General features: G+C 45.3%; 14 protein-coding genes, 4 long non-coding RNA genes and 3 other non-coding genes across 46 annotated transcripts; 10 read left to right on the forward strand and 11 right to left on the reverse strand.

The window, feature by feature from the left end:
* Positions 1 to 437: 437 nt before the first annotated feature.
* Positions 438 to 44,208, forward strand: TEX2 (testis expressed 2). Of its 2 annotated transcripts, none has more exons than XM_027749654.2 (12): positions 438 to 511; positions 17,564 to 19,218; positions 25,256 to 25,456; positions 26,403 to 26,739; positions 27,862 to 28,109; positions 29,456 to 29,605; positions 30,976 to 31,075; positions 34,877 to 35,009; positions 38,647 to 38,769; positions 40,853 to 41,062; positions 41,269 to 41,389; positions 42,187 to 44,208. In XM_027749654.2, the coding sequence occupies exons 2-12, from the start codon at positions 17,590 to 17,592 to the stop codon at positions 42,304 to 42,306; spliced, it is 3,372 nt and encodes a 1,123-aa protein (XP_027605455.1). In that variant the 5' UTR covers positions 438 to 511; positions 17,564 to 17,589; the 3' UTR covers positions 42,307 to 44,208. The 2 variants fall into 2 exon arrangements, with proteins under 2 accessions (XP_027605455.1, XP_027605458.1); XM_027749657.2 differs by lacking the exon at positions 438 to 511 and adding an exon at positions 872 to 969 and having other exon boundaries at positions 42,187 to 42,359.
* Positions 44,209 to 45,115: 907 nt separating this feature from the next.
* LOC114003191 lies at positions 45,116 to 45,244 on the reverse strand. The gene has a single exon (XR_003546146.1). It is a non-coding gene; the product is annotated as a small nucleolar RNA SNORA76 (small nucleolar RNA).
* A 162-nt stretch (positions 45,245 to 45,406) lies between these two features.
* LOC114003190 lies at positions 45,407 to 45,469 on the reverse strand. Its single transcript, XR_003546145.1, has one exon. It is a non-coding gene; the product is annotated as a small nucleolar RNA SNORD104 (small nucleolar RNA).
* A 626-nt stretch (positions 45,470 to 46,095) lies between these two features.
* Positions 46,096 to 77,338, forward strand: ERN1 (endoplasmic reticulum to nucleus signaling 1). 3 transcript variants are annotated; one of them, XM_027749659.2, is made up of 22 exons: positions 47,355 to 47,465; positions 55,514 to 55,625; positions 62,343 to 62,376; positions 63,356 to 63,428; positions 64,548 to 64,620; positions 65,704 to 65,826; positions 66,256 to 66,357; positions 66,812 to 67,073; positions 67,695 to 67,773; positions 68,436 to 68,598; positions 69,371 to 69,489; positions 69,867 to 70,058; positions 70,635 to 70,890; positions 71,635 to 71,725; positions 71,999 to 72,188; positions 72,660 to 72,759; positions 73,200 to 73,399; positions 73,602 to 73,749; positions 74,224 to 74,351; positions 74,924 to 75,047; positions 75,324 to 75,391; positions 75,583 to 77,338. In XM_027749659.2, the coding sequence occupies exons 1-22, from the start codon at positions 47,388 to 47,390 to the stop codon at positions 75,787 to 75,789; spliced, it is 2,922 nt and encodes a 973-aa protein (XP_027605460.2). In that variant the 5' UTR covers positions 47,355 to 47,387; the 3' UTR covers positions 75,790 to 77,338. The 3 variants fall into 3 exon arrangements, with proteins under 3 accessions (XP_039246283.1, XP_027605460.2, XP_039246284.1); XM_039390349.1 differs by lacking the exons at positions 47,355 to 47,465; positions 62,343 to 62,376 and adding an exon at positions 46,096 to 46,214; XM_039390350.1 differs by lacking the exons at positions 47,355 to 47,465; positions 55,514 to 55,625; positions 62,343 to 62,376; positions 63,356 to 63,428; positions 64,548 to 64,620 and having other exon boundaries at positions 65,748 to 65,826; positions 66,237 to 66,357.
* Positions 77,339 to 77,432: 94 nt separating this feature from the next.
* On the forward strand, positions 77,433 to 85,971 carry LOC114003071 (sterile alpha motif domain-containing protein 9-like). 2 transcript variants are annotated; one of them, XM_039390348.1, is made up of 4 exons: positions 77,433 to 78,085; positions 79,169 to 79,304; positions 79,746 to 79,790; positions 80,309 to 85,971. In XM_039390348.1, exons 3-4 carry the CDS (start codon positions 79,787 to 79,789, stop codon positions 84,970 to 84,972), a joined length of 4,668 nt encoding a protein of 1,555 aa, XP_039246282.1. In that variant the 5' UTR covers positions 77,433 to 78,085; positions 79,169 to 79,304; positions 79,746 to 79,786; the 3' UTR covers positions 84,973 to 85,971. The 2 variants fall into 2 exon arrangements, with proteins under 2 accessions (XP_039246282.1, XP_027605454.1); XM_027749653.2 differs by lacking the exon at positions 77,433 to 78,085 and having other exon boundaries at positions 78,941 to 79,304.
* A 1,579-nt stretch (positions 85,972 to 87,550) lies between these two features.
* On the reverse strand, positions 87,551 to 109,216 carry ZNF207 (zinc finger protein 207). Of its 6 annotated transcripts, XR_003546102.2 has the most exons (13): positions 109,056 to 109,216; positions 107,493 to 107,619; positions 106,915 to 107,053; positions 106,536 to 106,703; positions 105,804 to 105,879; positions 103,384 to 103,484; positions 102,232 to 102,392; positions 101,335 to 101,427; positions 99,894 to 100,136; positions 99,065 to 99,227; positions 98,699 to 98,882; positions 98,399 to 98,478; positions 87,551 to 94,313 (listed from the first exon to the last, which is right to left on the reverse strand). XR_003546102.2 is itself a non-coding variant. In XM_027749671.2 (12 exons), exons 1-11 carry the CDS (start codon positions 109,094 to 109,096, stop codon positions 98,722 to 98,724), a joined length of 1,473 nt encoding a protein of 490 aa, XP_027605472.1. In that variant the 5' UTR covers positions 109,097 to 109,216; the 3' UTR covers positions 98,134 to 98,478; positions 98,699 to 98,721. The 6 variants fall into 6 exon arrangements, 5 of the variants coding, with proteins under 5 accessions (XP_027605472.1, XP_027605471.1, XP_027605473.1 ...); XM_027749671.2 differs by lacking the exon at positions 87,551 to 94,313 and having other exon boundaries at positions 98,134 to 98,478; XM_027749670.2 differs by lacking the exon at positions 87,551 to 94,313 and having other exon boundaries at positions 98,134 to 98,882.
* Positions 109,217 to 110,181: 965 nt separating this feature from the next.
* On the forward strand, positions 110,182 to 116,160 carry CUNH17orf75 (chromosome unknown C17orf75 homolog). Its single transcript, XM_027749676.2, has 10 exons — positions 110,182 to 110,822; positions 111,057 to 111,125; positions 111,701 to 111,826; positions 112,245 to 112,385; positions 112,585 to 112,642; positions 113,316 to 113,435; positions 114,055 to 114,119; positions 114,240 to 114,376; positions 114,883 to 114,986; positions 115,563 to 116,160. Exons 1-10 carry the CDS (start codon positions 110,695 to 110,697, stop codon positions 115,770 to 115,772), a joined length of 1,158 nt encoding a protein of 385 aa, XP_027605477.1. The 5' UTR covers positions 110,182 to 110,694; the 3' UTR covers positions 115,773 to 116,160.
* Positions 116,161 to 117,870: 1,710 nt separating this feature from the next.
* On the reverse strand, positions 117,871 to 181,033 carry RHBDL3 (rhomboid like 3). Of its 6 annotated transcripts, XM_027749613.2 has the most exons (10): positions 177,191 to 177,315; positions 173,729 to 173,752; positions 156,125 to 156,208; positions 142,434 to 142,592; positions 134,285 to 134,509; positions 133,459 to 133,607; positions 129,091 to 129,203; positions 126,604 to 126,704; positions 123,961 to 124,021; positions 117,871 to 123,263 (listed from the first exon to the last, which is right to left on the reverse strand). In XM_027749613.2, the coding sequence occupies exons 1-10, from the start codon at positions 177,308 to 177,310 to the stop codon at positions 122,992 to 122,994; spliced, it is 1,308 nt and encodes a 435-aa protein (XP_027605414.1). In that variant the 5' UTR covers positions 177,311 to 177,315; the 3' UTR covers positions 117,871 to 122,991. The 6 variants fall into 6 exon arrangements, with proteins under 6 accessions (XP_027605414.1, XP_027605416.1, XP_027605419.1 ...); XM_027749615.2 differs by lacking the exon at positions 156,125 to 156,208 and having other exon boundaries at positions 177,191 to 177,604; XM_027749618.2 differs by lacking the exons at positions 156,125 to 156,208; positions 173,729 to 173,752; positions 177,191 to 177,315 and adding an exon at positions 180,961 to 181,033.
* Positions 181,034 to 181,754: 721 nt separating this feature from the next.
* On the reverse strand, positions 181,755 to 207,009 carry RHOT1 (ras homolog family member T1). Of its 5 annotated transcripts, XM_027749612.2 has the most exons (21): positions 206,876 to 207,009; positions 203,222 to 203,280; positions 201,203 to 201,284; positions 200,293 to 200,336; positions 199,590 to 199,643; positions 199,171 to 199,223; positions 198,548 to 198,656; positions 197,949 to 198,050; positions 196,441 to 196,539; positions 195,923 to 196,031; positions 195,271 to 195,391; positions 194,522 to 194,606; positions 194,005 to 194,150; positions 193,308 to 193,408; positions 192,953 to 193,083; positions 192,528 to 192,611; positions 191,957 to 192,076; positions 191,459 to 191,661; positions 189,983 to 190,105; positions 184,318 to 184,461; positions 181,755 to 182,910 (listed from the first exon to the last, which is right to left on the reverse strand). In XM_027749612.2, the coding sequence occupies exons 1-21, from the start codon at positions 206,910 to 206,912 to the stop codon at positions 182,793 to 182,795; spliced, it is 2,124 nt and encodes a 707-aa protein (XP_027605413.1). In that variant the 5' UTR covers positions 206,913 to 207,009; the 3' UTR covers positions 181,755 to 182,792. The 5 variants fall into 5 exon arrangements, with proteins under 5 accessions (XP_027605413.1, XP_027605409.1, XP_027605411.1 ...); XM_027749608.2 differs by lacking the exon at positions 184,318 to 184,461; XM_027749607.2 differs by lacking the exon at positions 184,318 to 184,461 and having other exon boundaries at positions 182,730 to 182,910; positions 191,459 to 191,658.
* A 1,631-nt stretch (positions 207,010 to 208,640) lies between these two features.
* On the reverse strand, positions 208,641 to 215,577 carry RNF135 (ring finger protein 135). Its single transcript, XM_027749742.2, has 6 exons — positions 213,918 to 215,577; positions 212,884 to 212,970; positions 212,173 to 212,343; positions 211,232 to 211,379; positions 210,683 to 210,784; positions 208,641 to 209,870 (listed from the first exon to the last, which is right to left on the reverse strand). The coding sequence occupies exons 1-6, from the start codon at positions 214,257 to 214,259 to the stop codon at positions 209,335 to 209,337; spliced, it is 1,386 nt and encodes a 461-aa protein (XP_027605543.1). The 5' UTR covers positions 214,260 to 215,577; the 3' UTR covers positions 208,641 to 209,334.
* An 87-nt stretch (positions 215,578 to 215,664) lies between these two features.
* ADAP2 (ArfGAP with dual PH domains 2) lies at positions 215,665 to 222,571 on the reverse strand. 2 transcript variants are annotated; one of them, XM_027749743.2, is made up of 10 exons: positions 222,378 to 222,571; positions 221,300 to 221,430; positions 220,541 to 220,632; positions 220,324 to 220,409; positions 219,883 to 219,992; positions 219,095 to 219,241; positions 218,285 to 218,368; positions 217,812 to 217,874; positions 216,552 to 216,629; positions 215,665 to 216,016 (listed from the first exon to the last, which is right to left on the reverse strand). In XM_027749743.2, exons 1-10 carry the CDS (start codon positions 222,466 to 222,468, stop codon positions 215,807 to 215,809), a joined length of 1,092 nt encoding a protein of 363 aa, XP_027605544.1. In that variant the 5' UTR covers positions 222,469 to 222,571; the 3' UTR covers positions 215,665 to 215,806. The 2 variants fall into 2 exon arrangements, with proteins under 2 accessions (XP_027605544.1, XP_027605546.1); XM_027749745.2 differs by lacking the exon at positions 217,812 to 217,874 and having other exon boundaries at positions 222,378 to 222,559.
* Positions 222,572 to 222,590: 19 nt separating this feature from the next.
* On the forward strand, positions 222,591 to 223,387 carry LOC114003111. Its single transcript, XR_003546119.2, has 2 exons — positions 222,591 to 222,852; positions 223,135 to 223,387. It is a non-coding gene; the product is annotated as an uncharacterized LOC114003111 (long non-coding RNA).
* A 1,273-nt stretch (positions 223,388 to 224,660) lies between these two features.
* On the reverse strand, positions 224,661 to 239,160 carry ATAD5 (ATPase family AAA domain containing 5). Of its 2 annotated transcripts, none has more exons than XM_039390335.1 (23): positions 238,984 to 239,160; positions 236,319 to 238,084; positions 235,903 to 235,990; positions 235,081 to 235,245; positions 234,752 to 234,890; positions 234,217 to 234,301; positions 233,568 to 233,749; positions 233,001 to 233,158; positions 232,555 to 232,708; positions 232,041 to 232,322; positions 231,776 to 231,872; positions 231,258 to 231,340; positions 231,017 to 231,162; positions 230,748 to 230,898; positions 230,113 to 230,283; positions 229,813 to 229,928; positions 229,628 to 229,721; positions 229,351 to 229,415; positions 228,261 to 228,441; positions 227,607 to 227,719; positions 226,497 to 227,329; positions 225,729 to 225,893; positions 224,661 to 225,532 (listed from the first exon to the last, which is right to left on the reverse strand). In XM_039390335.1, exons 1-23 carry the CDS (start codon positions 239,059 to 239,061, stop codon positions 225,454 to 225,456), a joined length of 5,391 nt encoding a protein of 1,796 aa, XP_039246269.1. In that variant the 5' UTR covers positions 239,062 to 239,160; the 3' UTR covers positions 224,661 to 225,453. The 2 variants fall into 2 exon arrangements, with proteins under 2 accessions (XP_039246269.1, XP_027605542.2); XM_027749741.2 differs by having other exon boundaries at positions 227,607 to 227,794.
* A 289-nt stretch (positions 239,161 to 239,449) lies between these two features.
* Positions 239,450 to 253,780, forward strand: CRLF3 (cytokine receptor like factor 3). The gene is made up of 8 exons (XM_027749739.2): positions 239,450 to 239,781; positions 242,049 to 242,256; positions 244,033 to 244,120; positions 244,584 to 244,761; positions 246,115 to 246,337; positions 246,990 to 247,122; positions 250,414 to 250,526; positions 250,783 to 253,780. Exons 1-8 carry the CDS (start codon positions 239,539 to 239,541, stop codon positions 251,034 to 251,036), a joined length of 1,440 nt encoding a protein of 479 aa, XP_027605540.2. The 5' UTR covers positions 239,450 to 239,538; the 3' UTR covers positions 251,037 to 253,780.
* A 3,809-nt stretch (positions 253,781 to 257,589) lies between these two features.
* SUZ12 (SUZ12 polycomb repressive complex 2 subunit) lies at positions 257,590 to 275,747 on the reverse strand. The gene is made up of 16 exons (XM_027749740.2): positions 275,294 to 275,747; positions 272,540 to 272,586; positions 272,379 to 272,443; positions 267,583 to 267,651; positions 266,609 to 266,658; positions 265,227 to 265,312; positions 263,929 to 264,160; positions 263,083 to 263,185; positions 262,162 to 262,267; positions 261,271 to 261,448; positions 260,887 to 260,978; positions 260,313 to 260,456; positions 259,533 to 259,690; positions 258,963 to 259,161; positions 258,373 to 258,452; positions 257,590 to 258,076 (listed from the first exon to the last, which is right to left on the reverse strand). Exons 1-16 carry the CDS (start codon positions 275,604 to 275,606, stop codon positions 257,731 to 257,733), a joined length of 2,268 nt encoding a protein of 755 aa, XP_027605541.2. The 5' UTR covers positions 275,607 to 275,747; the 3' UTR covers positions 257,590 to 257,730.
* Positions 275,748 to 276,052: 305 nt separating this feature from the next.
* Positions 276,053 to 279,887, forward strand: LOC120325035. Its single transcript, XR_005566813.1, has 2 exons — positions 276,053 to 278,362; positions 279,684 to 279,887. It is a non-coding gene; the product is annotated as an uncharacterized LOC120325035 (long non-coding RNA).
* Positions 279,888 to 285,233: 5,346 nt separating this feature from the next.
* Positions 285,234 to 287,050, reverse strand: LOC120325036. Its single transcript, XR_005566814.1, has 2 exons — positions 286,715 to 287,050; positions 285,234 to 285,618 (listed from the first exon to the last, which is right to left on the reverse strand). It is a non-coding gene; the product is annotated as an uncharacterized LOC120325036 (long non-coding RNA).
* Positions 287,051 to 287,234: 184 nt separating this feature from the next.
* On the forward strand, positions 287,235 to 296,522 carry UTP6 (UTP6 small subunit processome component). The gene is made up of 19 exons (XM_027749728.2): positions 287,235 to 287,386; positions 287,478 to 287,562; positions 288,363 to 288,404; positions 288,492 to 288,584; positions 288,723 to 288,770; positions 288,992 to 289,055; positions 289,503 to 289,621; positions 290,095 to 290,172; positions 290,606 to 290,687; positions 291,081 to 291,162; positions 291,756 to 291,937; positions 292,468 to 292,547; positions 293,271 to 293,348; positions 293,514 to 293,693; positions 294,380 to 294,460; positions 295,161 to 295,270; positions 295,354 to 295,420; positions 295,708 to 295,780; positions 296,239 to 296,522. Exons 1-19 carry the CDS (start codon positions 287,295 to 287,297, stop codon positions 296,394 to 296,396), a joined length of 1,794 nt encoding a protein of 597 aa, XP_027605529.1. The 5' UTR covers positions 287,235 to 287,294; the 3' UTR covers positions 296,397 to 296,522.
* Positions 296,523 to 298,003: 1,481 nt separating this feature from the next.
* Positions 298,004 to 444,967, forward strand: COPRS (coordinator of PRMT5 and differentiation stimulator). Of its 6 annotated transcripts, none has more exons than XM_039390168.1 (5): positions 298,431 to 298,520; positions 298,756 to 298,843; positions 299,379 to 299,627; positions 301,683 to 301,873; positions 309,943 to 310,122. In XM_039390168.1, exons 1-4 carry the CDS (start codon positions 298,458 to 298,460, stop codon positions 301,853 to 301,855), a joined length of 573 nt encoding a protein of 190 aa, XP_039246102.1. In that variant the 5' UTR covers positions 298,431 to 298,457; the 3' UTR covers positions 301,856 to 301,873; positions 309,943 to 310,122. The 6 variants fall into 6 exon arrangements, with proteins under 6 accessions (XP_039246099.1, XP_039246100.1, XP_039246098.1 ...); XM_039390167.1 differs by lacking the exon at positions 309,943 to 310,122 and adding an exon at positions 302,172 to 302,374; XM_039390165.1 differs by lacking the exons at positions 298,431 to 298,520; positions 301,683 to 301,873; positions 309,943 to 310,122 and adding exons at positions 298,004 to 298,045; positions 443,030 to 444,967.
* Positions 444,968 to 464,062: 19,095 nt separating this feature from the next.
* Positions 464,063 to 465,380, forward strand: LOC120325061. The gene is made up of 2 exons (XR_005566872.1): positions 464,063 to 464,145; positions 464,716 to 465,380. It is a non-coding gene; the product is annotated as an uncharacterized LOC120325061 (long non-coding RNA).
* Positions 465,381 to 472,573: 7,193 nt separating this feature from the next.
* On the reverse strand, positions 472,574 to 472,645 carry TRNAT-CGU. The gene has a single exon. It is a non-coding gene; the product is annotated as a tRNA-Thr (tRNA).
* Between the last annotated feature and the right edge of the window lie 4,469 nt (positions 472,646 to 477,114).

Raw genomic sequence — 477,114 nt, forward strand, 5'->3', positions numbered from 1 at the left:
CCTGGGTTCGCTGGGTGACAGACGACTTTGGCGAAGCTTTCCCGGCCGCGCACACACATTTCCTGCAGCGGCCGCTCCCTCAGCAGCGAAACCCCGCAAGGCGCTGGGAGCACAAAACCGAAACCCTCGTCCTGGAGCGGGCGGGTTTATCGGGGCGGCCCGGCAGGCTCGGCACCGGGGGCGGGGGCAGCGGGAGCGGCCGTGACCCCGCGCGGGCCGCGGGAGCCGTTCCGCCCGTCACCGCCACCGGCCGCCGGACCCCGATCGCCTGAGGGGCGAACCCGCCACCCGCGGGTCCCCCCATCCCCAAGCCCGTCCCCGTCCCCGTGCCCGCCCCGCTCCGCCCCGTCCCGCCCCCCCGGCCGGCGCTGCGGCGGCTCGGCCAGGCCCGTCCCCCCGCGGGGCCCGGATCGGCGGCGCCGCCGCCTCCCCGCCGCTGCCGCCGCCCGGCGCGGGCTGGAGCCGGGCCGGGGCCGCGCCGGGCAGTGCCATGAGCCGCGGCTGAGCCGAGGTGAGGGCAGGGCAGGGCGGGGCGGGCCCGCGCCGGGGGATGCGGGCAGGGGGGAGCGGAGGGGCCGGGGGGGGGCGGTCGGGCCGCGCCGCGGGCGGGTCCCGGGGCCGGGCAGGGCGATGGCGGCCGGGGGGACCCGCGGAGCTGAGGGAGCTGAGCCGGGACCCGGCGGCTGCTGTGGCGCTGAGCTGAGCTGGTGGGCTGAGCTGGGTTGGGCTGAGCTGAGCTGAGCTGGGCTGGGCTGGGCTGAGCTGAGCTGAGCTGAGCTGGGCTGGGCTGGGCTGGGCTGGGCTGGGCTGGAGCGCTGCCCCTCGGTGTGCCAGAGCCGGGCTCAGCAGTTGTGCAGCAGCTGCCGGAGTACGAGCGACACCTCCAAAACAAGCGGCGGAGGAAGCGGCGGCCGCGGCCGCTCCTGCTGGAGCAGGGGGAGCATTTCCAGTTGGCTTTTAGTACCAAAGGTTTTCTGTCTCCTGAAATTGTTTTCTCTCCGTGGTCGGCTCCCTGGCTTCTGCTTCTCTTTCCATTCCCGGCGTCGTTTGTGTGTTACCTCTGTTGCAGTTCAGTGGCTGAACCCGTGTGCTGTGTCTCTTCAGCGTGTGCTAAAGTTCCTTTTTAATGTTTGTGCTCAACTCCTTGGTGATTTGTATCTCTCAGCATATGTCTTGAGGAACTGCTGTCCGTAATTTTGGGAAATTAAGTGTACAGCCGAGATTAATTTGAAGTTTTGTATGCGACCTAAGTATTATAACTCGAAGATAAATTAGCGTAAGACTTCAGTGCTGTAAGATTATCTTCTGTTAAGATGCTTTGTCATACTCCTCTTTCAAGATGATATTGCTTGTGTTACTCGGGAAAACAAGGCAGGCTCACAATTTTAGGGGTGTGCACTTTTACAAGAAGCCTTTTTTTTACTGTTACAATAACTTCATATTCCTAAACTGAATAAAATTCAGGCGGTGTGAGTACCCTATTTCAGTTTTCTCTGGATTGAAAATGGACTAAATTAGAGATAAAAGCACTTTAATTTAAGCAAAAGAAAGTAATGTTTTTGATGTTAGAATTGACTTTTAAAGACTGACATCGTGTTGGTTTATGATATATGGGAGGTTACTGTTCTGTTTGACTTCAAAGCTGATCCAACAAGCTGCTCTGTTGTGGGTGGCATATTAATTTTACTCCAAATAGGTGCTGAGGCTTGAGGTAGTGTTTCTGAGGCAGGACAGGGTAAGGTGTGTTCTCTCTGGAGTAAAAGACAAAAAAGTTAATTCTGTGCTCAAAGATACCTTGTACTGGGCTCTGCTGGGGTATGGTATCCCCTGGGAATTGTAGTGGTAAGGTGAACGTCATCTTTTGGTCCAGGCAAAGAACTTAGTGAGATGACCCATATTGCCTTTATTTTAGAAACAAAAATCAATGAATAAAATTCAAAGTTAAAACTCGAAGGACACAGCCCAGTAAAGTACATATATTAATTGCATCTTTCTTTTTGCATGAAAACAACTCTTGAGGAGTTTCAGATGTTAATAGCAGATATTTAGTTGTTTCTAACTAAAGAACTTCTAAACCAACTATTTTTCAAAGTGAAGAATGTGGAGCGGGAAGCCTTGACAGAACATGTAATGTTAATAATTTCTCTGTCGTGGCAGGGGTGTAAACAAAGTAATGGGAGATATAGAAACTTACCTGGTAAATAAAATATTAATATAATTGAAATAAATAGAAAATCAGGTATCTAGAGGACTGAAGATGCACTGTTGCATTCCAGTAGGTTTTTAGTTGATTTGTGACTGTGCTGCTCTAACCTCACCTTTCCGTGCAATTCAACCACATCCCTTAGATGAAGTCAGGAGGTTTCTCTTGTAGCACGTCTGAGAGGCCACCAGAGTGACATTGTGTGGGTGTGCAGGTGACAAGTCACAAGCATGGCACAGGACACACAGGACATGTTTCCTGTGCTGCTGTTCCCTGTGCTGCTCTCAAAGAGCTTTTAACCAGTTTTGGCCCACGAGATGAGTAAATTGTGGTGCTGAATGTGCAGAGTGTAACTGCTGCCTGCCCAGGAGCTGAAATAAAATGAAGGCTGTTTATTAGGATAAATGGTAATGAAGGGGAGGGTAAGTAAATTCTGGTCTTAAACACAGTTTTTGGAGCTTGGAAAAGTCCCTCAAAATTAGATTTTTATTCTTTTTTCTTGGTAAGCTAGAAATTGTGGTATCAGATGTCCATAGTAGTAAAGCTAATTCAGTGTGCTCTAAAGCACTTATCTGTGAATAAAGGCCTTCGTGTTCTAGAAACCCTCAATGCCCTAAATGAAACAATCAGATGACAATGTATGTTGGAAAATAAGAGTGTGATGTAGGCTTAGATATTAGAGAAATAAAGATAAGAGTTAATACTGTGAGCTGTCATGAGTGTGTGCTTGGTATTAGGAGAGATGTATTCAGAGTAGAAATAACACTGGAAATCCATAAGGGTGCCACATGTGCCCAATAAAAGAGATGGACATTGACTTTCTAAGTAATGTAAAGTGGACATTAGAGAGGATGTGTTGTGCTTTCAAGGGGGAGGATGGTAGAACAGTGAAATACTGAGAACAATATTGTGTCAGAACTGTTGATTTAAAAAAAAAGTGTACCACTCATTGTAGTGGAGGATTGTGCTAAATGGTTCAGATCCACCAAGTAAAGGGTTTGGTGGTTTTTTTGTACTGTAAGTGGTTGAATTAATGTGCTTTTCTGGATGTGTAGGACAAAGATCCCAGTTATTGTGTCCTAAAAATACATGATCAGCTGTTCTTGACAGAATTGTGAATTATCTCTTCTTGGACAGTTTAACTTCTTTAAAGCTTCTGCTAACATGGCAAGCTCAGAAGTTGGAAGGTAGAAAGTTACTAATTGGTCGAGGTCCCATTTCCAGCCTGAGGCAACAAGATCTGAAGATTGTACATTGGCTGGGAATGTTTATCCTCACCCAACAGCCTCAGCCTGTGGGGAGCGTTGGGAGGGCTGGGCTTTGACCACCTGCAAAGAGAAGGTGCTGAGTTCTTTACCATCACCTTTATTCCCTGGGTACTCAGATCTGTTGTCTCTGAAGCCCATTGTTAGTGCCTTTGGAGAGACATGAGAATATAATGGTAAAAAAGGGTTCATGATCCCATCCTGCCTGTCTTGCCTTCCTGTTCCTCAAAACTCCCACTTTGTTCATATTTTTTCTCTCTGTTTATTTTAACTCTCCCCTCTCCAGACAGCAAGGTGTGTTACTCTGCTGTGCAGAGTCCAAAGCAGTTGTTAAGTTGGTGTTCTAGAAGAGAAGGTGACTGATGGACAAAGGATAACAGAAGATCAATAAACACAGTCAACAGTGGTGTTTTCCCATAAAGGTCAGGAGGGCAGAGGAAATTAATTGTGTGTGAACCAGGCTTTAATATTCATTACCCAGTGTCTCAGTGGGTTATAAAGTGTTGTGCTCCCTGACCCCACTGGTGAGGGATGACAGGGACGTTGCAGGAGGATGTCCTGTAGTGCTGTGAACATATTGCATGGCCTGTCAATGCAGGATTGTTATCCTGAAGCTGTGAGAAGATGGGATGGTCAAACTTAGAATAGGATCTCTTAAAAGGGTATGAAAATGGATATTCAGGAGTTGGGCTGCTCTTCTAGAGGATCTGTTTGAGCCTGTAAAAACTGCTATATTGGGGTTTAGTAGCTTAAATAAAGACGGAGAGCTGTAAGACTCTGGAGCCTACTCTGGATTTCATGTGTTTTGTTTAAATTATATGTCAGTTGTAAAATAGGACTACAAAAATACAGGCACAAACCAAGCTACTGGAATTTCAAAGCAGGTGGCAAAGGCTGCAGTGAAGTTCTGATCAGAAATTACATAGCTGTAAAAATGGCTTTGTTTCACTGGAAGTCAAGATTAAGACTGAGGAAAGAAAAATGTCCAGACAGGCTCAAAGAATGAGTGTTGTGTGAGGGAAGGGAGATGGTCGTGCTCCCACGGGTGTGTTTGGGAGCGGGGTTAGGGAATGTCACTGGGCATGTGACACCAAGAGCAGACAGGGAAAGTTGTCCGAGTTTGGCACTTCGAGCTGCAGAATGTTCTGTTTCCTTCACTTCTGAAACTTGGGAGTATCCAGAACCTGCCTGATGTGGGCTCTGCCAGGATCCAAGAGTTCCTCTGGCTGAGGCCAGGAATGATAACAGCAGAACATTGCAGAGCATTCCCATACCCCTTCCCGACCATCACCTCCCACTTCTTGTTCCCGTCTCCCTTCCCCAGAGTGCCCATGGAAGGTGATTTCTGCTCTGGATGCCTTCCAAGCCAGGCATTTCCATTCTTGCTTAATACGTATCCGTCGTGCCTGGAGGGGCTCCACTTTCTTTCCTAATACTCTTGTGTAAGGCTTGGGGTTGGTCACATTAATAAATGTACTTTGGTGCTAAATTAAAGTGATCCCTACGATTCTTGCCCTGTTTGTAGCTGCTGTGAGGTTTGATAAGGCTTATCTTTGCAAGACCTTCTCAGTAGCAGTTCTTTTTGTCTAATCGCTTTCACACTTCTTCCTTTTCAACTTGACTTGAAGTGTTAAACAAAGGAATTGGGAGAAGGGGAAAGAGCTAAGGGCGAGATAATCCTAAATGTCTGTCAGCTCAAAAATGTGCTGGTTAATAATAAAGGCTTTGCCAGGGCTTTAATAAACCTGAGCAAATGCGTGACAACTTTACAGAAGTATTTTTATAAAAGAGAAAGAAAAAAATTTCTCCTCTTTATATGTTATTTTTAGTGAATAACAAGAGATGTGGATGGAGAAAGGAACAGCTGTGCATACAAACTATCTCCTGTTTTGTAATTCCCTTTATTCCCTGTTATCATTCCCTTTATGACAACAGGCTGAGTTTTCCCAGAAGCCTTAACACTGCTGAGAGGTTGCAGGCAAGCTGAAGAGCAGTGCCTACCAGTTCCAGAAAACTCTGAGTGTCTGAAAAGGTGCATTTAGAGGTGTGTTGTGTTTAAGATTATAAACATTTGGCTGTGTGGATCTCCATTTCTTTTGTCATGCAGCTTTGAGATGTGGATTGGCAATTGGTTTTGAGTATTGAACAGATTGTATGAACCCTTGCTTTTCTGATGAGTTGGGACAACTTTCCAGTCTCATTTTTACTGATCAGCTTTAAAAAAATTCTAGCTAGATATTTATTATTCTTCCTATCAAGTCAAGCTAAAACTTCACAATTAAAATGATAAAAATGAGTCAATCATGGTGCTGCCCCATGAGTTGTTCTAGTGCTTGACTTTCTCTGGATGTAGTTTTTTAAACCTGCTTCTTCCATTCAGCTGCCCTAAGCAGTGCATTTACCAATGAAACCTGCTGTGGGTTGACTGTCTTGTTGAAATTTTTCTGCTCACAGAATGGGTGAGGTGCAAACAGTGGCTTTTCGAGCCTCCTCCAATACCCCAGGCCAAATCAGTGCTGATTTGCGTGGTCTGTGCAGATCTCAGGCTGTTGAAGGAGGCATTGTCTGTGAGGATCACACTTCTCACTCCTTCCTGGAGAACTTCTGAGAGCTGTGGAGCTGTTCCTCAGTGCAACAGAGAGGAGTTTGGCTCGGGGTGTGGTGACAAGTGTGAGGTGGAAAGATTTCCTTCCATGTCTGGATTTCCACTTGCACTCTTTATTTCAGTTTCCCCCAGAGAGTTGCCAGTGTTTCTCTAAAGCCTTCATTGTACATAGCAGGGCAGAGGCAGCTCCTTAGGGATGGGAGCAGCTTCCTCACCCTTCCATCATCGCTGGTTTGTCACCCTATCCTGGAAGACACCCGGAGCTGCCTCCTCTGCCCTGACCTCAGCAATTAAAAGCCTCGTTGAAACACCCACACCCTGAAATGAGCAGGTGAGTATGAGGTACTCACAAACCTGCTCACAGTATTTGCAATTCAGAGCTTGACTCCCTTTGATAAACAAATACCTCGTGGATTAATGAAGCATGTATATAGGAGCACTGCCCTGTGCCTGAAATGAGCCTTGCCTGCATCATGCTCTAATTGAAGGAGGCAGGATATGGCTCAAAGACACTTATTTCCCTTTGCTCTTTTGAATCCATCTGGTGGCTTTTGCTGTTCTTTTATCTCCCAGCAAACCAAGACCTTAAAATTGATGACCTAAAATTCATTTCCTCGAAGCTGCTTTAGTGACACTTCTCTTTCTGTGCGTGTGTGTGCACAAAAAGTAACCATTTTTACATTCGCTCTTACCTATTTTATCGAGTGCTTGAGACTGTAGACATTATTTCTGAGTGCAATAGTAGAAACTTTTATGGTGCTGAAGGCGGTTGCTGGACAAACATTACACTGATAATACCTGGTTACTGAATAGCAGGTACAGGATGAGAAAGGGAAGACTTTAGCCATTTTTTTACAGGGAAATAACTTTAAAGACAGCCAGTATAGAACTTGCAATAATACTGCTTGAATGGAAAGTAGAACTGGGATTCTTAAAAATTGATTAAATTTTTTTAAGCTCTTTTTTTCATATTGCACTATGAATTCAGCTGGCAACTGGTGAGTTTTGGTGTGTGTTCCCACAAGACACCCACCTTTTGACCTTTTATTTTTCAGCCTGTGGGATTGTCAGATGAAATTTCTGGAGGCAACTGAGTTGATTTAATGTTTGCAGAAGTGAGATCCGTGTGTGTGTTTTACAGCTCCATATGTAGCTGTAAAGGTACAGAATTTAGTATGTACTTCTGAAATAGAGACCTGGAGGAATTATTTCGTTTGCAGATGTCCATTTTACTGCTCTACCTGAGGTCTGCTTTCCATGAGGTTAAAGACCCATGTCTGCATGCTATGAGTGAATTATAGAGGAACAAATAATTGTTTTCTGAGTTGAGAGAAAATGAGCAGTGGGTGAGGACACTGTTCAAGGAATGCTGAAAAGTTCAGAAAATTCTTAATGAATTTAAACCTTTTAAGGACAATTTGTTTCCCCCTTAATTTCACATTGGTGGCCTGATCACACAGTGAAAGACCATGTTGGGGTAGGTCCATGCTGCTGAGAAAAGAGGAGAGCTCTATTTGTGTTCTTCCCAATCTTATTTTGTTTACTTTTTTTTGAGTATTCACATGACAAATTATCTTTCTAGGCATGTTATCACTACCCACATTTGGAGAGAGAAAAACAGAGTAGGAAGGATCCTCTCATATTCTTGTTGCTTAAGTGTGTGAAATAAAGTGCTTTAAGGTGCACAAGGACCTCGCTTTGCCATCGCACTGTAGTGGTTTTATTCTTCTTTATGAGCAATATGATGTCTTTATATCTCCATTTATGTGAAATGATCATTTCAATTAAGAGTGCCAGCAAAGCTGTTTTTCTTTCATGTATCTACCTCCCATGGTTTCTTAGCGATTAGGAATAAAAAGATCTGTTGTGGGAGGTGCTCATCATTTCTGACTCAGTTGGTTTCAATGGAGTCAGGCCTGTAAAGCAGCTGTTCAGGTCAGGGAATCTGTCACTGACCCATCAGATGTTGCAATTAAAATGGATCACAGCTGTTAGAAATAGGAGTTCCCTCCGTTGCTCCTAAAAAAAACAATGCACAGCCCAAAACCCAACCATCAGAAAGCTTTAATGTATTAAACTGATTCATTAACTACTGCTCTCTTCATGTCTGATGCAAGAAACAGGGGATGCAGATCAAGCTGGTGGCTTTGATGTCAGGACTGTTTGTGGCAGGGACCTCTTTCATGTTCTGGATAACAAAGTCCAGGGAATATTCTTGCCAACGTCTGTCAGTTAATAAGTTTACATCCTGAAGTGTTTGAAGCTATAAATACTGTGTGAAAAATAAGAAAATATATTTAAATGAGAACACGTGTGGATGTTTTTGCCACATACTTCTTTTTTTGCCTTAACACTTTCATGGATTTTGTAAATATTTGAATGTACTGTAATAGAATAAATAGGAATTTTATGGTTGCTTCAACCCTGTGCACTTGAGTGGGTGTTTTTGTGTCTGCCTGTCTCACAGTCCAGTATTTCTGGACTATGCTTAAATCACTTTCTAATTCAAAATTAATCTTTTAAGAGACAATACTGAAATGCATATAACAGTTGCAAAGCTCTAGAAGCTTTTGACAAGCTGAAAAACCCCCTTTATGTCATGACAGTCAGTTGGGAAGCTGGGAAAGTCTGGGTTGTCTGTCCTAATGTTTTTATTTGAGCCTCACTTCATATCTCTGCTCACTGAGGGTTGTCAGTGTTTCTGTGTTGTGCGTTTGGTTTTTTCTTTTAATAAACAAAACCTTCTGTCCTTAGAGTGGTAAAAATTCAGGTTGTTTGGGGCCATCTGAGTTCCATTTGGGTATTTTGGATGTTCTCCTGCCCTCATCACTGCACTTTGTCCTCCTACAGAGCTGCTGAACTTCTGCATTTTAGTTTCTAGGTCTTGGAGGTGAACATAAATCTGAATGAGGTGAGTGCTGCCTCAGGCAGAGAGAGGTGTCTGGTACTTGCCAGTTCTTGGTTTGACATTTTATTTTCCTGCTATTCTTAGGACAAGGATTCTTCAGAGTTTGCTTTACATTTTGTTAACTTTCTATGGATCCTTCTATGAATTGAAAGTTAAAAGCATTTTAAGCATAGAAGCTGCCATTAGTAGTTTATGATCTCTGCACAGTTCTTGCTAGAATAGGATGTGTGATTCTTGAGCTGCTTTAATGTGGTTCTCAGTCCTTGCTGTTGCAGTTTTAAGAAGTCAGTGGCTTTGTGTGATCTTGTCCCAAGTGCTGTGTGAACATTGCTCTTCAGTGGGAAAAGTTAAAGCAAAATTTTCCTCGCCCTCCTAACAATCCTGAAACTCAAAATAACTTGATTACCTGCTCAGGGCTTTCAGAGAACTCTGGAATTCCAGTCCATTTCCTTCCAAAATTAGATCACAGAGAGCTTTTTTTTTTGTTCGTGTGGTGCCAGTTTATGTTTCTTGCCTTTGCAGTTGCCAGGTAGCATGAAATGCTGGTAATACCTTTCTGCATTAATTTTTCATGGAATCCAGTGGCAGGCAAGGCCACTCAGTGCCTGGCATGGAGCATGGGCAGGATTGCCTCCCTCAAGTGCTGGGAGCAATATTTTTGAGGGAACTTTGCAGAACAGTCTGACTTTTGGCTTCAGTTGCTTTTGTCCCACCACTTCTCAAACTTCATAGCAACTCTGAAAAGACTTGCATGTTATGAAGTCCTGTTTATTGACCTTTTCCTAAGATTTTCTATCCTCTGGACCCTCTGGGGATTGTGCTTGCAGAAGCTTCTGAGAACTCCTGGTCTTTCTAAATGCAATTTCTGCATTTATCAGACATTTTTCCTTAGGTAGATGAGGTGCAAGGAAGTAAATAAATATAATAAGGTGCCCTCTAACAGAAGTTTTCTTTGTTAATAGTTGCAGTTTGCTGTGTATCTTCAGGTGCCTTAGGATAATTAGCTTTTGTGTGTTAAGTATAACTGCCTCTATAGTTAGGTAGGAATACTTTGCTATTTGGATTGAATGTAGCTCTCCTCCTTCCCCTGGACAATTTAAGCTTTCTGAAAATAGCCTTGCTTTGATTAGTTGTTCTTATCTTGTTTTGTGCCAACTGCTTTGGGAGCCAAAAGTAGAAATTTTTCTAATTTATTTTATTTGAAGAGATATTACCTTGCTGCTTAGGGCTGTGTGCTTGGGCCAAGTATTAAATGCTTTAGTCCTGTTTAGTAATAGCAGAGAATATCCTCTTCTCTAATTTTGAAAACATCTCTTGAGACCTAAAGAACCCTTGATTGTGTCCCATGTTTTGTCCTGGCGGGTTAAAAAGCCGTAAAGCACCTTGCCTGCTAATCCTCTGCAGAACATGAAATTAAAATGAAGGTTGTGCATCAGAAATGAGAGATTTGATCAATCATTAAAAATCCTCTGGGAAAAAAAACCCCCTCTTTAGATACCTGTGGGGTGTTTTGTAAATCTGTAGATTCTGTTCCTTTTTAAATGATCTTTCATAACTACATTTTACATGAGGACCCAAAATTTGAGGTACTAAATGGTGCTCTGTGTATCTCATGTGGACAAGCCTTTTAATACCTTTTCTGCTGTTTTCATGTGATGGTTGTTTTAACTTTATTAACTTTGCAGGTGCTGTGAATATTGACTGAATTTTTTTGTTGATGAAATGAGCTTTAAATGTCAAAAGAAGTCCTTGAATGCTCTTTGTTACCTGTGGGCACTTTTACCTATTGATGTGCATTTGCATTGCTGGGAAAAATGAGCCTGCAAGGGAACTCTACTGAGCCCTTTTTAATTTGGGATTCAGGGCAGCTTATTTGGCTTCACTTTGGGAACATACTTTTCTGTAAGTCACTCGGTCAGAATTTCCCCTGAAGATTTTATAGTGACCTTTCATTTGATCGGAGATGTGGGCAACGTTCTCAGCTGTGGACTAATCCAGGGAGGTTTTAGATAAGCTTTTATCAAATTAATGGGGAGTTGATTTTTTTTTTCCCCACTCAGATAAGAGGGAGTTACAATTCTGCACAGTTTTATGTTCTACCTCACCATTTACCCTTTCCACAAGATGTAACTTTTTATGTGTAGGCTTTTCATGGTTTATTATTACAGAAATAAAACATCTTCTGTTGAGATGCACAACTTCTGCAGCACCAGAAGATTCTGATTTAGTCTTTTCTCCCTTTTAGAAGAGAACAAACCCACCAGTTGCATATTTATTGCTCAGAATTTTAAGAGCATTGGGTTTTTTAATTTTTGGTTGTTTTTTTTTACTCACCTTTGGCATGCAAGGGTGATTCTGAAGCAAGTGCTTCGGCCAGGCAGTACAGAAGTTTTGGAAATGAAAAGTGGGAAAAGCTGGCTTTAGGCTGGGACAGAAGTTTGCCTCTGATTGCTCTGGTTTTAATGTGTCTGTTCCTGACTCCCTTGCTGCAGGAATTTCACATCTAGGTCTGTAAATCTTTCTTTTTCTGGGGCATTTCTCTTCTCACTCATGGCCAAATTAGGGTTTTTTTGGGGTAATTTTGATGGCAACAAGTAGTTATCTGGGAAAATATGTGTTTGAGTGTACATTTTAAAGACAGCAATATATGATAAAGGAAATGACTAAATCTCCAAAATCTGTGATGAAGGGGGAGAGGAGGGTTTTGGTGGTGGCTTTGTTACTTTTTTGGTTTCTTCTGGGAATTAGTAAAAGGTCCCTTTGAACTGTTCAGTGTTAAATGTTTTGGAAGGAAAAGATTCTGCTTGTTGCTTGCAATGACAAATGATAAAGAAACAATGGAGTTCATAGGAGGAGAACACGTGAATGGAGAAAGTATCATGTACCAGAATTTTTATTTGTTCTCATTGTACCAACTGGGAGTAAATGTTCTTTAATATAATTACACTCTGGTGCTGTTTGAATCTCCTCCAAAGAGCAGAGCTTTGCTTAAAAACTTCTTTTATTTCTTCTCTTAGGGGACGTGTTCGATTCCTTACAAACACTGCTGCACTTCAGCCTGCAGAAAGTCATGAAATAAGAAGAAATTAGATTTTTCTGAGTTTCTAGTCAACTTTTAACTGCTCAGCTTTTTGTGTTTGTCAAAATTAGACCGTAGTGCTGCTTTTAAAGTTTTTGGTGCGAGTGTCATGAAGGAGAATAGGAAAGCATAATAATTATTCTTTTATCAGTAAAGGCAGAGAAACTAATGTGGTGGCTGACCTTTCTCAGGTCTTTGGGGAAAATGTTAACGTAGAATAGACTCGCTTAGCTGACATTAAACAGTTTTTATTTGTTTATTTTTGAAGTGTTGTAAATACAAGCTTGTATTTGGGACCTTATTTTGAAGACTCCTTATTTGCCACTGCAATTTTCCTTGACCTTTCTGTGCTGGACTTAAACTGACACTTATTTGTCCCTTTGATAGGTTTATAGTTCTCATTAAAAGTATCATCTCCTTGAGAAGACTCTAAAATCTTGCTTCAGATCCTTCTTTTAAGTATCACTTGAATGCTGGCTATTTAACTGAAATTGTTCTGAACTTAAAAGCATTTACAAAAAAATGTATTATTTTTAATGAAGCTCAGAGAATTCCTGCTGGAGATGTTTTAGGTCTTAACCATCTTAGTTGTGATAACCTGGCTTACCTCTCTTAAGAGATGTGTGCTGTGTGTGCATAATGTAATCCTTTCTTTTAATACTTTTTGATATTGATACCAACTTTTTCATTTGCCCTTGGATTTAAAACAGGCTTTATTGGGGTTTTGTTCCTCTTTCCCCCCGCCCTCTGTATCTCAAATCCAGTTGCATGAACTTGAAAGGTGAAAGCAAAACTTCCTTCTTCCTGATGGAAAGTGAGGTTTAAAGTCTGGGCTTGCTCCAGGCTGGGTAACTGGATCCCTGACACGAGGGATCCCAGGGCTACTGTGTGATTGTAATTACCAACTCTGGCTCTGTAGTTCATCTAAAAGTAATGACTAATGGATGTGAAAGGAACAATGGATGTTAACCATGGAATACATTAACTCATGGAGACGCCGAGGGAATTTAATGGGTTGTAATTAAAAATTTGAATGGAGGTAGGAAAGAATGTTGAATTTGGGGGTTTGTATCCTTTTTTTTTGTCTTTTATGGTATAGATCTGCTGGAGGAGATGAAATTCATGTGGCAGGTAATGTCCCAGCAGCTGTGATCTCTGCTTCAGGAAGGGTTTCTGGGCTAGATGGGAATTGGCTTTCTAGACTGTTTCTGTGGCAAAGGAGTGCTTTCCACTAGTGCTGTGCTTGGTTTTGAAGGACCTGAAATGAAGCCTTCTAGCTCTTTCAAGAGAAGGGTTTTTGTCTGCTACTGAGAGCTCTGTTACTTATTTTAAATAGGTATAAAGAATTGCAACGGTTCTCCCACATATCTCGGTGTTGGAAGGAAGATACTGGTTGAGTCTCTAGTAAATCAGGTGGAATCTAGAATTTCTGGGAGCAAATATGGATTTCAGAACATGTTGGCCTGTGCAGGTGTTTCCAATCCAGGAAAGATTTAGCATGACGTCACATTGTGGCATTATCAATAATCAAATTAGTGGTTTCCTGAACAGCATTTAGGGCTTGTTCTTCTGGCACAACTGGCAGATACAGGGGAAAGTATTACAGAGCAGTTTAAGAACCTGTAAGGCTTTTCCTTTACTTAGGAGGAAAGGAATTTCTGTTTTGTGGAAAACACATTTTTTTGGTCTGTGTTTAGTAGCAACCAGCGGGGAAAATGCAAATGTTGAACCCTGCTGGCCATTTTTGTGAAAGCATTTTGGTAATGCAGTGTGCCCTGTACCCTTTCCCCCTCATGTAGATGTTGCAATAAGTAATAGCAATGTGATTAGAATAGTTGGCTGCTGCAGTGCTTGTGAATTTAGTTACCCAATCTGGGCTGTTTCTCCAACTGAATGATTATGAAAGGCATTGAATTGCTCTGCTGAATATACCTTAATTAGTAAATGTGGCCACATTGAGCTGTGGGTAAAACAAGCCTGGTGGATGCAACTCTGACCTTTGAAGTTAGTTCCAAGTTTGCTGCTCTGTTTGGCTGAATCACTTTCTAAATTGTTAATGTGAAAATAATTGCTGTGCTCCATCTATAAAGTCGAATGTATAATTGTCTGAAAGAGGCCCTTCAGTGCACTGGGTGGTTTCTGGGGCTCGGCTGAAGGGTGGGGTGTGTGTTTGTCCACTGCAGGGTTTGCCAGTTCAGGAGAAGTTGGGCCGAAGGACAGACTGCTGAGTGCTCAGCTCTTCCTGTAAACACTCCCAATTAGTCATTGCTGCTGTAGGTGAGAGCACATGTTACTGGAGTGACACTCAGAGAAGGTGCCTGACCCACACCAGCCTCTCCCTGGGTGTCCCTGTTGGTCTCCAGGTGCTTCCCAGAGTGTTGGAGACGTGTTGTCACCTGGGTAAAAACACATCCTCAGGAAAGGGCTGGGCAGGGAATATTTTCTGTTCCCAGGCAGCTGTGTGCCCTGTTTGCCTGGTTCACTGTTTCCTGCTGTAGCTTTGAAAGCGCTGCCTGTAGGTGAGGATTCTGAACTGCTGTGCTGTGGGTGATGGGGATGCAGTGCCTCGAGGTCACAAGTGGAAATGGCAGCTCTCTCATTCCACCCTGCAAAAGCATCCACTTTGGGGGAAAGGAGTTATTTTCTGAGCAGCCTTCTTCCCTTCCAGGCAAAAGTTCATGTTTTGAGTCATTTGAAGCCTGAGGATCTGAGATTATTATTATTATTCAGATCTGCCTGCCACATAAATAAAACTGATACCTTGCATCTTCAGAATGAACAACAGGAAAACCCTGAAGAGGCAGCCAGAGGAGGTGGGGACAGCGTGGCCTTCAAAAGAAGGACCAAAGCAAACCTGTTTCTGCAAGTACTGATGTGGTTTGGAGTTGTGTAACTTCAGATGGGGAGGGAATGTCAGGTCTTCAAACAGGTGGGGGAGGAGCTGAGGAGTAGGAGAAAGGGGAAACAGTGAATGAGGATAATGTAGCCAGAAATCAGTAAGAAGTGAATCTGTTAAAATGATTTAAGGAGTAAAAATGTGCAGTTAGAGAACCTAATGAAATGTCTTTGTTATCAAAACCAAACAAAAGTGAAAGAGCTGTGCTGGAAAAGCTTTTCAGCATCTACTTGGCCAAAAAAAAAATTAAAAATCCAGCAAACAAACAAAACCCCAAATCCTCCACAGCAGAACAGAAGCTGTGCTCAGGAAGGGTTGGAAATATGCTTTTATAAGACATAATTCATGGTATAGTAACATGCTTAGGGTAGGCAAATAGTGGCTAATCGAGAATTTCCTTCCTCTCTGTGTTAGCTAGTTAATCATGATGTTAAAGTCTTGCTTGTTCAGTAAGGAGTGCAATCTCTTTTCAGTGCATTTGGTGTGTGCAAGTAAAGTTCATCTGTTTCAGGTCTTTAGCACTGCATTAGCACAGCGTGTTTAAACACGAGGTAATTAACTGCACAGTGCAAACACAGTGTGCTAAAGAGCCATCCAAACCCACCAAGTTCTAGCTGATACAAAATACCGCACTGGAAATGCTGTTGGGAGGGGGGAGTTAATGTTTTTCACCTGTTTTGCTAAATTTTTGATACATGATTAGTGCCAAATGGCAGAAGAGAAGGGGTCAGGCTGGTGCCAACAGCATCCTATTGGAGTTTTTTTTGGAGGGAGGTGTGTTTGTTTTTTTTTTCTTCCTGAATGTATAGTGTTGCAGTGGCTCAATGACATGGAAGATGAGTAGGGTTTTTTTGTATTTGCAAATTTTGGTTTATTTATTTATTGCAATTTCACAACTGGCACAAAATATTAAAGATGTGTGATAGCTGATGGTCCAGCACGAGGGAAATGGAAACAGAGTTGGACAGTAGTAGCCTTTTCACTGTCCAAAATAAATTTGGGTGCATTTGTCTAAAAAATGGGGTGATTTGCAGTTTGAACAATGTGAAATGGAACTGTGTCCAAAGGCAGTGTGGATCTTGGATGCTCGTGGTTCCCAGGTTGCTAATCCAACAGGGAAATGAAAGACCAAATTTCTCACTAACTTCAGCACTCCCCAAGTTATATGTGCATATGACTGATAATATACAACCTGACTGGGAAGCACACAAATGCTCAAAGAAGCAAGGAATAAACTAGTCAACAGTTTAGGAGCCATAAAATGGGCAACCGTAGTGAGTAGGAAGTTGTGGGGAGATATTCCCTCCTGTTCCAACATTACTGGATAAGCTGTGTAGCAGAGCTCTGCTGTTTTAAAATGTTTAACCCAGCTTATTTTACTGACAGGCTAAAAGACATTTACATGAGTAGCTCTGTTGGGAAGTATAAAGGGCTGCAACCTTTAGTGGGGTGATGATGCCGAACAGGTGGCACAGCATTGCTGGATAATACAATCTGATACCACAACTGTTTGTGAAGTGCACATTTCTTCACCACCACATAATCCTTCTCCTGAACTGCTCTTTAAACGTCTGCAAAGGCCTCTCATTAATTCAGCCTGACAGTTTGATTACAGCATTTTAACAGCTTCTGAAAAATAATTCCGTTACTGAAGTGGTAAACTCGCTGTCTTGGCAGTGGAGATAAAGTGCTGCCTCCCAGCCGGAGAGGCAGAGCTAATCCTGGAATTCCTGATCCATCTCTGTGCATGCTCACCAGTAGTTTAAATGTGTGGCATTTCCTCTCCATGTAAATATGTGCAAAGTCCACTTTCTTGGTCAGTAAAATTCCTGAAATAATGTGCTTCCCACACGTGAAGATTTTGACATGTTTCAGACCTTCCTCTGAGTTTCAAATCTGCTTTAGTTGAAAGAAATAGCAAGTATTAATTATTGCCTGTAGAAGGAGCTGAGAGTCAGGAGTGAAGAATTTCAGTGTGGTGGGGTGGGATGGGGCTTCTGGAACTCAGAAGTGCATTTAATGGGGAAAATATGGAAGTGGTGCTTCAGAGATGAACTGTAATTTCAGAACACTTGGAGATAATTTTAACAGCATGGCACTTGTTAATATTGCCATTTTGTGCTATGTGGAAATATGTAGCAAAGAGTAACCTAGATCTGTAAGTCTGAGCAAAAGTGTCTTCTGCTTGGGTTTTCTTGATTTTTTTTCCTACCTAAAATTGTGTCATTCTTCCTTCAAGATCACCTTAAGAGGGTCTAAATGGTCTCCATGCCTATCCATGACTGCCAATTGTCCTAAGCTTGTTTTTCCCCCGTCTTTCTTTGAATCTGCTCTTGCATTCAATGGTAATAAAAATGAGATATTTAAGCAGATGCAGAGGAAGTGTTAACTAAAATATAGATACGTTTTATGCAGTAAAATAAATGTACAGTAAATTTCTTGAGTGTCAGTCCATAATTTGACCAGACAGCTGTAAATCCAGTGAGATGGGAGTGTCCAGAGCATTTTAATTTTCAACTGACTGACCTGTTTGGCTCAACACTTGAAAATAAGGTATTTGAAGGGTGAAAAAAATGCATTTAACATAGTACTACATTTTCTCCACAGACTCTGACACATCTGTGGAACCTGCAATGACAAGTCGGAACAGTAGCCATGCAGAGAAAACTGGTGAAATGTCCTCAAAGCAGTCAACACCAAAAGTGCAGGTCCAACGATCTGTCTCCCAAGAAACCATCACTATTCATTTCTCTGCATTTGGGAAGGAGGAAGAAGAGGAGGAAGAGGAGTTTAAGGAGTTTCTTGATGAGGAACTAGATGACCAAAGCATTGTAACAGCACTTGAAGCCAAGGAAGACCTCTGCTTTGAGCATCCCGGCCATGACCTTTCTGGTCCAGCTACCTCGCTTAACGTGGCCAACTCTGCATCACTGCTGTCCTCATCACCTGCAGTTCTGCCAACTGCAGAGACTGTGACGCTCTTGGATTCTCCTTCTGCATCCCGAGTGTTCAGCGCAGTGCCACTAGTCCTGTCTCCATCGTCACACTCATGTCACACAGTTGACGTATCAGGTGCATCTGTGGCGTACCAGGTGGGATCTGTGGAACAGAAATCCAGCCTGTCGTCTTCCCCATCCTCATCCCCTTCCAGATCTACTGGGTCATCCACAATTTCTAGTTCCAAGCCTTTTAAGGGGTTAGTCAAGTCCCTTTCAACAGATGTGGAACCCAAAGAACCCACCCCACCGATGCGACATAGACAGTTAATGAAAACCTTGGTGAAATCTCTGTCTACAGACACTTCTAAACAAGAGTCTGAAGCTGTGTCTTACAGGCCACCTGACTCGAAACTGAACTTGCATCTGTTCAAACAGTTCACTCAACCTCGAGCTACAGGTGGTGATTCTAAAACTGCCCCCTCCTCTCCATTAACATCCCCCTCTGACACTCGTTCCTTTTTTAAAGTACCTGAAATGGAGGCAAAAATTGAAGATACTAAAAGACGCCTTTCTGAGGTAATGTATGAGCCTCTTCAGCTGCTCAGTAAAATAATGGGTGATGAAAGTAGTAGCCACAGGCCCAAAGCCTTATCTTCAAGTGCTTCAGAACTCTCAAACCTTTCCAGTTTGAATGGCCATTTGGAAAGCAATAACAACTACAGCATTAAGGAGGAGGAGTGTGACTCGGAAGGGGACATCTCTGGAGGTGACTCTGTGAGTAAAAGTGATCAGTCAAAGGCTGCTGAGGAACATGGAAAAGACACAGAGACCCCAAGCTCTCAGTCTTCAAGCACAAAGGACGTGAGTTCGAAACCTTCACTCGTACTTGAAAAATGTTCATTGTCTGCACTAGTGAGCAGGGAGGATGAGGAGTTTTGTGAACTGTATTCTGAGGACTTTCTCTTGCTAGAGGATGAAAGCAAAACTGATAAACCTGCTGAAACTGTGGTGGATCCCGAGATGACTGAGGAAACTGTCACTATGCTCAGTAGTGAGGATGAAAACAATCTGGAAGTGCAACAGCCTAAACCACCGTTGAAAACTTTGTATGTCTTAACACTGTTAGTCTATGCTTATTTAATTATCCCTCTCCCTGGCTACTTAAGTGGACTCTTACTTGGAATGGCCCTTGGATTTATGGTAGCTGTCTGTGTGATTTGGCTTGTTACTCCACGTACTCATGAATATCTCAAATTTCATAAAAGTATGAAAAAGCGATGGAATGCAGGAGCTCTAGACATCAAAGAACCTGACATACTGAAGGTGAGGTCCTGGCATTTTGTGTGTGTTTGTGTGCGTTATTTTGGGTAGAAGGAATAAACTGCATTTATTCTGAGGGTGCAAATGAGCTGAATTATCCCCATTTGTAAATACAGTTTCGTTTTAGGGTTAGGTGGCTTTGGCAGGGGCACAAATCATTTGGTATCTGAGAATATATAAGATTTCAATGTCTTTAAGGATTAGTAGAAAATGGAATTTCTTCAAAAGTAAAAGGGCAAGTGGTTTTGCTGAGAGATTTGAAATTATTATCCATCTGAATTACTGAGAGCAAGCAGTGTCAGAGTTTAGTGTGCAAAAGAACATTTGTTCTCAAAGCTGCATTTTGGGAGATGTATTTTGTTTCTGGGATATTTTACTGTCTAGGCAGTAATTTGTCTTGTCTGTTCAGTCTAAGCAGAGTCAGAAGCGTTGTGTTCAAGTGCAGCATAGAGAGTTGGAGAGCATATGGAATTCTCAAACATGAGCTAATTAGGATGGGAGGAGGAATTACAGCTCAGCAAAACATGTGCCTGAGAGCTGGGTTTTAAATGAAGCTCTTAGAAAATTTGTTCTCCCTCCTCTTTGCCCTTCCCCATCTCCACTTCTTGTTCAGATCATGCAAGTTCATATGTCTGGCTGTCTGTCCAGCTGTGATCCACCACTCAGTTCCTTCAGTGGCTTTGTGCTTGTTGTCCCTGCCCTGCCTCTCCCAACCTCCATCTGTGATGAATTAATATTTTCCCAGTTGCAGAATTCTGAGCAGTAAAGCACCTGTGCTCCAGAAGCATTTCAGAGTGATAGTGGTACAACCTTCACTTCATATCACTTGCTTAGCAGAGTATTTGTGTAAATATTAAATTGAGCTTTCTGAAGATGCATCTCCAGCTGTGTAACGGCACAAAGGTTGCAGGAATTTAAATTCAGCCAGTATTGGGTATATGCTGTAGAATCTATAGTGTATTGATAGCTAATCTCATGTATCTTTAGGTAAACTGAAAAGTTAGGGAAATGAAATACAAAATGCAACTTTTGCTGAATAGAGGCACCAATTCCATGTCCAGCCCTCGTGCTCCCTTAGTATTCCCTTTTTTCCTTGAATGATAGGAGTTGTGGTCTTTATTTGCTGTTGTGAATGCAGACTGGGCACTCCTGGCTGCTCAGTTGATTTACCTGCTGCTCACGTGGACAAATCTTGACAAGCTTTCGGTTCTGTCATGGTTAGTTGGGTGCTGAGACCCTGCATATAAATTTGCCTCAATCCTTGGAAGCCGGTGAAGATCCTGATATTCATTATTGGCTGGTGTTCAGCTGTCTCTGAGATGTTGCTGTTAGTCAGGAACCTTTAAACTGTATATTTTAATGCTTTTATCCAGGAGATACATTTTGTGAGAACGGCCGTAGGCAAGGAATGAACAGTGTGGAGAAGTCTGTATGAATGGAGATTAATATTTTTTATGACCTGACAAGTATATCTTGTGCTCATTAACACTCAGAGTAACTGTCTTCAGTATGTAAATGTTTCAGGATTTTAAAACCCAGCTCAGTGCCCATATTGTAGTGGAACATAATGTAATGTGATTTAGCAGATTGCAAGTTATTATTCCCACTTCATACAAGTATTTTCTATTTGCATCTGTCAAAATGAGTTCTGGACAGTTTAGATCCTCCGGGAAAAGGAGGTAAAGACTTAATCTGTAGCAAAACTCAGGCAAATATGGGAAAATGAAACTTGATGCTCTTGCATAAAGATGTTTTCTTCAGAACTTGTTGGTCTTGTATTCTGGCCTGGCCTGCTGTCATGCAGTTATGATAAATGCTCTGAGTTAAGATCCCTTTATGGGGCTCAAGGAGTTGGGATTCTGCCAAACTGCTGTCAAGCTATTTTTGTCCCAAGTATGTGTGCATTCTCCCCCATGTAAATAATGTTGGAGAAGTTTGCATTTCCCAAGTTTCAAAAACTAGTGGAAAATTCCCCTCAGCAATTGCTGAAATACTTGAACGTTGTTATTATCTCCCACAAAATTCTTCCTTGGCAATGAGGAAAAAAAAAATGACTGTGGTGCTGGTTAGTGTGTGTTTCTGTAGAGTTCTCTACTTCCTTCATGGCTTTGGGTTTGGGGGAGAACATCCCCCCAGCCAGAAAAGGCACAAACCCCCTGCATCTTCGCTCCATGTTTTCTTAGTCTTCAGTTCTCTGGTTTCCTTTTCCCTTTTTTTTTTTTTTTTTCTCCGCCCACATATTTTTTTCTCCTTTAATCCATTAGTCTTTCCTAACATCCTTCTTGGCCTTTCAAGTGTGCATTCCCTTGTGTTGCGCCGGCTGATACGAAAGGTTTTAAGTAACAGCTAAAAGGGGAATGATAGATTTACCCCTTCCATTAGAAAGAACTTTTAGGAGAACACAGTGGCAGTGCCTGCTGGAGAAATGGAGCTTTTTGAGCCACAGCTCTGCAGAAAGAGGAGGTTTTATATCAGCAGCTGTTCCTGAGCACCATCCAAGGGATCTCATGTTCGACAGTGGCCTCTGACAGATAAATGTGTTTTCCAGTAAAGGTGATGGTTGCTTCTCCCACCTCAGATCTTGCCTTTAGATTCCCTGTCAGTGAAGCTCAAAAAGTGCATTACCTTTTTCTTCATTTATCAAGCAAAACACTATTGCAGCATTGTAAAATAGTGGTAACGTGAGGGATACGAATAGAATTAGTGTGATTTGAGTGATGATTGTATCATTTAATAAGAATGAACTTTAATCTGTTAAAATCACTAAGAAGCTTTGGGGACAGTTTTCATTCAGATTTGGAATTGTGTTGTGGAAGTGGCTTTTGCTGATTCTTTTATTTATGTCTTTGAGAATATCATAAGTAATGATTTTAAGTTATTTTTCCTTGCAGACTTGGTCTGTGCCCCAAACCCTCTGGGTCCTTCCTAAGGATCTTTTGCAGTTCCCCCCATCAGCAAGTGCTGACCTTTATAAACGGAGATCACAGGATCAGTGTAAATGCCCAGCAGCTGCAGAGCAGCACATGACTATGGTCATTGTCCTCCCTGAATTACTGAATTTCTTATTTTAACAACTTCGCCAGCACAAAAAAGACCCATCATACAGTCACTCCTCTCCTACACAAGGAAATCCTTTGTTGTTTCAGTAGTTTGGGGGAAATTTATCTGTTGTTAGCCCGTTATGGTAACATAACTTCTCTGTTTGGGTGCATTGCAAAATGATTTCCGTGGGCTGGGAATCTTTTGTTGCAGTTTGTTTTTGCAAAAAGAGGGGCGGAGGTGTTTCTGCTAAAGTTGTTCTTGAAATGCTGGAACTTTGTAATGACTTTTAGGGTTTCTTGGATAACCTTCTCAGTGTTTTTTAAGCTAAATGAAAGAATTTACAAAACTGAAGATCACTGACGTGAGAGGGCAGGTGGTGTCATTACCCCCTGTAACACTGTTAGATAAAATTTCTGCAGCTGCCACACATTTTCAGATTCAGTAATAGAGTGAAGAATCTGCACTTGGTGAAGTATTAACATTTCGCTCTCAGCAGTGCAGTGTTTCTCTGTAACAAAATAACTTGAATGTCCAGTACAAAAAAGAAATTTCCTTAGAAATTAGGAAACTAAAATTTTACGTACAAGGAGGGTTTGTAGTAATGCAATTTCTCTTTCATCCTGACTGTTGTCTGAAAATAAAACATTAAATATTTGAATCTAAACTTCTGTATCTCTTGGGTTTTGGGCTATGCCTCAAATCCATGAAGCAGCCAGTCTCCTCCTTGTGCAGAAATCACTGTGTAGGTTGCTGGTTTAAGCAGTAAATGTATTTATCTTGTGTTGGTTCTAGGTTTTGTTCAGTACCCTTGACAGCCAGAAATCATTGTCGAAAATCTTGGTGAGGTTCTCCAGTTGCTGATAACGTGGTGGTTGTGCTGTGAGAAGCATTTGCACCTCTCTTGGGTGGCTGTGAACAGCGAGCAGGGGAGGTGGCACCACAGGCTGTGAGGATTGTGAGTTTGGCACATTGTACAGCTAATCCACTTGTTTGAAGAGGAAAGCCCGGGCACATGGTAGGGATCAGAAAAGCAGGAGGGATTATTACTCCTTACTATGGCACATGGCAGTTGAGAGAATGATGTGTTGGAAAACTCCAGCCAGTTCCATGTCAAGCAGGACATTAAAGGAACATCAGGTTTTGGGTTCCACACGTACCCCAGAGTTTCCAACCCTCCTCCTGAATAATATCACAGCTTATTGGAGTTAGAAAAAGGGCTCGTGGCTAAGCCTCCTACAGAGATCCACTTTCCAAGGAGCCCTTTCTCCCTGTGCCAGCTGCTGTGGTGTTTGGCTGAACTGCCTTGCAGAAGGAGGCAATAAACTTCTGAGGCAGCAAACGTCCATCTGTCCATTTGCCCATCTGCAGGCTCCAGACCGCGGTGTCTGAGCTAGAAATAGCTCGGAGTTCTGATCCGGGGGCAGGTGGGAGTTGCTCCAGAGATCTGGGGGCCATATGGATATTCCAGCTCCACACAGAGTGAACGGCTCGTGATGGCTTTGGGCAACTCATGTGATGTCCTTGTGCTTCAGGAAGTCCAGCTGGAGTTCCTGGCTGAAAATTAATTGCTGTCTGCTCAAAGATGTCTTGGCTTAATAATTTCTAGGAAGGAGACGGGATGTGCTCAAAAATGCATTGTCCCTGCTGTGCAGAGCTTGATGACTTATAGAAACCTCTGCCTTGTGCATTCTGCTTTCTGTATGGTAGTGGTATAGAACCCAGTGTAAGCAAAAAACCCAAACATAAAGCTGCTTCAAAGAGTATGCCCTGATTCCTGTTAATAAAAGAGGTAATCTGCTTTGGAGCTGAGCAAAGATGAATGACTTAATCTTTCCTGAACATAAAAGAAATGCTAATTTATCTAGGTTTTTCAGGGTTTGTAGTGAAACTGGAGCTAGATGGTGGAGTAAGCAGAACACAGATAGCACTGTTACTATGGCACCTAAGAAAGTGTGTGCTGTCTGCTGTAAGGAATTATGGCACTGAAGAAAATGAGCATTCAAATAAATTTTACATTTCTGTGGGTGGGTGGAAACTTTAATAATTTGAAATGTGGCAGTAATCTCTGGGTTGTTTTGCATAAGATAGTTACAACTTATTGTTTTGAGGAACACTGGGGTGCTCATTCAGCTCTCCCCCCTTTCCCCACTGTGCTCAACCAGGGGTTGGTAAAGGTGCCATTTTACTTGCTGTTGACACTGATGAATGTTGAGTGTGCTGAATTTAAGGTTCTGATGTGCAGGTGGAAGCAATTATCAAAGCATGTTGTGTGGCAGGTTAGGAGAAGGGAAACTTCTCTCCCTTGAATGACTATTGTCTTCTGCCCCATTTATCATCTTGCATTTCTGTAATCAGATGTCAGAGACAGGAGTAACATCGTGGTCAGAGCCAGCACTTACAGGCCCGTTCCAGCAGGGCTGGCTGGTTTGTTTGCTCTTTCTTTCATTGTGCAGGAATTAATTGAATTTAATCCACATGTAAGACTCCTGTGTTGTAGCAGGGCCGTTACACAACACGTTAAACGATCTCCAACGGTGATGGTGCATGAAAGCAAACTCCATTGTGGTCTTCCACTGAGCCCTTAATTGTGGGTGATTGAAATGTCAGAGCTGCCTGTAAGCAGACTGTTTGCTCTGCCTTGGCTGTTGGTGATTAGGATGCCTGTGCTTGCTGGGAGCTGCACAGCTGCACAGCCCTCCTGTGCCTGCCTGGTGGCTCTTCCCAGCATCCTGCACATCCCACTGTGGTTCATGGGGATGAGGTGAGAGCACCCTGTGCTACATATACAAAACAATTGTGTGCTTGACACACCGTCCTCATCTCATGCTCTGTCAGGTCGGTGCCACCTCATTTGGGGCATTTACTGCCTCGTTCTGTTCCTGCAGTAAGTGAAATAACTTCGGCAAAAGCTTGGATAAGAATTTCAAACTTTTATGTACATGCTGTCCTTGGTTTTCCAACAGCTTAAAAGCCTGTTAACAAGTGTTTTCTTCTCTAGGGATGGATGAATGAAATTTATAATTATGACCCAGAAACATACCATGCCACATTGACTCACTCTGTGTACGTGAGGCTCGAAGGAAGCACCTTGCGACTCTCCAAACCCAATAAAAACATTTCTAGAAGAGCTCTGTACAATGAGCCAAAGCCTGACGTCACCTATGTCAGCCAGAAGATTTATGAACTGACAGAGAGCAGGGTGAGTGTGCCTTATTTATACCTGATTTTAGCAAAGAACACTTTGCAACCTCTTTTTAACCTTGAAATTTTTTTTCTGCCCCTCTATTTTCATGTTCTGTCGTTATGTAAACAAAACTGTTGTCGTGACTAACTTGCAAAAGGTTGTGCTGGGGAGGAAGATGGAGCAGGATTTAGAAAAAAGCCCATATTTATACAATAAGGGAAAAACATGGTTTTTCTCTGTCAGTTCAGAGCAGAAGGTAACTCATGGGAGCTCAGAGACTCGTTCCCCACACACGAGATTACTGCAGGACTGTTCTGAGGGTTACACCAAAATTCATCATCTTTGGTGGTTGTCTCTATCCCAAGGCAGCTCAGACAACATTTGCTTTTCATTCAGTGGGGGAACATACATTGTATGGGAATGTGAAAGGGGAGAGCAAGAGGTGGCTGGAAAGCCATGACTTGCTGTAGGTACCCACTGTCCAGGGAAGGAGATGGGGATTTTTGCAGTTGGAACATTAACAGTAATGCTGGGGCAGTTTCACTATGTGTTGTTTGCCTCCCTCAAGTCTGTGAAGAGTTGCCACATGAAGTTGGTTCCGTTGGCATTGTATTAAGTAATACATCAATAGCTCATTATTAACAGAATGGATTTTCTTAATGTGCTGCAGCAATCGAGGGCCTTGGCAGTGCAGATGTGGGAGGAAACCAGGCTTCAGTTGAGTGTGGAAGGGAAAGGGACAGAGGGACCGTGGTGACAGTGAGGGAAACCTCCCTCCATTCCCTTGAGTCCATATGGGAAAGGACTCCTAATGCTCAATTTCATGAGATGAGCCTGAAAAGCTGAGTTTAAAACATGGTTTAGACTCTCATTATCTACCCCGTGCTCACAGAAACAAGGTTCTTGGTTTTTCTGTTTTTTCTCTGTATCTATGAGAATAACCCTTTCATTTATCCTTCAGATTTCCCTGGTTCCCAAGAGTCTGGCACGGAAACGAATTTGGAATAAGAAATACCCAATTTGCATTGAACTCGCTAAACAGGAGGATTTCATGGCTAAGGCCCAGGCTGAGAAGGAGAACGCAGAGGAAAAGTCTTCTGCTGAAAAAGTGGACTCAAACAGTGAAGAATCCAAGAAACCTCAGGATGGAGCAAAGTGCAGTAGCCAAAAGGATCAAGTGCTTTATCTCTTTGGGAGGACAGGGAGGGAGAAGGAGGAGTGGTTCCGCAGGTTCCTCCTCGCCTCGAGGCTGAGGTCTGAAGCGAAGAAGCCACCGAGTCTGTGTGCGAGCAAGTCAGGTACTCACACTTTGTGTTCTGGTATAAGAGTCTGGTAAAAGAAACAACCCAAAGTTATGTTTTGGTGAACCACAGTGATCTTTACAGGCAAGTAATACCCAGGACACTCCTCTGCTCCTTATCTTGGCCTCTCATTCCCACCTTCCCACCCTGCCTTTTCCTCTCTTGGCTGTATACTTGGCTATACACCTTCAGCTGTTACTATTTTTAAACTATTTTATATGAATGCACTATTTTTCAGTGACTAATAACTCCTGTGGTATTTGTAAGGATGAATTGTTCAAACTACTTGTTTCTCATCAACATTTGCACTATTAGACTCATCTCTTACTACCCATCTTTCCTCCTCCATCCTTCCTTCCACTCTAATCTCCTGTAAATGATAAAGAGCTTTCTCATGGATTAGTGTCACAAGAAAACACATTTTTTGTTTATGAAGTCCTGCACTAATATATCTATCTATCTGAATATATATATATATCTAAACCACCAAATGTGTTAGTCTATAGTATTGATCAAATGTTTGAAAAATTAATTTTAAACCTGAATGACTCATACTTTTCTGTCTTTCTTCTCTGAGAAGCTTTTAAAAAATTAGTTAACATCATTATTTCTGGCATATAACTTCTTGAAATGCAAATGCAAAATTAAGGGCTAATTAAAATTCTAATAGTTACATGCTTTTGATAGTACTTTTAATTGTAACAGCCTATAATTAGATTAGGAAAAAAAAGTTTAGTCATAGGTACATTTTAATCACCTGACTTTTTATTTTAGGCATTCCCAGCAGAGCTGTTGGGAATTCTGCCATGTGTTGTACATATGTGAGTGTCCATATTTAAATATGCTATTGATCAGCTGACTCCTCCAGTCCCACATCCTGCTGAGTGCTGAATCATCCCAAGGATTGGCTCGTTTGGGTTTAGGACCACCTGAGCACACAGGAGTGGGATTTACTTTGAGCCTTCAAAATGAGAAAGCACTACTCTGAATGTTGGGGTTTTTTTCAGAATAAATTATATCTGCAAAACAACTTAATTCCTTTAGTGTTTGATCCTACACTCTGCTATATGGCTGTCAGATTTATTCTCTGTTAAATGGGTATTATTCCTTTTAATTTAGGGATCCTGGCAGCACACAGCAGAGCTGACAGTCAGCCTGGAGCTCTCACGCACAGCCGGAGCAGCAGCAAGGGGAATGCAGAGGAAATCACAGCCCAGCCCAAGCACAAGGACCTGGCTGGCAACGTGAGGCAGAAAATGCTCCTGGACTACAACATTTATATGGCAAAGTGTGTTCCACAGGAAAAGAAAAGCCCTTCAGGTAGCCCAGTGCTCAGTGCAGACAGCAGCCCTACAGCTGTGAAAAAGGTAATGCTTGTCCTCCAGAGGATACACCAGTAACAATGTCTGCAGCTCCTACTAATCCCTTGGCCTCCTGGAGTGCAGTTGAATCACTCTCAGTACACAGAACCTTAATATTCAGTACAACACTCTTAATAAATGGGTCCTTAATGTTAAGTCCGATAACCATTCATTTAAAAATGTAATTCCTCTCATGCATCTTGGTTTCCAGACTTTCATACAATGTCCAGAAAGGAGCAGGAGGCTGTGGCATAGCATACAAATAAACACAACTTGTGGTCCCCCAGGAAAGCAGATATTCTAGCCCCCAACAGCCCCTGAAGCAGTGAGGAATTCTCTGCTGGATGTGGCACGTGTCAGAAATCCTTCTATAAATAGATGAGCAGAGCTGGCAGGAAAACCTGCGTCACAGCAGAACCTCCTCACCCAGCAGTTCTGGCAGCAGGAGGCTGCAGCCTTGGGGAGCAGGCACTGCCAAGAAATGATGTTCAGAACTGTAGCATCTACCTGCCTGTCTTAGAAAGCACTGCTTTTCTGCTGGTTTTGGGAGCTCTGCCTGGAATAATGAAAGGTGGTGAATTCCTCTGTCGCTGCAGGCACTTGAGAGACATTCAATGTGTTGTGTTTTCTTTCATGGAAACCTCCTGGTTTTAATGCAATACATGGTAGTGTGTGTACACACCCAAAGTTATTCAGTTATTTCAGCTGCCTTTGCTTCTGCAGTGATGCAGCATCTGAATGTGTAATATTATGATATTTCCAGGTGTTTCGAGATGGTTCTCAAGTAAACCAAGACATAATCCTCTTGGATTGTAAACAAAACCTTTAATGCAGCAGAGGGAACAATGGTTTCCTGAATCCTGTTTACAAACATTGAAAGGCAAGAGTGTGTTTCCCTGCACTGTGTTTGTTTATCATCTGTTTGTGATGTTTCTGAACTGGATTTAAGGATGTAAGATGGGGTCTTGCTTTGCAATTTTTTGATAAATCAAAGGAAGAGTAGAGATCTGACTGGGAAGAGAGAGTATCTCTGCTGCAGACACATTTATAAGTCTGCCTGCTCTGGGTTTATCTGCTTTTTCTGCCAGGGGTTAAATTACATACAGCTTTCTCATTTCATTGCCAGAGGTCAATCTATATCTGTGTGGTCTCGTTCCCTCTGCTGCATGTCAGGATGATGACAGGCCCGTGGCAGCACAGCTGATGTGTTTGTAAAGCTCCTCTCTCTGCTGAGCATTTTGTGTTCTGAGCTGACCTGGGCTCCAACACTGAACTTCCAGTGTAAAACAGGCCTTTTCTGTCCTTAGTTTATAGAATTTATAGGGCTCAATAACTTGCTCTGTGTTTTCCAGTTGCCAGATGCCCATGAGGAAGCTGAAGAGGAAGAACAGGAGGCCTGGGTGAATGCTCTGCTTGGAAGAATATTTTGGGATTTTTTAGGAGAAAAGTATTGGTCTGATCTAGTGTCAAAGAAGATCCAAATGAAATTAAGCAAAATAAAGGTACCTAATCTGGAGATTTGCCCTACACACTCCTTGTGAGAGAAATGAAACAAACAGTCTTTGAGTTTTAAAACAGTACAAGAAAGACTCACTTCACACTTACATGTGAAAGACAAGTCAATAAATGTGATGCAGAATTCCAGTTCAGTCTCACATGGATCTCAGCATGTTAACTTGGCTGCTTCACTTTGAAATGAGCTACAGCTGGATGAACTATTTGTGTCTGTTGGGTTTTTATGTGAAAAGTAGAAGTATTATTGTATGTACTTCAGGGATAAATAGAACTGCTTATAAATGATGAAACCTGCTTTGGGAAATAGGAGATTGCTTTTAAGGTGGAGGAGATAAGGGAACCACAGTTCCAGGTGTTCCTGTGTACCTCAGACATGCCCTGCTTGCAGGACAGGTCAGTGGCAGTAACAGTCCTGGGAAGAGCTGTGTGTGGAGTGCCAGGATGCAGCTTCCATGAGCTGCACGAGCTCAGAAGGTGCTTTTGAGTGACTCCTGTGCCTTCCCCTTGCATTCTGTAACCCTTCTGAGCAGCAGAAGGTAATCACAGGCCTGTTCAGCTCCTGGTATTTGGGGAGGAGGTTGCCTGTTCCTAAAGGCAAAGGAAGATGTTTTTCTTGCTGACAAAAGCTCTGGAATGTAGCTGCCAGCACCAGCTGTGAGATAGTGTTGCTTGTGCTTTAGGAACTGAGCAGTAACCCAATTCTGCCCTGTTCCTACTGTTGTGACAGCAGGAGACCCAAACACCTCACTGGAAACATTTTCAGTGGAAAGACTGGAAATGGATATATTTTAATGGGTTAAATCACTGTCTGTTTACAGAAGATAGATTTCCCATGAATTAGAAATTTAAGTAAATAACTGCTCAAACCATCACGATTCTGTGCCTCTGTTATTCCAAGACTATGATACAGATTTACAAGTCAATGTGCTGGGAAAGAATTTGTCAAAAATAAAAAGTGGCCGAGATGTTGATACAACTGCAACAATTAAATACGTGCCTGAATTTAAAATTCAAAGAAGTCTTTGTTTTTTATTCACAGTGAAATAGGATTTACACTTCGTTCCTGAGCTTTTTACATGCTTTGACTAAAAAGCATGCTGGAGTTTTAAGGTCAGCATTCGAACTTCAGTATAGTTTTAAAAACATTCCAAGTTCAGATGCCGAATCTCTCCCTAAATTATTTTGAAACTGATAACTGTGAAATTCTAGAATTGGAAGAAATATGTGCAATTATGTGTGTTCTTTCACTGGTGGCACTTCAGCTCAGTCCATTCCTTTAAGTTTTCCTTTCCTCTCTCAGGAAATGAATGTTTGGTTCCATAACATGTATTTGATTTTTGATCTCCTGTCCTTTCAGCTGCCCTACTTCATGAATGAGCTGACTCTTACTGAGCTGGACATGGGGATAGCAGTGCCCAAGATCCTTCAGGCCTTCAAACCTTCTATTGATCACAGAGGTAAAATACAAGCTTCCTTTTCTGGTTTTGCCAGGTTTCTGCCTTTTTACCTGTGGAGAACAGGATTTTGCTCTGGTTATCTTGTGGATGTTTTAATCAGAGGAAAATACATTTAATAAGAGCTGGGGAGATACTGAGGGGTCTCTATGTGAGGCTTGGTCTAAAGTAATTCTGTAGCTGTGGAAGTGTGATCATGTCTTTCCATAGGCAATAACTACTGAACTAAACTAAAATTTTCATGCAACAGAGATGCTGACACATATCTGATCCTCTGCCATGGACTGCAGAGAGCATTGCACATCTCCTTGAGACAGATCTGATTCTGTACCATAGCACAAAACAGGTTTAGCTCCCCAAGAGAAGTTCCCCTGTTCTGAAAACAGGGATTCAGAAAATATAATAACTTGGAAAACAAGAATACAGTGTTGCTTTGAAAATAGACTTCAAAATACAGCATCATTTTATGTCCTTACTATTAAATATGGATTTTTTTTTAAAGCTGAATCACTTTCATATTGCTGCTTTATGAATCATAACTGTTTGTTTTCTGTTCTTTCTGGCTTGCATATGGTCACAGGAGTATATTTGAGGATCCTCATGTCACTTAAGTAGTCTCACAAGACAGAAAAACTTGGGATAATGCTTTTTAGCTTTAAAAGTATTTATTCCACATACTGAGGAGAGCTAGATGCTGTCTTTAAGACATAATCAGAGCAGTTTTTAATTTTAAATTGTGTCTGAGTTTCTCCACTCAAGGTGCAGAAATTTCTAATTGGCATAAAGGGAAATACTTCCTCGGAGTACCTGTTGTGGTGCAGCTGTGGATTGCATGGCAAGCAGCTTATTTTTGTTTTAAACTGCTCTTTCAGCTCTTAGGTGAAGTTACCAAGATAATTTCTAAATGGGACTAAAACCAATAAATTGGTAGTGAGGTGGTAAGGGTTTAATGAAGATACTTGGTACAAGTGTTAAAACCCTCTGGAGAGGCTCTAAATTACAGACCAGCAATGAGCCAAACTTCAAGTCTCAGTAGCATATTTGGAACAATAACAACCATGGACAGAGCAAAGTTTGAGTAGATAATGAGCTCTGTGCCACTCAGATCACTGACTGAAAGCACGAGGTGAGTGAGCACTAACCTTTCCCTCATAAAACTGAGAACAAAACAGACTTTGGGGAATTACTAAAATCCTCTTGGCCATACATAACATTAGTTATGTACCCAAATGCTATTGTTTGCCCTTATCTCCTTGAGACGTGCAGGTCTTTGGGGAAAAGCTTTATCTATAAAACACGGGGGACTTTGTTCTCAACTCCTGGAAAGTGTGTTTGCCACTGAGCTTTATAAACAAAGCATGTTTGAAAAGAGCAAAGTGTTTTTTGCTGTCACGAGGAAGAAAATGTGTCTTTTTAAGAGAAATGAAAACTGAATAGATGGAATAAGCTGGAGTGCAATCAGTATTTAGGGAACTAACACATATTGCTGCTGCTTGTCATATGCTCCCTGCGTGGGACAGCAGGTTCTCCAAGTACTGATGAAATCCTCCTGTGTTCCCAGCAGCAAAGTGACTTCACTGTTGGTACAAATTTTATTTTGTGTTACAGAACAAAAAACGTTTTAAACTTGTTACATTTGTGATGCTTGCCAAGTGGTTTCATGGTTTCTTTTTAAACAAGCCTTCGTTTCAGGCTTCTTGTCAGAGTGTTTCCCCTTTGCCCGGATTTAAACATTTCTTGAATTCCTTTCTCTGTTCTCATAACTGCAGTTGTAACCAAAGGCTGGAATTCTAAGTCATGAGATGGGATTTAGGAGACTTGGCTTCCATTAATTGCTGAAACAGCAATGAGATCAATTAACTCCTTCAGTTTGTTGTTCACTTAAATTGTGACAAGGAAGCATTTATGGGAGAATTGCTAATTCTTGTAACTTCTTCCACCCTGTTGGATGACATGTGAACTCTTAGTTTCTAAGAGCTTGCAGTGAATAATTACTGAAATAACTTGTTGTGTAATTATACTTAAAAGGACTTAAATAAGGGTATGATAATTGGAAATGCTTGTTCTCATAAGGATAAATGCATTTGTTGGTAAGTTGACCTATGATAAACCACTTGGTTTATTGGGGAATATGGGGGGGAAAAAGCCCTAAAATTTCAGGGCAGTATCCAGAATGAACATTTCTGAGGTTTTTGGGTTTTTTAAGTGTTTGAGACATTCAGTGTTTGAGGTATTTTTGAGCCATTTGAGCCTTTTGTGAGGCTTTAAAATGCAGTTACTAATTGTGAAGTGCTTTGTTGCATCCAGAGGGTTTTTTTTAACCCGTGCTTGATTACAAGGAAAGTATTTTTTGTTATATGGCTTCTCTAAGTAACTCCATTTGTTAGCAGGCAATGTTAGAAAAAAAATCTTGTTTGTGTTAATACAGTCCTATTTGGGTGACAGCATATGCTGTAGCATTACTGTAATTCTCTCAAGGCTAGGGAACCAGAAAATTCTGAATAAATTGTACCATCTGCCCAACTCTTCCCTCCCTCTCCCTCCTCTCCCTCCCCTTTTCCCTCTGGAAAATGCCTATGAACGTTTTCTGACCAGAAGGAATTTTCCCTCTCAGTAATGGCATCCTTTGCTTAATTTGATCTACTGTTAAAACAACATTGATGACTGAATTGTGCCAACTCATTGATTATCCAAAAGGTCTGTTTAGCTGGTTTTCCTTGTTTCTCATGATCTTACTGCTGCTTTGTCATTGTAAAGAGAAAAAATATATATATAAGCTTGTCTTTGAGTTGTTGTGTTTGGTTTTAGAACAGTGTTAGAAACACTGTGTGAGGGAAAAGAGTGATTTGGGTTAGTAAAGCACCAGCTTGCCTTCATCCTGCTTCCAGCATGGAACCTCACAGGGGGTCAGTGACCTGGCCTTTGGGAGCTGCCTGTGTTTCTGTAAACAGAAATGGTGGGATTAGGGACAGTGCTGTTTTTCTGACATGTTTTTGCAGAAAACAGTAGTTCTTTAACTAAAAAAATGTCACTTTTGCAGATGAATCAAACCCAAAGAGTAATTATCATTAATTGCTTCTGAATAAGTAAATGAAAGTAGAAGGTGTCAGTGGTTGATGTGCCAGGTACTGGTTTTGTGCAGCTGCAATGTCTGGAAAAGGAAGATGCATAATCTGTGTTTATTGGCATCTGATTTCTAGTATCTGAATCACAAATACCTCCAGCTTTGTTTAGTCCATGGGGCTGCAGGGGGTCACTCCAGAGGCAGGACCTAATCTTGCAGCTATTCCCAAGACAATTCTTTTGGTGAATATTCTGCACAACAATAGGATTTAATGTAATACTGCACATCTAGAGTTGTCAAAGTAATGACCCTGTTTGCTGTGAGTAATGAAAGAATGCCTGTAGCTCAGTTACTGAGGGAACCTTGTCATACTCCTTCAATCCACCACTGGCAAAACAAGAGGCAGCAGGTTGTGATGTGACACAAGCAATATTGCTCTGGGATTTCAAGTTGTGCTTTGTTTGGACAGCGTCAGTAGAGGAGTGTCCCCATTACTGTATGGCTTGGAGCAATGCTGTAAATAGTTTTGAAGTGAATCCCTGATTGTATTCTGTGTTCTTTATCTCATTTCAGATCTCTTAAGCAGTTTAGGTGTGTGTAAATCACACTCCTTCTCTTTAGATTGCTGTTTTTCAGCGTGGCTTTGATTTACATCTGACTTTGTTCCATGAGCTTAATATGAAGAGAAAGCTTGCTTTGTGATTGTTCTTAAAGTGACATCTTTGTGTTGTTTATTTTAGGACTGTGGGTTGATTTGGAAATGTCCTACAATGGATCTTTTCTAATGACCCTGGAGACCAAGATGAACTTGACCAAACTTGGTAAAGAGCCTCTTGGTGAAGCCCTTAAAGTTGGTGAGATCGGCAGAGAAGGGTAAGGGATGGCAGTGATGGAACCAAGCTGGAGCTTTCATTGTGAAAAAGTGGGATTTTCCTTGTGTCTGAGCAGCTCTGGCTCTGCAATAGATTGAAAGGAGCTGGGGGGGTTTCATACACATGAGTGTAGAACGTGGCCTTTCTGTGCAGCTTTAATGTTTGATTGCACCATTGATAATCATCTTAATAAAAGGCTTTTGTGATACAACTATTTTTTTATATATTTTAGTAAGATTTTAAATGTGCAGCAACTAAAATTTAGGTTTGTCTTAGGCTTGATTTGGGGTTTTAGACAGTAAAGCTTGAATACTGGAGATACACACATGCAGAAATGGAGGTAGACACGTGTAAAGGCTACTACAGCATGGCACAGCTACAGCTGTAAACCGTGGAGTAAACAATGGGGAAGGTAAATGGGCTGTAATTGTTAAGTAGAGACTTTTTCAATAGCTTTATTGCACCGTGGGAGTAATCACACCACTGCTTTAGTCTCTATTTTTCCTCATAGCCCACTTCTGTTTCCCTGCTATGTCTAAGTGAAATGCCTTATGTAGATAAACTAATTAAAAACCACTATACAGTAACTTACCTCTCTTGTATTTGTGCCTTCCCTCTCATTTTTGTGATGTTGTTGGAATTTTTGAGTGTCATCAATCTGTCCATTTGTATTAACCTGGTGAGTGACACCTGTCAGATATCCCTCCCATCAGGAGTGCTCATTCTTTTTGTGCTGTGTTCTCTTTGTACTTAAGAAATCTGCACTCCCTGGACAGTAGGTGGTCTCTGATTTAGTGTGCACAAATCGAGAAAATAGTCCCTAAATCTGGCCATTTGTTTAGCTATGAATAAAATGTGGTCTTTCACAATGAAGATACTGGATGCTTTGTATGCTCATGTCATAGCTCTGACCATTTATTCTGAGATATCTTGAGGTAATACTTACAGCAACCCTATATTTCAGTGCAGTCATGACAAGAAAATAAATGTGAAAAAAAACTAATGGCTGAATGATCTCATACACTGGTGGTAGAAATTCAGAGGGTTTAAAATCGACCCAGATTCCCATTGTCACTGCTTGAAATAAATATTTCTGAATTTACATCAGTATAACTGGTAGGTGCAAATTTTTCAAAATCCCTTTAATCCTGCCCCCCCCCAAAAAAAACCGGGATGGGTAAGGAAATGTCTATACAAATCAAATTCTTACTTTCCTTCCCCCATCCCTTCAGGATTTTCTTTGTGCATTTTCATATCTGCTCAGTGCAGAAATGGCCTCAGAAATAATTAGTGAACGCATTGATTTCATATTTAAAAACCAGTTTGCTGCTGGCTGAGCAATGGGCCCCCAGCAAGGCAGGTGGAAGTGCCTGTAGCCAAGCAACCGATTGCTTGGAGGTATCAGCATTAACTGCTCTGCTCCCTGCTCGGGGCTGGGATGTTTCAAACCTCAGGGCCAGGTACCAGCTTTACATAAAGAGCAGCCTAATGTATTCTAGTTTAAATGAGGGGTTTTTGATTGGTTTTTTTCCCTTCAATACAGTGGATATTATAAAAAAATAAGCAAAGACTGAGAAGTACAGAACAGTTTGATTCTCATCCGTGCTTTCCATTGTGTTAGCTAATTTTAATTTTACTGCCTTTTTTAATTATCAGTTGGCAGTTGCTGTGACAAACTGTTCTGCATGTGTTTGCATCCATGATCATGTTGTAAGTGAGGAATGTTGGTTGCTGACACTCATTTGTGTCCCTCAAGAGCCCAGAACAAACCATCTCTTGAGAGGCAGTAACCACAAACTGGTGTAAGAGAGGCACCCAAGAGGGAGGGGGGAAACAGCTCTGGGCTTTAACTGTCCATGGACGTTGTCAGTGTAAAGGGAGACAAACGGGTCTGTGTTGCACTTACTGTTTGAAACAGAAGTGAGACGTCCTGAGATAAGTTTGATAATGCCCTCTCAAGAAAATAGAGCTCTCAAAGAGGGTGGGAAACTATTTAATTGCCAATTTCCTAAAATAAATACAGCACAAGGTTCTGCCATACAGGAGATGAGGCAAACTCAGGCAGGTTAACCCAAATTTACCACAGCCTCTCACCCCATCAGTCCTTTTGGCTGTGTTGGACCACATAAAAACAAGCTGACAAATGGCAATTCATAAAATATTGTGCAATCTGCACGGGAACAATACTGTAGCTCCAAAGTGGGTTTATTCTGCCAATGTTTGTGTCGTATAAATGGTCCATTGTATGCAGAGAGCCCCTGAAATCTCACTCAAGCTTATTTATTGTTGCTTTGTTTAATTCGAGGAAATCCTGAGGTCTGAGCTTGTGAGGCACCTTTAACTAGGAAATAAAACACCTTGTTTAAGGTGACACCTTTGAGAGCCCTGAGAATGCTCTGGGCATACTTTGAGCTGGGTGGTACAGCCTGCACAGGAAAGTGAAGCGAGGTCACACCCTGGTAGAAAACGTGTAGTTTGAGTCTGACCTAAAAACGTGATTTTCTCCCTGAGAACCAGCTCCAGGGTTGCTATTTGGGCCAGTGACAGGAACCATCCACCACCCCCCAGTCCCTGGGGAGGTGGCTCAGTTTGATGTGTGCCTTCACTCTCTGCAGGTACAAAATGCAGCTCTGGGTAAGAAGAGGTTTGCAGTTCTGATTCCATACCCTGGGTAGGAAATTCTGCAATGTAGAGAGGTCCTGGGGTTACTCTCCAGTTGGATAGGAGTCCTGTGCACTGGGAGCTGCACTTGAGCTGTCCTTTTTCATTAGGACTTCATGCAGCAACCACCAGTTTGTTCTGTGTACAGAATATCAGGCAGTAGCCTCAGTCCATGCCCTGTGTGAGGTTATTAAATGCTTCACATACACTTCCAAGAACACATACACGCACACAAAGAAAGAAGACACAGCTATAAACTGTATTCTGAACATGCTGTAGAGAATTACAGTGCTGGGTATAGTCCTCAGGGCTAAAGCCATATGCTTTTGAAGCTTGTGTTGTGTAACTGTTTTAGGCTCTTGCTTTCAGTAGAGATCTGTTCATACTGAAGTGTATCCACTGTATCCTTCCCTCATTTTAATCCGTTTAAAAGATTTGAAATTTTTCCTGTGATTGTACCTAAATTCTTCCACAGGTTTAAGTCTAGGAATTAGTTACTACCAGGTGGTATTTTGTACCCTAAGAGCTGCCCTTGTTTGATTTTATTACTTTGCTTTTCCCCCATGACATTCAAAGGTTGTTTTACCTGTCCAGCCTCCGTTCTGCTCAACCCATGGAAAGCCACGAGCAGCAGCAGAGATGCTTTCAATTCCAAATTGAAATTTTTTTTCCAAATTATTTTTTTCGAACAATAATTATTTTGAATAATCTCCACATTTGATTTGAATATGTAAAACAGCCACCACCCTGCCAACCTCTTTCATGCAGGATTATCTTCCACTGGGGAAAACAGATTTTCTGGTTTGAATGTAGTTCTGCCAGCCTGGCTTCAGAGTGGTTTTGGTTTTGTTCTTTCAGATAGTGCTTACAAAACAGAGGAGGGGATAGTTCAGAGTCGTGTAATGTCAGCCAAAGCTGTACAGGATGAAAAGCTATTTCAGGATATTACATTTGACCTGGGAATTGCATTGTTTCAGTTTCAGGCCAAGGGCATATTGTCTTGCAGACAGTGATGAGGAATCCTCCAGCGCCGGCTCTTCAGAGGAAGATGATGCTCCTGAGCCGGCAGGAGAGAAGCAGATGACTCCAGGAGCAGAAGGGTGAGCTCTTTAATCCTTCCCTCCCCCATAGACCCAATACCTTGCTCAATCCTGGAGTGCTCTGTGCCCCACAGAGTGTGAGGATATCCCAGCAGGGAAGCAAACAAACACAACTGCAGAGCAAAGAGCAGCAGTGGAGCCACGTGCTGCCAACAAAGGGAGCTGCTGTGCTGGGTGCTCTGCTGTGCTGGGAGCACTGCTCACTGCCCAGGGACCTGTCCTGGGAGCACTGCTCACTGCCCAGGGACCTGTCCTGGGAGCACTGCTCACTGCCCAGGGACCTGTCCTGGGAGCACTGCTCACTGCCCAGGGACCTGTCCTGGGAGCACTGCTCACTGCCCAGGGACCTGTCCTGGGAGCACTGCTCACTGCCCAGGGACCTGTCCTGGGCTCCACCAGCCACCTCCCAGGCTCTTCACCATGAGAGCCAAGTCATGGAGCCAGAGCACCTCTGGGGACCTTCCCCAGCATGTCCTGCCTGGTAGCAGAGCCAGGAACAGGATTTTGTGTGTGAACTCGAAACACTATAATGCAGTGTTACACCCATTTCCAGTGTGTTCTTTTCTTAAAGGAAACAACTGTTCCTCAAGCCTTGCTTTCTTCTCAGTTTTGTGTTGCTGGCTTTTTTTCTTGCATTTTTTGTTTTTTTTTTGTTTTTTTTTCCTGGAGTGTCTGGGCTGTGCAATACTGCCCTCTGATGCTGTGCACGAGTTTCAAAGGATGTTTCCCAACATCAGCGTTGCCACGTCATTCCTTGTTTTGGCTGCTGTTCTGATTTTTGGCTTTCTGCATCTGATTGCAATTGTGCTATGCAGTGAGAAAGCTGTAGTCAGCCAGAAATGTCTCAGACAATCACAATGTTTCCTATGACTGAACACAACCCTGATTTTTAGAGTGAATGTACCAGAAGACTCATGACTTATTCAAAATGTTCCAGGGAGTTTCCTCAGTTTTATTCCTGTACACTTTTGAAAACTTATGTGAAGAGTTGTAGAAATTATTGCATTTGATGCATATCATATCTTCTAAAAATTCATAGATCATATAAAGAGCTCTTTATCAAGAGGACAAAGAGAGAGAATGAAGAACTTTTATGTAGAATACTGAAAGAAAGAATCTGCATTACTACCACTATAGAATCTGATGACCTGATGAGAGAGTAACTACTTTCTCTGGGTAAAAATACAGCTAGTATAAAATCCAAAAGTTGAAATTAATTCACCCTTTTTATATCAGCTGAGGAGTTTCTTGCCTTGTGTTGTGCTAAGGAGAAAACTCTGTGAAAGTCTGTGTAAGAATGTGGGGGCTTTTGGTTCCCCCCCACCCCAGCAGGAAACTGTCATTTCCTTAGCAAGGTTATCTCTGGTACATAAAACATCAGGAGCCATAATTAGCTATGATATAGTGTGTGGAAAATACCAAATATGCTATTCTTGGAGTGTATATTTCCAACACGAGATAGGGGTGAGAAAAGACAGATTCAGCCCTTAAAGAATCTGTTTTAGAAGCCAGGAATGCCTGACATGTTTGCCAGGAAAAGCCCTCCTCTTGCAGGCATAGTTAACCATTTTGGAATATCATTCCACCCACTGCTAAAACTGTTTTCCTCTTCTTTGTCAACACCTTTATACTCGTAAAGGATACAGTACCTTAAAATGAAAACCTTTCTGTTCAGCACACACTGTTAAATAATTAGACATGGTAGCTGGGCCTTCTAAGCTGATGATTTGTGCCTGTCTTGGTGCATCAGTGTCTCAACAGTTTTGTTGGAATGGTAGTAGACAAGGTGTCATTTCCCATGCCAGCTTGCTGGCATAAGTGATGGAAGTGTATTTGCAGTTTTAAAAACCGTTGTGTTTCCAATGCCATGTGGGAAGGAGTGTTCAGCCTGAACAGAATTTCTGCCAGGCACTTGTAGCTGGCAGAACACAGCTATTGGGTGCAGGCTCTGTAGGTGCTGTTTGGTCATGCATCTGTTTAGAATTTTTACATCAAAGTGTAATGGTTTAATAGAAAATCCATGACTGTTTTAGTAGTTTAAGAAAATTACCTTACAGTCTTTTTTTCTATTCTCTGTCTAAAGGTATGTTGGAGGATCTCGGACAAGTAAGCTCATGAGAATTGTGGATAAAATTACCAAGTCAAAATACTTTCAGAAAGCAACAGAGACTGAGTTTATTAAGAAGAAAATTGAAGAGGTCTCCAATACTCCATTGCTGCTAACAGTTGAAGTCCAGGAGTGCAGAGGAACACTAGTGATTAACATTCCACCTCCACCCACTGACAGAATATGGTAAGAGGAACTTAGTTGCAGGTTGTGCTATTGAAGGGATTGCAGATGAGAAAGAAGGTAAAGTCTGGCTGAAGTGGGTTCTGGAAGAGAACATACTAGTTGTAAATGAGGTAGGAATTGCTATTAGGAGGAAATTGAGCTACACATTTAAATATTTGCTTTGTTGGAGTGTCTGTACTAAAACCTGCTCTGTGCTCTCTCCCAAGGTACGGCTTCCGAAGGCCTCCCTACCTGGAGTTAAAAGCACGGCCAAAACTTGGAGAGAGAGAAGTGACTCTGGTTCACGTGACAGACTGGATAGCAAGGAAACTGGAGCAGGAGTTCCAGGTGTGTTTCCTTTACATCCTCATTTCACTGATGATAGTTTTGAACTATTTGATTTGAAGTTAGTTGGTGTCCTCTGCTGCTCCCCATTCGTGGGACAGATGAAGGTGAAACTGCCTTTGATGGTCTCAAGACTGTGTGTAGGCCTGGGTGGAAATCTATTTTAGCACTGGTCAGAATAATTTTAGAGATAATAAGCCATTTGTTTGAAATAGGTACCATGATAGAATTTGTAGTACTCAAATAAAACCGTGATCCTAGGTGTTCTTAGATGATAAGAGCACCCACCTGTTTTCAAAAATGAAGAACAGATACTAAGAGAGGTACTAAAGTGTCCTGTCCCTACTTCATTGAAAACAATTTTTAATAATTACACTGACTGTAGTGTAAAATAGGAAAAAACCTCCAAATACATGTAGGATGGGAAGACTGACCAGATGGATTCTGGACCCCAACCGTACAATCGACCAGAAGTCAAAACCACTTATTTCACTAACAGTGCAGTGTGAAAGTACATAGGTAAGAGCTGAGACAGCAACAGAGTGGGGAAAGGTGGTGATTTTTTTCTGTAGTACCTTTTTAATTTAATGGAATTTGCAAAGATACTGATATTTCTGAGCTTCATTTACAAGTGTAACACAACCAAATGGCCTGAATGGGCACTGCACTGACTGGGACAATGCTGAACTCGAGAATCTTTCGTCTGGAAGTTTGTTGCATTTTTTAACTAAACAAATTGGAAAACCTAAGGTTTCAAGTGACATATGAAGTTTATTGATTTAATTGTGTCTTTTTCACAGAAAATCTTTGTCATGCCAAACATGGATGATGTTTATATTCCTTTAATGCACTCAGCCATGGATCCCCGCTCGTCCACGTGCCCTCAAGATCTGAGCACGGAGGCCTCTGATCAACCATGACATGTGAAGACTCTTGCAGTTTACAGTATTATAAAAGTTATTCTCATGGGTTTATAAACTGTGCTGTAGTTCTCATCCTTAACTTGTGCCACTTCCCCCCCTCCCCAGGACTGTGCCCATACCTTTGTGCTCACTTGCCTGGTTATTGTTCCCGTGTACTTCAGCTCCACGAAGTTCCATTCCATTAAGCTGTTGATTTATTTTTGTACTGGCTGCCATCAGGATTTTAACTGGGAGGCTGAAATGACCTGTTCTTTGGGGGAGGGAGGAGGAACTGAAATGTAATAGATCAAGGAGCTCGTTGACGCACCTTTTGTTCAGCTTCTGTTTTCGTGCTCTGTTAATGTGCATTAAAGCATTGAAAAGTTGTTTGGCAGCAAAGGAACTGCGTGCCAAATGGGGAAAAAATCCTAAATAAGGAATGAATTTATAAAACTGGAAGAATATTTTTTCTTTCTCAGGCAGTTGGAGGTGTAGAATGAACTGTTTTATGTTCTTTCACTTCTGCAGTCAATAGCTTGTGTCAAGCAATCGAAATATGAAACGCTTTCAGGATAAAAGAATGTAAATTGGATGTATAGGTAATATTGTGATTCAATGGGGTATATACATATTACTTTTTTTCATACAGAACCTGTGTTTTTTTTGGGAAGCAAGTAGCCATAAAACACAACTATCAGTGAAGGTGGGACTGTCAGATCTTTGTAAAACGAGGAGGAAAAAAGTTGGTAAAGCCATGAGACCAAACCACAGCAAGCCGCCTTATAGTGAGGTACAATCACCTTGGTTCCTGATTAATTCTGAATGTTTCTCAAGACATGAGCACACACACAAAATGCCAACACTGCACATTACCAGGAGTAGTTACCTTACTGTGCTTAGAGCCTCTTGCTACGATGAAACACCGAGTTCTTTCTGAGGAGTTTGTTGCTGTGAGTCTTTTCCATTGCACTGTGTTTACACCCAAAGCATGGGCCCAAATCCTCCTGTTACAGCCCCAGACATCAGATCCCTTGGTGTTTGTGGGAACAGCTGTGGCTGACAGATTTTGACCCCCATGCATTGGTTTTTAGGAATTCAAGCGTTGCAGTTGTTCGAGCTGATCATGAGTAAAGACTCTTTCTGCTAATTAATGGCCAAAACTAAGGGGGAAGGGGAAACTGCCTTTTATTTCAGTCAGGTGTAATGATTCAAGGCTAAATGTATGCAGTAAATGCAAAATTTGAACACTACATATCCACTCTTTAACACATGTAATATTTTTCTGATGCTCAGTGTTGCCAACTGTTCATGGATGTCAGAAAACGTTTTAGTTTACAAAGAAGGTGAGTTTTGGCTCTCCTTTTATAACATGATTTGCTTTTTTTTTTTTTTTTAGAATTTTTTAAGAACTTTTTTGTACGTTGTGTTGTCACATTTGATGTAAATCAAAATTTCCATGTATAACTTGATGATTTACCATCTCTAAATGAAGCTATTATATTGAAGGTTTTTTAAACAGCACCTTGCCTGAAACATAAAAAAAAAAGAAAATTAGCATTTAATATATTTAAAATTAATTCTATATTTGAACACCTATTTTGGTTACCTTTAATTGAAATATTAGTAGGTTATATTTGTTACCTGAACTCCTCCTTGACCATTCCAGGCTGTGTATATTCTGGGGTTTGCTGATTCTGTAGGCATTATTTGCCTTTCATGAAGTCTGCATGTCTTGTTACACAGGTCTTTTCTATGAGTTAATTTCTATGTGCAATAACTTAAGTCAAAGGACTAGATGCACTAATGTGTAAACAGATTTAGACTTATTACACGAGATTGTCATATTGCACTTCATAAACTGTGGGTAACTACAATCTGCTTGCTTTGTTTTATTAAATAAATTTATCCCATGTCCAACAATTCAGTTAAATTTTATTTCTACAGCACTTAGCCATGATCCTGTGCAAGTTGTTCCGAAAACTTCATTAGAAAGGCAGTTTGCTGAGTGTGCCATGTGCTTGCAGACTTTTTTATATATACATGTACTTGGTGATTATCATGATTCCAGGGGTAACCAGTGCTGAGACTGTTATAGCTTTAAAAGCCTAAATTTAATTTTACTGTCCTTAAACTAAATTTAATCACAGTAGTTAGTTACCATATGAGGCACGTGCTTTAAAATCATGTATTTCATAGTTGTAAAAGCCTTGAAAGGATTACCAGCAATTAAGGAGGGGGTCTGCAGTTCTGTTAACTTCAAGAGCCTCTGCGAGCTTGATCATCTTTTACAGTCTGCCTGGACTCTGCTGCTACTATTTTGTGTCCAATCGTGACATCAGAGTGGTTATATATTATATTTACAGAAAACACTGTACATCTCCACTGTCTGCAGGATACCCTTAGCACCAGTATTAACAGATGGAAAAAACACAGGCCCTTTAAATAGCTGCAGGAGTCAAATTCCTATTTTATTTCAAGTTGGGTTTTTTTCTGTGTGCATGAAGGACCCCCAGCCCTGGATGTGTGTCTCCTGCATATTCAGCCAGCTGCTTTACTCCTGCAACAGCTTGGCAGGCATCCCAGGACTCGGGTTAGTTTTTCCAAGTCCCTTTTACACCTAAAACCTGAACTACCACAGGAAAAAATTCCTGCCCCGGGCTATTTTGAGTGAAGTCGCCTTGAACCGTGACAGTGACCCGGATCTGCTTTCGCTGGCACCGCCCTCTCCAGCAGGGAACGGGCTCCATCCAGACGGACAGCAGGGTTTGTACACCCCTCCCCGAGCCGTGTGTCCCCGCAGGGGTGCCACAGGGCGGCTCTGGCACGCAAATGTCACTTGTTTTTAAAAGCGCCGCCCGGGAGGTGCCGAGCGGCCCCAGTTATGAACAAGCCTTCGCTGTAGCACCGCTGCTTGGCCGGCGGCGCCGAGCGGGCACCGCCGGGTCAAAGGCAGTGCGGGACCGCGCGGGAAGAACCAGCCGGACACGATTTGGGGCACACAGCTTTATTTACCGCCGATCCCGATCTCCGCACGGGCCCTGCAAGACACGGAAGGTAAAGGGGAGGTTACACACGCGCCTCACCCCGGCCGCCCCGTGGGGGTGGGCGCAGCCGGGGCGCTCAGTAGTAGGTTTGCTTCACGTATATCAGCAGTCTAACACGTGTCAAGAGACATCATTGCGGCCCAGCCCGGCCTGACCCGCCCGTCCCCAAACCCACTGCTGCGCTCACCTCCTCCGCCGCAGGAGGAAAAGAGGCCGAGCACCCCCCGCGCTCCCCTTTATAGAGCGGCCGGCCCCGCCCTCCTCGTGTTCTCCAATAGGATTGGAATCTGTGGTCACGTGCTGATCCGGGTGCTGCTGTGCGCGAGGGTGGGCGGGGCCGCGTGAGGGCAGTGGGCGGGAGCGCTGAGGGGCGTTGGGCGTGCGAGCTGGTGCCGTGAGGGGGTTTGGTGGTCTGGCGCCGCCCCCCGGCGTGTGCGGCAGCTTTTTTCGCCTTTTCCGAAGCAGTAGTACTTTTCTCTTTCGTAGTTTGCCCTAGCGCTCTGTTGCTGTGAGGAAATTAAAAACATCAACGCTCAGGCCCCCGGTCAGAGCTCCCCCCGCACTGAGGGGGTGCTGAGGTGGGTTCCTGAGGGAGGTGCCGGGAGCAGAGGGCGCTCCGGAACGCTCGGCTCTCTGCCCCTCCTCAGCACCTCTTTTGGTCATTTTTCCTGTTTCCAGTGGGGAGACACTCATATGTTAAATAACTCCAATTTGGAACTAGCACATGCAACGTTTGTACAGTAACTGAAAAACACCTCCCGTGATGTAGCAGGATGCCAGGGCACACACAGTGTGTTCAGTGGTCTGCTTGTTCTCAGCCTGAATGCTTGAAAGTCAAGGCCTCCCTAAAGAAACCCATTGGAGAACTGGAATTACAGTGCGGTTTGTAGCTCTAGCATCTTTTTATGTATTCAGGCTTGCAGGTCAGGTCATCATTAGGACAAGGCTCTGAGGTACATGGTGGGATTGTTGGGGTGTCTTGTGCAGGGCCAGGAATCGGACTCGATCCTTGTCAGTCCCTTCCATCTCTGGGTATTCTGTGATTCTGGGTGATAATTACATCTGCCCGCGATCAAAGAGAGCTGGTGTGTGCACGTGGCATGGCCAGGACCCCGTGTGTTCTGCAGCTCCATTAGTTATATCAGTTTAAAAAGCAAACAATATGTACAAGGAAAAAGTGGCTTTGTTGTATAAATCGGTGGCTGAATGCTGGGCCATTGCCAGGCACTCTAAATTTACTTTTTACGGCTTCTTTCATTTGATTCAGTACTTTGTGTTTATTTTTATCGGTTCAGAGGAACCCGGACTGGGTTTTTGGTTCAAAGGGGCACAATGTTTTTTTTTCGCATTTATTTAAGGTATTGCGCAGCACAGGGTCAACAGTGAGTTTGTCAAGACAAAGGCTATGCCAAATAACTTTGGCCTGATCTGCTCTGAAAGTAAGAAACGAGTAGGGAAATTAGAATCATAGGATTATGAAGGTTGGATTATGAAGGTTCGAAGAGGCCTTTAAGATCATCAAGTCCAACTGTCAACCCAGCAGCTGTAACCCCTAAAGCACTAAAATGATATCGCCCAGTGCCAGGTCCAGACGCCTCATGAACACCTCCGGGGATGGTGACTCCACCACCTCCCTGGGCAGCCTATTCCAGTGCTTGACCACCCGATTGTCCCGGGCACGGTGGTGCAAATTCGTGCCGCCTGAATTTCGGTATTTCTTGATAAGAACAAAGCAGCAGCAGCAGTCAGCTGCCATCGCAGCCCTCGGTTTGCCACGGGGCAGCCGCCCGAGCCCCCGGGCAGGCGGCGGGTCGGTCGGGGCTCGCTCGAACGGGGCGGCTCCGGCAGCAGCGTCGCTGGCCGCTCCCGGGCCCCCGGGAAGCGCAGCCCCCGGGCCGGGCGGTCCCCGAGCGCGGTCCCTGTGCCCGTCCGCCCGCGGGTGACGTGGTGCCCCGGCCGGGCGGTCCCCGCGCCCGCCCCGCCCGCCGCGGGGAGCGCCGGACGCGCCGGTCCGGAGGCAGCGCCGAGCGGGCGGAGCGGCCCCGCGGTGCAGCCATGGAGCGGCTCCGCCGCCTCCTCCTCCTCCTCCTCAGCCCGGCCGTGCTGTTGTTGGTGCTGCCGCCGAGGCCCGCGGTGAGTCCGGGCCCGCCAGGCCGGGGGAGGGCAGGGGCGGCCGGGGCACGGGGAGGGCCGGGGGAGCGGGGCCGGGGGATCCTGCCGGGATTAACGAAGGATGGCCGTGGGTGCTGAGCCAGCAGACCGCCCGGGTCACTGCCGGTAGTGCCGAGTGCTCCTGTGTGCGGGGTGAGGGGCTACAGCCCCGCAGCCTCATCCTGCCCCACAGCTTGATCAGCCCCAGAGCCTGACCCAGCCCCACAGCTGTGTACCCGCAGCTGTGTCCTACCTTGCCACCCGCTGTGTCGTTATGGTACAAGTGTCCTAGTCTGAACATATATCTCATAGTCCTCGAAATATAAAAATACAAGTAATTTCCCACAAAGTAGTTGGAAAAAGTAGTACAGAGAAACTTTTGAAACAGTAGTACAAAGAAACTTTTAAAAACTGAACCTATGTAGATTGGTATAGGAACCAGAGAGATGCTGGAAGGTCTTTGCTCTGCCTCTTTGTAATTAATGGGGCTTGTTTTCTTTCTGAAAAAAAACCCAACATTGCATATATACTGATAACCAAATGCAAATGATGGGTTACAGGCCCAGTCATGGCATTTTGGTTGCTCTGTTTCCAGAGCAAACGCAACAATGTGCATTAAATTTACATGTGGTTGGTTGGGATCCAAACCAGGCCACAGTTTTGAATTCAAAGGTGAAAGACAAAGTGCACGAGTCACTGCCCTACGAAACCCCTTAAGAAATAACCAGGTTGGTTGTAAGGTATTGCAATAGGTGGAGCAATAAAAGTGCATGAAATAGGGAAACTGGTGCAAAGCAGATGGAATGCTGAGCAGATTATTTTTACAGAGGTAATAATTTTAAACAGTGTACTTTACAGTGGGTGCTGTCTGTTGTGTGTGTACTGAGATGGAAAGCTAAGTTCAAAAATTCACTTCTGAAAGGTGCTCTTGTTTGCAAGTGCTCCAGATCAGGAGACAATGAAAAAGCCACCTGGCATTTACTGTTTTCATTGTACTCGAGTTTAGCAGAGGAAAGTTTGAGGTTCTGTTCTTTGATGGATTGTTCATTGTTACCTGAAAATACTGGAGTAAGATAGATATGGGGTTGTAGTTCGGGTTAAGCAAAGCTGAAGGCTTTGTTTTTCACCTGGGATATAATAGCTCCACTCCCCTTCTTTAAAAGTAAAGTAAACACATTAGCAGTGAAGCTGTGTAACATACCTACTGTTGTTACCTTGTTAGGAAACTGAAAAAAATTAAATGCAGGCTGTCAACAAAAATTACTTTAGAATCTTTATTGTACAGTGCTAATGTGTTTGTCTTAGTCTGGACTGTGAGGTTGAACTGAGGTCTCTCCAGACTTGGGCTTCAGATTTTGCAAGGAAAACAATGATTTTTAACTCTTGAATTTTTAAAAACAGTACTCAGTAAAAACAGTAATAAGTATTTTTAAATACTAAAAATACTTTTCAAATCAACAGATATTAATAAATTTTGTATATTTTTACTTGCACAGTCACAAAAAAATAGACTCATACCCTGGTAGAATTCAGCCCTTTTTCCTCTTGATTTCTCTCTCCCCTTGGTCTCCCTGCCCTGCCACCTCAACTCAATATCTGATCTCAGGTTCTCCATTTCTATTTCTTTTCTTGGCTCTCTCCCTGCTCTTTTTGCTCTGCCAGCTGTAGATCTTCACTGTGACTTCAAAGTTGAAATCTATTGCCCAACTCCAGTCCCTTTTCAGAACTAGTTTTAATTTCTGTGAACTCAGTCCCAGTCATCTCACCTGTGATTAACCCGTTTAACAGTGAAGGCTTATTTAAAACTATTCTTGTCACTTGAGTAATAAATTCCCATGGAAAAGACTGGCATACAGTCCTTGGTGTTGAGGTAATGTAAAAACACGAGACTAGCTAAAGACTTTGCAGGTTGTTTTCTTTAGATTTCTTCTAAGAGTAGTGGTGGTGATCTGCTGCTCTGTATTTTCCTTGTCTGATAACTATACTGTTGGTTACCTGCCATCCACATTATGAAAGGTGAAATCTCAGATACAGCAGTGAGAAATGCAGTAGAGCTGTCAGTAAATAACAGCCACCATCGATATAATACACTAATCATTTACAGCTCCCTTTACATTGAAAAGAACCTTGTTGTTGTGAGCCCTGGACGTTCCAAACTGCGCCTGTTTCTGTTTTAGCATGGAGTCAGTGCAACTGGAAAATAACAACCTCTCTGGGATTAAAGTGGCATTTGGAACACGAGCCTGTCCCTCCTGCAGCCGGTGGGACAGGTTTCAGTGCTGGGTTTGTGTGCAGGCAGCACCTGACACGGGAAAATCCCAACCTCAGCCAGGTGTGTTTCCTTCTGGAACGTTCTTTATCTCAGCACGAGGTGTTTGCCCAGGGAACTGATAGGTGTGAAACCCCGTGAAGGTTTACAGAGGACATGTTCAAGCACTGTGTTAACTAACACTGATGTGTTTTATTTGAGTTGCAGGTCTCCTTGGCTGCTCAAAAAATAGTCTAATAGGGTCTGGGGGTTTTTGAGGGTGGGGGATGTAAATTTGTCTTGCACATTTAAAATTAGCGTGGACAGCTCTGGCCTGGAGTGTAAATGATGTGCTACGTGTTTATAACTCTGCCCTTGGATTGCTGGTGTTCTTGTGGCTATTGAAATAAGTTTGGGTTTTACAGAGAGAATCAAGGGTGAAAGCTCATCTGGGAGGAGAGGACAGTTGGGGTGACCTCTTGTAGCCTTCAGTTTTTCCTATTGCAGTAGGAGTGGGTGTATGAATGAGAACCCCCTGAACTGGGTTACAGCCTGATGAGAAATAGCTAATTGGAATGTAGTCTAAGATTAAAAGATCTGTGGAATCGATTTAGCTTTCCAAAGAAGACAAAGTGTATTTTTGTCAGCTCTCTTCCATATATTAACTTCATTATTAGTTATGCTGGAAAACTCCCCCCAGTAGTTTTCTGAATTTCACAAAGACTTTCTTCATGGCCTGGTTTTATTATGCACAGGGAGTTTTAGGCTTTAGCCTGGCAGTGTAATGAGATAGCTGTCAAAACCAGGGTAATGAATCAGAGGCGATCTGGGATGAATATGCCAAGTGCTCGCAGTGTGTGCTAATGTCTAAAAATATTTTGCTTTGTGTCCTTATTGGTTTTAGTTGTGGCTCCAGTAGCATAAATTATGGTGTAGGCCTTTTGGTATTGGGAGGAAAGTGTCTGGAGCTGTTAATGCTGAAGCTGGTTTAATGGTTTTTAGTGAAGTGCAAGTGTACAGCCTGATGAATATTAAGCTAATTATGGAGTGAGGAATATAGGGTTTTTTTCCTTGAGTGATTGTATATCTTGTCAATATTTTGGTTTGGCAAGCCAGGCATTGCCAAAGAAATCCTGAAGCTGTAAGTTACAGTTAGCAAACCATCAGCCCAGCACATTAAGTTTAGTGCATATGTGTTGCTACTTCAGACTTATAAAAGAGAAAATGATTTACCTGGTAACACATGGCACTGATTTATTCACTGGTGGGCACTCAGTTACTTCTTTGAAGTCAGTACCAGTTCTTGCAGTCAGCACACACCATCACAGTGTCACTGTGAAGCCTTTTCCTGTTCCTTGTTCATACTTGAGGAACCTCTTGTGGTATCACCCCCACAGCAAAACACATTTCTGGGTTGCAGAGCTGTGACCTCAAGGAACGGAGTGCCCTGGTTTTGTGTCTGCTCTTCCCACTGACTGCAGCGGGGCTCGTGCCTGCGTGGTGACCTGCATTTCTGAGTGCTGGCTTTAACCAGATGAATTAATGGGGGAAGTTATTGCTGGGGGGATCTGTTTGCTTCTAAGACAATAAAACAAACTGGGGCATGGCTTTGCCAGCCCTTAGAAAAGTTCGTGCTGTGGGGGTGAGGGAAGATGTTATCACCTGGACACTGAACTGCACCACACACACACCAGAACTTGTTCTACGGCTTTCACTGACCTGCCTTTGACTCCACGGGTCCTTCAGAATTGTTTTGAGTAATTTTGTTACTTGGCTTTCTAAAATGTTTTATCTAAAGATATGGTAGGTCTCGACTGAGAGGGAGGTTCTTATGCAAGGGTTGACGAGTATTTATAAAGTGCATTTCTATTAGACAATATTTTTCAATTCTAGCTTAAAAATTTTATTTTCTGTTTAGTCCCAAATTTTAGGTTGGTATGGATTATTAGCAGTCAGCACTTTGGAGCTTTTAGAGCTTTTGTCAAATTTAAATCCAATGGGAGCTTGAAAATTTGTCTTTTGAATAAAATTATTACAAATTAATTCTAAAGCAGTCCCAAGTAATTTCAAAATATTGTAAACCCTTCGCTTCACACGGCTGTTGATGTGGAAGATTGTTATGAGTACAGGCTGCCAAGGCAGTAGAAGCTCTCCCTGAATTCCAAAGAAGGCAGTTGTTAAAATAGACCTTATTGCAGTTTCAGATGAAATGAAAGAACCAAACCAGGTTTTCATTCCGTCTCATTTTCTTTGTTCACTAAATTATTTTTGCTTAGTTGTTTCATGTCTTGACATATTTTTCTTGTATTCAGTTGTTGCGTCTTCTCAGAAAGAAAATTGTAATATGAAATAAAAATCTCTTTCAGGAACTTGCATTGCAACACAAGAGTTGAGACCCCACCCCTGCAGGGCGGGAGGACAGGATCTCTGATACCACTTTGTGTAAAGAGTCTGTCTCAGGCCTGAGACTATGATTTTTGTGGTGGACAATGTTCTTACACACACAGAAATGAAAACAAGTTTGGCTTGTACATACAGGGTTTTATACTTTCCATAGCTTTTCGTAACAGTGCTAATCCTAGGCTTTAATTAATCAATTAACCAATTAATTATAAAGCTTTGTGTTCAAAATAAAATCTGTTGGGTATTTGCAACCTTGATACCACAGTCTCCAGCCACTGATAAAAGTCACAAATAAAATCAGGAGAAAGTGCTTTTTATTTCTGAGTCTGGGTGAAACACATGTAATTATTTAAATAATCTGTTCATTTTTATGGCCATTGTTTGATACAATTCGAAAGAATAAAACCTTTTTTCCATACTAATTCCCTAGCCTTCTCCAAGTGACTGCTGCAGACATTGGTCAAAATAAATGAGTAATATTGCATTGCAAAGTCTACAGTCATTGGGGTTTTTTAAATTTAGGTCATAAGCTTCAGCAGTGTCAGTGTGTTACTGAGCTGGGTGATCTCACTGCATGGCATCATGTGCTTTGAACAGTAGGAGTGAAAGGAAGGTTTTTAATGCATAATATTTTATGTATTTCACTTGGGTTTACATACAGCTTTAGAAGTAAGGAAGACCTAATGAAATTTGCCCTGTGTTCAGTCTTTCACCCAAAGGAGATGATATCTGTGACACTCAGGGTTGCAGTGACCACATCAATGTGACTTTGATGGTTGAATAGAAGAAAGCCCTTGAGAAGCAGTAAAACTTAAACACAGAGCTCTGGGGGAGGTGAGGGAAAGCACTGGAAATTCGATGTATTTTAAAGAGAAACGATGCACACGTGTGGCAGAGCCTTTCTGTGCCTCCTGCTGGTTTCACTCCCAGTGAGACTCCTCGGGCAGGGAGCAGAGCTGAGCCCAGGGCAGGTGGTTTCCCTGGCTTGGTGGACCTCCTGGCTCTTCAGGGACCATTCCCTTCAGTCCTGCTGCCCCAGGAAAGGTTCACATCTCCCTGTTGTGCATGGAGCGATGTCAGGCACCATGGGGTGGGAGGTGGGAGTGGTGCTTTTCCCCCACACCAAGGATCTTACTTAAAACAAAGCTTAAAAAAGCTGTTGTGATTTCATGATCTCGGTCATATCTGAGAACTCTCTGGGTCGTTCTGCCCGTGGCAACACTCAGGTGTTCATCTGGTTTTCAACAGGAACTTGCATGATTGGCTTCATCCCTCATGGTTTTCTTTCTTTGTAGTTCAGTTTGTAAGTGACTGAGGGAAGCACAGAAGTTTTCCTACTCAGAATGCAGAGGAACCCTTGACATGTTCTTACTTTCTGTTCGGTCCCAAATCCTACCAACCTTTTCAAATGTCACTAATCTGGAGCACAATACTGGCTACTGATGTTTTGATGAAAGTTTCAGAGCCCACATATAATTCCATTATTTCTGTAGCCTTAATGCCACAATAAATAGATATTCAAATGTTAAATCTACACATCTGCAGCAAGTAGTGTTCCGTGTGCTACATGTTCCTGATATGTGATAACCAACCACAATCGTGGTGGTTATTTTAGAGATTATTTTTTGTGGAGATGACACACTTTTATTTCTCACTAAGAAGACAGGAAGAGAACATGTTTTGTGGAGAATATGCTGATTCTGTAAGATAAGAAGATAAAAGATAACACTTGTGCAGAGAATAAGGAGTAGCCTAGAAAAACAATCTTAGTCTCTATAAAGAGAAAATGGGGTGAATTTGCTCTGTGTGGTATTTTATTTGCAACTGAACTTCAATACTAGTCATTACATTCTGGGTCAAATTCCCACCTGCAATTTAAAGGAACTTCAATAATTTAAATTTCTTGTCTTTAACAGCTGTATTTTCTTTTTGCCCTTGTTCTTACATCCAGTCAGGTCATTAAGCTTGAGAGATACTCTGAGTTCAGTTCTGCTTTGTAACATCTTGAGCTGCATATTTTGTTGGGTAGCATGAGAGGAACTGGTACTCACTGTCACTGTTTGAACAAAGTTTAATCCCAGTGCAGCTGTAAATATTTTATCTAAGTGCAGATGCCTGGTCAGCCTGCATAATTTAGCAATGTCAGGTAATGAAAATTATATTTATGTGTTAAGACACTTCTCCCATTTTTTCTGCAGTTATTCCTGATCTGTGGTTTGTGTACTGTTGATTTATACTTTCATTTTTTCTGCACTGTGTATTTTACAATTGTCTGTTCCAGCTGATTATGACTGGAAAGAAGCATGTGCAATATTTATAGGTGCAGCCTGAACACTGGGTAGTTATTACTGTGTTATATTATCCTTCTGGCTTTGTGCTTTACCTGAAAGTCTAATGCTTTACTTTGTATAGTTTTTCAAAGAAAGTTACTCTTATGTCCATGCATTTTCATTTAGCAATTAAGTATTTTGCTTTGCAGTAATTCTAACATGACCAATAATTGTTTTTTTACCATTTGAGTCATCAAAGATGTTGTTAATGATGTAAAATGAATACACTTTCGTTTCATGTGGTGGGTTAAGAATTATATTTAACTGTGAAACTTCTGAACTGTGGCAGGTGGCACGTTTGCAGATGAGCAATACAGATACAGCCCAAAAATGACAAGTTACTTGAGTGAAAACTTGAGACTTGGGAAGTGGAAACTGGTAATTCTTAGAGTGTATGGGATCATCTTTAGTTAGGAAGAGAAGATAGGCATTAAATTAACATGTTTGTTCTGCTTTGTGTGATGAGACACCTTGCACTTGGCCTTGCTGTTCCCACAAGAACTGCACAGTTCTGAGTCCTCAGTGTTTGTGTGATGCCCTTTTAATAAAATTCCATGCTCTGCAGTATCCAGGCTCAAAAGCTGTTTGGGCTGGAGAAGGACAGGCAGCACCAAACTGTTCCATATCCCATAAATCCAGAGTGACATGTCCCAGGGGCAGAAGGGTTAGAATGTCAAGTTGAGGTTTGAACCCTCAGCCTGCTGCTCTCTCAGTGGATGTGGATGTGTTCACACACATGGACTTCCCTAAACAGTGTTATTTACTCTCTTCTGCAGAAATACAGTGTTGGGAGACACAAGGTGCAAAACTGCAAATGGAGGTGGAGTTAAAGCACGTCCCACTTTGTTTCTAGGGGAACTGAACTCAGTAAGATCCACAGTGCTGACAGCAAACTAAACCAAACCAAACCAAAAATCACCGAATTCAAAAAAAGTTGTTCAGTCTGGGCACTTAAAAGAAGGGAAGTTGTAGCCCATGTGCTGTTTGACAGTTATGAGTAAACTCTGTAGTAAATAATTACATTCAGCATCTGGGTTTTTGTTTTGCAGAACACCAGCTCAGTGACTGTGCCAGAAACACTGCTGTTTGTCTCAACCCTGGATGGCAGTTTGCATGCTGTGAGCAAGAGGACAGGAGCCATCAAGTGGACTTTAAAAGAAGGTGAGCAGGAGGTGTCCTGATGCCCTCAATAGCAGTATAATAGCAGTAATAACAGACAAATTAATTGGCAATTCCAACTGTTGGAAATTGGAATTGGTAAATACTTTCTTTTCTTTCTTAATTTTGCTCTTGTTCCAGAATTAAGCTAAGTGTTTCTGGAGTCATGTTCACCTTCATAATTTCACTTGCAGATATTTTCCAGGTTTGTGTGTGGTTTTTTTAGGTTTGTGGGGTTTTTTGTTTGTTTGTTTTTCCCCCCAGAATGTTTAAGCTGTAGTGGTATAATTGGTAGGTACACATGTTTTATGGGAATGAGCACAATAGATGTGTCAGCTTGTGGAGCTGATGGCAAAGGGATTGCATGATCCTGCCTTTGGAATACCCTGCATTCACTGCTACAGTGCATATCTGTAAACCTTGGGGATTTTTCCTATAATAGATGTTTAGGAACAGCACAGATTTTTAAATAAAAGAATTGCACTTGTGTAAAGAAATTTAACATTGCTCAGTGACTGGAATGGATTTTGTAATTTTTATTACTGAGCAGAGCTGTCTTCATGAAAAATGTGGTAGTTAATACATATTTGGTTTAGTGGGACTCATGACATATGGCAGAGACGATAGCAGCACTTTCTCTTCACTTCTGGAAAGAAATTAGATAGAAGGTCAAATGCAAGGAGTCAGTGATTGCATCATTCTGTCCTCTATTTTTAAACCTGCTCTCGGTTCAGCAGGTGAGCTGAAATGGTGGGAAATGGACTGTGCATATCTGTCTGCAGTACAAACCAGCTGCTGTTCTTTGTGAAGCCACTCATATTGGAAAGCAAATCCAGCAGACAAAAAGTTAACTTCTTAAATGAGCAAAGAAGGCTTTTGTAGCTCCTCTTGGAGTAAAAAGGGGGTGAGCAAGTATTTTCTTGAAGGATTCTAGTTAATAGGTGTGATGACATTTTCTGCCCTGTCTCCTGTTTAAATGTAGACCCCTCCTTTCCCTGACCAGCCTTGCTAAGGCAAGTTATCCATCTCCTGCTTTGTTGTTGCTAGAGGCTACTGCAGTGCTAAGAAAAGCTCATTCCACTGACACAAACATACCCTGCTTAGTCCTGGCCTAGAAAGGTGCCACAACTGGCATTAGTTTGCAGCCAGACTTACTGAGTGGCAAGAGGTGTTTTGAGGAAGAAATGATCCCACTTTGGTAACGACAAGGATCAACGAGGATCCTTGTCAGTGTGTTGCTCAAGGAACTTCCCTTGTTTAAAAAAAAAAGAAAAGGTTGCAAAACTCTAGTTGGTACAGTAGAACTGCCAGACTGGATTATCCACTTTTATAGCACTCCTTGTGTTCTCTCTGTTGCTAACTATGAATTATTCTGTAACTTATGTACGTGAAGGATGTTCGCTTGATTTTTGGAAAGCACTTATTGCCCGTTACTTTATTTCTGTGCAACAGAGCAACACACAAGGGTCAATGAAAAAAAAATTAGTGGTAGCTGTCAGTGCCTCCTGAGTTAACTTAGCTAAGTGGACATGGAACAAGGGCCTGTACATATAAATTGGTAAATTAATTTTTAATGGGAGGGGTTTTATTTATTTTTGCAAAACTTGCTATGATTCTGCGTGTGTGGTCGCTCTGTGGGTGGGAAACCCAACAGCTGGAAACAAATAATTCATGAAAGTCCTCACCAACTTTCTGTGCTAAATCCCTGGAGAGATTTAATAGTGCAGGATTCAGTATTAATATTAGTGTGTGATACAGTTGCTGGGTGCACCCTCTCTGTCACCAATATCTGGCAGTGTTGCAGAGAATTACCAGTAGGAAGCTGCCTGCACTGCAGTGTTCTTGCAGCTGCCATTTTACCCTGATTACCAGAAAAATGAACCATGTGTTGTAGCTCACGTTTGAGGAGGTCACCTGAAGTGCTGCACTGGCATCCACCAGGAAGGGAACATTTTATTACTGCACTTAAGCAGCAAGGTATTTAACAAAGGGCAATTCAGGTACATTTTATTTTCATTGGGGGAAGAAACCAAGGCACTGTTCATTATCAGGCAATGCTTAAACAAACATGAAAATCTTACCCTGTGTGGCTTGTTTTAATTTAGTGCTGAAGCTTATCTTAGATATGCAGAGTAAATGAGCCAGTGCTTATCACCACAATAACGGGTTTGGGTTTCCTGCCTTCACTTAGTGCTGGCAAGAAAGGCACTTGGAATACTTGTGCTCCCCATGAAGCAAAAAATGGGTCACTTGGGAATAGGACTTTCGACTGAAATAAGGTGTGTCCCTTGTTGAGGGTGCTCAGTACTTTCATTTCCTCTATTGGCTTCGATGGGTCCTGCTCTCTGACAGCTCTCAGGATTTTTCAGTGACCAGGTAACCGTTTCTGCTCATTCCCTGGGCCTTGGAAAGCTGGAATATGGTTGGAAAGATTATAGAAAGAACTCACACCTTGTGTTGAAGGCACTCGTTGGAAAGGGCATTGAAAAGCTGTGGCACATTTTGGGTCTGAGACTAAAAAGGCTTTTGGTGCCACCTCTGACCCACACAAGGAGCTGTCAGTGCAGGTGACAGTGGGACAGGCTCCTGCAGGCTCCCTTGTTTTCTGCACTTGCCTCTAGCAAGATCCTTAGTGAACATCCTCAGTAAGGTTCCTAAGGAGGAAATATAACTGCAAATTAGTAAGGATTGTCAAAGCAAAACAACTGTAGGACAGGATGGTTTTCGGGAATTTCCAGAGCATAGTTTGTACCTCTAACCTCATTTGCTGTGATTGCAACAGCAGGGAAGGCTGACATGGTTTTAAGTTGGCCCGTTAGCCCAAACCTTATGGTGTGGCCTCAGGCCAGGAAACCGTTTTTTCCAGCTCATTCCAACTCACTGTTTCAGAATCTCCCACTTCTCCTTTTGAGTCACTGGGCACGTTATAGTGATGAAAACAGGCAACTTTGTCTTGTACGTTAAAGAACACTCAGATTTTGGTCAAAGGACGAATTTTATCTCATCATGTCTTTGTGAAATATGGAGAAAAGTCAAATGCATTATATTTAGCAGTATGGGTATAGTTTCAGAAATTGTATATTTGGCTTTTTTCCATATATGTATGCAAAGTGTGGGTTAGAACAACCTGAAACGTGCTCTGCCCACTCACAAATATATTCTGGCCATGATGCAACCAAAACTTGACTGGGACATCTGCTGCTGCCAGGTGAAAACCTTCATTCTGGGGAAGTGTAACAATAATAATTTACCAAATATCTGGACAGTCATTATGTTACCAGGTTCCTAAGAACTGCTTGTAAATAAACTTTTGGAGTTCTAAAATAAATCTTTATAATCTAGGATCAATGTTGTTTTGGCATCTTTGTTTTCTTAGTCGAGAAGGTGGAAAGGTTTTCAGACAGGATTTCATACCAAAATCCATCTGTAGGACATTGCAAGAAGTTGGCTTTTCTGCTGCTACAGGGAACGGAAGCTTGAGGGAGAGAGAAATGCATTTTTATCAGTTTTATCATATTTTCTTTGGAAAGCTTTGTTCTGATGCCAAATAGTTAGTGCTTTGTTCAGGGGTTATCACCCTGCTGGTGGCGTTGGAACAGATGGGGCTGTTGCAGTGACTGTACCTAGTTACAGGGAACTGCAGTTCATGGAAATTTTGAAAGCAGGATGACGTGGTTGCAGTCCCAGCATGTCAACACTTGAGTGGGCAGCAGCTGGAGAGGAGACCAGGCCTCACTCTCTGACTTTTGCAAGAACTCTGGGTTTGACCCGTTGTGGAGCAGAGGGTGACTTCAGTTCCAGCTCATCCTTTTACTGCTCTGTATTCAGGCATATGAAAACTATTGCAAAACCTGGCAGCAATTAATTAAACTCAAGATTCTCTTTTTATCTCAGAGCGAGTTCTTATTTCAAAACAAACTTTGACATAGGGTTGGAACAGAGCCCAACCCACATGAAAGTGAACGTGAAGGGCTCATTGTCTGTCTTCAAAGGATCTTTGCAGAGCTACGACCTGAGTTCAGGATCATAAAAGTGTTAAGAAAATGAGAAAATTTGCTTCACCCCAGTAACAAAAAATGTAGAGAAATGGCTCTCCAAGGCCTGTCTTTCCAGGTGGAAGGTGCTAGTGAGAGAATTCCTTTCACTTCAGCAAATGAACCCTCCCTGGGTTTGTGTTCACTCCTCGTGAACAGCCCCATGTGATGGAAACGAATCAGGTACCAATAAATGCTTTCTGACAGTTCTTACACGACAGCCAGTGCTGCAGGAAGCCATCACAATAATCAGTGTTTTGGTTCCTGTACTAAAAAAATTCCTGCTGCTTTGTAATAATTTCTTAATCTGTTCCATCTCCCTCTTTATCATTGCTCGTAAATCAAATTTCAGTTACTAAGAAAACAAGGAAAAGCAGGATTTTTTTCACTTCTAGTGAAGCACATGATGGTACTAAAGAGAAGTTCAAGGACTTTCTCATGAGAAAGATGCTTCTGTACACGCTGAACAGCTTGGGATTTGCCACAAGGCTTTCCTTCATGTCGTCTGATATCCAACAGTGCTCCAGAAAAACACACTGGAGGAGTTGAAGAGACATTCATGAGATTTCTGGCATCTTTTATTGAGGAGACATTGGTTGATGAAATTGGAAATTGTTATAAGTGACATTTTTCCAATATGTTTCAGAAAGATAAGCTTGGGGGTAAAAGATTAATGCAAGTAAATACTGCACATGTTTGTGTGTGTGTGTTCTTTCACTTTTGTGGTACTATGTGCTCGATAAAACTATGCCAAAATTCTCAGATCTCTGAGATAACTGGAGCAGAGTGGAGCACTTTTTTTGGTAGATAAAAATAGATTGCTCAGTTTTAGAAAATTAAGTGAAAACAAATTATTAGTCCCAAAATGCTTTAGTGTGTTATTATTTTTCAGTGTATTTTTGAGGCAGAGAGGGAGCTGTAGGAAAGTATTATGAACCAGGCTGTCCTGCAAATGTCATGGACAAACCAGGATCAGTTCCTAGAAAACATAATCTGCCTTTTGAAATTTCCTGTAATTGTTCAGGTTTTCCTGAGCATTCTTTGGAAAACCCCCTGAAATACTGATGAGCTTGAGGAACCCACACTCCTCCTGCTGAGGAATGAGTTGTGTCAGGGCAGTAACAGAGCAGTGAGGGAGTTTGGGGCTGGATTCACATGGTAGTAGTTTTATACTGTAATTCCATATAACAACTTCACACCACCATTTCATTCCGAGAATAAGCAGTCCTTTTATTAAAATGAAAAGTTTCTGAAGTTAGTTCCAACAAGAAACTATTTTCTTGTGTTTTGCTGACAAGAAGGTGTTCGAGTGCTCGAGTTCATCCACTTTGTATGATGGTCAGCAAATGCTTCTTTCTTACCTGCTTTTCTTTAGTAACAGAGACATGGATATCATAAAGCTTGTGGAATACTTGGAGCAAACACTGAGAAATAATTGGCATTAAGTTTGGAGTGTGGGGCGTCTCTCCCAGCACATCCTGAAACCACTTTCTTCACACAAGGGATAGAAATGAATTGCTTGATGTAGTTAATGGAGTAAAGGTCTGACTAAGCAGCGTGGTCTGTAGAGACACAGAGAGAGCACTGAGTCACTGCTTTGTTTGAATGTTAATTATTCTTAGGGCCTTTGATGTGTGCTTGGGTTCTCAATGAATTCAATGGAGTTTATTTTGACACCTTGGAGAATGTACCTGGAGTGTTTTATAGGCTTAAAGAGAAAAAAATTACATCCATGTAGTTATGTTTTGAACAAAGCTGCTTTGAAAGAGTTTGCTGTTGTAAACAGAAATCAATGGAGTAAGAATAATTGTACTGTTATCCCTCATAACTTGCTTTCTGTCTGTGATATTCTGTGTATATCTTTGGGTGAGTGCTATTTTCAGCTGTGCTGCAGCCAGGGATCTGGCTGGCTGGGGGGTTCTTACGTGTTTTTAATCTGTTCTGTAAAACCAGGACGTTGTTCTAGGCATTACCATCAAACCCAGCAGCTGCTGTGGGGCAGAGTGGGACAGACTTTGTAAGTCCCATGTCATGGACCCTGAATTTCTTGTTCTTGTCTTTCTTAGGTCTGCAAATATCCCAGTGCTCTCTGGCTGCCCAGAATCTGTGCCAGTTTCCCAATCAAAGGCTCTCAAAACATAGCTGTTTTTGTTCTTATTTCCCTCCTGTTGCATCATGATGTTTGCATGGAGACAGAAGGGGTGAAAAAACAGTGTTTGCCTGGTCATCTTTCATCCTCTTACTCAGGCTTATTCCAGTGTAAGGGTTTGATTTTCCCTGTGGAAGTGCAGATACTTTGAGGATTGCTTCCTGTGGCCTTCTGAGGTACTGCCAGTAGGCCCATTTCTCTTGGGAATTGCAGAGTATGTCTTATAAATCAGGGTATTTCTGTGGTGTTAGCATCATGACTCAGGATTTGTTAAGGTCTCAGATATTTTGAGGTATATATTGTGGGTAAAGCTGAGCAATGAATTTCAGGAGGCTTAAAATTCCTCAGGTGCTTCGTAGTTTCCCGTTTTCTGAACCGAGTTCCAGGAGCACAGAAGCTGCTGAGGTGGCACTTCCAAAGTGGGCATCAGCCTTTCAAAGAGGAGCAAGGTGTGCCAGGCTTGCCTTAACCCTGTACCTGGTGAGTTCAAGGATTGAATGGCCACTGTTATGACCTTTTCTTTTTCTGTGTGTGCAGATCCTGTGCTCCAGGTGCCGATACATGTGGAGGAGTAAGTGTTCCCTTTATCTCGTTTGCTGCTTGTTTGATTTTCACTGAGGTCTTAAAGTTTGGTTTAATTTGAACCCAAACAATCTGTGTTCTAGAGAAGTTGCCAACCTTGCAGGAGTCAATTTGAGGTGGTTTTGGGAGCAGATACAGAAAGGATAGAATTAGCTACCTGTAATAGCTAAGAGGAAACATGGTGTCTGCAGCCTGTTGTCTGGAGCCCTTGCTCAGTTTGGGGATCAGGGTGGTGACTGTGCCACAACTGAGAGCTGTGAAATGACAGAGGCAGCTCAGGAGGGACTCTGGGTTTGTACTTACTCCCCTCAAATAAAGACTAAAAATAGTGAAGCACAGGAAACCAACCACCACCATGACCAGAATCTGCAAATAGCACCCTCAAGCTGTAAATTCAGTGGTGCCTCCAGCAATCTCACATTTAGCTTCTAGCTAAAATCCAGGTTTGGGGCTTTAACTTTATGCCTGTGAAGTCAGTGGTGACATCCTTTCTTTTGTGTGGTTTGGTTTTGATCATAGAACCTTAGACATCAGGGTTTGGGTTTATTTGTGTAGTTTGGGAGGGGTTTGCCTTTATCTCTCAAATTTACTTAGTTCTGGCAACTCTTTTCTTGTTTCTTGCCTTCCTTATGCTTTCTGGGATTTTTTTTTGGTTTGGTTTTAATTCTGTGGCATTTTAAGAGCATATAAATCTTGTTTGAAAGCTTTCACTCAAGTCATTGCCTGCCGTGTTTGGGTCTTTGAATTTTCAAATGCATTAGTAATCTTAGGTTATATCAGTTCTGCAGCTTCTTTATATTTTTAAATTTTCACATTCATAAATGAAACTCCAAAAACTGCATAATAAAAAGTAAAAAATTTAACGTTGGATGAACTTGTCTGTAAAGCCAGTACTGACCACAGTTGCTTTCCTGTTCTCTGAGAAGCACAGTACTTTTTATCATTTATAATTGCTGCTTAAATCCCAGGCCAGCGTTCCTCCCAGACCCCAATGATGGCAGTTTGTACACACTCGGGGGCAAGAACAGTGAAGGCCTGACTGTGAGTATTTCAGTTCTCTGCTGGGAAGTGCCCCAGTCAACCCCTCACCTCTGCAGAATGAAAACACACTGATTTTATTAGAGCAGAATGGGATGGTCAGGAAATGATTTCTGCTTGAAAATACCAACACCACGTCTTGTCCACTAGTACAACTTTCCTGTAACTTGCTAAAATAAAATCGACGTGGTATTATCCAAAGGTTGAATAATCTCTGTGTGATTTGATGGGAAAGGTGTACCCAAAATAATACCAGATGTGTCACTCTCACCCAAATGCTTCATTTTCTAAAGCCATTTACCAGAGGCAGGATTAATGTCTGTGCTGTGCTGACTCCTTTAGAAGGTGCCTTTGAAGATCCAGTAAGCAGACAAAAGTGCTGAACCTTTCGGAGTAGTCCCCAGTCCCTGTAACCCACAGCTACTAGCAAATGTTTGACTTTTGTTTTTAAACTTTGTGGTGACACTCAGATAAAATGTTTGGCTTCCCACAGTTTTTTTTCTCTGGCAGCTGGATGATTTCCCTTCAGAACTTCAGTGTTGTTAAACATTTTAGTAAATATTTATTTACTCCCCATTTCCCCCACCTCCCAGAACAGCCAGATCAGAACTTGAAAAATGATTCCTGGTACCTTTCCTGGGTGAATCCAGGGAGCAGCAATCTCTTTGAATCTATTCCATTATTCTGATAATCTCTCTTTTTGAATTACAGTAATTTCTGCTTAAAATCCCTATTATAAAATAGTTGGAGATTCCTCTTCCCTGTCCCAACAGTTCCCTTTAGTTCCTGCTGAGTCCAAGGGGGAAGCATTTTATGCTCATTGTTGGTGAGGATTTAAACCACCCAGACAGTGTCGGTGCTGATGGGAGACCTTGGACCCCCAGTCTTGGCTCCAGGCAGCTCCTCCCTTCTCCCTGCATTTCTCCTGGTGTGAATTCCCCAGGACAGAATTCCCTCTGCTCTGGGTTTGCAGAGTAGGGCTTTGACCTGACACTTTGAGTTCTCTGGTACTGCAATAATACAACCAACCAATAAAAACCTGTCGCCCTTTTCTGTGAACAAGTGTGAGGACTGTCACATCAATGTGAAGAAGCTTTTCTTGTTTGTTTGTTTTTCCTCTAGAAACTTCCATTTACTATCCCAGAGCTGGTGCAGGCATCTCCCTGTCGCAGTTCTGATGGGATCCTGTACATGGGTGAGCTCACATTTTATCTCCTTTAGACTGTAAGATGTTCAGTGACATCTTAATGTCACTGATGTGGAGAATCCCAGACAGGGAAATAGGGAAATAGGAAAATAGGCTTTATTTTGGGTAGTAATTAGGATTTTTCATAAACCTTTCTGATGACAAAAAGTCTGATTAATACAGAATTCAATTACTCTTTGAAGATTAAAACCCAAATGCTTTTCCTGAAGGAGAAAACAGCTTTTCTAAGCAGTGAATAGCCTGTATGGGGTTTTTTGTTTGTTTTTGATGTGACTTCTGCTTAAAGTCTTCTTACAATAATAAATGACATTGACTGCCAGACAGAATTAAATAGAAATCCCATTGCCACACAGTCAGACATCCTCCTTTATCTGAGGCACAGTCACTTCATTTGTGCTACAAATGATAACATTTTGGCTGTCTGCCCTGACTCATTCTAATTGCAGATGGATTTGGGAGGAGAAGAGGAGAAAGAAGGAGAGTTATTACTTATCACAACAGTAAAATATGTGAAGATCAGGATGAATTTAGCATTGTTTTTGTGAAATCTCCTGAAGGCCCAGTATTGCTTCTGCTTCTCCACTTTGGTGCCTTTCCAGTAAAGGAGTGAAAAATGTGTATTTGAAGTTTCTAAACATGTGTTGGTGTCAAAGACATTCTTAAGCTTGTGGGTGATGGATTCTTGCGTGGGATCTTTGGTTACAATCCTTAATCAATCTGAAAGGTGACCCTCACTTTTTTTTTTTCTACCTACTGTCCTTCAATATGAGCCCTTCAGTCTCCTCTGTGAGCTCGTGGGATCTACACTCAGAGCTCTCTTAGATTTTATCAGTGTGAAAAATCATTCAACCAAGTACTTCCTGTTCTAAATGTTGTATTTGGGGTTTTTTTCATCAATATTTGGGATTGGCCAGTGATGAAGCTAAGCCTGACTATGAGAAACTGTTTTATTAAAAACACTTTATTTGTGCTAAGTTCCTGAGGCTGCTAAAGAAAAAAGAAGACTGAAAAGCTGGATGGAAGTGCAGTTTTTCCAGCTGAATGGTAACGTGGCTTAAATTATGATTTCAGGTAAAAAGCAGGATATTTGGTACGTGGTTGACCTCATGACTGGGGAGAAACAGCAGACCTTGACTTCCTCCTTCACAGAAAGTCTCTGCCCATCAACATCCCTCCTGTATCTGGGCAGAACAGGTCATATGCTTTTTTTTCCTGTAGCTTATAAGAAAATTGTGTTTGTTAAAGTTTAGGCTTATAACAAATGACCTGATGTTCAGGTTCAAGTTTATTTCTTAGGAAAGCTTCTGTAAATTATGATTTTAGACTGTACACAGAAGAATTGGTAATAGAGGGAGCATATCCACTGACATTGCAAGTGTGTGAAGTAACTGTTGGAGTTACACCAACACCATGGAGGTGCTGACTGGGAAAAAGGAATAAGTGTTGCAGAGTTGTTCTTTAACCCCTCTATCGGTGTGTTCCTTGAGTGGGATAGTGCTGGGAAAATGCAATGAGAGAGCAGTGGGGGTGTGTGTGGTGACTGAGGAGTGGCTCAGATTTGAGGTGATTGATTCTGTTCTCTCATAGGTTTTTTTGCTTCACAGACTGTATATTTTTTAACAGAGTACACCATCACCATGTACGACACCAAGAAGAAGGAGCTGCGATGGAATGCCACCTATTTTGACTATGCAGCTACTCTGCCTGATGAAGACATAAAATACAGTAAGAATTTGATTGCTGTCTCCCCCTGCACTGGGGTTTTGTGTATAGGCAGAAATATTCTGATTTTTTCTGTAGTTAACTGGTGAGACTATCTGTCTGATTTCTGTGCAGTTCATCTTCTGCCAGTTTTTATCCTTCACATACTGCAATATCTCACCCCTGTTAGGTAGCTCCAGGTTAAGTGAATCTAAGAAGGTGCAACTCTTGAAGGGGTTTCCTTAAAATGTAGTGAGGAATGGCAGGAGAGGCAGCAGAGCTGAGCTGTGCTGCACCTGACTGCCGGGAGCACCGGAGCGCAGTGCTCTGGGACGGCAGCTGAGCTGCTATCGGCCCCCTCTGACAAGTGCTCTGCTGATGAGCTGCTCTGCCAGGGAAGGTTCCTGTTAACCTGAGGCATAACTGTTCTGTTGTTGAAGCTGCAGCAGTCCAGGTGCCCTGTGTGTGTGTGTTGCAGAGATGTCCCACTTCGTGTCCAACGGGGACGGGCTGGTGGTGACGGTGGACAGCGAGTCCGGGGACGTGCTGTGGATCCAGAACTACGCCTCCCCCGTGGTGGCCTTTTACATCTGGCAGAGGGAGGGGCTGAGGAAGGTCCTGCACACCAACGTGGGCATCGAGACCCTGCGCTACCTGACCTTCATGTCCGGGGAGGTGGGACACATCACCAAGTGGAAATACCCCTTCCCAAAGGAAACGGAGACCAAGAGCAAACTGACGTGAGTGTGAAATTCCTGTTGTTCTCACTGGCCATGTGTCACTAAAACCTTGTCTACACACAAGTCAAGGGTTGTGCTCCAAGTTGCAACATGGCAAAAAGAATACATAAAATCAGCTCTAGTTCTCCAGCTGCTATGTCATATAATACTTGATGTGTTACTGTATAAAGTCTGAGACCAAACCAAAAAACTTATCAGAAACTTAGGTTATACACACATGAGTGTATATTCTTAAGTTTTATCAGATGTTCTCTGTTGAATAGTTTCTCATAATGTGGAATTAAATTGTTTTTCCTAACGTGAAGCCTTTGACATTATAAAAATGGTGCACAACGTTTTGGGAAATGCCAGTTATTGAAAAATACAGAACTAGGACATGAGTTAGATCAAATGAGTAAGTGCTGGGAGTGATGAACTAACAATGCTTTCATAATCAGAAAGAATGCCTTCATAGTTCAGCAGTACCTCAAACAGTTTTACAGATCCTGGCTTTTCAGGACAACAAATCCTGATGATTTGGGAAAGTCATGCACTTGTTCTGCAGGATTGTGCTGCCCAGGTTTTCGCTAAGATGGTAAAACATCCGTTTGCCTGTTGCTAACCCTGCCTGTCTCTCCCCAGCCCAACCCTGTACGTGGGGAAATACTCCACCAGCCTGTACGCGTCGCCCTCCATGGTGCACGAGGGGGTCACTGTCGTGGTGAGTTGGGTGGGCTTGGAAAAAGGGTTGAAATGGAAACACACATAAAAACATATTAAACTAAAAAGGGAAATAAAACACTGAAGACTGTACATCTACAGAAATGTGGGGTTATTGCAGATTGCTATCGAGAAAGGCATAGCAAATTCAGTGTGTCCTGAAACAGTTGTCAGTGAGCCCGAGGACACGTGGCCATGCTTCAGGAATCATTTCAATGCTGCAGAGCGGGAACTGCAGCTCCTCAGGAGCTGTGCCAGGCAGGCTCAGCAGGAGAGGACCTGAGGTTACTGCTTTTGGTGGTGCTTTGTGGTTCGTGTTAAAATTGCTGATTTGTTCATCAAAGTGACTCCCCACAGAGAGGAAACTGCATCATAGTTTTGTTTTTCTCACTGTGTCTGAAGAGGTAGGAAATACAGATCCTGTTTAGGAAAAAAAATAGGGGGAGTAATCTCATCTCCCAGGCAACATATCCCTGAGGAGGTCCAATGTCCAAGGCTGTGGAAGCAGCTGCTGAGGGCAGAGTGGCCGTGTTTGCTCACGGTGACGGTGCTGCCAGTAATCTCTGCCTGCCCCCCCATTTGACCTCCATTTTTTTATTTTGCTGCCTATTTAAATAGTCCAAGGTCACAGGAGCAATAACTGTAACCATAATTTCTCCCCAGCCCCGAGGCAGTGCCATACCCCTGCTGGAGGGGCCAAAAACAGAGGGAGTCACCATCGAGGACAAGGGCGAGTGTGTCATCACCCCCAGCACGGATGTGAAGTTCTCAGGGAGGCTGAAGGACAAGCACAAGCTCAACTACTGGAACGACTGGCTGTTGATAGGTGTGGGAGGCCCTGCCTGGCCTTAATTACCCAGTTCTAGCCGTAGTTTCTAATTCATCCTCATTTGCATATGAATTAATGTGTTTAAGTATCCACTGGTCACTGTTTTTCCCAAGGCTCCTGTGACTCAGTGACAGGGTGAAGAGGGCTTAGCTCTGTGTATGGAAAGTTTGTTGTTTGTTTGCCCCCTCCCTCAGAGAGGGGCACAGGTTATTTATTATTTACTGTAAATACTGTATTCTTAATTTCATTCTCACCATATGGATCAGATGGTCGTGTGTTCCCCATTTTATAAGTGGATTAAAACACAGAAGCTGAATAATATTAACACTCAGCCTGTCTTGTGAGTCCCAAATCTCCAAATTTTGGAATTGACTTTTCATGGTATTTGTAGTTTTGCTTCCAAAATGAGGAACTGTCTGAAGTTCAGTTTTTAGTGATGCCTACATGATGTAGGAGCTCTGCTTAGTGTGCAGCTTTCAGGTTCTTTAAGTGCCACCTTTCTCTTCCCATGATCCCTTTCCTTGTTAATACTCTCACTCCTGCAGTACAACAGGCACTTCCTTAGTTTGTATTCCTGTGCAGCCCTCTGTGCTGAGGGACCTCTGCCCTCCATTTTCCCTTTTCCTCTCCTGCATCTTATTTTGTGGTGTTCTGAAGCCTTTTGTAAATCAGCTTTATATCTGCTCTTCAGCAAAGATGTTGAAATCAAGGATATCTTTCCTAAAAAAAAGGACAACTTTCTATTTCAACAAATGTATTTTATTTAAAGGGCACCATGAAACACCATTATCTGCCCCTACAAAGATCCTGGAGAAATTCCCAAGCAACTTACCTAAGAGGCCTGAAAACGTGATTCCAGCTGACTCTGAGAAAGCCACTATTGAAGAGGTTTGTAATTAATAATTATATGAGAATAATATATTATATATATGTGACAATAAGATAATATATAATAATTATATGAGAATAATTATCTTACTGGGTGGTAAAAGAATATAAAGGAGTAGAAGTTGGGGAAGGACATGGAAGGGAAGCTGTATGGAATTATTTCACATTTTTTGTGTCAGATTTCCATGTCCTCAGCACACAGAATCACTGGTGTATGCTGTGTCATTCCTTATTTCACAGTTAAGGCTTTCAGCTGCTTTTTTTCCCCACACATGCAGGGGTGACTTCACTTTGACTTTGGCAGGTTTAGAAATGACTAAAAATGATGTGGCAGAAAGGCCGGATGTACTGAGCTAACAGAGCTTTCTCGGCCTCAGGTCATTGGCATCGTGGAAGGTTCCTCCACGGAAGGGCCTCCTGCTGCCCCCCAGGACATCGAGGAGGCTCCTGCCCGGCCCCTCCCGCGGCCGGAGGCTCCGGTGGACTCCATGCTGAAGGACATGGCCACCATCATCCTCAGCACCTTCCTGCTCGTGGGCTGGATGGCTTTTATCATCACCTACCCCATGGTAATGCTGACCTGGCTTCCTGTGCTTTTGGCTGGGGGGAGAGTCGGTAACACTGGACAGCCAAGAAATGATACAGGAGTTAGTTACCCACTGCAGGGATTTTCCCTCCTCACAGATGTGCACTGGGGAGCAAAGGCTACAAATCTGACTTAACAGTGATTTCTTTGAGCCAACTCTGGAGAGCTTTCTTCTTTCATCTACCAGTTGTGGTTCTTGTAGGTGTTACTCTTTTTAGATAAGATCTTAACACCATTTGCTTTACTCCTTCTCTTCCTCACCTGAACCAGTCAGGTTTTCCAGGTTTTGGATCCAAGCCTTTATCCTTACGTTGTTTAAAGACACCTGGCCAACCTAGTAGCAGCTTTTGCCATAATAACCAACCCCTGGGATTTCTCAGCTTGGCAGTGGAAGTTCAGAATGAGATTGAAACCCTGTGTGAATGTTCCCCAGCCTGCAGGGCTGGCAGGGACATGGCAGGAGAGTTTTGCTCCCACCTTTCAGATGCAGCTCCCCAGTAGCTGTAGGGCTCCCCTGTGTGACCTGACTGTGCAGTCTTCACTGAGGTCTCTCTCACAGAGTGTCCATCAGCAGCAGCAGAGGCAGCATCAGCTGGAGGAGAAGATCCAGCTCTTGCAGCAGCAGAAGCTGCCCTTCGGTGCCCCCAGTGACCTCCCCCCCGAGGCGGATTTCCTGGACACGTCGTACGGGCGCACGGAGAGCTCAGCTGGCAGCACCCCAAACCTGTCCCCACGGGCCTCCAACCACTCTGCCTATTCCAGCATCTCCACATCCGACGGCGGGAGCTGCCTCTCCACTGAGCAAGAGGAGGGAGGTAAGGCTGACCCAGCGGGGTTTATTGTGTCTCTGTTTCCCCAGTCTGTGCTGATACACTGAAGTAGTTACTGGTGATATTTTGTAGCTCAGCAAATGAAAAGACCCATCCTCCTCACCCAGCCTGACTCTCTGCACTCCCCAGGGCACTGACCCTGTGCAGGATTATTTGCATTACACAAATAGCTGAGAGGTTGTGCTGCCCATGGCAGTGTGTTCCTGTAACCTGTAGCCATTCCAAGGAGAGGGGCATTTAAATAAAAACACGTATTATGATGATTGACTGGAATCAAGGACTAAGGATTACACACACTGCCTGCCTTCCTGCCTGGTCTGCCTGTGTACTCACTTGTCCTCTCAAAGGCTGTTCAGGGGAACTGCTACTAAACCCACTTCCATAACTGTCAGTCAGCATTTCCTAAATTCAACATCTATAAACTTTTACAAAGAGCTTGGCTGCTGAGAACCACTCATCTCTCACTGCCCTGAGCCATCATCTTTGCAGACCCTCTGTCAGGTGTTGTGTGTGTGTTTTGACTCTCAGTGTTGGATCAGTTGGTCAACAGAGTATTTCCCTCCTCAGGGTGAGTGCCAGTGTGGAGATGCTCATTTGCTTTCATTATCTATGTGTTAAATTTAACCATGAGCAAAGAGACTTTTCCAGACTGGCCCCAAAGGCTGTGCAGTTGTGAAAGGCTACCTTGCCCCATCCTAAACCAGTCCTTGTTCCTCTTTTCTTGTTCAGATGAAGATGCAAACCGAGTGATGGTTGGCAAGATTTCCTTTAACCCCAAAGATGTACTGGGACACGGAGCTGAAGGGACAATTGTTTACAGGTAGAAGAGAATGTGTGCATTGAACAGACCAATGAATGTTGTGTTTGCATTAGGCCCTTTTAATTTATTTTTTATAAATGCCCTCACATACCTAATGTGAACAGAAGTGAAACTTTCTGCATGTGTCTGGAGTATTTTCATGCATTTTCTTCATCAGCAAAAACTTTTACTGTACTTCCCTAAGAAGTGTTTAGTGCCCAGACGTCCCTGATTCCTCTGGCCACGCCTTGTGCACAGTGTGAAGGTTGGTGTGGTTTCCCTCGCTGCCTGCAGGGGCACCTTTGACAACCGGGATGTGGCAGTGAAGAGGATCCTCCCCGAGTGCTTCAGCTTCGCAGACCGGGAGGTGCAGCTGCTGCGGGAGTCGGACGAGCACCCGAACGTGATCCGGTACTTCTGCACGGAGCGGGACCGGCAGTTCCAGTACATCGCCATCGAGCTCTGCGCGGCCACGCTGCAGGAGGTGACACGGGGAACTGCTCCCTGCAAGGCCCTCACTGCCCTCCAGCTTCAGCTGCTGAATGCCTGACACAGGGATGTTCCAGTTACTGCCACCGTCACCTCTGTGACAATTCCACATTCCTGGGACGGGGGTGTTTTCAGACCATCAGGAAGACACCCCTAACCCTGGACTGATTTAAGGACAGACACTGTTGTCTTTTGATTTTTTTTCTAGTCATTCTCCCCCTCCTACCACCCAGACTTTTGAAAGCTCTCTGCCCTTGTTGGTGGAGCACAGTGCTCTACAGAATTCTAGCCCTGAAATGACACTTAGAGATCAGCACCTTCAGCCAAAACAAAGCTCTTTTCCCTGTGTTACCAGCTGGCACAACGTACCCAGTTGAACCTTTCTGGGGGGGTGAAGTGCATGGATTTACCATTTATGCAGCTGCTGAGCAGTGTTGGGGCTGACTCTGCTTGTTCTCTGTTGCAGTATGTTGAGCAAAAGGCCTTCAGCCACCATGGCTTACAGCCCATCACTGTCCTGCAGCAGACAACGTCTGGGCTGGCGTACCTGCACTCCCTGAGCATCGGTGAGAGCCTCTCCTGGCAGGGCTGCATGAGGGGGACGTTCTCTGCACTGGAAAAAGAAGAGAAACTGCTCTGGTTCTGGTCTACCCACCTGGCCTAGTGGAAGGTGGCCCTGCCCGTGGCAGGGGGGTGGGAATGAGATGGTCGTTAAAGGTCCCTTGAAACCCAAACCATTCTGTGATTTGACGCCAGCCTTGTCCCTGTAACATTCTGCTGCCCTGGAGTACTGAAGCTAGTCCTTACTGTTAGTGCAGGGTGCTGCATTTCTTGGATAGAAGTCATATAGAATATGAGGACTAGTGGTGATGGAATAAAAAAGTGATGACAATCCTTTGAAGTCAGCACTTCGGTTTAACAAGCCAAAGTTCAGCCCTGGGAAAGGTTCACTGAAAGAGATGCAAATATTGGGAGTGCCTGAGTGGTAAATGGGTGTTTGTAACAGTCCACAGGGACCTGAAGCCCCACAACATCCTGATCTCGATGCCCAATGCCCACGGGAAGGTCAAGGCCATGATTTCAGACTTCGGGCTGTGCAAGAAGCTGGCGGTGGGTCGGCACAGCTTCAGCCGCCGCTCGGGCGTGCCGGGCACCGAGGGCTGGATCGCTCCAGAGATGCTGAGTGAGGACTGCAAAGAGAACCCTGTAAGTCCTCACCCTTCCCCAGGAGCAGCCCAGACCCTGCAATGCACAGGACTTGGTGCCTGGGCCTTCAGGCTCCCTTGCAGCTCATTGTGCCATTCTGGAAATTTCCTTCTGCTCCGAGATGCAAAATAACCACCCTGTGATGATCAGAGTCTTCAGGGGGAAAAATATGTCCTTGCTCTTAAAGGTTGTTTCTTTGCAGACCTACACCGTGGACATCTTCTCAGCTGGCTGTGTCTTCTATTACGTGGTGTCAGAAGGTGGCCACCCCTTTGGCAAGTCCCTGCAGCGACAAGCCAACATCCTGCTGGGAGCATACAGCCTGGAGGCCCTGGATGCAGGGAGACATGGTAAGGACATACCACAGAGATCAGGGAGCGTCCCACAGTGTTAAGTGCCAACAGAAATGACAGAAATATGGCTCACAGGATTCCCAGCCTGGCAGCAGTGACAGTTCTACTCCTCAGGTACTCCTGAAGTAAAGGGCCTAAAGTTCTCATTTACAGTACCCCACAGCATCTCTGGGATACACATTTGGAATCCTGTGAAGTTATTTCCTGTAGTTAAAGGGTAGGAGAGAGCTGCACTGTGATATTCTTAGTCTCTGAGTCAACCCTTCTGCCTTCCTGCTGTTGCCCAGTGTGTCTCTGAGGGCACACCTGAGCTAGCAGGGCAGGAGGAAGTAGAGACCATGATGAATTTGTGAAGTTCAAAATACTGTAAAAGTACAAAATGCTACATTTCCCCACAGCCTAAGAGCGTAGGAAAAAATGAAATAAAACCAAAGAAGTACCATAAATTTCCCTGCACCCTTTTCCTTGCAGAAGACATAGTTGCTCGTGATTTAATCGAGCAGATGATAAACATGGACCCTCAGAAACGGCCGTCTGCCAGCTGTGTGCTGAAACACCCCTTCTTCTGGAGTTTAGAGAAACAGCTCCAGTTCTTTCAGGTTTGTGGTGACCTTTTCTCTCCTTGAGTTCTCAGGACTCCTGCAGACTTTGTTCAAGTCTTGAATTCAGAAGCCACAGCCTTTCTGTGAGGAGTGAAGAGCCAAGTTGTAATACCTGGGAGTAGCTCCTAAGGAATTGGCTTAGTCACAGAGTCAAGTAGGTTGGAAAAGACCTTTGAGATCGAGTCCAACCTTTGACCCAGTACCACCTTGTCTAGGAGGCCAAAACACGCTGTTATCAACTTCCCTTGGTGTGAGGAAGGTCTCCAGCAGTACAGGACTGAGAATGTGGCCAGGGGGGTTTCAGGAACAACAGTGAATATGTCCTGATGTGGGATGGGAACTGGCTGAGGACCTGAGGCTTTATCTCCTCTGTGCTAAAAAGGCTTTGGCAGATGGTGAAACAAATCGTCTCAGAAACTTCTGCATCCTATTCCCAAGCACTGTCAAGGAGTGAAGTGTAATTCTAACTTCATTACCAGGATAGGCTGTAATTGGCCAGAAGCAACAATTTGAAATTGTTGGGAAAAACTCAGAAATAAAACTAGAAATAACCTGACTGTCTCCTCCAGGATGTCAGTGACCGGATAGAGAAAGAATCTTTAGATGGTCCAATAGTCAAGCAATTAGAAAGAGGTGGAAGAGAAGTGGTGAAAATGGACTGGAGAGAGCACATCACTGTTCCTCTTCAGACAGGTAATGGGCAGTGTTTTAACGAGGGGAAGGGCGCTAGATGCTGTTCCCAGTTTGCTGGGACGGGAAAGTAAGGATAACTTACTTTCTTACAGAGACAGCTCTTGCACTGTCTCTGTTTTGGCACATGACCTTTACTTGTCAGTGAAGTATTTCTTCAAACTCAAGTCCATGTTTATGTACTGAAACACCCCTACAAGGATCTGTGGTGTGGGGACACACCCCAGCAGCTAAAACTGCATCACAACACAAGAAGAAATCGTGTCATTTCTCTTGCAGATCTTCGAAAATTCAGATCCTATAAGGGAGGCTCAGTACGGGACCTTCTGAGGGCCATGAGAAATAAGGTAAAGGACTCCTTTCCCTCAGCACCACACCCCCCCTGCTTGGTGCCAGCCTGTGCCATCCCTTGGTTTAGGCACTGAGCTCCTTCACGACAGAATAGGAGGTTTCCTTGTCCAGGAAGACCAACAGCTCTATTTACCAGAGGCTCCTTGTACATAAACTGAGCTTTCCCATCTTCTCTTTTCCTCCCCAGAAGCACCATTACAGGGAACTGCCTCCCGACGTGCAGGAGACCCTGGGCTCCATCCCAGAGGACTTTGTGTGTTACTTCACAGCTCGGTTCCCTCGCCTGCTCCTGCACACCTACCATGCCATGCACATCTGCTGCCAGGAGAGACTGTTCCAGCATTACTACCCCGAGGACTCTGCAGAGCTCAGCCTTGCAGGAGACACTGTTTGAGGACAGGGATGGAGCTTTCTTCTCTGGGACCAACATTCCAAGCACAGGCCTACCTTTAGCAGGGAAAAGTGGGATCAAAGAGCTGAATTCTCTCTCTTTGAAGAAACCAAGCTTCCAAAAAGTGCCTTGTCCCTCTGCCTGCGCTGGATCAGGAGGTGGTGGGAGCCCAAGGAGCGAGAGGTAAAGCGGGGAACCCTGGGGATGGAGTCGTACTCCAGGGCAGTGTTCCAGACTGTGGAAGTGGAGAGCAAAAGCTGGATAAAACCATCACCCAACATCCCTGTACTGTGTGTGATTTTGTAACTGATGTGTTTTTCTACAAAAAGAAAAAAAATCAAAATACAGTGATTGAAATCATCATTACTGAGGACTAGGAACTGCAAAAGGAGCCCTTTGGTTGTAGCAAATCATCCGAACCTGCCATTGCACTGCTGCCCCGTGAGGTATTGGGCACACCAGTGATTGCAAAGGGAATCATCGCTCATTATCCAAAACCAGTAGGAAAGAACCACTGCTGGTTAATCTGTACTGCCCCGGAAAATTAGCCCCTCGTACTTGAGCAGATACAACAAACTTCTACAAAATACTGACTTGAAAAATCAGTTCAAGGTTTACCTTCTTTGAAAACAAGCCTCACTGTTTAATATCAACCAGTATTCACAGAAGAGCTTGACCAGCCCTCGACTTAAATCACAGGGTCAGAACAGCTCTGCACAAGCTCGTGCAGGAAGCACAGCCCTGGCAGCCCAGAGCTGCTCGTGGTTCATCAGCTGTCCCTCAGCAGCAGGAAAACGCTGCCGAAACAGAGCCAGAGGTGAGAGAGTCCTGGGGAAAAGGAGCTAAAGAGGAAACAAGGAGAGCTGTCAGGAGCAGAGAAACCAGGGCGGTGTTCAAGGGGTGCCATGGAGCTCTTTGTGTGGGCTGGTGATTCCATGCCTGGCAGCCTGGGTGTGTAAGGATGCAGTATTTCTTTTCACTGGCCCTGAAGTTGTGACAAAGCATCATGTGTGCAAAGGATGAAGAAATGCTGAGTTCTGTAATGTAACTGGGGTGTTCTTTTACTATGTATTTATTTAAGGTATTCATATTTATTTAATTTTTACTACAAAGTGGTATCAAATCCAAGTGGCACAGGTATGAAACATGCCAAATCAGTCTTAATCGGGTTTGTGTTTGTATTTAATCACCTCGTAGCAACTGGAAGAGGAAAGTGATACTGCATCTTTCAATGAACTAATTAAAGGAGAAATTACAGAGTGGGAATTTGTATGACTGTGCCATTGTGTCTTAAACTAATAAATTATTGCCAGTAATGTGTATGATTGGGTGCATACAGCTACTTTAAAGGAAGCTTTTTTCCTAGTTTTATAATGTATGAGAGCAATTTACCTAAGATGCCAAACTGTGCAGGTTACATGTTTCTAAAGCTTGAAAAAAAAATGGTAATTTTACCTAAGAAGATTCAAAGCCTATTTCATATTTTTGTACTTCTCATGTAAAGTTCTTTTATAAGTCTACTAAATAAAGACTTGTACTCAGATTAAAACCCCACAGCTCTTAGTGACAACGTGTGTCTGGGGTCTGCTGCCAGAACTGGGCTGGGGGCAGCAAGCAAGGAAGAGGCTCCTGCCTGAGCAGCCTGTCCTGCCTCCCTGGAAAAGAGGCACATGCCTGATTTTTGAGCCTGCTCGAACCACTGCCTACCTGCTAATCCCAGATGGGGCTCCAGTGCAGGAACCACACCGAGCTGCTGGGGTGGGTGAGTACTGAGCCTCCTGGACCTCCTGGGCACCTCACTGTGTTACTGTGACAGGCCCCAGGCACCATCACCTCCTGGAGGCTGAGGCAGGTGAGCAGGTAAGATAAAATGGCTGCAAGAATTTGCGCTGCTGTGCAGTCCAGAGATAGCCATAAATTAATTTTTTTGGTGCAACTGAGCTGGTAACTGATCACGTGCTTTCCAGGAAGAAGAAAGCTGGCAAGAAAACGTTGTCTGCCACACACCCCCTGACACGTACATGGCAGTGGGGCTCAGGTTGCTTTGCAAAGGTAGTACCACCCAGTAGCACCACCCTACTCAGAACGGGGTGGAGACTTAGTGGTTCATCAGGACTCTCTCAAAAGTAGTTCCTTTTTTTATTCCTGGCAATCAAACCCACAAGAGCACTGCAGAACACACACAGTGCTGGAACTGCTGTCTGTGCAGCTGAGACAGGCCCCCCGAGCCTGACACTGCAGCTTGGAGCACCTTCCCTCCCTCCTGTGGAGACATCCCGTTACCCGCGGGCTCTGCCAGGTAAGCCTCCAGCCCTTCCTGTGCCCAGGGGTCCTGCGGGGGATGGGGGTTATTCCCAGCTTGGCAGGTTACCTTCCCGGGAGCAGGCTTTAGGAAAAGCAAGGCTGTCCCTCCAGTGCCCCCAGCCCAGCTCTGCCCCCGACATCCCGCAGCGGTAAGAGCTGCTCGGCAGCACCAAGCCCCGCTGGAGCACACATGGGCTGCAGGGACCACGAACCCACCGCCGCCCCCGGCTGCTCTTAAACCCGGGGGGGGCTTAGGGGCCCGCGGGCCCCTCCGGCCGCTCTCCCGCAGCCTTGCCCCCCTCCACTCCAGTTTCGATTCCCCCACAAGTTTCGTTTTCGCTCCCTGACGTCGCTGTCACAGTGTCGCCGTGGCACAGAGACAGGCAGGGGAAGGGGGGGAGGATTCACCACAAGCCCCGCCCCGGGAGGTGACCAGAGGAACTAAAAGACCCGTATTTCAGGGACACTTTTTGCCCTTTCTCGGGGAAGGCTGCACCAAGTATCAATGGAAATGTCTCCCACCATTTTCCCAACCAGCCTGTTCACGCTGACTGCAAAGGATCCCCTCACACCCACAGCACACCAAGGCAGTCCAGTAACAGCCTCCCCTCAGAGCCACCTGCCCACACCAGAGCCTCTGCAGGGCTGACCAGGTGCTGACAAGCTAAGTGTGACTCTTTTCTAGCATCCCCTATTCTACCAGACCCAAACCAGCACCTTCTGCCGCACTCACCTCGTGCCAGGCCGCGGTCCCAGGTTCCCTCAGTTACACCTCTGCAGACGAGTGTTGCTTGCACAGCACCGTGCACTGCCTTTGTGCTGCTCCTGCTGCACCTCCAGAGCTGTGAGTGGCACTGCTCTGTGAGTACCATGAGCTGTGAGTACCATGAGCTGCAGGCAGGGAGCTGGCACAGCTCCTGCACCCGCTGAGCCAGATGTTTCACACTGTGAGAGAAGGAACACCACCACCACCACCCCCCCTTCGCTGTGACCTGTGCTCGCTGGGTGGCTGTGGCTGAACTGTGAATGTCCCGTGCTGGGATGCTGAGCAGGTGTATTTATCCCGTTCCTCCGGCAGTACAGAGCCAGCTGTCCCTGCTGTCCCTCTCTGAACCCCTGGCAATGGATGTGAAGTCTCGGGCGAGGACACCGCGCTGAACAGAAACCCTTCTGCTGGGTCAGGCACTGAGCTGAACTGCTTCATGGAAGTTTTGGTGAGCACCAGAACATGTGGAAAAAAGAGGAAGAGGGGGAGACTGTACCCAGAAAAAAGAGAGTATGAGGGAACAAAAGGTAGGGAAAGGGAGAGTGAGAAAAAGTGCTAGAAAGCAAGGGATGGAACCTGGGGGATGCAGGGCCTCCTCTTTTCCAGTATCCAACAGAAGGAGCTGTCAGAAGGGCTCAGCTGGCAGCACAAGTTTCTCCAGCAGTTCCCATTTCTTTCACACCCACGTGTGTCAGGAGCACCAACAGCTGCCTTCCCACAGAACAGCTGTATAGAGGCAGCACAGCTGGCAAGGCCAGGCTTCCAGAGATACAAAAATTACCTGGAACCAAAAAGGAGGGGAGAAGACTGGGAGAACATCAAAGTCAGCTTGAACTAACACAGGAATGTTAACTGTAAATCTGAAGACAGTTATCTTTTCCCTCTCTAGGGTTTTGTGCATTAACAGCAGGATTTCCCTCACCCAAGACAATGGGTAAGTATTGCTTTCAGAAAAATTTGTACTTTATATGTAGCTATTTGTTTTTTAATATCTGCATTTTAAGGATTCATCTCTAGTGGGGAACTAATCAGTACTCTTAACATCATGCTACCTTCCTTTAAGAGAAAATAATCAGCCTCAAGTGGGTAAATGATCTGCCCAAACCTCTCCAGTTAGACAATCCAGCCCTGTCAGTTCCCATAACCTTATCATTCCTTCCCTGCAAAACATTTGGGTTATTTCCATGACTCCCCATCAGGATCACTTCCAAACCTCTTTCATAGTTTCCTGCTTTGCTGATTTATTAGTCTTGTACCATTGCCTAGGACTGCTTCTGATGAAGGTTAAGGATACTTTGTCATCAGAGTTGACAATCTTGAGAAGTTGAGATGTGCTCTCTCACTGACTGGTAGAAAGAAAACAATCTAGCGTTCAGTGTGGCCAGTTCTGCCTCGTCAAGCACGTTGACATGTTTTTAGTTTATATTTCTAATACATAATTTCAACTTCTAGATTACCAAACATTACCTGTGAATGACTGGGATGAGAACCATGTCAAATGCTGGCTGGAATCTACTGGAATCAAGAAAGAGTATGTAGAAAAACTATACACAGAGGAAGTGACAGGTCCAGCACTAATGGAACTGGATGAGTCTTTCCTCAAAGACATGGGTATGAAGGGAGGCCAAATCCAGATCTTAATCCGCAAGAGAAACGAACTTAGGCAGCTCCAGGGCAATGCCCAGCAAGCCAAGAATTCCAGCAGCAAAGTGCCGGACAGAGGGGAGGCACAAAGAGCCCCGGTGACTCCCAGCACTGCCCCTGCTCAGAGCACGGCTGGGGGAGGCAGCTCTGGGGCCACGGGAACAACCAGCACTGCCAACACAGCTCCTGCCTCTGGCAAGAGGCAAAGGAGGCGTGACAAGGCCCAGCTTCAAAGCCCTGAAGAGGTCTTGGAGCTCAGAAACTGCCGACCCTTTAGAAGTCAGGATGCTGACTTCAAGTACGTGAAAGACACAGTTCTTGCTCCAGAATCAGGAGTGACTGATTTAATCATTCCTTGCCATGAATACAAATCTTTGGCCACTGCTGCAGTACTGAACAAAGAGCAACTGCAGTCAAAGTTTGCCTCTGAAGTGATCAGATTTGCTTCAGCCTGCATGAACATTCGAACAAACGGCACCATCCATTTTGGTGTCATGGACAGTGTTGAGGACAAGGGTTGGAAACACGGACAGATCGTTGGCATAAAGGTCAAAAAGCGAGAAGACTATGTTGATGCACTGGATTTATATATAGAAAAATGCTTTTGTGATAATTTACAGGAAACTGCAAGGAAATGCATTCACCCACCTGTTTTTGTTGAAGTGATTTCAAAAGACCCTCAGGAACAAAGGTTTGTGGTGGAGGTTGACATTGAACCAACATACACCTTAGTAAAGAAGAGCTGTTTTGAAGTGTGTTTGCCAAAATACAACGAAAGCAGCCACAAGGTGATCCTGACCAAAGAGCCAGCTCTCTACCAGAGAGTAGGAGCCAAGTCTGAACCTGTGCAGCGCAACAAACTCACTGCCTTTATTCAGGCTGTGCCAGACAGGGATGCTCAGAGAGAAAAAGCTGAGCTCTCCAGCACACAAGTGCACACAGAAATACCTCAAGATTTAGGAAGAAAGTTATCAATCCTGTTAAATGATGGCAAAAGCTATATGGATGATTCCCTGCGGTACATCCTTGTCACAAACAGATGTGAGCAGGAAAATCTGAACTATATCAACTTTCTAATGCACCTGAACATTTTCTGTGTCTTTGACTTTGATGAACATTCCAATGTGTCAGGGCTGTGCAGCAAGTACAAAGAGCACCATGAAGCAAGTTCTTATTTTTTACAGGATTTTTTCAATGAAATTAAGACTGATACCCCTCCCTCTCAGAAACTGTTTGATCAGACCAGCTGGATATTCTGCAATGGGCGCAGTGACTTCCTCGGGGATGAAAAACCTTGTGATGAAAACACATGGATTAGAACAAAAAAAAAATACCTTAAAAAAGTAATTACTTGTATCTGTGAGGAAATCCTGCCTCAGAGGTCTTTCATTGTGCTTTTCCTATTGCTATCACCAGTGCAAAAACCACTTGTGGACACTTTTCAGGAATTCTATACAGAGATGAATGGCATGGAGTACATCATTTGCATTGCAGAGTCCAGAGAAAATTATGGAAGGTGGGCTAATCTGGCTCAGGCATCCTGCAGCATTGAGACACTGGAACAACGCAGTGTTGTGGGCATGAAACTCAGTCACATCGATGCCACTGTCCAGGCAATGCTGCCTTCCACTGCTCAGCCCAGACACCTGCCTGTGTCCACTGGAGGGGTGTGTATACTCCCCTCGAGGGAAGAAGAGAAACTCTACTCCCTTGAAATCCTTTGTGCTGACCAATGTGATGATATCAAACCAAACCATTGGACTGAAAAACAAATACAAGAAATAGAACAAAATTTTTACCGAGGGAGAAAAATCATCTGGGAAAACTTGTGGCTTGCTGATAAAAGGCTCTGTGGGGACATCATTGAACGGGAAGCGTGCAAGGCCGCCAGCAAACTCCTGGATGGTATTTTACGAGGCAGTGTCCTGAACTACCCTGTGGCCAAACTAAAGATATTTCACCACCCTGGAAGCGGTGGAAGCACAATAGCACGGCAAGTTCTGTGGAAAAGCAGAAAGCACTTCAGATGTGCTGTTATCAAGACCTTATATCCACCTTCAACTGTTTGTAACCATGTGCTTGCACTTAAAGATTATGAAGAAAGAGAAATCACTCACTGTTTTCCTGTGCTCCTCCTGATCGAAGATTACGATGATGAGTACTTTGAAGAACTACAGACTGTGTTATTGGAGGCTGCAGCAACCAGGAAAATGAACACCCCCAGACCTTACTTCATCCTCATATGCTGCAGACGATGCAATGACCCTGAAAGTCTCTGCAAGGCTTCTCCACTGGACACAGTCGCTGTCACTCACAAGCTGACAGAGTCAGAGAAAAGTCTGTTCAACACCAAACTTGAGAAACTGAAGCAGAAAGATGTCAAGCCAGAATTCATACTTACATTTGTCCTGATGTGCGAGGAGTTCAACGCCACGTACGTGTCAGACTTGGTAGCACACACACTGCACGGCATAGACCTTCACTCCCGGGACACCTGCCTGATGCGTTACGTGGCTTTGCTCAATTGTTACGTACCCAATTCCTATGTTTCCCTGTCACACTGTGAAGCCTTTCTGGGACTGGGGGCATATACAGAGAGTACATCAAGAGTATATGATTTCAAACATCGCTTGAGCGAACAAGCGAGAATGATTTTTATCGAGCTAAGGGAAAGTACCAGTTACATTTCATCTGTTCGGATAATACACTGCCTGGTTGCAAAAGAAATTCTCCATCAGCTTTCAGGAAATGAATCTCAAAGTCAACTTGCAATGAATCTTATTCAGGAAAAGACACTGTTTGAAAACAGATTTGGACGAGAAGAATTCATAAAATTTATCAAACATCTCTTTATTCGACGAGATAAAAGAAGCAGGGGTGACAACACCGACACGCTCTTCTCCCCATTCATTGAACACGTCTGCGAAGCTGAAGACTGTGAAAAAGCTATTGCTGTTTTAAAAGCTGCATATGAACTCCTTGGAAAAGATCCTTTTTTTGCCCAGCAGGTTGCCAGGCTAAATTACATCAATGAAAAATTCGAAGACGCAAAACATTGGGCAGAGGTTGCAAAAGGTCATTTGCCAGATGATTCTTTTATTTTAGATACAGAAGGTCAAGTCTACAGGAAATGGTTTAGTTTCACTGTGGATAAAATGACAGAGGAGGACACCCCTGAAATGGTCATCGAGAAGATAGAGATTGCTCTTAAAGCTATGAAATGCTTCAGGGCTGCACAACAGGCTGCGAAAGCAGAACGTGAAATTATGAACAACGCTGGCTTTCACGGAGAAGTAGAAGTAGGTTGCCGACTCCTCCGGTTCCTGTCCACAGTCCCTGTATTCCGCAGAAGTCCAGAGGGGGAATACACTGAGCTTGTGAAATACCTCACCACAGATTACATTCCTGAAGAGATAAAAAGAACATGGGGGAGGCTTCACTCCCGCCTGAAGGGCTTGCGCCAGAACCTGTACAATGCTCTGGAATGGATCTCAGAAGAACTAAGTTATTTCCAGACAGATAAAAACCAAGACAAGGATGATGAAAGTGATGAAAAGGAAGAACAAATTTATAATCCTAGAAAATGGCTGAAAAGACAGTCTGAGGTATATGCTAAATACTTCATTTCAGCATCACTTATTGAGGAGAGCAACAATGGCCCTGAAACCGAGCTGATCAGACGCATGAGCATTTACAAGAATGGTGGAGGAAATGTCACCAACATCCTGTCGTTCTTAACAGATAAGAAAGAGAACAGGTCAGCTGAAAAGCTAGAAAGGATCCTCAGTTTGTATCCAGACAACCCACTGAGGGACAGGCTGGAGGACAATGACCTGATCAATTATATTTTGTGCCACATCACCTTAGCCTGCTTAGCACCAGGATCAGCCAAACTTCTTCCACTGCAAACTCTTCGTGAGCTCAGTACAAGATTCTTCAAAGCAAAAAGACCATTTCCAGCAAGTGCCTATTTTTTGCTCACCTTGCTGTACTGGCCAGATGAGGCACTGGACAAAGACCGTAATCCAGATAAAGATGAAATTCTAACTTCAGCCCTTCAAACCCTGAAACGTTTATGTGACATCAAGATGAAAGATGTCCCTACCAGGAAGAGAAGAATCTACACCCATTTTTTTCTGGGAAAGGGTTATGGCCTAAGTAAGATTGTGCAGAAAGTTAAAATTGATAAATTAATTACGGGGCCCTTAGATGAGAGGAGAATGAAGTGGCTACATGGAACTGTGTGGAATATTCCCAGGATTCGTGACAGTCTCAAAAGAGTTTCTGGCTGGACAGAGGACAGGAATTTGTTTATATATGGTCACAAAAAGAAGCTCCCCATCCTGGCACTCCATCGTGAATCAGTGCCCCTTGGAAATGAAAATGTGACCTTTTATTTAGGCTTTTCATTTAATGGGCTTGTTGCTTTCAATATTGAGGTTGAAAACGATGCAGCCTGCAGCAGAACCTAAGGGGTGTAGCACTGTAACAACAGGCACTGTGCTCTGAGAACATACAGCACTGCAAGTGTCTGCTGACACATCTGAAACAAAAACGGGACTGCCCTGGCTGAGCACCAGGGAGCAAGAAAACCACAATTAACTCCTTGAAACCTACTAGGAAAGTGTACCTTGAGACAAGCCTTTGATAGTTCTGGAGTCACAGAAAGCAAGATTTCAACCTTAAGACAGCAAGAATTGCTGCCAAAGACTCACTATTTCTCTTCCCCCAATATCTGGAGAACTGAGCTCTGGAATAAAACAGGTCTAGTGGGATCCTTTTTCTCAGCTCACATATTAGGATTTTAAGTTAATTTCTGGGTGGTCTTGATCAGTAACAGAATTTGTCCAGTGTAACATTTTTCTTCCTGAATCAGCAGCAGAGAAGTGAACTCACACCACGCCCAGGGCTCTGGCTGTAACACACTCCGCTCACTGACACTGCCGTGGATGAAATGAGCCACCCATCAACTGCAAAGCCAACACCCAGCAGAGAAGCAGTTTTAAAGCAGACTTTGCAAACATCAGGTCTGATAAAAAACAGGCCTCAAATTTTATCTAACTTCACTGCTTCTCTGGGTAAATATTACCTTATTAGATATATCTGTACCTGGGGCGGGGTGCAGACGCACGAGCAGTTAAGACGTGGATGACATAAAAGATTATTTGTAAGCACTGTTATGAGTCCATAGTCCACACAATTCCTGCACTTGGTGAAATGTTTTTGCATTATCATCCAAGAAATGTATACAGAGTACAAGTCTTAAATTTATACCCATTCTTTGAGAAATGCAAGGGAGTTTGTTTTTTAGCACTGTTTACAATGATCATGTCACATTCAGTTTCTAATAATAAAGCTGTCTGATATGGCTGGAGTTTGGTATTGTTTGACAGAAGATATTGTGACTGAAATTGCCAGAAAATCTGTCATATAACTTTTTTTATCTAATAAACATCCTTTATGAAGAATTACCATATCTACATGAGCTTTATTACCCTACCTGAAGATGTAGTTCTAACAGTAGCAAGGTATGATTTGCTTTTCCAACTTCAGACAAGATCTGGGCTCAGTCAGAAACTGTAAAAGGAATTGCAAGCCACTGTGAATTCAGAAGAAACAGGATGAAACCAAAGATTATTATCTAGTCCAAGCCTTCACCTTCTGGCCTCAGGGAGCAGAAACAATTGGCAGGAGCAAGAGAGCTGGAAGGCCAGAGAAAGCCCCCTCTGCCCCCCAGCCCTGATGCAGGAGACAGGGGTATGTTTGAAAATTTAGTTAGGCCAAGGAAACTTTCCTAGTCTAGAATAGGGCATAAGGATGGCTTCAACCCAGAGCAGAAACAGGACATGCAAACTTACTGAAAAGCTGCTTAACAGATACACAACCTGCTCAAATGCTGTACAAGCAGCACAGGTTTTATTTACAAAAAGAAACTGTTACTATGATGAAAAATTAACACCAGCTTGGCCCAGAGGGTCTGTCTTGTACCTTGTTTCCTGCCTGTACACCCAACTCTACCCTGCAGGTACCAAAGCTTTGCTCTGTAGCCCCACCACTGAGATGCTCGAGTCTCTCCTTTGAGGAAGAAAAGACTTACAGAAGTCTTTTCAAATATACCCATTTCTACCTCGAAGAAACTGAAAGCTTGGATGCAAACTCTTTACCTCACCCCCCACAGCCCGCAGAAAAAACAAGATGTGAAGTCTAAACTTACAGATGAACTCTTGGGGTCCCACGTTGCACACACCAGCTGCAGAGGCTCCCAGGGCAGCAGGTACAGACCCCTCCTTCCCAGTCACATTCACACTGGGAGGGCTTTCACCAGCCACACACCACCCCCCTTGCTCCAGCCAGCTTTTAGGACAAAGCAGTTCCCATCTTCCAAATGCCCCCTCAGATTTCCCTGGAGCCAAAAGGGTCAGAGGACAAAAAGAGCTTGTGCAGAGCAGCATCTTCCCTGAAGGCTCCTCTACTCAGTGCTCGTCACACATCCCCCATTCAAAATGCCATCAATTGTTCCAGGCAGCATTAAAATATGGATTGATCTTCCTTTTAACACTCTCTTAGAAATTAATCTGTGAGTAGAGTGGTAGCTAAATGAGCCCAAACCAGCCCAGCACAGCAATCCACTCTCATCCCGTACACGAGGTACAAGGACACACACATTCCAAGCTACCTCATCTCTCCAGGGTTTTGCTAGGAAAGGGTTTAGAACAGAGCATCTCACAGCACACCTGCTCCACCAGCTGTCATGAAAAAAACGCTGTTGCAAACTTTTCCTCCACATTCTCCCAACTCTTCCAACTTCAGTAGTCAAATTCCTTGTAAAGTCTGCTCAGCAAGACAGCAAATCAACAGCAAAAGGAAGTTACAGTTAAGAAGTCAGGATTCTCTTGCTTATCTCCATTTTGTTTTAAGATAACACTCACATAAGTGAGTCTTTGCAGCTTACACACATTTAAAAAGCTGGTACCAGGTTATTCACATGATAACATTTTTTGCAATAATAACTTACATAGGTTTACAAGAGAAAAAATACCACACAGAAACAGTGGTTCACTTCTTTTAATCAGACACTGTTACAAAGTGGTTACACATTACAGATATGTGCAATGATCCATTGCTGAAGCACACAGTTCATAAAAGGTTCCCAGTGGATGCAAATGTTTGCTCCATGTTTTCTTTGAATCTTCTTTGTAAACTGAATGCTATAAAATTAAGCTAGTTATGTTACTATTTGCATGCATTAAAGTGATGCACATACTTACCAGTCTCTCACTTTGTCCAATTAAATTCAACATCAGTATTTTGCCACCACCTGTCTTTTGAAAAAGATCAGTAATCCCAGCCCTTTCATACCACTTACACGAAAGCAGTATCAAGTGACAGAAAAAACCTTCACAACACATTCATTTCTGTGGCTGTACTGCTACTGAGAGGGGACAACTCACTCACGTGCTCTATGAAGGTACTAAAACCAGCTTGGAGTTTGCTCAGTTTGGGTTCACTGCACAGTGTCCAGAAACCCTGAAGGAGCAATTGGGAGTCAGCAAGAAGTCTAAGGAAATAGTGGGAAATGCCAACCTCTTCCATATATACTGTACCAGAACTGGGGAAGAAGAGTGCTGAACCACTTGAGACTGGACATCCCAGAGATGATGTTCCACCAGAGGCCTAGCAGGACCTACCCTGGACAGATGCACTTGGTTTTGGTTAAGACAGTCTGGAACACACTGTACCCGTTAGTTATCCCCACGGACTGCCAGGCTGGGGTACCAGCAGTGCAGGTGGCACCCAGCCACTGTGAAAACCAGGACTTCATGAGGTACCTGAGCAGCCAAGAGCCATCAGTTCCTCACCCCAGCTCAGTACTCAGTGTTGCAGTATGAACTGGGGTCACCCACAGAGGTTACAAGAAACGTGGATACACCCTGTTACCAGAACAGCCTCACAGCAAGGGATCCCTACTGCTCACACACACCTGCCACCAAGGTGAAGCAAATACAGGTAAAGCTAAGTTAGAAATTTCACTATATAGGACTGCCCTTTTTTTTCCTGCTAGGGAGAAGCATCTGTGCAACATTAGTTTTGCAGACAAAGCAGTTTAGTGTGAAGTACTGAGAACTGGTGTAAAGAAGATGCCAGAGATGGGCTGCAAGTGTAACTCCTGTGAGCCTGGGAAGACACAATCCCCTTGAAAGTGTGTGTGGTGGTCTGAATTCTGCAGCACTGTGTAAGATTCCAGAATTCTAAAATAAACAGTACCACTGCAAGTGGCAAGACACTCATAAACTCACTCCAGCCCCTCCAGATAAGCTGCACAACTGAAGTGTCTGTTCAGCTCCCACTTTACTCTGACCCTTCAAGTACCTACTGTCTATGGAATTATCCATCTACAATGTCAAAAGTCCCTCAGAGTGTGATAACATGGCCTCAAAAAGTGAATTAAAGCACAGATCTACAGCCCATCCAGCTGTGGATCTATGCTTGGTGCTACAGCACAGAAAAAGTTTTTATCTCCTGTGCTGATATGTAGAAATGAGATACATAAAGTCTAAATAAAAATAGATGGATGCAGCCATTCTGGAGAAAGGTGCATCTTCTATCCCATCACAAAGAACCTCTCCTGTTTTCTTTTAAGGTGTAAAATATTCTATAAAATAAAAATAAAATGTCAGAATATCTGAGAATATGGGATAGGGCAGAAGTAAAATAGAGGCACAGCAGTAACTCTGGAGTAAGATAAAACAGCTGGACAAAACCACATTTGTAGGTAGCCTCTGAAGTGCTGCAATGGACTAACAAAAATAATGATTAAAAAAAGCAGAGAAGAACAAGCTCCTGGCTCACAGGCCTAGCAAAGTAAAAATCTGTTGGTAGGAAATGGTAATTAGTAATAGCTAAAGAAAATCCAAGGATTACATTACTGCTATGGAGTTTACAAACAGAAATGCTTAATCCCCAACACAACAAACACAGGATCCTGTTGGTTTGCTGATAAAAAACAGCCTCATCGATAAAGGCATGTTACTGAAGTGATTTCAAAACTTTCCAGTAACATCAAAGGGTATTTGTTAAGGTTCTGTATTAAATTTTCCTTAAAGGTGCTTGCAGGTATTTATTACCTGCCCACAAGCACAGTTAAATCCATTACAGATCTTCCAAAAAAAAAAAATCTAGATGTTCACTCACTACTGAAATCAGTAGTAGATAACAATCACAGTTCAGAGACCAAAATTCCCCTCATGTATTTAAGTGGTATCATTTGAACAAATTAATTCAAATAGGAACATCAGGTACTTACAGATTAAACTAACCTGTACTGGCAGTGCTGTGGAATTTTTCTTCTCTACCAGTAAGTAGCAAATGCTGAAATTCTGCTGCTAGTTAACAGAAACACAAATTGTATTAAACCAAGGTGTTTAACCCATAATTTAGTTTTTTATTAAAAAAAAAAAAAAAAAGAAAAAGCTGCCAAACTTCAATTATTGCAATTTGTTGCTTAAGAAAAGCATATGAAGTAAAGGCGACTATAAAATTATTTTCAATTTGCCCTTACTCTTCTGATATTTTTTCATACATAACCCATAAATTTAACAAGGTCATCCTATTGCCTACCACAAACATAAAGGAAATTACAATACTTACATTGCCAGGTTCCTTCATTTAAGTCTCATAAAGTGTGTTTTCTTATTCTGGACTTTACAAATGAAAAAGTAAAATGTATTTTCTTCCACTTAGATTTATGAGAAAGAAGCTAAAGAATTCAGTGCAAGTAACTCAATGAAAAAAGAGAAAGAAAAAAAGCTCTGCATGATACCCTGAACTCAAAGCTTTATGTAATTTTTTAAGTTGGGAGACAGTGAAATAGCTTCCCCTGGTTGTATTGCACTAATTTCTGGTAATTCAAAATTACTGTCACCAAAAAACAGCTACTCATATTGGCTACTACAGGCAGCAGCAGCTGAAATTCTACACAGCACCCCCACCCCCTTCTGAATAGCACCTGGGAACATGGTAAAGATTTAGACAAAATTCAAGGAAAAAAATTTGAGATATCAGAAGCTTGAATCTCTTCTAAGGCAGTTAGACCTTGTTTCGCTGCCAACAAGAGAATTTTTAAGGAAGCTTTCAAGCTCTCAAAGTTTGTGCTTTTTCACTTTCAGTTAAGATGATACTGGCATTAAAATTCTGTTTTCTTAAAAAACTTTAAGTTCAAGACTGTATTTCTGGAGAAGTTAAATTCCCTGCCACTAAAACAGCCGTGCTGCTGACTGTCCCCACTGCAAGCAAGCCCCTAAGAATGTCAGAGGTTCCTGAAAGCTTGTTCAGAAGGTGCCAGTGCCTCACTACTCACAGCAGGGACCAGGTATATAAATACCAACCCTCCAGCTATTCACACCAGGGTCAGCCAGAACTGCCTCCCCAGGATGCCCAGAACAAATCCCAAGGATAACCCCCTGGATCCTGCAGTCAGGACAGGACATGGCTGAGGCTCCAGTGCCCAGCTCCCTCAGACACACGGGCACAAGACTAAAGTAAAGATGCATTTCCTCCAGCCCAGCCTTCCTGGGAATCTGGGCTCTGCCAACCAAGGCTGCCCAGAGCTGCTGCTCACAGTGTGCAAGGAAACCCCACGTGTTCCTCAGGACCTCCAAAAAAATGTTATCACATTACACTGTAGAATCACCTGAATTCATCCTGATCCCTTCAACAGCTGCCCCAAAACCTCCCTTACTCTGAACAACCTCCCCAGCCCAGCTACTGCACACAATGTGGGAGTCACCAGCACTGCATTCCTACAGAACCCAGGCACTGTTTCACTGCTCTGAGTATTTTGATGGCAAGCACAGATTTTTTTGGAGTCCCTCATGTGTGGTGTGTACTTTATTTACCACATCTCCCATTCACTTCTCTTGTTTAACACGGGTGCAAATTTACCCAATTTAGCAGAGTATCAGTAACTCCTGCCCCTTGAGTAAAAGTCATGTACTTCTACTTAAGCTTAAAAAACCCCTGAACTCCGAGACCTACCTCTGTTAATATCTATAAAAGTCACTAAAATATTGCCATAATTAGAATAGTCACAAACAGCAAGATGTACAACTTCGTGATACACAAGCTGCTGCAATACTGGAATGCAAGGAGGAACACACTTCATCCCTCAAAGTAAAGACTACAAATTATTTTAACTATCCCCCTTAGATCCACACGAGGAGGCAGGGAGGAAAATATCACTAAGGAAACGTCACAAAAAGAGCAAGACATGAACCATTTACACCAGATGAGACTTTTACGAGTCATTTCAAAGAGATGAGAGGCCAGCTGGTCTAACAGCTGAGGAGATACTCCCAGCAAAAAGCACTTTATGTCATCCTGGGGACTACAAGGACAGCAGCACTTGCACATGTCGCTTAAGGACAAAACACAAAGCAAAGGAAAGTCATTGTTGCTGCCAATTTAAGGACAAACATCAGTCTGTGGTAACATCAGAATAACTCCAATGCCATCTGCCAATGCTACCAACTCCCAAAGAGGGAAGAAACAGGACCTGTCCCATCCAGTCCTTCAGTGACTTACAGAAAGGACAGGAATGCCCAGGGGAAGTGAAGGGGGTGAACTACCCACCAGAAACCACAAGCAGTGTTTGCAGTGGAGCAGGAAAATCCAGCCAGAAAACCTTTAATTCATACAGTAACGCCCCACAGAACTGTCTTAACGTCAAATGCATCATTCAAAAGCAGGTAGTGTGAAATTAAACTTCCTGGAATTGCTTAAAAGCACCTTTAAGGAAAAAAAATCCCACAGCAATGTGGTGCTGAAAAAATGTTATATTTTGCTCACAAAACATGCCAAAACATAAAGAAATGGTTCATTTGCTCTGAAGGATTAGTATACAGAGGTTAAACAATGACACAGTGAAAACAGGAACTGCATTTTGGAGAACTGATTTGACATGTTCATGGGAAAAAAATAACTTCAACAAAACCAGATAAAAGCAATCTCCCTGAACTGGGAAACTTTCAGCTCTCACCAGGGTATCAGTTTATAAGGCATAACCCCAGTGTGGATCTAAGTGGGTACTTCACTGGACACAAGACAGCACATGTATCTGAATTTGAGCTTTGTGGGCTTGATGACAGGCTGAACATGAGGAGCTGGATAGAGTCCACCTACTGCTGCATCAGTCTTAAATGGAAACGGGGAAAAAAGTTCAGGATCAGGCATTTGAAATTTGCCTATTTTTCACTTTGAGTCTCCACAAGATTCAGATACCTAAAGTAAGAAGTACAACCCACACTATTATTTTGGGTTAAACAGTTTCCTTGGACATTGTAGGGAAATAAGAATAAACCAAATGCTCCTGTAAACTAAGAAAGTGAAACAAATCCTAGTTGAAGAGTTGTTCTCATCTTCACTGTTATTGGGAGAGCACCACAATGAGAATTAGAAAAGCAAGGCCATGCTCAGTAACTATTTTGGAACAGTCAGAGGACAATTTTCCAGCCAGACTGGGTGACTTGGAGGGGTCTTCTCCAGGAAAAATGCAAAGGGCAGAGTACAAGCAAAGAAGGGCACAACAGGAATGTGCAATCACTCTTCTAAGTTAAGAATTACAACTCTGTCCTTGAATTCAAATTACTGAAAATCCCATTGGGGGCCATTATTTAGCAAAATCTTGAAGAAATAAGACAGAGTGTATGCTCATCAAAAACTACCATAAATTTTGAAAACCTGAAAAAAAATTGTAAAATCAGACTCCTACATTTATTTTCTATTTCACTGCTGATAGGCTGCAAGACCTCCTTGGACAAAACCTGCTCTTCTGAAGCTGAAGTTGTCTTTAAGCAACCTCAAGCTTCAATGTATTTGCACCAGAGCGAGCAGCTTTTCCTTCACAAAGGGTACAATTTTTTGCTAGTCACTGTGTGAGAGAAGGAACTTCAAATAAACATAACTAAGCAAATTTTGAATATGCAACAGAATTCCACAAAGTTTAAAAAAAACTGCTGTGACTTTCACTATTGTTGCAACAGTCCAAATACTGTTGAGTTTGGTGTATTGGAGAGGTTGAGGAAAAGGTTCTTCCAGAAACTCCAGAAGAAAAATCTGCAGTTTCCATTTCTCACTCTTCTATTCTGTGTTACCAACTTGGATCAAACCTCAGGTTCCTCCCAGGGCTCTACATTAATATTTGCTGAGGTGCAGCTCACGTATGCAGCAGGATTAACATCTCAACCTTCTGCAAAGAAACTGTTCTGGAATTTGGGCTACACAATTTGGTGCCTATAAATGTCACCTGCTGGGTAAAACCTATTTTAAGCACTTCAACAGATCCATCTCCCCAGAAGAGGAAACATTAGTACTTGGTATTTACATGCCACTAATTCAGAGACTACACAAAGTCAACACTACCAAACCCCAAAACAAATACAGCACAAATGCAATGCAGGGAAAGGTGGGGAGGGGCAGTGTGGCTGAAGGACCCCCTGAGCAGCCTCAAAGGAAATGCATTCCAAGAGAAAAGGTACCCAAACATCTTAAAACAGCCTCCCTCCCCCTAAGACTCTTAAAATCACAACGATAATAAAAAGATAAATATTAATATAGAGCCCATCTACCAAAAGAGAATAAAAAACCTAAATTAAAATAAATTTAGGGGCCTTCACCAAACTTGCTGCAAGTTTGGGGACATAAATATCCAACAGCCATAAAGCTGTGAAAGCCCCCAGAATGAATAAAATAAATCCCACTTGCCTCAGACTGAACAGGGCAACACTGAGACTCTGCCTCAGCCTGTCCTATGGCAGGGCTATAGGAAGAAGAAAAATTTAAATTTTAGAAAAAACATGACCCAATTAAGTGAAAGACATGCATTCAAAAGTTAACAAAATTCCAGTGATCAAGCAAACAAAAGAAAATTACTGCAATAGCACCTCTTTGGTTAGGACCAAACAGTATTTTTTGAACTTGGTAGCTATTTCTGAATTGGACAGTTTGTTTTGCTTTGTATCTTGATCAATGGAACGTCAGTCAGTTCTCTTGGGGCATTTTTCCCATAACTGATAGTACTTACTGTACTAGTTCATGAAAAGTAAAGATTCCATCAGCCACTGGAAATGTTCACCCTTGTCTTTGTGTTTATGTAGAAACTAGACCAGTACAATTATTAAGACATTTACTATTAAGTGCCATCAGTTCCCATTTTAAATTGCAGCCCCAGCTCATGGACTGGTGTATCAGTCTCAATTTAACTGAAGGTCATAATGCCCTTCTTGCTGTTCCTACAACTAATGTAATCTTGGTATTTTATTTTTTTATCTTGTATGCAGAATTCTTTGATTCCTATAAAATAACTGTGGGTTATAGATCCCCTTCAATTTTATCCAGGTTTTAATAAGTTACACAGTTCTGTGTAAGTGCTGTTCAAGAGCTCCACACATCAAACCAATGGCAGAAACCACAGCAGGCAGATGCAGCTGAATGTGTTTCTAGAAGCTTATTTATATTCTCCTTTGCATGCACAGAGTGAGGAATTGTTATCCACTGTTATTACATATTCAGCCCAGCCTCAAATTTATTATCACCACCTAAAATCTCATCTGTGGAAAAAAAAATAATCCAGAAGTTTCAGAAGAAATTTTTAGTCCACATAAGCCAGCTAAATGGTCAGTATTTTACTGGTTTGCCAAAGGCAGGAAGCCATTCTAAAGGCAGCATGAAAGAGTCACATCAAGTCTTCTGAAAAACTAGCCCAGGCTTTTTCAAGGTTCTTTCATGCCAGTCTCATCCCTTTTGCCCTAAAGGTCAGCTGCTCATAACAATATTATGAGACCATGCATAAAATAATTTAGAACCTTTCAAACAAGTCCTAAATGCCATAAATTCTGGCACGTTTTTTGCTAAACATTTTCCCGCCTCTGTCTGAGATTTTCTTGTAGTGTTATTTTTTTGTATTCAACATTTGCATTACACTGCAGTTCCAAGACTGGTCAAAATGCTCTTGCAAGTGTTAACTTTACTGTAAGATCTGCCGTGGCGTATTTAGGCAACGACTGAAAAACAAAGCTTCTGCCTATGTAATTACAGCAGCAGAGTCCTGCAGCAGCACAAGAGATGCTTTTCTGTGATCATAAAGGCTTCTGTCATCTCTTTCCAGGGAGAGATGAACTCCAGCAGAAGCCTGTTCCCATGGCTGTGTTACACGTGGGATTTTGCTGGCACAGTGCTGTTGGTTACACTTGGTACTGTAAACCAAGCCTTAGTCTTGACACAAGCCACTACTAACATTCCAAGTAGTTTTCGGAACTCTTTTTGGGTAAATGCACCATAAATCCAACTCTCTGAACATTAAGAAGCAGTATCCAAAGAAATGAGGGCAGGGACCAGCAGACAACACAGGCACTGAAATACCTGCCTGTTTACAGAGGAGTCACACGAGAGACAAGAGTAACTAAAGGCAGCCACATCACAGCTCTTATAGCACAGGAATGACAGGAGCAGGAAAGGGAGTATCCACGTGAAAATCATGGAAAAAATTGTTCACCTGCTTCTATGTGAGTACCAATGAAAAATATGTGGCAGTACTTACTTGAGGGATTATCACAACATTACAACTAAGGAAAGCTCAATCTCAAAATGCATCCAAGCTTTAAGTCTATGCAGTATTAGCTACCAAATGGTACCATTACAAGAACAATGAGACATTCGCTGTTTTAAAAGAGGGAAATTCTTAATTAATACAACTTGCAGAATATGCTGAGTTAACAGTACATGCAGTAAGGTTTGATCCCAGAAGGAGGGGTCTGAAAACAACATACAGAAAGTTATGGAAAGACACCGAACGAAGAAGGGATTTACTTGACTGGGGTAGGAGGGCAAAGCATCCTTACAGCAGCAATATGATCTCCAGAAAAAGCAAGAAGTTCTACACTTTTACAAGCAGTAGTTAAGATCACTTCATAAAGTACGAATTTTATGTGTAGTATTACAAAATGGATAAATATAAGACATTGTAATAATCTCTCCATTGTTGTGTAATTATCCTTATTAGGTAAACAGAAGAAAACCAGAGTATAAAAGCATTGCCTCAGCAAAACAGTTTTATCTGTTAGACTTATGTGTAAAGCAAGATGAAGAGCTAACAAAAGATCTGACATCAAGGCCCACTCAGCACATTTGCAAGCCAAATACTGCACATCTGACAGGTGATCAGCAGATACCAGTGATCAGAGAGGACTGCTTCTCAACAGAGGCTTGGAGTTATGGTCTTACAACTGCTAAACACTTCAGAGAAAGTGCCTGGTAATTCTTAATGGTTAAAATAAGGCCATTCAGCTGTAATTAGACTGCACTGGATGCTCTTGTGCTTTTAGGAGACATTCTGTGACCCCAGGTCAGAAGCTGAGACCATGTAGTGCTTTAGCTGTACTGTATTTTTGCACTTTTAAGAGACAGTACAAAGCCACAGGAAGTACTTACGTGCAGCTAAAAACCCCCAAGACTTTCAAGAAACAGAGCCATAATGCTCAGTAATAGCATTTAAAAAAACTCCATCTACAAAAACATCTGTGGAACAGCGACACAAAAATGCTGACAATCCTTCTAACCTATCCTAAAAGAAGAGCTATCCCCATCAATTAAATTGCACAGATAAGGCTTGAGGCTGGAACATGTATTTAAAGTTGACCTGCAAATGAAAAAATTCACCGCTCATTTTGTTTCCTCCTGTGATAAAGAGGTCAGAGAAGCTCTCACTGCCCTCCCCTCCAAAAAGTCTCTCTCTACATTCTCACTTTCAGCAGGAATATAGCACAGCAACACAGTGATGTCAGATACTCAGAGAACTACAATCTTGACAGGAATTTATGACTCTGCTCTTATAAACAGATAAATGACTAATTCATAGGGAAAAGCCTCTCTGATAAAAAGGTCTCTTACTCCAGACACTTTCACTGAATGGCTCAAGAAAGAAGCTCAGTCAACATCTCATCACACAACAGATGGTTACAGATAGTTCATGAAATTCTGAACACTTAAAAATACAGCGTATAACACATTACTCTTGCCTGCTCTGCCTCTTTCACACACTAAGAAGGTCAAGCTACTATTTCTCTTTTGCAGGTCAACTTCAATACATCAACTGGGAGTCACTCACCCATGTGACATGCACCTGAGCTTCTAGAAAGATGAACCTGAAAGACTCCTGCAATTCCTATGCACTTGCACATTGAGAGGGGTCAGCTGAAGAGTGAACTAACAGGACACACCTGGCACGAGGATGTGTCTTAGAGCACTTTCACATCCTACAAGTAAGTGCCAGGACTAGAAATCAGTTAAAATTTATTGAGGACAAGAAAGCACAAATAAAGAAACATATGCATTAAGAGAAGTTACAACTAGAGTTAGGATGTGCCTCCTGCAGCCTCAGTTTTGAGGAGTCTGTTAATAAGTGTACAGGTCTTTGTCTACTCAGATGTACAGCTAGAGGAGTGACTTTTTAGAACAAGGAATTCAGATTTTATCAAAACAGCACCTATAACCGTGTTCATTACACCAATGGCTACCACAGCATGCATCTGTACAAACCTTTCAGGCAGTTGTCCACAGCTGGTCACGAATAAAAAGGCATATAAATTTTTCTCCTCTTTTATTACAATGAAGTTTATAACAGTACAGAAAAGTCACATGACCTCAGCGGGTCAGTTTACTTAAACCCTGAAACAGGAGGAACTCTAAATACATTAAATATTGTTACAAGTTCAGACTTTAATGTACAAGTAGTTGGGAGTAGTTACAGCCCTCACCAAACTATGTTGGGGACATGAAGTCCAACAGCACTTGAAGTGCTGTGAAGGCATCATTTCACAAAGAGCAACGTAACATCACAGAACTTGCCTTTAAGGTGGTATGTTCATGTAATTCCAGCGCCTTCACAATTTAACGAACCATATTTACTACACTTCACTTCTAAAAACCTAGATGAAACATGAAAAAGAAGCCATACAGTATAAATTGCAACATCAGGAAAAGTTCCTGTTATTATTCCAAATAATTTTTCCCATGTAAAATAAGAATGTCCAATAGCTCCTTGCATGTGGGAAGGTACTTATATTTTTAAAGTCACAATGAAGCCTTAATTGACGGAAGCTCTGCTATATTAACAGCACAAGATGAGAAAAGGTTTAATCTCCAAACCTATTAGAGCGTGAGGAGGAGCGTCAGTAGCGGCCACCTTGCGACATTACGGGGGGTCTCATTCCCATGGGAGGTCGAGGAGGTCCACTTTGGTACGGGGGCACCATCGGAGGTCCCTGACCGTATGGAGGCATGGCCCCAGGAAGATATCCTGGCATGCCCTGGTGATGAGCACCATACTGACCTATAAACAGAACATTTAAGATGCAAAGAATAATTTTTTTTATTTTTTTTAAATAACGAGAAGTTGCTTTTTGTGAAAAGCTTCACCCCTCCCTGCCAGAATAGGCCACTTCAAAGTTTTAAAAAGGTTTATAGCAAAGACAAAGCTTTTCAGGAAAAGAAAGCTGGGAAACTTGTGATTACCATGAGGTGGCATGGGAGGTCTCATTCCTTGTTGCTGTGGAGGAATTCCTGGCTGTGGTGGCATCATACCTCCAATTGGTCCAACTGGTGGATTACCCAGGGCAGCCTGTCCTGGCCGAGGAAGATTGCGCTGGTACTTGGGCAACTGAGCCCTTCTCTCTTCCTAAAACCAGAACACACAACCACAACAGAGTGTGTTAAAACTCTCCAAAAGCAAAGTAAAGAGAGTACAGGTATTAAACTATTTTTAACCACCTTACAAATTCAGAGACTACCAGTAACATTACACAGGAGCACCTGGATTTTCCCCTTTCCTGCAGTTACTGCATTAATATCAGCCAACGGAGCGTTTTGCACACAACACAAATTCTGCCCCTCCCCAGCTCAACAAAGCCTTTTTCTCTTAAGCTGAGACAAAAATGCTGAACACAAATCTAAAGATACCTGACCTGAAATTAAGGTTCATTTGTTTTATCCATAAATTCCATTTTCTGACTGCTGTAACAGCACCAAAACCACTTCAAACTGTTCAGTCTCTTGTTCTACACTACCTGTATGTATTAAACTTCAAGCTTAAGTCACACTGCAGGAAAAGTCCAAATTACATTTTGGGTTGAGTGATTTCCCATCACCAACAAAGCTAAGGCACAGAACTGCAGCAAGAGCACTGCCATATGCCAGTCATCTCAGTTACATTAATTCTGCACAGTTTGCACTCTCACCATGATTAAAATACACATAATACAGAGCGCAGAAGAAATTCCATTTAATCAGCCATACCAGCACAAATTGCATTTTTCAGTGAGAGAATGAAAACATTTTAACTTACCAGTGATATATCCTCATCTGGATGGATCAACTTACTGGTTGCACTGGTTGTGGTGAGGGTAGCAGGCTTACTTGTTATAGATGTGGCTGGTTTAGCTGCAGTACTGTTGGTGGTGCTAGTGGTTGAGGCTGTGGACTGTGTGTAAGCAGGGAATGTAGGTTTTGGGGGCTCTGTTGTCGTTGCAGGTGTAGAATTCAAAGGTTTGAAATCAGTACCAACTGGCCCTGGCACAGCTGCTGCAGCCTGTGGAACACAGGGACAGGTCAATATTTGTGTCTCAAAGCATAAGTAAACTTAAATAATGATGTCTCTTAGAGCTCTGAAACCTTCCAGTGAGATACATAATTATAACAAGCTTGACAAAAGTAAAGTTCAGCCTTATTGCATACTAGAGCAACTGAAAACAAAACAAAATAAAACCCAGGATATACACATATACACACACACACCGGAAAGTCTAAAATTTGCAGGTCAAAAGCCACAACTAGACAGAAGGAACAAACAAAAAAACCCCAAAACCCCACTATCAAAACCTTTATCTGAAATACTGAATTTGGTAGATGTCTGAATCTTTCCTGAACCACTGTTTTGTAAAGAGCTCTAAGTATAAATTCATTGTTCTCTCACTAATTAACATACTTTAGCAACCATTAGTTCAGAGTACAGCTCAAACTGATAGTTTTCATTAAAATTTAGTAGTTAAGTAATATTTTAATCCAATATTTAAGAAAGCTCTATTGTGTCAGGGCTTTGAAGTGTTCTCTGCATAAAAACACTGAAGCATTGTCACAAAGTACTATGTCTATCTACAGAACTTTAATCTCATTTGAGAATGAAGAATCAGCAGAAGCAGATACGAGGTTCACTACAGATTCCAGCAATCCACCTTTCCTACTTTTTTCTTTAAAAAACCCTGCAAATGTCTGCTTTACAAAGCTGTCTCAGAAGACATAGCAATCTCCAAAGCAAGCCTTAGTTATGAGAGAATGCTTTTGTTTCTAGTCACTGTGTATTTACAATTATCTGAACTTCCCAATCGAAACAAACAAAAAAATCTAACATTTTGCACATAATGCAAACGAAAAATTCCCTACACATTGTGATGTACCATATTAAACAACATAAACTAAAAAGCCTTAACCATGCATCAAGCTATCCACTGCCCACTAAAATGCATTTAACTGCTTTCATGCTTTTTTAACCCTTTAGAACCAGGATGTAACATTCTTTCACACTAAAAAAAAAAAATCGGGCACTTTGACAAGTTTATTTCTAGTAAGACACAACTCCCAATCAAGGACTCTGCGGTTTTACCAGCTAAACATAATCAGGAAGGTAACAGAAGGGATCTGAAGATGTTTAGTCAATTTTAGATTTCACAGAACGGTCCAAAGGGTTAAGTTGCAAAGCAATTTGTTTTGAACTGTGACTTCCTGCGTACTTGTGCTGTGCTAGGAAACAGAGCGTTAGAAGACGCTGACAGACTTTCTGAATTGGAGGAAGCTGCACTTGAGCTTGTGACAGGTGTCCCCATCTGTAGCATAAAAGAAAGGAAACAGTGAAAAGTCTCCAAACAAATGGGTGGAAAGTATCCACATGAAAGGATTTCTTATGCTAAACCCTTTCTTATTAAAGGACTGGGCTTTTGTAAACAAGTATCTTCCCTGCAGAAGTCCAAAATGCAAATAATACACTAAGAAGGTTTCTAAAACATACTTGAAAGCAAGTAAAGACTTCAGGACTTACACACAAGTGCATTCAAAGGGAAGAGGTCACAAGCCACAATCAATCCCCACTTCCCTCCCCAACACATTCAAATGAATTTTTTACTACCCTAACTTACTCCTAAACTTTCTGAAGTAAAGGACCTCCTAACTCAGGCAATGTTTAAGCAGTTAAACAAGATGACAGAATAAATCAGTCTATCAATTGGCAGAGAGCCCATTATGAGAATAGCTGAGAACAAGTCATGCCAAGACTCATAATTTGTAAATCTCAGGTAGAGTTCTGTGCAATCAGACTCCTGTGGCTGACTAACACACCCCTTCACCCACCCAAAGCACCTTTATAAACAACAGACTAAAGGCATTAAACAAATAAGTGTTTTGCCTACTCCTCTCTTGCCCACATGCTTACAGAATTATTTGGTTTCACGGCTGTTGCAAGACAAAGAATCTCTTACAATTCACTCAAGCACTACACTGAATTAAACTTCAAAATCAACCCAAGCAAGAAACCAGTCATTTCTGGGGCCTCCTCAGTAATAAACAGCCACTGCTGACACTGTGGCAATTTGATGGATATAACAGCAGCTATTCCAGGCTCTGGGATCCCTTACCTGCCCCGCACTTGGGAAGAGTGGTTTAGTGACTGGAGGCTGTGGGGTGGGTGCTGTTGCAGCAGGAGCTGGAGGCCGGTTAAGGATGCCTGGAGCTGTGACAGGCTGTGCTTGTGTCATTGGGGGCATGCCAGGCCGCGGCCCCACGGGGGGAGGCATACCTGCAACCACAAAGCATTGCCAACGGATCAGGCTCCAGGGGGAAAGAGTATTCCTTTAGAGAATTCTGTTCACAGCGTTCCTCAGAACCATCTCCCACAAGGAAGATGTATTTCTAAGGCAACAGTAAAACAAAACATGACACAGGGTAACATCAGCAATCACCAAGCAGTAACACAGGCAGTAACCTCCAACCCTTCAGAGCAGTACTGAAATAAGTCACTTTTTTACTAAAGCTTCCATAATGAAGTTTATGCTCTCATTAAACCAATGCAATTAATGCAGTAACTGTTTCCAACACACTGTGCCTACCCTGCCACGAGTGTGGATGAGACTGGTACAAAATCAAAGAGCCTCAGCCCTTATGAACAGCACCAGGACTGTGACAAACACTGTCAGTGCTGGGGGGCTTCAGCACGGTGACTTTTTGTAGTCTGTCATCCCAAAACCGGCACTTGGCGTGCACGGGGCTCTAGGAGAGGGTCAGGTGGGAAGTTAACAGCTCCCAGGGGTTCCATCAAGCAAACCAGCAAATCTCAGCTCATTACCACACAGCTGCTGCTCAGGTGGAACACCCTGAGAACTTAAGGCTGCTCGAGAGCTGCACAAGCTCAAGAGACATCTCTTCCAGCTATGGTAAGAGACCAAAATTGCAGTTAAGTTTCTTCAAACAGAAGGCTCATTAGTTGGGTAAATCACCAGCATTATTTCTCACATTCCACATTTTCAATCATTACTATTTTCCAGCTGCAGCCACAGACATTAAAAAAAAGGGATGAGGCAACACAACAGCCAGAGGATATGCAATAAGAAAACTATATTCTATTTTTCACTTTAACAACAGAGTAAAACTCAAATAATTATTTATAATAAAAAGCCATAAATTAACCACCTCTGCACAAGAGTGACTTCTGTGGCAATCAAACCACATCAAGGTGGTGGCACTTATATAAATCCTATATCTTAGTGAAAATAAATAAATATAACTCTCACCATAGTACGAGTTCGACAACCCTGACCTACCTGGTGGCATACCAGGCATAAGAGGTGGGATTCCTGGCCCAGGAGGCATCATTCCACCCATTGGCATCATCCTATTAAACAGAAAATGAACACTGGTATGAACACTCGCGATAAACTGTTAAGACAATTGGCACATACCTGTATTAGACAAAAAAATCATGATAAATAATTCCAAGAAGCTCCCAACAGAGGCAATTCAAAACCAGCTGACTCCACAAGAAAAAAAACCCCAAGAAACCCAACACCCAAAACCCCAAGAAAATTTGAACTTTAATTTCTTAAGATTTCACTTCCACTATTATGAAATTTCCAGAACTGGTGTCCCTCTTGAAATCTATTTCAGGCTACCAGTTGCAGCAAAGTGTTCCAAGAACACTCAGGAAGTCTGAATGTAGGAAAACAGCCAGTTCAAATCACCCTTCAACCACTGTACATCTGCTGCTACTCCTCTGACACCACAAGTGAATGGCAGAGAACCCAAATGTGTGCAACTATCCACAAAATATTGATAAAAGCAGAGGGTAAGAAAGCTGCTGGAGTTTCAATTACAGTAAATAATCCACATACTAATGATAAAGTGGATTTTTTTTTAATATGAGAAGTTCTCATTATAATATATTTTTCTCCATATTAAAAAGGGCTTTTCCTTAGATGAATATGTGTGACTGTTTTACAGGGAACAAACCAAGTGTAGCTTTAATTTGCTTAATTTTTTGCAGATGCTCGAAGACAGATAAGGGAAACAAACTAAGGGAACACTCATTACTTTAGTGAGCAAGACAAACGGATGTGCAGCAACACCCCAAAACCCCACTAAGAAGCAGTTTGTTTGTATGACAGAGTCAAGACACCTTCACCACTGGTGTTTCAGGATCAAAATAAATCACCATGAGGAGGTGAGCACTCATTCTGCAAAGCCTGAGTTCTATTCCCAAGTCCTCTGCCACTGCTAAAGGGAACACCCAGTGCAGGAGCAGGAGTGGCTGCAGACATAGCACCATTACCCCTTTTTGGGGTGATGGTCAGAGGAAGCAAAGTCAGTCCTGACACACACATTAGACACAAAAAAGTGCTGGATGCTCCCTGCCTGCTGCCCCCGGAAAGGGAACTTCCCGAGGAACTGCAGAGACAGTGCTAGAAATATTGTCAAACTAAAAACAAAGTTGCTTTCTGTGTCCTAATTCCTCTTTCCTCATTTTTAGACACAAGACAATCACGTTAAGTAAGTAAAACTTTAGATTAAAATGGGTAAAAAGATAGTGCAACCTCTGCTCCCTAATGGAAATGCAGGGAAGGTTTGGCAAATCCAGCTGTGTTTTTACTGGGTGATGTAACAGTCACCTGACATTAACAAGGAGTTTAGTCAGGACTAAGCACCAGAAAACCTGATTAAATTCTGTTTAGTTTCCACTCAGAAAAGCTAAAGTTATGATGAGCATCCACACCACATTCGACTATGACATGATTTTTAAATTCAAAGATTGTTAAATCAATATTTATGTCCCAAAAGACAACAACCTTCCACCTCAGTGAACTTTAAAACTTAAAAACTGAGTTCCTGCAGTATGTTCTGCAGTGTAAAGGACTGAGCACATGGAGCTCTACTCTGGTTCAAGAGACCCCTAAGGGTCTATTTTGTTAATATTATGTAGAGCACATGTCACACATAGTTTTGTAAATATTTAGATAAAGCATAAAAACATATTATACAACAACAAAACCTAACTAGACATTTCCCCCAAATTCTCAGGCAATATTCAGAGGTTTTCAGTAAGACAATTTCAAGCTTATCAAAAACATGACATAAAATGGCATAATGAATGTACCTAGAATTACATTAATGAGATGCTTACATGTTTCCACCACAAAATGACTGCATGTATTTTCTCTGTTGATGTAATCTGTGAAAATTTATGACAAAATCAAAAATCTAACTGTGAATTTTCAAAACACATTGTGATAGGGTACGGTGTCAACCCCAAACAAGCATAAAAAACCAACACCTTTTGCCCAAAATACAAGAAAAATATTAATTATCCAGTATCTTTTTCCTGTAAGGTTGATGACTGATAAGCAGATGCACAACATATGTGCAGTGCACAAGGGAAGTGGCTCACAGAAGGCTCTAAACCAACACAGCAAAACTTTAAATTAATATACTACTATTTAATGAAGTTAAAAGAAAGGCAACATACTTTACACATAAACTCACAGCTTGGCCATATTTTACATGTTGGTTTACAGCCATCCAGTTCTCTAGTTAGTCTTAATATTTAGGTCACAGAGTTTACAATTTCCTAAACACATTTTTTTAATTAGCTTTACTTCTTCTGTGACACTTTGAAATGCACAGTATTTATATGTAATATCAAGTCTTCCTTGCTACTCACCCAGGTGGCATTCCAGGCATCACTGGAGGCATTCCAGGCATCATAGGTGGAACACCTGCCATTAATGGTGGAATACCTTAAAAGAAAAATACATTTTCAGCAACTCTGACAATATACAGTTGCTAGCAAATGGCACCTAATAAATGTGGACTGGATAACTGCTTTACAGGGAGCTCTAAAAGGTTGCTTTTGAAATAACGTTGCTTACAAACAACACAATATAAAACACCTGCAAATCTGACTTGGATTTGTTGCTCTCAGTCCTGCAAGACTCTAAATTTTCTTAGTGGTCTCCAAAGAACACACCTTACTGCAAGGAGAAGAGACCATTTTTCACTCACTGAGCAAAATTCTTTCCTCCCCATATTTGTGGCCTGTGTATAAACTGCCTGTTCTGTGTGAGCAGTCTCTACATACACAACAGCCTTTCTGCCCTGTTTCCAAAACCCCACAAACAAACATCTCTGGCAGACATCTCTTTGAAGCACTAAGCTGCCTTACCACCACATGCCTTCAATCTACATACCAGCTGTAGGTATCTTAATCTACTCCATGAAGGAAGACGTGCAGGGGAAGGACACAGAATGGGGGAACAAAATGAAGAAACTGCTTATCTGCACCTCACAGAACTATTTCATGACCTCCCAGACCCAGTGTTAAAAGGGCAGATTATTACTCAGCACACCAGCAGCAATTTGTGTAATTTCTACCCAGCTTTTCACACCCTCTCACCTGGAGGCATCCCTGGAGCACCTGGCACAGGAGGCAAACCCGGCTGTGCCATTGGGGGAATGTACCCCTGCTGTGGCTGAACCTGCTGGGGTTGAAATGAAGTCGAAGCCGCAGATTCGTCATCTTCATACTCATCAGAATCATCCTGTTGTTTCTTTTTCTGGCTCTCTGCAGACAGGACAGTGGATGGTCAGACAGAATGCAAATCACATTCTATGAAATTAACTTTATCTGGGGTGTTCTGGTTGGAACAAAACCAGTAAAATTCCAATCTGGAGCTGCCATTAGAGAAGGCGTTAAAGCCAACCCTCACTGTGTCCACGGCTGAGCAAGGACCAGACCAGGGAAATAACACTTAACCAGCCACATTACACCTTACCCTGAGTTTTTTGTTCAAGTAACCTCCTCCGTTCCTCCATATCTTTTTCTGGAATGCCCTCCATCCCATAGATTTCCAGTTCAATGTCTGTTCTTCCGGGAATAGCATTTGGAACAGCATCTATTGTTTCCTTATGTACCTAAAGAAAAAGAAAACCAAACAAATGCTGCTGACCACAATTCAGGTTCAATTCTCTGTGTTCTTCAGCCAGTTTCAAGATAAAAAAGGAACATTCTTAATGGGAATAATCTCTCTGGCCAAGCATATCCTTGATTGTGCTTCCTAATCTCTGGTAACTACTATTAGCTCTAAAACCACTTTACAGACTTGTCTTAGAACAACAAGACAACACAATTCCTTCACTCCTCCTCCAGAACTGAGGGCAGAGATCTCTGCTGCACAGTGTCCATCTGACTGCTGACACAGCAGGACTCCTGTGCTGGAAACAGGACACTGCTGCCTTTTTTGTATCAGTCTTTAAGACCCTGGAAGCCCCAAACACCACCTTTTTAAGGTCACTATTCATTCAAATTTTAGATACTCTTAGAAAAAGCCCATGTAAATCTAACACTCCTTACCTGCATGCAATGTATAGCTAAACCAGGTCCTGTATACAGTTTCTTATGACATATATGGCATTTAAAGTGCTTTGCTTTCTGATGCTGTATAAGGATTTTTTCATCGTCAAAATCCCTATTACAATACCTGTAGAAGACTGTTAAGGAAACATTTAACCCTGAAAGTGACCTCCTAGACAAAATCAAGGTAATTAGCACCAGGGTGATTTTTGCTGAAGCAAAAGACACAGGAAGCATCTCTGAGCATTCAAAGAGTAACAGCTATTTCATGTATGTCTGAAATCACCACCCTCATGTGATCCAGTATTTCCCTCATCAGACAGGTATAAAACTGTGTGCAATAAGAATAATTTGATTCCATGTCCTTTGTCACGTGGTTTTCAAGTCCTACTTCTTTTTAAGTGGACTCGCTCTTTCTCTTCAAGGGTGTGGATTAAAATAAAGTTGCAAAAGCACTAAAGGAGAAACAGACTGAAAATCAGAAAAACGGAAGCCATGATAAAGACTCAAAGTGTCTCTTTAGTAACAAGTACCGGTAACTAACAAACATAAAAGAACAAAGGTCTTAGTTAAAAATTCCTTTCCTACCCAGCTATCAATTCTTCTGACACTGCATAATTTGCTGCAGTCATTAAAGAATTCTCTGCTTTTAAACAAAAGTATTTTAAACAAGGAACTTTCTGGATATCTACATAACCGAAGAGGCAAAACTGCATTTCCTTCCTGCAGGTCAGCACTGGGATTTCAGCAAACACTCCACACACATCTTCCTCGGCAAGACAAATACACGTTTGCAATTCGTTATTAACACAATGTTAACACTGTTAACACAAAGTGTCTCTTGCTTCCGCCAAAACGTGAAATACATTAACATCTAAAACAGAAGCCTTCCAACATAAAATGGCAAAATATCTCAGAGGAGCTTATAAATTCCTTTATTAAACAATCCTAGATTGGGCAGAAACATCTGAGAGAGAGAAAAGGTAAATTTGTAACCACTCCCCAATAGACAGCAGATTCTGAAGGAGGGACCGAAGAAAAATCCACCGGTATTTCAGGACACTGAGAAATTCCACCTGACGGTGATGCAGCAATTACAAATTTGAAAGCCTTCCCGGCCACAAAAAAAAAAGAAAAAAAAAGGCAAAAAAAGAAAGAAGTTTCCAAAAACTCTCTTTTAATCACATTCCCCTCCTTGAATAGCTGTGTATATTAGGAGCAGGATTTTCTCGCTTGTAACATCCTTTCCCCGGGGGCTAAAGATCGTTTTCTTTTTTCCCCACGACGCCGGCAACCCCGCGGGCCCGGTCCGGCTTCAGGGAGCGAGTGTGAGGCCGCGGCCTCGGCAGGAGCGGCCCTGAGAAGAAAAAGGGCACGGACCGGGGCCCATCCCGAGCAGCACTGGGATGGAACAGCGCCGAGCACCGAGACAAACCGTAACGGGGGTGAGGAGAGGGGGGAGCCCTGTCCCGGGGCAGGCCGAGGCCGAACGGCGACCGCGCCAGGCCGCTCCCCTCCCCCACCCAGATCCCCGCACCCGCCGCGTCTCACACACAAGGATACCAGCACCAAGGCTTCAGCTGCTTCTTCTTCTTACGTCCCATGGCTGTGGTAGCGACCCCGAGCTACAGAGCAGGAGAGCCGAGCGCTCCCTCAGAACCGCAGCGCCCGCGCGACCGCCCCGGACCGAGCGAAGAGGTACAAAATGGCGGCCGAGCTCCCTCAGGCGCCACCGCCTCCGCGCTCCCAGCGTGCACCGCGCCGGGAGGGAGGGGAGGGGGGAGCGCCCACGTGACGCGCGCGCGGCCCCCTCGGGCTGTCCCGTGTACCCTCACGGCGCCGCCGCCATTTTGTCCGGTGGGGGCTGTGGGTGCGCGGCCTGAGGCACTGACATGTGTCATAGAGTTATAGAGTCACGGGATGGTTTGGGTTGGGAGGGACCTTAAAGAGCATCTCGTTCCACCCCCTTGCCGTGAGCAGGGACACATTCTATTAGACCAGGTTGCTCAGAGCTCCATCCAGCTCACCACCCTCACAGCAAAGAACTTCCTCCTAAGATCTAATCTAAACTGTTTCTCATCTTCGTATTTAGTGGCGCAGAGAAACTGTGTTTTCCCTACGAAATCTGACAGGGCAAGAAGACGGTGTTGCTTAGACTGTGCTGTGCACCGCTGTGGTGCCAGCTGTGTCCATGTTACGTACGGGCTGCTGACAGTGAGGCCGTGGGGTGTGGGGAGCCTGGCCCTCCGAGAACACAATAAAACCAACTGAAACGTGTTGAGTTGTCACCCTCCTCAGCTTCCTGTGCCTGGCCGGGCTGGTCCCTCTGTTACACTGGCAACCCATTGTGGGGTGTGTCTGTGTTATCCCCACAGCTCTCCAGCTCCGGGCCGGTCCACTGGCTGCTTAGAACGTAATCATGGAATCACTGAGCTTGGAAAACACTTGTAAGATCATCAGGTCCAACCATCAGCCTCGTCCAAGGCTTTGCGGTGGCCCTGCTGCAGTTGGGGGTCAGAGCTGCTCCCCACGAGGCTTATCTGCAACACAAGGGAGGCTGTGGAGTCTCTGCCTCAGGAGACATTCCAAACCCACCTGGACGCGTTCCTGTTTCACCTGCTGCAGGTGACCCTGCCTGGGCAGGGGGTTGGACTGGATGATCTCCAGAGGTCCCATCCAACCTGAATGATTCTGTGATTCTGTAACTGCCGGGAGCTAAAAAATGTGCTGCTGTAACACAGAAAGAGGTATTTCGGAGGCAGAGCTTTTTAAAACAGACAGCACGGCTAATCCTGTCAAATGCCCCATAGCAAGGTGTTGGAACAAGATCATCTTTAAGGTCCCTTTCAACCCAAACCATTCTGTGATTCTGTGATTCTGTGAAACTTGATTTGAGCGGGTCCTGCCGTTAGGTCAGTGAAGGATCGCCTGTACTGACACGGGCCCGCGGGGTCTGTACTGCATTGTCCTGCGCGCTGCGCCAACAGGAGCCGCGGCAGCCGGAGCCGTTCCGGCCTTGGTGAAACGCTGGGTCTCGGCGGGGTGAGGACTCGGCCCGTGGCCCCTCCAGCGGCCCCGAACGCTCCTCCCAGCGCCGGGCCCGGGGCGGGCTCAGCGGGGCGGGTTCACCGCGCACCCACCGCGCCTCGGCGGCTCCGGGGCGGCTCCGCGGGGACAGGCGGGGCTCGGGGCTCGGGCCGCGATGCTGCCGGCGCTGCCGGACGGCGATGAGCGGGAGCTGGAGAGCAGCGAGGAGGGCGGCGGCGCGGGCGAGGAGCGGCGGCCGGAGCGGCACGGCAGCACCTACCACGGCCTCTACGGCTACCGCAGGTGAGGCGCCGGGTCCCCGCGGGGAGGCCGCCCCAGGCCTCGGCTGTTCCCAGCTCCCTGAATCCCCTGTATTTTTTCCCTCTTCTCTCTCCCGGATGAGATTCTTTCCCTCCCATAATGCACCGATTCCGTGCTGCTGCTTTGACTCGCCCTCGGGCCGTACCTTTCCCTATCGCGGTCCCTGTTCCGTGTCACGGGTGTAAAAATCAATCCTGGGAATCCCTTGGCTTTCAGGTCCGCGCAGGGAGCGGCCGGCGGGGATGGCGGGGCCGGGGCACACACCCCCTCCACCGAGGACTTCAGGTAAAGCCGACCTGCAGAATCACCTGCAACACGCTTTGAAGTCTCTGCCGAATTGCTGTCAGGTCATTGTTAGGTCCATTGCAGTGCCTTCAAAGCACAAACCCCTGTGAAAGCAGACTGGAGTCCCCTGGGTGCTTCTTCTGGAATACCTGAGGAATGGACACAACTGCATAGCTCAAATAATGTATTAAACATAAGTTACCATCTCTGAGTTTGAACTCTCTTTTCTTTGCTACTTCATATTTCTGTATTGACTTAGGTCTTCGTATAGGTAACAGATAACAAAAATTTATTAATTTTCAGTGGACATGTTTCCATAAGCTCTGTATCACAACTAGGGAAACATGGGAAGAAAGAGCTGCTGGGAAGGTCAGCATGAGCTGACACCATAACTCCAGAGTGCTGGGGAGGGGACAAATCACTGACTGCTCCTGATGGGCCACAAGTCAGAGACCTGTCAGCTGCCACCAGAGACAGATCACAGGGGTCCCCCTGCTAGAGGCAGGTTCTGTACTTGGTGAAACAAAACGGTAAAACATTTGATTTTTGCTAACAATTTCTTCTTGTTTGTAAAGCCTCACCTTGCTGGACACGAACTTACCAGCTGAAGCGGAGACAGAATTGCGCGGTTTTATCGCCAAGCGCCTCACTAAGGGAGCCCTGTTTGAAGGGATGGGCAGCGTAGCCTCGGTGGGGCTCAGGTAAAATATTTAAGATTATTTGTGGATGAGAAGCTGTAGGGAACATTGGCAGCACTGCACATCTTGCCTGTCTGCTGCTGCTCTTTGGTCTAATCCTGGTTCCATGTTCTCAGTTTACTGCTGCTGTTAATAACAGCCTTACACAAAGGCACTTTCCTTTTTTACGTAGCTTCGAGAAATATATTGCAGTAAATAATTTAAAACAGTCCGTGTGTTTATGATTATTTCCTTTTAAACTACTCTAATCACACCACAGAGGAAAAAAGAAGGTTTAAGAGCTTTATATATGACCATAGGAGCCACCAGTGCTAGTGGGTGAAAATTCTCTCAGAAATCACGTATGTCTGCTTTTTGCACTTATTTATTGTGATGTATCTGGAACAAAATAATTTTTTTTTTTTTTTTTTTTTTTTCACAGCATACCAGAAAGCAAAGTTGGTTGTTACTACTGTCGTTTCCAACAAGAAAATCTTCTAGAAATGGGGACACTGGAATCGGACGCCAATGCTCCAGAATATGTGGTCTGTTTCTTAGGTGGCTCAGAGAAAGGTCTGGAACTATATCCTTACCTCTGACTTCCTTTACTTGTGTGAAGAGGGAGATGATGTAAAAATTATCCTGTCATTTTGTCTGTTTCTACCTGAAATCAGCTCGTTTGTGCACACCTTCCAGTAACTGAAAATGTCAGTGACAGCCATACACTGAAAGGGAAAAATGCAGGTCTTAACTGATGCACCTTATTTTCCTTAAGAAGATACTTTCAGACTTGAGCTGGACAAATACATTCAAAGTCTGAAGATAAACCTTGATTTGGAGGTAAGGCCTAACTCTTTTGTGGTGAAAATGAGTATTTACCCAAATTAATTGCTAAGACAATCTGGAAGATTTAGTCTATAGAGTCAAAATAGGTGTTTTAAGTAGCAGTAAAACACTGTGAGAGATACTTGATTCACTGTAGTGACAATGAATGTCTAAAGTGCTCTCAACCACATAAGTCAAAAGGAAAAAAAAAGAGAAGGGAGAGATATTTTTTGTGCTAGTCATGAATCTCTTAAAGGTTACTTACAGTTAGATTTGGAGAGAAGAATGACTAATAAAAGATAATGGTCTACAAGGAAATCATTGATGTCCACCTCGATTCTTACCCCTTCTGAATGTTAAAGAAGGATTTTTTGTGGGTTTCTTGTCACATTTTTCTAGTGGAAACTCTTCCTCTTAAGTCTCTTTGTCATCCAGTCTGCTGTTGCATGGTCTTTGCTCAGTATATACCATAATATTTCAGTTCTGGCTGTTCCTTAAAATGCAAAGCCTTTCATTGCTGATAAAGTGCGGCTTTAAATGTCAAACTCATTATTTTAGTTCTCTGTGGTTTAGGATTAAGAAGGCTCTGACATCCAAATATCTTAGGTTGAGCAGATTATTAATAGGCTTCTATTTGTGTAGAAATCTAATTTGTAGTTTAAAGCTTTAACGTTTCAACCTGTCACAGCAAAAGAACTTGGAGAGCTGTGTGAGCCCCTACTTGAGGAGCTGGTTTGAGGATGCCATCTGCCCGATCCAGAGGGTAGTGCAGCTCTTCCAGGACAAACTGGCCTCTCTGTTACATGCTGTAAGTGTATTTAAAACTGGGTAACTAAAAAACCTTCAGAAGGCACCTCAGTGACTCCAACGTAGTTAAAATGTTTCCTGCATTTGCTTTCCCAGCAGGAGGAAATGAAGAGCAGCTTTTTTCTTCTTTTTTTTTTTTTTCCCCCTTTTAATTCAGCACAAGTACCTTTTCCCTCCTTTATTGCTAAGGAAACACGTAACAATTTCTTCCATTAATTATTATAGTTAACTCATATAAAATTACCTAACAGTGCCCATGTTGAAATTAGAATAAGAAAATTAGACATAGCCTGAGCAGGCTGTCCCTGGTATAATTCCCCTGAACAAAAAGGGGTGTTATATTGTGTATGTGCCTCCTGTAATTCACTGGAAACAGAAAAGAAACTAATCCTAGCTCTAATCCCTGAGATTGAGGAGGCTTTGGATGGAATAGCTAACAGAGTGTAACTGCTGAATTTCTTCTGAGTGCAAAACCTGCTGCAATAACTAGAACATGGAGTACTGCCTTGAAAAGAACAATTTTTAAAGTACCACATTATGTATTTATTGCTCATAACTGCAATATAGCAACAGCAGTGATAGCAAGGTTGCATCCAGCTTTTTTCTTTGTTTGTGTTCAGGCTTTGAGTTATACTCCTGTAGAAGTAAAAAATGCAGATGAAAGAACAGAAAAGGACATCAGCAGGTAAAGATACTTTGGGACCAAGGAACCTGTGAGTAACTTGGCTTCTGTGTGTGACAGCCTCCTCCCTGCTGTCCAGGAGCTGTAAAGAATCAAGCAGTTCACAAGAGCTCTCTGTGCCAGGTTCCTGGCAGCTGCCAGCCTGCAAGGACTGGTCCAGGAAGGCACAATGACCTCCCTGTGCATTGCCATGACCGAGGAGCAGCACAAGTCCCTGGTTATAGACTGCAGTGCAGCTCAGCCCCAGTTACACAATGCAGGTGAGATCACAGCTGGGAATGCTTCGTGTGCCTCCCTGGGATCCTGCAGCTGCTCACAGCTGGGCATGGCAGAGGCTGTTGAGGATATTCAGAAACTTGTAGGCTCCTGCCCAGAAAGTTGGGATTCTGGCTGGAAACTACAATACCTGTCCTAGGAAGTACCAGGTTGGTTTGTTACCCCAGACACTGGAACTCTGGGTTGAAAATGCTTGATAATAACACCCATCATTCATCCCTATGAAAATACTTGTACAATTCAGGGAATCTGCAAAACTTATTATTCCTGTTGTGATTTTAACAAATGCTGTGAAAAGGGATTCAACAATCAGAGTGTCATGTAATCACTGTAGCTGTGTTAGCTTTTCTCTTCCTTAAAACTTATTTCCTGGCCCAGGTATATGACTATCAGTTGTTACATGAGAGGGATTAAACCAGGTGAATGCAGCTGTATATTTATGTGGAGCTCATTCACTCTTCTCTTCTCCATGTTCCTGAACATGTAACAGGGAGCAACAGATTCTGTGAGGACTGGATGCAGGCTTTTGTGAACGGTGCTGAAGGTGGCAATCCATTTCTCTTCCGGCAGATTTTGGAAAACTTCAAACTGAAGGTACATGCTCATGTATGTTAAAGACTTGAAGAAGACATGGGGGTTGCTGAGGGAGCAAATACTCTTCTTGCAGCAAAAAAAAGTTGCAGGTTATTTACAGTGTCTGTATGTCATTAACTGAGTAACCCTGAGGTTTAATTTGAGGCCTGGCTTACTGCAGTTGACCCCTATAAAGCAGTATGGAAGTTTCCTCAGTGAATGTTCCAAAGGTGTTTTCTCATTTAAAATAAAACCCACCTTTTCTTATTTTTCCTTTCTTTAAATCCTGTTAATCTGAGCTGTGCACACACAATATGGTGTAACTGGTGACACGGGTTCAATAGTTAACACTTCTTAGGTGAGCTGCCATAATAGGGGAATTCTTGCTGCAAGTTTGGGCACACCAAGTTGTGTCCACAGTAACAGTGGTTATATACATCAGGGACAGTACTCCATGCTTACATTACTCTTGAGTAGTAACACAAAATTGCTATTGGAAATGCTTTTGCTTCTCCTGTATTCATCCTTCATTTCCCACATGGTCACGTGTTTTCTTCCACACAGAAGGATAAGAATATGCTCTGCTTACTCTTTTAGGCCATCCAGGACATTAACAACCTGAAGAGGTTTATCCGCCAGGCTGAGATGAACCACTATGCCCTGTTCAAGTGCTACCTGTTCCTGAAGAACTGTGGCAGTGGAGACATCCTCCTGAAGATTGTCAAAGTGGAGCATGCAGAGATGCCAGAAGCCAGGAATGTAGTGACCGTCCTCGAGGAATTCATGAGAGAAACAGCAGTGGCTTAAAATTACCTTACGTATAAATCATTCATTTCTTCTGTGAAGCTATTGCAGAATTTTTAATTTATATTTAAAAGTATTACCCAAGTCAAACTTAAGTTGCAGCTTCACCTGCCTTTTGTCTTTTTCAGATGAAGCTTTTTAATGTGTAAATATCAGATCATACAAACTCTGGCATAGTTTTTAGTGCTTACCAGATTGTCCAACTGACTTGCTCCTCTTCTGAGGAAATCATGATGTTTGTTTTTTACAGTCACTACATGAAAGAAAACCCAAACCCAAATCCCTTACCTGGCAAGCATTTCAGTGTTTTTAATATTTTAAATGTCTTCAAAATTATCGTGTGTAATCATTAGGATCTGGCTACTTTGTTTTAATAAAGGAGCACAAACATCTGGATAGATTATAGTAAATGAATTAATCAGATTATATAAGAGAACATAGGTAACAAGTCTGTAGCTACTTTGTGCATTCTGCTTCCAAACTGACTGCTCTGTCACTGGATAAACAAGTCATTAAATGGTATGAGACAGAGCTGCCTAAAGACTGAACAGTTTCAGTGACACAGGACAGGCATCTGAAGCTATTTGATGAATCCCTTCTTTCTTAGTTTGTGGTGTGATCAGCACCTTTGTATGTTCTTAGTATCCACTTTGCTAACTGTAAATCATCATATTTTTTTTAATTAGGAAGAATTAAATCTGAAAATTTATAGATTAAATATTAACTTTAAATTAGATGAAACTTCTTCAGAATTGAAGTAAATTAAGTCCCCAGGTTCAGACTTTAAAATATTTTGTTGTATTTCAGCAATGAATTCTTTCCCACATCATAGGACAGGTGGGCAGCAGAATACCTGAAGGAAATCTTTGGCTACAGCTGGAATCCAAACTCACAAGGTCTCTGAGAGACCTCCTAAATGAGAATGATTTCTGCAAACCTGATAACAGCAAAACTCCTGTGGTTTCCCTTTGCAGCAGAAGGTGTTGGGAGAATTCTCCCTGAAGCAGTGACTGTGATGAACATGGTTCAGTGTGACTGTTGTGCCTCTGCTCTGTACTGTGATGACAGAAGTTTGGTGCTTTCCTGTGACACCACTGTGTGAAATAAAGTTTACAATAAACTCAAATCCTTAGTAGTGTGCCTGTAAATTGCAAATGAGTGTTGTCCTTGATGTCTTCTGTGTCAAACCCGTTATCACACAATGCAGAGGAGCTGCAAGTGTCGTATTCACAGCTCAGTGCTCAAAAAGATAAGTGGGATGTGAAGAACAGGTAGCAAGAAAAATGACAGGTGCTCGTAGGCAGTGAGACTTCTTGTGTTACCTGAAAAACACCGACAAAACCCACCTCACCTTCTTGCTGGAAGTCCTCAGGTAATGAACAGAGAGATTTAAGTGTCTCCAGAGAGCTGCCAGGAAGAGCTGAGTCCCACACATAGCAGCAGTGATCTCCTCCCTTAGGAATAACACATCTAACAGGAGCTGCTGCTGGTCACATCTTCATCCCTGGAAGTTACACTTTAACCCACAAAATCCCAACGACAACATAAAATATTTTTCAAAATAAGCCTCCCACTTTCACATTGGAACTTTCTGGATATGTTGTTTCCACTGTCGGTTCAAGAGACCAGAATGTGTTGGCTCTCAGATTTAAAGACACTCAGTAGAGACTCGTTAAAAGGGCACAACCCTCCTCCCCAATAACAACATTTAAACAGTTTAATGTTCATGGTTGTCACCCTCCCTGCAGTGCTGAGGTCACTGCTGCACTGCAGTGGCAGCTGCCAAAACGTGGACAAGACCTGAATTTCCATGCAAGTCCCAAGCTGGTTCCGCATCCTCATTATGTCCCAAAAGAAGTGAAGCTGCACTTTACTCTCCCCTTTATCTCCTAGACAGACATAAAAACAAGTTACCAATGTCATCATTAGAAGATTCCATTGCAGAGCTCCAAACCAATTGCTCTCTTGTTAAATAATGTGTTAACTGCAGACAAACTGACAAAACCGTCCTTGAAAGTTTTTTCTTGGTTGTTTTTTGGCACGTGATACAGAACAACTTAATTTTATTAAAAAAGAAAAGAAAAACGAAACAGAAAACAAATAAACAAAAAAAAAACCACCAAAAAAAATTTAATGGATTCTGCGCTCAAATAATATTGTTACAACAAAAATATACAGAATGTACACAATACAAAAATATTTGGAGACGTACCATAGCATCTTACCTTGCAAGTATCACTTTGTTTTACTAGCCCTTCACGGGAAAGTATCATTTGTTCAGTATTTTAAGGCAGAAAATCACTTAGTTTAGTGCTTTGTGTTTAACACTCGGATGTGTTGTTAACATTAGCAGTGTAAGCAAAAGAAAAGCTGCATAAATCTGGCTTTATTTGCAAACTAAACAGACACTGTGGGGGAGTCAGGAGAGAGTCAGTGACAACGTGTCTATCAAGCTCACTGAAAATAAGGTACTTTTGCTACTTAAGTCAGGCCTAGGGAATATTTTGTGCTCCTGTTGTAAAGTACCCTGAAACATAAATTTTCTGTACTCCTACTGGCATTTCAGAAATACCTCATTAGAAAGCTTTTTCCAATTAAAAGTCAATGATTAATGGTGACATTAAAAATACATTTACCCTTAAACAAGCTTGTTTCCTGTCTTAAGTATGATTCTTTTTTTATAGAGCTGCAGGATGCACTGTTTTCCTTCATAACCAGCTCTTGGCATCAGTGATTGCAGGAGGAACCTCTGAGTTCTGTCCCAGAGCACTGCAGAGCAGCCACCTCTGTAAGGAAACAGGAGAGCAGCAGCATTCAGAGGTGCTGGCCTGGCTGCTCCAGGGCCCAGCTTGTCCCCAGAGGTGGCTGGTGCTGAAGTGCACCCACATTCTCCAGTTCCACTTTGGGTAAAGCCAGAGGATGGGGTTTCCAAAGTAATTGAGCTGAGCTGGAATCTGTGTAAACAGACTTTGAGCTCTTTACTCACTGAAGAATGTGTGAAAGTCCTGCCCACGGGAGATGCTGTGAGATGAAATATTGGCACAGAGCAGCAGCTGCCTCGAGGTCAGCACAGAGTCAGGTTAGTGCCAGCTGTAAAGTGTCAGGTTCATCCTTCCTAGCCCAGCTCAAACTGAAATGGTCTGATCTGAAACACATAGGCAGTGTAATCCATCAGAAGGAGCAAGGTCTTGGGATGCAGAATCCCCAAGCTTTATTTCTAGTAACAATTTCTCCAGCCTCCCCCTTCCCTGTTGATTACATACTTCCCACTGCCAAAGGAGCAAGTAGTGAAAAATCACAATATGCCATGTAAGTGCTAAGATTCCTCCTCGACTGATGGGGGAACAGTGACACAAGATGTTGTCTTAAGAACTCAGCAAACGTAAATTCATCAGCATATGTACAACTGCTACACCTCACTCAGGGACTGTTTCTGGTAACCTCCCTCCTCTCCCATCACTGCACTACAACTCTCTCCCTCCTCCTTCCTGTGTTATCACCCTGCCTAAAATTAATCTTTACCTGTCTCCAAGCATGAGGGAATAAAAGCTGCCATTTGGACTTTGATCTACCTGGTTCTCCTCCTCCCTCCTCCTGCTGCCTGAGCCCCTTCTCCCGCCTGTCCCGGGGAAGGCAGGAGCCGGGTCCCGTCCTGGGGAAGAGGCAGGAGCCGGATCCCGTCCTAGGGAAGGCAGGAGCCGGCTCCTGTCCTGCCTCCGCGCTGCCGGCAGGTGTCCCTGGAAGCTCCACATCCCGCATCCAAGGCTCCCGCACTGCTCCTGCCCCATCCCCGCTGGACCTGCAATGTGCTCTCTGCAAGGGAATCCCTGCACAGAAACGGCTGATTGTTTTTAGGTGTTGTGTCCTCACTCAGGGACACAGCACAAAATAACTCCCTCTCAGGTGCCCTGTTCAAACCTGTCCGTGGGTGACACTCCTGCTCTGGCACTGCACAGCCGGGAGGGTCAGTAAAGTCACATTTTATGTGACTGATGTAAAATCCTGGCAGCAGCTGAAATAAAACCATAGGAATCACCAAAAACAGTCCCTCGGAGGACACTCCTTCAGGAACACGTTGCTGACTGGGAGAAGTTGGAACCACAAATGAGCAGGATGGGGAATATTCCGGCTCTGACACGAGCCAGCAGCTCCAAGGACATCTGGAGGTAACAGGAAAGCCTGGCTGCTCTCAGCTCTGTGGTGCTGCAGCACTGTGGCACTCCTGGGTGTGTTAGAAAACAACATAACCAGAACTCACAGTACTCTGTAAAACATTACAAGTTTTCACACTGTAATTTTAGTGATTAAAAGAAATAATTACAAAAGCTTAAGCACTTGGTGCTGCTCCTGACTCCGTGGGCTGATCGATTCCTAGCAGACAACCTGCTCCACGTATGGGGGGAGATTTCAGCTCTGATGAGCAGGAATGTGAGAGGGTTTCATTGCTTCACTCCCAATAAATCTAGTACTGCTTTAAAGTCTGGCCTTTCTGGTCCCCAGGGCTGTTTGTAGAGTTGCTCAGGCAGGGTATGGGGAGACAGAATGGAAGTCAGGAAGATGAACAACAGCTTAAAAGAACAAGTCATAAGCTCAATCTCAGAGCTGTTTTCAACCAGTTCATGTAAACTACATCAATCTGTGGATAAAGGACCAGAGAGGGGGGGTCTGCATTACTCTGTTCAGCTCCTTCCCACTCCTGAGCAGACCAAAGGTATGTTGGCCATGGTCAGGCTGATGAAGAAACCGGTGGCTCTTGAATCTGAATCTTGCTCCTTCACTCCAGAGCACACACTGGCAGGCACAGAAACCCTCGCTGGGGAGAATCTGATGGGCATTAAGTAGCTTTCAGCTGAGAAACCAAAAATAAAAGCCAATTGGTGCATACTGTACTCTGGTAAATTACAGGCAAAATAGCTTGGAGCGGCTTTTTTTGCAATTGGAATTTTCTACCAACATTTTAAAAGTTTCCCTAAAACTTCAGGGGAACTCCCAGTCCTGGTCACCTCTGTTTAAAGGCATCTTTGATGAGAAAGGCTTAGCAATAGGTGAGGGAAAGAATGTCCTCCTTACTTGTTAACCATGTCTCTGCCAGCACTCTCCCTGCTCTCCTGCTCCCCTGCAGCTCCACAAGGAGATGATCTCCACTGCTACAGCACTCCCTGGGCCAGCACCTGGAACAATCCATGGGAACTCTCGTGACTGCTTCCATCTGGATCTGAACTGCAGAGGGAACAGGGCACGGGGAACCTGAACAGAGCTCTGACCCTTCTCTCTTCCTCTTGCTCCTGGGTCTGAGGGCCCACAAGCATTGCACTGGCCATGCAGAACAACAAAGGTGCTGTCACCCTCAGAAATCCCATTTCTGTGCACAAGGGTGCCAAAATTGTTTCTTTTCAGGTAAGACTTTTTTCACTTATTTTCTCCTCCCTCCCTTTCCCCGAGGCAACAGAAGTTTTTTTCCAGTGCATTCTGTGGGAGCAGAACTTCACCCCTCAAACCAGTTATTTTTCCCACAGGAGGCAAAGAAGGGGGCAGCTGAGAAGCACTTGTGAATATCCCCTCTAGAAGGATAGACTCCTACCAGCTTGTGGTATCATATGGCAGCACAGATAACACAACTGAGAGAATAAAGCCCACGACACAGAGACATTTTGCTACACAACTACCACAGTGCCTGTGAGATGTGCTGTGGAAGGCTCAGGGGGCTGTGCCTGGGCACGAGCAGGGAAAGGGAAAAAAGGAAAAGAGGAGCTTGTCTGGAGAGACTCTTCTGGCTGCTTTATCCAGACCACCCAATAGGTGGGTAAAGGGGAGAGAAAAGGAGGGCACCCACATTCCCGGGCTGTGGTTTGGCAGCTCTCTAAAGTGACAAGCAAGTTAAGCACCTTACAGACAGGAGTACCTGTAGGCACTGCTCGTGCCACAGATGTTCCCCTGTGGTCCCCAGGTCCCTGCAGGCAACTGTGTGGACTGTGCCACAGCCCAGTCACACTGCCTGGACCTGGCCTTGGCCAACGTTAAAGAAAAAGGCATCATTGCAACTAACTCTTGTTTGGAGCTCCTGAACATCCATTGCCTCAGGAAGAGGCACCCTCAAAATGCAGCAGCCACCTTAAAAACAGTTTTATCTGTTTGACAATGATCACTGTAGCACCATAACACCATTTTCACTTCTGTGGGAAACCAGTGCTGCACACAACCTGATTTAACTCCACTGCCTTCAGTGGACCTGGCCCCAAATGGACTGTATGGCTGCAAAGGCTGGACAGTTCCCACCCTGGGCTGCTGTAGGTGATCCTGGTCCCACTTTTCTAGGAAGAACCTGCTGGAAGAGTTGAGATCCTTGCTAGGAGCTCACTGCGAGGCCAGGTGTTAGGTCAGCGTGGCCAGAAATACAGTGAGAAAAAACAGCACCTGATTGTCCTCTGATAAAACCACAAATGAACATTTGCCCTCCTTCATCCCTCAAAAAAGAAACCCCAGCCACACCCTCTTGCCACAGTAGGCTGGGGAGGGGGGGACTAATTAATTAAAATCAAGTGAAACATGCACAGTAGAAGTCACCTCTGCCTGGGTGTCCACAACACTCTAAAGATTCCCAGTGTTTATAGTGCAATTTCATTTGACCTGTGGTTGAAGCCCAGTCTCCATCACTTTGTGTGAGCAAGTTCTGCTGATTCCTTTGAAAGTTGTGCAAGACAAGTTTCACCACAGGCTAAAATACCTTCAGAACCATTCAAGTAATTAGACAGTGGCACTGGTATGGCTGAACAGTCAGATGTGTCCATAGAGACCAGACTCAAGCCGCCCTGTGAGTACCATGTGAGTCTCTAATTAGTAAATGTCTGCTCTTTTTCCCTTTTAGTGTCCAGTAACAGTGAGGAGATTCACTCTGCAATTGGCCCTAATTCCAGCACTGACCTGGAAAATACAGATATCTCCTACAGAACGTTGATGTGTGCCAACAGTCCAGGCAGTGAGTGCCCAGGGGCAGGGCACAAACCGCAGGGCACAGCCAGCCAGGGCTGCAGAACCTGCTGGGTTTGTGGACAAACTGATCAGCCCGTTCTTTCATGAGATCCTTAAGCATCTCCTCCAGCACACGCTTGTGTTGAGAAGAATCATCCTCCCCTAAGTTAAACACAAAAATAGATCCTCCATCTCCATTCATGCCATACAGCTGACAGATGATTTCCGCTCTCCAGTTCTCTGTCCCGTGGTTTCAGGGAGGGGGAGGTAGCTTTAGATCCAGCAGGCTGTAGGCAAAAATGTTCCAGAAGATGGCAAACAAGACAAAAATGACATAAATAGAAAGGAAGATCCACCATAAAGTCTGATCTTGGAGTCTCTGCTCATAGTTCCTCAGGATGACGACTCCCAGGGTGATTCCCACCATGACCCCTCCCAGGTGGGCCATGAAGCTGGGGTGGGGGCACGGCGGGTACGCCGAGGGGTGGAACCGCAGCCACACGGCTCTGCCGAATTCAAAGCTCACTGGAACAAAGAAGGAAAGATAAATTAATTGTCTGTCCTTTCTTGAGTCCATCTGGCAGGCAGTACTGCGTCCCCAGAGAGACAGAGAGGGAGAAATTGCCCGGCATGGTGAGCTCAGGGAAGCTGGGAAGCCTGAGCTGTGTCAGGGCTGTGGTGCACAGAAACAAGGTGTCCCCAGTGCTTGGTAAGTGGAAGTGTAGACAGGTGGGGGAATATTCACCTCCCAAAATTTATACCAAAACCATAAAAAAAAAATGAGTTGGAATTTGAAGACAGCTGCCTGTGATGAACACATGGCTTAGTTTCCCTTGTTGTGCCACCCTGGGGATATGGCCAGAAGATAATTCATTAGTGTGTGGATAATGCTGCTGCCACCCCAGATAGGAAGTGCCCCAGGAAACCCAAGTATTCTCATTACAAAAGCATTGCTTGTTTTAAGAATCCCAGGAGAAAGTGTTTAAGTCCCACATCTCCACAAACACCACAAGCTGGCTGATGACAAACCCTCGTTCACAAACCATGGTGTTGAAAGCCAAAATCTGCAGTTGAGAGCGGTGTGGTTTGTGCTGCCAGAGGGTCCAGCTGCAAGTTCCTACCAAAACTGCTGCAAAGTCAAACTCCCTGAATCAGCATGAGCTGTTATGACAAGGACTAACAAAGCAGGAGTCCTGCAGGCCAAGGCCTGTGTGATACTCACTACAGATCAAGGCGACAGCCATGCGCAGCAGCTTGAACTGGCACTTCATCCCGGACCAGTTCTGGAAGAGAGACAAGGAAAACAAAGTGGTGCTGCATCCAAACCTGGCTATTACACTCGGATCTATTCTCTCCACCCACCACTCCACACACAGATCTGTCAGTCCCAGAGGCCATGGCCATACAGGATATATGAAATTCTGCAGCTCAGACCTTTAGCTGAGCATACAGAAATAATAAAGACCTCAGTAAAAGTATAACAAGGAAACAGTGCCATAAGAAAGCCTGGATTCAGCCACCTCTCTCTTCAGACTTGGTCATTAATCAATATAGTGGAAGAAGAATCTCTGAATGATAATCAGAAATCACAGGAGAAATATTTAAATTCCTCCTTTCTCATTTGCACAACATTTTCAAGCAGAAAAAGAGATCAAATTTTGAGGAACTCAGAAGTATGACTGCACAATTATTATTATTCAGTGACTAAATGAAATTTTTCCCATTGAAAGCAGTCTGAGATCCCAAGATAGTCAGGTCTCTTGTGAAAACCTCCCTGTTCATCACGCTGAAGAAATAATAATTTAAAAAAATGCTTGTAAACTCTTCAGCCTAACTTTAATGGCACCCAGTGACTTTTCTGCCTGCTGAAGAAATATTTTGCAATATGTATTACATATATTCAAGGTTGATGTGGGATCTGTCTGTAAATCACTTCTGGGGCTGCAAAAATGCAATCTCTACAAAATAAGTAACTCGTTTTCTCTCTCTCCACAGAGAAATCTAACCCAGTCAGAAAGCTCTGAGCTCATGCTGATTAATACTGTGCTGCTTCCTTCAGCTTTCATTTCCATGTAGCTGCTTTGAATTCCTCCCCTCACTCTTTTCCTTGGGGTGACATGCTTTATTGCCTCCCCCTGTTGGTTATTTTGTGTATTTAATTCCAGTAATATTTCTTTTCACAAGCAGGAATGTTCCTATTTCCTTTCACTGTCAGGAGGCTCAGGGGAACAGTGGCTTCAAGAGACCCTCTCTGGACCAGCTCCTCCTCTCCCAGCACCCAAAGCACTTGTGCCAGGCTGTGCTTTGCCAGCAAACAGCCACAGTGTCCTTCAGCATCACATCTAGACAAGAAGTGAGCAAAGACAGAGCAGAGGGGGAAAGAAAAGCAAAAAAAAAACCCTCCACCAGAACTGGAAAGGCAACAAAAGCAATTTCAGATGATAAGAGAGGCAGTGGATAATGGGGAAATATAGATGCTAAGGTTGCAATTGCTAAATAAATTTGGAGGAGGCCAATGAGCAGTGAAATCACAGACCACTTTGTGATGTTTGAAGAAGTCTGGGAAGGTAACTGCTGAAGACTTTCCACACACCTCTGGCAGAGCCTCTTCCTCTAAAGCAACCTTTGTTCCTATGAATTGTAGTGTTAAAACCCCTGTGTCTGCATTCCCACCCTGGGAGGCAGAGGAAGCTCCCTCCTGCTTCTGTTGGCACCGTGGCAGGGAGCACAAATCATACTAAAAATAGCTGTATCTAAGGAGGCAATTCCCCAGTAGAAACCCTGTGGTACAGAGTAGCCCCTCTCCTCCACTCCCTGCCTCTGCCAGGCCTCAAGTGTCCCAATTTGGAAACCAGCCCCAGCTCATTCATGCTCTGAAAAGCTTGATAATGGCAAAGGAGACCAATTCTGCTCAGGAAATCACTCATTTCCCTGCTTCCAGCTGCTCCAAAGCCTGTCTGGAGCAGCACCATTGTGGGGCACAGCTGGAGCCTGCTGACTGCACTGCACACAAGCTTTAAGTACAAGGTTTTCTTTTAGGCTCGACTCCAGGACCACCACACACTCACATGTTTGCCAGCACCCATCCAACAGACCTTCTTTCTCTGCTGCAGCCAAACCATGTTATCTTCCCACTCAGAGCCAGGGGAGAAGGATTATCATCATTTTTATGGTTATTCTGCTCTGGCACTGCTGGCACAGGACAGATATGCACCCCTGTGGCACCACACACAGTTCTCTCTCAGCGAAGCCCTTTTTGCCAGTGTCAGCTGAGGAGACCCCCAGGCAGATGTGCTGGGCTCTGCCACCACCCAGGGAGGGCTGGGGTGAAGCTCCTGCTTCCAGTTTTAGAGGAATGATGCTGCTGCTGTTTACTGACCTTTGTGAAGTATTTCATTAGGTGAAACAGCCAAAAGAGGCATCACTAGATCACCCAGGGTTCAGCTCCAGTCTGGGTTTTACAAATGGAGATAAGGGACATTCTGCACACGAGTCCACTGAGCACTAAATTTCATTAGATACCCAGTAAAATTACACAGCCCATGCAGACAGAAACACGTCTGCACCTTCTGCAGAGCCAGGCAGCTCCTTCTCCTCAAACACTTGGCAGCCCTTGCAAGGATAGCTGATAGCCTGGAGAACACTGATAAGTCTTGGATTACCAGCACCTTTGGCTTCTCCTGGTGAGCTGCCAATCATCAGGGGACCGAGCCACCAGCCCCAGTGTCACATTCCCAATGCAGGAGCACACCACTGAGACAAGACTTAACTCTGAATGACCAACAGCTGAGCCAGGCCTTATTTCCAAGCCCTTTGGGCCACCTGGCTCACTTTGGAGAGGTCAGACAGTCCTTCTGGTACTCACCATCACTATATTGGCCAAGTGAGCGGAGACAAGAGCATACACACCTCCAGAGGAGCCCACCACCGGCGCCCTCATGTCAGCCACTGACACTGCCAGGGACCCTGCAGAAAGAACAAGGGTTTGGGACAACTGCCAGCCAAAAAAACACACCCTCTCCTCCCCCACATCCCTGCTACTGCCTGGTTGTGCTAATTGCTGCAGGTCAGTAATACAGAAAGAGAAAGAGGGGGGAATCGATTGGCTTGTGGAGCCAACCCAGTCCTGTAGAACTGCCAAGACAGTGAGTGATTGATTCCTCTGCACCTACTTTAAAAGCAGCCAAGCAAGGCAGCAAAGTATCTTTAGACCTGTGCTACAAAAAGGCATTTATACCCTGATTGAAATAACAAGGAAGCAGGAGGCAGACAAATGTCTGTGTCCTGTTTCTCACCTGAAGATAAAATAGAAGGAGCTCCCATGTTGGCAAGACAAATATTTGCATGGGGAGAAGGAACTCTGGACTTGTAACTTAGCATAGGCGTCTGATCAAAGCACAGCTTGTTACTTGTAAAACTTCAGAGTAAAACCAGCTAAAAATATCCTGGATGGGGGCAGGAGACACATGACAGCAAAGTGACAGGTCAATCACATAAAGGCACCACTGGTAACAGTGCACCCAAACACAGACGCTGCTTCTCCTTATCCCAGCTGGAGGCTTGGATCTGCTCAAAGCTCCTTTCATTGCCAAATTTGAGAGTAATTTCAGAGAGACAAAGGCAGATTTGGTGTCACAAGACAGGGATAATGAAGATCTTTTTGATGAGCAGGAACAGGAAAAAGACACTCTGGTAAATCTTGAGAGAGTCCTCAGTAGTACATAATCTAACGAACTTCTGTGCTGATTGCTCAGCTGATTCTGGGTCAAGAAAGTGCTGAGGTTCCACCAGGCAACTGTGCTGACAGCTCCCTCCTTCACCATATGGCCCTGAGACTCCTCAGCTCCTCAACACTGCCATTAAGGAAAATGTTAATGAGGAATAAAGGAAGGAGTAATGAGAACTTGCAGTTAAGTCCTCAGACGCTGCACTGAGACTCAATTTCAGCTTCAACGTGTCTTCTTAGTCATGTCAGGCAGATGAGAAAAAGCCATAAAATTGTGGCCCATGTCTACATTTTACTGTTTATTCCTGACTGTTTAGGAGCTGACTTATCCTTATATTGTCACATCCTCATCATGAGTATATCTACTTCTCTCTCTCCTGGCACATATCAAAGAATTAAGCACATTTCACAACTGGCTAACAACTCCAATGGGTATCAAGGGATGCTTTTCTGCCTGGCACTGTCTGGTCTCATTTGTAGTTCCATTCTGCAGCAAGAAAGGAAGTTTTCCCTTTCCATTTGGCACTTTCTTCTAGAATTTATAGGTCATAAGGTGGGAAAGGCAAGCCCATGGCCTCAGGAAGGTGAGAGGCAGCTGGAAACTCCCAGTGCTCCTCCGGGCTCAACTGCAGCAGGTTCAGTGTTCCCCTGCCTCCCTCACCTGGCACAGGTGAGTGTATTTACACACACCAGTGAATCTCCAGGCTTTGGTGGATGTATCTATGCAGAAAAGCTGGGAAGTTGCAAATTGGGAACCACTTCAGTGATTGCTTTTTAAAATCACAGTCCAGGGACAGTGGAGCTGGTCTGCTAATTCCTTTCTCTGCATTAAATAGTGTGGTGTTTGTACTGGGCCTCGTCCTGTGTCCTAGTCCAATTACTCTTTCCACAGTCTCTCTCCTGGAATGTAGGATTTATTAGTACCCAACACAGTCCATTTTACAAAGGCTTTATCTGCTCATTATGGAAAAAAAATAATTACGTAGCTGGGAAAATACACCCAACCAAACACCATAAATCTGGAACTGAGGCAGTCAGTCATTGTCTGAGTTCCACTGTGAAGCTTCTGGTTGTTCTCACACCCTCCTCCTGTTTTAATTAGATGTTGATCTATTGTCAGCTAACTTCCATCACCTCCAAACTGCTGGAAATTCCAAACATAAATAAAAGCAATACAGCACAAGCTGAAAATCAATCAAACCCTGTGGCTTCACGATCAGATGAATTTTCCAGACTGCTGTGCACTGCTCACAACCTACAACCAAATACTTCCTGCTTACTCAGGCTGTAGAAAGCTGATAGGACAAATGGAGGCAGATCTGGCACAGGACCAGCATCACCTCCACATTCAGCAAGACCATCTAAAATAAGGCTATTTTAAAGTAGCAGGTTGTTGGTGCTTTTTTAGGAGGTCTCCTAAACGCAGAGCCTGTGGCTGGACAGAAATAGATGTCCAGCTGTACCATACTTCCCACTTCCAGCCCCCAGAAGGATTTCGATGCACAGAAGATCAGTGACTGCTCTTCTCCTGATCCCAAACGTCACAAAACATTTCTCCTACACCAAAGTCAGCACAGGCCATTTTCAGCTGCTTCTCCACCCGGGGCATCCAGAGGTGTCACCTACCTGCCACAACTCCTGCGACGTACACAAAGCTGATCCTCGCCGCTCCGTGCACCATCTCCAGGGGAACCCCGACCAGGAGCTGAAGGACAACATTGAGTCCAAGGTGTTCTATCCTGCAGCAAGGAAAAACAACAGTTTCTTCCAACTCTTTGTCTACCCTTGAGGTAGAGATATCTTGGAAAGAACAATCAAACAGCACCTGCTTCATGTAAGTAGATTGTAATGCTGGGAAAAACAATGGTTCCTGAAAAACTCAGGCCCAGAGCTGGGATGTTTCTTCCCTCCTTGCTGCTTTTATCTTTTTCACATCCACCCAGATCCTTTCAGCCAAAGACCTCATAGAATGTTTGGTTCTTAGTCAGAACTTTTTTTCTTTTTTCCTTTGTTTGAAGGAGTTAAATGACTTGTCAAAAAAAAGCAGCAAGATGGCAGCAGAGCCTGGAACAGAAGGGAGAAATTTGACCTGCTCTTCTCCTCTCCCCTCCTAATGACAGAGCCTTTCCCTGCACATCACAGTGCCATGATGGGGAGGGGGTGTTAAGTCAAGAACAAGGTGAGTCTGGAAGTTCCAAGGCAGTTGAACCATAATGCTGCTTAACAGTGTGTGCTGTTTGACTCTTTTCCTTGCCTAATTCCATGTGATCCTGGTCAGAATGGGAAGCACAGGGTGTTCTGATCTCTGGTTGGGGCCAGGTGTATTCACTGAAGCTCTCTCTTCACCTACCCTTGTTCCCAGTACTGTCCATAGCAAAACTCCTGCTGAACACTAGGGGAAGAGCTGAGAGAACTCTTGGAGAAACCCCCCTGTCCCACTGTGCAGAGCCACCCACAGCCTGGGGGCAGAGTGGGACAGCTCAGATGTGCACGTTGGGTAAAGGCTCCAGTGCAGCAGCTTTGGCCTGAGCTGAATCAATAGTTTCAAAGCAAGTTCTTTGGTGCTCTAATCAATACAACTTAACAAAACTGTCCTGCCACTTTTCAAAGCTCTAAAAAAATATTTTCCATCTGCAGGATCTTCCAGTGAGGTAAAAACAGCAGCAGACCCCTGAACAGGGTCCTCAACACCGAGGTAGTGCCTGAGATTTTGCCTGGGTTCACAGGGCTGTGACATCCCACTGGAGCCAGAGTATCCTGCTTTTTCTGTGGAGAGTACCTGAGTCTGCTCACAAAGCAGGTGGATCTAAATGACACAGTGGTACCTTAACACAGAAGGCCAACGTCTTTTGGGGGAAAAGAAAGCAAGGTAGCTAATGCTTTGATAACCTACATCCCATTTTGCACAAGAAAAGGGTGGCTCACAGGCAGCCACCAGCAGTCTTTGGTTTAAGTTGTATGCATTTCCACTGTTTTGGTCTTTTTTTCATGTTACCATAGCAATTTCCCATATACATCAGGGAAAAACACTGCTGGTGAGATGCAGTAATGACAGAACAGCCTCACAAATGAGAATTTAAAGTTGGACCGGAAAAAAACTGCTAGAAATGATACTGCAGGAAACAGTCCTTTCCTGACATCTTAATATTTTTGTTTGCATTGAATTTCTCTCCAAAGATAAATTTCTCTCCTGCACGAGACACTCAGCACTGCAATTTGTCATCATGGGAAGCTGCTGCATGGAGCTGAGTTCTTTCATTCCCTTCCTCAAGGCTTTGGAAGCCACTGGACATGGTCATACTCTGGCACTTGTTCTGGTCCTGCATGTTCACAGAACTCAGGAATTGGATTAGGAACAACCAGCAAAGGTCAGACTGAGATCACAGAGAAGAGTCAAAGCATCCCAGTGCCCTTTCCCAGAGGGGAGGGCAGAAGCCTTGGCTGGCACACAACATCATGAGGTGCCACCTGACATTCTCACACAAAGCCCTGGGCCTGATTTTTCAAAGGAAGCTTTTGTAAGAGCTCAGCAAAGTTTATCCTGGACTCTAAAGGGACTGCTCTGATTCACAGCTGTTCTTAAAAGACTTCCCAGGAGCAATCCCATTCACTTCTCTTCCCCATCATGATAAGAGCTTTGAAGGCTACACAGTCAATAAGAACCCATAAAATATAATTACCCTTTGCCAGTGCTGAATGTGTCATTCTTGAAATGACAATTTCATTGATTTATTAAAGACTTTCTCCTTCCCTGGGACCAAACAAATGGGACTGAGCATCAATGCAAGTCATTAGTTATGGCAGTGATACAAATGTGTGGGCTTCAGATAATCAACGTCTGCTTTTCATGAAAGCAGAAGGGCAGAATTTACAACTTTGCCTTTTCAGCCTTGGACAAAGCTGCCTCCACCAGGACCAACACACAGCCTGTACATTTTTGGAATCTTTCTAGAGGCACAGCCAGCCAAGCCTTAGCAACTGCTGCCTTCCCCAACACCTTCTGGCTGCCACTGGCTCTTCAAAAAAAGACCCAGTGCACTAAATTAAGGAGCAGTCCACATTTCCATTTAAAAGTCTCAGCTGGAAGCAGGATAACAATGGACCCATGGCATTGTGTTATCCTCCCGTTTGAAAACGAGAGGAGAATGATGGGCATCCACTAAAAACATTATTACCTTTCCAAGATTTATTGTTTTTCCTCCCGAGAAAGGAGCTTCACACACAGAAGTCAGCAATAAAGGAACATTTAGCTTAACTCCACACACTGCAGATAAATCACAGGGTTTATTGCTCCAGGGGGACTCTCCATTGTTTTTCAGGCTGTGTAGCTAAAGGATTTGGAATCCATCAGAAAAGGAGTCCTCTGCTCAACACCTTCCCCACTGCTCCACTCTAGGCCAGCCACAGGGGTGACATAAACCTGGGAGTGTGTGACATAAACCTGGGAGTGTGAGCAATGCCAGAGTCCTGCCTGCTCCAGGGAAGGGTCACCTGGCACAGCTTAGGGAAGCAGGACACAAAACCTGTCCCTGTGCAGGTGCTTCTCTGCAAACAGATCCCAAAGCAACCTGTGGTCATGTGAGTGATGCAGTGAAACACCACCAGCAGCAGCAGAAAGCCCAAATACAAATCAACATTAGCTAAAATCAAGTGTTCCTTCCTTTTCCAAGCCCAGTTTTCCCCCTATCCTCAGCAATGGAAATTCCCACTTCTCACGTTACAAAACCAGCCCCGTGTCTAAGCCCAGCAGCCTCCTCTTGCACATTGAAACCTGTGTCCAGTGGATTCCTTGGAGGGACTCAACACACAGAGTACAGATTTTGCCACGTTCAGAAGCTTCTTCTAAAAACTTTTTCCTACTCTGGAGTGGAGTCTGTTATGTCCTGTGATTTTTATCCAGAGATCTGGGGCACATTTTGTGCTTCAGGGCAATTACACCCCAAGGCAGTTATTCCATGGCAGAGAAGAGACATCGGCATATCTTCCATCAGAAACATGGAAAAAGAAAAAGATCAGCTTGATCTTTCATAGAAGAACATTGACTGATGGGAAAGGCTTTCTATTTAAGAACAAAGGGTCCTTATGCAGTTTCAAACTCTAAACTACTGCTGAAAGGCTTGTTGCTGTAATTTTTTCAATGACAGAATTAAAGAAAATTGCAATTATCTGCCAGGAATGTGTGAAGATAATGATCTGAGAAACTGCTCTGAGGGGGTAGAGTGTTTTGTACAGGGATGAACTTTCCTGTGGCACTCACTCATCACCATGGCATCAGAAACATCACACAGCTAAGTCTGTTGGAATTTTGGGAGGGCTAGAAGAGAGTTAGGATCCCATGCCTTGTATTCTTTTCCCAAGTCTGCTGCATATGAATGTAGGAGGATTCATTCTACTGTGCACCTTTTGCATTTTGCATGAGATGGACCTTTCTCTGTCCATGTGGTCAGTGGATTGGCAGCTCTTTGGGAACACTGGTGTTTGTACAGTGTGGACCAACTGGGAGCTCAGTCTTGGCTTCCAGGCATTACCTCAGTCCCTGCAGGAGGGACATTCCTGAGTGATGACATATCACAGGCACATCTAAGTGACTTTTCCAACCCCAGCTAGGCAGTCTAGCAAGAACATATCCTTGGAGTCTTTAAATACCAGTCCAGCATCCTTGCAGACTTGTCCTACCACCTGCACAGCTCCTTTAGGGGGACACTGGGCTTGGACCTGGTGAGTTTTGGGAAGCGTACAGCAAGATGGTGCCAGCACTGCTGGGGAGAAGAGCGACATCTCTGAAGTTCCTCGTGTTGCCTTCTCCCTTCAGAGAGCTGCAAAGGGTTGCCCCCCATGGCTCAACACTCCACAACAGCTCCAGATTTTTACACACAATTTAGAATTGATTTTTAAAAATTTATTTCTGAGCTGAATCTGTCACTTCCTCCTCCTCCTCCTCCCTCTCTCTGGGGAACCTGGCCTGTGGGGAATCTCCAGTTTGTCAGTACTCACCCTGCATGCATGAATATGTAGGTTAGGTACCTCCAAGCCTGAGCACGGAGCTGGGGATGGTACAGCAGTGCATTCTTCAGGTACAAGGGGTGGCTGACTTGCAGCACAAATCTGTCTAATACCACTCCATTGTAAAGAAAAAAGGCAACCTAGAAGAGCAGAGAGATTCCTTGGTGAGCAAATGCCTTTTCTCACTGAAAAGCACTTTGTAGCTCAAAATCATTGAGAAATAAGTTGCATATGCAATAATTTTTCTCTCATTTGACAGCACCATATAGCACAAAAGTTCCTCGTTTTGAGGAACCTGCAACACATTGAGGTAACTCTATATATGGCCTTCTGTAACACACCAGCCACTGAGTCAGGAACTCAGCACCCTGCTGATCAGGCCCACGTTATATCCTCCTCTCTCCAGCACATTACTCAGCAGCTGTGCTGAGATCTCATCTGGGCAACGGATGAACAGGTCAGAATATTTAACCCAGTTTCTCTCCCCTCCTCTTTCTCTCCGTTCACAGAGCAGAGGCAGCCATACAAAAATTTGTCTTCCAATTCCATTATTGAAATACCAGTTTCCTTAGAACTGTCCAGTTTTCACTCCTCAGAAAGTTTTGCTGTAGTTTCCCAAGTTCTGTCATACACAAATTGTTTCAGTGACAGGATCACAGTTCTCCTTACACACACCCCGACAGGGAACCGAAGTGGCCACGAGCTTCATGTTTGTCCTTGCCTGGATCTAAACGAGTCCCACTCTGACCCTTGTTTGTGCCCCAGCAGAGCCTTTGGCAGCGTGGGGAGGGTTCCCAGAGGTTTTTGGGGTACTTGCCTCCACAATAGTGATGGTGATCATGAACCAGGGCGGGGGGCAGCAGGTGTAGCTGTCGTAGTACCACTTGCGGTCGATCTCCCGCGGCAGAGTCTCGTAGGCCACGTGCCGGATCAGCCTCTGCGAGAGGCTCAGCCCCGTCTCCTCCAGCAGGGCCTTGCTGCACAGCCTCCTGTTCCCCTGCAGGATGGCCTGGCGGAAGCTGTTCGACCTCTTGTTGCTCATCTGGGTCAAAAAGAAAAGGAAGAAGCCATGAGGGCAAAGCAAGGCCTGGCACAACCATCCTGGGAGAACAGCGCCGGTTTGGCAGCAGAGAGACCCCACCAGGGTCTTTAGGAACTGAGCCTCAGGATGATCCTGGGTGATCAGTGGGCTGCAAGGAAAACCAGTACCAGGGGCTGCCATGATGATGCCAATAAATGAGGTCAGGGCACAACAGAGGCTGTTGATGCACCTAGCTGAGCTCCCTGGCCTGTTCTCCAGCCTTCACCATCAGTTATCACAATCCACATTCCTGTGTCTTCCATCCCTGCTCAATCTCACTTCCCTGCACTTGTCATCTCTTGGGGCAGAAAGTTTCTCTAGTGTAGCAGCAGGTACATTCACAGCACCTCTAACTCTTGTGGCAGAAGTTGGCTCTGGGCAAAGGAAATCATCTCTTTGTGTAGAACAAAACTGCACAAGCAACAGCAACAAAACAACAAATTAATCCTGTGTACAGGCTGTCTTAGCTCCTCTAAGCCTGGAAGTCTTTACAAGGCTTCTCTTAAAAGTCATCCTCAGAGGGGGCAGGTTCTGAGATGGAGCAGGCTCACAGCTAATTGGTATATACATTATCATCTTACATGCATAGATTTAGCTGCCTATCTTTTTGAGCACACACTTTCCCAATTTGGATGCATAATTAAAGCAACTGCATTTGCAAATTAGGCAGATGGAATTTTATGCCGAGCCTGCTGGGGGCGGGGGAACAAACCAGGTCTGAAAGAGCTTGCTCCAAGATTTGGATAATTGCTAATTAGCCCTGATGTCAAACAAACCTCCTGCATTAGAGTCACTGTCTGTACTGGTTGAATCTTTGGCAGGAAGTTCCAAAGCCTCACTGTGCACACAGACCTCTGCAGAGGGACCTTTTACAGTAAACAGGCAGCAAAGCAAACATGACAGCCTGGTCCTTCTTCTGAGAGAACTGCTAAATGCTCTCAGCAGCATCTCCAGCCTCCCAGAACTGAAGAAGAGATGACACTCACACCACTGCCTCCCAGTTGTCTTGGATCACGCTGGTTCCAGCTGATATCCCAAAGCCAGCAAAGCCCAGTGCCCAGTCAGATGGGGAATTGCTCCAAGCTGGACCAAGCTGCTTAAAACACAGTAATCACTGCAGGGAACCACCTCCTGTTAATCACTGAAGAAAGGCCAGGGGCCATCTGAGGTGATGGCACTGCACCCACTCTCCCAGCAGCTTCCCATCCCTCCTCAGCTTCAGTTTGCAGCCTGTCCCTCCCATAGGAACACTGACAGGGAACTGATGTTCTTAATTTTTAAAAAACTTGGGAAAAATTTGTTGTTGTTGCTGTTCTCTTTGAGTTCTTTCAGTGAGAAGATGGTTTACCCTAATGACTCTCTCCTTTTTGGTATGTCTCCTTTTCTCTCTCTTTCCTTTGCTCATTGAGAAAACAGTTATAAAACAACATTTCTGGCAAAAGAAGCAGAAGAGGTAAAGAAGGAAAAAAAAAATGTCCACAAAGATCTTTCTTCCAGTCTTCTCAAGTCTATCACCCAAAAGCTTTTACTTAAAACTGGGGAAGACAACAGCCAAGGCACTGCAAATTCATCAGCATGGTGTTTCTGAAGGTGTTCCTCAACATACTAAAAACAAATCAGGAGGGAAAGGTCTTCTTAGCTTTAAGAGCAAAATATTGCAGGATCGCTGTGGAAGTCACACCTTAGGTGAACAAAGCCTCTGGCTCCCCTGGGGAGGTGGGGAATCTGGACCTCCCAACACTCAGTGATTTGCCCAAGGCTGTAAACTGGAGTTAGAATCCAAGTTGCACAATTTATCTGATCACTAGGCTGTACTGCTTTCAAGCCCTTCTGTTCAGCACAAAGCTCTGCCTTCCTCCTTCCAGAGAGGAAAACAAACCACAGGACCTTCCACACCCCACATAGAAGCTGACATGAGAGCTGACTGCCAGGGCCAGGGCTCAAGGAAGCACCACAGTCCTGGCCCTACTCACAGAACCCCATCCCTTGGTACCAAATGAGGAGGAGATGGGCATGAGGAGAGACAAGAGGATTAAGTCACTACTGCTGCTCTCACCAGCTCTTAATCAGAAGCCTGTTTTGTTCCTCAGACTGACTTTGGAAGACTCAAGTCTTCCTAAACGGAGTCTCGCATATGGTCACAATTTGCTGACTTGATTTTGGAATTACATAATATTGGTATTTATGAGCCAAGTACTTAATCATCAGCTGAAAGAACACTGGGCCCATTGTTGGCCTGCACATTACTGCAGCTCCAGAAGCCCATGGCAGCCCACCCCACTTCTCTTCATGCAACTGGTCTGTGACTTCTGTAGTGAGTGTGATGATAAAGCTGCAAGCAGATGGGCACAGCAAATTGTGTGTGGAGAGCGAAGGTAGAAGTGAGGAAACAACACATTCCCTCAGTCCTTCAGGCCTGCAAAATGTTATCATGCAGAGAGAAAGAAACTTCCCTTGCAGAACAGCCAAGCCAACCTGACTGGTACCCATATCCAAACAAAGCCAGGCTTAGTGCTCCAGCTCCACTCAAAGGCTGGGTGTGGTACCTCTGTCCAAAAGGAAAATATTTTCCTACATAGACCCAAATCTGTCTTCAACACTGAAAACATCAAAACTTAGGATGAGTCCTCACTGTCTAATGTGGGACAGTGCCAAACTTTGGGAAGGTGCAAAGCCTGGAACGGGGCTGGGCTAATCTGCAGCCTGCAATGGGAGCTGTCCACTCCCTCTGGCAGCCCAGCTCCTCTGTGTTCCTCGGCCACCTGTACTGCTGTGGCTCCCTCAGATAATCATGCAGCATTTCCCCCATCTCCAGTTTCACAGCTTGTGTGGGGCACAGGACCCTTTTATGGCTTTCTTCAGCCTCCCTCAGGAGGTTTTGAAAAACCTGGATTTCTGCCCGTTACGTATTGCACCTCTGAGGCTGGTCTGGAGCTATTTTTAAACACACCCAGCTCTGTGACAGGCCTTGCATTCAGCTCTGATCCTCCAAGACACAGAACACTAAATCAGAAGTTAGCACAAGCTTTTTAAAAGCCTCTGCCAGCTCCAGTTTTATAATCCACTTTACTTACAAATTCAACCTCTCCAATCAATTTTGCTTTCAAGATTCACATTTATTTCCTTCCCTCACTCCTCACTTCTACAAAATGCTAATGTGGGCAGAGCTGGCTTTTCCCAAAGCTCGTAGCTCAGCATCAAGTTCATCTGTCACAGATGTTCACATCCTCTGAGTCAACCTGGTGGCACTTTCCCAAACAGTATCAACTGGGAAAAAAGCAAATACCAACATCCTGATTTGGTCTGACCAAGCAGTGGTTACTCAAAAAAAAAGAGGCAGAAGAGACCAAATAAATTATCCTGGTCATTGCAGGGGTCTTCCCTGCTCAAGGTTTTGCCTGTTAAATGTGCCAGGCTTAGACCTCCCAGCACTCCCAACAGAAAAGGCAAACCACTTTCAGATTCCAAAGTTATTTGCTTGCAGGACAAGACCAACATTGGGCTTCAAATACGTTGTGTCAGAACACAGCAAGTTTGAAACTTCAAATCCCCAATGCCTGTTCCACTTTCCATGGGTGCTGGGAAAAATTCCACAACTGAAATTAATCCAGATGAATTTTCTGAAGCAATTTTTTAAAAAAACCCATATCTTTATAACATTTCCCACTCATGTGTGTATTTTAGACATGCACACAATTAAAACTACCATTTAAGCTGACATTGCACTTCTCTGGTTTCAAATGTATGTGACTGAAAACAGGTATGGAAATTTCTATGCTAAGTTTCACTTTAATTGCCAATAAGTTTGCCAAGTTTGTCAGACTAGTTTACTTGGAAGAAAGTCCTCTCTTCTGCTGCTGCTTTTAGCCAGTATCTAATGGACTTAAGTTTAATTGTCCTTGAATGGAGAGCATTTTAAAATATCTTTCTGTGCTGCATTACAGAGTCTTACAAGTCCATGGAAGGGTTAAAACTACAGTGGGAATTCATTATTCTGCTGTTTTTTTCCTTTAGGATGAGACACGATAAATTCCTATAGACTGATGAAGCTGTAAAGGGCCAGTCAAAGCCTCCAGCTTGTTTCCCACTTACAACATTCCAGGATCCACTTTGGACTCATCGCTTTTGTTTGTGGACTGCAACACAATCCCAAAGTATTTTATCCCCTCAGCCAGTCCTGCTCTTCTCTTCAAACACCTTCACAGATCCCCAGGACAAGAGAGTTGGCATTTAAACCTTCACCTTTGTATTTCTACTGCATCCACGAGCACAGACCATGAGACTCTGGGAAGCCACTTCATCTCCTTCACCCCCAGATTTTATCTTGTTTTTAAGATTCCAGCAATATTTTGACACAGAAATGCCCATTTGAATGTCCTGCTCAGCAGCCTGTAGCACAAGACACCCTTCCACTAACACCTAATCATGTTCCAGCCTCTTCCATGAAGTAAGAAACTCCTGCAAAGATCCTCCTCTCACCTTCTCTGGTGGCCAACAGACCTGCCCATCTGTCACTCATGAGGGGGAAGAGCAGAGGCTGCAGATTCCTTGCTGCCCTCTCCAGTTTTATTTCTTCACTTGAAGAGGCAGGATTTGCAGCCTGGCAGCACACTGAGCAAGTCAGAGGGAGTCACAAAAACTAAGAGAAATCTTTCTCTGAAGGGTAGAGTGTGCTGCCACCAGAACAGTTTGGATTAGGGTGACCTGAGTATTGTTACACAGTGCAACAAAAATGAGTGCTGATCACCGAAAATGAGGTAGAATCAGCCTGTCCCTAGGACCCAGCAAGGCCAGGGAAAGCAAAGTGGGTGGTAACACTTGATCTGGAAAACAAAGGCTGTACATTTAATTAGCTAATACATTTTGTGCATTACTGAGGTGCTACATCAGCTTCAAGTTACTACAAAGCTACAGCTCCACATTTCTGTTGGAAGCAGCGGTGTTTTCTTTTTCCCAAGTCACATGAACTCTGTCTCAGAGCTTACTGCTGACTTCTTTAGCTCCATTCCAGTTCACAGGGTGTTCCGTGGAGTAGTCCAGGAGTGCCAACAGCAACTGCTGTTCAGCAAGGATCCAGCAAATAACATCTCAGCTGTAATTCCCTCCTGGCTTGTCTCCTCTCTAGAAGCAGCAAAGTTGGTTAAACACCTTGGTCCATTGTCTCCTCCTGTGGCCTGTGATGCTCACAGCCAGAATGTTCTCTGTGCATTTTTAGTGCCTCTCCCCATGTAGAAAAGCCACCAGACAGCAGAGAGGCACGAGATGCCCCCACTTGGACAGGAAACACTTTGTTATTCTGCACTGTCTCAGACACAGGATAAGAAGCCCCATCTGAAGCTGCTTTGTGCTGTTCTTGCAAGTCCCAGTGCAGAAACAGAAATGGGTATGATTGCAGCATTGTGTTTTACAACTACATGAGATGAATTTCATACATACAGAGGAGCAGGAATTTCCAATGAGTTATCTGATTTTTTTCAGGCTTTTCTGTTTGCAGATCACACCAGGAGCCTTCAGCTTCCCTGAATTTATTCATTACTCAATTTATTTCCAGAGTGATTTCCAGGGTCTATTCTCATACTGCAAAACACTCCATTTCCGAGATTTAAGGTGTTTGTCTGAGCTGAGAGCAGGCACACGTGTGGACGTCCTTATTAAGGTCAGGAGTCCTATAATAACATTTTTGGTGCATCTAGAAGTTCACAAAGCATTTTGACATCAGAGGAAAACAGAGCTTTGCTCAATAACAGTCCTTTAGCTGGGGATCACAGTGTTTGAGGGAGCAGACAGAGTTCTTGGTGTTCATGACGATGCTGCAGAAAAGGAGAACCACATACACAGCTGTGCTTGTAAAACCTCTGCATTTAGTAAAATCAGCAGCCTTTCCTCACAGCCAGCACCATCAATCTGGGGAGCAGGTCAATTCTTGCTAAGCTACTGATATAGACAAATTAACTTGAGCAAAAAGCAGAGGTGGCTGATGATCATCAAGCACAAACATGCACCTAAACACCACCATACAGAGTTTCCAGGACTGACAGCTGTGAAGTGAAGGAAATCCCTAATTACACAGGGATTCTGGGTCAACTGTGCTGTTGCTTTCCATCAAGAAGTTCGAAAGGCAGGGAAAAGAGAAGGAGCCCTAAAAAAGTTTGGATGTTGGGAATCAATAGAAAGTAGAGGAGAAGTGAGGTGTCATTTGTAAGTAGTTTAATGTTCTGGCATTTGCATTGCTTATTGATTGGAAAGTGCAAAAAAATGCAGACAAGGATGGAGGGGCTGATGACAGGAAAATCAATGGCTTCTTTACAGGAGTCATTCAATAGCAGTGAAGGAAATTTGCCATTTTGCAGAAATCCATCAGGTGGGTGTGAGCTGGCAGGATCCCCTATTCCCAAAGGAGCAGGATGTATAAGCATTTCACTCCCACCTGCCTCGTGCTGCTCCCGAGCCCAGCGGAGCAAGGAGAGAGGAAAAGGCCCAGTTCTGCTCCTGAGCCAGGTGCCAGTGTGTTGGCTGGCCCTGGGCCACCATTTCTGCAAAATAAATGAGATGATACCTCATCCTGCTACCCAAGTGCAGTGCAGCCCAAGTAGTGAACGCCTGCATGGGACTTTGAATATCCCAAACTGTAGAACAAGCAGCTATTGCTCTAAATACACTGCTGAGCGCCCTGGACCACACTGTTTGTTATGCTGGAGTTGAGGAAAACCTCACACCACTGTGATCTCTTTAATAGCTGCTGCATTTCTTCTACTGTGTCCCCAGGCAAGGGGCTACCAAGACAGCCCGGTTAGATACAGCAGGTCTGGGATTGCATCACTGTCACCTTGACAATGCCCATGGCCTGACAGAGGCTGTGACCTGGATCCTTCAATGCTGGGCCATGTAATCATACTTTTCTGATTGATGTGAAGTCAGGACATACGGAAGACACTTTCTTTCTAAACCCAAAGCACATGATGAGTGACCACGACAAAGGAAGGGACCAAATCCCCACGCTGAGTGCAGCAACACACAGAGCAAATGACTATACACTCTGCATCCAGAACACATCCAGCTTTCCAGTGAGAACTTAGGGACATTAGCTTCCATTGCTCAGTGACTTTGTCTCACCCAGGTTTGTCTCACTGCTGCACTAAAGCTGCTGGGACTCAGGTGTGCAAAGGCAAAGCCCCTGACTGGCCACTGCTCAAGACATCTTGCAAACAACATTTCTAGGCCATTCTGGACATCTGACAACACATGTCTACATTTGTGTTGACTCAACAAACTGCCTTGACAAGAAAGGGAGCCATCCCTTCACTAATTGACTCATTAGTAGAGATAGAGAAGCATCCAGATCATGACTCATGCAGTCTGAGGCATCTCACCTGGGCTAAAATGAACGTGACCTAGAAACAATTCCTCCCTGCTGCTGTTGATGCCTAGAGCAGTGCAATGTGATTCCACCCAGCACGTCAACACAACGTTATCTATACATTTTTGTCTGGAAGTGGTGAAATCTCTAGATAAAACAGGAGACATCCAGACTGACAGACGTCTGCTCGCAAACAAATGGCTCCTTGTTGCACTTAACAAGTGATATTGAGAGCAAAAGCTTCTACACCAGCAGCAGACATCACTTCATGATCTTCTTACAATAGCTCCCACAGTCCCTTCCCATGCAAATTTGTTTCCCTGGAAAAATCAGCAGCAACTCAGCTCTTAGTTTAAGAGTTCAGTCACCACTGAATGTTTCAGCAAGTCCAAGCAGAATGTGGTGCAGGCACACAGCAAACACTGGTGTTGATAGAGGGAGGGAAAGAGAGAGAGAGAGTCTGTCCCTGCACAGCCCCTGTTTGCAGCAGAGGCAGGGGCTGACAGGCCCTGCCAGCCACACACTCACCAGGTTGACGAAGTCCTGGTAGCAGATCCTGCCCTCAGAGTTGCTGTCAGCCAGGGCCAGCAGCACCTCCAGCTTGTGGGGGTCCAGCTCCGAGCCGTGTCTCTGGAGGAGGGAGCGGAACTTCTCAGTGCTGATGTAGCCAGTGTTGTCAGGATCGAACTGGGATGGGAGGGGAAAGGGCCACAGTTAACCACTCCATGTTACACACACCTCCTGTGCATCCATCACCTGCTGCAGACCCCCAGGGGCTGCTCCAGGCTTTGGTGACACTGCCCTGCAGAGAGGGGTGAGCACAGGCACCATCGTCCACACCACCATCCCATCCCATCTCCACCCAAGCTTCAGCTACGTCCACTCCCTTCACCTTCCTTCCCTCTGCATCATCATTTCTCCTGTCTGTTTTTTACATCCCTCTCTATCTGGACCACCAAGCAAAGCAGAGATGCAGTCTGTGAGATAAAACATACTGAAAATGGTTTTACTCCTCTATTTCCTAACACAATTGCACCACATGAATATGCCACCCCTCCTCAAGCCCTTTTTGTGCTCAGTGTTTTCGACAGTCACCTTTGCAGATCACCTCTACAGAAGCCATCACAATGGCAAGTGCTTTCACTGCTGAAGAGCTATTTTAAGATGTTTTGGAGGGAAAGTCTTTGGACAGGGAGCAAAGCAGGTGAGCATTATGTCAAACTAAAAATGACAAGGCAGCCACATGCCATTTTGAGAATGTAAACCAGAGTCATTAGAAGGAAAGTCCCAGGTGAGGTCTGGAGGGACTCCCACTCTGACCAAAAACATCACTGTTTTCCCTTAGACTAAGTGGTTAATCTCCTAAAAATGCCACTGACTGAAGGGAGACACCTTTACAAGGCTGTCCAAACTGAGGGCTGTTCCAGCAGCCTCTGGCCATGCTGAGCTCCCCAGGGCCCCCTGTGAGAGGCTGCCGGCTCGCAGGGCACAGCCATGGCAAAGCCAGTGCTGGCACCACACCGAGCACGTTTCTTTGGTGCTTGGAAAACTGCTGCAAGCTGCCAGGCCAGCCCTCACTAGCCCTGTGCAGTCTGATCTCCACCAGCTCCCTGTTGCTGGGAGATTTGCCTTTGATTTCCCAAACTTGGCTGTGAGGACCCTGGTGCTCAGTGGCCTCCTTTTGTAGATAATGATATCAAGCTTGTTGGCTGGACTGAATGGCTGTCAGGGGGCAGGGTGGTCAGGAGGGAGTCTTTTCATGGAAACATTTGGGACATAATAGGGCCTTGGCAGAGCCAAAAAGGTCCCGACAATCCTGGCTCTTTCCTAATGGAGAACAAAAGCTGAGCAGGCGCCGGGCCCTCGATCAGACGCTGCCTTGGCACGGGAGGAGGTGGGCAGGAGGAGGTGGCAGAGGGTGCAGCCTGCCAGCAGCAGGGCTGGCACCGGGAGCAGAACAGCTCTAAAACAGACCAGCCTCAGCCATGGGCAGTTGTTTAGAGGATGCAGTGCCCGTGTGTGAGGATCTGGCTCCATCTCCTCCTGGCCCCAGCACCTTTGTGCTGCTGCTCCCGGGCACTCTGCTGGGCTGAGGAGGAGGTGTCTGACCTGAGGAGGGGAGATCACAGCTCCTGCTGGAGTAGGGCTGTCTGCCTTTTGGCAAAGCAGCAGCCCCTCTGTGAGGAACCTGGGGATTACACAAAGCGAGATAAACCAAGTGACCTGTGGACAGTCAGAGCTGGGCACTCTCCCCTGCTCTCTGCCAAAGGTTGTCCTGCCCTTGTGAAGTGTCCTGGATGTACCTCCCTGACAGCTGGTACCCAGAGCCAAAGGTGGATTTCATCAGCTGTTTACTGTTAAACAAGGGCTTAATAATAATCCCTGGAGAAGTTTAGCTCCCCTACTCTGGCCTACTCTGATGCTTTGAGTTAACAGATCAAACTCTAAAACTAAGCCCAGAAGTCAGGGCCTCTGCACTCAGGCTCAGCTCTGTTGCTTTTTGGCTCCTGCTGGGACTCCCAAGCCAGCCTAAATTTGCAGTGCCCAATCCCAGAGACACATCCCCAGGAAATACAGGATCATTAGCATAATACCTGAGGTGACCTTTCTCAGGGGGAATTTGCAGAAGCTGGGAGATGAGTCATTCAGTGAATGGATCTAAGACCTGCAATCCCATAAATACTGCTTCTTTGTTTCCTGAAAACATCTGACCTAACCAACATCTTACTTAACTGCACCACTTTAACTATACCTTAACATTTAAGGTGTCAGAACTTCTCTTGTCTAGGACAAAACCATTTGCTCCTCGAGGGTTTAAATCCCTCTCTACTTTGAGGGTCAGGGTCAGTGACTGAAGTGTGGGACTGTCTCCATGCCCTGTGCTCACTGCTGGACTTTGCAGGAAAGACCAAACCACAGCCACAGGGAACGTGGCTGTTCCTTCAAAGGGCAGAGGAGACACTGAGCTGGAGCACACAGGTCCCCAGAGCACAAAAGAGCTGCTCAGATCACAAACCACTTTTCCTAGACTTTGTTCTGCTTTAAAGCCTTCCAAAAAGAAAAATTTTGTAACCAAGAACAAGAATTACACAACTGCTTCAGAGCTTCAAACCAGCCCACAAAGACACACTAATGACTCCAGACTCGCTAGTGCTACAGCAGACAGATCCTGTCACTCAGGATGTCACTGTCACTGGCTGCTGGCTTTCCAAAGGCACAGTGAAGCCTGTTTGCTGGCTACAGATGAGCCTCTGCTCCAAGGATGCTTCTTTCTCATACCAGCAGGCACCAGCATTCCTCCTCCAGCTCAGGTCTTGCTGCTTGTCCCACCCAAACCAAAGCAGTGGCAGAAGGCAGCTGGTGTTTTCAGTAGTGCAAACAGCCTAGGGAGCCTGCTCTTCTCTTCCACATTATTATGTATAATTATTTGTTGGCATTATGTTAATGATACTAATTATAAACAGGTTTGAAGTAAAACAGTGGATCTGAACAGCATGAAAGAGTAAGAGGGGAACAATAAACAACTGACATCCGAAATAAAAGGCCTCAGAGCAGGGCCAGAGCATGGCTTCCACAACCTGGAGCAGAACATTCTACTCTAAGACCCACCTGCAAAGGAGTTCTCTTATCTATGTTTAAACAATTTTTTAACCATATAACAATTCTTTTAGGACATAAAAATCTCATCTCTCACCACAGAGCTCAAAATCCACAACACTTTAAACTGCCTCAAACCCTGTTTCTGATATCAGCTGGCCACAAAAATCAAGGGGTTGAGCTACTCCTGTGGATCCTGTGTCCACACACACAGCAAATCACCAATGTGCTGAGTTGGAAGGGACCCACAAGGATCATTGGGTCCAGCTCCTGGCTCTGCACAGGACCATCCCCAACAGCCACACCACATGTCTGAGAGCATTGTGCAAATGCTTTTTGAACTCAGACAGGCCTGGTGCTGTGCCCACTGCCCTGGGCAGCCTGTTCACTGCCCAACCACCCTCTGGGTGAAAAATGTTTTCCTCAAAGCCAACCTGAACCTCCCCTGACTCAGCTTCATGCCGTTTTCTTTGAGAATGAAGAGTGGAGGTACCTGCTCCTCCACTGCCCCTTGGGAGGATGCTGAAGAGTGCAATGAGGTCCTCCTTCAGTCTTCTCTTCTCCAAGCTGAACACACCAAGTGCCCCGAGCTGCTCCTCCTAAGGCTTCCCCTCCAGACCCTTCACCGTCCTCGTTGCCCCCTTTGGACACTCTCTAATGCCTTTTTTTCTATTGTGGTGCCCAAAACTGCTCCCAGTGAGCAGTGGGCACTCAAGGTGAGGCTGCACCAGTGCAAAACACCAGACACCAGACTCAAAGCCCTCGGGTCCATCAGTTATAAAAGAGGCCACTGACCTTCACAAGCCGTTTCATGTGTCTGTCCATGAGGTCTCGTTAAGGGCCCGCTGCCCCGGGCCCAGCCCGGCACCTCTGTCTGCCCCTGGGACAGACAGACAGACAGACAGTGCCTGGGGCAGGAGCGGGGCTGTGCTGAGCGGGTCCGGCCCCACCGGGAGCGCTCCCCGGGCACGGCTCCCACAGCACAGGCACACGGAGCTTTCCTTCAGCGCGGTCCCTCCTGCCTGTGCCCATCCACCGGGGCACACGAGTGCATCCCAACGTGCCGGGCTGAGGAAGGCCCTTTGCCCCCCCTCGTCCCCCCAGACAATAGGACGCTAACGGCAATTTCATGCAAGGTTTCCTCCGCATTTCAATGACAATCACCCTTAACTCCCCTGATCCTCAACCAGGCTCTTAAGCAAAAATGTAAATATGTTAATGACCGTAGCAGCCATCTGACCCAGGATCTTAATTCCCTCGCCCCAAACAAGCTGTTTTTCTCCTGTTTCTTCCTTATATTAGAGCAACACATCACAAACTAAAGGCTCTATAGCAAAACCTCAAGATGAAAATAAGGGGAGGGGGCATCACAAAATCTGATGAAAATAGGAAATTTGGTTGAGAAAAGAAAATGAAATCTCAAATTGTTCCTCCTCTTTAATTAAAGATACATCAGACACGGCTGAGTGAGCAAGTAGGGTGGAGGCTGGTGCTGCAGACAGACAATGGGTATCTTGGGAAAACTCAGACATCAGAGCACAGCCAGCTGCTCCTCTCCCCATGGCAAACAGCCCCCGGGGGCATCCGAGCAGCTGGAGAGTCAACAGCTGAACTGGGCACAACAGGAGCATTCTTGGATGTGCACAGGGATCACACCAATGCACGGATTTTCTCCCTGCAGCAGCAAGCAGCATCTCTGAATTCTTCCTGGGTCACTTGACTTCCACTTGCGTGCTTCCACCGGGCACACACCTTCCTTTTTTTTGCCTTATTTCCCAGAGAAGATCCCTGCTCAGCCAAGCCGCCTTCTGCCTCGCCTGCCTGACTCCTGACACTGGGGAATTGCTGCTCCTGTGCCATTAGGAGGTGATGTTTGAAAAGGGACCAGCACTGATGGACCCCAGCACCCCCAAAAACATTTCTCCAGGGAATCTTACTCACTAATTCCCTGAGCTGCCTGAAGGATCCAGTCTGGGTTTTCCCCCATTCCAAGTCTCAGTCAGCCCGGGTTTTCCCAGGACTCAGAAGCAGAGACTGTTTGTTTAAAAAAACCAAACCAAACCAAACCAAACCAAATTGTGGCAAGAGTATATGTAGCATTTGCTGCTTTGATAAGATTAAAGGAATGACAAGGCAGGGGATGAAATTCTTATAATCCACATGAGAGGGCAAAAAGCAGGGGTTGTTTTAGCAGGAGCTGCATCACTGCCTGGTGGTGATTATCTTCCAGCAGCTCAATGATCCTGCTCTCTACCAACAGTGGGAGGTGCAGGTGGGAGGATAAAACCCTTATCCAGCAGAGAGGAAGGCCAGTCAAAGGTAAGTGCCTTTCAATCCACACTGAAATGCAGCTCCTCACCTCCTCTGAGCTGCCTGAACACGTGTGGTAGAACATTAGTGCCCCAGTGACGCAGACTCCACTCCCCTGTAAATAATGAATTTACTCACCACTGCCCAGACAATATAAAGTGATTAAGGGCTGCCCAGCAGTACTTTTAGGGCATGTTAGATTGCTCTGACCTGAGGTGAACCCAGGGGCTGGAAACATCACCCAGCTCTCCAAAGCCAGATTGCACTTAAGCATAGGGGATGTTCCCTGACCAAGCAGGGCTCCCAGGCAGACCTGCTCCCTGGAAAGCTGCAGTGGGAGAGCAGGGAGCTCCCCAGCTCAGCACTTGTTCCAGAGCAGATGGGCTGTCACCCGGATTTGGGCGAGTGTCTCATGCAGCACATGGCAAAGTGGAGATGGAGGGAGCTGGTATAAGATTCCCTTTTCCTTGAAGAGCAGAGTAGCCTGAAGCCCAGGTTCATGGTTAGCTGGCCAATCTGTAAAGACATTTCTGCTCTGATTTATTTCTCCTACCATCTTAGGCATAAAGACAGGGAAGGGACCTACATTACTACCATCTGTTGTTACCTTCTGCAAAAGCACTTCATCTAAACAGACACTGAAAGCACAGATTCAACAAGAACGGGAGAATCAAAAGATTCAGGAGTGTACCAGTGCTCAGTTCTTAGGCAGACAGGAAAGAGGGCTTGGGATCAGATTTGATTCTTGGTATTGCCAAGGTGTAGCACCTTGACCTTCCCATCTCACAGGCACGAGCAGCACCCCTGTGTTTGTGTGAGCCAGCCCAGTGCAGCACGCACAGAGCGTGGCTGGGTGATGGCTGCAGTGGCAAAGGGCCACCAGGCCACCAGCACAGGAGACTGTGACCAGAGCTGGCCTCCTGATGAGGTTTCAGACACAGAAACCTATCATAATTTTCAGAGCCAATGACAGCTGGATGCCACACAGAACTCCTTGAGTCTGCAGAGGTTCAGACCCCTCGTCCATAACCACCACAGGCCAAGAAAATCCTGCATTTGGAGACCCTGGGAATTTCTGACCCACGGCTTGATGGGGAAGCCTACGATGCTCAGCCAGGTATCCAAACTCATATCTCTGTCTCCATGCTCATTTTTAATGCACTTCTCTTCCCTATCCTTCCTCTGCCTGTAGGTTTCCTGCTGCAAGTCCTGCTAAGACACTAAGAGAGGGCAGAGCACTCACAGGACCAGCTGAGTGAGCCTTCAGTCCTCGGGCACCTCGATGTCCACCACTCTGGGTGATTCCAGTGCCTCTCTCCAGACCAGCCCTCCTGGTAGAACACTCCCAGAAATCAGCCTCCAGTCTCAACTGGGGAATGACACGCATTGTTCAAGCCACCCAGAACTAAATTATTCAAAATATGCCACTGTGCTGCCTTTGAAACCAAAATCGCCCCGCAGAAAGAAGGCAGGGTAAATAGGAGCTCCACGATCAGCAGCATCACCACGGAAGGAGATGCAGCACTGCAAGTGAGGGAGATAATGACGTGATTAACGAGGCAGCACGGGTGGCAGGAGATGCCCTCCATTATGCCACAAGGCTTAATGCAAGGAGACATGTTTATAGACTGAGCCTTCTCCAGCTCTGCTTCTTCCTACTCTATTATTTATGTCAGTGCATTAAGACTAATGGAATAAAGCTGAGGCACTCTAAAAAGTGGTAGGGGATTTTTTTAGGCGCAAATACAATTTTTAATCTTGACCCAGCACCTTGCACACTTCACTGTTTGTTGTCCTGAGCTGCAGCAACAGGCTGGGCAGGCCATGGGCCAGACTGGAGAGTCACTGCCTGACATCCCCAGCCCAGCTCTGGTGCTGCCTGTCCCTCATTTCTGAGGCTGGGGGCAAGAGACCACCTAGAGATCACCATGACCAAACTCACATGGGCAGTTAGAAAGTTTTCTTAAGTCCTGAGACGAGAGGTTTGATGCTTTCCAGAACTGCTCAGCGCTGGCCCCGACACCGTTAATATGCAAATGCCCAACCTCTTGCTCTCCCTTTTGAATTCCTCTAGTTTTCAGAGCTCCACAGTCTCCTGAGGCAATGAGTTTTGCAGCCTAAACACTTTTCATCTGGATGGTGTAAGGCATTAAATATCCATAGTACCGGGACACATGATACTCTCATTTACCACCACAGAATTATTGTTTATGTGGTTTTAGACACGTCTTATTGGAGAATCTCAAAATCTTGTATTAATATTAATTACATTTCAGGGCTTCTACATTATGAGGAGACATAATGTGCAAGTCTCTTCATTCAGAACTGAATGCAATACACTCTGGGTGGGATTGCTGTGTTTATTGCTGTCTTCAAGAGAAGACAAAAACATGCACAGTCAGTCTCACAGCCAGGAGCCAGACAGGCTCTAATCACTATTGCTACAAGGAAAATATTAATAAAAACAAAGCAAACCAAAACCCAACACACAACAGGGAGCAGAGCTGTTCAGCTGGGGCTGTATTTCAGGCCAAGTTCCTGCAGTCAGATCCCTGCTTGCTCCCAGGTCAACTAATTGTACACAAAGTTTCTGACCAATTCTCTGCTGTGGACAACGTCTCCTGTCACAGCAGCATCTCTGCTGGTACAGATGAGGCAGATGAGTTCTCATTCAAAACAGGGGTTGGGTCTGATACTACCTGGAAAAAGTTGCATAGGTGATACCAGCATGAAAGAGTCAGGGGAGTTGAAATGTTTCTGCTCTGTATGTGGACAAAAGCCCGAGGAATTATCTCCATCATAGGATGATGATGCACTTTCTGTCCCAGCAGTAACTCTGGAGAATGTTACACAGCAGCTGCTAAACTTAGATAGTCTTGAATCAGCAGGTCAAGGTAACTTTCATCCAAAAGATTTTGAAAAGTCATTACAAAAACTGATTTTCTGCAAGTCTGGGAACGCTGGAAGAACATCAAGATCTGCTTTTTACCTTTCTTCCAGTTTTGAATCAGCAATGCAGCCCTTCCAACCACAGCTCCAAAAGCCCTGTCCAAACACGGTGACACCCACCTGCTCCCAAAGCTGCCGGGCAGGAATGTAATGGGACACGGTAGGGCTGTTGGTCTGACAGCAACCCACAGCAAAGGAAGAGATGACTGACAGTGAGTAACACATACCTGAAGGAGGACTGGTCTAATATCAGTCAGGGATGGCAACAAAAATCAGGTTGCGTCCAGCTGGTATTACGTGGATGAGAACACGGCCTTGGTCAGGTCACAAGACAAGGTCAGGGGTGTAACTGCTTTCTGCAGGGTGTCTGACTGCACCACACAGCCCTGGCTCTGAGGACTTACTGTGACACAAACTCAGCCTGTCACACGTGCTGAAGTCTGGCCATTTGACAGGTCTCAAAAATAAAACTAAGGCAGAGAGAGTTCCCATCACATGGCAATGCCACTAATGGGGTCCCATGAGAATTCCTTCTCTCTCCTACCGGATTCTCATTTGTGACTTAGCAGCAGTCTGCATCATACTCACAGATGAGTTAAAGCAGCAAGTTACTAAGCATGAGCTGGGTCTTTTGGTAAATCTGGGTGCTTGCAAACAATACATATTACAATAAAAACAAAGAGACAGCCACCTGGCCCAGAGCCAAGAATGCCAGCCAGCTCACAGGACAGGGAATGCCGTCTTCAGCAGCAGCCACTGGGGGGAAAACAGCCTTGGTTGTTACAGTGACAGCACTCAAGGTAACGATGCCTGCAGAAAAGGAACCGTGCAGGGTTGTAAATGAGGTGCCATCACCTCTTTGGCACTTTGTGACTGGTACAGTCTGACTGGCTGCACTGACGGGCTCAATTCATTATCTTGTGAAAGGGAAGGTAAAGCAATGACTTGATCACTGTCCAGAGTAACAGAAAATTGGCAGTACAGGAATCTCCTCTGAGACAAAGGTCAAAGAGGTCAGAACTGGGCAGCTTTAGATTAGAGTAAATTGATTGGTTTTTACTATTAACAAGTGAAATGTCTCACTAAAAGTTTAACAATTGAATTGCAAGTTTTCCTGGGAGATGAGGAATGGTCGAGGTCAAGCAGAAGATCGCTCAGAAAATCCAGCCTTCATTAAGAGAGAGTGGACAATCCAAACAGTTCCCTTCTCACCTGACTGCAGCTACTGGGGCTCAGAAAAACTTGAGCCAAACGGATGCTTTAAAGCCCCAACTAACAAGTGCCATAGCACAGGTACACCCAGAATGACCCACCTCTGCTGGAAATCAAACCATGCTTCTGGTTAGAGCAACAGCCACAGAGCAAAATTCTTATTAAACAGACTGGGAAACATATTTAACTCATGCTGGTCTCACAGCTGGCTTTACTCAGTCAAGGGGACTAAGGAGCTGCCCAAGAAACTCCTCTGTTTTCCAAGCTGAACTGGAGCAGAAGGCAATGTCAGCCCTGTGAAGAGGAGGCAGAGGTACCACATAATTCCCTTGAAGGCACCTGGTGTTACAGTGCAAGGACACAACCATCCCAAAGGTATCACAGGCAGGCTGCTTCCAAACTGAGCTGGCAGCATTAATTATTCTCTAACTTCTACCATTTAAATGCCTGAGAGCAAGAAATCCTGGCTTGCATCTTTCCAGGGTGATCACAGGGGTTCCAGCTGCAGAAAGGAGCCAGACTGCTGGAAGCTGTGGTGCTTTGCATTGCTCCTTAGGAGATCTATCCAAATCAGGGCTGGGTGCCACCCTGGATGACACCCAGACTGCAGGTTCCCTGCATGCAGGGCTGCATTGGTAATTTCTGCAGTGTTTGCACTTTCCCAGAGTCTGCTGTGTCAAATATACTTTGGTTTAAGGGTAGAAGAGATTTGTCCAAGTGCCAAAATTGCACAGCCACAAATCATAAAAATCAAGCTGCATTTTGGATTTTTATATGCTCTTAGTGGATACAAGAGACAAATGCAAGGCAAGGCACAATGTTTATGGAGTTCTGTCTGCCACAAGTTTTCAAATAGGCAGAAAATGTATCTGAAGTTTTAAAGCAAACTCCACAACAGGAATGCAACTCCCTTCTTAGGGAGAAGTGCTGTCCATGCAGGGTTCCCAGCCCAAGCCTTGTTGGAGCACAGCAGTTCTCCCTGCAGGTGACCAAATGCAGGGCTGGCCTGGGGCTGGCTGTGCCCTGCAAGGTGCAATGTCTCTGTGGGGCACAAACACAATGAACAGGGAATCCCTTTTAACAAACCCTGACAAAAAACCAGAGCAGGGTTTGAAATCCCTCTTTGAGACAGTCAGCAGGAAAAAGGGCCCTTCTTCCAGGACTGACAGGTCCTCACAGAGCCTGGCCCTGCCTGGGCTGTATCAGGAGCTCCTCTTAGGCTCAGCAGACAGCAGCAGATAGTCCCTTCACAGCCTCCCACACAGCAGAGCTCACGCTGTCAGTCAGACCTGCACTCATTCGCACAGCCTGTGCCTCTTTCCACCTCATTCCTGCCTCCCTCCCTGTTCTGATCACATTTCCCACGTGTGCAGGGCTCACACAGGCTTTCAGAGCACCTGCTTCCTCCCACAGGCCTGGCCATCCACTCTTCCCAAGCTCTAATATTGCCCTTTTGCTTGAACAGACTGGTTTGAATGCAGTTTAACCCCCAAGAGCTGAAGCCCCCCATGGGCACCTGGGGACCAGCAGCCCTCCCACCCCGTTTCCTGCCACACTGCTCCTCCCATGGCCCGGGGTGGTGTGTGCACACTGCCAGCACAGGGGAGCTGCAGGGGCACAGCAGCCCAGGGCAGCTTTGGCAGAGGCCTGTGGTCCTTATTTCCTGTGTCTGCATCACAAGCACAGGCTTGTGGCTGCACTGAGAAACAACGAGCCCTGGCTACTCCAATTCACAAGCTCTATTTCCTGGGTAACACTTAAAACACACATCCAAGTGCAGAGATGGTTTTCCAAAACTGATACAGCCTCAATGTGGATTATTTAAAAGAAGGAAGCAGAGAAGACACAGGCAACAACCATAATTACAGAGCCAGCATAATTAAGAGTATTCATGTTCCTCAGAAATGAGGAAATTAAAACAACCTCTGCAGAGTCACCTGAGAGCTGCAACTGCTGCAAACAAAGGGGAAACAAGGCAGGAGGGAGAGACAGAAACAGATGGAACAGGAAGGTTGGGGAATCACAAACCTCCTCCTATTCCTGTGCATCAAGCTGCATCTCTGGGAAGTGTGAAGAGAGTGGGGAAAAAAAGTCTTCTCACCTGCAAGGTAACCAGAGAGACAAATCCACCCCAAACAGTCCCACCAGGCTTCCACTGGGGATTAATCAGCCCATCAAGTGGGGCCAACTTCTAGCAGAGCATCCTCCCAGAGCACACTGCAGACTGCTGAGTGTGGCTGGTCACGGAGAAGGGAGTGCAGGGGCACAAAGGGAGGAGTGGGGAAGGGGCAGGAGGAGAGGGCAGCCCAGACTGGCTGGGAGGAAGCCCAGATGAATGGAGAAAGGCAAGCAGGGAGGTGAATGAGCAAGAGGTGATGAATGGTGGGGAGGGCATGGCAGTTTTACACAGGGCAGAGAGCAAAGACAGACCTGAATGGGGAAGACTGAAAGATGGAAAGGTGCCGCTTGAATGGAAGGGGAAAGAGGGGGAGAAATGGGGCAGGGAGAGAGCTGAGCAGCACAAAGTGAAACAGTGCAGACAGAACAGCTTCCCACATGGACTTGACAAGGCCTTAGACAGAGAGACAAGTAACACAGCGTGAACTTTAATCCAGGAGCAGAAAAGCTGCCTCGAGCAGACAGTGCGACCATCGTCTGTCCCGCAATAATCCCCCACCATCGGGCACCTTCTTTGCTCCCAGACAGCAAATTCTCATGAACCCAGAGCAAATCCAAAGGCAGCCCCCAAAGGTCAGGCTGCCCCCATCAAAGGGAACTGTAGCAAAACTGAGCCAATGACATGGAAACAGCCGACGGGATAAAGCACCAAGATAATCACCAGCAGCAGCCCAAGGGACGCAACTGTAGCATTGTTCTAAAGACAGGACAAGGTGCAGTTTCTGTGTGTGGTTTTGGTTATCAGCAGTGTTATTTGCAGGGCTTGGCTCTCATTCATAAAGCCAAGAGAAACTTTTTCAAAACAAAACTTTTCCAAGCAAAGAGATCTCCTGAGATTTCACTCGTGCCAAGACTTTCCCGAGAATTTGCCTTAGCTTTGAACACTGATTGTTTGTAAGATGTTCCTTCAGATCCTACAAGGCTAAAATAGGGGCTGATCTGTGCCTCAACTTGAGACTCTGTTCTGCCTCTTCTTTTTTGGTGTTCCTTGCACCAAACAAAGGTAACAATACCAGTGTGGGTGATTTCAGGCAAAATATGTGAATGCCCTGGACTCAGAGCACAAGCAGCATCTGATCTGAGAAAAACATAAGGATTTTTCCCCCTCCAACCCCCCAAAGAAAGAGTAAAGGAATACCTGAGAAATCTGGACTGGATTATCAATCCCTCTTAGAGAGGTCCAAAAGCATAAGGACAGAGACTTGGGATCTGGCCATTAGCAGTCAGGTCTCCAGCACACAGTGCACTGTGAAATGGTAATTTGTGCTCTTTATGATTCACAGTGGTACCACCTCCTAAGGAGTTCCACTTTTGAACTGGGAGACAAAGTAATTCACCCAATTACTGAGTTATGAATTACCAACCCAATTCACACAAAGTAACTCATTCAAGGATGCAAGAAGCTTAAAATACTACTGTAGCTGAGATGAGCTGCCTGTGCTCCAGCCCCCTGCATGACACACTCCTATATTGTCACCTAGTAACTAAATAATAACAATTCCAAACTGCCAAATACTAGTGGGGAGCTTTGAAGGAGGGGGGAAGATAAAGGTCAAAGGAAGCAGCTAAACTTGGTGATATCCACAGGCAACAAGGAAAGATGCCCAAGTGTGGGAGTGTCTCCTGGAAGCAGCAGGGAGATGAAGAGGTGGGTGTGGGTCTGTGCAGGCACACACAGCAGTGCCAGAGGGGCACAAAGGGTCTTCCCAAGGGCTGCTCTGCCAAAGCCTGAACATTGCAGCTTCACAGGCCAGCTGAGCCCATGAGAAACCACTGCTGCAAACAGAAGAGAGCCTTGGGTTTCCATCTGCCAGCCTGGGCACAGGGAGATTGTGTTACATGTGGCAGTGGGGAGAAGGGAGAGAGAATATGAGTAATTCTCAATTCAGTAAAAGGAGTGTGAGCTGTGCAGCTGCTGCAGTGCAAACAAGTCCTACCAGCACTAGCTATTGCTTTGGGTCAGGAGATCATACCATTGCAGCCTGCTTCCTGACTTCTGCTTCATCCCAGCTGCTCTCCTCTTGCTTTAGTGCCTGCCTGCAGGAACAGCTAGCTCTCTGGAAAAAATCCAAACACAGGGAGGAGAGGTTACGTGTGCCTGAGGGAAGTGACAACACCAGGCAGGTCACTGCTTAATCTAAAAGCATTCAAGGAGGGTCAACACCTACTAAAAATAAACACATAAATACACACACACACACACACACTGTGCAGGAGAAGGATTTACTCAGATGGGACAGCCAGGCGTGCTCGAGGTTCCTGGAATTTGCATCTCTGGAAAACTGGCAGCTATTCCATTTTAATCAGACAGACTTGTGCTGCCAATGGCTGGGAGCTGACAAGTTATCCTCCTTCCAGGAAGGGCTGCTGTAGTAGGGACCAAAACTGCCCTCTCTTCTCCATGCCACAGCCAGCCTGGGGACTCCAGTTCTTTCCTGCTCCCCAAATCTAAATGTCCCCTATCAGACAGTCAAGGCAATGCCACTGCCACAGGCTGGTCGGTCTTCTTATGTAAATGAACCCGGGGTAATTGGGACAGTTACAATCAGTCCCTGACAATGTTTGCTTTTGTGCACACCAGTGGTAAATACAGACTGAGCTGCTTTCTAAGAACAGAGTGAGGGGAGAGCTGCAGGGAGGGACACAGCTCAGCTTCTCACAGGGCTGATGAGGAAATAAGAGCTGTTTAAACACAGCAATGCTCTCAAAAGTGTGGAGCCGACGGGCAAGGCAGGAGGCAGATGCTGCAAATAAAAGTAATTGGCTGGAAGTCTCAGAAATATTCTGGGAAGCACAGCCACTGTGGCAGGTCTGTGGAGCTGTGCCCCTGCATTACAACCTTCATTCCACAGACAGAAAACTTCCAGAGCATTTATCCCCCTCAGGATCCCAGCCACAAGATCCAGAGCTCCCAGCAGAGCCAAGGCTGGACAGGACACAAACAGCTCAGCCAGAGGAATTGCTGGGAGTCTCCAGGCTGCAGGAGCACAGGGGCTGGGCAGGATCAGTCACTCCTTTGCCGCAGCCCCATGAATTCCCAGATATGCTCTACTTTTGTTGTGCCCTTCAGGGCCCACTCAGCAGCCGTGGAAGAAACCTAAACAAAAAGCAACGGCCCCCTGAAATCCTGTCATGCAAACAAGACTCTTCCCACCCATTGCCACAAGGCCTGAATGGAGAGGGACTGAGCCCCCCCTGCCCAGCCCTGCCTGGTGGTCTTTTTGTCTCGTGACCTTCCCCACACAAACACAACCCCACAACAATCAGACAGGCAACAGAAAGCGCCAGTCTCGCCTTTCCCAGCCCTTCAAGGCAAGCTGGGCAGGGAAGGGGGGAGAGCTGGGGGGGGCTGAAAGGATCTGGGGATGAAGAACTGATAGAATGGGCAAGGAAACACCAAGCAATGTTTTAATTTCTACTTGGACAGTCCCACGAGCCAGGATAAAAATGGTTTTAATGAAAGAAACAAAAGAAATGTCATCTCGAATGGCTAAAAGGGACATGGGAATACCAGCCAGAGGGATTTCCATACCCAAATAAATAAATAAATAAACAATGCTTCTAAACCCTGCGAACATCTTTTAATGTTCCCTCCAAGAGGCCCACAAAATCAAGCCCCTTGATGCAAACTCTGCTGGCTTTACTTGGCTAGCTTTGAGATTTAAAGTCTGAGATGGATTAGATATAAAGGTTTCCCTTTAGGCTGGGGGAAGACTATTTTGCAATTGCTGTAGCTGTAGAAAGCACCAACACACATGGAAATCCTTCCTGGTGTGACACCTTCAAAGCACAGCTTGTCCTGAACAGGGAAAAAGAGAGTCCTCAGCTGTGGTACTGACAGCCAGGAGGAAATGTGCCCCCAGGCCCCAGAGTGCCCTTGTGAGGTAACAGACACCTTTTGGCTGCTGCAGGATATGTATCACCTTTGGGAATGAGCAACAAGGGTTGCCAAGGACTTCTTAGGAGCAGATCAGGAGACCAACCTGGTAAGAGGAAACTCCTCACCCTCTGAAATGCCGAGGGATTCTCCCATGCTCCCCGGGCAGACGCTGGAAGAAATACAGACTCCACGGGCAAGCAAAACCAGTAAAATAAAATGAAACACAATCTCTCAGAGCCTGGATTCAGGGAGCTTAGCAGAGCCTTTGGCTACGCTTCAGGGCACTGAAATACATCCCAAGTACCTTTACAAGGAAAGGAGGCCGTGCTTTTGCCAAAAGCCGAGATCTGTGTCCCATGAAATCCTGGCAGCTGAGGCAGTAACAGAAAGCAAAGCCATGGGGAAGCACTGGTGTGATTTACAGACACATTCAGCCACGTGGGGAGAGTGACACAGTGAGAAGTGACATCTCAACTCCCCCTGCCAGCCCCCCGAGCGCTGGTATCGTTACCACAGCCTGAACCAAACCACTGCAACCACACAGCGAAACCGAGCAGGTGTGAACTCACCTCCCTGGGAAGGTGCAGGTGGTGTGAACACACAGAAGGTGCTGACAAAGGCCACGTGCAGCAGTTGGGTGCAGGAGGCCTCCCCCAAAGCCAGCACACAGTGCACAGGCCACATCTGGCCTGCTGTGCTCGGTGACAGGGCACGGAGCTGCAGCTGAGTCTTGCCCATGGCCTGACATGAACTGGAGTCAGTGGCAGAGCAGCAGCACTGAGCTTGCACATGACTGGCAAACTTCCCACAGCAAGGATACTGCCTCCTGTCAATCCACTCCAGCCCTAATCCTCCATGGAAAGATCCCCTCAACACTGTGCTAAGAGGCAATCTCTCAGGCCAGACGTTAACAATTAATGATAGTGGAGATGACAGAGGAAGGGACAGATGGAGAACAGATATAACCAGGCTCTGCTCATCACAGTGAGTGACTTGGAGGAGCTGGACAGGAGATATAAAGACAAGATGTTTAGTTTTGGTTAGCCCTCAGTGAAGTACCACACATCAGCATGCTTGGGACAGCAGAAAGCAAGCCAGGTCAACTCCCATGGCCATCATCCTCTTCTCTCACCATTTCTATGCCAGCAAATCTCACTGCATAGATAAATATTTGTTGTAGTAAGTAGGGAAGCACAACATACTGGTTGCTTAGCTGAGGTTAATTCCTGTCCCATCCCACCCTATTTTATTGCATTAAAAAATTAATTATAATGTACCTTAGTCTTTATTATGTCAATGAAAATTATATGGACATTTTCATTGACCAGTGTTGCTTCCTCCAATTCTCACTCTACAGAGTTTGGAGGTACCTAAAGTAAAAATTATTTCAGAAACTGCCAGTTGGTGTCACCAGAAGAAGCAGGTCCTGGTGAACAGCTCCATTCACTCCTCCCTTCCAAGGCTTTGTGGTCCTGCTCTCAGACAAACCGAAGTGAGAATCCCTCCCACACCAAGGAAATGGGGCAGTCTAGATAAGTTGGATCTGTGGTGGGGGCTGAGGGGAAGGAGGGGCATGTCAGATGGAAACACTGCTCAGCCTGACCCTGGCACACATCCCTGTGAGAACACATCAGGCAGAGGTGGGTGCAGCACCCACAGAGCTGCACATTGTTACAGCAACAACAGACTTTCCACAGCCAAACTCTACTGCACTGAAATCCCCAGCATCTGGTGGCCAAGGAAGACACTGGCAAAGACTTTTTGCCTGACATGAAAGATGTTGGCTGTTAGCAAGGCTTGGATCCAGCACTTCACCTTCGAAAATATTAAAATAAACCACAGAAGCCTCAGGGGAGAAGGTGATTTCAGCCTGGATGTTCCTTTCGCCTTGGCACAACTTTATGGTGCGTAGCACAATATTCTCCCGGCGTATCTGCTGCCTCCCCTTCAGCCCAGGCTGCCAGGAGTGAGGAAGAGCTGAAGGACTTGTCTCTCAGTGCTAAAGGGAAAAGCAAGAAGCACCAGTGTTTTCCCTCACAACCTCCCGTGCTTGAAAAATTAAATTTATCACACGAATGCTCTCCCATGGAAGGGATGCACGTTGTGTGAGCTTCCTTTAATGAAACCCTCGGCGAAAGAAATTGAATATTTCTATGTCTGCATGCTAAAAGAAACACTGTAAAATTAAAATCAGTAGAAGTCCTTTCCCTTCTGAAACCAGTAATGAAATTAGAGTGGGGCCTGAAGGAGGCAAACGAGGCCCCTTCAAAGGGACCAGGATTTCAGCTTGTGTTTAAAACCCCACAGTGGTAGATCTGTACTTATTTTAATGACCCACCAAATCCTTTTAGTCCTCTATATCCCTCAGTGAAAGCCTAATAATGAAAAATTATCTACTAGAACTTGGCTTTTCCTGAAAAACAGTATCTGAGCAGATCTCCAAAGACAGCTATTTCTGTGGATACCACAAATTGGGACTGCAATACTCTGTTTTCGGATATCATTGCGTTTCACATTTTCACAGCTTCCTTGGAATAACATTTGATACAGAAAAAGCTGAAATGATACTCACAGACAAGAGAACAGCCAAGCCTCTGAAACCACAGGGCCTCTCCATTTGTATTGCTTTTGTAACAAATATAGCCTGAGTCACAAAATTCCAAGTAAGAGATCCTCAGGAGACCAAAGCAAACCAATGCCTTGCAACATTAAATGCATTCATTTTTATGAGCATCAAATTCTGCCTGCTAATGGCTCAGTCATCCTCTGCAGCTCCCAATTTCCATTCCCAGCCTGCAAGCTGCCCAGGAGCCAGGGGACACGAAATACAGGAATACATTAAATCTGAGAAAGGAACCTCATGTCCATCGTAATTCAGCTTAATGGCCATGTTTTCTTTGGGAGCAGCAGCTGAGCCCTCCCTGACCACCACACATCCCAGATGCAAAGGAGCCCTGAACCCTCTGCTGTAACTGTGCTTCACACAAATGAATCCCATTCAAGCCCTGCACAAAGAGGGGATTCCTTGGAGTTACCTTTTTACCAAGTCACTAAAGCCCTTGCTATTTTACATGGACTAAATTCAAAGGCCTGAGCCTCACTGTGGAAGACAGTTTATCTGGACATACATTAAAATCCTGGAACACTTTGTCAGTCCTTACAGCCAGGCAGTATTACCAGCTGTAATGTAACAGCAGTTTTGATCTTGTACAGCAATTATTCCTCCTGGAACAGAACCATGGCCTGATATCACACCTACAATTCAGTCTTTTTTACAGGGGAGAGAGAGAGCTTCTCAGCAGCATGTGCCCCTTCATCACCCTCTCCAGTGCCCAATCCAGGATCCATTACAGCTCTGGCAAGGAAAAAGGCTTCTATTTTAAGCTTATTGAAGAGGCAACTGGGTGCTGCAGGATGGACACGGGGAAAAGACTCCTGTAAACTGGTTCTTCTTTTTCTCCACTGGGCACCACACAGGCAGACAACACCATGAGGAATGAGAGGCAATCTCATGATGAAATGGATTCAATTCCTTCTTTTTAGGTCTGTAGCAGCCTGTCCCCCATTGTAACAGGATATGGCCACTGATCTTCCTATTCCATGTTCCCACCTGTGAAACTAAATGAGCTGGTACTGGAGCACAAGCTTTGAAGTCCTGGAAGAGGAAGGGCTATTGCAGTGCTGAGTAAGGCCAATTCCCTACAACCCACAGCCATGGTGGTGGGACAAGCAAAAACCCTGAGGGGCAGAAGAACGTGAAGGAAACTAAAAAGCTCAGAGAAAAGATGAAAGAAACTGAACGTGGGAAGTTAATACTGCTTTGAACAGTTACTGAGCAGAAATCCTTCCCCAAAGTGACAGAACTGCAATTAGCAATCAGGGACTCTGGGTCTGGCATCCAGGCTCTCAGGCAAGGCCCACACCTCCCAGGAGATCCAACTGCAGGGCTTACTCAGAGCCATCTCACAGGCATCAGCAATATTTCAGAAAGGAAGGGCAGGAGCTGTTAGCTGAGCAGTGGGGAGGAAGCAAACACCGCTTGTTTATTCACAGGTCTTGCTACTTGAACCTTTTGCTTCCATCAGATGTCACAGTGATAAGTACCTGTTTAAGAAAAAAAAATCAGGAACAAGAGCAAACCCACCCCCTGCAGCTAATCCAATTAAGACACGGGATAAAGTTGTAGAGGTTAATCAGATCTGAGCCTTTGGGTCTCTCTCTGCTGCTGCTTAGTGACATATCTGGTGAGCAACACCAGCGAGAGGAAGGCCAGCCAGGAACACCAAGGACCTGGCCAGCCCCAGGAGACAAGTGCTGCTGCTCCCCCCTTTTCTGCTCCATGGGGCAGCAGGCAGAGGAGCACAGGGCAGGGCAGGGCAGCCCCGTGGGAGGGCTGCTGGCTCAGAGTTTGGCTGTGCCCTTGAGCCTCCTCAGGGGCCAGGACGCTGTGACCGATGGGCTGCATTAGACACCCCCTGCAGCAGAGCAAGGTGTGTCTGCAGGGCTGTGCCAGGCTGGAACCAGGATGGAAATGTACTCAGCAAGGAAAGTTCTGCCTGTACAGCTGCAGGGAGCTCCTGTGACCTTGTGCTTCATTAGCTGGAACTCTGTGTGTGCCCAGCCTGCAGCAGGGCAGGGGAGGGCTGTCCCTGCTCGAGGGGCACCAGCACAGACACCATGTGGGCTGTCACGAGCAGCCAAAGGAAAGCTGAGCTGGGCTTTGCACTGAAGCAGCTCCACCAGTGCTGGAGGGACAGGGTTCAGTGCTGATATGGGAATGCTGCTCCTGGCACACTCCTGTAACATCCTGCCTGCTGTCTGGCCTGAAGCCTGGCCTAAAGCTACCTTGCAAAACTGCTTTCCCCAGCTCATGCCTTCCTGTACAGTCAGATCTGCTCTGCCCCTCTCCCTCCTCCTCCCTTTAGGGCAAAAGAAGCCTCAGCCCTTCTTGCTTAAAGCAGCACCTGCACCTTGGGGGCAACAACTTGCTGTCCCCACCACCACAGCCCTGGGTGCAGGACAGTCAGCAGGGAAGGATGGACCTGCTCTGGAAGGTGCCCTACCCCTTGGCCCACCAGCCTGGGCTCAGCACAGAAGGGCACACACAGTGGGGAGAAGAAGAAACTTCTTCCATATCCATTTCTTCTGGGCAGGAAGCACACCTGGAGCAGAAATTCCCCTTCTCTCCTGGACAATACCTGCCAGCCTGTCAGGAGGACAGATAGAGCAGGGACTCCCGTGGGATGGCAGAACTGGAGTGACAGCAAGATGATGAAAGGTGTGTAAGCACCATTCTGACAGTGATGCCAATCTCCCTGGCTGCCAGAAATATTGTCTCAGGCAAGTGATTCCTAATCCATGACCACCATCTTCCCCCCAGAAGGGAATTGATACCACTCTACCACACTAGACTTTGCCAGCCCCCTTTGTTAAATTGTTCCTTCTTCTTGGTAAATTCCTTAATCCAAGGACAGTGATTGCCACTGTTTTTCAGTTTCTCAAGGGAACTAAGATCTGTTGCCCCCAAAATCAGAACTTTTGCCCTTCCTGAAGGAAGTTTTATCCTTCCTTTATAGACAAAAAGTTTTATAGCACTCAGCTATGAGGAGAAAAACTACATTTTCATTCTCTGGACTTGAAACACAGAACATTTTAGATTAAAAATAGCTCCCTTTTTCATTGTCTGCCAGATCTGGGAGGGAGGTGAAAATCCACAGGGACTTGATTTGATGCGTGAAAAGCAGAATTCTATAGCAGTGAGTATGCACACTCTTATTTTAGGTTAATAATAGCTCTGCAATAATACTTTGCTTTGTGGAGAAAACCAAAGCTTGGGATAGAAACACGCTGGCTGGGGCTCTGGTACTGAGTACCATGACAACCCAAGCACATCCCTCAGAAAGGGGGGGGAAACACTTTAAAATAAATAAATAAATGAATAATTGACTCTAATAACAATAATTGACTCTAACAACACAGAGTTAAACATCCAGTACGAGAAACTACTGAGTAATGCAGGAGGGATGGGAGAGAAGGAGGGTTACCTCAGTAATTTGATTAAGGGGGAAGAACAGCCAGTCATTCCCTTTCCCTGAGTCAGTGTAGGATGACAGAGGCTGGATCATCTATCCAACGTTTATAAGTGCCTGGCCACTGGCAAGGAACACAACACCAGAGCACCCAGAAACATCCCTGCTCTGGTGTCAACATCCCAGCTGGCACAGGCTGAGCAGCCTCAGCACAGGGGCAGGTCCTGAGCAGGGCTGACTGTTTGCCTGCTAACAGCACAAAACCACCTTGGGGCTCCCACTGGGAAAGAGCTCATTTAGCTGCACCTCCCAGGGAGCAGAGAATGACCTCAGACAGGCTCCAGCACTGGCACTGCAGAGAGCACCTTTCCTTGAATGAACTGTGTGCGTAACTCAGGGAGGTTGGCCTACGAGAAACCACCCGATGCAGCTTTGTGTAAAACCTCCACCCACACAGCAGCTACATAATTGATAAGGATGAAGAAGAACAGTATCCCAGGCTGGTGTTCAGGTCCTCAGGGATCAGCAGAGCTTGTTATATTCTGTTCAGCCTGAGAAGCCAGCAAAAGGGACACACTTCACACATGGCACTACATGCTTGGTCATTAAACACAGGCTTGGAACCCATAAAGTCACTGCTGCTTGCAAGTGTGGAGTAATTTTTTACATAAACTTGTTTGTTTTGCAGTAAGCACAAAAGTTAATTAGTTTTCATAGTTTTATTACTCCACATGGTCAAATAACAGCCTGGAGCTTCCAGTCAGCTGGAACTGCAGAAGGTCCAGAGAATTCTTACTGTGCTTTTCAGGACTGTTCGCTGGGCTCATAAATCAGCAGCTGGCACATGGCTCCTCTGCCCCAGCTTTTCTTGGCCACCAGTACCAACACTAAAGGACCCCATAAATCAGTGCAGCAATGGCAGCTCTCAGCTCATGGGCCACAGAGGGAATAAAGGTGGAAGAAGCTGTTTCAGACACGAGACAATTCTTTGGGAGGCATTTTGGCTATCACCACCCTGGGGGAAGTCATCCAGTGCACCTGTTTTGTTGAAGGGGACTCTGGTTCATAGAGCCCTAGAGGAGACAACACCAGAATATTTAACATGTGGAAGGCACAAGAGCAATCCTGCACACACACACATCTACCAAGGACCTGCCCAAACAGTTCCCAAGGCTGGCAAGTCCGAGAGTGATAAAGCAAACTTGCAGCTTAATAAAGATTCTTCAGACACTTTATTTAGGTTGGAAGGAAGTTATTCCTCCAGCCCTGGTCTCCAGGCACAGCTCAGAGACCAAAGACAGCAGCAGCAGCAGGACAATCTCCCCTGCTCTCAGAGCAGTCTCCTCCCAAAGGGGCTCCTTAATGTACAAATCAATGCAAAATAAATCTTTCTCCGAGACCCAAATATTATTGTCTGAGGACACACGAAGGAAAAATGTTTGTGCCTTCCCTGCTGACGGGGAGGAGAACCCAGAGACATAAATCCAGGACTGTGTGCAAAAGCAACTCCTCCATCAGCAACCAGGGAGCTGAGGGAAGAGGCAGCAGCTCAAACAGAAGAAAGAACCACAACAAACACTTTGATTTTCCTCCCCAGTGCAAACGACCAGGCTGAAAACCAACATCCTTCCATGGAGGCCACTGCCTGCAGTGGGAAAAGATGCTCAAGGCCCACTTCCCATTATTTCTCAGTGTGAGGGTAAGTAAATATGTGAGAGGAGTGGCAGGAAGACATGCATTTGGCTCTGGTTCAGAGCCAAGGGGCAGAACTAAAAACCTACTTTGCTTTCTAAATCCCTTAGGGCACGTCCCCATTCTGGTACCAGCCCCAGCAAAACATACAATCCATGTCAGACACATAAAGCATCCAGGACAACAGGCACACTTGTTTTCAAGTGCTTTGCTAGACCAGGTCAGAGCACACAGGATCAGCTCCTCCAGTAGTTTTTGTGAAACTTTTTTCTGTTTTCCACCTTCTATAATATTGATCCTCTCTCTGCCAAGGGTAACCATGGCCACATCTCACTGGCTTTAGGCTGCCACCGCCAAACACTTCCATGCAACTGTACATGACACACAAGTGCTACACAAACCACGGTCTCCATTATCACCTGTACCTATCGGTGAAGGACCACAGGGGCAGGGAGGTCCTTCCTCAGGGGACACTGCCCTGAAGAAGTGCATGAAACCAGAGGTTTGATGATCAATAGTCACAAACAGCTTTGCCTCCAGCAGCCTCATTTATCTTTTCCTCGTGCAACTCAGGATACTCCAGAGTATTCGCTCCTCACAGAGTACATTCAGTATCAAAGCACACAAAGAACGGTTCTGGGGGTAAGATTGATCCTGCTTGTTTAACATCAGCTCCACACATCCTTACTCTTCTCACCAGCAACACAGGGTCACTGCAGACAGCTGTTCCTAAGCAACAGGACCATACACTTCGAACACATTCTCTGTGTCTTGCTAGTGCTGGGTTTTACTTCTGGAGCTGAAGGAATTAAAGGTCCAGGTGAGACTCGGTGTCATCACAAACATTTGGGACTTTCACTACACATTTCACCAAGACATGTTGACTCTGGTCAACAGAATATCCCTGGGGTCACCATGAGCAGCTGAATCAGGGTTGATGGCACCGCTCAGGAGTCTGGGAGAGAGAAAGGAGTGACTGTCCCGGGTGCTACAGCCAGAACAGGCAAACACTGCAGGGTTTGAGTCACATCAAAATCCAGAGCATCCAGAGATCAGCTTTCCTCAGCAGCCTGTATGTACAACGGTGCAGGAAAACAGCCCATCAGCTCTGTCTCACGGTACCAAAGTGATTTCAGACCAGCTCGTAGTACAGAGCCTAGTGAGGAGGAGAGAAGGATCACAGCTTCCTTGGCTGCTGTCAAACTCAAACCCACTGCTGCATTTCATTTGCAAACTTGCCCCAGTACATTTGCACTGACTCCAAATACCAGGAAGCAATGGGAACATCGTACTTCCTACTGCAGAGGAGAAATATTTGCCTTCTAGATTTGGTAGAGAGTAACTTTAAAAGCCCCACAAATGTTACAGGCATAACTGATGGCGTAGAAAAGCACCTCCACGCTGTTTCCCCTCGCAGAGCAGCTGGCTTGTTCCTCTGGAGACGGGATGATCTCTTCCCCTTCTCTGCCATGACAGCACACAACCATGGAGCACAATGCACCAGCTGATTTGCAAAACAGCATCAATCCACTCTGTGTTTACGGCTTTCTCTCCCCTTTCTTTTTTAACACGCAGGCTTAAATGTTTTTATTGCTTCACTGATTTTCTATGCGCAAGACAGGATTTGAGAACAATGCATCAGCAAGGATCTGTGTGCCTAAAGCTCATCCCGCACATTCAGCTGAAACGGCAGAGCGTGCGCTTCCCAAGCCTCCCGCTGGAGCCGGGATCAGGAAGCGGCGGAGACACCGCGTCCCTCTCGGACACTGCAGGTTTCCAGGCAGCTCACACGTGGAAGGTACACAAATGTGTAATGAGTAGGAAGCCTCCCGAGGCTTTTTACAAACCTAGAGACATCAAGCTGCCAGTAACTCATGAGCTGTGTAGGACTGACTCAGCCTCCATGTGCGTTTTGGTGTGTTTGTTGTGACTCCTTGAAACACTTTGGGAAATGCCTACTTTTACTGGCACAAACTTAATAGTGCTGTGTTTGCTACACTGCCAATATCTGGTTGGTATTGATGGCTCCTACTCCCAAATTTTCGTGCTAGGCAAAGCCAACAGTCTGTGTACAGGCTGATGGGACTGGAGAGAGGAACAATCAAGGAGCCAGGGAAAGGAGAAATGGGATAGCTGATCACAAATCTTTCATGCTGCAGGGAAGGTATAAATACAGACAACCCAGAGACCCACATCCAGCTTAAGGGCTGGTTGGTGTTCAGTGCACAGAGGCATTAGAAGACTAAGGAGGAACTTGGGGCATTTTTGCTGTTCATCCTGCAAGAGGTGGGAAGATCACTAATGACCTCTGTGTAGTTTTTCCATGCTGAGCCATCAGCCCAGGGCATCGTGGCTAAAAGCCAAATCTGGGTATAAGCCTTGAAGTGCTGGGAGATTGCCATCCCCTGTAACAACACTGGGGATGGACACAGGCTAATCCAGGCACAGTAAAAGGCATCAGCCTGCAGAGGGAATAGTCTCTCAGACATCTATTCGCAGCTAAATGCCTCAGTTTCCCTCCCTGACTGAGGGAAGGATAAATTCCCCTCCCCTCTTTCCTCGGTGCTGCTGTATTCAAAAAAGCCTCTGGCAGAAGGCAGTGAGGAGCTGATAATCCAAAGAGCATCAGCAAACCAATCTCCTTCAGCAAAACCAGATCCTCTCCCGCCAGCCCATTCTTCCCTTCAAGGCTGTCCACAGGGCAATGAATTTGAAGGGACTCTCTTTTTTTCCCCAACCCCATAACCCAAAGTGGAGGAGTCAAAGGGTTAATGCTGCATGACAAAGGTCAGCCCAGTTTGGGGAGGGAGGAGAAAGGGAAGCATTGTGGCCACAGACAGCAGCTCCCTGCACACAACGCCACTTGAGAAATGTAAAGTGATGGTGCTGCTCAGGGAAAAGGCCTGAGAGCCCGGCCTAAATCCCAGGGCTTTATGGCTCACAAAAGCCCAGCCCCCTGAGTCATTAATCGTGTGCTCCATGGCCGGGTGCCTCAAAGAGCAGATGACACAAGCCCAGCTGCTGCCGCCGCCCCTCCTCAAGGTAGCGGGGCAGGGGCAGGTGCACTCCCCGCGCCCTCTGCTCGGGACTAATCTATTCTCCCGCCTTGTCCTCTGCCTTTCATCTCCCCCAGCAGCCCACGCTGACAACTGTAAATGAGATTAGACTCCAAGGCGTGGGGCAGATGCAGAGCCCCCTCTGAGCATTGCCAAGAGACCCTTGTAGCTTTTAAAATGTCTGTCCCCTTTACAAAGCACAGCTTGGCGGAGGGGGAGAAGGGGGCACATTTCTTGTCACACTCTCAGAAGCATCTGATGTAGCAGACAAGGCAGACCCTGCTTTGGGGACTGGATGCTCTTGTCACCATGGACAGTCTCCCACCAGCACCCCTGATTCTCCAGTTCACCTTAGGAGATGAAGTAACAACTCTATTATTATTTCCTAATTCCCATGATCTCTTTGCAGTACCACCCCACTTAAATATGGACATATCAGCACCACTCTGAAAAGGCAGTGATAGTCCAAAGTTCAGGCAAGGACTTGCACACAACCCTGTGCTCAACCCCCCTGCCTGTACTTGCTGCTCTCACTGCCATCATTTCCTATTCTTCATATTGCAGCCTGTGCTCCCGCTGCTCCCAGTGACCCACACAACCCAGCAGTGAGACACAAGGTATTTGTCAGAGAAAGAAGTAAAATCTCGAGTCACAAAGCACTGCCTACAGCTCAGCAAGACCTGCCTGCAGAGGTCCTGCAGCCACAGCTGGCAGGGGTTTGCCAGCACCAATAGGCAGGGAAGCTTTTCCAAGGGAAGGGTGATGTTTAGCTCAACAGTGCCCCGGTAAACAAAATGGAATTTCTTTTACAGCGTGAGAAGTAGTTTGTCCTGCCTGTGCTAAAGGCTGTCCAGAGAAAAGGAACACAGTTAACATAAAAGCTCATTGAGTTCAAAATAACTCCCTTTCTTGGTTACAACCAACCATGATAATAGCTGGCCTGATTTTATGGATTGCTTTGCAATTTCAGTCGTGCAGGAACCAGCCCTGGACTTAGGGCGGCTGCAAAGTCAGCATATTTTAAAACATATTTTAATGTTTATGAGACCATGGCAGAGCAGGTTCAGCTGCACCCACTGCTGGTAGTGTCAGCAACTGAACTCTTCCTGGCAAGTGCATATCTCTCCAGCCTTGTTTCTGAGCTCAAGTTTTCCATTAGCTGCCCACACAGACTGGGTAACTTGGCATCTCTCTGCATTCCCCATAAATTCTGTTCATCTGTTGCCATCACGCCCACGTACAAGTCTCAGGAAGGAATCTAAGATTTCTAAAGCAGCTGCAACAAAACACAGGCTGGATTGACAAGCAACAGGATCAAGGTGGTGAGCCAGTGAGGAGGGTCTTTTTGGAGAGTTTTGTGTGTATCTATTTAAAACAAGTTTGTTGTCATGACTACAAACCGGGGTATGGGTGAGAAGTGAGAACTCCAAGATGAGGGCTGATAATGTTAATTCACCCTCGAAATCTCAGCAGCCATGGGGAAACAGAGAAGATGATACAAGCACTTGGCATTTAACAGGGCTGAAAGCCACTTTCAGAAGCCAGGTCTGTCCTAAGAACAAAGATCACCCTCCTGGACAGCCCCTTTCCCCCGGCACAGCCAAGGGCTGGATAATTCCGATTAGCTGCAGCCATGGCTAAAGCAGGGACACTGGAGACACGGAGGCAAGGAAGGGCACTGAGGCCCTGGAAAGGACACAGCAAAGCTGGAACTGCCCCTCAGGAGACTCATCTGCAGACTCTCTCTAACCATGAACTTGGCTTCAGCAAGGACAGGGAGATGTTCCCATGTCTGTGCAAGGCAATTAACAGGGATCTTAATAGCACAGAGAAGTGTGAAACTATCAGGACCTGCTCCTGGGACTGTCACATTTGTAACTCTACCAGAAGATTAACAAAAAAATGGGGTTTTGGCCAGCAAAGGACAAATGAAGAAACCCCCCAAGTGATTGCAGAGGGATGGAGAGGCAATGCCTTGCTCTGCTCAGAGCTCAGATTCCAAAGGAGCCAGCGAGGAGTGCGCAGGGATGGCGCAGGCTCTGCAGAAGGCAGCAGATGTGTGTGTGTGGGTGGAGGGTGTTTATGAGCACAATAAATAAATGTATGAATCCCTATAAAAGTTCCCATATAAAAGTGAGTTAGAGCTGCCCGAGGGCCGCGGCCTCGTAATAAAAATCACATCTTGCAAGCCCAGTATGAAGCAGCAGCTGAGCTGGAAGTGTCTGGCTGCAGCACCGCAAAGCTGCGAGGCTGCTGCTCCCGAACTCTCGGGTGAAGTGCTGACCCCACTAAATGAAGAAGGAATTTTGGTACTTGCTTCAGTGTAGTCAGGATTTTGCCCTGGGAGGGGCTTCATTGAACCTCAAAGAATAGGAAGTAGTTCTGGGCCTGACTTTTTGTCAAATTTAATCCTTTTTACTTCTTAAAGAGAATCAATCTGCAAGTGGCTGAAGATCTTGGCTTGAGCCACTGACAGTTCCCAGTGTGACAGATTAGAACTGAATCAAAACAAATAAAAAATTCCTCCAGAAAGCATGGTCAGTCTCTCCTCTCCCCCAAAATAACCAAGCAAAAAGTACTTCTTTATGGCTGAGCAGCAATTTCCATCAAAAAGTTTTGAATTTTTAATTAAGATGTTGGGAGGGGGGTGACATTAAAAAACCAAACCCTTTAATTTTGTATGTCTAAATAGAAACATGCTGCTTTCTTTTGGTCATGAAACTTAAATAAAAGTTTTTAAATTATCTCCCCACAGGAAAAAAAAAAGGAAGAAAGAAATCATTAATAATTTTTTCCCCACTCAAAGGCTGGGGAGGGTGTGCTGACCTCTCCTTGACACTGTTTTCTGGGGTGATGGACTATGACAGCAACAAGGCACTTGCAGAGTCCCAGCCTGTGAATTCCCAACTGCTCCAACACTTTCTCCAGAGCCTCCTCTTGCTCTGCTGCTCTCCTGGGAGGTGATGAACACAGCCCCACGTGTTCCAGCTGAGGGGGGGGCTCTCAAGCCTCAGTCCCAGCCCATGAGTCACAAACACATGTGCACCTTCCACCACACATTCCCACTCCAAGTTCACACACAGCCAGGTCCCAGCTCCCAGGGAGGGCTGCAACTGTTCCCAGTTTGAACACACAGGCTTTCTCCAGTTATTAAGGCTGTCCTCATGTTTCACATGGATGCCAATCAGAGCTAAACAAAATGTTCCTACAGCACACTGCTGCTGGGAATAGCAACCTTGTTCCCTGACAAACGGCATCTTGCACTGCCCTGCAGGACTAATTGCACTGCTCTGATGATGGAATGCTCAAGGAAGACGTCAGCTTTGCCCGGGGGCAACAAGGGGCAACAAGGACATCATTGATTTATTCAGGACTTACGACTGGTTGTCACAGGTTGCATTCTCTTTGATAATAAAGCCTTACAGACAAGGTTTAAAATTCAGCTGCAGCCCTAATTGAAACATAGCTAATTACTGGAGGTCTGCCTTTACAGCCAGTTCCATTGTCACTGGGTTAATGTTCTGTAAATCCAACAGTCAAACTCTCCCTTCCCTTAAAAAGAGGAAAAAAAAGAAGGAAAAGCCCCCATCTACTATTCAAGCAAGTCCAATGGGAAATTACAGATTCCTCTCTTTGAGCCTGAGGTAGCTGCCAGCCAACAGCCCCATCCCACAAGGGCTCAATGACTTCAAAGGATGCCTGTAGAATCAGCCTCCAGATTAAGGCCAGTGTTGGAGACAGGAGAATTCAAAGTGGCTGGAACAAACCTCCAGCCCAGACCACAAGCAATTCATTGTGCATCCACCTTTTCAGTGGCAGCAAACCCTCAGAGCCCCAGGAAATTCCAACACACCATCACCCAGCTCCCACCCACCAGCTGGCTGTGCTGCAGTGCAGGCACGTGGAGCAGCACTTGGTCACACTGACAGGGTGTGAACCAGCACTCACCACAACAGGCAGCCCAGTTAATGGCTGGATGAGAACGGGACCCCCAGGGTACCAAGGACATCCCTTCACACACTGCACCACAGCTTTGGCTTTGCACTTCAGCCAGACACAGAGGCAAGATCAGCGCCTCATAAAGCAGGGATGAAATCCCATCCCAACTTTATTGCCAGTCAGAGCAAGCTCCCTTACAGAAGGTGACATTTACACGCACACACAACTGCACAGAAGTTTATGACATCAAGAGATGGCCGCAGTTTAAAAGCCAGTCAACCCTAGAAAAATCCTCCAGTTTATAGCTGCTTCACATTCCAACCTGGCACGTGGAGAGAATGCCACAAAGCAAACACGTCAGTTAAAGCAGCTAAAAGCATCATTTACAAACTAGAGCCCACCACCCAAAATCTCTGCAGCTCCAGCTCAGAGCTCTGCAGAGCTGTGCTGATTTCAGCCAGCTACAGGTCTGACCCAAGGCATTTAACACGACCCAACTACAGTCTTGGGTACAGGAGCAGATACTTTGCTAATCCTTTGCTAATAGTTTCAAGGAGCAGGTGCTCCCTGGAGGATGTAACCCCACACAAGTCAGTTTAGCAGCTGGGGAGCCATTTCAAAGAGCACAGTGCTGGTTTTACAGGTCCTGGTCTGCCAGCCTGAAAGACTAGAACATCCTTTAATCCACAGGCAAGGACAGCACAACTGGCAGCACACAGAGCAGCACCTTGGCTCAGCCCCCGTGCCAGCAGGGATGGGCTCACTCCTGTCCCTGGCTACTCTGAAGAGGGGCTGAGAGAAAGGCCCAAAGCAGTCGTGATAATTCTGATTTGCACATCAGCATCCTGGGAACTGGGAGCAGGGAACACATTCCTCCTAGGCTGTGTTTGAAACGCAGGGAAAAGCTAGCACAGAGGGAATTCACTGGAGGTTAGGCTCTTTGCTCACGAGACAGAGACAATACATCAGATGTTCACATACCTGATCAAACAGGGCTTTCCAGTGCTGAGAGGCAATGCATGAGGGAGGAAAAAGAAGAAAAAGAAGGTATAAGAGCAACGACATTAACATGCAGTAAACTGTAGAAGTACATTCTAACAGAGGAATAGCCAAATGATTTAATGCCATTTCCAGCATCCTTCTTCATCCCAGAATCACCTACCCTTCCGGGGGAGGAGGCAGGGGGAATCTACCAAACACAGGGAGGACAGTTTTCATTTACAAATCCAAATTAGGATGAACTCAGAACATTCATGTGTTAATTCTGTTTTCTCCCTCTTTGTCTACTTGCAGGCAAGCAAGGAATAAAAGGCTTTTTTACTCCCAGGGATCAAGAAAGCTTGGTGTATATTGAGGGGAGGGGGGAATTAGCAATGGTTTTTCAGATCACTCTCTCAGATCCTGTGGCCCAACCCTGACCCCTCGATTGCCTTGCTGGGTTGTCAGAGCTCTGTCTGCTGCCTGCCCCTGACTCTGGCAGGGATTTGCTGCAGGGTCTTTAACAGCCCACCAGTTTTCTGAACCTCACATGTCCACATTTGGAAAACAGGTAATTCCTCCCGTGCAAGGTGGGAGGGTGGAAGGCTGGAGAGAGCCCATTATATTACTCCATACCTTTTGTTCTAGCAGAACTGCCTTAAAAATGCTGTACAGAAGGAAGCTCTACTTCAACACACACAGCCATGTGAACACTCCACAAGTCCTTGTCATTTGGGAACAGATAAAACCAGCTGGAGACTGGCTCTGATTTATGTTTTGTAGAAAGACTGATGTCAAGTCACCTCTCTAACCCAGACTTGCTGTCTCAGTGTCCCATGGAACAGAGGACATTCTTAATATAAGGCTCTCTCATCTCTCCTGGATTTAGGGACCAGTTCAGAAGACAGCAACTTCCATGGGGCAACATTGGGGTAACCACTGGCTTGGGATCTCCAGAAAACACCTTGCACATTTCCAGCTCTGCTGTCTGAAGTGCAGTTCAGCAAAACATTTTGTTTCTGCCTCATTCACTGCCCCATAAAAGCAAATAACAAATGTCAGACTCAAAGAAGCAAATCTCACTGTGCTGTAGGCAAAGCAGAACTCTGGGGAGAGTCTTATCTGGTCCTGGAAGAATATTTGCTTTCACATGGTAGGCAGATCTAAAGCAGAATTGACTGGAGTGACACTGGGATATCAGGCCACCAAATTCCTTTCCATTAGTTAAGTTGTTGGCTCCCCTCCTCCCCATCTCTCCCTCCATTTATAAACTCCCATTTATCATCATAAATCAGCCCAGCACTTTAAACAGAGCATATTGGGACTGCCTGGATCCTGGCTTTGTGGAATGCTGCTCTGAGAGCTGCAATGACATCACAGCTGAGCTTTTACACCCTGCCAATGCTGTGGCAGCCAAACCTCCACTACGTAATATTTTTGTGGTTAATAACACATAAAGAACCGACCCTGTGTCAGTTCTTGTTGGCCAAGCCGAGAGCTCCCATCAAGCTTTCAGATGTAATACCAACAGAAAATCAGCCCCCAGTGAGGTCCCAGGGGGACACAGAGCAGTTGGAATTCTCAGAGATGATGCTCTGTAGCCTGCTTGTTTCAGCAGGAAATCTTGGCCGAGGAGAAGGAGGGCATTTACACCACTTCCTGCTCTTCTGACTTGCAGATGATACACGATACCTCAGGCTTCTGTCACATCATCCACTGCCAGGTCTCAGCAGCTTCCTGTAACCAATGCAACTGCAGCTCTGGGGCTGCTTTGTTGATGATCGAAAACAAGGTACCAGGGTCAGATAACAATGCAGATCCCACACCAGTAACAACACACTGCGAGCTGGGGCTGACCCAGGCTGTCCTACCTCAAGGTCAAGCAGCAAATCACCAGCAGAACTGGGATGAGAATCTAGACTTCACCAGGGAAAGCTCCTGTCCAAGGAGCCCAATCCTGCCTGCACTCAGCACTTCAGCATCTCCTGGTTCCCTGGCAGGATGGAATTGCTAATGGCTCCGTTCATGTAGAGGCTGGAGGAACTCCAAGGGGCCCATGTGTGTCACAACAGGAAATCTTCCTTGGAGGACCATCCAGACAAGCACAAAATTTGTCAGAGAAGAAAAGGTCACAGGCTGACGCAAGCAAGCACTGGGACTTGGAAACCTGGACTGTGAAAGCTCCTGGAAAGCCACCCTTTCCAAGTCAAAGCTACACATACCCCTGGATCAGGCATCTCCTCCTAGGACTGCCTGGCAGTGTTGTAGCAGAGGTCAAACTGCATCACATGTTCCCTCCTGACTGCACAGCGCTCAGGGATACAGCCCGGGGAATGCAGCTCTACCAAGCAACTGCATTTCCTCCGCTACCCTCTGGGGGGAAAATCCAACAGCAACCGAATTCTAGGTGACTCAGAAGGAAGGGCTGGGGCATGAGGAGCGGGCTCTGTCCCTAAACATCCCCGGGCAGGTTCCTCCAGCAGCGTCGAAAGTAGAGAGCAAAGGGGGTGCGCCGTTGCTGAAGGCTCAGCTCCCAAGTGTCCCTCTCGTAGCCGTGCAAGAGCCGAGCCAGAGCCCGCTTCAGAAAGACGTTTAGTATCTCTGTTCATGTCTCATTGGCAGGAGCAGACCCTGCGCTTACCGCTGCAGACTGGGCAGACTCTTTGCAGTCCTCATCCCAGCCGAGTTTGCTGGGAAGGAGAGCTGTGAACAGTCCTGGGATGCACCAGGAATGCAGGATCTCTCACGTTTGCTCCCTCCCAGACAGGTGCACAGCGAGCTCCTGCCTCCGGGACCGGCAGGCACAGAACAATCGCCTCAGCTCTGCAGTCTCTGCCGCTCAGCCTGGCAGGAGCAGACTCGGTGTCCTTCTGGGCTGCGTGAGCAGAGGCAGAACTCCGGCGCCAAGTTATCCCACTCTCAGGTGCAATCAGAGCTCGGAGGGTGGAGAGGAGCCATCAGCCCCGCCGAGTCGGGGAAAAAACTTCCTCGGCTGTTTGTTGCTCGGGGGCTGGAAGAGGGAGCAGCTCCCGAGAGCGGGAGCGTTTCGCATCTGTCACCCTCCGGGTGGCCGGGACTCTGGAGAAGCTCTCGGTCCCCCGGAAGCCCCTGGAGCCGAGGCGTCAGCCCCTCTCCGGGCTCCAGGGTCGCCTCGGTGCGCAGCCCGCTGCCCGTGCCCGGCAGCCGCAGCATCTCCGCGACGGTCGCGGGCACCGGGCGGACCGGCCGCCTGCCCGGGCCCCCGGGGCAGGGAGCGGCGGGAGCGGCGGCCCCGGGGCCGGAGCCGGCCCGGCGGCTGCCGGAGCCCGCGGACAGCGGCGGCGGGAGGGCGGCGGGGACGGCGGCTTTCCCAAGCCCCGCAGGGTCACCGGCCCCGCTCCTGCCCCCATCCCGGGATGCAGCTATGAATAGCCTGAGCCGATTAACCTGTCAGAGGGGGGAAGACACCGGGCGAAGCAAACTTACATCCTCCGCGGCCATAGGTAGGACATCCTCGGAGTCCAGCACCTCGATTTCTTCCGCCTCCGCGCTGGCAGCCACAGCAGGGGAAGAGCTGGCGTGAGGCTCCGGCAGCTTGTCTCCCATGCTTGGAAACGGTCCCCTTTCAGCCCCCGCCCCCCCTTCTCCCCAGATCCTTAAAGAAATTAAACCTAGCTGCCGCTTGGCAAACTTTCAAGCGCAGCCGAGCCTGCCTTCATGACTCCCGCAGCCGGCAGGGGAGGAAATCCTCCATCCAGGGAACATCCAATTAGCGCGGGCAGCGCCGGCGGGCGGCATCATCCCGGCGGCCGAGCTCCGGCCGGGGCACTGACCCCTCCCCGCCCGCCGCCGCCCGCCCCCGCGGCCGGGCGGTGCCCCCGGCCCGGGCACGGCGGGCGCCTCCCCCGAGCCATCGCCCGGGGACGGGGGTCCGCCCTTCCCGGCGCGGGAGAGCCCCCGGGGGCTCTGGGAGACAGAGCCCGGAGCTGCGGCACGTCCGAGGATGCGGCTGGGCGGCGGCGGGGGAGCAGCGCCGGGGGAGCAGCGCCGGGGGTTCCTTCACCGCCTCCCCCGGGGCGACCCGCCGAGGATCGGCCGTGCCCAGCGCCGGGCAGCCCCTGGGCCGGTCCCAGCCCGGTCCTGCCCGCGGGCAGGTGACCAGGTAACTTCTCCCTCCCGGAGAGTCCCACCGTGAGGGGCTGGTGTGGGGTTTTACATCTTTTACCGTAACGACTCGTTCCTGTATGCCAGGATGGGTAACTTAACCATCTGGAGCCCGGATTAGGAACTTGAGGAATGCCCTGACTGCAGGCAGAAATCCAGCAGTTTTAGCTTCTTCCAATGAAGCACAGAAATAGCAGGTCGGCAAGGGGGAAGGGCGAGCAGAGCCGGGCTGAGCCACATGGTGCCAGTGCCTCTGCTTGCTGCTGCACCGACAGCCACAGCCAGACAGAGCCAGAACAGAGAGAGGGTCCAGCACCACAGGCCACGTTTTCTGGGTGCAAAGGTCCAAAACCAGCTCAGCCACAGCTCAGCCATAAGGACAGAACCAAGCTACAAGTCCATCTTTTCTATACAAATTTGTTTAAAAAACAGACGACGACAACAACAATTAAAACCAAATGCAGCTGGAATACCTCTGGAAAAGGAATAGGATTTTCCATCCCGCAGAAGCGAAGCAAAGAAGTAAAACCACGACCTTTGGACCCGAAGAGCACAACTTTTCTACCTCAGGATTCAGGCGGGAAAATGACAACAAAATAAAAGCTCTTCTGGGGTCTCCAGCGCAACTGATGAACAGGAGAGGTTCTGCCCCTTAAGGACCATCACCTTGAGCACGGCATCCACTTCTGCCTCGTCTGTCCAGCCTGCTCTCCCAAAGCATAAGAACAGGAGACCAAATCCAGCACTTCTGAGAAACACTAACCCACTTCACTCATACAACACCACCCCTGCCAAAATATTCCAGGCACTAAGCAGCTATTATAAAAACAATCTCTTTTTGACTCAAAAACTGAACCTCATCAAAACTTCAAAACAGATGGATAAGCAAAAATATGCTATGCCAACAGAGAGAAACAGCAATCATTTAAAGATGTCTGTAGGGAGGAGGGAAGCGAGTTTTTAAAGCAAAGAGAGAATAAATGAGCTGAATTTCAGGGGTAACAGGTTCCACACAGTTGGGGACTGTATTGTCTCTGATTCCAGATGCTGGTGGGAAAATGCCAACCATGAAGTGTAACATGAGTGCAATCAACAACAGGGAGAACCCCCAAAACCTTACCTTAACACCAAACTCCCACTAAACTGGAAAACTGCTGCAGAATTACAAGTTCATTTTTCTCCTCTGAGGAATGTTTTTCACTAGTGGTAATGATAATTTGGGTTTTTTTTCAGGGAAATGTCTCTGCACATTGCACATATGAGCTAGTGCTGTGCTATAATCATCACAGAAAGGAAATTAACAGTATTCTAATGAGGAGTTTTGTTACAGACAAATTATCATCTTGCAAGTCTGTGAGAGCCTCTTAATTTAGAACGTCATTTCTCCCCACTGCATACCCTGGTGACTCTACCTTGGAAAACAGTAATTGCTAGAGAAACTGGGGAGCTGGGGGCACCCCAGAGCAGATGCAGACAGAACATGGAAGGGCTTCAGAACAAACTGAGACAGAAAGAACTTGAGATTATAAAACCTACTCCATTTTCACATTCAGTAACGTAGGCAACCTTTTATATTCGAAATACTACAAAGAAAATGTAGATATATATCCTTCCTGCATTGGAAGTGGCTAAAAAGGTCAGCTCATGAATATGCAATAAAAACCCCTCAAAGTAGGGACTCAGCCAACATCTGCTAGCTAAGCCTCCTGGAACAAACCTGAACAGTTTGTTCACAGGTCCTTTTTCCACTCAAAGTAGCCCCAAGGGGCTTTCACAAAACTGCCCAGCTCTCACAACTGGAGCTACATGGAGCAACCTACCCAGCTTGATTTCCGTATCAGAGTTCAGCCCAGCCAGCCCTGGGAGGAAGGAAAATGAGGTATTTGGGATCAGAAACCCAAAATGCTGCACCCAAACACCACCCCAGGAAGAAATAAGGCAGCACATACACAGCTGGGACCGGATCAGACCTGTCAGATTAACCCCTTCAGGCTCATGAAAACGGCTAAAAATCTTTAAAAATCACGGATGGTTTGAGATTGGGGTTTAAACTGAGTCCAAAAGGTAACAGTGGCAAAGGCCTCTTTGAGCATCAGTGCTGGGACAACACAGGTTTAGAATCAATACGAATTAGACTCTATGTGCTGCCTTTTGGCTTCTCTATGACTCATGGATACTTTCCCTCCTGAAGAGAAGGAATAGTGGGAAAAAATAACATCCAACCTCTTGTCTGATTTCTAACTTGTGTTGAAAGCCTGTCCTCCTGACCCTGCCTATTCCCCATGTTCTACTTAAAGCTTTTTCAAGTCTAGCACTGAAAAGCAGGCTCTAGCCTTTCCACCTGCAGCTCTCTTCTGCCCCAGTAGCTGTTATTGGTTGCAGCTGGTTCTAATTGTCTTTTTGGTTATAGCTGGGGAAATAATTAAATCTGCTATTAGTCCTTTTTTGGGGTAGTTGTCTTAAAAGGGAGCCCTCCTTTTAAATACCCTTTAGGGGTATTTAAATAATACATTTATTTAAATAATACCCTAATACCTTTAGGGTATTTAAAATGTATCTCTGCCCCTTTTTAATGTTACCTGATGGGATCACAGCACAGGTTCATTCTGAATCAAAAGAACTATTTGAAATGGAGACCAATTAGTAATTCAAGGTTAATTTCCAACATAAAATCAAATCTTGCTTACTATAATTCCTGAACTGACAAGCTTTCAGACCGGAGGTCAAAGCCAAGGGGTGAAAGATGTGTCTCCAAGGAAAAATAATCAAGGTCTTTGTCCTCTGAGTGACTTTACATCATGACAAGGCAACTCATGCATCAGACTGAACTGAGATGGAGTCTGGTTGTGGAAAATACAATGAAAGAAGTTGTTAGGAAACCCTACAGGACCAGAGGAAAGAAAACAAATCTGCTAAGAGTGAAGGGACTGGGCTGCTGCTCCTTCTCCCCAGCACTTAAGAGCAACAGCTCGACTTTTTGGACTTTCTTCTTTATGCGCTCCATGAGTAGAACAGTTTCCCTTACGGTGACTAGAACCCTCACAGGATCCGGGAGGGCTTGGCCAGCGGCACAGGGACATCGTGGCTCTTACCTGGGGCTGCCTCAGAGAACACCGCCCGCCCGAGCGGGGCCGCAGCAGAGCTGGACACCAAAACCTGCGTCTCTTCCCTAGGCAAATTCCTCACCCCAAACGCACGGAGAAGGGCTGTTTTATCACCGCCGGCGGTGCTGCGCTCCGTCCCTCACCTGCGCGGGCGGGGCGCGGGGCCGTGAGGGCGGGCGGCCCCTCAGGGCGGGGGCGGTTCCCGCGCCTCCCTCAGGGCCTCGTGGGGCGGCCGGGCAGCCGCCGACCGGCAGAACCCGCTCCCCGCCGGGCTCCGAGCGCCGGTCCCGGGCTGATGGGGGTGTTCCGCAGAGCAGATCCCGATCCCGATCCCGCCGGTGTTCGGGAGGACGGGAGCGTTTCCCGCTCCCGCCGGGCCCGTCCGCTCGGCGGCAGCGCCCCCTGGCGGCCGCTCCCGGCTCCTCCCTGAGTCCCTGGGATCCCTCGGGAAGGTCCCTCCGGAGAGTCCCGGGAATCCTCCCAGCTCCCCGGGAACGCGGCACTGCCGGCGCTTGTTGAATTGCAAATAACAAAGTTCACGGTCGACTGTCGGTATTTCAGCCGTCGAGTATCACAGAAGTCACTTTGGTCTGGTATAAATTAGAAATAAACCTCTAGTGGAGGCAGCACAGTCATGAGAAGGATGAGAGAAACCACAGAGCCGAGACGTGTCACCTCCAGGCACTGAGGGCACCCAGAGCCTCTCACATAAAGGACAAAGTTTTGTTAAACTCCTCTTTTTAAGGGCAGAGGAAGGGAAAGAAAAAGAAGATACACACAAACACAGTACACAGTTATTTTATTGAAATACTTGAAAAGGCCAGCAATGGAAAAATAGGTTTGTCATGAGGAATTAATGTTTGTTTTACTTGATCGTTAAAAAAGCTGTGTCTATATGTAATTCTAGCCCGGTACAGAATGCACTGTGATCCATGCAACTAATACCCTACAGTAGAATAGGCACTGTGTACTAGTGTGTTCTTTATACACAGCTTTCAAGGGCTATGACTGACAGATGCGAGAAATTAAACTGCAACACTTTCCGAATTAGAAACATTTAGAACATACAAATTTGCTCGTCTGATTCATAGGGGCTATAAAACACAACAGAGTGGAGAATGAAAAACAGATCACACACAGCAGATGAAGTTGATCTGGCAGTTTTTGAAGTTCATGTTTTTCCTTTTAAAAGAAAAACCAGACTCTAAACATGTCGCTGGTCACGTAAAATACAAAATCATAGGCCAGGACAGCAAAGGTGAGTTTTTCTTGAAATACATAATTAGAGGGGAAAATTTGTTCATCAGTTAAAAATATGAATGAAAATCACAAATTCTGCCTGGTATAGCTTATAGTCCAAAAAGATGAAGTCACCTCAGATGGATGTGAAATAAATAAGCAATCCTTGAGGAAGTCTGATCCTTGAGTTGACTCTACTCTACTGAAAATTAATTTCACCTATACACTAGAATGTCACCATGGTGGACATCTAAGAACAGTAGTTTGAATCGGTTTTTGGGAAGCAATGTCTTACTTGCTTTAATATATACAGGTTATTTACAACAAATTCCCTTTTGGCCTCACAAGTTAAGCCATTTGACCTGGCTGTTAAGATGCAATTCCTTTTTTTTTTCCACACATTATGCAATACTGTAGTTAGAGCTATAATTTAAAATAATCTTATGCAGGAATTACAAATATTAATAAAGTAACTCTGCATATATAAATATTTCTAGCAGAATTTAAAGCATTCAGAATGTACATAAAAGTGGTTTTTTTAATTTATTTATTTGGTAGGGCCAGATGTGCTTCTTCTCAGATCATCGCTGCTTTAGTAGTGCTTTGTACATGGCAAAACCCAGAACTGCAAAGACAGTAGCACCAAAACTTGCTCGGAGCCAGAACGTGGAGCTCTTGAGGTCCGCTTGTGTCACGTGCCTAAAATTCAACACACACACACAAAGCCAGGTTAATTCCGCGACAGCACCACCACACAACTCGTGCTAAACTACTCTGCTTTTGGAAATTCATCACTACACTTGTCACAGGCAGCCAGCTCACAGCTCAGCCTCACGAGCACTGCACAGGCGTCTGACCTGTGGGAAAGCTCCGGCTCTGATCTGCCCTGAGCACATTTCACAGGCACAGCACCCACACGGCTGAGGAGAAATGCAGGGGCAGATCACCAGTCATGGACGTGGGGAGGGCATGTGTCTCCTTTGGGAGGACCAGCAAGCATTCAGGAAAGGAAACCCAAAATAGCTACAAATAATTAGTAACCCACAGTGAGAACAACTCTGTCCAGGAAAACCCTTTTTTTTTAAACTTTGAATATTGCTGCTTTTCTGTGAAAAACTTCCCAGTCCTGTTGAATGTCTACTTATTATTCTTCTCCCAAAAAAGTTTACTGACAAGTAGCAAGTAATATTTTTCCAAAAGCTAGAATTAAAGGACCATTTGTAAATCCCTTTCTTTCCAGTAGTCACAAGACCAGCAACAGAAACAGTCATCCAACACCAAGCTGAAAGCTGAGAGAGTGTGAGTGAAACAAGCAGTGACCATGGCATGATCAGAAAAGGACAGTATGGAGTGACTGTATGACAGAAAAAGCCACATCTTGCATGACAGTAGAGACAGGCAATGACCCAACTCTCCCAAATGCTGAAGAGGTCTGTGAACATGCTCAGTTAAACACTGGCCACCCTCACAGCAGTCTCAAGTATGACAGCTTACCAGAGAGCAGGGGCTACTGTTTAAAACAAGTTATCATAAATGCCATCATTCAAAGCCCAGGAAGTTCCTAAACAACAGTAAAGTTGATTTTTTTGTTTGCTTTTAAGATAGAACAGAACTTCACTAGCCTACGTGTTTTAGCCTGTGTTAATCACCATAAGTTACTCAGTGAAGCTGCAGGAGGGTTTAGGGCAAGGAGCACAGAGATCCTGAGCACACACAGGAGTTCATGGAGTGAGAACTGCAGAGCTCACAAGCTGTTTAATAGAACAGGAATTGTTACTTGCTACCAAACTACACAAAACCAGTTTGGGATATTATTCAGTAGACACTGGCAGGAGCAGTATCGGCCATTTCGTTAATCAGGGTTCTGTCATACACATGCTGAAGAACAGGCTCTTTGCTGCACACACAGCACAACAGCTGCTCTCTAAAAAATCCTAATCTGATTTAAGAACGTCTTGCTGGGTTATGGAACAGACCAAATCCAAGAATTCCTGCAAGCATTAGTTTTTCTACAGCTAGTTTGGACAAACTAGATGTCAAGTGGTTTGCTGGGGGGAAGAAAGGGAGAAGGCAATGGCAAGGTCACCTCGGACTGGGTGTTGTTACCTGTCTTCAAGCAAGCGTGGCCCAAGGGATGACTCCATGAAGATGGAATCTTCTAGAGAGCTGACGGCGTGCACCTGCTGCATAACACTGCTCTCCTGGTCTGCTACCAGCACGGCCCCCAGCTCAGCCAGGCAGGCTCCTAACCTTGTCACACACATGCACAGGGCACTTCACTGCAGGGCTCCACAACAGCAACTGGCTCAAATATCCTCAAATCACAAAGCCCAGAGAATTTAGGATTTTTAGCCACCTAGCCCCTGGTTCTCGTGCAGTTGTTTAAAACTTAGGGCTCGGGGGAAGAACAGAAACGAATGGAGTTTGTTCCTTCGATGAGCTGAGTAAAATGTATGATTTCCTGCAGCTACATGCCATTGCTTTAAGGACAAAGGAAACTGCCTAAGAAACTGAATCTCTCTCCCCACTCCACCTCCACAGCCTCAACTTTCTGGTGTCCACAGGACACTGCAACATTCCTGCACCATATGCAGGAGCACCTGTGCTAAAAACACTGGAATGACTCCAACACATCAGCCCCAAATCCGACAAGATCCCATACTGGGATAAAATGCTGTGCACGTATTTTATCACTATATGTGCTGGTCTGAGTTTCTTTTTTAGTAAAAGGCTGTACAATCCTCGTCTTCAGATCTGTAAGTTATAAAGCTTATCTGTGTATGTAAAATAAATCACTTGTATGTAACGTGATTTTAAGAGATTATGTGACAAGCTCTGCTGGATGAGTATTTGTATAACCAACAAGTCTCCAGTTTAATTTGGTTAATTCAAATGCCCAGCTATTTGCATAATTTAAAAAAAACTTCAATTTAAATGTGCAAATCAATGTTTAAATTGCAAATGAATGCTTTTGCATTGCCTCACAAAGCACTATCTCTCACAGGTAGATTTTCAGATTCCTATCTATAATTTGCCTTGTTCTGACTTCTGCACATGTCCATATTTAATGGCATGCAAGAAACTTGCTGAGCATGCTTTATCCTTCCAAAAGCAATTAATATATTCTCAGTCATGATAAAATGCTCTTGTAACGTCTAAAGAGAGAGCAAATTGGCTTTGATCCCTTTTCTAAGCCTGACAACAACAGACTCTTCCATTTAAATAAGGGACTAAATGGAGACAGGGACTTTCTTACAACCTCCAAGAAATCTACTGACTTCAGTAAGGAATGACTGGGGACCTCTGAACATCTCAGTCCAAAAATCCAAGTTCAGAACTGCTCACTGAAATTCAGAACACTCTGGATGTCTAACTGCTTCACAGCTTTGAAAAAATTCCAATTTTTCTTCTTTCAGTGTTCCTTCTGCTGTCATAAAATCCATTTTTACAGTTTTGATCCCTAACATTGTTTAGCTGCCATTAAAGGAACACAACAAACCTGAGATAACAAAAAAAAAGGATCAATATTTGTTTCCAGCACAGGTTCTTTGACATGAAGGTGGTTACAATGCAGAAAAACTTTTTTCAATACACACTGAAAAATGCTACCTCTTCAAAAAATCATGTTCAAACTTTATTTCAGTCTAGTTGTGCTTAGGAAATTATTTTTCACTGCTGGTAGAAACTGTTACTGCCTTGTTAGTGAGTAACTCTGAATTAGAAAAATTATTGTCTCTAAGAGTAAATCATATATATAGATGTGCAATTGTAGACACACAGAGTAGTCAGAACTCTGTAAGTGAAGCTGTATTTGAAACTATTGCTTATTAGTAATAATAATGGGCTTCCCAGACAGATTGCTCTGTGTACTTAATCAAACAATGAGTTCCACAAATATAAGAAAGTCTACAATTTTTGCCTGTGGTGTAAAATTCAGATTTTAATGCACATTTTTTTGAGGGTGGGAAAAAAAAAGACATTTTAATTCAACCTACCCTTAACAGTGAGTCAAGTATCTTGTCACTTGTTGAATAAGATCTTTGAAATCTGAACAGTCTTTCACTCAAGAGACTTCACCAACTCCCAGTTAGTTTGCCACATGCACTGATTAAGAGGTTAATTAGCTGAGCATGGCTGCCATGGGCACACAGAGGACTGCTGAGTTAGGGGTCAGCACTGACACTTCTCCCTGAGTCAGCAGCAGAAGAATCCCAGGTCTGGGAAGGTTTATCCTTAACTACAGAAGTTCAGAACCATTCCTGTAGTAACTTCCAAAGCATTTCAGAAGCACAGAGGTGAGGCCAGCAGGCTGCTCACACCAAAACTAAAAGCCAGTTCATGCAGCAGCAGCAGCTCTGACAGACAAAGGGTCACAATAAAATATGAGCAACTGAATTCCAAAAGGCACCACGTAACATGCACAGGCTGCTGCAGCTGCCCTCCAGGCACACATTTTCCTAGGATGCAAAGCAGCTCCAGCAGCCAGAATTCCCCCCATGCATTAATCATCTAAAATATGAAAGGCTCCAAATGCATCTTATTATCTACAAAACCCCAAAAAGGATGTCAAATCCAATTCAATGAGGTCTATTCAGAAAGAAATTAGAGGATGCAGCTCTGCAAGTTCCTACACAGGCTGGGGCATTGAACAGTTTGGAGCAGGAGGAAAACAGGTAAGAAAACATCATTATACTGTCCTAATTTGAGGGGCACCTCAGTGTAGGGAGAGATTTCTGCTATTAGATTTAATGGCAATATACACGGTTTTGAAAAATAATCTGCCTACACTGCACACAGTGAAAAATAAACCCCAGTTTATGCTCTGAGAACTTTCCCATTATTACAGGAAAATGAAAGGATTGTCTCAACTTTGATTTCACAGGAGGAAGGTTTTCATAGAAAGCAAAACCTCACTAATAATTCCCGAAACAACCAGGTTTTATATGCAAGAAGAATTTCACTTCAATTCCACAGTATTTTAAAAACTTTAGAAGAAAAGCATGCTCTGAGAAGTCTCCTCACTGAACAAAGCAACTCTCATGCATGAGGATTATTTTATTTTGAAATGAACTTAGCTGACAGAAAAATGCCACTACTGTACAAGCAAAAGGCAACATGAATGATTGAAAACCAAGGGAAAAAAAGGAAGACAAAAATCCAAGCTCATCATTAAAGAAAGGGTTAGAATGATAAAAGCAGAAACCTTGCTTTTAAAAAGAGGTAAAACAATGTAGTAAAAAGAGATTAAGTGCCAGCCAGACAAATACAAATGAACACCTAAAGGAAGGAACAAATGAAAGATATGAAAGTACTACAGGATAGTCCCAAGGCTCAGACATGCACGTGGAGTGCTCTGAATGCAGGGCCTTCCTGAGCCTCCAAGGACCAGCCAAGAGTGATCCTGGGCAGTTCAACCCAACAATCCCAGTCCTGCACAATGAACATCTCCAAGCTGAGCTGCCCTTCCTGAGCCTCCAAACCCTGGGAGAGCCTCTGTTTGTCCAGAGAGGAGGAACTGAGGGTGGGCAGGAACAGCTTGCTCAGATGCACAGAGACAATGTTCTTTCTTCAACTACTAAGGTGGGGCTATTCAAATATGATATCATATTTTGCCTTAATAGTGTTTAAGGGTTACTTAGCAACAAATAACTCAGGAAGGAGTCCAATGTGAAAAAATTCAGTTTACCTGAAAAGCTTCCACTGCTTCAAGCTTCAAAATAGGAAGGGACCAGAAGAATAAAGTACTCTTGAGAAACCTCCTTCACCCATCAGTTATCTAACATTTGTCCAACTACCTGACCTAATGTAAGCACTTGTGAAAGCAAAATAAGAGAAGTTACAGAAAGTAACTGCATCAGAAAGTCCTTCTTGATCCAAATGCTTTCTCTAATCTAATCACACATCATTAGATTAAAAAAAATCTATCATTTTTAAACAAGAAATCCACCTCTACCCTCCTAAGTCTACAAGTGGGAGCTATTCCCTCTTTTTTACAGTTATTTCAGCTCTACTATAAATGCAGCTGTGCAGCAGTTCATGTGCTGAATGGTGAATAACCTGCAGCAAGGTGTTGGTAAGAGCTGGTGAGATGAAGTGAGCGTGCTGGAAACCTGCACCAAGCCCCAAGTGCCTGACTGAATGACTAGAGACAAAGGGAAGTGGCTGTGAGGAATTCTCTTTACTTTGAATTACAGACTTTTTAGGCAGTAGATTCCTGCATTTATTCCACACTCCCTAGTGATAAGGTGTGGAATGACAGCATCCCAAAGCTTCCCATTAAAAAGTTTCAGTACCTCCAGTCCCTGACAGGATTTCAGAGGAACAAAGTTCAGTGTTTAATGCAGGACTCAAAAACCCCACGGGCCCATAAAGAGAGAAACAAGCCATGACAGCCAATGGAGCAGCCCATAACCATTCCAAAAAATGGAGATGTGTTACAGAGGTGATCTCAGCCTCAGTAATGAAGAGCTGGCATTTCCTAGCAGTGACTGCCCAATGAAGTTTCAATATGCAAGGAGATGCTGTTCCAGGGGATTTCTGCCCACGGGATGACTGCTGGAGAAGAGGTGCAGCACCAACAGCCTCACTCAGTCAGTCTTCTCCCAAGCTAGGAAGTTTTTCACCCTTCTTTGAATTCTCACTCTGTGGTTAACACTTTTATCTTGGATTAAAGCTGTATTTCACATACTCAATCCTATAGGTGGGTGTATCAGCAGCCCTCCCACGTGTGTGTAACTTGAATTTAAAGGAGACAGACACTCTTATTTGGAGCAGCTACATCTGAAACCCATAAGAAGTAGTAACACACAGGGACCAGCAGCATGTCAGGATATTCTAACCACGGCCTTCAATACACACATTTACCATCTAAGCCTCCAAGAAGGTCATGGATAATGGAACCACTGCCCTGCAACAATTGTTGGGTTTGAACTCCCATTTGCTGGGGTGTGATGGCAAGTGCTGAGTGTTAGTAAATCATGTGTCCAAAACTGCCTGCAGTACACACAGGACAAGCTATAGCACTGTTTTCAATGCTGAAAACCAGTTATCTCTCTTTACCCATTGTTTTTCCCAACTGCCTGGAAATGCAAATGTTTCAGCATTTACCACTTCTCACATGTTGCATTCCATTCAGAGAGGATTTGGATGTTAAAAGATCTGGATTATTTAACACAAAATATTCACTCTTTGTGTAAACCAAGCATAACACACACACACACAGAAATCCTATGAATTCCCAAATATCAAACTAGCAATTATAAACATGTAATTAAAGTTACACGATGCTGCTGTAAGTCAAGCTGTGCCTTTATGAAAATATCTGTGTAATTGGTATCTAAAAGGCACTACCTCTAATCAATACTGAACAAACCTGTAATGTTTGTTTATTCTCAAGTGAGAATTCTCAAGTGAGAAACATTACACAGATTTGTAGACACTACTTAATGTCCATTAGCAGTTCCCTAAAGACACAGTCCTAATTCCTCCACAGTATTTTTGCAATCACTAAGAACCTGAATCAACTACCAAATTGGTAATGTTAAAAAAAAAATAAATCAAAAAAATCACTGGACTAAGCTCAAAAGTACCTTCAAGTTAAAGTCTGACAATTCTATGACCATTATTAAAGTATCTGCCTCTTCAGTGGATATGGAGTGGAAAACCTGCAGTATATAAGGTTCCCATCTGCTTTTTCGGAAAAAAAAACCAACCAACAAACCCTTTATTTTTTTCAAAGCACACCTGGTACCTAGTAAATAAAGTTAAGGACCTGTTAAGAACTGCAGTGAAGAGTTTGTTCTTTACAGATTGCAGCAAGTCTGAGTTGAGGAAGTTCTGACAGATGCAAAATGTACACCTGTTGCAGGCGCACATACAGCGTAACCGGGCATGGCTGCGGAGACACACAGAAGGACAGCAGGTGAAATCTTGCTCATCGAATCAGCTGCACATTAGGGCTGTGCCACAACCAAGAGAGAGTCAGGAATAAAAGGTACATTTGAATGAGGAAGGAGAGGAGGAGGGGGAAAAAAAAAATACACCGGGGAGCAAAAGGGTACAACTACAGCTGTGCAGAGCTCGCGGGCAGAGGTTCCACGCCTCGGAGGATTTGGCGTCACCACCGTGCTCAGATCTCAGTCAGAGCACAAACAGGGGGAGAATGTTGATGAATTTATCCCAAGTTTGTAAGGAGAGCATTTAAAGGCTTCTGAGTATGTCTGCACAGCAATAGGTAACACCCCTTTTTCAAAGGAAAGGAAGCCACATTTTCTACCCCTTTGCACACTTTACAAGGTGACAGTTGCCCCTATTTTTCCCACCCTAACAAACACAACATGCTTGAAAACTAAGGGAGAAGCAGGAATATTGATATGACAGACATTTGGGCAGTGCTATACTTAAGTGGTTTCCCAGTATTCCAGTGCTACAAAACAAATACAAGAGAAAAAAAGCCCAAACTAAAGCTTTACAAGTCTAACTCAATAAATCCAGTTTCAAACAATTAAGAACACCATATTATTTTAGGTGAAAGAGACATTACTTCTATTTAATTTAAAGCAAATGTCAGCTGTCATACTAGACTCCATCTGCTGTAATATTTATGTAGTTCATCACCATATTAAAAGCTCCACCCACCAAAAAAAAGAGATGCAAAGTGAGCTTAGCAACAGTGAGATGTGAAGGAGAATCTGCACTCAAGTATCTTGCATCTGAAGTCCAAAGGTGTTTATACAGAAATTCTATTAAAACTATAATATTTATTAGATTAATGAACTGAAGCACATAGCAATAAACACCCTGAAAATAAAAAATACTTCGAGCAGGGCAGTGGGGGAACTGTTGGGCACTAAGGTGACATTAGTTGTAATCAACCGTCAAGTTGGTCTATTAACAAGGATTACAGTACAACTCATTCATTAATATCTCAAATATACCAAGACAGGAAAATGATATCCTGAGTTTTGTATGCACATTAAGGACCAAAAAGAATCCTACATTGGAATTTGCAACGTGAGCTGGATGAACCAGTGTATTCCTCAAAAAACACCTTGGCAACCATAGCTGGGAGTGATTCGTGTGTTGGATACGTGCCAGCTTTCGCAATTTGAGGTAATTTGAAGATTCTACTCAAGTCACTCTGTTGCTAAACCTGAGTGAGGCAGTTCCCTGCTGTGGCTCACGATGACATGCAGTGGTTCTGAGCGTGGCCCATGCACAGGGACAGCAGCACAGCCCCAGGACTTACGGATACATTGCCATCGTCGTCAGCTTCACAAAGATATCCTTACTGGGCACATCAGCAGTGTTACACGTGAAGGCTTGAGGTGGAGGCATTTTGTGTTTTTTGCAGAATTCAGCAGGAGAAATACTATATTCCTGTCTAACTTCATGCAAGTCGGACTTGGCAGCTACCACTAAACATGGTATTCTGCTGTCCATGAAGTGCTGCTGCAAATGGAAAGGAAAACCAGTGAGAGACACTGTGTGACACATTCAGCCTGGAACAGGCTGCACTGAACTGGCTGCAGCAGCATGAAGATATATTACTTTTACTGAAATGAAGCAGTTCTAGAAGCAGAACAGTAGATTTAGCTTTGTATGAATAACTGAACTGCACCATTAATGCACAAACCAGCACTTGTAAATAAAATGTCTTTTAAGCACTAAAACCAGTGTACAGGACCAGTAACTGACACTGAATATTTAGTCAGTGAGAAGATACAGAAATGTAAACTCTACAAACCTTAAAAATCCTGGCACAGTACTCAAAGGATTTGGGGTTACTGACATCATACACCAGGCAGACAGCGTCGCAGACGGTCTCAGCATCAGTTAAAAAGTCTGAGTCACTGACATCATGTAGCTGGAAGAACAGGGTTGCAGAGGGAGAAAAGCTTGTCATTATGCAGCTAAAGGAATTTTGTAACTTTTCTTCCTCATAGTTTTTATAGCTCATTTTTATGTATCCTTAGAACTAATGGACTGACAGTAGGAAGAGCCAGTGAAAAAGAGTAGTAGGAATTTGCCATGCAGGCAGCACATGAGAGCTGTTAACATCACATCTGCAGGCAATCCCAGCCTCAGCATGAAAAGTGAGATTTACTTTAACACAAAGTCTTAGACACCCATAGAAAAGGGCATTTATCCTACAGAGGAAAACCGTAGAGGACTAGATCTTGGAAAACAAAGAGAGAGATCATATTATCATAAAGGAAAACTCGAGTGGAACAAGCTTTAAAGAATTTATTTCTCCCACTGAATATTAACATTAGCCATCCTAATCACAGCACAAGAACAAGGCAAGTATTACTTACCAGCAAGTATTTTTCCTGTCCATATACATAGACTGTATTAATGGCATAGTAAGATTTGTGTTCTGCACGGATTTGCCTCTGTCTCTGAAAAGCCAGAATTTTGTGTTAGACCACAGCAACTTTTCCCTTTAAGTTAGACTTGAACAGCTGTTTTACTCCATTTATTAATGAGTGAAAACTACAGTATCTTTGGTTTATTTTGCATAGCTATAATCCATGATGTACAAGTCATTATTGCATCGAACAGCCTCTGCCAAAAAAGAACAAAACCAAAAAAAATCCCAAATAACCCCCTCCCTAGTAATTCTATATTCCCTCAAAGAACTCTCCAAACTCAGTAATAACCAATAAAGCTTTAAGACCAATTGCTGTCTAGTCTCAGCTCCAGAACATATATAGGTGAGTATAAGCAACAGGGTTCTTACCATTAGATTTCTTCCAAGCAGAGCCTGGAGAACTCCACCCTTCCCACAGCCCTTCATCCCAACAACGTTGCAGCGGAAGACGTTTCGCTGAGTCTGTTTTTTCTGCAGGTCTATCTTTTTGTCTCTTGTCACTTTTGAAAAAACACAAACGTTTTTCACAAGATGTACGTGCATGTGCATGTGAAAATGTGAAAGAATAAAATGCACACAAAACGATCCCTCAAAAAATCAAATCAAGGGTTTCATTTGAACAGAAAGAGAAGGAGAATAAGTGAAACCAGATGAACCATTACATGATTTACTCTTTAGCATATTTCTAAATTTAAATGTCTAAGTTGTATCAAAGTTTTGTTACCTGTAATTGCTGATGCTTGAGATTCTTGTTCTGCAAGTATGGAGTACCCTAAATAACCCAGGTACTCCAGGCAACGCTGCACATCCAGGTACGTGGTTAGTCTGGCAGAGGGGACAGAAAGAGCCTTCAACTGCCAGCATCTGTGGTACCAATTCCTTCCTGAAGCTAAATTTCCCTCCTGTCTCCAGACTGACATAACACATTCCTGGCACCATGCAGAACTGAAGGGCAAAAGCCTCTGAAGGTAAATGGTGACAACTTTACCAGCAGTACTGGTCACCAAACACCACAAGGACAGTACTGGCTGAGGCCTATCAACCAACACTGTATTTTTTTTCCTCCCCAAACAATGTTTTCCTCATTTTCCCTGTTTTGGAGAAAAACCCTCATTACTGAACACCATTATTCAAACCACCTCAAAGGAGTAAACAACAGAAATAACACTTCAACAAGTGTCAGGGAGATTTCCACATCTTGGAGAGACACTTCTTCATTGTTAACACTAAATACTGGCCAAATCCTCAACAGGTTATAACAATTATCTGAAGATCAGACCACTGGATGGCTATAAAAACTTGACTGCTTGTCAAAACTATTAAACTTACACTCTTTCTACTAGTTTTTTGAAGAGGAATCTACAAACCAAAATAATCATCTCTAAGTTTCTCAAGTACAAAATGTCGTGTGTCACACTCACGTCCACTGAGAGAGAAACCCTTGGTATGTGATCCATCCCCTCTCATTTGTACAAACTGTGTTGTTCACATCAGGGCCCCATGGCATGTAAGGGAAGACTTTGAACAAATCTTTCAGTTCATCAGGAGACAAAGCACAATCTCTGTCCTGAAACAAACCCACCATATCAGACATAATTCACTTAATTCATTAAACTGGGATTTTCTTGCCCTATACTTCCAAGAGTCAAGAAACTGGTTGTAAGGAACCGAGCTGCTTTCTTTTTAATCATTGTTCTTTCTTGTTTTTAAACAAAACTAGGCATCAGCTAGTTAAAAACCATTTGGTTGTACAGCTGTAACTGCCAACTAACATTCCCTGTAGACAATCATAAGCAGCAGGCTGGTTCTGCATAGCTCAAGCTAAAGCCAGTTTCTGAATAAAAGTACATAATGACAAATTTTTTGATAGCAAAACTGCTGGTAAAGTAAGGCTCTTAAGCACAAGGGCACACGCACAGAGTAAAATTAAAAGCTTACCAAATCATGTTTATCAAAAATACTTTGAAGGAACAAGTATGCATGATGATTTAGTTCTGTTGTGCAGTCCGGGGGAATTTTTAGGCTGTTTTTGAAAACAGAAACAAATACAAGAAGTGTTAAATTTTTGTGTTTATGAAATATAGAATATTAAAACTCAAAATTCATACTTTTTGAATTATAACACTTGGCCTCTGAGCTTTGCATTTAACTTTAATAATTAGTCTTAAAAGAGACCAAAGTACAATGACGAATGAGTGCCTTTATATTACATGATATACAGATCTATAGTAATCACATTTTGGCTTGGTTTGCTTGTTTGTTGTATTTTGGGGTTTGGTTTTCTTTAGCAGAAAATGATGCAGTTACATTTTTGAGCAGAAGCCACAGAATTGGTCCATCTCAACTTTTTAATTTGGGCATTTTCAAAGGATCTCAAGCGCTGTGAAAATCCTGTCAAGTCCAATAAGCAGCTGCTCAGATTTATGTTCCAGTTTTGTACTAAGAACTTCTCCTGCCACCTTTCTTACGAAGAGACAGAGCAGTTCATGATGTGGCACCAGAGACACATCAGTCATTGTAATGTTCAGTCACGTGGAGATTTTGGCTGGTGGGTCATGAACTAAGGGAGATACTCAACGTAACAACGTGTTAAATAAACCCACTACAACCCTTTCCCCCTGCCAAGGCAGGAGCAGCTTAGATTAAATGCAAGTAAGTAAAAGAGAGCTGAAATAAGTGATACCTACGGAGGAAACAAATATTCTGGGGTCAGCTCTAAGTCATCGTCGTATCCAAAGCGACGCAGGACAGTCCACGTTGTTTCGTGCCTTCCTCGCTGGATGAAAAGGGTGTGTAGAAAAAGAAAACCTACAAATCAAATGAGGAAATCTTAAGGCCCCAAAGTGCTTTATCTGCTAAAGGTGTTTTTAATAGAAACGGTAGCAGGCTTGAAAACAAAAAGAGCTTGAAAGGCAGAGTGAGATCTTAAACCTCCTGGGTGACATTCCAGCATTACAGACACACACTGAGGGCTCAGGAATGAGATCTGTAAAAGTGTTCTCCAAGGAACTGCTTCCTCCAAACAACCCAACTGGCTTTCTGTCATTGTTTGCTTTTTTCAGCAGCAGCATTTTAGAAGAACTCAGCTGCATGGAAATAAACCCAGTTCAAACTAGAGAGCTTTAGCAAGAGCACGGAGAGGGGAAGGCTGATCCAAAGAACTGGAGAGCATTTTTGTTTGGTACATCCCAGGGCTTAAAGAACATTGAGATTCCACTGCTTAGGAAGCTCAGCTCTTGCAGATTGAAAGAATCATGTTCCAAAAGACCAGCTTTTTTGCATAAGAATGATTATCAAATGTATAAAGACACATTTTTTTAAGAATTAACTAAGACTTACCTTTTAATGTCAACCCATTATCTGCAACTCCATCACTTAGGTTTTTCCTGACTACATTCTTTACATCTTCCAAAGCTTGAGGTGCCAGTGGTGTATTAAAACAAATTCTCTAACAAAAAAACAAATAGGGCACATTAGAACCACTGGCTACTGAGCTGACAAACAGCATGTCCTGTCTGAAATACAGCCTTAAACCTTCTGATAAGCCAGTTAAGGACAATCCCATTTCTTAGTGGAAATAAAGGTGTACAAATTGTATTTTATTTTTAAAATAAAATAATTAATAGATTCTTTTATTTTGCTCTTGAACTAAAACTTGAACAATGGTTAGAAATAAAAATAATACCATTTCTGTTTTTACAAATCTGCTCTTCTATGCTGCACTTGAGACTTAATGCTTAGGCCTGATTCCCTTACAGGTCACCTTACTATTATTTCTTTAAGAAAAAAAACAGGTTTTTAATGGAATTTTATACTTAAACTATAAAGTATCATGAAAAAATAAGCAGAAGAGGTACCTGGAAGAAGTTGAGCTCTGCATCATTGAGAGTGCCATCGTTATCCTGATCAGAAATTCTAAAAATGCGAGTGAGGGCTTTGATACAGGCAGGTTTCATCTAAGGAATAAAAGAAAGTTCAGTATCTTTCCAGGCTTGAATGTAAAAAGATCACACTGAATGATACCAGGCAGCCCAATCGCATGGAAACTTTTGTCTCCATTTACAGTTTTAGAACGGAGACATTCATACACATGTACACAAAAATTCTTAATATAAAAATCTGACACAGCAAATTTATATCCATAAATTTAAAGCAATTACTCCACATTAAATATCTTTCTATTCAATTATTAGAAGAGTCTCAAGCTCTTCACAAGATGAAGGTGGTACTACTTAGTCATTAAAAAAAATTAAAAATCAGTTCTCTAAATTCAGTCTTACTGCTACAGCAAACTTTAAGAAACAACTAAATGAATTTTTTCCCCAAAAACATTTTTTGGTGGACGGGGGGAAAAAAAAGGCCTTGAAATCCCAGTGCTTTGCAAAACTAAATAAGCCTAAAACTACAGTGAACTCTTTCTAAACAAGCAGACTATCTCTATCCACCACCTCAGCAATGGCTTCAGAAGGCTTCAAACATCAAATACTGATAATTTTCACAGGCCTCATTCATCTACCAGGCAAAGCATTGAGCATATGGACTATCTCTAGGACAAAGGAACTGCTAGGATACCTTCCAGTGAAGGAAAACAGACACTGGCAATTCTCTCCCAACAACTACTGTGATGATGGACTCTTCTCTTCACAGAGGTCACACAGAGATTGGGTTTGGGAAACCAAAAAGATTTCAGCACAACAATTTTATCACAACATTACTAACTCATAAAGGTGATTCTGATGGAAGAAATCAAAAGAGGGTTATTCTCTGGTTCTCTGCTTAACAAAGTATTTAGGGTTGAAGTAACTTTCCTACTGCCCAACACTACAGGGGGGATACATTTAGAGATTCTATTTGTATTTGCCCCAGAAACTGTTTCTTTTAAAATAATACTCTCAGCCAACCACCTTGATACCTCAAAACCAGCCACATCACTTGTTTCTTATCCCTTTTTACCCAAGTTTCACAAGATTCTCAGAGAAAAATTTTCCCTTAAGTCAGGCCAAGTCTGGAGTATTTTCCCTGCAATAAAGGGAGTTTCTGTGAAATGTATATCTAAAGGAGAACTGAATTGAAGGCATGATTTGGTTCACATTACATCTGGCTTAAAGCCATTAGCAAAGCTTCTCCTTTCACTCAGCAGTTCACAGGGGCAACAAAAAACTGTCCTCACTGCTTTGAACCAAGAGGAAAGACAGGTCAGATTAACACAAAACAATCACCAGGGTTCTGGGATAGAATGCCTGACTTTTGGGGGTGGGGTGGTGGTAACAGCACACCAAGAAATGCAAAATCCACTGAAAAGAAAAACCAGGAAAGTGATTAACTCCCCCCCAATTAACTGCTCTGAGAATCTCTGTATAAATACCTCTTTCTCCTCTGGGCAGTACAGAGGACCTGTAGGATGCAGAACAGCTTTCTGTGCATAATAAAATAGCTCAGATATATTCTTCAAGTTTTTGGCTGAACACTGGAAGAGAAATCCTCACATTGATTAGTTCAGTTTCTTGACTACTGGGTGATTTCTTCTGAAATTTCAGTAAGCATCCATTTTTTAAAGACTGAGCCCCCTCTTGTGGGTACAGGGTTGGTTTAGAAAACAAACATCCAACCCCTGTACCTGTTCAGGAATTAATAAATGAAGTTCCATTACAATTTGCTGTCACACAATCAATTTTTAATTTGCAGACATCTGTCTGGCTTAATATTAAATTTAAAACCCTTGCTAAACGCAAGGATGTGAACAGGCTCTAAATATTAGAATCTGAGAGTAGCATTTGATTATACAATAGTGTAATCTTCCCTAAAGAAAAAAATAACATATAAACTCACTGTTATAATTACTTCTATTTGAAATATTTTATTTGGAAAAAAAATAAATCCCTTTTTCTGTTACAAAGTTGCCCTACATGCTTGGCAAGAATGCATTTTTTGTTACTTGTTCTAACTTGAGAAAGTCTTGCATACCTCTACACACGTTTCTATCTCTGTATATTGATTCATTATGGGAAGGATAGTTTCCATACTGCTATACTCCACTAGATCAGACTTGTTTCCAACTAATATAAGAGGCAACCTAAAACCAAAAACATATGAAGAGCTTTAAAGACAGATGTATAAAAAGATCTATCTTGATTTAGCATTCTATCTCCCACCAGAAGCCATTATATTGTTTTCATGATGTCATTAAATAGCACTGGAGGCAAGAGGCAAAACTGAATGCCAGCAGTTTTAAGGGAAGTGGCTTGATATACACTTGGAATTGTACTTCTTGTTGATAGAAACCCCACCGAGTTAAATACAACCCATCACATTGTTAGTACACGAACCAGCATCAGCAGAAAAGCTGTGTAGCCAAAACTAGTTATACCATACCAAATATAAACACAGCTGGTAAAAGCTGCCCATGAAAATCAAAACAAATAACATTGCTGCCGCATGTAACAGACCCACATACTTTAAATCTCTTGCTGCTTGGCCTTCTTATATAAACTTTAAGTTTAGAATTTGATTTTCTTAAACAATTAACACTGTGCATGCCACCCATCGATGTGCAGCCTAATTGACACTTCTCATCTTTACTTAAGCACCTGCTATCTTTGTCTGTCCTTTCGTTGATGAGGGGGATCCAGCGACTTGTTACCTACAGGGGGATCAAAAACAAACATGAAAAATACGTTTTCAAATGGAATGTGACTGAACTGTGCACAAGTTCCACTACAGCTGCTACTGCTTCTTTCCCAAGAAGGCACATATTTAGAAACAAAGGAGGAAACAAATAAAAATTGGAGTTAATTAATGAGCAACTTTCTCAGGTGAGTGAAATGGCTGAAAACTCAGATGTTGAAACGGACCAGAAGCAATAACACATCTGTACATTCTCTTTACAACTTGATCTCAAACTCCATCCCAGGTATTTTGAATGTCTAATATGGATTTCAGCTTGGCATCAATTAACAGTGCACAAGTTACATCTAAAGCAATAATGGGATAAAATGTGCTACTGTACCTTATCAATAGAATTCTTGTTGTTAACAGCATATACTATACAAATCACATTTGCCTAAAATGAAAAAAAAAAGGAAAGGCATGGAATTCCACTGCTCAGAGTCTCTGGAGCAACAGACACAATAAAGATCCACACATAACATCAGAGTAAGAACAGCCCACCATTAGTCAAACACTCTGTCCCTGACGTGTTTAAGTTCTTTGTAGCCCGAACAATAACTTAAACCAAATAATTTCTATGTGCCAAAAAGCCTGTCCTGCAGTGTGACATTCCCAGCTTGTGCCTGCAGAGACCCATCCTACCAGGAAACCCAAAGTGAAGAGCTACAACGTGCAGCCTCCACTGAAGCACCCAAGTGAGTGCCAGAACTGGAACCCAGCACCACGACAGCCTGTACAGAACATGTGCAAAGGTGCTCAGAGAGAACTGAAAACAAGCAACAGAAGGAATGATAAAATTACCAAGACTCCTGTGCTATTCATAAATGCAACAGCCCAGCATGACAGGAAGAAGCAAAATGGATCTTTCCAGGGTAAAATTATTTCTTTACAAAACTGGCCTGCCGATTAAAAGACATTTAGGTTCTGTCATTTCCCTTGGAAGGACAAAGCTCAAGCTCAAGTCACCAACGCTGTGCCAGTACCTACTTTTCTTAAATAAAGGAAGCTTTGCTACAGCACAGGGCACAAAACAAAACACTTACCTGTGATATTTCGTGGTAAAGCTGCTCATCACTTTGTTCTGCTTCTGCATTCAAGAGAACAAGTCACTCATTAATACCAACCATTTTTGCAAACAAAAATAAAACAACTTCTGAAGCTGAACCAGGGCATTTCATAAGCTCATAAGGCAGCCTGGTCAAAGCCTTGCTTCTTTTTATAAAATACTCTAATGAGTGCTTCTGCCAAAACAATAATGAAATTGGTCCATTAACTTACAAGACAGAAACAGTCTGCTGCACACAAGTTTGTAGCTGCTATTTTGAATTACATTTGTAGAGAGGTTCTGTCTGGAATGAGTCACAGTTTGCATTCTCCTACATTTATCAACAGTCCCTTCCTTCTACAACGTAAACTTTTACATCAGAATATGGCACATTCAATTTTATTAGTGATGATGATTTTTTTCAGTGATACCAAGTTTCTGTGAACTGAATCTATGAAAAACTTCATCCAACAGGAAGAAGAACTCACTCCACATAAATTTAAGCTCAAGTCCAACAAGAAAGATGTGCATTATTTCTTTTTCCAAGTAGGTCAGCCCACCAAAGACGTTTCCTCAGCAGTGGTGGGAGGGAGAGGACAGGAAGGTCCCTGTTCACACGGCCTAACTTCCACAGTAAATGGCACAAGGGTTTTTCCAGCTGTGCAGCAGCTGCATGGATTTATGATAACACATGAACCTTGACTGTGAACCTATTGATCTATTCACTAAAGATTAAAATATACGAAAAAATGCAACATAGGAAGCAATGGGGTGATCAAACTTAGTCTCTACTTTACTCTGGGCTTCTCCTCCCTGGAGCTCTGTTCCCATCCCTGCCTGACTGTCCCAGGGGCTGAGTCAGACAAACAATTCCCACCAAATCAGTGCTGGTGCTGTGCAGTCCCTACCTGAGTAATCCACTATGTGGGTTGGCACTCGTTCAGGGGTGACATCAGCTGGAATGGTGATTTCCTCAGCTCGTGGGGGAACCTTGGGTTGTAAAGAAACAGCAAGAAAGAGCCTTTAAAGATAATCCAGGCAGTGAAAAAAAGTCATATACTACAATATACCTGCCAATTAGTCAGCTTTAAATAAACCAACATATTGAGTTATTCAAGTACTTTTGATTTTTGTTTGTTTTGAGTTCTTTTAATGTACTGAAAGTCACTGTTACCTTCTCATTATTTATTAGTCAACTTACTAAGGAACTTCCTGCAGAAAGGTAGTGCTGTTAAGGGATACATACAGTGACTGCTTCTATAAAACTCAAATTCACTCTACCCAACACCTAAACAAACATGACAGACAAAATATAAGGCTCAATTTTAACACAATCATAACCTGACAACTTCCTTGCTTCTCACAGTGCTAAATATTAGGTTCAGAAAACTTCTGCAAAGCAAAACATGATACTAATAAAAAGCATGTTCTGCAAAATGTTGTAAACCAGCTCTGATTGTCATTTTTTTCCAGAGAACACTGATCCACATTCAGGAACAATCAACTTGAACCTAATTTTAATGAAAATCTCCTGCACAGCTACTTATTGCCTTTCACCTGTTGACACTGAACTTTCATGATACTTATTTTTTAGTAAACAAAGAAAAGCCAATTACCACAAGAATGGCTCTTTGTAAAGCTTCAGGCTCTGCTCACATTGCCCTCAAGAATGATTACTGATAGCACCCTGTATATATATATAATATACTGTATATTGAACACTATTTCCAAGCCTGGAGCTCCTGTCACACACCCAATGACTGCTCTGCAGGAATTGTGCAGGTCCCTTCCAATAGTTTTCATGGGATGCAGTATTTCTAAAAAAGTTGCTTCTGTAATTTCAGGCAGATTTTGTGCTATGTATTAATGATGTTTTATCTCTCCATGTGAATTTAGACAAATATTCCAGGTTCTACTGCAGGAAGAAGCTGAGAAGTGGACAGAGAACAATAATTCATTAAATACACCCACAAATGACCTGCCAAAGGAACAGGCCCCTGAGCAGTTTAAGAACAGGAACTGGACCTCTTTTTTACCTGCAAGGCTGGGAACTAAATTCAATTATGTTAACAAAATTCACTTATGCTAACACAACTCAGTTATGTTAACAAAATTCAGCTATGTTAACAATCTGATCTTCACTCCTGCGCCGTGGTAACCTCCTGATTTGCATTAAACAGCACAGAGCAGATTCAAAGAGCAGCACATGATGTCTATTTTAAGACCTGTGATCAGAAGAAATAAACATGTTTATATGTAAAAAGCTTGACTATTTGCAGCAGCTGCTGTTCTTTTTGTGGCATACAGAGAGCTATGTGCTGCTTTTTTAAAGGAATAATATGTAGTATTAGCTATACTTTTGTTTTGGAAGAAAGCTGGAAGAGTTGTTGGCATTTGTTACTTCAAGAGAGTCAGTAAAACATTCTTCAAAGGCAGAAGTGAAGGCAATGTCTTCCTTAGTTACAGAAAAATGGCTAAAGAGAAGTTAAACAATGTGACATTTTAATTCCTCCTTCTCAATAATTTTTCAATCTTCTCGCTCTTTAAAGACAACACCCCCAAAAAACTGAGGGTCTTGCCTCTTTCAGCACCTTCCCTTCCTTCAGCACTTCATTTATGAGTCTCTCATGTTGAAATGTTTCAGCTGCTGAAAAAACCTAACATTCATCACATATGAAACAATCAGTTGAATTAACCATATGAAAAACGAGAACTTAGATAAAATTTAAATTTCTAATATTCTGTATTTAAACTGCATCTTTTATATTAAAACCTACATCACTCTTTCTGAAGTCATCATTGCAGTTGAAAACTTTATTTTTTTCTAAGCCTTACTTTAAAGCAGAGCCTATTAACCTACTCTTTGAAAAAAAATATTATACAACAGGGTAGAAACAAAACTTAGAAAACAAATAAGAATGCTCTACCTCTTCTGGAAATTCTTCACTGACAAGAGACATAATTAGTGATGTCTTCCCCACTCTGGCTGCAAAAGCATTAAACACACAGATTAGATAATTGGTTTTGTTACACTCAGTAGTTGTATCCCATCTTGAAATGGGAAGATTTTAAAACCATTTTCCAACTGACCACATTAAAGGCTTTTTCTCTGTTGTTTCATCACACTAAACATGGGTGACAGCAATGCTCTCATAATTCTTTTACTGTAAAACCTTGGGATCCATCTCACACTTCTGCATTTCATCCAGAAGGGAACCAAATTCTGCTCTTACACAAAAGAATTATCAGGTTTTAACCTTAACACAGAAGATGTAACCAAACAAACAAATAAACAAAACAAACTAGAAATGCTTCAGTGCAACTTCAGAAATAGAAACAAAGGTGGCACACAGAAAATAATTTAGAAATTAACTATTTTTATAGCATTCTTGATATGATGACTGTGCTCCAGTCCTAAACTACCAAGGATGAGAACTGGACAAAAAGACACAGCTCTGCTGTCAATGGACAAAGTCTCCAAGAGTTTGACTATTTGGAAGTGCAAGAGCATAATCGCCTTGACACAAATGAGCTGCCCCCCCAAAAAAGTGAAAAGAAACCCCCAAACCACCAGCACTTCTAAAGTCATAGCTTGCTTATTCCCAGATGACCATCTCTGCTTCAATATCCAGCTCTATTCCATCAAATAAATGACTTTGTTACCTGCAAGGTTCAGACTTCTGATATCACAGTTGAGCTGCTCGGGTTTGAGAAGCTTTAATGTGACCATTGAAAATGAAGAGTTGGTAACTTTTCTCAGGGTTCTCCTCTCTGAAAAATCCTCCAGCTGTGAACTCCCTATTCCTCTGGAAGCCTTGAAACACTATTACTGCTTTATTTGGTTTTGAGACATTAAAAAATAATATGCTCAGATTCAAATGTTAGCTGGGATTGGATATTTCCAACAGCTCTCAGTTCAGGGAAAAACCTGTTTGATCCTGGCTGTAACAGCCTCTCTGCCAGCACCTGCGTGTTACCAAGGCAGGCACTGCTCAGTATCAGTCAGAGCCTGTGTCACTGTTCCCACCAAAAGCAACAGAAATGTCACCAAGACACACAGGTTGTTTGGCTGCTCTCACTGCATTTACACTGCTCTGTGTAATTGTACATAATTCTGAATATGAAAGAAGAGATGGAATTGTACAACTGGTTGATTTTGTGCAGGAAATGGCATTACTGAACTGATGATCTAATCAGACTCCACCCAACTTATCCAAATCTATTTTTGGTACAGTAACAAAGGGCCTTCTGACCTCCAGAAATAAAACCTTCTCTTCACCGTGGTAAGTTAAAGAGTAGTTGTTACAAAACTATGAAAAGCAAAGTTACTCTGGGGAGGAAGATTTCTGTTTTCCTTAGGGAGAACTGCCATAAGCTTTTCCCTAGTGGTACTACCTGGAGAGCAGCAAGTTGCAGGTTTCCTACCAGCAACGTGGGGGTGTTTGCATCAAAGATACTCCTATGAGCTAAAATTCTAACTTACACTGCCAGGTGGCCTCCTGCATCAGCTGCATCTTAAATTTCATCCTGATAGAATCAAAAGAGCTTTGGAAGCTCTCCTGTTTGCATAGGAAAAAAGGTAAGTAAAGTTATCAGACAATCAGTGAAAACAGTGCTGTGCATTTTGCACCTGACCAAGCCAGTTCTAACCTAAAACACATTGGCCTTGCAGATAGAGAAACTCACTCCACAGGACTGAAAATAGAAGATTATGTGTTGCTGGTTAGTAAATGCTCAGTGTTTATAAGCTCCTGATACACTTCCCAGTGTCCCAGAGTTTTATGAAAATCCATAGGTTGAAGTGCAGAGATTTGGTTTATTTTCTTTGAATCTAGGTCAGCCCTCTGCCTTTCCCAGTCTGTTTACAGTCTCAGAAATAACAGCCCAAACAGTACCAGCTGACTGGGATGAAGGAAATACAGCACCTCAGGGTAACTAAATCGTCTTTTTCCTCATATATAAGTTTATTAGATCATGCTGCATAAAACAACATGCTGAACATATTCTGAAAATTACTGGCTATTAAAAATTGATGTTTTCACCCTGGATACAAGGACTAAAACAACCTTAGACCTAAACTGTAGAAGACAAGGCATGAAAAGGCTGTTTTGGAACAGGCTTACAATAACAGTTCTTCACACATCCTGAACCTGATGGTCTGCTGTTACCACCTAACAAGTTTTAGATGGTCTGGACTAACTTGTGGTTTCAGACTAACAAATATACATGAGACAAGGATACAAAGCAGCACTGACACTATAACTGACAAGTTCTACTGATTTGTGAAACAAATCTCTCCCTTCTGTTTGCTGCAAGTCCACCAAAAACACAATACAGAGATGCTTACAATCTCTGATGTGTGCCATTGCTATATTTAAATTTACATTTTAAATTCCCACTTGGATACGTTGCTGTCAAAACAAAGCACCTGTTACACCTGTGCTGAAACCACTGCACGGAACTAGTTCAGCACCCAGGTAAATGAGGTAAATTAGGCACATATTCTAAAGAGGAATTAAACTGTGTATTCAAATGCACAAATACGTTCCTAAAAGAGTCATGTAAAACTAACCAAGTGCAATCTCAGTGAGTGAGCTCCTTCTGCACAGTGGCAGCTCCCTGAAGATTCCTCTCTGGAGAAGCCACAGAGAATCTTTCCAGGCAGCACAGACAAAGCCACCCTGAACTATAAAACTGCAAAAACTGCACTATAAATATATATATATGGGGCATTCAGTACTTAGGAAAGCCTTGTCAGCAGCACCACATTCTCAGCATAATTAGCCAGTTTTACTAATAACACTTGGTAATTACTCTCTATTCTTTCCCCGTGAGGAACTTAAGCTCACTCTGCAAACTACCGGAGCAGAACCTCCTCGCTGCCGTGAGCACCGGTGAGCAGCCGTGTCTCCGCAAGCCTTGCCGGTGATTTGGGCACCTCAGTGAGAACTTAAGGACGTGATTTTTGGGAGCACAGGAGAAAACCCGGCCCCGCGGTACCTCCGGCACGCACACGTTCGTGCTGTTTATCCAAGGTCATACAGTGCGGGAAAGGCAGGAAAAGGGGATGTGGGGTCCCTGGGCACAAATCCACAACGTATATATATACATATACATAACCGGCTGGAGAATGTCAGGCCACTGATTTCCAAAGGCAGTAAAACAGGAAAGATGCGAGTTGGGTTTTCATCAGGGGAAAAAAAAAAAAAAAAGAAAAGGAGAAAAAAAGGGGGGCGGGGAAGGAAAAAAGAGAGAAGAAAAGAGAAAAATAAAGGGGAAAAGCGGGGAAAAAAAAAAAAAAGAAAATAACTTTGAACAGGCCAAATTCTTGCCAAACGCCGGTCAGGAACCTCTTCCCCCCGGTGTCATCTCCAGGGGCGTCCAAGCCGCACAGCTCCGCGAACTGCCCGGCTCGGGGAGCCGAGGGACAGCTCGGAGCGGTCCCGGAGCCCCGACCCCCGCCCGCCCCTCAGGGCCGGCGCTGCTCTGCCCCGCAGCGCCCGGGCCGGGCTGAGCCCCGCGGCACTGATGTGACAGCCCAGCCGGCGGCCCCCGCCCCGCCCGGGCCCTGCCTCACTCACGTTCTCCCACCAGCAGGATCCGCACGTCCTTCTTCATGTCCGCGCTCGTTGCCCGGCCCGGGCCGCTCACCTCGGGCGGGGCGGCGGCGCCGCTGGGCCTCGGCTGCCCGGGCTCCCCTCACGGAGCTACGGCGGCTCGCGAGGGACCCGCGGCGGCGGCTGCGCGGCGGCTGCGCGGGGCGGGGGCGGCCGCCCCTCAGGGCCCCGCGGGGACCGCGGGAGGCGGCTCCGGCCGGGGCTGCGCTCACCCGGCGGGGGCTGTGCGGGTTCTGTGTGCTGGTTCCTCCCGGGGCGGCGCTCCCTGGCTCGGTCTGTGGGGGCTCCGTGTGCTGGTTCCTCCCGGGGCAGCGCTGCCCCGGCTCGGTCTGTGCCCTCAGGGAGGTGCATGGTCCGTGTGCTGGTTCCCCCCGGTCTGTGCCCTCAGAGAGGGGAAGATGCCTTGTGTTGGTGCAGGAATCTGCTGTGAGGCGGAAGAAACTCCAACCACTTCTCCCTGTCACTCTGCAGTCGGATTTCCTGTTGTCTTTGTGAACTTAGAGGTTCACAAGGTGACAAGTGTCTCGTAAAATGCTCTTGGTGCAGCTGGCAGTGTTTGTTCAGTAAAACAGCCCAGCAAATAGCCGTGCTCACTTTTAATTTTCTAAAGAGATTTCCTGCAGATGACAGGTTGTTCTCTGAACTGTGACACTTCAGACAGGGTAAAAACATATCCTTTAAAAAAAAAACAACCAACAACCAAACCCCAGAGGCCGTGGGCCTTCATACCACAGAATACAGTGATAAAGAAGTCTGATAAAGCAGCGCTGCCCTGGCTCGGTGCCCTCAGAGAGATGAGGGTCCGGGGTGCTGTGAGGGACAGCCCAGCGCTCGGAGCACATCAGGAATCACAGAACTGTAGCATCAGTTCAGTTGGAAAAGCCCTCTGGGATCATTGGGTCCAACCCTGTCAACCAGACCTTGGCACTTGGAGTCATGTCCAGTCTCTGTCCTTGAGCACCTCCAGGGATGGTGACTGCACCACCTCCCTGGGCAGCCCCTTCCAATGTCTCATCACCCTTTCGGTGAAAAAATCCTTCCTGATGTCCCGGGAGTGACACAAAGTGCTCCCATCCAAGCTGTGTGTTGTTATGTGTGTTATTACATGTGTTGTTGGGATCCAAACCGTAACAAATTGCTGCCCCCGGGCAATGCAGTGCAACTTGTATGTGGGAAATTAGAGATGCCCGTGAGTTCACGCTGTCACTGTTGCTTTTCCAGGTGGACCAGGAGAGGACATCTCAACCCTAACGAGGCAGTGGCATTAGCTACACTGGGAGAGCTGCCCCAGCCTTGGAAAAGCTGATACACATGCCTTTGGGATCTTACCAATGTGCATTCTGCCCAAAGTGCTCTCAGAGTGTTCAGTGACAGCACAGAGTAACCCTCAAGATGTCCAGCAGTTCTGTCAATGGCTTTAAAAGCCATGGAGCTCCCCATTCCACTAAATGAGATAGTTGAATCCCACATGCTTTATTTCACATTAAACTACTCATTTTGTTCATTCTGGAATGCTCCTGTCTCCCTAAAAGAGCTTTTGCTTCTTGAGAATGCTGTTTTCAGCTTGCCTGCATGAAGCAGTGGATCTCTCAGAAATCCAGCTGTCAGTAGGTTTTCCAGGACCCCACAGGGACAACTGAGAACCTCTTGCCTTGTCTCAGGCTCCCTGGCAAGAAAAGATGGTCCTTTCCATGACACAGTCATGTTTGCTGGCCCCTTAAAAGAGCAATAAAGTGACTGCATGATTTATTAGCTGGTATAAACACATCTGAGCATCTGCTTCCACAACCATTCCTGTCGTCACACCACCACCAGGACTGAAAAAAACCCTTTGGTGGGGGCAAGACTAAAATACAGTGCCAGTGAGATGATCTTCTGGGACCCAAAGTGGCAGGTCCTCAAATACAAAGCCTATTTCCTGTTTAGTTTCTAAACAGTTTAGTATCTAAAGAGAAAGATTTTCATGCCTGAGACCAGTAACATTCTTGCCCTCTGAGCATTCCTTACTCACTCAGATCTTTCCAAAGAAAGCTCACTTGACAGAAAGTAATGGCATCATCTGTTCTGTATTTTTTTAGATCAATGTAGGAAAAATAAGGTCCATGAGCAAGGCTTATCCCCAGCCTTAGAGCTTCCTTGGTGCATTCCTTCCCAGGAATATCCTGGGGCTACTTAAAGCTGCTTAAGAAATCCACCTGATCTCCACAGGGATGGTTCCTGCCTTCAGCAGACACTGGAATTGCTCTACTGAGGTATGGCTGGACCAGAGCACAGCATGGAGAGAAGCAGAGCAGGCAAAAGTTGCTGATTCCCAGGAAATCCTGGGTAGCTATGCATTCCTTTGTAGATTCCTGTGCTAAACACTGAAGCTTGGATAGAAACTCTGCAGTCATTGGCAAAATGGTCCCTTTTCTGAATAGGCTTTATCTCCTGTTTGGGTGGCTTAGAGTTAAAGATCCATTTCTTTCCAGGCTGTACAGCCAGAAGGCAGGATAGAGAGGATGGGAGGTGCTGAGTTCAAAGGTGTGCAAGAGCATTTCCCTGTCAGTGATGGAGTAAAAGGACACTGTCTGCTTTTGCAGCTCCAGGAAAACCCCAACCCTCAGCGGTTTATCCTTGTGTAACAATGTTTCTTGATCCTTGTGCCAGGCTGACAGCTGCTTTTTGGAACCCAGCCATTCCACGCACCAGGAATGCTCTGTTCTTCCCAATTTGTCCCTCTTCCCAATCATTTCATGAGCGACTCCAACAGCCCATCCATCACTGTCCTTGGTAATCACCTCCCAGTAGTGGCACCCCGTGGAGAAGCTCTGGGAACACATCACTTGGCTGATGCAGAATCTCCTGGGAGCTGGTTCATACCAGGTGGGGTGGCTGGAAACCACCACTCGGCTGTTCTGGGCTGTGAGGGCCAAGCGCTCGTTTGCTCTCGTGTGGTCAAAAGTCACGTCCTCTGCCCCTGGAAGGGAGAAAGGAAAATATTCTCACCTGCAGGCAACAAGGTGGAACAGAAAGGAAACCCAACGATCACACAGTAAACCTGAATCAAAGCTCAGTCCTGCAGGTCAGCAAGAATCCTCAACCCAACACTCTCAGCTGCATCCTGGGCTCACCGAAACATTTAACAGGCACAACTGTGGAAATATCCACAGCAGACTCAGGCACTCCAGTGGGAAGGCACCTTGCATCCTACGGGATGGGTCCTCTTCCTAAGCACAATCTTTTTAAAAAAATACCTTTTTGTCAGTAATAAGTGGGATGCTTACCTTAATAAAACTTAGAGTCATCTGTTCACTGGAACACGTTCCTGCATATTTTATCAGCAAAACATTTGTTTTCTGTTTTAAGCTCCAGCTGTAGTACTGTGTGTTGGCTGTAAAAATATTTCTGTCAAAATGGTGCAGAATTGAGATAATAACTGGAGTCATTACAGCTTAAGTAAGGACCAGTGAGGTGCAGGACCTGCCTGTACAAAACTCAGACTGTGCAGCCAGCACCAGCCACCACCCAGTTCACACACCTCCAAAAAACAGCTCACACACCTCCAAAAAACAACTTTCTTATCTTTTTTTTTATCTTGTATACACAGCCAGGTACAGTGTTGCTTTGTGCTCAGTAACTGATTCCTTCATGGCAACTTCACTGCCTTGCTGTGCTTCAGGGACACAGCCACATCTCCTGCCCATGGCTCTGAGAACAGTTTTTCTTCAGCAAATCCACAGCCTCACAGTCACCTGAGTGTTGTCAGTAAGAGTCCTGCTGGATACTTACACTGAGAAAACTGGCTTGGAATCACCGGGTCTGGAATCTCAGCTGCAGACTCTGGGGGTGATGAGCAGACACTTGTCTCCTGATACGAGTTTGGAGGTTGCACTTAATAAAAAAAAAAAGAAGTGTTAAGGCATTTCTTCAAAATGTAAATAGGAAGTGTTTATGCTTCTAAAGGAAAACACACCTTAAATAAACCCAGCTACTGGTTAAAGTACAAAACAAAGAGTTGATTTTTTAGGTTGTATAAATTATCAAAGGATGTGTAGGCAAACATTTTTACCCAAAACAAACAAAACACTGTACGCTGCTGCCCTGAGTGTCAGAATGGAGCAGCCAGAAGAGTGAGATGGGTAAAGCAGTTGGCTCTTTCTATGCAGATGCACCATTTTCTGTCACAGAAGTCTTTAAAGTGTTCTTAATTTTTTTTCTGAGTATCACATGTTTCTTGTGTTACTTGCACGTGCATTTCATGAACACAGAGTAATTTTTTACTTGATTTGCTACATCCACTCCCTCCAAGAAAGACATTTCAAAATAAGGGAAACTCACCTGGTGGGAATTGCTGAGGGTATTTCTCCAAAAGTAACATTTCCAACTTTCTCTTAAGATCTTCTACAGCACTTTTGACAACACTAAGCTTCTCATCAAGTGTAATTTTATTCATTATTGAAAGTGAGCCTTCATAAAGTAAGTTACTCTAATAATGACAAAAGGATCGAGAGAAAGATGTAAACAACAGCAGTTATTTCATCTATCAGACCAGATTATATTCTAAAGGCAGAGTGGCAAAACAGCAGTGATCTCTTCAAAAATCTTATCCTTTGTATCAAGAGTTTCCTTTATAGGATAGTTACCTGAGAGAACTAACCTGAAATCTTACAGAAAATAGGGAAGGATAGTTTATTCTTATTAAAAAACAAAAAGACTCTGTTTTCCCTCAGAAAACTGAGTGAGCCCCACTCCAAATTCCTGCTGGCTGACCTGCATCACTGGCACTGTTGTTTTCAACATCAAAGCAGGCTCTGCAGAACCTCGAGTGCTTTAACTGCCTCTTTTGAGGGCCCTTGATGTGTTTTCCCCAAGAAAGTTGTTACAAAACACTTAAAACTCCGTGAGTTCTTTAACTTGCACACTTGGGTGTATATACGAATTCTGGAAAATAAAAAGGTTGTGCAGGATCTTAACTTTAGATTTGACTGAGGACTGGATTTAAGCAATGTAGTCCCCACTTCACTCCAGCTCACCAAGGCCCTTGGAACAAATCTGGTTTGGAATTGCATCCCCAGCCTGTGCCCTTTTTTAGTACTATTCTCCCTCTGAATTCCTCACTCCAAACTCTCCCTGTAACAGCAATGTCCATGGATTGGCATCACTGTCTCCAGTGAGAACAGCACAGGGGGGACCTCAAAGTGCCCTGTTCATACTCAGCTATCCGAGAGATTGAGTTTGAGAGTTTCCACTCATACCCTGCCACTCATTTCATCACTTACAGTTTGGGCTTTGCTGTCTGCGAGCTGGTGAATAGTCTCTTCAATCTTCTGTTGAGCAGCTTTTTGCTCTTGTTCAATGAACATCAATGTGTTTCTCTCTTGTCTTTCAACATATTCCTTCATGCAACAGAAATCTCGAGTAATCTGGCTTTTGATCTGAGATGTGTATTCCTGAAAGGCAGAAAACATGGAGTTCATTGTGTGGTTGGGAAAGATGTGTGGAATATGAGAATCTACTGCCCCGTTTAATGTGCTCTTTGACTGACCGACCCCTGCAGACCAGAAAACTTTATTCAAAGGAATAAAACACATTTGACACTGTTCCTGCATTACCTGCAATGAGATTTTGGGCATGTTAAGGATCTTGACTATTTTATGGCCAGTGGATTTTGTTTGACGAGTCAGAAAGATCAATATTCTCTCTTTGTGATTTGTATTTTGCATCTAAGAGTACCAGAAACACTCAGGGATAAGCAGAAAAAGTTAACAATGCACAACCCCAGAGGCCTTTGTGCCAGCCAGGACAGGAGTTAGTGCAGCTGGTGCCACAGTTCATTCTCATCCATAAAAGCAGAACTGTGACAGAAAAGAAGGAAACAAAAAGGCAGATTCCTGCTCTGGGCTGGAAAGCTGCCCTGGAGTCAGTCACATCTCCAGCCCAGAGCAGTGGAAGCAGAAGGTAACTGCAGATAATGAATGTACAACATGTACCTTGGTTTTACTGAGATCTCTCCTCAACAGGGGGATGGTCTCCGCAGATATTTCTGGTTGCTTGGAGCTTTCCCATATCTCTTCCTCCTTTAAAGTGACACAATGGACCATTTATCCACATAACCCTCAAAGAAAGCATGACTAGGTTAAGCAGTAGAATAAACATTCCCAGATCACTGACATTAGTTAAATACTGGACTGCTTGAGGAGGGGCCTGGAGGACACAACTCTGAGCAGGAATAATCACAATGAATTTAACATGCAACAGTTACCAATTGCATGTTCAAATATAACTGTGAGCTTCAGATCTTTGCTTGACTGAAGAATGGGTTTTTTTAGATACATATGTGCTAAAATATTCTTCCCCATCGCCTCCAAGTCTGGTTGTTAAGTGGAGAACTAGATACTAAACCGGTCCTATTCTGTGCCACGAAGCTGGGTGGAGCTGTAGCACCGCGTAACAATGTTATGTGGCCTTTCAGGAGTCTCCAGTGCAATGCTAATGCAGTCAGTAATGCCCAAACCCAAGAATGCTTATTACCACCGTACCTCCGTACCTCAGCTGAATACATACAGATATTGGTTCTTCTACTTCAGCTGTGCAGCCCTCAGTGTGTCAGACACACCAAAGAACCCCAAACACTGTTTTAGTTAAACCCATCTGCTCAACGTACGGTGCTTGTTGCGTTACTGTGCCGGGGATGGAGCGGGACGGAGCCTCGGGCTGTACGGGGGCTGCAGTGGGATGGAGCCCCGGGCTATTCCGGGTTGTTGCGGGATAGAGCCCGTGGCTGTCCCGGGACGGAGCCCCGGACTGTGGAGGGACGTAGCGGGATGGAGCCCCGGGCTGTGGAGGGATGGAGCTCCGGGCTGTGCCGGGATGGAGCCCCGGGCTGTGCCGGGATGGAGCCCCGGGCTGTGCCGGGATGGAGCCCCGGGCTGTGCCGGGATGGAGCCCCGGGCTGTGCCAGGATGGAGCCCCGGGCTGTGCCGAGCTGTCCCGGGACGGAGCCCTGCGCTGCCTCGGGCCGTACCTTCTCCCCAGGTCGCCGCCCCGCCGAGCTCCGGTCGCCGAAGACAACAGCTCCAGAGAGTTCATCCTCGGGTTCCAGCTTCTCCTCGCTCAGCTCTGGCGGGATGAGGCTGAGCAGCGCGGCCAGCTCGCGGTTGGGCCGCAGGTCGCGGAGCTCGAAGCCCTCCCTGCAGAGCGGGCAGCCGGGCCCGGGCCGGCCCGCGCGGTACCGGCTGATGCAGCGCCGGCAGAAGCTGTGGCTGCAGCCCGCGATCCGCACCGGCTCCGAGAAGAACTGCAGGCACAAGGAGCACCTCAGCTCCACGGCGGCCAGGAGCCGCTCCAGCTCGATGGCAGCGGCCATGGCCCGGCCGGGGCGGAGCACAGAGGCCGCACGGTTTCGGTTTCCCCGGGAGCCTCCTCCGGGGACGGGAGCGCCGGGGCGGAGCGGGCTGGGCTGGGCTGGGCTCTGCCCTGTCTCCTCCTCTCCTCCGGTGTCAGCTCCGTCAGAGCTCCCGGGGCTCAGCCCAGCGCCAGTCAGCGCTTCCTCTGCTGCGACTCGTTCCCAGGATTCGGGTTGACTGTGGGAATGGGCTGTGATGCAGAGCTGTCCTGGGCCTGGCCTTGACTCATAATGACTGTCCAAAAAAGTCCTTGTTATTGGCAGGGTTTCATTTTCAACGTGAATTTCCCGATTTTGTAGCAGTGAGCCGCTGACATGGGCAGCCTGCCGACCCTGCCGGGACAGCAAGGGCACAGCCCAGCCCAGCCCGGCAGAGCCCCGCCCGTGGGAAGTTCAGGCCACTGGATGCACTGAACCCTTCTGAGGTCATCCTGGGCTACTCAGGTCATCTCAAAATAACAATTAACACATGTCAAACCAAACGAAGACTGCCATTGTTCCTTGTACAAGTCAGAGGGTGCTTTCTATTGATTTCGGGAGCTGCAGGATTAGGCCGTTTAACAGATGTGCTGAACCAGCATGGGAACCAGACTGAATCAGGCTGCGTGGGGAGAGCAGGAGCATATCAGCAGGCAAAACTGCTGCAGATTGCTCAGAGCTGGCTGATGAGCTGGCTGAGACAGGCAGAGTGATGATCCAATTCAATTCTTTTGCACTATTGGGGAGGGGGGAAGAGAAGAATTAATCTCACTCATTCCTGCAAGTATTGGCACTTCCTCATTTCTGCAGAAGAGGAGAACTATTCTGAATGTCTCAGATGGGCTGGCAATAGTCAGCAAAAGGTGGAAGCCTCACCAGAAACTTGGTCTGCAAGACTTCCTCTTGATTTGCAAACTAAGGCTATCTGGAAAGAATTAAATATCTGAATGACGTGCTGCTTGGTAGAACCAGACCTCAGACTTGGTCTTGAGGAAACAGTATCAGTCAGGGCAAGTGTCCATCAGCTCCTGCACAGAGTGGGCACAAGGAGTACTCACCCCCAACACTGAGAACTGGTCCCCATTCAGCGAGTGTACTCAAGCAAGCCACTGAAGACAACTCTTTTAAAACTAGTTCCTGCCTTTCAATGCTCAGACTAATCAAGCTCATTAAGCTTCATTTGGTTTTAGGCGAGACAGATCAGCACATGTTCATCCTGTACCCACAATGTGTTTGCTGGGGCACCGTGGGGGGTTGTGCTTTGGAAAAATTTCGTCTTCACGAGTTGGATTTGCCACTCATAAAAAAGCAAAACAGCGTAAAATGCTGAAAGCAAGAAGCTGGGAGTATCTGTGTGATTCCATTAGAGTGGTTCCATCCTCCACAATTCAAACTTGACTTGTATTTTTTTATTGTGCCAGGGTAAGAGACATTCAACCCACTCTGCCAAAAACAACCCTGTCCCTGTGTGGACAGGAGCTGCAGCCAGATGGGATGTAGCTGCCTGACTCTGCTCCTCCCTGTGGACATCAGTGCTGGGAGATGATTCCGTCCAAGGCCTCAATCCACTCCTTCTGCTTCTCGTCATTATCACATAAAAACACAAACTCTCTCCCTGGTGTGACCAGAATGATACTTGGTTTCCTCTTCTTCAGACGGATTCCCTTGGGCAGCTCAGGTCGTACTTCATACCCCTCATCCCTCCTTCCAATAAAAATCTGGCCCCGTGCAAACTCATCCTGAAAAGAAGGAAGCAGAAGACAGCCATTAACCAGTGGACAGCACAGCTCCAGCAGACACTGCTCTGTCCTTTGACATGGAATGGGATCTGGGGATGCAGGAGGGGACACTGATTTGGTGACACCAGCAGGAAACACAACAGAGGTTGTTGGTAGGGACCCACCCTTACAGAGCTGGTTGGTGGGCATTCAGAAGGAGCAGGGAAGGATATTCCCATGGCCAGAGCAGTGCCAGAAGGCAGGATGTTGGGCTGTTATTGGAATATTGCTCATCTTGCCTAGGGCTGGGAGAGAGTGGGCATTAATGCTACAGGCAGTAGCAGCTACTTTTAAAAGACTTGGATCTTTCTCACAGCCACCAGATGGGCCAGAGCTCCAAACAGCTCAGAGGCATCCACTGACAAGGGAGATGGGCTCTTGAGGCTGAGCCTGCTCCAGTCTTGCACAGGCTCTGGAAGAACTGGATGAGAACAGACCCTTCCTCCCCACCCACTTCCTGAAGGGGATGTGGAACAGTGAAGAACACTCCTCTTACCAGCGGGTTTTTAAAGTACATCAGGTTCCTTTCTTGAGAATCCAGGCTGAACCAGCGTCCCTTAAAGGCCTCCTTGTGCTGCAAGGACATGGTAGAAGTTCTTTGAAGACCAAGTCCCAGAGAGGAGTTTGGTCTGTTCGGATCCCTGGACTGCTTAAATGACTTGGAGCTTGAGTTCAGTTTCCTTCACCCCCAAGACTGGTTCAGGTGAGTCACTGCTGTGCCCTCAGCCCTCTTCTCCCTGGGCTCAAACTACACATTTGCATTCAATGACAATCCCTTGGGCAGGCAGGGAAGTTTGGTTCTACCAGTGATCAAATTGACAGGATTAAGTTGCAGGAAATGCATTGAAAGCTCTGCAGAGAACAATCAACTTCAACAGTTTGGTCAGGGGGTTGCCCCTAGAATTTCAGGGTGCACAATACTGGGGTTTGTCTATAAGTATTAATACCATTCACTACACTCATCTGACCATTCCTGAGCTATTCACTGCTCTGTGCTGAACTGAAGAGGCCTCTTCTAGGGCTCACTTCAGTTTGGGCAGAATTGAGGCCTCAGGAGAAAAACACACAACCTTTCATGCTCTGTGCAAGAACCTGCAGAAGAGGTACTGGGGCACAGGCACGAGCTGGGCCAAACCCCAGCATATTCAGTATCAGCACTGCACCCCTGAGCTTTATAATGGGACTTTGGCTCATGGCTCACTCCGAGCAGAGCAAGGCAAGAAGTGGCCGTGTTCAAACAAGACCTCAGACCTTCATCTCCTCCTTCAGCAGTGCCCCAAACCCTGCTCTCCTCTTCCAAGGAGTACTGGCCCAAATACTTTCCCACAATAAACCAAACCAAACCATTGGCTTCAGTGTGGAGAAATTTTCTCAGTGGCACTTTGCTGCCCTAAGCAGATGTGACTGTAAGTGAAACAGAGAAGTAGGGGGGGGTCAGCATGTGATGTTCTGTTCTAGCAGGAGCTGCACTTGGCAGACATAGCAATCTATAGAGTGTTGTGCAACAGCACTTTGCATGTCCCACTGCCAGCTAATCCATCTTGCTTACTCTTCAAGGATTCTTCTTCCCGATCTCATTTTCCACACAAAATAAAACATGATCCCAAAGAACATGGCAGGCTTGAATATAATGTCTTCTATGGACCCAGGAAGCAGGTAGTCACTGAGCAAGCCCTGTACTAGGCAACATCATAGAATTACCAAATATTCTCTACCTGGAATGATCTTGTTTGTATACTGCCAAGTGTGCACTTACTTTTGGTCCTGTTTTCTCCATATATCCTTCTTTGACAAAATTTCTTGTGATCCTGGGTATGAGCTAGGAGAACACAAACACAAAAAAGTCTGTGTCTGTCCCAGCCAAAACCAGGACAGTATGTCTCATTCTAGACTGCTTTTCTGCTCTGTTTCTGCCAAACTTAATCACCATCAATTGTGGCTTTTGGGGTCTGGGTTCTTTTTGGCTGCTCAGTAAAGGGAAGTCTGAAGTAAGAAGGAACATAACACTTTTGAAAGATTGCACTTCATAAGGATCACATGGAGACTTTTAGGCCTTAAATGTTGACTAAGCTTTGGCATGTTATCCACTGTGGCCCTTCCTTCTACCTCTTCAGTCCATTCCCAAGACCCAAGTGCTGCTCTTTGAGCACCTGACTGGCAGAAGAAGTGAGAGCATGTTTTCCCATGCTGTGTTTGCCCAGCCTGCTTTGAGCCCTGCTCAGTTCTCACCTCGTGCTCGGGGACATTTGGGAAGGCTGTTCTGAGGTAATGGTAACGCGCTGCCCGAATAGCGTTGAACCAGTCAACAATCTCCTGGGGAAAACAGCAAACACGAACATAAAGGCAAGAATAACAAGGAGAGGAAGAGCGGTGCCTCTCCAGAATGCCTCTCTCCTTCCTTGTGACCTCTTTGCAAAGATGTGCTTTCTCCCCAAGGGGCAGAGAGACTCAGTGACTTGTCCCAGACACCTGAAAACCATTGACCCTTCAAAATAACTTAAAAATGCCCCTCTTGGGAGGCCCTAAACTTTCTCGGTGTGAACAGTCACCCATGCCTGTGCACACAGGCTTTTCAGTTGACTCAGTTATGGGTTGTTTAAAAACCTCTGCACCTGGAAAGACACGAGAACTCTGCCAAGGGAAGAAACAGAAATCTAACAAAACCTGTAGACACACTTCTTAAAATCATCATTGGTAGCTTAGAAATAAAGCAGAACAATATTTCCTATAAGTGTCAAGAAGGCTTCCAAGAATATAACCACAGAATTGTTTAAAACCATGAGGCAGTTACCTTCAGAGATTTACATCAGTGCACCACTGAAGCCTTAAGACTATCCAGGGTGTGACGTTGAATATATACCCCAAGAGAAGAGGAGTAAAGTGGTGCAGTTATTATTGTCAAATTCTGCCATTTTCTATCTTCTACAAATCTTAGTGACTTCAAATAAAACCAGATCCTGCAGAAACAGGGTACCTCTTCCAAAACCCAGATCCAACATCTAAGCATCTTGCTTATTCCAAAATTGCCAGGATATTCACCTTTCCACTTTCGTGATAGACAAACAGGTTCCTTGTTTGCCCATCTGTGCTGTAGGTGATCTGCAGCCCGTGGGAATGTCCTATTTTCCATTCCTGGAACATTGCATTCAGAGTCTCCACGCTGATAACAGCTTTGGGAACTGTGCTCTGCAGAATGAAAAAGCATCACTGTAATAAAGTGCTTTCAGGGAAGGCAATGCAGGACAGATCAGCTGTATGAGGACCAGATCCCTGCTGAAGGGAAAGCAGACATCCTGAAATATCTGAATATTGGATACACCTGAAACATAAAGCCTTAATTACACGCAACATAAAATGGCTTACAAGGAGTGATTCCCTTTCCTTGATAAGGGCTGGGTCACTATTCAAGGGGTGTGTCTGCATTGCAAGGGGTGGGTCTGTCTCCAGCCTTGTACTGGAGAACAGTTTGCTACTGTCTCCTACAGAAGGGACACATGTTGAGGATGATGCTGCAGGAGTTGGTGAGAGAATATTTTGGTACTGTGAGAGGTAACAGCTGCTAACAGACCTTGTCTTTGTCTTGCTATTCAACTGCCAGTATCCATTTCCTTTGTTCCCCAAGCAAAAGGAGGCTGTGGGGTTGAGATAAGGGATGAGGAAAGGGGCTGAATCCAAAAGATACCACATATGGTAATGGGGAAACATTTGGACTCCTACAAGCACAGCTGTCCTGGCTGCAAAACCAAGTTATTTGTGCTGGTTTTTTGCCTGCAAAGAGCAGGGTCTGAGGATGGATGTTGACCTGCTACTCTGGCTGAGGAACTCACTTCTTTGCCGTAGTACTTCATCACCCCTTCCCTTGCTGACAGGAGAAATTTCCTCTTGTGGAATTGTCTGCGTCCCTGCCCAAGCTTCCAGAGGAATCCTTCACGGTTCCCTGCAGAGCAGACCAAGAGAAGTGTCAGAGAGCACAAGAGCAAGACTGTTTAGCTAAAGGTGATGTGGACCAGTTTCAAGTCTCTTCTCCACCTGAGAATTTTGACCTCATATGAAAAAATCAGTGGAGAACTAGAGAACTGTAAGATCTGAATACACCTTGCACTTGTCTAAGTGCCTTTTCTTAGGAGCCTTTTCTCAAAGTTAGACCTAGAGCAATGACTGCACATCCAGCAGTTCAAATGTGACAAGCCAACCTTGGAGATACTCAAAAGTTGTGAAGAGAACACTGTGCTGTAGGGCTGACACCTTCTCCCTGACAATCCTTTTACCTGCAGAACAAGGATCTTGGCAGACTCGGGTGGCAACAAATTCCTCACGCTCATATTTAGCTCTAATCCATTGCTCTCTTAAAACCCTGAAAGAGGAAAACATGGATAAAGCTGATCTGCCTCTACCCTATTTTCACCAGCCAGCCAGAGAGACCTGCAGAGGGAAGAGTAGTTCAGCAGCTGTGAAAGTCTGAGCAGTGAATAACCATCAACTTACACACAGTCATCAGAGTGGGGGATGTAATAGTAGGGAGGGACTTTGGCCTCGTATTTAGCTTTGGCACAGAGGTTCCCATGACTCTTCATAAACTGAAATACCAAAAGAAGTTACAGTCAGGTGTGCAGCTACAAATCAATATCATGTCAAGAACTTGTATCAAAGAGAGCACTGTGCTTTTTGCTGAGTAACTCTCAGTGTGTCCCTACATACGTTTATAAATTCCCTTTAGCACTGGAGTTTGAAAATTTTAGGTGGCTGAGCCTCTTTCAGTATTTACAGTACTGGACCAAATGGGAAGGAACACAAGACTGTGGTTGTCGATTAAAAGAACAAAAGAAAATTAGGAGAAAATTTACTTCTGATCTCCCTGTTCCTTCACCTTGTCCTAGACACTAATTGTGATTATATTATTAACACAATTCAACTGAATGATGAGAGGCTGAACCAATATTTAAGAAGGGTATGTTGCTTTCTGAATAGAAAACACTACCTGGAAATATCTGTGGGCTTCTGAACCACAGTGAGAAGTAATTGTGCATATAAAAATACACACCAGACTGTTAGAAACACAGTCACCTATCAGTGCAATTGATTGAGCAGGTCATAAAAACACCCCTAAAGTTACCCATGGAGTTAACTTGGTTCTGTGTGGCTTTGTTCCTTTGTCCATGGTGTATGGCACAGGCATTAGGAGGTAGAGGAGGTTATGATGAAATGTGGAGAAAAGTAAGTGAATTACTGCTTTTTCCTCTGTACCTCTATCAGATCGTTCTCCCAGAAGTCCAGCACAAGGGATTTGACTCTGGTGATGCCAGGAAGATTGCGATGGATTCCAGAGCAATTCACACAAACGAGTATTCCAAGTTTGTAAGAAGCCCACTCTGGACCTAGATACAAACACAAAGAGTGAATTAATACGTAGGAAAAGGCACAGCCACTGGCAAGGGTGAAAAAGCACATCTGATGCACAGCCCAGGCTTCACGTGTAATAAATACATCACATCCCACCCCACTGTTTATGGCTGTCACTTCACTGTGTTCAGGGGAACAGCACCTGCTTTCCACAGTGAACAATGTGCATTTGTAGGTTCTTTTACTGACTGTTTGCTTTAAAAATTAATGTGACTCTGCAGGTGGGTGAGTGGCAATGGAAAAGCTCAGCGAATTGTCAGTCCTGCACGAAAAGCTGCTGTTGCTGAAGTAACAATGGAAGGATGTTGTGAGCAGTCAGTACTACCAAGAGTACAACCCAGCACGACCACCCGCAGTGAGGGCTCGTGTCCAGTGCCCACGAGGGCTCCTGCTCTTGCCTGCTGCTGCATCCCCGGAGTGGCCTCGACAGGTGCAGCCCAACAGGCATCGATGCTCTGGCAAGACCATTTCCTCGGTGCACCACCCTCCACTTCTCCCTTATCACACCCAACAGAAGCTACTTGTCGCCTTCTTCCAGCTACAGTTGGCTCCCAGTGACCCGCCCGCCCGGGCTCTCCGGGGCTCCTCGGCGCCTTTCTCTGCCCCAGCCCCCGAGCAGTGACACCCCCGGGCTGGAAACCCACCCCGCGCACCCTCCTCCTCCTCCCGCGCCCCGTCCACGAGTGACCCGGGGAGGCGGCCGGTGCTGAGGCCATTTCCTGACCCCGCTGCCCTCCCCTCGCTCCGCGTCCCGAGGCAGTGTCCCCGCGAACAGCCCCGCGCGACCCTCCCGCTGCCTCCCCGCGGGACGCGGAGCGCGGGCGGAGCGGACGGAGCCGCGGGCCGGGCCGGGCAGCGCTGAGGGGGCGGCGGGACCCTCCCGAGCGCCGCCCTGCCCTCAGCGCCGGGCGCGGCCCCGTACCTGGCCGCCCGCAGTCGGCGCAGCGGTCGTTGCCGGTGCCGCTCGCCCTCTGCAGCTCCCGCAGCAGCGCCTTGCTGCGCTCGTGGTCCATCGCCGCCCGGGGCCGGCGCGGAGCGCTGGGGGAAATGAGGAACCGGCGCGGCCCCGGCCCGTCCTGCCCCACAGCCCCGGCCCGGCGGGCGCGGCGGGGCCGCCCCCTGCAGGGGGACCCGGGGGGCGACGCCTCCGGACCGGCCCCAGCCCCGGCCCCGGCCCCGGCCTGGCCCCGTCCCGCCGCCCCAAACGGCTCAGGAGTTCTCACGCGGCTCAACACCGGGACAACGGAGCATCTCAGGACTACTGAAAATCCCATTTCCTACTGAAATTCCTACTGGATTCCTACGAGTTCCTCTTCCACGTTACAGCCAACGCCAAAAAGGCTGTGACTTAGTACTCACTTTAACCAAGAGAAAACCCTGAGGGAAAGATTTTCAAGGTTAATTAATTTCAGACATAGGTGAAAGGGTATTCAAATATTTTTCATTTTACTAGTTTCAGGCTAAACTTAATTTGCGTTGCTCATTTGCATTGCTAGAGTACACTGCAATACGTGATGCCTCTTTAGGAAAGTTTGTGTACAACCTTGTAAAAACGCTGTAATTTTGTAGATGACTAAATACTGCACATGTTAGCAGTTGAAAGTGCTGACACATTATACACTAAATACTACAGGTGTTATCAGTTGAAAGTTCTGACATGTGTTTTTTCCATCTTTTAGGTGCTAAGTAGCATTGCACCTTTTATTAGTTTGTAACTATTGTGAAGCTGAGAAACAAACAGCAGCAGAACATCTGAAAAGTTGAGTTGTTCAACCACGTGCACGGAATCTCTTTTCAGCACTTACCCTGTAGGAATTGGTGGGTACTGGAATAAAAACACAGATTTCATTTTTCCCATGTTCTTGCAAGCCACGCACCAATTTTTGTGGTGTCCTTACAATTCCTATGGAATAAAAGAAAGAATCTGTATGATTTGCAAAGTGGTCATTTATATTTTCTTTTACAAAGACTGAGGTACTCTGCTTTTTTTCTCTGTTACTCATAGGATGGTAGAATAACGTCACCCTCATTTACATTCTGGAAAGCAATATTGGAATGACAGTAAAGGGAAAGAAAAGCTTGGAATTTGACTGAGATTTCAACAAGAACAATGGGGTTGTTGGTTTTCTGGCTTTTTCAATTGCTGAACACCTACTAATAACTGCTGCTTAAAGGGGGGAGTCATTGTGAAACTCAGGGTTGTTTTACTTCTGGTTTCACTGAATTCCACCCAAGACACACAAGGGAGCTCGAGGGGCAGTAGATAAAGGACTAAGCAGGGCCCAAACTGTTGCAGGAAACTATTTTGAATCAAAGGCAGGTGAATTCCACAGTACAAGGACGGAGCTTCCAAGCAGAGTTAATCAAAACCAGCCCCAGGGCCCTTTTCCTGGAGCCCATCCCTCCTGGAAACTTGTTTTACTCCAGCATACAAAAGATGCTCATACCTGATGCATAAAAATCCAAAGCTGGTAATTTATCAGAACTCAAATAAATCATTACATGCAGATTATCTTCATTCAGAGTAGCTCGAGGTGATTTGATGTGGTGAGAATCTGATCAAGAAGTGAAATACTTGGAATTCCACCTCACCTTTTGGACACCACAGGAGATTCTGTAAACAACTTCTTAAGGCAGTTATTAAAACCTCAGAGTTGACTTCAAAAGGAGGTAAATTGTCTCCCACTGCTTTCTAATTAAAAAAGCAGTGAACAGATTTGCTTTGTTATTAAAAAAAAAAAGTGTATTTATTTATTTTTACAAAAATGTACAGGAGGAGCATAGACCATCGATGCAACAAATCATCAACCCACTAAGATTTTAACAGCACCCACTTTGATTTTTTGGATAATTCTGAACTGTGGAAAGAGTAAACTCTAAAGATTATCTACAGTGTGAAAGCTTAAAATAATTTACCGTTTTCATAAATATTTCTTATTCCTGAATATCTTTAAGGCATGAAAAATATGGGAAGAGAATGTACTAGGAAATGCCTTCCTTATTATTAGAGACATTGAGGTAAGTGGAGCAGCACTGCATGGCAGGATCTGACTCAGTTTGAGGAACAGGAACAGTCCAACTGCAATATAAAGGCAGAAAAGTACATGGCTGAACTAATTCCAGTTTTAAAACCCTCTAAAAATCATCTTTATGGCCTGAAAACGTTTTATAAATCTTACTTTTCATACAGCAGAAACATCCAAAGTTGTAGCAAAGTCTCACAATTTATTGTCGTACAAAACCAGAATCAATCCAAATAATCAGGCTGAAGTCTTGTCCAATACAAAAAGAAGCATAAAAATAGAACACAATATATAAGGCTAGAAGTAGTTAAATATTCCTGAACCCACAGTAACACTGGAATAATTGTTATTTACAAAATCTTGCCTAAATCTCTGAGACCATCTTGAGCTACAGCGATACCTTCTCTACCTTTTTAGATCAACACGCAGATCTGACAGCTGGAAATGATGAAAGGAATATACAAATATATGTGCTTCGAGGCACTGAGTGCTTTGCAAGGACTTTGTTCCCTGTGGTTGTTGTGAGGAGTTGGGTTGAGTCATTCACACTTCAGAAGACTTGTTGCATCCTCTCCTGCCCCCTCCCACCCCGAGTTATTGAGCACTTCACTCACATTCAGAAACAAACTGCTTTGAACAAAATGGTCTCCTTTGCTGTGGAAGTTGGGACACTTGGTTGCTACAAAAGGACTTCTTGCTGTCTGACACCCAAATTGAAGGATTCCCCATGGAATAGTCTGTGCATTTAATATTATAAATGCACTTATTGGACCAGCACCAAACAAACCCACATTTCAGCTGTGGAGAGCAATAGCACGACAATAGATATGTACATTATTTTAAATACTTATAAAAATTTAATATACAAATGGCTCTGAATATACAATAATGTGGTAAAAAAGATTTTAAAAAAAATAATCAAACTATGGTGAGAATACCACCATTAGGCACAAAGTATTTCTGGTGTTAGCAATTCTAAGGGAAGTCCAAAGACAGACCATTTATCATTTGTCTGGGTATTTCGAGATGAATCCCTTCAAGATAATGCAAGAACCTATAAAAAAAAAAAGAAAAGCAAAAGTGATTGTAAGGGAACAAGGTTAATTGCTGAACGAGGCAACACTTCTGTTATTTTGAGAGACAAATGCCCACCTTTCTTGTCTGGAATTATTCTGACAAAATATTTTATTAAAATCCGTAACTACCTTGAATATTGAAATGTAGGAAGGCTTAGGAAAACCAAAACTTACCTTCTTTTAGTCTTCCCTTGCTCTTTCAGCTTCTCAGACCTACAGATCCCGCGGAGCGTGGGGAGGTATTCCAGGATGCTGGCCTGCTTGTTCCCCAGGTTTAAAGGGCTTCTGGAAAACACAGTTCTGATGACAGCCAGCCTCTTCTGTGCCTTTTTGTGAATGCTGAAACAGAGAACGAAGCTTTATTGGGTCTTGTTCAAGAATGTCCTGATTTTGTTTCTTTAGGATCAAATGTACTGGTTTAAAACTCTGTTAAACACATCGATGTCCAAAACTGCATCCCAAAGGATGAGATGTCTGCAACTCCTGGGTGCTGCTTGGAACTTTGGTCTGCACCAAGCAACACCCACCAACACATTTAACACAGGTTCAACAGGAGCAGGTGCTGGATGACAGATCTACATGTCCAGCACTTGCAGAATCCATTTTAGTCCATCTGTCTCTCTTGCAAAAGCCATTCCTTTAGGAGTTTGTTGTTCTTTTAGGGGTGGGGGTGGTGTTTGTCCATTTTTAAATTAATTAGACTGTGGCTACCATTTCTGAGCAACATTATAGTCAGGCTATTCAAACAAAAACAGTCACTTTTTGCAGATTAAGCAGTTAATTTAAGCTTATAAAACATATTCCAGTGTTTTGAGATATACTGACAACAGCCATAGTGGTATAAATGTGTACACATTAAATCCGAGACAGTCCTACTCCCTGTGAAATGCTTTTCTTGACAAAGAACTGCATTATATTCCAGGAATATTAGCAAAGCCTTACCTTGAGTCAGCTGACTCACTGAAGGACACACCATTCCTTGTGTTTGAGACATGCAAAGTAAGTCCCTCCAGCTGATCACTTGGAGGCGTTTTCCTGGTACTCCAAAAGGATTCCAAGTTTTGTGAAATATTAACAGAACACTTGTGAAAACTGAGTGCTTCCATAGCTGCCTTTACTTCACTGGAGCTCTGGGAACTCCACCAATCAGTATTTTCTATACTGAATTCATCACAAAGACCATTTCTGATTTTGGCATTTGTCCAATGAAATTCTTCCTCTCTGGAAAACTCCAGTGGTTCCTTGGTGTTGGTGCTTACACAGCAATCCAGGAAAGACATGTTTTCCACAAACTCAGTCAGTGAATTCAGACACTGAAAAACAAGAGCAGACCTTTCTTCATTTGCTGATGTTTTAGTTTTAACTCCTTTTTCTTCTCTATTCACCAACAATTTTGATTCCTTTTTATTCATTTCAGCACATGGCGCAGGACTATCCAATGGCAAAGTTACGAATTCAGATGAATAGTTCAGTTCAGTATCAAATAAGTCACTGTCATCCAATATATCAAGCCTTTTCTGAGTCTTGGTCTTCTTAGACCTTTTTCCAGGGCTACTCTTCCCAGAGCAACTACTGTTGGTAGACCTGTTTTTTGAAGAAACTGTGGTAGTCCTTTCAAGTGTAGACTTAGAGGCTTCAGACTGGTTTGAAAGAACTTGCACTGGTAAGGGAAGGATAAGTTCAAGATTACTATATATAAAATCCACTTGCTTCATCTGGAATTCTGTGAGAAGCTGTATTAATTTATTCCATTCCTCCATGGTTGTGCTTTTGTGCTGTAAAATAAGAATCATGAGAGATTTATTAATAAAATTAATAAAAATATTATTACAGAAAATCTCTCACTTCTGGCTTTGTATTTATGAGGTGAGGGACTGTTCTGTTGGCAGGAGACTGCCCCCATCCAGATTTTGCTTAATAACCACAGAACCCCCTAATTTCTACAACAAACCTTTGCAGAGATTTGCTTCTAAGAGGTCACTGTTCCTAGTGCTGGTTACACTCAATTATCTGGCATCATCCAAAGTATTAACTAAGCAACTCCAAAAATACCTTAAGAAATGTAAACAAGTCTTCTGAAGGCAACAGGATGTTCCGAAGGCCAAGCAACGTCTCTACACAGCCTGTGTCACATTTTGGAAGCTCCTGCAGACGTGCATCATCACCTGGAGAAGAATCCACCTTGGAATCATCACGTTCACAATGAATTACATCGCCTGCTTCACTTGTCTCCTCTCCTCCTGCACAAAGATAACAGGTTTGACTTGAACAGAAACAACTGCACCATGAAATCGATTTTTCACCTCTTTGCCTCAATTCCTTTTGTGAAGGAAACTGTAACTGTCGGCTCTTGCTGTGGTTCTGAATGAATGCAGTGACTGAAATGAGTCACTGCCACCCCAATTCCTTGCAGGCAGTGACACCAACCTGCCTGACCTCCCTGCTTTGCAAGTGACCTTTGAAGGGGGTTGTGCCTCATGGGTCTCACCCTGTTGGTCACTCACACCCCCAAACCTGTCGAGGATTCTCTTCCTGGATCCTTTGGGATCAAGTTCTTACCCATAAAACACCCAAACAGCCCTACCCAAATACTTAGGAGCCCTTCAAGAAGTTACCATTTATTTGTATGTGTCTGAGGATGGTTTGATTTAATCAAATTCCTGTTTAGATGGAGGTTTTTTTAAAGATGAAATCAAATCAACCTACCATGATGTGCCAGGCGTTTCTCCTTCAAGCATCCCCCTCCACTTCTAACCCAAAACTGTAAGTAGAGAACACATTTTCGGATGTCACAGTTATTTGTGGTCAGCAGAGCAGCCAAGTCTTTCCCATCTGTCCGTAGGTTCTCAGCCAGGCACAGGGTCTGGAGGTAACTGGTGGCATTTACCTGGACAAGGGTCAGACACAGAGCACTGAAACAACTGCCAGTCACACTGCAGTGAGTCACACAGCAGCAAATCATTCTCCTTGTGTTTGCAATAAACTCTGCCTTTTAATACAGAGGATTAGTTTATTAAATTAGATTGAAGTTACATTAAAACCTTCTACAGAAAAGCAGAATGCCAAATCTATGCAGTCCATGCCAGAGAATTAAGTTCAATTTAGAAGTTCAGCTCATTAAAAACAAACACACAAACACATTCTGCTCGTGGTCCTGAAACCACATACATCTTGTTTCTTATCACCACTGAGCAGCTGTTACTGAGCTATATTCATTTTAAAGGGTTTTTTTCATTCTTTCTTTTAACTCTGAACTGTCTGGAAATCCAACAGGTTTTTAGTAAGTGATTTCCCCTTCTGAAAAGTCAGTTCCTTCTGATTTTCATTTACTTACGGTTTTCAAATAATACATAGCTAAAAATACAACTATTTGCTATATAGAACACTGGTGTTTACATTCAAGGAATAACCCATAATATTTCTAAAATAGCTCCTATAATTTTAACCAATGAACATATAATATTGGCATAGTCAACCTTCAGATCAAAGCTATTAGATATATTATCTGTGAACTTATATACCTACATCCTAAAAACTACATTAAAAGTGATTAAGTGATGTGCTTATCATAATTCTCAGAACTACTAAATTGTTTAGAAAAATATATATTCAATGCTAACAAAATAGCTTCTACATGTAGAGATAAATACATCCCACACATCCTTGTATAAACGCCATGAACAGTCTCCTGATGAAACAGGTACATGAGAAGTATATAAACCTACACCAATATTTAAATTTCAAACTGAAATCAGCTACTTGCTTAGGCTGTACCTGCATTTCCAAACACACTTACCAGGGAAGGGGTTCTGAAGTTGATCTCTTCAAAGGAGCCATCAAACATTAAGCTGAAAGTTGGATCTGTATAAAGAGATACCAGTGAACTGTCAGGACATTATGTTCCAAACTAGTTATTTCCTTTATCCATTACAGCAGACAGCATCTTTATTCAAACATTAAAATCCTTTAATTTTGCATTTAGGAGCTGTATCCAACCACCACCTCTTAAACCAACTTATTAAAAGAGGCTCTTCTGCCTGTAAAGGCCAATTACTGTCACAAACACTACTCACCATTGGTGGTCAGAATTACAGGTCTCTTTGCAGTTGCCATGAATGTCTTTATTGCACTTAGGAACCCTGCATCTTCATCAAATATTATATCCACCTACAGAAAACAAGTGCAAAATATCAACAATTTTTTTAACAACAGCTACAAGCTGTGAAGGCAGTCAGAGTGTATTCCACGTGAATTTTACCTCTTCAAATAGAATGAGGGACGTTGCACTTTTCCTGTTGTGTTCTCCTCCCTCTTCCTTGCTTATTGACTTAGTTTGAGCATCTTTCTTTTCTTCAAGTGAATTCTGAGTATTTCCTGCAGATGGATGAAGAATTGAGCAGGAAGGAGGACTGAAACCATTTAAAATGCATTCCAGGTTCAAAAACCCCCCAAGTATAAACTGCCTAAGAAAATCTACTCTTTTCTCCACACAGCCCCACACACACAGTGTAGCATTTCCATCTCCAAAGGTAACTAAATATTAAACAGGGATACCCACCTCTATTTTTTTCCTCAGCTGTTACTTCTCCATCACTTCCTTTATGTTTGGAAGAGATTTTGAAGTAGTTGGCAAGAGTTTTAGGGGCCAAGTTTCGTTTTAAACCAGCTCCTTTTGGTGACAGGGGTGGTTTTCTTGGTGAAATAACTTTCTTTGGAGAATACATTTTTTCTGCAAGATACGTTTTATATTAAACTTCAGTTACAAATATAGTGTCGAACTGACATTTCTCAGGCAAACTTAAAGCAAGCCTCATTTTTTTAATCTAGTACAGGACAGGTTTACTGTGCTGATTTCTGCTCATTTTCCTTTTCTCTTGTTAAAAGGAATGCTTTCTGTTCAACTTTCTGTTAAAGTGCCACAGCCTTTACTCCACCACTACAGAAATAAGACAATCAAGAGTCAGTATTTTGATAAAGTCATTATTTAATTTGGTGTGCAGCTGTGTTAGCCAACAGAGCATTTCTTACTATTATGGCCAGATGAGCTGAAATTTGTTATCTTTTTTAAAACACCTGATGTCTAAAATTTGTTTGGGGAATTCAGTTGCTAACACCCTCCTCCCCCTACAAAAACCTCCGTTCCAAAACTCCAACCAAACAAAAACCCCCAAATACAACCCCTTAAAAACTTACTTGGTGACTTGGCAGTGCTACAGCTGTTGAAAAAGCAAGGCTTGTGTGCATTGACACCTTTTTTGTCCACTTGATGAGACTGAGTAGCTTCTCTCAGCTGGGACAGGATCTGCCTGCCACTGCGCTGGCAGGAGGCATTCACCTCAAAGATCTGCAGTGGGGTTGGATGGAAGACATAAAAAACCCCTGGTAGGCATCCTGTATCACAAATGCTTTCGTATCACTAGTTATTAACAAGAAAAAAGCACTGAGGAAAGGTCTCCACCCACCTTAAAGCCAAGCTCCTGAGCACAGGCATACACTGCAGCAGTTTTCCCCACTCCTGGAGGGCCAGTTATCAGCACTGTGTTGCAAAGGCTTGTCTCTTCCTCAATATCAGATTTATTATCTTTGAAGTCAAGGCTGCTCAGGGAATCTGTAGAATTATTTAAAAGAGAAGAAAGGATTATGTTATTTTTTTGCCAACTTTTAACAAAAGAGGAGCTATATTATTTTTAATTCTATCAGCACCTTCATGCTCTTTGTCCTCTTTTTCCCCTTTCTGGTTTCTTTTTTCTTCCAAATCAGCTCTTTTTTTCCATTCTTTTAACCAACTACAAAAGGAAGAAACAGAACAAAAAATAAGAATTACTGCTGAATAAAATGAACGAAATTAAGATGGAATAGAACACAAAACATCAGCTACTTGTCATCCCTCACAAACTTATCAAGTCCTTTCAGATTTCAAAAAAACATTGTTCAGGATTTTGTACAAAAGGATTCTTTTGTACAAAAGGATTCCTTCTTCATTCTGCAGTCTATAGGCTGGCTGGTGTAAAAACAAGTCACCTGGTGAATTACTTAGTCAGATGGATCTTTGAATTCTGCAGAAGTTTTTGGAGGCAAACCAAACCCAAGGCCACAAACACACCCCCTGTGTGGGTCATTCAAGCCTAGTGTTAAATAACTGACTCTGCATTTTTGAGCACAATCAAGTAACAGCAACTTTGGAGTTCTTTTAAGACTGGATCCACGTTCCCACTTCTGACCTGTGCAGCTTTTCAATTTCTTTCTTGTTCCCTACGAGTTCACTGGAATCCTGAGGCTGATATTTTTCTGTCCAGAGTGTGTCTTCCTTTTCAACACCTAAAGAAAATACATTATCCACTTTTCTATATGCAAAAGAGTTGATCAAGCCCAGAATATTAAGACTAGACAAGATTTTTGCATCACAGTGGAAAGCTGACATAATCATACACACACCACACTCCCTCAATGCAGAGAGAATTAAAATGAGGCAGGAAATGCAGTTACCTGACAGTGCACTTGGCTCTGATAAACATCCAGTGTCTTCTGCTTTCTGGGTCTTGCTTCTCCCCAGGTGTGTGGTTTGTCCTGTCTCTGCCTGTTTTTCTCCAGATACAGGAGAAATAAGGTTCCTGGAAACTCTTGATTTTATTTCACTCTCTGTACCTTCAATTTGTTTTCTTCTCTTTGATTTGCGCTCTTCTGTTTCTTTCCTTTTCCTCTTCGTTTCCTTGCTGTTGTCAGGACGTTTCTGATCTACCTCAGAATTTGCAGTCCCATCTCTGCTTTCTAAGGAAAAAAAAGTTACATCCTTCTAAAATCTCAGGTTCTGCCCATTACCACTGTACAGTTGTTTAAACTGTATTTGTAGAATTTGGTCAAAATGGCCTAAAATGTGAGGACCAATTGACTTCCCACAACAGTATTTTCCTTCAGTGAGGTATTTCTGGCAATCCCAAGCTGGTTTTTTTTATGCCAGACAGAGTGAGAGTGTTTTTCTCCCCCTACACAGATCACCAACCTTGCAGACTGTTTTCCAAAGCCAAGCGCTCCGTTTGCTTTTTCAGGAACTTGCGGAAGTGTTTTTTCACAGGAAACTGAGAATTAGAAGACAGGATCTCATCCAGTAAATCCTTCCTGAATGTATCAGGGAAAACTGGTCTGTGGCCTGAAAGCTGTAACACACATATACACACACACACACAAAAAATTACCCACAAACATTACACAGAATGGCTGCTTTGCATAATTTAAACTGGCAGCTGTCTTGTTAAAGTCAGAGATTAACAAAAACTGAAGTTAAGAACTGTTGGGAACTGCCTAATGTTAAGATGCAAAATGAATAACTCACACACAGGGACATAAAAGAAAAATTAAAATATTCCAGGACTGGAACAGATTCAAACTACAGGATTTTTTTAAAAAACAGAAGTCCAAACAACTACCAAAACAATTTAAAGTACTAACCACAGGTGCAGAACAATTTCCAGGTCGTTTTGAATTCACAGTGGAAAATTCACCAAGTGAGAGAGTGATTTTTGTGACCTTGGTGACTTCAGCATTCAGTTCCCTCAGCTTAGTTAACAGAGGACAGGATGGTGACTGCAATTTCCACATTGGACAACCTACAAAAGAACCCCCACCAAAACCAAAACAGTTAACTTCTATTTTAGGGGAAAGAAACGGGCTGTTCTTCTCTCTTTTGTGAATTATTCTGCCTTTGTCAGGAGGAAATGGTTTCTGCCCCAATCAGTCCAACACAATCTTTATTCTCCAAACTGGAACTTGACAGACCAACCTTTTTGATTAAATATTCAGAATTTTGCACCCTCACCCATATATGTTTAGACTACTTTATCATCAATTTAATCTGTACATTTTGAATTCAAAACCATCTCACTGGAAGCTTCTACGTTTTGTTTTCTTACTGGGACACAAAACAAGAGGAAACTCCCAGTCATAAGCTGTTCAACTTTTCTCTTTTCTGCACCAATTTACTAGAAATTTAAACCAAAAAGCTTAACAAGAGCTTACAGTCATCCTTCTGCTGCACATGGACAACAGTCTTAAAGCAGGAACTTGCAAGAGAATAAGCTTCCATTGCTGCTGCTTTCTTTGCAATCTGTCTTTTCAGGGACTCTGGCAACCCACTCATCAGGAATTCCCGTTTTGCTCTGAACTGATCATCATCCTGAGAGTTTTCAGATGCATCTCGGCTTTAATGGAAACAGAAATGAAAAGAAAATAGAATCATTAGAACTACCAGCTATGCAAGGCTGAATTTAGTCACATTCTCTTCTACACGAGTTAGAAACAGTCTGGGAGAACTGCTAAAATTAATTTCCATGGAGTAAGTTTATATTTCTTTTTAAATATTGTGTTAGAGATTTCAATTAAAAAAAAATCTGTTTGGTTTTGTATTTTTATATGCAACTTGGGATTTCTTTTTAATCACTCATCAATTACATTTTCAGCCATCTAAAAATGGAACAACAATGGTTGAGGAACTCTCTCAAAAACCTCCTAAAATTTTGGAAGCAGATTAACATATTAATCAGTATAAAACCCATGAACATTTACATCACATTTCAATAAGTGTATTTAAATTTGTAAAATGAGAGAATGTTAAAGTAACTTTGAAACATGTTTTGGTTCTTAAGCAACTGGAATCTTGTGAACTGACCTGCTTTCATCAAAGATCACAATTGGTCCACCTGCAGAGTTCTGAGCATTCCTGCCCAGGCAGGAAGGTGGATATCCCAGTCTCCCTGTCAAAAGGAGAAGACATGATTAGATTAACACTGATAGAGGATTCTGACCTTGCTTCTCTCTTCACTACCTGCATGTTCCATTCAACAACAATCTCCTTTTCTTAAGGGAAAGCTGAGTATTTTAACAAAATTCATTATAGTTTTATTACTAATTATTTTATCACTATAGATTTTATTTTCTGTAACATTAGAGAAAGAAATCATAAATTAGAAGACAACAGAACACGGTAAACTACTGACAGTTTTCCAAACAGTTTTCCCTCAAAGAAGAAAAATCAAAGCAACACATGTAAATAACTTACACAAAAAGGAAATGTGTATACTGGAATACTGTAACAAAAGAATCAGAATAAAATATGAATGCACTGCAAAGGCAGCTTTATAAAACAAAGTTACAATAGTCAATAACTGTAACAAAACCAAACACATTCAGTAAAACCCAACTACCTTTTGAGTTCTTCACAACCTTCAAGTTTTTAGACTTCTTCCCCAAAACATCATTTAAGCTCCGAAGTTTCTTTGGCTTCACACTCTGCTCTGTAGTAGTGACACTACTCACACTGGAATCTAAAATTATTACAGATTCCTAGAGGGAAAACAAACAAAATAAGAAAGGAAACACAACTTTTCCTCCTCAATTAACAACACATTGCACGGACATCTACCTTACTTGATTCTTTACAAGAAACGCTTACAAGCCAAGAATCATTTTTGTTGCTTAAATGAGTCCCAAACACATCAGAATAATTCTTGCCCTAGGAAATATAAAGCCTTACATCACTGTCCTGGGATTTTCTCCTCTCAGCAAGAGCTCGCTGGCGAGACGAGCGTCTCACAGGAGCTGGGGAGTCCTCGTGCCCCTTTGATCTATTCTGCTGGATAGCCTTGGCTTTCTCAACCAGCTGCTTGGCTTTGGATCTGTTTTTAGAAGCAGAGTTTATCTGTTAACAAAGAACAGGAAAACCAAAAGAGCAATTAATATCTTCGCTAAGTATTTAGCAAACGAATATAATTGTTCACGTTCACTACAGTGTAATTTTAACAAAACGTCATTGGTATCAAAAAGAAGAGGAAAATATTGAAAGGAGAAGCAAACCAAGATGGTATCAAGTTTTCAAAAGGCAGTGAGAGCCCTACAAGGGCCCTTTGTCCACAGAACACATGAAATATGGGCAGTGACATTCTTTCTGCTGTGCCCAAACAGTGTCACAGGTTGGACAAGACCTCCAGGATCATCAAAGTCCAACCACTGACCGACCTCCAACCACCCCGGCAACCAAACCACAGCACTGAGTGCCAGGGCCAGTCACTCCTATGTCCCATCCCGAGATCCTGCAGCCCAGCAACATGCCATTCATTGGGTTTTTCTGTAATGAAAAGCAGATCTGTACTAATACAACATGTTTTAAAATCTAAGGGAGAAGAAGCTACCTGGAATGCTATCATAAATCAGATCTATCATAATGCTCCCTTTCCCCAGGGCAGCTGAGAACTGTCGTGTTGCACTACATTCAACTGTCACACAATATGAGAAGAACACAGTTATACACACAGAGGAAATGATAAAATACTGAAACACAAACTGTTACATAAATCACCTTTGTATTTTTGGAGTGAAACTCTTCGTTTTTCGTTGCTCCAGCTCTGTTTGATTTTTTAGCCGCACTGATACGTGTGAACCTCATCCTAATTAGGGGAAAAGTATTATGACATTATTACTGTTTAAGAAAGGGAAATGTTACTGTCCATCTCATGTTCCAAAGCCTTTAAAAATACTGTGCTGTAAACAGAAGCAACCCCCCAATTGGTTTTTTGTTGTTGTTGTTGTTCGGTTGTTTGGGTTTCTTAAATGTCTTTAGTGCAAACACATTCATAATCAGTTTTGGCTCTTCTCTGTTATTTTCCACCATGATCAACAGTGCAAGTTTATATAACTTTATGATTATGTCTTACTTTCAAAATGCTTGCATAAAATTAAAGAGCAAAAAGGTGGAATATACTCTACAAAGTTTACCTTATTGGGCTGTTTGCATCACAGGGCACAGTGATCACCTCAGCTCTGTACATGCTGCTTTTCTTGGAGGATTGCCTGCTTGCCTTTGGGGTAGAAGCCTGTAGTGGACTCAATTCATCTGCAGAAAGGGTAGTTCTAATCCTGGCTTTTTTAGATGTAATATTTGTGGATGTTTGGATTTTCTGCTGCCTTAAACTCCTCCTTAACTTATTCACTTTTGGACTTGATAAAATTATTACATCTGGGGTGTTTTCCACAGTAAGAAAGTCAGCACTCGAATCCACTTCTCCCATACAGTTGCTGGTGCTGGAAACAGGAGTTTCCTTAGTTTCTGAGGCCTTTCTTCTCCTGCTTCCTTTTTTCTGAACCTTTCTAGATCTTTTGGGTTTAGTTCTATTGCTTTTAGGGCTAGAATGTGTGTATCTGTCCACATGATCTTCTGGTATTCCACCCTCTAATCGTTTATTTGAAGGAATGGCCTCTTCAGGTCCTTCTTTTTCTTTGGAAAGCTTTGCAGAGGCTTGCTTTTGTTTTCCAGGTGCCTTTTTAACTCCACTTTTCGTTACATCTGATGTTGGTTGTCTAAAGGCCTTCATGAACTGATGCTTTTCTTCCAGGCTGCATTTTGGCTTCAAAGAATCCATCCCTGCAGTCTCTAGGACAGCCAACTCCAACTCCTCTTCCTCAATAACCACGTTAGATTTCCTTTTCTGAGTCACCTGTTCAGTTTGCTCACAGTCCAAGAGGGGTGGGCTGCTTTCTTTCTCCCCTCCACGTCCTTTCTGCTTCAAAAAAATGGAAGCTATTTTCCTGGAGCCTTTCTGCTCTTTGTGTAAGGGAGGTAACTTGGGGGGAATGGAGTGAACTTGTGCCAGGACAGTGACTGTTCTGAGTGGCGGCTGCTGAGACTCCTCACACTTTTCTGGCTCACGAACACCATCACTTTTGTCCACTCCATTTGCTGTAGCACCAGTGCCCACTGTTGGCTTTGTGTCTTCTTCAGCATTGTTTTCTCCCTGACTCTTCAAGAAGTCCTCAAATGACACTGTTATTATACAATTATTTACCTGTGATGTCCCATCATCCGTAGGAACCTCAAAACTGGAATCACCAGGAGCAGCATCACTCTCTGCTACTGTATTTTTCTCCTCCTCAGCTTCCTTTTTACAAGTTTCATTCATCTGGTTTTCAGATGAAAAGCTTTCAGACAAATCCATATTTGCTTTGTGCTTCCTTTTCCTTGATTTTCTTATCCTATTTTTTGACCCATTTGTTTCAGAACCAGTGTTTTTAGCATTTTTCCTGGAGAGGACAGCATTTGAGAAGTTCTCCCTTTCCACATCATCTTCTGCTAATTCTCTTGCACATTTTTGGTCAACTAGAGTACAAGTAGCAATAAAGTCACTGCTGTCTTGTTGCAGTCTTGTTGCCACTCTGCTGTCATCACTACTAATTCCTATTTCATGGTCATTCTCAGGTTCTTTGAGTTTATGATTTAAATTAACTTTCTTCCCTTTTCTCTTTCGCTTCAAAGATGGTTTAAAAGCTGACTTACAGTCTTTGTCATCAGCATCCAGCACTGGTTTATCTTCTCCATCCCCAACTGGCAAGGTGGCTTTCTCAGTTACGGATGTCTTCTTAAAATAATCCAGGATATTGTTGGGTTTTGGTGATGACAAAGCTTTATCCACTGGTTTTGCTAATGGTGAAAAATACCTTGTGATGGTTTTGACAGAAGCATCTTCCTCTCGTCGTTTCTTGCATGGCTGTAAAAAGCACAACATGAATCTTGGTTTTAAAAAACTTCAGATGACTTAGTGTGGCAATATAAAGCTGTACAGTGATACAGATGAATGACACCGGTACTTTTTCAGAAGACAAAAACTTGTTAGTGTGCTAAGACTGTGCATGCATCAACTTTATCTCCATGTTTTCAAAAGCCATCTAAGCTTGAAATAAAGATTTTGCCATTTCAAATAAATAAAAATCCCATCCTGAAACCTTGAGATGGTCAAAACTGAGAGGGACCCCAAGGTCTTCAGAACAGCTCTGCAGAGATTCCACAGTGCTGGACCTCTGAAAGTCTCGGTCACTTCAGCTGCTCGACCCATTGGTAACCTCGGGATGTTCCCCAGAGCTTTATGGGGTTTAGAAGGGAATTCCAATGTCTCTTAAAAATGTCTGATCCTACCCTGAACATCTGACTCATTTTAAGACGACCTTTCAAGTACTTAAAGAAAATGAATGAAAGAGAATTCTTATCTCGCATCACAATTCAAACCCTCATGATCTCTTTAGGCAGAATTCCCTGTATTTTGATCTCTGATCAAAGAGCATTTACTTGTACGGCTCCAAGGGAGACTTTGGCTCACAAAGCCTTTTACAACCCTTCGTTTATTACAAACCGAAATCTCGAAATCCCACCCTGTGAGGGGGAAAACGCCCTTCCCGGAGCCCCCGGGAGGCGATTCATGACAGCCCGGCCCGGGGAGGTTCTAACCCTGACTCGGGGGCGCGGGCCGGGCACGGGCGGCCCCTCACACGCCGCGGGCACAGCGGGCGCGTCCTGTCAGGGGCCAGCAGCCAAGGGGCGAACGCCCAAAGGGGTGCCCCCGCCAGCCCGCCCTCACAGCGCGCCCCCCCAGGCCCGCTCCCCCGTCCCCACCTGAGCGCCGTCGTCGTCGCCGGCGAGGAGCAGCGGCGGGGACGCGGCCGCGGCGGCCACGGCGACCCTGCCCACCATGTCCCCTCAGGGCCGGGGGGCGCGCGCGGCCGCCATGGACCCCCCCTGCCCCAGGGGTGGCGCCGCCTCGCGGGCGCGCGCTCCGGGCAGGGAGGGAAAAAAGCGCGCGCGCGGGACCGCGTTCGGAGCGTCCGCGCGGAAACGGCGGGGGCGGGGCCTGCCCGCGCGCCCGGCACCACGTGACCCGCCCGCCCCGCGCGCGCGGCCCAACGGCCGCGGGCCCCGCCCCCGTCGGGACCACGTGACGCGTGGAAGGGTAGGCGCACGCTGGCCACGCCCCTTCTCCGCCGAGGCCGCGCCCCTTCTTCCAGAGAACACGCCCATTCTCGCCGAAGCCACGCCCCTTCTCCCTTCCCGCTGTCAGCCGGGTTTTCCCGCCGCGGCCGTGACGTCACGCGGTACTGCACGCCGCCGACGTCACACCCTCTGACGTCACACAGTTGACTTCACTCTCCCCGCCACGTCACACCCTCTGTGATGTCACGCCCCGCTGACGTCACCCCGCCGGTCCGCGCCCCGCTCCCGTTTCCCGCCCCGCCCTTCCGGGGCCGATCCCCGCCCGTCCCGCCTGCCGGTGCCGCCGTGCCCATGGAGGCCGCCGGCGAGGCCGAGGCGCGGCTGCTGCTGCTGCAGGAGGCCCGGGAGAGCATCGAGGCGGCGCGGAGCTACCGCCGGGAGCTGCAGCAGCGCCTGCGGGGGCTGCACCAGGCGCGGCAGCAGGTGGGGAGCGGGACGGGCTGTGCGGGGCTGCCCTGCCCGCGGCTGTGCCCGCACGGTGTCCCCGGGGGGGAGGTGGCGGCACCGGGGACTCCCCGTGTGTTTTTCCATGACCCCGGAGCCACCGGTGGGAGCCGGGGCTGGGGGAGCCCCGCGGGACCCGCGTGTGGATGCTGGAGCTGGGAGATGCGGGAATGGGAGATGTGGGAAGTGCCTGGAGGAAAGGGATGTGAGCTGGTCTCTGTTACTGCGCTGAGCCTCGTTATCTGGGATTATAGGGAGGTTTCCCAGGCAAGGATAACGATGTTTGAAGGAGTACTTTTTCTGAAGTAGCTGGGATGCTGAGTCTGATTTAATAGCAGTGTCACACCCGTCGCCATCCCGTCACATCAGGTCCCTGCCGGGCAAGCTGCCCTCTGGCCGGGATGCCCCCCGAGCTCTGCTGTCCCCATGCCCCGCTCTCCGTGGGTCACGTACTCCGTGGGTCAGGCACGAGCGCTGCCAACATTCCAGGTTGGCTGGTTCGTCTGCGGCTCTGCGCTGGAGCCGGGGCAGGGTTTTCCTTGGGACTGTACCAGCGGGAGATGCAGGATGAGATAGGCAGGTGTGGGCAGGGAGAGTCACACGGCAGGACTGGCTCCTCTGCCGAGGCACCCCTGAGCACTCTGGGGGTTGTAGACTAGGAGCAGTGCCTCACTATCTTTGAGTCAGCTCTGCAAGGAGTAAATTAAAAAAACCCAAACAAAACCAAGGTCAGAGAATGTTTCTGTGGCGCCCTGGTAGTTTTTCTGGAGCAGATTCCGTTAGTGTAGGAAGCTGCTGTGAGTCTGCTGGGGGAGTGCCCTGCCCCGGGTGCGTGTGGGTGCTCACTGTGCATTAAATTAGTCACTGTTGAAACCACAGGCTGCTTAAGAAAATGAATTGTGCATGGCTGTCTTTAATCCAAACCTTGTCCTCTCAAAGTGCTGCCTGATGGCTCAGAGGGAGCTGAGAGGGAGCCCTTTGTGCAGTGGCCGTGAGTGTGCAGTTACCTCACCTTTCCCTTTCCTCTCAGGGGGAATTCCTTTGCCGTGTGCACCCTTCTGTTTTCTCTCTTTCCACCTTCAGGACCACGGGCTGTTTTGTCCACAAAGGATCACACATCCAGGAGTTCCCTGGGGTTCAGACAGTGGGAGCTTTATCATCTGGGGGCCGATGTGAATGGATCGCTTCCGTTGCATCCTTTTCCTCTGGACCAATGGGACGTGATTTTTCCACAGCTCTGTGTGTCCAGGGACTTGCATTTCCTCTTTTGCAGGGCGAGGAGTATCTAATTTTGAGGCTGAGCTGCCTGTAATGGGCTTAGAGAAGTGGCTGTTCTGCCTTCCTTCACCCCACCCCTTCACAAAGCTAAATACTTCCTTTTTTACCCCCAAGCATTGAAATAACACGAGAAGGGAAACTGAGCTGTGTGGCAGCTGCAGAGCTTCATGAATATTACTTGAAGAGGAAATTTATTTTACCTAACCAGAGAGCTTCCTGAGTTGGTTGTCTGTGCTTCTAAATTATGTGTAGTGAGATCTGAGCACGTTGCAGAATTTCCTTGTGTGTGGGACTTAGAAAAATCGTTCGTAGGGAGGTGTTTACCCCTGACTTTTGCATCTTTGGCTCAGGGACGTTCCAAGTGTGTTTTCTTCCCTAAAAGTCAGATTCAGCAAGTTTGCAACCATTTTAATAAGCACTTGTAGAACTTTCTGTGGTCTGGTTCTTCCGGAGTCAAACCAGGCTTGGTGTTCACCCAAAGGCAGATATTTGAACAAAATTGAAAAGAAGGCAGTTTTAGGAGGATTTTAAAAATTATAGGGCCTGGAAAAGTGCTCCTGGATAGTCTTCTAAAGGCCTGATACCGTTTTCTTGCCACGGAGTATGTGATGGCAGAGTGTAGGATTACAGCAGTGGGTTTTTTTGAGGGGCAGCAGGGAGAAGACCTACAGGGCATTTGGATTTTTTTGACAAGAAAAACTCCTTTGTTGAAGTTCCTGTGACCCAGTTTGTATTTTGCTTAGTTAATATGCTCTTCCCCTCCTCCAGGCTGGTTTCTTTGCCTCCCTCCCTGCTGTGTGTGTACTAAAAATGACTGCACTAATTTGTTAACTGCTAGTGGTCGTTTTTTTGAGCTGACTTCACTCAACAGCTTTTCTCCAGCAGATGTAGATGAGGTAGTTCAGGAGAAGATGTGTGTGGCCTTTGCCTTTTATCCTGAACCCTTCTCTCCCGTTATCTGAATTCAGATCAAAGAGAGCGCAACACTGACCAGGGACGTGCTGGAGCAACATTTTAACGATTTGAAAGGGACGCTGAAGAAGCTGCTGGATGAGAGGCTGCTGTCCCTGCTGCAGGAGGTGGATGTCATAGAGCAGGAGAGCATCAAGCCCTTGGACGAGTGCCAGAAGCTGATCGAGCACGGGGTGAGCACGGCCGATGATCTGCTCAGGGAAGGTAAGGCAGCACCTGGGGCTGGGCCTGAGCTCTGCCTCCCAGTGTGTGTCTGTCAAAGGCTGGAATGTTCCCGTTGTTATCAGTGTATTTGGCTCATTTTGGATTTCTCTCAAACCAAATGTTGGGGAAAGGTTTAAGCTGGGTAGATGTGGTGAAGAGCTGATCAACGTTGTCTCCTACAAACCCGTATTTTAACGTTTCACTCCAGTCCTGGGGTGTACATGTGTCAGTGTAGCCTCTCCTGAAGGGCAGGAAGTTCTGGGGAAATGTCTCACTGCAGAGGTGTTCAGTGCCTCTCCAGGACAGACAGAGGATTCTGTCAGGCTACTTTGAAATAAAATACATCTTGGGTACCATTACAGTAAAGTGTCTCTGTTGGTGGATAAGTTGTTTCTGTCTTACTGAAACAAGCAGATTATCCTGCTGGGCGTGACTGCATTCACTGTGGATGGGGAACATCAGGAATGAAACGGCCACGGTAAATTCTTCCAAAAAGTCTGTGGATGAGGCAGACACAAATGGACATGTGGAATATTGCTGTCAGGGCCAGCCTGTGCCCTGCTGGTGCTGAATACCTCTGCAGAAAGGAATGTCACTGTTGCCTGTTTTCCCCACACTGCAGAACTTACTGGGAGCGTGTCTGAGCCATGAGTGTGTTGGCAGTTTCCTTGCATTGTTCTCGTGTCTCAACTTTAACTTTCTTTCAACATGAGCTCAGTCCTGGAGCTGAGGCACATTGAGCTGTGTCCCAGGGGTGGGAAAGCTCCCAGCTCCCCTCAGCCTCCAACTTTGTGTGTGCTGGCTTGGGAGCTCTGTGCCTGCTCACAGGTGTAGGGACAGCATTTATGGATTAATTTTTTGGAGTTTTGTCCATCACCACAGCTCTGGGACAGCTGGGAGTCACCTCAGTTTTATTTTAAGTCTCAGGTTACTGAATCAGGGTGGTGGCAAAGATTGCTGGTGTTCTATGTGAGTTCTGTGAGGTCTCATGAGAACCTGACTGACTCTGCACTTCCATGCCCTGGTCCCCTGCACAGCACATCCCTGACCCTGTGGGCAGGACGAGCTCACGCTGCAGCTGAGTCAGAAAGGAGTTAAACCTCCGTGGTTATTAAACCTCCTGCTGCCAACTGTGACGTGTGCTTTCCTTCAGAGCTTTGTAACGTGTGTAATCCTCCATCAGGAGAAGGACTGAGCTTGCTGATGTTGTGAATTACTGTAAACTCATCAGACTGGAGACTGGAGCACATGTCTCTGTAAGCTGAGTGTGGGATGCTACTTTATATGGAAAGCTCAGGAAAATATTTCTGTTTATCCCCACGCTTTAATGCATGGATTACTCCCTTCACCATGACAATAGTTACCATTTTAATTCTAGCAAACAATGGTTGAAACTATTCCTTGCTTTTTAAGCACCTCTTTTTTATTTTCTGATCAGTGAAGGTGCTTTGCTTTTTTCTTCCTTTAAAGCAGGTGAAGGGATTAATAACCCTGATTTTTGGCATCTGACCCCAGTTCTGCTACCGTCTGAGACCTGAGGCAAATTATTACATCTGTTATGGGGTGTGTCTACAGGGAGCTTTGAGAGCTTCAAAAGTTGCTAGATAGGCTTTCTGTTGTTAACTATAATTGTATTTTCTAGCTAAGACTAGCAAAAGTGCTGAGGATGCTTCATGTTTAATTGGCTGCTCATGTCAGAACTGGTTATTCTTTGAAGCAAGGAATGCCTTTTGTGGCCCTTGTCTCATGAGGAATATTTTTGCTGTTTGGTTGCAGGGGAGAGTGCAGTCGATGGAGATGTGGGACAAGAGAATGAGAAACTTTGCAACTTCACAAAAAAAGCTTTACACATCCAGCTAGATAGGTAAGACACGACACCCTGAGGTGATCTGAGGCAGCAGCACGTGTGCCCTTCTTGTGCAGGGCATCTTTTCTCCTCTGCAACAAAAGCTTTCTGCTCCACTGCCTTCAAAGATTCACTGGAAGTGTTGCTGTCCTGTTTGTTTTACAGACTTTCAGTGGGGCTGGCACTCACAGAATGGAGTGGTTTTCACCCTCCATATGCTCTGTAGAAATAGAGGCTGTTTATTTGGGAGCGGTGAAGCCACTCCTTGTGGAACAGCCTGTGTTGCAGAGTATTTACTGAGAAACAGACAGTCTGGTTGGGGCTCAAACACAGTGTTTGCTGAGTCTTTTAAGTTTGGACTGCACGAGCCAATTTCTGCAGCTGTTCTCTCTTTGCAAATCTGCCCAGATTCGAGTGCATGGATGAAATATGGATTTGCAGGAGCTGGCCCCTCTCATTACAGCAAACTTTCCTTTCTCAGCTTACCAGAAGTGCCCTCCTTGGTTGATGTGCCTTGTCTGTCTGCCCAGCTGGATGACTGCCTCCTTACCATACTGAAAAATCAGATATTCAGACATGGAACTGTGGCATCTCGCCCACCTGTGCAGCTGGAGGAGTTTGTGGAAAAGCCTGGGGGTATTTTAGTCCGCTGGTGTAAGGTAGGTAAAATATCCTGTGTGACAATCCTTTAGATTGACTCTTATTGAAAGAACTGAACAGTCCACTTTCTTTCTGAATTCTCTACTGCCTTCCAAGGACTGGTCCACTCCAGTGTGTAGTTAGAAACTTCAAAAGAGTTTTTTATGGCAATGGTGTCGTTTAAAGGCAAGGTGATGTAGTGCTGGTGTGGTTGGTGCTGGGGTTTGTGTCTGCCTGGCAGTGACACTTGTGGGTTGGACTCTTGCTCTTGGACTCCTCCTGTTCCCACCTGCAGGTAGAAAGGGCCAATGTGCTCCTCTGCCTCAGTGGCCTCCCTGTGAGTGGGAAGGTTGGGAGGGGCAGCTGAGATCCTGCTACCTCTGCTTTGTGTGCTTGAGCAAGGGCCAGGTGCTGGACAAGCAGGAAACAACTCCTTCCTATGCTCTTCCCGCTAAACAAATAAATATTAGAGTGTAATCTGTGTGATGCTGTTGTACAAACAAGAGCCAGAACTGCTGGGGGGTGTTTCTGACAGGTGATTTCCACATTCCTGTTGTGCTGTGGGAGTGGTTGGTTTGTGTGGCAGGAACAGCCAAGCACAGTGGGGCTGAACTCCACTGCTGAAGTGATGCTTTTGTTCCCTCTGAAGATGCTTTAGCACACCCAGGATGAGGCTGAACCTGTTCTGTTGTGCTTTTACACCTAAATGTGTTTGTGTTTTGTGGGAGGTGTAGTGGGTAGAAAGAGAAATAATATTGTGGTTAGTTAGTCCAGTAGCCTTTCTTTTCAACAGGCAGACCATTTTTGAGTAAACCACTGCTGTGGTCTGATGTGGTTTGGTTGTTGTTGGACAGCTCTGTGCTCCTTGGCAGCATCAAACAAACTCTTGTTGTTCTAGCAACAGCCAGCCCTTGGTTGGCCACCCTTCATGTGTGAAGGATGTGGGCTCGGGTTATAAACCCACAGGCAGTGGGCACTGCTGTCACATGGGGGGTGATTTTCTGTGCTGCAGAGGAGTTCCCTGAGTTTCTAGCCAGATGGATCTATATTTGAATGGTATCTGCATAATCTAGCCAGATGGATCTATATTTGAATGGTATCTGCATAATCTAGCCGGATATATAATAATATATCTTGCTAGATTGAAAAGTCTTCTTTTAAATGTTTCTTCTCCTGTAGATACTTTTAAACTGTAATTGAGTAATTGTGGTACTTCTTTTGGTATCAGTTGGTTCGGACACTGATGTTGTTTCCCATGAGGCACTGAAATACCTCGTGGGTTGGTCCCCTGCAGCTCCACCCTCCAATGTGCCCCTCCAGGGGCCAAGGGCAGAGCCGAGGGGCCCTTTCTGAGGGCAGTGGCTGTTCTGCAGGTGGACGAGGACTTCACCCCCCAGGATTACCGGCTGCAGTCCCGCAAGGGCACCGCCAGCCCCTTCGAGGACGTGTACGTGGGCTCGGAGACGGAGTTCATGGTGCTGCACCTCGACCCCCACGTGGATTACCAGTTCCGGGTGTGCGCCCGCGGGGACGGGCGGCAGGAGTGGAGCCCCTGGAGTGTCCCCCAGCTCGGCCGCACCACGCTGGTGCCACACGGTACTGCCCTGGGTGCTGCTCATCCCAAACCCTTGGAGAGCCAACTGCTGCAGGTCCTCAGCTGGACAGAGCTGCTTTTGGTGTGCTGAGGGGTGTCCTTGGCTGGGGGGGGTGTGTGTAACACAATGGACTGACCCTCTGTCCTGCAGTTCATTCTCTGCTTCCCACCGTGAGGGACACTCAGCGAGCCTTTCATTCACTGCTTAGCCTTTGAAAGCATCAGTGAGCCAGAAGTAAAGCATTATTTTTCCTTCTCCCCCACCCCAACCTAAGCATTTTTGATGACCTACAGCTCCCAACAAGCTCTTCTCTTGGAGAGGGAAAAACCTAAATATTCTCTTCACTCGCAAGTTTTTAAGGGCAGTGGGTGACGAAGATTTTCCTTTGCCTGCAGTATCACCTGGCAGGGATTGCAGCAAACTGAACTTCTGGCGAACTCTGAGCTGGGAAATACTTTTTGTAGCTGCAGTTTATTTGAAAAACAAATCTCTCTCCATCAGGAAAAGGCAAACCCAGCCCCTGTTTTTAGTGCAGCTTAAGCTGCATCCGAGGTGGGCTGAGTGGACGTCGTGATTGACTTGAGTTTGCACAGACAGGAGAGAACTGAGTTGGGATTCACACTTTTCATGGGTTTTGTTTGTTTTCTTTGAAGAGTGGACAGCTGGTTTGGAGGGTTACAGCCTGAGCAGTCGGAGGAACATCGCGCTTCGGAATGATTCCCAGTCGTGTGGGGTCCTCTACTCCAAAGCTCCCACCTATTTCTGTGGGCAAACCTTGACCTTCAGGCAAGTACTTCTTGGGTGGCTGTTGTCTGGTGCACCCCTGAGCTGTCACACCTGAGCTGTGTGTAGCCCTGGGGCGTGTTTGAGTTGTGCATCAGCTCAGCCCCGTCACGGTGGAGTGTCTGTGTGAAGGCTCAATTCCTTCTCCTGCCTGGCTTTGTAGGAAAACACCTGATGTTTGTGTAGGACTTGCACTTGTGTAAAACAGAGAGGAGTGAACTCCTGAGGGATGGTTAAATACAGCCCGTGCTGAGCGAATGTCTGGAATGTTGAACTTCCTGGAGTTCGTAGCAGCTGTTCCTGGCTGAAGGCAGTGGAGCTTTGCTGTTTAACCTTGGGCCAGGCAGTGCTCTCCTGCCCAGACTGTCCACAGGCTTTGAAGGCTTTGGACATGAAAACCTTGGATGTGCTGTTGGGATGACAGTCTGGCACCGATGTCTTTAACCTCTGAGATAGTTAGTGCTGGTCAGGGCACTGCTTGAAACTGGCATTAGAAAATCCAGAGTGGGGAAGGGATCTTGTGAAATTTAGGCTTTCCATTTGACACAGAACATGATTAAAACCCTTGGCAGCTTTGCTGCCTGTCCTCCTGTCCCTGAGATGATGCTGTTTAACGGGGTATGAGGAATGTCCTTGTGGATATGTCAGTTGTAATTAGAGACCTCAGAGACTCTGAAGCTTTATTTCACCTTTCCCTGGTTAAATAAAACTACTTGCTGTACAGCAGGCAACCCCCAAAGGCAATTAGAAGGGGCTGTTCATGATATTTTTGTAACTTATTCTGTGGTGTTTCATTTTGCCCTTCCTGATAATGGATTATCTGAACTTCAGGTGGTTGTAGTGTGAGGATGTGTTTGGTTGCCCTGTCTGAGATGAGATAAAAAGATCTAAAGCTTTCATTTGAAATCTGTTGCTAGATTTAACTTCTCTTGGCTCAGAAATGCCTGTGAAATTAAAGGCAGAACCCTGAGGTTTCCCTTGGTTCCCTCTCAGACCAGTGCCTTTTATCTTTTTTTATTGGTAGCACATGAAAATCTTTTGCTTCACATTTTGGTAACGTGGCCTTCCCTCCAAGGGGAGATTGTTTCAGGATGGCAGAGCACAAACAAGCAACTGTCCACAAGAACTGCTGTGACAGGAATCTTAAGATTGGAAATGGGTTGTGTTCCTCTTCCAAGGTCCAAGAGGAGCTCCTTGTGTGGAAGAGAGAGAGATTTTGCTGAGCAGGGAGATGCAGCACTCGGTGCTTGGCTTTCTCCATCTGCTGGGACACAAGGGAGTTACTCTGCAGGGATGAGGGGCTTGCAGAGCAGACCAGGAGAGCGAGGTTCTGCTCAGATGTTTGTGGAGCAGCTGCATGTTCTCTGTGTTCAGGACCCAGGCACAGGGTGGAAAGTCAGTGGAAAGAGAAGCTGTGACAAACACAGTGCTTTGGATCTGCTTTTTAAAGCCAGACTGTGACAGTTGTCCCGAGGTGAAGCTCTTGGAGGAGCAGTGGGAAAACATCCCTGCTTGAGGTCAAGTCTCATCCTGTTCCTTTGCAGCCTTCAGGGAGCTGCCCTTGGGAAGGGGGATGTTTCTCCACAGTGATGTGCTCTGCATCTCTCTAAGGCTTTGTTTGCAGTGGCAGCCACAGTCCCTCTGTCCAGGCTGGTGGTTTGGGATCTCCCAGCAGATGCCCTGTGATGATCCCACTGACTTTGTCAGGAGCCCCCCACAACCCTGCTGAGAGCTGACACAGAGGGAGCCCCTGGGACCCCCCCAGGCTGACTTCTCTGTGCTCTGAGGCAAAGGCCAGCTGGGGGTGGGTGACTGGGTCAGTGCCTGTGCTGCAGTGACAGAGCCAGGCCTTCTTTTGCAGCATTTGGGGTGGGAGAAGGGATTGAACCTTATCCCACTGAGCAGAATTCCCACAGCGTATTCTGGGGACTCTTAAAAATTTTAACTGCCAGGGATCACAATCATAGTGGGTTTATGGTTATGCATTTTTGGTGATTCTTGTGACTGTGCAAACACTTACGTCCAACCCAAAACTCAGGAAATGCTCCTTTAACTAAGGGATGGAATGAATCAGTGTTACCTTATGCACAAAGTTTACAGATAAATGGCTGTTTATGAAGCTTCACCAGTAACTCAAGTTTAAAATCTAAAGCAGAGCAACAAAATGAATTTGAAATCTCATTTAAAGTTGCTCTGTGAAAACACTGTGGATCCCTTCCAAAGCAAAAGCTTCTTTGAGATTTCTTTTTCTTTTCTCTGCTTTTTTTTTTTTCTCTCTTAGTGACATTCCCAGGGGACTGAAAAACCTAATGGAGTGCAAAAGTAAAACATGGTTCCAATTTTATCGTCCCTGTTTGTCTCGAAGGAGTTAACCCCTTGTGTGCCAGTCCACTGCCCACTTTGTTCTTGAAAGCTTTGCTGGTTCTTGAAAGCTTTGCTGAAGTTTTCCTGTTGTTTGGCTACAACCACGTATCAGTGCCAGTCTCTCAAACTGCAGTGAAAATAACCACTGGTTTACTTTCTAGAAAAGACCACCTGAGTTTCCTGAGTCACTCAGGCTCTCTCCAAAGTAGGATTTAGCACCTTTGAGAGGTGGCAGTACAAGACAAAGGATTCAAATGCAGAAGAGCCCTTGGGTGTACAAACTGTGCAGCCCCTGGGGCCCAGAGGGAACTGAGTCCCTGCTCATTTGCACAACTTGTTTGCATTTTCTTCAGAGAGTCTTGCCCAGCATGCAATCCTAAATGCAGCTGAGCAGAAGCCAGACTTGTAAATGCTCTTCTAGGCATTGCTTTTAGCACATGTCTACATCGAGCTGATTTATTAAAAAAGCTCAACCCAACACCCTCATCCTATTATAGCAGAACATGGCAGGGCTCAAAAAACCTGTTTAAGTTGTGCCTAGTAAATCCTTGCTGAAACTCCAGCTGTCTGGCCATAATGTGTGATGCTGCCCAGAAACCTGGTGTAGCTGATTGCAGATTTGTGTGTATTGGTTCCTTCAGACAACTGGAAATCATTTCTGAAGATAATTTCTAAGCTGTGACAGTGGAAAAAATTATTAAGTAGCACTGAAAGTCTGCAGGAAGCATGTTTATGCTTTGTACAGATTAATATTGTTGCTCTGGAGCTGCTGGTAAAACTGGTAGGAATTTTGGTCATTTTGGCCAGTCTCCCTAAAAGTTTGGATGAATTTGTTGAGCACACAGAACAGGGGTTTGGTGTGACAGTCTGCATGTCGGGGGATGTTTTGATTTAAAGCTTCAGGGTTTGACTTACCCTTTTGCTCGGCAGGATTGAAACTGTGGGTCAGCCAGACCGGCGGGACAGCCTGGGGGTGTGTGTGGAGCAGCAGAACGGCTTCGACTCCCTGCAGCGGGACAAAGCCGTGTGCATCAGCACCAATGGTGAGTCTGGAGCGGGGGATCCCTGCCCAAAACACACAGCCCCGGGTTCTTTACATCCCTGGGGAACGGATGAGCAACTCCTAAGTAGATGCTGCTGGTGCAGTTAAAAATCTCGGGTGAGATCACAGATCTCCTGCTCGCAGTTCTGGCAGCCTGCTCGATGTGTAGCACCAAATGCAGCGGGGTTACTTCCCCGTTTGCCTGCAGAAAACAGGGAGAAAGTGAGGAATGCTGTTAGACGTGCTGACTGTTTCAGGGGCAGTGTTTGTGAACGGGAAGGAGATGACAAACCAGCTGCCTGCTGTCACCTCGGGCTCCACCGTGACGTTCGACATGGAAGTTGTGCAGTTGGGGCCCTGCAGCAACGAGGGAGGAAACTTCAAGCTCCGAGTGACCATCAGCTCCAACAACAGAGAAGTGGTCTTTGACTGGGTACTTGATCAGTGCTGTGGCTCTTTGTATTTTGGGTGTTCATTTTCATACCCAGGCTGGAAGGTTTTGGTGTTTTAGCAGCGACTAAAGGAGATTTTTTGTTCTTGCTGTCAAGTGTAAGGTTAAAACCTGGGTTTCCAGCTGTTTGACAACAATCTGGTAACAAAAACCTGTCATTATAGTACTTGAACTCCACTATATTGTACTTCCTACTGGATTCATTTAAACAATAATTGTGAAACATTGGATTTGTTACTCTGGAAAAAGCTAGAAGCAGGCATTTGCTTAGGCAAATTAATTTAAGCAGTCCATCAGACCTTTCCCTTTCTTCCTCCAGACTTGATTTGTGTCAGTATTTCATTGTACTCTCGTCTCAGGGTACGTGTGTTGTGTAGAGTTAACTTTGTGAGATGAGCATTTGGGGGTGGTAGTGGACCAAAGTTGTATTTATACCACCCAGAGAGAGCACAGTATTGAGAGCAGAGTCCTGCTATGCTTCCTGTTACACGCTGCTGCCTTAGGAGGGAATGGACAGTGGGCTCTGCCTGCAGCCCTTTCCCCGCACGGTACCGCTCGTCCCTCGGGAGCAGGGACACTGAGCCAGCCTGTCCAGACATGGAGCCAGCCTGTTACTGAATCACTCAAGTGCCTTATTCTGGTATTTCTTGAACTGTTGTCTGTGTTGTCACTTGGAATATGTTTTCTAGAGTAGCTGCATGGTGATGCTCACGTTGCCTCAGCCAGACCGATTCCCGGAGCAGGATGTGATCCTGATCTGCTCTGAAAGTCTTCCCTAATTACAATTCCTGTGCAGCCTCTGCCCCAGCAAGTGTCAGGGATTTGGTACCTGGGCTTGATGTGTGGATTGGCAGCTGTGATTCCTCAGAGCCCTCCTGACACTCAGCACAACCTTCTCTCTACTGTCCAGCTACAGAGACGCTGGCAGTGCCCGTTCTGAGGGGTGGGATTCCTGGCAATCCCAAATTGCTGCCTGGGAATGCCCTGCAGTCACAGGAGTGCAGGTGTGTGGTCCAAGCTGGGACTGCTGCTGGAGATCCACCTGAGATAAGGGGCAGGGGCTTCAGGCAGCCCCCACCTGCAGAGAGAACTGAACAGAGGGTGGTAATTCAGCTGTCCCCTCCGTGGAGTAGGGTGGGATAAGGAATTAGTATGAAATAAATGACTTTGAGTTCAGAAGTTATGTAAAGTTACACCTGTTTCCTCCAAGGAGCAACTAAGATTGAGAATGAGCTTATCAAAGAGAGCCTATTCCTGGTCAAAAGACTGAATGTTACTGGATTTAAAGATTATATTAAAGTAACGCTCACTGAGGGGCTTCTTACCTCAAGTTCAATTAAAATTAAATATATTTTATGTTAGAATAGCAATATTTTTATAAAGCCTAGACAATCATACTGCCCTTTTTCCTTCAGTGGCACTATGTTACACCCTCTGTGTTACACCATAATAAGCTTAAAGCATAAAAAGCTTATTTTACATTGAATTAACATCCCCCATCCTCACACTGTCAGTACAAAAAGATCAGCCACCTTGCCTGCATTTTTCTCCAAGCATCTGTAGCAGGGTACAAGAATTTCAGACAAAAATGGCTGTTGGTGTTTACACCATTTACAAGAAAATGTGAATAGATTCAGATGGGTGCAAAGAACCTGCACATAGCAGTTAGGTTGGAATTTGCTTTAAGACATGAAGTGAGGAAGACTGGACTCCCTTCAGGTCAGATTATCCAGTGTTAGCAAAAAAAGCCTGCAGTACTCCTAGTTTTTCAAGCTCAGCTATTTCAGTGTTAGGGATTGAGAGGATAGTGGCTTATCCTGTGCTTTCAGTGTTCCTTTAATTCTCCTGTGAAGAGTATTTTCCATACTTTATTACTATTATAAGGTTTAGTAGATGAAACAGTGCCAGCCCTGCTCAGAGAGGGTTGGGCTGGCACTCCAGGTAGCAGCAGACTTAGATCTTGCTCCATGTAGTAGTGCTGGCAGTTTTACTTAACACACTTCAGGTATCAGGTACTAGTTGGAACTTAGTACTTTTACCACGTGGAAACTAAAATTGTGAATATCCACATTTGCGAGGTACCGCCGGGTCAGGTACCTTTGCATCTGCTTTTGGAGGGGCTGTAGATTCTGCAGGATATTTACTTACATATTAGAAAATAAAGCTTAATCCTTGAATTCAGGTACTTCCAGAGGTGGCAAGGCCGTGTCAGTTTGTTCAGAACACACATAAAAGCAGCTGAAATGACTGTGAAGGGCCATGAGAGGCCCCAGCTGCTGCCCTGGAGAGCTGAGGGCGGCTCAGAAGAGTTTTCTGCCTTCAGGCTTTAGCTGGATGTTGAACAAGGGCAGTTTGCCAGTGGTGGGTTCTTCTGTTGTTGTTCTTGTGGTGGTTTTGTTTTTTATTTTAACTCAGCACAAGCCTCGCTGTCCAAATTGCAAATGAGGTACTTGGAGCCACCTCTTGCAGCCGCACCTTGTGAACGGGGCAGGAGCCAAGAGTCTCAGGGCAAGAGACCCAGCACTGAAGGAACAAAGTACTCAAGAAGTGGAAGAGGCTTGAACTAAAGGGTGCAAATCCCCTTCTTCCACAGCAGAGTTCAGCTGGATGGAAAACTTGACACTTGCTGTACAATTTGCACCTCTAGCTCTTGGAGCCCTGCAAGCAACAGAGTGTTAACGGCTTAGAAACCCGACCCTGAACGTTGTTTTCCTAAGCTAGTACAGTCACTTACCTCAACTAAGACTTATGTGTCAAGTGAAATTTGAATTTTTTTTTAAATAAAGTTTTATCCCTTAACCGTGTCTGGTCTAGGAAGTTATTTATTGGGGCATAAAGCTGAGCATCACGGTGTTCTAACAATAGAAGAACATGTTTTCTAGAGCACCGCACCCATCTTTAAGAGCTTCTCTCCATTCATTTTTTTTTTCCATTTTTTTCATCTTCTGTCCCTCAGGAGTCCTGAACACTTTCTTTCCACATTTCTCACCTGCGCACTTCCCTTTATTTCCAGCCAAAGTTCAGATTCTGACTGACATTTCTTACAAAAATAATTTTCCCCTTCTTTTTATAAAATTTGTTACAGCATCTATAAAGTCCTTCCCTGAATATTCCATCAAAGCTGATCTGTCCCTTCTCCATTTTACTGTTTCCATCCCTTCCTGGTGCATTCACTGGTGCAGCTCTTACCCAGCAGCAGTTTTTGGCCAGAGTTACTGAGGGAGCAGCAGAGATACTTAATCACCTTCAAATAAAGTCCACGTTGGACTAACACACAGATTTACTTCATTCCCTTAGTTCTGCTTTACCTGGAGCCTGTTCCAGTTATTTGGTCCCTTTTAAAGGAAAAGTAACTTGTGAAAGCAGTAAGGAAAGTTGCTGACTTGGCAGCTCTCCCTCACAAACACATCGCTCACATGAATTTTCCCCATGACGAGGGGCCGGGTGTTTCTCCTCAGGAGTTGCAGCTTCACTCTCAAATCAAGCAGCCTAAAGCAGGAAAGAGTCAGGGAAGGGCTTACCTACTCCAAAGCCTGTGTTTTCCTCGATGTGAAAGCAGTGTCAGATCTGTAACGGGGTCTGGTCCCACGGGAACACCTCCACCCAAGCACTGCTCCATGATGGCACCAAATTTCTGTGAATTAAGAAATACTTAACTTGGAACAGCATTGTCAAAATTGCCCTCGCAGAATGGCTGCTGTATTGCCAAAGGTGAAATCAGACTGCTGGTTTGGGGGTTTGGTTTTGTTGGTTAGGTAAATAATCAGAACACCTCAAATTGTTGGCAACTGCTTCATTCCAAGCAGGGAATCCTTACCCCACCCCCAAAACTCAAGGACTACGTTCAAGACACACTCCAAGCACTGTACACTGAAGGTGAACAACTCCAATCCATCTAACACCTCTGAATACAGTTTTTAATGCACTGAATTAAATATTCAAATCAGGTTAGGTTCCAGCTCAGGGTTCACAGAGCCTTTGTGATCAGCAAATACAAAACATCAGTAAAACCTGCCATGGACACACCAAAGGCCAGATGAGAACCTTGACAACGTGAGAGATGGGAGTGTACCAGCCTACAGCAGCCTCATCCTGCACTGAATTATTCCCAACATAGGAGAAGGTTTCCAGGTCTGCCATTCCACAGTCACCACTTGGCCAAGCAATGCAATTCCCACCTTGTTTTGTCCCACAGTACCTGGAGAATCCGTCCTCTGCCGTCCCACAGAGGGGAGATTTTAAGCCAACACCAATTCAAACTTCGCTCCATATAAACTATTTTATAAAATGTTTGAAACATTAACCACTTGCACGTAAAAATTACCCAAGTCTTGGTTCTGTAACTGCCATCCCAAGGGATGTGTTTCACTTGCAGTTCTATAAATCACAGTTCTAAACAGTAAAGCACAACTTAAAGATCCACCTCGGGTATTCAGCTCTATCCCAAGAAAGGAGAATGAAAGTTGTTATAATCTGGCTAAAAACCTGGAAATTTATGGAGGTACCTTAAATATAGCTGGAACAATCTGGCAAAGAACATGTATCCAAATCTTAGAAGTCATGCAGAACAAAGTTTGTGCAGGTGCTGCTCGAGGCCTCTGCACAGAATGACTGGACACCCATCATGGCAGGTTTCATATTACTGAACTTTATGTACAAAAGCTGATTTCAAATAAAACATTTAATGAAAAACAATGGTTCATTTAAACAACTGAACTTGTTTTGGTTGTTTTTTTTGTTTGTTTGTTTGGGGTTTGGTTTTGTTTTTACATCTACTGTACCGTTCAAATTCTTTTTAACCAGCTTAACATGGCATCTGCAAAGGTACATATAGAAAAGGCATCTTTATAAATAGAAAACAAGGGGATTTTTTCAGCTTTTATTATAAATTGACATGACATACAAAGTTTACTGAACAGAAGTAATTTCATTACTATTTTTGGGGGGATCACCAACTTTTTGTGCAAACAATGCTAGCCTTCTTTTAAGCATTAAGAGCATAACTGCTTAAGAAATGACATAAGCAATAATTCTAGAACTACATCTCCCCTAAAATAATCTATTTTTTTACATATGTGCACAGCTTTAGCAAATTAAAGCCAGAGAGAAATGCATGATGTACTATCCAGAGGCGTAATTAGAGTTTGCTAAAACTCAGAGAGCTGGCAAATTCAAGAAGTTTGTAATGAAAGCTGCAGTTTCCCTCTTTCCTATTTTGTACACAAAATCAGTGACTAAGAACTTAATACTGGATGACAAATCACATCCACACCATTAGTTAAATAGTCTCACAGTTAAACACATCTTAAGGACCATCAAAATCAGTATTTACATTTTATAAATTTCTGAAGACACCATTAGAAAGCTTATATACCCCTTCAACAAATAGGGAACTGCATCTCATGGTGATGGAATGAAATAAAAAAACAAAAAAAAAAACCAAACAAACCTGTATTTACAGCAGCATTGTTTCCTTTATAAATAAAGAATATGAAAAATGAAATATTTTAAGGATAATAAAAAATTGAGGTGATGTCACTCAACCACAGTGCTTGCTGGAATAAACCCTTCGGTGCTGATACTGTACCAGTAGTGAAACCACTTTCCATTGGAAAAAATCTGTAAACGTATGCATAAAATGTGTTAACAGCAGTGCAAAACTGCTCAAATATAGTCTAGTCAGCATCTTAGTATCTGTATTGAATACAATACATCACAGAATACTTACATAAGAAGTGCAACACATTTTCTGGTCCAATTTTACAGTGCATTTTTCCCTCAAGAGTGGCATCTCGAAAGCCAAAGCTAAACCCACGGCCCGGCCTTGCAGTCTGTCCTCAGGCAAGAACTTCCCGGGAAGTTGGCGACGGAATGCCTGCAGAGGGACAGGAGCCTCCGGCCTTAGCATGGCACACCAGGATGTGCAACCCCCAGGCAAGAGGGGTTCCATCAGATCCTTGCTGTAGCTGTGTAAATGTGTAATTAAAAACTAGAAAGGAGCTAATGTTCAAGTTTAAAAATGGTACACTGGGCGATCGATACATCGGAATTATCCACGAAACCCAAACTGCTGGGAACCTCAAAAAAGCCAAGGTGGGACTTCACTGTGTCTGCAACGTGAAAAGCCAAGATCTTTCCAAACAGGCACAAGACAAAGGAAGTGCTAAGTTCGCCGACTTGGAGAATTTTTAGTGTAAAAAACAAAAAAAATTAATTGGTAATTTATGGTCGATTGATAAATGATTTCAAATACAAGGATCAAGGTTAAACTGTAAATAGTAAGATGTTATTTTCACAAAAAGCTAACTGGAGAATTTCTAAATCAGAAAAGCAGAAACTGTATCCCAATCCCCTTTCCCTAATGTTTCACAACTTCATGGTAGGAAAAACAGCCAGATACAGATGCAAAAATCTTAATATAAAAACGGTTTTACATATACTTAAATTATGTAAATTCCATAAAGTTCTTAAGACACTAATTACTAAAATTACAAAAAGATTTTCATATTGCTCTTCATGCTCAAACTCTTAGAATATTGTCATTACATCACCAAAACCAATATACACGTAGTACTTGCATAAGTAACTGAATAAAAACCCTGTTTAAACAATATCCTTGTTGAAATCATTTATTTCCATCCAGCAGTGCCTGTTTGGAACCTCTGTACTTCTGTGTGTAATTCTTTATGGAGCTCATGCACCCTTAGAATGTCACTTCAATGCTTTGTCCGTTGAATGACAGATTTTTTTGACTTCAGAGCTTCTGTTTCTTGCTCTGTTTCGTGACACCTGAGATGCTTTCCACTTCTGAAATCCTCTCGCGCGCGGTATTTTCACTGTATCCATTTGCTGTCCCACTCTGTTCCTCAGAAGATTCCTCGTCCGTCGGGGAGGCCGATTCTCCCTTCTCCAGCTTCTGCTGCATCTCTCGGAGCCTGGCCACAGCTTTGTCTATGGACATGATGCTGATGAGGTTAAAGTCATGCATGCTGACCAGGTGGAGCATAAAGTTTCGACACAAGTTCTTCTTGATGATTTTCTGTCCATAGTTTTCCACAAACAGCATACAGGCATGATTCATTTGATTGTCAGCAATAAACCTGCCAAATGAAAAAGCTGTCACTATGCAGGTAGGACATTTTCAAAGACAAGAAGATTCTCTATGTGATTTATTACACAACATCTCCAGTGTTTTTTTCTCTTCAAAGCTCAAGGGTTACTAGGCACAAGAACTTTAAAAGCTTAAACTCTCAAAAGCTTGTTACCAAATTATCCTCTAACGATCCTTTCCTAAACACCTGGGCTAACTGCATTTTAAGTATTTAGTGAACTGCAATGCAAAATGATCAACCCCATCTGTAATTTATTTGCATCAAAACTAAGCACAGTAACATACCCGTGCTTCATAACATGAAGATTCCATAATTTCATCACTTCTTTCTCTCCTTCGTTAACGTCAGAAAATTCTTCGATTTGCTGGAGGGAGAAAGGATTGGGAGGAAGGACAGGAAAAGAAACAAACACACCCATCAGAACTGCGTGTCTGCTGCCAGGCAGTGAGAGCATACCCAAAATTCAACTTATGCACAGAAATATATAGAAAACTCAGGCTCTGCAGTTAAAAAAGTTAGAAAAATGTAATCTCATGTAGAGACTTGGGATGATAAATTATATCCTTATCACATACACCCTGCACTGGGTACTCCTGATTCCAGCTTCTCCTCTCTGAAGGAGAAAACCAGCCCCAATGAAAACTTGTTTGAACACATGGGGACTGAACTGGCTTTACAACTGAAGGCATTCTTGAAAAAAAAAACCCCACCTTTGATTCCATGAATTTCCCTCTGCAGTTGCTCAGCAAAATATTCTGCTCTTAAAATGCATCATTTTCAAAACATATGCCTGACTGCCCCCTGAAACAACTGCAGCTCATCTTTCAAAAACCACAATCCACTTCGAACAATTCTGTGTAAGTGGGATAATTACAGTGATGGTTTTCTCCCGCAGCCACTCCGGGTCCTTTTCATCCTCACTGTCCACTTCCATCTCCTGGGGGCGGAGGGGCAGACACGTGTCACTGTGGAAGTACAGCCGGTTGTGCCCGCTGCTGTAGGTCCTCTGCTGCTCCACCTCCCCATCCTCAGACTCCAGGAATTCTGACATACTTGCTTTCGTACGCTTTGGCCTGGCAGGAGGGAAGGAAAAGATGCAAACACTGAGCAGTTGGTTCATACAAATTATTTTAAGCTCTAGCCTGCAAAAATGTTGGCGGGGGGGAAATCTCCAGCAGTGAAATAAACCCCATTAGAAAACCAACTTCTCCTTTTGGGGAAGAAAAGGTTTAGGATAAGGCAGTTAAGAAGAGTTACATCATTATGATTAGACATCTCAACTGAAAAGATGTAGGAAAATCACAGGTGAAGTTACCACGTCCTTCAGTCACAATAGTGACGAATTGCACTGTTTATTTGCACCTACACATTTACAGCTCTCCAGGTGTCACAAATCTGCTCTCTAGGCCATAGTGCATAAACAGACCTTGTCTCCCAGCCCTACCTGCAAACCAGGATGTGTGTGATGGGGGTTCTCTTGACCGGCCCGTTGCGGCTGAAGGCGAAGCCCGGCTGGCGATGGATGTCCTGGGGGTTCCCCGCGTAGGAGCCGTCGTAGCACTCGTTGATGGACACGTCTATCCGAGCACCTTTGGGATGATACTGGGACAGAAGTGCAAATATTCTCAGCAGACAGCAATGACAGCACATCAAGTAACCTTTTAAATTCGGAACACCCTAAATATCACCTATCAATAACCTGAAAGGGCTCCAGTTTCCTTTTACAGCACCCGAATGATTTTTAACCTCCAGAAACAAATTATACTAAAGCTCCCTTGCTCTGTACTATTTAACTGTTTTATATAAAACCACTCAGAACTAACTATAAAATGAAGGAAAATATCAGCTAACGAGAACCCTAGAAATTAGAACATTTCTAAATTTCCCAAAGCTTCAAGGGACTTCCAACCAAATGTAGATTTCGTTGTTTTCTACATCACAGAAAAGAGCACACTGATGCAAAAGCAGCAGCTGCAGTCAGAGTTCTTCCTCTAGTGATTAGAATTATTTTATATATATAAATAAAAAAAAAGAAAAAGAAAATCAACCCCACTTTTTTTCCCTCTGTAACACACATTAGTTCGTGTAACACCCAAAGGAAGTGGCTTCTAACCTGCAGGTACAGCACTACCATGTCACAGGTTAGCAGCAGAATCCCTGCCCATGGGATCTGTGACAGCCTGTACAGTGCTTCCCAGTGCTGAGCTACTACAAAATTACTTACAACATAATTAAAGATAAATCTGCTGTGGCAGAGTTTCAGGTGTTTGAGTAAACTATAGAGCTTCCGACAGTTCAAGGTGCACCAGGGGCAGTGCAAGTCGTCTCTGGCCTCAGTCTGCTGCCTCGTGTTGTTGTTATACAGGAACTGAGGGAACAAAGGAACAGGCAGGGCAGGATTAGTTTCATCCATTCCCTTCCCAAACCAAGTGGGAAATCGTTTCAGGAGACCTCGACAGCAAGAGGAACGTTTGGGAACACTCCACCCACTCGGTGTACTCAAACAGTGGTATTTGAGGAATTTTTTTCCCCACAGGAAGACCACCTGTCCCCTCCAGATGTCTAACAAGAGATGCCCTTTGTCTTTCAGAACATCAGATGTGCCCCCAGGAAGGTTAGTTTGCTAAAATGCTTCCTGTAAAAAGTAGTATGTGGAATGGCTTTTAGTCTATGAATTTGAGACCCTTAAGGCATCCACTAAAGAGGCAAATGGGAATTTCCACCCAGCTTGAAAAGGAACATTTTAATTCCACACAATACTTAAGATTCTAGTTTTTCCCTCTAATTATTTTCAATACCTGGTAAAATATTCGCAACTTCTGTCGAGGTTCATTTAAAACATCTCTCTCTTTTCTTGTTTGAAGGTCTGTGGGCAAGGATTCTTTCACAGCTGAGAAAAAAGCACATGTAAATACAGATTTCTCTGGTGCAGAGGAACAGCCAGACATTGTTTCTTCCCCGAGTATGGAAGTTCTGAGAAGGGCACTGCTGCTGAAGGAAATGTGCTACTTGAGGGTACTCAACAGGTACTGCAACACAACTGCACAGAAAGTGTTGGATGCTTATTTTTGCTTTTCCCTGTGGAGAATTCCCTGAAGCAGTTGCACCAGTGAGGCAGGAACCCCTCAGCACAGAGGGGCCAAGCAGATGATTATTCAGCAGCAAACCCAAAGTTTGCTTACCTATAGTCTGAGTAGGTTTAACAGAGTTAGGCTTGTTTTCTTGAGGGAGGCTCTCAGAATTTCGTGTTGCAAGAGGCTTGGCTATAGGAGCTGTAGACTTGTCGTTTGTGTCTCCTGTCCAACGAAGAGTAAACTGAAGTGTAGGTCCCTGAGAAAATGTTTCAAATGGAGGCAACCTCTGGGGGTGGAAATCAAAAACAAAACAGCAGAATTAGTGTCTTTCCACATACAAAATCAATCAGGAGAAGATATTCACAGAATGGAAGCAGATCTATTTTTTTAAATCCACATAAAGGCTAACAGGATAATAGAGCTTATAACTATATTTTTACTATATAATTTGGTTCATCTCTGCTTTTTTCATAATTATAATAATCATGTTGAAACACAAATACTTTGCAACCTGGAATCTTCATGTTCTTCTCTTCAGTCACAACTGATACTCTCCCAGGACACGGGAGCATTTCACATGTGTACAGTCACCTGCATTCACTGTATCAGTGAGTTTTGATTCACCTCAGCCAACTATTTCTCTCTGCTCAACACTGTCTCCTACACTGATACACCTCCTTTGCATCACTAAATTTTATGAGCATTCTCCTCAGGTATGTAAGATCACACCTATGAAAGCTCTGGGTTCCTCTTTCTTTCCCTAAAATATTCTGCCTCTGCAGTTTGTTCTGTTTTGATTTGTCCTCCTTGTTACCATAACAAACATTTAAACTGTTTGCTTTAATAAGACAGAAATTCACAAGTCATTGAAAGAGAATTATTTCCTGTTCAGTTCAATCCATTTTCAGAGGAACAGCCACTGACTGCACTTCCAGCTGAGCTCCACCTTAATGCAGATCATCTGAAGACAGTTCTCTCAGCCACTCAAACAATCCATACCTTCCCATCAAGTATTGTTTCCCACGTTGCTCTTTTCTTGCTAATGGGACACTCTTCCATTTCCTGCATGGCCACTTCATATTCCCCATCCAGAAGTTGCAAACGTCTGTCAGGACAAAGTATGTGTAAACCAGCTCATTTTTATTGTTTGCCTCTTCAAATGTACTATGTAACAGTAACTAAGTCTCCATGAACCTAAAGGCAGATTTTCAGGCAAATTTATTTGACAACTAGGTGTGAATCTTGACAAACGTCACCCACAACAAAGAAAAATGTTAATGATTATAAAAAAAAAAAGAAAGTAAGTTTTCATGCATGATTTGGTTCTGCTGCAGATCAGACATTCTCATTTATACAGTGCATGGCTGAGAATGTCCTTGCTTATGTCTCATCACCACAAAACCACCTCACGGTTCATATCATGTTCAGCATATTAAAGTTCTCCAGTGGAATTAGGTAAGAGAAAAGGACAAAACATTGTCAAGACTTCTAAGATTACACAGATTAAAGAAAGAAATTTCTTAAAAAAAAACTCTTCTCAAAATATACAACTTCCAAAACCATATTTGAATAAATACCCAATTTTTCAAATCCCTTTTAAGCAGCTTTTTCTTAAAGCTCTATTTTTATTGATAAAGAAATCATGTACCTATCTCTACCTGGGACCTGCATTTGCCATGGATAGAACTCTTATTTTCATATACTGTACACAGTCACTGAACAGGTCTCAGTGTAAAATGTGCATTATGAAACCTGTAATTTTTTTTTTTTAAAAACACAACAAGCCTAAGCTCTTATTGTAAATACCAACTAAAATGCAGCCAAAGACATCCTACACTGTAATTAAAAAACATATTAAGTTTATTATTAAACAAATTTCCAACGATTAACAGAAACAATATTTATTTTGAATAACATTACCTGTTTTTATCAAACACAGTCATTTGTGCTACAAATGTCTTTTCCCCATCTTCACGGTTTGAAGAGTTCCTTTTTCTTCTGGCTGGGAGCTCCTCATTGACATCTGCACACAAGAAATATGGGATTCAACCATTGTATAAGCACAGATTTAAAAGATCAAACAGTCTCTATGCAACTGCAAACTATAACTGGCTGTTCATTGGGTCAGGTGTGTCATACAACAGAAAAGGACAATGCAATGGAAAGGGCACTTAGCTTAAAAGTAATCATATTTTAGGTATGTTCTCATGTATTTATAGTTTCATCACATTATTCTGTCAGCATAAAGAATTTGGGATTTCATCTTCCTCCTCTTGTGGCTATAAAATAGTGAGAAATAAAGTTTTTCATTCTACATGCACTCTCTCCAAGGCTGTAACATTTGTGATGTAACATGTCTTAAGAAGATTAAGAAAACAGCTTTTAAAAATTTGTTACTTAGATATTTTATCGACTGGCTTTTTTTTTTGCTGAGAGACACTGACAGAAGCTACAGCTGGGTCAGCAGTGACCAGGGCTGGTGGAGGATTAATGATCCTCCCAGTGACCACAGGGCCCTCTTGCAACATTCAGCTTCACCATCACATTAATAACGAGTGGCGTTAAATCTACGCAAAAACAGAAGCACAATTTCCAGTTCCCAGCTGAATTCCAACCCCATCCCAAAAGAGACTGCAAACAAAGGGAAGCCCAATCAGTCACTGAGCTACTGCTGGCCCTTGTCAGTGTGCCCTCCACTGCACATGGAGCCAGCTCTGCCTGTGCTGCAGACAGCCCCTGTGAAGCAGATCTGAAGGCTGAAGTTACCAATGTTCTCGTTCGTCTCCCCGTTGATGAGCCCGTTGAACTCCCTCCTGCCCGGGCGAGTGACTCGGAATAACAGCGAGTAGGACTTCACCATGTGGCTGTTGCTGGGCTCAAACTCATTGCTGGAAACTGCCAGTGAGGGGAAGTTGCCTGGTTTGATTTGGCTGAGGTCTGGGTTTAAAGGCACCTGCTTTTTACCTGTAGGAACCTGTCTTATGGGACAACTGACATCCTGCAGCAAAACAAGAAACAGAGCAATTGGGTCTTTAGACTGTAAAGACATCAAGTGTTAAAATTTGTATCATTTGTGAATTGTACTTGTTCTGCCAACTTTTTGAAAATAAGCCTTGTAACAGATACAAATCAAAAAAATCTGGCACGATCCCAGGTTGTAAATGCAAAACCAGATATTGGTTAAGTGTAAATAAAACTGGCATTCTACAAGCCCTTCTGGCAGCAGCCATCTTTCTCTAAGTGATTAAATTAACACTAACACGAGGCACTTAGAAAGATTGTAGAACAGCCATTAATACTAATTTAATTCTGTTTACTTAAAGAAATTAAATGTTTTGGTTATATATATACATTTCAAGGGCTTCCTGTCTACTCCTTGCAATATTACAAAGTGCACTTTGTGCTATCTGTGAGATAAAGAACCACTTACCTAGGATTTATTATATTCAGTACCTCTCAAACAGATCACTGAACATTGTGTAGTATTGGGAAAACAAGGCAAGATGGCCTAAATATGAAACTTGCAGCAAAACATTTGGGAAAACCATCAGCACCTCCTGATTTCACCATATTTATCCACACTGTAGCAATTAACAAAATTGGCTAGAAACAATATTAACTCTTAAAAACATGTCAAAACAGCTTAAGAGTCTTGGGGAAAATACACATAGTTCTGTCTGCAAATCTTTCCTTTCTGGTTAAAAATCACAGCATTCATTACTGAGCCTCCCATATTCCCAGAGCTGTGAAGATGATTTGCCAACTGGTGTGAAACAAACACAGATAAAACTGCAAGCAAATTCAAAGATGCTTTAAAAACAAAATAGAAAATTGTTTATGATTCACAGCAGATAAAATCTGCAATAATCAAAGTGATCAGAGTAAAAAGCACAGGTACAGAAAAGGCAAAAATCCAACAGAAAACAACTTGAATAGATCAGTTATTGAATTTAAAGACTAATTTCAACAGAGGCATCACTGTATGGTGATGTTAATCAGATAGTCCAGAAGCAGGTAAACATTTTGCTTTAACACATATTAATAGTTTGTCAAATGATATTTACCTTTCGTTTCTTGTGGCAAACTTTCACCAGCAGAACTTCCAGGGTCACAGAATTTTGTTCATTCTCTGAGTTTTGTGATGGCTTATCTGAACAGAAAAACATCTTAAGTTCTGAGCAAGTGAAGGTCCATTCAGTGCCATAAATCCATCTGTGATTACTTTTTAACCACCAGCACCTCCAGACACAAAGACCACCAGCCAAATTCTAAGTTTCAATTCTCCCCAAACCTACTGCAAATTCCCACTTGAGAACATCTCCTACCTCTTCTCATCCTAGAGATTAAAAACCATAATTTATCTCTAATGTTTAAAAGAACAAGTTCACTACCTTGTTATGACAGAGGAAAAGGTTATGGGTGGATTAAGGACAGTCAGAACACACTAATTACACGAGCCAAGTTATTTTCTCCATTTTTTTTTCTTTACACCTTGCACACCTAGAATTGGGTTTGCATCAAAACTTAAGACCCAGAAGCTATCAGATAAGAAAACAAAACAAAATTGAAAAAAGACAACCTTAAGCATTATGCAAGTTTAAATATATGCACAATATGCTAAAGGACTCTGGAAAGAACCTGAAAAAAGTCTTGGAAAATAAGACTTGGCTTCAGATAAATCTCCTAGAGCCTGGAATCTCCAAGGCAGCTGCTGCCAGCAGTGTGATCAGCAATGCCAAACCAAAAGTTAAAAATAACATTTTATTTTAATGGACAAACAGATCATTTTTTTTCTCAGGAGAGTAAAAAGGCAGTGAATTTATCCAAGGCTACCCAGCCCAGAGCACATCACTTGTGCTTTCCTCAGAGGAACACAACTCTGGGTCCTGGTCTGTGTAGACCAATACTCCAATTTCGAGAGATAAATCCTTTTGTGCTCAAAAGACACCATGGAAAAACTGAAAGTCACTAAAATATGATTTCCATGGCTTGTCTAATGGCTGACACAGCCTTTGCCTCATTTCTAGACCCAACGTGATAAAATTTATTCTTACGCTTCTGTTTGAAATTAGAAACCACTGAATCTTCAAATTATTTGAAGGCTGTGGGTTTTTTTAAAGCTACTTCAAACATCAAAGACACACTCCCAGAAAATCACTTTCTTCAGGAACTCCTCGAGGTCTATTTGGGTTTGAATGGATGATGACTTGAAGTATTTCTCAAAATCACTGTTTTGACTAAAACCCGAGGCTGCTTAACATCACAAATACACCACAACATTTTTACAGCACTACTGATTTGTAACTAACGGGACAGGCTGAGCTTAAATAAGTTAAAATCCAAACAGCAGAGATTAAAAACACTCAAATATTCCCCTCACAGTTCTCTGCTGACTTCAGAGGTGTTATACAAATTAACAGTGTAATGAAAGAATTGGCAAACATACCATTTTTATGGAAGAACCCAGTAAATGTAAGTTGCAAATGAGCAGACAAGCTAAACAGAAAAAAAAAAAAAAGAAAGGAAATGTTAGAAGAACAAATGTTTTCTTCTCCCAGCAGCCACTTCACTCCATGCTCTGATGGTCAGGACAGGCCTGCACAGCAGGAGTCAGTCCATCCTTCTAACTTGGAACTGCCTGGGCACAGCAGCTGCAGCTGGTGCAGAGTGGTACCAGTCTCTCTTTTCAGACTGATTCTCTCTGTGCACCCCATGACTTGATACATTAAAAAGAAAAGTTTAAACACCACAGCAGAAGGACATTGCCTGGAGACAGGAGATCTTGCCTTCTCAGGCAGGCAAACCCATTTGCCAGACATTCATCAGCGACAGAGATCAGTTTTGGTGGAAATTTTCCAGAACTTCACCCTGAACCATGGACTTGGTGTAGATTTTTTTTTTAAACCAAGTATTTTAAGTTTGGTAATGAGAATCTTTACAGGGGGAACATATAGCCTTAGAAGGAAACACTGCCAGTCACATCAAGTCCTTATCATCCATAATATATGTGATTAAAATAATAATACAACAACATAAACCCTAAAGTCTAAAACTTCATGGTATTTCCCCAAATCTGCCTCCTTTCTTACCTTTAATTCCAACACACACAGATTAGTTACTGACACAACTGGCAGTGTTGGAAGCAAAGTTAAGGTAAATACCTATTTGAGGTTTCTATAAACATTTTAAGAGATGCCACAACAAATGCGGAAAGTTTATCCCGACACTGCTTTTCTCCAAGTTAAGTGACCAGGATACATACACACATTTTAGGATCCTGGAAGCAACATTTCAAGCAGTAAGTACTTTGCTTCTAACAGTGACTCTCACTTTCACCTTATTAATCAAAAATATTTTTGATTTAGCACACACATGTGCTCATTTGTACCCCCCCCCACCAAATATAAGGCAGGACTGTACCTGTGAGATTCTTGTTCTCCCTTCATTTTCTCTACTTTTGATAACATGTCATCTACTTTGAATGTTTTCCTGTGAAGAAAGAGCAGAAAGAATGGTTTTACACAGCCACTATACCCCTAACATATAACAACAAAATTTATTCAGCCTGAACTTTGACTTGTTTTTCATCTAAAACTGTCTATATACATAATTTTAGCCTGCTCTTCAGAAAGCACCCTTTATATCTTATATCACACCCATGTTGTAGGGACACAACTGCTTCTCAAGCAGCAGCAAAAGAATGCAAAGAATTAAAACCAGACCTTTCAGCAATAATCCCACTGCTCATAAGAAGTTTCATTTAACAGCACCATACTGAAACCCTGCAATGAACACGCAGGGTTCATTTCACCTTTCATTTTCATTTCAGCTTTGTCAAAGAAAGTTCCTGCTTTAGTGACACTTGTACCTACTAGGAATGGATGTGTCAACTCTTCAACCATTTATATTTTAGTCATGATCACAATAATGAAAAACACTTAAAAGCTTATAGGACATAAGAGTTAAAAACCTAAATAAAAAACCAAACCCTTATTTCTCCACACATTTCTATTACATGGAAAAGAGCAATGAATTCTGAGGCTACTTTTAGAGCACTCACAGGAAATGTGGGACAATGACAACAGTGTCACAGATAATAATCCCTTCAAATCATTCCTCTCTGGAATTCTGACATCAGGCTGTTCATGCTCATATGTTCAGCCTGTCCTGCCATACATATAATTTAATGGTCATTGCTAAATGGAGCTCACTCATGAACAGAAGTTATTCAACACTCTACAGAACAGTCTTTCCATTTTTCTTTAAAGGAAAGTTAAACTTGGACAGAGATGCCCACAAAACTGGCCTAGAGAGAAGTGACAACTCAAGTGTGAGGGCACCTTATACCTTAGCAAAATGGAATAAGAACATCAGCTGTGGCCAAACACTGGATTACTTGTGGAGGGAAGAACAAGGAGGAGCTCTGGGGAGCGGGAAGCATTTGTCCCCAGAAATATCCTGCCCGGATGACCCCTGATGTCACTCAGTGCCCACAGTCAGCGCGGAACGCTCGGGAGTGACTGAGTTACAAATCACGGGGTGACTCAACAGTGACACTGGACAACAAACCCTGCACAAGCACAGGGCTGCAAAGAAATTATTATTGTATAGCAAACAATCACTGATTCAAAGGTCTACTCAGCACAAGACTCACACATATGACAGACTCAAGAACTGACTCACCTACACTAAAATGTGGGATTATTGCAAGGAACGTTGCAATGCTCAGCTTTAAAGCAAGGGATGTTAAGAACAGAGCAGGTTGTTAAAAATTTCAGATTCTAAGGTCAAAAAGCCTCTGTGTGCACTTTGCTCCAGCTCATGAAAATCAGCCAGAACAGAAGCAGGGCACTGATCTTCAGAGGGCTTCCTTCAGACTGAAGAACTGCTTAAAACAGCTTCAGAGCAAAGTTATGTCATGATTGGAGTATGAGCCAGAAGCCAGCTAAGAGACAAACATGATTCAGGGATGGGGAAAAGTTAATAATCTTTCATAAAACATACTAATATCTGACACAACTGGCATCTAATATGTGAGCATATTATGATCCAAAAAAAACCCCAGTGGTGCGACCTTTGCTAAATCCAGGCTCAGATTAGTCAAAACAACAGAGTCCTCCAAAAAAAAAATCTTTCAGAGAAACTAAAAATAGCAAACAAGAAACTCATTAAATCAAAATTGTTGCCTTTGAAGTTAACTTGTAAGAGTAGAAATTCCTCTAAACTGGATTACTATTTTTGTTACCACATTCCCATGCAAAACAGACAAAATTAAGTGTTTGTAATACCCATCCCTAACACCTGGGATTTTCAGGACAGCGTTTCCTGGTGTAACAAGTACATGCATCTTGTGCATTCCTTTCTCCACCCACTCCTATTCCAGTCAAGAAAAGTAATAATTAGCAAAGCATTAGAAGTCACATCAGAGCATGCCATTACTCTGATAATAAATAAAAGAATTATTCCTTTATCCAAATACTGTATGGGAAGCAATTTTATTTAGTAACTTCTTTCCAACACCATCATTTGGTCTGATAATACAATAACACCTAAAGACAGACTCGGGCAAAAAGCCCATTTTCAGTTTCCATCAAGTGCCCCCTGACCAAAGCCCATCACCTCTCTGATAATAGCCAGCAACTTCAATACCTTTTTATCCCAAGTTGACACATTAACTATTCCCTATCACCATTCTTCTGTACTCTAAGCATTCTAGTCTTTATAAAAACTTTCTCAGTAGTAAACATATGGACCAATACCAAGAGATAATTTCATGGTAAAAATGCAGTTTTACTTCCTTAAGTGTTATATTTGCCTGGCATTTTTCTCAGACTACCACACAGCTGGAGGTAAAAAATATGGAGCTATAATTACTATTGTTTTATAAAGTTTGGATATTAGTTCTCTGTATTTTACTTATGATACTGTTTACTGAAATGGCAACCAAAACAATTAACAGCAACTTAAAAACTGCAAAATTCAGGAGGAATAAAATTCTAGGGGAATAAATAAATAAACATACATGTATAGTCCACACAAGCAGGTAACAATCATGCAGTTCCAAGAGACTTCTTCACAAACAGAACTCCACTAACACTCCTATTGTACTGAAGCCAGGACCACAGATTTTTCTCAATAGAAGCCTCAGGATGATCTTTCTTCTACTTTAGCTCAGATATTTTTCCTCTTTTAAAGCCCCCTTTTCACCAAACCAACAAGATCATGTACCTTAACTATTTCTGCTGACTGAAGCACAGTGATTAAGGCCTTGCAGGTATCTGAAGTGTTTACCAGCACAGACCAGCAAACAAGGACCCTGCCAATCCCCCCTGGGGAAGTTCAGGTGAGACTCTTGTGCCCCCAGAGCAGAACAGCCCAACCCACCTTTCAGCTACAACTGCTGTGGTTTGAACTGGGCTGAAGGAGAAGGAGCAGGGACTGAGCATGGAAAGGTCAGAGGGGGAACCCAAGGGAGAACAACACACTTCCCAATTATTTTCTGGTTTTCCCCCCTGAACTCTGCTAGTTCACTTCTGTTGCATTACTGTGGTTTTATAAAGAAAACACACCGAAATGTTTCACTTAACATTTCCTAATAGGCAGGATTTCAGTAAATCAGCAGAACTATTGAGTGAAACAGCTACTGATGTGTTTGTTACCAGAACACCACCCAACCAAAATCAGTTCTAAATCAAAGTGTTACAGGATCTAGTAAAAATCAGTACTTTTCAAAGAGAAACTAAGCACTGCTTGTGCAGCTCAATCTGAACTAGAATTTGGAACAGTGGATAACACAATATAAGCAAAGCACTATTTCTTGTTTCCCAGCAAGTAAAAACATCCAACAGAACAGTTTCAGGTAAAAACATACACATTTCAGTCAACTATAAGTTAATTTAAGTTATAAGCAAGAACCTCCTGTTGCACAATTCTAGTTAAAAAACCAAACAACAAAACCCCAAAACAACCTGAAAATAATTTCTTAAAATTTGACTCTGACTTACTTTAAAATAAGCAAAAAACTCATTTTGGTAACTTTTGTAAGACAAAGTAAACAGTAACTTCAAATTTTAAAAAAATAAATAAATCTGATCATTACCTGTCCTAAGCACCTGAAGTTGTAGGTTATGGATTCAGTTTTAAGAAAAAGTTATATTGTAGCATTAAAACTCACGGCAAGAACATGAAACAATGTCCAAGAAAGCCAAGAATGCCATATATAGCTTCTTTATTTAATAAAAATATGCAAATTCTGTTGATCAACAGATCACACAAGTATTACCTTCCTTGGATAGAAAAACCAAGTTTAAATTAGAATTGTCTGCACAATAATCACATTCTGTTGCATATTTGTTGTATTTCAGTCCCACAGCAACTGTTTCCAAGCGATAAGAACTTTAGTGCTAAAATATTTCAAAGTAAGTGTTCAGGTTACCCAAAAACTCCCAAGTGTAACAAAGGATTTTCAGTGAAGGGGAAGTAACGGAGATTCTGCTAATAAATAATGTCCACTGCACTTGTCCCTCTGCAGTGTTTCCATGTTTCCAAGTCCACTGGCAGGCAGCTGTAACCCCTCACGTGACAGGAGTGACTGTTCTGCAATAGCAAAACCAAAGCCCATCTCTCAGGTGTATCCAGCTCAAAGCTCAAACCTTCTCAGAGCGTTCGCTGGAGTTTTTGTAAAATGCCATAAAGAGACCTCTTTATTTTGTCAGCTTTTAAAATAACTACAGAAATAACTACTGCATTCTTTCAGGACTAATTAAGAAAGCAAATAGTTTTGTATTTGGGATTTGTTCTTTTAAAACAAGTGGTCAGGGTACAGTTTAAAAGAAAATGTTTCACACTATTATGACTAAGCACCACTGATTACAAGAGCTCAGATGTTACACAGCTTTGTTTGGTTTCTAAAGAAGTTCTCCCCCAAACCAGAAAACAAATATGGGAGAATTAGTCAAGATTCTGCAGATAGTTCTCCACATCTGAGTACTCCCAGTATCAACACAAGTCACAAGCATAAAGCTACACACACCCTTCACATGGCAGAAAATCTCTCAGGTCTCAGAAATCAACTGTACACTGATGTAGCATTTCTTAAGTTCTTCAAAGGGAAAAGTTTTACACACCACGTGAAAAGAGCAGGTCACACACTACTATTTTTTGGACCTCTGCTACTCGGTGAACATTTTAGGATTACTTTTCAAAAACAGTTTTACCTTTTGATATTTGTTCGGGAGTTTCTGTGGGACATGTAAGTGAGAGTTCTGTGCAAAAATATTGGCTGCAGGGGGGAAAAAAAAGAAAAAGAAAAAGGTTAGGTTTTAATTGAAATTTCCTACAAACCCAAAGTAAAGGAGTGACAAAACCGATTACTCACTGCTATGAGATTCCGGGTACGGAGAAATCTGTATATCTGTGTTGGTTCTAAGAAAGAGGAACAGGTGTTATCCAACATAAAAATATCCTTGTAATGATAAAAAGTATCTAACTTAGCATGGTGATTATTTGGAAACAATTACCACAAAAAGTCATCCCAGAGTCCAAATAACTACAAGTTAACACGTCAAAGGTTACTTCACCTGCTCCACAACACCAAGCACTTCTCCTTTAAGCTGCCATAAATCAGGGTCACAACTCAACCCTGACTGTTCCTGCTCCCACAAAATGTGTTTCTTACAGGCTTTATATCCCGAGAGGGCAGGAAAAATACCTCTACATGCCACAGCCTATTGTCAAATAAATAGGTAAGTTTTCTTCATGAGGTTTAATGAACACATCTGATCCGACACCAAAGCAGCACAATAAATTGACACGGTCGGACAATGGGGGATCTGTTTTATCCTTCTGGGAAGTCCCAAGGTCACTTGCAGCAGGTACTGAGACAAGAACAGGGACTGACAGTTGACTGTGATCCAGTAGGGATCATTCTAAGCCGGGAAAGTCATGTTGATTCTGGTAAAGCAACTCGAAGTGCAAACAGAGGGAGGATAATAGAGCTGTACCCAACACCGACATGAAAGCACAGCAGCACCTCAAAGAGGTGTAAGAACCAAAGCTCAAAGGATCAAGACTTGCCTACAGGCAAGGGAACCCTCAGATTAGTTGCAACCGATTCAGTTAAATCAAGACAAAAAAGGTTTTGTCTGGATCAGGTTGTATCTAACAAGAATTCCAAACTAAACTGAAATACATTCTATTTATGCTGAAATAAAAGCCAGCCTCATTAAGGAACCTCAGCAAGAAACTTAGAAATGACTTGATAAAACACATCACGTGGAGAGAGAAGAGAGAATGAAGAACGTCTTGATGCCCACGCTGAGACTGCTAACACTGCCTCCATTTCCCACAGAAAGAAAACAAACTGTTTCTTTTTTAAGAAATATAAAATTTTATTTTCATATGACTGCAAAAAAATGTTTATTTCTTATAGCTGGAAACTCTACTGCACGGAATTCTGCAATTAGAAGTGGAAAAGGATAGCTTTTTATATCCTTCACCTCTTTTTAAAGATATGATTCCACCTGATTTCTCCAGTTATGAATATAAGACCCCACAGAATCCGTTATTAGAGAGATGTACTATTGCTAGACAAGAAAATCTTAAAACTATCACATGTCCTTTTAGAAGCCTGATGAAAAGCAGTAAAATTCTGCTTAATTCAAGTTATCATAATAAATCCGTGTTTTTCAAATCAAGATAAAAGACAGAAAGGAAAGAAATTAAGAAACATGCACTTTGCTACCAAGTGAAAACACAGAGTAGTCACAACTTCTAAAGAAACATCCCAGGATTTTAGTCTCAAAAAGCCCATGACATAACTATAATTTAGAAAGGTATGAAAACAATAAATTATATTGACAAGGATGCAATTTTATTTAAAGGCAATGCACTGCTGCTTCAACTTTAGCTTTCCCGAGCAGAAAAATTCTGAAACACACTTTTCAACCTGCAGAGAGACATATGTTTCACAAGTCCACATTACCCAGCAAAAGCTTAAAATAAACCTTTATCTTTTTCTAGCATATGACCTTGAAAAGGGACAAAATCAGCCAGGAGGAATGCGATTCAATACTCCACGTGTTGGGATTTTTTTTAATCCGGTGTTTACTTATTGCAGTTTTCCCATGATAGTCCCACTGCAGGGTTAACATTTTGTGGTACATCCCCACTTTCCTCCTGGTCCCACCTGCCCCGCTCTGAGCTTCCCCTGTCTGACGCACCGAGCCACGGGCAGGAGGATTTGTTTCCACCACGGGCATTGACACCGAGCAAACCCCTCGCAACTCGTTTGCCACTTGACCCATTTGCAGCACAGTATTAACTGAACACAGAGCGCTGTTAACACGACTGAGGCTCAGACAACCCTACATTATTCGAGACAACACCAAAAACTCCAGCTTTCTCCAACACTGTCACCGCCTCCAGCGAGAGAGAGCAGTGACAGCACCAATCCCAAACCAGGACCAAGTTTCTTAAGTAGGGCATTAAAAACTCCCTTCAAATCCTGAAAATCTCTCAGTACAAGGTAAGTTCGCTGTTCCACCGCGCTTTTAAACCAGATTTTCATCAACAACTTTCTGGTGCATTCAGGGGGGTTTTCCTCCTCTCCGGAGCTGCCACAGGGGGATGCCTGGGTCGCAAAGGTCAATTTCCACTACGAAACCTCAACTAAGGGACAATTATTGCCAGACAAAGAAAAACCCAAGTACAGTGAAGTCTGAACCGCATCCTGCCCCTCAAAGGGGCTCGAACGGCAGAGGCCAGAGAGGAACGAGCCCCTTCGCCCCTCAGTGCCCGGGGGCTGCCGGCGGAGGGAAGGGAACCCGAGCGCCTGATGGGAAGTGCTGCCGAGCACCAAGTTCATCGCTGGGCGCGGGCACACACCCCCCACCCCCGCCCTCCGCCCCGCGGGCCCTCCCGCACCCCGGCCCCGCTCCCCGCGCTTCCGCCCGGCCCCCGCCTCCCCCGGCCCCGCTCCGCGGGCCCCGCTCCCTCCCGCGGGCCGTGTTTACCCCCGGAAGCCCCCGCTGCCCGCAGCCCTCCCCTCCTCCTCCTCCCGCCCTTTCCGCGGCGGCCCGGGCCGGTCCCGCCGGCTCGGCCGCCGCTCCCCTGGCCGGCCCCCGGTGCTCACTCTCGAAGGCCTGAAGAAAGAGGTCGTGGTCGGCCTGGATCTGCTCCATCTTCGGCTTCTTCACGGGGGGCAGCGCCGCCGCCGCCGCCGCTGCCGCCGAGGAGGCCGAGGAGCCGCCCGAGTACCCACCGCCCCCGCCGCCGCCGCCGCCCGCGGCACCGCCGGATTTGCCGCCGGGAGCCGCCGCCGCGGCGGAGCCCCCGAACCCGCCGCCGCCGCCGCCGCCGCCTCCTCCTCCTCCTCCTCCTCCGGCGGCGCCGCCAGCGGAGCCCGAGCTGGGCCCCGCACCTCCACCGTGCTTCTGGGGAGCCATGGGGGTGGCCCCGGGCGGGCCCCGGCGGGACAGGGAGCGCGCGGGGCGGGCAGAGCCGGCCGGGGCGGGTGCGTGAGGCGGGGGGCGAGGGGGGGCCGCGCCGCGCTCCAACTCCGCCAAGTCTCCTCCGCCCCGCTCCCTCAGCGCCGCGGCCGCCGAGCCCGCACCGCGCCGCGCGCCCGCCCCCCGCGCGCGCCCCTTGGCCCCGGGGATGGCGCCGCGCGCTGCCATTGGCCGCCTCCGGCCCCGCCCCCCGGGTGACGCGCGGATGGTTCTGGAAGCGTTTGGTTGGTCCGCGCGCTCGGCGCGCGCCCCCTCCCCGGCCCCCCCCCCTCCGCGTCCACCCCCCGCCTTTGAACTGAATTCGCGGGAAAGCGCCGCTCGCGCTCCGCCGCGCGGGGCATGATGGGAACGGGGGGGCGCCGGAGGGCTGAGGGGGCGCTCGTCCGCCCCCCGCCCTCACACCCCGTCACAACCTCCTCACAGCGCCCTCATAGTCCCCCCCTCACCGCCGCTCCGCCCCAATGCCCCCGGGCTGCCACAACCACCGGGTCTCCGTGCCCCTGCTGCCGAGCTGTTCCGACTCTGGGCTCTCCATGTCCCCGGCTCTCCGTCTCTCGGACTCTCCGTGCCCCCTGTGCCTTACAGACCCCCCGCCCCCCGGCTCTCCGTGCCCCAAACTCCCTGGGCTCTCTGGCCCCCTTGTCACCGCCCAGTGGCCCCGCGGCCAGAAGGGTGCTGGTGCCCGTGCCCGCCTCGCCTCAGGGACCACTCAGCTGCCCCCAGGAGCTCCAGAGCTACATTTGTCAAAAAAGCTAAATTTTTTGAAATAGAAGTTCGGGTATAAACCGGTATCGGTACTGTGGTAGAAATGGTTATACTGGGTGGGCCATGAGGTCCTGCTGCTATCCCGCAGCTTTAACCTTATTTAACCGTGAGGTTCCCTCAGGGGAAGGCACGAGGAGCTGCCCACAGGTGCTGCGAGACTTGAAGTCTGAGGTAAAGCATTTCTGGGTTTATTCCCACCTTTCTCTGCTTGCTGAGGATGCACTGAATCCTCAGGGAAACCCAGGCTCAGCCCAGGGTCGGCCCTCGGGGCAGGATCTGGTGTGTGCGAAAACACCAGGGAGTCCAACTGTGCCACGGGGAAACTCAACCTCGGCTCTGTGTAATCAAGTCCTTAACAGAGACGTGGCAACTCGCACATAAAAGGCTTCGGCGGCCGTTCCGTTCTATTTGTGAAACTTCTCCAGAGCAGTTTTACAAGGCTGGGTAAGAATGGTCCATGTGTGAAATACAGCCTTGAATTCCGATACCAGACACAGCTGTGGTGCTGGCACTCCACCATCCCCACTGATCTTCTAATTTCTAGTGATAAGAAAAATGAACTCGATAAATATTCAGAAGAAAACCATATATCAAAGTCAGCCGTGCTGTAAATGTGCCTTACATTATCAACACGGGGATTCCAATGTGATGCCTCAATTGTCTGGTATTAACCTTATTATGTTTAAAGAAAATATATCTATATACATTTACCCCACAAGCATTCAGATAAACAAGTCTTTATTCACTATTCCCCTCTTTTTGCTTTTTCTGCTGCACCATTTATCTTTCATGTTTGTTCTGGAACAATATTTTCTTCCCTTATCTTTTTTCTTCCTTCCTTTCTCAGACATTGATGTTTTACCTGCAGGCTTTTCAGTATTTTGTTTCAACCTTAATTTTGTTACATGTTAGAAATTCATTGCTGTCACAACTTTACCTACATTGTATTTTTCTTCCCCCTAAACAAAAAGTGATATTTCTAAAATATTGTTACACATTTTATCCTGCTTGTCATGATTGTCTCTGCTTAGTATTCCAGTCTTTTTGTGTTCTATTCCTTATTCAATTTCTCTACAGTCACCTGTTGCTGAATATGTCTTTCATTACTGGAAGCAGCAATGTTTGAGGCACTGGCTGTTTCTGAGGACCTTACATGTAATTTCTTTGCTCATAATACCTGGGAATTTATGGTGACGCTTCTGATTCCATCCAGGCTGTTGGATTCAGGGGCCAGAGAGCAGCTGTACCCCAAATTATGGGCATCTTTAGTCATCAGAGGTTGAGCTTGAGCTCAGTGATACCCTGTTACAAGTGACAAAAGGTATCAATATTACATTATGTGTGAGAAAGGCTCCTGAATGCTATACAGCTGAAATTTTGTCCTTGGAAGTTGTTTGCTACCTAATTTATTCCTGTTTCCTCACAACTGTTTCCAAGTCTCTGCTGCTGCTGGTGGCTCATCCTTCTAAATTTTAAAACTGGGAGGAAGAGCCAGAGGGCAGCCTTCCAAGCAGGAGTAGGAGAAATAATTAAGCAATTAATGTCTGGCATTGGAGTTGGATCTGCCTGGGAACAGAGGAACCACGGCTGCGACTCCTGCCCGGAGCGGGACAGGACAGTGGCAGGACCTGAGCCCTCTGCAAGGGCAGGACTGGCTGACAAATAGTAGAGCTTTGTAGCTTGAGCCTGTTCCCCTTAGTTGTCCTTTCATGTCCCTTCCGACCCAAACCATTCTGTAATTCCATAATTCATCCTATATTTGGGGCTTCATAGAATGGATTGGTAGAAATAGCAAGTAACTTCTATTTATTTTGCACAGTTACAAACAAGAAAACAAAGGCTCCTTTTAAGAAAGATGGAGGTCATTATGGTTTCTTCAGAAGAAAAATGAGCTGTAGCACGAGACCGTTGTGTCCTTGACCTTCCTGGTAATATAGACCCCTATAGATTTTACAGATGCATTTATTAAAAAAATAAATAATTTAAACATTTGTCTTGTATACATATACATATATCAGGTAACAGAAAACTGGTCATATTTAGCCAATGACAAGGTACCTACAAAGCCAGTGAAAATGTGTTTTCAAATAAAGTGGTTTATAAAAGAAGCAGTGAGGCATAGTGTACCTTACTGAAATCGATAAAACTAAAGAGAATCTAAAAAAACCTAAAAAAGTTTAAGATTATGGTAGTGTATCTTTTCCCTATAAAGATAAATAATATCCTAACATAATGCAAAAAAAAATAATAAAAAAAAAAAAGAGCAGTTTAATAAGTTTAAGATGATAAATGGAAGAAACAATCAATTCCAAATCAGGAGCGCTGTTTGGAATAAACCCCTGAAATGAAAGCACAGGTAGGTGGTAGAGGTGCTTCTATATGTCAGATTTTATGTCTTGAGATGGCCAATCCATTCTTGTTTTCACATCCTGTTAGTGGGATTTGCATTTGATATCCAGAAGATCAGATTTGTTTCCTGCAGATTGGAAGCACATGCCACTTGTAAATCTCCTTTTCCTGTGGCTTTTCGCAGCCTGTGCGTGCCCAGCATTCCTGTCATCCTGAACAGCTGAACTGCAGCAATTTTTGCCTCTTCACACATATATGTAAAAGTACAGGTATATTTTAGAGCTTTGTGGATTTGGTTTTTTCATTTCATAGTTACCTGATTTTGTTGGTTGGCTGTAGTGCCCCTATAGCCACACTAAACTTTCCAGCTTGAGTCCTCCAAATTACTGTGTCTTGGAATATTTACAAAGTAAATCCTTATTTAAAGGGGAAATAAATACCTGTAAACTCAGAGCTCAGCCTAAATGAAGGTTTTGTCAATAGAACTATACTGTTTTCCTCCCATCTTTAAACATGGGTCTGTCCATAGTCTATAGAGATTGTTAGTAACTAACTAAACACTCCTACAGACCAGCTTATCTCCTGAGAATTTAATTTTACGTGTAACTTTGGAAGGAAAGAGTAATTCTCATTAGCTGAATGTAAACTTTTGGTCAGTCTTTTTAAAGCTTGGTTACAGATTGGGGCCATCATGAAAGCCAGAGTCAGGATTTATTAGGGAGCACTGTTATACCCCTTGGTAAGGCACTGGAGTTGGGGGTTCAGGAGCTGCTGAGAGTAACAAACCTCAGGGACTGTCCTGGGTCCCTGCATTTCTTTACCTTGACCTTGAGCTCACAAGCACGTTCCATTTGTGTGGTTACATCCACACTTTGCTTCTTGCTGTTTTCATGCTTCCAGGTTCTCCTCCTCACAATCTGTCCGGCCCCCAAAACCAGGTTTTCCATGAGAGAAGTGAGGAAGCAAAAATGCTCCAGAACTGAGAGAAACAAAAGCACTTCCTGCGTGGATGGGAAGGTCCCACAGCTGTGTCACTGTGCTCCAACCCCAGATCCAGTTCAGTGGCCCCCTCACACAAATAAACTTCACTGCACGCTGAGTTAACCTCGTCTGCAGTAGATACTAATTCATTCTTCAGTTCATATTCTATATTTTCAGTCTGATTTGATGTTAATCAACAATAATTGGCCATGGAAATTATTAGATAAGCTACTCTTCCCTACCTATTTGGAAAACAAAAGTCAACTCCCACTTATTGTTTTCCCAGCCTCTTGTAAAGAGAGGCTACACAATATTGCAGCTGGAGAAAGGGAGCAGCTCCAGATCTGTGGATATGAAAATTTCCAGATTTGTGGATAACAGCACAGCAGGAGGCAGGGGGAATGCTGGGTGTATTTGGGATGGCAGGATCATGTTGCTGTTGGGGTGGAAGCTCTCAGTTTCAGTTTGGTTTTCTGCATGTTAACGTACAGAGCTGCCCTGTTTTCATAAGCAGGGAACTGAGAAAAGAGAAAATAAACTTTGCTGTAAGGGAAGCCCTGTGCTGGAGCCCGGGGAAGGGAAGAGCACAGATCCTACACAGCAATCCAAGTGTTCCCAAGTATTCCCATGAATGCTGGGGGGGGGAGATTGACAGAGCAGCCACTTGTGATTCTCATTCATGTGTTTGCCAGGCACTGCTTTTGTACAGAGCTGTTCAAATGTATTCCAGGAGCACAGCACTCCAGGACCGTGGCCCTCAGGGAATCTTAATGCCCCCACAATGCACAGCTTTCAGCCACAGGTTCCTTACATGTCTTGAGTTATTGCAGAGAGTGGAGAGGGAATGCACAGGATGTTTTGCACCACGGAATCACCTGTCTCCTGCATTCCCACGGGGAACAATCAGTGATTAAAGTTATTAGTCAGCATTGCTGAGTAGAAATGTATGCTCAGGACTTGTCTCTTGGAGTTCTCTTGGTGATGTTTTAACATACTCTTCATGATTCTTCTACAGTGAAATTTATTTCCTGCCTTTCATTTAATTTCTTTCTGTTTAGTGGCTTTTTAGCAGTATCTTTGTCTTTAGAGTCTAGGTAGTGGACTAAAAATACCAGAATTGTTTCAAAAGCATTGTGAAGAGCCTGGGCCCAGTAATTTGCTCTAGAAAGGTAGGACATCTCCTAAGATGATTAAACTGTAAGGCTAGAAATGGACTAAATACACAGAAAAAAACCCCAAGTCAAATCTTGAAGTTTAAATATTTAATACATTGAAATGGAACAGGAATCCTGCTGGTTCATGCTGCAGTTTCAGAGATGCAGCATGTATGGTACTTCCTGCAAAACTATCAGAAAACTATCAAAAATTCAAAAAATCATTCTAAGTGAACTTCAGGAGTTTGTGCTCTTGCAAGTGAATCCCGGAAACTGTGGAAGATACGGCAACTGAAAAACTTCTGATGCAAACTTAATGATTAAACTCAGAAATGCAGAGATCAAAGAGGAACTGCTGGGGAGATGTGAGAATTCAGTCAGTTACAGATGTAAATAGAAGTTTCTCAACAAAAGGTCTGTTGACAGTGCAAGAATGAAATCTTCAATCACTCAAAACGAGAAATATGGGAGGATCAAAGAGCATGTCAATAGATAGTAAAACAAAACCTCAAGTGAATTAGTTAACTAATTAATTTCAGCTTTAAGTAAAGGATAAGTTTTAACAGGGACCCATTCTTTCTTTTGTGGCTTAACTAAGTATAGATTAATAAAGTGAGAATTGGGAATTTTATCATCAGCACTTACTTAAAGGATAAGATCAGGGCAGAAACTGCTTTTCCAGTGTTTCCCAGTTAGCACAGACATATACAATTCACACAGCAGAGCTTATCTAAGTGTTTCATATGAAAGTTAACACGTTATCTGGGGTTTCGTATGCCAGAGGTTGCTTCAGAAGGCTTTTACAAGAGTTTATCTTGTGTTTGGAATGCTGCTTGGGAGGATGTGATTCTGCACACTGTGACCTGAATTATCCATACTCCAGAAGTAGTTTTACTGGTTGTTGCCATGACTGAGGTCGCTTATCCCACACTAAACACATCTCCACAGAAGGAGGTGAGAAACAGCAGGAGGCAAACTGTGACCAATCCTAATCCCGGTTTTTGGAAGGAAAAATAAATCCATATGTGGCTTACTTTATGCTCTTTGTCATGGCAGTGTAATTGATGCTGGTGCCAACATCTCTGTGTTTAAAAAATACAAAGCTTTGCTCTGAGGAAGTTCTGTCTTTACCTGCCTTGTTCCTTATGACATAGTTGGGTCACCCAAGGCCACGCCACCATTTCACCTCCCCTTCAAACCCAGACAGCTTAGTGAGGTAAATTAAGATTACTATGACTCTGCTCTCCAGACCTCTGGCAACAATCCTAAGCACAAGTGTACAGGCAAGAAATAACATTAAATTAAAGATAATTAAGCAATACATTTCATGGTGCTGACAATTTGGGAGTATGTAGGGCAGATGACTGATACAGTTTTAAATTGTTGAAATGTGACTGGCATTCCTCTGGGTTATGAATTGGCCACTAGGATACGATGAGTGACTGGTTGTAACTGCCCTGCTGCACTTACACAGCCTGTCAAGTGCTCACCAACCAGCCAAATGACAAAATCAAATTAAAAGGCTCATAGCCACTACTGTACAAGCCCCTGGAGACCCTGAATAAACAGATGGATCTTGTGCTGAGGACCAGATGTGAACTGGCAAGGAAACAATTCCAGAGGCATCATTCCCCTTCGCTGCAAATTCCCCGTGTAGAGATGTTCAGATCTTGGGGCGACGGAGAAGAAACAGGATGCTCAAAATGAGTAGGAGGAAAAGTCTGAATCAGAAAAATTCAAGCTCAGAGCCAATGCAGAAGTAAAGGTCTTGCCTTTGTAAAGAGATGATATGTAAGATTAAATGATCAGATAATAGTTCTGATAAGGCATTAAATGGAAATGTTTATGTTTGTTGTGGGTTTTTTTTAACCACTAATAGTTGAAAAAGAGGTGAGTGAATGAAATTCCAGGAGGCATTCAGATCTAATGCTGCAGGGTAAGTGCCTGCAAGCTGCAAGAGTAAAGCAATGCATTGACAAAGACAAGCATTTTCTATCAGAATGGAAAAAAAATAACATGTCCAGGACGTGGACCAGGGTTAATGATGGTATGGAACAGTCCAACTGACCGACTGCATGGTCTTAAATCTGAATTTTTGGAGGATCAAGTGGAATTGCAGTGATGAAACCACTATTTATGCAGATTGACTGCTGGTTTTGGCAGAGGTGAAACCAAATCATCACAGAAATTGTTATAATTACAAAACTAGGGAGGTTAATGTAGTCCAAGGTTTGGGTTAGTATATTTTTGGGAGTAAATTCCAAACTGCTTTATTAACAGATGTGCTCATATATTTTCAAACCAAAGTCCCACGTGCCCAGTAAATGCTTCGAGGGCTTTGTTAAAAACGTGTCCTGAAGGGATGAACCACTGGCTCAGCTGAAGTCAGTGGAAGCTTCCCAATTATTTTCATGAGGTCAGAACATCACTCTCATTGTTTAAAAGGCATCTTCATAAAGTGCATTATGACAATTATATACAAGTTAATTGTAAAATACTGTACATCTGGAGGAGTCTTCTAAAAAGCTGTAATTGTTTATGCACTCAGGTAGTAAAATGGCAGAAATAAATAAGATACATCTCAATTTGTAATTTAAATATTTGCCTTATGCACGTTGACCATCGTGCATTTAAACACAGACAAGACTTAAATCAAAACCACTGTGATTAATTCCTAATTCACAACGTACCCACTGCTTGCAGACATAATCTATAAATATTAAGCTGTGACAGCTTGCCAGAACTTCTCCTGCAAGGACCTGCTGATGGAGTTTTTCTAAAGAGCCTTCATAAAAGCAGCAAACTGCGTGACCCTACAGGTGCCAGCTGCAGCAGTTGTTTCCCCAGCTCTCCCAATAAGATTTGTTGAAACTCTCTGTATCACAACGTCTTTATCGGTAATGGATCCCTCCCTTAATTTGCACTGATGCATTTGGAATGTCAGCTTCCAAAACAAGGCACATGGGAGGCATTTAAAGTAGATTTTATGAAAGGGAAATGAACAAAGAGCATGTCAGGTTCCATTTTGATTTGCATGACAAACCCAGCACGCAGTGTTCTGGTGGGTCGGGCTGGGCTCGCCTGCCACTCACGGCGTTTGTCACTTTGCTATGAGCACTTCTGACAGTCCGTTATGTTAATTGTTCTAAGGATTGTTTTCCTGGGGGAAGAAAGGGAAAGGCATTTTCAGTTTTGTTCTCCTTCCATCTACAGGAAAGGAGGGATATCTGAAGGAACGGAAAATGTTTTCAAGCGGGTTTTGATCTATTTTTTTTGGTAAATAATCCTGCGAGGTCATCAACAAAGTTCAGTATTTTAAATCTTATTGTTACTCGCTCTGTGTGTTTTTGAGTGGGAAGTACTAGGCCCCTAAACTAGAAACTTGGGGAGTCTATTGTTTTGGTGCACACCACTCTTTGATCCTTTGAGTCCCACAGTGCTGGGTCCTGCAGAGTGGTTTGTGCTGTGCCTATGTGCTGCTGTGGGATGATATTGTGGTGCTTTGACAAGCGCTAGCAAGAAATTTAATGCCCTCTGAGGGCTTGTGGGACACCCATTGTTCTTGGTATGTGGGGAACTCCCATGTGTCAGACCTGTTGGGGGATCTGTGCCTGGGCTGAATTCGGGAGGCACAATTCAAGGTAGAGGTTGCTGTGGCCCCTGAGGGTGCACACACTTCTCTACCACCTAAAACAGTCAGGGATTGTTTGGTGGTGGGTTTTGAGTTTCAGAGTTCCTGACTGACTGCAGGTTGATCACAGAAGAAGATTTTCAGACTGGCAGAATGAGCAGCCATAAAGTTTCAGAAGGCTGTTGTTTATGTTGGTGTCTCTCTTCCGCAGTTACTGCTGATTTGCAGCCCAAGCAGAGCTTAGTGGCTGAAGAGTGAGGAGAGCAAGAAGATAGAAATAGAATTTTCCAGAGGTTTACAGGTAATGACTGACATTTACCTTTTAAGTTCTGAACTCCTACACTGCATGTGGTGTTCTCATTTACGTGTTGTGATCTAAGTGCACCATGACAGATTAGCTCTAAATACAGAATGCTTTTATAGTATAAAATCATGCCATCAGATGCAGAGATACTCAAATGAAGTTAATCCAGTGTAGTAATTCCAATCACATTCTTGCTCAGTGATTCAGTGTGCTAATGCTGCTTTTCCTCCCCAGTGTTGTCCTCCTTAAGGGGTGTTTTATTGAACTCTTTGGATCTGTACAAGAATCAGTTTGAGCTGGTACATCTCAAAATGTCAACCCCAGTATAATTAATAACTTACTGTTGATTATGAATAACATTCTTTCACCAACACTTTGAGCAGGATTGTTGTGCTGATTTACTGAAAGCTGAACTCCATGGGAGGTGAACTCACTGAAATGTAGGTCCCAAGAGCCTGAAGGCTTTGGCTCACTGGTGGGGGTGGCTGTGCTGGGACAGCTGTGCTGACCCTGCTCTGACCCAGAGCCTTTGGCAGCTGAGTAGGACAAGGGAGTCTCCAGGGGGGACATTCTCCATCAGGAACTTGTTCCTGTGGGGTAAGGGGTCCCTTGGCACGAGACAGCTGCAGTGCAGAGCTGCCTCAGCCACCAAGCCCCGAATGCAGCACCAGTCTGTAGTTCTTGGTCTCGTGACTGGATGGTGCTTCTCCATTTCCTGGTAGCTTTTCTGTTTGGTCACTTCTTGGAAAATCATGTCACTATTTCCTGTCAGAAAGAAAAGTTGCTGAACCTCTCCCACTAAGGATTCATTTGTTTTTTGTTTTTTTTTTTAATTGGTGCCCAATATTGAGAAAAACCACCACAAGTCCAAGTCACAGCAGGTGAAAAAACTACCACTGTTCTTGACAGTTCTCGCAAAGTGCTTTGTCTTATGTGTGTTTTTAACAAAGTCACTTGCTCAAGTTCTTGCTCTGTACTTGGCAACACCTGTTAAACATTTTGACTGTAATAAAAAGGAAAAATTACCCCCAGGTTTTTTTAGCTATTATATATGAAAAATGCTGTGCCAGAAGCCCTCTTGCCCTTAGTCCTTGTATGTGGTTTTTCAGAGACAAGCTCCTGCCTTTCCTCCGGGAGGGAGCGATGGCTGAGACAGGGCAGAGGTTTGGAGGTGGGGCTGGTTCCATCTCTGACCAGCTCAGTGCCAGCAGTGACAACTCAATGCACAAGCAGCAGGTGCTGTGGATAATATGCATTTAAAGCAACCCTCAATAAATTGTCTCCCATCTCACTTTTTTTCATTTCCTGGGGTGTTCCTCATTTAAGAAACTGAAATTTCCTGTTGCCTGGGGTTTTTTTTTTAATTTTCTCAGAATCATAGACTCATAGAATGGCTTGGTTTGGAAGGGACCTTAAAGTTCATCTCATTCCAACCCCTGCCATGGGCAGAGGCACGTTCCACTATCCCAGGTTGCTCCAAGCCCCATCCAACCTGGCCTGGAACAATTCCAGGGATGGGGCAGCCACAGCTTCTCTGGGCAATCTGTGCCAGTGCCTCACCACCCTCCCAATCAAGAATTTTTTCCTAAAAGTTTGGAAGGTGGAAAGAAGGAAGGTGCCATGTGGGAAGGGAAGAGCCATTTGTCCTGGAGGAATCCCAGCACAGTCTCTTTTCACAGGAGAGAAGCTCCAGACCCCTCATCATCTTTATGACCTCTGATGGACCCTCTCCAGTAGCTCCTCAGCTTTCTTGTACCGAGGAGCCCAGAACTGGACCCAGCACTCCAGATGTGGCCTCATCAGGGCCGAGCAGAGGGGGAGCATCACCTCCCTCAACCTGCTGGCCACACTCCTCCCTCACCGGATTCCAGCTTGAGCCCTCACCGGGGCGCTTGTGCTTTGTCTCTGCACGTCCCAGGCTTGGCTGTGCCATTTCTCCTCCTGTGGGAGCTGGGCTTGTTTAGTCTGGAGAAGAGAAGACTGAGAGGGGATCTCATCAATGCATATAAATATATCCAAGTCAGGTGTCAGAGGATGGTGCCAGACTCTTTTCCGTGATACCCAGCAACAAGACGAGGAACAATGACCATAAAGAAGTCTCACCTCAGCGTGAAGACAAACTTCTTCCCATGGAGGGTGGCAGAGCCCTGGAACAGCTGCCTAGGGCGGGTGTGGACTCTCCCTCTGTGGAGACATTCCAAACTCACCTGCTCCAGGCGACCCTGCCCCGGCAGGGGGGCGGGACTGGGTGATCTGCAGGAGTCGCTCCCAACCCGAAGGATTCTCTGTGACTCCGGTGCTGCGCGGCCCCTCCAGCCGGGCAGGGGGCGGCAGAGCGGCCGCGGGGCGGGGCGGGCGGAAGCGGCGGCGCCTCGGGCCGGGCCGGGTCTGTGCCGGGTCTGTGTGGGGTCTGTGTGGGTACTCTCCGGAGCGCCGCGGCCATGGCGGAGCGCATCGAGCAGCGGCTGGAGGACCGAGTGCCGGAGCTGGAGCAGCTGGAGCGGGTCGGGCTGTTCACTCGCGCGGAGATCCGGTGAGCGGGGCCGGGGCCGGGCGGGCGCACGTGGCGAGTGGCGCTCCCATCGCTCCCATCGCTCCCATCGCTCACGTCCCGATCCCCGCAGGGCCGTCCTGAGGAAAGCCTCGGCTCTGGAGTACAAAATACAGCGGAGAGCGCTGCGGAAGGAGGATTTCATTAATTACATCCAGGTAGGCTTTACCGAGCAGCAGAGCGGGCCGTCCCTCGCTGCAGATCCAGCTCAGAACTGAGTAGTTCTGTCGTGCCCTAAGTGCCCTCACCTCGCCTGGTCCCTGGTGTCCACTGAGGGCGGCTCGTTGGCAGCAGAGCAGGAAGCATAGCCAGGAGTTGGTGCCTGAGGTTGGGATGAGGCGTCTCTCCCTTGTGACCTTCTCCTGTGGTTTCTTGTCTCTCCAGGGATGTGGAGCCCCCAGTTCCCTGATACACTGTGCAAATTGTAGTTAAGTGGAATTAATAAGTTGGAGATTAGGAAAAAGCTTCTAAAAGGGTGGTTGGGCACTGAACAGGCTGCCCAGGGCAGTGGTGACGGCCCCAAGGCTGCCAGAGCTCCAGGAGGGTTTGGACGATGCTCTCAGGGACAGGGTGGGATTGTTGGGGTGTCCTGGGCAGGGCCAGGAGTTGGACTTCGATGATTCTTGTGGGTCTCTTCCAACTCTGGATATTTTACGGTGCTAATTTTTTTGTGGCTAAACAAACTTCTAATTACAAGTTTGGCTTGTGCATCACAATTCTAGGAATATGGGTTGCCAACAGCTCAAGTCTGAAATGTCACATGCAGTAGAAATCTTTAATATTAATTTCATCCAGTCTTAGAAATACCCAGTCAAAAAATTATTGCTTAGGTTTTCCTGTTTGTAATTTTTATTGTCCACCTGTCCATCAGCTCTAACAAACTTTATCTGGATTTTTTTTCCTTGTTGTTGGATGTCTCTTCATTTGGTTTTAAATGTTATTTTTCTTTCCATTCTAGTATGAAATTAATCTGCTGGAACTGATCAAGAAAAGACGAGCAGTAAGTCTGTCAGTTATTAGGAGTGCAAAATACTTTATGCAAAATACATTTTCTATTGCAATAAAATTAATATTTTTTTCCTCCCAGCGCATTGGATACTCGTTTAAGAAGGAGGAAATCGAGCACTCTATTCTGCACCGAGTGCACAGCCTGTTCAACAGAGCTACAGGAAAATGGAAAGTAAGTTTATTTGAGTTTTTGTTGTTTTTTTTTCTGCATGCCAGGTTGCTGTACCAAGGGTTTGTTGTTTGCTTGTCAATGTACAAGTGATTTTGTACCTTGTGAAGTTGATTCTCTTCCTTTTTTCATTTCCAACAGGATGATGTCCAGCTCTGGCTTTCACATGTTGCATTTTGCAAGCAGTGGGTGAGTTTTCAAACACTTGATCTTACCTGAGCTGAGATAGTGGACTGGTGTTTATTCAGGCATCTGGAACTTGAATTCAAGATAGGGGTACAAACTTTACTGCCACATGCTGTAATACTGAAATAATTTTGATAATATTGTTGGATCTGCCTGGGATTTTCACTGATGTGTGTGTTCCATTCAGTACCAGAGTGGGTAAAACAAAACTGCTTCTTTTACAGAATGCAAAACATCAGCTCAGTAAGGTGTTTTCTACCATGTTGGCCATTCATTCCAATAAACCAGGTAAGTAAAACAGTGGTGAGTGTTGCATAAATACCTCAGTGTCGACTGTGTGGTGTTGGTTAAAGTTCTTGTAGATCTCAGTTCAAGCTATTGGGGTGAAGGTCCCCACTGTCTTGTCTTTGCCTTGCTGCTGCTTCAGAGAGATGGGCTCTGACAGGGCTCTGCTGAGTAAGCTGATGGGAAGTAGGTCTGAATGACCATTTCCCAGTCAGACTGGGGACTAAGTAGCTATATCAGAGGTGGGAGATGCTGAATGCTCAAAGACCTGCTTTCTGGCTTTGGAAGACATCATTAGCTCTGTAGCTAAACCAGATTAAACTCCCTGGATCTGCCTAGCTGCTTAGATCTGTCCTTCAGCTTGGTTTTACATGGGAGATAATCAGTTTTGTTCCAATGCTGAGCTCATTCTGGGAGATTAAATTAATGAATTTGTATCACCTTTTGCAGCACTGTGGATTATGGCAGCAAAGTGGGAAATGGAGACACGACTCTCATCAGAAAGTGCCAGGCACTTGTTCCTTCGTGCTTTGCGCTTCCATCCAGAGTGCCCAAAACTTTATCAAGAGGTGAGATCCTGGTTTTCTTCTACAACCAGTTATTTGATCCATCAGAGCAAATCAGTTCAGCATATGTCTCAGGAAAAGAACTTGCTTCCCCCTCAGCAGGAAAATGTCAAAAATATTAAAAAAAACATCCCAAAATTCCATTCTAAGGTGCTGTTAAACCCTGCTTGGACATATTTCTCAGGGTTAGTCTGGCATCCCCAGCCTTTGTTGGAGAAGTTTGTTTTCTTTGAGGGCAAGTTAAGGTTTAAATAATGACTAAGAAATGATCATTGCTACATGTGGGAAATGTCTGGATAAATACTAGGGCATATAGTTATGTGCACAAGCTTTTAAAAACCAAGGCTCTTGGACGTGGGTGGGATGTGGGAAAGCCCTGATTTGTAGCTCCTCAGAGCTTGTTTTACCTCATTTGTAGACTTAGACTTTTATGACTTAACCCCCACAGCCATTTCATTGTGTTGTCACTCTTGCAGTATTTCAGGATGGAGCTGATGCACGCTGAGAAACAGAGGAAGGAGAAGAAAGAATTTGAAAAAGCAAAGATGGACTTGGTAGGTCAGCTGAACTTACTTAGGAGAGATTGTCTGCTTGTGTATTACCCATCTGAGTGCACAGTTTCATGGGGTCTGGATTAATGGTTTGTTTGACAACTGCTTAGAGAAAGTTTTTGTTCATGTGCTGTGCCTGTGGGAGCTCTTCAAGTGTTTGCTGATGCTCAGCTCAAATACTTCATACACTGATTTTTGTTTGCAATTGTAAAATCTTTTTATTACATTCCCCAGTCTGAAAATTAATAGTGATTTCTGAAAAGGAGTAGTTAAACTTACTATCTTTCATTTCTTTATAGTTGACTTGTGCAAATGACATAAAAATAGACTTAGATGAAGGAAAACATTGATATTTTCTGATTTTTTTTTCCCTGTTGGCAAAAATGATAGCTGAGAAAGGAAAATAATGTTTTCAACGATATGCTTGATATTGCAGGGGGAATTCAGTTACTCTGAAGAGATTCTCAATGGGGAAATGGCTCGAATAGTCTACAGGGATGCAACTCAGAAAATTAAAGGTGATTTAATATTTCTTGTACTTATGCAATAAGAAAATTGTCACCTTTAACCCAGCTCTGCAGTAGGTAATACTGACAAACTTAGCTCCAATGCACACAACTAAGATACCTTTTCAAATACACCATTTCTTCAGTAGAACCTGCATAATGCCAGAGAAAAAAACTAATAGTGCTCGTAGTTCTGATTTCATGTCTTCCCTGCAGGCTGACACCTCTTCCAGCACAGCAGCTTTTGGGCTGAAGTGACAGTGCTGGGCTTCCAGTCCCAAAACTTGATTGTTTAAAAAAAAAAAGCAACAAACCAAAAATGCAAAGTGTGCACCTGATGTGATATATCGAGGAATTCTTTAACAAATACTCCGTTTGATAGGGTTTTTGTCTCTTGAAATGTAGGTGTTGAGTTCCAGCTGGCTGTGCTCTCCATTGCAAAGCTCTTTGACTTCACCCAAGATTTGCAAAAAGAAATCCTTGAAAAGTGAGTTGTGGCTTTGTGTTGGGTTTTTATTTTGTTCTAGTTTAGGTTTTAAGAACCATGTTCTCATAACTTCTCTAATTAACATTAAGGAATTAGTGTTCGGATGAGGCAAGCGTGTTCTTTAGAAAAGGATGCTCGTATCTAACTTCAGAAAGGGCTTTAAAAAGCTGCTCAGAAAAATTTAGGTATAAAATCGTTGTCACTGAATAATTACTGCACTTAGTTTCTGTAAATTCAGTGCAGGAACTGTGGGTTTTCCTTGTGTATTTTTGTGGCATTTTTTGCATCTTTTATTTCTTTAGCTGTTCCTCTTGAAAGAAAGATTTCTCTTGACAGTTTCCTGCCTAGTTCATGTTATTTCTGGAGAATATCCATATTAAATATTGAAAAAAAAAAGCTAATATTTTGTCTTTCTCCTGTAGAAAGTAAAATATTTTTTTCTCTGGCATTTGGTTACTTAGCAAGTAAGTGTATATATATACTTACATAATATAACAACCAAACAAATACCACAGCTTATATAACAACCCTTCTAAACATACCTGGGGCTGCAGGATGGTGGCTGTGGGCTGTTACAGACATGCTGTGTTCAGTTTGCAGGCCAATTATGCTGATGATCCCCTGACCTGGGACTACATGGCCCGTCGTGAGCTGGATTTGGGGTCCCTGAAGGCCCCAGGACACCCCACAAAGCAGAGCAAAGTGGCAGAAATGGCCCGGAGGGAGGAACGGTGCTGTGCAGTCTTCGATGAGGCTGTGGGAGCTCTGCCAACAGGTGAACTGCCCTGCCTGCCTTTAACAGCTGTTCCTGGTACTTGAGAGTCTTGAAGGTGATGGCAGGCTCTGCCATACCTGGGAGAAGGAGAGCAGTTTTTACAAGGTGCCTTTTGGGCATCTATTTTATGTGTTATTTGGGTTATTTTCCAAAGCATTTATGCTCTCGAAGGAGCTGCTTAACTGGAAATGTGAGTATACTGCTGCTTAGCTGTGAGTCAGCAATGGTTTTGAGTAGCCAGAGTGGATATCCAACTCCCAACATCTGGCACTGTCCTTACTTTGAACATTCCTTGTGAAGCCTCAGCTGAACCAAGAGCTGGATGCTCTTTACAAAGATTTATTGTCTGCAGCTTGCACTGGGAAGCCATTTTAAAATGTTAATGTTATAAATCTAGGCCCTTTTTTATAATACAACATTTAAAAACAAAGTTGGCATTAACACTTTGCTTGGATTCTTTGTATTTCTTAAATATTTGTGCTTACTCTTGTGATTCTGTAAAGTGTGATACTATGCCTTGGCTTCTACAGAGAGCATGTGGAAGTGCTACATCACTTTTTGCTTAGAGAGATACAACAGGAAAACCAACAGTGAAGAATTAAAGCAAAAGGTAAAAGCTTATTAGGAAATCATACAAACAAGTCATCCCTGTTGTTATTGACTTCTGTAATCCAGAAGCAAGACAAGAAGCAAATATATTTTGACATTTTATCAGAAATATCTACCTGTGGCCATCACTAAGAATCATTTAGTCTCCATCTGGGGGGATCACTTTTACTGTCAGGCTCTCAGATGGCCTGGCTGAACATGAATAACCTGGGCATAAACCAGCCTTGTCAGTTCAGTGATCTCTTTGGATGAGAGCTAAGACTGCAAACTTGTTAATCATAGAATGGTTTGGGTTGGAGGGGACCTTAAATGTTCACTGACAGTCCTTCAAACCTGTGCTTATTCAAAAAAAAGGATGAATTAAAATTACTCTTGCAAATAAGTCTGAGCAAAGTTTGGTGCTGGCACGTGGGCAGTTCAGTTGTGCATCTGTGCTTGGGTATGACTCTGAATTAACTAATTAGCTTGTGCAGTTTGGTTCCCTTGTAGTAGAGCACAAGAACACTGCAGTGTTGTTCTTTGCTCCTCAAGGAAGAGAAATAATTCAAATGCTCAGATTTCCCCTTTATCTTGGAATGTCTGCAGGTACCTAAAGCATTAGATATGTAATGTATAATTAGATATTCAGTGATATGTTGGTAGACAATCCACTGGGCTTCTAGAAATGATGGAATCTGGTATATACAGGAATAATGCTTGGGTTTTTTCTCTCTGTTGGTTCTAGAGGCTGGAGAGGACACTGAGTGTGTTCAACAAAGCCCATGAGTCTAATTTGCTGTCAGAAGCTCTCTATAAGCAGTGGGTAAGAGCTGACACACAGAATAGACTGGGGGGCTTTCCTGCCTTGGTCGTGTGCCTGTCTTTGCATTCTGAGTAGACACTGATGGGCAATTCGGTTCAAAGCCTTGCTTTTTAACAAGGTGTTCCAAGTCCCTTGTGCTGATGAGCTGTATCTGCTGGCTTTCAGCTTCAGCTGTTGCTGGAGTCCAACCTCTCTGAGAAGGCTGTGGAGGTGGCAGAAGCTGCGACCAGGCGCTTCAGCCTGTCCGTGGGCACGTGGCAGATGAGGCTGCAGGTGCTGATCCAGCTGAAGAGGGAAGATGTGACACAGTGTTTTGAAGAAGCCCTTAAACACGTGAAATCCCAGGTCTGTGCTGGTTTATGGACTTACATGACACGGGCCAGAAACCTCTGATGCTTGGTTGCTTGGGTTTTTTTACCTTTACAAGGCATTCAAAGTCCCTAACAATTTTTAAGGTCAGATATATGAACTCAAAATTTGACATGCACATCACATTGCCAAGTATTAGGGAACTGTAAATTCACTTCAAAGTCACAGGTTTAAAGTCTGAATGCTCACAGGTGACATTTTGCATGCTCTCCTAGCAGTGAGCTGGTATTCTTTGTGTCTTAGTTGAAAAATGTGCTTCCTTTTATTTGCTGTCCTGACACATTGTGTGTGTGGTATTTCAAGCCTTGAGTTAGATGTGTGTTCTCTTACTGTTCCATTTCAAACCCTGGGCACAAGGAGTGAGGAGATGAAACAGGAAGGTGACTATTTCTTTACTTCTTGTTCTTGGAAGTTACCTTTGCACAGCAGTGCTCAGTGGTGCAGAACAACTTGTCTCATCCCTGGCAGTGCAGCTGTCCAGCTAAGAAGTATTGGGAAGGAAATGAGAAGTGATTTCAGGGTGCAGCCCAAAGTTGTCTTTCCAAGAGCTGTGCCTAAAGGACGTTTTTACAGCAGCTAATACAGAACCTGGAGGATGTGTTGCTGTGTCTGTAAATCAGTCACTGTATTTTAGGCATTTGATGTATCTGCTCACCCTGTAGGGCACTTTGGCATTGTGGACCCTCTGGGTGGAGTGGAGCGAAGGAGCAAACAGCAAGGAAGACACAGAAGCTCTCTACCAGGTACTGGGCTAATCAAAATCTACTTTTATGTCTGTGTAAATAAATGGGAACAATGTCTGTGAATGGAGCATGTAACAAATGCTTTATACAGCAGTTCTGTCATGGATGTGTTGATATCAAAGAATTTCAAGCAAAACTGTGTGTGTTATCAAAAATCAGTTGGACACAGGCTTATAGGCACAAATGTCATTTCCATTCTTCTGAAACAGATGTTTGTAAGCACAACCACTGATGTACTCTTACTTTGTGGTCTAGAATTTTTGCTCTGTTTCAGACACCTATCTGAACACGGAAGAGGGAATTTTACAATCTGTGTGAAAACATCAGTCTTGTTATAGAAAACTCAAGATCAGAACTGGGACTTTAATCTCACTATAAATTTCCTCAATATCTTGGGGCAAAACATTTCCTCTTTGCCTGGCATGTTGGGTAGTGGGTTTTTTCCCCCTTTTACAATATAAAACACATATTTCAGATGAAAGCTTGAATTCAGCTGTTTGTAGAGCATTGGGAAACCCTCTGCATGAAGGGTGTTAAGGAAATGCCAGTTGCCAGCTGTGTGGATTACTGGAGGAGAAATGTACTTTAGACTTAGGAGATCTGCTTTATTTCAGATGCCTGATGAGGGCATGCCTTTTAATTGTAGGTATGTGGTGGTTTTATTTTTTGTTTTGTGTTTTTCTTCCCTTTAAACTTGCAGAGATCCTTACGTGCCACAACTCCTGCTGAATCTGTGACTATGAAAGAAATGTATCTCGACTGGACTTACAGAAGTGGTGGTTATAAGAAAGTTAAAAAAGTCTTTACCAGGTAACAAGTAAAACCTTCAAACCAGATTGTTCTAGGGTGTATATTAAAAGACTTGAAGTCTAAAGTTACTTGTTTTTTTTCAGCCTGTGTGAAAATCGTCCCTTTTCACTTGACTTCTTCAGGAAGATGATCCAAATAGAAAAGGAGCAAGTAAGTTGTTGAATATCCAATTAGTGCCTTGTATTTGTAAAATACACTTCTAACTTTGGATCTAAATAGGAAACAGAATGGTGTTGTCAGTCTGTGATCAGTTCATGTTTGTCTTCACGAGTTGATTCCCAGGATGTGATACAAACCCAGTTCCATGGTAACTAATCTTGGGCAGTGTGTGTGTGTGCATGTAATTGCCATGACTCTCTTCCTTTGTAAGAATCTAATCAAGCTGCAGATTCACTTCTGTACAAAATAAATGGCCTTTTAATACCTTCCTTTGTTAGGAATCCTGCAAAATGCTTCATCTGAGAGAATACTATGAACGTGCCTTGAGGGAGTTTGGTTCAACAGATACTGGTAAGGGGATTCTATTATTTATTTATTCATTCATTTATTCATTCATTCATTCAGTGCTGCCTCTTATTTCCATCCATTTCAAAAGGTAGCTGCTTGTTTTGCCCTTGTGCTTGCTGTCATGCAGGGCAGAGCTTATTTCTTCTGTGCTTTTAAGTGTAGGACACTGCAGTGACCCTCTGCTGTCAGCCCAGGGTCATGGGCACTGCCATGGCTTCAGCACCACTGGGAGCAAATCAGGTTTTGACACTGGCATTGTTGCATTATTTCTTAAGACATCAGTGGTCCAGCTGGGAATAGAACCCAGGGTTTTGCTCCTCAAGGTGCAGGACACTGTAGTTTCATGAAATAAGCCTTATTGCATTAACATCAAAGACACTTAAAAAGAGTTTCTAGTTAGGTTTGTTTGTTAAGTAATATCCAGTTAAAATATAACCAGAACTTCCATTTTTCTTTCAAAGATCTCTGGCTGGATTATGTCAAGGAGGAGCTCAGTCATCCCCAAGGCAAACCAGAAAACTGTGGGAGCATTCACTGGCGAGCTATGAAGATGCTGCAGGGAGAGCTGGTGGAAGATTTCGTTTCCAAATACACTTTATTGCAAACTGGACATTTATGAAAAACTATAATATTACACATTACTGTTGTAATGTGACAGTGCATTTTTTTAACTTCTTTGTACAGAGGTAAATATGTTCCTGGATCTTATTAAAGTTTATCTTCTTTACATTCTGTGTGACAAAAAAAAGAATCATCTGTTCCATTTCAGTTGTTTCTAGTGTTGCTTTTGCCAGGGGCAGGTTCAAGTGCACAGTTAGAGAAAGCAAAAGCAGCTCTGAGGGTGTTCTCATTGAGACTTCTGAGAGCAAATTCTTCATCCTGCCTAAACATTCAGACAGTTATAATGCATCAGCTTTTACACTCTGGAAAGCGAATATTACAGCATCTAAATGCAAAAAACCCCAAACCAAACCCCACAGAAACTACTATACCTGTGGGTGATCTCTGTATTTTACCAAGTTAAATAATTAAAAGTGGAACACTTTTCATTAGGTAATCAGAAATCAGTACAAATACAGTATTTATTGTATCCTAGCCTCAAAGTCATCTGTAATCCTCACAGCAAAAACAGAAGCAGCTTCTGCAGTCCCCTTGCATTGGTGTTTGCATCCTGAGAGTGACTGAAAGGTAGAGGGGAGCTGAGATCTGTTAGCACTGTCCCTGAGGTGAGAGCAGAAGGTTCTGATCTACACTTCAACTTTCTGTCCACAGTGCCTGAAAAACAGCAGAAATTCTATCCTTGGATCAGTAGGGAAACATAAGGAAAGTAGAGGAACATACAGCAATAGTTCCTTCATGTAATTTCCCAGTGACTGAAGGGTGGCATAATGACAATACAGGGAAATACTTCTTCAAGATTTTTCACTCAAATAGAAGCTGCAGCTTTCTCAAGCAACGAATTCCACTAACTTTTGACTAGCTGGAAAAGTTTGGAGCAGCAGCTTGTTAAGATTGCTCCTTCTGTGGCCAGATCTGAAGAACATCCTGCTTTGTCTTTCTCAGGATTTTAGCCAGGCCATCCCCTATGTCCCCACTAGTTCCCTGCCATCTCACGTCTGACCTTGAGATTTCCTTACTGATAATCACTTACACCCTCTCTGCCCCTTACTCTGTTACTCCTGAATTCACTTCTTGCTTCTTCAGTTGCACAACTAAAAGCTTTTAAGTGCAAAAGGTTTTAAGCTTTTTTGTTTTAAGTCCAGCAAAGCCGGTACCTCCACCATTTCAGCAAGTGGGCCCCTTTTCTTCACCTGTTCTGGTTCCTCACAGAATTTTGCCACTCACGGCAGTTCCTGCAGCACCTCCCAGGGATACACATTCCCTGAAAGCTCATTTGCCTGACACCTGCCACAGCTGCTCAGCCCAGGTGCTTCCCATCTCTTCATGCTTTATCTGAGCATGCTGCCAGCGCCAGCGGGAATCAGTTTGTTGCAGAGCTTGGGGAGGTATTGAGACTTCATTTCCAACTTCATGAGCACAAAGGTATTTCCTCCCAGCTCTTAGGTCTGTTATTTCTGGACGCAGTCTCCGCTCCGTGGTGGTGTGGGGTCATGGACTGGACTGGACGCCCTCAGGGGCTGGAGCGGGAGCAGCGCCCCCCTCAGTTCCAGCCTCGCGCCCGGAGCCGCACCCGGTTCCTCGGGCACAGCCGCGGGGCCCGCCGGGCCGGCGGTGCCCTGAGGGCCGGGCGGGGCCGGGCAGTTGGAGGTACCCTGAGGGCCGGGCAGTGACGGGCGGCCCGAGGTGCCCTCAGGCGGCCCAAGGTGCCCTCAGACACGGGCGGCTCGGCCGGTGCGGGGGTCCCGAGGAGCTGGGCGGGCAGCGGGGCCGCCGTGAGGGCTCGGCCGGAGCCCGCGCTCTGCCCTGACCGCCGGCCGGCTGCAGGCCCGGCTGCCCGCACCCACCGCCGCCGCCTCCCTGTGGGGTGGGAGTGCGAGCAGAACTCGCCGTTCCCCGCTCCGTGGGCACCATCAGCGCGGCCGAGGGTTTCCTGCTGCTCTCCCGCCCCTCAGCGCTGCTGGAGCGTCCGGTCTGCTCCTGCCCCTCGGCCTGTGGTGGATTCACTCTTTGGTGTTTATATTTGTTGCACTCCTCGTACCTTCATTACCACCGTTCTCAAATGGGTGCATTTTGCGTCAGTTTTGGGGCCCCTTCCCCGAGAGGTGGCAGCAGGATTGCGGGGGTGAGGGAGGAGATGGGCTGTGCTGTGTTGCTGATGCCAGGGGGGACTGATGGCAGCAGCAGGATTGAGCCATCCCTCGGCAGATTTGCCTTCTCAAGTGAAAGCCTGTTTGGTTTGAAACCTCTTATTCATCAAGGGAACAAATGGATGGGCTCTAAGGCGCAGAAACACTCACTGAGCCGTGTTGAAGCAGTCAGTGAAAGCTGCTATGGAATTCTTTAAAATTCTCTTGTAGGTGATGGCCGGTGCTGTTGATGCCACAAAGTGTGAGGAGAAACAGCTTCCTAATAAGAGAGAAACTATGATCTGGAAGCCCAGAAAAGGTAGGACAAAACAAAGCAGATGGTGAGTAACGAAACTTAAGCTCTGCTTGAGAAATTTACTTAAAATCTTTAGGTGAAGGGTGGGAAATGCTCTTCAGTTACTGCACTAAATTACTTCCAGGTAGATATTTGTGTATGCCTAGGTGCAAGAGTAATTAATCAATATGACTGTTTTTAAACCAGAACCGTGGTTTTTCAGCATACTTATTTTTTCAAAAAATACCTACAGGTGAATGTGGTGAAACAAGAACTGCTGGGTCCTTTGCCCTAGTTAGAGATATTTTCCAACAAGAGTGTGTGGAAAATCCTGAGTTGGGCTAGTGCTGTGATGCAAGGCTGTGTTCACTGTTCCCAGGCATCTGTAATGTGAAGCAGCTCTGCAGTGATACTACATATGTAGGAAACTGCATATATTATAATTAGATTAGCAGTCACAAAGTGTGTTTGTGTACCTATCTGAATTATTGTGTGCTGAGCATTTAATATTCCTGTTTAATTTCTGAGTGCATCTCTTGACGCTTTCTGTTGGGTTTAGAATGTTTGCTGGACAACATTCCAAACGTGCCTGATAGCAAGTCTGAGGAAAGCGAAGCCTCTGATGCCTCTCACAGTGAAGGGGATGACAGTGTCTCTCCTGATGACTGGTACAACGTGCATTTTTACCTGGATGAGGGGGATGATGAAGTCTCCAGTATACCTGACTCTCCAAAGCTGCAAAGTGCTTCTGAGCATGAGGTGGAGGACTGGGATAAAGAACTGGAGGAGTCTGCATATGGTCCTTATGGTGAGTACACGTTTACTTGTGCTTCATTTGAATTTTGGATAGTAGGTGGTTGGAGGTTGGTGCTTTGCAGGAGAATGTGTTTCAGTAACTCCATGTTCTCTTTTGGGAAGCAATTTCTTGTTTTGTTGACCTCGTGGATATGTAACAATTCTGCACAATTTTGTTGTCAAGCACAGGATTTAAAGGTGGTGTTGTGAAGTTCATATGAAACTCTTGCTTGAGCAGTCAAATTCTTAGGGAGTGGCATGGGAAGGAGGGGAATTCTATGTGTGTATTGACTTTGTGGGGAGAAGCAAGTTCTTAGTGGTGTATCTTTGTTATTCTGAAGCAGAAGATAAGGGTAAATGGCATGCAGGAATGTAGCTTTTTTGGTGTAAAAGTTCTTCCTTTCCTCCATGAAAATTCAAGATTGTACTCTATAATGTCCCTCTAGAGCATGGAGTTCTTTGGAAGTGCTCAGTCTCTGAGTAGGGTTTGTTGCTTTGGCTGTAGGGTTGGCTTGGTTTTGTTTGCTTTTTTGATTGTTGTTTTTTGGTGGAAGTGTTTGTTTGTTTGTTTGACTTTCTTGTTTGGTTTTTTGAAGCTTGATCCTCTGAAGTGGTTGTGCATGTGATCAGTCCCATGGGCGAAGGTGGCAGAGCACAGAAGTGGGTTTATCCACATCTTTAGAGTTGAATTAATCCTCCAGTTTGTGACTTGTTTTTATGTTGAACCAAGAGTCTGAACCTTGCACTGGCCAGGCTGGCTGTTAGTGTAGAACAGGTGGATGGAGTTTAGCCAGCAGTGGCTGATGACCTGCTGTGTCTTTGATGAAAATAGTATATTTGCATTTTCTTCTCATTAATGTGTATCTTTTTGTAATTAATACACTTTTCTTTGCTTAGGAAATGTGAATTATCTGTTTATTTTGATTCCATAAATGGCTGTTGTATTCAAGTACCAAGTTTGATTACAGAAGAAAGCGGGAAAGTTTTTGTAGCCTTTCCATAAAACCGTTCTGATTTTAAAATGGAAAACACAATATTGGTTTTTCACAGTGGGTAATTTGAGGAAAAAGACTGTTTCCTTTTTGGATGTTTTCCCTCTCTTCCATTTTGGGCTTTCCTTTAATCCCCCGTCTGCTCAAATTTATGGTATGTTTTGAATTTTTAACTGGAACTGTCACAAGTTCTTTTTTTTTTTTTTTTTTAACTTATTTAACTCACTCATTCCACCTGTAACTTATGCTTTTTAAATCCTCCCAAACTGAGCCAGCTGTGATTATGGGATTCAGGTAGTGAGTACAAGTGTCTCAGTTGTTAACTGCTACCAAATAAAAGAAGGTGCTTGGTTGGTCATTTTATGGCTTTTTAAAATGTTTCTTTAAGCACTTGCTGTGGTGGGTTGTTTAGCAGTGCTGCTGGAAGGCTGACAAGTGGAATACTGTGTTGGGTCCTCTGCTCCCCATACTCTGGGCTTTTCCTTTGCTCAGTCCTCTCAGTATCTGCTGCCTAGAAATCTTTCCCTTCTGTTAAAACACCTTTTGCCCAATTTTTGTGCCAACTTAGTTAAAAACAGGCCTACTAGGTTTAATTCTGGCCTAGTGGAAATGTTGTTCAGGGAGAGCTTTTACAGGACCCCACCCTCCCTTTCTGTCCAGTGACCCAGTTCTTAAAGGCTTTGGAGGGCTCCTCATCGGGGTGGGGATATGGAGACAGCAGGAAGGGGGAGGGCAAAGAAAAGTAATAGTTTCATGAGCCTTTTATTCCCAGGGAAAATGTGAAAGAACTGCCTGCATTGTATGAGCTGGTGTCAGGTGGGCTGAATCCAGGTGTATCATTGAGCTTTTCGGAAAACTCTCTTGTCTGTGTGGCAGGAACCTTCCTTCAAATGAAGACACTGCCAGATTCAGCCTCTGTTTGCCTCTTTATTTAGGTCTAATTAATCAGTGCTGGCAGATGAAGTTGAAATAGAGAATCCAAAGATGCTGTAGGCCTGCATAAGAACCTGCTAGACTATACTACTACTTTCCTGAGTATCTCCCATGGTTTATACCTTCTCTTTTATCTTCTGTAGATGCTGATGATCTGTCCTGTGGAAGCTTTCAGGAAAATAATGTTTTGGCCTCATACGTGTGGAAGGAGGACTGGTTTTACTACCCAGGCTGTCACCACACAGCTTGCTTTGTTTCTCCACCACGAGTCAGTGCAAAGGTTGAGAGTGGCCAGTTTGATGATGCAGATGAGTGAGGCTGACCCTGGGCAGAAGTAAGTTTGGCTTCTGAGTTGGAATGTGTTCTTCACTGACTGAGCTGTGTCAAGTCCTTTAGTTTGCTTGCAGAGTTCTGCCCAAGGCCAGGAATGCGACACCACCTCCCAGGTTTTGCTCAGGTGCTGCTGAGCTGTTCTAAACTGCCCACACTGGGCTCTGGAGACAAGAGTGCAGGTGCTGGCTGTGACAGTGCGTTTCTGGAGGCTTTGTTTGTGTTCTGTAGATCTATGTTGTTACTAATTAATTGCTTGAGAAGAAGTGTTCAGTTTCTAAACTCAGATTGTTTATTTGCAGGGCTTTGTGAGTTTTGACATGCTGGTCCCTGTGTGTGTAACTCTTTAGTTTCCTCTCCTTTTCACCTGATGCTGTCAGATGGGTTTGGAGAGCTTTAAAAACTCCCTCCTTCAAGCTTCTCTGTTGTATTTCCATGTGGTTCTAATTCCCATTTGTGATTCTGATACTGCTTTTCAACAAAATGAGCTGTGGCAAATACGGAATGAGTCGTTTTGTGTTTATTTTTATGTATTCCAGTATAAAGGAATTACAAATACCTGATACACATTTTGCAAACACACATGATGATACACAGTAGGGCCTGCTCCATCCAGTAGGAATGCTGGGTGTCTAAGGCTGCCTCCCAACAAAGCTTTCTCCACATCAGACCTTCTTGTTCTATGGGCATATAACTCTGCAGTCCCAGTGTTGTCTTTATTACACTCTCATGCAGCATCAGATGTGTAATGACAAAGACATTTATATACATATTGTAGTACATAATCTGTGTGTCCTGCACAGTCGTGGATTAAGGTTCCTGATACTGTTTGTTTTGGCAAATGAGATGAGAACACAAAATACCTCCCTCAGAGAATAGCTGGAACTAGAACCATCTCCTCCTTGCTTTGCTCTGGAATGAAAGGAAACATTCTCAGATGAAATGTGTAAGTGGACTGAATGGCTGGTCACCAGCATAACAATAACCTTCACCTAATGCTCATGTTTCATTAATCACTTCTCTCTCAACAACTTTTCGTGGCTTTTTTTTTTTTTTCCCCATGTTTTGACACTGAACTGGAGCACAGTACAACGTTGGGGTTTGTTTTCTCATCTGATGTATGAGACCAAAATAGTTCACACACTGGTTTGGGAGGAGGAAGTGGATGACACAGTGATATTTCCTTAATTTTTTCCTAGAGAACACAGGACAAGAGCTTTCCTTTGGGTACCTTTCGATTCCTGGTTATGTGTTAGCACTTAGCAGTTGAAGTATAGAGTGGAAACCTGGTGTTGAGGTTGCAAGAAAGAGGGGCTGTTCTTTAATTCCTATATGGTGGAGTGACCTAGGAATTAATATTTCCCTCAAAACTCAGTTATGCCAATAACTGACTCATCAGCCAGAGTAAAAGGGTTGATTTGCATTTAGAAATGCAATATTCATAAAGTGAGTGCAGACACACTAGTAAACTGTAAAAATTCCTGTAAAAAATCGCGGCTCGTTTTGTGAGCTCGTGTATCCCTTGCCCGGACCCGGCTGTTGTCAACGCCCAACGCTTCCCTGCAGAGGGCAGCAGAAAATTGTCTGCCCTGCTCGGCGTGTGTTCGTCAGGCGGTGTGAGCTCCCCGGGCTGGATTTCTAACGCTGGGAGCAATTCAGATCTGTGTTCTGCAGAGCCCTGGTGTTCCCCGGCGAGGCTGATTCATGGCCCCGATTAGTTTCTCTTTTTTTTTTTTTTTTAAATTCACTCCCAAGTTGGACTGAAAAATCTCTCCCATGGCTGAGAGAAGAACATCACTTGACTTCAGGCTTAATATATTGTTTTTTACTGTGCTTGGGGGAGATATCCCACCGTATTCAATAAAGAGGAAACTAACAGAATTCTGTGGAAGCAAACCCATCTTTTGTAGAATTGTTTTAAAAGAATAATCAAAAAGTCTTTATAACACTGATTAGAGTGATTTTTTTTTTCTTGCAGTTCCAAAATTCCATCAGTACTGAATCTTAAAGCCATTTTCCATGCAGTCTATAAATCAAGGTGTTTTATCACCCTGTACCTTTAATTGCAGTCAGTCTGGTCTGTCTCCAAGGTCTTATTCTTTGAGGAGAAATTGTGTTGAATGGCTGCTTTGCTAAGCTGTTTGCATTTTAAATGACTGTCAACTTTAAAGATTTGTTTTCAGTTTCCATTTAAGGTTAAAACTGCCACCACCCCCACCAGGTTTGGGAAAAATAGCACGAGGGTTTTGCAGCAGAGATGCATCCTGCTCTCTCCAGGGATATGTTGGCAAATATAACTTCGTTCATCTTAGCCCTGCTTGTTAGGGCAGGGGCTTAATGTAAAGCTTAATCTGAATACTCTCAAACTTCAGGGGGATTAGAAAACCAGATGCAGCCTCCTCAGAAAGCATCTGCCTGGGAGGATTTGAAACTGAGCTTGTGGATTCCAATGTTTCTGCTCTACAGAGTGTTTCAAATTCCATTGTGAATCTTGCACTGAGTCTGTTTTGTGTTGACACAAGTGTGTCATTCTAGGCAGGAATACATTGCATTTAAAACCAACAGAAGGCAACATGTGAGCCAACAATTCACACCGAGAGTCAGCCCTTCAGCCTGCTCAAATTATTGGAGGGAAGAGAGTCCCATCACGGGACCGAGATCATAAATCTTGTATGCATACAAGAAACACACTGGCAGCACATAAATCAGCTGAAAACTTTTCAGAAGTGTCAAAGATTTCTCAGTGAAATGCACATATATCCCTAAGACAACTTCCCCCTTCTACACCCCCATTATAAATGTCATTCAAAGGACAGAGACCCTGCTGCAGGTTAATATGTTTGCTGGGTTTATGTTGTGGGGAAGGCTTAGGAGTGGAGCATAATATGGTGGCTTAGTAGAGCAGGGTACAACACTGATGCTGTCCTTGCTTTTCTTCTCATTTCCCCACTTTGTAGGTAAAGCTAAAGATTCCAGCCAGTAAAGTGCTTCAAATTCACTGAGCAAGAAATTTTGTCTAAATAGTCAGGTTTTAAAAAACCAAACGGTTTTGCATTTTCTTTGAACAGGCCAGCAAAGAAATGAAAACTTGTTTTGGGTGCATCTGTTGTTTCCTTTGAGACCTACAGGCAATGATTTGCAAGAGGAAATAATTGAAGGAAATGTGTTCATATTTCCTGTTGATAAGGTACAGCACTTAATTCATACATCAGATTGAGTTAAGGTTTCTTGGTCTTATATAACCACAAAATCCAGCCTGTTTTAGTGTCTTTTAAAGACACTACTGCTTCACTTGTTGTTTGTCCCATCTTACAACTGGTGTGCTTTCACTCTTAAACTGAGAAAATGCCTCCACTGCTGAGGGGGGACTATGTGAGTAATTCCACAGACTAAAGGAAAAATGCTGATGGCAGCAGCTCATCCTGACCATCTGTTGCTTGCAAGGACACCAGTGTAAATCCCTTGGTAACAAAGGTCATTTTGTGGAGCTGGGTAAGTGTAGGCACAGGGAAGGAACGTGGGATACCCTCTGTGGGCCTGTATTGCAAACAGAGACATCGGAAGCTCGAGTATTAGAGGATAAATTTGTGGTGGAGTTGTTAGTCCTGGGAGTACCAGCTGCTCATAGCATGGTTTCCCAGCTTGGCAGGAGAAACTGGAACCTACTAAAAAAAAGCTGCAAAGGACACAAACCCAGTAATTGGGTTTAGTGATGGAAACAGCTTCCTTTAAGCACTGGGAACACAAATCCTCAGCTAGTACAAACTTTGGCGGCTCCTTACCCAGGCAGAACCTCTGTCCCTGTACATCCCCTGAGCAATGCTGGTGTCATCTCTGAGCTAAAGCTCATGTTTAGAGTTTCACTGTTGCTGTGGGTTTTAGTCCTTAATATAATGGGCTTTCCTTCCATTCCTTGTAGCTCTATTGACCTTCACAGAGCAAAACCCATGAACGTGGCTCAATGTCTACATTTCTATCGTGGCAGGTTGTATTGGGTGGGATTTTTCCCACTTTGATGGTAGTTTCAGGGCACGTAGCAGAAATGAGCCCAGGAAAGGTAACTTCTATGATTCAGCAAGTCTCGAATGTCTGGCCTCAGTTATTTTAATCAAACCTTTTCTGATCTGCCTGCAACTTCTGTATTTAGACCTGGAAACTCCTTTCGTTGTATGATGCAGGATTTGAAGACTTGAGTTGTATATGTAAGTTGTATCTATTTGTCTATGAACCTGAGGTCTCAATTTATTGTTTTATTTCCCTCAAAGGGAAATACTGCTCAGTCCTTTTTGAGCTGTTGGTCCTTAGTATGACTTACCTTGAGCAACATGTTTTCTGTGAGATCTGGAGTACCAGAGGTTCTCATTGTGCTGCTTTGTAGTTTTAATCCCTGTAGCTATTGTGGGCTTATGTTCCAACAACAAACAAGTTGTTTAGTATTTCTGCCCCTACCTCAGGAACTACTCCAAAACATTCACATTTTCACTGAGGAGTTCCTTTGGTTACTTAGCAGGTAGTAGAAAATACTAAAATTATTTGACCTCAGATAAAAGACTATCATTTCATCTGTAATCTTCATGCAGACACTGGAGTAAATATGCCACATTGTAATACAGTTCTGTCTGGCTACAGTTGGTTGGGAATTGTGTAACTCCATCTCCCATGTTACATGCTCAGCTGTTTCTGGGGAAGTAAATAGGTGTGACAGTGAGATTAAACAGGACCTGTATCCCACAGCAGAGAGCACAGCCTCCTTCTAGGTAACTGGAGATTCAGAGAGCAAGGAAAACTCTTCTAGCTGAGCAGGCCTTCACAGTGTTGGTGACAGTAGGGTGGTAGAATTGGAATAGCAAGGTCAGAGGAACAACTGATAGTTCCATCAGAAGCATGGGCAACAAATCAGAATAATTTGGTACAGGAATCTGAGTTGCTGCATTCTCCTTAGTACAGGAGAAGAACACGTAAGGGGACTTTGAAAGTTCTGTTTCAGCTGTGGTTAACTCCTTATACCAAAGCTGAACTGGGACAGGTAATCTGAAATGGAAGCACAAAGTGGAGCCTGCAAACAGCCACATGCTGATTGAGCCATAATCGTTTTCTTGTCTGCTGTCACCACTGGGCCTACTGGAATACCAGACCCCCCTTGTTCTCAGTTAATCAGTACTTTCAGTTCCATGTTCTTCAAACAGACCATTATCTTCCTGGTCTGAAACACCTTTTACCTTCTGTTTTATTTAGTTCTAGCTTATCTGCATCATTCATACTTGATCTGTTTGATTGGGCCTCCAGTTCTGCAGTTTGTAGTTTGACTGAAGTCTGCTCTTTCCAGTGGGATTGGTCAGACATTATAAAGCCAGGCTGAGACTGCCTGTCTGCTAGATAAGAACTACATTTAGTTCTGTTATCTGCACTTGTGTTGGTGGGTGGATTAGGTTTAATTTGGTCCTTTGGAGAGAAGTGGGCAAACTATCCCTCAAACAGCTCTGGGATTTGGTTTAAGGACAGGCTTTCTTATGTGGTCTGTGAAGTGCCTCGTAGCCCTGTAGGAATACTTTGTGTCTGGTTCCTGCCTGCAATTTGGAATGCTGACTTTAATGATCGTGCTTCTAATTATGTACAGAGGTAAAAATTCTCGGATGAAAGAACGGGGAAGTTCATCATCTGCCCCATTAAGGGCAGCAGGGTTTCTGTTGTGCAGAGCAGTGACTGCCCAAAACTGGCACCTCATACCTGCAGTGAGGGGAAGCCCTTCTCAGATACCCTGGCTGCCAGGGCACCTTCATCCCTCCTCAGAGTGCAGCTCTGACCAAAGGGTGTACTGAGTTCGTGAATGAGCCCCATCATTGTCCCAGGTCCCGTCGCTGTGATGTCCTGTACCCCCTGACGGGGGGAGCTGTGGACGTTTGTGCAGCAGAGCGGCTGCTCCGTGTGAGGGGGCTGGGAAGTTGGTAACACCCAGCCTTTGTGATCCTGACCCGCCTCCAAACAAAAGGGCGAAGTTCAGTGTCCTGCTAATGGACTTAACTGCTCTGTAATTGAGACTCCAGGGACTTGGGAAACAGCCTCTTTTGCTGCATATCCCTTTAAGTTTGGCTTAGTTATTCCTGTTCAGCTAACCTTGGTATTGGATATTGCTAAGGCTTTAATGCTGCCTTCCACTACAACTCAGTCAAGCCTTGGCAGTAGGATTTCTCTGATTTCAGAAGTTATCACTCTGGTTTGTGTTTCATTTTCTTCTTGAATTTTCTATTTTGGAAGCATTCTTTTTTTTGTGATTTTTGTACCTAGTATCTGCTTCTGTCTGGGGTTAAATTTACCTTTAGTTTCTACCTGCAGTACTAAGACCCAGCAATTGGTGCCAGCTAAAGGAAAGAAATATATTCTGTATTATGGCAGAATCCACCTTGTGTAACAGCTCAAGGACTGTATCAACAGAAGTGTGGGAGGAGGCTGAAATGAGGTAAATGTGGGAGAACACAGAGGGTGCAGTAACTGCTGATTTGTATAGTGGGAGTGGGCTTCACTTGATTACTTCCTCTTTAATTGAAGCCTCACCTAATTGAGCTGAGAGCTTTCCCTACTCTAGTTCAGGGTGCCAGGTACCCTTTTTTCCTCTATTTGCTGTTTTACCTCAGAGATGACACTGGTGTGAGAGGGGTATTTATTTATAGCACTTCTTCCCATGGTTAATCCACACAGGTTCTGTTTGAGTGTTCATTTTACTGATGCAGGCAACAGCTGTTTTCTCCATGTCTTATCAAATATCCTCCATGCTCTAATAATAACAAAGAAGTTTCTTTATTCTTGGCTATTCCGAATTTTCACCCAAGGGATCTCATTGCATCTCTTCTTGGAGACTGCAATCTAGGAATAGGTACTTGTGGCTGGCTGGATAGATTCTGCTTTAAACCAGTAAGTGTGATAGAGGATTTAACATCCATTCTATCTGGATTCTGTTGTTACATCCAGGATGACATTTTTAATGTCATAATATTTTAAACAGCTCAGTAGTTTTAACTGTTGTCTTGTTGCTTTGGTGAAGTGATGAGTACACCAATGTGCTTTGCCATCAGATGTTATGGGGTGATTTAATTAGACTAATTTCTGTTTTCATTAACACTTCTATTAACTGTTTTTTAATGCTACTGTTTACAGATTCTTATTTTGTGATTTTTTTTTTTCTGCATATTTTCCCTCATCCTTTTTGTTACCAGTTTACCATCACAAAATGGATGCTGTAGTGATTGTCTGATTTTACAGAAGGCCTCTGTCTCTGAATGATGTTGCTGACAAAACGTGGTATCTGCAGCAGTGGCAGTGGTGTCCTCTCACCTCCATGGACCCACCCAAAGCAGGGCAGTGTGAACCAGTACCCTCCTGGAAAAGTAGGGCAAAATCCTGTGAATCATGGCAGTGTTGGCACACCTTGAGACACCAAGAACTGTGTTAGTGTGGCATCTCAATTCCTCCTGACTTTGTTTTCACTGCTGATTTTTAAATCATGACACACTTTAAATCTGACAGAGATGTGTTTTCAGTGGTGAGTCTGTCATGTTTAAGAGTTGTCATAATTATCCTAAGAAAAATCTGGATTTGGGAAATAGTTGCTTGCTTTCCAGCTTTTTGCAGTCTGCAGAGTACAAGAGAGGAATGCAGTTTATTCTTAGGCCTGGAGACTTACTCTGCTCCTGAAGTGCTTCATCAAATTCACTAGTAATAAGTAGCATGTTTTTCTTGCTTAGCAGTCCTATCTTCAGTGAATTTCAGAAAGCCTTCTGCTGGTGGATTGCATTCTGAGATAACATTCCAGCTCAGTGCCAGCTTTATTCATTAACTTTCCATCCATGCAACTGCATGCTTTTAAAATAGCTTGGATATTGAACAGGATTTGGGAGACAAAGTACTTCAGCTACTCTTAACAACTTTTGAGTTAGTCACCACAGAACATTGCCTGTTCTGTCTTCCAAAAAAATGAACATTTGCAAACACTTCATTTGGTTTATAAAAAATGAAGTTGCCAAGGACAGTAACAGCAGAAGTGGAAACCACTTAACAATTTTTTTTTTTTTTGTCAAGGTTGATACGAAAATTACATTTGGAAGAGAACTCTGTTGTAAAGCACCTCAGAGGCCACTGCTAGTGAACATGAACAGCTCCATGTATTGAAAAGCAGGGGGCTGCTGGAAAAAAATGGCTTGAATGCCAGCCTATGATTTGACAAATTAAATATCTATTAAAATTTGTATTGAGAAATTACAACGTTGCTATGGTTACCAAAGCTTCCTCAGTGCCAGGACTGCAGTGCATTTCACTTCAAAGAAAAATCCCGTTTTTCCCCATTTTTACAGTGTAATCAAATAGAACTTTCAGAAATGCTTTTAATTTGCATGTATGAGTTGATGGAACTTGTTGCTACGAAGAATGCAAAAGCCAGAAATAGAGCTGTTCCCCAAACATGTGCTGCTCTTTCACAGTATCTTTGAATTAAATCTCATAAAATCACGTTCTGTGGTTCTGAGCTGCGGGGCAGCAGTGACTGCCCTGGGATGGGAGGGCAGTGGGACACACTGAGCGTGGGGGAAGCTCTGACAGACCCCACCGGGGGTCTCCTGGGCGTGTTAAAAGAAACAGTGATGTTTGTAGGAGGGGCTCATGACCAGTTCTTGAAACTGGTCTTGCACTTGGGGACATTCCTGCTGTGAAGTACCCCCGAGCAGACAAATGCAAAGGTGAAGGAGGAATGGTTTTTATGGTCAGGATCCACCAGTGCCGTTGCATTGGGGCTCATTTCCTCCGAAGCTGCAGGTGCTGCCAGCGGGTCAGCGTGGCCAGTTTGGGGGTCTGCTGGAAAGTACAACCTGCTGTTTGTGATGTGAGGGGATGGACACAAACCCCGTGGTGAGATCCTGTCAGACAGTTCCTGGTCCTTCCCTCACAGAACTCAGTCCATGATAGTATCAGCAAGGTTGTACAAACAGTGCAGAGTGAAGGAGAGGAAATAAGGCCAAAAGCTTTTGCTCTGTGGTCCAGGCATGTGCCCCACAACCACCGGCACATCTGCCCAGCAGAGACCAGAGCTCAGGTGCTGCTGGCACTGCCCACTGCTGTCAGGGACTGTTCCTGTGTGTGGAGCACAGCAGAGCCACTGTTGAGACGTTTCCCATCGTGCCCTCTGTGGTTATTATGCAAAGTTGACTCTCTTGTTGTGGCCATACATTTTCTGCATATTATCAGACCTTTTTTTATCCAATGTGGAACTTCTGCTTATGGCTTAAAACTACTTTTAATGTGTACATTTGTGTCTGTGTAAATAACTGATGGAGCGAGACTCTGCTGAATGAAGTCTGTTTGCTTTAGAGCTGCAAAGCTTTGTCCCTCAGGAAAACAATCTGTCAGGGTACACAAAGGCCTTCAGTTGCTGGTTGTGAGTGTGCACATCTGGCCAGGCCACAGCATTCCTGGAGACACAATTCCCCATTCCCTTCCTTGCTGTGCTCTCTGATGTGGGCTGGGCTGATCCAGCTGGAGCTGCAGGGATGCCTTTCATCCTGCTGCATCCACAGGGCAGGAGTGTGGGTATGCAGTGGAGCATCACTGACTTGTACAGGCTCCAGGAGTGCCTGAAATGAAGGTGAAAACCAAGGGATGAAGTGCTACCAACTAGATGTATAAAATCTCCCAGCCCTTATATGATACTACTTGTTTATTTCAGATTAAATATCTACTGTACCAATCTTCCTGAGGTTTGTGAGTTGACTGGAAGATATTTCTTTTAAGCCTTTGCTGTCCTTGGGTCCATCTGCTCTATAAGAGCCTGTATTCATTTTGTGTGCTCCTGAGTTGGGGTAAGAAAAACCCGTATAATTTTCAACACAGAGAGAAAAGGGATTCAATTTTGAAATTGCCACAGTAGCCACATCCTCTTTTTCATATTAAATAAACAGGGAACTGCTTATTTAAATGCTCACAGCTCTGCAACATGCAGTCTGTGCACCTTTACAAGTCCATACTTGGGTGCATCCAGGGCGTATTTCTGAAATACGAGCTGAGCTTGTTCACCAGTACCAGTGTGTTCGACAGTTCAATTTTCTGGCACTTTTGAATCTGCTCCCTGAACACATTCTGAGGACTGGAAGCATCATGTGGTTTGTATAAATAAACCCACAAATTGCCTGGGGTGCGTGTGAGCCCCTGGCTGTGCAGCCCGGCTGTTTCCCCGCCATCAGCCTGACAATTTCAATCAAGGTTTTAATGGACTCCTGGGGCTCCCCCAGATTCTCTTCAAGCAGAGTCTGGCACCAGTCTCCCCAAGTCCATAGCAATGAAAAGCTTTATTTTTGCTTTTGATTGTACAGAAATTCAGTGACAGTAGGAAAGAAATAAACTGGTCGGGTGAGGGCCAGAATAGCAGGAAAGAGCTGTCCTTAGAACAGATTCATAACCTGCATTTTTGTTTTGTCCAATTAGGAAGTGCAAAGTATAGAGCAACCATAGATCAGACTCCTCTGTGATCTTGTCCAGATTTTGACAGATTGACAGTTTTAATTAAGAGTGTTTTGTTTAATTCCTTTTGCCTTTGCACCTGAGAGTGTTCACAGGCCTGTGCAGGTTTAGACTGCAATTCTGCAGGGTTTTTTTTTTGAAATATAATTGTTGGTCATTAAAAAAAATTGAAGTAAATGTTATGAAGGCTTTTAATTTTCATTCCTGTTTCAGGAAGTTCCCAGATCACCTCTTACATAAGTTACTTTAAACAGTTTCTTACATTTCAAAACCTCTTATTGTGAAGGAAGAGTGCACCATAAACCCATAACAGTTGCTGCTTTGCAGTTATTATGGGCTGGTGATCTCTTCAGTTCTAAGTAAAGGAAGTCCTAGTGATTGTTTTCTGGGTTAGGTTTGTAACAGCAGCTCTTGTAACAATTGGTAAAGGTTGAAGTCCTGGGATGTGGGTGGAGGAGATGCTGGGGGTTTTATGGAGAAAGGTATCAATTATCTTTGTATCCTTCAGGGAGTTACAATTATTATTCTTCCATACAGTAGGTGGAGACAAAGACCTCGTGAATTTTATCATGTCTCCTCAGACTGACTTTATGAGCTCCTGATTTTTGGTGTTATTAAATCCCTTCATAAAAAGAACTATCAATTTTGTCCTAAAGGTTGTTAATTTATGTTCACATGAAGTGCTATAATTATTTTGCTGGCTGCTATCGATAAATTGGTTCTTTTAAATATTAGGGCTGATTTGGAGATTGATCTGTGAAACCTTTCTGTGCAAGTTCAGATCTGTCTTAGGCCCAAAAATTCAGAGGTCAAAGCACACCGAGGACTGACTTCAAGTACCTTGACATTCCCAGTGGTGTAGGAGTTGGGTCTCTGTGCAGACTGGAAGGTTGAGGTGTGGTCTGCCTCTGTTTATAAAGTGAGTTTATATGTGTCTGTATGTTTGTATAAATCCAGCGTGTGTTTACAGGTGGGTGTTTATGTGCTTGCAGCATGTTTGGCCTCACACAGAATATGGTGTTGGCATCCTGCCCCTGCCTGAACCGAGCTGAAAACTCCCAGTGTAGTTTGGAGTAGTGAGGACAAATGGAGTGTAATCTATAAAGTGGGAGAGATGGTTTGTTAGCTTTTCAGAAGGAAAGTGGAGGTTGCACATTTCTCAGATCCACTGGCAGAAATAATCTGTAGATACATTTTTATTTTCATCCTCCCATTAATGTCATCTCCACTGGGCCGTTGATGCTCTTTGGTGGGGGGAGTCTCTGCCATGTGCATCACACTGTGTGTGTGGAAGGTGACTGAGAGAGTCATTCCAGAGATGGATTTCCAGGTGTGTGACAGGGCAGGCTGTGTTTTCCCCATTGCATTGGATGGAAAGCACGTTGCCTCAGGAGAGAAGGCTTTGTCACATCTGTTCCTCATGCTCAGCTGAGACTGCAATTGGATTTCAGCAGATTATGGTGGAACTCCCTCCTTCACTGATCTCAGACTGGTCTGATGAAAGTTTCTGTGCTTCTTAAAAACCAGAGAGTTTACCCAGTGAGGTGTGTTTGTGACAGCACAGATTCCAGAATGCAAAGTGGAATTTTGCCCAGTGAGGAGGAGGTGGAGAGGAGCCCACGTGTCAGGGTGAGGTCAGATACCTGAGCTCAGGAGCCATTTCAGCAAACCTTTAGGAAGGGATTTCTTGCTGCCTCAGAAAGTTTGGGAAGGGTTGCTATCAAGGGCATCTGTTCCTGTCTGTGGAGAGTTGACTGATGAGGGGATGTGTGAGGGGAGAACATGTGCCTTCTGAAAGGGGATGCTTGGGATTAGGTTTAAAGCAGGAAAATGAGTTGTTCTCTGTCCAGTTCCTCCTGATGCCACGTAGCTTTGTGTGTACGGGACATCCCTTTTCACTTCCCTGGGATCCTGACAGGATCTCACCTCGTACACAGGAGCTGTGTGTATCCTGTACTGGGTATGTCTGATTTTTTACTTGCTGGCAGTGTATGCTATAGAAAGTCAAAATGGCTGTTATTAATAAATACAGTTCAAATGAAGAGGCAACGAGCAGAGTAGTTTTTCAAAATTAAGACAAACCAGGCCTTGGGGGTAACTGATAAAGATGTGCAGAGTCAGTGCCTCCTGCAGTGTCTGTGCTGGGGAGGTGGGTGTTTTGCAGGGCATCTATTTGAGTAAATCAAAATATCCTCCTGTAAACCTCAGTGGGAAGCTGAGAATGACATAGCAGTGGGTGGATGGATCTTGCCTCTAGTGATGCACAGAGCCTGTCTTTCCAGTGTCACTCAAGCAGAGGCAGAAGGTCTGAACGTGTTAACATCACTTCAACTCTCAAGGACAGAGGCAGCATCCAGCTCTTCAAGTGCAACATGGTGTTTTCCCATTTTGACCTACTGAGCCAATCACAAGGATTGAACAGAAATCCTGACCTGGAGAACACATGAGGATAGTGAGTGAACATGAGGTCAAACAGCAGAGTTACCGCTTGGTGCAAGAATTCCTTTTATTGCTCTCACTTAGTGTTGTGGTTCAGCAGGGTTTCTTCTATGCTCCTTTGCTCTAAGAGTGTAATTTAATTTAAAATGTCAAGATCTGTGTAATAAACTGAGTTAGATCATTAACAGACATAACCCATTATATTCCTGAGGCTTGTAGCACTATTCCCTGTAAATCCAGCACAGTGCCTCTTCAGCCAGGAATGCTGCCAGGGCTGGGAGCTCTGGAGGAGCCGTGCTTTGGATGCGTCCATGTGAACTTTGCTAGATTCAGGAAATAAGATTTTGAGGAGTCCAGAGCCAAATGGGGATGTCAAACTGACAGCTCCTCCTCTGACTGTGTCTGCCTGCTCCTTCTCTTTGACCACCAGATGCTGATCAAAGATGTGAGCTTGGGCACAAGGTCTGTGCCCCTCTGGGCTGTGGCAGCACAGAGGGTGTTATATGGAGCAGGGATGTCTGTAGATTTTGGACTGAACATGTGTGAGACCACAGCTTTATCCCTTCCTCTGAGTCCTCCATCATTTGCTGAGGCTTCCCTTCTCTCTTAACAGAAATCACAAATAAAAATTAAAAAAACAGTAGATACAATGAAATAAGAGTTGTAGAATTTAACTCGCATTATTTTCTACACATTGTTAAATATTTCCTGTGAAATTGTAGAAATGGATCAGTACAAATACTATCCAGCTTACTGGGTTTCTGTGTATGAATTTCCCTTATGTTCCTCTATAAATGCATGTACATAATAATATAATAATTTATGCATGGTATTATTCATATTCTATATCAATAGCAAGGATAACTGATGAGGAAGGAGAACCCCAGCAAGTTAGTATATTTTTTTATCTGTTCACTTTTTTAAAAATGCCCTTGGAGGAGGAAGGATAATGAATGGTGTGCTGTCAGTTGATATGATCCTTAAGGGTGGCATGTGGATAATATCTGGTGGGCTTGAAAAATGAAGCTGCCATAGGTGCAGACTTTCAGTGCTGATGGTTGGGGCCGAGAGGTTGTAACCAGAGGTGGGACACTGGGGTGGACAGTTGAATTCCAGAGTGCAGTTCAGTGTTTGTGTTGGCTTTGCTCTTCCTCTTGGCTCACGTTTAAAGGATGCAGGGCTGCTCTGGGAAAGGAAGAATGAAGTGTCAAAAGTGGCTGAAGGGAGACTTCTTTGAGAGTTATTGAATTTGGGAAGCCAGTAAGTAAGGGGCAAATGTAGTGTTAAGTCAGAAGGAAGCGAGTTTCATTGTGCGTGTTATTTTGTGCACAGAGGGCCAAATCCTGGGAGATACTGAGGATTAAGTGTTGGTGATAAAATGTTCTTTTGTAGATTCGACTTCGAGTTGCCTTGGGTTTTCTTCTCCAGATATGCACAAGATTTGGCTCAGTCTATGATGACTAGTTCTGCTCAAATTATTTATCAAACTGCTTTGTAATGTCTGACTCGAACGTTCCCCTGAAAAATGCGTTCTGGGAACGAAAGCCCTCGCTCGAGGTCTCTGCTATTAAATCTTTGCTGAGGGGCAGGGAGAGGCTGGGAGGTTTTTGGCGAAGTTAATAAAATGTGTGGATTAGTGAAGTGCTGATTAGTGAGGTTCTATTGTCGACAGAAACATTCCTGCCTTAGCTGAAGCCCAGATGGAAAGCTGCCCGCCTGGATCGCGGAAAATGGTTTATGTTGCTGGTTTGCTGCAGTTTGTTGCTGAGGTTGCAGCAAAGTGAATCTTACCAATGTCTTGAAGTGTAATTAACTCTCTTGTTCCATGTAAATATTTGAGAACTGCTCGCTCGGGCTCTACAGGGGCCTGTTTAAAACAGTTTTTGCCCAAGAGCTCAAAGGCCAGTAGGAATGTGTGTGCATTAATAAACCTCTCTTTGTGCTGGACTTGATCCAGAGCTTATAGAGGGCAGATAGGATGAGATCTTCCCATCTCCTGTATTTACAGTAGAGCTCAGAGTGCTTGATCAAGGCTTCATTGTGCTGTCATTGTGCCTGGGCTTTAGTTGAGATATGAAACAGTGCAGGACACAACAGGCAGAGGGACTCAGGTACTGCAAGGGCTGGGGGAGAAAAAAGGAATAGAGTTCATGAGAAAAGTTGTGGACTCTGTTATCCTCATAGGTTATGTAAAAATGATGGGCTTTTTTAAGGTGTAGAGCTTCCATTTGTGTTCCCAAACATCAGAAGTCATTTTGGTCAAAACACAACTCTCAAGGAAATAGTTATATTTTCTTGCAATCATCGCCTTTTTTTCTTGGGTGGGTGGGTGTGTGTGTGTGAAAAATGTGCTTTCTGCCACAAGTTTTCTGTTTTTTAAAAAAGAAAATCCTTCTTTCTGTGATCTGAAATACTCCCAGAAGTGGAATGTGCTTCCTTTAGGAAATGTCAAATTGCTTCCAAAGCGTTGCACGTTGTATTCTCTGGGTCTGGGCTCCCCAGAAGGCCTGTTTTGGTCCTGTCTCCCATTTCTGCAGACTCTGGTCCTCCCTGCCTGAGCAAGGAAAGCCGTGGTAGGGTAAGAATGCAGCCATTCAGCAGCAGATGATCAGAGTGCATGGGCCCAGGCTTCAGCTCCCATCAGATCCACTGGCAGTGTTTCCAAATGAAAATATCTCTTCTGCCAAAGGGGATTTTTTTGTTTGTTGGCATTTTGAATTTTCACCAGAAATGCCTTATTTATCTCTGGCGAGCTCTGCTTCTGAGCAGCTCCCTCAGTTCCTGCAGCAGGGAAGGAGAGCAGGATTGTGCAGTGATTGCACAGCAGGGGAAGCAGCACAGACCAAACAGTGCTGGGAACTGAGGATCAAATTCCCATTATATTTCTGCCTTGCTCTGGTGATTTCTTGGTAATTCAGTTAGCCTGTGGTAATTTTTACCCCACTGTAAAATACGCTATGACACTTATCTCTGATGGATATTATCCATTTTATTATTTTCTGTAAAGTAGCTTGAGATCCTTGGATTTTAAATCACTGATTATTCCTGTTACTGGGGTTGTCCAACACTGTCTTCACATCGCTGTCAAAGCTGCAGACAAAGGTAAGCAACATATTAAAGATGTTTGTCTGTAGCTTTGAAACTGCTTGTGAGTCAACTTCTTATTCTCTGTCTGCCATGGAAATAAACCCTGGGATACAGTATCTGCATGGAAATGGCCATTCAAAGCATATTAAAAAAGAAAAAAAAAAGGCAGAAATAGAAAAAAGTGGCAGAAGGAAGCTTTCTTCAATGAGTGGTGGTTGTTTGGGGCACTGGCAAACATGTCTTTCATCTCATTCCAAGGTGTCCCTGGGTGCCAGGTACACAACGTGCTCTGGAGTTGCATAACAATACACCCCAGGTCATTAATGATTTATTTTTTGAGGCTGTGCTCCTTCCCTCATAACACCTCTGGTGTGAGGTGACTTGCTGCCAGAACTTTGAGGACAGATTTATTGAAGGCTCACAGACTGAGGTCTTAAACACACAGCCTGTGAGTCTTGGATTGTCTGGTCAGCCTTGCAGTGTCTTTAGGAAACTTACCCCTCTGGCTTTGGTTTCAGCTGGCAGGAAAGTAATTTTGCTTCACTTGTTTGTTTTTCTGGAGAAACTTTTTGTTTGTTTGTTTTTGTTAAGTAAGGTTTCCAAAGTAGCAGTACATACATAAACCTAATACGAAAACAAACAAGTGAAAAAAAGGTGCTGTCCGGGGTTAGAACTTCAGCTGGCATAAAATGTTATTGTGTGTTATCTCATTGTGCTGAAAAATCTGTTCCTTTTCAAGTTGTAATCTAAGCATGTACCCTGAATACTTCACAAGAAATAATTGGCTAATCTTCATTTCTGAGAATAATCACAGCACTTCCTGGGACCTGCATGAACCCCTTGCATATCTATTAAAAAAAAAAATCTCTGAGAGAGGAGTTGCTAAGTACAGTTTCTACAAGGATTGTGGAGCCCCTGGATGGATCCTGCTGTAGGATGGCTTTTAGCATATTAGGACAGAACAGCCTTTCTTCCAACACAGCCCTCAATCCACTGCTCTTGGTCCTCTCCTTGTCTCTACCTGCAAGAAGCACCTGCTGGTGCTTTCAGCTCCGTGTTCCTCCTGGATATTGGTGTAAATTGGTTAGGTTTCTGTGTTATTTTCTGTCAGCTTCCTGTGTCTTACGTGTGTTTGCAGCTCCATGGAAGAGAGCAATCCCAGGTGTCTGTAGGTGGGGTGGCTGGGAGGTGCTACGGGATTGAGGAAGGCGGCTCCTGGCAGAGCTGGGGCTGTGGCAGGTGGCCAAGGTCACTTTTAACGCAGTCTGTAAAGGCAAATTCCTGCTCCTGTGGTGGCTGCAGGAGCAGCAGGTTGGCCCTGAAGGAACCAGCCAGAAGTCAGGGCTGGGGAAGGCCTCTGGCACTGGGACACGCTGGTGACACGTGGATCCATTTGCTGCATTTTCTTCTTGACTCTTACTCCAGTCTTCCTTTCTTTTCTGTTTTTGTCTCTTTTATGTGACCTGCAAACATTGGAATTGGTGCACTCATACAGTCTCTAGGGAGACCCTTTCCTGGGACTGAAACTTGGGGATTAATTCCTTGCCACGAAAGGGGAGAGAACACAGAGCTGTGCAGGGAGGGGGCAGCAGGGCTGTTCAGGAAAAGTCACCCCTGTCATCCTGTGGTGCCTGATAGGGAGCAGCACAGAGTCCAACATTACCCTAACCCTCAACAGCTCTACTCCTGGGCCCAGTGGTCCCTTTTTAACTCCAGTTTTTGCCCAGTCTGTCCATTTTCTCCTCCCTTCTGAAAGTGGAACAGCACAAAGACATTGGTGAATAAGTGCAGCTGCATAGGTGGCATCTGCTGTCTGAAGAGCTGAGGGGAAAAGCTGTTTGGTGTTGGGTGTTGCTTTTCTATGTGCTAATAAAATAGGGTATTCAAGACTCTCAGCAACTTGCAGTGTGATTTGATTCTGAATTGCTTTGGAAGATGGTCTGTACCACCCCAGCAATCTGCCAGGATATTAAAGTAAATTTAAATTTAATGCATTTTTAAGCTCCTTTGCTCAGCTAAATGATGCAAAGGGGCTGTTTTGAATTTTCAGCTCTTAGGAAGTTGTAATTTTTCCTTTTCTCATGAAATTGCATTTTCTGAATCTGCATGAAAAATGACAGAGGAGCCACACAGCGATCAACTTGTGCTGGCAAACTGTTTTTTTCTCCTAAATGACATTCTCTAGTCTCCTTCTGCAAGGATGTGAATCTCTTTTCAATCATGCTGCTCTGACAGCAGCTTCATCAGAGTTAAGTCTTAATCTGTGTTTTCAGCTGGTGAAAACTTTGCTCCTTGCTTTGATTAAGGAAGTGTTGCCATTTTCTCTTTGACACGGGAAGAAGGATGGAAACCCCCCGATGTTTGTGCCCCGTGGTTAAGGCTCATGTCATGCTCTCAGTTAAGAGTCACCCCTTCATAAGCAAGAAACTCGGGGAGGTTGTGGAGCTTCAGATGCTCCTGGAGTCTTGGCTTGTGCCCGGGTGTGCTCCTGACCCAGCTGCTGGTGCCTGATGTTCCTCTTTTCCGTCACATAATGCAGTGAAACATTAATTTCAAACCACTCGTCAGCTTTAAAGAACTCCTGTTCCAAGTTATTCAGGCTAAACTCCATCTTCTTACTTCCACCTATTTTAAAAATAACATTGCAGTTATAACTCTCTGTTGTTGACCCTCACATCCTGCTGTGAAGCTCCCCTTGTAGGAGGCTGCAATTCAACCTTTTCAGGTACTGCACAGTTTTATAAAATGCTTTGGCTCGGTGCAGCTGTGTAAACTCGGATTTTTGCCTCTGCATCTTAACAGAGTTTCTTTATTTATTGCTAATTCTGGGCACATTACATAAATATACTGTTGCTTTTAGTGAGATGTGGACTGTGGCTCTCAGATTGACAGACGTTTTTCTTCTGGCCCCTCAAGGTCCTGTAGTTTTGTAAACAACTCAATTTCAGTCTGAACTTCTTCGTAAAATGAAAATAAATGAAACCAGTTTCTCACCTGGTTTTGTTTATGATGTTTGTTGAAATTCCCACGAGGTTGTACATAGCTGGTCAGAAATCCTCTATCAGGTGGTCCAGTCTTGTCTGTTAAAATTGATTTTTTTCTTTTTTATTTTATTTTTACCATTTTTTCCCCCTTGGGGTCATGGGAGGAAGGGGAAGCTGATGAGAGAGAGAGAGAGAGAGAGAGAAAGATTTACTGTGGCTGACAGGGAGGAGATTTACTTCTCCTCCACGACAGCTCACATCTTCCTCGATGTTCTTCCAAGGCTGCGTTCAAAGTTTTTCTCCTCTGGACTAATCAAGATTTGGTAGCTCAAGCAGAGCTCACCCATCATGTGAGATGCCAAAAGCTTTCAAATCCATTGATCTCAGTGGAACACGAGGTTGCTCAGCCATCAGCACGAGCCTCTCAGTTCTTGAACATTTTCAGCCTTTGCAGCAGGCTGTTAATCTTGGCTCTGGCAAAGCGGCCAAGGACGTCAGCGGGGTGGGAGATGTCCCATAAAGTGCAACTTCTAGGAATCCTTTTTTTTTTATGTGTGGAGCGAGTCAGGGCTCATGTTCTGTTTGCATTTAGTCTGACAACATCTCAAAATGTGTCATTTAGAGCACATTTCAAAAAAAGGCTTTGTTAGCATCCAGTGTCCGGTCTAACCTGATTACCTTACACCAGAATACAGCTGGACCCTCAGATGTGGGGGAGTTCAGAGCTCTTCACAGGCAAGATTTGTTTTGAAATAATCAAGATGAAATCTTAGAGCATAATCTCCCCCTTCACAGTTTTTACCACCATTTCATCTGGTTTCATATAAAAACTTGCAGTCCTTGTCAGCCTGCCTGAATTTCAAAAAGTCTCAGTGCTTTTTATGTGAGAGAGCGGCAGAGACTTGGTGTCCTTTGCTTGGTCTTGTCTGGCAAATGGGAGCAGCAGTAGAGTTTATGGATCCTGGGCAATACGTGGCCCTGTGACAACAAAGGGCTGTGACAGGGAGAGGTTGTTTTTCAAAGCACAGGCTGCAATTTCAAGTTTCTGAGGGTTTACACGATGTGATAACAATGAGAATTGTGCTTTTCAGCCCACGGCACGTTCGCAGTCCACGTGAGGCAAATTTGGCTGTTGTGGTGATGTGCTGCTTTGTAAGAAGTGGAGTTGCTCTGCAATTACTTATCTCCAGGCTTGTGCCAAGGATTAACCCATGGGTTAAAGCCAAAGGGCCCTGGTCTGCTGCCCATTAAAGTCAGCAGAAAGACTTGCATCAGCTTCAGCAGCTCCTGGATCAGAGCTGAGGTTCAGGATCTGGATGCAGCTCTCAGGCTGTCTCAGTTTTTCAGTGTGACCTGGAGCAATATCACTTTCTCTCACTTCACTTGACTTCGAGCAAAACTGTGTCTCTCTCTGTGCCTCACCAAGAAAGGGAGGCTTATAAAATCATTAGTATTTCCAAAGCACTCATCCTGGAGAGGGAGGGGGGCTGGAGGAGCAGGGCAGTAAATCCTGCTCTATTGGAGCTGTCCAAATATTATTGCTTGTATTGAAAGAAAGCTCTTAACTGAAGGCTGGTGTTCAGAAGCCAGGACAGCCTAGGAGTCATCACATCACTGATCTCCTGCTGGAAACCTGGAATGGCAGTTGACTTAGTGGGCTTTCACACAGGCATTGAACTTCAGGCTTCTAATTTAACTGTTTGTGTCTCTGGAGGAACAGATTTGTCTGGTTTGTGGGTATCCTAATCCCTTTTTTTAAATGGTGCCGCATTTCCTTCCAGGTAGGTCTGGAGTACAGAGCTCTGGAAAGCATTTTTTAGGTTTAAAAATAGATGTCTCAGCCTAGTCCCTGTAAAAGTCCCTACTTATCAGTCATTCTGTCACAGTGAAAACACCGTTTATCCTTCCTGCAGATACATGTATATATAGATATCTATAACTGGAGCAATTAAAGCTTTCATTGACTTGGTTCAGAAACTGTTAAAGACGTGCAGGTTTTTTTTTTTCATCAGCTCCTGTTGGTCTTTGGTTCATGCCCTTCCCTGGTTAAATGTTTTTCAAGGTAATATAGGAAGATCTTATTCACATTCATTGCAACATGGATTTTTATTTCAGCTTCTCAGCTGCACATTCAAAGCAGAAATTAATAGAAAGATCTGCAGGACGATGTGAATTTCTTACTGCAAAGTATTTGTATCTTTTCCTCTGAAGTGTGTGCACAGCTGTATGTCCTCCATAGCATGAAAGCAAAGTAGAAAGCTTCAGGCTTTTTTGGCAAATTTTGGAATAATTTGCTTCTAGTCACAGTTTGGCATTTCAGGCTTGGAGCAGCTGCATTTCTGGCAGCTTCCACTGGCTAAGCCTCTTACATTTTTAAAATTTTTGTTACTTTCAAAATCAGTGTCAAATGATCCAGTCTTGTTCTGCTCTTAGTGATTTGGACCTACCTGTAACGTGATATTCTGGAATCACTGTCTGTTTAGAGGAGCTACCTATTAGCCTTCCTTGTGATGTAGGGAAAGGGGGGAAAATCCACCCCAAAGCCTTAAAAACCTCACCAAAACAATGCTGTGAGGTAGATCTCAGGTGAATATTTGGCCAGCTGGGCATGCACAGAGCAGTGTCTCCCTCCTGCCCAGGACAGGCTGCAGTTCTGAATGTTGCACTGAACCACGTGGTTGACCTGTGGTCTGTGCATGGAAACACTCAGGCATGTGAGTAAGTTATCATTTTGCACTGGGACCACTTAAACTTGAAATTTCCAATGACAAATTGAAGAATACTTCTTTTAAGTTGCAGCCCAGTAATGGGAGTTAGGATTTATAAGCTCTGCCAAATTCAATAAACTTGTGTTATAGCCTTTTAAAATTGTTATATCGAACGCAGCATATAAAGAGCCATCTTCCTTCTATTGTTTCATAATTTATTCAGTGTTTTCTTAACTGGCCCATCAGCAGAACAGTAAAAATGCCACTGAGTAAACTTTGTTTAATGGTGACCAATTTTTGTCTATGTTACAATAATGTCTGTGGGAAGAAACAATTACCTTGTGATTTGCTGTCAGAGAGGTAAGTGCATTTTCTTTCCAGTTCATTTAGGAGGGACATCACTTCCAGGCTTTCCCTTGTTCTCTTCGTGGGGTTGTTTCCTCTTCTGCACATCTGGGTTGTTTGCTGTGCACAGTAGGAAGTCCTGGGTCAGTCCTGGATCCAGGATTCCTGAACAGAGCCTCTGCTGCCCTGTGGGCAGTGCTGCTCCTCAGTGGTGCATGATCAGTGCAGCACAGGCTCACTGCTCAGATGGTGCTGAAACCCCCCAAAACAGAGCAACCCCCCCCAGGGTCACCTGGGAATGCTGGTTTTCTACTGGGCTTGCTGTTTTTGTTACATTTCCATCTTGAGTTGCAGCACAGAGGCTCAAAGATATAATCTGTTTTCTTTTCATACCTTTCCAAAGTGTTAGGGGTGGAAGTGTGTGTGATTTTTATTTTTTTTCCCACTGCACTTTGCATTTATCATCATGATTATAGTAATGTAAGAAGGCAATTGGAAATGTTTCTTGTGGCCTAAAACTTCTCAGGTATGTCCCAATTCGTCCTTTTAGGGAGTGCTGGTCAGTCCCTGGAATGTTTGTTAGGATGAGAACATTCACAGGGACTCTCAGAATCACCAGTGAAGTCTGAAAATCTTCTCAAAGAGGAGAGGAGCACATTTTTCTGCCCAGCAGCACACAGAGAGGCTGTTTGCAGGAGAGGTGCTGAAGGTTCAAATACATGAACAGGAATCAGGTCTCAGAGCTGTTTAGGAGGGATGGTGTCAGGGTTTTGGGTTATGAACAGCCTCAGATCTCTCCTTCAGGCTCTACAAGAAGAGTTGAGGCGTAATCAGCGTCGTCTGCTCCATATATCACATTGCTGTCCTTGGATGCCAGGATTGTGTTACAAAAACCAGATTTGGAACTCCTGAACTGCCCCGTGCTCCTCTGCAGCACACTGGCTGTTCCCCACCACAGGGATTAAACAGGCACAGTGTGGAGCAGCATCATGTTTATAACAAATGGCTTCCTCAGAGCCCACCTGCTGCGTTCGGTCATTCGAGAGCACAGCGAGTTAGATCTCAAAAGTTGTGTTTTGGTAGATGATGAGGATTTAAATAAAAGGTTTCAAATTACCAGGCCTCAAATAGGTACCTAGAGAGGCAGTGTCTAGCATCTGGACTATTACTGAATTACTCTGGGTCGTTTAATCAGCAAGGGAGCCCCTGAACTGACTGGCTGGTGGGAGTGAAACCTGACACTAAATGGGCAGCAGTGTAAGAAAGCTTTGTGGGCAACTCCCAGAGGACTGGGATGAGTAAGTACATCTTTAGGGAAAGAAAACCAGAGTCGCCTTGTAGGATAGAAAAGCACATTCCCTGCGGTGTTTTTCCTCTTGGTTTTATTTTTTTGGTGGGTTTGTTTTCCTCACGCAGGTTTTGAATGTGTCCAGACCAGATCTTTGGGTGCTGTAAATCAGTGGAGCTCCTTTGGTTTCGTAGGGTTGTGTTGATTTACTCCAGCTGAGGATCTGCTCTGTGAGTGTGTCCTCAGACTGCTGCAGTTAGCAAGTTCAAGCCCACATTTTAAACACTTCATGCGTGCACAAGAAATTCATCATAGCAATGATGTGTGCGAAGTATGTGTGAACATTTTTCCACAGGCTGTTCTCAAAACCCCTGCCTGTGCTCTCCCCATTTCATGGTGACCCTGTCTCTTCTCTCAGTTGTGCAGGTTTTACACTGGGGTAAGTCCACTGACTTCAGTAGGTTTGCTCCTGGTTAAACCTGTCTGTGAAAGTACTGTTAAATCAAGACTGTAATGTCAGACCTCCTGTCTGCATGTAAAGCATTGTGTCCCCAAGGCTCCCAGTTTTGGAATTTGTGTCCCTGTCCATTTAATGCAGTCATGGGTGATGAATGGTGTAGCTCCCATCCAACACCTACTGAAGAGGAACATTTCCCAGTGACTTCAGTGGATGTTGGCTCAAGCTCAGGTTTCTTCAGGAGTGCTGTAGCATGGCCTGTCAGTAACTCCATCTGTCTCTGGGTGGTGCCTTGTCCACTGACTGGGAGCGGGTTTTGCTTAAACAATATTACTTCTTTTTTGTGATGTCCTGAACCATCCTGCTGACAAGGCAGAGAGTTGTATCTGGCAGTTCATACATGGGAAAACAAGGTGTCATCTATCCCTGTTGGCCTGAAGTTGAAAGGGACCATCTAAGCAACATCAGGGACCTGAGGAGAACCTCACTGGGATTATCAGCAGGTCCCAGAGCCCTGCACCTCGGGGTCAGCACGAACCGACTCTTAATTCCCTCCCCCCTTACCTATTTCTCTCTGATTCCCAGTGTAGTAGGTTGTAGCTCTGATCTTCTTTTCCAAAACAGTGGCAGAGGTGTGATCTGAGCAGCTGTCCCTTCATTCCCACTGAGCACGTAGGTGGTTTCTCTGGCATTCAGAGCTCCAGGGGCTTTCCTGCTGTAGAGTTTCTGTATTTCAGGAGGTGGCAGGGTAAGGACCAGCTGTGGTCACTTGAATTTCGTGCCCTCTCCTCAGTGCTCCGTTCTTGAAGCTACTGAGCAAGAACATGCTCAGCGTGGACAGCCACTTTGTGCAGCCATGTCCTCCCCAGGGCATGCAGGGTCACAAATCCAGGCTTGCAGCACACCACCTTCCCAAACAACTGCTCCCCTAAAGTAAAGGGCCACATCCTCTTGGAAGGTAGACTTTGAGATGGTCTCAGTCATGAAGGGACCAGTGAATGACCATGAAGGGAACGTGTTGAAGGAAGGCAAAGAGCCTTTGGGAGCACAGTGGGGATTGGCCCTTCACGGGAATGTGAAGGGGGGGCTCTTCCCCCCCCCCGGCCTTGCATGGCATAGGAGAGGGACCTTCAGGAAGCCTGGAGCTTCTTTCCTGTGCTGTGTTTTACTTCTGCTTTCTCTGTTTTACTACTTCTTTGCCAGCCCTGGCTCCAGGAGGTGCTGATTCCTGGGCAGCTGCCTTTGACTTTGGAGTAGAAGAGGAATCTGTGCTCAGATAAAATGCACAAGGACCGTTAACGACCTGGCAGGTGGGAAGTCCCAAAGAAGAAAAACTGGAGCTGCCAAATAAACATTTTGCTTCCTTGAAATGCTCCACAGTGGAGGATTTGGTTCAGCTCTGATACTTGAGGTATTTTAAACTGACATGGCTTAATTTAAACCTTCCTGCTGTTTGCACATTTGCATGTGTGCAGGGTTAGCAGAGCCCACAGCTGCATGTTTGCACACACGGCTCCTCTGGGCAGCTGTTTGGGCCTCCCCTCTGCCAGCTATATTGATTTATTTAATCCTTCTGTTGGCTGCTGAACAATGTGTGCCAAATGCAGAACTTGGATCTGCTTTATGAAAATAATGTAAACAAATGTAACGGCCCCATAAAAAGGACATTCTTCTCTTTTGGCTGGAGGAGGATTCCTGCTCTGGATTTGTGACTGGTCTGTGTGGTGGCTTTCATTTTATTTTCTTGTCTGCCTTGGAATTGATGGACCTGATAATGTGAATAAACGGGTTAACGTTTTTATTCCATATGGAGTAAAAAGGGCAAAAACCTTGTAGGTCAAAAGAGATATGAGGTGTTGTTTGTATGAGAAACAGAAGTGTACAGATGGTTTGTGGTCAGTCTTTGTTGCATCAGTGACAGGAGTAATGTGAGCTGAAATCACTGTGGTTACTGAGACCTGCAGTTGGCCTCTGAGTCCTTTAAAGTTGCAACGTGCACACCTAGTGAAGAATTAAAAGAGAAATACTTTAGCTACATTAAATAATTATTTTGAAGACTTGTCTATGCAAGGACTGATGGTTTCATCTTTATGCAAACAAATATCAGTCAGTTCATTCCTAACACAGCAGAGATAAATTGCATTTTCTGCAATCCTGGTTGTATCATTTTAACTGGGGAAGTTCTGTGCTTGTCCTTTCTGTTTGCTAAAGCCCTTGTGCTTGTGCTGAAGGAGAACCCTAACACCGTTGTGTAAACAGTTGTTTCTTTTCTCTTGAGTAGATGCTCTTCCTGCCATCTCATTGCCACCTCGGGTTTTGGAATTTCCTCGTCCTGGCTGTGGGACTGCAGCTGCAGTTTGTGGAGCTCAGTTTAATTCTCTTTTGCAGTTCTCTCCTAAGAACCACACAGTGTTTGTTCCTCTGGCTGTCTGACATCTGTGCGAAAAGACCAGGGTTTTGCTGCTTCTGACCAAAGCTGTTTGGAAGTGTGTGAGGGGTGTTTGGTACTGAAGTTACAGACCTTAGGGCTGTGTGAAAATGCTCGTGTGTCGTGTGGCCCGTGTGTGAGCAGCCCTGCCCTCCCGTGGGGAGGAGGAGAACTCAGCTGGTGCTGGGAACTTGTTCTCAGTCAAGAGTCTGGTTTATGGGGCAGGGGAATCTGAATCTGGCTTTTCTCTGCTGTTAAACACTTCACTGGAGCATGAAGCATCAGGACAACCTTGTGGTTTGCTAGAGCTGGTTCCTTTCTTGAATCCTGCTACTATTTTCATTTTCTTTCTTTCTTTCTTTTGTCCTTCCCCGTCTCCCCTGGGGCAGGGACATGGTGCCTGCTCCCACCCAGGCAGCCTTTCCCTCTGTGAAGCAGTTTCTCAGAGCTGGTGCCACATTCCCCGGGATTCTGACTCACCCTTTGGAAGAGGTGCTGCTGCAGCCTGTGGATGTGTCACTGTTCAGGTGTGCTGAACTCCCAGTGATGTGTGGCAGTGTATCAAAGCACACTTGTGTGTGCTCACAGCTTATTAATAGGATTTATTTTCAACTCTTATCAGCCACTTAAGCAAGTCACGTTACCCAGTCTCCATCTGCCCTTCCTTTTCCTCTGATGAGTCGTCCTTTGTCTTGTTATTTCTTCACTTCTCCTCTCCCACTCCTTACGACTTTCTGGGAGACGTCAAGGAAACTTTGAATAAATCTTTTACTTCCCTGTGAGGAAAAAATGATTAAAAGTAGTGTTAGATGATGTCATAGCCCAGGTGAGCAGAACCATCCAACCACCCTGGTGCTGCTGCCGGTGTCCCAAGGCTGAGGAGAAGAGGGGATGTGTGTTTTTTCCATTATCCTGCCAAGCTTCCTCCAGGAGAGCCACGAGTGCTGACATGAGCAGAAGCTGGACCTGCCGGCAGCAGTGCCAAGCAATGCCTGCCATGTGTTTTACACAGGGGTGTGCTAACCTCGGCATTTTTCCTGGGCTACATCATTCCCACAAAAACAGCTCTCTCCCCTCTGGATGGAGAGCCTGGGTTGCAAGCTCTGATCTGATCAGACACGCCCAGCAGAAGGCAAAATGGAACTGCAGCTCTGCAGCTTTCCAACGTGCCCGTTTCCTTTCAGGCCACATAAATCAGGAATTGTGGGCTCTTCCTGCTCGGAGGGGCTCGAGTTGTGATGTGATAAATTTTCCTGTGGCAGGAAGAACGAGCTGTGTCAGTGTGTCATCGGATTTGATAATTCACAGGTCGGACTCAACAAAAATATTTATTGCCTGGATCTACTTGTCATGAAACTGCCTTAAAATATGGGTGGAAGGAACATCGAGTAAGGCAAAAAAATAAAAGGAAAATGCATTATTGGATTAGCAGAATAAAAAGTCTTTTGGAATTGGCGTTTTATAACCTTTATTTATGTAGGTAGATTCAATTTCCTTTCAATGAGTTTATCCATAAATCAGTGAGCTGTATACCTTAACCCAGAAGGATGCTCTCAGGAATTCCTCCTCGGTAACGCTGGAAATGAATGACCTGGAGGAGGAAGAGAAGATTGTTAATGTTTGCAGTGTCTCCCTGCGTTATGCTGGTGGCTTTTTGTGGGACTGTATCAAAGTACAGATTTGGACAGGGAGTAAATTTTTGAATTTGATAACGTTTTGTAATAAAGAATACAAATAAGAGATTTTGCAATGATTAGGATAAAAATTGAGAGAGAACTGTAAATCCTAAGAAATTTTTAGTGGCTTTTTTTTCTGTTTTGAATTGGGTATCCATATTGTTATAATTAATTTAGAAAAATCCTATTATAGAAGTAAGTGGAGAGCCACAGGTGCAGTGAGGAGTAATTTGAAGTATTTTGGCAGAGTGGTTGAGCAGAAGCTTTTCTGAGACTCCTCTGAAGGCCACTTTTATTCAGCCAGTGCAGTAATGTGCAGGTGGAGGTTGATATGTATCAGTGCTCAAACAAGCAAGCAAAAAACTCTACTGGGATTCAACTCCCCTCCCTATTTTTCCTACTGAAAGAAACAAATCTGTAAAGTGTTTCATTTTAGCAAAGTCTTTTTTTTTCCAAATTTGTGCCCAGAAAAATAATTTGCTGCATGTAATTTTTAAGCAAAGTGTTGAAAAGTTTTGAGTTGAAACCCTTTTTTAGTGTTCACCAAGTATTGTTCAAAAGTTTGGGATTTCTCTACTTTCTGACCTAGGCTGTGGAAGAGAAGGGGGCAGACTGAGTGGGAAGGTGGAGGGTGTAGTGAGGATACTCCTCAGGAAAGTTCAGTCCAAATAAAGCCAAAAAGGAGTGTTCCACAGATGACTGGATTGCACCCGAAATGGGTGACTGATGTGCTCTCCATCCCCGTGTGCCCTGACCAGAAAATGACAGGTTACAAAAACCAAAACCCTGAAAATTCACTCCTCCCATCTCCCCCTGTGCTCTTCCTCCACGGTCTCTGCATTATTGTCTGGGTTGGTTTCTGTTCTGTTTGCAGCTAAGTGCAGTCTGCAGAGCAGTGTGGGATATCAGGCTCTCCTTTACTCTTTATCATTAGTTCAATTGAATCATTAGGTTGATTTCCAGAGAAACTGGATGGGTATGAAATGCTAGTGTTTAATTTTTTGTTTTTAAATGGTACCACTGCATTAAATCAGTGTGGAAAGTCCTACAGCATCAGTGGGATGGTTACTACAAAATGAGCATTCTGAGTGAGCACACTGAGCCCCAGATCAGTACCTGGGTGAGAGCTGAAGGTGTCCATTCCTAAGGAATGAACAGGAGGGATTGCTCCTCACCTGGCAGGTGCTCACAGGACCCTCAGAGGGCCATTTTCTTCTTGTTCTGGAGGCTTTCCCCAGGCACCTCCTTGTGCAAAGGGTTTCACTGTGTCCCTTATGCCAGGCTTTTAGCATTTAAACATCCTGTGTTTAAATTAAGGGTCTTCTTAACTCTCTCAGCTTCTCTCTCTGTTTTCCACTATTTTGTTTGCAACAGCAGCAAACTATTTATTCCATCAGAAATGCTGAGCCAAATTCCTCGCTGATGTAAAACAGAGTTGGGGAACTTTATAATGGGGAAGTTCTGGATCATTTGATCTCACCTGTCTGTGTAGATACCACAGACTTTTTAAAAAAATGTGAGCTGGGCAGTGAGGCCCAGGAGAGGCTGATGAGTTGCTAAGGTCACACGTGAAGTTGGTAGTTTAGCAAGGAATAAACCAAGGCATGTGTTTGTCCTCTCCAGCCCCTTGTGATGCTTACAAGATGATAATTGAACTCTGCAGTTTCTTTAGCTGAGGAAGGTCTCAAAGATCTCTCTAGGTAGAGAAGTGCCTCACAGGGCTGCAGCAGAGATTGTTTGCCCCTTTTTATGCAGGCTCAAGAAGTAAAGGGCTTGGTCTGCCCTTTCTCCCTTTGGCTTTTATTCCTAAGCTCAGGTGGCTGATCAGGAGTGAGACCCAAAGCTGCCAGGGACTCACTGCCATGGTGTGGAGGAGCAGAGTGTCCTCGCTGTGCCTCTCTCCTTGGCCTGGCTGTGAATCTGCAGAGACAGCAGTGCAGGAGGGCGCTTCCCTGCCAGCTCAGTCTTGCAGCCCTGGCAATCCAGGTTCTTGTTCCTGCAAGTGCCATTCCTGGGGAAGCTCTCCAGAGCAGCACAGGGAACTAGAAGGACAAGGTTGCCAACTCCTAGGACTTGTATTCTCAAAACTTCTATGTGCAGTGTTTGCACATCTCTGCATCCTTTCTGGTTCAGTTGTGGGTTGTTCAGTCTGTGCCTCTCTCATTCTGCTGAAGCCAATCCCACGATGTTTTCCAGAAAGCTTTGCAGAATGCAGTCTGCGAGGCTGCATTACCTGCTTTTCTTGTTTGCTGGTTTTTGTCCCTCCTCCCCTCCGTGCTCAGCCATTCACAAAGTATTATTCATTAGGAACTTGAGCATCTCCATCCTAAGGAAAAAAAAAAAAAAGCTTGTAGTGAGCCAGAACTTACTCACCCTATCCTGTTTTTCTGCCTTCTAAGAAAAATGTCTACGGTCTAATCATGATTCCCCAGCGCCCCATAAGCCGGCTCTAGCCGTGGTGATCAGAGCCCATCCCGGGCTGGCTGTCAGAGGGGGTTGTTAGCACAATTGATGCAGCAGACTTGCGTCTCAGCTGAACTCTGCGGTACCTCCTGGAGCAGAGCGCGCCTTCATTTGTATACATAACACGGGAGCAGGAGAGACTCCACAATTCCATTGCCATCTTCTGGAAGGAGCCACCAGGATATTCCATTAGAACCACCCGCGCCCTCCGAGCTGTCACATCGCTGCACGAGGCGCTGCTTCAGCAGCAGGAGGAAAACTCGCTTCCCCTGCTCGGGCTGCGGTGCTGCCGCAGCTCCCCGGGCTCTGCCTCAGGGGCATGTGGGGATAAATTAGCGAGGGACACAAAGATACTTTTTGCTCGCATAATTAGGGCCGTTTAAAATTTAAATAGATTAAAAAAACCTGTCTCCTCGTCTTCAGAGAGAGATTTTTGTGGTGCTTTTGGAAGCAGTTCACACTTCTAACTCTTCCACAAAGAATATGCTTCTGGTGGTGCAGAATTCCCAGCAAATATCAGGCTCTTGAGTCAAACACCCAGAGGCCATCATGAGGTTGAAAAGCACACAAACAAACTATTGTTAAAATTTGCTGATGCTGCTGGCATTGCCAAGGGGGCATCTTGTTGTTCTTTGCTCATGTAATTTAAAGTAATGAGAAAATTCAGAATGAAACAAATTAGGAGGCAGATCCTGTGAAAGGACCGAGCCTTCCCCAGTGCTGCAGTGTTCAGACTGTGCACAAAGGGGCCGATGCATCCGAAGTACTTGACAGCAGCAGTAAGGGAATCAAAGGGTGGTATTAGGGGAGCTGAGAGGGGGAGAGGAAAAAAGATAATTTTGAAAAATCTGAGGCCCACAGTTACATTTATGATTTGAATATTAAAGTCCCAGCCATATATGCATAAATTATTCCTGTTTCTCGATAAATTATCACTACTCTCGGCTTGCTCATATGACAGTGATTTGGAAAGTGCATCATCCTCTGCAGCCAAGTAATTTTTTCCTCTTCCAAATATATTACACTGTTTAGATGAGACTACAGTTTTGTGAACAGTGTGTGTATCAATATCAAATGAATCACACTCACACATTCTTCTCAGGCCTTTATTTAACACCTCCTTTGCTCAGCTTTTGAAATATAAGAATATATCTTTTCCTGGTCTTAGTGGAAAGTCTGGTATGCAAAGAGTCCTTTGTACCATATAAATAAAACAGTTCAAACATCTGTCTGAAAGCCCTCAGTGTATCAGAAAATCAAGCGTGTGAAGCATCAGATTTCCATTTTTGAAGACCATTAAAACTCTTTTCTGTAATAAAAACAGAAGGGTGAAAAACCTCTGGTAGAAACAAATGGTGCTTGTTGTGTTCATTGCCGGGGCATCTGAGCCCAGCAAAGGCAAGAACTTGCAGTGTGTGTTTGCAGCCCTGCAGGGGGGTTTGTCCGGGTTTTAACCTGCAGGGCAAGCTGGGCACGGCCACCACCAGAAATTTTCTGTGTCACTCACACCAGGTCTCAGGAGCTGGGCAGTGTTTAATCTTCCTCCCCCAGCCTTACATTGGCCATCCAGCCATTCGTCCCAGCACTGGGCTGCCCCGGAGCTGCATTAATCTCCTTAGGAAGCAGCTGTCTTTGAGGTTGTTTCAGGGACTTTGCTGTGGTTTCTTTCAAGCCAGGGCTGCTGACGTCCGGCTGAGGTGTTCTGTGTACTTGAAAACATGTTGAGTCTGCAGTTGTGTGCATGGCTCACAAACCTTTTGGACTCCTTTTCCTTGTTTTTGTTTTCAGTGTTGTATTTTTCCAGTGTGACTGATTTCAGTGCCCCGTTCCTATCATAACAGGCATGGTGTGAGCATTGGGCAGAGCAACCTGATTATTTCAAGCTTCAGTCTGGTTCTCTTTTTTTTTGTCCTTTTAAACCATGGTACTGGAGACTGGTAGCCATGGTAACCCCCTTATCTGTATTGAGAAATAAATACTAAAAATTGCTTTTTTTACTATTTATATATAAAAATGCAGAAGCAAATAAAACCTGCAGTATATGACTCACTTCATATTTTCAGGTCTCTGCTGCTTCTGTTCAATGTTCAAGCAAATCATCTGAGGAAACCAAACTTAATTAAAAAATTAATAAACAAATTAAAATTGCTCCTTTTCCAGGGATTTCACTGGCAATGTGCACAGGAGTTCAGTTGTATTCAGCTCCTCCTGATTTATGTGCCCCAAAGAGGTGAGAGCAGCTCCCCTGAGAGCCTCAGCTGGGGCTGGACCCAAGTGACAGAGCACTCCAAAAAGAGCCAGATCTGGCCAAAGGTTTAGACTGAACTTGGCTGTTTTTCATGTCTTTGTTAAACAGACTTTGTCCCAGTAAAGGGCCCGTGTTTTCCATGCCTTTGTATCAGCTCTTTGATTTAGAATGAGCTGAGAAATGCACCTGCTCTCAGTTAAAGTGAACCTTTCCAAGGTGGAATTGCTGCAGGTGTAAAATCTTTAATTACTGCACCTTCATGTCTTGAGACTGGTGCATAATTCAGTGATTCCTCATAAAGCAGATCAGTGTTTTCATTTCAATTCCCATTTCAATTCCCATTCCCAATTTCAAATAACCTGAAAATTACTTCAAATAAAGTTGTCTTTACACTCATTAGGTGATATGTGGCTGCAAACGTGTCTCTAATTTTTACTGCCTGGGTGCCACTGACTTATTTAAAGACAATGTGACTTCAGTTCCCCACATTCTGTAGGCCACTGGGATCGGGTTCTAGGAAGGTGACTCAGACTGTCTCAAGGAATATCTCATCCAAAATCTTCATTTACTTTCCAGTAATGGGCTCCAGCTGTTGCCAAACTTATCTGCCTTTTGTAAATGCTGATCTCTCCAGCACATCTTTTTAGGCAAATTCATTCTTCCTTTCTCCACCTGCCTTGCTGTGGTCACAAGGTTTTGTTGGGAGAGGTAAAACCTTTATTAGACCAACTGGTATAATTGCTGGAAAAAGACACACAAGTTTTTGGCTATATTTGTCTGTGCCTCACTGTTTGATGAGTGTGTTCTTTCAGCTCATTACTGTCAGCTTCCATGAGGAAAATGGAGAGCAGAGGTTTTCACTGATGCCTTTGGAATGGCTGGAGTTGGCAGTGCTGTATTTTAAATTCAAATAATGTGCTGTTTCACTTCACATGTGTGATTTCGTTTCTTCTCTTGGATCAGATGAGTGTAACTCCAGGATTTCAGTGAAAATGCTTTTGTATGGGAATTGTTTTATATGTCAGCATATGATTAAAATGCTCCTGTTTACAACATTCCTGCTTTACAACCTTACTTGCTGGAACTGTCACATAGTGCAAATACAAAAAAGAACCGTGTGGACTCAGTAGGAAGAAAATTATTTTAAAATGTTTCTATTCACAGAAATATTTGTTTTGGAGTAGCTCTATTTCAGTTTCACTTCTTCTATTTTCTGTCCATGATAATGTGTGCATTTATTTTCCAGTGGAGCTCCTCCTCCTCATGCTGCTCCATCGCTCACTGTCTCTCCTTCTACGTCTCTGATTCACTAATAAACTATTTATGAGTCTTCTTCTCCTCTGCCTGAACTTCAGCTCTTGCTGAGTCGGTGCAGCTTTGCCCTGTCCCTGCAGTGTGAGTTCCTGAGCACTGATTCTGCCTTGATTTTTTTATTTTCCCTTGTTAATAGTTCACACTGCTCTGAATGTGGCTCTGAAGCTCCGTGACCGTCCCTGTTCCGACAGGCAACGCTCCAAATGAGGGACTCTGGCATCCAATTGGGACAGTTTCTAGGCGTGATGTTGGAGGATAAATTAGGAGCATCTGTTACTCCAGAAATGGGCTGCCCATATATAGTCTGAACTGATTAACCAAAGGGCATTTAGGAACTTGTGGAATTGCCTTGGAATTGAAAGGAAAGGTCGGCAGTAACGTCCATATATCTGTGCATTCACAAACACACCTGCCCTTGCAAATATGTCAATATAATCACTGAGGTATTTTACATTTTTTTTTGCCTATCATGTATAAAGGGTGAAGTGAGCCCTGGAAAAGTCATGTTGGCTTTTGTACTATTTTAGTAATTATCTGGTGTTTCAAAGAGAACAGGTTTCTGTGTGACAGCATTAAGGGCTTTACAGCAACGTGGATTTGATTCTCAGAGCAGTGCTGGGAGACCTGTTTCCCAGGCACTGCATTTTGGCAGCAGAGCTCAGGAGCACAACCCGAGCCCAGGCCTTGCTGTCCAGTCTGCTCTGCCTGTGCATGACCTTGGCCTCCAGAAACTTCCCCTGCAGCTGGAGGCACTGCTGGTTTATTTGAGCTTCTTCCTTTGGGAAAAGGGGAGCTTGCACGTCTTTGCAGGGATTTCTGATGTGAATGAGAGCTCGGATGAGCTGCAGAAGGCTCAGCACTGGTCACAGCAGTTCCAAGTGTGTTAGAAACTGCAAAGGGAGGAAAACGTGCTGCCAACTCTCTGTAGAAGTTCCTTTGGCAGTTCTGGAAAAATTATTCCTCTTCCTGAGCAGCATCTCAAGTCCATTCTCCGAGGGCAGAAGTGCAAAGATGGAAATTCTTGTTTAAATCTCTCACATTTCCTAGGAGTACCTTGTCCCTGATATGTGCTGTTTCATGCCCTTATGTGGAATCTGCTTGTCACTGATGCTGACGGATGCGGGATAAAGTGCACTTTCCTTTGGCTGTGCCAAGTGGATGTGCGGCAGTGTGCTCGGCTGGAGGAGCCAACAGCAGATTCTGTGCAGAGCCAGGGTTGGCTGAGAGAGCTTTTCTTTCTCAGAATTACCAGTCTAAAGGGTGCATGTGCAGCTGCCTGGATGTGCTGGTGGAGATGTGGTGCTGGCCAGCAATTGGGAGGGAGAGGGGTGTGCTGAGCCCACTCCTTCTGCCCACCTGGGATTTTCAGATCCAGAGGGATTGTTTAAATGATCTCTGTTGGACATCGATTTAGGAATTTTTAGTTTCCCAGTTCAGGGCCTCTGCCCTCAGGTCTGACATCAGGGCCCACAGGTTTTCTCTGCAGCCACTAATCCTTGCTCCTGACTGAGGGGTGACTTTACAGAGCAAGTATGTGACAAGAGCTGAGGTCAGTGCATGGGAATGAAGAGCCAGAAAAGAAGGTTTGTCACGTCTCAGCACTTGCCATAACAAGCCAAGTAGCAAGAGCCAAGTTTGAGCCCCTGTTACAGATCATGTACCCCCAGCATTCAGTTTGCTGCGGGAGTTGCTGGTGTTGAAGTTCACAGTATAGTATTTCCAGGGAGTACGCAGACATGTGAATTGGGCTGGTAAATGCTGCCTTTCCATTTCTAGATTTAAATAGTCAGGAGGTGTTCATTTACTTCTGCAGTCTTCTTGTCCTGGATGCCAACACAGGCATGTCCAGCAGATCACCACACTTGGGCTCTTCCTTCCCCTTAACTAATAGTTTCCCTGTCTGCCAGCACGACTGCTGTCTGCAGCCTGAAGACTGCAGACAGATGGGCTCATCCAGTGTGAATTTCCAGACTCTGCTCAACCTTTACCTTATTCTGAAGTGCCATGGGAAGACCAATCCCTGTTTCCGTGAGGTGGCTCTCATGGATGCAGTTGCAAATGCTGGGTGCCAAGAACGCCAAGGATCCAAACCTGCAGTAACTGGGTCACTCTTGAAATGTCATCATGTGTTTGGGGGTTTGCCTTTTTTCCTTTGGTGAGGCTGCAGAAAGAAAGGGCAGAAAACGAGGCAGCAGCCCAAAAGTTCAGCTATATATTCTCTCTCCAGCTCTTCCTCAACCTCAGTAGTGTCTAGAAAATAACAGGCCCCAAAGTGGGATTTGTCAGGGACGAGCTAACAAGAAGCTTCCAGTTGTGAATGAGTCCATTTTAACGGGCAGGTAATTGAACTGGGAGGCAGCAAGAAAGGCCAGATCCTAAATCCTGATTAATCATTGATAGTGGCTACATGAGAACGAGTCAGATGATTTTGACTAGCAGTCTGTAGTTATCATTTCTATGTTTCAACTTCTGATGCTTCTGTAGCTTATGCAAAACTGCTGAGGCTTATGTTAGAGATATCTGAGGTATCTGCCTTTATGGTTCCTCGGGGTAAGCTCTGACTGTATTTAGCTATGCTGTGAATGCGTGCCTGTCTGCTTCCTTACTTAGTCTTTCCAGCTGTACAGAACACTTGTGTGATTCCATGGGCTGGCAGTGCCAGTGAGTTCGTGGATGGAGGGACTGTGGTTCTGACCCGTTGCAGGGTGTCACTGGCACGATGCTGTTGGGGAAACTAAGGCACGTCCAGGCCCTGCTTTACAGCCATCATCTCATTGGAAACACTCCTCTGCCAAGGGTTTAGGCTAAAAGGCTCTGAGGGATGTCTGCTAGGAGTTTAAAATGCAATAACTGAACCTTACTGGCTTGGAGTTGACACTGGGGATTGAACATACCCAGCACAGTTTTATTCCAACATGTAGGGCAAAGAGATTCCAGGAGCAGAGCCACGAGTATCTGAGGTGGCCTTGTCATGGCAACATCTGTCCGGGGTCACAGGCATTGTGGTCATCCCTGCAGGGTGCTCTGCAGCTGCACCTTCCCAGTCCATGTCCACAGTCCTGACCTGCTGCTCTCCAGGCAGAGCAGGCGCTCTCGTGTCTCTCTGACTGAGCAGAACAACCTTAAATTCTGCAGTGAATGAAAAGATTGTGTGTCAGGGATTGGTCACTGCCCTCAGCTGTTCCTTTGGAGAAAAAACAGATTTCTGAAATGGGTTTCAGCTTGGTCCTTTCCAACCCCAATCAATCACATTTAATTATCTGCCCAGGGCACAGGGTATCCGTCATACTCTGATAAATTCAATGAACATGCAAATTGTATCGTCTTTTGTCATCAGTACCGTCTGTTCTTGGCATTCCTGCTATGAGGGTAGACTGGAGATGTGTTGATTAGCAGATACGCTGATCAGTCATGAAAATTCATTTCCAAAATGAATTTGGATTTGGAACGAACGTAGATTTTTTTCCACCTCAGGCAAAGGGAGCCTGAATTCTTGATTACACATAATTATTTATACTCGTATTTAGGCCATTTTATATACCCCCAAGGTGGTGTAAACTGGTATGAGTTTAAATATGAGGTTAGATCTGAACTGTTTAAGCATTTCACTTGTTGGGTACTTGGAGGTGGAGGCAGAATGGGAGTTGTCTTTCTTTTTAATTGCCTTTATGTACAAGCTGATTTAGATGTCCTCTGCTATTTTATTTTCTCTCTGGAGGTCTGACTTCATCTTAATCAGAAACAGCCCAACTGGCTCTCTCAAGCTTTTTGTAGAAAGTGCAGTTTTCAGTAGTTGTTGTGGCTCAGGAACATTCTGGGGGTGGCTGCTCTCCCTATTTTGAAGTTAGTGGGAACCCTGCCTGTTATTTCCTGAAAGATGGATCATGTCCTATGCTTGAAATCCCAGCACATGAGACTGCCTTGTGTCTCAGCTTGAGCTGCTGGGAACATCCCCTTTCCACCTTTCTTTCAGCATGTTGAGGGGAGGCACCTCTCCCTTCTCCATTGGTACTGCTATGTGGAAGGTAATAAGGGTCCTTTCTCAGTGGGCTTTCAGAAGTCCTTGCAACACCAGTCACTTGGCATTCAAAGGACATTTTTGCAATGTTTAGGAATGCCAGACTGTAGCATGTGCCAGCATAGCCCAGCCAAAATTGTTGCCTGGTGTTTCCACAACAGAATGGCCTGCCCAGGGTTCAGTGTCTGCCATCGGAATACCTTGGGACTCCCACGGGCTCAGTGTTCCATCAAGTCTTAGTTTTTCCATGTAAACCCAGACAGGCCTTGCTTTCACTGTGCTAAACCAGGTCTATCCCGTGACTTTTGCTCCATTTGTGAAATTCAGCAAGAACAGTGTTTTAAAACCACATCCTAAAAACCCCCAATGACAATCCCCAAGCAGTTTTCTTTCTGCCTAGTCCACGTGAGAGCTCTGTTTAATGTGTGTCTAGGAACCCCCTTCTCCAGAAAATCCTGTTGGAGGTTTCTGAAATCTGTCTCCAGCTGTCACTCACACTGAACAGTGGCAGGGACTGGGCTTTCCCTGCAGTCTGTAAGTGCAGTTGTTGCAGAGGCCAGGAAGTGTTTGGGGACATATTGGCAACCTGGAAACATGCTGAGGTCCTGGACTTGAGAGCAAGCCCACTACAGGGTGACCCAGCTGCCACCTCTGTCTTTAACTCTTTGCTTGGGTCACACCACCTTATGATCAGTCTCTGCCTGTTTGGGACCTGATTCCCAAAGCACTCCAGCTCCAGTCCTATCTTTGAGGGAGCAGCAAAACCTGTTTGGGTGCTGTGGAGGCAGAACAGGTACACGCTGGTGATAAGGGCCTATTCTCCAATACTCTGTATTCTTCTTTCCTTTTTTAACAGATTAGTGTTCATTTGATCTTCCCTTGGGTGTGTGTTGTCCTCCTTTAATTGCAGTTTTTTGAGTATTCATACCCCCTTTGCTTAGCTCCTAAGTTTTGCTAATAAGTTCCTGATGCGTGCCAAGATAATGAAGATGATTAATTGAAATTGTTACACTCCCAGATTCCTGTTCTGACTTGCTGCCTTTAAGTGGTTTCAAACTTGGATCCATCTGCACTGTTACCTCCAGCACAGCCCTTGGTTTTAGCCACAGAAGCAGAAAAGTGGGAACATGCTTTGCTGTCTCTGGAGATTGTCATGCAAGGAGTTAAACAGAGTGAAACTGGGATGTTAAACAGGGTGGTGGCAAGTGGTTGGTGGTTCAGTCATGAGTTTTACTGAATCCCACAGGGAGGTGACACAGGTGTACTGGTAGCTCACTCTCACCTTTGGGGAAAGGCATGTTCCTTCCATGCCAGACTGCAATTATCCCACATGCCATGAAACAGGCCTGGCAAAGCTGGTGGTGGAATCTGTCCGGAGTGGTGCCAGGGGAGCGACTGCATCTCATAATCTCGGTTGTACTGCTTGTTTTCCTAAGTACTTTTGCTCTTCCTCCCAGACTAAAATACAGCAGTTAAGTTCATTAAAAACACTTTAAGTTAAAAACATTCACCATTTTTCATTTCCTTTGCAAACAGCACTGATCTGATAAGTGCGTTTCCTTTCCCAGAGCCGTGAATATTTCTTTGTAGTTTGCTCCGATAAAAGCAGGTTTAGTAAAGTCTGAGTGTGTGATTCTCTTCCCTCTGACAAGTATTTTGCTTCTCACTGATGTTTTCTTTTCCAAAGGCCTGCTCTGTACAGGGAATTTCAGATGTGGAAAGAAAAGAGCTCTTCACAATGCCTTATGGAGGTATTTGATATAATACCAACTCTGTGCCTTGAAAAGCAATAAATAGTGCTGGTACGTTGGTTAGATAAGGTAGACGAGGAAACACGTCCAGTTTGCTTCAACCAGCTTTGTTAAAAAGGTGTGTCAGTGTAAGGCAGATTTGCCTTTCTGTGGTAATTTGCATGGATTGCAGTGAGGTTTTTAAATACTGCCTGTGTTAGAGATGGCTCTGTTTTCTTCTTGGGATCCTTGTTCAGGATCTGAAACAGTGTGATGGTAGAATTGGGAATCATCAGAGTTTCGCTCTGGCATTTCTTTTCTGAGCTTTATTTGCATTGTTTCAAGCTTGTGTGGATCCTTCCCTGAGAAGAGCAGAAGACATAATGAGCAGGACAGGGCAGAGTGGCTGGGACTGGTTGTGTCCAAGTGCTGAGAGCCCTGGGAGCTGTTGGGGTGTGTGACTGTCACATGGAATATCACGTGTCCCTCTGCCCCCCCAGCCTTGTGGCTTTACCTGCATGGAGGCAGAGGCTGAGCCTTTTCCTTGCTGTCTTTGCCCCTTGGTTGCTGCTTTGAGAAGAGTCCAAGTGCACTGGAAGTACAAATCTTAATGCTCATGTCTCAGTGTAAAGCTTGACATATCCCAGCCCCACACAAACTTTTATTCTGTACTGTTCAGTGACCCCACTTGTTATCTGCTCTGTAACAGACCTGGAGAAGAGTCCAGGCACTCTCACTGAAGGAGATTTATGTTTCATTCAGCGTGTAGCTCCCAAATGTGCAGGGATTCATTTGCCAGCCAGGATGTATTTGTGCTGCTGCCTGATCCAGAGCTGTTCTGGGGCCAAACACACCCGTAGAAACACCTGGTGTACGAAGGATAAAAAAGTAAATTTCTTAAAAAAAGAGCAGAGCTAACCTTGTCTGGAACAGAAAAGCGTGCCCTATAGAGCTAAATGCTACTTTTATTTTTAACTCTGTAATGTTTGGAGTTTCTGATTGAAAATGAAGTAACTTCATCATGGTTTAGGGGCACATCTTACACACGTGCATCATCTCTCTACAAACAAATCAGTTGTTATGATAAGGAGAGAATTTAGCAGCTGCAGCCAAGACATCTTTCAAGAACTAGCTCTGAAGTACAAACTCTTGACAATGATCTGAAGTGTGAAAAACCTCTGTTCAGTTCCCTGCTATTCCACAGGTTCCTTCTGTGACTTTTGGCAAGTCAGTTAATCTCTTGATGCCTCCCTTTAATATGTGTAACGTTGCTGTGGAAGTACAGCCATACCGTGGGGATCAGTGCCTCGGGAGTGCACTGCAAGGCAGAGCAGGGAGCAGGTGCTGTGGGGGCCAGGGGGTGTTTGAGACCTCAGGCACACGAGATGCTCCCCGTGTGTGTGATCTGAGCGTTGCTGTTTGTCTTGCAGGGAGCAGCAGTGTGGGCTCTTCCCATCTGCCCGCAGAGAGTTGAACTTCTCTTTTTAGGACGTGTTATTTCTCAACCACCGAGTCTGCACATCAGGTCTGCACGTAACAGGGCATCCTCTCGCCTAATTGCAAAACTCTGCTTCGAAAACAATCAAGGCAGCGGGCTCCTAAATCATCCTGCTGATTTTCTTGCAACATCCTGTTCTTCTGTTTCATCTGGAAACTCACTGATGCTCCAAAAACTAATGCCAGTGATTTGTGAACCATTTAGTTATGTAAAGGTTACCCATGTCTGTAAGACTAGCCTGCAATTCATTAACTGGGTCAAATACATTTAATGATGCTTCATATCACTGATGACATCACATCCTCACCTAATTATATGTCCTTTTTTTAATTTTGATTTTTTTTTCCTTAGCTAACGTTTCTCTTTGTCCAGAATATGTTGTTACTAGATCACAGTTTTACTGGCCATATTCCCCTGAAAACCTCTCATGTAGGTAGGGAGGACAGAAAGAGAAAGCTGTGTTATGAGAAGGGTGCAGGGTGGCTGTTCAGGGCCTTTCCATGCAGCTCATGTTTATGTTAAAGTGCTATGGGCAGAAAGAGATTCTGCTGAAAGCCCCAATAAATCCAGGCTTTCACAGGTGTTCAGGCCCTCAGCTCCCTCGAGGGTTTAACCACAGGCTGTTGATGGTCTCCTTCAGTGCAAACTCTGATAGGTTGAATTTCTGCACTGACAGCAGGGATTTCAGCACACGGAGAAATGTTCAGTGTCTGTGGATTTTGCTTTAGAAATGAAAATGCTTTTATGCTTCTTGTAGAAATGTAAAATGTGTTGCTTCTGTGGCCAGAGTATGTTCAGACTGGGGAAAGGGCCCTGATTTTGAGCTGACGGGTAGGTGTAAATGAAATCTGATTTCTGATAAAATCCATTGGCTAATCCTGTGCTGTAGGGCTGGATGGGATGAGGTGACTGACTTCCCAAGAAGAAACATCTCTTCAGTTCTGGGTTTCAGTAGGAAAGAGGATCAGTTTGAAAGCAGAGCAGGAGCCTCAGTAAATCTCGGTTGGTGAATTCTGCTTAGAGCATGTGCTGTGTCTCTCCAAATGCCTCTGCACAGACCCTCTGACTAGTTTCCTTCTTCAGCCATATAGTCTTTTTACCTCTGAATCTAATAATACATTTGCATTCTTTCTCGGTAACAGCTTAGGGATTCAAGAGGCCAAGACCCATTTTCAGAGGAGATTCTTCTGGCCAGATCTGCCAGGCTGTTCTCCCTGTGCCTGCTCTTTGCTGTTGGTTGGATGTGACCCAGTGAGATGCCTTATGGATATGAATCACCAGGCATTGACTCTTTAAAAGTAAAATTTACAGTGTTTGCACCTCAGGCACGTAACGATGGGCTTTCAGTGAGATGTGTGCTTCCAGGAACTTGGGTCAGCTTTGGAAATGGGGCTGCAAGGTGAGTCACCCTCCGAGCTGTGAGGAGTTTGAATGCACTCAAAGCACTCGGGTTGACCATAACCCTGGTTCATTGGCCATGGGCAAATGCTGAGTGTGTTTTTGTGCTGTCCTGGGCAAAGGACAGGAGAGCTCAGGTATCCAGAGGAGGAGGGAAGTGTTTGAGGTTAGTGAAAAAGGTCTTACAGTTACCAGACAATTGTGGACTGATACAAAATAGTGATACCTGTTTATGCCCACATTCGCTGTTTTCTAGGTAGGCAAGGACTTGTTGCCATCTCTTCCTAGTAATTTTCTGGATCTCTATAAAATGCTAAAAGGACTGGATTTGTAGCTTTTTCCAGTTATTGGTTCTGGTAGATAATAAATAGTCTTGCTTTTATGAGTTTGGTTGCGAGGTGGAAATGGGCTTCCTCTTGCCTTACAGGCAATCCTGCTCTTGCCACGTTCCTGGAAGGGCTTGGATCACCAGTGCTCTGCATGGTGATTTTGGGAATAGCCTCCCCTTCCTGGCTGTGGCAGGGTCTCCTAGGCAGGGTGCTCTGCATCCAGCTGCATGTAAGTGCAAAGAGCTGATCCAAAACATCTTGAAGCCAGCCTTTCCTCTGCCTCTGCAGTCTTTAAATTGTTCAGTTTGAATGCTGAAAGTATTATAATACTGTTTTCAGGGCGCCTGGGCTTTGCTTTCTGTCCCCTGTGGCAGCCAACTCCAGCTCAGACTTACAGCAGGGCAGGATTCAACAGTCTTAGAGATTTGTGACCCTGTGTCCAAGGCCAGGAAACCACAGTTGAGCCAAAACCATTGGCATCACTGCTGAGAGTTAATAAATACATTCATTCCTGTAGTACATTTTTATTGGCATGAGCAAGGCTTAATACATACCACCTTGTTTTTCTCTGTGCCTGAACAAGGAAAGTTGTGCAAGCTGGACTCACCAGTGATTAAGAGACCTCAGCGAGTTGGGTTGATAAGATCATAGATTTTATGACCAGTCTGTGTCATTATATCATCTTATCTGAGCTCCTGTGTAGCACAGGCTGTAGAGCTTCATCCTTTATTCTTCTTAAGCCAATACATTTTGTTAGAGTGAGATTTTTCTCCAGAGACTGCGAGTCATTACTCTCTGGATTTGAGTTCTCGTGGCCGTGCTGCAGAATCACAAGCAGCTGGGCTCTATCAGAGCTTCCAGACAACTTCTGCTCCCGGTTCCAGATGTGACCCTCTCGACACTCCTGCAAAAGAAATGCAGAAGTAAAGGAATTCAAAATACTTATGAATTGTCCTGAAGCCAGTCCCTCAGGATGCACTCCTTGTCTTTTCAAGAGCACCTCCAGCCCCACATCTCAGCTGTTTCTCCCTCCACATTTCTCAACTGGTTACAGCTGCTGCTCTTTACTCCAGTTTGTCTGAGATGGGGTACTGAGGGTTCTTCTGATGGGCTGGTGTTTTGGGGTATTTGGGTTTTTTTCACCAGTTTCACACAGTGACCAGGACCTGGCAGAGGCACCAGTGGAGCCCCAGCTACCCAAACCTGCCCAAGCAGCAGGGTGAGTTAATTGGGTGCTGATGCACAAAGTGACTGGGCACGGAATATTTGAGTCCTCCAGATAAATTGCTTGGGCATTCAATTTGGGTGCTCCTGCATGAAACACATCCCTCAAGCATAAGGGATTTGGGTGCTCCTGCATGAAGCATTTGAGTGCTCGGGCGTGACCTAATGGCACATTCAAGCACACACTGATTAGGCACTCGTGTAGGAACTAATTGGGTGCTCATGCATGTACCAGCTGGGCAGCCATGCATAAACTAATCACGTGCTCATGCATTAATTAATTGTGCACTTAAGAATAAATTAATTGGCTGCTCATGCACAGAGTGATTAGGTACTTGCGTGTGTGCTAATTGGACACTCATGCATTAATTGGGTGCTCATGCATGAACTGCTGGAGCATTCCTGCAGGAACTGGCTGGCTGTCCATGGGTGAAGCAGTTTGGCACCCGTGTGTGACCTGATGGGTGCTCACGTGTAGCATTCTGGCACGAGGGCACGAACTAATTGGGTGCTCTTGTGTAAATACCCTAAACCCTGCAATTTGTGCCCGATACTCCCATTCCTGTGTCTTCCAAAACCTTTAGCACTTTGGGTGGTTTGGAATCGAGTTTGAATTGTGCAATTTAGCCTAGAGCTGAGCGGGGCAGTAATCAGAAACAGATGGCACAAAAGAAGAGCTCCTTCTCTTGCAGAGATTAATGACCATCAGTCACATATTCGGTGCCATCCTAGAACGTCCTCCCAGCTCATGGAGCTGCTGTTCCTGTCCTCGCTCTTTGTAAACACCAAATTCCCTTTGTTCCAGATCACTCTGCTCTTCTCCCCAAGCCTCTTTGTTTCCTTCCTAGCTTGTAGTTTTAGAGCTCATGTTCATTGCTCTCTTTACAGAGAAAAGCTTTAGTAAGTAAGCAAAGCTGTACCTGCTTCCTTCCTCTGGGTCCTTGGGTCTTTCTCAGTAGTGGGTGTGCTGGCTGAAAATTGCTTCTTTTAATCATGACACTGATGTTCAGCCTGAGAGGCCTCATCCCCTGAAGGAATAACGATTATATTATGAAGGGAATCAGCACCCCTGAGACAAGTCAGCAACATGTCTTTTTTAGCATGAAGCATCTGTCAACAACAAAAAATTGCTGGTAGAATGAGATGACCTTGTGACCTCCCCTAAGGTGGAGCACAACGCAGAACAAACTCAAATACTGCTTGCAGTACAAACTGTGGTGGTAAATGTGTACCAGATATGTCATGTAAGTACACACATGTGAAACACATGCCCGTGGCTCAGGCTGCATCACCAGATGGCCCTGTTGCTTACACACCCACTCCTGCATCCGTTGGTGTTGCTGTAGGGTGGGATGCTTCTCTGGGAGAGCCAGTGAGCAGCAGCAGAGTTGCTGTTCCCTTCATTTCTCCAAGTGGGTTCAGTTCCTGTGATAGAGCTCCCCAGGGAACGGGCAGTCGTGCTGCACTTTTTTGGAGGCTCTTTGTGGTTGTTTCTCCTCAGAAACTGAGAGTTGTAGTATGACCAAAATCAAGTTACACTAAAAAAAACCAACCCCCCTCCCCCAGATGCGATGGCACCACTTTCTTGCCTAAGGAAAAACTGATTTGTGGATCAGTGGGTGTGAGGGGCAGCTGGTTTGTCCACTGACTCCTACAGGTCAGGTGTGTGTTACCTGCAGGTTGGCTCCCTGCACCACCGCAAAACTGCATTTCTGGTGCTGCACACAAGTTTTTATTTCTGATTTTCAGGAACTGCAGTTCAGAATTTGGAACCATACACATCCACAATTCCTGCTGAAGTCAGTAGGTAGGTTTTTGTGTAGCAAATGTTGAAGGAATCAGCTCTGTGGGTGGCATACGTCCAACTTTGTGTTTTATTGGTCTTAAACAAGCAGCACTACCCTGTTGGTCGCTATTGCGTATCTCCAAGTGGCTGATATTGTGGTTTTGAGGTTTCAGGCGTGAGCCTGATTGGAAATAAGGCACAAATGAGATACAACAGCTGTCTGCAGCCTCTTGTCCTGAGCTTGTGGGCTGCAGTGTCAGCAATCCAGACCTGTAGAGCTTTTACAGCAACGTAAAGAAGGAAGTAGGAGACCATCTCCACTCAGGACTTTCCACTGCAGAAACACAAAGGTTGGATGTTTCAAACAGGCTCACTGCTGCATTTGGCAAGCAGATGAGAAGATGGCAGCTCCAGTGTAACTCTGTGCAGCAACTGGGAGAGCCTGACACTGACCCTGGAGTAAAGATGTGTTAGGACAAAGCTTGCTTTTTTTTAATACGGAATTTTTAGGGTCCTTTCCAGCCTTTTGCAGGGTTTCATTTTGAAACTTGAGGCAAGCATGTTGTCTCCCTTAGTTTATGGAGGTATAAAACAAACATGCAAACATCTATTTATCTGATGAACAAACTCCCACTGGAGCAGAACCCTGGCTTCTGTTCCTGGCTCTGCCATTGATCACTGCAACATCCTGAGGCACTGGACCTCAGTTAATATATTGACAAATGGGAGATACAAATATTAACTCCCTAGCAGGTGCCCTTGGAATTAATAAGTAGCTGTAAAGCACTCTTGGACTCATCCATATGAGATAGGTTATCCCAGGAAGTGATGTGACTTATGCTGGTCCTCTGATGCATTTCCCAAATCCAGCCTGGATTCTGCACTGGGGAAGGGGCTGTTGATGGAGATACAACGTGCAGGTGGGAGAAATGGCTTTGCTTTGTCTCCTGTGTGAGAAGGTGATACCTGCTCCTCCTGCAGCTGCACTGGAGCAGACCTTGCAGTCATTTATGGCATTGTTTGGTGGGGCAAAATCCAGCTCAGATAGGTCTGAGCTCAGCTGGAACCCCCAGTTGCCACCCCGTACAAATGTTAAAGTGATCCCCCACATGGCTCTGCAGGGCTGGAGCCTTGGTGTCTACCAGCTAACCAGAGAGGTGGTTAGTAAGAAAATCCAGTGTTATTTCCATCTGGTAAACAGAAAACATGGAGCAGCCCTTCCCACAGTTTGTTGCTCCCTGTTCAGATTATTCATTTCCACACCATTAAAATGCGAATGTAATTCCTGCCCTTTAAACTAATTAATGTAAAAATTTTTCCTCCAACCGCTGTTTAGCCTAAATGAAAGCTGGGACCCAGTAAGCCAAGGATGGAAATTAAAGCATTACCAGTGCTGCACTCAGGGCTGCATTCCTGAGGTGCCTTATCTGATCCTGTACAATCGCCACAGGCCTTTTGGGGCCTGATTCTGCTCCGCTCTGTGCTGGGCTGAGGGAGCAGCTGCCTGAGCAGAGGTGATGGTTTGCCAGTGTAAGGCTGGTGCAAGTGAGGAGAGAGTCAGACCCACTGCCTCCTTCCTGGCTGGAGTGAGCTGCACCAGTTGAAGAGCAGCTGTAATTGCTGCTGAATCAGTTAGGCCATCTTTAATCAAATCCTCTTCTCCCCAGCTTTGACATGTGATTTTTATCTTTTTCCCTGTCAACAGTATTTAGTTACATTAAGAGCTTTCCTGGCATGAGACAACATGGTTTTTAACATAATTGATTTTGGTAATTCTTTCTCTTACACGAGGAATAGCCTCATCATATTTGCAAACCAGAATTACCCCAGTTTTGCCCCAGGTTGTACAGTGAAAAGAATGAGTTACCCACACACAGGTACCTGCCCGTGGTCCCTTCGCTGCTGGCCCTGCCATCAGGGGCTGCCACCAAGTCTCTGCTGACCTGGAGCAGTGGGAGCTCTGAAAGCCTTGTCCTAGGGACCTGCTGGCTGTTCCCTCATAGCCAGAGGGAAATCAAAGGGCACAGACGAGCAGGAGGCTCCAGTTCTTCCCAGCTGAGCAGCAGGACAGTGATCGTCCTTACTCAGAGCAAAGTGTGAAGTTACAGCTTAGCCCAGAGTAAGTTATTGCTCAGCATAAATAAACCTGTAATAATGTGTCCATCTGCCTCTATAGGCAGGAATTGAACATGAAGCTAAACCAGTTAAATAAGTGGAGCTGCCCCTGGCTGCTCCAGGGGGATGGTGGTGCTGGGTGGGAGCAGGTGCTCCCAGGATAGCTGGACATGAGTGACAGGAGGCAACAGAAACCAGGAGTGAAAAGAGACACTTAATGCAGCTGAACCCTCTGCTGATGCAGGGCTGGTTTGTTCCGTGTGCTTTCTCATGCTTTATTGAGTTTAATTTTAAACATCTCCGTTGATGGGACTTCTATGGTTTCCCTTGGGAACTCGCTCCTCAGCCTACCCTAAATTTCCCTTCATCCTTATCTTAGATCTTCCCTTTTTAAAGCACTCTAATGAAGTGAAATACTCCTTTCCCTTTTCTCTGTGTTTCTTATGATATTAAAATATATTCTTCCACACCTGGGTTGGCAGGGAGGAATTTAAATTCACTCTGCAGCCTTGCTGGAGCACTGAAGTGCTTCACTCGATGGGAAAGGGTTGTAATAAACCCCCTGCAACTGCAGCCTGTTGTAGACTCGGGGCTTGTCTTTATGGGTCTCATCTTTCAGTGTTTCAGTGTATTCTGGGCCGTCACAGAGCAGTAGGAAAACATGTATTCTCCAGAATTTTCAAATATCCTGAGAGCATTTGGAGCAGAGGAGCTTCCTGCCAGGACTGTGTGTCACTGGAGCAGGTGGGGTTTCATAACCAGCCAGCACAGGGAACCTCCAAAAGTGGGGCTTAGGAAAAACAACGTGCCAGTGGCTGTTACCCTCCTCTAATCGACAGCTGCGTCACTGGGAGATGTTAAATTCGTTTGACTAGAAATGCACAGAAAAAGGAAAGTTTTTTTCTGATTTTCTAAGCTACACTAAACTGAAAAGGCTGCCATTGATTGAAAACGAAGTGGGTTTTTTTCTGCGAGTTATTAATAAATAGATGTTTTATTAAAAAAGCTTTTTATTTAAAATTTTCTTTGGTAAAAGTGAACTAAATAATGACCTGGATATTTTGAATTGAAATATTCAAATCATTTAACTTTTCTGGATTTTGCTTTCCTATACTTCCTCCCACTCTTGAAATCCTCTACACAAGCATTTGTTGAAAAGTTATGCCCAGTATTTCAGAATGGCCTGACCAGATTTCAAAAAAGAAGCCACATTATTTTTTTTGGTCCGTCTCTGATTTTAATAAAAATTAAAATTGAGGTTCTTTTCTGCGTAGAGATAAAAGACCCAAGGGAATGTTGGTTTGAACGTTGCATTTATGCATTTTTCTTTCAAAATGTCTTGGAGTGGAAGGGAAACAATGCAGGGAGGAAAAGAGAACAAAGGCTCGCTGCAGAAACGAGCAGATGATAGTGCAGTGAGGCAGTTTATGGCCAGGATTGCTCAAACAGCTGGGGATTGTATTACACTGTTTATCACGTTTAAATCCGTGTCAAAATGACATACACTGTGGAGGTTCTTGTGTGGGGCTGTGAACTAGGTATTATGTGCAAAAGTGAACCATGTGTTACGATGCTGTTGTGGGGACAAGAAATCTGCCAGGGGCCGAGAGGAAGGGCGAGTTCACCGAAGGAAGGGTCTCCTCCTGGGGCAGAGGGGACGGTGTGGGCTGCTTGCAAAACTCTTGGGTGGTTTGCAGAGCTCCACGAGCCATGGCATTAGTTTTACTTCCCCCTCCCCCCATTTTTATCTCCTTTTGAAACATCATCGTGTTTGGGGTGGGTTTTTTCTCTAATTGTCTGCTGGGGGGTGGTGGAGGGGAACCAGTTCCTTCCCTGTGACATTTCCTCCCTCCTGTGACAGTCCAGCAGGAACATACCTGGGGCTGCTGCCTGGCAGTCACGTGCCTCCTTTCTGTTTTTCCCCGACTCAGAGAGACTTATTCTTGTCATCACATTTTGCTTGTGAACCCTTCTGAAATCTGCAAGTCAGCAGAAGGCCGGGGCACGGCAGAGCTCCCTTGGCCTGCCGGACAGATTGAATTTCACCCACTAAATGTGCTCCAAACTGCGGGAATTCGAGCAGCTCACAATTTCTATGGTCATTTGTGCTAATAAAGTTTGACAGGCTGAATGCTAATGGAAAGTAAACAGGAGAGAGGGTGCTAACAAGGTCATAATGAAGCTCACATTTAAATTGAATTGAGACGAATATATGAACGCTCATGAGAAACAGTTTGTCGTTCTCCTCTAGGCTGTAGTGCAGCATGTGGTAGCAATGGGCAGTTTGTGAGTGGCAGATTAAAAGGAAACTATAGCTGCTCTGCAAGGACAAATTACAGCTGGTTCCATGAAGAAAGCTCACGCTGGGAAGGAGGGAAGCAGGGGAGGATGCTCCTTTCCAGGAGCCCACCAGTCACGGCAACTCACTCTTGCCCTGTCGTTGCTGTGACTCCCAGCTAACCACACTTATGTCTCCAGAGGAATTCCCATTGATTCCAATGGCACGAGCCTGCAGGGAGGCGCAGGGTCAAATTTTACCAGATGTGAACACGCCACGTCCTCCTAAATCCGTTTTTGAACGCGGGACTGCTTCGCTTTTGCAGGAGGGGGCTCAGCCCAGATCAGGCTGGTTCAAAAATCCTTTAAAAAGGCTTTTGCTGCTGCCGTGGTGGATCTTTTAATTTGTTCTATTTTAAATAATGTCTGAACACAGACAAATGAGCGAGTTGTGTTCTCTCATGTGTGTGCATACGATGAGTATGTCATAGCCGAGGAATTGGGCTGACTTATCCAAAGCTCTTGGCTCTTTCTTTCCAGGCGTGCTTTCCTAATTCCAGATGGATAAGAAAACAGTGGTGTGTGCAAGGAACCATCCCCCTCCTTCTCCTCCTCCCAACTTTGGCATAGTTGTGTTTATTGCCTGCGACTGAGGGAGTTTCAATATCCTTGCAAAGTTCTGTCTGAGGAGACCCGGCGAGCAGAGTGTTATTGGTGCAAAACCCTCTGTAACCATCAGATGCTTTTCCGTGACTCAAAAACATTTCAGGCTCTTTTGTAATAAATGTAAATGGCAGACCAGAGGTCAGGGATGGTCTCGAGGGCAAAGGCTGGTGTCTAATCTTTATTTTCTCCTTTATGAGCTGCTGTAACAACTTTGAAGGTATGAAAGAAATCAGCAGAAATGTGAGACAAGGCAGTCTTATTAGGAAACTGGTACAGAGCTTCTCAGACTTGTTCCTTGACCTCCTTTGAAACAGCCATGGGGTCAGGATCCTCAGATGGTACAAAAGCATAAATGTAGCTGTGGATTTACTGTAGCAGGGATTTAGTGTTTCTGTTCAGTAACTTCTCTCTCCACCAGAAGATGCTTCCAGCAGAAGCTTTCAGCCATTCTAATCTTGATATTAATATAATGGTTCTCTTTACATATTTTTTCAAATGGCTGTGGAGATGACAAATAGCTTGAGTTTAGTGTTGCTCCTGGATATGTTCAGGAAATGGGGCCAGTTTATAAGATAAAGGTTTTGGTCCTGCAGTGATCTTCAAATCTGATCCAAAGTCGTCCTAGGAATCTGGGGGCAGTTTTGGGTTGGACTCTTGGTTGACATTTACATTTGCAAAAACAGGGTTTTCACCAGTTAATTTGATGCCATCTCCAAGAGGGGAGATAACAGTGTTAATTCATTGGTCTGAATGCTCAAGATGTTTTTAATAATGTGCATATTTCAGTAATACCCTGTACACATGCAGGACTTCTTGGCTCAACAACCAAAATTACCCTGAATTCCTTTTGTGTCCAACAGGACGTTCCCTTTGGCTCTCCAGCCTACAGAAAGTGTGTCACTCTTGGGCTGTTGCATTTGGGGCAGGAGAACGAAGGTTTGCAAAGCTGCCCAAGGAGGAGGGAATGGTGGCACTTGCTCTGTACAGTGTGACTGCATTAGGGGCTGGGATCCAGTCTGGGAGCCCCAGGGTCGATCCCCTCCTCTTTAAGAGATGTCCTCATCTCCTCCTACCAGACACTTTGTGTCATTTCAGGGACATGAAGAGGAAGAACTCTGCATCCCATGGCATGGCCAGGAATGAATGCTGTCCTCAGTCCCCTCTGCCAGCCAAAACTGGGCAACACATTCATCCTGTGGCCAGATATTGTTTCCCAGCAAACAAATGATTTCCCAGCAAGTTTTCTGTGTCCCAGAAAGAGATTTCCTCCCTTTCTCGCTGGGGCACTGCCTGCTGCAGTTGATGCTGAGTTTCCCAAACCATCCCATGCTGTTCAACCACATTAAATATTGTGCTGAAGCTAATTAAGATGACAGTCTGGGAATGTTTTTATTAACTGTGCTTGCTGAATTTCCTTCTCCTGGACTCTGGCTCTTGGAAGTAACTTTCAAAAAACCAATTCAGAGCATTCTTCCTTTGCCATGTTCATGTTGGTGTTGGCCTGGAGGTTGACACAGGACTTACTGCTGTCTTAGTATAAAGGAAGAGTGGACATCTAAATGCTTAGCCTAGTTTAATTTACAGGGATGTGCCCTTTAGAACCTTTAGACCTTTAGAACAGTTGCTTAAGGATGAGATAATTTAATGTCTGACACATTTAATTCTCCTTGAGCTGAATATCAGGCAGGTCCTGTGCTCCTCCACTCCAGCCAGTCCCTATCCAACACCAAGGCAGAGGAGCCCCAGTGTGTGGGGCAGCACATGGTGCAAACCAAGGCCAGTTTCTTGACATGATGGTTTCTGACTTGGAATTTTCATTGTCAGGGTTCTTCATATTTTATGTGTAAAAATTCAATTGAGGAAAAATGTGCTCCTGTCAGGCTTTAGGCTGCAGGTCTAAGAATTGAGCGCTCAGAAAAAAACCTGAGCTGTTTCATAAATATGTCTCAGGGACCTTTAGCTCCCTTCAGGCTGGTTCCTATGCCGGGAAGAAAAATCGCTGCAGGCCCTAAATGTGATGAAATTCTTCCGTTGCTTCTGTGTGAGGAAGTGGTTGAAGTTGCAGAATCTGGTCAGCCCTGTAAAAGCTGTTTCAGTCGTTGATGAAGGGCCAATCCTCATGAAATCACTGAGAACTCCTTCCACTGGGATGATAAATGGTCCAGTCCTTGGAAAAAATATCCTATACTTGAAAAAATGCCCTCTGAGCATCAGAGTGAATAGAGGCGAGGGCAGGGCGTTGTGCGTGCTGCAAGTCCCCTGTGAGAGCAAAGAGGAGACAAACACACTGGGGGGCTGGTGAGGGATGGGAGGGGGATCTAAATATGGCACAGAAAGTCCATTTATTTTCGTGTCACCCCAGACATATTAAGCACTGGCACCTACAGCTGCCACATAAACAAACTGTGCTCTCTTTTAGAAAATATGTGAACAGGGTTGCTCATTGTCAGTCTTGCAGGCAAAAAAATAACAAACACAGATGTATACTGGGGAGGGGTGGAAATGCTCTGAATTCTCCCAGCTGAAGTCCAGGCGTTGAGAGGAGCCGAGGAGGGACCCTCCCTGGATGCCATCGCTGGTGGCAGCACATGGGCTGTGCTCCTCTTGTTTAAGGACTTGGGAAAGTTAGGAGGAGGAGCTGGCACGCTCCTCGCTTCATTCACAGCCTTTTCTGCACCTAAATGTTACCAATTTCTTTTCCTCCCCGCTCTCATCCCTCCTGGGCTGTGGCAGCTGATGGCATGAGCTGCCAGCTCTATTTTCCTGCCTTTTTTACAGCGTTTAACTTTAGATTTGAGCAGGGAGCTGATCTGGGAGCATCACTGCTTTGGGACTGCCTGGCTATTGAAGGAAATTATTGGGTATAAATTTCGGTTTTGTTAATACTGTATGTGAAGTAATTATTTTTGAAGTGACAAGAGGACACTAACCCTGAATTACTTCATTAAGCAGCAGTTTTAAGAGAACCCAAACCACCACTAAGAGATGTCTAGTAAAGAATGACCCAGTTAGCAAACCCTGCTGTCTGCCTTGTACCCATCACTGGGAAATGTCAGGGTTTTTCAAGTTAAACTGTTAATGTGAACTGTTAACTCTGTGCTAATACTCAGATAGATCCTATTTTGTTGATGTTTTTTCCTGAAATGGAGGGCAACTGTGCAAGAAGAGCCATAAACACCTTTGCTACAAGCACATTTTCCTAGCTTGTTGTCTGCAAAATGCCAAATGGCAGAGGTTGGTTTTGTTTATCTGTTTGTTTGCAGTGAAAGAACCTTGTCTTTGTTGTGCTTGGATAAGTCCAAAACCTCCAGAAAAAGAAAGTTTCTCTAATACAGAGGGATGAATGTGCACAAGAACTCTGTGATAGTTCCCATCAGGGAACATCCATCTGTATTTTGTGATCTAAAAATTCTCTGCACGCTGATATTTTTTGGTTTATGTCAATGTCCAGAAGTTCCCAACAAGTTCACTATCCCCGTGTGCCAGATGCTTTATAAACAATAGGGAAAGATCCAGCCCCAGCAAGTTTACAGTCTAAACAGAAAACAAACTGAGAGAACTTGAGGATTCCCATTTATGAGTGATTCTTTTTTGTGTGTGTGTGAGGTTTTCGAAGCCCCACATCTAGTTATAATTACAGTAATGATTAATTTTATCAGTGTTTATCCTACAAAAATTACAGGATCACCTGTCAGGATCTAATCATGAGTGCTGCGTTAATTAGTGTTATTTGGAAAGTCCCAGCACTTAGAGTTAAGGTGTTGCACAAGACCCAGCTTTCATATAAAAAACCCCAGCAAGTTTCTTGTCTTTGTGATTTCCAAAGCAGCTTTAAAACACCACTGAGATGTTGAAGAAGCTCCCTAATTCTGACCTTTGAGAAATCTGATTGATGGCTTTTTGCATGTCTAGGGTTAGAAATGCTGGTGAAACGCCGGTGAGAGAACTCCAGCCCAACACAAGGCTCACAGATCCTTGTTGCATAATGGGATTACCATAGTTGTGCCTCAAGAGTTTATTCTGCTCAGAGTCAGGCAGAAATGGGAGTCTCTCAATCCCAGCCTGCACAGGAGTGAAGTCAGCAGAGCACGATTTCACTTCAGGTGCTCTGGCTCCTCCAGGCCTTGCACGTAGGGGAGGTGGGACTTCTTGGAGGAGCTTGCATTGAGTTCTGGAATCTGGGAAGCGCTGAGCTGAGGTCTGGGGAGCTCCTGAGCGTGGAGAGGTGATATCAGAGGGTCAGACTGTGCTGATCCTGCTGCTCCTGGTTGGCTCATCCAGCGCTCGGCAGCCGGGTCCCCGCGGGAGGTTCTGACCCCCGGGCTGGACGGGAAGCTGGCAGCCGGTTTGCTGCGAGGTGTTGAGGGGAAAATAGATTAGTCTGAGACAGAGAAAGTCTCAGAGCTGTCATGGGGCTTTAAAAAATAAAGCTTGAGGTAAACAAAGCAACACGCCTGTTTCCACGCAGTCTGTGGGATCGCTGCCGCCAGCCTTTCCAACAGGCTCAGGAATTCCACCTATTTCCGACCCCAGCTCCTCTCTCTGCCTCCCGGTGTTGACCAAGGCTGCCCACGTGGGCATGGTGAGCATTCACTCCTGCCAAGGGAACTGAGGGCTTGGCCTGGCACCGTGCTGGGGAACTGAGCTGGGCTCTGTCCCGCGGGACTCAGACACGGCTCCCAGGTTCTTGCCTCCGTGCTCGATCAGGATTCCTTGGCTTATGCACTCTTAGGGAATATGTGTTATAGTTCTATATTTCAGAGTTGTTAAACACCAGGTCATTTAATCCTTCTGAGATAACTGGATGGGTTTTGTCTGTTTGTTTGTTGTTGCTGCTGCTGCCCCTGGGCAGGGCTCTGCTTTGGGCTGGCTGGGGAATTGGAACAGCCACAGCTGCACAAGACTGAGGAATTTTAGCAAATAAATGACCAAGGAAAATGCCAAAGCTACAGGGAGCACAGGTATGATCACATCACTGCTTAGTTAGAGGATTCCAAGCATGACCACCTCCAACAGAAATCCTTGTAACTTTACTTTTTGAATGAATCACTCACGAGCACCCGTGTGACTGGTGGCAGCACTGCTGGGATGCTGCCCCTCCTGCCCTCCTTGGAGTTATTGCAAGGAGAGGAGGATTTTCTGCCTCCCACTCTGATTTTGCAATTCTTTTATTAATTGGATTTGACTCAAGTCAGGTGAAATGGAAGCTGGCCTGCCCCTCATTTCCCCTTTCAGCTCTCCAAACGAGGCATTTGTGATATGGACCTAATTTTTTTGCTCGTTTCTTGTTAAAAGGATGGATTTCACCCTGTGTGTCACACCAAGCCCTCCCTCCAAGCCTCCTGGTTTTGTCCCCTGTAGCCAGGCTTTACCTGTTGCAGGAGAGCACACCAGCAACAGCTCACTTTCAGGGGGGAGGAAAAACAATTCCTGCCAGAAGAACTGTCAAAAAATATCCTCCTCCTTAATCCCTGCTCTGATTTCCACCAGGAGTGACCGTTGGGCATGAAAATACCGGTAAACTTTACTGGCAGTAAAAAAAATCATGTATATTATTTGAAAACCAAAAAAGGCAAGAAGAAAACGTTATGGGGCCGTTAAAAGGTTCATGAGGAATCCTCTTTTCATGTTTGCCTTGGGAGTTTCAGCTGCTCCAATATGAACACTGACATGCCTTGCATGATTTTTTATAGAAGATGAAGCAATTCCTTCTGGAAGGCTAATTCCTAGAGTCTCCTGAAATATTGTCATTGGGGTGACAGCAGCTATTCAGTAATCATTTTTGCCTTAAAATGGTCATATTAAACCAAATTAAACAATAAAACTTTCTTGTGGGATCTTAGCACTTAATTAATTGCAAGTTCTCCATGGTTAGCTGAGGTTATGTTTAAAGATAAATTTTATGACTTTAAGACCAGCACTATAAGTCAGATTGGCTTGAGAACTTGACATAAATTGATAAAGTTTTTAAAGGGGAGGGGATCCATTTTTTGTCTGAACCTCTCTCTGCTTCATTCCTTCCCCTCTTGCTTCCTAAGAAGGTTTCAGAATTTGGAAGCATAACACAAAATTGACTTTCTCTTTGGGAAAGATTTTAATTGAGAAATGGTCTTTTATCTAAAATGAAAAAAAAAAAATCACTAAAATCCATTTTTCTTCAAAACTGGATGTTTTGCTTTTTTTTTGACTGTAGTTTAATTTTTCATTGAAAGTGCTGTTAAAGTCAATAGATATTTGCCTTTATTGGGAAATATCACGAGCATTTTTACATAATAAATAATACATTAAAAAAGGAGCAAAGAAAAACTGAAAAATTGATCCATTTCATACACTGCACAATTTTGACAATTTTTGATGAAATAAACTTAGTTTTTTGCCCATCCTGATTGTGATACAGCCTAAGGCAGAAAAGGAAAAATCAGAACATAAAATCTGCATCAGAGCTCTTCCTGTTTAATTAGTGCAGCTCCAAAAAAAAAAAGCTCTAAAATACTTCCGAATTCTTCCTTTAAATTAGTTCATATAGAGGCATGGCCACTATGAAAATAAATTAATTGAGCTCACGCTTTACTGGCACAGCCAAATTCTTCCTTGGTCTTGGGACTTTGCTCCCCTCCTGTGCCCCCAGCCCATGGAACCAGAGAGGTCACTCAGCACACTGGGTTGTGCTGGGATGAATCAGAAGGTGATTCAAGGATCTGTTTTGTTAGAATGCTCTGTGGTTAAAGCAGGGAAGGAGCAGAAACTCAGCTTGGTGTCTGTTTTCCACCCATTCCCGACCAGCTGATGGGAATGACACTTCCTCCCGTTGGATTTGCCCTTTCAGTACTGACTGGAGACCCGTGGGGGGATTTTGCTGTCCGGTGTCACACTCAGGGGTGGTTTATCCAGGACATCCCTCAGTGGTTTCAGCAGAGCTCAGATGGGAATTGAACAATTCCTTTGAGTTTGTTCATGCTGGGAGCAAAGCTGGGATGGTGGGAGCTGGTTGCAGGTGGCCCACCCACCTCCCTCTGCCAGGGAACAGAGCTGCCATCCTCATCCTGAATGTCTCTCTTTTGTAGCAGCCCACATCAATTTTCCTTTGAATTTCCTGCGTGATCACTTTTTGTCTGATGTGAAGGCAGCTGTCTAGACATCTCTCCATAAAAAACCCCAAGTTTCTCTCCTGCAGTCTGAGAGAGGCCAGAGCACAAGTACAGATGGGTAAATACAGGGCATATGAGATTGATTTGAAGCCAATAACTGGGAAGGTAAGTACCTGCACTCCACTCCCAAAGAGCTGCAGCTCTGTTGCACGTCCTACATAGCTTTTAGATCTCCCTCCTACTTACCTGCTCACTGCTGACAGCACCAGAGTATTCCATTTCCCCAAGAGCCTTAATGGTTTGGTTTTTCATAAACAGGCAGCGCTTCCTGGGAGGGCTGTAATTTTTTGTTGGTTTTATTTTGTTTTGTTCTCGTATGAAAATACCATCTTAGCATCCTGCTATTCATGGCAGTAGGCTTGAGGAAGAAAGCAGAGAGGTACTGAGCTGGCTGAGTGCCTCATTATTTACAGTGTGCCTGCAATGGTGCAGTGCTTAGTGTTTTCCCCCAAAACTTTCCTCTGTTTTCTTCTGTCTTCACATTTCTTCTGGTCCTAGAGGGCATTAATACTAACTTTCATATCTAACTTGTGCAAGAGTTTGTTTTGTCCCTGAAACTTGTTAATGTGCACCTGAATTTCCTGTGTTTCTCTCATGCAACCCTTCAGTTCCAAGAGTTTATCCTTCTGGGTCTCTGTCTTCTCTGAAATATCCTCCAGCTCAGCAAGGGCAGGGACCTTGCAGGCAGCTTTTCCCTCTTGTTTTGGACTGAATCAAAAAAGCCCCCAAATAATGCTCAGGCAGACTATTGAGAGAACAGTAAAAAGTTCAACACGTGGGAGCAAAGAGAGACTTGTCCCCTTCAGCTTCCACCCCCGGTGCCCTCCCAATCCACCCTTCCTCTCTGTTTACATTTCTATTCCCTAGTTCCTTGCAGTTCTCTTAAACTGAGTTCCCGTAGGAGACTTTGGCCCTCGAGAAGGGGATGAACCACTGTGTAGGCATTTCAGCATGGAAATATCTTGTTCTTCATTATTTTTACTGAAAACTCACTGTTTTCTTCAAATGGATGTTTTTTTTAAAAACCCTGAACTTTGAGTTAACACATTATTGAGGATTTTAGGTAGCTAAGAGAAAGCCTGTTGACCTTTCTGACTATTTAGACTTTAATAACTCCGTATGAAAATATCTGCTGTTGACTTATTAACCCTTATGAAGAGCAGTTCCTTGCGTTTTTCCTTTTGGCTTCAGTAGTTCTTGGATTGATACCATAATAGTCTGCTCTCCAACTGAAGTGGTCTCAGCGTTTTTAAAAACAGACAACGTTAGCAAAAGGATTTTTCACATCAGATGTGTAGTCAGAAGAGTGAAATCAGGGTCTGTCTGTTGCTTTGCCTGGTTCCTCAAGGCAGCAGCTTTGTAAAAATGAATAAGATGGAATCAGAGTTTAGATTAAAACATTTGCTGGAATTGCAGGTATTTTAAAGATACTACAGGAAAAATAACATATATATATATAAAGTTACAATGAATAATTGTTTCCATTAAAGGGACTTTGGTGCTTCTAGTGGGTAATTCTAAGCTCCTTTCCCATTAATGGTAATTTGCTAGAAAAGAAAGGTACATTACATAAATATTTCAGAGTAACCTGGGCAGCAATTTGAAGATATTAAGCTTTCAGCTTGACAGCCCCAAGCACCTTGATTCATCTTAACATCCTGTAAGATCTGAAATGCAAACAAGCACTTCACTTGAACGGGACTGACTTCAGGACCAAAATGAGCTTCATCCTACAGGGCTGAAGGAATATTAGGGACCAATCAATATTTCCTCAAGCACGTTAATTATCCCAACTGGAAGGGGAGCAATGGGGATGGACTCGTGAAGTAAACCAGAGTCATTTTTCTAAACAAACCCTGGAGCTGCAGCCTGCACCCAGCAAACCTGTCTCTCATCTGCACTGATCTCCCCACAGCACTGCTGGGATTGGGTTCTGCCTCCCCAGGGCTGGTGCAGCAGCAGGACTGTGCTGGGTGAGAGGAAGGGCAGTGCCACAGGGGTACAAGCAGCAGCTGAAAGAGGTGTCACAAGTCGTTGAGAAGTCCATGCTTCTCTCTGGCCTGAGCCAAAGCCTGCAGACAGGGAGTGAAAGCCTTTCTCGTGACTCCACTGGCCTTTGGATGAGCAGTGGTGGGCTGGATATGCTGAAGGACTTGGCACCCCTAACCAGGGGATGGTGCTGGAGAGAGGACAGGCAGTGACTGCAGGGAACCAAACTTCCCTTAGAAACAGGGCTTGCAGGGTTCACAATGCCACTTCTAGAGAACATACAGGATGCAGAATCCTCTGAGCCTTGGTTTTGTTGGTTGAAAAAACCTTGAAACTGTGGAATTCTGTTGTTAAGACATTTTAGGTCTAGGATTATGCTGAAGTCATCTGTAGCAGATGAGTGAAGCTGGAGGAGCTGTGGTCAGGCATTGGAGAAAGACAGGCAGTCCCAGAGAAACAAATCTGGCAGTAAGACTCATTCTGGGGTCTGGGTTTGCCTGGGCTCAGAGATGGTTCACTGCTCATTTCTTCTCCCCCCCCATCCCTCAGCACTTCCTCGTGATGCTCCTGCTCAGAAATAAAAAGCAGATTCAAGATGCAGCTCTGTGTTTAACAGATGCCAAGCAGTGGGTCCCTCCCACTCCTGGCACCTCTGTCCTTTCCCTCCTGCCCGTGCTCCTGCCTGTGCCCCAGGTACATGTTCAAAGTCAACAGCCCTGCCTTGGACTTCCTACTTGTATTTTAAAGCTCCCAGTTACAAGAGGGTTCTGTCTGTCTTAGTTCCTGTGAAGTATTGTTGAATTTCTCTCTCTCTAGTTGTGGGGTTTTTTTGGTTTGGTTTTGGTTGGGGTTTTTTTGTTTGTTTGCTGTTGGTTTGGTTTTAATATGGTAAAAAGAGAAGTGAGTTCTTGCAATTCTCTGTCGAGTGTGAACCTGAGGAAGGAAAGGCACAGAGCTCCCAATCACACTGAGGCTCATTAGCCAGTCTCCTCTAGAAAGTATGTGACAGCCAAGAATACAGGGATTGGATTCCTAGCTGGATATACTGGACAGCAGCTGGCATGGTGAGCTGCTGTGGTGTGTATCTTGGACCTTGTAATTAGTTTGGAGCCTCTCTTAAACACCTATTTGACATGAATTAGAGGATTCCTACAACAGGGGTCTCAGTGATTTGTGGTCATTAAAGATTATTCTCACTGCAGTAATCCCTGGGACTGATATATAAAGTCTGTATAAACAAATACCAGGAGACTGTCTCTGTCTTGAAGAACTTACAATCTAAATAGAGAAAAAAAGCAAACAAAGGATTATCATCACCAAGGCTGGGTGGAGCTAAGAACAAACCCCAAATCTCCTGCATTGCTTTTGCAACATGTCTCTTCTTGTTCACTCAGATCATCTTGATTTTTTTTTTCCAAGTAAAAGGGATTTCATGCCAGAGGTCTGGCGCGATTCCAGGTTGGATAACTCTGGGTGTTTACACTGTCACTGGAGTAGGGTTTCCTGAGCAATCAGAGATTACAGCCGCTGAGTCCAGAGGGCACAAACCAGCATTGCTGGTCTCCCAGCTCATGCCCGGCAGTCTCTCTGCCCTTGCTTTGTGACCACACTGTTGAACGGGCAGCAGAGCTGCTCGCAGGCTCAGCTGGGCTCACCTCTGGCCAGCACAGGGCAGCAGCTCAGCAATGATCACACCGGGAGGTGCTTTCCTATTGTCCTTCCCACTCCGGCTGTGTGGGAGAACTGTGCTTTGGGCTGTTGGTCCCCCCAGTGTAAGACAAGCCCTGTGTGTCCCGGGGGGGTGCTCCCAGCTCCATTTCCCAGGCTGAACTCTCAGAAGATGCTGCTGTTTGACGTTGTGTGTTGTTCTGCTGCAGCTCAGAAGTGGCTGCACCGCGGGTGGGCACAGCGAGCCCTTGGGGAGGGGCTGGGTGTCACTGTGAGCGTGAGTCAAGGGGGTTGTAAAATACTGAGTGTGGGCTGTTACAGCCTCCTGTGATTATTCCTGAGCACTCAAACGTTCTCCAGTCTGTCATTAGGGGGGAAAAGGCTGCAGCAAACTGTCCCCTTCCTGAGGCACAGCAGTGCCACGGGACTGACACGGGTGTCTCCCGCACGGAGCAAAGGCTTGAGCATCCCCTGCTGAGTCAGTCAGTCCTTCGGCTCAGCTCCAGCACGGCTGTGCAGAGGGAGGGACTGCAGAGAGCAGGAGGAGGGCGGGGAGGGGGTTTGCCGTGTGAGCAAAGACTGGATGGGACACAGCAGAAAGGTCTGTATTTCTTGCAGCCCTTCGTGCTGTGATGGAGCTCGACCTCCCCTGGTCACCACTCTGTGTTTTAAATCTGTTGTAGGACAGGTGCAAGAGTTGGTAACTACCTAATTTGGTGATGTTGAGCTCACTGGTTAGTGTCTGTAAAGTGTTGGAGCAAGGCTAGGTGGTACTCTTGAGCTGGATTTTGCCAATGCTTACCCAAGAGGAAAAGTGCTGTGGGAATCAGAGAGGCACTTGCTGTGCTGAGCCAGGTACTCTCCTGCGTGCAGGGAGGTGGCAGAAGGTGCTCTGTTGGTCCTCAGGCTGCAGTCCAGATGCAGCCAGGAAAACACTTCAGCACATGGTTCACTTGAGGCATGGGTGTATTGGTCTTGCTGCCATTCAGGATCTGTGTTTGCTTTGCTGAGAGGGGACAAACTGCACTGCAGGATCTGCTGACCAGAGCTGGGCCAGCAGGTCCTTTGGTCGTGGTGTCTTCTCTGGATGAGGCCCAAGTGTGTTTGATGGGTTGGTTTTCTGTCTCAGGCAGAGCATCTTGTGCCATCAGCATAACCAGCACTTCTGAGCTGTCACTCAAGGGAGCTGCAGGAGAAGTGAGTGCTGATGTCACAGCAGCATCTGAGTGCTCTGGTCCTGGTTTCTGCAAAGGACAGGACCACCTGTAACCCCTGTACAGAACCCCAGACACAGAATTTCCCTCTGGGACCTTTTGCACCACTGAGACTGGTAGTGTTCACAGTCTGCTGGGTCACTCCTTTTAAAAATAAATGTGGTTTGCAAACAGCCCAAACCAGTTTAGTTTGGTAAATTTTACTGACCGGTAAGTGCCTGGAGAGTGACTGACTGTCCCAGGATAGCTGGGACATTTGGGCTGGAGAGCACCTACTGATGGTGAGAGTCTGCCACACACAGCTCACACCTGTAAGTGCCCATAACAACTGATAAATGTGGATAAACCCTCTATTAGCTGTTCCTTAGATATCTTTTATTAAAGATATCTATTAAAGATAAAGCAGTGCTAGGGAGAGAAGGCGGCTGGCAGGCGTGGGGTGAGATTTTGGCAGCCCATTTCAGAGCAGCCCAGCTCTGGAAGGCAGAGTGGTGGCCCTGAGCAGTTGTCCTGGGCTGTGGGACTTGCATGGCCCGAGCCCCTAGTCCTGTGTGGCTTTTCTCCTGCAGCCTGTGAATGGCTTGGGCTGTGTGGCTGTTCCTGAGATCTCTGTGCTCTCCTCTCAGTCAGTGTAAACACAGCCTTTGTTTTACAGCAGCTGGAGTTTTGCAGGATATACAACCATTTAGGATAAAAATAGGAACTGCTCTAAAGCTTCAGATGCCAATGCAGCCTTACAGCGTGGCCCTAGACTGCTGTTAAAAAATGGGATGTAAGCTTCTATCTCTTTATAGTGTCCTTAAAAGGTTTACTCCTGGACAAGTTTATGCTCAAATTTAGCAAGTTTGCTGTTCATCGTTCATTTGACCATACTGGGTATTTCACCAAGAAGGAATTAATGTAGGGAACAATAGGAGATGATTTTGAGGAGAAACAGTAAAGAACACTGTTGAGAGCACAAACTTATATGAAGCTGAACTGTGATTTTCTAGGAAGATGCTGTTTGTCACAGAGAAACAGAATATTCTAAAAATGAAAAGGTATAGTTGATCTGTACATTTTGGTCTTCATTCTCCTGGTTCAGGGAGTTTGGGAGCTTTTTTTTCTTTCCAAATATTGAAGCTGTGTATATTGTGCATGAGGCACAGTGTGCTCTAAGCTCCTCTAGTCCCTGCTGGAGCTATTCCCAAACACCACTGTACTGCTGTGGGACGTGTATAGTACCATGTCCTGTGAAAAACATCACAAATGATTGATAGTAGGGTTAAGGTATCTGACCACTGGAACCCTACATTCATGTGTTTTCAAGTTGTTCCTAAATAGAGGGAAATTTTGGTGTGAGAAGGAGTACACTTGAAAGAGTGAACTTCTCAACCCAGCATCAAGAGGGATAAACTGTATTTAAACAATATGTTTAAATAAAGTCTGAATTGGTACTGATTTGTTCCAGATGAGACTTTGGGATCTTTAAGATGTGTGGGCTTGCTGTGCTCTAAACTTTTCATCAGGACTCACCCTCTGTACTAACCCAGGTATCTGCAAGGCTTGGACATGTGATTGTGCTGATCCAGCAGTGGCTCCCTGGCTCCTTATCAGCTTCAGTGACCTGGGTGTTGGCTCAGAAACAATTCCCCTGGCTGGGGAGTGGGTGCAGAGATCCCCGAGTCAGCCTCTCAGGGCACCTTCCTGGGTCTGATGCAGCATTTTGCAAGTCATGCAACTGTTCTGTGCCTCAGTTTCTCTCTCTGGGAGATGACCAGACCAGTTGCTCCCAGAATGTTCAGGTGAGAGGTGCTGTGCAGATGCAGTGTTACCTTCCTTTGTGCTCATCAGTCCAGCATCCTTTTTGTCCCTCATTTCAGTAAATACTTCTGTAAATCTCCATGGTCTTCTATCAGTGCATTTTTTTAGTTTATATTCACAGCAAGATATCACCATTTAATGGTGTCTGGGTTTGGGGTTTGGTGTTCCTTAAAAACCCTGGCAGGAGGACAAGCTTCCTTTTCTCCTTGGCTCTCCAGTATATTTCCAAATACTGGAAAGCTCTTAATTATATGCTTAAGACCTTCATTATTCAGGGTGACATGTAGGCACAGTATAATTTCAAGCAGTTTTCTGAGTGGTTTTGGGAATAAAGTTGTTTTTCCAGATTGGAAAGGGATGTACACAGAGGAGCCAAATGTGTGTGTGTATATATACATATATATATATACACATATATATATATATTATATATATATATATGCACACATACATTTCTGTTCTGTCTTTGTGCTAAGAGGTTGTTGACCAAAACTTCCAAGGAAGAGGTGACCAGCTGCACACTGAGGCTTTCAGCAGAGGAAACCAAAGTCATCTCCAGTTGTGAGAGTGTTTGGTTGCTCTCTGCACAGGTCACTGATTTCAGGGCCCACAGAGACCCTGTGATTCTCCTGCCTGACCACCTGCACGTTCCAGCCTGTGCCAGTTCATCCAGGGTTTGCTGCAGGGCAACCACTGAGATGTGGCTGAACCTCTGAGAACAACACCGAGTCTCAATTTAACCTTCTTTTGTCAAAAAGGACCTCATAGAGTTAGGGGGAAGTTGATTTCTAATATTCCAGATCCACACAGGACTCTTGGGGTACTGCAGCTTGAAAGGCTTCAGGTGGGGACCCAGCACCCGAGTCCCACAGCTTGCACATACAGTTGTTAATTAGTGTGAAGAACTTCTGTGTTATTTCAGGTCTCCATAATTTTTGATTCAGTTTGCAGTCACTGAGATTTTTAGTGCCTCTTTCTACTTGACTGTGGTAGCAGATCAAGACACCATGAGGATTGTTCCATTTGGGGCCCCTGGATGGTGAAGCCTTCCAGCATCATTCCAGGCAGGAGGTGACCAGCTCAGGTTGTGGGGGTTTTGTGGGTGTGGGTTGGGGGGTGTTGCTTTTCAGTGCTGTTGTCAAACTTGCAGGCAAGTATCCATGTAAACTTCTTTCCTAGTTCTTTCAAATCTGATTTCATCATCCTTCCTCTTGCATTTGGGATCAGTCTCAAAAAGTTTATTTGCTGTCTGCATCAGCTGAGAACCTTTTTTTATAGAATCTTGGCTGTCCTTGCTGTTGAGTTAAGCCCAGGATTGCTGTTGTCTTCCTCCAAGCGTTGTTTCTGTAATCAGGATCTCAGGTAATGCCAACATTCATGTGAGCTTTCATTTGACTACTTCTCTAAGGCTTTGCAAGCAAGACTTTTCTTGCTTTCTTTTTGTTTTCTCATGTACTGGCAGCAGCACGAGTTTGTGAAGGCAGAAGAGGGTGAATAACAGAGCCCATGTGCTAGCAGAGGTCCCCAGTCAGGTTGTCTAAATGAAATGACCTTTCATAGTAGCTGGAAAAAAGAGATCCATGTCATATATTTTTTTCTGTATGTGTTTAGAAAAGCACTGATTCCCGTTTGTAATTGTGAATTCATCTCTGTGCTTTCCTGGAATACATTTATTTTCTTCTGTGTTCGTGTCTCTTTGTAAGAAAGACCTTGGCTTATGGTGACAAGCCAAAGAGTTATTGCTGCTCCAGAAATATGAGACCTGTCAGGGTGACACAAACTGTGACAGTGTTGTGAATGCCAGGATTTATATTGTGTTTCCCAGCAAACTGAAGTGCCATATAAAGGGAGAACTTTGCAAGGGGCAAATGGTTGAGAGCAACTCACAGACTTCAGAAAAACTGTGTTTTCACAAGGAGAAGACTCATCTCAGTGTCTTCCCTTCCAGGGCACTCTTAGGGCAAGTCCTGAAACTTCGGTACCTCTGAGGCGAATGCTTTTTGGGAGGTGCCAGCCTGGCATGCCCATCTCTCAGAGGACCAGTTCAGTCCCAAGGAATTGCTTGGGCTTATGAGGTTTCATAAGGGCTTATGAAACCTCTGGTTTCCTGCTTTCCTCTGCAAGCCAAGCAACCTGCCTCACCTCCAGACCTTCCAGCAGCGTGTGGACCTGCAGTGAATCGGTAGCACCACTCTGTGCCTTTGATCCCGCAGCACACTGCAAACCTCCAAGCCTCAGCAAGCCCTGCTAAAGCAGGGGAAGTGCTCCCATTCCCACCTTTGCAGGTTTGGAAACTGAGGCACAGAGGTTTGCCTGCCCTGTATCCACCCAGCAGTCACAGGCAACGTGAGGAATTCCAGTGACCTTGTGCATGGGAGCAGGATTTCAGAGGAAAGTTTTCATTTTGCTGCCTGTGTCCCTGTCAGTGGAATTCAATGATGTCCTCCCACCTCTCTCACCCCTTCCCTTTCTCCCCTTTTAGAGCAAAGCAGATTTGTTGAAGCCTCTAGTCCAGGAGCAGCTGTGGGGTGAGACACTTGTGGTGCTCCTCTCCTTCTCCCTGCAGCACAGCAGAGCTGCCCTCCTTAGCAGGTGCTTGGCCCCAGGTTCATTTTTAGGAAGGAAACAGGGAATTCCCCACAACCAACCAGAGACACACGTGAAATCTGGATAAACAAGAGGATATATTTTTCAACTCTCCCTCCCTCCCAGTTTCTGGAGTACCATCCTCCCCTGGAGCTCATGTTGTGCCTGTGTGTGCCCCTGGACTTTGGGTCGGGATGGGGATAAGGCACTTGTTGGGTGCTTGAAAGAGAATTAGTCCCATAACTGCTCTGGTGTGATCCTGTTTTTCGGTGTGTTGTGACTGAGTGTGTGACATGGCCCAGCAGGGGAACCTGGAAGCAGAGCTGTGCTAAAACAGCCCCTTCCTGCCCGTGTGGGTGGTGGTTTGTGGGTGCTCCCCTGGCAGTGGGTGCACGGAGCTTTCCCAGGATTAGCACAGGATTTTAGCAGCCCTCAGGAAATAGGAGCAAAGGCTGGTTGGGATTTTGCCCTCCCTGTGCAGAAGGTGTCCTGCACTGAGGGTCTCTGGGAAGGTGTAGGGGAAGGCTGGTGATGGGGTTTGCTGCTGGTGTGGGGCCATGTGGGTCTGTGCCAGCGGGCCCTGGTTTGTGTTGTCGTGTCACACCCTGCTGCCAGATGCCCTCACCACATGCTCTGAGCACTGCCTTGTCCTCCAGAAGAGAAGAAATTGCTCTTCCAAAACTTCAGCAAGGGCCCTTCCATGGACTCTTTTGTTTTTTTCCTTTTTTCTTTCTTTATTTTTCCCTCGGGGTGTCCTGGTCACGAGGCAGAGCTGCAGCGTGTCCCCCAGTCCCCATAAGTCGGCAGTGATGCTGGTGGATGATCAGGAGTCACTGAGGAGCCTCAGAGCCCTCTCTTTGCCATGAAGATATTAAAGAAATGATTTTCCTAGGGCTGGATGTGAAGGTTGTGCTGACTCCGTGTTGTGTAGCATTGACCAGGTCAGTCATTAGTGTAATGACAGGGGCAGCTTTGATCTGCCAGTTCATATATATTCACTGCACAGCTTGGGAATCCTGCTTCAGGAGGGGCTGCAGAACTTTGCTATTATTAGATATGAATCTATAGATTACAAGGATGTAACTGCAGGAACTATAGATGCTGAAGGTTTTTAACGGAGGAAACAAAGGGCTTGGTACTTAACTGCTGCTTTTCCTGGGGCAGGAGGGAAAGAGGATGGAGAGCAATGGGAAGTGTCTCCATTGGAGTGAAATCTGGACTATATAGGTTAGGATAGGGAAGGGTATATAGAAAACGTATTTTAAGATATTCCCTCTTTTCCTCACCCTCTTTCCCTCACATCAGCTGCATTCTGTCCAGCAGAAACAGTTTGGTGTAGATGGGGAAAGAGCTGGATTTTTTGGAGATGGCCTCATAGTTTGGTTCTGTGCTTTTATGATGATAGATTTAAGAAGCCACTCAAAGTTCCATATAGACACTTGTGATAAAATGGGCTGTCTCGTTGCATGACCCACTCAAAAATGCACTTTCATCCGAAGATCCTAATTGTACAGACTTCCAAGCAAAGGGCAAAAAAGATAGACTCAGTAACTATGTCGTACGTTTCTAAAGACAGGGCCAAACAATTCCCTTTTGTATGTAGCAAACAAATTATTTGTCTTTCATAAAGGCACCACGAGGCAGGAGAAAGCTTTTGAGTGCAGAGGAGCCCATTGACTGTGGAATGCAGGAGCAGGAGGAGGTGGGATGGCAGACAGTCCAGCAGCTGGTGGGAAAGGTGCATAAAGGCAGAGAAACAATAGAGGATAAATGGAAAATGTCTGAAGTATCTTGTAATGGTTTCTTCTTCAAAGGACGTAGCCCACAAAACAACTCTAAATAGTTACAGTCCTATTTGCCAAAATTACATTAAAAAAGGATTTTGCAGAAATGGAGACGTGTAGGTTGGCTGATGGCTTTTAAACCAGAAAGCTGAGAATGTGGAGAGGGTCTGTGCAGCAGAGTCATAGGCTGGGTATGTCTAGAGAATGGTTTTGAGGCCAAGAAATTACAAATCTACCTTTATGAATTGTTATGGAAGCAGTTGAGTGTGTGCAGGCCCCTTAAGGGAGGAAGAGATCTGAGGCCACAAGACATTTTTTAAATCAAAATAGTGTTAATTCGAAGCTGTCTCTAGACTTCAGGTCCCCTAAAGAGTGATGTTCACAACTGAACAAACTGTTCAACTCTCTCCATCTCCTACAGCAGGATGTAAAGGACTTCCCCATATTGTCTGAATTGAACTGAAATGGTGTTGGTGTGTTCTGGTGTTTTGGGGTAAGAGCAGCATAAATCCCTCTGATTGTGCCATTCGGTAGACACAGCTCTGTTTATTTTTCAGGCCAACACAGAAATGCAGGATAAGCTGAGCTGACCACAAGTCATTAAATGTTATGCCTTGAATTGAATACTGAACAGTATTGTTAGAGCATAAAGGGAAACTCTGGAATAAATTAACAGGTCATATAATATCTCGCATTTCCCAGAAATGCAAGAACAGCCACTCATCTCTCTTCAGCTACTTTCTCAGCTAAAGGTGAGATATTTCTGCTCTAACTCAAGACATCCAGGAGTCAGACACTTACGTTTGAGCTGGTCATGGCTGGAGCTGTGCTCCCTTTGCAGTTGACAAGGAGAAATGGGAACCTCCACGGGGTGGTTCAGCTTCTCCTAAGGCGGATGTCTAAGGTGGATCGGAAGATTTGCTCTCAGAAGGTGCCTGTTTCTCTCCACTGAAGGAGTTCCTGGGACCACCTTCTCCTCCCAGGTATGGGCAATCACAGCTTCCTGACTTAGCTGCTGGTGCTGTGTCCAGCTCTGGGCTGCTGTGACGGGAGCAGGAAGGTGCTGATCCCCACCCTCTTGCACCACTGGGATATCTGGGAGGAAAAGTGTATTAGGTGCCTGGGGACTTGTGTGTGCCCTTGGCAGATGGCAGGGCTCATGCTGCACACCACAGGTCTGATTCCTCCATAGTTCATTTTGCTTGTTCATCATAGTTCAGTTTTCCTTGTGAGGAATTCTGCTCTTGAGGAGAATTCCTGTTGTGCACTGGTGGGAGTGGCCGCAGGTGCATCCCTGTGAGGGCACTCCTGTGATTATGGGACCCAGCTCCACTGAGGAGCAGAAGCTCAGGGGCTGCCAGAGCTGGCACTGGGGCTGAGCTCAGCCCAGGATACAAATCTAGATGGAAAGTGGAGTGTGAGGCACCTCTGTGTGATAGATGCTCTTCAAAACAGGTAACGCCCCTGCGCTGGGTGGCAAAGCCTTCTTCTGTAGCTGGACTTTTCTTTAGTTGCTACAATTCTCTGCACTGGCTTAGGGAAGGACTTTACATTTGTGTTCTGGAGCAATTGCCTCACATTTGTATTTCAGCTGTTTTTGGGAAGGCAGCAGGCAAACTGCGTCGAGACTGAAGCATTTATTTTTTTTTTGTCTGGACACTGTCTGCTACAAATTTACATTCACATGTGTAATTCCAGAAACTTTGAAGACTGGAGCTCATTGGAGTAGGAACTTCCAGGATTAGACCCTAAATATATATGTTGTTTTACCAGATAATACATTCTGCTGCTTAAAATAGCATAGTTCTAAAGCAATGGCTGGCATCCAAAGCTTGACATCCATATTTCTGTTGCCAGGATATTTTCCCACTAAAAGTGAATTAAAAACATAAAAATCAATGTCTATTTAGTCTGTTCATTATTATTGCTTGGTTAAGTATAAACAATTTGTCAACACATAACAGACACTTGGAGAAGACATTTCCTTGCAGTAATACAAATCTGAAATTCTCCTGGCTGCTTCCTAACCTGGCACTCACAGCATTGGATCCAACTGCACAGCTCAGAAGTTTTGAAACCATCCTCTGAGCTGGGCTTTGGGTGAAGTTTCTCAGCAGTATATAATTATTCCCATTATACCTGTCGTCAGTGATTCATTGACCGCTGAGACATACGTACGAGCTATTTTTCTCTTTATGACTTTTCAGGGGGATGATTCACTGGTTATAAGTGTACATTATCATATGACTAAAGAAGAGGGAAAAAAAAAAGACAAATGGAGCGAAGTGCCGGTGAGATTTTCCATATTAAACCAAAAAAAGGGTTTGGTCAATGAAACAGTGGTGCTTCTCCCACGTAAGGCCAGCAAACATCTGTAAAGCTTCAAAGCAGCCAGAATCCTTAGAGCTTTCCTTTGGTTTTACACTTCTGCAGTGCAGCACGCTGGAGTCAGGGGAGTGCAACAAAGTAAACACAGCTGGGAGGAGACAGGGGTGTATCAGCTTTTCTTCTGGATGCTCTGCTCCGATGTTGGTCCTTCCTTGCTGCACTTTAACCCAAACCACAGGGTCTTTCCGCGCTGTGCAGCAGGGAGAGCAGGATGGGTGGCTCAGCATCGCCGTGGTGCCAGGGATGCTCACAGCACATCTGTTCTGCTGGAGTTGGCTGCAGGAGAGGGGAGGAATCCTGGTCACCGACTCCAGGTGGATGCCATCGCTCCCGGGAGCTGGTGGGGCAGCCCTTTGGAATGAAATCGTCTCTGTTGGTGGCTGGAGAACACCCCGAGCAGTCATAGCACTACCTTGGCACCAGGAGCTTTGAGTGCATTTTGTAACCCACAGGTCAACATGGGGATGGGTGGCAGGGACCGTTGGAGGTGCTGACTGAGAGACGGAAAGAAAAAACCTCTTTCTCTGCGAAAACCGGTCGGCAGAGCGGGATGGTCTGTTGAGCAACAGGGAAAATAGATTTATGTGTCACTGTTGGCTTCTGCGAACGAGCCAAATTGTTCTGGCACAAAACACACGATATTTATTCACAAAAATGTGGAATTAATTGCTATCATCCTCGTTTTTTTAATGGGAACATGTTTTGTTTGTTGGTTACAATAGTCCTGAGCCTCAGTCATTGTCAGGAGCGGGGCTGCCCTGCCGTGTGAGGGGCCTGGCAGGAAACGCTGCTGGGTCCGGTGGGGCAGGGAGGGAGTGCCAGGGAAATGCCCAGCCCATGGCAGCCTTGGATTGAGGGCAGTTCCCTTACATCTTTGTGGAAGTCACGGTTCTGTCCTAATACTGAGGTCTATTTACATTAGCTTGTGACCAAGAAAGCCTCCCAGATGTTTTACTTATTTCACTGGCTGTTCCATTCAGTTGATTTTCTTCTTCTCTGGCTTTTCTTTGGAAAGCAAAGGAGGTGATTTCTCACCTCTCCTCCTCTCTGTGTGTATCTCTCTTCATGGCTGACCTGACACATCTTGAATCTGAATCATAGGTTTCCTTTGTCTTAGATCCAAATTTTTCCAGCTAGATCTCCCATGCTCCTGCCAAACACTGTCCTCTAGCCATCCAAGCCTTTGTCTCTTGTCCTTGCCCTGCCATGCTGGGAAACTGCAGTTTAACCAGGGCACTCTTCTGTCGTCAGAGCCACCAAATATCCTCCTCTTGTGCCTCTGCTTGTACTTGACTTTCCCCTTTGCTTGGACCCCAGGAAAGCTGTTCTGGGCTGGAACAGCACTCATTAACAGAGAAATTACAAGTACTGGTTCCTTCAGCTGGTGCTGGAAGAGCCAGGAAGGAGAAAAGGGGCACGAAAAGGAGTGAATGCTAATGGAATTTGGGAAGGGAGGCTGAGCTGAGCCAGGTGAGAGTGCTTGGTTACTCAGTTTGAAAGGCACTTCCTCCAAGTTAGCAGGAGGCATTTCTGCTCTCACTTGAACTGAGGCTTGGCTTTTTCAGTGTTTGTTCACACTGTTGGGCATCACCAGTGTGAACTGCAGTTATCCCAAGACAGACTGTCCCCCTGGGAATGAACCACTGGAGACGCTGAGCCGGGCTCAGTGTGGCACGTCCTCGTGTGCTGTGCTGCCTGGTGTGGCTCTGCCAGTTTGGGATGATCTGTGGTCTGTCCTCAGCAGCAGCACTAAACTCTTCACTATTTCATGTTCTCATTGTCCATCTCAGGACACAATTTACCTGTGCTTTGCACTCCCAGGTTGGCTGTATCTGGGTTATCTGCTCCCTCTGTTTCCCTGGTTAATGGAGATTTGACTCTGTCCCCACAGAGCCTGCAGAAGAAAGAGGTTTTTATCTACAGAGACAGAGATCACAGATACATGAACTATGTGAGGGGTGAGCAGGTCATCCTGATGCAATTCCATGGAAACACACAATTACATTCATAGGCACAGCTGAGTAAGGTAATTTGGAGCACAGCTGGCCAGTAGCAGGGATTTTCTACTCTCTAATCACTGCCATGGACCCACGGGCTGGAGGAGAGCCCAAGTTGAAAGGGTCACTCGCAGGCCAATAAAAGAATATCTGTTGACTGGGAAGACCAGACTCAACAGTTTCAAAAACATGTTTTTCTTCATCTTGTTGAAATACGAGATTACACTTAGTCATCATTTATATGGTTGGACTCCTATGATCTCACAACTACAAACCTTTTCTTTTCTTCCTCTTCCCCCTCTGTTCTTTGGGTTTTTTTTTCTTTTTCTGTAGAACCATTTATTAAACATATGTTTTATTCCTGCCTGGGGATTTCCACTCAGTTTTTTGTGGTCGATATCCCAATGCCTGGAGTGTTCTCAGGCTATGGCTGGGGAGATCTCAGTCCATGCAGCAGGAAAGAAGTCATGCCTGTTCCCTTGCATTAAATAGGTGGGTCAGATTCCCAGCTGGTGTAAATTATCCTGGCCCATGGATCTGTTCACATGGTGTTTGTAGCTTCCTTGGGAGGCATGGAGGAGTAAAGCTTTGCTAACAGAGATGCTGAGGGAAGTGTTCACATCCCTGTGAGGATGTGCTCGTGTTGCCACAGCAGTCTCTTGATCTTGTCTCAGTTGGAAAGGATGGTGCTGCAGTGCCTTGTCTGTTCAAGTAAGTCCTGCATGGAAGTTTATGAGAAATCTGGGTTTGTCTGGCTGTGCTTTATAAACTTTCTCCCCATCTCCTACAGCTTTGACTCTCGCCTGCAGGACCACTGAGCTCTCTTGGTGCTGCAGCAGTTCACTGAGTCTGGGTAAAGCTGCTACATATCTAAACTGATGGCTTTGTTTCTGGAGAATTTCCATTAGTTTATCGCAGTGATCCACTTTCCTTCATCCCTTTCCAGGCAGAAACTCTGTCAGCTTGTCTCTGCTTCCCTGGTGAAATACTGCTACACAAGTCACTGCTTCACCCTCTCACCCCAAACTCATTATTTCAACCCCTCTTCGTTATATAATGTTATTATTGCAGTTACTGTTGCATCTGGAAGGCTTAAAACACAGACACACAAAACAATTTGTTCTGCCCCAGTGATCTTCTTGGTTGCTGGAGACCACTTTAGCCACCTCCAGCTCCATTTACTCACCAATTAAGCCAAATCCTTGTCATTTATCAGCACTATAAAAACACTTGCTTGGAATAAGTTTTGCTATCTGGTGTCAGACTGTGTTGTACAACTTTAACTGATACAGCTAAAATGTGACCAAGCCTCGAGTGATTTTCCTTGTGACATGCCATGCTGGGATATTCAAATTGCTGTTGTCTAATGATGACTAATTCCTTAACTAAAATCCGCCGGTAAAATCTCAGCTTTGTATCTTACTCTTTTGAAGTATAAAATATGATTATTTCATCTCCATAGCATTGTCTTTTGTCTCTGGTCATTCCTACTGCACAATTATTTAACCAGCATCTGTAGCATAATTTTTGGTGTATGTTTACTAAGCACTGAGTCTGAAGTCTTGCAGTTGGATTTGAGCTGTCAGCCCAGGGCTTTCCTGGTGACCATGTCCTCAGCACAGTGCTGGTATAACCTTGGCAAAGAAGGTTTTCTCGATTTCTGGTGGGGAGAGGCTGCCTTTTCACTGCTCTCAAGCTCTATGAAGTTCTAACTAATTTCTATTTGGCCTCAGGTCCTGAGCTCTCCTGAAGCAATTGCAATCCGAGGGGGCACATTTTGGGTAGGAGTAGAGGCTGTAATGGTTATTCTTTCATGAAGCTGTTCTGACTGCACCTTTGATAGTCCTCTGGTCACTTTTCTAAGCATCCAGTTTTAAAAGTTACCGGAGTGACAGCCTGTGCATCACAGAAGGGACCACCAAGGAGGTTTTCACCGTCCCCAGCAGTTCTCCCCAGAGGTGGAACCATGCACACATCAGGTGACAGCCCTGCAGCAGGGACCGTGTCCCCTCCCGGCCCAGCTACACCTGGGGACACTGGGACTTAGAGCGAGGAAAACCACTGCACTGACAAGGATGCCATCGTATTCCTGAGGGGTTTTCTGGGTTTGGTTTCTCTTCCAGTGGTCTTCCTTGGATGTGAGTTTAGCCTTTTGTTTCAGGTCAGCTCAGAAGCAAACTGGATTCTCTGCTTTCAGCTTTTCCTTTGGCTGGAATAAGCCTTAGATTTGGGTTTGGCTTTTCATGAGGCAGACTGCCTTTATATTTGCTTTTCTCATTTATAATTCATCATACCAGGGCCCTGCTTCGCCTCTCTGTGGTGTTGGAGAAGCCTTTTGTTGTTGTCTCTCTGGCCTGTCCTGTGCTCTGTGATGTTCAAGTACAAGATGCTCATTAAATGGTACATTAGAACAGCCAAACTGCACCTCTGAAGGGGTGTGGTCAGTCAGCCTTTTTGCACTTTGCACCACAACAGGTGAATCCGTTAGGCTGCTTTCTTTCATTTCACTGGGATTAATTACAGAGTGAGAAAAATAAGTTTTATGGCAGCGAAGAGCAAAATCTTTGCTTTTAAACTCCCCAGTCTCACAGTCTGCAGGGAGGGATCTGTCAGGAGAGACAGTGCCTCATCCAACTTTCCTGTGTGCATCAATTAAAACTTTTAAACTAGGGGCTGAAACTCAGAGTGTTACTCAGGAAACAGAACCTGTGCTGAATGAAATCCCTGGGCTAGAACAGGCCCTGCTTAATGAACCTGGTACCCCAAATCCTCCTGGAAAGGACACTCACCTCAGTAAACCATGGCCTGTGCGCTGTCAGAAGATTTACAGCCTGGGCAGGAAAGGCAGTAGAAGTAGGGTACACTTTCTAAGTTATTAGTAGTATGTAGTATATAAGATATAGAAAATAACTGACCCGTTGTAGCTGTTTCACCAGATCAGATCTGCCTGAACGATGTGGAAAGAGCAGATGCTCTTGGTTTCCAGTGTCACCACTCACTGCTGGACAGGGTGGTACCAACTGTGGAATTGGTGTGAAACAAGAGGGTTCAGAGCAGAGAAGATGATGAGGTTGATAGGGTTGGGGTAACAGTATCCACGAGTGTAATTTAGGAAAGAAATCAGAGAAATAGATAAAGTAAACTTCAGAAGCATATGGCAATGGTTACAGTGCCTGCAGAAACCATCACAAGGTCTGGTTGCTGTGATGGATGTGAGCAGAACCTTGTCCAGCACTGCCTTACTCTTCTGTGCCCCTCGATCCTTTAATCTTTTAATGCCTCTATTCTTCATCTGCAAAGTGAGCATCCAGCGTCACCTTTAGGAGGATGTGGATTGTCTTAAATTATGAATGTCTGTAAAGCTCTTTGGAATCTTTGGATGGCTCTTGTTTCAGCAGTACAAGGTATTATCTGGACTGTCATTGCTGTGCTGGTTCAGGAGGAGTACAGTGGGGTTTATTTGCAGCTGTGGTCCCAGCTGAACTCTGCAGTTGGGTGCTGGGGAATAGGTGTTCCAGTAAAACTGCGCGTGGAGGCTCTAACTGTGAGAGTTGCAGGAGCAATGAGAAGGAAGGCTGCAGGACACAGAGAGATAAATGCTAGCTGCAGCTTTTGCTTTATTCTTCCCTTTTTCCTTGTCATTAATCTGGCCAACTAGAAATAAGAATTTATGCCTGTATGTATTAGAGGAGCATAGCTGGAATGTAAGATTTATTGGCACTAATATGAAGGAGCAATTTCAGAAAGAGCTCTGGAAATAAATTCGTGTGTTGGGGTTTAACTTACTCTGAACTCTTCCTCTACAAGAACTAATGAGCAGAATGGTGCCAATTAATCATTAACTTTTGCCCTTCTGTGCCACCTTTAGCAAAGATTCTTAAACCCTCTTTTAGGGTTGGCACTTGGTGCCAGTACAACTGTGGGGTGGGAATTTTAATATTCTGTTTACAGCTGGACTAGAGACATGTAGGGATTAATTCCAAGCCTTGCAAAGTCAGTGAGAGCTTCAGGAAGACCCAGGTGTGAGTGGTGACTCTGCTGGACTGGCCTGGCTGTGGCTGAGTTCCAAAAAATGCAGTGCTGTGGAAAGGAGGAGCTGAGGGGTTTCAGGAGAGCTCAGGCTGATGCTCAGGAGTGAAGCAGGGAATATCCCTGTGTTTCAAAAGGACTGCAAACACCCTTCTTCCCGTGCTGTGCTCACACCAGTTCTGTGAATTCCCTCAGGATTGTCAAGACAGGATGGTGGAGGCAAAATGATTCAAAATGAGGGGAGGAGCATCAGGAATTAGCATGGTTCTCAGAGGCTGCTGCACATATGTTGTGCTGCAAATTCCCACTCCACTGGGACTGAACTTTCTGATGTTATGAAAATCTCACCTGTAGTGCTGAGCAGTGATTTAACAGGGTTCTGAATGGAGGTGATTTTTTTTCACCTCTTTTGCTTTTCTTGATCCTCTCTGTCTAGCAAAAAGCCTGGTAAATGATGTCCAAAGTTTCTTGCTGCCCACAGAACCGAGTTGCAGCCAACAGGGCTCAGTTCTGTGCGTGAGGAGCCTCGGAGGCCAAATACCTTCTTCCCTTAAACCTCCAGGATGCCCAGGAAGTCACAACTTGGAAATCATTACTAATGGATCATTAGATAAACCACGTTTGTGTGTGAGATAGTCAGCTTGGCACTGGTCTCTGATTGATGCACAGCTGAGGCTTAACGCAGCTCCCAGAGATCAGTGTACAATGATGCTTTTCCACTTCGGTCCAAGGAATGTTTGTTCTGCCCCTCCTGTTCCCCTGCCTCTTTTAGCTCTGGTTAAACACAATGGAGAAAGCTCACTCACAGAGCCTGTTCTGCTTTCTTGCTGTTGTGTGTGACTGGTTGCCCAAGGAAAGGTGACTCAGTCTGGTTTTCAGAGGATTTCTGCAGGACTGAGCTGAGTTTAAAGCTTCGTGGGACATGTACAGTGTTACACAGAGTGGGGCTCTCGTGCTGTGCACTGAAGATTTACAATTATTTTAATTTAACCCAAATGAAAATGTTACGAGCCAAGTTATTCTGCAGACATATTTTCTGGATGGTTATTTGATTCCTTACACTTCATATGGAAGATTTAACTTGAGGTTTGGCCGCTCTATTCATGTGTCCGAATGTATTTTTGGGGTTTGGTTTTTCAAAGCAGACCTCCTCAGCTTTTGCAGGTGCAGCTTTTTTTTTTTTTTTTTTGTCCTTGCAACTAACTCTGCCTTCAAAGGGATATTTGGAGAGGGTAAAGTGGGACTGGCTAAAGTGTGTGGAGCAGCATGACGGGGGGGCACCCAGAAATGTGGGGGAGTCTGAAACACTCCTGCAAGTCTGTTTTCAGGGATGGGGAGAATCAGGGCAGCTGTGCTCCCTGGATGAAGGCTACAGTATCAGGGGCTGCAGATACTTCTCCTGCTTTGTTCTGAAGCGGGCAGTGTGCTGCCATGGGTCCAACCTGGGCAATGTGAACCCATCTCTGCGAGGCCTTGGGGACCCCAAGGCTGGGACTGTGAAAGGCTGCCCTGGTGTCACAGGGCAAGGCTGTTAATCCAAGGCTCTTTTTTGTCACTCACGGAGGAGAGAAACAGTTGCTGCTTGGTGTCCCCACCCTGAGTGCCTTTGTGAGGGTTAACCAAAACGACCTCTGGAAAGCAAACCCTGAGGCTGTTCAGTGCAGGTGATGTGAAGAAAGGGCCATCATGTCCTTGGTAGCTCAGCATCAGCATTCAGAGTCTGCATGAAGGGGTTATAAAGTCAGTTCTGATCCCAGCCTTGTGTTATAGAGATGTTTTCTCGGATACTGCAGAGGAAAAGATGCCCAGTGGAGAGTTTCTGTGTATCTGATTTGTATTTGGTGTTTGTTGGACCTCACGTGGAAAATCCAGGGGATTGTTTTAGCTGCCACCTCTGCAGAGAGGGACGATTTCTAGTAGGCAAATGGGAGACACTTGTCCTCCCTTCATTTCTGGTGTTAATTGAGAGTTTGGAGTAAGTCACTACGATTCAGGCAGGCACATTCTTCCCGGATGTGCCTGTTTTTCTGTCTCACTCGTGAGTGCTCAGGATTAGCACTGGAGGCAGAGGGGTCCAGTGGTTCCAGTGGGAACAGGAACTCAGGAGCATTGAGGCCATCTGCTCCCAGGAGCCACCCTTAACCCTTTGCAAATGCCTCACCTTCATGGAGGAGGCTCTTTGTCAACTGCAGCAGTGTTTAAATTGTGTTTAACAGGCTCTGCTGCAAAGGCCCCTCCTGGAAATGTTCTCTCTTCAAGTTTTACATTCCAGCATCCTTTTGTGGGAATTAACCACCACGTGGAGCTGGTCTGATTGCACAGAGCTCTGGTTGAGCGAGAGTCAACATTTCCTTAACCTCTTATTAAGCCTATCATAAAGGTATATTTTTTGAGGTCATTTTATTAGCATGATGTGTTTGGCTTATTGTCCTAAGGAAGTGCTCCAAAGATACTAACACACACTGAACTGAAGGAAAGAATGAAGATGATGATATGAAGCCCAAGAATTTTAAGTCTGTTAAAAGTTTAACTAGAAAACCTTGGTTGCTGAACCATCTGCTTTTAATCTTCCTATTGCTATGCAGTCTTCTGGGGACTTGGGCTTGGCAACAGATTTCCAAATCACTAAATTAATCTTGTCAGGTTCAGGAAGCAGCAAAAAACCCTTGGGAGGTAAATCCTGTGCTCGGTTCCACCTGTGTGAACTCACCACCCTCAGCAAGCACAGTGACACCACGTTTTCTCCGTAGGATTGTGTGGTCAAATATCGAGACACACTGATCTGCAGAGTGAAATCTGGCTGAATTACTTGTCCAAAGCCTCTTAGGAGCAAATGACCCTGGAATATTCAAACCAATCTGCCTCATCATCAAGCAGTCTCAAATATCCATGTGGGTATTGAATAAAAATGCTCTGCAGCACTGCAATAGCAAGTCTTCTGCAGCAGTATTCCCTTGGTTTGTGTGCGGATGGGACATTCTCCCTGCAGCCCCACTGTCAGCACGGGCTGTCAGTGTGTGTGAGCAGAGCAAAGATCTTAGGTACAGTCCCTCTTTAAGGAAAACCCCAAAATATGAACCTACTTTAAGTTCCTTACGTTTGGATATCAAGCAGAGCTGGAAACTGCCTTTAGACACCTGTCAGGTCCAGGAAATAACCGTGTAGAAACTATAATTTGTTAATGTGCGTGTCCAACAGCATGACAAGTGCTCAGCAGATAATGCAACGGAGACGGGCTCTTGCTGCCTCCAGGCTCTGCTGCTCTTCCTCTGTAGCTAAAGGTGCCACCCCTGCATTCCTGGCTTCTCATGCCAAGGCTGCAGCTCTGGGATACCACTGAGCAGTGGGAAGAAGTGGTGGTGGAGAGCCAGGGAGCTGAGGTGCCCGAGCTGGGCTGGGGGCAGCAGTGGGAGCTGCCTCTGCCCCGAGGAGCCGCCCGGCAGCTCCACTCCAGCTGAAGGGCTTTGTTAGAAAGCTGCGTTTTCGGAAGCCCCGCTCTGTGTCTGGGCTTGGTTTTGCTGCAGAGCATCTCAGAACATTCTCAGACTCCACGTGTCTCATTAGACGTAAAAGACCTGCCCATCTCCCTCATGATGGGAAGCTCCCACACATCTCCCTCGTGCTGGGAAGCTCCCACACATCTCCCTCGTGCTGGGAATCTCCTGATGCTTGCTGGAAAAGCTGCTCCTGTGTGGCCGGGTCCCTTTGGAGCTTTGCCCTGGAGTAGCAGCAGTGGAGCCTTGGCAGCACAAAGGGGGAAGCAGAATTTCCATGTTGTTTTTCTTGTTTAATTCTCAGGGAAAAAGCCTGAGATTTTTCTAAAAATCCTGTCAGTCTCAGCAGTGAAATCTGACGTACAGCCTAAAAATAGCATTTCGGTGAGAGCTCAGAGCGTCTGTGACCAACTGACTGGAGGAACAGAAGTTGGCAAATCCACACTGCTCAACATTTCCAAAACTAATTTTCCACATCAAGTCTCCTCTTCCTTTTCCCTGTGGTCTTTAAACAGGAATGTAAAAAGAAACTGTTAAGGAAACCCACATATGTAATTGTTAGGGGAGGAAGAAAGTTTTGTGGCTGAGAAACAGGAGAAGAGCCAGATGATCCTGTTACTTCTCCTGCCACAGACTTACGTGACCTTGGCAAGCCGGCGTTTCCCAGAGCGTTGACTAATATTGGCTGTTCATTCCTTGGACACTCAGTGTGGGACAGCTCAGCCGGGTGCCTTTGGAAGTGTTGAGCAGCCAGGCTGCTTCCACCAGGCTGCTCAAAATGAGAAGATCGATTTTTCAACTCCTGCTCCTGAACTTTCTGTCCCTCTGAGGCGACAGAAGTCGCCTCCTCTGAGCAGGGAGCGATGGTGGCTGGGGCTGCAGCCGGGGCTGGCCACGCAGAGGTGATTTTTCCTACCAGCTGAGTGTCTGTCCTTGTTGTTCCACATTTCCTCATCTGCAGGATATTCAATCCTGAAGAGTCAACAGTGAGTTCCTGTATTTAAAAAAACCCCTGTGCCCAGAGGAGTGGGGGAACAACAAAGCTCCTGGGCTGTACAGTCCCCCCGTTATACCCCCGTTTTCTGCAGAGAGTTGGATTTCTGAAGTGCAATTTGCTGTCTGGTGTTTGGGGCTGATTTTTACGTGAGGAGATGGAGTCTGGTGTAGGACAGTGGGGGATCTCAGCTGAATAAAGTTGAGCAGTGAAACCATCGTTCTCTGGAAGGGAAAAGAAGAGGTTGTTTTTATCCTGCACCTTCCCAAATTACGAGGGAAGACTTTGAAGTACAAAAATAGTTGCTGTATTATACACATATTGTAGGATGTTTACCAGTGGAGACTAATGCCTAAACAATGAATTTCCAAGCCACTCCAAATGTGATCCAGCTTTTTTCTAAACAGTCATGAAAAAAAATCTTGATTATAACAAATGAAACTCTGCTATTTGTTTTCTTTTCACAGTTGGAGATTCTGTACACACAGAGAAGTTGCTTAGGGTCTGAAAGTGTTTATCCTGCCAAAAATAAATGTTCTAAAAACGATCACTTAGCATTTTCTAGCATATTTGTTTACCATGAAGAATCTGCTTACAGAGCTTATATTGTATTTTTTTTACATTTCAACTTAAATGAGGAAAAATTGAGCGTGCTCCTTACCAACACCCATTTCCACTCGAAGCCATGAAACTGTTTTGTAACTATTTTTGTGTGGGCTGTGGTTACTCCAGAGGAGTTTATTTAGCAACCAAAGGTGATTCTAAGAGCCGGATTTTCAAAGCAGCCTTTTAAATACAGCACAGTGTTTGAAATGGCTTCTGTTTGTATGTGTGAGAGCTTGTAAACTTGCAGGTTTTCAGGAATACAGATGGTTTTGTATCCAGTATCAGTAAATTTAGAAATAATAATATTAGACCAGTAAGCAAAATTCATATTACAAGAACAGTGCATGTATCAGAACAGCCTTTTTCCAGGAAACTGCAGGAGGGAGGCTGCAAATTCTGGATGTTCTCAGCCCCACCCGTGATTTCTCCTCCCCTACAAGTACTGGTTTGTTTGTGGTTTTGCTTATTTACAGAGAGTCTTTGCTGTTGTATTTGAATGCTTTCAGAATTAATGAATTGAGTCTCCTGTGAAGTTTTATCACCACTTTACAGAGAGGGAAACTGGGAAAGAGAAGTGACTTACCTGAGGTCACAGAAGATGTCTGGGGAGCTTTGGAGGATGCACAGCTCTTCTTCCTTGGGAGATGCCGGCCTTTTTTCCCTGTGACCATCTTGGCTCCCTCTGGCTGTGCTGTTTTTGGGAGGGTGCAGCAGGCTGTTGACCCTGTTGCTCTGGGCTTAGCGATGGTCTCTTGGGGAAGCTTCTGAAATTCTTCCACTCCGTGCCTCCATATGTTAAAAGTTTGTCTGTTCCCTTTCAGACCTGTAGGAACCACTCAATGAATTGCTAATGTGCAGTGGGAGTAAAAGGCCTCTAGAAGCTTTGCAAATGAAAGATCACAGAGAACTTAGAAAAGCAGAAGCACGGTCTCCCCTTCGGCAAGGGGCTTGGAAGCCTGGCTGTCTGCCTAAGGCTTACTTGGTGTTGGGAATCCTTTCCCATCTAACTCAGCTGAGCAGGAAGAGTGGAGGGTGGGAGATTCCTCACCAGGGGCAGAGGAGCACCTTGTGGGTGCTGTGCCCTGGAAGCAGGAGATGTGAGCAGCCTGGCTGCTCCTTTCTGCTGTGTGGACAGGGTATGGTCTCTCAGTGTGGGCTGACCTCGCTCACGCCTGCCGGGACCACCGTCTGCTCTGCACCGATGAGTTTGCTCTCTGGAGTGCTCCACTTGGTCAGGGGGAGATGGTTTTGCCATGGACTGTAATACTGTTGCCTGATCTTTGGGAAGAACCTCTGTGAGTCGTGTGTGGACACAGATTATAGACACCTGAACCAGCTCTTGCTGCAGGTACCACCTCGTTGTTCCCCTGTGTGAAGGCTCTTACCCCTCTGTGTCTGTGGGCTGGGCTGCCCTGAGTCACGTCACAAGCACTGAATGGTCACTTAGCTTGGTTACCCCATGCTTTTGGCATTTGTTTTGGTGCTGGTGAAGCTGCCCATGGAGCTGAGGAGCATCACACTGCCCACGTGTGAGGGGGGCTGAGCACCAGGGGGTCCCTGTGCTGTGCTGGGCAGCACACACACCTCCCTGGGCAGCAAGAGCTCTCTGCCCATGCGCAGGCTCATCACTGGGAATTTTCCTAAAAGTAATTTTTAAATAGTTGGATGATTTTCAATCTACTTTCCGTAAAGCTCCAAGAACTCTTCTTTCATCTCTCTCCTGATTGCAGATGAATATACATTCTATCCCTTAGGAAGGGAGAGTGATGGGGATATTTCTTCTCTTGCCAGTTTGATGCTAGGCAGTGGGATTTCAGAAATCATCCAAACTGCTGCTGCCAGGGCCAGGATACTTGGAGAAGAACCTGTTTTCTCCTCTGTCCAGTCTGCACAGATGCTGCCATCCAGAGGGATGTGGATCAGAGTGCTTTGTGCTGCTGGCTCTGTGGCCTGTTGTTAGTTACCATATTTAATTGTTCCTTAAAATGGTGTTTATAATGTGTATGAGAAGTGAGAACCAACAATAAAGTAGGATCAACACTCCCAAAAATCACAGCTGCACTGTTCAGCTGGGGATTCTCTGCCTTGTGGTGGAATGGAGCCTCTTAACCACTTTTTGGGTAAAAACACTCTTGGTGTCAGTCAGTGATGAGCTGTGGGGAGGCTGGAGGCAGGTGGAGGAGAGATGTCCCATGGTTTGAGGTGACAATACCCATAGTTACTACTACCAATATGTGCCCACATGTGCTGTGGACACAGGTGCTCAGCAGTGTTGCCTTTTGCCTTTCCGAGTGCTCCAGCACATCCATTCACCTCTGAGGACACTCTAACTCCTGCCCCAATGACCTTTATGGACACTTTGAATTACTTAGGAAGAGCTTGGCATCTTCCCCGCTGAGCAGGCTGTTGTCTCTTGCTGTGCCTCTCCAGCACGAAGACAAGGGTCTCCCTCTCCAGACCGAACACGTGCCGGTCGCGCTGGTTAGTGGCAGATACATCATTTTGTTCTTTTAGCTTGTCCATCTCAGTAGGTTTATCTCACTAAGCCAGTGTCATTCCACCCACTGTTCAGTTTAGAGGACATGATGATCAACCATAAGGGTGAGGAGAAGCCCTCTGTGCTTGCAGAGAGCAGCAGTGTGGCAGCTGAACTCTTCACTGTGCTGCTGTCAGATGTCCCTGTCCCCAGGGAAGGATGGAGTGCTTTTGTTATCATGGCACTGACTGGGTGGAGCACATCTGAGTAGATGTCCCTTGCACTTACCATGACTGACAGCTGCTGTGTCACAGCTCACACAGATACCTGCTACTGGAGCGTTCAGCACTTCTGAGCCGCTTGTTTTCCAGGCTTTCTGGAGGCCCCTGCTCCACCTGTGACACAAGCCTGGCATGAGGGGTGACTCCATGAGGGGTCTGCTGTCACTGTAACTCATCTTCTGACAGCTTGTGTTTGAGTCCAGTGGAAACAGTCTCTCATGCACCAGCCATTTCTCCTCCTGAGGCAGGGATGGATGTTCCTTGCAGTTTGGATGCCATTACAGTTCCATGACCTCAGGAGACGGCTCCGCGTTCGCACTGCCAGGCTGGGAATAGTTGGCATTGAGCAAAAATTGCTATTGTGTCAAGGATTTGGCCTGGCTCCCTACATGATGGGAAATGGGCACAGAGCCCAGGCAGCATAATGCACTTGGTTTCTTGCTGATTTTTACCTGCCAAATCTGGAGCAGAATAAGCAGTTATGGCTGATGTCACTCTTTTTTAGGTTCTTATTTATTTTTACAGGCCTATGAGTGGCCAGAGTAGGGAGATCTAAGCTCATCCTACATAACTCAATGCAAATACCTCACGTAACTATTTGAACATTTCAGGTTCAGGGAGTAAAGTACATCCTGACCTGCTTGCCTTATAAATGCCTGTGGTCTAATTGAAGAGCTCATAACTTTTTTAAATAACTAGTTGAGATTTTTCTGTGTCCACTGCAAAGCAATTTTCCCCAGGTTTTTTCACCATTCAGCTAAAATGAAAAACACAAATATACCCAAAACTTGCTTTCAGTGCAGTCCTGGCACCATTAAGTACCAGGTTCAGTAATGAGGGCAGGGCAAGCTAGTCCATAACCTATTTTGTAATAAAAGAAGGATTTCCCACTGCTGGAAATACAATAAATTGCCCACATATCAATACACTCCTGACCTCATGTGCATCCTGTGTGACATCTTGCCGTTTCTTAGGATAAGGAATATTCTGTGCTCCAGCCACAGAAGTCAGATTCCACAGCAGTTTTTGCTTCCTCAAACCCCAGCTTTCTTCCCTTGGGCCGAAGCGGAGCTCAGCTGTGCCCTCCTCCAGCACAGCTGAGCTGTGCTTAAACTCCAACAAGCAGAAAGGCTGGTTATTTTGGCCTGGAAAGCTCTGTTTCAAGGCAAGGCTGCCTGCACAGGGCTGTTTCCCTGCTGGCCCCCTCCCTGCCTTCCAAGGCAAACAGCAGTGCCGGGTTTGCGAGCTCCTCGGGGCCGCGGTGGCACCGGGGTGGCAGGCGGAGCTCGGCGACAGCGGATCCGTCCCTTTGGTGCTCGGCTTTGCAGCCCTGCAGCCCAGACCCTGAAAGCAGATCCTTGAAGAGAAAGCTCTGAGCTCATGCAGATCAGTTTGCAGGACTGAGCCTCGAGAACCACAGTAATTAATAACGACTTGGCAAGAGTGTCCTGGATTTCAATAGGAGTTTTGCACCAGAGCAGGATGAGAATACGGCATTAAAATAAGGCAGACAGTTCACAGCAGGCCGAGGAGAGGGGCCAAGATCAACAGGATAAAACTCTCCTTTTACAAAAACTGCCCTAAACCTTTTTGTCCACACACAGGGCCTTAATTCAAGGCTTGTTGAAGTCAATGGGGAAAAAACCTCATTAATTTCAATGGGTTTGAATCAGCTTGAACCCCAGTTCTGGCCAGAGGACAAGTATTTATAAGCTGGCCAGGGATGAATTTAAGTTGGAAACTAGAGGACAGTCTCCAAGTACAGAACAGAGGGGTTCTGGAGCCACCTTCAGCAAAAAGGGAGGTGGCAGAAATGTCTTAATAATTATTAAGGTAGAGCTTGACTGAGCTAAAAAGGAGACTGTGTAATATGGTGGGGGTGTGACAGCAGAGGAGACATCTCTGGTCCCTTCCCATACCGGCAGGGCACAGGCCCGTCACATTCCTTCTTTTCTTGTAATGCTGTGCACAAAATCCTATTTTAGGCAACTGCTATTTTATACTTCTGGCCTAGCGTCGTTTCAAGGAGATGATATATGTCCAAATTATTGGGTATTGGGGGATATTTTGTGACAAATGCTCCTGACAGAGTTCACACAAGCACCGTGCTGTCTGGTATTCCATCTAACATGGCTTTCTTGTTTTCGTACTGACGACATGATTTCCAGTCATGCTCCTTTTTTTTCACAGAACACATGCTTAAAATAACTTTTTCTGAAACCCCTTGTGTTTTAGCTGAGCTCTCCCTCCCTCCCCAGCACGTGCTCTCACGAATTCCTGAAAGCCGCAGTGACACGGACTTCTGATGGCTGAACTTTGATGTTTGGTGCTTCTCAGATTTTGTGACCCTGGCTTTGATGTGGGCTGGCATCCTCCCTGCTTTCCCAGATTGTCATCTTCTTCCTCACAGTCTCTGCTTCTCTGCCGTGTTTCACTGTGTTCTGTGCTGCCATGAAGCTGGATTAGGATTCACAGTGGGCTCTGCAGAGCTCCAGAGCACAGGGGATCAGCAAACCCTCAGCCCCATCCCTGCAAAGGAGGGTGCTCATCTGAGGTGGGCACAGTTTAGAGCCAGTTTATTTTTAAGCATCTAAAGTATAGAAATTTCTGTTTCCCAAAGGTTAGGAACCACATTGTTTGGTATTTTAAGGAGAAATCATGAGGCTGCAACTGCTCTCTGCTCCGAGTTCCCTGCTCTGTGTAGGGCTGTCACTGGCTGGCTGTGTACAAAGTGAAATATTATGTTAAATGAAATATGTGTGATTCGAATAGCGTGCAGTCCTCACTACTGGAATTAATCAGACTCTAAATGAAATTAAACCTACTTTTTGACTATCATAATTAGCCCACTTTAATGGGATAATGATAAATTGCTCACTGTAAATATGCTGTATTACTGAACATAGCTTTGATACAGTTTTGATTTCCCTTAAAATCCCTTACAAAACAGTACTGTCAGATATTTAACTTATTTTCTTTTATCTGGCATTGCAAAATGTAACGAATAAATTTCCAGTGCCTCTTTCCTTACAATAAAATAACCCAAATTTAAGACAGTTATAGCTTTTCACAGATAGATAGTAATATTTTTGGAAAAAAACCAAACCACAAGTCAAAAAATAACATTTGTCCTCAGTGGATGTAAAGTAGTAAATTATGTCAGAGTTAAAACCAAATTATGTTCTTTCTTGCTTATTTTTTCTTAATGGAGAGCGGAGTGTTGCCAACAGTTGATGAACTATTTTTAAACAAGATGATTAAAATAAAGGTTTGGACACAGAATTTAGCAAAATCAGTAACCCTGCTAGAAATGCTTTTAATTTGCACGAGCGAGATTTTTGTGCTAATTACATGGCAAAAAATACCCTTATCTCACCTCCTTTAGTCATCTCTTACGTCAGATTGAGAGGCAAGTTGTGATCAAATAGAACAGCACGAACCTGGAGGAGTCAAAGCCCTTCGGGGTTTGCACCGAAGTAAAATTTTGATTTGATTTTATTTTTTTCCCAAAACCCAAACCCAAACGTGAGTGCTCCGAAGCACGTCCACGATCCAGATTTGTTTTTCTTAACGACCGTGGGACGGACTGGCTCGGAGCCCGTGCCAGATTTGGCTGAAGCCCTGCCAAGCCCGGCGTGCTGATTTGCGCGGCAACGCTGGCAACCCAAGCGAAGGTTTGCGTTGACGGCGACGTTACACGCGGGTGCAGGGCTGGGAAGTGCTTCCAGTGCGCTGCCGTTCTGCTGGGTGACCACAGCCGGGGCGAGGGAACAGCCAGCCCTGCCAGCCCTTAATGAGCTCGCAGGGAGACGCTGGGGCCGAGCTCCAGAGCCCTTCCCGGGGCACTCGGGGTGTCACGGCCCCTCATCGGAACTGCCGCGGGGGCCGTGCTGGGGGTGGGAACGGAGCTGTTTGGTTTAGGGGTAAGTACAGTCACAGCTATTTCCTGCGCATTCCAGGGACCGGGAAGTCGCCTTGCCAACCCGCTCTCGACATATTTACAGACAGAGGAGCCACCTTTGGACTAGTTCTTGCAAGCATCGTGTTCCATTATGAAAATGTTCCCAAGGCTCAGGGTGAGGAGTCTGGCTCAGAATATCTCCAGCCCCAGACAGTGCGGGCCAGCGTCTGATCTCAGCTGTGCTGGGGAACGTCTGAAGGAATTCCATTAACTTTTCGGCGTGTGTTCCGGGCGAGCTGAGCTTAGAGCCTGGTCTTCAGTCTTTGTTAGGTCTGAAGTGGACTAAATTGCTGAGTTTTTATTTTCTCTGTTTTCTAAGCAGCAGATAGCCCCACTGAGTCCTTTTATGGGCCCTGCTTTCCCAACTGTGAGAGTCTGGAAACTGTAAGGACATCCACTAGTATCCAAATTCCACAATTAATAATGCATTCCCATAATGGAGGGGGAATGCTGTGGTTGCCAACAAGGGCTGGCAATTCTGCGTGTCCAGAGGCAGCTCCAGCACCTCAGGGCCGTGGATAATGAACAAAATGGATGCTCAGTTCTGGCATCAGCCAAGTCCATTCCTAAATCCTGGGACTGAAGCTCATGCTCACATGCTGTACTAAACAGAGATGGTTGTCTGAGCTTAGACTTGGTTTAGGTAAAATCATGCAATGCAAAAAAAGCAAAGAAGTACAGTGAGTGATGTCCCTGAAGGTGATCAGAAAATTCCTACTTTCCTTCAGTGACCCTTAAACAAGGCCGCATTATTGGGTGGGCCTGTGTCTGGGAGAACAGGTGAGAAGGCAAAAACCTCTCTGGGAAATGGGGACATTGGTGTCACAGTCTGGCCACAGTGCTTGAACGGAGGTTTTTCACTTTGCTACCAAAAGCTGTTTGCATTTGAGCCAAGTTTGTATTAAAGCTGGTCAGGAGGAGGCAGAGCAGATGTTACCACGGCATGGTGTTCAGGCTGCATTTTGCAACAGGTACATTTCCTGGCACTGGAGCTTGACGGCCTGGTTTGCAAAATTACTCAGGTGGATCCTGCCTGCTCTTACACGTCCTCTGCCACTGCTGGAAAATGAGCAGTATCAGCACAGCTGGCCCGTTCTCTTTGGTTTCTGTGTGTGTGTCATCAGGTGTAAGTGTGCCACTGTTCTCTAGTGGCAGGTCTTGATGAAAAACCTTGTTAGTAGAAATAAGAACCAGTAAAATGGTGGAAGTCTCTAATAATAGAAAATATGGCTGAGAAAGAGCCTGGTGGGTCATCCAGGCTGTGTGTCTGCCTGGTGTGCTGGGCAGAGTGCTGCTCTGCTGCTGAACCCCTCACAGTGTGCCTGACCAGCAGCTGAATTCACCAGCCGGAGGGTTGGTTTTGTTCTGGACAGGTAGGGATGTCTGGAGTCTTCCAGTTATCCCTGTTTGTGCTAAGTTTCACTGAAACACACCTACTACTGAAATCACTGGATGTTTGCCCCTGGCTCTGTGACAAGCCAAAATGGGTCTGGACTGGGTTTGTCCTGGAAAAGGAAGGGTTTTTAAGCAGACCTCAGCCAAAGCCCGTGGAAATTGTGGACTTTGTTGTGGTTTGGGTGAAGCCTTCTCACAAGGTAGCACTGGCAGGTACGTCCTCGGTGTGCGAGGGCTGGGTGCCTCCTGTGGGTTTTGTTGTCAGTTGTGGGATTCAGGAGCGTCTTTTATCCTCGCTGGAAATGCACAAACAGCACAGGCAGTGCTGGGAGGCAGAGGAGCTGCTTGCTGGGGCCTCACGCTGGGACAGGGCCTGCCCAGCTGCCCAGGAGGAGGCAGAGCCGGCGGTGCCGGCGAGCGCAGCCCAACCTGCCCTGTCCCACCGAGTCCTGCCCGCAGCCACCCCTTTGAAGCCAGGCAGGAATGGGACATCACCAGCCATGGGAATGGCTGTGTTGGTCAGCACTGGTTTCCTTTTAAAGCCAAGTGCCAGGTGGGAGTGTTGCATTCCCGCAGGTCAGGGGTAGAGGAACAAATATGGAAGAAACGGGCTTTCTTAAAGGGCTGAATGTTTCACCCCCCTGTGAGGACAGTTGTAGCAATGGACATCTGGAGCCCAATGGGTCTGTGCTGTCACCTGATGGAGCAAAATATCGGAAATGCAGCAAAATGTATCATCATTGGATAGGGAGCATGGGAGTGGATTCGTGGCACCTTGTGGGTTCAGTAAAAGGCAGTGTGCCTCTCGTTATCACATGAGCCTGTGGCACAGGGATCCCTCAGAGAGCCTGAAGAATCTTGTTGCTACAGCTTACGGGTGACTTTCTCAGACACTGGAGTATCATCTTGCTGACTTCTTGAAGCTGATAAGTGTTGATTGTATTTCAGTTCATGTGTGTTAAAGACAGAAAAAACAGCAAGGCTAGAGATGCGACTCAGGTCATGAGTCAAGGGAACAGTGGGATTTTTAATTAGGTCTGCTCATTTTCTTTAAGGCTGACAATACATCTGAGAATTTGACATTTATTTATGAATGCATTCCAGATTTGCACACTGCATATGAAAACGGAGGATGAGCCTAGGGAAGGGTGGGGTAGTGTGCTTAGATACTGTATCTGACTTGCCCTCCTGCCCGCAAGTGAAATTCTTTCCATCTGAGTCCTCCTGAGGTGGTGTTGGGTGAAACAGCCCTTGCCAGAAGATTGTCTTGTCCCTACTCCTGCCCCTGAGCCAGCCAAAAAGGTTTGCTTTGTTTTCATCTACTTCTGCCTCCCCTCTGGCATCCCCTCTGCCCCTGAGGGTGGTGCCTCCCTTCTGCTGTTCTCACCAGGGTGGGGAACTTGTCATCCTGCCTGCCTGCTTTTTCTTCCATTTGTGCTGTTGGAGTGGGCCTATCTCCATCCCAGGTGTCTGTCTTTGCCACCTTGACCCGCAGCATGTCCCGACACAATTCCTTCACTTCCCAAACATGTGATGTCCTCAGGGAGCAGAAGGCTGGGGAAGCAGTCCCTGCTCTCAGTCCTCCCCAGGCTCCTGCTCCCCAGCTCCGTGTGCTACAAGGCGTAGGTACAACAGTTGCATCTCAGGGCAGAGGTTCTGACTCAGGTGTTGCTGTGCACAAGCAGAGAGCAGGAATGACTCTTCTCCCCATCCTGTGCTGACTCTGCGAGCTGACAGCGGTGGGAAGCAGTAAAGGCAGGGAATGCAGCAAACACATCCTCGTGGCTCCTGGAGGGAGAGGCTGAGTCTGAACTCAGGTGGTGCTTAGATCTAGTGAGTGAGAGGCAGTGTTTGAAGATGGCAATCGCTTTGATGGCCTTATCTGCTCTTTGAAGCCAAGGAGCCACTCCCTGCCCCAAACACATGTGATAAGCTCCAGCAGATTCTGTGGATCTTCTCTGCAAAAATAAGGGGCTGAGTTGACTCAGCTGGGCCGGGAGCCTGTGACTCTGAGCGTGGGTGTGCTGTGGTTTTCTCACATCCACACCAAGTGCCCAGTGTTGGCACGGAGTGCAGGGCTGGCATCTGCCTGAGGGGCTGCCCAGCACACGCAGGCTGGGCCTGGCTGATTTAAATGCCAGAAGAGAGGCATTCCCACCTTGGGCTGCTGCCACCCCTCCCTGGCACCACAAAAGCCATTGCCAGGTCCTCAGTGATGCCCAAAGAGGGTCAGTAACTCAGGAGGATGTTCTTCAGGTATCATATGTGGCTTTCAGGAGCCCGTGGCTCTGGTAGGGCTTTGCCCTCTGACTGTGGGGTCTCCAGAACTGGCTTGGGGTAACTCAGTGTTGAGCTCGTGGGGTTCCTGTGGGTGGTACATGGGGAAGTGATACAGAGCTGAGATGAAGCCAGGCAGCCAAAAATATCAGGAGCAAAGAAAAATTATTTACAAAGCAACTGAATATTTTCCCTCCCTCCCCCTCACATTTTTTAACAAGCTTCTTTTACCACTAAGAATTTCATCCTAAAGAAGATTGGCAAGTGTCTGAGAGGCAGAGCTGCATCTCCACCACATTGTTTAATAACAATGTACTAGGAGTCCTAATGGGAGTAGATAGTGCTTTCTGACCCAAAGAATGTACATTCCACCTTGAGGGGAGGAAAGAAAGAGATAAAGAGGAAGAGAAAAAAAAAAGGAGTTGTGTTTGTAAATGCTGATTTGAAGCCAAAGGGTTTCATGTCAAAAGTCTCTCGGATCCCTACAGTCACTGCAAGAAACACATAGAAGATCTGAGCACAAATTGCTCCAAGTGTTGAAATTCAACCCATTTCGGGTCAAGAAGCCAGTGGGGAAATGCTGTCTTTGTGAAAAGATGGTTGAAGCTGGTTCAGAGCAGATAGAGAGAATGACTTGAAGCTACAAAGTGAAGTTGTCAGAAGCGTGTTTCACTTACCAGGCTAAAATGCAGCCTGAGTCAGCTCTTAGAAAATGTTCTGGAGGCGCTTCCATCGATTTCCGTGAGTGCTGAGTCACCAGCAGCTGCTGAGTCACCAGCCCCAGTGCCAGGCAGGACTGTCAGAGCCCTGTGAGCAGCAGCTCTGATTCAGCTGGGAATACAGCCTTGGTTTGATGTACAGTACAGTACCCGCTGGTGTCGTTACCTTGCCTGCAGCAGCGCTGCGCAGGACAGAACTGCCTGACAGCTGGGGAAGTGAATGTTTCTTGAAAATACTTTCTGAAATGACAGCTGCTTTTTGTCCCTAAAATATGTAGGAATTTTACAATGTTTCCGCCTTGGCTTCCTCTCCCACCTTCTGTGACAAGGGAAAGAGAAAGGGAAAGAAGCAGCTTCTTAAAAGAACTAGGAGTGAACTTGTTGCACGTTGCCTTTCAGCAGTGTATAATGAGGAAATTTCAGAACCTGAAGTTGGTTATCTTTTTGTGGGTGTCTCCTCTGTGCTGTCGCAGTTCAGAACAACGGCAGATGCGCTCAGCGCTTGTTTTGGATGCTCTGGAAGGGCTGTTTGTGAGTCCATCAACAGCAGTTGCTGCTTCTGGAGAAGCTGAAGCAGGTGGCATCACAGTGACGGTACCTGCAGAGAGGTGGATTAGGGACAGGCTCACAGTCCCCTGCACTGTCCGTCGGAAGCTCGGAACCGCAGGACCGGCCTCTGCGGGGTCGGGCGAGAGGAAGTGCCAAGCAAAACAAATAGTGCTTGAGGTTAAAAAGCTCAAAGAGTGCCAGTATCAGAAACCCCAATCTCTGCATCTGCTTCTGCTGTTCCAAAGTCATGACAGAGAGCAGCAAACGCCGGGAGGTCACAGAGATAAGCAGGACCCGGCTGCCGCAACGCCGTGTCTGCTGGAGGAGCTCTTGCCCAGCGCCAGCGCCGAGGGACGGGCTTCCCTTCCCTTGTGTTTGTGCTGCTCCAGAAACAGTTACTTGGCAGCCTACTGACATTTAAAGGGTTCTGACAGTAAAGCCATGGACCAGGAGTAGCCTGTGACATCCCAATATCGGATGTTGATACAAGATGGATGGATGGCAGCACGGGCTGGGAGTCACCCTGGGGAGGGGAGTCCCTGCTCGGAGATCTCACTGTCAGAGATGGTGTGAGGTGCACAGGCAGGAGGAAGGTGTCTGCCAATCACAACATCAAGCAATTACTTGGGCTGACAGTAATCTCAGTTTGAATTGCAAAGATGTGTCTGATCCTCACTCACCAGGGCATGAACTGCACGTGGCAGGGCTGGCCAGCAAGGGGCTGGGCCGAGGCATGTTTGGTCTCATTTGAAGAGATAAGAGGGGGCAGAAGAAACATGTTTATAGTCCCTGCTCTGGTACTTATGGGTAATTGAGGGTATTTTTAGATGCTTTGGTACTTGCAGGTGTAAATGACAGGTTTTATGTGAAATGCATGAAATTTGGGGCCTTTTCCAAATGACGACATCAGCCCAGATGAGAACTGTCAGTGCCCAGCTGGGAACGGGGAGCAGTTGGGAATAGCAGGTTTTGATCTGTAACTCCTCTGTTTGCCCATTTCCACCTGTAGCAGCCCTGCAGCCCATCCCTGGCATGCCCCGGGTTCTGGAATTCACATACACGGATCTCACCTGGAAATCACACCTCAACATCTGATGTGTTTTATCTCCGTTCAGCTGATGCCTATCTTGTAGTAAAATTTCCCATGGCTTATCAGCACCTGACAATTAGATGCTTAACATCCCACTTAATGCAAAACAGATTACATCCTGGGAATTAACAAAACAATCAAATGCCTTCAGGGATAATGGAAGATTTTAGATCGACGTGTATGTGTTTTTATAGATGTATGTTTATACATACACACACACACATCCATAGTTGTGAAATCTGGAGATGCTGATCGGCTTTCGCTGCTTGCTTGGTTTTCATGGCTCATTCTTGTGCTTGTTTTATTTTCTGGGGGAGGAATTGTGCTCTGTGATGGAAGTGCCGTGTGTTGACCTTCTCGAGGTGTGATGAGAGGCCGGGGGCTGGTGGGGGTCCCCAGCCCGGGGGTCCCCAGCCGGGGCTGAGCACTCCCCGCCGTGCCCAGCCGGCAACTTTGCTCCCTCTTGTGGCATCCCGTGGCCTGAGCCTGCTCTGTTCCCGAGCAGGGGTGGCTTATCCCCCCCCCAGTGTCTGTGGAGGTGGTCAGAGAGGGAGGGCTGTAAATAATGCTGGGCATAGCACTGCTACATCTTTTCCAAAAATGAGAATATCTGTGTCTGATAGAGCTTTACAAAGGCCAGTACCATGGGAAGTAGAGGAGTTGGGGTTTTATCCATGATCATCCAGCAGGCCAGGAATAAAAACCAGGTCCTGTGAGTCCTGGCCCTGCTTATCCTGTCCCAGTGACACATCTCAGGTCAGTAACTTGTCCTGCCTTCTGTCCTCCACCACTGAAGAGCCACTGTCGAGTCCCTGAGTCTTCCCTGATGTTCCCAAGGCTGCTGCAGGGTGCAGGCTGGGCGGTGGCTTGGGAGGAGGTGAGGAGCCCAGAGCCACGCCTGGCCTCACCTCTGCCAGCCACAAGCACTGCTGGCACCAGGCAGCCTCCCACACGCTCCGTGCTGCTGGAAAAAGCTCAAGTCCTGGTGAGCTCCGACTTCGTGCTGCATTTCATTTGCTGTTTTAAAGCAGCAAGTGACTGTTAGAGCCAAACTAATGCCTGGCATTTGGCTGTGCCTGTGTTTTCCTGTGGCCAGGCTGACCTTTGTGAACACTGGAGTCACAACTATGACAGGCAGCTCACTTGAGCTCTCCCTTCTGGGAGCTGGGAAGGTTTTGTAATTGCTGGAAGCCAGAAGGTCTTTCTTCAGACCTTGATTTTTCCTTAGCAACCAACTTTCCTCCCTGATTTCTCTTCTCTTCACCTTTCCCTTCTATGTAACTCACAGCTGATACTTGTTCTTGAAACCACCCTTTCTTGATGCAGATGCAATCAGCCAAAATGCCGAGCAGTCACAGAGTTCAGTCCAACTCTGTGAAATCACTTATAAATGTGCTTAACTTCGCTAGAACTGTTCTTGTGTTCAGTCTTAAGCATGTGCTTTAGTCTTTTGCAAGTCCTTGGCCCTCTCACAGCCACAACTGGGTCACACTGATTACCTGAGTAATGGCAGGATGAGGAAAAGGCTCTTGTTGGGATCTCTGTGACAGTGTTTTTCTGAGCCCCTGGTCGGTGTCTGCTCTGATGGCAGATGAGTGCAATTTTATTGTCCAGGGAAGGAATAGAGCATGAAATCCCCTATTGAAGTCCTCTTAGAAATGCCTGTAAAATGCTGAGTACAAGTGAAGTGCCCGTGGCACGACTGCTGCGTGTTGTGCTGTTCTCATCACTCAGTTACTCGTCAGTCTCTCCTTGGCTGTTTCTCTACCAAGAGAAACTTGGGTCTTACCAAGTGTCCATCTTGCTCAAATGTTAATAAATTAAAAAAAAAAAAAATACCCCAAACCAAAGATAGCATCATAAAGTTATGAGACAGGTTTTTTAAATTTTAGTCTTTAATTGGGATTTGCTGTCTCTGCTTCAGGGTGTGCTTGAGATATTTACACTTTGCCTTGAAACCACGAGCTCCGGGCATCATGTTCTTTTTCAGTGGATACTGGATGCTCACCTAATGGCTTGACTTGGGGAATGAAAAGGGAATTATGTACTTTATTACTTCTATGTAGTAAATTATTACAGAAACTGTGATTAAGATCTTATTTGCTAAATGACTGAGAGGCACGTAGGTACCATAAGACATGTTTAAAACTGAGTTGACACTGCTCACATCAGTTGTGTATTCTTTGTGTCATGCCCGTTCCTTGCTGTGTTCTGTACAGCACCCTGCACTCTGCTGTGAAATTCTCAGCACCTGCTGAAGGCAAAAAATGATAATTAGTTCTAATAGCTGTTCTGTTTCACACCTCTTCTAGCCAGCCAAGGCAAATCACAAGGAGATGTCACCAAAGCAAATAATCTCCTCGGTGCCAAACGGCCTAGCACAATTTCAGCACACAGCACGAGGGTTTGCCTGCATGACCCAGAAGTGCTGAAGTTCTGTAGCTCTGTATTATCTGTTCCCAGTTTATGACCTGCACTGGTTCTGAGTCCTGCTCGTGCTCAGGGCTCTGACGTACAGGTGAGTTCCTGCAGCGTAACAGGCTCCTGCATGTCAGGTTCTTCCCCACAATTGCCCTGCTCGTGCTCCTGCCCCAGTAACAGCAGAGCAGCTATTCCCCTTTTCTGTGGAAGGGGAAACTACTTTGTCTTACTTTGCATTTGCCAAGGGGGTAGAGAAAGCACAAAGGCAGTTATTACAGAGTAGCTGATACCTGTTAACTTGCATTATTATCCCTGTCCCTGAAGTCACTTCATGTGTTGTGGTCACACTCATCATTTAGGATATGAACTCCATACCAGGCAGGCAAACACTTCCATGGGTCTCCTCGTTACCTTCCAACCAGAAGGAACTGTCTCCGTTGGGTGAGTGTAACAGATGTGCCTGGGGCTGTTCAAGCTAGGGCAAGATATCACAGGCAGAAAAGAATCAACACAGGAATATTAACAATACATTATTTTGCTGGTGCAGTTTTCCCATATGATTACAAGTGATGAGTGCTCCGTGGGAGTGAGGGAAGGGAAGATCAGGCCCGTACCGATGGGCCGAGCTCGGTTGTTCACAGTCAGGCACCACTTTCACTGTTAGTTCATTTGTTTGCTCTTACACTGCTGTGTTCTGTCCTGAAGGCTAACAGCACATCATATATATTTAAAAGAACAGTAGCACACCACTGGTATAGATCTTAGGGTTTCTTTCCCGAAACATTATGATATTCCTGCTGAGAATATGAAGATAAAGGCTTTAATCCTTGGGAACAAAAGGGCGTGAGTAATTCCATTTCATTGCATGACCTGGAATCTCCACCCATATAAATACATCAAAGAGTAGCTATGATTTCACTCTCTGACACCCATGGGTTGAGGTTCTCACCCTGGGAAGCAAACAGCTCCTGTGGTTGGGCTGGACAGTGCCCATGAGGCTGGGTAACAGGGATGTTTGCAGCATTCTTTGATCTTCCTACTGGACCAAAATTATTCACATCTCCCCAGTGTTGCTGAAAACTTATCCAAGCACTCAAGGCAATTATTTTTAAATGTAAGTGTGTTTTGGGCCAAGTCCATGAATCCTGACTCATGACTGACTCAGCCCTTACTTAAGCAAAACTCCACTTGATTTCCTTACAGCTGGGGGCAGGACTCTGGGATTTTGACCCCTGCCAATGGGAGCTGGCTGCAAGAGCCTGGTGCCAGCCCCTGGAGCTGATACCCTTCCACAGCTCCCAGCACCTGCCAGTGCAGCAAAGCCCTCTGCACCAAACTGAGTCTTTCAGACAGTGATTCTGTCTACTGGTAAAAACACCCATCCTGCTGGACTGCCCTGCCCAAGCCCCCACGTGGGTGATGGAGAACCACGTGTGGACTGATGGTGCTCAGAGCTAATCCTGCCAGCCTGCAGGAACTTCTGTGCCCCACGTTAGTCAGGAGCTCGGACTAGATGGCTGTGGTAGCCTCACCATCTGGCTGAAGGCTGTTGCACTGCAGGTTGGCTGTAGCTCACTGGAGTGTTTAATTTTGCTATAAATTAATTTTGAACACGGTCAGCTCGGCACTGCCTGTGAGAGGCCAGGATAGTTCAGGCGAGGAGACAAACTGGATGATGTGAGTACTGGGAAGAGTAATCTAGAACACCCAGGCAGGCCAAGTCTAGCTGGTGCAGCTAAACTGGGCTGGATCTGAGCTGCTCTCAGTGCCCTGTTCCCAGCACTCCTGGCTCCAGGCGAGGGTACAGCGCTGGTCCTGACCTGGCTCCCTGCACTCCTGACTGCAGGAGTCAGCTCAGGTCTCGCCAGCCTTATTAGCTCTGGCTCAGCGCCGGCGATTCCTATTCAAGCTGGCTCCCTGCAACGTGCCTGGATGTCTGGGCCGGGCACATCCCGGCATGGGAGTGGTGTCCCAGCGTCAGGAATGTGGGACAGAGACGCTCTGGCTGCCTGCTGAGAGCAGCACGGTCACATTCACACAAACCAAGAGGCTCTGCTGAAGCGAGCTGGTCTGCCTGGAGGCAGCCCAAGTGTCTCTGTCCTGGCATGGATAATCCAGAAGTCACCCAAGGGAGACTGAGAGTGAGAAAATAGTAATAAACTGTCTTGAAGTGTCCCTGCTGCCCCACTCCCAGGAGAGCCTATTAAAAACCAACCATTTTCTGCTTAGCAAGTGTGACTGCCAGTATGTGGCTAAAGCAACCAAAAAACTTCAATGGAAATGTTACTTATTTATGTGTCATTTAAGATAAAGCCGCTGTGTTTTGCATGGCTGCACCTTGACAAATGCCCTGATTGGTTTTATTCCTAACTACAGCTAGAAATAACAGAGCTGCTGTGCACATTCCCATCATTTGTGTTATTTAGATTTTTGGACTCAGTGTGTTGACCTGTCAGCTGTTGCTGCACCCTTTGGTGCCCCTAACTATTTCTTTCATTAAACTAAACAGGTTTGCTCTCCGGTTTGAGTAACTTACTGTTGTCTTTTGTAATGCTGCATTGATAGGTTTAAAGATACATTTTCTGCCAACATAAACACTTTTTTGACTGTAATAGAAATGAGTCCTTGCTTGCATTAGTTTGCTGTGAACATTACAAAGGCTATAAAATAGTTGTAAGTAGATGTCCTTGTGTGAATCTCCTTTAGACTCCTCCAAGGCTTCCACAATAATGAGTAAATGAGGGTCTCCTCTCAGCAGGCAAGGGTTTTTCCTTTTTTTTCCCCTCCTTTTTTGTTCTTTTTTTTTTTTCCTCTGTTCTTGTTTGAAAAGAGGAGAACTGGAAGCTAAAGCAGCAACTGTATTCAAATATAGACAACTCTTTGAAGAAAGGTTATAAATACCTTGTCTTCAGCACATTCACATCAAATACAGTTTGGGCTCTGTAGTTGTGAAAAAATACAGAAATTACTAGTAGAGTCACCAAGATCTAAGTCAGGGCTAGGGAAGGCTGGTGAGTAAGGAAATCCTTCAACATTTGCACCTTGAATTCAAATCTGCCCCACACCGAAAAGCCTGGAAACAAGATCTTCAGGTCTTTCCTAGTTGTAATGAGAACACACCCAGACAGAGTACAGGGGGAGAATTAAAGGCAGGAGATTTGCAAAACCTCTTAAAACAGCAAGCTCCTTAATTTTCCTTTAGAATTCAAAGGAGCCATCAGCCAAAATATTTCAGGACTGGAGCAGCTAAGCCCCAGCAGAGTGCATGGCTGGCTTGGTTTGCTCAGGCTTATCTGAATTTTGTCCTGTAAAAGCGTGAATTATTGACTCTCCTCTTTTCTCTGCTTTATAGTCCTCAGGTACCTGGAGGGCATCCCAGAAAAACAGGAGGGTGAGCCAGCCCTCTCAGACTCTGGTGTTCTCTGAATCTGACTGGCTAAACCCAAGTTTGAATATTTAAGGGTCTTTGAAATTGCCGTGTAATGCCCCCCCATCCCAAAAGGAAAACCAGCTCAGCAGCACCACTCCCTGTAAAGCCAGACCTTGGCGTGCTGGGAGCCGGGAGCTGCTGGGAAGACACACCATTATTCCAGCCTGGTGGTTTCCAGGAGTTGGGCTTTTATTGCTGTGGGTGAAATTCGTACTGTGCGTGGAGAGAACCAGCGGGGCTGACGGTGCCGTGGGAGTGAATAATGCAGAGGCCTTTGCTCGTCCTGTTGCACAGGAACGATTCCCACGTCCTCCAGGCAACACCGAGTGAATCAGTGGGGAAGAGCCTCTGCAGCAGAACTGCAGCAAATTAGGAGAAGTGTTGCACAGCACCAAAGCTTTTGGTCAGATGCTTTTTGTTCTGGTTGGTCCTCTGGCTACTGCTTGGCTGGAATTGTGTTTAGTTCTGGCAGCGGCTGGAGTTAACATGCTGCACTTTCTGAAGGTACCCTGGGCACCCACCGCCTTCCCATCAGTGCAGCATCTCCAGTGACTCCAGAAGGATCTGTCCAGGCTGTGCTGTGCCTGTCAATCCTCCCTCCTGCCCATCCATGACCCTGGGATTGCCACAAAGCTGAGTTTGGCCACATGCTGGACTCTCTGTGCTTTTCACAGGGTCCCTACACCGTTTGCTTCTTTGTGCAGGGCTTAACACTCTCCCCTGTAAAACCTTGAATTAAAAAGCAGTGTCTTAGAAGGCTTAGATGGGATTAGGCAGCACAAACCTCTTACACACAGAGCTTACACTAAGTAAGCTTTTCTAAGTTACCAGTGTGTGATGCATTAAGGGGAGAGCTCTGCTATCACTCTCCATCTCAGCTGGGTTGGTTCAGGGGGTGGAATGGAAGCTGAGTTTATTGACTTCCCCATGGACTTGGGTGTTTGGTGCCTTTTTGGTCTTCTGATGTTCCAACCATAATTTCTGAAGACATTTTCCACCTTCCCAGGCCAAAGGCAGGGCTGGTGTGGGCAGCTCTTGCAGTCTCAGTTGCCTCAGCAGATCTGTGCTGAGCTACAGCCACTGCAAACCTGGGGGCAGCCTGTGCTGGCAGGGGAAAGCTGGGAAAACCTTGGCTAATTCCAGCCCTGTCACTGACCTGTGTGGGCCTTTATCTGCAGCTCTGCTATCCCCTCAACCCTACATTTACATACTCAAAAGACAAGACCTCTGGATATTTATTACTCTTTTATGCAGAAATTAATATAAGGGGTTACAGTCACGTGGTGCTTAAAACAATTGACCCATAATATCACTTGAACTGCACAATTCCATGTGTGAAAAGCTCTCCTGTCCCGTGCAAAGGAAACCTGGAGAAGGGGAAGGCACCTCCATCTTTTGTTTCCTTGACTGCCTTGCCCTCCCCCACAGACTCCCGTTTGGAAGATATTTATTAGGTGGGGAAAAGTACAGGAAAATGCTCTGCAAAGCATCTTCTTTCCCCACACACACAGGCTCTCGTTACATCTTTTAAGAATCACAACAAAGAAAAGGAGCTGACACAATGAATTTTGATCTGGAAAATGAAATCTGACATAACCAGTAGTTACATTTTTGTTATTCCCTGGTAGTTTGCCTAAAGGCAGCTTTTAAATAATTCCTGCTTTTCACCTCCTGAGAAATAATCTATTTGCTTCTGAATTAATTAGGCAGCATCATAAAAACCCTTTAGAGGCTTTGAAAGCTGCTGATCTAACTTTTTAAAATATATAGTGGGCCTGATCCTTAGGCTAGACAGTGGGAATTCTGCTCTTAACTTTGATGGGAACGGGAGCAGGCATTTTATGTGTGATGCTACTGAAAAAACAGGGTTCCCAGTAAACAGTAATAGATGTTGCTTTTTCTGTCTGCTTTTACTGGCATCTGTCTCTGTAACATCTTGAGTCTTGTAGTGTTGAAAGAGTGTGTCCTTTCTTATTTCATCTGCCTTTGGACAGGCAGTGTCAGTATTTCTGTGGTTTGCTGCCCTGGTGAGCAGACACGTGCAGGGTGGTGAAGTGCTGTCTCTCCACTTGTAATGTGCAGAGTGTGACTGATCCACAGGATCAGGGCTGGGCAATCAGTGGAGTTCTTACGTGCAGAATAGATCATCCCAAGATCGGGTTTGAGATGTCAGCTACTCTGGAACTCAGCAACTTGAATCAACATCAGCCTACCCAACTAATTCTTTAATTGTTCAATTGTTTAAGTCTCCTGCCTAGTTTTCTGTTAATCTGAAAGATGAAAATAATCAAAATAATTTTGGTCTCATTGATATGAATTATTTTTTTTTTTCACTGAAAAAAAATCCCAAATGGAGTTTCATTGAACAAATTGAAAATGTACCAGTTTGTTTACAGGGTGATGTAAAAACTTTTATTTGACAAGGTAGAGGAAATGGATAGAAGAATCATCCAAGTTTCCAGGCTCATGAGCTTTTCATGACGTTGGGCTTTCTGGCCTGGATGGTCTCTGTCTGTTCTACGTTCCTTTGTTCTCACATTCCTGACTTTGCCTGTTGCCAGTGGCAATATCACCAACACAAGTCAGGACAAGGATTAGATCAAAAGATGTTCTGGGAACCAAAGATGGCTCTGAGTGAGATTTGGAGCTCAGATTAGGAGATTTAACAGCTGTGTGTCTCTCAGGGGGAGATTTGTGTGCTGCTGGTGTTGTGCTGAGGGCTTTGCTCACATAGCTCAAGGAGTGCTCGTGGTCAGCAGGACATCTGGTAACCTTGTCCCATGGAACTGTCCTGCTCTGCTGGGTGACACAGGCCAGAAAAGCATGGATTTGCAGTATGGACCAGAGAAGGAACCACCATTTCAAACCTCATCACTCTGCAGGGGTTTCTGCTGGCTTTTAGAAGTGTCAAAATGATGTTCTTGCTTACATTGCTATTTTTTGAAACTCCAAACCAAATTCTTTCCTCAGCAGGTACTCAGGACCTGTTCCTCTCCTCTTTCTGGTCCCTGACTTTGGAGTGCAGCTGTGACTTGCACTGTCCCTTCCCCAGGTGAGCACCCAGGCTTGGCTTCACCAGCTGAGGGGCTGCTCTGGCAGTGCTGCTTTGGGAAAGAGAACAAGACAAGGATTTGTCACAGAAGAACCCAGATTGTCACTGAGAGCAGGAAGGCAGATCCAACTTTATATCCCTCTGATTATCCTCACCTCTCCATTGCAAAGTAAGAGATTTGGTGCCTTCTCTGTACAAGTTTTGGGTGTTTGGAAGGTTCCTGGAGAATCCAGCAATTTGGGAGGTGGGGGGTCAGGAGCCAACTCCTAAACCAAGTAAACTCACCTCTGGCAAGATTTCTGTAGAGAGCACTGAAAAGCCAGAGGGCTCTTCTCTGGCATATTCTTTTTTTCAACTGATGTCAGAGACTTTATTTGGGGTTTTGTTGGTGCGGGGGTGTTTTTTTATTGTTGGGGGTTTATTTTCCAGACTTGATTATATACATTTTATACACTGGAGCTTTGCAGAGCACAAATAACCTTTTCTAAGATGGAGAATTCAGTTACTTGTGTTCCTGGCATCAACTTGGTCTTCCATGTCAGTCTGCCCTGGGAGGTTTTAAAGTTCAGCATGTTCTCGCTGCTCTGTATCAAGCCTGAATTTCTAGTCAGGAAAAAACATTGTTGTGGGCAAAGTCCAAAGAGTTACAGCTTTATTTACAGTTTAGGTACCACCTACAGCAATGTAGCTCATCACCAGCAGTGCCTTGGGCATGTTTCCACTTTATAACTTGGTGAGGTTGTTTACAGTGTTGTCAACTGAAGAAATAAAGGACCTGGGTGGAACTATGGCCCCAGTAAAATCAATGACCAAATTCTCATGGACTCCAGAGGACAAGCATTTCACTTAGCACTGCATGTGAGGAGCACATATTTTATTGTGGCCTCGATGTCTGCTCGTTCAGCTGCTTTTCTCAGAGCATGTTCAGTCCCTGGGCAGCCTCGTGGGCCCTGGCAGTACCCAAGGGACCTTTTCTGTGCTGGGAAGTTGCAGGTTGGTTTTTCCTGTCACATCCATCCTTTTCTGTCTTCAGGTCCCTGCTCTTCCTGTCTAGATGTTAGAAATTATTTTGCTTCCTTTTCTATAGTACCTCTAGATCTGAATCCATGTAACGCAGGGAGGAGAAAGTGGAAAGGATGTTTATGGATTTCCCATGGCCCAGAGGATCAGGAGCTGAATTCCTGGGTTGGGTCAGTAGGGCAGCGCTCAGGTTGGGCAGAGATGTCAGTGAGAATCCCCTACACTAACAATTCATCCAGTTCATAGAAGAAATGGATGCATCCTTCTGCTCCCTCCCCACAGCCTTCTTTGCCCCCCACCCAGTTAACTTGAATTGTGAAATTCTGGGCAGGCTGTGTGTACATCCACCCACTCAGCCTACTTTGTAAAGACACACACGAACACCCTGCACAGGCACACGGTACACAGGTTTGGTAATATTACTCCTAGCAATTAATCTCCCTGTTTCTGAGTTTGTATGGATTCCTGTCTAATCTCCAGAATGATAATTTCCTTCTGTATCCTGAGTGGCAGTGATATGCAAAGGCCAAACTGCACTGCGTGGTGCCCTTTGGGAAGAGACTCCTGCTTAAAAGCCTTCCACATCCTGCCTGTCACAGAAGACTATATTTGGAAGGATGGGAAAGCAACACGAGAGGCACATGGAGCAAAAGCTGTGAGCATCAGCAGTTTGCTATAAGTAAACAGTTTCACTTCTCGAGCTGTTGTGTTTGTCAGTCTAGTAAACAGGATCTGATACAGTGAGATAACAAAGCTGTAGGCCCAAACCTGTCCTCCTCCTCTGCAGTTGGAGTTATATACTGCCCACACTCCTGTCAGCCGCTCTGCCTCATCCCCCTGTGATCCACCACTGCAATATTTAAGTCCACAATTGCAGTATTTGATTCCGTCATTGCAATGTTTCACTGCCCCTGCAGAGTCCTTTGCTTTGCTGGAAGCAAAAAATCACCAACCTGGCTTCCTCCTTGTGCAGGGATTTACAAAAGAAGGACTTAGTTAACTGTCTGGGATTGGGCAGCATTGTCCTCTGTAGTTTGGAGAATAGGACGTTACTGTCCATTTGTGTCCTGGTCACCAAGAGGCAGTGCTGGGAGCTGTCACTGCTGCCCTGCTCACAGGAGAGCTGTGTGAGCTAGAAACCCATGGTGCAGGCTTGTCTGATAGCATCTGCTTTCCCTGAATAATTGTGGACATTCTCACCTCTCCACTCATCCCTCTGAGCACCTTGGAGTCATAACTTGCAATGCTAGAGCCAATGGAGTCATGCTTAGGGAATGATCTTCCCATTCAAGGTAAATCTTGATACCTGATGTATGAGAAGACCAGGCACATGCTAAAAATTCCTTGCTAATTTGGGTTGCTAGTTCATCAAAAACATCCTCCCAAACACGCACAGGATGTATTAAGTTATGGTATAGTAAGGGATCAGCTTGTCATACTGACATTTCTGCTCCTTGCCAGAAACTCCTGGACTTCATTATCTCTCTCAAGAAATCAGATCTGTAAGTGTCACCCTGCAATAAATTTGTGTAACTGGAAACCTCTCCCCAGGCATACAAACATCTGAGGACAACTGAGCATTGCTGGTCTCTGAAGGCTGATGTATAAATATATACAGGACTGACTGACAACATCCCCCCTCTGGAACAGCTCCAGTACAGCCTGAGCCTCCAGGTCTTCATTTTGCTGTTGGAGCCTTGGTCCAGTGGCCCTTTGGCATAGGCACATCCCATGCTGTGAGGTGGGGCTTGTCTTTTGGGGCTACCAAACAGGGGGGTTTCATTGTGTCTGTGTTACTCTGTGATGTTACATACCCACTTCTCCTTCTGCTTAGACAAGCACAGCAGCTCCGAGCCCCCCACTGTGGCTTCTTGGTGTGGTGTCAGAAGAGCAGTGTTACAGCACATGATGTAGGGCTGGGAGCCATTTCAGTAGGGCTGGAAAGGAGCATCCAGGCTGATCTCTGGCTGATATTATCATGGGCCAATTATTTCTCGCAGATGATGAAACCGGTAGTAAGGAATCTCATGGTGTAATAATTTTCCATATGAGCTTGCGAATGCAATGCAGCATGTGATAGTTTACCAGGCGCTTCTTGGCTTCCTCGTGGGGCTGGTTTTTGGGATACTTTCTCAATTTCAACATTACTTATTGGTATTCTTGAGGAAAACCAGTATAAAGAGTCCACTGTGTTTTCCAGAGTTCATGCCAGTCCATATTCTGTTTTACCTGGTTTCGTCCCAAGCCATTAGCCCACACGATTGTCTATTATTTGCAGTCTTGGCTCATTAGGGTGATAAGTTGATAAAGCAGGTTGTTGTCTTTACCTTGGGGGCTCTCTGCTGGGTTGGTGCATTGATGCTGTGGGCAGCCCTGTCAATATGCTCCCCTGTTCTCAGCCAGTGCCACGGCACGTCCCACCCCGTGATTTATGGCCCCACCGTGTGCAGGCTGCCAGCCCAGCACACTGCCTGCGCTTGGCAGAGGTGTCCAGGGAGTGCCTTGGGAAAAACCTGCGGATGGGGCGTGGGGGAAGGACTGGGGGAGGCTTCTGAGGAGACCCTCCGTGGCTGTGCCCCTCTCTGACTCCTCTCAGGTGCTGACAGGACCTCAGGGAGGAGTTTGTTCAGCTCCTTGGAGGGACAGCCTGTTTCTTCAGTAACTCAGGTGCTGCAATGGGTTGAGAAGGTCACAGAGATCCGTGAGGATGTTCCAGATCAGTTTTCTGCTGGGAGAAGTTAAGACAACACACAGCAAATGGTGAGGGGTTACTTCACCCCAGCAGCAGGGTAGGGCTTGGCTGGCACCAACCTGCTGCTTCGAGGCTCAGTTTGTCACTCAGGTGCCTTGAAGGGACACAAGGGGTGAGAAGAGCTTCACCCAGCAGGGCCCTGTCCCCTGCCAGGACAAGGCAGGTGTCAGAGGCATCCCAAAGGGAGCAGATGGCCATGGTAATTCTGGGTCCTGGCCACGTGGTGGTGCCCCCAAAGAGGGGCTGATCTGGGGGCACCTGCAGGGTGGGAACCTGCAGGGGAGCTCCTGTCCTGTCAGGTTCTCTTGCCTGTTTAGAAACTTGCTTATAATCCTGCCCAGCACTGAGAACAGGCCGTTCCACACAGGGCTGGCTTGGAGATGAATTCGTGGTGTACAGTGTGTGTTCTGTGTCGCTGGTAAAAGTATTTTTGGAGACAGAGTGCTGATAAAGACCAATTTCTGGGGAGAGGAGCAGGCATTTGGCATTATTGCAGTAGACTGGAGCAGGTGTGGAGTCTGGCTGCCTGTGGGAGGAGGCAGAAATACCACAGCAGCCCCTTCCCTTTCATTGTCCAGAAAGTTGGTGCCAAAATGCTGCCTGTTCCTCCCCAATGATAAAAGGACAAGTTAAATAATTAATAATAATCTGAGTCTCAATGTGACTATGAAATAATTTTCAGTTAGACATTATGTAAATTTGAAGTAATTTTTTTACTGGTCCTGCATAATAAAATAACTGTGGTGATTAATTTTTCACCCTCGGAGTTTAATTAAGATCATTCAGGAGGTTTGGACTGATACACCACGCTATAAATCACAGTCCAAGCCACTGAAATATCTGCCTAGCTTTCAGATTAGATACCGATATTTTGGGGGTGGAAATCTTGCTGACAGATAGGCACCCAAGTTGTCCTGCTCAGGAGGCCGTTTGGTCCTCCGAGCACTGAAATGATATATACTGGTTATTAATGCATGCAATTCAGTGTGTGCTTTCCTGGGTTTAATTTTAGGGATGGACTCATTCCATCATCTATATTCCTGCACAACTCATTGTAGAATAAACAGAGTGTTGTTCTGTGTGAGCCTAATCGGCTTTTAAAGCCAGTGCAACCGAACTCTCCGAAGGGATGAAGTGGATGGTATCGAGTCACATTTTATTCCAGGATAAATGTATCCAGGTGTGGTGTTCTGTGGGAACAGCCATGTGCTTTGAATGCACAACCTTAGCTGGAGTCACTCCTCAGGCTCAGACAAGGCTGAGTTTCCCAGTCCCAGCAGAGGCTGTGGGATGCACAGGGTTGTTGTAACTGCAGGGCCCTCAGAGCTCCTCCAGAATGTCCTGAGCCTGACACCAAGGAGCTGCTTCCCAGCACATCCACAGCCCTCACAGTGTGGAGCAAAGCGAGCAGCATGCTGATATCCTGGGAAAAAGGACCGGGGTACATTTTTTTCCAATAAAAAATGAGCGTGTCCTCCCTGATGGCTCCTGGGTTGTGGAGTTTTCCCTCCGGTTTCTCCGGGTGTCTCCCCGTGACTGGGCTTTGTGCACCCACGGCTTTGCCCCACGAGTTGGAGCAAGTCTGCAGGATGTGTCAGTGCACAGGATGGACCCTGACTCATGGGGAAAGCATGTATGGAAAACGTTGCCATACTCCTACAAATGCTTGGTTTCCTTTGCCGTGTGATTTTTTTTTTCCACTTTAAATAAATCAGGAGTTTAGCAATAAAAAGCTAATGCTGAAAGGAAGTGGTGCAGGTGAGCCCTGTAGAATTTCCCACTGTATTTATGAACAGAAACTCTTTTCAGGAGAGTCAACTGGATTTGAAAAAAATAGGGTGGAAGGGAGTTTCTCTGATGCCCAGAAGGTGAAGCATAAAATGGCCATCTTGCTAAATCTTCGCTGCCAGACTTGTTATTCCAGAGTTGCAAAATAACACAATACTACTCTGGAGCACCTATTCCTAAACCCTACTGCTTTATTCCAGAATGAAGAGTATCTTTGTTCTAATTCACTTGCATTCTGAGGAACAATTCGGTAATAACTACTGTGCTTTAAATTCACACCCAGTACTCCTCCCAAATAATTGTCAAGGACAGGCAAATTCTAACTCTCCTTTTAGTTTCCTTACTGTAAATCCAGAATAACCCTGTTGAAATAAGCCAGTAGTTTTCAGTCATACCTATGAAACATGTAATTTCAGAGGAGTGATTCTGGATTTTACCTCACAGATCTGGCCCACAGTGTGTGAAAAGAGACAGCCTGGGTTAATCACAGCAACCCCCTCCCTCGGCAGGAGTGTCTTCGGCAGCGCTTCCCAAAGGAACAGGCAGCGATTCCAACTGCGACGTCAGGGAGAGCAGGATATCAACGCAGTAATTAACCTCTAATTCAGCAGTTAGACCGGGATCTAGGCGGGTTCCTGCATTAAGTAATTGCTTCCAGAGGTGAGCAATGCTGGGGCTGCTCACTCTGCTCTGTTCCACCTCCCTCCAGCTCCTCTCTGGCCAGGGAAAGCAGCTCCACTCATGGTACTTTTGAGAGTTGTGGGTGCTGTGAGGAGCCCCTGTCTCGTGGCATCAAAGGAAATGCAGGGATATAATCACACCCTTACACTCAGGCATCGTGCTTAAACATAGGCAGTATAAATGGCTTTAGGCACATCTTCGTTCTCCTTGAAGCTGAGGATCTCAGTGTAAGCATCCTTAAAAATCTGCCAAAGGCTTGTGGTGTGTGTTGGAGAAAATGGCCATTTGTAGACAGGTCTCTTCTGGAGAAATGGGACTTGCTGTGCTGTGTTCCTGGCGACTAACCACTGCGTTCCACAGGTTTGGGTATCATGCACAGAGGAGCACTGGGATTTTCCCTGCAGTGTTCCCATCGCCAGCCGCCGCCTCACGGTGACACAACAACATCTCAGGGCGTTCAGGATTTTACATCCCCACCCTGTGCCTTTGCAGCCTTAAAGCTGATTCAGATAGTTGAACCGCAGGAGGAGTGAAGTCTGCATCCCTCTCTTTGGAAAAGGTCTGTGATGAAGCCATGTCACCTTTCCTGCTCCCAAAGGCAGGGACAGGCAGGGGCTGAACTCCCTGCTGTGCTTGTGGGCACCTTTGCAGCTGCCTCCTGTCCCAGGTCCCCCTCGTGCTTCTGCTCTTGGCTCCGGCCCCAACAACTCCGGCTTTCCCTGGCGTTTGGCTCCTCCCCAAGGAGAGTGCCTGGCTCCAGCACTTCTCTTTTCTCGAATCCTAGATGTGGATTCAGGCTTTGATAATTAATTGCTGTTTGAGATGTCCTTTTGATTTCTGCAGCCTTGTGCTACACCTCCTCTTCCTCAGGTGAGGACACCTCCTCTTCCTCAGGTGAGGATGGAGGCAGCGAGTCTTTGCTGGTGCACAGCCCCCACTGCCCTTGCAGGCAGCTGCTACTGAGACTTTAACTTCTGTCACTGCCTTTCCAGTGCCTTTGTTCAGCCTGTTAAATTTTCCTTTATTGTTTTAGCCTGTCTGCAAATGTATTTGTTTTTCTTCCAGAAAAGCCTTCGCTTGCTCAATTAGCAAGAGAGCTCTGTGTGGAGGGAGCCGTAGCTCGCTTTCTGCCATGCCTAAGTGCTTCTGGAGCATTTGGCTCCTCCACAGGGAGAATTTACTCCTGCCATCCTCACACAGGTCCTGCTGGACATCCTACTGCCCGGATTGCTGGGTGGTGCCATGAGAAAAGGACATTTTGTGACACAGGAGTCTAAATGTGTTGCCATGGTTCAGGCCAATCCATGCTGTCCTAAGCTATGATTTTAGCTGCAATTTTTGCTCCCTGCCCTATTGGGTCAATACCATGTTTTCCACACACATGGACTCTTTCACCATCCAGATTTTTTCAGTTGCTTTTGTCTTACTTAATGGTTTTGCCGCTTTGTTCAGAGCAGAGGTTATGAGGGTACAAGTCGAACCTCTCTCATGCTGGGAGAGAAGGGTGAGTTCTGGCTGGTGTAAAGCTGGAAATGCCTCTGGAGGTTTGTGTCTCACCCACCTTGATCTGAGCCCTGACCTGAATCACCCGCCCTCGGTGGGGACCTGGACACGGCCCAGACAGCACAGGAGGAGTTTGTGGAAACAAGCATTGATCTGGAAGGGACCTCCCTGCCTGTCCTCAGGGCCTCCCTGCCTGTCCCCAGGGCAGATCTGGATGCTGTCCCCAGCCTGCCCTGTGACCATCTCCAGCCCTGGCTGCTGCAGGACAGGGTCCCACTGAGGGTCTCCTGCCCTCCTGCTGCAGGGGGAAACCTTGCAGCAGAGGCTACAGAAACCTCTGCCATTATATGTGCAGAGAGTGTTTGCCTGGACACTGGGTGAAGAATTTCTCCTCTTGGGGGTTTTGTGGCACTCTGTGTTGCTATTTTCCCTGGTTTTGCAGCCTGTTCTAATTGTGGGTTTGCCCTTACAAGCTGAGGGCCAAAGCCTACTAGAAAGCTGTTTACAGTGCTTACAAAGTCTTTATAGAGTTCAGGGGCTATTTCAGCAAGACATTCCTGAACAGTTCTTCCTTTTGTCCTGACCCCAGCCTGTTCCCTTATCCACTCTCCATTCTCCAGCATGAGAGCTCAGGCTGTGCCAGCAGACCCACAGCCTCCTCAAGCTATTCAGGCACCACATACGAATTAATGTCATGACTTTGGGAGTGCCCTCTGAGCATAGGTAGATATTAGGACAGCTCCTGGAGGCTCACAGCTCACCATGGACATGGGAGCTGCTTTGGCCTAAAAGTTGGGCAGAATTTGATTAATTTTTCAGGACAGAAATCTTGCATAGGACCCTCGCTGTTGAGGGTGGCATTAGTATCACGTTCACAAGGCCCTTTTCTCACAGGATCCTGTGATCTCCTCTGAAGACTCTGCCCTGCGTGGGTGTGAGGGCTCATGGGCTCACTGCTGGCACAAGAGTGACATTTATCCTTGCTGGAGCTGGGTGGTTTTGGAGCTGGTTGTTTGCTCTGTGTGATTGATCACATCTGAAACTGCCTTGCGAAACACCCTTTCATGTGTCAAACTGACTCACAGTGTGACCTGAGGCAGACGTGAGGGGATATTTAAGGAACAACTGAATTTCACAGAGAGCCATGCTATGTTTTTATTTCTCTTTTTTTTTTTTTTCTGCTGGAGTAAAAGGCCTTTGTCAGCTGATGGGAACAGGGCACAGTGCCCTGTGGGACCGAGGGGTCCCTGGTGATGGCCGTGGACGTGGGAGCTGTAAGGCTGCTGCTACCCCCCACCCTTGCCTCTGTCTCGCCCAGGGGAACGTGTCCAGCTCACCCCTGTGTAGTTTGAGGCAGAGGGTGACAGAGCAGGCCTGATTTTCCCTTTGCTGCACCCCACAGTGTGATCTCTGCGAGGTCAGTGCAAACCACTCCACAGCAGCAAGACCCTGAGTTTGCAGCTGAACATATATCCTCCAAACTCCAGGTGATTTGTCAGTAGGAATTGAGCATCTAAAATGGATCTGAGTCTGCATCTCTTTTCCCAACTGCCTTTTGCTGGTTAACTTGCACATGAGCTTTACCTTTTACCTTATGAACACATCCAGCACAGAGTGAGGTCTTTGCAATCCCATGGGAGTCTGTGGGACTGGCTCAGTGTTGATGCTGGGGATGTGGAACAGAGAAAACCGGCTCCTGGCTGGCTCATGGTCTGCTGTGAGTGCAGAGATGGAGTTCCTGGGAGGGTGGGCTTTATCCCTTCAGCACCTTCCTATCACTGCTGAAGTGATGCTCCCCTTACATGTCAACACTGAGAGCATATCTGCTGCATGCAATCCTTCTGCTGGCAACTAACACTGCAGTGAAAGATGATCTTTAATTAATGTACTTCCTAACAAATCATCTGAAAATGGATCCGTGCTTGGAGCCAGGCACTCCTGCGTGAGCTGTGGGGCTGCTCGTGTGAGGAAGGGCTCCTCGGGCACTTGCGTGGCCCTTCAGCATTTGTTAGAATTGGTTTCCAGATGCCCAATCTGTGTTGGCTCACCAAGGCCACTCTGAGCAGGGATTACCCAGTGTCTCAGAGCACTGGGAGCAGCCTGGGCTGGAGCAGGGAGCAGTGAGCCTGCTCTGCACAGGGTTTGGTTTCAGTGCCCACGCGGGGCAGAACCCAGGAGGGGTCCTTGGCCCCAGGGGTGTTTGTGCCAGGCCTTGAGTCCTGCCTGAGGCTGGGCTGGAGAAGACAGATCATCTGTCATTTAATGCTTGTTTGTCTGGCCCTGCTGACTACAGTGAAATGCTTTTGTTTTACCGGGGAAGCCTGAGCAGGCCCATCCTGTGAACTTTAGGGATCTGGGTGCAGGTGGAGGACGGGAAGGCAGCCCAGCCCTTCCCCAGCTGTGGTCCCTGCAGGAGCCACTGCTGTGCTGCTGCCCCGGGGGATGTTGCCTCTTTCTACCCTGTAACAAACACAGTAACTCAGAAGTCTCCTGTAGAGATGTGGTAACTCTGTGTAACTCTGGTGTATAAAATCAGGACAGCACAAACCCCCTTGTGCAGCTCCAATCCCTTGGTGGCTTTAGTTGAGCACTCACTGACACTGGACTGCTGCCTTTTTTATAGCATCCAAAACTCTGCTAAAGGGAATTATATTTTCGGTTGAACCAAACATTTAATATTATTTTGAAATAGTCTTTCCAGCCTGGGATCCTGTTTGGTTTGGTTGCAGAAAGCCTGTCAAATAGTAAGCTGGAAATTTGGGAATTTTCAAAGGGAGGTAGAGACAAGCAACTGCTGCACGTGTTCAGGGCAGTCTTAGTTCCTGCTTAGTTCTCCGAGCATCTCAGTGGGGAGGGTTAACAGGGATCAGGAGGTGTCAGCCCTATGCCAGGTAGTGGATTTGAGCCTGCAAGGGCACCCACTTTTGTGATTTTACCATACATTTTGTTCCAGTTGTTTTTCAAAGCTCTGGTTCCTCATATCCTGTAATTACGTGAGAGTTTCAGAATTCTTTAAAGCTGAAGGTAAATTGACAACTTTTGTGATTGTGCAGAATAGCTTAAAAACAACCAAAAAGTATTAAAAGGAAGAAGGGCGAAGAGAGGAAACGCAAAATTATGTTCCTTTGAGATCTCCAGATTTGTAAGGCAAACTCATGATTTTGTGGCCTAGGACAGGACTGTTAAGTGCTTGGTGTTGGCAATGCTGTGTTTACTTTCCGGGCTTGGATTTCTGCATGGATTTATACACGTTATGAAAAATACAGTATTTTATGTTATTTTTTAAAAGGAAGCAGATTGCTTGGTTGGATGATCTCCAAACCAGACTGTAACATACAATAAAAATTCTATAGTGCACTGTAACAAGCTACAATAGGCTGAGATGTTACTTTACCAGCACACAAAACAGGCACATTACGGAGGGAGAGAATTATAAGGTATATTGTTTGTGTTCATGGCCAGAAAGAGGAAGGAAAAAATATACCCTGTGTGTGTAAACTGCATATTGAAATTACAGAACAAAATTTAATTAGATCTTTATAAATAAAATCCACATATGCTGATTTATGATATATTTCTTTCTCAGCCTTTGAAATGATGGCTGCCTGTGCTTTGAAAACCAGTCATTTGCAGACAGCAGGTCTGTAATTCCCAAACTGGCACAACCAGAAGTTTGTGGATTTGAGTCTGGCAAATGCCAGTCCCAGTATCTGTTTCAGAGGCACAGGCTGGGATTCCCAGTGGAGGGGGCAGGGGAAGCACGCTGCAAAAGGCAGCTGGAACCTTTTCTTTCTTTTTTATTTTTTTTTTCCAAATGTGTAATTATAAAGATTAAGTCACTTGTTCATTAAAAAAAAAAAACAAACAACACTAATGTAATACATAATTATAACCAAAGAGAAAATGTGTGGTCTTTGTAGGCTCCATCTAAACGTCCCCTTCCCTAGAGGAAACTCTTCGTGCTATATTTGCAAAAAATATGTGATTAGTGCCCAAATCATGAGTGAGAACTAAAAGCAACTGGAACACAGCCCTTTCTCAAGGACTGGATCAGGACTGGATCAAGCCCTAATTAAACACACCTAAGAAAGGCAAGATTGGGGTGCTTTTGCTCACACTAATGAAGCATCAATGTCCCTCCATTGCTTTGCTGTTCCATGGTACTGACAGCGAGTCTGACTCCCAGTCCTAAAGAGGAGTTTATTTAATGCCTTACAGAGTTTTGTTTGTGTGTTATGGAGCCCTCCCGTCCCAGGGCGAGCTTTCCTCTCTGAGTAAACAGGTAGAGGTTGAGCGAGACAGCTCTTCCAGAGTGGGGCTGTCACTGGGGGATGGCTCTGTCTCTGGGACTCTGCAAACAGCCGTCAAGGCGCTTTTCACCAACACATTCCATCAGTGCTGGAGACTTGTCACGCAGGGAGCAAACACCGAGGGAAGGGAAGGAAGCATTTACAATTTGCTGCCATGAAAGGAGACGAGATAAATCAATAGGAACTAAATTAGCACAGCCAGTGGCCCTCACACCTCCTTTGGAGACTCTATTAAAATCCGTGGCCTAGAATTTGCAGGAGGGATTATGTGCGTGAAGGGTGAGTCAAGATTTTAGAGTGAGCTAATGCAAGTGACACCCACTTCTCAAACTGCCTCTGAAAACACTTACTGCCAGCGTGTGCTGCCAAAGACAAGAGTTCTAGTGAGTATTTGCTGGCTGTCATTGGCCTCAGATAAATCCGTTGGGAGGGGAATAGTGGAGGAGTCAATCAGAAGATAACACTGAGTAAAGCTCAGTTGCATAACACAACAAGAAGTCAAATTTAACCAAAGCTGAACATATGTCTGAGTACCAGGGGCACAGTCAGAAGTGTGATGGCTCAGTCAGAATCTAAAGGGAGTCATATTTGAGAACGACACACAGGAACAAGATCTGACAAATACCTCGTGTGATTGAGTTGGTTGTGTTGTTGTGCTGCTCTTGGGTGACCTTTTTAATTCAACTGAAATGATATCTGTCCTAGGCGTTTGCAGAACGTTGTAGATTGGTGACAGCATCCCACTGATATGCTGAGGTACAAGAAGACTTGCTAAAAGCCAAGTTGAGGTAAATATTTCCCTGCAGAAATCTGTCTGTTGGTACAGTGAGTGCAGCATTTGCAGGAAGCATCCGGGCGTGTGTGTTCAGCTGATCCACTGATCAGGGAATCTCAGGCACCGGGGTTGTTGTAGAAGCACAGAGCAGGCTCAGATCTCCAGGGTCACGTGTGTTGTAGAGTTGATCTCTGTGTGTGTGACAAAAGCCCAGCAATTGCTACTCCCAACTTGGCTGCTGGATATCCAGGAACCCTAGACAAGCAGTTGCTTATCTCTGCTTCCCTTTGAAAATTCCGACTTTTCAGCAGATGTATGAAGTCCTCTACTTCTGCTGTGCACCATTTGTATGAGAAAAAAAAAGAAGTATCCAGGAAAACCTGAACACATGGCAGCTCTGGGCAAAGAAAATACCACTGTCAGCACACTCAGTCCTGGCACCTTCAGCAGAATTCCCTTTTTTCCTGGTACTGACAGCAGCATTCTGGTGAAGCCCTCGGGACTTGCAGGGGAGGAAGAGCTGGATCAGGGCTGGCTGCACAGCAGTGGATTTTTCAGCTCTGCTCTTTCCCAGAGCTTCCCAAGGAAGTCAGTACATGCAGGCACTGGCTCTGTGGAAAGGGTGGAGAGCTCAGTCACTATCCCAGCGCCTGCCAGGGGAACTGCAGGGACAAACTAGTCTGGTCCTGCACCAGCTTGGCAGCCGTTTGCAGAGGAACACAAGCTTCCTGCAGGAGCAGAAAGGCACCACTCAGCAGCTACAAGACAAAGTTGTCAAAGCAGCTACAGAGTGGGGGGTTCTGCCAGTCTTGGTGGGATTCTTGAGCTGCATTTATCTTTCTAAGTGTGTTGAGTCCTTCACCTGGGAGATGCTATAAAAACACAAGGCATTAATAGCACAGAATATACAATGAAAAGCTAAACAATGCAAACCACATGCAATTTAAGTGGGAAGAGAATTGTGTGCATGCTCTCTGCAATCGCCTGGGCCCTAAGATGGAGTAAATTGCCGAGTAAAGGCTGTGGAATACAGATCATAAACTTGAATTTCTCTGCAAAACTGTCAGGACAGTGATCTGACCAACATTATAAAATGTGAGAAGTGATTTTAGGAGCCTGTGTTTTGATGAGAGGGATTTTGGAATTGCCTTTCAAAGGTCGGCTGCACAGCGTTTTCAGAGGATCAGGCGCCAGGATTGCTCTTCTCTTTTGTAAACCCCCTGATGTTTCTTGTGTGCTGGCACTGCACCTCGCTGGGGGAGACTTTGTTTCACAATGGGATATTTGGGCACTGTGGTAATGGGAACTGGGAAAAACTCAGAAGGGCTTTCGTGCTGAATCACAGCTTATCTTCTCTGCACAGCACAGGGGAGGATTCCAGATCTTTTCTTCTGCTTCTTACCTTCAAGAGATTTATGGCAAACATCTTCTAAGAAGATCTCAGGGAAAGAAATGTCCATCCTCTCTGTGTTTTCTGTCTTACCTGCAACATCTGGGAGATAATTCACCTGTAGGTGGTTAGTCAGGCTGGCTGTGCTGTGGCTGGCAATGCCACCCGGATCCCTGGGCACCACCCCAGTGTGCTCTGTGCTGCCCATACAGACCTGGATTTTGCAGAGCAAGAGCTAAAACCCGAAAGATAGGCTTGCAAAGTTTCTGTAGTGGATTGCTGGTGGAAAAACTTGTCATTGCCCAGTGCTTGTGCACGGGACAGCTCTTGCAACCAGAGTATTCTGGAGTGCAGAGTGTCTCTGATCCATTTTGGGGGACCTTGGGACTGCATGGGAGGTACAGATGAGAAGGGCTGCTCAGGCAAAGCCTTTGTGGTTGTACTTAAAAATGATCATTAGATATGTTTAATGGGGAACAGATTTTCCCTTCTCCCTGTGTGGTTTGGTGGGGTCGGGAGAGCCTGTGGTGCTGGCACTCTGCCTGGGGGGAGCGGAAAGGACCTCGCAGGGCTTCACTCAGGGCTCGGGGTCCTGCAGGTCTGGACCTTCTCCCTGCTCCAGCCACCTGTCCCTCACATCTGGTTCGGTGACAGGGCCTGCTCGTGGACCAGACACTGCCCAAACAGAGGGGCTGATTTCCCATCCCAGCAGAAAAGTGCTTTCGGGAGGAGAGCTGGGGGACACAGGGTGGCTGTTCCAGCCCCGTGGAGCACTGCAGAGGAGATCCTGGAGGGAATGGCCAGGGGAGGTGCTGGGGGAGGTGCAGCCGTGGGAAGGGCCCAGGTGCCTGGCCCCGAGCCCAGCCTTGGGGAGCACGGGGCAGTTACCTGTGGGATCGGGAGAGGAGGGTGGCAGGAGCTCCACGGGCTGTGCCAGCACGGGAAGCTCCCTGTGCTCAGCCTCCCCCAGCACCTCTGCAGTGCTGGGCTGGACAAGGATTTGAACGTGCCTTTAAAGACTTGCCTGCAGTGCCCTTGCTGAGGGAAAGGTGTTCTGAGGAACACCAGTCTCATGCCATGTTTCATCCAGGGCACAAACCACCAAAAGGGGAGGGGACTTCATTAGGGCTAGAAAACACTGATTTAGGAAATTTCAGATTCCCAGGGACAGGTGCAGAGCTTTCAGACGGCTCCAGGGTAGGCTTGCAGAAATTCAGACAGACACGAGGGGAGAGGGGAGGGCGGGGCAGGGCCCGGGAGCTCCTGTCCCCTGTCCCCGGGGCTGCTGTGCCGGGGGAGGCACGGGAGCTGCGGGGCCCGGCCGTGCCTGTGCTCGGGCCATGGCTCAGCTCCAGCCCTCTGAGCTTCTCCTTGGCGCTCGGCGAGGTCACTCTGCGGCTCCCCTGCACCCCCACTCGTTATTAATGGCACACCTGGTGCCAAGAAGGATCCTTTCCATTCTTAATCTGTGATTAACAAGGTTGTTAAAGTCATTCTCAGCTCTGCTGAAACCCAGCAGAATTTTATGTGACATAGTGTAGCGGGTAAAGGCTCTGTTTGAAGTAGTCTTTAATCTTAGTTCTAGGATTAAGTCATATGTAAACAGTCACATTTTATCAGCTTGGCTACAGAGTAATATATTTGTTAGTCTAATTTTAGCAACTTGCAGGTAATTCAATATTATTTGAAAGAGGTTATATAGGAGTGAGCAGGTCTAATTTTCCACCGGTAGAACAAGGAAAGGAATCCTCTGGTCCTGCAAAGGCCTTGCCTGTTATGGATAGCTCATGGATTTTAGAAAAGCTATTCCAAATGTGTGAAAAAGCAGCGTGACTGCATGTGGGGCTTTGCAGGACCAAGGCCTGCCATTGTGTTTTTTTGGCAGTGCTGTTTGACATTGCAGTACATTTTTGTAAATGCTCGTGTTGCATCTATTTTTACTGCGTTGTGTAATTAGACTTTTAGGACAGAGCTGTAACTACTGAACATCGGGAATCCCAGTGGAAGAGATAAGCTGTATTTTCCTTAGAACTAGAGGAGGATGTAACCGTGGTACCTCTGTGGCAACTTCATGGACATTCAAAGGTGGGGAGTGATCCTTGTGAACATAATTATTAGATTAGCCTTTACTGTAGCACTTGATTTTTCCTACTGGAAAAATGTTTTTACACTGGAAATCTGAAAGATGTTCCCACGTGCAATCTGATGTGCAGGATGTGGAACTGTTTGCACGAAGGCGTTTCAATATGATTTCTGAGTGAGCTTGGATATGGTTTTATTGCTGCCTGGTGCTAATAGCTGAAGTAGGTTACAGGAGAAAAGGGGCTGAAAGTTGATTGACAGTGAGTGATTGTACCTAAAATTGAGCTCTGGCCAGGAATATTTGACAAATTGAGACTCTCCTCTCCTTACAGCACCCGGCATTTCCAGGTGATTTTGATGGGAGTAGGGGGCTCTCAAAGGCTCTATTTCCTATTCCTTTCCTATTAGACTTTGTAGGGTCTAACTGCAAATGGCCTGTGCCTGCCTTAGCTCCCCTTTAAAAGGCCTTACTGTGTCAGGGGGGAATTTCACCCATAAGTGCCGAGCTTTTGTTTTCCTATTGGGAAATTCAGGCTGAGTAAATGCCAAAGAAAGCTTAAAATTTCCCCCTGCTTTTCTGCCCAGCCTCTTGCATGTTCGAGTATTGGTGTCCAGATCAGTATGAACTCACCCTGGTAGCTGAGATTCCCCCTTAAAGGATCAAAGTTGTGCGGTGTAAAGCAGGAATGCCTTTATTTGGGTAAAATTGATCTAAAAATTACAGCAGTTGGTGGAGTTCCTGGCCATACACATCCCAGTCCTTCACAGAGGCAATGCTTGCAGGAAACGTTCCTGCTTTTTTTGCAGCTGATTGAAGATATCTCATTATCTGCCTGACTGGCATATCTGCACTTGGTGAGGATTTGAGTTTAAAACAATTTAAGGAATACTCTGAACTCGTAACCTGCCAGGACTCTCGCTGGGTTTGTGTGCTTGGGAAATCTGGATACCAGGGCAGGAAAGGCAAATATGAGAAGAATAATGCGACTCAATCGACTGTGAAATCCTTGTAGGAACAGGTGTAATTGGGATCATAAACATTTGTGAGATGTTTTACTGCCAGCTTTAATCCCTGCAGAGGGGAGTATTTAGGAGTAGTAGAACGAGTGTGGAAGTGACTTCAAAGGCTGAGTTCAAAGGTGAGGAACACGAACCTCGGGTCCGGCCAACGAGCAGCTGAGCACTGAGAGGGCTGTGGCTCTCTTTGGTCCATCATTCTGCTCCAGGTTGGTGCACCTGTGATTCCAGGAGTCCCCAGTGGGGATCCTTAGGGTGGTGGTTGCCCCAGGCACTGTCCTCCCCAGCATGACCTTGTGTTTTCCCATTAGTCCCCTTTCTTTAACAGGGTAACACAAACTGTGTAACAAATCAAACAAAACCCAGGAGGGGAAAAACTGAAGAGCAGAATTTTGCAGCTGTGGCTGCACTGTCTGTGCTAGGGAAAGGGGTGCTGGGCTGGGGTGGCTCTTTGTGGAGGGGGCACTGAGAAAACAGAAGAAAAAGGTCATATTTCCTCCTGCCTCGTGGAAGGCACAGAGCTTTCCCTCAGTGAATGCACAGGAAATGTAAAAGCAGGCAGGGGGCTGAGAACTGCGTAAGGAGGTTTGGTAGGGCCTGAAAGTCCTTCCTGTGCTCAGGGCCAACGTCAGGAGCAAAATGCCATTTGTGTTCCATGGGAGCTCAGGTTTGCACAGCTCCTTGCAAAGGCCTCTCTGCCAGGAGAATTCTTCCCAGTGCCATTAAGGAAACACAACTCATTGGTGATTTCAAAGAGAGAAAACAAGAAGCTGTAAAGACAAGCATGTAGGAAGTGCTATCGAGTGATAAGGAAGCCACGAGGGTAAATCAAAGCCTGAGGAGGAAGGATATGAAGGGGCACACAAGTATAAATCTTTCTGAACCGATGGAGGAGCTGATGGGGCCTTCAGAGGGATGTGAATGGAGAGTCAGTGGTTGGGGTTGCTGAGGAGCTGAATGAATTCCTTGACTTGATAAGCAAGGGAGAGCAGCTAAAGGTCACATAGTCTATGGAGAACAGGGGAACACAGTGGTTTTCTATGTGGGGAGACAGAGAAGGCATATTATTTAAAAGTTTCATGTGTGTAACCCAAGCAGACAGTTGGGAAATTAAAACTATTAAAATTGACAAGTCACCAATTTTAGATTAACTGCAACCTACAATTCCTGGACTTGGTTTCTGGCCTTGGTGTTTGAGAGGTCCCTGGGAGAGCAGTGGTGTCTGAGGAAGGAGACACAGAAAGCATTGTCTCCTTATTTAAGAAAAAAAAAAGAAATCAAGCAAGTTGTAGAGAAAATAAAGTAGATATTACTAAAGGGCAAGCAGCAAGCAATGCTTTAGAGCCATTTGGTAGCCAGTGGAGTGGCTCTCAATACCCAGTGGTCACATTTCTGATATCTGTACTATAAAAAGGCCGAATGGGCATTAAAGTAGCACCAGCTACCACAAAGGTCTCATTTTGGAGACAAAGGTCTGGTTTTGGAGAGAGCTGTGAGGTGTTGTTGCAGTACTGACTGAGCAATGCAGTGCCTGGGGCTGCACAGGTTCCCTCAGAGCAGCCTGCACACCAACATCTTCCCAATTCCCCAGTTCCAGAGAAAACAGCAAACACATTCCAGTCCTAATGTCATGAATTTTTAGACTTTAAGAGTTAAAGATTTTAGAGTTCAAGTGCCAATAATCTACTGTGTTTTACATCCACTCTGTGCTACTTGTCACCAGCAGAGCAGTGGCAGACAACAAGCTTGGTCAAACTGGTGCTTCCAGCTGCCCTGATCCCTTGGGATAACGCTCCCGCCACACTGAGACATGGGATGTGGCAGGATGGAGCTCTGTGCTCAGATGTCTTCATCATGGTCAGAACTATTGCACCGTGGACTTGATTGGATGGTGGGTCTGAGCCAGACAGACCCTCTTTCTCCCACATGCAGTGGGATCCCATCCTGTAGATGCTGTGCTGACAGCACAGGACCCTTGTCGGGTTATTTTAGCTAAGCCACTGTTTCCCAACCTTATTTTTAATTTATGGAGCTCTAAACAAACTGCAGGTTTGAACCTTTTTACAGCAAACCCAAGCCCATTGGCTCTCTCTTTGCTCGTGTAAATCCTTAGAAGCTTTTCCCAGACCTATAGAAAGAGTCTGTGTGCCCAAAGGGACCACTGGTTAATGAAGCGATTGCTGCTCAGAGCCTTTGATTTTCATAAGCTGTGTGAAGATGGAGAGAAGCAAAGGGAGAAGGATCCAGTACCACAAGCTCTTCTCACCTTCAAGAAACCAGGAATACTCTCTCTTTAGAGAAGAATTTCAATAGAGTTCCTAAGACTCATGTCCCACTAAAGAGCAGAGGCACAAGGCTCCTCTTGTGAGGTGTCAAGTTACCCAGGAGACAGACTGAGCAACTGAGAAATGTTGCAAGTTTTTGGAAAAGAGATTTATATATAAATGTGTTATGGGAAAAAACATCTCTGGTAATACACATGGTAATTCTTCTGTCTGACTTTGTTTGCTATCTTTCTTTCTTTATTGTTTTCGAAGATTTAAAGGAATTTAATTAAAAAGGCAGTTTAACTACCCTCTTCTTTCCAGATAACAAACACTAAAATAAAATGAAGTGAAATACTGGAGAGCCTGCTTTATACCCCTTTTAAAACTGAACACAAAAGCCAAATGAGATCATCGGGTTTATCGGGCAGGCTGTTTCCAAGAAAGATGAGGAAGCTCTCCTGCCACTGCACAAGGAACAGCTGAACTTTCACCTCAGAAGTCACGGTCAGTTCTCATCATCCGTCCTTGGGGAGAATAAATCCGAAGTGGAGCTCAGAAGGGGATGGGGACAATGGGTGATGCTCCCAAGGAGTGACCAGAGGAGCGTGGGTCGTTCGGCGCAGGAGAGCTGGAGCGAGGGCGCTGCTTTCTGTGGATGCCGCAGAAGGAAGGATGTTGTAGAAATAAAAGGAAATCTTTGGTTGACAAAATGGTTATGAACTGCCATGCCCCACACAAGATTGGAATGAGGAGGTGCTCCCGGGTCTCCCGGGGCGGGAGCAGGGAGCACAGCCCGGTGTCAGATGTCTGTCTGAGCCTCTGACCAGCGAGAAGGTCTCCATCTAAATCAACAAGAGCTCTCCAGACTTCGAACCATGGCGGGAGGGTATTTTTAGAAGCCAATCAATCAGTGGTGACTGTTCAAGTTCAGACAAGTCAAACACAGCCTGCAAAGTTACACAGAAGCACTGTGTGTCCTGGAAGGGTTGGTGAGCCTGCTTATCCAACAAGCTGTGCCAAATCCATGAGCTACCAGAGCTGAGTTCTTTTTAGAGAGACAGCTATAAGAAGTGTAAACAGATTGTGGATTGTAAAACACGCGCTTTTTTAATTGAAGCAATAAATTGCAGTTTGGGCTTCCAGAGAAACCTTCTTTCAAGGTGCTAAAATTGTTTTCCAAACCTGAACAAAGCTCTCAGTTGAGGGTTTTTCATCTTGGCCTTTTTTGCAGGTGAGGAAATTGAGACACAGAAGCATTTAGGGGCTACCAGGGTCCCACAGTATCTCTGAAGAATCCAGCTTGTCTCCAGGCATGTGCTGCACTGCAACAGGGCTGGAAGAAGAAAACAACCACCTGTGCCCTGGCATTCCCCTTCACACTCTGCTCAGCTGAAACAGCAGTGATGGGGTTGGGTCAGCCTTGGTCCGACTGCCAGAGGCAAGAGGGTGACATTTTGGGGGTTCTGCTACAAGGCAGCAGCATCTGAAGCCCTTGTAGATCCTTCTTCAAAGAACAGGAGCTGGAGTTCACTAACACTGAGCACAAGGAAGAGCTGATCCCTGCAGGATGCTCAGGATGCTATTCTAGTGTGTGTGGATGAAATAATATGATAATAATGAATCATCTCCATGAAAAACGCCAGCAAAGCCTGGACTCAGACTGAACCTCTAAAACCAGACACCAACAAGTCAGTACCCAGATTAGAAAATGCTGATGTTCTGATTTTCAAAATCTCAGTTTATTTAGCTTGAAGATGGGCCTGGTGTTTTCTGTTGTCACTGACCATGGAGAAAGGAACCTGTGGCTCTTCTGTGCTGCTTCTTGTCCTTCCCTCCATCACTGCAGAGCTCCTCACTGGAGGCTTTGCACAGCTGCACAAAATGTAGTGCATGATTCTCAGATTGGGCTGAACTCATATGTTCAGTGCCAGCTGGAGTTTTGCTGATGCGTCAGAAATATATTTTTAGGAAGGTTTCTCTATAATTATTACATTATAGCTACTGCTGGGTAGCTCAGAGTATAGTAAACAATTGCCACACTTGTTAGAGGTCATGAATACAGACAAACATTCCTCCCTGTGAGGTCTGCTGTTAAATAATAACTGCTCGTTTCATGGTGTAGGGGGAGTGAATGCCCTCGAAGGGACGTGCTGACATTGCCCAAGCCAGTGATCCAGTTCCTGTCATTTACACCCCTCTCTCCAAGCTGCTCCACCAGGGAACAATGGATGTGCCGAGGGACAGCGCTCGCCCTGCTGCACCTCCTCTTGTGCCTGGATCCTCCTGCTGTTTCCTCCATTGCCCATTTTGCAGTGGCACTCAGGCACCCTCCTCACCTGGAGTTTGGGGTGACGGGCAAGGTGAGTGAGGAAAGCTGTGAATGTGCCAGCTGTGCAGGGCCCAGCTCCAGCAGGATTGGCAGGAGACGTTCAGGCACACTGAGGTTGTTAAGGAACATTTTCACGAGCAGCAGGTCTAATGAGCAGCGTTCACCCGTGTGGCGTCTCCTCTGTCTGGTGTGCAGGGAGCCTTTTCCTCGGGGAATACTAATGGTGCCTGTACCCTCATCTGTCACCTCCAGAGCACCTCTGGGAGCTTTGGAGCTCTGAGAGATCCTCTCCTCTGCCATGTTGAAATTGTCTGACACATTCAAGAACTACTCACACACACACAAACACACACAGAGTGATCACACGTAAAACTTTGTTTCCTTAGGAATTCCAGACTTTAGAACAGTCACCTCTCCGTTTGCCCAAACAGAACGTGCAGTTGTGGTTTTCATGGTGCACAAGAAATGTGAGGATGCAGCTGTGCCTCAGATCAGTTAATAAAACGGGCAGATTAAAGATCCCAGGGCCTCAGGAGTCCTGTATCAAGGCCAAACAGAAACCAGGAAATCTGACTGAGCTGCAAAAGCTGGGCTAGAGCAGCGAGCACCAGCCTGGGGAGGTGACAGACGTGTCATCTCTGACGTCTCTTAGTCCCTCCCTGTGGTGTTGGTGGGGTCTGACCTTTATTATATGGTCAAAAGAAAATGATGGAAAAACATGACAAGTGTAAGAACTCAGTCTGAAAGGGGCTCAGCAGGGATGTGTAGGGGCTGTTTGCAGCATTTCAAAGTCTTTCTAGAGCCACTTGCCGGAGGGAAAGAGGAGACGACATCTTCCATGTTGCTGCAGGCAGCAACTCTCGGTCGACGCCACTAAAAGCACAGCCAGGCTGCATGTGGTGGGCAAAGACAATCAGAACTGTGCTTTAACTGTTGTCTGACTGACATGGGGAGTGATCCCTAGGGATGGCATCCCTAGTCTTGCTCCCCAGCAGAGCTGGCAGTGAGGCAGAGCCGCTGCGGAGCCCAGGGGCTGTGCGGTGCCAGCTGGGCTGCTGTGGCACACCAGGGGTTAGGCTGAGACTAACCTGAGGCTAAACCCTGAGGAGAGGTGCTGGTGTGAAACAGGCCTTGAGGTTTGCAAAAAGGACTGCAGAGGTGGAGGAGAAGCAGCCGTGAACAAGCAGTGGAAGAGCTGAAACGCGTCGAATGAGCCACAGCAGCATAGGAAGGTGTGCTGTGAGGTGAATTAGGATTGGAAGATGACCAGTTAATGTCAGCATCTGTGACAATCCAGTCAGTACTGGCAGCCTGGGAGGCTGACTCAAGTCCCAGCTGCTGCCACTGGAGTGGTGACATCTCCACTGCCAGTGTTTGCTCCCTGTGTATCACTCTCTGCGCCTGCTGCGATCCAGGGCGTTGGGGACAGATGGCACATGATCTGCAAACCTGGAGAGGAAAAACGCAGTGGGATACAGAGCTCTCTTTAATGATGGTTTATATAGATGGGAGAGGGATATGAAGCTGAAGATGAACACTTGTTGCCTCTGGGGAGATTTCACTGAAGCAAAACTCTGACAGGAGCTTCGGTTTTGGGAGCTCAGTACTTCTGAATTGTCACCTTGCACCAGAGTGACATATCTGCCCCCACTTCTGCCCTCAGCAGCCACCCTGGCACTGGGGAAGGAGCCAACCTCAGACACAGATCTGACACTTCCCAGATCTGATGTGTGGTGACCACTGGGCCCTCCACCCCTTCAAACACTCTCCATATTCACGGAGAAGAGGATGATTGAAGGAGGGAATGGCAGTCTCCATACTCAACCCCCTGGCTTTTTTTGGTTTGCATTGCAAACTCCATGTTGTTTTAATGTAGTTCCTTATATTTAATGCGTTTTTATTGCTTTCTCTAATAACACTGACTGAGCACTAAGAGCCAAATTAAACAAGCCGTGCCAATAAGCCAAACATTTCACTCCAACCAGCAAAGAGGATGCCTCTTACCCCTACTCAAGCTTAGGCATGTGGATGAAGGACCTCACTGCTCATCGGGGAGAACAAAGCAGAAGCTGCTGTGGTGCAGGGCAGAGCTGGGCAGAGCTGGGCAGTGTCCCTGGAGCAGGTCTGAGGCTGCCCTGGGCTCCCTTCCCACACGTGCTGCTGTTATCACCCTGGGTCTCGGGGTGGAAGTCGGACAAGGTAAAGGCTGGTTGTTCTCAAGGTCGTAACGTGGCATCTTGGTCTCATGGGCTTTATCAAGCTGGGTCTTGTTTTCCTGTGGCTGTAAGCACCTCCAAACCCCTCTGACTTCAGTGGGAGCTGAAGTTCATGTTCTGCATTGCTGAAGCCTTTCCATGCAATTAAAAGACAACCCCAAACCTCCTCCCCTGGTGCTGATCAGTGGTGTGGTGTTGACGTAAGTGGAGTTTCACTTACACCAGCTGGGTAGCTGGCATTTTCATCAGACTTTTTTTCTAATTCCCTCTGTCTTTTGCACAATATTCCTGAAGGTTTTTTTCTCTGTTTGCTCTTCCCCAACACGCCCCAGCCTTCATCTCTGTCCTCTTAGCGCTGCTTCCTGTTGTTTTCTGTGATCTCCCTTGTTCCATCTTTCTTCTCTTCTCTAGTTTCCTCCCTTTCATTTTAGCCCTTTTTTGTTCACACTAGCTCAGCCCATCCTCCCCAGGGGGAAGCATATCTCTTTCATTCCCCCGTCTCTGTTTCCCTCCCAGCCCCACAGCTGTTCCCTCTCTTTCCCATTCCTTCAGGCCCCTCTCCTGCTCACAGCACCATCCACTGCCTTCTCTTTTTCCTTTCCCTGTCCAGCCCCTTTCCTCCATCACTGGAGGTCAACAACAGAAAAACAGAAAATGAACCAGGAGGGGGATGTTACAGCCAAGAATGATTTTGCCTGCGAGATGCCAAGTATTGTCTCACCAGGGTTAGTCCAGGCTGCTTTCATCTGGCTGGGCAAGCTGAACCCACCAGGCTCGAGCACTGACACAGCTTATGGTGTTTCAGGCCACACAATCTGTCATTACACCTGAGAAATTCCAGCTTGGAAGCCCAAAGCTCTGCAGTGGGGATGAGGTGGAATGTACACTTCATTTCCAACTTCCTTCCCTCCCTCCCTCCCACCATGTGCTGCACTTTCCCAGCTAAGCACCAGCATCTGTAGCCGCTGCTGTCTGTGCTCTGGCCCATGTAATTGTGTGTTCTCTAGTTCTGCTCAGTCACAAGTAATCACAGAGCTGCAATCTCAGCTGGGACAGAAAATGATCTAACAAGTTGGCTCGTGTGTGATTACAGAAGATACATTCTGCCACGAATTTGTTCTGCCACCGTTTTGTGCTCCTAAGTGGAAGGCCCTGAGGGAACGGACGAACATGAGAGGGGGAGGCTGGTCTGTGGCACAGGTCTGTCTGTCGGCCTGGGGGAATTAAACACAGCTTCCAGTGCAGAGAGCTTCTCACTCTAGAGGGAGTTGGGCTGCACTGTGTTATCTGCCTCAGAAACCATCTGACCTGCCTCAGGCATCTCTTTATGGATGTAGGGAATTATCGAATCTGGAGAGGGAACCTGATCTGTCAGCAGGTGAGTGAAAACCAAATGCACCCACGGCCACCCGCGTGCGGCCAGAAGGACTGAGACCCCAGAGCTGCCGTTTCACTCCCTCCCCGGCTGTGACTGCATCTCCTGCCCCTTCCCCCTCTCCCTGTAATCCCTGACTCAGGCTTTGCCTTCTGCAGCAACAAAGAAAATGTCATCAAAACCCTCCTTACACTGCTGCAGCGGGAGGCTGCGATAGCCACAGTCACGGCTGGGGAATGAGCAGAGCAGTGCCGACTGTCTGTGCCATTATTGTTCTCTGCTGCAAGCTGGAAGCAACTGAGAGAACTCACAGTCCTTCTGGAATGATCCCCCCAGGACCTGGGCAAACCTTCTGTGTTGTGGGGTGTGCACAATAGTCGGGCCTGGTAGTTTGATGCGTGACGATGCCGACAGAATCACCTGGATCCAGGGTCAATATCCAGCCCTTCCACAGTGATTACTCACTGTGATCGACATCCCAACTGTGTTTGAAAAAACAAGTAAAGAAACGAAGGAAGGGAATATGTGACCTTGCAGGGCCAATGCAGGATGTGCTGAAAGGGAAAACAATGCGGTGATTGCCCCCTGGTCAGACCCTCCTGGGGACAGTTAAACAACTCCTTAGAGGGCTCCCCTTGTCAAGGTTTGGGACAATCAAAGGGTGTTTCCTCTGGGAGCAGAGATCTGCTCTCACAGGTTCCCTCTCTCCAACCCTGATTCAGAGCACTCTGGTACCTCCGCGTGTCGCAGAGGCCACAGGTGATGACTTTGAGATGCCCGCCAGCATTTTCAGGGGTGAGTACACACAGAAGTGAAATGGAAAAAACCTCAAAGATCACTATGAGCTGGTGTTACCCCTTCCTAATGGAGGTGATGGAATTAAAAAGTTAAGTTATGCCATGCAAACCGTCCATCTCTGAACATACCATAACATCCCTCTGCCAAGCTTTGTGGCCCATGAAAATGCCCACTCTGCTCACAGTATTTGTTTCAGCTTTTGATAAATCATCTGTTACAGCCTGTTGAACATTTTAAAGCATTTCTTGCTAATGGATTTTTACAATGTGGTTTAAGGAATGTTGTTATTAATAAATGTAACTGCACTGAATAGTAATTTGATAAAGATGAAAGAGATTTTTTATAGATTTTTTTATAGATTCCACTTCCCTTTCAGCTGTTGCTAGGAATTTTCACTCCTTCAGAATATATTGAGTTTAATCTTGATTTCTTTTTGTTAAAACCAGGCTATTATATTCTGAGTCTATAAAGAGAATATGAGTGGGGTTGGACCAGTTGTGAAGTCCCCTGTGGTGGTGAAAACCCAGTTTTTCTCAGCACATCAGAGAGGTTTCCTTGCTGTGAGAGGAAGCCAGACTGGCCCAGGTGTCCCATAGAGCACTAGTGGAAAAGTGTAAAGGCAGTTTGGCACAGCTGGGGGAAGGGTTTTTTGAAAGATGATTAATCAATCTTAATATTGATGGAAACATGAAAAGGAAATAATTTGTCCATGCTTGATAGCCAATTTTTGCTAATGGGCTGCTCTCCACCACACTTTCATTGCAGTGACTGAAGTGCTTCGTTGTGTATAAATTAATTAGGGACTTGCATCCCAGCACTGAACAGTGAGTGATTGGCCCCAGTGAAACAGGAAATGTGGAATGTCTAAGGGCTGGTATCTGCCACAAAAATGGCTCTGTAAACACTTGTGGCACACAATAATAGGAAGCACTGTGAGTTATGTTGGGAGTGCATCATAAAATTATCATAGGGCTAAACAAGGGCAATTGTGAGGAGGAATGTTAGCAGAAAAAATGGGAACCGTTTTCTGAGAAGAGAACTTTGCTTTATTAGCAGAGACTGATGTCTTGAGCACAGGAGACAGGTATTAATCACGGGAAAGGATTTGTTTGCAAAATTAGCAGAAAGCTGGTTCTCTTGAAAATGAGAAAAAAATTTATTTCCTTTTTCTGGATTGAACATCCAGTTAAAGGTCTGTCACATCCACATGCAGAACCAGAAGAAGCAAAGGCAGCATGAAGCTGGAGAGGGCTGAGACGAGGATTCTGCTCCTGCCTCTCTCAGTTCCTGCGATGTGACATTGTACAGCTCCTTCTGTGTTCTGTGGCTCTTCCACAGCTCCCACCCTCTGTGTGTTTTCTTTGTTAGCTCTTTTCAAGAGCAGAGAATTTCTCATCCCCTGTGTTAGTGCTGCGTGTAACTGCTCCAGATGCTATGGTGATATCATCAGACTAATAGCTCGTCTGCCACCCAGCTCATTCCCTCCGCTCATTCTTCTGCCAGGCTGCACAGCCTTGTGAATAGGCAGCTAAGAGATCACTCTATAAAGCACTAATATGGATCTGCCTCTTATAAATCAGGGGCAAGTTCAATGAAATTCAGCAGGAATAAAATGGATACTTGTTATAGAGGAACCAGGACATTCTGTACAAAATACACAAACAGTGCTTACAATAAAATTTATAATTCGAGACAAGAAAATGGTGTGAGATCTCGACTACGTCTTGCACTAGAATCCTCTCTGGGGATGACTGCTTCACATTATAATAGTTCTATTTTTCTGGACTACTTTCCTTGCAGAGAAGGCTATAAATAATCATTATTGGTATTGCAAGGAGGCAGTGGGTTCCTGAACAACCATGACTGAATTCTTAATTTGTCAGTTACTGATACAATGCATCTGTTTTTCTAATTATTTTAATGACGTTTTATATGCAAAGGAAAGAATACAAAATTACTTAGGGCTTTGGGTTGGGTTTTTTTTTTACTAAATTCCCAGAGTAATTGGAGGACAGCTGGACAGCCTACCTGTAGCTGCCTGTGTGCTTGTAAATCCTGGGTCTGGATGGTGACATTGAGGGGTGTTCCGTGTGTAGGGTTGAGCACTGTCAGCCCTTCGCCCCCAGCTACTCTGCAGACAATACCAATATGTTACCAGCATCCCATGGGGCACATCTTATTACTGGAGGAGGATTCTCAGCAATGAAAATGCAGTTTTATCCTTCTCAAAGTGCCCCTTGCCAAAGTCAGCCAGGCATCCAGAAGCACTTACTCTGAGTGAGGCGCTGTTAATATTCCGCTAACTCGCTCAGCGTCAGGCAGACACAGGCTTTCCTGGGATTTCAGCTTCCAACGTGTCCAGGAGTTGTTGCCTCCGTTTCCTTGGGCCCAGCCATGCCTTCATGGACATCCAGGGCCTGATGGCTCTAATTTCACTGAATTCAGTGGACCTACAAGATCAGGGATTGCTGCAGGAGGGGGGTGAGTCAGGCCTGTGGCAGAGTCCCCCCGGTTTCAGTGGGCAGGGCTGTGGTCCCTGTCCTGTAGGTCTGGAGAGCAGGGTGCTCTCATGACTGTTCTCAGGGGCCCAGCTCAGTCAGTCCTAGAGGAGGGAGCACAGCTCCCTGACCTGGGATGCTGGATGCTGACGGGTAGCCCGAAACATAGTTGTGGCCAAACTGAGCTTATTTCCTCTTGCAGATCCAGCCCAAAGAGCTCCTGATGCAGTCCTGCTCCTCCTCTGCCTCTCCCCAAAGGAATGCAGGTCTTGACCACACACACTGCCCGTACAGGACCTCTGCCTTGAACTTCGTGCCTCAGGCTTCAGCTTTGTGAGCCCTTAGACGGCCCTTGTGCAGCTGCCTCGGGCCACACACAGTCACAGGTCTCTGCTGGAGCTGAGGGGACAGAGCTGGCACGGGCTGTGTGAACTCCCCTGCTCTGCAGAGTCAAACAGGTGAGCACAACCCACTGAGCACTGTGGCTCAGCACTGGCCTTGAGCAGGGGTGTGTGTGCAGCTGGCCTGGTCTCAGGAGGCAGAGGTGACCTGCAACCCCTCCTCAGCTCCCGCACACAGCACCAACAGCCTTGTCCTGCAGTGCTGGCAGGGCTGTGCTCACTGTGGGACAGGCTGTGTTTCTGATTTGGTGTCCCCCATAGGTGATGTGCTAAAGTCTGGGATTGCCAGAGTCAGACCCACCACAAACTGAGAACAACACTGTGGAACATCGGTGTCTCCCTGCCCTGAGCGATCCTAGCTGGGAAGGCTTTCCAGGACAAATGGAAATGTGGCCCCTGGACTTGTTATTACTATTACTAAAAAGCCTCAGGCATCCAGGCTCTGGCCTGTTTGGCCAGTTTTTCTGTGCTTCTGAGGATGCTCTGCTCCTTTTCACTCGAAAGCAAAAGCAGCTTTGTGCCCAACAGGCAATAGAGTTTTCTCCTGTTCTTTGTTGGGCTCCTCCACTGCCTTCCCCTGCAGAGGGGGAGCAAAGGGTTGGTGCAGCCTGTGGGTTTAACTGGACACCACCCCTTTAATGTGGAGTTGTGTTTTTCTCTCAAGGCCAAAAATAAATGCTACTGAAGGACTAAACAGACGTGAAAAGAAGGCTTGGACACTTGGAAGACAAGACTGCTTTGTGTTTCCCAAAGCAAAGAGCCTGTTCACAAGGAGGTTACTTTTTTAGACAAACACGAGTCCTGTGACCCTGCCAAGGTCAGTAGGTGCCCAGCAGAGCAATGGGCAGTCAAATCAGACATGCTCTGGGAGAGGGGCATATTTTTCTTCAACTGCAGAGTATTTTCAAGTATATTTGTGGAAAGGAGAAAAATTTGCTTTTCTCTGTCATTTCATCTCTTTCTACGGGGCTTGAACATGCACCACTTTGCCAGTGGAAGAGCTTCCATCTGTGCAGGATGGCAGCATGGCCTCAGTGCTGTGGTGGTGTCACTCACGCTGTGCTGCTGCTGTCCTGCAGCTCAGAAAGCAGGTGAAACAAGGATGTGTCCATGGGCAGGATCCCAGAGCGAGTCTCAGGGGAGCAGGGAAAGTCAGTGGGTGGGTGACCGACTGCTGAGCTTCAAATCCCACTCTGAGTACAGGTAACCTACTTGACAGTGATTTTTAAAGGTGCTCAGGTGACAAGTACGTTTTTGTGAAGTGTTCTGAGGGCTTGGCTCCTCTTTTCTAACACTGGCCTGTATGGCCAGTCTCAGCTAAGCCCATCCTAAGCGTGTCTGGGACAGGTCAATCCACAACCTGGATTGTGCTTTGCTTTCTTCAAGAAACTAGACAAAATTCAAAGCAAATAGCTTGGCACAGGCACCTGGCATTCAGGTGAGCAAGGTTTGACTGCTGCAGTGATCTCAGTGGGGTTAGGAAGCTTTGTACTTCACCTCTGTGCACTTAACTCATACAGTGGAGTATCTTCTGAAGTGTTATCTTTAGGCTCTTTATGTCTCAGTTGTCCTTAAATGAAAATCTAGTTAATCCTGAGAAGGGTTACAGTGCCTCACACACACAAGAAAGGCAAGTGAAGTTCTTTCAGTCTCTAAAGTGCTGAGCTCTGAGTCATCCAGAGCCTCTGAAGACCCTGGTTAAGAAAGAGGAGCTTTTAAAGGTACCTCATTAGGGCTGAATCTCCAGCACTGTCTGTAGTCACACACCAAACATTCATCTCAAAAAGGACAAATGTTGGGAAATTAAGGGAACTAATGAGTGGAACCAACGGCACTGAGGAGCTGAGGAGTTGAATGTGATGGAAACTGGATTCCAAAACTCGTTGGAACATGCAGGAGGATGAACCCTGAAGGGAAACACTCCGAAACCAGTGGGATAAATAAGCAGCCCCAAACACATGCGGAGTCAGGCAAGGGCTGGGCAGAAGGTGTGGGCAGCAATGGGCTGTTCAGTTCACGTGCAGCCAGGGACGAGACCAGATATCTGGAGGGGAGCACTGCAGGGGAGGCCCCCCTGCCTCGCTCCTTGCTGGAGCCCATCACCCTGCTCGTGCAGCAGGTCCTGAAGAGCGGCTGTGCCGGTGATGTGCTCAGCCCTGCAGTTCCCCACCTGCTTTAGGAGCTGCTCTGTCATCTTTGCCACGAGGGTGGCACTGGAGCAGAGCGGTGGGGCGAGACTGGAGGCACTGTTTGCCTCAGTCATCCCATTTTAATTTGCTGAGGTCAGAAAACGTAGGGGTAGAATGAGAAATGTCAGTAGTGAAGTTGTGAATCAGACTTTGAAGAGGAAATGAAACAGACGGCAGAAGGTTTCAGCTCGATAAATACAGAAGAGGAAAAGAGGAGAAATGTGGTCATTATGTAGTGAGAACGGGGTTGAGATTAGACCAGGCTACACAAGGTCCAAAATGAACTAAAACCACTTTGCCTGCATTTTCAGTAGAGGTGATCATATTGAACAGTGGGGCAAAGACAGGATTTCTAGTAGGCACATACTTAAGGGAATGAAAATTATCACATGTAAGATGGAAGGAAAAGCTTAAAGAATTCCATGTGCTCAGATGAAGGTGCACTGGCAGATTTCCACCCCAGGATTTGGAAAGAACTGGCACATTAAAGGAGCTCAGCTTAACCTCATATTTCTCTTTGATGACTGATTTTTTTTTTTCCTAGACAAATGAAATACAGGTGATTTTACTCTATCCAGACTTGAGTCAAGAATCTGATATTACACCACATGGGAAATTACTAGTTGAAGTTGAGAAGATGGGGATTAGTGTGGATGGCAAATGCAGAACTGCTGGGGCAAAGGACAGGGAGCTCTGTGGGAAGGAGAAAGGCAGGACAGAGGCAGTTAGAAAGTGGAATTCTTCAAGGGTCAGTCTTGAGCAGGTCTTACTTGTTCTGTTAATGACTCTGGCACAGCTGTAGGAATGTCAAAAAGAAATTTGCTGACGACAGAGGCTTTGCTGATACAGAGAGGGATCAGAACATCAACTGAATGACAGAATTTGAGATAGATTAGACAAAGCATAAAGACCTGCAGTTAAAAATTAATAACTAGGATATCACGTTACTCACTTGAGAATGACAAAAGCAGGGTGGTGGAAAAAAAAACATACAGAGAATTACTTGCTCTGAGGGATAACTGTGAGCCACCGATCTGATATGGAAAGGCAAACACAGTCCTAGAAGATACAGGTTCACTCATGTTCAAGGAAGATTAGCAGGTACAGAGAAGGGCACTGAGGATGATCAGAGGGTTTAGAACAAGAGGAGACTAGAAGAGCTTCATTTGTTTAACTTCTCAAAACAAAGACTAGAGCAGATAGGATTGTTTTCAGTAAATACATCTGATAGGTGAAGATCAGAGGAAAAAGAGAATTGTTTAAACCAAATTACGATGCTGGCACAAGAACAAATGATATTAAGGCTGAAAATTTAAAATGAAGTGTTGGAATAGCCTGCCAAAAAGCATGATGTGATGTAATTGGTTGTGATAGTGGGAGACTGCATCAGTAATCCAGAGCCCTGTGTTCCTAGAAACGTGCAGCAGACAGGATTTTGGCAAAGTGGGCACTGGCCCCTAACAAGGAGGAGGAGCCCTGCACTGCCTGTGCAAGCAGGGAAAACGTAACTGGCCAGTCATCAGCTCTGGAAACGGGAAAAAAAAGGAGGCTTTTATTTCAACAGCTTAAAGTGAGGTCCTTCCTTCCTTCTCCCCTATGGGAACTGGCAAACTCAGCTCTTTAATGGTACAAGCTCATCTCAGCCTTGCCTATAAATAGATAAATGAGATTCCTCCTGTCCCAGTGAGTAATTCTGACATCCTCCCGCTGCCTCGCAGAGAGCTGAGTCACAGGCACTCCGCACTCCAGTCCCTGCATTACTTACATGGTCTCAAAGGAAATTTTAACACATCCAGTGAATCATCGGGGATTGGATCATGTTTAAAGTTATTCCATTGGCATTTCCCTTCTATTGTAGCAAGTCTGCCAACACCTAAAACTTTAGCTAATCTGGACTCAAAATGCATTGAGGAAATAGCATGTTGACATACACAGCTACTAATAAAAATAATGAAAAAGGTCCTTTTAAATTTGCATTAGTAAACAAGTGATCCTTAGTGGATTCCTTTAGTGCTTTGGACCTGCTAATTTTGTCAGACTCTTCCTTGTTTTGTAGCTGCTTATTTAAAGGAACTCGAAGTTTGAAATGTTTAATATTCAGTCGTTAGGCCCCTAATTTAATCTCCTGCAGGTTTCCTGCCAAAATATTATCTGCAGTGAGATGAAGCTTGCAGCCCCATGCTCGTTCTCTCACAGAGACACACACATTCCTGCTCTTACCCATGGTAAAAATAAAATGTCTGCAAAGCAGAGACAAAACCAGAGCAGAGACAAAACCAGAGCAGTGTTAAGTACAGAAAGAGGGGCTCCAGCCTGATCAGGGCATCTCCACTTGTCGCCTTGCCTTGTCCCAGGTGGCACAGTGTGGCCTCATCAGCTTAGAAGCAACACAGCATCTGAAATCAGAGCATGTCTCTCTCAGAAAACATCTGGAAGAGTGGAAAATTGTCCAGCAGAATTTGGGGGCTGTGAAACAAATACGGAAATATTTTTCTCTGTTGGTTTCCTGGCTTGCCTTTGATATCTTCAAACTGGTTGGGACGTTTCACTCATTATTACCAGACTCTTGGTTTCAGCGAGTGAGAAATGCTAACATTTGCTGCTTTGCTGCTGTGTTTGGTGTTCTTAGGTCTAAAACCTGGTTTGTTCTTTTGATACCCCTAGGAAATCTGTGTCTTAAATAACATTTTTCTAGTACCTTTTCATCAAGCAGTTCCCCGCCTGTGCATAGATTGTTAACAAGCGTTTGTTCAACACATTCCGGCGTGAGCTGCAGTCGCTCCATGAGATACTTCTGCTGTGAGGCTTGTTGGGTTATTTATCAGCCCAGCACAGCCTTCACTGCCAGTTTGCTGCCAGCTGTTAACTATACAATAGCATTGGGAACAAAATCAGTTCTGCCTCTGCCAGCAGAATTGGACATAATTCAGCTACCTGTTGACAAATGATGATTTGTTTAACAGCATAAACTACAATATTTTTGTAGCTGACAGTTTTCACCCTCCTCTGCAGCTGGAAAAACCTGAGGAATTCCCAGAAGCTCCTCGTTTGTGTCTTTTTCAAGTTGTTCTTACAGCAATGCCTTGTATTGTTGTCTCTGTGCAGGAAAAGAGACCCTTAATGTGCAAACCAGTGGTGTCAGCACGGGGCTGGAACGGGGCATTCCTCGGTGCCACTCGGGGCTCCTTCCTGCAGCAGCAAATCCCACCAGACATTCAGACCATGGGGATGCTCCAGGACAAGCCAGAGGCCTGAAAACAAGGCAGCATTTCCGTGAAGCATTAATCCCCCTGTGCAGGGCCAGGGGTGGGAACGGGGCGAGGGTGCACTCTGTCCCAGCACACACATGGTTCCTATCTAAGCTGTGTTTCAGCTGGATCTTTCCCACTAACGCATCCTCCTTTAACACCTTGGACTCATTTACTGCGGGGTGTTTAGCAGCACAAATCAATTAAGTGCTGCAGAAACCCACTGAGACAGACAGAGTTTCCTATCTCTGGTTCAGCCGGGGTGGGAGGCACGCAGAGGTTAAGCCTGTGCTTTTTGCCACACAGGGAGAGAGGGTGGAGTGTGGAGCAGCCCCCAGCTCACCTTCTGTGTGGGGTTCAGCCTTCCCCAGAACCCTCAGAGCCCGCTCACAGCTGCTCCTGGAGCTCTGGGGAGCATCCCCTCTGGCATCAAATAATCAGGGAGCTGGATAGTGCCAGCCCTGCTGCCATACCCCACTGAGACTGGCTGGGAGGGATTGCTAAAGGGGCTGAGCTGGTCCTGAGCTGCCCAGCTGTGTCCTGTAATGGGGACAGGATAGAGTCAGGGTCTCCCCCTCACCTCCATGTGTCCCACAGGATTCTCTATCAGGAGAAAGCCACTACTCAGTGGTTTAGCTGCCACTGCCCAGAGGGACATGCAGGGGTTTAAGAAGCAGCAGAGTCACAAAATGTGAACAAGAATAGAGAAAAAATGAGTGGCTTTAAAATAATCATTTGGTTGGTCTTGTTCCAACTGCAGCACCAGCCCAGCATGCCAGGGAGAGCTCAAGGAACCTCCTTCCATGGGAACACGGCTGCAGGGATGCAGCACTGCTCCCTGGTCCAGGTTGGGTTAGAGCTACTTACACACAGCACACCCTTTGGACGTAGGAGATAATCATTCAAGCCACCAGACATAACTGATCCACAGCAAGGATGATAAAAGCCAACCAACCAGTTCCTGCTCGTGCCTTTAAACCGAGCTCGGCCCAGCGGCACGTCAGGGGTGTCTCTCAGGAGGGCCAGACTCTGGAGGACGTGTCCTCAGCTCACAGAGAGACCATTAATCAAGAGTGTGCCTTCATCCCTGGCTATTTTAATCACTGGTGAAATACACAGGCAGTTCCCATCCTAAAAATGGTATTTGACTCCAATGCACATGATTTCCTTTGGCTTCCTTTCCCCAATTAAGCGTGAGCTGTAACTACTTTGAAGTCCACACGCTGGGATCCACAGATTTGCTTCTCATCCGTCATGGAGCGAAAGCCTCGGTACTACACACAGCACAAGATCCGTGGCACCAGGCATAAATAGCAGAATATTCTGTAACTGGATGTGGGGACTGTGGAACCTCTGTTGTGCCAACAGACTGGTGGGCCAAACCTGTCCTGTGCAATGGCACTGGGCCCCACTGGGTCACTGGTCCTTTTCTGTTCCACTTCATTATGTGATGACTGAAAATGCCTCTTGGATATGCTGGCACTAATTAGGATGTCAGTCTGCTGAGGGAGAAGTGAATGCATCAGCAGAAGTGGAAGTAGGAGTATATTTGCAGGTAGGCTGTAGGAACCACTAAGTCTTTAATTTTTCCTTTAAGAATGCTGGGCAAAAGTCACAGGAAGTTTAAGGAGAAAACAAATTGCTCCTCCACAGATTCAGGAGCACAGTGAATCCTTGTACCACTCAGCTTCTCTCATGAGGCAGGTGAGCAGCCTGAGGGGCCTGGGGGTGTTCAGAGGAAACTTCATCACCTTCCCTTAATTGCAGACTAATAAATAAAGGCATCATGCCCAGCTCCATGGGCCTGCTGGTACCCTGATTTACAAACTGGATGCCGCATCTCTGAATTTCTCTGCATGCTTTGTCTGTGAACATTCTGCTATTGAGCTTAAAGAACCAATCTGAGTTTACAGGCAGAATAAATGAAGTTTACAGGAATATGAACTTAAAAGTACAGGGGAGGTTTTGCAGGTACATGAGTCATCAGGGACCCTTCAGGTTTTGGAGTCAGGTCATGGGCACCATGACAAAAAGCCAAGAGGACAACTGACAATGATAATGTGGGATTTGACTCATTACACCCAACTGTGTTATTTACCTAGAATACCATGAATTTTTTTCCTTCTCTCTTTAATAGTCAGGAAACAGCTTGGGGTTTTTTTCTTTTTTTTTTTTTATTTTTTTCCCTTAAGGTGCATCTAAAGCAGCATCAGCCTCAGTAAAGAGAGGACTTTCTGACTGCCAGCCTTCCAGGTTAAGAGACAAATCCTGCTCCAATGACATAAGGTTTTTGAGCTCGATGTTGCAGAGAAAGGCACAGTCACACCGCCCTAGATCAGCTGATGAGTTTGTGGCCCAGGGAAGTCTACTCACTTTGCTGGGGGGTTGTTTTGGTTTTTCCTCTTTAAAAAGTACCAAATATCAACATTTGAAGCCCAGGAAATACAAACTGGGCACCAGAACAGGGTCCAGCTCATGTGCAGGCTGGCCCACCCGTCCCACTGGAGAAGGTGCAGTTTCTTTTCCACCAATGCCTGCAAATGTTCTCTTAGTTAAACGGAGCTAATTAAAAAGACAAAGCCCAATAAGGACCTGTTAAAGCTACAGGTTCCTTGAGAACTTGGATTTCTTCAGTCTTGCTGGAAATCAAAGGTATAAATTATGATAAAAGTTTGCCTAAATAACTATATTTCCTCACTGAAGCAGCTATTTATCTGAAACTACAGCAAAGTACCACAGGGCTTCAGAAAAAGAAATCAACAAATTTGCCTGAAAAATGTATTTCCTGCACTTGTTTTAATCCATGTATGTGGCTGGCATACAATTTCTGTTTGATTGAGTGTACCCCATTAAACTGCTCTGGACAGGAGCTGTGCCCTGACAGCAGCTGGTAATGGTGCAGGGCAGTTCAGCAAGTGTCCCCTGCAGTGAGAGCCTCCTTGCAGCCTGCAAGGCATTAACAGAAGTGCTTGTACCTGAAGAGAAATTTAACTTTTCTTTTTTCTTTTCCCTGTTGGGATCTCACCCTGCACTCTTTGCTCTCTGCTGCCTCGAGTCTGTTCTCTGTGGGCTGTGGTAACACCAGTACTGATCTGGATGCCCTGCACCTTCCAAAGATGTGAAAAGCAGCTCAAATGGTGGCTCAGGTGTAGTTCAGTTACCTGTTTTTCAGGAAACAGTGTGTTCATGCAAGTACCAGGGTGTTTGATTTCAGCAGGGCCTATGTTAATGTTCATACTGCTTAGCACGGACTGGGGATGCCAACTTCAAGGAAGTCTGGGGCAGTGCTTAACTGCAGTAGAAGCTGCTGGCATCACCTGAGGCTGAGTTTGAAAAAACCCTATGATGACCTGCATGTGCTTTTCAAATACCTTTATTCTAGGTATTTTATTTTTCAAGCCGAATTGGAGGTGCTCAGTGATGCTGAATCTTAAAAAGAAAGAAAACTAAAACCAGTCAGATTTGCTCTTGAAGTCTTGGTGGCCTAGCCTGGGCACTGAGAAATGGATTCATGGGTCTGCTGAGAATGTCCTGAAGTGTTAAAGAGGGACTAGCAGGGCTGGATCCCACTGCAGGATGTGCACAAGGGATCCTGCATGTGATCCCCTGGCCACGTACCAAGTGTCCCTACAGACCTCTGCTGCACCAGCCCTCCACTCTGACAGGCAGTGTGGCAACTGGGAGAGCTGCTTTGGGAACACATCAGATAAAAATAGCCCCAAACCCCCGTGCTCTCCTCTCCACCACGTACAGTCACACACAGGAAGGGTCCCATCCACAGAGGCCGTACTAGATGGAATGGGATAAGCAGGCAACTTGCAGCTTGCCTTAAGGAACGAGACACAAAGTTATAAAGCCCTGGAAGAGCTTGTCAGACATTTATACAGGATTTCCTAGAGCAGGTAAGGAGAAGATCCACTCATCAGGGCCCTGGCTGCAGGAGGAACTGCAGGAATTGCTCTGTGCACATCCTCTGTTAGAGGTTCCAGCTCGTCCTTCTGACTTTGAAATCCACAAGTGGGTTCTCTTCACAGTGGCAGAGCTGAGGTAGGAAGAAGCTGTGGAGGCATATTCCAGTATTTCAGGGCAAAAAATGTGTTTATTTCAACAAATAAATATTCTTATTTAAAGTGGTGATATTAAAGGTAAAAATTGCAACATAGAAAGTCATCCAAAAAAGTTACAAACCCTCATTCCATATCTTCCTGTTTTCAGCACAAAGAATATTCCAGTAGACTGTTGCTCTGCAGCCTGTTAGCAGAGAAGGTGATTGGGTCCAGTTGACTTGGTAGAACCAGAATCAGAACAGATTAAACTAATTCCATCCACCCATCTTGCCAAGGAAACATTCAAGCCCTTCCATCTCATTTCAGTATCCAGTGAAGACATAAGAGCTGCTGGATGGGGAAATCCTTGGAGAGGAGCCCTGGGGTTTCCTGAAATGAGGCAGTCTCAGAAACCAAAGGTGTCAAAGCAGGGAGTCCTGACACAAACAGTTCCCAAAGTGTCACGTTCCTGGAACCAGCAGGCAGGGAAGGACACTCTGGGACAGTCCTGCGGGGCCTGGAGCAGCCCAGGTTTCTTTGTTCCCAGCTGGTTGAACAGTATCCATCTTTCCCTGATAGCCAGGGGCCTTCCTGGTGCCCATTGTCTGTCTTATCTGCCACACAGTCACTGGGGCAAGGATTGTCTTTTAGGCTCTGCTTACACAGCAGCTGCTGGCTCGGGAATAGCTGCAGCAGGATGATCCATGTGAACACTCATTCCACAGGCAGGATGATCCATGTGAACACTCATTCCACAGCTCCTGGTTCATACCATACCTTAAGTGGAGCAGCCTCAGTGTGTCACTGTGCCTTACAAAGTTAAGCGAGACCTGGGACTCAGTTCAGGGTTTCTAGTCACTTCTCCTTTATAGAGAATTCAGCTTTAGGAAAAGCACTTGAAATGCTCCTGAGAATGACAAATAACACATGAGTAAATCCTGCTCCAAAACCATAAAACCCAATTTAAAAAAAAAAAAAAAAGGCATGCACTTCTAATCTAATCTACTGGCATAGGCATATAAAGCAGAATTAATTGATAAACATATAATTAATTGATAAAAATCATAAAAGCCATAAACAAAGCCTTTTCAAAAGGTAATGAATGAGTAATCCAAGCAGACAGTGTGAAAGGCCCATTGCTGCTGTGGGGCCAGACTAATTTGACTATCCATACCCTAGGGTAGAGTTATTAAAGGATAAAAGCTTTGAACATTGTTGCAGAGTTCAATGAAAATAAAAACTTTTACTCAACATATAGAAGCTCTCAGAAATGCAAATGAAGTGTTAGAATGCATAAAGAGGGCAAATAATTAAATATTATGGTTCTGTTTAACAAACTGCTTCTTTGCATGCAATTACTACATCCTGGGCTGGTCTGAGAAAGGAGAACAGGAATAAAGCTCAGAAAAAGGAGCATGAGCAGAGACCTGCAAGGACAGTTTGCTGAAGGAGGAGTAAAACAGGGAATTGAGAGTGGGGAATGGTTTGGGTAAGGGCTGTTTCTCTGGGGTTGGGTCGTGCATCTCTCTGCATTTTGCTCTGGTGGGGGTGTGGGGAGGAAAGCACTCGGATTGTTTCGTTTCCCCATCTTTGTGTTCCAGTTCTCGTGCCCTGAGTGCCATGCAGAGCACACACACTCCACGCCACAGGTCACAACACCACGTCCTTTTAGTTCCCCTCCAACAGAAACACTTTGCCCAGCCTGAAACCCTGCTCCCACTCCCCAGCCATCCTTCCCGACGGCCGCCTGCCCTTCCGTGCTCGCCCAGCCCCGAGTGCTCGTGCTTCCCTTCCAGGCCTCCCGGTGCCGGAGGTCACAGTTGACCATTGCAAGAACAATAAGGATTTTTAGGGGCATTATGACTGGGTTAGTAAAACACAGCTGCCCCTGAAAGTCCCTCATTTTTCTTGCTGCCGCTCAGTCCGTCCCTACGAGGGCAGGGTCTGGCAGGGTCCTTTCTCTCCAGCACGACTGTGCTGTCTCACGCTGCTGTGCCCGGGAATACCCAGGAACACCCCAGTCCCAGTGCCCAGGAACACCCCAGTCCCAGTGCCCAGCCCACACGGCAGCAGAAGGTGTGGAAGTGCTTTGTCATCCCTGTGGGCTCCTCCTCAGCGAAGGCTGGGCTGAGTTTCAGCGTCATGCCAGATGGCTCGTCTGTCACTCACTGGGAATGCCACCAAACAGAGGAATGCCACCAAACAGAGCCTGGCACAGCTATCTGCAGGCAGCCCTGGAATACCCAGCCACTAGGGCAAAAGGCAGGAATGCCTTGTCCTGCAGATACTCGTGGTACTGGCTCTCAGGTGAGCACTGCTGCTTTGTCCAGGAGAAGTGGAGCCCCCAGGGCTGACGGACTCTGCACGTCCCACACTCCTGTGTCATAACCCACGATCCTTGGGGCACTCAGAGCTCCCCAGGGCACTCAGAGCTGCTCAGCCACAGCACCCAAGTTCCCGTGGAAGAGCTCACATCCATCTGCAGAAGCAGTTGCTTTTAATTAATTAATAAAGCTGGGATTTTAATGAGGGAATTACTACTGATTTCTCAACAACTTTCAGCTTAAGTAATATCTGAAAAAGATCTATACATTTACAGCTCAAAAGGTGCCAGGTATTTGGCTGGGAATTTTCAACCTTCATTCACAAGTCCTCCTGGAAAGCCCAGCCCAGCCCAGCATGTCCTTCGGGCAAGGAGTAACATTTCCCTTTTATTGGATCAGTACTTCGAATTTCATGGCAGGGGACCCAACAGAAAGTACAGGCAGATTCCCACAATTCTGCTCTTTTGTTTCCCCATAAACTCTCTTTGTAGAGAGCTGGTGTGGGCCCCATCCCTTGGTGGGCTTGCAAGGATCCCTGCAAGCTGCTGCCCTTGAGAGGGACTTTGTGACATGCCTGAGGGCTTTCAGGAGTTTCAGAGTGTTCAGGAGTTCAGAAAAGCTCTCAGGGTTTTTCTTCTTTCCCCCTTCCCCCCCTTTGCAGTAAAAACATCACATCATATCCCTCAGCAAGGGATCCTTTCCCCAGTTCCTGGTTACAGGCTGTGAAGAACAAAGTGGTTGAGTGTCTCTGAAATGCTGTGAGGTGAGATGTGAATGGCAGCACAGGGATCTCTGGAGCAAAGCATCATGTTTGGAGCTGTTCACATGTGCCATCTCCAGGGACACACACACAGCTGGTGTGGCCACTCTGAGGCTTGGGGAGTCACACAATACAGTACAACACCATACCAGTATCCTCACCCATCCCACAGGGGATGGTTTTCCACGGTAGCAGTCAACCTGGCATCCAAAAACCTCGGAAACCTTCTCAGAACTGTACAAAGCCACACCTTATTTTCATCTAGAATTTCTTCTAGGGCTTGCAAGTCAAGGGAAAACAAACCCCGTGCCCTGATCTGGTAATAAAACATGAGCCGTGATTCAGATCCAAATATTATTTGCCTCTTTGAAAAAGTTACAACAGCAGTATAAGAATAATTTTTAAAAAAGCAGCAGCCCTCTGAATGCTAATGACGTTGGTGTCCTAAATGAAGCATAAAAGCCAGAGCCTGTGAGAAGCAGAGCATGAGTCAGAGCGTCAGCAGTCCCACACTGAAAGCAGCACTCACGGCTGCTTCATTCATTTAAGGAATCAATTCCTTTGTAATGAGCATCAAGTAGTTTTTAGGACTAAAATGAAAATGAGATGCATGCTGTTATTATTATTTTCAAAAGTTCTTTTTTTTTTTTTCTTGGATTGACAATAAACAAGTCTTTGCAGTTGGAAGGAGCCCCAGGCAAGGACCAGGTCCCTGCAGCACTGGCTGCTGTACCATCATGGAAGAAAATCTGAGGAGCCCCTGCCCTAGGGAGACCACAACCTCCCTGGCAGCCAGGACCCCACCAGGAGCAGGCTGAGCACAGCCAGGGCACGGAAAAGCTGGGGTTGTTGCAGATTGGTGCCTGGGCAGGCTGTCTCACCCGCGATTTTATTTTACTTGCATTGGGTCACTGGCAGAACCCGGCGAGGATGGGTGTGTGCTGCTCTAGGGAACAGCCTTCGTGGAGGCTTTACATGTTCCCTCTTGGATTGCAAAGGCAGCACGAGGCTGTGTGCTACAAGGAGAGGGAATCCTGCCCAAGCTGCTCTCGGCTCCCTGCTGTCCCAGTTCCACTTCTAGATAAAGCACAACCAGATTCTGATCTTTAGAGCACACATCTCTGGGTTACACTCGTCCTAACATGGTGATTTGGGCCTCTAGGATTTTCGGTGTGTTGGATCTGAAACTCAGAAAATGCGAGAGCAACACCAAACCAAAGCAAAGGTAGAAAATTACTGCAGTTTCTAGAATTCTTCCAGCTTTAGTCATTGAAGGGGATTGTTAGAAACGGACAAAGGGCTGTTTCCCTTAATTTTTTTAAGTGTGAATTTTGTCTTGACAGTTTCCTTTCAGAAACAAAAATTGAAAACAAATTGTCCCATGCACAAAACAAAGGGACAGATCCTCAGCTGGAATGGACTGGTATAACCAAGTGAATAACACCCACTCACAGGAGAGATTCTGGGCCTTTTAACAGCAGCTGCCGATCCTGCTCTGCCCGGACAAGAGCTTCAGCCCCTGGGTTACATGGCAGCAGTGCTGACTCCATGTAGCTTGGAAAAGATGAAGGGCTGCCTTCAGAGCAGCTAAAAACACAGCAGGCCTCCAAGGACTCCGGGACTGTACACTTCCCAAACCTGGAGCTGACTCCAGGTGCATGAGCTGGCGGACACAACAGCGAGAAAACAACCATAGCAGCGTGGCTGGCCCAGGTTTTTCTCTCAAAACCAAGGCTGATCACCATCTTGAAAATTACATGGACAGTCCCCAAGAAAATATTAACTGTGCAGCACAGAACAAATGCACAGTGAACTGGGATCCTTCCCAGCCAGTCCTGCTCCCAGGAGACACTGTGGCACAGCCCAGCTGCACCCTGTGCTTGGGGAATGCTGTCAGCCATGAGCCAGTTGCCCAGAGCAGCAGCTCCTGGCTTTGGGTCGTGCCAGCACGAACGGTGACCCTCGCTGGGCTGTCCCTGTGCAGGCCCAAGCGGCTCCAGAGGTGCTGATGAGAGCTGGGTTCATTCATCTCCCTCACCCAGAAGAAAACAAAAATACACACATTAGGAAAATTCGGGAAGTGTCTCCCTTTGCCAAGGAACAGCCAACATCCCCATTGCCGCTGTCTCCAGCAGCGAGAGCTGCCCGGCTGCGATTCCCATCCACACGGATCCAGCACAGTCCCCTGGGAGAGCCAGTGCACAGGGGGTGCCCTGCCTGGGACCCCAAAGTGAAGGAACCTGAGCACTGATGGAAGAGCACCCATTCTCCAGGGCTGTCAAGGGGTGGGGTTGGCCACGTGCGTTTGACATTTCCTCTTTCTTTGCAATCCTCAGTTTGGAGTGTCACTTTTTTCTCCCACTCCCAACATCAGCAGAGGAGCTGGGAAGCCAGAGTTATTTTTAGGAGATGGTACATTTAGGCCCTGTTAATCTTGACTGGGTCCCTTTGAAAATGGCAAGGTTGGATAATCAAACACATTACACAGACTTTCCATGGAGCTGCTCTGCAAACCAGCCTCCCACTGTTCAGATACCCAGGAGTCAATAGTTCCAAGAGGAGCTGTTTGATGCTGCCCTGGTTTGGCTCACTGTGGTGACCTCACCAGCATTTATACACAGAGCCTTGGAGAACAAGCAAATTAAAGCAGCTGACTTTTAAGTATATAAAATAAAACACTTAGTCATCAACAAGTCTGCTAGAGGCTGCCACATTACGCTGGTCTTGAGTGGCAAGAGACCATAACCTGGCTCAGGCTGGCAAAGAAGAGGGTGGCAGTGCTGCCTGGTCAGAACGCCTGCATGTGGGCAAAACACACCCAGAGCAACTCAGAAGGGATCTTGCTGGTGTGATGACTAACATACTAAACTGGCTGGCACCAGGACGGGTACAGGAAGGGGAGAACATGCCAGGGGAGGAGCTGTGGCTGGAAGAGGCTTCGTGGCTCCTAGAAAATTAACCAGGGCACGGCCAACCAGCTTGGCCACCGCTGTCCTATTAAAAGTCTCAGCCACCAAAAGAAGGGGGAGGGCACATCCAAACAGCCTGTTCATACTGGTCCCTGGTTCATGCTGTCAGACCGTGTCCAGGACTGGCTGGAGGAGTCCCAGGACATGGTTGTACCCAGGACCAAGCTCAGCACACGGCCCTCAGTGCTGGGCTGGCTGGTGCAGCTGTGAGCCAAGGCTCTGGCACAGGGCACAGCAGTGCTGGAGAAGCCCACGCAGGCTGGAAGGTGGAGGGATGGCAAGCAGCAGTGCACAGATCCCTGCTGGCTCCCAGAGGAGTGTGTTACCACAGAGCTGTGCCTGGACTGATCACCGACAGGAAAACAGCCACGCTGCTGGCCCCGGCCTGCCAGCACTGCCGTTAGTTCTGAGCCTGCCTAGGCTCTGACCAGCAAGGTAAGAGAGAAGTGCCAGAGCAAAGGGGCTGCCTGGCTTGGGCTCTGCTGGAACAGAGTCTGGTCTGGACAGCATTAAGGGAAGCAAAAAGTTATAGGAGAGCAGCAGGAAATTACTGAGCGAAAGGGTTTTTTAAATCATTTCTCTTCAAACAAAACTAAGGCATTACCATGAGGTAAAGGGCCACACCTTGCTACTTACACAGCTCTGCTGACAAGACCAGCTTTTCCGTAGTTATTCAAATCTAATGAGTTCTGGGTGCCTAACTCACTCTTTTAAGCTCATTTTCGAACTCCAGCCAAAAATCACTTTCTGATTCACCACTTTCTCAGGCACACCAGTACTCAGAGACTGCCTGCAGGCTGGTACTGCGCCGTACAAAGTACATAAGCACAAGTTTAATTACTCCGTGGACCAGGGATGTGATTAATCGTTTGCTTTAAGTTAAGCATGTGCTTAAGCATGCTACTGACCCAGAGCTTTAAGTGGATCTGTCAGGTGTTCTGGTGCTCTCCATTTTCCAGTTCTTTGAGGCCCAATAAGTGGAAAGAATATAAGAATATTCTTATGGTCCTATGCTCTAAAGAATTCACCCCAAGTCCAGTTTCTGACTTTTTAAAGTCAGAAACTTTGGACTTATTCTGCCCATGTTTACACCAATATTGATTATGGGCATTACAATAGTAAGTATATGCTCAGAATGTATTGGCATTAAACCAGGAGCTAATTATTGTCATTTACAAGCTTTTAAAAAGCATCAGGCTCAGGTTTTACTTCAGGTAAGAACTTAGATTAATTTCATTTGCACACTTTGTGGATTCGTCCCCTTATGTCTGAGCAGTGTACAAAGTCCTAAAACAATTATGAAGCATATAATTAAAACTATTGCCCCTGCTAGCAGCAGACTCATCGCATGGAAGAACTCAAGCATGAAATGTGCATCAGCTATGGGTGGTCACGTAAATTCACATTTCATTACCCCCAGCGTACACGATCCTGGGCATTTTTGTCACTGTGCTTTTCCACCTTTCCAGCAAAGGCTTACTCCCAGTTCATAAAAATTTAGGAAGGTCAAATTGCATCCATTCCCCTGGGAGGAGCAAGCAGAGGAGACTGGGACCTGAAAGCTTCACTTTTTTTTTTTTTGGTGTATTTTTCTTTAAGGAACAACTGCCCCTTTTATGCCTCAGGAAATCCCCGCTCAGGGAGCCGGGATGGAGCGGGCAGGGCGGCTTCTCGAGGCAGGCGTGTGACCCCCGTGCAGTGCCAGCATCCCCACGGCAGCAGCACCCACCCCGAGTGCCCCAGGAACACTGACATGGAACATGAACGAGCCAAGAGGCTTCAAACCGGAGCAAAGCGTGAGCAAATCGATTTTCAACAACCGAGGGAGAGCACAGAGGGTTTGGTTACAAGAGAGGAGGCACGTGCCTCTGGAGGAGCCTTCTTGGAGGAAGAAAACAGATACAATAATTGATAAACGTTTTGGCTGCTCCTCCTAAATAATCCCGTCACATGCTCTTCCTTGCCAGTACATTCGTGAAAAGTGCCTATTTTGGATACTGGGGCACAACAGAGAAGAGACAGAACCCCACAGTTCCCTGAGAGGTACACTCACTCTTCTCGCAGCACTAGACCTCAAGCTTTTAAACTATATTGCTTTCTGCTTAAGATGTGGGTCTTTTGTTGGAAGTTTACAGCTTTTTTTGATGGAAAACGCAGTAAAATCCTCCACAGAAAATGAAGTTTACATTACTAGGGAACCCAGCTTAGTGCTGCAGGTGTGGGAGAATTTACATGACTTTTTCTCTCATTTCAGCATTACTTCTCACTGGTAACTCTGAAATGTTTCTCTAAAGGGACCAGATTGCCAGGTACAAGTTCAATAACCACTGGAAATGCCCACTGGGTTTGGGTCCAACTCTATATATCCAGAAGCTCTTTACAGCTCATTTGCTGAATGTAATTAATTGAACTAGGCAGGATTTGGCAACATGACGCTGAACTAATGCCCTTAAAATTGCTGATAGTTTAGAGCCATAAGAACAGATTAGAGAAACCCAGTAAACCCAATTCACTTGCCATGGAGATTGAAAGAAAGGCACAGCAACGTTCAGAACTGCTGAATGCTGCAGGAACACCCTGGTGCTGGTGCCTGCGGGTGCTCAGGGCCCGACCACCAGTGACCTGTTACAGGAGCAGCTTCTCACCTGCAAGTTTTACACCTCTCACACCAAAGCCATCGAGCAAATCTAAGAGTTAAGTGAAATCTTGACAGTTAACTGAAAGGGTTAAGTGAAATATTAAGCATCTGTGACTCAAAGCTGATTGTACAAGCTTCCTGGTTAGGGGCATAAGAGCTGTACGTGGAGGGTGCTTCTCCCATCCTCAGGTGTAAACTCGCCCAGTGAGACACCCTGACCCTGGAGCCACCTCCCCTTTCCTTCTGCCTTCAAAGTAAGTCCAGACCAAGGACCCGCTTTTTAGGCTGATGAAGTTTAACCAAACTCCATCTTAGGAGAATTAGGAATCATTTTGCCAGATACTTCTAATGAGACACTTCAGTGAGAATGAGATGTTGTCAGTTAATGCTCTACCAGTGCCCAGATTTATGATTGCTGTTCAACACTGCAAGGGGTGCACAAGAAATGCTTGGGAAAAGGGGAAATTCTGTCCCTCTGAAAATATTATTAACAAATGAGGTTTCTGGCTGTCAGGTAATAGCTCAGCAGTGCTGCTTACATTCAAAGCCATGCCTGGAATAGTCAGGTTGTAGCAAATTTCATTAAAAGAAAATCTTTAGTTGCTGTGGAAATCATTCTGGTGGGAGATTATGTCTGGAGGCTGTATTGGGTTGTACTGCATTTCTTTCACCTGCACTGGAGTGTTTCCTTCAGGGTGTGGATTGACTCAAGGGGGAAAGGAGAGAAGAGAGGAAGAGCTCAGTCACCACATCGATCCCACCATCTCCTGTGCACTGCACAGGCCACAGGCAGGAGAGGCCCAGGGAGGATGAGATCCTGGCCACGGAGCTGGGTCTCTACAGAAATCCTGCTTTATATGTATTTTTAAGCACCTAAACCCTGCTAGCTGCCTGCAAACAACTAACCATAATTTGGCATTACTGTAACACTGATAGCTGGCTAATTAAAAAAAGTTATGAAAGGTTTGAAAGTGACAATTTCCAAACAGTTATGAACATACTGCTATGAAATGATAGAGTGCTCGTGGCTGTTTGTCTGAAAACATTACTAGTCACCAAAATTAGAGCACAGGACAAATCCTGGGCTGGTGCAGATCAAGAGATCTCCACTGGCTTGCAGGAGATGTTTTATTTAGCATTGGGCACAGCTGCTGTTTCTTTGGAGAGCTCTAAATTCATTCTGTGATGTAGGCAATCTACAAGCCCAAATTATGTATTTTAAGATTAAACTCCTATCAAATGTTTCGAAATTAAACTACAGTTTGTGTTCTTTTTGTAGGCAATAGTACCTTAAAAGTATAAAGACATCCAAAACTTTATGTAACTAGTATTACATAACACCTTATGAGCCTTAGACTGGCTCATAAGCATTTTCCTTACTCTGGATTTATTACATTTTTATTTGGGGCATGTGAAACAACTTGCTGTACAAGTGCATTTATTCACATGGGGCTGGGCTGGGGGGGAAGAGTTCATTCTGGTGGGAACTCGAAGGAGAGAAACTTATTGCTATGTTTGCAAAGAAACACTGTCAGAAAAAATGTTGGTTCACTGTGTCTCACTGCCCTTGATGGCCATTGATACAGCAAGTAAATTAAGTCCTGGAAGGGGGCTAGAGATAGTATTAGTTTTAAAGGCTGAGTGCTCGCAGCCCCTCCAGCTGCCTATAGCATTAATGCCATAAATACGTGTGAATGTTCTCATTCAGGCTGGAATTTATTCCCCAAAGAGATGCAAAACTAGCTCAAATACGCTGCAAGAGAACCAGACCCTTCCAGTGAAGAGAGTGCAGTACGTGAATCCTGGAGCTAAATTTAGGCTGGGACTTGGAGTAATTCTGATCTCAGAGTAGCACTCGGAGGTGCAGCTACAAACACTGTGCAATGATTCAGTGAAGTGCTGCTCCTTTGTTACGATATTGTGGATGACATTTTGGGAGCTCTCTGCAGACTCAGATTTAAGAAATTCAGCTTAGGTTACTCAGTTAAATTTCATTGTTCAGTGAAATAGTTTAGAAAAAAAACCAGCTTCATTTAAGTAGTTTTTAAAATGTGGATTCAAACTGGTTCCGGGTGTGTAAGACAGCAAACATTCTTAGTATATTGAAAGCTTTATGTCAAAGGTACTGCTGAATAATCCACAACATGGGTACTGTAAATATCTGATTATGTTTTTTCACAAATTACATTATTTGTTTGGTTTTATGGCCCAAGGAAAGTTAAAATGGGCAAGCTCGTTTGTGATTGAGCACCTTTCTGTTCCTGGTTCTGTACAACTGTTATATTTGCATGGGAATGTTTTCCTCCTCTAGAAATATTTCCTTCAAAATTAACAGATAAAGTCACAATTATACAAAATATCTCTGTAGTCAAAGCAGATTTTGTAATAAAAAATAGCTTTAAATGCAACTAAGACTTCAAGTCTGCTTTTATGGTATCCTTCAGGTGTAAAATACACTCAGAACACCAGAATTGAGGAAACTTTTATCTTTCATAAAAAATCAAAACTGCATTTACAGTTTTAAATCAAGCATATTTTAACTGAACTACATTTAAATTCTTCTTTATGAAACAATCTCTCTTTTCATACAGGATTTTTCATGCATATTCTGGCTCCAAAGCTCAAAATCAGTTTGCCACAACTTGTTTCCCTGGAATTCATCAAAAGACTGAAAATCCAAGTGCCAAGGAGCCAAGTTCCCGGCCACGGCGCAAACTGTCCGACCAATCCCCACCGCCTGAAAGTCCCAGTTCTCAGAATGAGCTGATGCTTTAAACAAGAGATCATAATCAAAATCATGATTCCTGACAAAGTCTCAGTATTTCACCCTATAAATTCCTAATTCATTTTCCAGCATTCGCAGGTTCCTGCTGGCTCCACCCTCTCAAATATCAGCAATTGCTGCTGCTCTTAAAGAAAATTCCACTTTGGGGAAACGTGATATTATTCCAGATGTTTTGGTATATGGCAGTTCAGTCTAACCCAACCTGATCATGGCTCTGTAATGCAGCTGAGCCTTGAGCAGCTTCTGGAATTTATTCCTTAAACTACTGCACTTGCATTTTTGAATTTAACCCTACTGACAGTCATGCAACCAAAAGCCCCGTTCTTTGTAACGACAGAGCCACTCCTAAAGAGGGTCTTTCCAAAAACATAAAACCATGACTAATTTTAGCAGGCCTTTGGGCCACTGTAGATCAGTTCCTACAGGCTGCTGATTGAATTAAAGTGGTTTAAATTGTGTTCCTCGCCATATTTTAAGAGATTTTGCTGAATGAAATCTGCTTTCAAAGTTTATAGTTTGAGGAAATTCCATACTTGGAACAGGGAAAAAAAAAAAAGAGAAAAAGTAAAGTGCATTTATAGAGATTCAAAACAGCTGTAAGAACTGGAATGTCACTATTTCATTTCATCAGATTTCACCAGGAAAAGGATGGGAAGAGCCCCTGTCCTGCCTCCAGCCATCCGGGACTGACCCCTTCACCAGGCTGGACAGCTCAGGGTAACATTTCCTCCTCAAAAGCAGCGTGCATTCCTCACTCCTCCATGGTCTGTCATCCACACCACGACTGTCCAGTAACTGCCTGAGCAAGACTCCAAAGCCTTGGTCAGATGGGACATTTTGTAATTAAAATAATAATAATAATGAATGACAACATTAGCAGGCACGATCTAGGAGTCAAGACGACAGTCCTGGACCTATAAGTGGTGTCACTAACAAACCTGTATTGGGAAAATCCTGAAATCCTGCATGCTGCCATGGAGTGTGGGCACGTCATCCACCCACGGGGATGTCCAGGACACCGGGAAGCACTTTCTGCCAATGGACAGGAAGAACAAAGGCCTGTTGCCTGCTGCCACAGAAGGGAAAAACCAACAGCCTAAGCCCCCTAAACTGATAGGCTAAACCAAGATCCAAATAAAATTCAAGAAGTCTATCCCAAATCAAATCTACCAAGCAATGCTTGGAAATATTTTGATTATTCAGTGCTAAAGAAATATGCCATGAATCCATAGCCCACCAGTTATGCAGGGAAGAGGAAGCTGTCCCTGGACCAGCATCACCCTGGCTCATTTCCTTCAGTCTGCAGCCACGTGATTTCTTTTCCACACCACTGCTGGCTCACACCAAGGCCCATGGGAATGCACAGGCTGGTGGTGGGATCTGAAAGGCCCATTCTGCCCTCAGCAAGGAAGGGTTTCTCAGCACCAGTGTCGGACACTCCCCTCTTTGGGATCGGAGCAGTTGAGATCCTCCTGGTAGGATCACCACGTGCACCCTCTCCCTGCTCACTCCAGAGCAGCCAAATCCAAGCAGAAACCTCTCTCCCAAGCAAAGATCACACCAGCAAAAGGGACAGTGCTGTGCCTTGGGGAAGCCACACAGATCCACCAGTCTTTGTTTGACAGGGATGTCACTTGGACTGCGGGAAGGAGCCAAAGCCTCAGAGGTGTGTTCCTGCCTGTGGACCAGCACCAGCCACCCTGCAGCCTCTTCTAGGCTCTCCTACCCTCCTCCTCTCCCCTCTGGGACCTGTCCCTTTTGGGTCCTCAGGAAGGGAAGTGATGAAATCAGCACAAGCTGGAAAGATTTTCTCAAGTGGGCCAGCAGTAGGAAGGGAGAAGCACATTCCCTTCCACGTCTGGTTTGCTTCTGTGTGCTGGAGAGCTGGCACAGAGCACAGCCCGGGCTTGGGGTTTGCCATCTGCAGATGGAGCCAAGAGCAGAGGGGAAAGTGTCTGCAGCTGGGTGTTCACTCACTGCCTCGCTCCTCTGAGAGTTTGTCCTTACTAAGGGTGCAAGGCTCTAACACAAGCATGTCCAGGCTGCTGTGAAAGGTCTGGACTGGACCGCAGAGCCAATACCAGGCCTGGTCTGACTCTAACCTGCCCCTGTTTACATGTATTTGTAACCCAGACACCGCAGACTTGCTCTGCTCTGTGCCCTCCTGCAACTTAAAATACAGCCCTGGCTCGAAGGTCTCTATTTGCAAACATAGAGGAACAGCGGTTCTTAAATTGCAGGCAAACATTTGACTTCACTCAGGGCAATTCAAAGAATAAACTGCACGAACCCCACCCTTCTGCCTAGATAGTTTTCTTTCAGGCCTTATCACAGATAAAATATGGCCCTTTTTTTTGTTGTCGAAGGAGTAGAACCTGCCAAATATTTACCAACTCTTTCAGAAGGCTGAAAATGTCACTCCTACAGTGTAATAAACTTCCCCGGAAAGGCCCTGATAAATAGAAAGCCTTGCTGTACTGCCCAGAACTAGTTTAGTGTGGCCCAAGTATTGCCAAGTCTGACTGACAAAGAAAGCATATTTGTACACACAGAAAGATTAGCAAGAGAGGCATAAAGTTTAGAAGTGAAAATAAAACAAAGCCCCATTATTAACTGGGGAGGGGGGGAATAATTGAATCTGCATCCCAGAGAGCACAGGACATTGTGAAAGCCTCAGAGCTAAAACAATAATTTAAGAGCTTGTCCACAACTTGCAGCAGAAGCTTGATCCATCTTCTTTAGCATTTGGAAAGTGCTAAACCATGGGCTACCCCCAGCCCAGCCTTCAGAGCAATATTATTTAAAAATAAAATATTTTTACTTTGTAATTTGACCCACAAAAAGCCATTTGGGGCATGAGGGAATGTTCCCTTCCAGCCTGAACTCTAATTCAGAGAGAATGTTTAAACTCCACAGTGTAAAACAGATGCTGAGAAATGTGTCTGCATTGTACTGTATGTTCTTTGGGGCACAGACAGAAGTTGGAAAGTGCCTGTCAATGCAGGGTGTGCAGCTACGATCTAAATAATCCTAATAATGTAGTTGAATGGAGAAAAAACCCCACATTCCTCATATCAGCCAGTCTGTCAACAGAGTTCTAGCAGCTATAGACAACTACATCCACACTAGTGCAAACAGATGAATGTTGCTTAAAAAATGTGTCCTTTCACCTTGGCAAATGCCATCTGAAAAAAAAAATCTAAAAGTGACTAGGGAGTTGGAAGCTCAAAAGTACACATTTAACAAGTCCTGCTGACCATAAAATGCTGAGCACTCACTCCCTCCAGAAGCCAGGCTTCCACTGACTCTTGACTGATGCACTCAAATGAACAGACAGTAACTCAAGCTATGCTACACAGTGCTCCAGAATAGGTTTCAGGGGAACAAAACTTGCCAGAGTTACTTAAAGGCAGGAAGAAATGAAATTGTTTCTGAGGAAAAAAAAAATAAAAAATCCAGATTATGTTAAACCTGACAAGAGCTAAAGCACAGCATAGTTAAGGAACTCTCCTATGAAAGGGAAAACTTGGGTTTAGCCCACCAGCTAATCCAGGAGCCTGACCAGCAACACAACCAACCTCCACAAATCGCTGCTTGCCAGTGATACGTAAGAAGTTGCACCAGAAGCTGGAAGGAGCACGCTAAGGAGGCAGAGGAATCTGCTCCCCGGCCCCCCCGTTCACACCATCGGGTTTTAATGTTAATGATACGGCCCCGCGTGCCTGAAGTATTTTTACACTATGCTCGTCTTCTTGTAGCTCCGACTCGTTCCAGGGCCGATGATTAGAATCAGATTTCTGTGATTTCACTGCAGATTAATTTCGTTGAGAGCTACAGATCTGCAGGGAGAAGAGGGCTGCAAACAGGCCAGCAGAGCGGGTTTTAACGGGTTCTCTCCTAAAAGAGTAACAGTATCTTTGCCTTTACTCCTTAACTTTCACATACTTTTCCTTTTTCTGGCCACTAGACCGAGTTCTTTGGGAAAACGGGCATACGGGGAAAAGAAATGTGCAAAAAGTTTTCCTTGACATTTTGATTTCAAAGAAAGCTCCCAACCAGTACTTTATGAACAGGTTTATGAAGAGAACAGGCCCAAGTAAGCCTTGACTGCGCCCACTGTCCTTCAAATCAAACAGACCTGAGGGACTGAACACGGGAAACAATTCTGATCTATCAAGGTCTGTATGTCCTGATGTGTGTCAGAGCAACAGCTATTAATACACGTTAGCATGCTGCACACAAGTGTTGGGATACAGGGGGCTGGAGAAGAAAAAAGTAGGCAGAGGTCTATAATAGTATTTGTGGTTTTTTCCTAATTGTAAAACAGTAAATATTGTTATTTTTATGGGCAATTGCAACAGAAAATTGCACTGAGAAGGGGGGTTGTTTGCAAAAATTTAATGGGAACAGAGTATAAAAGTTGTGATTCTATGATATGCAGTCTGCATACACACCTACAGAATGTAGACTCAAACATCAGAGGGAAAGTGAAATTCTAAGTGGCTCAAAAAAAACACACAGGAAGATTTTAATTTTCCATTTGCTTTTATAGACCTTAGCCATGAGAATAGCGTTGCCACTTGGCCTTTTTCCTTACTGGAGGTCAATATCATTGACTTTACAAGAGGGGAGTAAAAACATCGTTACGTAAATCAAAAAAATTATGAGGACTCTCAAAATAATTCTAAGAAGTTAAAATGCAATGTAACATAACACAGAAGGGCACAGAAGTTATAAATACGACGCTATACAAGCCAAGAGTAATATACACACCCGGAGTTGTATATACACCGTGCCCAAAGAAGGAGCACAAACCGGTGTCTGCAGACGCGTGGTGTGCCGAATCCAAATCCGACAAAAAAAAGGGAACATCGGAAGGGTGGGGGGTGAAAACGCTTAGGTGAGTAAGAGGAGAATTCCCGGGAGCCCGGCCACTCCGAATGGATGTGACTAGATTTATTAAAAAAAAAAAAAAAAGGAAAGGAAAAAGAAAACAGATGTGTTTTCTGAAAGTGAAAGCGGAGGGAAGGATGCACATGGTCTTGCGGGAGCGAAACCCGGCGCTCGCTCCCCGCCGAGGCAGGGCCGGGCACAGCGTCCTGCGAGCCGGGGACGGGCCGCCGTGGGGACGGGCCGCCAGCACCGGCGGGACGCGCACGTTCCAGGCCCTTTCGGAGGTGGAAGGAAACAAAATACACTTACGGTTCGCGGAGAACCAGCTCCGTCCTCTGCCCGCGGCGAGCAGGGGCACCCGCCGGCCCCAGCGCCGGGGGAGCCGCGGTCCCCGAAAGCCGCCCGAGCAGCGCCCCGAGCAGCGCCCGCCGAGCCCCCGGGCCGGGCCGGACCCGCTCCCGCACAGCCCCTCGGCCGGGCCGGACCCGCTCCTGCCCCCGCACAGCCCCCGGGCCGGGCCGGACCCGCTCCCGCCGAACCCCCGGACCGGACCGGACCCGCTCCCCCCGGGGCGGCCCCGCGCAGCGGCAGCGCCGCCGCCGCGCTCCGTCTTCGCCCTCTGCGCGCCCGGCAGGTCCCGGGAGCCGAGAACTGGGACTTTGTAGGCCAGTTGAAGACACGAACCTCTCATCTCGCCCGCAAAGACCCAGCCCTCAGCTCGCCCATCAGGCGCAGGCGGCCACTGCACATCGCTATCTTTGACTGAGCCCCTTTCTCTGGCCGGTGCCCGCCGCCAGCACAGAGCCCCCGCCCCGGGGCCACCGGGGACCCCGCCGGAGCGGGGCCGTCCCCCCCGGCCGGGGCAGGCACGACCCGCACCGCCCCCTCCCCGAACTTGCGAGCCGGCCCGGCCCCGCTCCCGCAGCCGCCCCGGACCCAGCCCCGCACCTCGGGCCGGGCCCCGACGCCCATCGTGACTCGGCACCGCCGATCCCGACCCCGCTGCTGCGGGAACTTCGTGCGCGGGGAGAGCGGAGCGAATACACCAAACGGACAGAAAATCCCGAGCCCCCTCCGTTACCTGCTCTGAGTGAGGGGGGGACACGGGAACGGGGCTTCGGGGGCCCCGCGGCCGCTTCCCCGCCCAGAGCCGCAGGTCCTCGGGATTCCGCACAGGAAGGGCTCGGGCTGAGCCACAGCCGAGCGGGGAGCGGCAGCGGGCGGGCGGCCGCGCTCCCCTCGCCTGCCTCCCGCAGCCCAGCGGCTCGCAGATGGGTATTTAAACCGATATTAATCACGGTGGGATTTTTTCTACCCTTCCTCTTTGCCCTTGCAAAAAGCAAAATTAAAAAAAAAATAAAATAAATAAAATGCGTTGCCACAAGGGACGTTGCAACATTTCTCTCGGCTTTTCAAACGCTGCGTTTGCCCCGGCGAGATTGAAGTGTCCCGACACAAGAGCAGCACAGGAGAAGTAGGGGAAAGAGGGGGGGAAAAAATCAAAACCACCCAAAAGCAGAAGGAAAAAAATAATAATTAAAAAAAAGCCAAAATCCAACACCCAAAGCCATCAAACCGGAGAGAGACGAGCTGCTCCGCGCAGCGTTGCGGTCCCGGGCGGCGGGGCTCCCGTCCGGCGCGGACACGCGTCCCTCAAAAGTTCGCTCCACGTGTTGCGGCCGCGTCCCGGGAGGGTCGGCGCGGCCCCGCGCACCGGGGCGGTGCGGGCTCGCCCCGCCGCTCCCGCGCCGTTTAAGGAAGCGGCCAGTCCCCACCCCTGCGCCGGGCAGCTCCCGCCGCAGCCCGGCCCGGCGGCTCCGGCGGCTGAGCCGGGCTGCCCTGCCCGCCCGCCGCCCTGCCCGCCGGCCCGGCCCGGCGCTGTGTCCCGAGCGGAGCCGCGGCCCCGCCGCCCCGGCCGCGCCCGCCCTTCCCTGCGCCGCCTCCTCCCGCCGGGGCAGCCCCGCTCCCACCGAGGGCAGGGCGCGCCCCCTGCCGGCCGCGGAGCGGCACCGGGACGGCACCGGGGGAACCAACCCTGGGGACCAGCCCGGGGTCAGCCGGGGGGACCCCCCCGCTACGCACCCCTCCCTGCATGCACCGAGTGTGCTCACCGCCGGCAGCTCCCTGCGCTGCTCCTGCGCTGCTCCCTGCGCTCATCCCTTCCCTGATCCCTGCACTGCACCTGCATATCTCTCTCCACTGCTCCTGCACTGCTCCTTGCACATCTCCCTGCATGTCTCTCTGCACTGCTCCCCACACGTCTCCCTGCACTGCTCTCCATCCATCCACCCTTCCACTGCACACCTCAAAGCGGCCACAAAGACACCTTGTCCATACCACAGGGGTGTCACAGGACCTCCTCTTCTACCTCCTGTGTCCCGCATCTCTTCATCTGCATCTGCAGTAAGGCTGTGTGAGCACACCTGTATGACCATGAACACCTGGACACAAAGCACAGCTATACATAGGTGGTATAGTTTTTTAACACACACTCAGTTATAAACGTGTTTTAGGAAGATGCTATGAGGCCCTAAAAAGTTTTTTGCTTGTTTTGGGAAGACTTCTACACTGATGCATGAGGTAGCTGTGTGCTCATGCATGATATAACAGCACACTCATGCATGAGGTACCTGTGCACCCATGCACAGTACAATTGTGTGTTCATGCATTACGCAATTGTGAGCTCATGCATGATGTAATTGTGTGCTCATGTGTGAAAAAAAATCAAAGCTAGCAGCCAGAGGCCTTATCTTTTAAACCTTTGGGTTCAGCAGGACACAAATGCACATCTCTGCCATCTACACCAAATTTTTTGCCTGTGTCTGTGCCGAAGCCACACAAGGCAGCCCCGTGTATGGGGGTCCACTGTGGGCTCAGCATCGTTACAGATGTGGTAAGTGACTCTACCTGCCTTGGATGGATGGAATGCCAGAGAGGGAACTTGAACTGATCTGTCATGTAACTGCTCTCGATCAACACTGTGAAGCCATCCTCTACACAGAAGAACGTGTTCCTTGGCTGGAAGCCTGATGAGTATTTAGAGCCAAGGAACATGTTGTTTAAAACTGATAGTAGAATGCAAAGTGAATCATACACCATGGGCAAAAAGGTTTGAAAGAGGGACAAAGCTGTATAAGCCTTTTGAAAATAAAGACATACTGGCAGAATGTACAGAAATGAAGAATTCCTTGAACCATCTGGAACAGTTCTGCAGTGATGATGCCCAGCAAGTACTGGCAGAAATTAAGACTTCCCAGAAAGGTATAAAAGACTAACTTTTTCTCTGGTGAAGGAAAGGGATGCTGTTGAAATCATTTGAGTTGAACAAGAAAAGGCCTAAAATTTTAGAAAAATAAAGAGACTGTTACTCTTACAGACACTGCAAGTTACATCTGCCAACCTCTTACTCTCTTTTTCCTTTTTTTAAAAAAACCTGTTCTTGCTCTTTGGCTCTATCAAACAGCTGCTTCTAACACCACAGACCGATTCTGAGCAGAACAACCTCACAGCAAATAATGTACCTACATGCATGGAAGGAAGAGAACGAGCCAGGGAGCGGAGAATTTTCATCCTAATGAAGCTCATGGCACAGGGCTTCGCTGATGACCCGACCAACCGTTTAATTCGCTATTTTCAGCGGCCTCAAACATGTTGCCTCTCGTCTTCACCTTGCCCCCACTGGCAGTGATGTGAAGCGCCTCGTAATTTCCATGGGAGCAGAGCAAGACTTTCACACAACATTTTCGCCCAGCGGGAGCTCCTGTGCAGGGAGCCTGATCCCATGGGATGTGCTCAGCTGCTGGCAGCCCGCTCCCACTTCCACTGGCAGCCCTTTCGTGGTAACTGGATAAGGCATATTCCAGGCAAGTCTTCCCCTGGCAGGAGGCACTTCCGTACCTGAGAAGGTCAGGTCTTAGGACTTCATCTCCTCTCACAAATACCTGCTGGCTGCTCTCCATGGTGTGCAGAATCCATGTGCTGGGAATGCATGACTACAGCCCCTGTCTGGATGGGAGCTGGGAAGAGGATTAGCTCTGCATACAGTTCAGATGTAATCACAAGCGTATCAAGTTGTAAAGCATCACAACTTACACAATTCTAAAAATAAACATAACCAGTTTGTTTCAAGCTGTTTGGCAGCCAAAAGGCTAATATATTAATAACATTTGACCAACAATAGCCCTGAACATCAACTATGGAACAACAGCTTCTGAAAATAGCCCTCTTTGGAAAAAAGAAAACATTTTTACAAGAGCCATGAACCAGCTTCTTTATAGGTCTCCACAAAGGTTTCACAAAGGGGAAGCCTGGTGTGAAACCTCCAAAGTTAGGGGGGACCTCCTGTGGGTGGGAGGCTGGCCTGCTGCTGAGTGGGACACAGAGCCTGTGGACACTGTTTAGTCTAGCTGAAGGCATGCATTACTCTGAGCTTCTCTCTCTCAATCCTGCCTATGCTCATGCAGTACCTTTCTCTGCAAGTAGATCCATTGATTTATTAACTTTCCAGCGTGTGGCACCGAGCAGTATGTAAGCAAGGGTGGCTTGTAGCCAACAGCTTGGTATTTCGGCATCAGACCTTGTTGACAAAGCGACTGGATTGTCAGAGAAGTTAAACTGGAACACAGTGTCGTGATAGAAACAGCTGAAATCCACTGATGGCACAGGATGAAATTCCCTCATCTTCACCTGAAAATATGAATCCATGCCAGAGACCCAGAGCGAGATCTGAATCAGAACAATAGGAATATCAAGTTTGTGATTAAAAGGTCTGAAATGTGCAAATAGGATGTACTGCAAAGAGCTGGCCTGACCCCATGTATCTCTGCGGGAACACCGAACAGCCAAGTTCATTAAGGATTTATAGAACTGCAGTCCCCACTCTGAGACATTTACTAGAACGTGGTTGTTCACCTCGGAGCACCCACGTAACACCAGTGAGCTCCAGCCTCCTGTCACTGCTCAGACATGCTCTGGTTCTCTGCTCCCTGGCCAAGGCTCTGCCTGTCCAAAGAAACTCTGGCAAACTGCCAGTACAAGAGGAATGCCCTACCAAAAATTGGGCCTTCGTTCTTAAAGCACGTGTGCTTGTGTGTATATGGGGGAGAGGAGAAAATCACAGGACTAACGAGCTGTGATTAAGCTCAGAAATAATGGTTTCCTGTTCAAACACAGAGCTATGTCTCTTCTTAGTACAACTACCTCATCCCCAATTGTGTCTATTAAAGACAATTACTGGGGGAGACAGATATGTGTAACCAGATGTGGAAACAATGGTCATGTTATGCACAGTGCCATATGCAGTTTAAATTCTTTGGGTCTGAACAAGTTGCACATAAAAAAATTGTGTGTGTGTGTGTGTGTTTGTGCACTGCGGAGCAGCTGTCAATGGGGAAATCCCCTTAGCCCACTTTAATCCTATGTTCCACAATCCCCAGGGATTAAACAAATGCACTAACATTATTCACTGTAATGTTCCCTCCCTGGGGGGCTTCAGTCCATGAAATCCACTCCAGCATTTGCAAGTTCCAGTTGTGAAATAGGCTGTGCACATTCTATATTTGGTAGCTCACAAGTACTCTTTCAGTTGGGCCCGGAGTGATGAAAGGACAGGAGTCAGGAATTCAGCTCAAGCCAAGTCTCACAGGGAGCAGGCTCGGGCTTGGAGCTCATTTCTCACCGTGCACGGGCACCGAGGCATTGCAGTGACTGCTGAGAGGGGACAGTGATCACAGGACTGTACAAGATTCTTTCTTAAAATCAAAGATCCTGCCCCAGCGTTGGTCCTCCCCTCTACACACCAGGAGTATGAAATGAGGCATTAAACCCAGCTACACCAGCAGAGCCTCACATGACTCCTGCTTTCCTTTTCCTATGATGAAATACATGTTTGAACTTGGCTACAATCCCTGTGAAATTAGTGACAAGGATTCCATCGATCCAGATGCACAATCCTCACAGTTCCAATAAGGTTGTGACAGTGCAAGCTGTACAATGCCATCAAATTCTTATGACCCTCTGGGTTCAATTGATGGCCACAGTGCCCAGCTATAACATAGAGAAATCTCAGGCTGGGGCTCCCAAGGACCCTCTGACACACTTGCAAGGCTGACTGATTGCTCCATCTCTTGCTTAAGCTCCCTGTCCAAGTTTATTACAGCTTCTTCGAAGACAGTAAACACTACATTCTATATTAGGCTGTCCTTGCCTTGAATTCATATACAGTTTAAATTCTTTAACTTGGGTGATTGTACCAACTCAGCACTAGTTTGAATCGCCGCTGCCACAAATGAGATGTCAAGGCACAGTCCCAGGGAACACCCCCTGAGGCAGCCACTGCTGGTGGTACAGGGGCAGGTTTGGCCCCAGGCCTTTCAGTACAAACTTCAGAGGCAAAGGAGTTTCATGGAATGGCTGAGGCTGGACCTCTGGAAGTCATCTGGACCCACCCCTTCTCAAGCAGGGTCACCTAATATCCACAGGGTTGTTCAGGTGGGAAAAGACCTTTAAGTCCAACCATTAACCCAGCACTGCTAAGTCCACCACTAAGCCATGTCCCTATGCAACACATCCTTTAAATCCCTCCAGGGAGGGTGACTCAACCACTTCCTTGGGCAGCCCATTCCAAGGCTTGGCATCCTTTTGGTGAAGAAATTTTTCCAAATACCCAATCTAAACCCTCCCTGGTGGAACTTGAGGCCATTTCCTCTTGTCCTATTTCTATATTAATCCAACACCTGACTCTGCTCCCATGGCACTGCATTTACAAACATATAATTTCATCAAGAGAACTTTTTCCAATAGAAATTTTTTCCAATTTACAGCAAGATCATAATAATAAAAGCTATACTCATGTTACTGCTCTTCATCCTGCAACAGCTTGCTCACTGCAGCAAACTTCACTCTGTGGTAAATGTGAGAGCTTACTCACACAGATAAGGAGAACCCCGTGCACAAACCTTCCAGGCCTGGCTCTGAGCCTCTTTTTTTTTTTTTTCATGCAGTTTACAGCCAGGAACATGAATAAATACCTGAGAGAGAGTCAGGGAAAGGAGCAGGGCTTCTGTGCCCAGCAGGCCCAGTGCTGCTGACGAGAAGAGATTAGAAATCTCCCATCCATCCCCCTTGCTCCTCCTTCCCTGCATAATTGCAGTTCCTTTCAGACACACTGCCTGGAGTGTCAGCTGGCATTTTCTGGGCTTCCCAGAAGCAGTCGCTGCCATTCAGCACCACTTTTCATTTAAAATCTGTCTCACGGGTTCCCTTGGGAAACCGAGCGCTGCTCCACGGCAGGAAGGACTCCAACTTCCAATCCTGGTGCCCACAGAGCTCATTCACAAAATCCCACTGCTGCCACTCCTGCCTTACACCTCGTTCTCAGAGGAGCAGCAGCAGTGTTCCTGTGCTGGGCCCTCCATCCATCCTGGTCAGGGAGGCACACCTAGACCTTTCCATTAGTACCTAATTACACAGGACAGCAGCAACCTCAGGGGCCTCTGAAGAGTTGCTGCTCCCGTACCAAAGCAAAAATACAACTGGGATCCTCACAGAGGAACTTCACAACTGCTCCCCTCCTCATGTTTCTGGAGAAGAGGACAGCAGTAACTCTGCCCCTTGAACACAGAATGAGGAGTCTCACTTTGCCTTTCCTACAGTGCCATAAACAGAGTTTTCAAGGGGAAAAAATAATTCTTATTTCCTATCTCCCTGTCATTTTTCAAATTACTGGATTCTGCAGCATCCAATGGATAAATATTCACAGACACGTACCTGCTCCTCCGGCAGAACAAATCGAGTAATTTCTGTTTCTGCTCGAGCCCTCGGCATGCAGACAAAAACATTTTTTATTCATCAGTGGTAAAAGGCTACAGCCATTTGACTTTAAACACAGACATGCTTCTGGGCTCTCTTCCAGGAAGTCTGTGTCACCCAGGCTTTAGATCGATATGTTTGTCTGCAAAGTCACCCTTTTGATCTGTAATTTTTCATTTTGACACAAGAAATGCCTTTTGGTCAAACTTCAGCAGTCCATTAAATTCCAGGCGTAATGGAAATGGGAATCACATTGCTGTAGCCATGTGAAGATTTCTACAGTTTGGGGTTTATTTACTCATGGGTTAATTTACCCTGCCATGTATTTGGGACTCGGACAATACTGCAGATAGTGTTCTCCTGCCTCATCTGAGCTCACTGCCTCCTCCACCGCTCCTCACCAGTGGTTGCAGCTTCGTAAAAAAATTTGTACTTTTAGTTGTCCAACCTGCAGAAAACATTATTTCAGTTTTGTACTGCAGACACTGCACACCCTCCCAGCCTGGCCCAGTTGTTCACTGTGTACAGAGGGGGTCCTGGCCCCCGGGACAGCCCCCCAGGCTGAGAGCGGGGGCTCTGCCCAGCTCACGGCCCAGCTGGCTCAGCCTGGTCACCCCTGGCACACCACACTCCATTTGCACAACTCAGCACAGCCCTTTTCTTTCCAAGGTCAAGGTTTCAGGGCTTGGATGGCTGAGCTTTTTTCTCCCTCTTTTTTTTTTTTTTTTTTTAAAGGTGTCAGCCATCCCATGGAAGGGTGACAAGAGAGGTGGGAAAACAATCCAAAACATTATTAATGGGAGAGGCGGGTCTGCCCAGCCTGAGGGACAATCCCCCTGCCTGGCTCCACACAGCAAGGTCCGAGCAAGGCTGTGGAGTGATCTCACTGCTATTTCTGACCAGACACAGCTCCTCCTGTGTTCCCAACACACTGGTTTGTGGCTGCTGAAGTTTGACCCCAGGGAAGATGCGACTCAGGAGAGTTGCAAAGCACTGAAAATGTTATAATAGTCCAAACAAATAACATTATACTTTTAGTCCCCATTCACATCTTACCTTTCAAAAGCACACATTTTGTGTCAGCCCCTCAAAAATACATCAAACCCAGAAATACTGCTGTTATAATCAATTTGTTTTTACACTTTTTTTAAAGCAGTCATGAAGAAGTCTGGATTCTGAATAACTGGTTTGTCAAGCCAGAAAGATTAGACAATTCTGTATCTAAATATGGCCAAGATTTTCAGCAGTAACACATCTTTTAAGTACATTAATTGTAATGTGTTTTTACTGGGTAATTAAAAGGGGCCTCATTTTAATCCTCGTTTCACAGAGGTGTTATATTCAGAGGGAGGTTCTCAGTATTTTCTGGAATAAAGTCAAAGACCTTAAAGCAACTCAAAAGGGCCACGTAAAAATTTTTATGTTTAAAGTCAGGACTTGTGTCCAAAACAAACAGCTCTCCTCCACCCACCAAAAAACCCCAACCCAAACCCATCTCCAGCACAGCTATGATCAGATCATAAGCACCTTGATTAAAGTTCAGTGGCATTTCAGGACAAGCTATTAAATTAAAGGTAAAAATCAATTTTATTGCCTGAGTAATAAGAGGGGGGCAGGACTTTGGGAAGTGAGGGAACACGTGATCTGCCTCAACACAACCCTGCCTTGAAGACAACAACATGAGCAGGAACACACTGACAGAACTATGTGTTCCTGGACAGAAAGGATCCGGGAAGGTGAGCTTATTCCAGGAGGGAAAATGCACAACAACCTTCCAACAGCAGTCCTGGGACAGGGCTGTCCCCTGCCCCTCCCCAGGAGCTGAGCACGGAGCCTGGGAAGGACCTTCCTCACAGACGTGTGGGCGCTAAAAGTGAATATTCCAGTTCTGCAGAGACTGAAGTTAGGCAACTGGGAAGCTGCCTGGATGTGTTCTGGTCACAGAGAAGAGCAGAGCCAGAGCTTTATTGAAATACCTGGTTCTTAGTCCTGGGTTCGTGGCACACGTTTGGGCAAGACTCAACTGCTTGAGTTTATGGGATGGGAAGCCTCCTTCAGGGAGGACCTCGCTTTCACAACTGCTTTCAACCAGAAACAAACCCACAGAATTCTGAAATGCTCTGCAGAAGCTGCAAGATGGTTTTTGAGTAATTAGAAGCATTTCGGTTTGACAATCTGATGTGAGAAACTGCAGAATAAAAACAAAAAAAAAAGTCAAAATAAGGTGTTTCAAAGCTGGAACTTTCATCTAACAAAGGTGACAGGATTTTGACAGCACTGCATTTTCCAAGTAAAATAGCGTCTACATTTTTCTAAACAAGTTTTAAACTGCATTTCCTGTTTTTATATCAAAACATACTAGAGCTTGTTTTGTGGCTCGTTAATAACATACTGTACAACCATTTTGTACAGACCTCCCCGAACACCTTACAGTGCAGTCCCTATTAAGAAAGGCAAAGAGCCTCCTGCCCAGTCAGGCCCAGGCTGAGTGTGGCACCTGAAACAGCAAAACCAGCTTTTTCCTGAGCATCAAAGGAAGCAGCTAGTTCTTTGAAAGAGGCTCCTCCACTCTTCCCAGATATCTGGCTGTTGTGATTTTGCAGTGCAATGATTATTCTTTACATATTTTAAGCTGTCTGGAAGCAGCAGTGACCAAAGTGATGTTATAGAGAGCCAGCAGAAATGCCCTTGCACATGTCTAAAGCTTTGCTCAGACTGGTGTTAAGAACCAAACAATGAAGGTCAATTCTGGGTAAATGGCTCAACTTCACTGAAAGGATGGTAAGGCACTGGAACAGGTTGCCCTGGGATGGGGTTAAAACTGAAAGAGTTAAAAACCTGCGGCTGTGGCACTTGAGGACATTGTTTAGTGGTGAACATGCAGTGCTGAGTTAACAGCTGGACCCATCTCAGAGGGCCAACCTTAACAATTCTTTGATTCTAATTGCACTAAGCTTTTATTCCGGGATTTGACCTCTCTACCCTTTAAGGACTCTATATGTGAGCAGTACATCAAACCCAGCACCTACAGAGAAAGTACCAGTGAGAGGGATTCTTCACATCCCAGGGGACCCAACACTCCCCTCGCACAGCACAGCTTTACTTTAACTGTGCCTCGCTGCATTCGGGACACCTGTCCTGGGGCAAAACACAGAGAACTGTCTCCTGCAAGGACGTGGTTCCTGGGTCCCGTGGTGCAGAGGGGACACAGGGGTCCCAGGGGTGCACCACCGGTGTTGCCCGAAGCCTGCTCACCCCCACGCCCTGCTGATGCCACCCCACGACACGTGGGGACCGCGGCCCCCCCAGCAGCTCCACGGTGCGGACCCGCGGAGCATTGCGGCCACCGGCAGCCCCGCGATCCGCAGCTTCCCCGGGGGCGGATGTCCGACACCCCGGGAAGGGCGGCGGGGCCGCGGATCTCCGGCACCGAGAGCAAAAATGAGCCGCAAACGAGGCGGCGTCCGCGGCCTCCCCGCGGCGGGGCTGCCAGCGCACCGCGCTGCCTCGGCAGGCACGGACGGGGTTCGAACCCGCGATCTTCGGTTTACGAGACCGACGCCTTACCACTTGGCCACCGCGCCCGACGGGCTGGCTGCACCCGCGCGCCGCCAGTGGAAGGCAGCGGGCGGCGCGGCCGCCGCCGGGACCGGACGGCGCGTCCCGGGGCGCTGCCGGCGGCGGGACGGGGCGGGGACCGGGCGGGATGGACGGGGCGGGACGGGGCGGAGCGGCCGCGCCGTGCGGGGGGAGCCCGCGGGGCCGCCCCGCGGGGGCTGCCGCGGGCACGTGCGGGGCGGGGCGCCGGGAGCGGGCGGGGCTCTCGCCGTGTGCCCGCACCGCGTCCCGCCCGCGGGCTCGGCCCCGCCCTGCCCCGTCCCCCGCGGCGGGACCCCTCCGAAACCCCTTCCCGCGGTGTCCCCGAGCGCTGCTGCTCCCGCACAGCGGAATTACCGGGGGGGGGTTCGCTTTCCTTTCCTTCTCCCGGTGTTTCTCGCGGCGGAGTAACGCGGGGCGTCCGTGCAGGAACACGGAGCTGCCTCGGGAAACAAACAGCGGCTGTTCGGTGTGAGAAAAGCACTGCCAAGCTCACACTCCGGCCCTGTCGCTGGCCAGCTCCCGGTTTGGGGGGCCGGAAAGGATCCCCCGAGGGCAGGAGCCGAGTGGGATCGGACACAGCCCCTCGCAGGGCCCGGGACACCGCGGGATGGTGGGGACTGTCCCGCACTCGGGAGGCTGGCGGGGACTGTCCCGGAGCCTCCCGTCTCTTCCCTGTGAGCCAAGCAGCAGCGTTTCCCCACCCTTCCCTTGGGACAGCATCAGGCAATCGAATATGGTTTGTGTCAGGAAGTGTTTCCTGATATTCAAACTGAATTTTCACGTTTTACTTCAATCCCATTATCTTCTGTTTACACAGTCAAATCATAATAGCATAAATCTTAAATACAATACTGCATTATTAATATTTCCTCCTTTGGGTTTCCAGCTACCAAATATTTAGTCTTATGGCTAACGCTTGGTTAAAACCCAAGAAATGAATCAGCTCTCATTTTTATCACCACTAGCTGAGGGAAGAATTTGAAGGTTGTGGTTTTGAACCATTATTTAGCTTTGCATTGACATTTTTCATCCTGGCTTCTGGTTTTCAACCAATGCTGGGCAGCAGAAAGTAATCTGCTATTTTTTAGCTTACATATTCGTCCTGAAAAACACAAACCGAACCAACCAACCTAAGAGGAAAGAAAAGGCACAGTTAGAACCTACTGCCAATCTCACATAATAGAATCCCTATCTTTACTTTATACTATGAATTTGTAACCAGGCCCCACTGTCTGTCAAATCAGATCTGAGTTACACAACCTTTATTACAGGAATGCATCCTGTGTTTGCAGTGTTCTCCTTGCTCAAATAAACCAACCACGTGAGGTCTGAGCAGCTCATTCCAAAGAGGAAAAGTTGCTTTCCTCAGGGTCCCATTTTAAGGTGTTCATACAAATATTGCAGCGAATCTATCCCAGCCTGTCTCTGCTGCTAAGGTTTACTTTTTTGAGGCTACAGTTGCTTGGGAACTCAGCATCCCAGCGATGCCCAGAGCCCCAAAAAAGCAGTATGGCAGGAGGTGCTGGAGTTGCAGAACTCGCAGCTGTTTTTCAGCCACATCCTGCCCCCTCCATGGCCCTGGACTTTGCATTTCAGGTGGTGGGTGTTTGACCACATCCCTGGGCACAGGACAGTCCTGGCACTGCTCCTGCTCCCTCCCCACCTCTGGCAGAGTGATGGGAAGAGCCTGCCTGTTTTCTGCTGCACCCACTGCCCAGTCCTGCTGCTCCCCAGCATGGGGCCACTGAGGTGGGGGCTTCAGGGCTTCACCTTTAATCCACACTTACACAGTATTTCCATGTATGAAAACAAACTCCTCTGCTGCTGCCCCCCAATTCACTGCTCTGCACAGCCAGAGCTCAGCTCCTCAGTCCACACTTTGATCCAAGAGGCTCAAGTACAGCCTTGGTCAGGTGTTATTTCTGTGTCACATGGCACAAGTGCTCAGGCAGACCAGAGGATTCCTGAGGGCCTGAGAGCAGCCCTGCCTGGTGACTGTTCAGGTTTTAAATAAAAACCTGAGCACATTAGGAAAAGCCACAGAGACAGTGTTTTATAAAACAGAGCCAGCAATTTGCTCCAGTACAACAAGGAGAGAGCGAGTGCAGCCTTTCAGCAGCTGAGTTCCATCTACCTCAGTTGGTGCCACAGCCCAGCTCCTCTGTCTTTTCAGAAACAGCCTGTACTCTGAGTCATAAACCCCACGTTACACACTATTGCCTCAAAATGCAAACTGCCTCATCAGTCACTGAGCTCAGGCACAAAGATCTCGGTGTGAGGGAAATAAGCACCGTGCCAGAGGACATGCTGACATATTATCATTGCAAAGTTGCTTTAAAATCACCATTAACCCAAACAGTTATGATTATACATCTGGGACAGTCTTCAATTTACTAGTCATATGCTCTAACCTCTTTTTTGCATCCAAAAAGCAGTTGGCTCCGAGGACAAATTTCACCCGAGTTATGCAAGCCAGGAGAGTCCTTGCTGCATTGCATGGGTCAAAAGACATTCAGAGTGGAGTCACACATCCCAGTCTGCCCTCAGAGATTCAGGAAAGCATTGAAACAGGCCATCCAAGAGTAGTGAACAGAGCAAGGGAAAGCACTGAAGTCATGGCTTTGAGACTGCTTTGCTGAACAACGTGTCAGCCAAGACAACATGAGGAGATCAGAGCCTGCTGCCAGACTACAGGAGTTGGACAATGTACTCACTCAGTGCTCACATGAGATGTGTTTCCTCTTTGTAACAGCTCTCCTTGCCACTGTTCAAGTTCTCAGCAGTTTGAACTCCTGCAATCTATTTCCTACTCTTCTACTGCCTCATTTAACCTGTCTGCCCTCAAACCCTCCTTCCCTCCTCCCTTCTCTCAAAAGATAGGAACAAGATAAGAATCACCTCCCAGGAGTTCTGAGCTTGGAAAGTTCCTGGCTGTAAAATGACCCAAGGGTTGTGGCTCTCCCCGGCCAAGTAAAAACATATAAAAACAGCATAATTTTTTAGAAACTATTATGGACTTTGTGGTACATAGTGTTGATGATTCCTATCCCCAGAGTAACAGGTGATTTGCTTTCCCACTGTGTCTTTCTTGTGTACCAGTGTGTAACTGATCTGGAAGTAGGTCAGTAGTACATCACATTAGCCTGAGGTGCTGAGATTTGGGAACAAAACTTCTCCCTGTCTCTCTGGTGAAGTAATTTAGCATACACAGTAGGGAGTTTTCTTTGAGCCTGCAGTTATAAATCTGAATATCCAACATCTCATTGCTGGGAGGAATCTGGGAATGGAAAAGCCTGAGAAGATAACACTCAGGTATGTTGCTCCATGTATTATTTATACACTATCTTTGCTCTGATTCCCCAAATATCTGTACCCACAGTGAGAAAAACTGCCCCACAGCCACACAGGGTGATACTGTAAAAGACACATACCAGGTTTAGAGACTTCTGACAGCCAGATGAAAGTTGTTTGATACGCTATGATCACTTGAAGATCATCAAAATGTTTTATAAGGAAAAACTTTGCCCTGCAAGGCTTGAACTGATTAGTGAAGCCTTTTCAAAATTCCCTTTCCCCCTCTCCTTTGCTCCAAGCCCAGCTGGAGGCAGAGATCTTACCACCTTAGATTCCACTTTATATTTTAAATAATACACCACAGGCTCAGTTCCCTGGCTCTACACCCTTCACCATCTTCCGCACCGGTGAAAAAGGGTCACGTTTTTTTACATCAAGGGCACAAATGACACCTGACGAAGCAGCAGATTTTCAGGAGCCAAACTTCAAACCCAGTAAAACTGCTCTGGAAACACATCCCTGAGCCACCTGCACCCTGTGGCTATATCAGTGTGGGCTTTGCTGGTGCTCCCAGGCCAGCCTTGATGGTTTCCTCCAACACAATGCCTGGCAGGCAGAAGGCAGGGAGCTGCACAGGGCTGCTTGAGGAGATGCTTCGCCCCTGGATTGTCCCAACACACAACAATCCCCCCATTTTTACCAAGTAAGAAGCAGCCAGCACCTTCCTAGGCTGGCTGTGTCTGCCCCTCTGTCAGCAGCATTTTCACAAAGCCATGGGCCCCACTCTTTTGGGCAACAGTGCCCACAGACACCCCGGCTGCCCCTGAGGTGACCGTGCCCTCCCCTCACTCCACAGAGTTTGCAAAAAGCAGCCTCAAACCCAAACTGCTCCTCACTTATTTTTTTAAGTCTAGCAGTTAAAATACATTGCAAAGAAGAGGCCAGCGGGTCTGGCAGCTCAAATAGAAGATGAAAAAAAAAAATTACCTCAGGGTGTTGGTCGAGTGGGCCCCGGTGTGTCCTCCAGCATCCCGCCTCACGCAGAGCCTGTTCCGCCGGGAATGGGAACGTGGTGAGTCCTGGCCTGAGCCCTCGCCAGGCTGAGGGGCTCCTCCACACATGGCACCAGTGACAGGTCCCAGCTCCCAGGCATAGCCTA

The sequence above is a fragment of the Pipra filicauda genome, unplaced genomic scaffold (genome assembly GCF_003945595.2).
Source record: "Pipra filicauda isolate LSUMZ 115617 unplaced genomic scaffold, ASM394559v2 scaffold80_size11013439_pilon, whole genome shotgun sequence".
In the NCBI taxonomy this organism is placed as follows: Eukaryota; Metazoa; Chordata; class Aves; order Passeriformes; family Pipridae; genus Pipra; species Pipra filicauda.

What these genes read in the sequence shown, in the direction of transcription:
- SUZ12 (XM_027749740.2), bottom strand. Translation starts at nt 275,606, where the DNA reads ATGGCTCCCCAGAAGCACGGTGGAGGTGCGGGGCCCAGCTCGGGCTCC. An exon ending in TTTGCCACAAGAAACGAAAG is followed by an intron (nt 264,161 to 265,226) that starts GTAAATATCATT and finishes GTTTTGCTGCAG; the next exon opens with GATGTCAGTTGTCCCATAAG. An exon ending in GATTTATCTTTAATTATGTT is followed by an intron (nt 259,691 to 260,312) that starts GTAAGTAATTTT and finishes CTTCTGTCCCAG; the next exon opens with TATCATCCCAAAGGTGCTCG.
- CRLF3 (XM_027749739.2), top strand. Translation starts at nt 239,539, where the DNA reads ATGTCACGCCCCGCTGACGTCACCCCGCCGGTCCGCGCCCCGCTCCCG. An exon ending in TGCACCAGGCGCGGCAGCAG is followed by an intron (nt 239,782 to 242,048) that starts GTGGGGAGCGGG and finishes ATCTGAATTCAG; the next exon opens with ATCAAAGAGAGCGCAACACT. An exon ending in TTTTAGTCCGCTGGTGTAAG is followed by an intron (nt 244,762 to 246,114) that starts GTAGGTAAAATA and finishes GCTGTTCTGCAG; the next exon opens with GTGGACGAGGACTTCACCCC.
- RNF135 (XM_027749742.2), bottom strand. Translation starts at nt 214,259, where the DNA reads ATGGCCGCTGCCATCGAGCTGGAGCGGCTCCTGGCCGCCGTGGAGCTG. An exon ending in GAGATCTCAGTAAAACCAAG is followed by an intron (nt 212,344 to 212,883) that starts GTACATGTTGTA and finishes TCTGCCTTTCAG; the next exon opens with GAATACACATCTCAGATCAA. An exon ending in CCCTCAGCAATTCCCACCAG is followed by an intron (nt 210,785 to 211,231) that starts GTGAGTTTCCCT and finishes TTTTTTATTAAG; the next exon opens with TGCAACCTCCAAACTCGTAT.
- COPRS (XM_039390163.1), top strand. Translation starts at nt 298,458, where the DNA reads ATGGGTGCATTTTGCGTCAGTTTTGGGGCCCCTTCCCCGAGAGGTGGC. An exon ending in GATCTGGAAGCCCAGAAAAG is followed by an intron (nt 298,844 to 299,378) that starts GTAGGACAAAAC and finishes TGTTGGGTTTAG; the next exon opens with AATGTTTGCTGGACAACATT. An exon ending in GTCTGCATATGGTCCTTATG is followed by an intron (nt 299,628 to 443,029) that starts GTGAGTACACGT and finishes TTTTCCCTTAAG; the next exon opens with GTGCATCTAAAGCAGCATCA.
- CUNH17orf75 (XM_027749676.2), top strand. Translation starts at nt 110,695, where the DNA reads ATGCTGCCGGCGCTGCCGGACGGCGATGAGCGGGAGCTGGAGAGCAGC. An exon ending in TCAGAGAAAGGTCTGGAACT is followed by an intron (nt 112,386 to 112,584) that starts ATATCCTTACCT and finishes TTAAGAAGATAC; the next exon opens with TTTCAGACTTGAGCTGGACA. An exon ending in TGGCCTCTCTGTTACATGCT is followed by an intron (nt 113,436 to 114,054) that starts GTAAGTGTATTT and finishes GTTTGTGTTCAG; the next exon opens with GCTTTGAGTTATACTCCTGT.
- ADAP2 (XM_027749743.2), bottom strand. Translation starts at nt 222,468, where the DNA reads ATGGACCACGAGCGCAGCAAGGCGCTGCTGCGGGAGCTGCAGAGGGCG. An exon ending in GGGAGAACGATCTGATAGAG is followed by an intron (nt 220,633 to 221,299) that starts GTACAGAGGAAA and finishes TTGGTATTTCAG; the next exon opens with TTTATGAAGAGTCATGGGAA. An exon ending in CCAAGATCCTTGTTCTGCAG is followed by an intron (nt 219,993 to 220,323) that starts GTAAAAGGATTG and finishes TCTGCTCTGCAG; the next exon opens with GGAACCGTGAAGGATTCCTC.
- ERN1 (XM_027749659.2), top strand. Translation starts at nt 47,388, where the DNA reads ATGGAGCGGCTCCGCCGCCTCCTCCTCCTCCTCCTCAGCCCGGCCGTG. An exon ending in TTATCATCACCTACCCCATG is followed by an intron (nt 70,059 to 70,634) that starts GTAATGCTGACC and finishes TCTCTCTCACAG; the next exon opens with AGTGTCCATCAGCAGCAGCA. An exon ending in TGAGGGCCATGAGAAATAAG is followed by an intron (nt 75,392 to 75,582) that starts GTAAAGGACTCC and finishes TTTCCTCCCCAG; the next exon opens with AAGCACCATTACAGGGAACT.
- RHOT1 (XM_027749612.2), bottom strand. Translation starts at nt 206,912, where the DNA reads ATGAAGAAGGACGTGCGGATCCTGCTGGTGGGAGAAC. An exon ending in AGGACAGACAAAGATAGCAG is followed by an intron (nt 198,657 to 199,170) that starts GTGCTTAAGTAA and finishes TTTTGGTTTTAG; the next exon opens with GTTGCCTCTTATATTAGTTG. An exon ending in CCACGCTTGCTTGAAGACAG is followed by an intron (nt 182,911 to 184,317) that starts GTAACAACACCC and finishes GTTGAATTTTAG; the next exon opens with GCACGTGACACAAGCGGACC.
- UTP6 (XM_027749728.2), top strand. Translation starts at nt 287,295, where the DNA reads ATGGCGGAGCGCATCGAGCAGCGGCTGGAGGACCGAGTGCCGGAGCTG. An exon ending in GAGCTACAGGAAAATGGAAA is followed by an intron (nt 288,585 to 288,722) that starts GTAAGTTTATTT and finishes CATTTCCAACAG; the next exon opens with GATGATGTCCAGCTCTGGCT. An exon ending in CAAAAAGAAATCCTTGAAAA is followed by an intron (nt 291,163 to 291,755) that starts GTGAGTTGTGGC and finishes TGCTGTGTTCAG; the next exon opens with TTTGCAGGCCAATTATGCTG.
- RHBDL3 (XM_027749613.2), bottom strand. Translation starts at nt 177,310, where the DNA reads ATGGGAGACAAGCTGCCGGAGCCTCACGCCAGCTCTTCCCCTGCTGTG. An exon ending in TCAGGAAGCAGGCTGCAATG is followed by an intron (nt 142,593 to 156,124) that starts GTATGATCTCCT and finishes CTCCCATCCCAG; the next exon opens with TTCGATCCTGACAACACTGG. An exon ending in CGTCGCAGGAGTTGTGGCAG is followed by an intron (nt 126,705 to 129,090) that starts GTAGGTGACACC and finishes TTCTTTCTGCAG; the next exon opens with GGTCCCTGGCAGTGTCAGTG.
- TEX2 (XM_027749654.2), top strand. Translation starts at nt 17,590, where the DNA reads ATGACAAGTCGGAACAGTAGCCATGCAGAGAAAACTGGTGAAATGTCC. An exon ending in TCTGTGTGCGAGCAAGTCAG is followed by an intron (nt 26,740 to 27,861) that starts GTACTCACACTT and finishes CTTTTAATTTAG; the next exon opens with GGATCCTGGCAGCACACAGC. An exon ending in TGAAATTAAGCAAAATAAAG is followed by an intron (nt 29,606 to 30,975) that starts GTACCTAATCTG and finishes CTGTCCTTTCAG; the next exon opens with CTGCCCTACTTCATGAATGA.
- ATAD5 (XM_027749741.2), bottom strand. Translation starts at nt 239,061, where the DNA reads ATGGTGGGCAGGGTCGCCGTGGCCGCCGCGGCCGCGTCCCCGCCGCTG. An exon ending in AGAGCCAAGTGCACTGTCAG is followed by an intron (nt 231,873 to 232,040) that starts GTAACTGCATTT and finishes TATTTTCTTTAG; the next exon opens with GTGTTGAAAAGGAAGACACA. An exon ending in AGAGGACAAAGAGCATGAAG is followed by an intron (nt 231,163 to 231,257) that starts GTGCTGATAGAA and finishes ATAATTCTACAG; the next exon opens with ATTCCCTGAGCAGCCTTGAC.
- ZNF207 (XM_027749671.2), bottom strand. Translation starts at nt 109,096, where the DNA reads ATGGGACGTAAGAAGAAGAAGCAGCTGAAGCCTTGGTGCTG. An exon ending in TGTTTCCTAGCACAGCACAA is followed by an intron (nt 100,137 to 101,334) that starts GTACGCAGGAAG and finishes TGTGTTCCACAG; the next exon opens with GCTGCAGCAGCTGTGCCAGG. An exon ending in ACCTCCCATGCCACCTCATG is followed by an intron (nt 98,883 to 99,064) that starts GTAATCACAAGT and finishes TTCTGTTTATAG; the next exon opens with GTCAGTATGGTGCTCATCAC.